Source organism: Xyrauchen texanus, chromosome 2 (genome assembly GCF_025860055.1).
Source record: "Xyrauchen texanus isolate HMW12.3.18 chromosome 2, RBS_HiC_50CHRs, whole genome shotgun sequence".
In the NCBI taxonomy this organism is placed as follows: domain Eukaryota; kingdom Metazoa; phylum Chordata; class Actinopteri; order Cypriniformes; family Catostomidae; genus Xyrauchen; species Xyrauchen texanus.
The window spans coordinates 13,938,397-14,494,148 of NC_068277.1; the positions used below are offsets into that span (position 1 = coordinate 13,938,397).

The 555,752-nt window shown below is 38.4% G+C and overlaps 7 protein-coding genes, 1 long non-coding RNA gene and 1 pseudogene across 11 annotated transcripts; 5 read left to right on the plus strand and 4 right to left on the minus strand.

Annotated features, from left to right (window-relative positions):
- Positions 1-20,118: 20,118 nt before the first annotated feature.
- LOC127658449 (elongation factor-like GTPase 1) lies at positions 20,119-171,096 on the minus strand. Its single transcript, XM_052147760.1, has 20 exons — positions 171,083-171,096; positions 170,163-170,262; positions 169,977-170,044; positions 169,005-169,089; positions 168,788-168,921; positions 168,070-168,207; positions 166,215-166,432; positions 162,944-163,067; positions 159,704-159,783; positions 159,032-159,168; positions 145,467-145,589; positions 140,689-140,788; positions 119,744-119,898; positions 118,698-118,864; positions 115,949-116,084; positions 63,130-63,261; positions 61,344-61,491; positions 50,516-51,477; positions 39,911-40,095; positions 20,119-21,457 (listed from the first exon to the last, which is right to left on the minus strand). Exons 2-20 carry the CDS (start codon positions 170,251-170,253, stop codon positions 21,269-21,271), a joined length of 3,372 nt encoding a protein of 1,123 aa, XP_052003720.1. The 5' UTR covers positions 170,254-170,262; positions 171,083-171,096; the 3' UTR covers positions 20,119-21,268.
- A 107-nt stretch (positions 171,097-171,203) lies between these two features.
- LOC127658530 (stabilizer of axonemal microtubules 2-like) lies at positions 171,204-176,947 on the plus strand. The gene is made up of 4 exons (XM_052147853.1): positions 171,204-171,334; positions 173,831-174,010; positions 175,251-175,453; positions 175,862-176,947. Exons 1-4 carry the CDS (start codon positions 171,297-171,299, stop codon positions 176,857-176,859), a joined length of 1,419 nt encoding a protein of 472 aa, XP_052003813.1. The 5' UTR covers positions 171,204-171,296; the 3' UTR covers positions 176,860-176,947.
- Positions 176,948-180,149: 3,202 nt separating this feature from the next.
- LOC127658428 (ADAMTS-like protein 3) lies at positions 180,150-413,602 on the minus strand. Its single transcript, XM_052147719.1, has 31 exons — positions 413,402-413,602; positions 412,926-413,048; positions 380,312-380,431; positions 292,443-292,570; positions 289,184-289,229; positions 284,344-284,580; positions 278,045-278,171; positions 259,305-259,379; positions 255,850-256,007; positions 253,820-253,931; positions 252,149-252,287; positions 251,918-251,968; positions 248,668-248,872; positions 247,966-248,113; positions 240,558-240,642; positions 235,473-235,756; positions 235,086-235,215; positions 232,673-232,877; positions 230,278-230,460; positions 226,106-226,259; positions 223,578-224,619; positions 207,258-207,385; positions 207,031-207,159; positions 203,993-204,175; positions 202,459-202,578; positions 198,833-199,045; positions 193,693-193,876; positions 186,707-186,902; positions 185,498-185,601; positions 185,169-185,383; positions 180,150-180,298 (listed from the first exon to the last, which is right to left on the minus strand). Exons 2-31 carry the CDS (start codon positions 412,992-412,994, stop codon positions 180,180-180,182), a joined length of 5,289 nt encoding a protein of 1,762 aa, XP_052003679.1. The 5' UTR covers positions 412,995-413,048; positions 413,402-413,602; the 3' UTR covers positions 180,150-180,179.
- LOC127658532 (endophilin-A3-like) lies at positions 412,988-476,884 on the minus strand. Of its 3 annotated transcripts, XM_052147886.1 has the most exons (12): positions 476,619-476,884; positions 442,311-442,379; positions 441,845-441,917; positions 436,295-436,438; positions 435,158-435,291; positions 432,413-432,571; positions 430,454-430,557; positions 428,931-429,055; positions 428,628-428,660; positions 428,240-428,296; positions 427,606-427,671; positions 412,988-413,048 (listed from the first exon to the last, which is right to left on the minus strand). In XM_052147886.1, exons 1-12 carry the CDS (start codon positions 476,661-476,663, stop codon positions 413,044-413,046), a joined length of 1,014 nt encoding a protein of 337 aa, XP_052003846.1. In that variant the 5' UTR covers positions 476,664-476,884; the 3' UTR covers positions 412,988-413,043. The 3 variants fall into 3 exon arrangements, with proteins under 3 accessions (XP_052003846.1, XP_052003828.1, XP_052003837.1); XM_052147868.1 differs by lacking the exon at positions 412,988-413,048 and having other exon boundaries at positions 425,020-427,671; positions 476,619-476,883; XM_052147877.1 differs by lacking the exons at positions 412,988-413,048; positions 428,628-428,660 and having other exon boundaries at positions 425,020-427,671.
- On the plus strand, positions 414,312-424,833 carry LOC127657753 (gap junction delta-2 protein-like; annotated as a pseudogene).
- Positions 476,885-486,618: 9,734 nt separating the features above from the next.
- LOC127659505 (ferritin, heavy subunit) lies at positions 486,619-491,238 on the plus strand. Its single transcript, XM_052149365.1, has 5 exons — positions 486,619-486,820; positions 489,175-489,280; positions 489,485-489,631; positions 490,470-490,595; positions 490,680-491,238. The coding sequence occupies exons 2-5, from the start codon at positions 489,179-489,181 to the stop codon at positions 490,836-490,838; spliced, it is 534 nt and encodes a 177-aa protein (XP_052005325.1). The 5' UTR covers positions 486,619-486,820; positions 489,175-489,178; the 3' UTR covers positions 490,839-491,238.
- Positions 491,239-507,292: 16,054 nt separating this feature from the next.
- Positions 507,293-508,232, plus strand: LOC127659110 (uncharacterized). Its single transcript, XR_007972490.1, has 3 exons — positions 507,293-507,559; positions 507,928-508,027; positions 508,112-508,232. It is a non-coding gene; the product is annotated as an uncharacterized LOC127659110 (long non-coding RNA).
- Positions 508,233-520,513: 12,281 nt separating this feature from the next.
- On the minus strand, positions 520,514-525,690 carry LOC127659647 (60S acidic ribosomal protein P2-like). Of its 2 annotated transcripts, none has more exons than XM_052149569.1 (5): positions 525,604-525,690; positions 523,040-523,163; positions 522,866-522,914; positions 520,878-520,973; positions 520,514-520,631 (listed from the first exon to the last, which is right to left on the minus strand). In XM_052149569.1, exons 2-5 carry the CDS (start codon positions 523,160-523,162, stop codon positions 520,558-520,560), a joined length of 342 nt encoding a protein of 113 aa, XP_052005529.1. In that variant the 5' UTR covers position 523,163; positions 525,604-525,690; the 3' UTR covers positions 520,514-520,557. The 2 variants fall into 2 exon arrangements, with proteins under 2 accessions (XP_052005529.1, XP_052005520.1); XM_052149560.1 differs by having other exon boundaries at positions 520,514-520,634.
- Positions 525,691-535,644: 9,954 nt separating this feature from the next.
- On the plus strand, positions 535,645-545,013 carry slc25a22b (solute carrier family 25 member 22b). Its single transcript, XM_052153539.1, has 10 exons — positions 535,645-535,664; positions 536,873-536,998; positions 537,079-537,134; positions 537,274-537,364; positions 538,830-538,887; positions 540,396-540,456; positions 541,020-541,179; positions 541,268-541,422; positions 544,112-544,187; positions 544,860-545,013. Exons 1-10 carry the CDS (start codon positions 535,645-535,647, stop codon positions 545,011-545,013), a joined length of 957 nt encoding a protein of 318 aa, XP_052009499.1.
- The last annotated feature ends 10,739 nt before the right edge of the window (positions 545,014-555,752 follow it).

Below are 555,752 nucleotides of genomic sequence, written 5' to 3' on the forward strand. Positions count from 1 at the left end.
ATCTGACAAACTGACAGCTAGAATGCCAAGGATCTGCAAAGCTGTCATTGCTGCAACATGGAGGATTTTTTGATGAGAACCCTTTGAAGTAGTTTAAAAAAGGACATTGCCTTGGTAATGTTTCATGTTATTAATGTCCTGACTATACATTGTGATCAGTTGAATGCCACTTTGGTAAATAAAAGTACCAATCTTTCCATTAGAGCAAAATCTGTACATTGTCCAAACTTTTGGCCACCAGTGTATATGTTCTATTTTCATCTACATGTTATTGCACTTTTCTTTAATGACTGAATATCTAAATCAATGACAGGAATAAACTTGAGAAGATAAAATTACACCAAAGACAACCATAAAAACATACATACACCCTAATCTATCTATGAATGAGGCATAATAACATATCTTCATGGGAATATCTGAGGAATATAAGACATATAAACAAACTGTAAGATAATTCATGAATTCAAATATATCATGTCCCTTACAAAACTAACAAAAACATTCCCAATTTGAGTTAAAATACAAACAGTGCACAGCAAGAGTCATTACTGTCTATTAAAGATTAACAGTATTAAGTCTATAACTAAAATCCAATTTAAATGGTGAATATCCATGAAAACCCTCTGACAGTCTGGGATTAGGCCTCATTTGAGTCTGAAAACGTAGCACTCATTTCAAATGTGATGGATTTGAATCAAATTATGGTTCAATAGAGTTTGACTGAGAAAGGAAATCACTTATGCCTTACAAAACCTGAAATACTGTAACAAAAACATGAATATACTGTGTCTTGAAAGACAAATAAACTAAATGTTTATCCCCAGGAACTACAAACTAAATGTTTTTCCATTTCGGTTCTTTCTGAGCAAAAACTGTATTTTTTTGTTCCGGTTCAAAAGTTCAGCAGCCTCCTTTCCAAATGGTTACCAGTTAGAACAAAATAAAAGAATGGTTAATAACGTTCTTTTTAAAATGACAGTACTCTGCACTGGGGTGGGTGAAATACCAATTTCATCATTGCCAGATCTCACAAGAGACGCAAGCAATCTGGTCTGGAAAAACAAGTTCAAAATAAGCCACTTGCCTCCAAAAAATTCATAAAAATGAGCAATTAGCATACCAAACCATTCTCATTCCCTAAGCCTCCAATTTTGACACTTGTGCAGATATTATATTATACAATCATATATAACCCAACCCCATTTCTAAACCTAACCAATAATCAGCAATAACATGAAAGAGACGCTCAGATATTCATAATTTGAAATTCATTACACTATTTATAGATATTTTGAAGCACCAAACCGCACATTCATGCCTAAACCTAACCAGTTCTCAACCATAGCAAAGACGTAACAAGCATATAAAGTACAGTCACAATAATTTATTTTTTAAAGTGCACTACAATAATATTCTAAACCAAACACATTGTGTGAGTAGCAAAAATTAATAGAGTGAAACTGAAAGTTTTAATCAGTAAAAATATTCCCCCTCCATGAAGGCATCCTGATCCTGTGTCATCCTGATTCTACAGGCACATCTCATTCGAAAATACACGTACATCCGAACTTGAGGTCGTTGTAATCGGTCACAACACTTGAGAGTGAATCTCTGACGTCAAACCTGTGTTATTACACTTGATGTGGCAAATGTTGAATGTGTTATAATGAAACTTGTGCAGGATGTGTTATGGTGGATGCCAGGTGACTGTGATCGGTGATTTTCACCTTGACATTTTTTATTGATGGACTACACTCTTGAAATGGAATACATAGATTATCCATTAACTACCAGCAAAAGCCTTCATCAGCCAACTAACGAAGGACAATGCATCATTGTGATCTTCTGCAGTAAATCCAGGTTGGACTTCAAAGAAATTAGTTATTAATCTTAAAGTTCATACATTCTTTTTTTTTTTTAAACACTGACCCTTAACACTTACTTAGTTTACTAATCTTAAACCATGACTTGCACTGCACACAAATAGCTAATACTGGCATTATATTCGTGCTGTTTAGCCAGAGGGGAACTGGCCCCCACAGTGAGTCTGGTTTCTCCCAAGGTTATTTTTCTCCATTAATCAACATCTTATGGAGTTTTGTGTTCCTTGACACAGTCGCCTTCGGCTTGCTCACAAGGGGTTCTAAATACAATTATTATTTAATTACTTATTGTATACACACTTCATAATCATATTTAATCAAATTACACAATGATGACTTTATAGATACAGTATTACAGTTTTATTGTCTGTTAAAGCATGATTTTCTGTAAAGCTGCTTTGAAACGATGTGTGTTGTTAAAGGCGCTATACAAATCAAAATTACTTAACTTGACTAAAAACATACATTTAGCAGTGCAGGATGTATACAGACAGATTATAGACAGATAAACAACAGATTAAATATTAAACACTATGTATAAATGTTGCTGATTTCAAATGAAATGAAAATGATACCCCCAACATATGTTTTAACATGAACATGTTGGTTCGGCACAGATTGTTTGGGCCACAAAATGTTCATTGATTTAATTCCAAGAGAATCCATGTTCTGATGAAATGTATATTTTGAATGCACTTCGAAGTCACTTTGGATGGAACATAAATGAGCTAATGTATGCAGCAAAAATGGTTCTAGTTAAGAAGAGTGTTCTTTGCTGAACCTAATTAAACACATTTTGAACCCTAATTGAATCCATTAAAGAAACTTTATTTGTTTAGGTCTACATGCATATTCACAAACATTCTGCACACATGTTAGCATGCATACACATGGTAATTTGGGTTCAAAGTCTGGAGCGTGCCATCCCGCTGACCCTGTGGCTGCTATCACTGCCTCTGTTCAAATGCTGAAGGGACGGCTGACACAACAAGCAGCTTTAAATGAGGCTGGGCAGGCAGCCAAAGCCATAATGGCACTGCCAGAGAAAACACATGACTGCTAAAGGAAACGGCTTATTTTTATGACAAATGGAGTCTGCTGGTAATGTGGCTTCACAACTCCTGGAGAGATTCAGTGATCTCATAAGCCTCCCACAGCCCAGGGCCATTAAAACAGCATCTCCACACACACCAATGAAGTCATCTCTTGCTGCAGTTTGCTTCAACAATTAACGTTCAGTTAACTTTACAATGTTATTTGGTAGAATAGAGAGATACTAATGTAAAGTGGCCCCAAAAAGTATATTGACACTCAAGCCATACTTAAAAAAATATCTGAAAGTCATTGCATTAGATTGCAAAATTATCAAGTCGGGACATTTTCGTTTGTATAGTGCTTTTCACAACACACATCGTTTCAAAGCAGCTTTACAAAAATACTATGCTATAACATAAAATGAAGCTGTAATAGGCCTATTTGTCTTAAGGCCAATTACAAATACTTTGGGTGTGCACATTACAGATCCCGCCTCACACAGTATGTGACGCAATCTGCATCATCAGCACATCAGCACGGCTTGACCGTGCGCCGCCTAGATGTTCTTGACTTGTGCAGTGCTTCCCAGCATGTACATTTACTCACACAGGGGGCTACATATTTAATTGTTTTATTTTCTGCAAACTAAAGAAAATAGCCGTTTTAGGCAACACTCTGATTTCAGCATGCAAACTGTTCACGCAGAGTCTCACTTTTGGGAATTCACGCGAGACTTCACGTGAGCGTAGCTACATGACTGAGCTTGGTGCGGTTGTCATCTACTGGTGAATAATGGAATTGCAGCAATGATATAAAACTATGAATAAATAATCCCTGTATAATAAGATTGAACCTTTTAAACATAATTTTTTCCTTTAAATTATTTAAGTGCAATAGCAAATACACTTATTGCGCTACAAGCGTGCAAGCAGCCCATGTCTGTGCGCATCGTCTGCGCATGAGCTGTAAAATTGCCATTGACTGTAAAAGTGTCACAAAGCAGTTGAAGTGTGGTCAGCACGGTCAACCGGGCACAAGGTGATCCGGAACGTGCAAAAAAGAAGTATACCTTTACAGTCATCATGGTGTAAATTGTGCATAAAAATAAATAAATAGTATTTTATCATTGCACAAGTTGGGAAAGTGAAAGTGGAGATTTGTAGTAAAAAAGGACTTAAATATTGTTCTGTTTCTCACGCACATCTATCCAAAAGCTTCTGAAAACATCTTCTGAAGAGTCTTATGGATTACTTTTAAGTTTCCTTTAAGTGATTTTTGGAGCTTCGGAGGTCTGGCCACCATTCACTTTCATTATATGGACCAACAGAGCTGAGATATTCTTATAAAAATCTTTATTTGTATTCTGCAGAAAAAATAAAGTCATACACATCTGGGATGATTTGAGGGTGAGTAAATAATAAGATTCGTTTTTTTAACTATCTCTTTAATGTCTGTACTGTAGTTACTGTGGTGAGCTACACATGTGGTTACTCTGATAGGACACATGTGTGAACTTGGGGGTAACTGATTTCATACATCCACTAAAAATTACTTTGAGACCAGCTGGGTAAAAGTAATTGCAAAAAGTATCTCAGAAAGGTATAATTAGTTCTGGGAAAAGGTCTAGAATCATTTGTTTTCAGATTCCACTTTGAATTTTTTGTTATCTAATGCCATGAAATTCATTCATACATGTTTAAGTGTCAAAAAGTGTCACTGTATAAAGTATAACTAATGTAAAAGCTTTGTGACATCTGTGTTCATCTGAGTTGTTGGGAAGATGATGGGAAGTGCACTATTACAGGAGTCACGCAACCTAGTCTCAGGCTGGGGTCACGTCACCTCAGAAATTTGACCTTCATTATATTTACATTTACATTTATGCATTTGGCAGACGCTTTATCCAAAGCGACTTACAGTGCACTTATTACAGGGACAATCCCCCCGGAGCAACCTGGAGTTAAGTGCCTTGCTCAAGGACACAATGGTGGTGGCTGTGGGGATCGAACCAAAGAACTAAAGAGAAAGAGAGAAACCCAGTAGTTGCTATTACACAGAAGTGTTGGGCAGTCACTATTCTACCCAGAGCAGGGTTGGACAGGTAATCTGGCATACCGGGCATTTTCCGGGTGGGCCGACGCACTTTGGGGCCAATCAGGGGTGGACTGGCCATCGGGGGAACCGAGCGGACCGGAGGGTTTGCCGTGAAAAAGGCTGAATGGGCGACGAAAAACTAAAATGACCCGGCGCGTTATGCAAAATGGACCACAAAACGGTGCTGCAGAACTTTCTGCATATCGCAGCGCCGTTTTGTGGTCCGTTTTGTGGACAGCGAACACCCCCCCCATCGCGCTGCTCAGGAGATTTGGAGTTAAATTTCAAGTCTCAGATGTTTCTTCTAAAACTCCTTTGGATCAATTAGAATAGGTAAACATAGCAAATAAACACACAATTTGGTCTTGGAAGAATTAGATAAGAGAAGTTTCAGTTTTTATGAAATGTGATTGCCGACTTTGGTATCCTGGCAAATCTTGGCACAATTTAAGACATTGTTGAGATCTCTTCAGAAACTCTTGAGTGGATGTGTAAGATTACTCGGGTATTACTGGGGAAACATCTGATAAGCAGGAGACTCCATTTAAGGGTCATGTTGTATGCTGTAGGTGCTTGGAAGTCTGAGGCTAAATGCCAGCTGCATTGTGCCTGGCTGCAGGCGAGGGCAGTCCAGGGATGTGGGACTTACTGCTGGACTTTGTTTGCAGCCGTGGCCAGCAGTATTGTCAGTGACATACATTTTGTGTTTTGCAAAGTTTGCTGCTTCAGTATTTGTAGATTATTTTATCACATGTGTCTATGGTATACAGAAAAACAATGATAAGCATTTCATAATTTTTAAAGGCTTTTATTGGCAAAAAACATTCAATATATGCAAAGAGTCTATATTTACATTTCCTTGTATCATTACAAACTTTTGTATTTCTTTCTTCCTTGGAACACAAAAGTTATTTTGTTATTATACCCACTTAAGTGTATGCAAACTGTGGTGAACCAAAATGTATCATGCTCAAGATTTCAAATCTCCCACTGTGAAGATTTCCACATTACCCATACGTATGACAACCAGTGAAGTTTGAGTACAAGTTATTTTCTAAGCAGGGCTTCCTGCTAAATGTGTATGAAAGCAAAACAGTCTTTGCATGTTTGTAAGTGGAAGATTTGAATACACCAGATTTGAAAGATATCGTATTGCATTAGTGGACTTGTAACCCAAGCCTAATGCAAGAATTGTATGGATTACTTTTATGCTCATGACAGCCTCAGTTCCTATTCACTTCACTTAATCGTATGGGAAAGCACAGAAACACAGAAAGTGGTCACTTCTTGACAGATTAAAAATTAAAATCAGGGTTAGATTTATGTTTCGGGTTTTGGGTAGAGGATAGACTTCATGGGTTAGGTTTGGGGTTAGGGATTAGATGTATTTATTGATTTGACACTTGTGTTCATTGATTGGTTGATTTTTCTATGTGGGAATAAGAGTCGTCATTTCTGTACGAGAAAACTTGTATAATTTATTTTTACAATGTTGCCATCTGGTTAAACTCATGAGATTGGGTTGGTTCCAGAAGTATGTTTCCCATTCAGTTTCTCCATAAGGCTTTGAAAAAAAATCAAATAATAAAGAGTTCTTAGCCATGAACCAAACCAACATGCTCTCAGCTGAATCACAAAAAGTATTTTATTCAAGTATATGAAAATATACAAAAAGAGAAAGGTAAAAACTGTAAAGTTAATTGCTAAATATTAACATTTTGAGAGGGTGAAGGAGACTGGCTTGATGAATTGATGCATTATATGAGTAGGCAGTCCCTGCTGACTTTTTTTTTGTTTTTAATTTCACTGACTGGAGAATCTGTCTTCAGGATAATGGGTATAATAGTTCTTCATCTGGAATTTGGCTATTAAACACAGTATCATAATTGTTTCTCCTAGACAGCAATAACATTAAGGGAACATCTGCTAACAGAGCCACCACCCTGGCACAGACCCACGGGAAAACATCTCCTCCACACCACTGCTGAGGACAGGGCGAGACTATCGCTGAACAACAGCCTGTTAACATCCTGTGCAGTTGAGCTGTTTTCTGCTGCCTCACAGTGGGACCTCCACTCGACTTCTAAATGCTAGAGTGGGAAAAAAAAGAGAAGAAAAACACAGGGAAGAAAAGATGAGGGGATTGTTGTGCAGGAGCTCTGGGAAACCCATTAGCTGTCAATTGTCTTAGGATACTCCTACCTGTTTCTAATGAATCACTAGAGAGAGAGAGAGAGAGAGAGAGAGAGAGAGACTAGGGGTATTCAGGACGCAAAAGGAGAAATTTTGAAGGCTTTTTTCGATGCAGTTACTAAATCATTCTAGATTAAAAAAGAATGTAAAAACAGCATAAAATAATAATAAAAGTAGTCCATTCAAAATTGAAATTTTCTGATAGCTTTGTAGAATTTTAATAGAAATGGACCAAAATGTAAATTGTTATGCACTGAAAATCTACACTTCTGCTCTAGATAGATGTAGTAGTGTCTGATTTTTGATTGAATTGTTTGTTTGAGTCTGATCAATTGATGGATTCTACTGTAGTACATAAGTCATATGGGGACCTTATATGACACTTTTAGGGCATCTTTATTAAAGCTGAAAAGCTGCAGTTCTTGTTCATTGTAATAACATGTAATAGCATGGATCACAGTCTTCAAAATGTCTCCTTTTGCATTATACTAAAGAGACAAAGTCGCATAGGATTGGAATTACATTAGGGTGAGAAAAATATAATTTGGGTGAACTATTCCTTTGAGATTTCAAACCGCAGCTCAAGAGATGCAACCATTACAATACAATTATCATGACCATGGGTTAGAAAACAGTTAAAATATATATATTTAAAACAAATGTATTCTCATTAAAGATTCCAATAGATATTTTTAGATATTACTGTATATGAAATTAGGGTAATGACATTGCAAGGCAATCTAACTGAGCACATTTTGTCAAATGAAGTAACATCTGAAAACAACCCCTTCTGATTGTGTATAGGAAGCAGTGAACACCGTGCAGGGACCTTGTGAATCAGAAAAGCTTAGAATAATCTATTCGCAAAAGCAATGAAAACACCAGCCTGGTTTGTTGAGGTGAGGTTCAAGGCTGTGTTCCCTCAAGGCTTCATTCATATACTAAAGAAATAGGAGGGGAAAAAAGCTTTTGTGATGTGGAGAGAAAAGCAGCATCTGCTGCAACGGTGAGCCAAGAGCCAATGCAGCGTGACTGCAAACGCCGATGACCCCCCCACCTCTTATGCATTCTTTAGGGTTTTCTCTGGTTTGGGTAACAGGAGAGATCGATGAGGTAATGCCAGAGATGGCTGGCCTGACAAAAGCCTCAGAAACAAAGGCAATTAATTTCCGCTCAAATAAAAACAACACAGACACAAAACAAAACCATAATTGGACCCCTCAAATAAACAGCACATGATAGAAGGCAAAAGCATCTGTTAAAGTGTCGTGATAAAAAGTGTCATGATAAAAATAACAATAACATCTGCTGAAGCTGCAATGTCAGAAAAATATTTATCATTTGAATAAAAATGACAAGTGACAACAGATGAATAGAAAAAAGGATTTGTGCTGCACTGGGAATTCAAAGGATAGTTCACCCTCAAAATTACTATTCTGTCAACATTTACACCAAAACCTGAATTTTCTTTCTTGCCTGACACACACACACACACACACACACACACACACACACACACACACACACACACACACACACACACACACAGAGACACACACACACACACACACACACACACACACACACACATAGTTTTTCCATGTTTTATGGGGACTTTCCATAGACATAATGGTTTTTATACTGTACAAACTTTATATTCTATCCCCTAAACCTAACCTACCCCTAAACCTAAACCTCACAGAAAACTTTCTGCATTTTTACATTTTCAAAAAACATAATTTAGTATGATTTATAAGCTGTTTTCCTCATGGGGACCAACAAAATGTCCCCACAAGGTCAAAAATTTCGGGTTTTACTATCCTTATGGGGACATTTGTTCCCCACAAAGTGATAAATACACGCACACACATACACTCACCTAAAGGATTATTAGGAACACCTGTTCAATTTCTCATTAATGCAATTATCTAATCAACCAATCACATGGCAGTTGCTTCAATGCATTTAGGGGTGTGGTCCTGGTCAAGACAATCTCCTGAACTCCAAACTGAATGTCAGAATGGGAAAGCAATTTTGAGCGTGGCATGGTTGTTGGTGCCAGACGGGCCGGTCTGAGTATTTCACAATCTGCTCAGTTACTGGGATTTTCACGCACAACCATTTCTAGGGTTTACAAAGAATGGTGTGAAAAGGGAAAAACACCAGTATGCGGCAGTCCTGTGGGCGAAAATGCCTTGTTGATGCTAGAGGTCAGAGGAGAATGGGCCGACTGATTCAAGCTGATAGAAGAGCAACTTTGCCTGAAATAACCACTCGTTACAACCGAGGTATGCAGCAAAGCATTTGTGAAGCCACAACACGCACAACCTTGAGGCGGATGGGCTACAACAGCAGAAGACCCCACTGGGTACCGCTCATCTCCACTACAAATAGGAAAAAGAGGCTACAATTTGCAAGAGCTCACCAAAATTGGACAGTTGAAGACTGGAAAAATGTTGCCTGGTCTGATGAGTCTCGATTTCTGTTGAGACATTCAGATGGTAGAGTCAGAATTTGGCGTAAACAGAATGAGAACATGGATCCATCATGCCTTGTTACCACTGTGCAGGCTGGTGGTGGTGGTGTAATGGTGTGGGGGATGTTTTCTTGGCACACTTTAGGCCCCTTAGTGCCAATTGGGCATCGTTTAAATGCCATGACCTACCTGAGCATTGTTTCTGACCATGTCCATCCCTTTATGGCCGCCATGTACCCATCCTCTGATGGCTACTTCCAGCAGGATAATGCACCATGTCACAAAGCTCGAATCATTTCAAATTGGTTTCTTGAACATGACAATGAGTTCACTGTACTAAAATGGCCCCCACAGTCACCAGATCTCAACCCAATAGAGCATCTTTGGGATGTGGTGGAACGGGAGCTTCGTGCCCTGGATGTGCATCCCACAAATCTCCATCAACTGCAAGATGCTATCCTATCAATATGGGCCAACATTTCTAAAGAATGCTTTCAGCACCTTGTTGAATCAATGTCACGTAGAATTAAGGCAGTTCTGAAGGCGAAAGGGGGTCAAACACAGTATTAGTATGGTGTTCCTAATAATCCTTTAGGTGAGTGTACATACACATACACACAGAAAAAAAGTAGAATGTAGTTAGGTAGAATGTCCAAGCTGATCTTTGCCATACAACAAGAGCTAAAGTCCATATGACTGGTGGGCTGTATTTTAAGTTTTCATTTTAAACCATTCAATAGCTGTGTGACACAGACCACACTAAAGAGACTTAAGTTGTTATTAATTGATCATCTTCCCCTTTGCTATAGCTCTCAAATATCATTCACACTTCTGCTGCAACGATTGCAGGAAGAAGTCAAAAGAGCAGGATCTAAGTGCAGCTAATATTTAATAAGAAAACGGGTCCAGATACAAAAATTGTAAAACACAGGAAACAATCAAATGTTACATCCATGAAGGTAAACAGAAACAAAAACTGATAAAGACTGAGCAATCACAAGGACATTGTATATACACTGGGGCAAACAAGGTAAACGAGATACAGCTGGGAACAATCAGCACAGGAACCAGGAACAGAGGCACAAGAAGGTAAACACAAAACTTTAAAATAAAAGCCTCTTAAACTCCTAGTGACCTCTGGTCAGGTGTTACATCTGCATACTCAAACTTTCCATATTAAGTTTGGTTATGAAAAACACGAAAAGCATTTTTTCACTGATATCAAACCTGATGCGAATCTCGGTGAGTCCAATTTGCTTATGCACATGACCAAATTAAATTTGAGAGGAGTGGCATATTTCAAATGAACGTGAGCTTAAATGAGATTTGAGAACTACAGTTGATTTTTAGACAAATATTACATATGGACTACTTTATGGTGCTTTTTTATTTTCAAGTTCTAAAGCTTCAGGTTTTTGAGTTCTAAACTGAGCCTATTACAGAAGATCACTGAATGTTTTCACTCTGTTCCAACATTATGTAAGTCTATTACTTTAACAGTAACCAGGTTTTTATAGGATGGTATTGAGATAACAGCCTGACATATTCACACACATACATAACCAAACCACACCTGGCTCTGCTTAAAGTAGGAGTGCAACTCAATAATTTTACCCATGAGCCTTTGCTCGAGACACTACTCTGCAGCCTTATCCATAATTCATGCAGCATCTCCCTCTTGCCTGTCTAATGTTTCTACTGTGCCATGAGCCAGATTTTATGGCATATGTGTGTTTTCTATAAACAAATAGAGGACAAATAGGACCTCTGAAAAAATGGTGTGTTCTACTTTTTAAACTAAATATTAATAGAAGTCTTTGTGACTGATATTGGTGCTAAATCAGAATAAAAAAGGACAAACCTTGGAGAAAATTTCAAAATTGTATTTGTCAAGTGTAGCAGAATAAACACAAAAGAAATGTATGCGCATTGATGCACTATGGCGACTACCAATGAGAGCATGGACACAAGAGCTCATGGGATCCACTTCCTAAATAGTTGGATATTACAGTCGAGTAAGATATTTGTATGGTGAGCTTGACAGTAGGTCAAAAGGTCTACAGCTTAAATCAGTCTGTGCTTACCGAAATTATAAACTTTGCCCCCCAGTGGCCTATACTGGAAGTGAACGTATGACCATGTGTGAGCTTCAGTTTCCATGTCAAATGTCCACAGAGCAACTCCAAAAGCGAGCTGTATTTTTAGTTGATGCAATAGTCAACATGATGCATATTTTATTAACCCTCTACCCTAACTTAAACCCCAAACCTAAACCTAACTGCCTTTCGAGTAACCATTGTTTATGTAAACATGAGCACTTCCTGGTGTCCATTGGGACCAGAACCCATGGCTGTTTTTCGTTTGGAAGGCTGCGTCCTTCAGAGGTCACATTTGTCAGCCACATACATCATCGAGGCTGTCTCGTTTCAGAAAAGCGAGTAGGACACTCCGAATGCAGCCTTCGAATGCGACCTTCCTTCGTGGGAATTCGGAGGATGCATGAGGCGTATCCTTCGTGGGCACTCATACCCCTCAATTCTTTGCTTCAACGGAAATTAAAAAAAAAAAAACAATTATGCCACTTTGCCTGTAAATATGAAGATCAAATGCAAGGAATGTTAATTCCCAAGTTGAAGTACCTCAGTAGATGGGTGCAAAGTATATCATATATATATAATGATTATTATATAATTAAAATAAAGTATTAGACTAAATGTACACCTGTAAAATCTATTGTCTTTTCTCTTTACGTCATTATAACTCTCCTAAAATGTACCTCATACATTCCCTTCCAGAGGGACTTTGTTCCCTTCTCACTCAAAGCGCTTGCGCTTGTTAAAGAGTGGCGTGCTGTCATAGCAACCGTGTTACATTACATTTTATTTTGTCCTACAAAGGCAGTCTCATTTAAACAAGACTTGTTCAGAGGAGGACACTCGGTATACTGCAGCCTTCGAAGGACGTGTCCTACCTAGTATGCAGCCTTCCAAATGAGACACAGCCCATGTCTATGAGGCTGCTTTGCTTAAAATGCACTTTCAGTAGCACCACAGGAAATGCTGAATACAATTGAATTGATGCAAAAATGTCTGATAGGCAAGGTACTAAAAAAATAATACACCTCAAATTACTAACTACTTCTCTAAAGAGAACATTTCAGTTGTCACAGAAAGGCAAACAGACGTACATTAGAATATATGAATTCACATTTTAATTGTATTACTCATAAATAATATATTTTTAGAAATATTTGTAACCACAGTAATGTACTTAAATTATTTTCATTAAAAGTCAGTAACTGATTACAATCATTTATAATGTAAAGCACTACACAATTTGTTTGTGCCTAAAAGTAATTCGATTACAGTAATTTAATACTTGTTAGTGTAATCCAATAACACTGCTGATGGGGGTGCCACTTGTAAGTAATTCGGTAGAATGGGGTCAGCTTCAGGTTACCAGAACATCCGGAGGCAACATGCTGATTTCCTGTGTGATCATGTTGAGAAAGACCAACTTATTGCAACCAACCCAAAATCGACTTACCAACTTTCAGCATTTTAAATGCTGAGAGTGTGAATGACCTTTAGAAATAAACACAAGTATATAATACCTAAATATGCTGCAGTGTAGGTAGTAGGTAAGATACTCATGTGCAATGAATATTGCTCATATAACATTTGTATTTTCAGACACATCTGTTGATAATGTAAGTGAAGTTAATATTCAACATGAGATAAAAAGTCAACATGAGATGCCATTCACCAACCATTGGTCTTCCTTAGTCTGATGTATATCCGCACCTCTGTTATTTACATAACAGAATGAAGTCAGGTGGGAGGGGTTGAAAAGTAAGAGGCATTTGTGGCATCAGTTGAAAAGGAAAATTGTCCAGAAGAAATTAATTACATTTTGATTAAAATATTATGAATACAACAGGTTTTTATATGGAATAACATGAACCAATGAATCGTGCACAATAAGACCAGGAACGTCTGTTAAAGGGATAGTTCACCCAAAAACATTCTCGCATTATTTACCCACAAACAAGATTTTTAGAAGAATATCTCAGCTCTGTAGGTCCTTACAATGCAAGTGAATGGTGACCAGAACTTTAAAGCTCCAAAAATAACATAAAGGAAACATAAAAGTAATCCATATGACTCCAGTGGTTAAATCCATGTCTTCAGAGGTGATATGATAGATGATCAAAATGTAAGTCTTTTTTTACTATAAATCTCCACTGTTACTTTCAGATATGAAATTTAAGCTAAACCGGACTTTAAGTGTGTAAAAGTGAAAGTGGAGAATTTTTGAATTACAGAGGTCTGATCACCATTTATTTGCATTGTAAGTACCTACAGAGCTGAGATAATCTTCCAAAAATCTTCATTTGTGTTCTGCTGAAAGAAAGTCATATACTGTACATCTGGGATGGCATGAGGGTAAGTCAATGAGAGAATTTTCATTTTTGGGTGAACTATTCCTTTAAGAAAGTAACTAAAGTTAATTTTGTAGACCTCAAACTTAACCTTTAGAATAACACAAAACAAAACTACCATACAGCTCAGGGAATTCAAATTGCACTGGGTTATGTTGCTCCTTTTGGGCCAAGTGATGTCTGAAGGAGGGTCGAAGCCTCTTTACAATCTTATAAAATTGTACTGCTCTCAACTTCTGCCAGTCACAAGAATTACTCTGTCCTTCTATTGGGACACCAGGTTAGCTCATCAATCAGGATAACAGCCAATTATCAATCACTCTGAGCAGCCCACACTTCAGTGTGTTTAGCCTCTTTTGTGTGTCTTCTCAAATTGCATGCTTGTGAGTCAGGGAATCCTCCCCCTGTCTTTCTCTTCCTCTTCTATTCTCCATTCTGAATGTGGCTTCCAGTCTTATTTGTTCTACCTTATTTCTATCCGGTTAGCAAGATAAAGAATCTCATTTGGTGTCCTTCCTTTTTACTAAACGAATAAAGACAGGCTCATCAATTTTGACCCATCCCAAAGAGCAAACTTGCAAACCAGATCACATGCATACAGACTACATAGGCAACTTTTCACTAGATGTGGATGGCATGGCCAAATATCTTAACTTTAGTAACTTTATAGACAGTATACTATCTCAATGTAGTTATTGTTGCTGGACATTCAATGATAAATGGTTAAGATATTAAATTGCCTATTTTGTGATAATCCAGTGAATTAAATAATATACAAATGAGAGTTACTTCATCTCATTTGAATATCCATCCATCTTTTAAAGCCGCTTGTCCTATGTAGGGTCACTGGTAGTGCTGGAGCCTATCCCAGCTATCTCTGGGGCCAAAGGCAAGGAAACACCCTGGACACCACTCTCACTTGGACTGTGGGGGAAACTGAAGCACCTGGAGGAAACTCACATGAACATGGGAAGAACATGCAAACTCCACACAGAAAGGACCTAGCTGAACCGAGACTCAAACTGGGGAGTGTGAGGCAACAGTACCACCCATTTATTTGGGTAAATGGTGTGTGTGTGTGTGTGTATATATATATATATATATATATATATATATATATATATATATATATATATATATATATATATATATATATAAAACAATAAACAGCAATGTTAACCGGCATATGTTTCTTTACTAAAAATTTGAATGCATAAACTGCCATGTGAAGGCCTCAAAAGTTCTCAAAGATTTATGAATTGATTACGTATTTTTTTTAATATATATATATATATATATATAAAATTTCGTATTCAGGTTTTTAATTAATAATAAAAATAAATAAAAAAAGACCTATGTAACTTGTTTCGCACATGTGCTCTCACTTACAGACACAAGTGAGCAGACAAGTGTTTTTGCGCATATCTGTGCTCTTTTTCAATTGTTTCAATTGTAAATACGCAATGGACAGGTGTCTTTGAACCTTGTGCTGTGTCTCACTATTTTCTCAGCATTTCAAAAAATACTGTGCTAAGTTAAATAAGAACATACATTAAATACATCTCGAGACACTGTTTCATTTGTTGCACTGAATCTAGCTGTTTTTAAAAGAGGACTTAACGGGTGGCTGTGGCTCAGGTTGTAGAGTAGGTCGGCTGCCAATCGCAGGGTTGGTGGTTCGATTCCTGGCCCACATGACTCCACATGCCGAAGTGTCCTTGGGCAAGACACTGAACCCCAAGTAGCTCCCAATGGCAGGCTAGCGCCTTGCATGGCAGCTCTGCCACCATTAGTGTATGAGTGTGAGTGTGTGTGTGATTGGGTCACATTATAAAACGCTTTGGTAACCTCTAAGGTAAAAAAAAAAAAACGCTATATAAGTGTAGACCATTTACCATTTTTACCATTCATGACTCATAGGGTTTCCAACTGTCCCATAAAATATGGGATCGTCCCTTTTTAAAGATAAAATGCATCCTTTATTAAACCAATGTGGGACATGACTTGTCCCGTTTTTAAGCTGGTCACGGTGAAATCGTTCCAGATCGGCAATTTAACATCGATATAATTTGGAAAATTTGCCTGTGGGTAAGGGACCGTCTGAAAAGTCCACAAATAGTGGAGTTTTTTTTATATAAATGTTCAATAAGATCAAACAATGTATGAATACAATCATAAAGACAAGTACAGGTGAAGGAAAAAATAAACAAATAAAATTACATTTTAAAAATTACATATAAACCATTCAAAATGTAGACCTAAAGAAGACAAATAATTGAAAACAATTTTTTTAAATAAATATACTTACATAAATTATGTATTTTTTTTTATAAGTCATGGGTCAGGAAAGTTCTAATTTTAGCATATGAGAAAGAATATACAACATTTATTAATAACATATATTAACTCAACGCATTTATTGCTAAAACTTTGGAGGATGTGATTAGGAGCTGTGACCCCCCCTCCACACACACACACACACACTTAAGTGTCCCTTATTTTAAAACTTCAAAAGAGGCAACCCTATTCATGACTGTTACACATGATTCCAGATTGTTTCTCACACAGCATAGTTTATTACTTGTTAAATGGGAAGCATGATCTGATTTACTCTGGTGTACTGAGAAGCTGTTCTTTGTTAAAACGTATTATATTTACTGTTATCACACTGTTTTTAATGTTGCCTACAATGTAGAAATGTACTTGTTTAGAGAAGTGTGAGTGATTTTGGGACTGAGTCAGGTTTGGGCTCAAAATTTGACGGGACTGGTTGGGTCGTGTCACACAGTCTGTGGTATGGGCCAGGTTCGGGCTTCATTTCAAGATCTGTGCAGACTTCTATGGATGACTAGTTAAATCGGAAGGTCTTTAGGAAACTAACAGCCAAATAAAAAGCTCATTAAAATCATTGCAATATTTTCACGAAGAATCCTCTTCTGAAAAAGTGCCACACTGAGTATCATTTGCACTTTGATAAAACAAAAAACAAACAAACATCAATAAAAAAAACAAAAAAACACTTGGAGCATTGTGATGACATGTGGCAAAAGGTTATGTGGTCAGATATATGGTTCAACAATTGACATTTTTGGAATTAACTCCAAGTGTTATATTTGGAGAAAACCACCCAAAACATAACATTGCTAATGTAAAGCATGGTGGTGGCAACATTATGTTGTGGGGTTGTTTCTCTTCAGCAGGGACAGGGCAATTGGTCAGGATTGAAGGGGACATGGATCCTACATGCACACATTCTGTGGCCCTCTGCTCGACAACTGAAGATGGGCAAGTGGTTCACCTTTCAGCACGACAATGACCTTAAACACACCACCAAAAAATAACTCCGTTGCTAAAGTATAGGAAGGTCAAAGTCATTGAGTGGCCAAGTCAGAGCCCTGACAGAAATCCAATAGAAAACCCGTGGATGGACTTGAAGAGAGCAGTCCATCACATGTCACCCTGCAATTTAACTGAACTCAAACAATTCTGCAAAGAAGCATTGGCTAATATTTCCCAATCTAGGTGTGCAAAACTAGAAGAGACTTATCTAGTAGAGATTTTTTCATTACTTGAATGTTGTAAGGCAAAACATTTTAACAAAGCTAGACAAAAAATATGTATTCCAAAGGTATATGATGATTTCTAACGCCACTGTTTATCATCTAGCCCTACTGTGTACCATTACACTTTAATGAAACTGACTCTGACAATGGAACTGACACTGATATGAGTTAAATTAGACAGAAAGTCTGATCTTTTTATCCTTCCAAAAGATCTAGCGAACGTAGTGCTAAATTACATCTCTACGTTTTCCCATATGGCATGACAAGTCTTTGGCTAAGAGTTTTATCTGTAGTATCTGAGGGCTGTCTGTTGTGTGATCTGAAAAAAGAAGGGAAACAACTTTCAGCCTACGCAGAGATCTACTAATTACACCTCTGTAAATGACAACACAACTGAGGGGCAAATGGGTTTGACCAACTGGTCAAAACTAGATTTTACAAATAAGGTTACTATCCATAGCTCATAGGAATTTGTAGTGACCCATAAAAGAAAGATAGTTTCTCCAAAAATAAAATTCTTTCTTTGAAAACTTGGAAATTAACCATCCAAAATAAAAAAAAAAATAATTTTATTATTTCTATAATATTATTATTTCTCTAAAACAATTTGCTTCACGGTTGGGATGTGTTCTTTGGCTTGCAAGCCTCACCCTTTTTCCTCTACACATAACGATGGTCATTATGGCCAAACAGTTAAAATTTTGTTTCATCAGACTAGAGGAAATTTCTCCAAAATGTAAGATCTTTGTCCCCATGTGCACTTGCAAACTGTAGTCTGGCTTTTTTTATGGTGGTTTTGGAGCAGTGGCATCTTCCTTGCTGAGCAGCCTTTCAGGTTATGTCGATATAGAACTAATTTTGCTGTGGATATAGATACTTGTCTACTCGTTTCCTCCAGCATCTTCAAAGGTCCTTTGCTGTAGTTCTGGGATTGATTTGCACTTTTCGCACTAAACCATGTTCATCACTAGGAGGCAGAATGTGTCTCCTTCCTGAGCGGTATGATGACCACGTTGTTCCATGTTGTTTATTCTTGCATACTTAGCATTATTTGCTAATATGAAATCTGTGGAGTGATTAAAAAATAGTTTTAATGACTTCAACCTAAGTATATGTAAACTTCTGTCTTCAACTGTAAGACATTGTCATGTTTGATCGTTAGCAAACAATAAAAAAAAAAAAAATGTTTTGTCTGCACTCAAAAGTAATTTATTAAATGTAATAAAAGAGCTAGAGTTGCTATTCTTCTCCCAGAAGTGACAATTTCGTTCCCTTGAATACATGGGGTGGAAACACTGCTTTCTTCACAAATTGCTTTTGTGATATTGTGATTTTTTTTTTGCATAAATTAAATTAGCAATTTGATGGAAACATATCAAGTGGGAAGAACTGCTTTGCTTACACATAAGAGTAACAAAGAAACCTGTATGCAAAAAAAAATATAAGAGCTTATTAAGGTGTGTTAGGCAAAATGAGAAAACAAAGTTTAGTTGTTTACATCTGACAAGCAACATCATAACTTGCCACGTTAATATAGAATTCAATTGGTGTGCAGTCACAGAAAAATTGGTCTTCAAAAGCTTACCAACATTATAAAATATGATTTTCAGCAAGCAGCTGCTCTCTAGTCTGAGATAAAAATTTGCTTTGATGTATCGCATAACGAACACTACCAGCTCTAACATCTGATTGGATGAGCCACATTTGAAACCTTTGTAAATTGCGATAATGTGGGTCATGGGCATGATTGTTAATTATTATAACACACTGTTTTTCAAATAATTAATTCTACAAAATGAATGCGTTAAATTGATGACCCTAGTTAAAAAATTATTCTATGCCGGTTTAATATACATAGACAACTATAAGCAATCCATTTGTAAGTTGTTTTCAATGAACAATGATAGCCAATGTTCTGGCATTATCAACACATTTTTATATTTGTTTTAGCATCTCGACCAGCTTGACACAGCAGGCAATTGTTTCAACCAATGTGGTAAGTTTAGTGCACAAGTATCTTATTGTCTGACCAATAACAGTTTAAAGCAGTAATTAAATTTTTTATAATTGTAATTAAATAAAAATATAAATATTTTCATAAAATAGTATACAATTATTATTTTTGTTAGTAGTTACCTATAAAAGATAGTTTCTCCAAAAATAATTTCTCTGAAAACATGATTTATTTATTAATACTAAAATTAACTATCCAAAATATTTATTTTTATTTCTCTAAAACAATAATTCTCTAAAATAAACATAATATTGTATTTTTTTTTAATTTTAATTAAAATAAAATTACAAATTTGGAGTTAATCACAGAAGTTAATAAAAAACAGTTACGTGATACAAACCGATCACGTTAAACCAGAATGGACAAACGTAAAACACATTGTACACACCACAAACAACAGCATGTTTTCACTCAAGTTTATTTCCAATTTCTTGGTAGTAAATCTACACTTTTTGTAGATTTGGTTTCATTTTAACATCATAGAACGAAGGAAAAACATGTCTAATATTCTGCAGTCTGCAGTATTCTGGGAGCTCCTTGCAAGATATTTTATCTTTTTTATTAAAGAATTAAAATAATTCTCCCAATGCCATTGAATTTGTGTTCCACACAACATAAGTTAAGGATTTAAACATTTGTAAACCAAAGGGGAGAGATAGATGTATTCATTTCAAGGCTGCTTTGCTTCAAAATAATTGAAAGTTTATTTAAAGAGGACTCTTAAATTATGCAAATCCAGACCCCTGAACAAGATCCCAAACACGTAAGGAGATATGCCATGATTCAGGAGCATGTCCCTTTATTTGTAAGGTTTAATCTAGCTTTAAATAAACTGAAAAAAGAATGGTTTAGGAACATGTGAAGAGGGGAAAACTAACTCAAATAACTCTGCAAAGATCTTCCACAAGAAGAAATCACAAAATCCTTCAATCCAGTCCAAATTCACAAAAATGTCTCAAATAATTGTGTAATTCGCTGCAATTATTGAATAAAATGAACAGCATTAGGTTAAAGAGTGTAGTGCAAGTGTTGCACATTTTTACAATATAGTGATGATGAATAAAGACTAAATACATTATTTTCAGTTGTAATTCAAAATGAGCTCACCATGTGCACTTGAGTGCTTCAGCAATGGCTTTAAACTGATATTAGGTTATGAGGTGTTCAACAAGTTTTCTATGAATTTGCAATATGAAATGTATGTGTACGATCCAAACTGTGGATTGTTATGAATTCAACTTCAATTTCGGACCATAATTACTGAATCACTACCCTGGCACTCTCAGTCCTTAAGGTTGGTCATTAGAGACATTAATATTATATCAAGCATATTTTAAAGGAGTGGTTGCTTATATGTCAGGCTGTGAGTGGCACTAAACATATCACTGTGCCACTTATTTCTGTGTAAACTATTCACAATACATGCAAATCATCATAGTGAACTATTGAGGCAGTTTACAACAATGCAAAAATGCATGTAAGAATGATGTTGCGAACGGTATACACCAAAACTTGTTCTGCTCGTGTTTCTTTACTGAAGACCGAGTGAGTTAGGAGATGGAAGGTTCATTTATTCTTGCCGAGAGTTCGTTGTTTTTCCGCATGTTCTACTATCTTCTCTTCGACATAGAGGCCTTTGCGTCTGCGTACGGCGTTCATATATTTCAGAGCCTGATTGGCAGAGTCTGCTTTTTCTCCAAAGTGCAAGTACTCCTCCTCAGTAGTGGGCACCCAGAAAGGATCACTGGAGATAACCTAAAACACACATGCAAACAAAGTGTTAATAACATCTGTGTAGTGGGTACCGTATAGATTTGTAGTTAACAACATGGGTTTAGATTTTTAATTAACACCCTTTAGCTGTGACTATACTCATAATTTTGCTTGGTCCTGAGTACCGTTGCTCCCACACAAACAGTTGAAGTCAGAAGTTTACATACACCTTAGCCAAATACATTTAAACTCAGTTTGACATAATTCCTGACATTTAATCGTAGAAAACATTCCCTGTCTTAGGTCAGTTAGGATCACTACTTGTCAATGTGAAATGTCAGAATAATAGTAGAGAGAATTATTTATTTCAGCTTTTATTTCTTTCATCAAATTCCCAGTGTGTCAGAAGTTTACATACACTTTGTTAGTATTTGGTAGCATTGTCTTTAAATTGTTTAACTTGGGTCAAACTTTTTGGGTAGCTTTCCACAAGAGTCAGGTTTATAGGCCTCCTTGCTTGCACATGCTTTTTCAGTTCTGCCCACAAATGTTCTATCACATTGAGGTCAGAGCTTTGTGATGGCCACTCCAATACATTGACTTTGTTGTCCTTAAGCCATTTTGCCACAACTTTGGAGGTATGCTTGGGGTCACTGTCCATTTGGAAGACCCATTTGCGACCAAACTTCAACTTCATGGCTGATGTCTTGAGATGTTGCTTCAATATATCCACATCAATTTCCTTCCTCATGATGCCATCTATTTTGTGAAGCGCACCAGTCCCTCTTGCAGCAAAGCACCCCCACAACATGATGCTGCCACCCCCATGCGTCACGGTTGGGATGTGTTCTTTGGCTTGCAAGCCTCACCTTTTTTCCTCCAAACATAACGATGGTCATTTTGGTCAAACAGTTAAAATTTTGTTTAATCAGACTAGAGGAAATTTCTCCAAAATTTAAGATATTTGTCCCCATGTGCACTTGCAAACTGTATTCTGCCTTTTTTATAGTGGTTTTGGAGCAGTGGATTCTTCCTTGCTGAGCATCCTTTCAGGTTATGTCGATATATAACTCATTTTGCTGTGGATATAGATACTTGTCTAACTGGTTCCTCCATTATCTTCACAAGGTCCTTTGCTGTAGTTCTGGGATTGATTTGCACTTTTCGCACTAAACTACGTTCATCACTAGGAGACAGAATGCGTCTCCTTCCTGACACTGAGTTTGAAGGCAGGCCTTAAAATACATCCACAGGTACTCAATTAGAGTACAGGTACAGGTACTCTAATTGAAATTGTGTCATGCACATGTAGATGTCCTAAACGACTTGCCAAAACTATAGTGTGCTAATATGAAATCTGTGGAGTGATTAAAAAAATAGTTTTAATGACTTCAACCAAAGTATATGTAAACTTTTGTCTTCAACTGTAAGACATTGTCATGTTTGATCGTTAGCAAACAATAAAAAAAAAAAAAAATGTTTTGTTTGCAAAATGCAAAGTAATTTATTAAACTTAATAAAAGAGCTAGAGTGGCTATTGTTCTCCCAGAAGTGACAATTTTGTTCTCTTGAATACATGGGGTGGAAACACTGCTTTCTTCGCAAATTGCCTTTGTGATATTGTGATTTTTTTGCATAAATGAAATTTGCAATTTGATGGAAACATATAAAGTGGGAAGAACTGCTTTGCTTACACGTAAGAGTAACAAAGAAACCTGTATGCAAAAAAAACATAAGAGCTTATTAAGGTGTGTTAGGCACAATGAGAAAACAAAGTTTAGTTGTTTACGTCTGACAAGCAACATCATAACTTGCCGCGTTAATATAGAATTCAATTGGTGTGCAGTCACAAAGGTGTATATTGGACTCAATGTCTTCAACATGACTCATCCTGTCAGGATGTATAGTTATATCTGCTTTATAATGTTAGTTTTACAGTTTTTTTTTTATTTTTATTTGAACTTATATGTTATATAAAAATACTTTTTTATTTATTTATAATGAATAATCGTTCAGTTTGCTTCCATCAAGCATCAAATAAAAAAGAGAAAATAAAACAAGATTAATAAACTTCTGTTTGTAAAATATCCATTTTACTGGATTATCCAAAAATGTATTTTATCACAAAAGTATTTAATATATAAACCATTGTTTTGTTTAATTACAAACTAGTTACTTATTTAAAATTACGTGATAAAAATTTTAATTCAATATGTGATTGTGAGTGTATGTCTGTCTATGTGAGTGTGAGTGTATGTCTGTCTATGTGTGGCCCTGCGATGGACTGGCGACCTGTCCAGGCTGTCCCCCGCCTTTCGCCCAATGTTAGCTGGGATAGGCTCCAGCCCCCCGCGACCTTGTACACAGGATAAGCGGTTGACGATGGATGGATGGATGGATGTGATTTTGGTCATACTGTCCATCCCTAAAGCATTATTTAATATACACCATAGAGTAAAGTGTTTCAAGATTTTTAGTAAACTTTTTGTTATATTTTTTTATCCCAAGTAATACTGTAGCCTATCTATATATTATTTTCAGTTAACTGTAATCTTTGAGTATGTTGTTTAGTTGGAGTTGGCAGCACGAGGTTTTCTTGCAACGAAGTTTTCTTATCTTTTTGCCACTCGCTCTCTCTCATTATAAAAACAATACAAGACGATTCAGGGCTGGACCAGACTATGCAGTTAATAGCTGAACAGAAACACATAATGGTCATTATACAAGCCACAGTGAGACCATTTACCAGCGCGCGCGCGCACGCACGCGCGTGCAACCCACCCACACACACACACACACACACACACACACACACACCCCCCACACACACACACACACACACGCACACACGTTGGTCTACCTATCATTATGAAGACTTTCCATAGACATAATGACTTTTATACTGTATAAACTATAGATTCTATCCCCTAAACCTAACACAACCCCTAAACCTAACCCTCACAGAAAACCTTCTGCATTTTTACATTTTCAATAAAACATTGTTTAGTATGATTTTTAAGCGATTTGAATTATGGGGACACTACAAATGTCCTCATAAATCATATTTATAGCATAATAACCTTGTAATTACCAGTTTGTAACTTACAAAATTGTCCTTGTAAATCACAAAAACACACACGCACACACACGCACGCACACGCACGCGCGCGCACGCACGCACGCACGCACGCACACACACACACACACACACACACACACACACACACACACACACACACACACACAGCACTGGAAGCAGGTGCTCAGTGGATGACATAATCCCTGCAGTAACACACACACATCCACACAATATGAGCTCATGCTCAGACAATAGCCAGAGTGGTACAATTACTGTAAGAGTCCAGCGTGGCCCCTGCACCTGGCTCCAGAGAGGCCCAATGCATGGACTCCATTACCTCGGGACAGATGGCAAGGTCCAACACCGGCCGGATTTACATCCGCACTTACATCCGCACAGAACACAGCCATCGACTTCTGTACACAAACCGAGCCAGGCCAGCGATTCAACAGCATCTTTGCCCAAACATCACTGATGCTGGTTTAGACTTGTTTTAATTTAAAAAAATAAAGCAAAAGAAATAGGTGAATGTGTTTTTTAACCAAGAACCAAACAGGTGGAACTAGAGCCATACTTATGTGCTTTGGAAAGTATAGATACAAGGGTTTCAGTAAAAGTTTGTATTTTTGACAGACTTTCTGCCTACCACACTTTCAAATCTTTAACTCTTGCCAAATAAAAGTAACAAGAAAAGATAATTTTTGACCAGTCACTATGGCTAAATTCAGACAGTAGCTGAAACGGTTGTCAGTCCTGTTTCAGTGTGCTAAATACACACAATATTCACAAACAATTTGGTTATAGACGAGAGTGATAACTGCTTGCATACCAACTCACTTACATTTTCAGGTCTCATAACCATGTTTTGAAAGTGATTTTGGTTAAACTGTGCTGTGTGGATGACACTACACAAGAAACGAATCGGTTACCTAACGTTACCTCTCTAGAAGAGGGAACGAGTATTGCGTAAGCTAGCTTACGCTACGGGAAAGATTAATCTTTTCTGAGATATTGAAGCCAAAAAATTATCCTTAATTTTGTATCCATTGTCAACGCAGTGCAGCAGCTGCATACCTTGAGCGGGCTAGTTAGCGAGCTCATTGGTTGCTCTGCAGCAACTGCTGCAGCCTATAGACGAACTTGAGTGAACTTGCGTCCAATGACAGGCGCCCGCGCCGTCACTGTATCAAAGCCCGCCAGAATGGCCGTGGCTAGAGTGCATATAAGCGTAAGTTCGTAGGCTGGAACCCTGGTTTTCATTGAATGAAGCGAAAATCGCTCGTGGCGCGAGCACGGCCGGCTACGCAATACTCGTTCCCTCTTCTAGAGAGAACCGAGGTTACGTTAGGTAACCGATTCGTTCTCTTACGAGAGGTTCTCTCGTATTGCGTAAGCTAGCTTACGCTACGGGAACCCATTGTCAACGCCGTGCGCGCCAAGCATCCACTGCATGAGCCCCGGGGTGGGGGGACCCGGGGGAGCCCTTGTGAGTGGGGGAATAATATTTGGCCGGCAAGAGTGTGGGCCAGTGTGTGTGTAATACATAAGCACATAGTGGGAAGGGAAAGAGAGAGCGGTGGTGCCGGTCTGTGTGGAATGTGTCCCGTCAGTGCAGCTCACCAGGGGAGCTGTAGCGTATTAAACCGCTAGTAGTTTTGCCTGCAGGGCGGGCACTTCCAGATTGTAAAATCTGACAAAGGTGGAGGGGGAAGCCCAGCCCGCTGCCACACATATGTCATGAATGGAAATCCCGCTGGACCATGCCCACGAGGCGGCCATGCCTCTAGTGGAGTGAACCAATGCCTAACGGGCATGGTAGGTCTTTTGACACGTACGCGGCAGCAATAGCATCCACTATCCATCTAGACAGTGTCTGTTTCGAGGTGGCGAAACCTTTGGTGCGCCCTCCGAACGAAACGAAAAGCTGCTTAGAGCGTCTGAAAGAGGCGGAGCGCGCAGTATACAATCTCAGTGCGGAGGAGATTGGCGTTGCGTTCGCTATCGGATGCTGGCAGCGCCGATAGGGAAATGATTTGTGCTCTGAAAGGAGTACCGATCACCTTGGGGACATAGCCGTGTGTAGGCTTTAAAATGACCTTGGAGTCACTTGGTCCAAACTCAAGACACGCAGTGCTGACAGACAGTGCGTGAAGGTCTCCCACACGTTTAACTGATGACAGGGCAGTTAGAAAAACGGTTTTGAGTGAAAGGTATTTCAAATCCACGGATTGAAGCGGTTCGAAAGGGGGGGCTTTCATAGCTCGAGAACTACGGAAAGATCCCAGATAGGAACCGATGGGAGCGCGGGGGTTCATCCTTCTAGCTCCCCTGAGGAAGCGGATGACCAGCTCGTGGTTCAGCGAACGCCGCAACGGCCGCCACGTACACTTTGAGCGTGGATGGGGATCTGCCCTTATCCAGCAGCTCTTGTAAAAACACGAGCAGCGACGACACCCCACATGTCCGTGGGTCCAGGTCTCTGTCGGTGCACCATTTTGAAAACACAGACCATTTGGACGCATAGAGTCTTCTCGTGGAAGGGGCTCTAGCGTGTATGATAGTGTTTATTACTCCTGGCAAAGCGACGGGTAGTCATTGATCACCCACGCGTGCAGCGCCCAGCGCTCTGGGTGGGGATGCCAGATCGTGCCGCGAGCTTGAGAGAGGAGATCTGCTCTCACTGGAATGGGCCACGGGGCTGTCAGTGACAGCTGCGTAAGCTCCGGGAACCATGTCTGATTCTCCCAGCCGGGGCTATGAGGAGCACCGAGTGGCGCGTTTCCTGATCCTCTGCATTACCTGTGGCAATAGCGAGACGGGAGGGAAGGCGTAAAGTGGGCGGTTGGGCCAGTCCTGGGCCAGCGCGTCCTCGCTTCGAGAAAAATACTGGGCAGTGAGAGTTCTCTTCTGGCGCTAAAGAGGTCTATCTCTGCTCTGCCGAATATATGCTCCATAACTTCTGGACTGTTTGAGCGTGCAGGGACCATTCCCCTGGGGAAATATTGTCTCTGGACAGTCTGTCTGGGCCGTCGTTCAGGTGGCCTGGCACGCGCGTCGCCCTCAGCGGCGCAGGTGGCACTGGGACCAACTCAGTATGCGTTTTGTCAGATGGAAGAGGTTCCTGGATCTGACACCGCCCTGGCGGTTTAGATAGGATACCACAGATCTGTTGTCCGAGCGGACCAGGGCGTGGTGACCCTGAATGACCGGGAGGAAGCGCACGCGGCGTACTCGACCGCTATCATTTCCAGACAATTTATGTGAAGGAGCTTTTCCTGAACTGACCATAGGCCAAAAACCGGAGAGCCCTCGCAGACCGCGCCCCAACCCGTGTTGGACGCGTCTGTCGAGATGACTTTTCGGCGAGATACAGCTCTCATCGTCACTCCCCTATGATACCATTCGGCCACTGCCCAGGGCTGCAGAGCTGAGATACAGGTCTGAGTCACTCTGATCGGCTGGCGGCCCGTGGCCCAAGCCCGGCGAGACGCGCGGGTGTTTAGCCAATGCTTTAGCGGGCGCATGCACAGTAAACCCAGCTGAAGTACTGCTGCGGCTGAGGCCATGTAACCTAGCATTCTCTGAAATATTTTCAGAGGCGTGAGGCTGTTCATCTGAAAGGACGCGGCTAGTCGCTGAACACGGCGCGCGCGCTGTGTAGATAAGCGAGCCGTCATCGCCACGGAGTCTAGTTCTATTCCAAGGAAGGAAATTGCCTGACTGGGCTGTAGTGAGCTCTTGGTCCAATTGACGGCAAGACCCAAACTGTTCAGATGAATGAGGAGAACTGTCCTGTGAGACAGAAGTTCCGTATGTGACTGTGCCAAAATCAGCCAATCGTCCAAATAGTTCAGAATTCGCAAGCCCTGACTCCGCAGGGGTGCGAGCGCCGCATCCATGCACTTCGTGAAAGTACGGGGTGCTAAAGACAGGCCGAACGGAAGGACGGTGTATTGATAAACCTGGCCGTCGAAGGCGAATCTCAAGAATGGCCTGTGACGGGGATTTATCTGAATCTGAAAGTAGGCATCTTTCAGATCGAGAGAAATAAACCAGTCCCCCTGGTGCACATGCGCGAGGAGTTTCCTGATTGTAAGCATTTTGAACGGTCTTTTTGCGAGCACCTTGTTCAAAACCCTGAGATCTAATATTGGTCTGAGGCCGCCGTCTTTCTTGGGGACAAGAAAATAACGGCTGTAAAACCCCAACTCGCTCAGAGAAGGTGGCACTCTCTCTATGGCCCTTTTGCACAGAAGGTTTGCTATTTCTGAACGAAGCATGCAGGCTGCTTCCGTGTTCACAGTAGTTTCGAGCACGCTCTGAAGCGGGGAGGGCGGCGATCGAACTGTAGCAAATAGCCCTGTTTTATTGTGCTTAACACCCATTTGGATATCCCTGGGATAGCTTTCCACGCTTTGAAGCGTAACGCTAGAGGGTGAATGGCCAAGTCGCCCTGATTGCCGCACACAGCGAGCTGAACAGAATGTGTGAGCGCGCTTACTGTGCTTATGCATGACTGCTCGCAGACAGCAGGGACAGGCTGTTCTGTGACTGACTTCCCGATTGAGGTGAATGGGGAAAGAGTCACATCTGTGAAGTGATGTGCGAGCATAGTCACGGGCATGGGACTTACATACAGAGAGGTGTTTGCTGGCCGTGTGACAGAGCGGGCAGAGAAGGGGCGCGCGCACGGATTCGTGGGCGCGTTTATTGACTCTAACACTCGAGCTGGCTGTGCCCGCTTTATGTGAGTGGGCTCTGACAGGGACACGGGAAGTGTAATGCTTGTGTGTAGGGGTGAACACTGGATTGTGGGCACATTTTCTACACATAAGGCATGTTTGCTTTTCACAAGATTTCTTTGGGTCGCCGTGAAACGGCATTTGAGTGCAGGCAAGCAGGCAGTATCACCGGCTTGTTGGCTGCTGAATCCACCACTGCAGTAGCCTGAGAGAAGGGGACTGACAGGGGGCGAAGCTTTGACGGTGGTCCGGCCATGGCGGGACTGAGCCGTCATTTCCTTAACAAAGCTAGGAGGACTTCGGTTGCTCAGGTTTCAGCGCAATCTTAGGCCGAGGCCCGCGGGGGGGGGGGCGGCGGTCTGCGCCGGCTGTCTGAGCGCGTTCTAGGGCGGCCGCCCTGTCGACGCTGAGAAGTCTGGCTTTGCTGAGCTGGGCGCTGTGAAGAGGCTCGTGCAGGAGGCTGGTCACGTGGGCGGCCTGCAGAGGAGCTAGCGCGACGAGGCAGGAAGAGATTCATGGCTTGGGTGGCTTTCTGGACTTCCGAGAAACGGTCAACAATGCCACTCACCACGGAACCGGCGAGAGGTGGAGACATGGGATCGGTTCCTGGCTGAGAGAGGCGCGTTCCACGATTTAGAGAGCTTGGCGTGGAGTTCCGGCAGGAAGGGAGCGGCCTGGGCCGCGGGCCCGCGACGGCTCTGAAGAAAGCAGCCGTCGATTCTGTTGGGAGCCTGCTCAGAGGACGGTGACCACTCGAGCCCGAGGCGGTCGACGGCCTGTGTGAGGAGGCGCATTAGTTCTTCCTCGACTCCAGCGCGGGTCCTGCTGGATTCCTGGGCCGAGGAGGAGGCTTGGGAGCCTGACCACTCCTCGCTGTCCGAAGCCATGATGGAACAGCAGCCCTTATCCTCCGCCTCGTCATCCGAGATGGCAACAGTGCGGCCGCTCGGCGGCAACTGCGCATCCCGGGGGGGCGGTTGAGGGTGAAAACGAGGCTCGAGGGAGAGGCTCCGGCGAGGTAGTCGCTTCTAACACCGGTTCCGGCAGCCTTTGGGAGCGGCGCTTCTTTCTGCGCGGCGAAACGAAAGGCGGCGCGGCGGCTTCGGTTTTGAGTGCTTCGAGTCGAGCCCGCAGGGTCGACATCGGAAACTCCTCGCAGAGGTCGCATCCGCCGTCAGCGAGGGCGAGCTCTGCATGTTCCAGTCCCAGGCAGAGAGCGCAGATGAGGTGGCGGTCTCCGGTGCTGAGAGGGGCGCGGCATGAGGCGCTGGTGGTGCGAGGCATCTTTAAAAAGACGCTCGTTGCTCTTTTTGTGAAGTTCGCTGAGGAACTAGCTTGCTCTAAAAAGGATACGTCGCCGGATGGCGTAGCTCGCAGGATGGCTGAAGGTGGCGAAGACGGCCGGCTTCTTCGAGCGTTGTCCAAGCTTGCTAGATGCCCCTCGAACGGCGACGCGGCTTCTGCAGTTCAGAGATGCGAAGAGCTTCGCTGAATAGGTGAAAATCAGGGTTCCAGCCTACGAACTTACGCTTATATGCACTCTAGCCACGCCCATTCTGGCGGGCTTTGATACAGTGACAGCGCGGGTGCCTGTCATTGGACGCAAGTTCACTCAAGTTCGTCTATAGGCTGCAGCAGTTGCCGCAGAGCAACCAATGAGCTCGCTAGCTAGCGAGAGAACCTCTCGTACGAGAACTACAATTAGTTATTTTCAATGTCATACAGTGTGATGGCCACTCTTGTTAATAAGAGGCATAAGGAAGCCGCTGTTGGTTTATTTAATTGGACTATTTAATAACGTGGTGTTAATTGTGATGTAATGGAAGTCATCGTCTTTTTTTTTTTTAAGCTGTCTATAACCAATAGTGGTTGTATAAACAGGACAATTTGGAGTCACACCATTAGAAAACATGGTTTTCAACCCTAAACACTGACTGTAGCCTTTAGGATGCAGGGTATGAGACAAAAGCTCAATGTCTGCTGATCTTCGATTCAATGTCTGCTTTCTTTTTGATTTATTCATGTTACTCATCTCTTTCTAGAGGACCTGACATCTTGGGTTAACATCCCTTCATTTTTCTTCACTGAAAAGCTTTGTCTGTGCACTCATTGAAGCAGAACCAAAGAAGTGACTGGGCACTTTTCATTGTCTGCCGTGTGTACCCCCTACACATAAATGCTCTATGCACTTTGTGACCTGCATTGCTGTATCCTGCCTACATAGGCAGCTGCCTTCTAAAGGGGTGTTTACACAAATAGTGATTTACAGCGACAAAGTTACCGGAAGTCATACATTTTAAATGAGAGTTGCCGATTTCTAGTCACATGAATAACAGGGACCATTGGCAATGCGAATTAGACATGTCCAGCGACACAGCGAAGTTGAAAACAGTTTAACTTTAGGGAAATGGGCAGCAATTGTGAAGACATGAGCACACATGATCCATATACTGTAAGATACTGTAGTTGAGTAAAAAGAGATGCGCAATACTACCAATTTTCATAATTGAGTAGTCGGTCGGTTGTTTGAACGACTAGTTGACTAGTCGGCGTTAAGGATAATAATGTATAATCAGGCTCCATTATGCTCACGTGACCCTGATCAGACGCGTTTCAGAGGGATATATGGACGCTATGTGCAGTACTTCAACATGGTCAAGTACGGATATTAAACCACTTTGTGCATCCTGAACGCAGACCATTATACACTCAGCACTTTATTAGGAATACCTGTTCACCATCTTATTCTTGTGAGTATCTAATCAGCCAATCTTGTGGCAGCAGTGCAATGAATAAAATCAGGCAGGTCAGGAGCTAAAGTTCATTTTCACATCAACCATTAAAATGGGGATAAATCTCAGTGATTTCGACCATGGCTTGATTGTTGGTGCCAGATGGGCTGTTTTTTTTATATTTCTGTAACTGCTGATCTCCTGGCATTTCCACGCACAACAATCTCTAGAGTTTTCTCAAATTGATGCCAAAAACAAAAAACATCCAGTGAGCAACATTTCTGTGGACGGAAATACCTTGATGATGAGAGAGGTCAATGGAGAATGGTTCGAGCTGACAGAATGGCTACTGTAACTCAGATAACCACTCTGTACAATTGTAGAGAGTAGAATAGCATCTCAGAATGCACAACATTTTGAACCTTGAGGCGGATTGGCTACAACAGCAGAAGATCACTTCGAAAACTTTATTAGGACCATAGTGTTCCTATTAAAGTGCTCAGTGAGTGTATATTGGCCAGGCTGGTTAATTCGGTGGATATTTGGCCATTTTTTGCTGATCATCATCTGCAAAAATTGTCTGATTGGCCGATTAATTGAAGTGATTACTATGTCAAGTGCAGGGCTGTGGAGTGCAACAGTTTTGCTTGCATTTGCAATTAAAGCATATGATACCGACAGCAAATTTGAACCACTTGCATGTGTGTGATGTGTCATTTCCACCTATGAGGAGCATTGCAACAAATAAATTAAAAAGAAATGACCAATCAAGGAAATTACAAGGGGGTTTGCAGCTCCATGATTTACCATGCAATGAACTTTATAGTCATAAAAATCTATCATTATATAAAATCATTAAAAATATAATATTGTATCCGGCATAGTAGTATTGGTAAATTGTAGTAGTAAATAATAAACAATATGTATATATAATAAAAAAAGCAATAATTAAAAAAAATAACAATAACATTTTTTGACCACCCTCTTCTCTGATAAGAATTTTTTATTTGTGCCAATTAATTTTTTAGCTAGTGTTTTATACTGACAGCCTTATCAACAGATGTAAACATTTAATTTTTTAACACATTTTGATTAAATGTTTGTGTAAAATCTAGCAATTTGTGTAAATGTTGTTTGCCATCACTAAATAAAATATATCAGCTATAGCCACACTGTTTTCTAGATATCTCTATTGGCATTAGCCATTCCAAACCCATATCGGTTGACAACATCAAACTTCCTCTTCTAATTCAACAGATGAGCAAACAATCAGATAAACATTCTGCCATTGCTATTAGCTGTTATTTTTTCCTTTCAGGGTCTAATTTGTCCTGTCTGTCATTATTATGATTGAAATTTGACAATTGTTACATAATACACAACAAACCTGGTGAATGGAAATTAAATGAGACAGAAGGTTTTAATGAGCCACCGCCCATCGCTGTCTGCGACAGGGTGGACCGCGTGTGTGTGTGTGTGTGATAGCAGCACTAATGCTGAGTGACACCAACTGTGTGTCAGAATCACATAACGGTCCAGTGACACACATACATATGCACACTCATTACTTGATTTCTTTGTCCCTCTTACACAATTAGATTATGCTGACCTGGAATATGGGTGTGCTTGTGTCTTGCTCATTGTGTCATCTCACTTTGATTAGACTGTGTGTGTGATGCCAGGGGCGGGCAGACGCTTGGCAGACAGACTGAGGGTGGACTCACAGTCCTGGCATATGTATGTAATGGTGTCTAATGGGCTTTCCGTACAGTGAGGGAAAACACACACACACACACACACACACACACACACACACACACACACACACACACACACACTGGAAGTGCTGCTGTCAAAGCATGACATCTGCCCACACACAAACAGACATGCACGCACACACACACACGCATACATGCATGCAGGCTGTCAGACGGAGTGTGTAGGTTTTCTGAGATATGGCAGCGAGCGGGTGAGTTTTCACACTAATGGTGCAGTGTCCTGAGTTTGGCACCTTTTCAACACAGCAGCTCTCAGCTGGGAGAGACAGGTGAGAGGATGACAACAACAGAGGAGGAAACACTATCTGGACTAACTTTATAAGACTCCTGTCAGTTATAATTCCCACTCACCCACTCTCTTTCTCGTTTCCTGATGTATCAGTTGCCCTGAAATGGATAGCTATAATGCCTTTAGCAGGTAGACACATGTGAAACCGCAAACTACATATCAATAACACTCTGGCCCCATTTACACCTTGCACTTATAAACATTTTCAGTGATCGCATCGCTATCGGACTGTACTTGGCCACATTAAATGCCAGGTGTAAATGCACCTAAGACACATTGTGATCGGATACCAGAAACCACATTCGAAGGTGGTCATGGACAGATTTTGACCACATTCAAAGATGTGTAGATGCAAATAATTTTTCGTTATCCGGATACAACTACATCAGTAATTATGTGATGTGGTTACACTGCAGTAATCCAAAGTTAAATTAGTCTGTTGTGGGTTCTTTTGCTATTTTTGGTTTATTTTGCCATTGCAATGTGAAGAAAAGACACTGCTGTCTTGCAATTTTGTCACTCCAACAATGAACAATAACCCATGAGTAATTAAATTGGAATACACTTGGGATATCTTGTTTCTCTCCTCAAATACCTACTCGCTCATATTTCTCTCCTGATTTATAATCACTATGTGGCTCGTGGGACACTCATGCGTAACCATGGTTCACTCGCGCATTTCAGATGAGAAGCATATTTAGCACTTACAAAGCACAGAATGCGAGATGAATGTAATTAAATTTGCTTTTAGGCTTGGTGCTAGCCAAAACATGTTCAATGAAGGTAAAACCCTGACTGATAATGTAATGGAAAGTATTTGAATTATCCATCAATATTATCCCAAATGTAAATAAAAGGATAATTTTTTGTTACTCAGGCCTCTGATGTAATATGTACAGTACGGTAAGTAGTGTTTTCCATTTTGCACAGGCAACTTTGATCAGATCTCTATCCAATCACAGTAGAGACACATTTGACTGCAAGGTGTAAATGCAATACAGCTAAAGAATATCCAGATACTATCCGGATACGAAACGCATGTTAATGCAAGGAGTAAATGGGACCTTTCACATATATCTTTTTCACAGGATGAATAATACAATGAAATTGCATTTTTATGGATGACGACAAGCAACAAAAAAAAAAAGGAAAAATTCTGTCGTTTACTCACCCTCATGTTCCCAGTCTATATGACTTTCTCCCATGGAACACAATGCAAAACTTTGGCAGAATGTGCACATGGCTTTAATGCTTCAAATATGACAAATATAGCCCCATAATTTAATATAATGTTAGACATCATATCTAAATGTATTTGAAAAGATTTTCAGTGAATGCTTTTACATCAGAGACAACAAACCCCACTGATTCTTGCATGTCTTGTAAACTGATCGTGATATACATGTGATTTGAATTTGCAGATGAACGAATGAGATTTGAGAGCAGCAGCAAAGGGGAAGATTTTAAGCAGATAACAGTTTGTTTCTCACACAAAGCACATGGCTTTAGAACACTTGGAATATGGTGCACTAAGTTGGGGAGACAACTTTTATGATACTTTAATGGTGCTATTTTGTCCTTTTTGGAGCTTGAAAGCACATAATCACTATATGCTTTTGTTGTATGAAAAAGAGCATCATGAATATTCTACAAAACATCATCTTTTGTGTTCAATGAAAGAAGAAAAATCATATGAGTTTGAAATGACATGCGGGTGAGTAAATGTTTTTATGATGAAAATACTCCTTTTTAAATGTTTAGGTCTCTCAAAATATACAGATTTGTAAGACTCATGAAATCAAAACAGGGACCTTAAGACCCATAAAAAGGAAGACAGCTGCAGTTTAACTGTAAGACGAGACACCCCCCCACACACATACACTCACAGCAAAAGCACTTAGCTTTAAAGTGTCTTTAGTCTTTTCTCTGTGCACAAAGGCCACATCTAAAATAATTTCAAATGCAGCAGGGACCAGAATCTAGCAAGGCAAGCTTTGAATTAAACATGAAATTTAATTACCCTCCTCCAGCAAGGCAAATACAAAAGTACCAATACTGTTGGACAATTTGAGTAATGTGTATTTCAATGAATGTGTGTTTGTGTCTGATACTCACAACATACTCAAACACAGTTAGTACGTTAAACTTGCTTGAAGAATTAGGTAATTGAAGTCAACAAGATAAAAAAATTGACTACACTATATTTACTGTACCTTATAATACACATTCCTGCTTTTATTGTACATCAATGTACAATGTACTTTTGTCAAAATCATGAATCAGTGTGGCTCTTCCAAAGCACTGCATGTTTATTATTGCAGTCTGACATGCCAAAGTCTGCCTTAACAAATAGCATGAGTTTAGCATGGGGGGAGGGCAGAAATCATTTTGGAAACGAGAATGTTTTGGCAATTCCATTTGGTCCCGCTGGTTCCCCTCCACAAGCAAATTAGATTTTGTAATATTTCTCAATAGCTTGCTCTTTATTACCTTTTTCTGTACATTTTTGTTCATTTAAACAGTTGCGCCACTTTTGCGCGTGGCATTTCAGCGCAAACACCTGTGTCTTATTCACTAACCACCCGCAATCACATTTAGAGGGAGCAATCAGCGCTGAAATTGCGTTGCAACTTCGATAATTAAATGAAGTCATTGTTATTTCCGTGTATCTCCTTTCTATGTAAATTAGGCTCATTAAAAATTGCGCTTCATTCACAAAAAAAATAAAAATTTTGCCCTGCGCAATTTACATTGTGCTATTACCGCCAAATAAAAGTATGCGGTAAAATGATTTTTTTTTTTAAAAGAGATGTTTGTGAACATATTCAACAGATCATTTCAGCAGTAATTAATCAAATACTCATCAAATGATGTCGAAGAGCGTTACAACCTGGCATATATCCAGATGCGCGGTGTCGTCAGGCGCACATTCTGCATGTTTAAGAGATGATCTAAGTGTCTGGATCAAAGTGTTGCTGTTCAATCCCGGCAGGTTGGTCAAATACGGTGGTCTGTGGCATCCTCGGCTATACTGCGCTCAGAATCGGACCGCAAGATCAGAATTGTGCATGCAAATTGCATTCAGCAGCGATTTTGTGTGCGCCGTTGCCTGATCTGCATTATTCGTTTAGTGAATCGGGTGCTAAACAAGCGCAGTTAGCATGTGCAAATTCATTCTTAGTGAATCTTCCCCTCAATGTGGTCACTCAGAAATCCCTTTATTTTCTGTATCAAGGCACATCTTTGTCACACAGCAGAAACGCTGCCTGCTGTTGCAGTTCATGCTGCTGCATAAATGCTCTCTTACATGTTCCAAATACAGGATGTGAGAAATAGACATTCTGCACCACACTTCAATGGCCTTCAGCGTCTCATAACAAAAACACTAGAAATCATTGAATACATTAATAGGGCAGATGTGATTGTGGTCTCTCTTTCAAACACTGAACTAGCACAAGGAGATGACCCTATCTGTCCTACAAGTGTTTGTATCATGTCCGGTTTAATTCAACCCAAACCCCTGCCTGACAATAATGTCATATGGCCGCAGAGCGTCTGCTCACCCAGCCCTGGCATGGAGAAAGGTCAGCTGCCAGGTTAAAAAAGGGACAAATGTGGCTTCTCAAGCCTTTGATCCTCTTTCATGCCTCAACTATTGAGGTATATGCCATTTTGGTTCTCTTTACATGGCATCACAATGGACAAGTTGGAGCTTTCATAACATTTTTAGATTATTTTATTTTTATTTGATTTTACTTGTAATTCCGAGTTTGACAAAGATGTGAATGGTTTTTTACAGGAAAACTTGATGTGAATGCTTATTGCAGCAAGTTGCTATGTTGCTCGGCAACAGACTACATTTTGGCTAATGAACTAGATTATATGCCGCAATATTTTTTTATTCTGATATTTAATATTAATAAATGTAACTGTTTTTTAAACAAGGTGCCATGAAAGTCCCAATCATTTTATCATGATTATGAGGAGAGTTTAGGCATGATACGATGCATTACACATTGGTAACAACCCTTGCTCGTGGTTAAATCACTGTAAAGCACTGCATTTCTTGGCTTATTTAATAACTCTCTGTGTCCTCCCATGTGAGGAACAATCTGCAAAATAATATCAACACACAAACACAGATGATCTTAACCTCATCACCCACACATCTAAACATCAAATGATCAATAAAGGACTTTAGAAGAGTAACACTTCAGTGATTCACCTATCTATTTTTTTTATGCAACATTACACTTTCAACCAAATGGTTCATGGTGAGCCAAACAAATCCATCAAGCATAAGGATAGATTGATTTTGCATGAGGAACATGATACTATATAGTAATCCGAATTAAACTGAAATGCTGTGAACACAAAAATAAGAAAATGGAGCAGATTCTCTTCCAGTCAGAAGATTGGACACACCTACTCATTCTTAATTATCACATTTATACCACATTCATATCTATGAAATAACACAAAAGGAAGTACTGTATTATGTATTATGTAGTGACATAAAAAAAAATTATAATAATAAAAAACAAATATTTGAGGCATTTAAGCATACGCCTTTAAATCAAAAGGTGTCTAAGATCATTACAAACATAAATTCAGTCAAGTTTGTCCAAACTTTTAACCAGTAGTGTATGAAGATGTGTAGCGAACTTTCAGAGAGGTTCAGGAACGTAGTATGGAAAGTGTACATGTCTGCTTTATAAAGGCAAAATTTCACAATTTAAATCATAATAATAATTATAATTTAAAGTGATCACAAATAAAATCTTTTCTCAACAACAAGCAGCACTGCCTCATTCATGTCCGTAGCACAAACAGTGAGAAATGCACCCAAGTTTTGTTCAAATCCCCTGTGTAATGTGTCAAGTCAAATCAAGTCAAGTGGTTTTTATTGTCGTTCAACCATATACAGTTAGTACAGTACACGGCGAAACGAGAAAACGTTCCTCCAGGACCATGGTGCTACATAAAACAACATAGGACAAACACAAAACCACATGAGACTACACAGATTAAATAAGACCTACAATAAGACCCGTGTGTCTTGACAATAACAACTAATAATATCATTGTCCACTTTTAATTAAAATTCTAATGCATACAATTAAGTCCCAGTCTGCTTCTTGCTGAATATTCTGCTTCACTCAGAAATAAATCACATTATGGAAGTTAAATACATTGTGAATGCTGTTTCAAATTGTCCCAGAGGTTGAGTAGAACTGTAAATGCTTATGAGTGAATCCAGTTATATGGTGTGTGTGTCTCTGCCTCATACACATAATGATGTGGGGTCTCACTGGGTTCACTTATACACATGCTATTCATTCACTGCCTGGTTGACTCTCTCAAGGTAAACATACTTTTGATGATCAGCGATATTGACATCTGACAGAAGAGCAATATACTGTAGATTGATCTAATTGATTGGCCTGAGTGTTTAGTTTTCTCATTGTTTTTCAGCCACATATGATCACATTTTATCTGGAGTTTGTATGGGGATTCAAAATCTTGCACTGGTTGACATTCGTTTGTTTATTGATTCATTAATTAATTATCTCCCTATTCACACTTGGATGCCACGTTTGGCTAAAATTTAAATTTTTTTCAGTTCTTCAAATTTTCTATTTGGTGATACATAAGGTGCTTCTGCTGTTTATCTCATTCATCCTTATTCACTCATTCCTCTGATCATTCATTTGTTTATTCATAAACATAGATATTTAATTTACTCACACACTTATAAATTCCCATTTACTTAATCATCATTCAGTCATTTATTCAGTCATTTATTCACTCATCCATTCTTATGGACTTATTTATTCAGTCATTGATTGATTCAGTCATTCATTCATTCATTTACCTCCCAGTGGCTGAACACAAGTTGTGGGCAGGCCAGGCCGCTGGTCCTCTTCCTGATTTCGTCAGCGAATCCGAAGCTCTCAGCAACAGGAAGTACCGCTTTAATGATGAACATATCTGTCCCTTCTTTCATCTCTTCATGTAGGACTCGTCCTTCCCGCTTCGATAAAACACCATACATACGACCTGAAACACACAAAAACATACATACATGAACAAAGCTTTTACAGCTGATATACACTCAGTGACCACTTTATTAGCTACACCTGTGAACCCACTTATTCATGCAATTATCTAATCAGCCTTAGCTTTCTGTTCTTGGCTGAAAGACGTGGAACCCAACACGGTCTTCTGATGTTGTAGCCAATCCTCCTCAAAGTTCGATGTGTTGTGCATTCTGGGATGCTATTCTGCTCACAACAATTGTACAGCTGTGGCCAAAAGTATGGGCAGTGACATAAATGTTGTGTTTCGTAAAGTTTTCTGCTTCAGTTGTTGTGGTGTTGATTCACATTGTTTCTAGATTATTGTGCAGAGTGATCAGATGCATTTTAAATAATTGCAAAAAGCTTCATTGGCCAAATAAATTAACTTTATCACAAAACAAGGGTCAACACAGTAAATATTGACTCTTTGCAAATATTGAATGTTTTTGCCAATAAAAGCCTTTAAAACTCATGAAATGCTTATCATTGTTTTCCAGTATAATATAGAAACATGTGAAATATAATCTACAAATACTGAAGCACCAAACATTGCAAAACACAACATTCATGTCACTGCCAATACTTTTGGTCATGGCTGTATAGAGGGATTACGTTACCGTAGCCTTTCTGTCAGCTCGAACTAGTCTGGCCATTCTCTGTTGACCTCTTTTGATGTTTTTTGTTTTTGGGACCATTTTAAGAAAAGTAGAGACTGCTGGAAAATCCCAGGAGATCAAAAGTAACAAATATTTTATCAGCAGTTACATTTGAAAACTAATTTCAAATGCTTAAATGTTTGAAATTAGTTTTGTAGACAAAAATATAAATGTGCCAACATATTAATTTATTTAATTTGTTATTTTAAATGGATAACTTGGACTGAATAATTAAGAAAAGAAGTGCCCAGCATATAGATGAAACTCCTTCAATCCTGTTTAAAAAGCATCCCAGGTTGATACCTCAAGAAGTTGGTTGAGAAAATGCCAAGAGTACATTTCTGCTAAATCTAGGCAAAGTGTGGCCACTTTTAAGATGCTAAAATATAACATAGTTCAGATTTATTTTGGATTTTGTTAGTCACAACATAATTCCCATATTTCCATTTATATTATTCCATAGTTGTGATGACTTCTATGGATCCCCTCTTAAAAAACAAGCAATCGATGATTTGTAATTCTGTATTGAGACAAACTGCTGCCTGTCTTGTAGATAGGATACAAACCAACAATAAGCAGTGGCGGAGATGCCTAAAGATGGAAGACGATTAAGAAGAATTTTATGGGAGTCAGTGTCAAAAGCTGAGTTAAGATCCAGTAGAAGATTGTTGAATTAACCTGTGTCTGTAGAAGGTCATTAACTACCCTTAATAGAGCTGTTTCTGTGCTGTGTAGTGGGCAAAAACCTGACTGAAAGTGCTTGAACAGCTTATTAGACTTCAGGTGTTCCTGAATTTGGAAAGCAACCACTCTCTCTAGGATCTTGGCCACAAATGGACGGTTGGAAATAGGCCTATAATTCTTCAAGTGTAGGGGAGACAGCTGCTGTTTTTATAGCTAACGGAACAATAACAGAAGCAAGTGATGTATTAATCACGTGACAAATAGGAGTAGTGATGGCATGAAGAGAACATTTAAGGAGTGAAGTAATATGCTGTTGGGCTTCCATGTGCCACCAAAACAGCACAATCCCGCTGACGTATGGACTCTACAAGAACCCTGAGCAGCAGATCCTTCAAGTCCTGTACGTTGCAAGGTGGAGTCGTCGTGGATTGGACTTGGTGGTCCAGCACATCCAACAGATGCTCAATCGGAAAACACCTTGAACTCTTCATATTGTTTCTTAAACCATCCCCCAACAATGTGTTCAGTGTGGCAGGGTGCATTATCCTACTGAAAGAGGCCACTGCAATCAGGGAATACCATTGCCATGAAGGGGTGTACCTGGTCTGCAATGACATTTAGGTAGGTTTTAGTTGTCAAATTGACGTCCACATGAATGGCAGGACCCAGGGTTTCCCAGAAGAACATGCCCAGAGCATCACACTCCCTCCACCGGCTTGTTGTCTTTCCGCAGTGCATCCTGGTGCCTTCACTTCCCCAGATAAATGGCACACACATACACGGCCATCCACTTGATGTAAAAGAAAATGTGACTCACTGGACCAGGTGACCCTATTCTACAGCTCCAAGGTCCAGTTCCGATGCCAGCGTGCCCATTGTAGGCACTTTCCACGGTGGACAGGGGTCATCATGGGCACTCCGACCAGTCTGCGGCTATGCAGCCCCATACGCAGCAGGGTGTGATACACTGTGTGTTGAGACACATTTCTCCCATAATCATTTTTTTAATTTTCTGTGACTTGTGCCACAGTAGACCTTCTGTTGGTTCAGACCAGATGGGATAGCCTTCATGAACTCACGCATCAATGAGCCTTGGGCACCCAAAACCCTATCATCGGTTTGTCCCTCCTCTGAACACTGTCAGTAGGTACTCACCACTGCTGCCCAGAAACACCCCACAAGCATTGACATTTCAGAGATGATCTGACTCAGTTGTCTGGCCATAACAAATTTGCCTTTGTAAGGCAAACCATTTAATCTACCCAGATCTTGACATGTGCACTTGTTAGGAGATGATCAACATTATTCACATCACCTGTGAGTGGTCATAATGTTTTGGCTCATCAGTGTATACACTCACCGACATTACACACCAGAAAAACACATCAGTGATTCTGTGCCAAATGATGGCGAAAGGACCTCTTACAAAACAAACCCAAATGGGACATGTGAAAAATAAGATACTTCGCGTTTTTTATAAATTTGAATTTTACCACAGAGCACATTAAATCTTAACTATCACCTACACGTCAAACGTAATATTTGGCACTGATGAGGTAACTCTGTGCAGCTTGGAGTTCTCCCATGGAGGGACTGTCAACGCTCTGCTTCGACATTGTACTTTCAAAGTGTCTGCTAATGACTACTGGAAAATTCGGATGAAGGCAGTACCAGCGCTAAAACCAAAACAAGATGTTGGTCATTTTTGGAATGGCATATTACCATGCTACTATTACTATTTCTGTTATACATACACTGCCAGGCCAAAAAAAAAGTTGTCGTTTGGATTTAAATAAGCAGATACTAAACAGACAATGAATGGATCATTATTGCAGTGATTAATATGTTTCAGGCGTATCCAGAGTCGTGGAATAGATGTTGCTGTGAAGGGGCAAATCATTGGCCTGCATCAAGCAAAGAAAACAACTAAGGAGATTGCTGAAATTACTGGAATTGTGTTCAGAACTGTCCAATGCATTATTAAAATATGGAGGGATAGTGGTGAACCGTCAGCTTCGTGAAAGAAATGTGGTCAGAAAAAAATCTTGAATGATCGAGATCGGAGATCACTAAAATGCTTGAAGTCACATTGTAAAAAATCAACATTAGCACTCATGCAATGTTTATTAGTGAAAGTAAAGAGTATTTCCACATGCAAAATGTGACGAGAACTTACAGGATTGGGACTAAACAGCTGTGTGGCCACAAGAAAGCCAAGTTAATCGGAAAAAACTACTATCATTTGCTAGGGAGCATAAAGATTGGACTGTCAAACAATGGAAAAAGGCCATGTGGTCTGATGACTCCAGATTTACCCTATTCCAAAGCGATGGATGAATCAGGGAAGAAGGTAAGCGCATTGTACAAGCCTCTGGAGGCAGTATTATGATCTGAGGTTGCTTCAATTGGTCAGGTCAAGGCTCAGCAAAGTTATGCGGCAATAAAATTAAGTCAGCTGACTACCTGAATGTACTAAATGACCAGGTTATCTCATCAATAGATTTTTCCTTCCCTGACGTCACGGGCATATTCCAGGATAACAATGGCAAGATTCATCAGGTCAAATTGTGAAAGAGTGGTTCAGGGAGTATGATGAATCATTTTCACACATGAATTGGTCATAACAGAGTCCTGACCTTAACCCCACTGAAAGGCTTTGGGATGTGCTGGAGAAAACTTTATGGAGTGGCTACACTCTCCTGTCATCAATACAAGATCTCTGACAAAGATTAAGGTTGTCGATTCAATGCCATGATGAATGCACACCCTAATCAAAGCTAAAGGCGGTTCAATGAAATATTAGAGTAAGCTACTTTTTTTGGCCAGTCAGTTTAGATATGACAGAAGCAGTAAGAGTAGTATGGGTAGTATGCACTTCCGGACCCAGCCACTGTCTGCAGCCCTTTTCTTTCAAAGAGTTAAAAGTGCCGCTTGATGCTCTAATGCAAATCATGTGAATTGCATATCCAAAGTCTATAGCCACGGACTTCCAGCCAATTAATCATACACTTTAAAAATCTAAATGAAAAATAACTATGAAAAATCAAGTGATTAATTGTGATTACATTTTTAATTTAATAGTTCAATTATAAAACTGCTATAACACTGCTGACACTGACAATTTTGTCAACCACCCACAAATGCACAAAATAAAAAAAATAATCATCACCATACTACACTCAAACCTGATCACATGTGTGTTTGGATTAATCTGTGGTAGACATCCTTCTCCTTTTACCAATACAGACAGCAGCTGAGCCATCCTCATACACACACACACACACACACACACACACACACACACACACACACACACACACACCACATCAACAAAAACAACAACAGCCATGGCAGTGAAGTCACCATGACGCTTGTGCCAGGCTATGTGCACCTTGAGGCCACATGAAGTGTCGAAAGCCCACTGGCAGGTGCCAGGGTATGTACACCTTGAGGCCACGAAGTGTCAAAAGCCCGTTGGCAGAACGTAACGGGGCAGATCTAGATACCATGGGTTGACTGACTGAGACCACTGGCTGATGGACCACCTGTGCCCCCTACTGTGCCAACCTGCAGTGCTTTAGCCATCAGGCGCTCCGCTCGTTGTTGAGCATCGCTCCTCTGCCATCCTTTGTTGTTGGAGGGCGACTGCTTCCAACTGCCCAGTAGCACCCTTCACGATCCTCCTCCACAGAGGCCTATCTTGACAACGTTGGTACCAGTCAGCGGCAAGTCCACTCAGCTCCACATCCTCCTGTACCACATCACTCCATCTTCTTTCTAGCCTGCGCTGCACCTGTTTAGCCCCTTCAATCCGGCTGTGGAGGCTGGGCATACGGGCTACATGGCCCAGCCAACACAGCCTTGCCTGCCGGAGAAGCTCACCGATGGGACTTTGTTTAGATATTTCAAGGATTTGTGAGCTCCTCACACAATCCAGTCTGGTTAAACCCAGGATGGATCATAGGCATGCCAGCCTAAATGTTTCTAACCAGCGAAGATGTTCCATTAATGGGGCCCATGTTTCGCAAGCATAGAGAAAACCTGAAGCATCGTGTGGAACGACAGACCAGCTATCTTCCACACAGTGTTACGCAACCGATGAAAAGATAATGCTCACACACACAAAGACACAAACACAGACACACACACACACACACACACACACACACACACACACACACACACACACACACACACACACACACACACACACACACACACACACACAAGGAGAATACATGGAAGTGACAGGGGAGGAAACTCAGTCTGTGTATATTCGGCCCCAGAGACCATTGACCTGCTCACACTGTAGATCAGCGTGAAGCTCTCTAAATAATACTTGATGACAGACATCTATAGAAGGTTACAACCTCTGTGCATCTGGGCCAAACGCAGTTTCCTCTATGCTGCTATGTTGCAAAAAACTGTTATAGACCACAGATAAAGGGACACAACATGGAAAACAAAATTTCCCTTGCTCTTAAAACAGGTTGATGTCTCTGTAGACATACTCCAACAGTCACAATGCACATTCACTACATTCTGAGCAGATTATTAGGTAAAACTAACCTGCAAGAAGATCAGAAATAATGTATTATATCATAACTATAAGGACATTACTGAAACACTGAAAACCCTGGTAATACATATTCCTTTATTAAGGCGGCCCCAACCTTTTGTTTTGGTTAAAGCTTTAATTAAGGGGTCAGACAGACAAACCCCCAACATAATTTGCACCCTGCATTACCTTCATTAAAAACAATAAAATACAACAAAAGTGTAGAATATGGCCCCTTTAAATAACATTATAAACTGGCAAGTAGAAAAAATACAATCATTGCAATAAAAAATAAAAACAGACTATGACCGATTCATGTGACATGTCTGAGACATATAAGACATTTATCTGGTCTAGAATAGTCTGTTACACATACAACTGGATATCAACAGAGTGACCTTGTTATCTGAATATAAAAAAACATCCTGCCAGTGAAAATTTAAGCTTTTATATTTTATATTCAGAGCCATTATCTCCACTAAAACACTCCAGCTGCTCTCCCAAACACTTCCACTCATTGTATATACGGAAATGAAAAGCCTGCGGTTCAAGTATAGATTTTGAACTTTTTTCTTGGGTATACAAAAGCAACAAGCAGCAATCGGGAAGGTAATTAGCACCATTTGTTAAAATATTTATGTATGGTATATTCTCCCCTTTAGCCCAAAAACCTCTTTGAAGAGGTTTCTGGTTCTCTTGGGGCAGGATTCCCTCACCCAATCAACCAGGTTAATTTCACACAGAAGTGTTGCCTAGACAATTTCGCTTTTGTTTTGGAAACTGGGGCTATGACATCACATCGTTACATGGCTGTTTCACATCAGCTTTCAATTATGGAACAGGGAGAACTATTTCCTTTTTGCACGGTATATGGACTTTTTTCCTCCATGTGAGAGACTGTGGATCTGTTTAAGATTGGCAGATTGTCATGTTATTTATTGATTGGAAATGTTTAAGCGGCCGTTAACATCTGTTTGCAGGCTTCATTAGTTCATCAATCAAAATGTATGTTTGAGCCATAGTCCAAATCCAATCCAACACCAGAGTAGGATGAGTTCGAGTTAAGACCGAGACCAGAAGAGGGTCGAGACTAGTTTAAAGACTAAGTTTAAGACAAGAGTTTTTTATGAATGTATTAAATGTATAGTTTAAAGAACTATTGACTCAAGGCTCATATATCAAATAAACCTCATATATAATTTTCTTAAGCTTATGTTGGTTAAACAATATTACCAGTTGAAAATACAAATTGGACGTAAAAACGCATCCTAGGTTAAGTGAACAAATTGGTACTACAACTACGACATGACAGTGTTAACATAATGTCAGTAAAAAAAACTTAAATGAAAGTTTCAAAGTGCCTACGTGGCTTAGCATGGCAATACAAACTACCAGCTTCTGTACTGGCTACTATTATATTCCATTCAATTCAAGTAAACATTTCTGCTTTACAAAATAAAGTATTACTGTACTATAACTAAAATGGGCCTGAAAACCAAATAATAATTATTAAATATGAAAATGTTTGTGCAGAAAGTGAATATAAACATTCACATTCAATTTGATAACAATTTCCTCAATTGCACTAAATATTTCATTCATTGTAAGTCAAGCAAGCATTTCTGTTTACTTTTTTTGCCTGCAAGATTTCATCTCGGGGTACACAAAGAAACTGTTATTTTTTCTTTCCCAGAAACAATTCAATTCTGTTGACACTGAGAGAAGTATTTTTAAATTTTCTTCAGTATGTGTAGCATACATGTAACTTATGGTTAAAGTATTTCTAAAAGACTAGAGGCTGTTTAGACCATTGCAGTGCAACAAACCCAGATAACAAATTCATCTCTGTGACGTCTGTTTAAGATCTTTTCATCTGGAAAGCATCTAAAATCTGCTAAACATCTGAAGAAGATCAGATTTACAATAATTCTAAATCATAAACGTCTCAAAGACATATGCTGAATGTCTTATTGACATCCGATTCATACTTATTGATATACGTCTAATAGATGTATTGCAGATGAGCAAGTATTATAAAATAGATGTCTTCCAGATGTAAACACACACATCAAATAGACATCTGGGTGATGAACGTGTGCTATCAGAGAATAGAGTATAACACATTTTTAACAGTTGATGTTCTTTTTAACTTGACAAAATATTTTCTTTTAAATGTGGCGCTCCTGTATGAGATGCCAAAAACACAGCGATACGTAATGCAGTGGTCAAAGACATTGTTTAGCATGTAGAAAAACAACTGAAAAACAGCATGTTTGGAACCGAAAGAATTTGGTGTGAACAGCCCCTTATTAACAAGAATCAGCACAAATGGAAGTTTCCCAAAGTTACCTCTCAAAACGCAGTCTCTTGTTCACTGTAGGTAAATATCCACTTTATCCAAGATTGGTTTGTTTTCCGTTTTCTAAAATATCCCGATACAGTTTTAATGAATGAGAAGATATTGCAAATTATTAAGAGGCAGCAGTCCGAACTAATCGGGCTGAACAGCCAATCGATTCAGGCCTTTTTGATAACCGGTGTGGCCAATTTCGCTGAAACGGACCGACTCAATAGAATGATTTATTTGTGAATTGGGCAGCACTAGTTCTGATTTTACGCAGCAGGCAGAAATGCGGGACAAACATCAAGATCTCTGATATTGTCAGTCAAAAATGTTGGTCAGATAAGCTTTAAGACTTGTGTGTTTGGATTCATCTGTGGCGGACATCCTTTTCCAACTGCCCTACCAAAACAAACAGCAGCCGAGCCATCCTCACCAACTAAAACACACACACACACACACACACACACACACACACACACACACACACACACACACACACACACACACACACACACACACACACACACACACACACACACACACACACACACACACACACAGAGAATACATGGAAGTGACAAGGGAGGAAACTCGGTCTGTATATATTACAGTTCGGCCCCAGAGACCATTGACATGTTCACACTGTAGACGAACGTGAAGCTCTCAAAATAATACTTGATGACAGACATCTATAGAAGGTTATGACCTCTGTACATCTGGGCCATTAGCAGTTACCTCTTTGCTGCTATGTTGCAAAAAACTGTTATAGATCACAGATAAAGGGACACATCATGGAAAACTAAATTTCTCTTGCTCTTAAAACAGGTTGATGTCTCTGTAGACATACTCCAACATTCACAATGGACATTCACTACATTCTGAGCAGATTATTATGTAAAACTAACCTGCAATCAGAAATAATGTATTATATCATAACTATAAGGACATTACTGAATCATTGAAAACCCTGGTAATACATACTCCTTTATTAAGGTGGCCCCAAACTTTTGTTTTGGTTAAAGCTTTAATTGAGGGGTCAGACAAAAGCAACAAGCATCAATTGGGAAGGTAATTAGCACCATTTGTTAAAATATGTATGTATTTTCTCCCCTTTGGTCCTGATCATTGGTTTTCTCAGAGGTTTTGGGTTCTCTTGGGGCAGGTTTCCCTTACCAAATTGGTTTGTTTTACGTTTTCTAAAATATCCCAATGCTGTTTTAATGAGTGAGAAGATATTGCAAATTATTCAGTGAGATAGCAGTTAGAATCGGAATGAACGGCCAATCAATTCAGGCCTTTTTGCTAACCTGTGTGGCCAATTCACTGAAAAGAACCATCTCAACAGAATGATTTATGAACTGGGCATCACTAGTTCTGATTCTACGCAGCAGGCTAAAATGCGGGACAAACGTCAAGGTCTCTGATATTGTCAGAAAAAATGTTGGTCAGATAAGTCAAAGCTTTCACTGTGTACATTTTTCACTTTTGCAAAGGTACTCAAATGGATTAGTGGTTAAGTCCGAGTCCAAACTTGTTCTAGTTCAAGTCAAGACCGAGTCTAATTGATCACGAGTCCATGACAAGACCAAAACGACGAAAATATGATATCCAATTGGAAATATCCAATAACCTGTAGTTTATGTCACAGTTGTGATCCATGATTCACTACTTGCTATTTGTAGTCAGTTGCACGTGGTATTATGCAGAGAAACATTCTCATTCTAGAGAGCATTTCATTGGACAAATATTTGTAGCTCATTTTTGACCGTCAAAGACTACTCCTAAAAGTTGAAAAAATTTACTTTTAGAGCAGGGTTTTATTCTCTCCCATTCATGTACTTCAAAATATATTTTGCAATTAAGTTAACATAGCCTATACAACTAATATAATGCAATGAAACAGAGAAGATTTAATTGAGGAGCTTTTTAAACAAAACTGTTATCCTTCAATCCTTCATGCCAATTGAATAAAACAAGGCAAAAATAAATTCGTTAATTTCTGACCCTGGTTTATTCAAATACTTGTTGGGGCCACTGTATAGATGGCCTAAAAGCTAACAGAAATGGACTCAAAGCTAAAAAAAACTTTATGAAAGTTTGTGGCTTTAAAGGTTCTGAATTAGGTAAATCAAGTATTTGTTAATAAGTTTCTGCTTACCTAGGACCTCGGCAGTGGCCATGATCTCGCAGGTGTACATAGCAGCCATTAGCCGTTGAGGCTTGGCTTGGAAGGCATATCGGCAGGCCTCTTTCACAGAAGCAATGAGTTGGCCTGAGTATGGCCCGTAACAGTCCACTGAACTCCCCATGGCTTCTACTCTGCTCCTGCTTCGGTTAGAGCATGTGGTTGACATGTCTGTCTCGTGCACATCTTGAAGTTCAGAACTTAAACTTTGGTTGTCATTACTTGTCTCTGCACATTGAGAAAGAGGTATAGATAACTTCATGTCCCAGGTCTCTACCGAGAAGCAGACACCCATCAAAGGTTCTTCACACATTGGGCCAGAGAGTGTGGCCAACTGGAAGCCACTTACAATGCTGTTGTCCAAGTCTCTAATTGTGGTGGCCTCGGATTTCTCTTTCTCCTTCACGCATTTCAGACATTGCCACACAGAAGGTCTTTGGTAGCCCTCAATGTTGTTGAGAAGAACATTTGGCCCACAGCGACGAGGGCCAAATGCCCAGATACGCTCCACTGCGCCCCTCCATTTGTGGCCTTGCAGGTGGCTCTCCAACTTAACCTTAAAGTCCTGAATGTTCTCCACAATTTTCTGGTTGATGTCCAGAGTCTTGCCCTCCCAGGCAAACAGGCTTAACTGCACCATTGTACGAATTAGCTCTACGTTGTCCTCCAGAAGGCGGGTGACATCCTCTGGAAGAGGGATAGCCCGCACCCCAACCGTGGCCATCTTGTTAGGGGTGGTGAGCATGACCAGACCGGTGGAATCCACCTGGACGCCTTCAGGGTTCTTGGTTTGTTCCTCCTTTACCTGGTGAATCACAGCAACCTTCTGTTGCTTACCAAGCTCCTCGTTCACCATGTCTAATGTGGGTGGTCGGACCACAGTCTCACGGAATGGTATGATTGGTTTGGAAGCACTGATCTCAATTTTAGCAAACCTAAAGGAACAAGAGGAAATTAGCTTTATGTAAATACCAAAAAGAGAATGTCAAAATTACTTATTGCAAAAGTTTGTAATTCTTTACCAAGTTGATAAAGAAAAATATAAAAATACCACTCTTTATACCGTAAAAGTGAGTACCATCTCAATTTGTTATCCGAGGTCTGTCTGACTGACAGGGTCTTCTGTATGCATGCTCTGTGAAGAGCATTTGCTCGTGGAAAGGTCATAGGCAATTCTTGGTCAAAATGTCCGTCTTAGCGAGACATTAATGTAAACACAGACAGTTTGTCTTAAGTGTATGTAAACAAGTAGGGAATAATATCAGATTAGTGTCAAATATCGGATCTGTGCAATAGGTCACAGTAACTGAAGCCAAATATGATTGGTGCTGTCTATTATGGCATTAATACTGATGAAATAACAATACTGACAAGAAAATGAGAAAACCACTTGTTGCCCCAGATTTTTTCTTCTTCATTACTGACTGTTTACTTAGATAGTTACCTTGCTTTATGTTTACTTAATTGAAAGTACTTGAAGGCTACATGCCATTGATTTAATTTTATTTGTTATTTTATTTTTAAATAAGCATTTTGTTCAATAGCACATTAGTCTTTCACCCTGTTTACACAAGGCGTGTCCTGTTGACGCGACACAAAGGCTTGAGGCTGTCTACACTGGACGTGTCGACTTGAACATTCAAATCTGTTTATTTGTGTTGTTGGCAGTAATAGCCAACAAAAATGTACGCTTACGGTGTAGACAGCATAATTGATTTTAATGGGTTCTGTTGCTTTTAACGTGTGATACTAGCATCCCGTTTAGACAGGGTGTTTGCTGTATTACCACAATATTGAGAATTGAAATATGGAATTGGAAAAAAAACAAACAAACTGTAATGTCTTTCACCTTGTAATGCCTGTTAATTATGCAGTTTTATATCAGGACACACCGTTATTCCTTATTTTTCAAAGCAACAAGGATAACAGAAAATACATTTATTGCTGACGTTCAGCCAACAGTAAGAGCCAAGCTCTGATTCTTTAGCAAGTCATTATGGAATAGTAAAATCTAATTTACAATGACCTATTCATGAGGAAAATATTCAAATATACATTATTCTCTTTCTGTCTATGCAAGGAAATATAACCTTACCAAGACAACCAAACATACAAACACTATGCCGGTTGGTGCATCACACTGACATCTAAAAAAATTATTTAAAGTACATTGGAAGAGGTCCATACAAGGTTATATAATATGTGTTACGTTTGTATGTATGTAGGTAAGCATAATGCATATCTTGATATATGATAATGGCAAAAATCTAATATGGGACCTAAGCACTCTGGGGCATTGGTTAATGCTGACAGTTAGCCACTCAGGTCTCAAGGGTCACTAGGCTTTTTAAGTGGAGCAGATGGTTGACATGATTGCTGTCTTCTTAGAGACAACACAGAGACTTCCATTAATCCAGTTAGACCCAGACAGCCATGGAACAGTTTGGGAAGCAGATAATCCAGTGTAAGATGTTTACTAGAAGCCTCCTGAGAGAGCAGAGATGAGCTGACAGTGTGACTAGGCAGGCTATTCTGTCTCACCGCTGACACACGGGTTACCTTTTCACACGGTTACCTTTCTTTGCACGTTCTCTTTTTGCCACCGTCTACCTCTTCAACCCTATTATTTCTTGTTATTTCCAGACCCAAATCACTGTTTATTCCACTGAATTTTTCATTGTGCATTTATCATGTTTATCCTTGTATGTTGCGTCATTATCCAAAACTGCATAATTAACAGGCATTACAAGGTGAAAACTAAATAATTGACAAAAACAACTAAATCTTGCAGCTCAGAATTTCTACATTGGTTGTCATTATGTTAGTATGCAGCATGCTGATAAAAAATTGCATAATTTATAGGCATTTCTATCTGACAACAAAGCACAAAAATTGGCAAAACAACGAAATAATTCCCCAAACAATACATTTCCTTGAATAAAGACAACCATTAACACATCACAGGGCATAACTTCTAGCAAGCTCATGTGAACTGGCAGTTGACCTATTTTCTACTGAGGCTGTGATGTCATCGTCCCGTGACTAAGGGCATGACATGACCTCGTTTTTAATGGCCCGAGGAAAGGCACTGCGTCACTGGTCTGGACAGGCTATTGCTGAACTGCTTTGACATCAGGGTCTGACGAGATATTTTTAAATGTCGCTCAGACTCCAACAGGCTGTGGAGTAAACACTGCTGTCAGTGTGACCTCAGCATCTCCTGACCTCATGGTTGACCCCTCTGCCCCCAACCTAACAGCTCAGGGTCTGATGATTTCTCACCAGTGATTTTCCTCTTATGAGCCACTGATCTTTCTTTCTGACCTGAGGGAACAGATAGTGACCAAATAACACTCCATAAACGAAAACACCAAAACATTGAACTAGGTTTGCTTTAGGACCCAACACAGTACCAATATTGTTTATCATACAAAAGTAAACAAAAATGTCCTTAAAATGTCCTTTTGAATTTGTATTTGAAATGTATTATTATATATTAATATATGAACTACATAAGCCCAACAATATGCAAAAAATTGCACAGGCTGAAAAGGAAATATGTACCATTTTGATTTTTAAATGTCGATTGAATTTCAACAGTGATCTCATATTTAGTGTAGTCTATGTCATATTCTCTATTAACTTGCATAGGTTTGTTCATGGTTTTTGAGGATGAGGGCATGTCATCCAACCGGTCCATGTTGGCATCTCAAAGGTGCTAGTCTAATTTGGCTAGCTTCTACCAAGTGAAAGATTGAATTTGCGCAAACTACCATACAGATTGATGGGATGCAAAGTTGATTAGTCAATTTATTTTGGTATCCAAACTATGCACAATTATATGATTAGCTTAAGTTACACTAAACCAAAGTGCTAATCTACAATGTTTTAAAAAATTAAATAGGTTGGTTAGGGTTAAGTGAAATGGCAGTTATTTAAAAGAAAAGGCACCTTTGAATTTGCTTGTGAAGACTTTTCAATAAATGCGCAGCACATGAGGAAGTAAAAATAAATAAATCAGCAACAAGTCTTTTTTCTTCTCACAGGTTGCAGAAAGGATGGGAGTTATTTAGAGAGGCGGCGGCAGATGTGTTGAGGCCAAGAGGACAGTAATTGGAGGACTTCACCTAAGCATTTGGAGGTTGTATTTTTGAGCGAACGTTGCCCCTTACTACACGATAGTGAAAAGTGGGAAGAACTGTTAAAGTCAACATGAAATGTCATTTGCATGCCATTTACTTGTGCAATCTGAAGCATTTCAAATTGAAACAGGATATTGGATAAGAGAAAATTGGGGAAAAAAAGTTATCCATCGTGTATTGATAGATTGTGAAAAGTTGGTGTAACACTAGAATGGTGCCACGTGGTTGGAGGGGAGGCATTGAAAAGTAAGAGGGATTTGTGACGTCAGCTGAAATGAAAAGTCAGAGGTGACGCAAGTTGCTACATTTTGACAAAAGATTATGAGGACAAAATTTTGAGGTTGAGGGCTGAGCATTGCTCAAGAACAGCATTATTATAGCTGTCATTCTCGCTCTAGAGTCATGTGTGAAGTCTTGCGGTCACACATACTGTTTACTGCAGAGCTGGAAATGGAAACTATTGTATAAGGGTGTTTTTTCAACTTCTGGCACTTACAACCCTGTGAATTTATAAAGTCCAGTTAAAACCCTTTTCACACTCTCACTAGTTTATTTAATGTGTCTAATAACAATGACAAACAGTGCATGGACATCCATTACAGAAGGTTTGGGATTTAATTCCTGAAAGTCATGGAAATTTCCACCAACGGTGTCATTTCCACCACATCTCAGATTCTGCATTGTGTCTATTAGATTTCTGTGGTGTGAATAATGATAATGGAAATCACTTTTTTTTAAATGTTTTGAAATAACATGGCCATAGGCTACTTTCATGGCTAAATAAACACAATTCAAAGATAATATTATAGTTTTTCCTAATTTGGCTCCAAAGTATGCTCCTCATTGGGACTTTTGTCGACTTGCTAAACAAGTACAGTAAATTTTGAAAAACTTTATTAGGGGCAAAATAGAAATTGTTTATGTTTATTTCACTCTTTGTTTAGATTTTTATAGTTTTAAATGTAATAATTATTATTTTGTAATGGACTTTCAAAGTTTAATATTGAGTCTGGTACAAGGCTAAAATAATAAAATCTATACATAAAAGGCATTTGACAAGTACCAAACATAAATGATAAAGGCCTGGTAAAACGTTTTCAAGTCCGTTTTAATGTGACTTTCATATAACAAAAAGATTTATTCTGTTTTATTAAAAATTAGCCCCTGGGACATGAAATTGTCCAAAGCTGAAATATCATATATAATCCCAGCATGGCATAAATAAATTGTTTTGATATTGTTCATGCCTATAGACCATTGTTGTCCATGGCTAAATCCGGTCTGCCATGCTCATTGTGCACGATAGCACCAGGAAAATGTAAGAAGAAAATAAAAAACAGTGTCAATTTTGATTTCATGTTGACTTTAACACAAACTATACAGGTATTCATTTAGAAAACCCAATGAATATTTCATTTTGTAAATGCATTTCTACTATCAGTCAGTAGGTCTGAGAGAATATAGGGAGGGAAGAGAGGAGGAAAGAATGAATGAAAGAGAGATGTGCAAGAGAAAGAAAAATAAGTTGATCAAGTTAGTTATTTGTGTAGGAAACAGGAACATTTCTCAATCTATGGGGAGTTTAAGCATGTTTATATCTTATGCATTAGTCTGATCTTTTCCAAACTCTGACAAGGCCACCATTACAGTCAAGCCAAATTACACCTCTGAGAGATCTAACCCCCAATCGAAGGCCGTTAAACACACTTGAGCTGTGAGTGTTTGGGCGAGAAAAAAACCCGACGAGGCTTTCCTTCATGACGACGGAAAACAGCACAAAATAACACAGCTGAAAGATGTGGGCTAATTTACAGGTCCACAGCTCGAGACAGAGCACCAGATGGTGAGAGTGTGAGAGCACATTTGAGTCTCTTTACACCATTACCAGATTTCACAAGCCAGTCACTTTTCTAACAGAGCCAAGTCAGGATCTTTCAATTTAATCTTACATCCACAAAATGTGTCAAATTGTCTCTGGCGTTTGTGTTCATGTGTCTCTTTGTCACTCATTTGTCCCTGTCTCTTTGCTCTCACTCTCGCTTTTAATACTATTTCACATACTCAATTATCAACTGTTTCGTTCTATCAATGAGATGAAGTTTCTTGACACACAGCCAATATTGTACCATAGTAGTGTAGAAAGCACATCAATAGAGATTTTGGTGGGTTTCCAAAAAGGCTGGCAATTTCTTTCTTTTTTTCAAAGCAGAAGAGCTTCACAATTACTAGTCACCTAATTTACATTTAAAATGCATTAACCAATTGCATAAACAGTGCCAAGAGTTATCAAACTTTTCCAAAATAAACAAAGAATACCTTACATTTTACATTTTATTTCTTCAAATAAGAACATCTGAGCATCTCTGATTATTAAAGGAATTGTTTATCCAAAAATGAAAATCCTGTTATTATTTATTTATTGAATGTCTTTCCAAACCTGTATGCTGTTATCTTTTTAGTGTAACAGTGTCTCGGGTAATCCGATAACATGTGGTCAGACCTAAATACAGGTCTAAACAACGTTTTGTGATATGATCACAGAAATCACATACGAATGTGGTCAAAACCGCATGTGACCACATCGCATTTGAGGTGTAAACACTAATCCGTCCTGTATGAGTCCCAGCAGTAAAGCACCACCCTTCACCTGTCAGTCAACCACTGCGCTAAATCAAGAGTTCATAATTTCAAAAAGCAGATATATCCACAATCACGAGAGCTTCACGGATCTTCTTTAGTGCATCTGATATCAACACAGATGACAAGCATGAACACCTGAAGCTCCTTTAATACAGATAATCAACTAAAATAATGGATAATTCTGCTTGAGATGTTGCGTTTGTGCTTAGATAAAATTTCAACTGCATCTCAGAGAAACAGTGCACCATTTTTCGTGCTTTCTTTGTTGTGCTTAATTACCCTGCAATGACACACTGACATAGTGATTGATGTGTGTCGTCATAAAACGGAGACCCTCCCCTACAAATTCAAACAAAAGTGGTCGCAGGAGACTCATTTAAACGACCAGGTGTAAACAGCCATGCGTCTCACCTGACCACATGTGATCGGATCACCCGAAACACATCTAAATACCAGGTGGAAACGGGGCAAAAGACTTCATAGTTACATATATGTTTACTGGGTAGAGAATACTTGGTAATACAATAGATTTTAGTTTCTTCTCTTCCATTTGATGAATGACAGAAGTATGTAAATCACACGAAAAGTATTAATAAATGTCCTAGTAATATTTCACCTCAAAATCAAAAGAAAAAAACAAAACAAGAAATTGTAGAATAATTGCATATAGAATAAAAAATGCCAATTTTTAGACATTATAAAGACCTTTTATTTTATTTTCTTTTTTTTAAGACTTTTGCATCGGTACATTATTTTAAGAAAATTCTCAATAGCATGCTTTAAGGCAAAAGAAAATAAAAATATACATATAATAATAATTATTATGAGTAATGTAACTGGAAAACAATTATATAGAATATTTAAATTGTAAAGTACAATTATAAGTCATGGTAGTGTTTGTTGCACTGAACTGTATTGTGTATTGTTGTAGAACTTAATGTATGCTAATTTTATTAATAATAACATAAAATCAAGCTGTGTCCGAAATTGTGTACTGTCAGAATATGTACTGCATACGATGAAGGTCATACTTCTCGGCTGGTAAATCAGTCTGTTCTTTTGGTACGCATGTGAGTAGTATGATTACATATCTGATCTTGAATGTATTCATTTTATGCTAAATACAATTTCTTTACATTTTCACCCCTTTGGATTATGGGGTGAAACATAACCCAGACATCTGCTTATTGATATTTAGCCAATTAGAAGTTTTACACGTCCTATGCTATGAAGAAATGGAGAATTCCACTAAATTGCACACACTCAATTGACAAACAAATTGCGTCATTACGTGGCTATCAGGTAACAAACAATAGCTAGTCGTTTTGACAGGCTGTGTTTAAGACCTACTGGCTGACCTAGATTAAGAATTTATATTTAGACATTATTGAAGAAAAGGCCCAGCTAATGATATGCAAGGGCAGATTTGATGGACTAAGCAACTAACACCACACCAACCAATATTTAGCATGTGGTGCTGCTAATTTATTCAGATATGCTGTTTATCCAAGGTAAAACTCAAGGGCGCACCAAATGTTGACTGGTTTCTCTTAAAATTGTAGAAAAACATCTTCAACATACACATTTTGAGCATTTCTTCTGTCAAATAACACAACTCTGGGGTATTTAGGTTGACCTTTCTGACTTAAGCCCATCAGAACAAAATCTTTCAAAATACTGTGAAAATGCACAAGCTTGATTGTAATTTAAGACTGTAATGTGCTATTCTTGAAAGATTTTTAACTGTAGACATACTATATGGTGCTTATTACATACTAAGTGAGGAATAAATGTACAGTCAGACATTATTTCAAAATAAATAAATGGACATTAAATATTAATTTGAGCTGAAATTATTTTATCATGTTTGAAAACAAAAAAAAAGAGACTGCGGAGTGATACGAAACACATGAAACTAGCACAGAGAAATATTTGACAGAAAAATGTCGCTATTGACAAGTATAAAGTATCTTAGAGAGCCGTGCGATAAATCTTTGGAGTTGTTTTGCTCAAATTCACAATTTCACAGCCCTAAAACCCTCCAAACAAAAACTGTGGTGCTTGTCTGCACCATTAATTATTTGATGAGCCAGTTTGAGTTGAGAGCGAGTTAAAGAGGCACAAATTAGTTTAAGCCTAAGTTTTAGTCTAAGCACATAACTGGTAAACTGTTAATCAGAAGGACACTGGTTCGAACCCCACCATTGTGTCCTTGAACCTTGACTTAACTCCAGGTTGCTCCAGGGGGATTGTCCCTGTAATAAGTGCTCTGTAAGTCGCTTTGGATTATTTGATGAGCCAGTTTGAGTCTGCCAAATGCGTAAATATAAATAAATGCAATAATACAAGGAGCTCAATGCTCATAGACTGACATCAAAAGGTATTTATCTGAGAGCACAACAGTGAAAGGGAGAGGAAAGATGCATGAGAGATATAGGGAGTAAAAGACATTGTAAAAGGCAAAATGGTGAAAGTGGGGGATGAGAAGAAGCTTGTTACCGTCCAACATAATATAGAGATCTGATAATGCAAGAATGACATTTATACACATGAAGTGCTAAAACTTACTAAAATATGCACATCTTAACGTCAACAAGAAATCAAAATGGACACTATATACTTCACTAATTACTACACAATATGGAAATAAAATGGGATGATTCATGTCGAGTTAAAAGACATCATTCTAGAGAAATCACAAAACAAAATTCAAAGAAATGGGTTCCCGCTGATAATATACACCTGATATACAGCATCAGTTTTGGTTTATTAAAGCTGAAGTATGTGATTCTTGCGACACTAGTGCCACTGATTTTTTTGCAAAACAAAAATTGCAAAATAAACTGTCAAAACAGCTTTCTGAATGTCTCTCTCATCTGCTGTTGTTCAAACAGTCAGATAAATCCTGCCCTCAATACATGCCATTGGTTGAATAAAGTTGTTGGGGTAGGTCTAAACGGGTCACTTAAAACAAATAGAGGAATTTTCATAGTGCCAAAAAGACACATTGTTTACAGTTTTCAAGAAAGTACATCTATGAATGGCTTTCTTGTAGTTGCCTCTGCATATTAAACTGGGATAGAAAAAGTATTTTAACACTTAAATGATAGTTGTGGGTGAGAAACAGATCAACATTAAAATCTCCACTTTTGCATTCTTTGGATTTTGGCATGCATATCGCCATTTAGTGGCCAGGGAGGAGAATTTATAGTAAAAAAAGGACATAAGTATTGATATGTTTCTCACCAACACCTATCATATTAATTCTGAAAATATGGATTTAACCACTGGAGTCGTAGGGATTACTTTTATGCTGCCTTTATATGCTTTTTGGACCATCAAAGTTCCGGCCACCATTCACTTGCATTGTATGGAGCTACAGAACTGAGATATTCTTATAAAAATCTTTGTTTGGGTTCTGCAAAAGAAAGAAAGTCATACACATCTGGGATGGCATGAGGGTGAATAAATGATGAAATAATTTTCATTTTTGGGTGAACTATCCCTTTAAGGCAGATTACAACCTGGAACTCATCCATATACTTAAAACAAACACCTTACCCTTAGACCAAAAAATTTATAATTCAACACTGGATTCATCCACTGGCCAACAAAGTCCCTGGACAGACAGCGGCAGATGTTGGTATAAAGTTATCAAATTAAATAAGTAACCAGTTTGTTGGAGTTCTTGAATTGGTCAGAAATTATAATTGAACCCTTAAATATCTCTGTAATAAGAACTTGGTCAAAAAATTAATAACATATAAATAAAATGATCTAAATGTGCTATTGAAATAGTTTAAATTATTGTCAGACATTTATAAACAATATGTTATTGTTTATGTTTTAGTTTTTACTTAGAAGTGAGCACATGCACCACTGCAAATCTGATCTCCTAGATCACACTGACTATTTCTCAAAACATAAAAATATAATGTTAAATTATTTTATTATAACCTAATTCATATTCTAAGCCATTCAATGATCACAACCAGCATGTGTGTGCACCGCCCACTCACCTTTCTCTCAAGTCATCAAGGCAGCGTTGTAGGTGCATTTCCCCTGCAGTGACCAGAACATGTTCACCTGTTTCCTGAATCAACACCTCTGCACATGGGTCTGCCTGGTTCAACAGCCTCATACCTCGCACCAGCTTCGGCATATCACCTACACACACACACACACACACACACACACACACAGACACAGACACAGACACACACACACACACACAAAGCTGCAGTGTTAACATTTCAATGTGAATTGTTTTGTGATCCTATCAAAACATAATGCAGGCTTTACTATAAGGCTGTTAGTCAAGGCTGTACTAAGAGCAGTTACGTTACAACTATGACAGCACTGCTAATGAGTTTGTATTTGCTGGCAACTACTGCCTGCATTGGCCTCTACTGACCTAAAGGCAAGCTGGAATTATGATTATAAAACCTTGTCCCCTGAAACAGGGACAGTTATCACCTCCACAATGAGACCTTGTGTAAGACTGTGTGTGTCCACACAAGAGAGGTCAGGCAGTTCCTTGGTGTGCTAAACTGGGAAACATTTAGCTTCCTAATTTTTGATGTGCTCTTTGACTAATGTGTCCCATATGAATGAGTGTGATGCTTTTAGGATGAAAGGTTTTCCATGCCATCTGTGACACTACTAATGAGAATGACAACACCGCATATGTAAACCTTGAGAAATCATGATTAAAACATCTATTTACACCATCTTTGCACCATAGAGACAGTGGAGTGTAAGGCCAACCATTCAATCTTTCATATTATTTTAGCCCCTTTATTATGGTAAGTCATTGGCTCCATTCCAAAACCTAGTGAGATGCAAACGCAGGCATCATAGGCAATGCAAAGGCTTTCCTCGTTTTAGCCAAATTCATGGCAAAATAGCATGCTTGCCATCTCTGCTGAAAAAACAAAACAACATCTGAATAGGTTTAAGCTAGTCTTAGCTAGTTTAAGTTGGTCATGCAGCTTGGCCAAGCTGGTTTTCAGCTGGTTTAGCTGAAAGGCCAGCGGTTAAGTGCCTCAAACACCTCTAAAACCAGCCAACTGACCAGCCTGAGCGACCAGCTAAAACCTGAAAAAAATAAATAAATAAAAATCCAATATGGTGGACAAAGTGAAAGATATGCAGAAGATGGTTCATTCAGTACCAATGACAGTATTGTCTTGTTGATTCAGTTCTTGATTAAAATATTATTTATATTGTCACGCTGGTTCATTGAACTGTATTACACCAACGTTTTCGGATGCAGCCTGGATGTGGTAGATCAGTAGATAGTTGAGGAGTGGGTAGAGACACAGAGAAAAAACAAGTTCATTTGAATGGACTGGGGACAAAAAGTATTTTTTCTAAAAGATTCAACTCAAATTGCAGCCTGAGTTCAGCATGACAGTTGTTAATTGAAAGAAGAAAATCCACTCTAGCGCCCCCTTGCGGCAACGCGGAGAATGCAGCACATACTTGCACATCACTATCATCTGCTAACTATCCTAAAATAAACCCCTTCAGAATACAAACCACCCTAATCACCCTGTCAAATATGTTTAAAGCATACAGTCATAAATGAAACAACAACTAGAACAAAGTTCACGTCCTAAGGTCTATACTCATATAAATGATTCACATTTCTATGATTGCTGGTTAACAAGTTTTACTTCAGGTTTTATATTGGAAATCAAGTGTCGACCCAATTCATATCAAAATTGTTATAGTGTTGTTGTGCTAAACAAGTACTCTGTGCTTGTGTGTGACTTGTGTCTGTTTTTGCTCATCAACACATACTTGGATGCTTGGGCTCAACTGCTACTCTGACAATGGGTGTGGCTTCAAAGTTGAGTGGCGTGAAGGGCGGGCAGGCAGGAGACGTAGAGATGGTTGCTGACTTGAGAATGAATTCCTCCATTCCACCAATACCTGCAGAGAAACAAACAACATGTAACACTGCTTCATTCAACAGACCATTGAAAATGTCAAATAATAGTAATGCAGATGGGTTTTAAACCTAGTTGCTCCACACTCCAACAATGTTCCCTGAAAAGAAGGGTTTTTCTTGTATTAAATACTATTATCTTTACAACTGCTGCCTGTTATAACAAAGACCTCTGTGCGAGCCTGTTTATGGGGGAGGTTGTGTGAGTATGTAAAAGTGTGCATGTGTTTGTTACGTTTGGAAGGAGAAAGAAAAACATACCTTGGAGAACTCTGACATTTGTGACTACAGTTATATTTGCAGGGCTGTTATGACAAAGGTTGTGCACTATTCAGAACTGAATTGAAATAGAGTTTCTGAGGTTACAAACAGCATGCAGAATTTTTTTTTAATTTGAATTTAAGGAAGAGGAAATTAAATTGAATTACATTTAAATAACTGCTGTGTGTGTAGTTTTTAATAATACATTTCATTTTTCAGTATAGAAATTATGCACTAAAAAGCATACACTTATCATTATGAGGTATTTCCAGAGCCAATGTGTGACTGTGAAATTTCTTTGTATTCAGTAAGTTCTCTTCCATCTCAAGAATTGAATGCTAGTCAACTCTTCAATTCTGAATTTAGCCCCAGCCTGAAGAGTGTAAAATAACATCTCTCAGGATTTAAACATTTTTTTTTTTATATTATATATATATATATATAACAATGTATTCTTAAAAAAGGCTAACTGCAAATTGATCACAGTACAACATAATTTCCAGAGCTCGAATTGAGGAATGGGGTGGGTGACCCCCCCATAAGCATTAGGGACCACCCATTTTGGAGAGAAAAAGAGGGAGGTGAAAAAAATGGAAACTGGAGGCCTTTCTCACTTTGGTGCATGGATTACGAATATAGGAACACTTCTCAGAATAACCTTGCTGAGGTTTTGTTCATTCCAAAGCCAATTTCCTCAATTGCTTCTGTTCAAATGTGCACATCAAGAGTCTCTTTAAGAACATCTTTCATTTTCCCCATATATAAAAACTTTTTGGAACTGATTGGTGAGCAGTAATTGAAGAAAGTGCAGTCTTATAAAAAAAACTGTTGGACAACTGAATGGAGCATTTCAACAGCTCAGCAGGATTACGATTTCATTCGCCCCTCAAATCCCATTCAGTAGAATTAGAGTGTCAAGTCCAGAGCAAAAACGAGCAAAGGGTGAGTTTGTTCAGTTTGCAGAACCAGCCATGAGTCAATTGCTTCTGTCACAGACTGGTATTTTTAAGGGGCATTTTCAGCCAGACTCAAAATCTTGTTCATGAACAAACACCTGCAGGCTGTAAAGTCAGCAATAAAAATGGCTTAACCACAATCAGCACAGACTTGCCGAAGCTAACCTGAGTACGAAGTCTTAAGTTTCAAGGTTTGAACGGGGTCATTATCTGACCATACAGATGACACCATCGATCAACTCACAAAGGTTTGTTTTAGCACCACAGCCACACTGACATAACAAATATAGACAAATAAACATAACAGCAAATACAATGTTGGATCTGCCAAATATTAAACTGAAGTGTTTAATTTCTGCAGCACAAGCGTCAGTAAACAGAATTACGAAAATATTGACTGTTCCGAAACACTATCCCCGTTTTTCCTTGGTTGGTTAAACAGAGCTAATGTTGCAATGATGAGCTGGTCAGAATGCACAAACAAACAAACAAACAAACAAACAGAGAAATGTTTTCAACATGATGACATGGGAAACTGACATTTTGCTTCCAAAAGGTAATGTACCTGGAAATCAACCCCATTCATCCAAATTACTGAAGAGGGTTGTCCACCATAAGACAGTTTTGCATCAATTCAAGTCTGAACACATTTGTCTGAATGCAATACATTTATTACTGATAATGCATTGCAACATGGGTTCTGGTCCAGTGCACACTAGGAAGTAATTGTGTTTAGATTAACAATTGTGAGTGTGATACAAAGGTTACATTTTTGCTTTAAAATGTCATTTTTACTCCGTTGACTGTTTACAATTAGGCTTGGGGTAGAGTAAATAAAACATTCTGTAACAAGTAATTATTATAATTACTTTATTGTTATTACATTATTTACCCCCCCCCCCAAAAAAATCAAGGAATGCCGGTATGTTCAACAACACTCCCAGTTTTGGCCACTGGGGAGCAGTGATTTTAATTTTGGTAAGCACAGATCGATTTCATTTTTCATGAATGAACACAAGGCTGGATGTGAGAGAAAAACAAATGGACAAATACATAGGCAAAACCTAAAAAAAGTTGTACTAAATACATGTGATTAAATACAGTGTTTACCCAGACAAAGGTCTACGGGTGTCACTGCATTTTCAAGTAGGGAGGGAATAAAACAAATTTACAATACAAAAATACACTTTTGACATGGAGAGATTATTGGAGAGATATAACATATATATAATATATGTTAATACAAAGCCTAATACCAAGCCCATGAATTGTACACATTGGAGGGATTTGTAGGTGTCTTGCTTGGACATTCAAGTGTTTGCACGTGTTTGGATAAGTGCAAATGTTTTTCGTAAGGGCAGGATGTTGCACAGATGCCTTTAAACACGCAGACAATTTTGGCATCCAATCAACTTTGATTATATGAATAAAGAGACTATTATGAGCACTTTTTACATTGCTCTCTAGAATACGTGATTCTGATTGGTCAATCAAGCCATTCTGTAGTCAAATTATTTGAGTATAATGAACATTTAACTGATAACTGATGGTTGTCCCAGACAAACGATTTTCTACATAGCTAGCTTGTCTCTTGTATCGTAGTGCAGTCTCTTTTTCTCACATAATGAAATAACAACACAACATCACGCCAATATCAAGGTAGCTCCTAGCCAATCATATACCAGCCCTTGCTTTATAAGTCTGCTTACAATCTATCACATTGCTGTTTCAGTGTGCCAACACGGCAACCTCCACCTACCCACCACCACCAGTTGAGTCCCACCCTGCATGGGGGTAGGCTCCTTGCCCCCTGCCTTTTATCTCCAGCAGGATCTGACAGTTCGAGTAGCAATTTCCTCTGACCGTCAGATGGGGCTTATGCCAAGAAGAGACATTGCATTCCTGTTTCATTATTATTCATCAAATAAATGTCATGCCAGATTAATTTAAGTATGCAAGTCTTTCTGATAGAACAGTCCTGCAACCCATTTGTGTCACTGCCCACAAGTTGAGAAGCACTGCTATAGATAATGACAGCAGGAAGAGAAATGGGTGAATGGTTTGGGAAAAGCTGTTTGTGCAAGAATATCACTTTACTGTAGACTGGTTCAGGGGTGCTATCCCCAGACCAAGTTAATTTAGTGATTCCACCGCCCCTCTACTGACACTCTTTTAACCTGCGAGTCACTTGTTCATCACCCAAAGTCAAGCCAGATGCAGTAGTCAGTCTAGACACAAGAAGTCTTTGTGTGAGTGTTTGACTCTTTAATATGTCCACCCAGGGCCTGGGGGACACTGCCATATTTATCCACTGCACTGATGATTTCCTGTTCATTTTGACCCTTCTCACCCCCTTCTCCAACAGCATTGCTTCAGGGCCAGCTCACCCCTCTATAGCCCATTATATGTCAAACAGCATCACTGATCTCAGATCAGTGGCTTGCGATAAATTCAGGTTCTTTAAAAACAAGCAAATTCTCAGCTCATCAGCATCAGATGGTGTTTTAATGATTGCTACATAAATCCAGTCTGCTCTAAACTTTTCACCTCACACATGCTTCTGATTTCCACACTGCACGGCTGCACATTTTCATTGTGAAAACAAATGGCATGAAAAAAATGGCAAATAATAAATAAAAAAATGATAATATCTAGATTTACATTTCCTGAAGGATGTACAAGTGTTAAAGGTGAACGTAGTAAAACAAATGAATAGTACCTTTGAAGCACGTTAACTGAAATTTTTTGTTTTTGCATTATGCTGCATCCATGCTTCTAGGTTTCAGTATAGGTGACAAATTATACTTTTGACAAATTTTGTCAGTATGTTGCGGAAACGCGGATAGTCCAGTGCATTCATCCGCCATTGATTGTGCTAAAAAATACCTTAAAGCAGTTGTTGTGCGCATACATTGAACAAATCCATATGGGCTTGGGCTTAGAGGATACTTTGAAAGGCTGAGAAGGAATGGCACAAGGTAAAACAGTATACCCCAAGCCTTTAGTGCAGTAAAACAGACTGTCAACACAACATAAAAAATAACTAAATGCACCTGTAAAGTTTTAGATAAAATGATAGATATTTGAGATGTAATAATTCAATAAAATGTTGAGATTTGATGCATTTGAAAAAATCTACTGGTGAGCCTGAAAATAAAGAGTGCAAGAGTTGAACTTTTCCCTCAAAGAAAGAACTCCAAAACGGCAAGTTTTGAAAGCGTCCTCCTCTGATAAGAGCTGATCTCAGAACTGAGGATACTGCTCACTCCGCACTTTATAAATGTTAAACAGAGACGCTCTTTCAACATGAAACATTAGAAGGTAATTACTCCAAGGTGACAGCATCTCTGAGGTATTTCTCAACAAAAGCAGAGGAAAAAAAGAGAGGGCTGCAATAATAACCTGAAGAGAGGAACATTGCTCTTACATTCAGTAGAGCTACAGTAGGAGACTTAGAGAACAAACCCACTGCAGATATCTGGGCCACACATGGAAGAAATCAAAGCTGAATTTGAGCTGAAGGGTTTTGAAAATTACAAAATTAATATTACATCTTGGCAGAAATAATGTTGGGAGTATTGTTTTTTGTTTCAGCTAAAATGATGGCAGAGAAATAGACTATTTTGAAACTTTTGTTAACCTGACAATACCCTAGAACAGTTTTAATAACTGATTTTTTTTCTCATAAAAATATTAGAAAAGACAAGAAAGTCATATCGATTCTCTGTCTGCGACCACCAGCAAATGAACAAATTCTTGTTAAACGGCACTCTGGAATACTTGATTCTGATTGGTCAATCCTGCCATCCAGTGGTCAAATATTTTTGAACAATGACCATACATTCTGGCACGAAGCTAACAAAATAAGTTCAACTCTAATCAATATTTCATGTCCATTTATTTATTTGGCAAGTAGTTGTGTAAAAAGCGAGAGTCAGTCGGTCATTTTAGCACCAACAGGTAAATCAAAAATCTGATTCAAACCGGAAGTTGAATTCAGCTATTTCTGGCGACTTAGCAGTCTCCTTCTTCTTACATAACAATATAGTTTCACAGCAAATCTATATTTCACATCCATGTATTAGTGTATTTGGTAAGTAGCCAAGCAATAAGCAAAATAATATACAGTGAGCTCGTCATTATTTATTTTCCGATACATTATCCCTTGCAAGTAACTACACTTTTCAAAAGCAGGATGTACGAATTTAAAAGAGTAGTCAGTTTTGTTTGACTCATCTGATATGAGAATGTCAAAGTCATACGTCTTGACACAATTAAGGAAGTTACAGTAACAGAAGTATTAATGTTCTAAAAACATGAATCAATCAAACAACACAAGCAGCTAAACGTAGATGACAAACATAAACTTCTTAGTCGCATCTGTCATATCGACTGGCTCTTTTAATAGTCACTGCACACATAGTGCAACCATACATAACAGTGCAACCATAACCAAAAAGGCTTCATTTGTGTTCACACAATTTTGTTTTGGCCTTGTTAATATCAGGATAATATCAGGAAATGTCTACATTTTTTACTTAAATTTAATGAAAGATTGTTTTAACTACTTTTAGGGAGTACACCAGCATATAGATGGCATCAGAGCAAACAGACATGGATTAAAGAACTTCAACTGTGATTAGTACAGTAGTATACATTTTTTGTTTTAGAAATCACAGCTTCCATTGGTACTGTGGGAGATAATGATTTAGTTGAACAGCTTTAGATGAAAGCCAAGACTGCTCCTTATCAAACAAACAAACATGTTTCCTTCCCTCTGTGCAGTCTCTCTTGGCAAGTGTAGAAGGCAAAGTCCAAACAGACAATCACAGGCTTTTACAGTCCTCCGAAGACAGCCAGAGGTAGAAGGTGAAAAGTTATCACCCCAAACTGACTATTTCCACTTGCACAACAGCATAAGCACTGTGCTTCAGTTGGGCAACAAGGCCTTTGGAGGCTTTGTTTGGATTTCATCCTGATTGCGGTGTTAGTGCAGGTCAGGAAAGAGAAGTTTACATGTGTCTGAGTGCTTGGAGGGGATATAGGAGGAATACATAGAGCAAGGAAAAAACACGGATAAAAGGGCAAACAAATGAGAATGAGTGCGAATGATCTCAATGACTTAAGCGAGGAGAAATCTCCTCCAACCACAAAAATACAGCTGGCCCCGGCACAAGTTATATAAAGAGCATTTTTTTCACTTACGGTGCCTTTAGCAGCTGCGGCTGCTCTCAGCTGCGGTTTTCTGAATATCTTCAAAGCCGAAAGAAACCTGAATAATAATCACGCCTAATGTTTCCAACAGATCTTTGGTCTTGCATATTCAGTCACAATTAATAGCATTTTCATTCAATTTCAAGAAAAGTGAAATTGATTTCATGACATAATAAGGAAGACAGACTACTAAAATCATTAAAAGCAATAAAGAAATACAGCATGAATCCCAACATGTCTGTTTTACGCTAGATCAGAGAAGTTTCAGGGAAGTTGATTTCAAATTCTTTTAGAGATAAAGAGATTGCAAACTGATAAATAGAAAATTAAAGTTTGTCAAGACAAAAGTTTGATGATGGCTAGACAATGCAATTTTTAAAGAGTTAAAAAGTTATACAGGCATTACAGTCAGACATGGACAAACAAGTAAGACAAACAGAGAAACAGTGAATTACAGTTGTAACTAGGGTGTTCTGGCTGGTTGCTAGGTGCTACCAGGTTGCCACTGGTTGCCAGGCTGTTCTGGCTGGTTGTTATGCATTGCTATGTTGATCTAGCTAGTTGTTTGATAGATAGAAAGATACTAGATAGATAGATAGAGACACAGACAGACAAACAAACAGATAGATAGATAGTTAGGCATGTAACGATTTTCATGATATGACACGATAATGAAAAAAAAAAAAAAACTCAGACCGGGGAATCTGTGAGTGGTCAAAAGCAGAGAATAAGTCTCATGTAATTGCGAATTTCTTTTTTTTTTTTAATAAGTTGGTTTTTGACAGTTATGAGCTTCTTTCTGTGCATGTGATCATGCTCAGTGTCAGCTGGGAGAGGCTGGCTGTTAATTGCAACTTTCTGCTGCTGTTTCTGCGGCGTAAATAAAACGACATGTTTGATGTACTGTTTGATGCACTGGGACATGACACCTTTGTTTGGCAAATTCGACAATCTGTAAAGCTACAATCTACTTGGTGTTTGCCATCGGTCTTCGAGCTCTCTACTCACCAATGTAGACTAGTTGCTCTGTTTTCCTGTGATTGCTCAGTGTTTCACAGCTACCAATGTTGCATTGCTTGGTTTTAGTCACACTTATGTATTTATTTATGTATTGTACAATACATATGATAGCAATTCCTGAGCATTGTGCCGTATAATAGAGCTGTTGGAAAAAATTGTTTCAGCGATGCATCGCGATTCATACTCAAAATGATTCTGAAGCTATTCTCAAAAGAATCAGAAACGATTCTGAGTTCAGTTTAAAATCACAGCAGAGCAGTGGTGCACGCCAAAGACAGATGCGGAAAAAGTAAAGTTTGTATCAGACCAGCTGTATCAAACACATGCCCATTTGCTGAATGAAACTACGATCCCAAAATTCTTTGGTAAATTTGCACTTATATAGCGCCTTTTTACCTTAACGGTATTCAAAGCGCTTTACACTGTGACTCATTCACCCATTCACACACACACATTCATACACCAATGGTGGCAGAGCTGCCATGCAAGGTGCTAGCCTGCCATTGGGAGCAACTTGGGGTTTAGTGTCTTGCCCAAGGACACTTCGGCATGTGGAGTCATGTGGGCCAGGATTCGAACCACCAACCCTGCGATTAGTGGCTGACCCGCTCTACCAACTGAGCCACAGCTCACAAACCCATGCACATAGCAATGGGATAGTTTATTCTTGATAAGAAGCCAACATACAACATGAAAGATGAGCTTGGACCCATAATTGCACTGATTTGCATGGGAAAACACAGAAGAAAATAATGACGAGGCAGAGGTTTGGGAGATGTTGGTGATGTTTTCATTTAATTATCCCCCCGATGCCTTTCTATACTCTTGTGCGCTCTCCATTTCATTGGCGTTTGTCATTGCCGGTCACTTGTTAGTCAGGACAGTGCACGCGCCTGATGATAATGGTTATATCTTCTACTCGCAGAGCAAACAGATAGAACAGTGCACATGGGACGCTTGATACATTTCTGTAGCAACAACTGCACTATATAACCCGCTTTACTATCACCTGTGCAGGTGAGGAGAGGAGAAGCTGACAGCTGCACTCTCATAGAAGCAGATATCTCTCTCATCCTGGACCAGCAACTTCCATTTGTGCTTAAAAATGTAAATGAATAGCATGGCATAGATTAATTTTAAATAATAATTAAATACTATTAAATGATTTCCAATAGTATTCAGTGTGTTTTGATGGAGAACCAACATATTTTGTGCTTTTAAGAGATTGTAATAAGGTTCTAAAGAAAGAAACTGAAAAACTGAGATACTCTTTTAAAGTATAGAACCATTTATTTAATCTTGTGGATGTTCCGTCTTTTTGTTCACAGCTCATACCAGTTTATGTAATGTGACTCATTCTGATTTTTAAAACAGCTGTTATATAAAAAGCTGAAAGGGAAAAAATAGAGAGTAAAAATACATTCAGAAGAAACTGAAAAAAGAAAGATACTGAAGGACAAGATGCACCTTGATGCACCGAGAATCGTTTTATAACCGAATCGTTACCCTTTGAATAGTCGTCAAATCTAATCGTGAGGCCAGTGAAGATTCACACCTCTATCATATAATTCAATGTGATACAATATTTTTTTATACCCCTGATAGATAGATAGATAGACAGACAGGCAGACAGACACAATAATGATACATTTAAGAAGGGAATCAAAATATCTGTTTTAGATTAAAGTGATGGTGGTCATGTTATTTCTTTTCTCTCTATACTAAACTAAAGTGATGTTACCCTGCATTAAATAATACACAGACAGAACTAATAAAAAGGCTAAAGTAATGCATATTGTAATTAAAATGACAAACCAGGGTTAACACTCTTTTCAAGTCATAATTTTCCAGGAAATTTTATGTGCCCAAGGTGTGTAACATTTATGCAAAAATACACAAGAGGTCATGATGTATATTGTGGTTATTGGATGGTTATGTGTTTTCGATTCCGCATTCGACAGCTTAATTCAATTTTACCATTAAATGGTGTCTAATCAAATTATTTAAAACTTAAATAAAAAGAAAATAGAATAATTTTAATTAATTAAATATTTAAGTATAACTTTGTATTATTTTTTATCAAATGAAGTGCTTTTACAAAATCCTCACAACACAATTTTAAACAACATTTGGAGTATTGGAGCATATTTTTTGTCAAATGAGGAACTGCAAAACAGAACAGCACAGGCGTGATATATTGCTTTAATACATAATTGCAGTAAACATTTCATTACTACACAATGGAAACATATTTTTGTCCTTTTTCCCCATTTCAATCTGCCATTTAAATAGAGCTTTTATTTTGCCGTTTCTGTGTGTATTTGATGGTAGTTTCTTACCTCCAGATAAGCAGTTCGCTACAAGGCCCAGTGTGATTATTAAACCCTGAAATTAAAACAAATATAGTCTGTATGTGCAGCTCACTTCAGAGCACTCTGCTCTCTGTCATCTATAACGCACATACAGAGAACGCGTAATGATTATAAAGCAGTGTTTTCAGTGTACGAGCGGCTGGCTTCAATCATTCATTTTGAAGCGTGCAGCACATGCAGTTGATATATTAATTTAATTAAATCTCAGCCTTTTATTGTTTAATGGACCCTTTTCACAGACTGTAATGTTTACACATTAATTCTTGTCCAAAATATGTTGAATTACATGACATTTCGTGTTTTATAATTAATGCCATTTTATTACTAGATTCCGTGATTCTATATGGAATATGATATGTTTCCACATCACAGAAATCAAAGGGTCCTACATGTGGTAATGGAGATACTAAACAGACACATACCAAGTTGTGAAGGCTGCATCACCACACCTTGGAGTGTGAATTGGTCCTACAGTGGTCCGACTGTAGTCATTGTCTGAATTTTACAACTTGTTTGTTTTACAAAAATGTTTTTGTAGTTCAAACTACAGCCATGTTGGAATGATTAAAATAATAATAATAATATTTTGCACTATATCAATTCAATAAACGATTTAGTTGGATCAAAGCAGAAATGACAGCAGATGAGCAGAGAATGTACATGACAGGACTTGGATTATGACAGTAAACTGCTGATGTTTTTTCTCAGTGCGTAGTCACCAGCAGTGACACAATGATACCTATCTCGAGTGTTGATCGATACCATGTTTTGTTTTGTTACATGCAACAAAAACCTTTTTAGCAACACCGTCAAACCGTTTTATTATACTTAAATATTTTCCAGGGCAAATAATTATTTTCCATGACTGGAAAACTGCATTGCAAAATTCTAGGTTTTCCAGGATGCGTCGGAACCCCCGAATCATATGGGTAAAAACCATGTTGTGATTTGTTGTGAAAACACTTCAAAGAAAGTGATTAAGGTGGTTATTTTATTTTAATTTAAATCTTCTGCAAGATCTGTTAAGAAACTCAAGATAAAAAAATCCTTATTCTTCTTTAGCCAACTTTACCAAACGATCTGCTTATGAGTCCAGCATTGGCAAACAGTACTACTGGCACAAGTAGAATCTGTGTGGGTAGGCAGAGTGTCTGCAAAAATAACCCACAAAAGCTGAAATCCGAGTTTTATTCATGCCTAATAGACTAACTGAAGAGCTAAAAGTCTCTCAGAAGCAATAGGGGTCAGGTGAGACTGAATATCATTTGTTTTGATGGATGGTGCCATTGTAAATGTCAGACAGAGTTACTAATTTCTCCAGAGCAACACGGACTCTTCTTTTAACTCTTTAAAAAGGGGCTTAGCAGAACTGTGAAGAATAAAGTGGAAACACACACACACACAATATGATGCTTTAGACACTTTACAAGAAGGTATATTCTACTGTATATGGAGGGCCGCTGCTCCCTACACACAGATTTTGCAGTCTGCTTAGGCTCCCCCCAAGTGGGTCAATAACTTAAACTAGGGGAGCTCCAAAAAGTCCATCGGTTCGCCTTTTTAAATGTTATATGTTCAAGGACCTGATAGCAGTCATGGAACACTCTCCTCGTTAGACAATCGCCTCACTCCATTACTATCACATAATAGATTACTATCAAGAAAACGTAATGACAATTAAGACAACTTACATTTCTGTCTGTTCATTACACAAAGCTAGCATATGGCTTTAGAAGACATGGGATATAATGCATAAGTCATGTGGACCACTTTTAAAGTGCTTTTTTGTCCTTTTTAGAGCTTGGCAGCCACTGATCACTGCATGTGTTTATTGCATGGGAAAGAATAGCATGAACATTCTTCAAAACTTGTATTTATGGCTTACATTTTTAATTCGTTGACAAGTACCAGTACTTCTGACATACCTTCAGGCTAGTAAAGGAAACGATAATAAATACCTCATTAATATCAAATTAAAATCTTAATTGGGTGTCAAAGAGACTGAATATGTTTAGTCAACATTTTATAAGCTTTACATTAAAGCAGTCCAGTTCTAACAATCCGGGCCATAAAAAGAAAAAGTAACTGATTATATAAACAATCCGGTTTTGCTGCCAAAATATGTCCATTCTTTATAGGAATCTTTCATTTCTAAGCACTGAACACAGGCTGCACTTGGCACTGAAAACTAAGCCTTGTGCCCCTGCTGTAAACAAAAAATGAAGCAAAACGTTAATCACAAACTCTCGCTGATGAAATCAACCTGCATCCTGATTCTGAGAGCGACCATCTCGTAAGCAGGAAACAAACATAGAAGAACAAAAGTAAGGAAGGTTTGAGAGGCAAACCTGTGATTCATACAAAAGCTGTCTGAGTCAAGCAGTGTTGAGCTCTAACAAGACAGCAGCCAGAAATCAATTATTTTCTAGAGAAAGAGAGGGAGGAAAATGGTAGAGTTTGAATAGTGGTGTTGGGAGGAATAGCCAGTGATGGAGACAGGCGTGAGAGAAGGGTATGTTTGTGTGTTTTGTGTCTGTACTGCTAAATTAAAGCAATATGCCCACTAAAAAGCAAACAGTACAGAGTTTTCAGAAAGCACTCTCTAAATCAGTGATTCTCAAATAGTGGGTCGCAGGTCTGTTCTTTAACCAAGACCACATTAAATTTAGGTTTACTTTTAATATTAAATCACTATACCGTATTACTATATTTCTTCCATTTGTTCTGGGGGAAAATGGAGTGATGCCCTTTCAGTTTCTGTTTGCAGCCTTTTCAATAGTTTAAGCGGTTCTATTGCCTAAAGTGCATATTACAATGCAAAAGGCTGCAATTTAATTCTATAGATATATTGTTTGCATGTGCGGCATGCTTCAAGCTGAAAGAGTGCTCTGCTGTCTGTCATCTGTTACACACAAAGAGCGTGTGCGATTCTCATGATGTAGTGCTTTCAGTGTTTGAGCGGCTGACTTCACAAAAAGTACTTTTTATTATTACATTTCTGTCTTTTGTGGTTTAATAAACATACTATGACATATCACCATTTTAAATGAATTTACATAAATTTTATCTCAAATATGTCAAATTCTGTAACATTCCGATTTTTTCAGTTATTTCCGTTTTTATGTTGTGTGTTTTTAAGGAAATTTGTGTTACAAATTTGGTACTGCATTAGGTTGCCATTTGATATCCAGTGTATAATCGGTGTCTTGAAGCAAAACCAGTTGAGAACCACTGATCTAAATTATTAAAAACAAAAATAAAACATTATAATAAAAAAAACAAATAAGCTCAGCTTTGCGGAAAGCTCAGCTCTCTCATACAATTCTCTTAACTGCTGGCTAACGAAAGAAAAGCAAAAGCAAATTGCTGCACAATCTTAACTATCTGTAACTAAGCAGGCTGAGGTCTCAGGCAGTATATCCAACAAATATAAAAGCTATTTTGGTGCAAATTCATATGTCACTTGGTAGACATTTGCCAAAAGGACAGATCTGTTTCATTCCTACTGACTGCCAGACGCAGTATAAACACTACTGGATTATCGCAGCGCCAGCCAGATAGTGACGTATGCTGAGCCCTGGGGGTTATAAACCACAGCCGCTCAGCACTCTGCCTCTTTCGCTTTCTCGCCTGGTTGAGATAGGTTGTTTTACCTCAGTGATATATTGCGCTGTCAAGTGCAGCTTACAAGAGCGGCGAGATATCGTCCTCACAAACTGTGTCAGTGCGCATCTACGCCACTTCAACGGATTTGAAGTGTTTTTTAGCCACATTTTGGGAAGTTTTCATTCCTTTTCGTCGGTAACACTCTGTGCCTCTCGGTGCTATCCGGTGGCTGGTGTTTTCCGCGCTATAAGTTAACGGTCTCCCGTTGACATTATCATCATTCATTCAGTTGCTCTGAACTTTTTTCCTTGAACTTATGTGATACTCTGCGCACCTCGGTTCAATCCATCGGCCATTTTAGATATTTGTTTATCTTTTTCGTGAGATATTTCTTGACATTACCTGTCTGTTCACCCGCAAATTATATAATTATTATTTTCCTGTATTCTGCTTCGTTACTATCATTCTGCTTGAATTAAACCTTACGGTTCTATCCGAAAGTGTTATTAGCGAGTAACTATAGCTCACAGCTCGATTGCCACTGGTTTCCCACTGACTTGTAAGCTGTGCTCTAATAATCTCCTCCCGGACGACGGTCATGACATCTGCCCGTCGTGTTTGGGTGTTCAACATCTGAGAGAGGCTCTCACGGACCCGTGTCTGCACTGCAGTCTTTTACCTATGTCGGAACGGCAGCTCCGACTTGCTGAGTTAGATCCCAATTCAACGGTGAAACTCAGGCAGTTGGATGTAGCCCCTTCTCGCACTCAGAAACGCAGGGGGTCTGCGGCAGCCGGCGCTCCCCTCCCATCTAAGAGGAGGGCCACATCGCGAAGTGATGAACATCCGTGTGTGGAGGAAAATTCGCTCTCTAAGACGGTTTCTGTACTTTCTTCAGAGATGGCGGAGCTGAAACGCCTGCTTCACTCGCTTCAGCCTGTCACATCTGCTACACCTGTGAAGATGACACAGGAGGATGAGAATGTTCCCTGAATCGTGGAACTGGGGAAGAGTCGCTTGATTCCCCTCATTTTTCACATCATTCTGACTTGGATGTGCTTTCTACGATTGCTTCTGATTCTTTTTTTCATGATCATGGGAATGCTGTGGATGTTGCGGCACAACCATCACCTCAGGAAGTTTTCGCTGGTTTTCCAGCAACGGAGGGGTCGAGTGGGGGGTCAGTTCAGTCATCTGGACAGGCCCAGCCCTCTTCTGATGATACTTTGGCTGTGCTTCGAATGGCTCTTGCTCGTCTAGGACTTGATGACTCACCTGTCCAATCTGCCCAAACCAATGTCTTATTCAGGCAGGCCACAGCTGCGACTTCTTTTGCCATGCCACCATGTAAAGATTATGTGGCCGAGTTTTCAAATGCCCTCACTGGTTCTGGTCCGCCTAAACGGCGCTCAAATATTGCTTGGACGTTAGCATCTATGGCTGAAGCAGATTCCATCGGGGTGAGTCGTGCTCCAGAAATAGAGCAGCCTGTTGCAGCTTTGGTGGTGTCTCCTGACGAGGATCTATGAGGGAATGTGCGATGTCCCAGTGCGCAATGTGGTCACACAGATGCATTACTAAAAAAGGCATACAAGTCTGTTGCTTACATAACTCGTGCAGAAAACACAATCTGTCAGTTACTACTTGCTGCCTCCAGTATGCTAGAACCAGCAAATGTTGATCCCTCAATTTCACAGTTTCTGCAAACGGCTCTTTTGGCAATGGGCCACGTAACCCGCGAGCTGGGTAGTCATGCAACCACGCTTCTGGCAGCCCGCCGCCAAGTGTGGCTTGCCCAAGCACGGCAACCTGAGGACTGCAAGAAAACCTTGAGAGATCTTCCATTCTTTCCCGGGCATCTTTTTGGTCCTAATGTTCCGGAACAGTTGGAAAAGAGGATAAATCTGTCTGAGGCCACTCGTCAACTGACGCAGGTACTGCGAAACCCGACATCATTATGCCACACCGGAGCAATATTTCCACCAGCACGCTACACCTCAGTCACAGCCCCCTCAAAGGCCTCAGGCTACTGAGAATGCTACATTTTTTTCAGCCATCTCATCGACATTTGCCAGGAGGACCCCGTCAGCGCACCCCCACCTCAACAACCCCCCCAACCCCCCGCGACCACAAAAAGTCGCACACATAAAGCCTGAGACACTCAGGCCGGCTGTCGATCGTTTTTCAATAGAACAGATGACCAACACAGCAGACCATTGGGTTTTGACGACTCTGAGCAGGGGATATAGTGTACAGTTTCGACGCCGGCCTGTAAGATTTTGAAGAATCGTTCCTACAGTTGTCAAAAATGCAGTTTGTTCAATGGCCCTCTCTCTGGAAATTCGTTCACTGTTACAGAAGGGAGCCACTGAAAAAGTTCATCCCCTCCTTCAGGAAGAGGGGTTCTATTCAACATATTTTCTTGTTCTGAAGAAAGACGATGGTTTCCACCCAATTCTCGATTTGAGGCATCTGAATTTGTTCCTGAAGGTCCTTCCTTTTTAGAATGCTGCGCACAGCCGGCGTTCTTTGGTCTGTGGCAGCAGACGATTGGTTTGTAAGTGTAGATCTGAAAGATGCATACTTTCACATCCCAATTGCTGTTCATCACAGAAAGTTTCTGCGTTTCAGTTTCCTGAATCAAGCCTACCAGTTCAAGGTTCTACCTTTCGGTCTTTCCCTTGCTCCTCGTGTCTTCACAAAGTGTGTGAGCGCAGCTCTGTCTCCTCTTTGGATGTGAGGTATGCGTATTATGCCTTATCTGGACGACTGGCTTCTTTGTGCCCCCACAAAACAGCAGACTGTGCAAGACTCCAGACTGCTTTTGAGACATGTGCAGAAGTTGGGTTTTTCTGTGAACGAGAAAAAGAGCTGTCTGAATCCAACACAGACCACTACGTTCATAATAAACCTGAATTCCAGTCTAATGTCTGCCTCCCTATCTCAATACTAATTGACTAATAGGGATGTTAACTGCTGCTACAGTGGTGATTCCCCTGGGTTTACTCCACCTCAGACCACTTCATTTGTGGAACAACAGTTTGCAACTAGATCCCACTAGACATCGCATCGACTGATTGTAATTTCTCACCGTTGCTTATGGGTGTTGAGGTGGTGGAGGCAGGTGGAGTTGTTAAAGACAGGAGTGCCCCTGGGTGTTTTTCCCTCTCGACGGGAGTTGGCCACGACCGATGCTTCCCTCACAGGGTGGGGGGCAACATGGAACCAGAGGGGTATTTGCGGGCACTGGACACCGACCCAGACCGCAGAACATATCAACCTTCTGGAACTATGTGCAGTGTTCATGGCCTTAAAGTATTTCATGCCAGTCCTGGCAGGCTGCCATGTTCTCGTTCGGTCCGACAATACCTCAACAGTGTTCCATCTAAACCACCAGGGCGGCACGAAATCCCACAGGTCTCTACAGCGTACGCACGAGATCCTGACATGGTGCCAGCCGCGACTCGCTTCACTGAAGGCAGCTCATATTTCAGGAGCATGCAACCAGACAGCGGATGCTCTTTCCAGGGATCGGGTACATCCAGGAGAATGGAGACTTCATCCAGATGTTGTGCAGGAGATCTGGCTACGATTTGGAAGAGCAGAGGTGGATCTTTTTGCTTCAGAGATGACCACTCACTATCGTCTATGGTTCGCAAGGACAGAAGTGTCCAGCCCCTTGGGCCAGGATGTACTGTCTCACGAATGGCTAAACTGCCTACTATATGTGTTCCCACCTATCCCTCTGTTATGGGAGGTGATACACAGGATCTCCCTGTGCAAGCACAGAGTGCTATTCGTGGCACCGCGATGGCCAGCCAGACCATGGTTTCCTTTGTTGCTAAGACTTCTGTCAGGCAATCCATGGAAGCTTCCCCCCCAGGAAGGACATCCACTCCCAGCTCACCTGCAGCTTTGGGTCTGGCCATTGGGTTAAATCCTTCTCTAGAACATTGTAATCCTGCGGTTATTCACACAATCTCCAATGCTAGGGCTTCTTCCACACGACAGATCTATGCTGCCCGTTGGAGGCTTTTTTCTACATGGTGTGAGAAGCAAGGTGTCACACATCCTGTAATGTGTGACATTCCGAGCATCTTAAGTTTTCTTCAACATTTACTGGAGGAGGGCAAAGTGGCTTCCACGTTGTGTATGTCTCTGCGATTTCTGCATATCATGATCCAATTAGTGGATCTTCTCTCGGATCTCACAGTCTTGTCTGCAGTTTTCTGAAGGGTGCACGCCGTATTAAGCCTGCTCAGAATCCTCACTTTCCTGTGTGGGATTTGCCACTCGTGCTTGCATTTCTTTGCTCATCCCAGTTTGAGCCCTTGCAAAGCATTGACGTGAAATGTTTAACCTTGAAGACTGCCTTTTTGTTGGCTATTGCTTCTGCGAAACGAGTCAGGGAGTTGCACGCACTGCCTGTTAGCGAATTATGCTTGCGTTGGTTGCCGAATGACTCCGGGGTGGTCCTACGACCCAATCCTTCTTTTCTTCCAAAAGTCCTTCTTCCTCAGTTCATTAACCAGCACACTGAACTGGCCTCTTTTCAGACTTCTTCAGGGTCTGATTCAAGTGCTCAACTTTTGTGTCCTGTTCATGCCTTGAAGTGTTATGTGGACAGTACTGCTCAATTTAGACAGTCAGACCAGTTATTTGTCTGCTATGGTGGTGTGAAGAAAGGTGCTCAAGTGTCGAAGCAGAGGTTGTCAAACTGGATAGTGGAAACTATTATACTGGCTTACAAGGCAGCAAGGCAACTATTGCCCTGGGGGCTAACTTGCCATTCCACTAGGGCCATCTCATCTTCATGGGCTGTTTTTAGAGGAGTTTCGTTGGCAGACATCTGCACTGCCGCTACCTGGGCTTCCCCATGCACGTTTGCCAGGTTTTATAAGGTCAATTCATGCCGTGAGTTCTGCAGTTCTTCAGGAGCGGCCTTAATTTTTCAACAGGTCAGTGGCATTCCTCATGACTATGTTGGTATGGGTCATCCAGTAGTGTTTATACTGCCTCACGCAGTCAGTAGGAATGAAACAGAACATTAGTTACACATGTAACTGTGGTTCTGTGAATTCCGGATGGTCACTCGGAATGCGCGAGAAAGGCGTACCGAGGCAGAGTGCGGAGCGGCTGTGGTTTATAACTAAGGATGTCCAGATCCGATCACGTGATCGGAAATCGGGCCCGATCACGTGGTTTCAGACTCGATCGGAATCGGACGTTACCTCCCGATCAGGACTCGGCTATATATATATATTTTCTCATTATTTTTTAACACATCTATAGTTATGCGGTGGCAGAGTTAGACCCTTTTGACTCCACACAGAAACAGCAATGCGTGCAGCATGACATCACTTTGTTTCAGAGACACTATTGGTTAAATGCAGGTGAAGTAGAATACGGAAGCAGCTTGAAGCGGAAAGCGCGAGTATGTCTGCGATCTGGAGATATTATAAAGTTGATGACAACAACATTGCCATAGCAAACTGTGAGATATGTAAACTGGGGATTGCAATAGGTGGAAAGGAAAAGGCTACATTTAACACAACAAACCTGATACGGCACCTCAAAAACAAACACCCGACACAATACAGCGAGTTTACCCAGGCAACCCAGCCGAAGACGAGTCAGCTCACGCTGCAAGAGAGTTTGAAGAGGAGAGAAAAAATGCCCCGTGACTGCGCAGGACATCACAACCAAGACAGCACAAATGATCGCAATGAGTGACCAAGTGCAGACCTACCTCTCAGAAAAAAAACACCCCTAAGAAAAGCTACCCACTTCAGTACTGGAAAGAACATGCCAATCAGTTTCCACCTTTGGCTGCTGTTGCAACCCAGTATCTCAGTGCCCCCTGCAGCTCTGTGGACAGTGAGAGACTTTTTAGTGTCGTTGCAAATGTCCTTGATGAGAACAGAAACAGGCTCAAACCTGACAATGTAGAGATGTTAGTTTTCATTAAGAAAAACATACATTTCCTTCTGTGAAACTTACTACTGTGATGACAGTAAGAGTTAGGAGTGCAGTTCCTAAAAGCACATTACTGGTTTGCAAACACTGTGGCACTTTTATTTTTTTATTTGTTTACATGCCTGCCAGGTATTTTAAGTTGAGGTGCTATTTGTTTTATGTTAGAATTTTTTATATTTACTGTTGCACTAAAGTCCAAAAGTGAAGAATTTATGTTATTTATTACTTGATTGTTCAAGCTACCTCACAGAAGTGCTCTGTTTGTTAACAGAGTTGTTGAATGTTAAAATAAGGAAAATTCAATAAAAAATAAGGAACATCCTGGATCTGTTTTTTCGCTCTTCTTTATTCTTTTTTTTATGTATTATAGAAGTATCGGATCGGGACTTGGTATCGGTAGATACTCAAAATCAAATGACTCGGAGGCAAAAAAACCTGATCGGGACATCCCTATTTATAACCCCCAGGGCTCAGCATACGTCACTATGTGAATTTGTTGGTGTATTCTCTTGACCTATCTGGCTGGCGCGTCGATAATCCAGTAGTGTTTATACTGCCTCTGGTGGTCATCCGGAATTCACAGAATCACAGTTACATGTGTAACTAACGTTTCGTTTGCCCCCATCCTCAAATTTTTAAAAACAAACTATGCTAGGTAAAATAAATCAGATTACATAATGCAATAAGAATACATTTTATTAGTGCCAACCAATTCATCAATTGTACAGTGAATGATTGTCTTAATACAATCATTTAAAAAAGTGTTCTGAGTTTATTTTTTCTTCTGTGTCCTGGGTGATTGCTTACTGGGTCAAAAGCGTCCACCTCAAGTCTCTGGCATTATTTTATGATTCCTATGGCTTTGGTGCCTCCATCAGTTCAAGTCAACAATATTTTTTTCACCTCTTTTGTTGTCTGCTAAAAAAAAAAACATGTCTAATAACTTCTAGGCATACCTCTATAAAAAAAAGCATGATTTGAGCTTTCATTCACGTCCAGTGCGTTACATACAAAACACTTAAGGTTAGGGATCTAAAATCCTTAACCTAACGTATGAGCAATAGTAGTGATACTTTAGATTCTACATTTAAAAGCGTATAATTTAGTCTTATTTTTTTTTTTATTTCATTAAGTCAAATTCTCAAAATAATAAATTTGGTCAAAATGAAAAAGTGCAAATGGGTTATTAGGCTGGGCAGCATTTGAAAAGCAGCATTCATCAGAGAAAGTTGTTCCACAGGGATCATATGGAGCTGCAGAAAAAAAAGCTCTTTCTGGCTCCAGTGTTCAGAGCAGCATGGAAAGCCCCCTCACTGGAAAGTCCCTCTACTAAACTTGACAGATTGTGGATGTGTAAGATCATAAGAGGCTGAGACGGACTTACCCTTTGGCCAAAAAACACACTGAATATTACATTGAATTAATCTCCTGCTCTTGCAGTCTCTCTCTCTCACACGCGCACACACACGCACACGCACACGCACACACACACACACACACACACACACACACACACACACACACACTCACACAGATACACACACACAGATACATAACTTCTTTCTCTTCACCCTAAAGATCACAACTAATTGTATCACAACACATGTGTACCCAAGTAAAAGTGAAAGCAAGGGGAAAAAAGAATAAAAAAAATAAATAAATTTGAGAAGTAGTGGACACAGGGAGACATTTTCTTTGCATATATCCCAACATGTCAGCAACAGCTCTGACATGCAGCATGTGGCGGCAATATGACTACCGTCACCACAGGAAAAGGGCATGGAAAGGAAGTGAGTGATGATGTAGAGGGAGCAACAATATGAACATTGTGTGGAGTGAGGAAGAGAAGAGGTGAAGAGGGTTGGCTCTCACCGCACGTTAATGGCTTCTGAAAATTACTTGAGCTTTCTGTGATATCCGTGTGTGTCCTCCATGAGCATGCGTGATGGTTTTGTTTGCAACACGGATTCTGTGTCCATTTATGCACAAGTAAGATCAAAAACTGCTGTTTACGTTCTTCATTGTCTTACCCTGTTCATTATCTTGGTTGAATGGTCACACACTGCACCATTATACAAAAAATGAAGCTTGTAATCAAGAACAATTTCTTTAGTTGTCAATGCAGTTATTCAGCATTAACTGTACATTATTGGTTCTACTAATCAGCATATTGGTTTCCAGGTTCTTTAAAAAACAAGTACATACGGTAACCTTTATGTAATTACAGCATATATATATATATATATATATATATATATATATATTTAGATTCAATTGAAGTCAGAAATGTACATACACTTAGGTTGAAGTCATTAAAATGTACTTCTTAACCACTCCACAGATTTAATATTAGCAAACTATAGTTTTGACCAGTCCTTTAGGACATCTACTTTGTGCATGAGACACCTAATTTTTCCAACAATTGTTTACAGATGGATTGTTTCACCATTGACTATATCACAATTCCAGTGGGTCAGAATTTTTCCTTAAGGAAGAAGCTACTGCTCCAAAACCAGCATAAAAAAGGCAGACTACAGTTTCCGAATCAGAGCATGATTATTCCCAACGCCCCCCGCAGCTTTGGTCTGGTTTCAGACGTGTGTATGATTCTGTAGATCCCCGGTGCTTTTCTGTCATCAACTTGTGTCATCACAAACATGCACATGATGTAAAGCACAACACGGGTCATTATATTTGTGTGTTTGTTAATAATTTTGTGTCATTATGCACAACAGAGTGAATGACACTTGCACCTCTGTGCTTCGCATGCTGTAATTCAGCAGTTGTGCATGTCCAGGGGAAGGAGACTATATCTGGTGCTCACAAACAATCTTTTTGAGGACTCAGCTGGTTGCATGCTCACTCAAATATAAAAGGTACGTTTCCCTGCCACTCAAGATGTAAGTGTGTGTGTTTGTTTTTGTGAAACTGATGATGTCATCATGCTTAAATAGGCAAAAAGACATGCACAAGTCATTTTACTTTCTGAACAAGTGCGGACCCGAAAACAGGTTGCTTTCTCACTTATGAGACTCGCGCCACAGTTCCAGTGCAACCAAACTCGGCTTCAGTACTGTTGTCTGCTCCCTGGTCCGCAAAACAGCTTTCATATTACCAAATTTTCATGCAAACCGTGCTCTGTTTTGGACTAAACTGCCCGTGTGAAAGCTCCTTAAATGTATTTGGCTAAAGTGTATGTAAACTTTTGACTTCAACTGTACATACAAATATATACCTGTTATATACCTGTTTTATATATATATATATATATATATATATATATGTATATATATATATATACACACTCATACATACATACATACACTGATATAATGCGCAGGCCCCCCTCATGCCGCCAAAACAGCATCAACCATACTCTAACCACAATTGTACTGAGCTGTTATAGGAGTTACCATAGGCTTTGTCGGATCTAATCAGTCTGTCCATTTTCTGTTAACCTCTCTCATCATCATGTCATTTCTGTCCACATAACAGCCGCTGACTGGATGTTTTTTGCACCATTCTGAGTAAATTCTGTTGTGTGTGAAATTCCTATAAGATCAGCGGTTATAGAAATACTCAAACCAGCCCATCTGGCACGAACAAACATGACACGGTCAAAATCATTGAAATCACAAATTTCCCCCATTCTGATGTTGATGTGAACATTGACTGAAGCTCCTGACCCATAACTGCATGATTTTATGCACTGCAGCCACATGTTTGGCTGATTAGATAATTGCATAGATGATTGTTTGTGACTGGTTTGAATATTTCTGTCACTGCTGATCTCCTGGGATTTTCACACACAACATTCTCTCAAATTTACTCAGAATGTTTCCAAAAACAAAAAACATCCAGTGAGCGGTAGTGCTGTGGATGGAAATGCCTTGTTGATAAGAGAGGTCAATGGAGAATGGCCAGACTGGTTCAAACTGACAAAGTCTACTGTAACTCAGAAAACCGCTCTGTACAATTGTGGTGAGAAGAATAACAACTCAGTATGCTATTCTGAGATGCGGGTTGGTGCTGTTTTGGTGGCACGTGGGGGCCTACACAATATTAGGCAGGTGGTTTAATGTTGAGGCTATATATATATTCACCAAGGTGGCATTCAACTGATCACAATGTATAGCCAGGACATTACTGATGTAAAAAATCTAGACAGGCCCCATTTGCATCAGCCATCCCTCCAACACTTTATCCTTGAGTAATCATTCTAAATTGCTAATTTGGTACTACAAAATCACTTGCCATTATATAAAAGAAAGCTGAAAGCTATTTGGTACGTTAAATTAAGCTTAACATCGTCTTTGTGTTTGTTTTTGAGTTGCCACAGTATGCAATAGTCTGGCATGTCTTAAGGTCAATATTAAGTCAAAAATTACACAAAATAAACAGCTTTCTCTAGAAACTCATCAGTCAATCATTGTTTTGAGGAATGAAGTATATACAAAGCACATGTTGGCTTCTCTCACACACACACACACACACACACACACACACACTATTGCTGGAGCCAACATACATTAATCTGGACTCCCTACATATACACAGTCCAGGTGCTGGGAGGGGCGTAATTTGTTCAAGTGAGTCATTTCCATCAGGTTGCTCTTAACTACCTTTGTTCTACAGATGCTTTTCAGTTTAGCTGCTCTACTGAACTTCATTTACAGTACCATATCTGCCTATATATAAAGAATTTGTACCTCTAATCTGCAAGTGTCATTGGAAGAACAGTGCTCTGTATATAGGGTCCAAAATAAAGCTTTTGCCAAACTTGCCATTGATGAGTAAACTGAGAAAATGTATCAACCCTAAATATTTATTATTGGCCATGAAACAATAAGGTTGTTCTTACCAGCTTATCCAATGTGCACAAGTGTTGTGTGGATCATTTCCTGTTAACATTTTGATGTCAAAAGCAGAGAATAATTCGCTGATTTAAAATCTCATGTACACTTAGAATTATTACACTCTCGTTTGTCAGAAAAAGAACAGAAAATCTGATTATTAAATAAATCTGACAATGCAAGAAAACTGGTTACATGATATTTGAAAAAAAAAAATGTCAAAACATACACACAACACTTGCACACATTAGATAAGCAAGTAAGAATGCTAGTAAAGGAGTTTACATGAAACGTGATTATGCTGTAATGGGCAAAAATTAAATTATTTATTTTTTATTAGGATAGTGTATGACTTTGATTTTAATTCCTTACATTGTTTACGATAGCAAGTGTCAGATTGTTGTTTTTGTAGTTTTACTTAAATCACATTTTATGTTACAGTTACAGCATTTGGAATATTACAAAGATACCAGCCACTAACTAATTTAGTATATTTTTTTGAACCGGAGTGTACAATATAGATAAAGAATATTGTTAACATTTGTTTTCTGAAAAGTAATGGTCTAGTGTCACAAAACACAACATTGATGGGTTTTTATTTTCTTTCCAAAAACAAATAATAAATAACAATCTCTCTCAAGGAGCATTTGTAAGTCCAATATATTTTAGTGAATCAATTGTCTGGACAGTTTAAAATGAACAGCTCAAAATAACAATTTATTTAAGTGATCACTTACTTGTGTTCCCAGTAGTCCTTTATAGGCATTTAATGTCTTCTTTTTGCACTAAAATGTATTTTATTTAAACACTGCCATTTGTTACTTTATTATTACATTTTATAAAATATGAATTTTTTTGTTTACTTGGTTGTATTAATCTTAAATACACGTGTTCATGTTTAATACTGTTACCCTTACTGAGATCCTTGTTTTAAAATAAATACTTTTTTCCAATGCTCTAATTTATTTCCAATGAAGGGTAAATCTGATAGTATTTGAACTTGTATCTGAACTTGTGGTGTAGCTAACTACTTGTTCAAAATGGTAACTTGACTGGAGCTTAATTATGAGCAGCTTGTAGTTTGGTGAGCTACAGTCTCAAAGTATCTTCCTCAACAACATATCAATCATATTCTTTTTCCTCATTTAGGTGCTGTTGAACCTGCTGAGGCCTATTGTCACACAAGAGCCTCCATGTTAGCAAGTAAATGTCTGCAAAATGTGTTTTGTGTTAGTTTGTAAGTCAGGAGGGCATATCATCTGGTAGTTGTAAAGAGTTCAGAGGGGCCCTGGCACAACTGGTGGGAACAAAAAGTATTTACACTGGCACTGCCAACCTAAACACACACTCAGAACTCCTGGTACTGTTTGCTTTTCTCAAATGGTTCCACATGTCTGTAGCTGCTTGCTCACAACACCCAATTTCAGGTGTTTTCAAGGGTCATGCCATGTTCTCCTTCTTAAAACAGTGGTTCTCAACCACTTTCCATATATTTTGTTGTCAATGCAAAATGCTGTGCATTCAATCAAACTATGATATTTTGGCCAAAAATAATCTGGCACTTGGTAGAAGCTATATCAAATTAGTCAGATGTCAACATGGACAGGTGGCATGACGTCCCCTCATCCTCGGAAACCATTGACAAAACTAAGGTATATAATATGACACAGATCACATTAGATATAGTTTCACTTGAATGATTATAGGTTTGCGCCAACTGATGTCAAATAAAACCATACAGCGGATAATACAAGACATGCCTCAAGGTTTGACGTGTTGCACATTCTGTGCTATTCTGCTCACTACAATTGTACAGGTTATCTGAGTTACCGTAGCCTTCTCTCAGCTAGAACCAGTCGGCCATTCTCTGTTGACCTCTCTCGTAAACAAGGCATCTCCGTTGACCTCTCTCGTAAACAAGGGATTTCCGTCCACAGAACTGTCGTTCACTAGTTGTTTTATGTTTTTGCCACCATTCTGAGTAAACTCTAGAAACTGTTGTGCATGAAAATCCTAGGAGATCAGCAGTTACAGAAATACTTAAACAAGACCATCTAGCACCAACAATCATGCCAGGGTCGAAATCAGTGAGAGAAAAAAATCGATGTTTAATTGATGTAAACATTAACTGAAGCTCCTGACCAGTATCTGAATGATTTTATGGATTGCACTGCTGCCACAAGATTGGCTGATTAGATAATCACATGAATAAGAAGGTGTACAGGTGTTCCTAATAAAGTGCTCAGTGAGTGTATGTTTGCTGTTGTACAATAAATAATTATAGTATTGTGTTGGGTCCATGATGTCCAATTCTAGGTCGTAAAATATCTTCTTTCCTTAACGGATTCTTAACACATTTATTTTTTAAATTTTCCATGGCAAACAATATACAAAGCTTATAGTTGCTGTGCATTGACCTTTCTGTTTTAAGACTTAAGTCCAAAAAAAAAAAAAGCTCTCTAAAACAGACATGTCTAAGGTATTATTACCGTATTCCCACAACAAGTGTCTCTAGGGATTTACCCTTTTACAACCAAGGCTGAAACATCATATCTTAATCTCATTTTGTATTGCTTTAAATACACCAGCTGTGTCTGCCAAAGCCCTCCAAGAAACTTGAACACACAGAACCATTCAGATTTCACTGTGGCAGACGGTTTGAAATGACACCAGCAGATTAAGAGGGGGAAGATTTGTGAAAAAACTAAGAAAAAAAGGGCTTATCCACAAGGCAGCGGAAGGTGACCATGCTAGCTTAGTCAGTTGTCTGCTAAGATAGTAGTCTCGCTTGTCTGTCTTTGAAGACTTGGATTTCTGCTCACGGTCGTTTTTTTTGTTTTGTTTTTTAACAAAAGACAGATGGAATGATGCTCGGGGATGATATGAAGGAAGAGGAGTGGGGGTTTGGGGTTATTGCAGGATTAAATATAAATTATTAGTTGTATATCATGATCTGAAACCAAGATTATGACAAACATCATTTTGATGTGGTTTTAATGGTCAAGATGGATAATAATTATCTCAAAAATTAAGATCTCAAAAATTATACTATACTACAGAGCCCCAAAATCCAATTGCACAAAAACAGTAAAAATGTAAATGTATAAATTGGCTCCATTTTAATTCATAAGATGGAATTTAAATGAAATTAGCCACACCACTGGGATTCTATTTTAAATCACAGGAAGAAGAAATCACTGAATTGCACAATCAGTTGTCAAAGTTAAATGCAGTCTGTGTCAATGAACAATGTAATTACCATGGGTAAGTGGTGTTCTTTGACATGCAAATGCTAACCCCCTTCCCTATGGTAAAATCACTTAAACATAAGGATTCGAGTGGCTTATAAAAATGATAAAAGACAACAAAGTTCAATAATTAGTGACATTTTTCATGAATATTAATCATATATACATATTCCAAATAACAAAGTTTTTTATACTGTAGGAATAGGCGGCTGCCAACATAGCAACTAAGCCCATTAATGTAGAATGTGTGGTCACAGTTGTGCTTTTACAGTCATTTTACCATAGCTTCAAATGTGTTATGTCCAATCAGAATTTAGAATTTAAACAATCAGTTTTATAATTTGTGTATAATTTTGGTCCAGCACAAGTTCTTCAACAAAATATGACAAAAAAAATAGGGATGTACTGAAATTTTAGATTTTGGATTTTTTTGTTTTGATCACGGCACTACCAAGCAAAGGCCGATGTCAGCGGTGCGGAAATATTTCAAAGTAGTACCGCCGCTCCCTATACACATACTACACAGTCTGCGTAGGGCACCAACTCCCTAGGGGGGCACCATCTTACACTAGGAGGGCACCAGAAAGTCCACCGGGTGCCCTTCCTTGCACGTTATACATTATTCAAGGACCCGAAAGCAGTTGCGAAACACAGACGATCGCTTCACGCTCATATCACGCGAACGTGACAATCCTCTTGACTACTGGTACATGAACAAAGATCGCTTTCCATTGCTTGCTCTGACTGCACGAAGGTAATTATCTGCCCCAAGCACCACCACAGAGAGAGAGAGAGAGAGAGAGAGAGAGAGAGAGAGAGAGAGAGACTATTCAGTGCAGCATCTTTTTTTTAAATAGGTATAAAAAAATATACCTTTTTTTAATATATATATATATATATATATATAAAAACAAAAAAAAATATTTTTCAGTTTTCGGCCAAGTGCATCCTGAATTTTCAGTTTCGGCCCAGAATTTTCATTTCGGTGCATCACTACTAAAAAAAACATATTTAAATTTGTTAACTTTGTTAATTATTCTTATTAATTCTCTAAAGTGTAGAATATATATTTTCCTCAACCAAATAAGACACATTTCTCTAAACTAAGCAGTGGTGGAAAGAGTACTGATTTTTTTTAACTAAATACTGCTACTGAAGAAATAATTCAATTCAGTAGAAGTATTGAGAAATATTATGACTCAAGTAAGAGTAAATAAGTAGTTTGCCAAAAAAACTACTCAATTAATTTACATGTTACTCTATGAAAATTATATTATATATAGTATATACACCAAGGATGCATTAAATACTGCCAAAATCATTAATTGCAAATAATTACTACGGTTTGAAATAATGGTTTTAAGTGGTATTTATTCAATTTTTACTTTACCCTTAATGGTAAACATGTACGGTGTCACCTATTCCTTACAAAAGCATTATTTGCTGAGGTGTTGAGTTCTTACAAGTTGTTTTACACTTGCAAGTCAAATTTGGGTTTTAAAAATAGGCAAAAAGAAAAACATTTCTCCTGAAATTCTATTTTCTCCTAAAGTCTATTGTTTTAGAGAGATGAAGGCTATTCCATGCATTACTGTTTTGAAAACATAATCTCTAACCAGGATAGAGAGGGAAGTGGACAGCCAGATGCACAATAAAAAGACAAGTAAATCACAGTCTCTAGTTTGAGAAACAGACTCATGGGTCCTATTTTTGCCCCATATTTTACATTTCGGGGATATTTTGCCAGCATTAAGCCATCAAAACAGGTTTTAATCTGTCCACACAGCACCACAAAGTGCACACCATGTTGCTTTCAGATAACTTTAAAAAATAATACCCAATAGCAAATTTCAGAGACTACCATTTCATGCATTTCCACCAAAGAAATGGCAGCTCTGGGCAGGACATACCTGCACTTGCCCCTTGAATCTGCTGGCCTTGAAGCAGGAACTGCTAACTGACATAAAATATTGTGTGTAGTATAAATGTAGTATTAAGTGTAAATGCTTTGCTGTAGTAAGCTAATTTTTATAAGTAGTTTGTAGGGTAGCTAACAGTTTAAAAAAGTAGCTTGACTGTTGTATAATTACTTTGTAAGTAAGCCAAGCTACTCATAATTACTACCCATAAAGAATCTTCCCAAACATTGCTTCTCTTGAGGTCACGATGGACAAGATGAGACTTGATGCTGGATTGGAGTTGCATAGTCAAAAAAGTATGAGTTCTGGTCATGATCTGAAAACAATATCAGTGTACATTCAGCAGAAACAGTTCATATATTTCACCTGTAAACAGTGAACATAATGTGTCCTAATGATTAATCAAATCCAGACAACAATACGGGTAGAAAAAAACTCCTGTTCTGATTCTTGCCGCTGTCTGGTGTTATAAATATACAGCCAACACATATATTTGGTTGTCTAATGATAGAGCCTTGAGCACAGAAGTGTGGGAGGGAATGCAGAAGCAAGAAAAAAGGAGAAACAAAGAAAGATCCAAATGATTCATCCATACTGTAGCTATATGTGCCTGTTTCTTATAATCTGACCTCAAGATGAAGATAAATATATATAAAATTCAATTCTAGTAAGAGTGTGGCATAGAAATTATTTCAATTGCATGAAACTGAAATACAGAATGTTTTCATTTCATTTTTGCTTTTGACACTAATCTGACACTAATTAACTAAATCATTTGACTTAAACACATAATTATTATGCCATTGTATTCATTATATTATTATATTTATACAACAGTTAGTTCCACTCCTCAAATCTAATTGAACAAAAGGCATTCCATGAGTGCTAATATAGCAGTCCAACAGCACTGAGGCAGTTCGTGGCACTCCAAACCAGAGTAATGAAAGTAGTACTGAGCTAGAGGTGGAAATTTTGATTAATCCTGGTGACATTACATTTGAGAAATTATCATTAAAACGGTAAAAATTATGCAAAATCTGATTTGTTCACATACGAAACACCACTAGAGAACATCGGCATTGTGTCACATTCCATGATACTACCACACGTCACTGAAAAATATAGTTAAACTAACGCTTCACTATTTGTTAGTAAATTAATTTCTGATGATCAGGTCTGAAAGTTGCCGCAGATTCAGGTAATCACACATGCTCAATTTCTCTTGCTCATTGAACTGTTTTATATAAGCAATATTAAACTTGCAATCGAGCTGTTGTTCCATGTATCAACATTCGGTCTGCGGCCTCATGCCTACGGTCAAATCACAGCCATTTTAAAACTATAGCTCTTGTAACAATGCTTAAACAGTATTTTATTCAAAATCAAAATGGTCTTAAAACTTTATTTCCATTTTTGCTATTGACTTTAAGTTTAAAATTAGTTTGCCTTGTCCAACTGTTAAGCTTAAAATAAAAGACGTTTCTCATTTGAGAATGACTGACTGTGACGTAAAAGTTAATCCATGCAAACAATATATTGAATTTTGTCACTACTTGTGAAAACTGTATTTCACTGTTGAATGTGCAGTGGTGTAAAGGTGTTGTTAGGTGCCATTCTTTAAAGACCCAACAAACAATAATTGGTCTGTCTCTACAGCCTTCTATCCTGGTCTAGCTTTGTGCAATGGGGAGTGTGGGAGAGAAAGAGAAATAGTGAAATAGTGAAGGAACACAGAGGTTCCAAGTGTTGGCACTGGTATCTGATTGACTGGGGTCCACACTGCCCCCTGCTAAACTGGCACTGCTCCTAGAAAGCCATTCTGGCTTGGGTAAACATGGCAATGGGCTTGCAGCTGCAGTCTTGCCTATTAAAACCTCCAGCTATTATGGGAAACCCGGAGGAATCTCACTGCTTATTAGCCAACCCACTATGTTTCAGAGCCATGCTCTTGTCTCCGTCGATGTGGACCCAGAACAAAAGGGATAAATTTAGATTTATTTCAGACTCTTAACAACAAAGAGACCATTACGGACAAATTGAGAGCTCAATCGATGGAAATTACTATAACGTTACTGGAGTGGGAAGTAATTTTCTTCATAATTAAAGCGAATATTTAAATGTAAGATTTGTCACTCACTTGCTTTTCGCTACATAGTGCAAAATGTATCAAAATTAATTCACAAGTGTCCTTTCAAGTTGTTGACATCACACTTGGCAGAAATGTTGACAACAAGGCTTTATAACAGTCTCTGGAACTTTTGCATGCTCTTTCATGCCAAACTAAATATATAATAATAATAATAATAATAATAAAATATAGACAAATCTGACATGTTATAAAAATGCTGACAACCATCTCTTTGGTCACCAATTTAAGACACAGTAAACAATTTTGCATTCAATTGCAATTTTGCTGTTCATTGCACAAGTATCATCAATATCAATCATTTGGATTTGGGTATCATCAATATCAATCATTTGGAAGCTGAATGGGCTCTAGCGTGGCTGAAAGACACAGCGATAAACAAGCCACAGGTAATACAAGCCTGGGATGAACTGCAATAAAAAGCTACAAACTCATTTAAACACAGATGAACTGAAAAGCAAATTACCTCTGACCTCAGACTGTATAACCAGTAAATTAAAGCTGTTTTCCTTAGTGTTAGTGGGAAATAGAGCAAAGACATCTTTCTTCCTGACATATTTTATAACTCCAAACTGTTTGGTTTTCAGGTTATAAATAGAAGGTCTGAGTTTCTCAGAAGCCTCTTGGCACTGAGAGCTTCTACTTGCTCCACAACGGAAGAAAAACATATTCCCTTGATCCAGTTGGAAAATGTTGCTCTGTCAAGCAGTAGAACATATGAAGCCAGTCATGTTTGCTAGAAATATTAACTCCACTTCTGTCTGGTGAGAACAATGTGAATAAAACGTTTGGCCAGTTGAATTCTGAAGTTTACTGAAAGATGGATAAAGAGATTAATGGAGTGTCCGCTTGACCGATTAACTGTGAACATCCCCCTTGTTACAGCTAGACAGCCTTGTGAATGGATCATAAAAAAAATAGTGTTTTTTTTATCAATAAGGTCCATAGCAAGAGATTGTAGAAGTCACAACAAAAATGTGTGTGTATTTATTTTTGTCTGAGCATGTATTGTTTCCTGTTTTTTCATACTCATATGTCTCCTTACTCTGGCAGAAAGAGAGCTCTTAGGACATCCAACTGGGGGAAAGGCTAGTGCTTCATTTAAATACTTAAAAGTTTAAAACCTAATGTAATATATATGCACCGATCTGCCACAACATTAAAACCACTTGCCTAATATCGTGTAGGTCCCCCTCGTGCTGCCAAAACAGCTCTGACTCATCGAGGCATGGACTCCACAAGACCTTTGAATGTATCCTCTGGTATCTGGCACCAAGACGTTAACAGATTCTTTAAGTCCTATAAGTTGCGAGGTTACTCCATGGATCTGACTTGTTGGTCCAGCACATCCCATAGATGCTCAATAGGATTGAGATCTGGGGAATTTTGAGACCAAGTCAACACCTTGAACTCTTTGTCATGTTCCTCAAACCATTCCTGAACAATTTTTGCAGTGTGGCAGGGCACATTATCCTGCTGAATTAGGCCACTGTCATCAGGGAATACCGTTGCCATGAAGGAGTGTACATAGTCTGCACCAATCTTTAGGTAGGTGGTACGTGTCAAAGTAATATCCAAATGAATGCCAGGTCCCTAGGTCTCCCAGCAGAACATTGGCAGAGCATATCACTGCCTCTGCTGGCCTGCCTTCTTCCCATAGTGCATCCTGCTGCCATATCTTCTCTAGGTAAACAACGCGCACGCACACACACACACACACCCAGATGATCTACATAAAAAAATTCTAAAAGAAAATATGACCAGGCAACATTCTTCCATTGCTCCATGGTCCAGTTATGAGCTGATAATTCATATCCCCATTGTAGGCACTTTCGGCAGGGGACAGGGGTCAGCATGGGCAATCTGATGGGTCTGCGGTTATGCAGCCCCATACACAGCAAGCTGCAATGCACTGTGTGTTCTGACACCTTTATATCATGGCCAGCATTAAGTGTTTCTTCAATTTGTGCTACAGTAGCTCTTCTGTGGGATCGGACCAGACGGGCTAGCCTTCGCTCCCCACATGCATCAATGAGCCTTGGGCGCCCATGACCCTTTTACCGGTTCATCAGTTGTCCTTCATTGGACCACTTTTGGTAGGTACTAACCACTGCATACCGGGAACACACCACAAGACCTGCTATTTTGGAGATGCTCTGACCCAGTTGTCTTGCCTTCACAATATGGCCCTTATCAAAGTCACTCTAGAAATACTCAAACCAGCCCTCTGGCTCCATCAGTCATGCCATGGTCCAAATCACTGAGATAACATCTTTTCCTCATTCTGATGGTTGACGTGAACATTAACTGAAGCTCCTGAGCTATATCTGCATGATTTTATGCACTGCAGCCACAGTTTTGGCTGATTAGATTATTGTATGGATGATTGTTGGTTCCAGATGTGCTGGTTAAAGTATTTCTGTAACTGCTGATCTCCTGGGATGTTCACACACAACAGCCTCTAAATCTACTCAGATTTATACCAAAAACAAAAAAAAACATCCAGTGAGGGTCAGTTCTGTGGATGGAAATGCTTGTTGATGAGAGAGGTCAATGGAGAATGGCCAGACTGGTTCGAACTGACAAAGTCTACGTTAACTCATATAACCGCTCAATTGTGGTGAGAATAATTGCATCTCAGAATGGTATTCTGAGATGCATGTTGGCGCTGTTTTGAAGGCACGAGGGGGACCTACACAATATTAGGTAGGTGTTTTTAATGTTGTGGGTGATCGGTATATATATATATATATATATATATATATATATATATATATATATACACACACACACACACACACCAGTCATCTTTTTTTTTTTAGGCTAACATAAATACAGCATACATATATACAGTATCTTATGGTTTGGCAAAGCCAATAGTTTTAAATTGCTCTTCAAACAGGACCAAATGTGTGTTCTTAACAATCAGGTATTGTGTTTGTATAGTCAGTGGAACATTTTCAGTGTGTATGTGTGAACTAGCTGCCCTGCTTTTTTTTGGTCAAGGCCCAGTGTTGTAAGACATGTGGTGAAGTGGAGTTTGAAATCACTGCACTCAGCAATCCAACACAGTTAATGACATTCACATCTGTGAGGCGTGTGCAGCTTCCAGAACCTTCTCCCTGTGTGTTTCTCTCTCTATCCTCATAAAACACATTGCCAAACATACTGGAGCGCAAAGCCTACATGACTCAAAGCACCCTGTGTAGCTCAGTTGAGCTGTGCGGCACCAGGTTATTCATACAGGATGCTAGTCTTCCTTTGTAAAAGACACAAAAGTGTTCCTGAAAATTTGTTGATTGTCCTGCTTAAATTGAAGATGTGTGAATCTCACAAAACCGGTCAAGAACATGTTCAGGTCATTCTGTTCATATGTCACTGCAAAATCAAAAGATGGAAAAATATAATAAATAAAGCATATTTTGCACAAATAATATGAATTGAAAGACAATTAAATATAATTTAATGATATATAAATATATTGGGGGCAAATATTTAAGTGAAGTCACAATTCAAAAAGTATGCAAAATATAATATCTTCTTTTTTTCTTTTGATTTTGGGGTGAAAAATTACCTGGACTTGTACTTGATGGGTTTTGCGAGATTCGTCAAGTAAGATCTTTGTTGTTTATGCACAATCATCTCATTAATTAAACTTGCATGAATGTGAGGAGTCATATCAGACAAGAGTGTGCTGGGTCGGTGTGTCTGTAGAACTGCCCATAGATGCAGGGGAAGCTGAATTTCAGGAGCTGTTCTCAAACACATGTACTCGATGTGCTCATTATCTGTCAGGATATGGGATTGCAGGTGTTCAGACGATGTACTATAGTCTGGAACTTTGTCTCTTTATTGCCATTTTTGAAACAAACTGTGTGGAAAGTAGCCGAGTAGAACAAAGGAAGACCTTTGAGAATTCTCGGATGGATACAGTGGTTCAAACACTATGGCAGTGGTTGTGATATGGCAACTGGTTTTGATTTAGGACCCAGATTGTTGAAGATCACATTGGTAAAAGTAACAAAAATGTTCTTAAAATCAAACATTTACATTAATTGTTATTTATTAAATGTATAAAAAGCCAATGACTAACTTAACAAACCATTGTGGTCAGCACACACCATGTTTATTCTTGCAACTGAACAAATTTTATTTAACATAGTCTTGGATATATTTTCTTTTACCTTGTGTAGTTCAGTTCATGGTTTTCGGAGATGAGGGCATGTCACGTAACCTGTCTATGTTGGCACCTGCCTAATTTGGCTACAAAATGACAGATGAATTTGTGCCACCAAAATACTGTATGTCAATGGCTGTGCATCCAATGGAAATATATAGGAAGCAATTTTTCCTCTCACTGAAATGCCTATTTGTTTTTATATCCTAACTATGGATAATTATATGGTTAACTGGATGGTATTATTTGCATTTGGCATTGTTTTTGCCTGCTGTCCAGTCTGTGGCCTTATTAGAACAGACATCTGACCCATTTTTGGGTTGCACCAGTTTTTAACCACTGCACTAGAATGCTTTACTTTGTTTTTATTGCTGAGGATAGTGTTTACCTGGATATGCAATACTGAAATCTAGAATTGTTGGGTGAGGTTTCGGATGTATTTTCCATGGACTTGAGTAGGACTGCCAGAGAAAAGCCATTTTGCAATGAGAACCAAAAAAAAAGGGGTTGATGGTTCCTTGAGTGCAGACATTCCATCCGTCAAATTCACAGGCAGCTGCAAAACTGCAAACTTTTCTCCCACCGAAGGCTAATTTTCAAAAACAGAACAGTTGATGGTAACAACACAACCTGGCAAGATCTCGCCAAGTTAAAAATCTAGGTCACACTGGAGGAAAGGAATGGATAAATAGAGTGTGTGGGTGAGGACATGGAAAAAAAGTGAAAAATGGTCAATAAATTTGGAGGAAGAGCAGAGGGAATGTTTAGGTGAGCATGTCTAATAGCTGTTTGATTCCATAAGGGTTTACAAGTAAATGGGAGGAAAAGTGTGTCACGGTTGATTGGACACCAGAGTGAGTAAGTAGCTTTGTTCCAAAACAAAGTGAAATGCCTTGCTGCTTACAAAGGGACCTACCTTCTAAGGCAGCATCCAAACTGTCATAGAAACTCTTTCCCTGATGTGCAGCAACTCTGCCCACCACACAAATGCATTACTCATGTGAAGCACATGGAACAGCCAACTCACAACTGATGCCAATAAAGTTTAATGTTAGCATGTTGTTGAGCTAACACTGCAGTATCCTAAATTAGGGGGAAATTAAATTAAAAGATAAAAAATATAATTAACAGTGCTATTTTTCAACATAATGTATCTAATTTGACATTAGTAATGTTAATTTTGCTTTCTGGTTTATTTAAACCTTTGTGTCACACACACACACACACACACACACATACACACACGCATGCACACGCACACACACACACACACACACACACACACACACGGTTCCCTTAGCTCCCATATATCAGTAACATTTTTTTTTTTGGTAAAATCAAATTCATGAGACTTTCCACAAAATAATTTTATAAAATATATTTCATTTGCACACTTGTAACACAGAATTTATCTATACTCAAGGCTCAACATTCTGTTTTAACATCTGCCATCATAGAACCTTTCTCTTCCATTCTAGAACCCCTCTGTCTCATAATATACCTATCATTTTCATCATAAACCCTTCCGTTTCATCATAGAACCCCTGTGCTCCATATGATATATATCCCCTCCATCTTAGAACCCTTCCGTTTCATCATAGAGCCCCTATGTTCCATATGATACCTATCCCCTTCATCATCAAACCCTTCAGTTTCATCATAGTAACCCTTTGTTTTCATAATATACCTATCTCTTCCATCATAAAACCCTTCGGTTTGATCATAGAACCTATGTGTCCATAAAATATCTCTTCCATCACAGAACTGTTCTGCTTCATCATAGAATCCTTGTGTTCCATACGATACCTATCCCCTCCATCATATAACCCTTCTGTTTCATCAGAGAGCCCCTGTATTCCCTACTATACACTCTCTAAGCACTTTATTAGGAACACTATGGTCCTAATAATGTTCCCGAAATGGTCTTCTGCTTTTCTATCACATCCGGCTCAAGGTTCAACATGTTGTGAAATCTGTGACGCCATTCTGCTCACTACAATTGTACAGAGTGGTTATCTGATTTACCATAGATTTTCTGTCAGCTAAAACCAGTCCGGCCATTGGTCTGTAGACCTCTCTCATCAACAAGGCATTTCCGTCCACAGAACTGTCGCTCACTGGTTGCTTTTGTTTTTGGCAACATTCTGAGTAAACACTAGAAACTGTTGTGTGTGAAAATCCCAGGAGATCAGCAGCTACAGAAATACTCTATCCAGCCTGTCTGGCACCAACAATCATGCCACGGTCAAAATCCCTGAGATCACATTTACCCATTTTGATGGTTGATGTGAATATTATATGAAGCTCCTGACCCATACCTGCCTGATTTTATGCATTGCACCGCTGCCACACGATTGCCTGCTTAGATAATCACATGAATAAGTAGATGTACAGGTGTAATTAACAAAGTTCTTAGTGAGTGTATATCTACCATCATAGATCCATTCTGTTTCACCATAGAACACCTGTGTTCCAGAATATACCTCTCTCCTCCATCATGAAACCATTCTGTTCCACCATAGAACCAGTCTATGATGAATCTATTTAGCAAATAGCTTATGATGTATATTTATTTATTTGCAAGTGTTCTTCAGTTCTGCCTTGAAACATAGGCCTACACACATTCAAGAAAAATTTGTGCTATACCTACAGGTGAAACTCGAAAAATTAGAATATCGTGCAGAAGTTCATTAATTTCAGTAATTCAACTTAAAAGGTGAAACTAATATATTATATAGACTCATTACAAGCAAAGTAAGACATTTCAAGCCTTTATTTGATATCATTTTGATGATTATGGCTTACAGCTTATGAAAACCCCAAATTCAGAATCTCAGAAAATTAGAATATTACATGAAATCAATAAAAAAGGATTTTAAATACAGAAATGTCGGCCCTCTGAAAAGTATAATCATGCATATGTACTCAGTACTTGGTTTGGGCCCCTTTTGCATTAATTACTGCCTCAATGCGGCGTGGCATGGATGCTATCAGCCTGTGGCACTGCTGAGGTGTTATGGAAGACCAAGATGCTTCAATAGCGGCCTTCAGCTCTTCTGCATTGTTTGGTCTCATGTCTCTCATCTTTCTCTTGGCAATGCCCCATAGAATCTCTATGGGGTTCAGGTCAGGCGAGTTTGCTGGCCAATCAAGCACAGTAATACCATGGTCATTGAACCGGTTTTGGTACTTTTGGCAGTGTGGGCAGGTGCCAAGTCCTGCTGGAAAATGAAGTCAGCATCTCCATAAAGCTTGTCTGCTGAAGGAAGCATGAAGTGCTCTAAAATGTCCCGGTAGACGGCTGCGTTGACTCTGGACTTAATAAAGCACAGTGGACCAACACCAGCCGATGACATGGCTCCCCAAACCAACACAGACTGTGGAAACTTCACACTGGACTTCAAGCATCTTGGATTGTGTGGCTCTCCATTCTTCCTCCAGACTCTGGGACCTTGGTTTCCAAATGAGATGCAAAATTTGCTCTCATCAGAAAAGAGGACTTTGGACCACTGAGCAACAGACCAGTTCTTTTTTCTTTAGCCCAGGTAAGACGTTTGACATTTGAAGCCCATGTCCAGGACCCGTCTGTGTGTGGTGGCTCTTGATGCAGTAACTCCAGCCTCAGTCCACTCCTTGTGAAGCTCCCCCCACACATTTGAATGGCCTTTTCCTGACAATCCTCTCCAGGCTACGGTCATCCCTGCTGCTTGTGCACCTTTTTCTTCCACACTTTTCCCTTCCACTTAACTTTCTATTAATGTGCTTTGATACAACACTTTGAGAACATCCAACTTCTTTTGCAATTACCTTTTGAGGCTTTCCCTCCTTGTGGAGGGTGTCAATGATGGTTTTCTGCACAACTGTCAGGTCAGCAGTCTTCCCCATGATTGTGAATTCAACTGAACCAGACTGAGAGACCATTTAAAGACTCAGGAACCCTTTGCAGGTGTTTAGCTGATTAGAGGGTGACACTTTGAGCCTACAATACTGAACCTTTTCACAATATTCTAATTTTCTGAGATTCTGAATTTGGGGTTTTCATAAGCTATAAGCCATAATCATCAAAATGATATCAAATAAAGGCTTGAAATATCTTACTTTGCTTGTAATGAGTCTATATGATATATTAGTTTCACCTTTTAAGTTGAATTACTGAAATTAATGAATTTTTGCACGATATTCAAATTTTTCGAGTTTCACCTGTATTATGATCTTTTCATGCCACTGTTGTCTTTAGTTTGCTCAGTGGCATTATTCAATTAAAGCTTCCCTTTAAGTTCCTCTGCAAGTTTATACATCTAGCATTGCTCTAATATTGGATAGAAACAAAATAACCTGTTGACTGAATGTAATTTTTTACAAAAGGTCAAAATAAAATATATGCACGGATGAATCGTTCACAAGAAGATCAATAACATGCATTTAGAAAATAGATAGGGTGAATTCTCATTTCATGACGACTTAAAGGAAGAGAAAATCAACATGAGTCAAAATCAACAAAGTTAACAGCCTATATCTGCCCTGTCATCTAAACACCGTAAAGTGCCACATCTGTGGTTGCCTTGATTGCAGTTTGTATATAACCAAGGGAGCTTGCTAAGGAGGGAATCAAGCCGCAATCACTGTTACTCAAGAGCTCTGTTGTCCAGACACGAGTAAACATGCACACAGTAGCGTAAAACAAACAATTTAATAAAACTCGCCACCATGAATCAACGCTATTCATCTCGCTTAGTCTGTAATGCAAACCGAAGTGACTCAACCAGAGACCAAGGCAGTTGGTTCACATTGCGGCCTAGCACGACCTACCCACGACAGTAAAACAAAAAAAACAGGCAGCTGTGCTGCTGCATTCGCTGTACACACATCAAACAACATGATCGTTCGCCAGGCCCACAGACAATCATTCCAGAACTGAAGGCCTGTAATCAACATCTGCTTATTCCTCTGATCTCACATGTGTATCAGTCCTTGAAAGAGTCATCCCCATGGTGGGTAAATTTCAAAGTGCAGTGGACCATGGGTGTATTTAAAAAATATTTTTTGGTTGTGGATCTTGAGGTAAAATATTTATATATTCAACTTTCCCTATGTGTGCATTTCTCTTTCTGTGACCGTATTTCTTACATTATCTCTTCCATTGTCCGGCTACATATTAAAGCAATAATAAGCCATGTACTACAGTGAGTTTACCACAGTTAAAGGATGTTGTTAATCGCCTTAACTGTGGTAAAAACACTGTAATGCACAGCCTCCAGTTCCGTATTGCTTTTACAAAAAGTCAGTCACAGCAAGATGACAAGAGACATTTACATTTACATTTATGCATTTGGCAGACGCTTTTATCCAAAGCGACTTACAGTGCACTTATTACAGGGACAATCCCCCCAGAGCAACCTGGAGTTAAGTGCCTTGCTCAAGGACACAATGGTGGTGGCTGTGGGGATCGAACCAGTGACCTTCTGATTACCAGTTATGTGCTTTAGACCACTAAACCACCACCACTCGGAGACACATATTTAATAAAAATTATATGGCAAGCATCACTATTATTTTATTATTTCTTGTTCTAAACCCTAAAAGTTTCCATTACTAGCGTGAAGTAACTTGGACATGTAACTTGTCCCGAATTATTTATGAATAATGCCTACAATAATGCGACTTGGAGGTAGTCTCTTTAGACCAGTAAGCAACCCCCTATCTACTCCCAGAACACCCTAATAACCACATAACAACATCCTAGCATCATGGCGGCAAGTTTTGCATGGGCACGAACCACTGCAATTTTCTTTAGGAAATATAAAAATTTAGGTCTCACACTCTTTCTCATAAACACTACTAGAGCTGAATAACCCAATGACAATCCACTGATCGGGTCAGAACAGGTAGAAGACGATCAGACCTGCATTCAGGGTCCTTCGGCTGATATTTTGGGAATACAAAACAGATTATTGAAACTAGCTGCTTCTTCCATTTAAACAGACTCTTCCATTTAATGAGAGTTTCTGAATTAGACACTGCTTTAAAGGTGCAAGTTTGTAAGATTCAAAAACCCTTGTTATTAATGACACTTGTGGCCGTTAACTGCAGCCAGCTAATTGTTTCACGTGATCGTGCACACACTCCATAGGGATGCAAGCATCGACCAAAACAATGACGTAATGTACAAAGAGGCTGAACACGATTCAACGGCATCATACTAATAGTTGTTAGCTAATTTGGTAAATGATGACACAGTAGCTGTTTATAAAATCGTCTGTACATTATAAATATGTTGACAATTCAGTTTTGATGTGATTCCATCACAACTGTCATTTTGATATATCGATATGCTATTGTTTTATAATAATAGATTGTATATTTTCTGTAACCAAGTTACGGTTACAGAAAATATGCTTTGCAGTTATTTAAGCTTACCTGTCCAATAAGAATTCAGGGTCGGTTTTGATACCAAAATCGAACGAAGGTCCCTCCAGGAATTAAAAGCCCTGCCGATGTTTACTCTAGTTTTCGCTTGACCACAATCATGTTTCTGCTTAGCCAGACAGGATTCAGAAGATAAATTTAATTTTTAATTTTACTCTGAGTGTAGGAGTCAGTGTTGTGCTGGGAGCCAGCCGTTTGCTGGATTCCATCTCTAAGATCAAGTTACCTAGTGTTGCAGGCTGTTGTCGGTGCTGAATAGTGGAATAGCGCCTTTGGGTTTCCCGGCAAAAGCAACCTGCTCCCTTTGCATGAAAATCAGTCTACAGACTTTAATAGGCAACACACAAAGTCCGGGAAGGGCTAATTTTTTAAGTTACATTACAAGCCATTCACACATTGGAAAAAAAGCCCTGAATATCACATGAAAAATGTGTTACATATTGCACCGTTAAGAGAAAAAGGAACGATTTAATTAAACGATGTGACTTGATTAATATTTATGGATTGGCCCCATTCACATCCATGTTAAGTGCCTCACTGGACCCCAGAATTTTTCTTTTTTAAAGAAAAGGAGGGGCAAGTCAAATACATTTTTCGGTAAACAATATTATGCCACAAATGCTGTCAATTGACCTTAAATTGTATTGAACCTGGAATATTCCTTTAAATTGCATTTTGCTTCATCAGCTTTACATCTGACATTTTGCTCTCTAGATATCAGCATTGCCAATATCGATCACCATCACCTATATCAGTCAGCCACTAAATGTGATCCAGGAAACACTAATTCACAAAAAAAAAACCAATCATGAAAAAATTCATTGTCTCAGCCAAAAGTGTTGTGCCAGACTAAACTCTTTGCATGACAGAATGGCATGAAATGACGAATGATAAAGTAACCACAGGCATCTCTAGAATCCCATTCAAATATCAAATATCACAAAGAGCTGCTGAAGAAAGAGAAAACAAATGTGGGAGTCAGCGAGATCGCTATTTAATTAATGACTTCATCTCCATTACAGAAATTCAATTCTCCTCTTTAGGTTACTACACGTGATCATTAATAATGTTAAAGTCGTTTAAGGCAGGTTTGTGTGGGGGACATTTTCACACATTTTATGAGGATTTTATCATTGGATTTAAGAAAGGGAACAAAGGCAGATTAGTAGCTTTGAAGTTGGGTTACGATGGATCACAAGACAAGTTCAGCATGTGTGTGCAAATTTGAATTAGAGAAGTGGAAAATGCCACAGGAAATAATGATGTCATTCTATAAAAAAAGAGAATGATTCCTCTGATATTCCTGAGTGAGAGAGGTGATGTTTCTACAAAGAATGTCTGTCAATCTAATGCATTTTGCCTCTTATGGTTGCACCGCGTTACTTCATTTAATGCGTTAATTCATTGCGATTAATTTTACAAAAAATAACACGATAAAAAAAATTAACGCAATTAATCGCAATGCCACCCCGGACCATAATAAGGAAGATTCCTGAATGGAAGCTTGTAGTGCCACCTGTTTACTCCAGAGGGCAGTAAGTGAAATTCAGCTGTATGAGCAACACAGTTTATACAGTGAAGAAAACACTTCAGTAGGCAGAACACAAACAAGCGTTATGTTCTTGTGTTCAAAACACTAGGAGTGCAAATGCGATCTAAGGGATCTCAAGATGTGTTTAAAGATTGAGTATTAAACTATATTATCTTGACACAGTGACCTAAACATTTTATGTTTATGACGCAACGAAACCGAGACACTACACAAGCATGTCTGTCGCAGGGTGTGGCTGGATTGAGATGGTGCAAAATATGGATATTTTTTTAATATTTTTTAAAATATTTTTTTAGCTATGACATGTCTCTTCATAAGGAATATTATTTGATTAATGTTCTGCTTTTGTTGGCAAAGTTTATTATTCATAAATGTAAGTATGGTGGTTATAAACCACAAGTTTTAATTCAGAGGTTCAGCAATACCTAAAAACAATTTCCAATTTGAGTGACAAGAAAGCTGTAAAGTGTATTGAAATATGTAAACTATTTGATATTTTTATTTAAACTGTTTGTTTATTTATTTTCATTTTTGTTGTTGTTTGTTTTAATATACCTCTTGGCTCTAGATGTAAAAGTTTTGTAAGCATTAATAAAAAATAAAATAAATGTCTGACGCAGGTATAAATTGACGGGTCCTTAAACAAGCCCTCATAGTAAATCTAAAACTGATTGACAAATTCACTTGTGAAATGGATTGCTGTGAACTGTATGCCAATGATTGACTTATGATCAATAATATGGTAGTAAACAATACATTGTATTCTAAAGCTGCTTTTTGTATTGTCTTATAAATTATTAACTCTTCTGCCACAAGCATGTAATGCATTTTAATAATCTGAATATTTTATATATATATATATATATATAGTTTTTAAATATTTAAAGATAACTATGTATAATTATTTCATCACTATATTATATTGAGTTATTGTTATATGAGGGGCTTTCTCAGCAAATATTTGTATTTGCGATAATCGCGATTAATTAATCGGGACACCATGTACCGTAATTTCCGGACTATTGAGCGCACCTGAATATAAGCCGCACCCACTGACTTTTAAATAAAATATTATTTTGAACATAAATAAGCCGCACCTGTCTATAAGCCGCAGGTGCCTACTGGTACATTGAAACAAATGAACTTTACTCAGGCTTTAACGAAACACGGCTTGTAACAAAAATAAATAGGCTTTAACGAAACACGGTGTGGCAGCGGGGGCGTAGTCAAGCGCCCGTCCGGGAGAGAAAAGCGGTAAGGGCGCTTACACCTGAGCAAAATTATGTCTAACACCGGTATCTAATTTCAGTAAGCATGGGGAGAGCGGCATAAAAAGGCAGCAGCCACAGAGCTCAGAGAGTGACCCACGTCAGTCTAGTGTTGGCGCATAGAAGAATTGAGAAACTTTATAAAATTGATTGTAAACATTGCTGTGGCCATTAAAAGCCTTACCTGGAACGTCAAGTGCCCTGCTGAAAACTGTCACACTGGTGCCCGTGTGACAGTTTTCCCAAGAAGGACACGTGAAGCAGGGCACTTGAAATTAGACACCGGTGTTAGACATAATTTAGCGCAGGTGTAAGCGCCCTTACAGCTTTTCTCTCCCGGACGGGCGCTTGACCACGCCCCCGCTGCCACACACGGCTTGTAATAAAACATTTGCAGTAAACAGTAGCCTACCAAGAAAGTCATTGGTCACTATCTTCCTCCTCTTGTGCACATGAAACCACTGAAGTCATCTCCTTCGGTGTCGGAGTTGAATAGCCTCAGATTAGTTGTCTTTTTGCAATGAGTCAATTCCTCAAGCTGCTGTTTCCAGCGTCTTATCATCGACTCATTAAGACCACGCTCCCGTGCAGCAGCTTATTTTCCAACAGCCAGATCAATCGCCTACAACTTGAAAGCAGCATCATATGTGTTTCTCCATGTCTTTGCCATGGTGAGGGTGACAAAATGACTACCGTAATCAGAATGATGGGAAGTTTGAGCGCGCTCGATTTAATCTAAACAGTAAACAAAAAAAGTTGTTTTGACCTTAACCCGTTCGGCAATTTCATTGGTCTAATGAAAGCTTCACGACGGCAAAAAACTGAGCACGTCACAGAATGTTTTTTTTTTTTTTTTTTATTAAATTTGAAAGCGGGAAAAATCCATATATTAGCCGCGTCATTGTATAAGCCGCGAGGTTCAAAGCGTGGGAAAAAAGTTGCGGCTTATAGTCTGGAAATTACGGTAATTAATTTGATTAAAAATACGAATCGATTGACAGCCCTAGCACATACAAACTTGTGGAGTCATCTTCTCTGAGACATGGGTAGCTCATGCAGAGGTAAAAATAAAATTACTAAAATTAAATACAAACTTATTTCACACACAATGAAAAACAACACACACACACACACACACACACACACACACACACACACACACACACACACACACACACACACACACACACACACACACACACACACACACACACACACACACACACGTGTGCGATTTTAAAATTGTCACAAGACAGAGGGAACATTTTGGTTCATCACTTCAGTTAGTAGCTTAAATGCAAGATGCAAGTACTGATCTTAACTCAAAATGTATTTAATTGAACTGAACTTGGAATGTATGTATCAACTATTTTTAGGTGGAAAGGTTACTAACCTAAAAAGTTATTACTGGTTACGATTTTAGTTAGAGTACTCCCCTATATAGTAATATTGTATAGTTTCAATATAAATGATACAAATACTTTTGGTAAGCATGTGAAATAATAAGTAAACAACACTGAGAACATAGTGGGTTGAAGAGAAAGGGACAGTGAAATCTATCACACTTCACACAGATCTTAATTTCCTGTTTCTGTGGAGTTTCAGCAGATGGAGAAAAACTTTGGTAAGCTGTACCATAGAGAAAAAGATTGTTTGTCCCTGTCTTTTCTGTTCATCTGTACTATATTTTTCATTCCTTCTTCTCATTGGCTTTGTTTCAGGGCTGTAGAACAGTGTTAAGTCGTGTATGTGAGTCTAGCAAGCCTGTTTTTGACAGTGTGTCTGCATTGAATTTTGTCTTTAGGCAGACCAGTAGGCCAAGTAAAGGGTCAAACATCGCTTTAAACCTGTCAGGTGGTTTAAGGACAAATCTGTCACCCACATCTAAAGACCTTTTCTTCCCTTACATTTGAACTCCACCACACCATGCTGCAAAAAAAGAGCCTAATCAAGTGTAGTTAAAGAACCGCATTCAGAACAGAGCTCTGTTGTAATAAATAGCAACTAAATAAAAATAATAGGTAACAATTTACAAGGTTCCATTTAACATGAATTAGCATGAACTTACAATGAACAATGCTTTTACAGCATTAATTAAATCTTGGTTAATGTTAATTTTAACATATATGAATATATGTGAATTTTTAAGGTTAACCCTAGTTAACGCACCATGAACTAGCATTGACCTAACAATGAACAATTGTACAGTGGCAAGAAAAAGTATGTAAACCCTCAAAGTCACAAGTATAGAGAGAAAACAACGTGTTGAAGCTAACAGCACACAAACAATTATAATCTTTCATGTCTTTATTGAACACATCACATTAAACATTCCCTGTGCTGTGGAAAAAGTAAGTGCACTCTTGGATTTAATAACTGGTCGATCCTCTTTTGGCAGCAATAACCTCAACCAAGCTTTTCCAGTAGCTGCAGATTAGACCTGAAATATTTTGGATCATTTTCCCTTACAGAGTGGCTTCAGCTCAGCCATATTCTTAGGATGTCTGGTTTTAATAGCTCTCTAGAGGTCATTCCACAGCATCTCTATTGGGTTAAGGTCTGAGCTTTGACTGGGCTACTCCAAAAGTTGGGCTTTCTTTTTTTTTTTTCATTCTGTAGAAGATTTACTTCCGTGTTTAGGATCCTTGTCTTGCTGCATCTCACAACTTCTACTGAGCTTCAGCTAGCACAGTGCCACTTTATCAAGGACATCTTGATAAACTTGGGAATTGGCAAGTGGTCCAGGCACCAAATCAGCCCCAAATTATGATGCTCCCTCCATCGTACTTTACCGTTGGGATGATGTTTTCATGTTGGCATGTGGTACCCTTTTCACACCATAAGTAGTGCAGTGTGTTTTTCACCAAACAATTCAACCTTGGTTTTATCAGTCCACAAAACATTTTCCCAGTAGCATTGTGACATGTCAAGGTGGCCTTTGGCAAACTTCAGGCATGCAGCAATGAACTAAGTCTTCATTTACAGACAATTTGTCTAACTGTGGACAAATGAGTATCTATGCTCTTCGAGATTTCTTTCTAGCTTTATGAAAAACAACAATTCTTGATTTTTAGGTCTTCTGAGATCTTTTTTATTACGAGGCATAGTCCAAGTCAGCATCCAATCTCGTTTCATTAATTGGATGACAGATTTTGTGTCATAATTAGCTTTTGTTGACGTCATTAGCCTAGAGGTTCACTTACTTTTACCACAGCACTGTAAATGTTTAATGGGATGTTTTCAAAACATGAAAGTTTATAATTGTTTGCGTGCTGTTAGCTTAAGCACATTTTTGTTTGTTTATACTTTGATAAAGATGAGAAAACCAGCTAATTCCAAAGGGTTCACATACTTTTTCTTGCCACAGTATTTATATTAACTAACATTAAAAAAGATGAATAAATGCTGTAAAAATATATTGTTCATGGTTAGTTCATGATACCTAATGCATTAATTAATGTTAATGAATGTAAAGTGGTACCAATAGTGCTACCTCAAAAGCACTAAAAGAATAATTCAGGAACCAGAATTATTAAGTAGAATTGGGAACAAAATCGTTGAATTCATAATTATTCCCATCCCTACCCAAAAAAATTAATGACACGCCAAGCATGTTCAAGCATAGCAGCAATGCACACAAAAAACAGTTTATTCAGCATACTTAGGCATCTCCTCCACAGTCTCATAAGGGACGGGCTCTGGACACAGAGCTGTCTCTCTGCCTCTGTCACTCCCTGACCTCTTTGCTGTTATGAAAGCATGCATTAATGCTTAATGGCTAATGCTTCTGGCATTGATTTACCCCCAACTCACTCTTCTGACATGTGAGCGCTCGCAAAGACAATCCAAATCTGGTTAAGGCTGTTTGGAGTCTTGATGCTCAAACTGAATTATGAAACAACATTCAGTAATGCCCACTCAACGGCACAGTACTGCGATTTATTGATTTATTGCCTGTGCTGCACTCCAGAGCTTGCATTAGATGAAAATGTTGATACGTCAATTCGCCTCTCCTTCATCATTTATTAACATCTCTTAAATTAACAAGGACTGGGCAGTTGGTCAATATGTTGCCGTGTGGAGTGATCTGACAAATTTTTGTCATGCAACTAAGACTTTAAACAGTATTGCTAACAACCTTCTATACAATGTACATGGCACTAACTATATTGAGAATGTAAGCGAGCCATTAAATTCATCTCTAAAATATCTGGTCTCTAAAACCAGATATTTAAAACATGAATCATTTGTGACAACCACTAAAGCTTAATACAGGTGTTGCCCTTTTAAACTTACACAGTGTAGCATTTATTAGGGATCCACCGATACCACTTTATCTCTTCCGTTTTACTTACAATGTTTACATCACTGTTTCAATCATCTGTTCAATAAACCCTGCTGAGTTCATATCTCTGCCTTTGTGAGTCTCTCCGTGACACCTTTAACTTTTTAAACCCTCATGCTTTTATTTTGACGAGTCATATGAACTACTTTAATTGTCTTTTAATGGTTATTTTATGTCATTTTTTGACAGTAACGAACATGACTAACACACAGTATCGGATTTGGATCGGGCTCGTTGGACCGATACCCGGTCCGTTTAAAAACATCAGTATTGGAGCCAATACTGATCCAGGTTTCAGATCAGTGCATCCCTTCTGACACACCACTCAAAGTGCTTTACATAGAGAGCAGAGGACTCTCCTCATCCCCCACCAGTGTACAGTATCCACCTGGATGATGTAACAGCAGCCATACTGCGCCAATATGCTCACCACACACCAGCTATTGGTGGAGAATAGGAAGTAGGGTGACAGAGCCAGTTCAAGGATGGGGATTATTAGGAGGCCATGATTGATAAGGACCAATGGGAGAATTTGACCAGGACAACAGGTTACATCCCTCCTTTTTACTAGAATTGCCCTGAGATTTTTAATGACCACAGAGAGTCAGAACCTCAGTATAACGTCTCATACGAGGACAGTGTTTATTTTTTTACAAGTGTAATTCCTCCTAGAATATAGTTTGTAAAGTTAGTTCTTGCAAAATGAGGCCTGAATTACCACAACCAGAACATAAACAATGCAATCACAAGATATTCAGGCATTAAGTCAACAAACATTCAAAAGAAATCCCATATACACATTGAGCACTTGAGAAAGGAACTTAACCTCAAGTGTCTCTGTCTATACAATTAGTGTGCAAAATGTTTTGAATAAGACCTCTCTGCTAAATGGCTAGTAATAAATAATTCAAAGGTTATTTGTTGCAGTCATGTTGCAGTCTATACAGCTGCAGTGTTGCAGTCTATGTACACTGAGTACATAAATTTTTAGGAAATAACATTTAGTTTCAATTACTTGCTTGACATAGGAATTTCTCTTCTTGAAATTAAGTTAAGCTTGATGTTGATTACCAGAGAAAATTCATTTCAAATCATCCCTAAACTGAGATTATCAACTTCTGTCTGTAATGGCTCCTGGTGCCCCAAACCTATCTGTAAATTGATGGCCATTGCCCATCCCTATGCCGTGAATGAGTGGAGTCAAATGTAAGTGCATTGCCATAGATGTGGACCGTTCCTTATTTCTATGATAATGAAGTCATCTGAGTTATATAGTTATGCTGATTGGATTAGGACTGGTGAAACTCCACTCTATGATGGGTTCCTATAACCGCTTACTTCCCATGTATGCTTTGTTTAAATTCACTGCTTGAGTGCTTTGACTCCACTTGGAAGACTACCCCTAAAATGTATATAAAACTACAATGTATAGCTCCTTTCAGTCAGACTTGTTTACTGCCACAAAAGAGAGCACCTTCTGATGTGTAGACTGATTCTCCTAACTTCTACAATAAAGAAACCAGTTACCTGAGTCTTCTGGTCTTCTCTGAGAGTTTCCAACACTTTGCATTGGAACCTATCGCACCTCCACAAGCATTTAACATGCTCAGGGTTGCCAGATAAGAGATGCAACCCCCCCCCCACCATTAGAGATTTATACTTGTGCAAATTGGAAATATTCTGCATAATATTATACTTATTTAGTGTCAACAATGCATGCGAGTGTGCACTTTCTAGCTCTTGCTTTCCCCTTTGAACAAACTGAATGATCTCTATTCTGATCAAGGAAAAGTGTTATACGGCCATTCCGTGTCCATTCTTGAGGCTGCTTGTGCTGTTTGGTGCTACTAAGTTTGCAAACAAACCTTCTCAGTGATGAACTTGAATAAAATACAAACATTGATCTCGGCATCATTGACACACAATATATTTGCACATAAAATAAAAATCAATACTAAGGTCTAAAGTATCAACGCACTATCATGAGTAAAATAATTGTGATTGATATCTGATTAAAGCCGTATTTCACATTACAACAGACAAACAACAGTGTGAGTTTAATGTGGTTTAAAGAGGTGACTGAGGTTTTGGAATGGAGAAATGGAGTGACATCAGTGGATTACTCACACACACATCTTTGCCGTAAGGAATGCTGGGAATAATAAATTACATTTAATTGCTGCTGACTCTGGGAGTCCTGGACAAGTATCACACAGATCTTCCACTGTTGGATGACAAGCCAGACCATCGGTTTTACCACTGAGTTGACGACCACAGCATATAGTGTATGCAATCAATCTTATGCTCTAGTCTGACTTTGTTGTTTAGGAATGTGTTAACTGACAGTTTATAAGGTATTACTTTAAAGCCAGAGATAAAGAGAGGGAAGCTTATTGATATGAGGTCGGACTTTAAATGAATCACTTCTGAAATGCTGCTGCATTAAAAACAGATGCATTCTCCATTTTATTTTATTTTCGGGGCTTTTCTTACCTTTTTATAGACAATGACAATAGAGAAGTACTTTGGGACTGGGACATGTTGAAGACAGGATTCAAACTTGCATTCACAGCTTGACCAGCATGGCTCAATGTGTCTGAAGCACAATTGCTAACCAGAAGGTCATGGTATAGTCAAAGTCAACAACATTCTGAACAATGGTGTGCATAAGAAAAAGGGATTTAAAACCAGAAGCTAGACCATTCCTCTTTGCAACATATCAGGGGGGCAGTGTAGCATGCTGTTGTGGTTACTCAGGGCTGTTACTCAGGCCAGAAGGTTACTGGTTTGATACTCGCATCACCACTGCGCCCAGCGCAAGATACTTAGCATACTCCACGTGAATTGTCCCTGAGTATTCATGACATGAATAGTAATAATTTAAACATTAAAATATTACAGATGTTCTATTTTTGGTCCACTTTTGTATTAGTCCACATTCTTTCGACACCTTCTTTTGTTATTCTGTGGAACAATTTTAGTTTTTTTTTGCCAACATGAATATTAAGTAAGGGATAATGTACAGCCAGCAGGTCATTATCACAAAAAAAACCCTGGAAGGTGACTATAAGCCTAAAATGATATACAATACAAAATACTAATACAGCTATATAGAAAACATAGATTGCCTGGATGAGCATCCAGATATACAGTGTAATATGAACCAAAGCAGAAGACAAAATACAGCCAATAAAGATGTCCTGTGAGGTTACACAATCTACTGACTTATCCCCTTCACCCCCTGACTTTGTATGAGTTTGAATGTAAGTAAAGATCAAGACAGAGTCAAACTCTGGGAACATAGTGGAATATTGAGGAAAGCAAAAACATACCGAGAACATTTCCTGAGGGAACTTCATCCAATTCTTCCAGCTCACGGCCCATCAGTAGGTAAAGACTGTCCACCGTACAGCAGGCCATGTGGGGGATGGTGGGCAAAGCATCAGTTGCTGAACAACCCTCAGACAGCTAAAGGAGAGAAAGATCAACAAAAATCCCACATCAGCATTTGCAGGGGAGGCCAGAGGCATTTGTAACATTTTCAGTTTCCTTCATAACTCACAGACTAAAAAGCTACCTGCCATCTTTTGGTATATAAAACAAGTAGGTGTGCCAGCAATAATATGACCATTAGTATGTTTATGGTCAGACCAGACTTGATTATAATTCTGCATTTGAATACAAGATGACAGCATGTTTGACCAGAGTGGTTTAGGCAATCGTCAAACTTGAAAAAAAAAAATAAAATAATAAGCCACTGTATCTTGTATAAAAGTTCACCTCAAAGTAATAATATAATTGCTTTAATATTTAGTAATATTACTGAATTGTTTTACCTTTATATGTTAAACCAATTATTTTGAGCTGTCAGGAATATGTGTTAAAAACAAAAGTCTTATTGAGGCCTTTATATTTACAATTATAATTATTTGAAATGGGTTCAATCTTATTTTTACTCTAGCATACAAGTTTTAGAACAACATGAGGGTGAAAAAACAATGACAGAATTTTCATTTCTGGGTGAATGATTCCTTTAAGAACCGATGATGGCTATATTTTACGCAGATCTTCAAGTCTACAATGAAAGTCTCAGCTGTATGAGTCTTTTAATAGTTTGGGGGTAATAATGTAATAATTAGCTCCAGACAGCTTCAAATGGGAGGGAATTCATTGGAAATGAAACCGAGCACAGCAGTTAATTTTCCAGAATTCAAGTACATCAGGGTTAAGGATTATTAATTGTGTGATGATTATTAATTGTGTGATGACTATATTGCATCAAGTGGTGGTGGCGTAGTGGACTAAAGCACATAACTGGTAATCAGAAGGTTGCTGGTTCGATCCCCACAGCCACCACCATTGTGTCCTTGAGCAAGGCACTTAACTCCAGGTTGCTCCGGGGGGTTGTCCCTGTAATAAGTGCACTGTAAGTCGCTTTGGATAAAAGCGTCTGCCAAATGCACAAATGTAAATGTAATTCTTGGATAATGACTCGAGAGTTCATGTGAATGGGCTGATTGCATATTCAAGGGGATGTATGCATCGTATACCTTGCTTCGTAACTTTGAAATAATTTCAACGATCTTCTCTTTATACTAAAAGTCAGGTATACAGGATAAATTTAAGCAAATATGCTGGTTTCTTGATCGTGGTACAACATATGACATACAAACATACAATAGTGCAACATAACAGTGCAGTGCAACAGTAAACTGTCTGGTATTAGTTCGGTAGTATGTAGCTGTATGTGTGTAGCAGTATGCTATTTTAGCTGATAAGTCATTTTAGTTTAGTCTCAAAGTTTGTAGTAAAACAATCAGAACTGTGTAATTTTAAATATCCTACCTCACCTGTCAGCATGATGCCGTTACTTCATTGTTTTGGCTGATGCTCGCTCGCGTCCCTATTGAGTGTGTGCACGAGCACAAGCAAGCTGCAGTTCACTTAACAGCCACAGGTGTCATTAATAACAAGGGTTTCTGAATCGTACATACAGTACTGCAACAATCGGCATCATGCAACAATCAGAACTGTGTAATTTTAAATATCCTACCTCACCTGTCAGCATGATGCCGTTGTACGTTACGTCATTGTTTTGGCTGATGCTCGCTCGCGTCCCTATTGAGTGTGTGCACGAGCACAAGCAAGCTGCAGTTCACTTAACAGCCACAGGTGTCATTAATAACAAGGGTTTCTGAATCGTACATACAGTACTGCACCTTTAATAAAAGCAGTCCAGTATTTGTGTTTGAATATTTTTACATTCAGAATATTTGTTATTATTATTTATATTCATATACCTATGTATGGGGCATAGGGGGACTTGTGACTGAGAAAATATACTGTATGGGGGATCAGGGGTATCCCCTAAGAGAAAATGTAGTAAAAGACCATTTTAAAATGTTCCTTAAAGTGAGAATCTACCAACAACAAAGAAACAATTTACAACACTACAGCTTAAAAAACACTTTTTACTCTAGTTACTGTAAGTATAAATGGTCTGACTATCAAATAATGGAAATGTCCTCATCATAAGCAGAGAACTCTACTAAGCTACTAACAAGAAATTTCTAAAGTTTGGATGTCTTTCCTTGCCAGCATAGATAATGACATTGTAATGACATACAAAATCTGTTTGTTTTTTATAAAAGGCTCATAATAGGCTGATTAATGAGGCTTAATTGAGAAGAAAAATAATTGTCTTAAGGCTCTCTCGTACTGCATTAACTTGTCCTATCACAAAGCTGGCTTAGCTGAATTATCTAAGTCATATCAGACGTATGAAAATAGTTTCACTTTGCCTCATTCTCGTGTTCTGCAGTGGATGTTACTGATAGATGCCAGTGTACATCTATACAGTATATCATTAAAATAACCAGATAACCAAGTGTGTTTGGTGCTAGAGAAAAATGTTTGAGAATATAGGCCCAGAGCACATACACAGCTCCGCTTTCTAAGTGTAGAAACGTTAAAATGGGGCAGCCGTTAACATGATGTCCCGCAGTCCGGATGGGCTTATTGGTGACCGCTGATGTATAAAAATAAAAAAGTGGTTATAAAGACAGACAGATGAATGCTCACCATTCTGAGCGCAATCGATGGGTCATATTTGGGTCCGAGCACAAACACCTTTTGGCCTTTTCTAATGACACCACTGTAGACCCGTGCAAAGGCCACAAAATGCTCTTTGCCTTCCTCCTCGACTGCTGTTTTGACCGAAAGATCCTCCGTCTGTGCACACAGAGCATCTGCAGGTAAACACACCAGAACACAGCCTTAGAAGGACTGATTTATCAACAAGTTTTCATGTACAGTATTACAAATGGATGAATGCATAGAGTAAGTAGACTCATGTATCATGTAATAACAGAACAAATGAAACAACATAATGAAAGTATTGTAATTATGCAGTGATTCAATTATTAAACATTTATTTTCATTTAGTTTCACGTATGCAAATATACTACACAAATTTTGCACATATTCTCTCAAACAACTTATCCTAGGATACCATAATTGTTTACATTTACATTTATGTATTTGGCAGACGCTTTTATCCAAAGTGACTTACAGTGCAGTTATTACAGAGACAATCTCCCCGGAGCAACCTGGAGTTAAGTGCCTTGCTCAAGGGCCCAACGGTGGCATCTTGGTGGTGCTGGGGCTTGAACCCCCAACCTTCTGGTCAGTAACCCTGAGCCTCAACCACTGAGCCACCACTGCCCCCTCCATTGCATTTAATGGCTTTATTGTCTGGTATATATATTTATAAATAATAAATATATATATATTAATGAATAATTTTGAAGTTTTGCAAAGAAATATATAGCCTATACATATATAGTTTATATCTATTATATGGTACATCATTCCTACATGGTACATCTTGCATGATATTTTGATATATACCATAGAACAGAATAAGTAACCTATACTTTTACCATTGTATTTACATGGTATTCCAAGGTACTTGAAATATTACCATGGTATTATCTTGGTACCTTGTCCAAAAAACATGGTAACGCATTTTAAGTCATTTAAGTTAGTGGTACGCGAGTGACTTGTTGCCTTAGGAAATATCACCTGAAACACCTCATTCATTCACACAAAATGGGTTTCATTCTTGCCTGTGTCACTACTGGTGGCTGGGGCTGCTAGGATAGAAGTCCCTCCAGCATCCGCTGACACAGAGGTTTCTGTGATCTGATTGGCTGCTTGTCTCTCGCTGTGCCGCTGCCTGGCCAGTTCCCTTCTCTGGGCAATCTCCTCCTGTGTCAATGGCCTGAAGGTAAAAAAACATTACAAACCTTTATACATTGTTATTAACTGCAGAGGCCTGCACCATTGGCCAGTGGCAAGATCACAACTGGACATTTAGAGATATTATTGTGGGCAACGATGTTTTCTGTGCACTTAATTAAAGGTTGCCTGAGTCACTTGTTTGCTGATAAATTTGACAACCTCTCAAATATGCTCTAATATGTCGAGTGTGAGATGGACAGCTGAAAAATTTCATATTACAATAAATGTGAAATGCTTTTTGCATTTCACAACAAATTTTTCATCAGTAATCTGAAGTACTTAATGTGAAAAAATTGAAAAAAGATATTCAATAAGAAAAATAGGTAGTACAGGACTTAGGAAGTATGCATGTATCTAGGAAGTATGTATGGAGCCAGGAATTTGGAGGCAAGGGGTTGAAAAATTAGTAAGATTAGTGACATCAGCCACAAAGGAAAGTCTTTTCAGAGGCAGAGTAAGTTAATACATTACAAAAATGTACTTTTGTTTACTTTGAATAATGTGCACTGATGAATTATGCAAGATAATACCGGGAAAACACAGAAAGTAAATAGGGTTCATGTTAACTTTTCAAAGCTTGATAATTATTATAGTATACTAAAACTAAAATAAAATTGGTAGGTTCTTTGGTCCGATGGGTCAGACTGCATTCTCCTTTCCAGAGTTTTCTTTCAAATTTGAAGAGGTGGACTAGGTCTGATTGTTTTGGTGCAGAGTGTGAATGCCATGGCCATATATTATATGTCTAAATAAACCAAACTAAGGGAGAAACCACAACATGTTCTGTGTCTGCAAACTTCCTGAATTAAAATAAAAGCTAAAAAGGGACTAGATTTGAGTACATTTAAAAAATAATAATAATAATAATAATAATAAAAAAAAGAACACAACTGTTAGAAGTTCATAGTCTAACACAACTGTTAGAAGTTCATAGTCTGACATTGGGATACAAATCTCAGATTGCTCAAAGTCAGACTGCTGGTCAGAAGTAAATTAGGTCAACTCAACACTACAAACAAAATACTAAAACGTTGCCAATCAAGTCATGGCTTGCCTTATCTTCGAGTGCTCCAACTATTCCAAAGAAATTGGTAATAATTTGTTTAACGCTCCTAACCAGGAGATCCAATAGAAGATTAAAACCACATTTGCCTTCAAACTCCTGCCACATATATTTAAGTGTCACAACTAAACAGAAGGATGTTCTTTCTAAGGAGATGACAGAATAACACTGGTTATAGACTATAAACAATAGTGTTCTAACTGCTGACACTGCCTCTAAAAAATAACACGACAGCCAACTACTGACTTATATTGCTTCATATCTAAACATAGCTCTGCAGCTGAGTTAATATGGCACAGTTGCTTTAATTGGTTGGAAGCCATTACTAGACTTTCCTTACAACATACATAAAATTCTTACCAAACAAGCTGTAATTGGTAACAAAATTTCGGCTCAATACCGACAGAAGCAATGCTTGCAGTATGGCAGACTAAAGAGGGTTACACAGCACGCACAAGCAGCTTGTAAATGTATGTGTTTGTATATATATATATATATATATATATATATATATATATATATATATATATATATATATATATATATATATTCTATTTGTATAAATTCCCTCGAAAAGTGAAAGTCTCTCCTGCATACATGCCAACTACCTATTGCAGCCATGCTTTCTCATAGTCACACTAGTTATTGAGAGGTTTCAGACTTTTTAACCCCACTGTATATATGTGATTAACAAGGGAAATCAAAAATGGCACTTCGTGTCAATAAGGTTGCCAAACTCTTAATGAATGGGTATCAGTAGCTGGCCATTGAGTATTACTACAAATTGATGATGGTGAAATTAAATTAATCTACATGGAACGAAACCCAAAACCCAAAGTGTAGACTATTCAACTGCTTAAAATAAATCAAGTCAGGTATACTGAATAGAAAGTTGTTTGTGTACAAGTCAGTGTGTTTATAACTTGCAACAAGCCATATTTTTTCAAACAAATTATTCTAAGTTCAGTCCTGAAAATCCACATGGTGTTAGACATTTGGATTGTGGTGAAAAGTCAGACCAGATGACATTCCCAGAGCCAGTTTATGACAGAGCCTCTCTCTAACTGTCAAGGCAAAGAAGAGTGGATCCATTTTGATTGGATCATTGCAGGAGCAACACAAGCAAATACCAAGTACAGCCATCAGATAAGCTACTCAGACAACTACCAGATACTTCAGAAAGTAAGACCAGGACCTTCCAACTCATTGGAAAAGACTTCTAATTAGTCCTTGAGTGGTTTCTTAGCAACCTCTCAAACCCCAAGACAAGAGTTGAGATAAAGACCATAAATAATCTTCAAAACCTCTCGAAGCAGCATTAACTTACAATGTGGCAAAAGTTGACACATATGCATCAATGCATAGATTTAACTTTAAAGACATTGTTTTAACTATGTACTTGAAAATATGCAAATGTTCCACACAGAGAAGGGAGGGTGAGCCAAACTGTGCAGGCCCCCTCCGATGTCAGCAGCCAAACATAACCCTGAAAAAAGAAGCACCAAACTGAAATTTCCTCCTCATCAGGAAGGTATAAAGAATCCTTACAATCAGCCACACCTTTGTCCTGAGTCCCCATCCAGAGAGTCGTTAATAGGATACATATTACACTTTATCTTTACACTTTAACTAGATACACTATAACATTTCTCCTTCTGAGTTTCCGGCTGTTCAAGTTCGGGAGCAATAACAGAATAATAATCAATGTTCTGAGTTCCCGGCTGTTCGAGTTTTGGAGCAATAACAGAATAATAATCAACATTCTGAAACTCTGGCTTGAGTGGTTGGAGATACAACAGAATGCAAACCATCCAATGTGCCAAGTCACCGCTTCACAGAGAGGGAGAGGATAATGGATTACCCAGCATTCTCAGTGTCCATCCGAGAGATAGCAGAAGATTGACCCAAGTACCAAGTCTCACTACAAGAGACTATTGCAATGGCAAGTTCAGAATCCCAGAGCGAACCAGGGAGACAACTACAGCGACAAGGTTTGCTCATCATTTGTTTAATTAGGAATAAGGTTTTCACCTTATTAATCAACAGAGAAACATCAACTTAGATAATTGTCATACTTTGCCATTGCTACATCCAGTGTTGGGGGTAACGTGATAAAAGTAACATGTGTTATGTAATCAGATTACTTTTTGAGTAACGAGTAAAGTAACACAATATTTGTTTATTTTAGACCATAATATTGGAGTTATTTTTAAAATAAGTAACACATTGATTTTGTACACCTCTCCTTTCCTCGTATTGTGATAAATCAGGTGCAAAAGTGTGCAAACTTCGAGGAGGGAGATGATGGGCATTGCAGTTCTAGAGAGTGGGAGGTTTACTAGAGATGTTCCATGAAGTTGTAGTATGTGTGTACATGATGGGCATGGAAGTGTGTGCACGAAGGGTATTGTATTAATTTAAAATTCTTTTAACTACGTACAAAGCTTTGAATGGTCAAGCTCTGCAGTACTTAAGTGACCTTCTACCACACTATATTCCATCACGGTCATTATGATCGCAAAATTCTGGCCTGTTAATAGTTCCTAGAATATCAAAATCCACAATAGAAGGTAGATCCTTTTCATATTTGACTCCTAAACTATGGAATAGTCTCCCTAACACTATTCGAGATGCAGACACACTCACTCAGTTTAAGTCTAGACTCATCTCTTTAGTCAGGCATGCAACTAATTTAACCTTCAACTCACAATTAGGCTGCTTTAGTTAGGTATGACAGAACCAGAAACAGTAATCAAAAACAACTTTTTAATTAATGTAGTTTTTAAGGAGTAACACAATATTCTAACAAGTTACTTTTAATAGCAATGTTACCAAATACTGGCAACATCAAATTCAACCACTTAAATCTTTCCATCCTATGCACTTTATTCATTATTTTATTTACTATTCATTTATTTTATCTTAATTTTTAGTACTATTATTAGTACCATTTTGTAGGTTTTGTTAGTTATTCTTGATTATCTTTATTCTTGAATATTCTTTATTATTCATTTTATTGCAACTGTGCGTTCCTTGTGTTGATGATTCAGGAGAGCTCTAAAGGGTTAAGCTGATCTCGAATCCTTCAGATTATTCATGAACAACTCCCTCCAATTTACATCTTTTTAATTTATTGAATGGTCCATTTGGATATTTATTATACTGTTAAGGTGAAACTCCTTATCTGGTGCCCTGAGGATGAAGGGAGGGGCAGTCTGATATTAATAATATCAAACACTTACACCTTAAGTGAAGTGTGATCAAAATGTACCACATACTTAGGTATCTTGTGTGAGGCCCAGTTCATTTCAATTGGTGCCAGGGTGATTCTCACAACAGGAACATGTGAACGCCAATCAACTGGTAAACTCGATGGCCCAAGCTTATACACCAATAGGCCAAAATATTATTATGACCACTCAAAGGTGAAGCAAATAACGCTGATCATCTCTTAACAAGGCCAATGTAACAATGTAAAGTAACAATGTAAAGGTCTGGGTAGATTAGATGGTAAGCGAACAATCAATTTTCATAGTCAATGTGTTGAATGCAGGAGAAATGGGCAGGAGTAAAGACCTGAGCAACTTTGACAAGTGCCAAATTTTGATGGCGAGACGACTGGGACAGAGCATCTCTGAAATGGCAAGGCTTGTGGGGTGCTCCCAGAAAGCAGTGGTGAGCACCTACCGACAGTGGTCTGAGGAGGGACAAACTACAAACCGCCGACAGGGTGTTGGGCGCTAAAGTCTCATCAATGCAAGAGGCCACGAAGGCCAACCCGTCTGGTCTGAAATAATAGAAGGTTTACTGTGGCACAAGTCTCAGGAAATTTTTATGATGTTTATGGAAGGATTGTGTCAACACACAGTGCATTGCACCTTGCTTCGTAATGGGCTGTGTGCCTGCAGACCAGTCAGAGTGACCACAATATCCCCTGTCCACTGTCGAAAGTGCCTACATGAGAATTGGTCCTTGGAGCAGTGGGAGAAGGTCGCATGACGGCACCAGGATGTACTGTGGGAAGACGACAATCCACTGGAGGGAGTGTGATGCTCTGGGCAATGTTCTTCTTGGAAATCCTGGGTCCGGCCATTCATGAGGACATCAATTTGACACGTAGACCAGGTACACCCCTTCGTGGCAATGGTATTCTCTGACGGCAGTGGCCTTTTTCAGCAAGAAAATGCACCCTGCCACACTGAACACATTGTTCGGAAATGGTTTGAGGAACATGATGAAGAGTTCAAGGTGTGGCCCTGGCCTCCAAATTCCCAGGATCTCAATCCGGTTGAGCATCTGTGGGATGCGCTGGACCAACAAGTCCAATCCACGGTAGCACCACCTCACAACTTACAGGACTTGAAGGATCTACTGCTAATGTCTTGGTGCCAGATACCACAAGACACCTTCAGGGGTCTTGTAGAGTCCATGCCTCTGTGCTGTTTTGGTGGCACGCGAAAGACTAACAGCATATTAAGCAGGTAGTTATTATATTTTGGCTCATCAGTATAGGTCCTTTGACACGTGATCAGTTGCCAATCATCTTGCAAGCACTCTCTTTGCCTAACTTTAAAATTGCTTCAGATGTTTGCAGATAAGCCGGTTCACTGCAGCACTCTACGAGTTTTCCCTCTGAAATGCTCCTCCCGAGCACCACCAGTCTAAATCTGGGGATTGTTGTATGTCATTGCAACAGCAGTGCACTGCTTTCATGGCAGTGTAAATGCTGTAACCTGGGTAGATGAAGAAATAAACATGTACTACTTTTGTTTGCAGTATGACACAAGCCTTATGAATGAACACATTTCTCACTCTCTATTTGCACACAAATAGCATTGGGTGGTCCAACCAAACAATGATGTGATGACGGCGAATGACAAGGCTGTTTTCGAGTGATCCTTTATCATGCTCCTTTGAAATGTCTGTTACTACCATAGGACTTCCTCATAGACTGGAGGGGCGATAATAGAACTGCTTCTAAATATACCCTTAAATTTAGAGCCGTAAACAAAGCTGGTTATGATGATGTGACTGAAAATTGGCATGTTGAAATGTTAATCGCACTTCTGGGCTGCATAAATTACATAAAAATAGGATATATTCCAGAAGAAAACCACTACTTTGAAAGCAATGTTATTGTTTTTTATTTCATTATCCGAGCAACAGCTATGACAGTTGCAAAATAGAACCATAAATAAAATGAGTTAGGTCTGAATCATATTTTTTCCCCCCAACTGCCTCCCTTTATCACTTCCCTTGCATTAGTGTTTCAGTCATGTCTCATGTCTCAAGTGTTTTGTTTCAGTCCTTTTGAGAATGCCCGTGTTTTCCTTTTCAGAAGTCTAAATGAGTCGATTATTGACAATAATAAAAACGGCATGAAGCTCTTTAAAAATCTTGACCACATTGGTCATGAAGTAATGGGTACTGAATCTTATGGCGAAGTCTTTAAAAACCACTAGCGCAATTGTTTTTTTAATACTCCCAAAGGGGGAAAAAACAATTATAGAGGGATGGAAATCTAAATTGTAAATCAAGTCTGTACATGTAAAACACATCCGTAAATCTATTCACAAAAATTACTTTTTACTATGTAAGATGTTAAACCATAGATGTTTTCCATAGTAGACAACCATTGTGTACAGTACATAGTATATGCATATTATATTTTTATAATAATAAAAAAAATGTTTTTTAACATAGTTAAATATAAATAATAATTCAATTATAATAAATTTTAATATTTATTGTTATGAATGCACTTTGGCATCTAATTTTTTTTTACAATTTTTATACCCAAGATTTATCATTGAAGTTCCAGAAGACTCTTTCAAGAATTGTTTTCTATACACATACTATAGATAAAATATATAGACTGCATACATATTTTTTTTTCTTTCACATGTTTGTCTGTGGATGTTTGCACTGAGCATCTCAACCAATTTTCTGCCTGCCGACTGCCTTGTGCCATTAATAAAAAACCTGACACAAGCAGCCAATCAGGCGAGCCAATATGTTAGCTTTCCAAGCAGGGCATGTGTAAGAGTGGCTGACAACACTCCCACACACTAAATCACATACCACACACGTTGACCCACATTGATTATTGCTATGGCAACTCCAAAGGTTGAGGAATGCAAGTGATTTGCAGGATTCTTGAAAGTTCACTCAATTGGGAAAAAAAAGTAGTGTAAAATATCAGACTTGACCTGACTATTATGTAAAGGTTGTGCAGCATTCAGAATTTAAATGAGAATGCCTTTAAATTCCAATTGTGAAATAATTAGAATTAGAATTTAATGAAGAATTCAAATTGAAATTGCTGTATGTGTAGTTTTATCATAATGATTCTCACAACATACAGGGTATTTCCAGAAACCTTAAAATAGATTATACTAATATCTTTAAATTACCAGCTATTTCTACAGTGTACATTAAGAATGTTTATTTAGTTATATTTTATAAAGTGACCTGAAAACAGCATAGTCAAATTAACATATATGTTTATGACAGTTTTATAATTACCGGAAGTCAAAATGAATGATTTGGTTAATTATTTTTAGTTGCATTATGATTAGTTTGACTGTGTTGAATTTCTTCAAATTGCAAATTCCTCTTTCACATTCCATTTTCACATCCTGTGGGGCAAGGTCAATTCAACTAAAATTCCTACTTATAAACTGTAATTTTTACAATTTAATTTTGCCCAACGCTGCTTTATGTTGAAGATTTTGACAAATGCATTCAGTAATCGAAGGTATGCTGGACCCTATAGCGAAACAGTACATTCGCCCCTTTGAGGTCTATATCCACAAGGGATTTTCCTGTTTCAATAAATACTACATCACTATAAAAAAATAAAAACTCTTAGTGCCACGTTTAAGAATTAAAACCATATTACTTTCCCTCATGCAAACTGTGCAAATATTTGGAAAACAGAAACACACATATTCCTCCTGGCATGCTTTCGCTTGTGGTCTCCGGACCTCGCACAAAGAACACAGAGATCAAAACCTCAAAACGATATTTAGCAGAAGCCTTTAAAGACGAAAGATCAAAAGCATTACAAGTGGAATTATAATTTTTTTCCATGATCTCCCTCAAACTCAGGATATCTGTGTTCACTTAAAAAATTAGGTTTCCGATATGTAAAGGTTGGAAGAGTGCCTTTAAATTGAGGGTCAGGGAATAACAAGCGCATGCAGCTGCTGCTGTCGCAACTTTACAAGCTGAAATTTGAGATGCATCTTTGTCAAAACAAATGCTTTATCTCCTTTTTCTCAGTCTATTTGTGTCTGCAATGCCCCTTCCTCTTAGTATGATCAGTTCATTCCAAAGTGTTTAAGGTCATCGCATGTGGGAGTATCTACATACATTTGATGGTATCTGGCTCTCTCTCTCTCTACAACGCTAATGTGCTTATGGGCGATCACATATAGATATAATGTTTTCAAAGAAAATATGGAAGAAAAGCTCATTTACAAGCTAAAAGAAAAGCTTACAAAAGATGATGTCATTCTTAAGACCCAGACCCCCTTTGCAGCATTAATGATTTCTGCGCTAATAACATAAGTGTGTGTGTGTGTGTGTGTGTGTGTGTGTGTGTGTGAGAGAGAGAGAGAGAGAGAGAGAGAGAGAGAGAGAGAGAGAGAGAGAGAGAGAGGGACAGAGACTCCAGAGACATGAGATAAAGATCACCTCAGGTCAGGAGGAACCTTTATGCCTGGATAACCTGATGCTGACTGCTTTAAGCTCAGGGAAAAACATGAGACACACAGAGAGAGAGAGAGAGAGAGAGAGAGAGAGAGAGAGAGAGAGAGAGATAGAGAGAGAGAGTGAGTGAGTAAGTGAGAGAAAGAGACAGAGGCGGAAGGGAGGGAGATAGACACTGAAAGAGAGCAAAAGTGTTAAAACAGCAAGCCAAAAAGAAAGAGCATCCAGAGACAATTTGTGAACGTACAACTGAGTGATCAACGTAGCAAACGAACCACAAAAAAGCTTCCTTCAGAGCCGTCAATCTCATCCAAGGTATTTTCCAAGACCGTTTCAAACATATTTAAGACTTGCTCTTTACTTCAATCGCTATTGTGGTTAATGCATATACTTATATAGGTATACATATACCCACCACTAGATGCAATATGAAGTCACATATTAAATTGATGGTATGCCTTAAAATACATCCCCAGGTACACCTCCAATCAGAAACTAATTGGCTAATTGTCTGAAGGCTTGACATAATTTTCTGGAATTTTCCAAGCTACTAGTGTATGTAAACTTCTGACCCACTGGAATTGTGAGATAGTCAAATAAAAGTAAACAATTGCAGTAAAAATAAGTCGTGTAATGCACAAAGCAGATGTCCTAAACGACTAATATTAAATATGTGGAGTGGTTAAAATGTTTCTTAATGACTTCAACCTAAGTGTATTTAAACGTCTGACTTCAACTGTACCTTGACTGGATGTCACTCCAAAAATCTTACATAAACATCCATTTGTTTTTGTTTTTAGTGCACACTTTGAGGCACAAATGGCCCTGTATTATTGACACTACCTACTGTACAAGCTTCTCCCTGATCTAGACCAAACAAATTATATATGCTGTCATGCCACATGCTTTATCTGAGCTATATTTTTGCTATATCGGGGAGCATTGTTTGAAAAAGCTGGCAAACACCACATAAGTTCAGCATGCAAATAATCAGTTGTTGTTTATTTATTTGCACCAATACAACAATTCAGTTGGCCTAATTAAAAGCAGTATTTACCAACACACTATATATTTTTACTAAAGCATTTTTGTGAATTAGAGGTCTGCAACCCAACCCGACCCCTAGGAACCCGACGGGCTCCGGGCCGGGTTCGGTTCAGTTTTTCAAGGAAGACTTCGGGCTCCTACCCGAACATGTTTCACGCACTCACTCTCACTCATGGCGAACGGACGAGTTAGGGGCTGTTCACACCGAATGTGTTTGTGTGTGCTTCTGTTTTGTTTTCCCCTTGTTTTCCTATGTAAACACATGCTGGACAAAGGTTTTTGACTGTTGCCTCATGTCTTGCTTTTTCTTCAGCGTCTTGCGCAGGACCAGCACATTTTAAACACCATGTCAAGTAAAAATTTTCAAAAATGCATGTTGACACCTGCGCTCTGTTTCATTCACTGCACTGCGTCTAGATTGTTTTTAGCGTAGGTGTCACAAAGATTCCACGCTCTGAACAAGTTCAGGCTGTAAAGAGGGGACTGTTGTATTGTTTAAAATTATTCCAGATGGTGTCTGGGATGCTTTTTTCCCATTCTGATCTAGCGTACAGAGGGGCTGCCGTGCCTCGTTAAAACTGAATATGTTTGCTGTTTAAATATTGTAACGAATGATGCCTATATGCTTAAATAAATGATACTGCAACAGTGCTTTCTAGGAGAAAAAATTATAGACAGTGAGCGATTTCGGGTTCAGGTTTATAATCTGACAGTATCATTCAGGATGGGTAGGGTTTTATTTTAAGGCCTTTGCAGACCTCTATTGTGAATTAACAGTATGTGCAAAATTTACAGTACAAATTCACCCACTTTTTTGGAACCTATTTGAATATTATTTTATTATATTATTAATACTATTATAATTGTGGGTTCCTTTCAAGATTATTATTATGATATACAATTTTAGTATTATAATTTTGAGGATTAGATTTGTTTTATATAACAGTAATATATTTCTGTAGTATTTACTTAACTTTGAGCATTTATTTTGGCAGACTTGAAGCCTTTATTTTGGCGGAAAGGGCAGTGTTTATTTAACGGTTTACATTGTTCCTCATTTTAATTATGGTTAAACACTGTCATCTCATTTTCTGTGATACTGTGCCACGTTTTTAGATTTGTATAATAACTTGGCTTTGACTCTGGCCTTCAGGACAGCCGGTGGAACAGCACACTCTTCCTTTAATTCACTCCTCCAGGTCTATGTCCCCTCTTGCTCCCTGCGATCTAAGAATGAGCGCCACCTGGTGGTTACATTTCAACGTATCACAAAGTCAGCTCATTCATATAGTCTCTGTTCCTCAGTGGTGGAAAGCGCTTCCACCAGATATCAGGTATATCCTCCAGATTTCACAAAGTGGTCTTTTGTTCCAAATTGCATATAGACTGCATTTGATATGTACAGTTTTACCGTTATCTATGTAGCAGATATTAATACTCATCTTTAACTATTTGTATTTTAATTTTTTTTATAGAAAGCTTTTGAATATAAAGTTAATTTCACCATATTTTGTGATGTCATAAAATAATCAGTGTTGTAAAATATACATGTTGTAAGTATACTCTTTAATAGTGCATGTGACAGATTGCAGTAGCTGGCCATTCAAACAACGCTCTTTCTCTCCAACTTATAGCAAGAAAGAAAAAAACATGAATTAACCTCTGAAGGTATGTTGAAAGATACGGTAAAACTAAGTGAAATGTGTCTTCTCATGTAATCACCCAGTCGGTAAATGCTGAAATGACAATAGAGAAAATGAATGGGGAATATCTTGAGCCCCGGAGCAGAACTCACATGGAGCAGGCCTTATTTTTCACCAAATTTTAATGACCCCATCATCTCTGAAGTGCCTGCAGGGTGTTCATCACACATCCCAGGATGGATTAGTGATAAGTTTATCTTTTTTCCCTCCATGTACAACATTAATTAAGGTTTCTTGCACCAAAGTCAGTTTCGTTTTACACAACCATTTTCCACCAATTTTCTGACCCTTAAACAGGCTTCTTTTGCTAGTGTACCATTAAGACTTCTAAAAATGACCTCTAATGATTGGCCAACCAAACCATTCCAAGCCCAATAATGTTTGAGGTAAACTATATGCTAGTGAACTCCTAAACGTTGACATAACTTTTACCACATTTGCATTTGAAGTAGTCTTTCTCTGCTGTGAAAACTGACCAAAAATATTGATGACTCATGCTGCACCACACACATTTTTGTCAAATTAAAAACTCCCTTCAACTGACCAGCAATAGCAAATCCCAGTTCATGGCTGTGAGGTAACTAAAGCCTATTGGCTATATATAAACAAAGGGGAGATTAGCCCTTCAATATGTTTAACCCAAACTTCCTGTTTCAATAAGAAATGCGCAACCCAGTCTCATAGAATCACGGTACTATACTTACATTTTTGCAAAAAAATGTTTACATGGCTCCTTGTATGCATCAAGGCACTTTCCTGGTGAAATGAACAGCAAAGGCACTACAACAAAAATGACTTTTTATCACAAATGAGGAGTAAAACTTCACGTTTTGACCCGTTTCTCACATAATACTATCTTAAAACAACAAAACATGTTTACTATAGTGCATGAATTGTTAATAGGGATGTGTGGAATGACTAATTTCACTGACATTTAAACTTACATTTTGGAGTCGACTAGTCTAAAAATTAAGAAACCCTCAGAAAACAGTCAAAAAACATTGAGCGTTCATGCAACCCATTTAAAACTCTTATTCTATTCCAACAACAGCCAAATTATACACCAAATTCTGCTTATTGTTTTATATGCGCTTGCAAGATAAGGAGAAACCATCTAAAACCCTTCAAACCCAGCACACTTTTGACCTCTGAGACCTCTGAAATCGAGGTATGATGTTGCACGGTTACTAAACTGAAAGCATTGTTTGAAAATGATAGCGCTCCCATTTTCCATTGCATCAGTTTGATGGATGTGGATGTGCTCGCTCGTTTAATGGAGACTCGCTTGTGGTAAACAGTTTGGCAAAATGGAAATACGCACCTGAATTTGAATTAATAACACTTATGCATTATAAAATATAGAAAATAACATTAAAATGTAAGTTATGCACTGGAGAGGAACAACACTTTAGCTCATCAATCACTCTGTCACCGTAACTGATGCAGCAACCGGTATGCTTTAAAATCTATGCTTATTATGATCTTCTTTCAAGTGTTTATAAAGTTCTCTTGTGCGCTAGACAACTCGTGTTTTTTCTGCTTCAACTTGTCTCCGTTGTTTTTAAACAAGTTTCATATTGCAAATGAATTTTTCAGTCCTGTAAACTGACATCATTGATGGAGCTTCATCGTGTTCACCGCACATATCCAAATAATCGATAATGAAATTCATGTAGATTTTCTTTAGTGATAATTATACATTTTATTGCTTAGTTGTTGCAGCACTAAACTTGATAGATTATTAACCTCAAAAACCTCATCTGTTTGGGAAAAAATGCATCATGCGTCACATTTAGCTCCACACAGTGGACATTTCACCTCAGAAATGCTGTGATACATGCAAGGAACCACGTAATATCAATTTAAGAAAACGTCCCAACAATTTTCATAAAATTAAGCTGGAAATGCATCAACACAGGACTGAAAAATGCACTTGTCAAGCAATTTCATGGGATCTTTTTAAATTCAACATTTTGCTTCCATACCTGTAACACATTTATATGTAAATCACTACTTTTATGATTGGTTAAACTCCATGAACCGGCATAGTTCACACTGTCATTCATCAGATTGGGCCAAATTGCTGAATGCAGAATAGATGTTGATGCTGTATATAAGCATGGGCAGTAATTAATATGTTTATGTGCTTATAGCTCAGGACATTAAAACGCAATGATTTCAGAATGACTCTTTTTTCAGTTGAGTTTCAATAAATTGCATAAGGTGTACTGGAGAAGGTAAAAAATGCAAAAGAAACAGGCAATAAAACTAACTGAGGGCCATAAATCTTGTCTTCTTTCATCCAGAGCCTCCCATCTTCTCTCCTCTCTGCCTGTAGAGAGTTCCAGACACTTGCCAGGGTGGATTAGTGGCGAGTTGGCGGTCAGGGTTGAAATGCAATGGCATATTAACCGCAGCGTTTTTGATTGAAGGAAACAGTATGATGTTAGACTGAATAAACAGGAGTATATTACTGAGCCGAACTCTTTTCCGTTCATAATCATGCTCCCCTCATCCCTCGATGACTCTAGCAGAGCTGAAGGAAATGGAGTTGATCTCCACCAAGTTAGACGCCATTCGAAACACATGGAATTGAAGCTATTTCAGCATCAAAAGTGCTGTTTGGAGGGTGGATAAGAAAATAGCAGTTTGAAAATGACAGTGCTAAATTTTATGTGGCTCGATCTAGCTCAATTTTTCAGTCTCCTTCAGTCATGCAAAAGGTGTTTTGATGGTGATGTAAGCCTGTCTTTTGGGAGATAAATCACTCTGAGGTGTTTAAAATAAAATACCTATGTGCCCACTCATACATGGGCAAAGACTATGGGTGGGATGCATCAATAAGGATTAATCTTAAAATTAAATATAAAAAGGTTTATCTAAAAAGTCTGTTGTACCAAACTTTACACCTTGTTTAAAAATAATTAAAACATCCCAATTTAAATTTCACAGTAAATCTAGACTAACTTTAATTCTGTTGCTCAGTTAGTGATTAACTTTAAACTTGCAGCTGTTTAAATAAAAAACAGACAAACAATTAAACATGAATAATTGGGTAAGCGAACAGTGGATGTACAGTCAGCCCTCTGAGATACATTTATTATATTGTTTATGTTTATTATTGGCTGAAATCCTTGGCCGTCATCCTCGACGCTTGCTTTAAAATCTGGGGTGTGAGTACGATGGCTCATCTCGGTGGCGGTGCAATTACCCGCTTCCCCATCCTGTACATGCGGGGACACCTTTCTGCATGTACGGAACTGAGATGGGTCTCTCGTTAATTCTGCATTTAACGAGAGCAGTTGCAAGGGACCGGTGATCATTATTGCTCCCCTCATCTCTCATTGGTCTGTTGGGTTTGGCGCGAAATGGCTGAATGGACATTTCCACGATATGCAGAAAAGGACAGCGAACCCCCGCTCAACAAATTTTGGATCAGTTGCTATATTAATATAATTCCCTTTTTTAAATGTCAATAAAGTGTTTGGTTCATAAAATACATATTATAAAAGATGTTTATTGAAAATATATTTTATTTGATGTGCTGAAATTAACTATGACATTTAAATTAATATTTATAGACCAAGAAGAGTAAGTTGTCATGGCCAAACTCTTAAACATTTTGTATCTCTGAAAAGCATAGGGTGTCCTCTGATAATACACCAATATTTACCACTGTAGCATATATGGGCTAAGATAAACTTATATAAAAATGTCCTACACAAAACGTAATTGCTGGGCCTCAGGAGGATAATGAGCTTTAAAGCATAATGTATCAAATAAGATATAATTTGTATTTTTTTTTTTTAATTATTTATTTTTTATAGTTTGTTTAATGTACTAAAACAGTTTAATGTCAAATTAGAATTTTTTACAATAATTTCATATGTCATGCTTTAAAGGGTTATGTGGAGCAACATAACTCAAATTCAAATAAAACCTGGATCAACAAACCCTGGATTTACGGAAGCTCAAAAAGGCCTTGCATTATTATTTTTCTGTCTCGTTTCTCGTGATCTAGACATAATTTTCTTGTGATCTCGGCATAACAAAAAGTTGTTTTCTCGTGATCCGAGTGCGCGCATATATAATTTTTTAACCAGTATGAAATTTGTTTTATTCATAATTGTACTGATTTTTTTTACAGAGCATAAAAGCACCATGAAAAATCTGAAAAGTGGTCCATATGACTTTGTGTCATTCAAATTCTGACTTTCAATTCTTTGTGTAAGGAAACAAGATGAAATTTAAGTTGTAATTCACTTATCAGTGGGTTGAACTTGAAAACCAAATCAGCCTGATTTGTGAACAAATCATTTAGACCAGTTAGGTGAAATGAATCAAGTGATTAATTGAAAAGATCCAACTTAAAAGAATGATTCTACTTGACTAATGAACTCTTATAAACATGGCAAAGAGAGCTAGGGCTGATATAAAAACAAATAGTGAAGACTTCATTTCTGTTGGATCTTTAAGCAAAGTTGTCATGTGGCTTCACAAGCCTTGAAATACAATATATATTTAATTAATACTTTTAAGGTATGTTTGCATCCTTGTTGAAGTTTGAAATCTTCAGTCCCCATTCATTCAAACCTCATTCAGTAAACAACCAGTACAATGCCTCAAAATCTCTCCTTATGTGTTCTAGGGAAAACAGTAAGTCATACAGGTTTAGAACAACATAAGAGTAAGCAAATTATGACAGAAGATACATTTTGGGGATAAACTATTCCTTTAAGTATGTACAACTTCCTTTGAGTTAAAGGAATCACATTCTACACTTTTGTAGATTTTTTTTCACACTGAAATCCACTTTTAATGGTTTCTTTAAGATTCCAAAAACAACCATTTTCCATCATCTCTAAGAAGTGAATTTGGGATGAGATCTGTTTGTACGGCCAATAGAAAAAGGGGGGAGTTTTTTAATCTCTCTGAAACAGTTATTAAGCATAACAACTTTATACTACATATATTTTAGCTGATGTATGTAATTGCTGCGCTACTAGCATCAAGGAACAGAACTGAAAAAATAAACATTGTTTCCAAACAGACTTCCGAATACATCCCTGCCATCATACTTTATCAAGAAGAAGCTGGCTGCTACTAGTCCGGGTGTCTTAAAGATGTGTGCGTAGAGTGAGTTGTCATTACTGGCTGTTCGGTACATTTGTAATTGCGTGTGAGCTCTGACAGTCATGTGCATGTATCAAATCACTCTTCCTGCGCTGTGTGAACTCGGCATGGTTTTTATTAGCTGTACTTTGGATTCCCCCCATCTAATACAACATAGGAGCTTCTGCAGCCAATTAAATGTTACATGCAGCCTGCAAGTGTCTGCACATGTTCCTCAGCCCACATATTAAAACAATCCTCAAAGGCACAAGTGCAGCCAAGCATCGTCCTGGATGCTCATCTGCTTCTAATGATTAACTGTCTCTACACCCATTAAAAATGAAGACAATTCACTTTGAAATCAGTGTAGTGTTATGGTGTCAACTGTCCAATGTCAAGGCTACCAGGTCAACAAGGTGAGGTCTGAAAACAAAGGGTGTGTTTGTGCAATGTATGTATCTGGATAAATGGCCGAGTAATAACTGAATTATTACTCCCACATATTTGCATTCTTTGTTTTTTTGTTTATAATGTGACATTTTCATCTCCCTTTTTTTTTTTTTTTTTTTTTGCTTTTATAGATTTCTGTATGTTGTCTTATGGATATGTCTCTAGAGTCTTTTGGTTTCAATGGACATATACACTCTAGAGGTCTGCAACCCGATGGGACCAGAGAACCCGACAGGTTTTGGACCGGGATCGGGTCAATTTTTCAAATAGGACTTCGGGTTCGGGTCAGGTTTGTGTTTGTATGAATGAAAACATAAAACAGGCTTACCGAACTGGTTTCGCACACGCGCTCTCACTCACAGACACATGTGAACTGACAAGTTAGGGGCCGTTCACACCGAACATGTTTTTGTATGGGTCTGTTCTGATATGCCATGGCTTTTCTATGTATGGACGAATGTCTTTGTCTCACATTTTAAAGCGTCTCACGCAGGATTGGCACATTCATGTCAGGTTAAAAAGAACACAACAGTGTCTAGAGTTTTTAGAAAGGTGCCAAAAACAAAAAACATCCACTGAGCAGCAGTTCTGTGGACAGAAACGCCTTGATGACGAGGCCAGACTGTTTCGAGTAGACAGAAAGGCTACGGTAACTCAGATAACCACTCTGTACAATTGTAGTGTGCAAAATAGCATCTCAGAATACATGTTGATTCTGATAAACCTTGAGGCGGATGAGCTACAACAGCAGAAGACCACATCAGGATCCACTTGTGTCAGCCAAGAACAGAAAGCAGAGTCTGCTGTGGGCCTACCAACTGTGTACCTCTGAAGAAATCGAGATTCAGCAAAGCATGTTTTTCCAGTCACTGACTGTCCAGTTTTGATGAGCCTGTGCCCACTGCAGCCTCAACTTGCAGCATAAACTGCAGAACTGCTGCTCACTGGAAGCATTTTTGCTTTTGGAAGCATTCTGAATAAACTCTAGACACTGTTAGGCATGGAAATCCCAGGAGATCAGCATTTACAGAAATACTCAAAACAGCCCGTCAGGCACCAAAAATCATGCCACGGTCAAAATCACTGAGATGACATTTTTCCCCCATTCTGATGTTTCAAGTGAAAATTACCTAAAGCTGCTGACCCATATCTGCATGATTGTATGCATTGCTACATTAATCAAGATTAATATGAAAAGAGAAAATAATCAAATCAGATAAAGTTCCTGCAAATTGTAAACTATTTAATTCACTAAATTATCCCAAAACAAAAAGGTATCACCATGTTTTATTCATATATAAACCATTGTTTCATTGCATTTCCAACAAAAATAACTATATTTTGACAAACTGTGACAGTTATATAAAATTACTCATATTGTGAATTTGGTCATACCACCCACCACTACACAGGCTGTCACTTACTTTCAAAGGTGAGAAGGAAGACAAAGAAAAGCATGAGAACATAAGGGTTGAAAACACTACACAGACACATCACCAATTTAAGTGTAAAATTTGTGGGTGGAATGTTTGAAAAGACACAGAGGGGAAAAAGATTTGCTTGACTGAATTATTTGTGGCACTGCTTAATTGTATTTTATACTTCTATTGTAGTCGCAACAATCCAATGAATAATGGAACATGTCTGATCTGTGGTCAGTCCTAAAAAGGCAGCTTACCATGACTCCAGTCTGTGAGCTGACTTATACACTGACTCCAGAACAAAGAGTCTGAGCAGCTTGTGTCCTCAGATCTGAGGTCATATGAGGAGTATGGTTTAGATTTGACAAATTGAGAGCACCATCTAGTGTCTCAACTCACAACATGACACTATAAGATAGGGCATTGTTCCTTAACACTGATCCACAGTCAAGTTGGCACAACCTCGTGTTGCTTATGATGAAAACTAAAAACATTTATTTCAGTTGAGTCCAGACATAAAGGACACCAACATAAACATGATCCAAGCTAGCGAAATCTTATAGTCCAGCAAAAAAGTAAAAAACAAAAACCACTGCCACACACTCATGCTCTCACACACATACTCTCTCCGTAAGCATGGTGCTGTTCGATCAATTGCTACACCACTATTTGGCCACGGTCCATTAAGTTTGTAGAACCCAAGGGCTATTGCAAACTTACTCAAACATTTAGGAGCCAATCCCACAGGGTTCTTACAGCAATTCAGTGGAAATCAAATAAGACCTTATTGGTTGCGCTGAAATGTTGGTACACTTCATTTTACAGTGTCCTTGTTATACAATATACATGTATTGACTATACTAATATCAGTAAATTATGCATAATTACAAGCCACTTACCCTAAAAACAAACCCTAACCATAAAAATATAGGAAGTACATAGGTACATTTTACTCAGTACTTACAGTAATTATACTGTAAGAAAGTGTAACCACATTTTTTAAAGGATTTTCAATTCTTTCTTGATTATCATTGATCATTATCTTTATTGAAACCAAGGAAGAGTTGTGGCCTATTTTGAGAGAATGTGTTGTTCAAAAGTAAGAATAACATAAAGAACAGGTTAGATTTCTTTTGATGTTCTTCAAGAATATTTATCTGTCTGTTATCATAATAGTGTTATTGGAAATGTTATAAAATATCCAGGTTTTGACAGGACATTTTGAAAAATTGCTCAATTTCTCTTTCTGTGGCTTTGTGCTATGTAGCACCCACTGTGAAATCTAATTGGTCCAAAAAAAAATATTAAACATAAACTATTTGCTGACCGCTGTGATTATGTCATATTGCACAGTATTTTCTCGTTTAGTGAATACAGACAATTTGCCTGACAAAAATATATACTGTATTAGTGAGTTGTTTGCGATGAGAGAGAAAAAAACAGGTAGCACAAAATAATATATAAAAAATGTAATAGCCAATATAAATTTCTATTGCGCTGGACTGATTTCACACCAGAAAGAACATACAAATACACTCACTTAGCACTTTATTAGGTACACCTGCACACCTACCTATTCATGCAATTATCTAATCAGCCAATCATGTGGCAGCAGTGCAATGCATAAAATCAACCAGATACGGGTCAGGAGCTTAAGTTAATGTTCACATCAACCATCAGAATGGGGAAAAAAATGTGATCAGATTGATTTCGTCCATGGCATGATTGTTGGCACAAGAAGGGCTGATTTGAGTATTTCTATAACTGCTGATATCCTGGGATTTTCACACACAGCAGTCTCTAGTTTACTTTTTTTTTTTAAAACATCCAGTGAATGGCAGTTCTTCAGATGGAAATGCCTTGTTGTTGAGAGAGGTCAACAGAGAATAGCCAGACTGGTTCAAGCTAACAGATAGGATATGGTAACTCAGATAACCACTCTGTACAATTGTAGTGAGCAGACTATCATCTCAGAATGTACATGTCGAACCTTGAGGCAGATGGGCTATAACAGCAGAAGATCACATTGGGCACTTTATTAGGACCATATTGTTCCTAATAAAGTGCTCAGTGAGTGAAAGTCATCCTGACTAACAAATCAGAATGAATCTAACACATCAGTCTGAATCATGGACTGAATCAGTCACTGAATCGGCACACTCGCTCACTGAACAGTTGGTTTTAATTTCCAACTAGAAATGAGCCTGGAATCATTACTGTGTTATGTGTACTATGTGTAAATATGAATGTAAGTTCAATACCTCTTTTTGTTCTGTGGAAGAGCTTTGGAGTCCACGGCAAACATCTTTGACACAAAGACAATTACTGGTGCCATCTCATCAGCCGAACAATCTAGAAATGCTACAGAGGACACACACAGAAGAGACAGATACAATTTTTCAGACACCATTATTTTGTTTTTAAATATCAGTTTACTGTAGTTCAATTGTGTAATTCTGACTTTGAATACAAAACAAATTGTACAAGGTCAGGTTTTTTGTATGAATATAAAATCAAAATAAATCAGAAATGTCTTGAAAGCATATAACAAAATGTAAGCCTTTTGCTTTTAAAATACGAGTTCATAGAAAGCTCAGCCTAAAGGCACACAATATTATAGACATCCTGTTAAACTCTTTTCAGAGATGTGTAAAAGTCATCTGAAAGCTGGAAAACAGAATGCCTTCCAGTATACCACAGACTGATACAAAAGGCTGTTTGTTAATCTCTTAAAAATATTCTTTATCTAAAGGTTATTGCAGCATTTTAAAGGGATAGTTCAACCAAAAGTTATTTATTTTAATAATTTACTCACCCTCATGCTATCCCAGATGTGTATGACTTTCCTTCATCTGCTGAACACAAATTAAAATTTGTAGAAGAATATCTCAGCTCTGTTGGTCCTTACAATGCAAATGAATGGTGGACAGAAATGTGAAGGTCCATAAAGCATATAAAGGCAGCATAAAAGTAATCTATATGATTCCAATGGTTAAATCCATGTCTTCAGAAGTTATGTAATAGGTGGGGATGAGAAACAGACCAATATTTAAGACTTTTTGGAAATTTGCATTCTTTGCACACATCACCACCTAATGGGCAGGGAGGAGAATTAATTGTAAAAAAGGACTTAAATATTGATCTGTTTCACACCTATCATATTGGTTCTGAAGTTATGGATTTGGAGTCATATGGATTACCTTTATGCTGCCTTTACATGCTTTTAAGATCTTCAAAGTTCTGGCCACTATTCACTTGCATTGTGTGGACCTAAAGATATGGCATGGTATGGCATGAGGGTGAGTAAATGATGAGAGAATTAAAATTTTTGGGTGAACTATCCCTTTAAGCTCAGCAAAGAACCCTCTACTTATCAAGAACCAGATGATGCATTTGAATATCATGTTGCATTCGCATACATTAAAATAAGATGAGTCAAGAGTCACACCAGGTTGGATGTCAATGACATCAAAGCAACTGGTTCTCACGCACTGAATCAACAAAGGACAAAACAAAAAGGGAAATTACAGATCAAAGCGACAAAATTGCATGATTTTGCGGTTTAGTAATCGTGCTAGGCAATATCACGATTATATCTTTATTTCATCTATAATGCTTCCCTTGAAGGATATAGTACTGATGTCTCAGAGGTCAAAGTCTGCTGGTTTCAAAGCATTTTGGATTGTTTACCCATCATCATGCAGATGCTACTTTCACAACTATCATGTCCGTAACTCAGATTTTCCTCATTTATGTGAAAACGACAATAAATAAAAATTAAACATCATGTTCTTAGGAGTGCTAACACTTCTACATTACATGGCTATTATTATTTCTGGATTTCAATTCAAACAGTTACTACAATGTGTGGTCTACCAGGCCGTGTACATTACGTCTGGATCTAAACTGAAAAAACTTCTTTAGACAGAAGATTCTCTGATGCCTGGACTCTATCTACAGGGCTTTATGATTATGCATACATATGGTTCTATATACTGGCAAAATGAGTACTTTATATGTTAAGTTGTTCAAGTTTCACTGCAAATGTCACATCTGTATTGCTGGAATTGCTCCTTAAAAATCTATATATTTGTAGTTTTTTTTACCTGTCAGTGACTGGCAACAGTACAAGTCTGTTTGATATCCAACAATGTTTAAGCTTTTATTTTCTGCAATAATTCAAATGAATTACCTGAATAAAGTCCTGACGGTGAAAAAAAAAACAGGCTCCGCCTCACGCGTTGTCAAATTACACCCGTATGACGCAGAAGCAGCAATGGTGCCATCCAAGGGAAGGCTGAATGATGCTTATTTGGGTGTCTCTGGGTGTCAAGTGATTCTCAACAATGCAGAGGATAGGGCATTTTCTATAAGATTTTAACCCCAGTTGAGATATTAACAACCCTACCCCTCCTTTTTTTGTTTTACGAATTTACACAATTCACGTAAACAAATTTTTTGGTTCTAGGAGGCTTCTAGTGGGCAGAAAGTGAGAGGAAGACCGGAGAGTGCCATTTTCATTAGTGAAGAGCATGCACACACACACACACACACACACACTCATATATACACTATATAAAGTGCCTTGCAAAAGTATTCAAACCCCTGAACAATTCTCTCATATTACCAAATTACAAATAGTACACTGAAATTTCATTCTGATTGATATTTTAAAATATTTAAAACACTGAAACTCAAAATCAATTAGTGTAAGATGATATTGTATTTTTGTTGGGAAAGATTTTTATGAAAAATAAAACACAAATAGCTTGCTTGCATAAGTATTCAACCCCCACACATTAATATTTGGTCGAGCCACGTTTTGCTGCAATAACTGCTTTAAGACTTTTGGGGTACATATTATGTACCATGTAGCTTTGCGCACAGTGATGAACAGTCACATTTCTCCAGGTAGTTCAGGTTGGTTGGGTGACGCTTGTGGACTGCAATTTTCAAATAGTGCCACAGCTTCTCAATAGGATTGAGATCAGGACTTTGACTGGGCCACTGTAGGACATTTATATGTTTGTTCTTGAGCCTCTCCAATGTTGCTTTGCCCTAGTGCTTGGGATCATTGTCCTACTAAAAGGTGCATTTTTTTAGTGGACTGAAGCAGGTTCTCTTGCAGTATTTCCCTATATTTTGCTCCATCCATTCTTCCTTCAATTCTAACAAGATGCCCACTCCCTGCTGATGAGAAGCATCCCTACAGCATGATGCTGCCACCACCATACTTCACTGTAGGGATGGTGAGTCTTGAGGCATAGGACGTGTTAGGTTTGCGCCACACATAGTGCTTTAAGTTTTGGCCAAAAATCTCTATCTTGGTCTCATCTGACCACAAAATCTTCTCCCATATCACAGCTGGGTCACTCACATGTTTTCTGGCAAACTCCAGACATCATTTCAGAAGGTACTTTTTGAGTAACAGCTTCTTTCTTGCCACCCTCCCATACAGGTCAGCGTTATGCAGTGCTCTTGATATGGTTGACTGGTGCACCAGTACTGCACTCCCAGCCACTGAACTCTGTAGCTCCGTCAAAGTGATTGTTGGCCTCTCTGTGGCTTCTCTCACAAGTCTCCTTTTTGTTAGAGCGCTAAGTTTTGAGGGATGTCCTTTTCTTGGCCCTAGCCCTCACCTTCCGATCCAACAGGTCCCAGACTTGCTCAATGGGATTGAGATCCGGGCTCTTTGCTGGCCATGGCAGAACACTGACATTCCTGTCTTGCAGGAAATCACACACATAATGAGCAGCTTTAAAATACAGTGTCCTGAAAAAGGGATGTTTCTTTTTTGCTGAGTTTATAAAAAAGCATTAAAACCACCTGCCTAATATTGTGTAGGTCCCCCTAGCACCAATAAAACAGCTCCAACTCACATCTCAGAATCGCATTCTGAGACACTATCCTGCTCACCACAATTGTACAGAGTGGTTATCTGAGTTACCGTAGACTTTGTAAGTTTAAACCATTCTGGCCATTCTCTGTTGACCTCTCTCATCAACAAGGCATTTCCATCCACAGAACTGCCCCTCACATGATGTTTTTTTAGTTTTTGGCACCATTCTGAGTAAAACAATGATGGTTTCATTGCCATGTGCTCTACTGCTTGTCACTGTGTTTGGTGTGAGCACATGGCATCTGTTAGGTTTTTTTGCAATGTGCTCTCCTGTCTCCCATCCAGGCCCCACTCCCTTGTTACCTGGTTATTAGCTTTTGCTTCACGTGCCTTCCCTATTTGACCTCCCAGTGTTCTCTGTCTGGTGCCAGTTTGTTGCTTAATGTTCATGGATGGTCTACCTGTCTTGTTTTGCATCTGGTCTGCCTCTCTGAGCTGCAGGTTCTGGAGAATCCTGCAATAAGCTTTATCCAGAGGCCCTCTCCTCCCCTGCCCAGCCAACCCAGTTCCAGTCTGTTTTTGGGACATCTGTTTCTCCCCTACAAGGTTGTTATTGTTTATTTTTTTAAAGCTTAATAAATCCTATTGAAACTGTGCTTCAGTCCTCGACTCTCTACTCCGATCTTGACAGCTCACCCGACAATGTTTTTTTTTTTTCATACATAAAAGTAAAGGGTGACTGATCTCCTTTTGTTTTTCATGGAAGACAGAACATTATATGGGTTGGGAACAACATAAGGGTGAGTAAATGATGACAGTACTTACATTTGTTGGTGAATTATTTCTTCATTCAGGTTGGTTAAAAAAATATCAATAGTAACTCTCAAACTCTAAATGAGCATCGGCTAACTTTAGCTCTTTATTTCAAGCATGCAGGTTCAATCCTAAACATTGTCTACCCATTGTGCAGATAATCATGTTATAATTAATAAAGTTTAAATTCCTGAGCTTGACCAGAGCATATTTCTGAAAGTCTGGTTATACTCTTTTATAAAAACACTTCCTTAAATTGCAACACAAGATATTGATGTTCTACAGATCTCAAAATGTACTGCATAACAGGAATGACCCAGATGGATTCTGGCTGTATGAAATGCCTATGAATCATGTCGTCTGCTGTAGCTGTCTACACACACTCACCTTTTTTTAGCTCTTGTGTCTTCTCGGGAAGAGAGTCAAATCTGCGGGCTCCCACGCTCATCAGTTTTTCCACTCTCTCAGCCACGATCTCGGCTGGGCTGGGCAACTTTTCACACACCATTGCTAAGTAACATGCTTAAAGAAAACTGGATCTTTCCATCAGTTGGATACAAATGGGTGGGGGGTCCATTTGCATGATTTTCAAATGTAATTGTAATGGAGGAAAATCATGTGGTGAAAGGGTTTCATGCAAAATGTTGGACATAGCTGAATAATATTTTATATTTACATATTTTTATTATATATTTAACATAATGCTGCATTGTGAAATATGCACTGAATATTAATTCATCAGATTATGTGATGTTTTAACCCACCTGTTTTTCTTGCTGTTGATTTTGTTACATAACACTTTAAAAGTCATAGGACACCAAAATGATCCCTATTCATGGAAACTGCCAACTACTTTCTATTCACAAAAATCAACAGGCAAAAGTGATACACCTGCCATGCAGGCCCAACATCACACATTTGCAAAGTATTTTGAGAATCGTTTAATTACATGTTTAGGGGAACAAGCAACACTTTACCAAAATCGTTAATCGCAATGAACTGTCATTCTGAGCACCTGTCAGTGCAGTAATTGCAAGGCGTTCCCATGTCAATCAAATCAGTGCAGAGGAAGCAGTCTGATAACGATCGGTTCTGTGTTTCCACCCCTTACAGCTGGTGAGGTCACAGCAGGACAGGTGATGGCTGAGGAGGTGGACAGAGCCAGTCAAGTGCCTGAATACAACTGAACTGACTAACGTCACTGGAGGTTGTGTATAATTAACAGTGGACTGTGTGTTGTATACGTTCTAATTGATTTCTATCCTGTTAGGAATTCTGTTATTTTCTTCCTTTTAGGTTCCATCTTATTAATTTCCTTGCCATTGTGTGAATAATAAAATTCAAATTAATAAGGTTTGCGTAACTGGAGTTTGTGTATAAATAACAAAGGACTGTGTGTTTCTAGAATTATAAAATATTTGTATAATTATTTATAACCCTAACCCTAGAATCTATACTCTAATACTTGGTTGCAGATATTTGGATACTTTAGTACAGAGGACCAATAAGTTAAACCAACCTTTATATGTCACATTAGGGATGGTAATAATGCCGGTACTTCAGTGCCAATAAGTCACTAAAATGACAGTAAAACAGAGCACAAACTCAATCTGGTATCTGAGTGCTGTCTGACCGGCAGATGGCTGCTTTCGTACACTTGTGTATTTGGGCATGAGGTTTGCAACTGCCGTTCTCGCTGTATTAATGCGATACATAATGTAAATGTAAATAGTGACAAAATATTAGATCTGTGCTTTAGTAATGCAGCCTAATGGCTCTACCGGTGTCTACTATGTCATTAATACTAATCAATCAACAATATTGATTAAATTAAATTATAAAAGCACTTACTGGTCTTGGCTGAATGTCTTTAGTAGCCCAACTGAACATCAACAAATGATTATTAGGCAGAAATAAAAAAATTATAATATAGGAGATCATTTTAATTTCATTGTTTGCTTCATAGTCAAACTATGATAGCATCGAATTAGTATTAATTAGAGCTGTCAGAATTAACTGAAGGGTGAGGGTCAAAATCCCTTGTCTCTTCAGATATATCAATACATATATATATATATATATATATATATATATATATATATATATATATATATATATATATATCCTTTTATATCAATATCTATCTGTATTCTGTTGCTTAACTTCTTTAATAAACTGATGAATTAACTATATGCATGATCACATAATCAATTCTATTTTCTTATGCATAACTGAAATATACTTTGAATCATATGTGTGTTGAATGCTAACTAGTCTCTTTTAGGAACATTCCAGAGTCTTTCTCTCTGTCCTGCACGTAGGCTGAAGGTCTTTTGGGGATAAGCTTATCTGTGATGCTCTCCAGCCTCTCAGGGGAGGGGGCCGGGAGAATGCGTTAATCACAGGTTCCAGATGTATTCTGTGTTTGATTGTTACCTTTCCATGACTAATTATATGGTTTAAAGTCCTATGTAATAATACCTGAATAGTAGAAGTGTGATTTTCTCTTATTATTTCTTTAGGGAAGAAATGTATGTTATTTCTACCCCTCTCCTCTGCCCGAGGAGTGAATATTTTATCTCTCTGTTTTGGTTTAAATGGCCTGATAACGTTGTGCCCTGGCTCTCTTGTGCCCAGAGAAGAACTATTGTTCGTCAGTATTTTGTGTGTGCGTTTGACCTTCTACCCAGGTTCTGAACCCAGGGATGCACACCAGGCCGACTCGAAGATGCCCCGCGACCATCTGCGAGGTCACTTCAGATGTAAATCTCGGGCTCGGACGACAAGTGCGCTGATTAATGTTGATAGGCCGCATAGCTGTCTATATGTTGTGACTTTATGGTCTTTTAGCCAATCAGGAGTAAAATAATGGAATGTACGTCCTTGCAAATGGTATAATTGATGTAAGATTTTGTGTAAGGTACGAGTTGGCTTTCGATCTCCTCGTGAGACTTTGCCGCTGGCTCTACCAATTTCACTGCAGACTATACTTCAGTAAATTTTTGATTCTTTAATTGAACTTCTCGACTCCTGGTCTTCTTTCTCCATATCTGGTCCGGGTCAAAACTGTTATACCCCTAACAGTTTGGTGGAGGATTCGGCGGGCAATCACTCCGTGGTGACATCTCTGGCAAATCAGCAAACAAGGTAGGAAGCTTTTATTAATTGTTAGGGCTGTCTGACTGGAAGAGATTTTGAAGGGGAGCGGGAGAGCTTCACTCCGACGAGGCGAGTGAAGAGTAAGTTAATTATACTATTGAAAGTATAAGAAGTCGCTGAGAGAGCTGTTAAGGGTTAAAACAGCAAACAGCGCAAGTGAAGCGTGCTCTGTGGGGGGCCCAGGTGGGCATTGGTGTAGCACCACCCAGGCAGAGTGCGTCCCTGGATGGGAGGTCCAGTGGCACCGTAAACCTGCTCAATCTCTTCCACCTCAGATAGGGGTACCCCGAGCTTAGTGAATCAGGCAGTTAGGGATTCAGATATTAGGTATAAAATACAATAGGGATTGTTTTGCCAGGGATGCATCAGGAGCAGTCCCAAGTAAATAAATAAATTATGACCCGAATTGTATGGATCAGTATATGTGACCAGGATGTTTGTGAAGAATACTTTGTGGTGTATTGTGTAGAAATCCAGTATTGTTGCTGCTATAGTTAATTTATCCGCGTAAAATATTTGCTGCTAAAATCTTTTCGGTAGTGATTTTCAACTGTGACCAAGAAAAATGACTGATAAAGGGAATTTTCTGAGTAGTTCTGACCAAAACAAGGAGGGCACACGCTGTAAACAGCTCTGCTCTGACGAGCTCAAATCAAAGAAATGTGCACAGCTCATTAAGAAAATGGTCAGTCAGGGGTTTGATTCTGATTGGAACGTCATGCAGCAGATTGACTGGCTGCAGAACAAAAAAGACGCTGATAGGGCCAAATATCTATCCATGTTTGCCTATTCATGGATTTGTAAACTGGGTGGTATACCTTTAAGCCATGAAAAGGCAATTCCAAATATGATGGACGGATGGTCTAGTTTGATTGCCCAGCGTGATAGAGTGGCAAACATTATTGGGCAGGAAGTCGGCTGTGATCTGTGTAGTTTGAGTAAGGGTTTCAAGGCTGTTTGTGAGAAGGCAGAAAATGCTGTGAAAAATGAGACAGTTCCCCGTGCTCCCTTGGCCCCCACCTTCTCTTCTCAGACTGCTCATCAGACTGATAATCAGACTGATAATCAGAACGATGGGCCATATGCTGAGGCGCACGGATTGTTTAATGTGGCTGTTTCGCGCCCCCCCACCTTATGACATTTCGGAGATTCCTGCCATGCAAGCAAAGCAGATTAAGAAAAAACCGGGGGTCGGAAATCTTAACTTGTCCCCCAGAGAAATGTCTAAACCCATTGAGACGGCATTCACCGCCCCAATCCGACATCAGGCTTGGGGAGGATTGAATACTGAGATGGGTGCTGGCTGGGAGGATGGTCAATGGGTCAGACTCACAGCGGCTGAGAAAAACAGTTTGCTTGCAGGGTTGGAACCTTTTAAGTTGTATAACCCAAACAAAATTCTATGGGACAGGCTAGAGGCCGTTGCTAGGCAACAGAATCTGGGGATGGCAGATATACAGTCTTTGGTTGAGGGTTTGGTTCCCACCAGCAAATTAAGGGCGGTTCAGATTGCTCCTTTCCACCCCAGAGTCCCCACAGATTGGCCTGAGTTTTGTGAAGCTTACTCAGATTACAAGATACTGCGTGAAAGATATTTTGGGTCGGGGGTCTTTTCCCTGGACCAGTGTGACACAGATTAAACAGAGGGCTGGCGAAAACCCCTTAGAATACATTGAGCGCTTAGCATAGCCTATGAAAGGTACTGTGCTGCAAACAACAACGCAGAAGATCTTGATTCTGCCATAGTGATAGAATCCGCTACAGGCGGATTGAATAAACAATACCGAGACATGTTGTTGAACAGTGCCATTGACATCAGATATTGGGAGGATTTGCTTCGTTGGTGCTCTGTAAGCTGGAGCCGTTTGCAAACACGTGATGATGATGTTAATGTGGGTAAAGTATCTGCTGTGTCAGTTGAAGTGGAAATGAGTCCCGCAATAACATAACCTGCTATAATTGTGACGAGAGAGGTCATACCTCTAGAGATTGTACCAAGCCTGTTGCCAGATGCAGAAATTGTAACAGAGAGGGCCACATTGCTAGACATTGTCATAGTGGTAAACAAAAAATCACAGAAATGAGAAAAAGGAATGTCCTAAAAATGATGTTTTTGTCAACAGTGATGCTCGAAGCTTAACTCTCTGACTACAGCTGAGCTCAAAAAGCTGAGGCAGCTGATAGGGGACGAATAGGGGTCAGCGGCCTCCGGTTCATGTAATTATGCAGACACCGCCCATTCATACATGCGTTGTTAGGAGGCCGGCAATGCCTTATTTTGATTGACATGGGCGCGACTGTATCAATTACAGATCTCGATCTTGAGATCACTTCTGAAACTTTGTATATAGAAGGTCTAAATGGCACAAATGTATATCATAAATCTGTTCCTATCCCTCTAACCATTTCTAACTCTGAAAAAGTCTATTGGACTGAATTTTGGGTAGGGAAAAATACTGTAGGGACTCTAATTGGTGTTGACATTCTGAAAGAACTCGAAGCTGATGTTTTGCTTTCTCAAGATAAGCTAGTGCTTGGCTGCAATGAAACAATTCGCTTATCTCAGAGTGGCCCCCACCATGAGCAGAGATGTGCAGTGGCTGAACCTGCTAGTCTAACTGAAACTCACCCTGAGTGGAAGTTTATAATTTCCAAATTTCCTGATGTATGGTCAAAAGATAAATATGATTGTGGTTTAGCACAGATTCAGCCACTGAGCATCCCAGGTCCTTTGCACGAAGCCAGAAGACAATATCCTTTGAAAAATGAGGCTCGAGAGGGAGCTGACACTGTTGTAGATGAACTATGCAAACGGGGGATTGTGATTCCCTGCTCCCCTCCCACTAACTCTCCCATGTGGCCTGTCAAAAAGCCGGATGGGAGCTGGCGTTTGACCACTGATTACACTTCTCTGAATTCAGTGTCTGAGAAAATGCACCCTCTGGTGGCCAACCCCGCAACTATCCTACACGAGATAGGATCTGAACATTGTCTTTTTACTGCTTTAGACATTTCTAACGGTTTTTGGACTTGTCCCCTAGCCAAGGAGGACCAAGGCAGATTTGCTTTCACCAGCAGGGGTCGCCAATGGACATGGAGTCGTTTGCCACAAGGTTTCTGCAACTCAACCAATCTGTTTCATCAGGTACTAGCATCCTTCATCGATCCAGTAAGAAAACAAATTGAATATGACGGATCTGTTGTCCTACAATATGTGGATGACATTTTAATTGCTAGTCCAACCAAGTTCAAACATTTGACTGCTGTACAGACTGTTTTGAATGCCCTCCATCTGAACCACTTTCTGATGCCATGAAGTTGTTCGTGGATGGTTCCAGCTTTCATGAACAGGGAAAACGCTTCACTGGCTGGGCTGTTGTAAATGAACATGGTGAAATTGTTGACTGTGGTTCTCTTTCAGGAGGAGGGGCTCAAGTGGCCGAGCTGGTCGCATTGACACGAGCATTGCAGTATGGCCAGGGGAAACGAGTCAATGTTTACACTGACAGCCGTTATGCATATGGTGCTGTTCATGACTTCGGCCCTGTGTGGAGACGCAGAGGATTTCTAACCACTGCCAGTCTGCCGATCTCTCATCAACAGCAGGTAAAAGAACTTATGAATGCCTGTGATCTTCCTGCAACAGGAGCAGTTATCAAAGTCACTGGACATGCAACGGACAATTCTCCTGAGGCCACAGGAAACCGAGCTGCTGACACAGCTGCCAGAGAGGCTGCAACACGGACTGAGACTTGCGTGAGTGTTATGGCTCTTGCTCCTCAGGAGAGTGAGACCCCCAGAGACCTTTTTAAACTCTATGATGAGGATGACCCTGAAGAGATAGAACAATGGACAAAATTAGGAGCTCAGAAAAATGCAGAAGGACTGTGGAAATTTAATGAGCGTTTTGTTTGTCCTGTTTCTGCTAGAACTGAACTAATGTCTTTGTATCATGGTTTGGCACATGCAGGTCCTGAAAAACTACATGCAATGATTTCCAAAACCTGGTGGTGGCCCCGACTGAGGGCTTCTTGCAATGATTTTTGTAAGAGATGTCTAGTATGCCTTAAGGTTAATTCTTCTTCTAAGCTGAAAATTCCCTTAGGACATGCCCCTCAACCTCAAGGGTTGTGGACACACCTCCAAATTGATTTCATAAGTCCACTGCCCCCTAGTGGAGGTTTTACATACATTCTAATCATTGTTGATATGTTTTCCAGATGGGTTGAGGCATTTCCACTGAGAAACTGCACCGCAGATGCAACCGCCAAGATTATGTTGAATTAAGTTTTCCCAAGATGGGGTTTGCCCTTACAAATTGATTCAGATCAGGGTACACATTTTACTGGGAAGGTGATGAAAAATGTCATGAAATTGATGGGGGTGAGGCAACACATTCACATTCCATTTAGGCCCCAATCTAGCGGATCTATTGAACGCACTAATCGTACGCTTAAAACTTAATTGAGAAAGAGATTGTTGGAGTGGGGGAAAGGGTGGCATGCGGCTGTCCCAGCGATTTTGTTAAGCATGAGAGCCAGCCCTAACAAGACTACACAGCTCAGCCCTTTTGAGGTAATGACAGGTCGCTACATGCGGCTGCCCCCTTGCAACATGAGGGACCATCCGGGCCTTTGAAAGACGCTTTACAAAATTATCTGAAAGCTTTGGATGACAGTCTGCGAGACACACGGGTTAGTGTTAGCACACGACAAGCAGATCGAGATAATGTTGAGCAAAAAGGCATGCCTGCTTTGCCTGAAATAGGTGACAATGTAATGTTACAGCGGAGATAGTTTCCCCTTAGGTCCGAAATTTGATGGGCCTTATCAGGTGGTATTGACCACTAACACCTCTGTTCTACTGGACAGGGGGTTTTGGGTACCGTATGGAGACATTGGTCACAGGTGAAACCACTTGAAAAGTGTAACAACTTACTACCTCGGGATCATTAAATGTCTGTTGTGTATGTTAAAATTCTAGAATTCTAGAACAAATGTTTTATCATTACAGATGGCTGAATCCGACGACATACTGAAGCTGCTAATTCTTCAAGAAGAAGTGCGTAGTGAGAGACGACTGAAAGTGAAACGAGCTTTCATCCGATTGGTACTTCCGCTCTCGTTGGTATTTTTAATTCTGATTGCTTTATCATTTTTGATGTGGTTTCAAATTTCAATTTGGACAGGGAGATTCCATGCGTTTTCAACTCATTGGGATTGTGAGGAGATCGATAACCGTCCATCATGGGTACAATACCCATGTCTAAATTCAACTGAGGGTCTAAATTTAATTCCGACCATGTACCAAAAGGTAAATGATCGTTGTTATCGTCTGGACGGAAATGAGACAGTGACCTATTGGCTTGGTCACTCCCCAAATTATCCCGATACTACCCTCATTATGCAAAAAGGACGGTGGATGAGGAGTGGAGGCGTTGACCAGTTTGAAGGAGATTTCAGTTCAATGAGCTGGATCCCTGACCACATAGCTCGTGAAAACATGAGTGCATGCTCTATACGAATGGATATGGTTAATCGATATTTGTTAAAATCTAGAAAAGGTGAGAGTAGAGCAGAACAAAGGAGGCGTCAGGTAGCAGATGTGAATGACTCCCACATGATTTTAGGTGGAAAAGCAGTGAAACTTCCGTTATACCCAAGTTCTCCTGATCCTCGCCACATCATGTCATACTATCTTCCCAAAGCTAAGAATGAACTTGGTTACAACAAAGTCGTTAAAGATGTAGCCCAAAGCTATATATACAGCAATATTGTGATTAGAGAAGAACCGGTGTCTGATGAGTATCAAACAGCAATAAATGATAAGGATTTGATGAGATGGGGAGTGTTAGTCCCAACTAAATGCCACATGATCCGATGGGACACTAATAGGGCTTACGGTGCAGTCTGTGATAGGTTAGGACGGATAGATAAAACTGACAGGGACAAGTTCGATCTGAATGGCAGTAAAAATGGTTTGCCTGTTATTAATGCTTTGTCCCTCTCTTGGCCCAGGTACACTAGATTCGATGACCCTTGGAAGGAGACTGCACATGTTGAGCGTTGTTTAGGTAAAGAAATTCAACAGTGGTTTGTTAAGATGTTTCCTCCTGAAGATGTTGATAAATGTAGAGAAATTTCTGAGAAGCTCACCGGTGTGAAGATGATGGAGATACCCTGGGAGGTGTGTAATGCTTCTTTTGTTAAGTCAGGTTACACTTGGGCTAGTTTTTCTGATGTGTTGCACCAGTATGAGTTTGCTAGGAACCTTGCTAACAGAACTGTTTTCAACATGGATCACTTGCATGATTACCTTGAAGATAAATGTTATAATCCTACATCGATGGCTTATAATGTGACAGCATGGATGCATTTGCAAGTGTTTAAACTGAATATTGAAATGATGTACACTCAAGCAAAGACTAGTCTGGTACCTTTAAAGTATGAGGAGCTGTTGTGGGACAATTATAAATCATTTCAGGTGAGGATGTGGCCTCAGTTGTCCGATGTAGCTATTGGAGATGAGTGGTTTGACAGGGCAAAACAATTTAGACAATTTCTGAGTCCAATTCCTTCAGTACAGGAAATCAGAGATCTAGAGTCTAAGACTCCATCAGAGGACTGTGCTAAACACAGGTTGACACACCCCATGGGTCCTGCATGGCGTCCAGTTGATAAGAGTAAGAAAGCTAACGAAGCAGAGCTGTCTCTTTGTGTTGCAGAGTTGAAGCAGAAGACTGAATATTTTCCTCGGTTGAAGGTGCAAACAGCTCAGCAGAAATTTATCACTGCATTTATGGAACAGATAAAAACTAATGATCCATTTGCAGGCTATGAGTATTTGAATTCTGTATGGCTTAAATCTAAGGGCACTCCATGGTATACTGATTCGGAACCTCCGTCTGCTATAGCAGTAGCACTGGTTTTGGCTTTTTCGGTAGCAGCAATATTTACTGACATGACGGAAACAGTGGAGGAATATGTGGAGGAAGCTTGGGAGGAGTTTGTGGCTGCGTCAGAGGATTTGGTCATGGGAGCTGTTAAATATGTGTTACATGCTTTTGGAGCTCTTTTGGGAGTGGGTGTCCTCTGTTTGTGTGTGTGGATGTGTGTTCGTTTCTGTTTTTCTTATGTATGCAGGTCTGCTTGCAGTAACTTGAACCCTTCCGAGGAGGAGAACCGACTGAGAAAACTGACGACACGCTTGAAAGAGAAACTTAAGAAGGATAACATCCATGCCCTGTTGTGAGTGGAAGGTGGGAGAGCCTTCGCGTGGAGACTGGGAATTTTTAGTATCCAGCATGTCCGCAATGAGGCGAAGAGACAAGTGTGACCCGTCAGGGAAGCATGCGTTACCACTCCACCTTCCGTAGTGACCTCACTTGGTAGACCAGACGTGGCGGTATTGGACCCCACATTGGTCTAAAACGGGGGACTGAAGGGTGAGGGTCAAAATCCCTTGTCTCTTCAGATATATCAATACATATATATATATATATCCTTTTATATCAATATCTATCTGTATTCTGTTGCTTAACTTCTTTAATAAAGTGATGAATTAACTATATGCATGATCACATAATCAATTCTATTTTCTTATGCATAACTGAAATATACTTTGAATCATATGTGTGTTGAATGCTAACTAGTCTCTTTTAGGAACATTCCAGAGTCTTTCTCTCTGTCCTGCACGTAGGCTGAAGGTCTTTTGGGGATAAGCTTATCTGTGATGCCAGCCTCTCAGGGGAGGGGGCCGGGAGAATGCGTTAAACATAGGTTCCAGATGTATTCTGTGTTTGATTGTTACCTTTCCATGACTAATTATATGGTTTAAAGTCCTATGTAATAATACCTGAATAGTAGAAGTGTGATTTTCTCTTATTATTTCTTTAGGGAAGAAATGTATGTTATTTCTACCCCTCTCCTCTGCCCGAGGAGTGAATATTTTATCTCTCTGTTTTGGTTTAAATGGCCTGATAACGTTGTGCCCTGGCTCTCTTGTGCCCAGAGAAGAACTGTCGTTCGTCAGTGTTCTGTGTGTGCGTTTGACCTTCTACCCAGGTTTTGAACCCAGGGATGCACACCAGGCCGACTCGAAGACGCCCCGCGACCATCTGCGAGGTCACTTCAGATGTGCGACAAGTGCGCTGATTAATGTTGATAGGCCGCATAGCTGTCTATATGTTGTGACTTTATGGTCTTTTAGCCAATCAGGAGTAAAATAATGGAATGTACGTCCTTGCAAATGGTATAATTGATGTAAGATTTTGTGTAAGATACGAGTTGGCTTTCGATCTCCTCGTGAGACTTTGCCGCTGGCTCTACCAATTTCACTGCAGACTATACTTCAGTAAATTTTTGATTCTTTAATTGAACTTCTCGACTCCTGGTCTTCTTTCTCCATATCTGGTCCGGGTCATAACTGTTATACCTCTAACATAACGGATTAACGCATACGATTAATTAAAGTTTAACGTGTTCAGTTTTCTTAATTGCAATTAACGCATTTACCGTTAATGCAGTATAAACACGGGTGTGAAGGGCAGAACCTTCGCAATGTGTCCACCCGGAGTCTGACACATACGCCACAAACAGGCAGCCGCAGAACCCTTCTACTAAGAAGAGCTTACAAGCTTAGCTTCATCGATATATTATATACATAGACACCTTATTAGCAGCTGTTTCTATGGACAGCGATTCATCTGCGCATCCACCATATTGGATAGGTCAAGAGATGTCCATCAACACATGAATGGAAATTGACAGCTATGGTCTGCAAAAGTCTTTTGTCACTTCCAGCCAACTTTCAGATATTCCATAAACATTGGCCAATATTGTAATTATATAAAATATCCTGACATCACTTTTAAAAAAATGTTTTCAATAAAATGTCATAGAAAACTGCAAATAAAGTCCTCTACAAATAAAAATATAATGGAAAACATACTGAAAATTAGCACCCAGTCAGTCGATTCATTTCATGATAAACTGTATCCAAACAAAAGCAGTTTATGCAGTGATCTGAGGATTTTTCTTCTTTCACTTGCAATCAAACAGCTCTCCTTGTCTGTTCAAAGACGGCACCACGGTTAACGTATCCAAACAAGCAGAATGAGGGATCTACGTATGCATGTCTATGCTTAGCTAAAAACGGTTGAACGCAGAGGACCTATAGACATTCTTTTTTGGTGGCCATCAAACGCTAGTTGACTGTTACGGTCTCTCTTATGATAGAGCCACAGAGATTGATATTTCAGTAAATAAAAGAATCTCTGACAGCACTTCCCTACCAGTAATAAATGATGGAGAAATGGGCTCTTAGCACTATTTGATGCAAAAAAAAACAAGCCCAGGTGGGACTTTTTAGTATTTTTCATCTTATGTAAAGCATGTTTTAATTACCACAGAATCGCAACAAATCTTAACTATCACCAAAACGCAGAATGAGACATCTTTGTTTAGAAGCGCTTTTCATGGTGAGTTCAAAGCGGCGCTCAGCGCTGATGGTGACACTCTGACAGAAATCATGAGCGCAGCTTCATGATTGCTGTAGTAAACTGTATAGCAACAGTCTACTGGCAGATTAATATTGTGGAGGATGAGAGATTAAGAGATTTAATGCCCATTGCAATTAATATGTAACCTATATGGGGAGACTAGTTCTTTCAATTAGTCAAACTTCCACTTAGACTTTGGGAAACGTTTAATGTTACTTGAATGAGCAATATTTTAGTGCATTTCTACCTATATTGTGGAAGGCTTTGTTTGGAAAATGTAAATAAAGCATTATATTGCTACATATATTTTTGTTTTCTTTTCTAAAATAAAATGTTTGAATTTTGAAATAAATTAAGTATATATATAGATAGAAATTTCAGCAAAATCTGTGATTAATCGCGATTAACTACAAAAAGATTAATCATGATTAAAAAACATTATTGACAGACAGCATTATATAACTAGTATTCATATTTTACATCTATTAATCACTCGGCACAGTGAAGACAAAAATGTAAGTAGTTTATAATATATTTTAATCCTTTTTTTTTCTTCCAAATTCTGAATATTTAATTAAATGATTGACACTGCTGTTAGGAACCTGCAGAAAGCCCTTACTTTAATACCATCTTCGTTCTATTGTTTTAATTTGCTCTATAACTTGTATATTTCCCCTGCTTCTTCACTGTTTACTACATTAAGAAACACATGAGGCAATGTGTACTTCATTTGGAAAAATTTGAAAGCTACATGCCATTTATTTATTTAGTTATTTATTATTTTTGACATGCATGCTATTTTTAACTTTTTAAATCGTTAAAACTTTTTAATTGTTTTTAAAATCATAATAGATTTTGCAATGGTATCAAAAATGCATTGGCATTAGTATCAACAACTGAAATTTTGTTAATGAGACAACCCAATGTGACTTTATTCCCAAACATAGTGTTATTAAATGTATTTGAATTTCCAGAAGGAAATACCAGTGATTGCAAGGCAGCAAAATAATAATGTTTGAGGCAAGCTTAATTTTAAGGCTTGCGTTCTGTGTAAATGCAATGCTACATCGGAGCTGCTCTGTCATTGTCATGACATAGTTATAGATGGTTAAATATATGCTAGACCTAAAGCACCAATCACATGTCATTTACATTCTGAATGTAATTTAGAGATTTGCAAAAAAAAAAAAAAAAAACAATTAAATAGATATCACACCAAAGGCTATAATTATCTAAAACACAAAGTCTGAATTGAGACTGTACATTAGTGCTAGTGATCATGTGAAAAGGATACAGAGTACAGCTTGAGATACAGGAAGCCACTGGCTGCAGATAGCACTGAGGACAACTCTGGGATCTGAGTGTCTCAGGTCACGAGACATGACCTTTAAGCCCAAAGAGGTTACCATCTTCTCCACTTTTTCTTTGTCCCTGGAGGTGTAAAAGTGTAATGTAAAAAGATGCAGACTTTACACTTGTGAAGTGTGTTATTTCGGTTATTAACAGGACAGTTACTGAGATTAAGCAAGTAGTATTCGGCTGGTCGTGTGATTCTAACATGGCTGCCCCCATGTGCGGATAATTTACTAACCCTCATGTTTCTCCAAAGCTTTTCTTAAAAAAGCTCCCTAAATGTATTAAAATAAGTCTATACAACTTGTGCACTATGAGTCTTCTGAAGCACACAATAGCTTTGTGTGAGAAACATACCAACATTTTAGCCATTATTAATTGATAATCTTCTCTGCCATCAGAACTACATTTAGTTTTATGTTTCACAGAAGAAACAAAACAATACAGGGTTGGAAACACTTGGAGGAGAGTAACTAATGACAAAACTAACTTTAATAGCATATATAACACAGAAATGCGGCAAATAAACTAATTCGACTAAATTATGATAATTATGATCAGAATCGCAAACAGCTTTGACTTTATAAACAAATCAGTTCATATAGGCATTTACCTTCTAGTGACTACAGCATCATACAAATTCCAGATATTATCCAGGACAAGCTGCACAAAAAGCGGCTTCTTTCCTTTGGCCTGTGACAGACAAAGAGAGAGATGACATCCAACTGGACAGCATGTGGGACACTGTAATACACAAACTAAACAATCATGTAAGCAGACCAGAGACTGTGCATATTCATTATTTCTCTTTTTAAAGATGATATCAACTACTGCTCATTCGGAAATGTAATAAACTGTCCCTGACATGACTGAATGGGGTCAAACTCTCTGCCACAATGCCACTCATCTGAGCTCAAATTAGTTTAAATGCATAAGTTGCGCCTGACTCTGTTAGGCCCCCGCAAATCAATGTCACCGTCTAGAGGTCACTTTGCCCGCCACATAACAATATAGCTGAACTCTCAGTGAATGAGATCTGTCTACTAGAGCGGAATAATGGGTGTGATTGATCAGTCTGGGATGAAGACATAATATTGTATAAGTGTCATTTAACTGGCGAGCCAAATCGTCTTGTAGATGCAGACTGAGGCCGAGATCTTCAACTGATTAATTATTCAGACATATCTGCCTAGCTACTTTACCTGTTTCTGTGTTCTTGTTAACTGTCGCATACCAAAACTCAACAAAATCTCATTACAATTTTGACAAATTGTAATTTTCAAGATTTGAAAAATAATCTAGTTTAAAATGCATATTCCAATTCTTTAGAGGCTTTATACGGAGTGACTATGTGCACCACAGTAGTGAATGCAGCTATTTGCACCCCAATTGTCTAGTAAAGCAACAACAAAATGAAAAAAATAAAATAAAAAAATAACTGGATGCAGGTGGCCTGGCTCTGGAGGGCAGGGCACATGCTTGGATAGTGTATACCACTTTATAGTGTTTATATGTTACACTTAAACTTGATAGTATACTGTATGTTATTAAAAACAATTAAACCTGGCAATGTTATGTGGTGTAACAAAAAGGTAAAAATACCATATGTATATATACACACACACACACACACACACACACACACACACACAAACGTATACATACACATTTCTGAATTAAAAATACATGGTAATCATAGAAGAGGTGCGATCAAGTGATAGTCTATATTAATTTTAATGGTTTCATTGAAAATAATTTAATAGAATCAGAGTCAAAAATGAGTTTCAGACAGCAATAACACTGTATGCAGATATGTTAAGTTCATTTGGTCATTGGGTGAGAGATTTCTCCACAGGACTAATGCCAGTAAGTGTGTAGGTGTGTTTGTGGATAGACAGCTCTCTAGTTATTAAGGTGAGGTTTCAGTGGGGGACGTGATGGCCATTAGCATAACTGCAGCAGCACATGTGAATGTCCTAAATGGCACTTCAAAGTCAGAGCATCTAATGGAGGGTCACAACACTCTAGCACTTCTGTCAGCCCACTTCCTGTCGGTCTCACTTTGTGGCTGCTTAGAAATCTCATTAACCAGAGACTCTAAGTACCTAATACAGGACATATTTATTAAAAGATGTGGCTCTTTTAGACCAAACATGTTCTGCAAAACAGCACTTTCCTTAAAGTAAGGAAATAAAAATGTTGTTTCCTAGATGTAAAATAAAATGACCCTATTGACAACCCTTAAAACAAGTATTGTGGTGGTATCATGATAGAAGATAGAAGATAGAAAGACAATATGAAGATGATTGTGGCAGTTGCTGTGCTCACTCTCAGCTTGGAATATTAATTTGGCGGCTGTCAACCTTGTGGCAGAGTTGTGCACTAAACTGTGCAATGAAAAGTTATGTGTTTGATCCCATCCTGGGGAAAATTGTAAACAGATATGCATTTGATTTTTACTCAATGTGTAATGCAAGTTATGCACTCTTCGCAAGCCCCTATTGCGTTTGTTAGGTTTCCAATTATTTTTCTTTCACCATAGAAATCTATGACTGCCAAAAGAACTGTACAGTATGTAGGCAAATGCTGAAATTTGGCACACAGATAGGAGTGGATCAGCACAGCCCCCACACCAAATTTGGGGTCTCTAGGACAAACTCTATAGTACCACCACCAGTTCAAAATTCACTTTTATTTTTTGCAAAACTTTTGTACTGTTTGGCCTAGAAACTAAATAATTTTTCCTGTTTACTCTCCTCATAGAAATTGCAATATATAGTGGCTGCTATATTTGATTATGATTTTATCCTTTTTTTCTCCTACAACTTTTCAGATAATATTCAGACTGAGCTGCACAAAAGCTATCAATGGCTTTTTGATTTGTAAAAGCATTACCAAACAATGGAAAGAAGTTTATGATATTGATGTAGAACAGTAAGTCAGGCAGTATGTCTGCAACACTTTGTCCTATCGAATCAAAAATTGGTATGCTTGGTATGATAATGAGATTGGTATCTATGGATTCCTTGGGTCATACAAAATCAGACGACACCAATTTTTCCAACAGCAGCCATATCTCAGCCATTTTGAATTTTAATGTAAAATTGTAAACGCTTTGTCAGATTTAACTGAAAAGTGTCATGCGTCTTCAACATGATGTCCTAAGGATACCTGAGCAGTTTGGAGACAGCACCACAAAGTGGTCAAAATGCTTAGTCAGTTTTAAAAAAAAACTTTTTCATAATTGAGATTTATGTCTCATTGCTTCCTTATGCCAAAACATCAGAAAATAGTGGAGAAAAATCTCTAAATGTTTTGTGGGCTCTTTGCTCGGTATGTCTCTTGTACCCCTCAAAACCAGCTTGTACTGGCTTGGTGCACTTGTAGGTGTGCTGTACTGGAGATTGGAAGGGTATCGGTTTTAGCCCAGCTTGGAGCAACAAACTGTTGTGGTTTGAAATGTACATCATATCCACTCTGTGCATTCTTTTGGTTATGCTTGGTCTGTGATGCATACTGCACTTTGGACTTGGCTCTAGATAATTGCTGCTCACAGCTATATTTAATATCATCATCATCATCATCGTCATTATTAAACTATTTATAATTTAAAATGTAATGTAAACAAATGTTTGAAATCTAATGAACATTTACTTATGGTTTTGTCAATAAGCAGGTAGTATAAAATGGTTCATCTTATTGGTTACCAGACACTTAAATGTAAAAATAATCAGAATTTACTGTAAAAATGTATAATAAATAAATACATTTTATCTCGACAAGGCATTACCAAAAACATGTTAATATCATGATACTGTGTGCAAATTGCATTATTTCATAAAAATGATGGTACCTGAGCTCCTTTCATTATTTTTTTTGCTTTGGTATTGATGTAGAAATCTCCCCATAGTGTCTTTAGCAATACAGAGGAACGGATGCCCATCTTCTGACTGTACATCTCAGCAAACTGATGGATTCTGGCAGAGAAAACACAATTCAGTGTTTGAACAACACAGTTAATTTGTTGAATCATTTAAATTCAATTAATTTTAATTGAAAAAAAAAAACAAAACCACACCTGTGACTGCACATTTTATATTCATGTGCCAAGTTGCTATATTGCTTGGGAAAAGGCCTAGACTTAGGCTAATTTATGTTATTACTCGAAAATAGTGTTGTCACGGCACCAAAATTTCAGTAGTCGATACCGATATCGTCGATACCAATTTTGATATTACAGCAAAAATATGGTAATATGATAATGTGCTATTGAACACATAAGTTTAGATATATTTAATAATTATTTGAATAATTATAGTTTAATAATAATTATTATTTTCCAGAATATGTTTTGAAGTTTAATTTAATCATCAAAATGGTGTCTAATCAATTTATTCTTAAAAATTGTAATACGCGAAAATATAACTTTTTAACATTGTGTATTTTTTGCCAAACTTTCATTCAACAGCTTCCTTGCTTGTGATACATTGATTAATTGTTGTTATTACTATTACTATAGAAAATAATACAGTTGAATTATTAATATATTTTTATAAAAAATTTTATTTAATGTAATTGTGGCAGGGCGGAGGGTGGGGCCGGGTTGTGATCATACACACCTGGTCCCTTATCAGGCTAATCAAGCCTCCGAGAGGGATAAAGGCCGACTGCGGAGGATTGTGCGGGAGAGAGAGAGATAGTTTACGGACACGTCCGTCATGTGTGTTTGTGTCTTCTGTTTAAGTTTTATATTAAACTATTATTTATATTGAAAAGCCGGTTCTCGCCTCCTCCTTTCCATTGACTGCTTTACACTAAATAAATAGTAAATAGGGGCAACAGACTTCGACACTAACCTAAAGTAAACATAGGGGAACAGACTTCGAAAAAGGGGAAACAACACCAGCGCAGTGTGATCATTAAAGACTTTTAAGTCATGTCTGAAATCTGAATCTGAAATCTCTTTACACTGGCCTTTGAGTCTGACAAATGAAATATAGGACACAGTTTTGGAGTGTTTGTATTTTAGACTACTGGTGTTGGTGTATGTGGTCATTTTGAAATGTTAAGTTTTAAATGTTATTACTGTGAAGCACTTTGGTAAATTCTGTTGTTTTAAATGAGATATAAATAAATCTGAGCTGAGATTAAAGTGCAAATGCTGTTATTTTATAAATAAAATATTATATAAATATATATAAATATATATATATTACATGTACTGCATGGTTCACAATGGATAAGTGCTCTGCTCTGTCATCTCATACAACATGAATGATTCTCAATGTCTGTGGATTTTCCAGTGTTGTGGTTTGATCGATTGGATTTATGCATTCATTTTAAGTACGCAGCTCATCCACGCTAAGATTGCAGCCATCAGCGGTTTAATAAATCACATTAGGACATGTCACTTGGATTAATTATCCATGGCAGTGTACAGGGCGTAACAGAGAATGTGTTCAAATTAAGCCTGTGAGCATTTTAAAGCTGTCGTGTGTCAGTTGGCTCCAGAAAGAGTTGGGGCTTGATACTACCAGTACTGCACAAACACTGGTATCATTACATCTTTTTTATTTTAGTAAGACTTGGTACCGAAGTAGCGGTACTTTTAACAACACTACTCAGGTTTGTTTATTCCTATTATTAAAATTTATAACATTAACTATTTAATAAAACATACTTTCATTGTATTGCTCTTACTGCATTTAAACTTCCACATTGCTTTATTCAATCTTCTTCTGAAAAGATATCATTAACATTTAGCATCATATCTTTCTGTCAGAGCCATGGAGCAGTGAAGACATATCGGTGTCTGGCTGTGGAACTAATCCAAGTGATGCATGAATCTAGCCTGCGACATATCCCATTCCTAACACATGTTTGTAAATATTTACTATACCATTATTATTATAAAATATTTAAAACAGCTGAAAGAACCTGAAGCTTCAGTAGAAATTTCATTTTAAACAACTTAGTCCCTTTGTTTAAATTGGTTAACCAAGAGATGACGATGTTTGGCTTTTACTAAACCATCTTTATACGGTCTGCAAAAAAAGCATACCCAGACTTTATGCACTATTGCATAAGTTCAGCACAGCTTTATGATGCAATGTGCGGTTACTAAACCATAAAAGGCTGCATATATAAAATATAGTCTGCATTCAGTGCTTCATTCAGCACAGTGTGAGCAAGCGGCACCCTCTAGCGGTCTGGGCGGCATTCATACCATTGTAAAGAGGGTTTTGTTTAATTGGTTACATATTTTTATTTTACATGATGTGGTTGCCATTTCCATAGAATTGCACAACATATGCATAGTATGAATGTGTAATGTACTATTATATAAAGACAATACATGTACAAATATTTTCAACGTACAAAATAACCATTTTTCATATCAAACTTAATGTTAACATATTTAGTTATTTTTTTGTCTCTTTTCATATTCTATTTATCCTTCATTGTGGCTCGTTTTTAAATTTTTGACCCATGTTCAACAGATGCAATCCATGTTCAATTGCAATTATTTATTGTTACAACAGTAAAAAAAAAAAAGCTTGTGTACCTGTTTGTACATTTTGAAAGCATAATTCTTAAGTAAAACTGTGATATGATGACAAAATAAGGTAATTGAAAAAATATCAGTATCGGTCCATCTTTCTTTTTTCAAAATTATATTATATAAGTTATATGGATTACATTTATGATGCTTTTATGGATCAGGTTTGTCCTTTTGGAGCTTGACAGCATAAACATAGATACAATTTTAATTTGTGACTGAACTGAAAATGTGTACTTCACAGCGGAGTGCTTTTGAAGTGAAAAAATATTGATTGTGGAGAGCTTTGGTGCAAAAAAAACATCCTTGTGCCCACAAGAGTTTTTATATGTTTTATGATTGGTAAGAGGTTGTAGACATATCCACCTACATCAGCCAAATTTAAACTTGCACTTATTTCAAGTATCTAAAACAGTGTTATGTAACACCTCAAAAGGGGGCAGTCCTGATGTTAAAATCTTGCAGAGCAACTCCATCTTGTGGGTCAAAAGAAGTACTTCAACCATTTTGAGCATGTTAAGTCTTGCTGACAGAAGATGTCTCAGTATTAGAGTGAATGGCATACCTGAAACCCCAGCCGTCTATAGCGCTGGCAAACACCACATTGCCCTGGTCAGGGCTGAAGTAGAGGTCAGAGTCATCTGTTTCCTCCAAACCTGCGCTCCAATCATATACCTGATCCCCACTGCTGTGCTCTGTACAGCTGCTTGTAGCACCTGCATCCTTCTCAGCTCGCTCCTCCAGAACTTTAGAGGTAAACAGAGCACCTGTGACTGCGTTCACCTAAAAAGCAGGCAAACAGTACTTAATAGAGCTTCTAAAGCTTTGAATAGGTTCAAATAGGCAGCAATAATCTGATGGTTTTTGGCATCTCTTGACTCAAAGGCTACGTTCACATCGTTTCTGAATGTGGCCCAAATCAGATTTTTTTTGTCACACACGTGACACAGATCTGATAATTAGAACATACACAAGTGCACTGAATATTTCCGTCTGATCTGGGCTATTAACAAATGTGAAAATAAATTGGATGCACATCTGATTTTTTCCAATGTGCCTTCAGTGAGAACAGCCAGGTCAGATGTGATTTTTACATTACTCTAACTCAACATTTGTCATATAGACATTTATCATTTATTTTCTAGTAAATGTATTCAGTTATTTTGTACGGAATGAAAATACAATTAAAGGCTCAAGAGTTGGGTTCGGCGATTCGTTTAGAATATGAAAATTTTGTAAAATATGAGCATGAAAAGATAGAGAGACTGCAACCAGTGCTGTTTTTCACGCTTTGTGTCACAGACAATACAGGGAACCACTTTATATAAGGTGTCTAACTACTATGTAATTAAGCATTTGATACAATGTACTAACATGCCGTTGCATTGTACTTACATTTATACTCGAACCTAACCCTACATGAATTTAATTACATCTGTAGATACACTGTTACCTTAACCTTAACCCTACCCAAACACTCACCCTGAACCCTAACCCTATCCCTACTCCTAAACCTACCCATACGGTACCTCAAACTCAGTAGAAGCAAATATGAATCTTGTGAGAACATGTATTTACACAATAAATACACTATACATAAATAATTATACATAACTCTTCTTACTTTAAATAGATGTAATTCTGCTTTTCCTGCTGTCCTTTGATTTAATGGTGTGTTTCACTTTTTAAGTAATATTACACTCTAAAGCTTCAGTGATAATTACATTGCACCATACAATTACTTAATTTAAAATGACTTGACTCATCAAGTCTTGTGACATACAGTATGTGGCAGGGCGGAGGGCGGAGGGCAGGGCTGGGTCGTGATCATACACACCCGGTCCCTTATCAGGCTAATTAAGCCTTGGAGAGGGATAAAGGCTGATGGCAGACGGTGGTGCAACGAGAGAGAGATAGTTTACGGACATGTCCGTCATGTGTGTTTGTGTCCTTGTTTTAAGTTTCTCATTAAAATATTATTTATATCGTCAAGCCGGTTCTCACCTCCTCCTTTCCATTGATCCCTTTACACAGTATTATTAGATACATAGGCATCAATTGTCCTATCCACTTAAAAAAAAAAGATTTTTTTTTAAATGCAATTTAAATCGTTATTCATATTATATTGATGAACATGCCAGAGTTTGTTATAAGCACCCTAAGGGAGTGTTGTATACATGCGGGTCAATTTAGGAGCATTCTGGCCAGTATTTGATATGAGCAAAATTTTAATGTCATGTGAACAACCTTTGAGCAGAAAATCAGATTTGGGGCACATTCAGCTGTGCAAACAATTGTGATTAAAAAAATACAATAAATAAAATTATTAAAAGTGTAAGAAATGACACCTTTAAGACACAACGGCTCTTAAAATCAGTGTTTGTAATTCTGTTGTCCTGTGTTCTACAGCTGTGACTCACCTGCTCTAGTATTTTCTGCAGATGTGTGTACGCTTCTTGAGAAGTGAGTTTCAGCTCCACAATCAGCCGGTCAATTTTGTTGATGACGAGCACAGGACGGATATTCTCTAGCCAAGCTTGTCGTAAAACAACCTGTGTCTGGAGCAGAAAAGACAAACACTATTAAAGGGTATGTGGTTGTGGTTAAATTAAAGATGCAATAAAAACACAATGAAAACTTTATGGTCAAATAAATAAAAACTAAAAAAATTATTTAAATAATTCTCATATTCACAATGTTGCTTAAATTTAAATACACTTAATATTGCAAATATTCAATGTAACCCTCATCACCATTACTTAATGCTAAATACCAAAGACAAATACAAACAACACAGAAATATAACTAATTACGTGAACTACTAATAGGCAACTTCTGTACATAAAAGAGTAATAAACAATATAGCAATTAATAATTGTTTTCTTTGTTTTTAAATTTTAAGTACATATTGTGCCAAATAAGTGTGCATTTCATTTGTGCAATTCTATGTACACCTCTTTTTCTGTTATTAAACCGTGTTATGTACTGTATGTCGACATTAAATCGTAATCTGCCACTCTGCTCTCTAGATATCAGTATCGGCCCATGAAAAGTCCATATCGGTCAATCACTTACTCGAATGAAGCTAATATACTGACACTTGCATATAAATGCATTTGGAAAATTAATGTTCAATACCTGTGGACAAACTCCCTCGACTGCATCAACAACTACAATAGCTCCATCACACAGTCTGACGGCAGTGGAAACCTCAGAGGAGAAATCCACATGACCGGGAGAGTCTATAAGGTTAATGAGGTACTCGTTTCCACCTACAATGAAAACAACACTTCTTAACAGATAGATCATAATGTGCATGATGCTGTAGCAGTGTAAAGACTGTGGTGGCAATTACCTGTTGAGTAATGTAATGAAATACCACTGGATTTCATAGTGATTCCTCTAATCTGCTCATCTTCCCTGCTGTCCAGGTATCTCAGCTACAGGAGCAGAGAGGGGAAAAGCATTTAATCATATTTTGGGTTATATTTCATACTAAAATAAAAAAAAAGAGAGAGAAATTATCTTACTTTATATATTTATATATTACTAATATTAGAAATTATAAACGTATTGTGAGGGAATGCAAAACTTATTGCGAGGGAACACAAAGCTTATTGAAAAGGAACGCAAAATTATTGCGAGGGAAAGGAAACAATTGCAAGGGAATACAAAAATGATTGCAAAATAATGCAGATCGTATTGCAGGGAACGCAAAGCTTATTGCGAGGGAATGCAAACTACTGCGAAGGAACGCAAAACATTTTGCGACGGAAAGAAAACAATTTCGAGGAAACAACAATTATTGCCAGGGGATGCAAACTATTGCGAAGGAATGCAACTCTTATTGCAGGGAATGCAAAGCTTTTTGCGAGGGGATGCAAACTACTGCAAAGTAACGCAAAACTTATTGCGAGGGAACACAAACTATTGCGGGGAAAGCAAAACTTATTGCGAGAGCACTCAAAAAAGGGGCTCTGTAATATAGTAACCCCTCTGTCAATAAAAATTGACATATATTTGTATGGAAGGACATGAGTTGCACTATTCAATATATATATATATTGAATAGTGCAATATATATTTTGAAACACTATTCAAAAAGTCTCCTTGTGTGTTCTTCAGAAAAAAAATGTATTAGAAAAAATTACAGAATTTAAATTTTGGTGTGAACTATTCTTTTAATGTTATGCTTTAGGACTGTGTTTGTTTGACAAGAATGTTATTCCAGGATCATTCAAATATGTTATTTCAGGAACACGTCCTGCTTTGCAAAACACAGTCTATGTGTGCTATCCTAGTTCAAAAGTGATTGCAGTATGCTTACCTTTCCTGCTAAACGACTGGATATAATGCCATTATTCGCAACCAGGCAATCTGCTAATGTTGTCTTCCCTATGAGCAACACAGTTTTAAAACAAAAAAGTTTCAAGCTTTAATTGAGATCTTGTGATAGATGTGACAGCAGTTTAACAATGCAGATCTGAAGCATGTCATTATCCTTTAAACTCACCATGATCTACATGAGCAAGAATACACAGATTCCTAATGTTTGACGTTTTCTTCTGCAGTGCAATTATCTTCTCCAAAATTGTGTGTCCCATTTTGAGTTTCTACACCATGAAAATGAAGCACACACAGACAGTTTGATTAACTAAACACAAGACATATACATTTATACAACGGTCCCAAAATGTATCTAGTCATGCTTAAATGTATGAATGGCATTGCATTAGATAACAAAAAATCTATTTGTGCAATTGCTTTTACCATACTAGAGTCAATGTAATTTTAGTGTATGTGTTAATGAAGTTCCCCTACAGTATACACATGAGTAGTTCATCACATCAACTACGGATTTGTTACACTAATTCGTCAACTAGTAAGTGTCCAAATAGTCTCCTTGTCTCAGAGGATTATATCTATTGTTTTGGCATTTCAAAAAACCAAAACACTTCTCTTTGCCAAATGTTTAATTTGATAGGTGTTGCGCTTTCCTAAATGCCATCTGAATTGATATTTTGTTCTCTAATGCGATGGCAAGTGTTTTAAATGTGGCTTAAGTGTCCAAAATATTTCTGTGACCTCTGTGTGACAAGTTCATTAAAGAATAATCTGGGTATAAAGTTGATCAATAGTCAGATTTCATTCTTGAGAAATAAATCCGCTTGTGCTGTGGTGAGAACATGTAAACCGCAGCACATCGACAGTCACATTCATTCATACATTCATTAATTCATTCATTTATAGGCTAATTTGAAACAAGCATGTGCAACTTTTCTAAACAATATCGATTTAACAGAGACTACGGCTGACAAACTGAGAACATATGTCGCGAAATACATTTAAATGTAATATCGTATGTTAAGAATAACTGTAATCAGTGAAAACACTTTAATATCATCAGCATGAGAAATGACAACACACACTCACATGCTTCCGCAGACCAGGAAGTGAAATTGTGCGCTACGACCTTCGCCCTCGTTGTACGTAATACGTCACTCCGTCGTCGCCAGGACGCTTCGTTGGTTGCCGGGGACACGGGACGCTACACAGAAGCAGTAGTGATGATGCAGTCAGTTCGTGTGACTAAGGTTTGAAGATAAACAGAGAAAATTAACTAGATTTCCTCAGTACATTGAGGAAAATGACACGGCTCTGTCTCTGTGAGATGTGCAGCTGCGGGTAAGATTGTGTTTTTGTTTTAAAACTGGAGCACAAGGAGGTGTTTTGAATAATTGATGGAGAAATGGTTAAAAGAATATGAAATAATGGAACAAATTCTGAAACCTAATATTGAAGAGCACAGAGGTGCTGATACTTGAATGGAATAATTTAATACTTTCAAATTAGTTTAATAATTTGTGTTAGTATTTATTTATGTAAAGGTAATTATAAAATGACTATGTATAAAAGTAAAGGAAGTAAACATAAAACTGATGGAGGTGAAGAAAGGTGCAAACAGATATGTAATTCAATTTTGAAACCTTAAAAAACAGATACTGAATAAACTGGCAATACAAAGGAACATTTAAAGTCATTTAACATTTAGAATCACTTAAAGGTGTAGTTCATCACTCATCATATTCCATTAATGTATTGCAACAAGAAATTGTTAAAAAATACTTTGTGTTTTCATTTCTTTCTTTCTATCTATCTATCTATCTATCTATCTATCTATCTATCTGTCTGTCTGTCTGTCTGTCTGTCTGTCTGTCTGTCTGTCTGTCTGTCTGTCTGTCTGTTATCTATCTATCTGTCTGCCTGTCTGTCTGTCTGTCTGTCTGTCTATGTTGTTTTGGCATGTGCACATAATACATAGTCAAACTTCTTTTTGTGGAATGTTTAGCTTAAAAAGTGTAATTGTGCTATCTTTATTTAACATAAATGCCACTTTATACAATATATACAGTGTAATTTACTTTATATTCCCTGTATCATTTAATGTATTGTTTGTTTTCTATTTGAAAGCTTTTATGGTGTTTCTCAATCGCTTGAGCTAATTTATTTAAACAGTCTTCACATTCTCTAAACTGTGCAATTGTCACAACTGTTTTATTGGATGTCACAACTCTATTGCATGTCTGCAAAATGTAGTAACTCACCCAAAACATTTAATTCATGCTTCAAAACCTAATTATTGAGTCAATAAATTGACAATGCCACCAAAATGAAAATATTTTTTTTGTCATTGTGTGAGCCGTACTGGTCAAAATGTTTAGATGTTTTTCACCAATGCGGTAAACCCAGGAAATATTTGTTATAAACAAATTTTATTTTTGTTCTACATTTTTGTTGACACTGACTGCTTACTGTACTATACAAGAATGTCCGTTTTGTCTAGCTGAATGCTATTGTGTATCACACTGAGCTTTTTAGATACCGATTTCAACAGTAGGGAAAAGTTTACAGGGAAAAGTCAATAATGTACAATACTGTAGTACACAGAAAAAGGATATGCACATTTGTATGTATACAACATTTACTTTTGTAGCAATGTGTTAAAGAGAAAATTCACATTTGCATGTCCATTTTAACACATTTCTTGCATGTAAAGTCATATATAGTAAACATAAAATTGCCACAAAATGACATCCAAGAGAAAAACAAAATTCACAAAAATGTAAACGCCTGCAGAAGTTCTGTAAAAAAAAACAATACATTTTACCTCCTCACAGTACATAACACTTCAAGTTCCCGTCTTCTTGGTGGACATCCTCTTGTTGGTCTGGCCAGAGACTTAGCAGACATCACAAACTTTCCATGTCATGGATATTTATGGAATATATATGTATGTCTGATAATTTTGATAATTGAATGGATCATTTTGCATGTGAAAGAATGTTTAGAAGCTGTGAAGAGTATGACAATTTAACTGAGAATCAACTCATCAGTTTTGATCAGCAAGTCATGTGCATTTAGTTATTGTGCAAATTGTAGGCAATTGTACTTGCTCTTTTGCACACATGTGCCAAAACACGTGCAATTTGCTTGAACAAGAAATTCAAATCTTGTGTGAACAAGAAAATAAATGTTCAGAGATCTGAACTTAATATTTTGAAAAAAATAATTATCATTCGAGAACTGAGCAAAGCGATTGAGAAAAACGTCAAATGTAAAAATTTGAATGCATTGGCAATGCAAATATAATGGTATAGAGATGTTGTGTATGTGTGTGTGTGTGTGTGTGTGGGTGTGTGTGTGTGGTTTACGAGGACAATTTGTAGGTAACAAGCTGGTAATTACAAGGGTATTATGCTATAAATGTGGTTTATGAGGACATTTCTAGTGTCCCCATAATTCAAATCACTTAATAAGCATATTAAACTATGTTTTATTTTAATGTTTTTGTGAGGGTTAGGGGATATAATCTATAGTTCATACAGTATAAAAATAATTATGACTATGTAGAGTCCACATAAGGATAGCTGCACCAAAAGTGTGTGTGTGCTATAGTAATTCTATAGTGTGCTATAGAGTTAGTGACAGACTTTGTTGTGTAGTTGTTGCCCTGGATGACATAACCATGTAAAGGCACAGCATGTTCTGAGAGGAGTCTGTTTGTTTAAGGACATAATGTTTGTGATTTATGTGACAACTAAAGATTTATATCTTCTCAAATGTAATATTGTTTTGAAACAAATTGCTCCTCAGCCTTAAATAATCCATTATCTTTTTCAGCCGTCACCGATGCCCACACCAGCCCACGACACTTTACACAAAAGGGAGTCAGACTAATGTGTTGACAGAGTACACAGAAAAGTACCCTGCCTATAAAGGTCACACCTGTCCCAAGAGCCTCAAGCCCCAACAGGTGTATACAACTCACCAAGACATAATGGAAGGAACTACTACCTTCAGGTACATTCTGTGACCAAGGCATGGCAATTCAAATGTATATGCATATGCCAGGCAAATTATTGATTAGTACAAAATACCTGAATTTTGTTCTGTTTCAAAAACTCTTAAGCTGCCTAAATAGGCAACATTTTAAAACCGAAGTATGTATTTTCTTTCACTGGTGGCAACAAAAGGAATTGCAAAAATAAACAGTGTTTTCAAACAGCATTCCCGAATACTCTCCCCATCATTGATCGAACAAAAATATAGTCTCACCCTGAACTCACACTGCTGGTTGAGTCATTGTTGTTGTGGTGGTCGAATGGGCCACTCAAACAAACAGAGCCATTTTTATAGTACCACAGAGGCAGAGTGTTTACAGTTTTTGAGGAAATCAACCTACGAATGGCTTATAGTTGTCTCTGCAGATTAACCTGGGATAGGAGAAAGTATTTTAATATCTAAAAGGTTATACACTTCAGTTTGGAGGCATTATACTGTAGATGCACTCCCAACATGAAAGTTGTTCCAAAAAGGCACTATATTATGCTCCCTCATAAAATACCTTCTTTTATATAGCATCTGTCCCTCGTGGAGAAGGCAATCCATTGCGACAAGATTAGTGAAAAAAAATTATTTCAAGATGATGGAGAGAAAATGCAATAATAAGTATACTTCGATCAATTTCAAAAAGTATAGATAAAAATAGTCCAATCTAATTAATTTTTTATTTCCTTAATATTTATTTGTGCTGAATATTTTTAAGCATGTAAGGCCACGTCCACACTAATACGTTTACGTTCGAAAATGCATTGATTCTGCTACATTTAGGACTCTAATCCACACTAAAATAGCGTTTTCCTCTACAGACTTCTGAAAACATTGTCCATAACCGCATAGTCTGGAAAACAATGACGTTAGAAAAATGAGGTTTCATGCTTAAATGTATTAGTGTGGACGTGGCCATAGAGTACTACGTTGTTAGCTTAGCAACATGCTAACAACAAACTGTATTGCTTCTGTTGTGAGTTGAGTCTCCCGTGCACTTCTTGTATTCAGCATTTAATTTGCATTAGTTGCTGGCTATGTACTGTAGAGCATCCCATATTGGTCACTCATGAGGCTAGGATGCTGCATTATAAAGCAGATGGCTATGTAGGCAGTAGACAGCAAGGCAGCTCACTAGAACTTTTGTGTCCTTCTATAAGCTTCAGATCATGAAATAAGCTACAAATATCCTCCTTTTTTTATGTTTTCTCAGGACGGACTATATCCCATATAAGGTACCTAGTCGCCCTGAGAGGCCACAGGCCGAGTACAAGCCCAAGCCTGGAGAGATTGACCTAGGAACGACCTATAAACAAGATTTCAATCTATATGAAGTGCAACCATTTGTGCCTTCGCGCCCTAAAGAAAGAGACCATACCGTGAATGCAAAACTGGACACTGTGCCCACCTATAAAGGTAATGACACATTAGATTAAAAAAATGAAATAATAATAATAATCAATCTGAGATCATATTTTGATACATTAAGTAAGTTTTCTTTAATGCATTTAAGCAACATTGTCAAAATGGTACAAGGTTATCCAACTCAAATGCATGTGAAATCAAATAAAGAAGAATCAGTTCATATGTAATCCAAAAGCAATCAGACTAGATTACTTAAAAATGTAATCCAAGAGATTATGTTACTTGTTGCAATTTAAGTCATGTAATTTGTCATTTTGTCATTTGTACCCGTTTACATTTTAGAAGTAATTTTCCCAGCACTGTCAATTAAGTCGTTTCTGTTATAAATTCTACAGTTTGTAGATTTTTTTTCTCCAGCAAATCAGATTAAATCTTCTTTTTTTTTCATGATGTTCAAAGAGGATTTTCGTCAATGGGAAATCAGCAGACGAGAATTAACTAAACCTGATATGACGTATCACCCCCCTGCTGCAAAATTTGGGAATTCCACAACATTCCAGGATGACTTCATTCACAAAGGTATTGTGCCACCTGAGAGATACAAGCCCCTTAAAGTAGCTAAGCTATCTGATGCTCCCTTTGAAAACATAACCAGCAACAAGCTCTCATATGTACCACATCATGTGGAAGCCCGGTATGTGAAACCACCAGAAGTGTACAAACCCAGTGGCCATCCTTTCCAAGACCTCACCACCCAACGACAAGATTACCTAGGCCTGCCTGGACAACTACCTAAAAGCTGCAAACCTGAGCAAGTCAAGTTGGTCTCAAACATGCCCTTCCAGAGCAACACGGAATTCCGTGAAAGTTTCCAGCAGTGGCCCGTCTCCCTACCCCAGTTCCACAAGTCAGTGGTGTACACAAGTCCCACGAAGCACATGGACCTGACTACCACCTCGCATACAGATTACATCAAGCCCCAAATCCAGCCTTTTGTTGCTGCCAAACCCTTCTCACTCCCCACAAAGTCTTCTGGGTCTTTCCAGGGCAACACAACCATGAGAGATGATTTCCAGCCATGGGTGGCGCAACGTCAAGGTATGATCCGGAAGCAAGAGGAAATACAACGTTACAGTGGGAAAATGGAGGATCTGACCACATTCAAATCCCATTTCATCCAGCACGAACCACAGCCCACACTCAGCTTCAAGCCCCATAATGCACAACTGTGGACCAAAGATCCACTAGAGAATGAGACCATGTACCACACAGAGTTCACGCCCAAGAGGATCAGCATGTGTCCGGCCAGTTTCGAGTCTCCACCAGGATTTGTTTTCGATAACTGCGATGATCAAGGGCACCTATTCTTCTACAAGATGAAGTCCACTGATAAGATTGAGAGTCCTAAAGCAATGGCCTTGACGGCTAAAGAAAGTCATCATGCTGAGTTTCTATAAAAGGTGCCTCAAACTAGCATATGAACCTATCTCTCTGAATTATTCTTATTCTACAGGAGATTTTACTGAATCAAGACATGTAGAATGGGTCAATGAAACAACCCAACTATCTTTCATCAAAAAATTATTGTGTGCATCTCAAAATTTTTAGTAATTCAAACTATTTCTAAATATTTTTAGATTTTCTGTAAAAATGAAATTGTGGCATACTTAAGTAGGATATAAATATGCAGAGCAATATCTATTACTACAATATGGCTTTGTTTAGTCAGGTAGCAAATATCTGCTTTTTTGGTACTTCCGACTCAGATCTGTAATTTGTTTGTTGCCTGAACAGCACAAATATGCACTGCATGCAATTTTTACAAACCCAATCCAAATCACATCGAACGTGGGTTGAAGTCCAATTAAAATTTGTCATTTGGTATGCAACACTACAGCATACATAAAGTGCAGTTGTGTTAACAGCTGTGTGTGAATTCACTAATTTACACACATGGGCCTTCTATTTTATAAATGGTGAATTAGTGAATGACACAGAATATGCATAAAAGTGCCTTTGACACATATGTTGTTTTAAGCATCTCATGAGTTCAGTGCACCAGTGAGATGTCATATATAGGCATGAATGCAATGTCATAAATGGACATTACTGTCAACATGACAGTGTGGACAGTCAATCCTAAAGATTGAATTTGACAAACAAATTGGAATTTGGTGCAGTGTGAACAAACCTATGTAAATTAATAAATCTGTCTCTGGCACATACTTTTTAACTTCCAAGCTAAATCAAGCATATTTAAAGAAAATAGCTAACAACATACAGCATGTGATTTATTAACATTTGACCCAATTGTAAAATCTCTATGTAAAAGCAAATTATCAAGACAAATAAAAGCAATAATTATTAAGATATATACACTGATTGGTAAAACTGCATGCGTTTATTGTATTTTTATCACATAGAGTTTTTATTTTTCTGTATTTACATGAATAGTATCAAACTGCTGTTTCTTCAACCACGTCACGCAGCGATGCTTTCCCTGCGTAGCAATACAAATGCAATGGATTAAATTCATACATATCAATATGGCAGATTATCTGCATTTATGTGGGTGACTATAACAACACTGACGTAATTAAAACGCATGCATATAAAGCCAGTAGGAAACCGTTATATTACAAATATGGATAATCCACATCAAGTGCTATACTGTATGCATGTAGGTTTCTGTTGATTTTAATCTTAAATATGGATTATAAAGACACACTAAACCAAGAGGTAAGAAAATAAAACTTTACACTCAATGTACAATATTGCACTTAAAAACACATTATATACAAGACATATTTTACAATGCAGCACATTGGTAGAACACAAAAAAGTACATCCACAAAACAGCTGAAGAAGTTACTTTTCATTTCGGTACATGTCATTTCATTCAACTAGTGTCTTATACGGTAGCCGTGAAGTGCAAAACAAAACAGCAAATCTAAAAACAATGGCAAATTCAAAGGCAAAATAACAATTCTGAAACACAACGGCAAATCAGAAAACACAACACTAAATCTAGAGACAAAATAACAAGTTAGAAAACACTACAGCAACAGAGAAAACACAACAGCAATTCAGTCGAAACGACAAGGATAGCTTCTCACCTGAGTGGTTCACTGATTATATCAAAATCCATGCCACAAGGTCACTTACTGAAAAACGTAATTTTTCTCTCTTGAGAAAACAGTAACAGGAAACTTAACACAGAGAGTAAAAACAGCGAGCAGGAAAAGTTCGTTTTTGGTACGATATTCATCTATATCTTCTTGGTTCATCTAGTGCGTAAGGGACCATCTTAATGTCCACAACCTGCACTAAAACGTTGTTAGCGTCCAAACGTTCATTCAGTTTGTATGTTCTAACTTTTATTTTATTATTGTTATTATTAAGGTTCCGGTTGCTACCAATAGATAGATTTTCCAAGTATATCTAATTATATGGATACAGTATCCAATTATTTCAGAAAAAAACAATACTAAAATTCATCAAGGTGTAATTTTTTACATTACAGATGTTGTAGCAGGATGCCAGTGGTGTGAATGACTAACTTACATTGTTTTTATTATTATTATTATTATTTTTTAAATTATTGAATACAGTATAATTCCACATACTGGGAAAATCTCACCTTGAGTAAATCTGCATGTCTAATAGCAGACTTCTACAACATTTACAATATGAAAATATTATCTTGGTAAAATTGCTGAAATTTTTGTTTTGTAAAATAATTGATCGCTGTACTCATTATTGGACATGCTGGCTTCAAAAACCTTTAGAATGAGAAAAAGTTTTTAATAACAGTGTTTTTTTTTGTTGGAATATGTCAATTGAATGAACGCGTTGACACCGGCATTTTAGCATAGTTTGAATTATTAGACAGTCCCTTACACACGTACCAAAAACTTTTCCCGCTTACTGTTTTTGCTCTTTGTGTTATAAAGTGTCCCATTACTGTTTTACTGAGTGAAAAACCACTCACAATGTTCAGTAATTGAGCATTTGGAGTTAACTTAAATAATCGTGCAAGTGGGCAGAGAACCAGTCCTAAAGAAAGGACTAGGTATTCTCCACACAGCCAGTCAGGTGACCTTTCCGTTCCGACTTGGTGTCGTATTTTCTGATTTGCTCTTTTGTCTTCGGATTTGCCATTGTGTTTTATGATTTGCTGTTTTGTTTTGCACTTCACGCCCACCGTAGTCTTACATTCTACATATATAGTAGGCCTACAACATCATTGTGTAATATAAAGTTAACATGACCTAAAAATTGACCCCTTTACTTTGTAAATATACGTTCCTGCTCTTATTGCACAATGAATTGGTGCACATTATTCTTAAAAAAAAAAAATTCTTAAGTAATACAACCAGAGATGCATTCAGTTGAAACTTCCTTCACAAAAGTGAATGGTCCAACATAATTTGTATAATATCCACAGCAAAGAAAATACAAATAAAATAATAATCTCTTAGTAATCTCTTGAATTAATACACATAGAATATCACTTTTGGGGCTGAGAAAAAAAGAGATCTGCAAATCTTCCAGTCTTATTTAGACATCTGATAAGAGCATCCGATGATGTTTAATGCAGAATACACTAATCTGCCACCTGCAACCACATCTTTTAGTACAATGCACTCCAAGTGTCCAAGGGTTTGCACAGTTTAAACAACAATATTTTGCATTACACAAGACAATCAGTGCGGTAACTGGAAAGGGCATCTGTCTGGGCCTGTGCTAGAGATTAAAGCAGTCCCTCTGCTGTTCACTAGGTGGTGCTAGTGTCCTGTGAGCAGGTCTGGCAGCAGCGTTGCCGATACCGGTCCACGAGGCAAAGCTTGAGACGTCTCACCACAGAACAGTAATGAGTTCTGTCCGTACATTCACCTTGAGAAATAAACAGAGGACAAGGGTTATTTTAACAAGTACTGAGTTTGAAAAGTTTGATAGTAAGACGTTTTCAAAAGACACTAAATTAATGGCATAATAATAATAATAATAATAAAAATCTGTCATTATTTACCTGTATGACTTTATTTCTTATGTGGAACACAAAACATGTTAAAATATCACAGCACATCTTTTTAATACAATGCCAGTGGATAGCAGAGATGGGACCAAGTCACACATGTGCAAGTCTCAAGTAAGTCTCAAGTCTTAACCTTCAAGTCTCAAGTAAGTCCCAAGTATTTTTTTCTTGGGCAAGTCAAGTCAAGTCAAGTCACAGGCTATGTCAAGTCAAGTCCAAGTCAAGTCACAGGCTATGTCAAGTCAAGTCCAAGTCAAGTCACCTTATTATTGTAATTTTACCTGCAGAATCTGATCATAATAAAGTGAAAAGACAAGATATAAGTAACTGTCAGTAAATTACAATACTCATGTTCAGTAAAATACATAATGGAATCAAACAAAATTGTAACTTCATAAAATTATTTATTTTTCACTTCTGCCAACAGTGTTTGAAATGTTTTAAATTTTCAACATTGAGTCCATAAAACAAATAACAGCTTAACATCCAACAGACTCCTCTCTGAACACCTCCCTCTCTCTCTCTCAAACACAGTTACGTACATTAAACTTTGTTACATTTCTCCTCTCTCTCTAACACACTCTCTCTCACACACACTCTCTCTCTCACACACACTCTCTCTCACACACTCTCTCCCACACTCACTCTCTCCCACACTCCCACACCCACACTCACTCACTCTCGCGCTCACACACCCACACTCACTCACTCACTCACACAGAGTATATCCATAAGCCTATTTTTGCAATGTCTGTGAGTGGGAAACGTTGAGGTACCAGCGCGCGTGAACGTCATGGCAACGTACAAAACAAAGTACCTCGCGCGGGAAACACTTAACGTAAATGCGCGTAACTAACGTAAATCAAGCAGGCTAGTATGCAGCATAAGCCACGAAGTGTTGGCGAAATAAAAAATTAATGGACAGATCTTTTTTTTCCAGAAAACTTCTTGCACAAAATAAATTCAAGCACTTTCAAGGACCTGTATATGTATGTTTATTTTCAAGAACTTTCCAGGGCCTTGAATTTTATTTTTCAGATTCACAAACTTTCAAGGATTTCAAGGACCCGTGGGAACCCTGCTATTATTACATTAGCTAACTACCAACTAACCAGATAAAATTAACAAATTGACAAGCACTTACTGGGCAGAATGGCTCTTCAAATGGCGGACGAAATTGGAGGCTGTCGTCTGGTGATCTTAACGTTGCATGTCTTGCAAAGCGCTGTTCGTCTTTTGCCATCTTGATAATAATTTTTGAAGCCGAAAGCGATGACCCTCGGTAACGTTACCCCTCCGGCTGACATGTTGATGTGTTATCTGATCTAAGTGGGCGTGGTGTGCCTAAGGTACGAGAGGGCATGGCTGATGATAGCCTATAGTGTCGTGATCCAGTCATGACAAAACTATTCTCAGCCTGCGCTCCAGCTGGATCAATTTTATTTTTTAAAATAATTTATATATTTTATATTCAAACTGAAAACATGATGTGATTAACACTCAAGTCATTCAAGTCTTCGTGTCTCAAGTCAAGTCAAGTCCCGAGTCTTTAACTTCCAAGTCCGAGTCAAGTCTCAAGTATTTTATTTTTTGTCAAGTCAAGTCACAAGTCATAAAAATAGCGACTCGAGTCCAAGTCACCAAGTCACAAGTCCCCATGTCTGGTGGATAGTGTCTCAATTTAAAGCTTAGAAAAAGGACCCAAATGTATCATTATACCACTTGGCTAATATGTGGCTGAAAGCATACAATAGGTTTTGGAGAGAATCAGGTATTCTCAGGGATTGTTCACAGTTACTCATGTGTTTATGTGATAACTTGTGTTGTTTAGTGCCAAACGCCTGGCTTTGATTCATTAAAACATCTCCTTTAAGTGTTCTGCATAAGAAGGAAAGTTAAACGGGTATGAAACAAAGGGTGAGTAAATTGTTCTTTAAACTGGTTAAAAATACCAATTTAAATGTATTAAAAGACTTAAATGGTTACTTTACCCCAACATCCAAATTCTCTCATCATTACCCTCATGCCATCAAAGATGTGTGTGACTTTCTTTATCTGCTGAACACAAACAAAGATTTTTATAAGAATATCTCAGCTCTGTAGGTCCATACAATGCAAGTGAATGGTGATCAGGACTTTGAAGCTCCAAAAAAGAGATAAAGTCATCATAAACATAATCCATCAGACTCTAGTGATGATCCAGTTAGTTTTGAGTGAGAACAGACCAAAATATAAATCTTTTTTCATTGTAAATCTTGACAGCAATATCCTTGATGATCATGGTTTCAAGCTCTATTAGACTTTCTACAGCACCAGCACTGCACATGCATCAAACACAAGGAAGTGTAATCAAGTTTGAAATCATGATCGTGCCTAGAGACTGCAATAGCAAGATGTACAGTGAAGAAGGAGTTATATTTTGGTCTGTTCTTACCCAAAACCAAATGGATCACTTCAGAAAACTTTGGTAAAAACCACTGGAGTAATTTGTATTACTTTAATGCTGACTTATACTTTATCTCCTTTTTGGAGCTTCAAAGGCCTGATCACCTTTCACTTGCATTGAATGGACCAGCAGATCTGAAATATTCTTCTAAAAGAATATTTTAGAATATTCTTTACGTTTAGCAGAAGAAAGTCATACACATCTAAGATGGCATGGGGTTGAGTAAATTATGAGAGAATTTAAATTTTTGTGTGAACGATCCCTTCTGTTATTTTGTAAATGAGTCTTCTGTTGGCCTTATATTATTTATAATCTGTTTTGGTTGTTAAATATTAAACATAATATTAAGCAACCTTTCGTCTATAAACTACAGGAGTGCCTGCCTTTACTAAACACACTAAAAACAGATTAGTCAATAAGGAATAATAAGCAGTAAGCCAATCGAGGCTGTGCAATACAATGATTTTACCATTGGTAAGGGATGTCTAAAAATGGAGGAAGTGTCTAACACAATGTCTCGAGTGTCTTTTTACTTAAATAAAACAGCAACAAATGCAGTTTGATAAAAAACTGAAATTTTCAATAAATAGTTACATTTATTAATGCTAATAATCAGAGTAAACACTCCTTTCACCAAGTACAGTAGTTTATTAGCCTAACGGTATGCTATTTAACAAATTGGACCATTAATATTGAACATGTGTTCATCCCTTTAACCTTAGTTTATATTTTGGGTAATATTTGTTCTAGTGGAAGAATGGCACTAAAAATATAATATAGTTCACCCATAAAATTGTATTTTCTCATTTACCCTTATGCCATCTCAGCTGTGTAGGACTTTCTTTTCCAGAACACAAACAAAGATTTTAAGAATATCTCAGCTTTGTAGGCCAATACAATTCAAGTGAATGGTGACCAAAGCTTTGAAGCTTAGAAAAGAACATAAAGGTAGCATAAAAGTAATCCATAAGACTCCAGTTTTGAATCCATGTCTTCTAAAGCAATTAATTCGGTTTTGGGTAAGAACAGATACAAATGTAACAAATTTTTCACAATAAATCATGACATCTGCAGCCTCCTTGGTGATCATGATTTCAAGCTCAATTACACTTCCTAGTGCCATCTAGGGCTCTGCGCATGAAGTGTAATCAAGCTTGAAATAATGATCGTGCCTAGAGGCTACAATGGCAGGTTATACAATTGGAGTTACATTTTGGCCTGTTCTCATCCAAAGCCGATAGGATCGCTTCAGAAGACATGGCTTAAACCATTGGAATCTTATTGATTACTTTTATGCTGCATTTGTTTGCTTTTTGTAGCGTCAAAGATTTGGTCACCATTCACTTGCATTGTATGGACCTGCAGAGCTGAAACATTCTTCTAAAAGTCTCTGTGTTCTGCAGAAGAGAAAAAGTCATACACATCTGGGATGGCATGAGGTTAAAGGATTAAAGGAGAAAAGGATGAGAGAATCTTAATTGTTGGGTGAACTACTCCTTTAATGGGTACATTTGCTTAATTAATTAGCACTTTAATGAAAATCTGTGTAATATTTTGTAAACAATATTACTTAATGACATCTAAACATGTCATAAAGGGAATACAGTACTTGAGACCTTGTTATATTGTGAATATAGTCTGCTGAGCATTTTGTCAAACATTGAATTAAGCCTTGACTATATTCCATATAAAGCAAAATATTAAATATAGCCTCTTGTACTGTATTGCTTAAGCGGGCACCTTGTCAAGTATAGCATAAGATTGCTGTCAGTGCCTCCCAATGGCGCCTGTATCCTTTAGCCAGCCACAACACCATCGCACTCTAAAACAATATAGCTAATTTATTGGTCTTGTTTTATTAAATATTTCTGCACCCACAAAGTGACGTGTCTCAAAAATGACATTTCATTACGTTTTACATAAGAAGAGTGAGGTACAAAAAGCAGACGTTTGGACATTATTGTTCAGCGCTATTAATGCAGATGCCAGACGGATTTACGAACAAGCTTAAAGTGTGGAAAAGATAAGAACAAGAGCAAGGTCTCTCAGGACTTTGTGATAACTTGTAAAAAACAGACAAATAGAAGGTCTTTGAGACTGACGGTTCAGGCCAGCGTATTTTGCCCTCGGGTCGGTAATATTTTCCCTAATAAAACATGAACATACTCTAAAAGTGGAGAAAGAGGGAAAACATCTTCTGAAGTATATTGGTACTCTAGTTGGTTTTTAATGAGGAGTTTTAGAGCTGCTGTGAAGGGAAGAGCTAAAGGTGAGAGACCCACTGCCACAGGAAGTGATGTTGCAGTGTTGCCAGGTAATAGGGCGCCGTTGCCAGGCACACTGCTGGTCGGGGAGAGTTTTTTTGCTCTGCCGATGGACACATTCTACTCGGCGGGACTGGAAGCCGCTGCCACAGGCCACTGTACATGTTCTCCATGGCAACACTTTCCAGTGTACGTCACAAATCTCGGACGAACAGTTCCTCACAGACAGTGGCCTGAAAAGTTTGTGTTAGTGTGTAAGAATAAAACAAAAGAAGATAGATAATGTTCAAATATATTTTTGTATGTGAGATTATGTGTTGCTGGATTTTCCACAGTATGTCCTGCACCTTTCTTTTGGGTTGCATGTTTTGGATGTGGAGTTGCTGAAATGTTGGCATGACACTGTCCGGCTCTGTGTGGCCTCTGCAGGCCCCAGGCAACGGCCCGTGCACTGTTGAAAATATCAAAGCACATGCATTACCATAACAGCAGGACAGTACAGTATATTGAATTGATGTATAGTTTAACAAATTAAGATGCATTAAAATGTGTCACTAAAGCAGGTATAAGCTACTACATTATAACTTATTATTGATATGTGTAGTGGACATAGTACATGGAGATTTTTTCTTCCAGATTTTAGGTTAAAATTTAAATGAATATATGAACATTTTTACCCATTTTTTATTTTTATTTAGCAAATTATTTAAAAACAACAAGAAATGAAAATTGATCCTATTTACTTTCTTGATACTCATTGCTGATCCCAGATGTGTATGACTTTCTTTCTTCAGCTGAACACTGCTGACTTTTAGAAGAATATCTCAGATCTGTCAGTCTTTTCAATGCAAGTAAATGGTGGCCATGAAAATCCAAAAAGCAGCATATAAATAATCCATAAGATAAATCAATTTCTTCAAGAGATATGATAGGTGTGGGTGAAAAACATCAATAGTTAAGTCATTTATAGTAAGAAATGACTTAAATATTTATAATTTTCTTACCCGTACCTAACATATTGCTTTTAAAGTTATGGATTTAACCATTGGAGTCTTATGCTGAATCACTTTTATGCTGCTTTTATCTGCTTTTTAGACCTTCAGATATCTGGTCACCATTCACTTCCATTGAATTCTTCATTGTGTTCTGCAGAAGAGAGAACATCATACACATCTGCATGGCATGAGGCTGATGAGAGAATTTTCATTTTTGGGGTGAACTATCCCTTTAAATTTACAGTATTTACAGACACTACAAAATTTAAATGGCCCATATTATACACAATAATTTCTAAAGATTCACTAAAATATTTAAAAACAGAAATTGTTTATTGTACATTGATTAAACTGTTTGTGGGTTTTGGACACAAAAGCGAGGTAATGCATCTGCTGATCAGTCAAGCATGTACAGTTATCACCAGATGCTGATAATCTCTGACAAAATTGCCAGATTTCATCTGATTAATCCACTAGGGAATCTTGCAGTTTTGCAAAGTTGCATTCAATATTTCCAATTATTTTTCCACATTAAAGAGGTTAGAATGAATGTAGATGTACCTTCCCCCAGGAGCCAGTGAGCCACTGCACACAGGCTTGTGATGTGCACTCTTCCCTGTCTTTGGGTCGAGGGGTCCCTTCACAGGCTGAGGTGGGCAGAACCCTCACACTTCCAGCTGCGCCTACCTGCTGACAAGAGACCCTCCTCTCTCTGAAGCCCTGCCCACAGGAACTGGAGCACTTCAACCACACCCAGCTAGCATATAAAAGAAGCACATTGTTTAAAGTCAGAATACGTAGGTTCAGCATTGGTTAAAGCTGATGCGTGTACTTTTTAAAATGCATTCTCTAATCCCATTTTAAATAGGTTAATTTAGCTGAAAAGTGTAAATGTTATGTTTTGGCAAATGTAGTACAGTAGGTCATCTGTGTATTTGTGCACACAGGAAATATTCAGAGTGTGCACACTACAACATATATACTGCAGGATTAGTAAGAATAGTATGGAAATACTTTTCTGAGCACAGCCAGAGCCAACTTGGATGGGACTGTGTGTGTGTGTGTGTGTGTGTGCGTGTTTTTGTGATTTACGAGGACAATTTTGTAAGTTACAAATTAGTAATTACAAGGGTATTATGCTATAAATGTGATTTATGAGGACATTTCTAGTGTCCCCATAATTCAAATCGCTTAAAAATCATACTAAACAATGTTTTATTGAAAATGTAAAAATGCAGAAGGTTTTCTGTGAGGGTTAGGTTTAGGGGTTGTGTTAGGTTTAGAGGATAGAATCTATAGTTTGTACAGTATAAAAACCATTATGTCTATGGAAAGTCCTCATAATGATAGGTAGACCAACATGTGTGTGTGTGTGTGTGTGTGTGTGTGTGTGTGTGTGTGTGTGTGTGTGTGTGTGTGTGTGTGTGTGTGTGTGTGTGTGTGTGTGTGTGTGTGTGTGAGACCAAATTGGAAAAACTGTTTTAAAACATTATTTGGTGTGATACCGCTAGTGGCACAGCAATTACACACAGCAGCTTGAAACAGCTTTATGAAAATACACCACAAATGGCATTTCAAATATAGTACAGGACATGATTAATCAGCCTGTAGCAACCTATCAATAATGAATCTGACCTTTAGCTCTGCATATTAGTGTTAGGCGATCTTCTCCATAGTCAGATCGTCCTATCGTCAGCCTGAGATCGCAATACACGATATTATCGCACGGGGGTGGGGCAACAGTTTATTATTTGCTCATTAATTTACTCATCCATCTACTTATTTATAGGCTGCTAAGATAGCACCAAGAGAAGCTATAGATGTGAAGATAGATGTCAGCCATCTACAATCGGAGATTTTGTAAAAAGCACAAAGTACAAACGAAACAATGAAAGGTGGGCCCAGTGCACAGCAGTTGTCTCCAAGTATATCGCGAAGGAGATGGTCTCCTATCATACAGATGAGAAGGCAAGTTTTAGAGAACTACTCTAAACCTTTGACAAACAGTAAGAGCTGCCGGGGCAAGTACTTTGCCAACACTGCTATCCCCGATCTGTACAATAAAAAGAGGGAGCGCATCACTAAAGATTTAAAAAACGTCTGACTTTGTCACTTTGACCAGTCCATTATATTTCAGAGGATTGGAAACTGGAGGCAAACCGGAAAACTACACTGCAGAGGTGCTGGCTGATGGGCTGAGAGATGTCATGCACAATTGGGAAATAGAAGAGAGTATAATTTCATGCATCACTACTGTCAACGGGGCCAATATTGATGCAGCCATATGAGGGCTCAAATGGCCATGGCTAAACTGTTTTGAGCATAACTTGAATGTGGCAGTTAATTATTCACTACAGAAGGAGAAAGCAAAAACTGATCGAGCTTTTGGCATCTGTCGCTGCATTAATGGCACATTCTCTCACAGATGGCAGAGACGACGATAGCTCTGCAAGGTGCAGGAACAGCTGAATCTTCCTCAATATGCTGATAACAGTATATCAACTATCTTAATTTATTGCCTTAATATTTCTATTGTGGCCCATACATTAATGGTATTGAAAAAACAAATGTCAGCCATAGACTATAAATAGCCTAATCCTAATAGTACTCTATTATATAATAATAATAATAATAGCAATTTGTTGTTGTATTGTTACTAGTATTATTATTAGTATCATTCAAATTTTATGTTAATGTGCTATGCAAAGAAAACGAAATTCTGACGAATGACGATGCCATTTTCACCATGGCTCAAACAGCAACTGTTTAAGTCACTTTTATAACAAGCACTCTTGATATAATTTGTGAATATAGGTTTATCACCTTGCAATTAAATTTTGATGCTGGATGTAGATTTGTAGTCTGTTTTTAAAACATATTCAATGAGTAAACCTCATTTTTATAACACTCACACTCACGTTTCAGTGTCGCAAGTGTCGGTTATATACGGCAAATGAATTGTAATATTAATTTGATAATAATAATAGCCTAATAACAATAATAATAATTTAATATATTAATAGGAAAATTTGTCAATTATCGTCTTGCTATCGACAAAGGCGTCAGCTATTGGCGATATCTCTAACTATAATCAATCCCCGATATCATCATCTTTCGGCACAACCCTACTGCATATTATCAATTAATCTTTTTCTCACATGGCTAAAAAATGACATCAAACATCAAACTTAGCTAAAATGGATATGTGTCTGTTACAGATGTCCAGCAATGGAATCAGAGTTCCAAATTGAAAAGTATATCTAAAGTATATCACTGTATATCCTCAAACATTTTCAACAGTCTTCCTCATTGGAGATATGTACAGCTGAATATACAGGGTTGGGCAAAATACTTTAAGAAATTATTCTGGGCTAAGACTAAATACTCTCACTTAAATGTATTCAGTAATGCATTCCAATACATCAAATAAAAAGTAACATATTCAGAATACAAGAATACCTTTAGAATACGTATGTATTGGGGGCAAGTAAAAATGCTGATCTCAACACATTTATGATCAAACTGACAGCATTAACTCACAAGCACATCACGACCTTTGCTTACGTAGAGGCTGTAGCCATTGAAAAATGAGTGAGTAAAAGATAACCATATTATAACATTTTGAAGCACAATACACGAAACATAACTGAAAAAAAAAAACACTTACTCACACTGTGCATCCCAAGATCACTGAATTCAAAAATATAAATAAAAACCAGAGGTATCCAAAGTGTTGTATTCATTAGTGATCACCTCGGCAATTCAGGCGTGAAATGTCTCGAACACAACTGTAAATTCGTTGTTATTGCTCCTCATATGAAATCTAAATTCAAGCCAGCTGACCCATGACCAAGGAAGTTTGGATTAAGGAATGATTGTTTTGAAGGAAAACATGTGATTGACACTTCGTTTAACTCTACACAAGGTTGTGGTATTTATAAGAAAGGGGCAGGGCTTAAGTGGACTAAATGATTGAGGTCCTGCATACGTATGTCACCAGAAAGAAGTCTGTTGTTTTACCAAAGATCGAGGTATTACATTTTGATTAAAGATTATGAAGTCAAATTATAAAAAAATAAATAAAACATATGCATGGATGAACCAATAAGAACAATAATATGCATTTAGAAAATAGATTTTTCGGGGGCCTGGGTAGCTCAGAAAGTATTGAGGCTGACTACCACACAGAGTTGTGAGTTTGAATCCAGGGTGTGCTGAGTGACTCCAGCCAGTTTTCCTAAGCAAACAAATTGACCCGGTTGCTAGGGAGGGTAGAGTCGCATTGGATAACCTCCTCGTGGTCATGATTAGTGGTTCTTGCTCTCAATGGGGCGCGTGGTAAATTGTGCGCGGATTGCGGAGAGTAGCATGCGGAAACTCCGCGGTGTCATGCACAACGAGCCACGAGATAAGATTGACGTCTCAGTGGAGGCAAATGAGACTTGTCCTCCACCACCCGGATTGAGGTGAGTATCTGCACCACCACGATGACCTTCTAAGTAGTGGGATTTGGGCATTCTAAACTAGGGGAAAAGACTTTCATTGAATTTTCAATGCTGACTTTAATTAGGCTTGCTTCCATATTTAGGCCTTTTTATTCTTTGCATTTTCTACTTCTTTTATTACTGACACTTTTTTGGTGTGTGTGTGAGATTTTAATTCTTTAACTCTTTTGATTTTAATTGTCAATTTTAGACTATTATTTTTCTATCACTTCATTTTATATGTTAAATAAGTGTATTTACACAGCCTTGCACAAGCACATCTTGTACCCGAGTGTCTGGGGACGTGGGAGCCTCTGCAGGACGTTTGGACTTGTGTTAGAGCGAAAGAAGCAGTTACAAAACACGCTTTGTGTGACAATCTCCCACTGATGGCTCTGATCTGACGCTAAGTGCTTTTACAGAGCTGTATGATTCATGCACTAAGCCCAGGCACATGGCAATAATGAGATAATGTTTTTGGCAAGAACATGGATATAGAAATCAGAGTGTGTTCATGTGCACTATCTATCCTGAGTTCTCCGTGAAATGCTGAAAGCTTCTTTAAATCAGCACACAATATGAAACGTGGTCTGTGCTACTGAGTCTGCCTCACACGGCTGATTCGGAAAAAAAATCAGTAAAACTCCTGCTTATTCACATAAGATAGAGTGCATATTTGCTGTGCTAATAATAACATTTACTTCATAAAATGAGTCCTTTTAAAGAATATTTGAAATCAATATTATTTACTTAACTGTTTACTGTCTAAATAAATATCCCTAAACATTAAACTTGTTCTTTAGTGCACATTATTCTGACTAAAAATGCCCCACAGATGCCCATGTGCCCCACAGATTGAAAACATGTGTTGTAGCCTAACATTGAATCCACTCAAAAAATCATTAATTCTCTGTGGATGAAATCAAGTGTCACCCTACATTTTTTACTGCTGAATATTCAGTTTTATTTAGAAATACGTCACATTACAGATGTTAAATGCACTGTGAAATTCACTGTGAGTTATCTTCAAGAAGATTTTTATTAAAGATTGTGATAAAGATGATTTTTTGATTAGTGTTTTGATGACTGACACCATTGCTGAATGGCCTTTCTGGACTAGCCAGTGCACTGACAGAGAGAAGCTCTAATGCACTGATAAATGATAGCTGCTCTTCTCTGTCCCCAATCGGCTTATAGAGTTTGATTCATGCGGTTCTTTGAGTGTCTGCACAGACCCCGTGAAGACTTAAGGGATTGATAGATGGGCTTCTTGATGGAAAGAGGCATTTTGGCTGGGAATAAGAGGACTGGGGTGCTGCTTGCAGTCAAATGCATCACAGCTCTCAAGATTGTGAAGGGTCTGCTCAGTCTATAGAGAGATTCATCGTCAGACGCTCATTTATCAAAGTGACTGTCACTGCGACTGACTTCTGAATGTAAATTTCCAGAGAAACAATTATACAGTAAATTTGGTGTCACAGTCTGAATCGTGTTCAGTTAAATTATTTTTGTTTAAATAGTCCATTAACAAGCAGATTGTGTCATAAAAATTAGCCTTGCTCAATTGTAATGCCCATCATTCTCAAACTTCTACACTCCTCCTGCCCATTTTGTGATCATTTATTAAAATGTTTAAATATTGTTAATGCTTAAAATTATTTTATCTAATTTGATAATGCTTTCCACATAATTTCACAGACTCCCCCAAAATCAAAGCAGAAAATACATCCACACATTTTGTCTGGGCCTACAAATGAGGTGTCAAACACTGCAAAGTATTAAGTAATTATGTTCATAAAATTTTTTCATCAGATCAATTCCATATAACAAAGGACACTTTTGAGATTGATTTTTGATCTACTAAATTGACTCTAAGGGTGTTTCGAACACTTGGTTCATTTCAGAGGTTCAGAAAACCTTTTGCTTATATGTGAATGCTCCAAATGAACTCAGATCACTTGAAAGTGAAGCAATATGAGGTCTTAGTTCTAAAAACAAATATGAATACAAATACATAAATAAAGTGGACCAAAAAGAAATCACAGTTCACTTTATTCACTGTATTAATGGCAAATGCGTTAATCGCGAAGAATTTCTCAGCTCTGTAGGTCCATAAAATGCAAGTAGATGGTGATCAACACTTTAAAGCTGCAAAAAGCACAGACAATCGTAGTAAAAGTAACCCATACAACTCCAGTGGTTTAATTACTGTCTTCTAAAGTGAAACAATCACTTTGGGAGAAAAACAGATTAATATTTAAGTCCTTTTCACTATAATTGTTTACTTCCGTTTGCTCTCCGATGCACGTCCATGAGGGGACTCGGTTCACACTGCCTCTCTCATGACGTAAGCATGCTGGCATGTTCAAATGAAAGCAAAACCAATTAAGCTTGTAAACAACATTCTCTTGCAAACAAATCGTCCTGCACTTCCGGATGTATCGTGACATTTCTCACATGAACATGCCAACACGATTACGTCATGTGAGAGGTAGTAAACAGTTATAGTGAAAAGGACTTAAATATTAAGTCTCAACCAAAGAGATAATTTCTCTTTAGAAGACATTAATTTAACCACTGGAGTCATACAGATTACTTTTACAAGGATTGCCTTTGCTTTGTGGAGCTTTAAAATGTTGATCACCATCCGCATGCATTTTATGGACCAACAGAGCTGAGATATTCTTCAAAAATCTTTGTTTGTGTTCTGTTGAAGAAAGAAAGTCATACAGATCTGGGTGAGTACATGATGAGAGAATTTACATTTTTGGGTGTACTAACCCTTTAACAATGCTATCAAAGTGTATAGGTACAACACCACCACTAAAACATGGGCCACCATCTTGATTGCTTTGGGTTGAATGGATCACATGACTGCATCACATGACAACAAATACGTCATCAATTTCAGATATCTTAGTTTCCCCTGTCCACACTACAATCCGAAGCCGGTGTTTTCAAATGTATCCACTTCTATAATCTACTTGGAAAAATGTTTTCTAAAAGCTTTTTTTTTTTTCATTGTCAACAGTGAATTAATGTGTTGATTTAAGTGAAAGTTACCTGGGAGGGCAGTCCACAAGGTTGCAAGCCCGGGGTTGGCTGATCGGTTTGGGAAGATGATGGCAGACTGAAGGGGGAGTCTCCTGGCCGTCTGACGTTAGACATCGGACCTTCCTCATCTGAATCCCTCTGTTGCCACAGGAAGCACTGCATGTGCTCCACTCATCCAAACGCCACTCAAACTCTATGCCCAGAAAAAAGGACATTGATCAGTTTTGAGAGGAATATCAGTACAATATACTGGTGTACCCACCAAAAATGTAGCAATACATTATCTATAGTAGTCATAAAGGCTCTGTTCCCAAACCTAGTAAGCTGCCTTGTTGTCTCCTGCTTATTTTGTACATTTCATTAAAAGATTACAAAGACAAACGTTTTTGTATTTAAAATAATGTGCACATATGAATTGTGCAAGATAAGACCAGGAATGTGCATTATAAAAGTAAATAGGGTTAATGTTGACTTTGAACCCTGTAAACTTCAAATAACAAGGAATAGAGACTGGTAAGGTGTGGATCAATATCCTAGTATCAAGTAGGATATCCAAATATCCAACTATCAGTAGGGTGGCCAGACAGTTGCACAGTCCCATATTCAATCACTTTTTATAGTGTCCAGAGTCAATTGTGTTTTTGTCCCATATTTCACTTCTCCTAAAATGTCTCTATTGCTTATGGGGCTTTTTCTGTCACATGAGTATTCTAATCAAATGTAGCCAATGGTACGGCTTGTAAAACCAATAAAATCACACCATGTTATTTGAAGTACATGATTGGACTAATCTATCCAATCAAAATCCCAATAGACATCTAGTCAATAGACATCTAGTATCAATCAATAGACATCTAGTAAGTGAAATGATTGAAGAGTCAGTTTGAAAGAGCTCACAGATGAAATTGCGGCTGGAAAAATCACAAGGAAGCGTGCATGTACATTTAATGAGGATTTAATGACAGAGCCTAGTAAAGTAAGGTGTGAGATTTGTGGAGCTCGTTTTTCCATTGCCCATGTAAGCCACACCGACATCACGCAGCATGTTCAGACAAAAAAGAATGTAGGTGCTGCTATAAGTAAGTGTGCCACACCAAGTGTTAGTGTAAAGGAATTAATGGAAAGGAGGAGGCGAGAATGGGCTTGACAATATAAATTATATTTAATTAAGAACTTAAACCAAAAGACACAAACGCACACATGTCGGACAGCTGCCAGTAAACGCTCTCTCTCTCCCGCAACACCATCCGCAGTCGGCCTTTATCCCTCTCGGAGGCTTGATTAGCGTGTTAAGGGGCCGGGTGTGTAGAATCACGACCCTGCCCCGCCCTCCGCCCTGTCACAGTTAGCAATTTTCTTTTTTTGTGAAGCAAAGTTCAGAATCTGACAAGGTGCATGCAAGCGAAGGACTTTTTGCTAATCATTCTGTTGCGCAAAGGCCATAGTTTTCAGTCAGTTGCACTGCGAAATTGATCAAGAAATTGTATGATCCTAAATTTTCTTCTGCCTGCACCAAATCTGAAACTGTCATATGCAACGTACTCGTTCTTTTATCAGAGGAAGAAATTCAGAAAGTGCAAGACCATCAACTTCTAAGTCTTAGCCAAGGTCGTGGAGTTGGTTTTATGCCTGCCTGGAACATCTGCATCTGTGGAGAATGTGTTCTCATTAATGAACACAGCATGGACAGAGGATAAATCTCGACTCAGTGTAACAGTCATGAAGGCGATGCTTTTCATACATCTTAATTTTGGACTGGACTGCTCTGCATTTTACGATGACCACTTGAAAGACAAGTGCACACTGAGAAAAATTGCTGCAGCGAAAAGCCCAAGGTGACAACAATTACAGATGCGGATGCACCCTCTACTTCGCATTGATCTATACCTATAGGTAAGAATACGTCAATTTCATTTTTGCTGGGAGGGGGCTGTCCCTGTTTTCCACAAACAGGAATCTTGTCACCCTAACTATCAGACAAGAACCACGAACAGTTAAGTGGCTGTCAAATCGTATGGTTCAAAGTGAGAGCATAGAGACACCATACACAAGCCCTTAAAGGTTTCTATGAATCTGGCCTTAAAAATACACACAAATGTCTCTGCCTTTTAAAATTCCTGGCTTTGTGCGGGAAGAGAAAAGAAGACATGAAGCTTTAACTAGACATAAATGAGTTCTCCGAGCGGTTGGTTTTATACAAAACAGAACTGCGTAATACAGTCCATTTCACTTTTTTCTTGAAGCATACTTTTTGTAGGATTTTTTGTTTTTAAGTTTTTAAATAATGCAAAGATCTGGAACTGTACTTTGTATTGACTTTAATGCCATTAAAAAGCATTTTATTCATATTAAGTCCATTTATAAAGTCAAGGTTCCTTGCACCAAAAACAACTGTAATTTAGTTTTAAATGACCATTTTCACCCATTTTTGACCCTATCTTTGACCCTTGAATTAAATGTCTGTTTTTTTTCTACTGCACCTTAAAGACTCCGATATGTAAATTGCATTTATTATTATTGGCTTAATTCTGCATACTGGTACAGTTTTAACAGTCATTCATCAGGGTAGGACATATTGCTAAATCCTGAATAGGTGTTGATACTGTATATAAATGTGGGTGGTCAAATATTAAGGAGCTCAGGGTTGTGACGCCAATGTCTGAATGGACCTAATGAGCTTGTGTACTTTTAAATGCTGACAATATTCATTTTCAGAAGATATAAGCATTTACAAATCAGCAGTCTCTCTATTCCAACAGACCGAGGCACAGTCATGATGACACAAAGCACCTGAGAAACTCTGTCCAATCAATTACTTTCTAGAACGAGAACAATCCCTTCCTTAGCATGTCTGGCTGTGTTCTAACTGGCGCTGATCATGTCTTCGCAGGATACTTCGAAAGGAGCACAATCCATGCTGTAGGGTAAATTCCAAACAGATTTTCTGCTAAGAATTGCTTAATTCTTATCAGACTTACCATAATCACCTTTCAGCCTTATGAAGCTCTCACAGTGGAGGGTAATTGTCTTTGTATGTAATAGGGCTTAGGAATGATGACTTTTAAATGCTGACGCCGAAGCTGGACAAAAGGAAACTTGCTGGAGTTTATTTATATTTTTTTTAGGTTTTTTTTTTGGATATACCGCTCGAGTAAATGTTCTTTATTCTTTATGCATAGTGTATTGTGATTGAAAACATGGCCAAATTAGCTTCTACGCACTTGTTCTACTCACTCATCTGTATTTGCACAATGGCCCCAGCCTTGTCCCAACGTAAACAAAGTCCCCGCCCTAAATTTGTTTTCTCGTTCGAAAAGCCATTTCCCTCAGAAATATGACACAATACAGTAACAAAGTCGGTCATATCTTCCGTTTCATGCCGACTTTATGGGGCAGACACACTAGGCTTTGATCGCATTTTTTTCATACAAAGCAACAGATCAGGATATGATGTCATGCGGGAGGACTTCTGGTGTAAGTAAATAATTGTATAGTGATCAATGGAAAGGAGGAGGTGAGAACCGGCTTGACTATATAAATCATATTTTAATAATAAACTTAAAAGACAACATAAACACACACATGACGGACATGTCCGCTAACGATCTCTCTCTCCCGCACGATACTCTCAGTCAACCTTTATACCTCAGAGGCTTCATTAGCCTAATACGGGAATGGGTGTGTATGACCACGACCCGGCCCCACCCTCTGCCCTGCCACAATAATATATATATATATTTTATATATATTGTCTACTCACTTTCCTGCAACAATAAAACATGCAGCTTTACAAGGTGTATTCTTTGGCTATGTCTCGTTTGGAAGGCTGCATCCTCCGGATGTTGCATTTGTCGACCGCATACGTCACCGAGGCTCTCTCCTTTCAGAAAAGCGAGTAGGACACTCCGAATGCAGACTTCGAATGCGACCTTCTTTCACGGGAATTTGGAGGATGCATGATGTATATCCTTCGTGTGCACTCACAACCCACAATTCTTTGCATCAATGGAAATTTCTTCGCATGAGCTTGCATTTCCGGTCTGCTGCATTCGGATGCGTTTTTGAGAGTGAATGGAACGCGAAGTGTAGTGTGATGGCCCCTTTACACTCAGAGCGGCCCGGTGCCGGGCCAAGAGGGGGCGCTGATCACAGGAAAAATTTGGTCTGCACAAAATAGGTGTTGTTTTAAAGCTTAGACTCTCATATTTACAATGTAGCTGATCTGACCAATTCTCAAATACTGCTTTTAAATTGGCTGATAAATAAGATCTGTTCCATTTTCATAATTCGCACATTTGTAATTGCAACAGTCATATTTAGAACCAGTTAAAAGATCAAAAAGATCACTCAGCCATGTGCCATATATCTTTTGAAAGGTCTTGATTAGTAGAATATAATGAGTTAATTTGTTTCACCCAGAGACCCAACTACATTGAGTATTTGCATGTGAGATGCACATATATGATAAACAGAGAATACAGAATTATCGTCACATTTTAGTTTATAACTTATTGAAAAATAAATGTTGCATATCACAATTTACAGCAGACGGATCCGAATAAAACAAGTCCACGCTCAATGTTATACGATATGTAGATCCTGAAATATTACTGAAAGAGTGTCAAAACAAGCTATGGTGGCAAATCATTAATGGCATCTCTATAGCAACGGTTTCTCTGGGATCTATTCTCTAAAACGTAATGTAAACGTAAATGTACATTTTTTTTCTAAAAGTTGATTGAATGGAATTGACGTTCTTTGCACATGTTTTTTTGTTATAAGTTCTTACTTTTGGCTATGTCATTTAATCATTAAATCCTTAAAAATGCCCCAGGATGTAAGGGGTTAATCCAGTGAATGCTGTGCAGTCAACATCTCAAAAATCTAACTTTTAAAAAATGTTATCCAATTATGTGTAAAAATGTCAACTTTTTGCAGTCAAATAAATGAGACAAGATAGAATTTATTTTTTTTTAACAGTAGATATCGCTTGAAATCATATGCATACAGAAAATTAGCATTAATTTACATACTGTTTAGGCCTACTGCAGAAATAGTATAAGTTCTGTGCTATTTCGAACATATCCTCTTTCTCTCTACCCATTGCTTTCTTATGTCTCTCATCTCTCATCACACAAATTCCACTTACCATGTGAGAGCACATAAGCCCAAGCCATGAGCTGCTGGTTGTTAGTCTGTGTCTGGCACTCGTAGCGGCCATCAAATTTGCCTCCGTGCGTATTCATCTCCAGAACACGCCCCCCCACCAGCATGCGGTACCTCACCCCCGGCCTCTGCTTCAGAGTCTGGTTCTGATAAGACCACGTGATGGGCTTCCTGTGGCTGGGGACCACTGGACAACCTAAGGGGGTTAGAGTAAAATTTTTCAGAGGAAATAAGGTCGAGGTTCCCTGTCATTTGTATTTAGTCTTGATGAGCAGGAGGCGTGTAGTCACTGAAGTGTGCCAAAACATACACTGAAAAGAGAAGGCTATCTATGAAAAAAAGTTAAGACTCAGTTAATGTACTAGACATACACACTACATCTACATTACATTCTTGTATATTCATTCATTAGTTATTCATTACCGCTTCAACTCTGCGGACCCGCCGGCAGGGTAAAAAGGGGGGCGTTAGGTCACAAAAACTTTTTTAAATATAAAATGTTCAAGTCTTCAAATACATTATACAGGCGTATGGGGTATCCTTTGAAAGCTTAGAATCTGCTAGATAACTTTTCACAGACAACCATTACTTCTGCATTTATGTGACATAACATAACAAAATAAGGTCTAAAAACATTTTTCACAAATCAGCGCCACCTAGAGGTCATGTGGTAAAAATATTAATATGATTATAAAAGTCTTTTTTTTCATGATAAGTTATGCAAGAAACTTTCCTACTCCCTGAAAGATATTAATGAAATAAGTGTCCTGATATATCTCACCGGTTTCTGTGGCAGCTCTAGTCTCTGTAAACAGCAAACAAAAATGTGTCCGTGAAACGCGGACACTGACACCTTTCACCTGTCAATCATTTTGCGTGTTTTCACTGTACTGTAGTTGCTGCGAATTATTGAGGCATATTGCATTTTTATGCCATGTTGTTCATAACAGTTGTCAGTTGAGGGTGCTATTTTGCAGCTGTTTCAACAACCGCTTCTGCTCTCTATAAAGCTCATTTTGGTATCTTTGGAGTTGGCGGTTTTGGAAAGCGGGGGTGTGGCTAATCCAATGGCTCAGTCTCGTGGAAGAAACTTTGAAAATTTAATTATATTCATCATAAGATTGTGAACATATACAATATTAGCTATGAGTAATTGGAGTCTTTTTTCACTTGGGGGGTATTTTTAACACATGTTAAAAATACATTCTCTGAAAAACCTAAATATCTTATGTAGTGTGGTTTCTAAAACAAGATAAATCAAATTGATCTTATTTTAAGGATTTTTAGATACTTTTACAGGAAAACAATACAAACATTATCATCAAGAATATGATTTTAGCCCTAATATCAAAGGTCTTTCTAAAAAAATGAAATTATTATCCAATGTGAATTTTCTTGATATCATTTATTGAAATATGTGCATGTAAAATGGCTAGAAAAAGCATTTTATCTTAGCGTAAAGCTGACAATTTACACAAGGTATATTTCTATTTCTTCTGCTCAAAACTTAGTTCAAATGTACTTCTCTGTCTGCTCGTATGACTATAACACGTCATAAGAAAGTGTTTCACCACTGTTCAAATGCACTTTGGATCGCATAATTTATATGTATACATTTTTCCATCTGAAAGGACTAAATAGTAAATGAAACAAATTACAATAAAATGCAAAATAATCTCATCAGCAATCAAAATACTTTTTCAATGTAACTGTATTATAATTATCAATTATTTAAATTGTAACTGAAGAGGAATACAGTTACTTATATTTTGTATTTTAAGTACATAATCCCGTTAAAGGTGCACTAAATAATTTATTTTGTTTTGCTGGCTGATATGAAAGACTATACCTATGTCACCCATGGTTGATTTATTCTACATCCAAAAGTGTCTTATATTAGGTTGGTTACTAAGGTAAAGTAAGTAGTATTTGGCTGGTCATGTGATGCCATCACCTTCCTAATGGAGATTAAAATGGCTTTGTCTTCATCTCATGTGAGTGTAATTTCTTGGTCATATAAGTAAAATTTATTTCAATTTACTTTACTAATGACATACATTATTTTAGAGAGAAACATGATTTCAGTGAGAATTTATTTTACTGGACTTGATTTTATCCATCAGAAATTGAATGGATCATGAAAAGTGGGGATTAGAGAGGAGGGGTTGAAAAGTACAGTTAGCTGAAATGGAAAGTCAGACAGAGCAAAAGCATTTCTGATGAAAGATTACAAAGAAAAACCTAGTAAACAATTTTTTTCTTTGAAATAATGTGCTCCAAAGAATCATGCAAAATAAGTCCAGGGAAAACCATTCAAAAAGCAAATAAGAGTCAATAATATTGTTTCAATATGGTTCAAACCAAATTATGTGTCCAAGCCTTTCAAAAACATCACTTCAGAACTACTATCACAGCTTGGGCTGTTTCTAACATGAAACAAGGATGTGTGTATGTGTGTGTGTGTGTGTGTGTGTGTGTGAGAGAGAGAGAGAGAGAGAGAGAGAGAGTGAGATTGAGAGAGAGAGAGAGAGAGTGTGCGACCACCTGATGATGATGCTGTAGTCTCTTATTCAGCTTTCTGAAGATAATGTCATTTTTGCGAAATTCATCCTATTTTCTCAGTGCAAAAATAGCCGTCCAAGCAAGGGTATTCCTCTCTATTTCACTATAGAAACCGCAATTTCCTCTGCCATTTTGTCCTCTCCAATGTGGAAAGTCCAGTAAGCGCCTTGAGTTTATTTAATTCATCTGTTGTGTCTTTCAGCTGTGATGAGCTTAGTTAAAGTTGTTAGTTTAAAGCCGTTTAAATCTGTTTCCTGGCTTTAGTATTGTAGTAGTAATACGAGTAATCACAGAGTGCTGTTGAATATAAACACAGAGTGACACTGACTCACTTCACTTCACCAACTGGATCATATTACACATACTTCACATGCTGGCTAAAATATGTAATGTAAAAAAATCTAATGTAAAGAGACAGCTGGCTCTTAACACATCTGCACTGCTCTTACACTTTAGTTTAGAATGGCAAGAACACAAGGGGAGTGATACAAACAGTGAAGCATTCGAGGGCTGATGTTGTGAGATCAACAGTACTCATGGAATGTCTCTCGTCCAATCAGATTCGAGGACCGGAAATAACTGTTTTATATATATATATATATATATATATGTATTCTGATTTCATGCTGACTGTGAATTGTAAAACCTGTAAGTGTCAACATAACACTTTTGGGGCAGTGGTGGCTCAGCGGTTAAGGCTCTGGGTTACTGATCAGAAGGTCGTGGGTTCAAGCCCCAACACCACCAAGACACCACTGTTGGGCCCTTGAGCAAGGCCCTTGAACCTATCTGCTCCAGGGGCGCCATATCATGGCTGACCCTGCACTCTGACCCCAGCTTAGCTGGGATATGTGAAAAATAAATAATTTCACCATGTATATGCAGAAATGTATGTATAATGTGTGACAATTGGTCAAATTAAATTAAATTAATTAAATAACATACATAACACTAAAGGGCTCTTTTAAACTTAAATTTATTAGTTTTAAATAATGCATTCAAATTCCAAAAACCCATACTGTTGTGACAACATGAAAAGTGACGTACCTATTCTTAAGATGTCTCCAGGTTTGACTGTGATGATGGTGCCAATCAGAGAGGCCATCAGAACTCTCCTCCGGTTCATCTCTTTTGAAAGCTTCCACTCAGATTCACCCACAGTTTCTCCTGGCATCAAGAGCAATACACATTGCGTCATCAAATATTTCATAATCATATACAATGAACCAAATCAAGAGAAATTGTTCCGCTATAAACATCACTGTAGGTGGATTGTTTCTTTGATGGTTGAATGTCCTCAAGTAGATTACTTATTCCTCCTGTTAAGAGTATTTCTGTCCAATTAGCAGAGAGATTATGGCTGGTTTTGACTGTGGTGGTGGAGGCAAAAATAGAAAAACTTGTTTCGTTGAAGTGAAATCAAAGTCTAAACAAGGCCTTGGCCAACACCATCCCTGCTAAAAAGACTAGCATAGCATTGTCTCAAACCCATATGACTTTCTTTCTTCTGCAGAACACAAAATTATTTTAATAATTTCAGTGCCGTTGGCTCACTTCAATATAATAGCAGTACAAAAGGACTCATTTTGATCACTTTGTATGATGAACAGACCATAATTGTTATAAGTCGTTATTCACTTTCAAATCAAATCATTAATGAAGTCCATAAACATCTCTAAAATCCAATATGGATGATAACATCTAAGGACCTCATTGGTTCTTGCGACAGCACGTCATGATGTTCGGTCACGAAATGTGCAAGACTTAAATTACGTTCTGTTCATCATACAAATTGGTCATATGCCTTCTGAAGATTTGGTATATGATTGAGTCACATGGACTATATACAGTATATGACACATTTGGATGCTTTTTTAAGCGTTAAAATTAGTCCCTATGTACCGTCATTTTATTTCATTTAGCCTACAGGATATTCATTAAATTATTTCGTTTTGTGTTCTGCAGAAGAAAGAAAAATATATATGGTTGGACTGACATGAGATTGAGTAAATTATGAAAGAATTTTCATTTTTGGATTAACTATTGCTATAAAAAGCAATCCTTGGTCAACCAGCTTCCCCAGCTGGCAAACATCTGGTAAAGTTATGCTGGTTTACCAGCTAGACCAGCACAAACAAGGATTAACCAATCTGGACCACCATGTATTCATGAATTCATTTGTGCTGGTCTTAGAAGGACTTTTCAGCAGTCTTCTGTTTCTGTTCTATCACCACTAACAAGTTTGGCCTATAAGATATCCAGAGACTGACATCTTGAATAAAGAGAGAAATATTTCTTAATTTCAACACATATATTTGACCACCCCTGTAGGGCCTAGACAAGCCAGTCTTTAATGGACTCCGCCCTGCTTCAAACATAATTTCTCAACAAGATGTGCCAAATTATGCCAGTATCAATGCGCAACTCACAAATCTCCCACTGAGTTAGCTGACTTTGATGGAAACTGAGCCAACCCACAAAGTGTGGTTCACCTAGCACTGAAACACTTTCGTGCAAGGACTTTCCTGTCACCCGGAAAACTGTCGACGGACATATGGATGTGCTGCGAATCGCTACTCACCCGACACATGTAGCAGGCTGGAGGCCACCGATTTTCCAATATTGTTGGCAGCCACGCAGAAGTAGGTGCCGTAGTCCTGCGGCATGAGGTTTCTTAGCAGCAAGGACCCGTCTAGGAGGGAATGAGCATTGGCACTCAACGGGCCCTCCTTGTGGTGCCAGCTCACTGTTGGCTGAGGGACACCTGTTCGAAGAGAAACATCAAGTCACTCTCAATCAATCAATTCACACTCCGTTCAAGAGCCACAACTAATCACACTGTAGAATAACTGCAAGTCCCTTTCAATCAATCAATTCAAGCTCAAGTCTAGAGCCACCAGTAATTGGGCTGGTCCAGGAGCAGCTTCCCAAAAAAATCTCAACATCTCAAGCTCTTGACAAATCACTGAATAAGGTCCAGTATTTAGTAGCAACTTCTATTTTGCCTTTAAGCTCATGTCAATTTCAAAGCTTGCATAAAATTCTTCATACCCCAGAATATGTTGATTTAGAAGCAGATCAGCAAGAAGCTTGTAGATTGCCACAAATTACTTGGACAAATGAATGCAAATTGCCACCCTCCAGCCACTTCCCCTGGGATGCCCCAAGTGAAAATAATGAACAGCACATGGATTGGAGTCTGAGTTTTATGGTCCCCCGTTCTGCCGAGTGGAGACATTAGTACTGACATATGGCCGTTCGTCTGAGAGCCAATGAATAGACACACTCTTAAGAATGGAAAATAACATTGGAAGACTTGAGGTGTGTATGGATACCAAGTGTACACGTGGTCATAAACATATCTGGCACCACTAAACAGTCCAGCATTCCTGCAAAGATGGCAGGCGTTGATGTTGTTAAGATGTAGGTAGGATTGATATTGCCAACCGCAATGACCTGCATGTTTTTTTGGAGAGGGAATTTCCACAGGGAGGAGAAATTTAAAAAGGAACAATAACTACATGACGACAAGGGGAAAAAAATGATCAAATATATATTTCATGCAAAATCTCTAGCAGAACAGTGCTCACATTGTAAGCTACGATATGAGTAACACGGCAGTGCTGACTACCTTCTGACTGCAAACTCGTACACACACACACAACAGTGTTTTCTCAGGATGAATGACCTATGTGATATACAGATTGAGTTACGCCCTACAATCAGGCGACCGGGAATGTTTGGATCAGACGGCTGTTGTGTATCCGTGTGAGTGTCTGAATGACTCGATTACAGTATCTCCTTACATCATTACCCATAGTCCATTGCTGCTCCATGCCTACCTATTTTGTGTTGTTCAAACCTAGTTAGTTTCTCTTCTCTCTCTTATTCATCTCTGGGGATCAAATGGTGATGAAAGCATAAGAGAATAGCTAATATTTGCAGCTTTCTGCCTCAGGACAAGTCTACCACTGTAAGGCCATTGTTAACAGCAGGTGTCCTTCACATCAACCAGATCACTAAGCAAACTCTATAAAAATCTAAGCAAGGAGTGAAGACAGACATAATGGTGACATGCCTCATAGGTTTTATTTATATAAAAATGCAAATGAAAAGAAGGTAATAGGTAGAACATTGTCCAGATTGAGGTTAGGAAGATCATGGGGCGTTAAACACAAAATGGGGCTGGTGACCTTGATTTGTCAGGTGAGGAGAAGGTCTTGTTTTCCTTGTCTACATAATTTTTTTTAATCAGTATTTTTATCTTGTTTTGCAGAAACAATGTCTAAACATTCTTTAAACAAGATACATTTAATTGAGAGGCACTTTATGACATAAGATATTAAAGGAATATTCAAAACAAGTTTAGCTCAGTTGACTTGTCCCTCCTTTTTTTCTTTTAAAAAAGCAGATATCTGGTTTAGAGTGAGGCCCTTTTTAATGGAAGTGAATGTGGACAATACGTGAACAGAATAAAACTCACTATATCATAAGAATAGTCACAAGAGCATGTTAACATGATTTTAATGTGATAAAATCGCTTACGAATCTTTTGTGTGCAAAGTTTTAGCCAATTTTACAACTTCGTTGCCATGACGATGTATGACAACAAACTCTAAAACCCTAAAATGACTGTAAAATTGATGATTTAAACAACTTTACTGCTCAAATAATTCATGAGATTCTGCAGATAATTAATGTAAGCACTTTTTAATATAATAAACTTCAAATTTCCGTCTTTAAACCCTCCAAAAATTGGCCCTGATCACTTCCATTGTAAGTGCCTCACTGTAACCTAAATTTCTGCTTCTTATTTTTATTAAATTGTTTTAAGAAAAAGAGGAACGCGTTAATTTTTGTGGTAATCAACATTATGGCCCCAATGCCGTCGATTGAGCTTAACTTGTACTGAACCTGGAATATTCCTTCAAGTCTTGTTTTCAGATAAATCATGTTGTGATAAATGTTTACTATAATTTTACTACAAAATACCATGCGGATACTATTATAGTTACTATCTATATACTATAGTTACTAACCAAATTCTATCATGGTTATTTTTTGTAAAGGAAGGTTTAGGGTTAGGGGTTTAAAAACAACACAATAAATACGCTGCAGTGATCCCCCTATCCTGTTTGTTAGTATTTAAATAGGGATGCAAATATTTTCTGCCACTAATACAGTATGACTTGGTGAGGATAAAGGTGGTTTGTGCCAACCGCAATGTGTTTTGTGAGGTAACTTTTGGCTGACTTGTTCGTAGTAAAGTATGGTTAATATTAATGTACAGCTTTTTTGGCATTGAGACAAGATTATTATCAACAACAATTAAGCACATTTTCCCCAAAGTTGTCATTACCATAATATGACAAAAATCTCATTCTAATTATTGCAACATATATTTTCACAATTTAAATGTACTTAACTTTTAATTAATTAAATTACATTTAGAACAACAAATACTAGTATGTTTACTTATTATTGTACATTTGAGTTGAAATAATATATTATGAAGATAATTTTCTTTATGCTAAATATTATTTTTTATTTCTGTCTTTTGATTTGGGGGTGAAATATGACACAGACATGTTCTTTAGGTTTCATGTATTTCACCCTCACCTTTGACAGGGCATTTCAGGGTTATGTTTGCACCTAAACGGGCACTGACAACACCTCCAACCACCACATTCAGACTGGTACTGTTCAGATCTGACATGTTGCTCTGTGAAACAGCAATTGTAGGAGGTTCTGTTTGAAAAATAAGAAGCACGGTCAGAACTGCAACCAACAGCTCGCATTGCACATAAAAACAAACATGATAGTATAAAACAATGTGTGTGTCTCACCAGCAAACAGAACTTGTGTTGTCTCTGAATCAGACCCTAACTCATTGGTGGCTGTGCACTTGTAGATGCCCATGTCTCTAGCACCAGGACGAGAGATGTGAACTTCTCCACTTCTGTCCCACGATACCCTGGAGAGGGCAGAGAAACACATCAGGCACAGAATTCTATCGCATTACGACTTGTGATTTCCCACACATGCTGCATTATGCAATTAGAGACTATTTAATTTCAACCGGGTTGTATCTGGGTTAAAACAACAACCATATTCTTGTTGTATTACAGTAATGAAACCATAGGAGCTCAATGCACCACTTCTTGCCATTTCAATAAAAACAAAACATGACACAGTGGCCCCAACATTTTTTTGGACACTTAAGCCACACTTAAAAAGGAATGAAAGGCAAAGCATTAAGAAAATCATCAAAACATGTGACATTTATTTCAAAGATAAATCTTTTCTAGCAAAACAATTTAAAATATATTATAAATATATTAGTTACTCTGCTAGGACACTAGTGTGACTTGAGGGGAATTGACTTTATACGTGCCACATGGCTTGATGTTTTGTTTTCTAATCATATGAAATGTATACATGTTTCTTAAGTGTCCAGAAGTGTCCAAATATATTTTGGGTTCACTGCATGTCTTAATCAATTGTCCCATAACTGGATCAGACTGAGGAATTAACTGGTTGAATCTCTAATTTCCTGTACATCAATCATGATTTTCCCTGGGCTCTGCCACACTTTTAATTTTGGTTCCTTTTTCATTTGATCTTCAAGAGCAATCATGAATCCCAGAAGATGGAATAAGAGGCCATTTGTTGGTCCCCAGAAATGTTTATATACCTGATTAAAGTGTGTTTACTATGTGGATACTATTATGAATGTTGAGTGGTTACTCTGGGCCACTGTAAATATAAAATAAAAATATGTTTAATTTACAGTAAAATTCCTTACAAAATATAGTGACCATGTTTTAGGGATTATGGGATGTAATTTTGATGCCTGTATAGTTTACGGTTCACAACTGTTTATATTATTACATGATATAGCCTAAACTTAATATACTAACTCGCACAAACACAAACAATATTACGGTAACGCATGTGACACTAACACAATGCAATAAACATTACAAAGAACGTCCTAATATATCTAACTGATATAAAAAAATAAGAAGAAACATAACTATTTCCATAAAATATAATGAAATGTGATGAGTCATGCAGGAACATCTGGGAATGCTAATTATTGTTTTTCACCATCTTTTTAACAACAGTTTACTGAAAAGCACCTGTATTCTCTTGTTAAACATAATTCTACCATAAAATCATTCTTTTTACATCAATAATTATTATTTGTTTTGTTTTCTAAACATATTTATGGCCTTCAGAGACCCCCCTTCGAGCCACTAGAATCAGTCAAGCTCAAAGCCCTCTCCTTGAAGACGGCCCTCCTGATCGCGCTCGCTTCCATCAAGAGGGTTTGGGACCTGCAAGTGTTCTCTCTCAGCGACACTTGCCTGGATTTCGGTCCGGCAGACACCCATGTTGTCCTAAGACCATGACCGGGCTATGTGCTAAAGGTTCCTACGACCCCCTTCAGGGACCAGGTAGTGAACCTGGAAGCGCTGCCCCGAGAGGAGGCAGACCCAGCCTTTACGTTGCTGTGTCCGGTGCATGCTTTGCATACCTATGTGGACCGCACACAGAGATTTAGATGTTCTGAGCAGTTCTTTGTCTGCTTTGGTGGACAGCGGAAAGGGAATGCTGTCTGCAAACAGAGGCTTTCCCACTGGGTTATAGGTACCATCGCTTTGGCCTCTCACACGCAGGCCGCACCTGCCCCCTTGCGACAGATCCATGAGTTTCAGTTATGGTCAATTATATAAATTGATAAGCCTTATATCAATTTATGTAAAAGCAGAGACCACTTTTAAAATTCATCAGTCTGTTTTTGGCATTTACGAGCAAAATTTTGCCATTTTCTCTTTATTCTTAAGTATTTACTAATGTCGATCCTTTTTGGGGGGTTTTGTTCTGATCGGACGAACAGCTTTGAAGCAATTGCTAAAGTAGTTTCGGAACCATTTCTGAAGTGGCAACAGGCCATAAGGTGAACCATTCCAAATATGGTATCGTTGCACTCGGCATGTCCTCCCAAACTTAACAAGATCAGTCCTGTGAAAATAGAACAACGCAACTAAAAGTTATAAGCTTGGAAATTAAAAAAATCTTTCCACCACTAGGTGACGCCGGACCCAAAGTTCTCAGGCACCTTCAGGGCATGGTCCTTATGACACATATAAAGTTTCGTAATGATACGCTAATGCGTTCATAAAATACAGCATTTTGCGACAAAATTAAAAATGGCCGATGACCAAAATAGCTGACATGGGAAAATTGTTATAATTTGACACGGAATGTTTCATTGAATCTAAAGAGACCAGTTTTATCATTTTTAGCCAAAGCGTTCAAGAGTTATAAGAAAATGTTTACATTTTTGACCAGCAGGGGGTAGTGTGGTGAAACGCTGCATGTGATCTCAAGGCATGATGGGAATGACACATACCAAGTTTGTCACAATCCATCAATGTTGGGGTGATACAGAATGCTCGCCGTCAACTTCATGAAGTCATTTCTCAGGAATGATTTCAAACATCGAAAAAAAAGGATAACTTTTGTATAGCTCCAGGGACGAAAATTTCATAAAAATTTTGGGGGGGACAATAAACATAACAATTCTCAAGAGCAATTTTTGAAGGGGACACCAAGGTTTTTTGTTGTTGCCCCGTTTGCATTTGTATTATTTTATTTCTTATACAATTATTTTAAGAATATATCATTATATTATTTACAATGCACATATTTTAATGATATTTTAGGGGGGGACAACCCTCAAACAGGGGGGGTCCTGAGTCTTTCTGCCTATGTATAGCTCTATCTCACGATCTCTTTAAAACAATTTTTGTGGAAATCGGCCCAAAATTGTAGGAGGAGTAGTGAAAAAACATATTTCCTTAAAATTAAAAATGGTTGACCATCTAGTCGGGCAGAACTGACACATTGTAACTCAAATCATTTAGTGCCACCAATAGGTCAGAGTTCAAATTTGCTGTGGTATCAGTACAGACTGTCCTCTAGCTGTGTGCAAAATGTCATAACTTTCCTACAAACAGTTCCATGGGCTGCCATAGACTCCCATGGCAGAAAAAAAAGAGAAGAAGAATAAGAACTCTAACGATTACAATAGGGGTCTTCGCCATTTCAGGTCTTGACTCCAAAGCATGATCACACCCACAGCAAGACGCTCATAAGTTATGAGTCATAACTATCAAAAACCAGCTTAATAAAAAAAAACAACAAAGCAAGAAACCTGCAATTAAATGAGACTTATAATTCTCTGCTTTTGACATCGAAATGTCAATGGCTATGAGCACACCTGAGCGCTAGATAAGCCAATATGATTGTTGGTAAAGTTTACATGCAAAGTGAAACTGGGGAAGAGGGCAAAAAATAATGTGTGCCGATCGGTATTATGTGCATATTGCGTAAAGCCAGAGGTCAGGTTCCTTTCAAGGTTTTTCTTTTCTCCACTAACTATTTAAGGAGTTTTTTTTTTCTTTGCTATGGTCACATATATCTTGCTCAAGGCATGATTAGCTACAAAACTGCTTTGAAACGATGTGTGAAAAGTGCAATTGAAATTAAAATTACTTGAATGTAGACAAAAAAAAAATTCTCAAGAAAACATGAAAATTGTGAATTTGTAATCCTGGAAGAATTGTCACAAGGGGCTTGTGCATCGTATCGCATTGTATCGTGCATTTTTTTATCATTACATGGCTACTTGATGTTGATACCATATGTACAAAACGGGCCAACTTTATAATGATAATGTTATGCAAACATGGCTTTCAGAACAGACTGGTAGGAAGAGGAAAAGAAAGAGGAGTACATATGCAAGACAACTGAGACAAAGACCCGAAGTGAGAGGTCTTCCCAAGGTGCATCGGTAGAGAACACATTTGATGTGATGTAGATGAGAACGTAATGCATTTAGGTTTTTGTGTGTGTGCGTATTGACGTGACCTTTTTTGATGGCCTACTCTATTAAAAAAAGACAGATAAAGGCATAATGAATCATCACATTTGTTTTTTGCACAAATAATCTGCACTGCAGCGAATCCTGTACATCCTGTGCATGTTTGTAAATGTTGGTTTCTGAAAGAAAAAAAATATCCAAGATAAACATTTTATATACAGTGTGTGTGTATATATATATATATATATATATATATATATATACTATATATACACACTCACACTCACATCATATGTTGCCAGTATTTAGTGTTTTAAAGGTTATTGTGTTATGAATGACAAACTGTGTTTGCTGAGTGAAAATGTTTGCGATGTTCTGGTAGAATATATTAAGTGTTTTATTGGTATTAGTGAATTTTGGAAGAGAAATTAACTGATGCGTCAAGCTGCATGTTTCAAAATACAACTGTGTAAAGTGTTGGTGCTCAGAACTGAAAAGGCATGTTACAATCGTTGAAAAAATAAAAAACTGTAAAATGTAATGCTTTAGGCTGTGTTGTGGTGAGAAGTGTTTTTACAAGGAGTAATGGCCATAATTGCAGCCAATTACATTTTACACTGTGAAACGCATTAAGTTCCCTTCTAAAGTTATTTGTTTTTATCCTGAACCTAAAGTTGCACTGGACTGGTGTGTGCACAGTTTCTGTCCGGACTCTAACCAAGCGTACTGTCCAATTATGTAAAAATCTAAATGAAACAAAGACAATTTATTTTTTTAATGATCATATATTGCTGTAATTTGTGGTGCTCATGGCCATCCCAAATATCCAAGTTTGTATTTTTGTTGAAATCCATAAAATCGGGAAAAATTAAATGGTGACATGTTGAGTTAAGTAAGCAACAGTCAACAAAGCAATAGGTCAAAGAGAGAGGAAGTGAAAAAGCAATAAGAAAAAGGTTAATTACATACACAGCTACTGAGAAAGACAGGAAGCAGAGAACGAGAGAGACATGTGCTTGTAAACTGAGGAAAAAGGTAATAACACTCTACACAGAAGTAGACGGTTCAGGACAGATTGAGAGAGTCTGAGAATATGTGGAGGTATTTGATACACAGAGAATCAAGCTTTGTTAAAAATAAATTATCTGCCTACCTAAACAGCAATTTAAGGCAACACAGGTGCACTTTTGATCTGAAGTCTGTTGGAAAAAGTAGGTAATTTCTACTATCTTCTAAGAAACATTCATTCAGCCAAATTCTAAGGCAGCATCAAAAGTATGCTTAACAAAGAAGGCAATTCCAGAATGTATTACAACAAGCTCAGTGAAACAAATCCATCCAAGATGGTGAATGAAGTGAAAGAAATGTTGATTATAAAAATCATTCCTTTCATACCAACAATATATCTATATATCTATCTATCTATCTATATATATATATATATATATATATATATATATATACAGTGAGGAAAATAAGTATTTGAACACCCTGCTATTTTGCAAGTTCTCCCACTTAGAAATCATGGAGGGGTCTGAAATTGTCATCGTGAGGTGCATGTCCACTGTGAGAGACATAATCTAAAAAAAAATCCAGAAATCACAATGTATGATTTTTTAACTATTTATTTGTATGATACAGCTGCAAATAAGTATTTGAACACCTGAGAAAATCAATGTTAATATTTGGTACAGTAGCCTTTGTTTGCAATTACAGAGGTCAAACGTTTTCTGTAGTTTTTCACCAGATTTGCACACACTGCAGGAGGGATTTTGGCCCACTCCTCCACACAGATCTTCTCTAGATCAGTCAGGTTTCTGGGCTGTTGCTGAGAAACACAGAGTTTGAGCTCCCTCCAAAGATTCTCTATTGGGTTTAGGTCTGGAGACTGGCTAGGCCACGCCAGAACCTTGATATGCTTCTTATAGAGCCACTCCTTGGTTATCCTGGCTGTGTGCTTCGGGTCATTGTCATGTTGGAAGCCCCAGCCTCAACCCATCTTCAATGCTCTAACTGAGGGAAGGAGGCTGTTCCCCAAAATCTCATAATACATGGCCCCGGTCATCCTCTCCTTAATACAGTGCAGTCAGCCCTGTCCCATGTGCAGAAAAACACCCCCAAAGCATGATGCTACCACCCCCATGCTTCACAGTAGGGATGGTGTTCTTGGGATGGTACTCATCATTCTTCTTCCTCCAAACACGGTTAGTGGAATTATGACCAAAAAGTTCTATTTTGGTCTCATCTGACCACATGACTTTCTCCCATGACTCCTCTGGATCATCCAAATGGTCATTGGCAAACTTAAGACGGGCCTTGACATGTGCTGGTTTATGCAGGGGAACCTTCCGTGCCATGCATGATTTCAAACCATGGCGTCTTAGTGTATTACCAACACTATCTATATATATATATATATATCACAGTTAGAAGTCTAACTAAAAGTGGATAATTTTACCCCATATTTGTGTGTGCTATTTATTTTTATGTTATCTAGAGCATCCTATTGTTAGCTTAGCAACATGCTAACCAGGGGCTGAATTCACGAAACGTTCTTCTTAACTACCATGTTCTTCTTAATTTCTAACTTAAGAAAAAGTAACAAATATTTTCAAATTCTTGGGAAAAACAATGTTCGTAAAATCATTGAAAATAAAAAAACAATTCTCCCCTTTCTCCCCAATTTGGAATGCCGAATTCCCAATGCACTTTAAGTCCTCTTGGTGCTGTAGTGACTCAACTCAATCTGGGTGGCGTAGAACGAATTTCAGTTGCCTCCGCGTCTGAGACCATCAATCTGTGCATCTTGTTGTTGCTTGTTCAGCGTGTTACAGTGGAGACCTAGCGCATGTGGAGGCTTCATGCTATTCTCCGCGGCATCCACGCACAACTCAACACGTGCCCCACCGAGAGCGAGAACCACATTATAGGGACCACGAGGAGGTAAACCCAACGTGACTCTACCCACCCTAGCAACCAGGCCAATTGGTTGCTTAGGAAGCATGACTGAAGTGTAAATAACATCTTAAAGTTAGGATAACCTCACAGCTGTCTTAAATTCTAAAAGGTAAGATGTTTAATGAATTTACTGGATTTTTTAAGTGTTGAGTCTCAAGTCGCAATGGGCTGTTTATGTGTAACATTCACCTTGTCCCGTTTTGCCCTTACCTCTTCTTTGCCCATTTCGTCCCGTATTTAACTCCACAGTCCCCTTGTTAGCGTGCACGTTCCCTGTTATTAGTTTCACCTGCACCCGCCCCCTCTGGCTCTCGCGCTCACTCACATTCATCAGAGTATTAGGTTCACCCGCACTCGTTCTAATCACAAGATTATTAGTCTCACCTGCACTGTTCGTTTTCCCCTATTTATACGCTGCCCTTTCGTCTCACTCTTGTTGGTTATTGTTTAGTTTACCCCTTCGCTTTGCCAGCTCTAGTGTTCCCCTAGTATCCCCTGTCTTTTCCTCTCGCTTGTCTCGCCTCTTTGATATACTCTGATTCTCCGGCTTCGACCTAACGCTCCCCTGGACTACTCTTCTGTGGATTTGCCCCTTCTGATATTTACTGATTTCCCGGCTTCGACCTTACGCTCCGCTTGACTACGCTTCTCTGGATTTGCCCTTTGTACTGTTGCCTGCTTTTTCAATAAAGCAGTTTTACCCCGACATTGTGACTGTCTCAACTTGTGTTCGTTACATTATGTAGAAATTTGATTTTAGACCATAAACTGTTTTTGACTGTTCTTGTGTTTAATTACATTTTTATTTTCAGCTTGTAAACCATGTAAATGTTATCACCAAATTCAAACAATTAATGTTGTTTTGAAGCTTCTTAATGTCATGACCAATCATTCTAATGGATGCACTGCATTGAGTGCTCTCTCTCCACGATCATAGAAACATAATAGTTATAACATTAGAACTCTGTGACTTTCTTTTTCAACGCCCATCCACCTACCTATCGCAGTTGGGCACAGCGGAGAAAGCCTCTGTCACCTTTTCACATTTACCCACCTCTTAATTTCTGACATGATATAATAATCAAGCTTCCTGAGGAGAAATTATTCCTTGCAGTACCTTCCTTAACAAGAGCATCCAGCTCTTGTAGTTTTTGTTTCTTTTCTTTTCCTCCATGTCAAATTAAAATGTATCAAATGGTTAGCAGCAAGTATTCTCTTATGACAGTTAATGCCGTTAAACTAACACACCGCACGCACTTTACAATAAAAAAAATTATCGTGGTACTTTCTACTTAAAAAAGGGTTAATAGATATATTTATTGTTACAATCTACCAGTGTTGAAGTGTTGAATTTGTTGTAGGCTATTAGACATGGCAACTCCATTAGCAGGCCGATCAGACACCGTCAAATCATGTCTTTTTATTCTTAAGAAAAAATTAGGAACTTCTTAAGAATTTTACAAAAATTGCACTTTTAAATTAAGAATCCGGCCCCAGGGCCAGACATTGGAAAATACAATGTGTTAAAAATCTCCAAGGTGCAGTGAGGGTGTGCACTCCCACCCAAACCCACAAAGGAGAAACAGCACAAAATGTGCATTGTATCCAATCCAGCACATCTCACGAAAGCCTAGTCATTCAGACCCACTAATAAACAACACAGGCTGAGCCATGTCTAAAGAATCAAACTCACAGAAAAGATATAATCTACAGCGTGATGGCACGTCTGGACCAACTCAGAGGTAAAAATGTATGCAGGAAATGAACTTCAGGACAATGGCAGCATTGTTTCAGCAATCAAAAACACTACCCTACAGTTCACACGCCACAATAATCAGAAAAAATTAAATAAAACAAAATTACATGACGTCTTTGGAAAAATGAATGTTGTCCAAATCAAAATAATTTCAAAAATTCATAAGGGACAAACGCTTACAAGAGCATAAAAGAAAGAAATCATGCACATAACTTCTAACATTTCCATTATGTATAAAGATGTTATGTATTATGACATGTACCATTACCTGGAAACACTATGTTATTACAATAGTATATGAATATGGTAATCATATAGTGAAGTACTATAGTATTTTTTTAATTACCTTGAATCACCATGTAAACAATAATATATGAATATGGAAATCATGTATCAATTTACCATAGGAGTAACATGGTATTCTTTGAAGTACTTTGAAACACTATGCCGATACAGAATGTTAAATGAATATGGTAATTGTATATCCCATGGTATTACCATCTGATACCATCAGAAATTACATTGTTATTGCCAGATGTGCTCTCTCTCTTTCTCTCTCTCTCTCTCTCTACACACACACACACACACACACACACACACACACACACACACACATTGGTGTGGCTTTCTTTATGAGGATTCTCCAAAGACATAATGATTTTTATACTGTACAAACTATAGATGCTATCCCCTAACCCTACCCCTAAATCTAACCCTCACTAACCCACTAGAAATGTCCTCATAAACCACATTTACAGCATAATAACCTTGTAATTACCAGTTTGTAACCTACATTTTTTCCCTTTTTCACACACACACACACACACACACACACACACACACACACACACACACACACACACACACACACACACACACACACACACACACACACACACACACGCACGCACGCACGCACACACACACACACACACACACACACACACAAGAAATTTGGACTCTGATGATTTATCCTGTAATTCTGTATCTAGCTACTATATTTCTGCATTGTGTAGATGATTGTGGATGTATAGATGAATAGTATACTGTATGTATGCAGAGTTTTTATACAGGTATGTGCAAATGAAATTATGTTCAAATGGGTTTGTACAGGTAATAGTATAAATATGTAAAATAGTGACTTTAAATGTTGAACACATGTTTTTGCATAAATAGCATGCCTAATATACTTTATACTAAAGAATATTTACATGCTTTTTGTGTGTGTGTGTGTGTGTTTTTTACATGCACACAATGGTACGTATTGCACCATACTGAATACTTGTATACTGTATTGCACTAAACTGTAATATACTGTACCAAGGCTTTGATAAACATGTGAATACATCTTTTAGGTGCTTTGTCCATGACAGTATGCTCCGTGCATCTGCGGTTGAAAAAAATATGAAGTAGCTTAAAAGTAGCAAGCTACTTTTGGCATGTAGCTTGTAGTGTAACTTGCTACTTTCGAGCTTTTAGCTTAACACATTTTTCTGTTGAGTAGTTTGTAGCTTGGCTTGCTAAATTCTTTTGAGTAGCTTGCCCAACACGGCAAATGGGAGTTGCGATGCAAAGTTTTATACTTAGGGTCAGGACTTTGTTAATGTGAAAAAATAAAAGAAATGTAATCTAAACATCATTAGCCCATAATATCAATCGTAACGTTACTAACTCGAGCAAAGACTAGACTGACGTATGTGTGTGAGTGTGTGTGTGCTATTCAGTTCACAGCAGTACGTGTAAAGCGACATTGTTAGCATCTGATTTAAAGCGTCACAGATCTGCCAAGACACATTTGAATGAAAGAGCACGAAAGGGTGATGCTTCATGTGGCTTTAGAGTCTGTGAACGTCAATCACCTTGCCTGTGTTTTGCTTCATATGTGGCCAAAAATAAGAAGCACTATGTAAGCACCACAGCACAGTCGGCCCTGGGGCCGTGAACACCACAGGTGCTGCAGCGGGGAGGAAAATGGAGATATATGGAGCATAATACTAAACTGATGTAGAGTGTCAGTGTAGATGACTGCTTGAGTTTCCCCAGTCAGGTTGACACTGCTGCAAAGAAAATACAGTGCAATCGAAAGTCAAAATTATGAGATGCTCAGCCATAATTTTAATATAAAAAGTCATAATGAGATTCTCAAATGTGACACTGATCTTTGCAATACTATCTTTAGCCAACACTATGGGGTTATTATGGAAGCCCATTTATACCACTTAAAAAAAGTTATTTGGAAAGTCAAAAATATGAGATACAAAGTCTAATGTTATTTTATTATATTTAGGCAATATCTCACATCTGTGATGCTCTGTTATGCAGCACTTGATTTGACTAAAATAACTCCAATGTTTTTGATTGTGCTGTGAGGTTCTGTATAAAATCAAAATTAATTGTTTTACTTTCATTTGATTAAAGTTGTAATAAATTACTTTATTAAAGCATTTATTACCATTTTGATAATAAAATTCTAATAGCTTTTGTATATGGAATAAAAAAATAAATAAAAAAAAAGAAACAGGTTTCAGACTCGGTATTGGCGAATACCAAAAAGAAACTATCGGTACTCGCTCTCAAAACATTTTTTATATAAAAATTTACAATTTAAAATAGTATCGGGACATCGCTAACAAAGTAACAATTATGAGATACTAAGTCATAATTTTGAGATATAAAATACATAATTTTGAGACACTAATTTATATTTATGAGATAAAAAGACATTTATGAGATACTAAGACAAAATTATGAGATGCAGTTATTTATGAGATACTAAATCATAATTATGTAATTTTTTAATTATAAAAAGTCATATTTATATATAAATGTTAACTATTTATTTTGATGGTCCCCCTACAGATATTCAACTGACTATGAGTAACTTATCAACAGACTTGTTATAGCTAGTAAACAGTGTTTCAACAAACATTCAGTAGACTTTGTCACCTGTTTATTGATCTTTATTGATTACCTACTTACATTTCTTTGCTGCCTGCTCGTTTTCTTATTTCACCTTTAGTTACCCAAAGATTTTCTGGAAATGCTCTACTAACAGTTTGTTGCATATGTATTTCCACTTTACTTTAAGGTAGTATCAACTGTTCATCTATAGTTACCAGGGACCATCAAAATAAAGTGAACATCTAAAGAATAAGGTTAACTGACTGCTAACCTTAAAGTAACTGACTGCTACATGTCACTATCAAAAGATGGTAAATACCAATACTGATAATAACAAACTGGAATAGCAGCATCACATTGCAACCAGAGCATAGACTGTATGTAAAATAAATATAAATGTACAGATGTCATTGTTTTGTCCCACAATATTAATGAACTGATGTTCTCAACAATAATGTAAGTAGGCAATTAATAAAGATCAGTCTACTGAATGTCTACTGAATATTTGTTAAAACACTGTTTACTAGCTATAGCAAGTCAGTCGATAAGTCATTTATAGTCAGTTGAATATCTGTAGGGGGACCATCAAATTAAAGTGTTACCAAATTGGTTGATAAAAAGTCAAAATTTTGAGACAAAAGGAATCTCATAATTATGATTTAGTAACTCATAATTATGACTTAGTATCTCATAATTTTGACTTGATTTTTTATGTATTTTATTTTTTTTTATGTGGCGGAAATGGGCTTCCATAATAACCCCATAGTATTGGCTAAAGATAGTACTGCAAAGATCACTGTCACAGTTTCTCCAATACAATGTGGGAGAAAATAAAGAGCCTTTTGAAAATGTATTTGTATTTTGTTTTTGTATTTAATTTGTTACCTTTCCAAATTCCATCATAATGTTTTGTTGTTCTGAACATTAAACTAGTTCTGGATGGAAGGAATGATGGACAGATTGTGTAAAAAAGATTGTTTAAGATAACAATCTTAATTGGAATGTCTTTGTTTTGCTATAAATTGAAAGAAATGAACACTGCAATTTGAAACAATTTTCGTGTATGCGAGACATATTTTTAAAAATATCCCAATACTTACAAACGAGAAAAGAATAACATGATATAATTGTAAATATTACTCTGTAGGATTGGAATGCATTCATTCTGGGTTGGCACTGGGCTGGTATGGGTTTGGAGTGAGGTTAAATTTGGTTTTGGAGTCAAGTGGCGTTGTAAAACAGGAATGAGCAGTGATGCTTTGATGGCAGTTATTGTTCTGCCGTTGGCTAAAACAGTAGAGACCACGCACAAACAGGGCTGTCAACAAAAGGGTGGGAGGGAAATTATTTGGCAGCTCAGTGCAACACTGTAGTCAAAATAACTTGAGTATAGCAAATAAATAAAGCATTATAAAAGGATTGAAGACATTCCAAAAAATAATAAAAGATAAAAATGGTAATGGCTGAAAACAAAATTTTTGAGTCGAGGTCAATCCTGTCATGGTTCTAGAGATAAGTTGTCCAAACAAAATGATGGAGATCATGGAAAAAAGAAAAATAAATAATCATAAAACCTTCAAGCATTTAAGCATAAGCCTTTAGATTAAACCTTTTTTTTTTTCAATCATAAGAAACACAAATTCAGTCACCTACCAACATCTACTGTGACCACTGAAGTTAACGCATTGCAGTATTTCATGATTCACCTTAGGACTGCTGTGTTTTCAAGTCGAGGCTGTGAAAAGATGCCTGAACAATGTTTGCACAGCCATGTCTCTTTCAGGTCCCACAGCGCACACCAGGAAGAGGGGCAGACAATGTTTGGCGACTGTCTGGGTGGAGGCTACATTAAGTCAATGTTTTCAATGCCTGTATTTAACAATCAACTGTATAGAGTAGAGTATTAGACCACAATGCGACCCTGGAGAGAGAGTGAAAGGAGCACAGCCAGCATTTCTGACCCTTACAGACCGCATAACGTGAGAGCTAGGGTGCTTCGAGGTGAATATTTGAGTGGGATGATGATTAATAAGCTTTTGGAATATGTGGTTGCTCAATCAAGATCAGTCACGCTGGACTCAGAGGTTCATAGGGAGTCTTGTTTTCTATAAAGAGAAAAAATAGCTTGTTGGGGTTCAAGTTGAACTCCACCCATTTTAAACATCATGTTAATTGGACTAAAATCATTCTGTGTATAAGGACTGTGGTTGAAATTAACAGAAAACAGTAGAATCATATGAATTCCAGAAAGCTTTGTTTGTACAGTACCAGTCTATAATGGTTTGCTACAGTAAAAAGAAATTCAGCGTCACTGGTTATATTTTGTGCCGCAGAATATTGTTGACGTGCATGTAAACGTGCTCACAGACACTAAAGAGTTTTGGTTCAAAGGTGTGTCATAACTAATCACAGTACACACGTTTGAATGTGTGAAATGGAGCAATATATTTGAGACTGGCTGCAAAGGGTATGATTTCATGTGAATAACGACCTGGTCTTAAGAAAGTTTTTATCTTTTTTCTTAAGACTGTTCTCAAGAAAAAACTGAAGAAGAACTAAAAATAGTGTAAATAGAATTTTAAAGTTAGGATAACCTCACAGTTGTCTTAAATCCCAAAAGTAAGATGTTTAATGAATTTACAGGGTTGTTTCAAATGTGATACATTCTCCGTTTTGAGTCTAAAATCACAATGGGCTGTTGATGTAGGTATGTGATTTAAGACCACTAATGTTTTGTGTTGTATGCTATTTTTTATTTTCAACTTTCAAACAATGTAAATGTTATCAAGAAATTCTAAATGTGGTGACAACACATGCTAGTCAATTCAAACTGATGCACTGCATTGCTCTCTCTCTCTCTCTCTCTCTCTCTCTCTCTCTCTCCGCGCTCTCTCCACGATCTTTAGAGTCTGTAGAACATAACATAATACATGAAAAAAAAAACATAATCAAAAGCACATCTCACGCAAAAGTAAAAGAGCATGAGGTGCTTGCTAATTTAAAGCTACACTATATAACTTTTGTCCCTCTAGTGGTTGAAGCATAAAACTGCTGGTAACTTGCGGAGGAAAATTGTTTTGGAAATTATGTGAGTTGGGCTTTGCCTCCATCCTTCTGCGTGGATGTATCTGATGGTTTGAGGAGTTACCATGGTTACAGGTGATCATCTAATCAAAGTGAATGACACTAATGACAACAAAAATCCCCCCCTCCCCTCAAAAAAAATTATAAATAATGAAAGGAAGAGAAGGATGGATGTACGAAAATGTGTCTTATGAGAAGGTAAGTAGCATACCTTCCACTGTTGTTTTGACTTATTGAAAACAGTTGTTTTAAAATATATAGTGTTGCAAAAGTTAGACAACGATGACATTAAACATAACGATTGCTAGTTATATCAGATAAAATCAAACGGTGAAAACTATTATAACTTAGCTATTAGGCAAATAGACCAAGGTAGTAACTGGTTTAGAGATTGGCATTATTACCAACATAAAAGTAAAATTTCTAAATAAAATGTCCTTCCTTCCACGAAAATGAAATTGAAAGCACTGTAGTACCACAATTCATAATAAAATACCCCATTAGAGTGGCTAACACAGAATTGCGCTAAGACAATCAGCAAGAAAAACTCCATCTCTGGGTCGGTTTTAAATCCTTTAAGATCTCTGAATTGTCGCCACCTCTGAAAAGCCAATCTGATGTTGTTTCATTTTTATAAGGGGCTCTGTCGCTTTACCTTTTTACTTGCAGACTCTTCTTGGATCAAGGTTTCTTTTTTTTTTAAACAGGTAATTCCCCAGAGGGTTGCCTTTTTGAATGATCCATGGTCAATGTCGCTCATTTGTTGTGGCTACAAGCTTTCAGCTTCAAACTACAACCACATATACATGCACTGGATCTTCTTTTCTTTATGGACATGACATAAACATGCATGGACCAATGATGGAAGTATGCAATTTCCTGCAAGATCTTGATAGCTCATTAGTATAGGCTTACCATAGTTAATCGGGGTAAGGCAAAAACATGGTTTGGAAGCCGGATTGTTGGTGTACTTGCTAATTAATACAATGTTGTTCATTTCTAACTAAATTCTTTTTACATTTTATAGCTTTAAAAAAGGTTAATGGATAGATATATTTATTGTTATGATTTACCAGTGTTGAAATATAAAATTTATTGTATAAGACATGAGCAGGCTAGTATGATCAGACAATGTCAAAGTCTGTCATTTTATTCTTAAGTAAATAAAATGAGATGTTTTTAAGAAAATATTTGTGAACTTCTTTGGAACTTTTCAAGAACTGCATTTATCAATGTTCTTATGAACTTACTTATAATTTATCTTCAGAAATGTCTTAAATAAAAAATTCTGAATCCAGCCTCTGCTTATTACATGACTACTTCCCAAAAAAATAAAAAATGAATAAATACATTTACTTAAAATCTTGATACTGAGTTTAAAATATTTTATTACCTTACTTGTTAAGTATGAAAGACTCATGATATTCCCATATGTGCAGTCATTATTAAGGAATATCTGATCACTGGAAGGTGTGATTGACCAATCAGAATCAAGAATTCTAGAGAGCTGTGTAATAATAGCATACATTAACCCATTAAACTACATATTATTGCAACTGTATAACTGTCATTTACCTTTCAGTATTCTGTAGTGGAACTCCATCTTTGCTCCAGGAAAGTGTTGGAGGAGGTACTCCCTGAGTGGCACAAAGTAGGGTGAGACTGTGGGTAGCATTGGTTAGGTAGACTGTCCTCCCCACATTGATCCTGAGATCTCTCTGGAAACTCATTGTAGATCCATGATGCTTTTGACGAATGATAACAGTTCGCCTGCCTTTTTTCAATGCTTTTCCCACAGAAAGATGGGAAGAGTTTGGAGTCCTATCTAAATGATTGTCCAACGTAGTGCTTTCCTCAGTGGGGGACCCTTTTTCTGCGGCATTCAAATCCTCCATTAATTTGCCAATTAGTTGCGAGGCCATTTCATCCGTCACATCCCCACTTTCTGCCAGCTGACTGATATTCCTCACAACCTCCTCAAACTGTAATGGATCAAGGACATAGGCCCCTTTGCGGCCCTTGGCCCTTGAAGCCAAAGGATAGTTCCCCAAAGCAAGAGTGTCCCAGAGTTTTTTGGGCTGGCCATCATCATCTCGATAAAACTCATTCTTCCGCACCCAGCTAGGGCCAGAATTTGGAACCTTCTTTCCTGGTGAAAACCGCTTCTGTTCAGGGCACTTCACATCAACACAACCTCCCTCTTTGTTTAGGTAAGGATGGAAGTAAGCATTTTTCTCTTTCTCCAATCCCTGCCCTTTAGGATGTTCTAAGAGTCTATTATTGTAGCCGATAAGCTTGAGGATAAAGGTGTCTGAATCTTGGTTCGCCCAGCAACGGTACAGACCGATGTCTACAGCTTTCAAGTTGTAGATCCTCAAAGCCCCAGACTTGGTGATGCTCAGACGTTTTGAACTTTTCAGATCACTACCATCCTTCTCCCAGTGGATCTGAGCTTTCGGGAAATGACGAACGGGACACTTGATAATGATTGACGTCTTGGGAAGAAGGTAAGCTCTTCCTCCAATGGTAAAACTGAGGCGTTTTTCTTGTCTGGTCTGGATGTAGATGCGATTTAGGCCTATGACTTGAGGGCAACATTTTTTGGAGGATTTGTGCTCTGTAAATAGAGGTAGAAGATGTTTAAGTGGTTCAAACATAGGTTAGGGCACGACATAAGCACTAATATCTTTTTTTACATGAGGTTGAGACAAGCTTAACACCCCCAAATGATGTCTGCAGTTCAAGCTCTTGATTTCAAGCCCTATGAAGTTAAATCACATGGGACAAAGGGGCTTTCAAAAGTTTGAAAAAAGGAAAACTGTGGGGGTACAATCTGAATGTTCTCAGCTTGCAGACTTCTCAAGAGAATGAAAACATGCTATTGGATTGTACCTCCATACCGCAGGGCCTTATCAAGATGATACACCCAACGATTCAGTTTGAACCTAATCTTTGAACCTACAACTACAATCAGCTTATCTACAGAAACATTATCAAGGCAGATCTTTCTGTGTTACAGTCGTCAACCTATAATCGAGTAGTATCTCAAAGCGGTTTGTTATATGTCCACACAGAGCTACTAAATATGACCATGGAGAGTTCTTTGGTTCCAGGAGAACAATGACTACATACTAGGTGATACCTACAGTTCCCTGATTTTTATTTGACAGAAATCTGAGCTGAAACTCAAGTAGGATGTTGCTATTATTCCATCTTAAACCAACAGGCAGTTCCAAAACTTGTTTAAGCAGTTTCCTGCCCAATGAACTGGTATCAGAATATATGGAGACCATGCTGAGAGCAAGGCCAGACAGCGGTTAGTTCTAAGTTCATTAAATCTTTGTTTATTTAATCTAGTAACACTTAAAGGTGAAGTGTGTAATTTTGTTATTTTCTAAACTTGTTTAATGTGTAGAGAAACTACAGCCATTTAGAGGATAATTTCCCAAAGAGTGCAAACACTATGGCACTGTGGTGCTTTCAGAACACTTTTCTTTTTGCTTGAGTGGTCTGACATATAACCTTCTGGGCCAGTTTAACTGTTTGTTAAAAATGGTAGATAGGGGTTAGGGTGCAAGAGCCAATAGGAGTTTCGTATTATTGTAAATTATTCTTTGGTGCAAGGTATTCCAAATGAAAAATGTGTTAGTCTTTGTAAACTTTCATCATAATGTTATAACATACTCATATTAAATTATATCATATCTCGTGTATATATATATATATATATACAGTATGTTATAACTTTTCCTCTGAAAGGACTTTTGTTTTCCTCTGACATCACTCATATTTTGTATAATATTAACCAGCTAAATAGCTATTTAGCTATTGTTTTAGCCAACCTACTTTCAGACCTGGCTCTATTCTGATAAGAAACTCTCTCTTTACACAATCCATTTGATGCCCTCCATATTTTTTTTAAAAATGTTTTACTCTGAAATATGTCACATTACGGAAGTAAAATTGGTTTCGAATGACAATTAAATTTGACCTTAAATGTCCAGGCATTATGAGATTCCACTATGTGGTAAACTGCAGGTAAAGGATAGCTGAGAAATAGAAAATCAAACAAACAACTAGCAAATAAGCATGTCAAATCTTACTGTTGCAGGGGGTCATACGGCAACTCCTGATGAGGGGAGGGAGAGGAAGGTCACTGCATGCTGATCGGTCCAGAGTGACCAGCTGACCAGACACCGTTTGTCTCCTACACACAGGTTCTCTCCGCTGAACGCCTTTACCACACGTCACAGAGCACTGCATGCACAGAAATTGTGTGTTTGGACACTTTTACTCAATGGCATGATAAATCAACCAGCCTTTAATAGTCTGGTTTCTCACAAATTCATGTCACCTCAACTGATCATTGACATACAAACTCTTAACACATAAAAATACATGTTTTCTTATCTACCAAAATTGAATGCACCCTACACTCTTAAGAAAAAGGTTTCTAAATAATTCCAAATAAAGGTTAGTTGGCTTGTAACAATAAAAAAAAACCTTTTTGGTGCTAAATAGAATCCTTTTTAAAAGGTTCTTCCTTTGAATGTGCTATATAGAACCTCAAAAGAGCTATAAAGAACATTTTTGATGCTCTATATTGCTAAACATTAACTATAACAAACTATAAAACATTATAGTTTCCATTATGATTTTATATTAAATATAAGCACAAACAAACAAATACATAATTAAAAGTAAGGCATGTGTCAATTAAGCACTTTTATTTTCTAATTAAATGAGAAAAAAAGAAAGAATGCTTTTACATCAATTGTTAGCTGAATACATTAATAAATGATTGTGATTATATAATTCCAAATGAATCACTCCATTAATCACTCTCATTTATACAATATTATATATACATATTTACATTAATAAATACATCAAAAAATGCATAACATGAAAGAGTCAATAAATGCATATGCAAATGAATTAGTAGACCCACATTATATCCAAATATTATGGCTGGGACAGAAACATGTACATTATGTTATCTTTTATAGAGAGAGCATTTTTCATCCATACTGACAATCAATCATTCAAGGAAGTGCAAAGTCCTATGGAAACACAAAATAGATGCAATGAAAGCTATATTTCGCTAAAATATCTGCCAATCCTCTATGATGTCTTCACCATCCATCATTGTGTATTTTGGTGTAACTGAGTGGCTGCCCCTCTCTGCAGATAATGAGGTTGTGGGGTCCAACAGCATCTGTCTGAGTAGAAATGAAAAAATAAGGTTCAGAGTCAGTCTTTCAATATATGTGGAAAATATGAAAATGTGAAAAGAAAAGAGAAATAAATTGTGAAAGGTTTTTGTTTTATTTATTTAGTGACTGGGCAAAATGTTAATGCATAACCCCAAGTAAATAATTGAAATATTCCCAAATTCTATATGGATCACAAATTCAGTCAAACACTCAGTGCTTAGTGGAGAAGCAGAGAGAAGTATCCTCACCGAACACAGCTGGAAGACATAGTTTAGCTGCTTTTTAACAGTAAACCTATGAAACAGTAAACCTATGATACATAAACCTATGATATTAAAAGGAAAGAGAGATAAAAAGGACTACTTAAAACTCACGTCATCTGATAGCTTTAAGGCAGGAACAGCATACTGTTATCAGAGAAGAGAACTCATACCACCAGTGGGATGGATACCTGAAATCACAATAAAAATCCAAAATGATCTCCTTTTTTCAGCATATAATGTCAGTATTTTAAACAAAATGACAGCTCACCTCTTGAGTTGGTCACACTTGCATGTTCTGGTAGAGATCTATAAAATAAAAAAGACAATCTCATGGCTAGGAAACCACCAGTTACAGAAAGATTGAATTTGTTAAGGTTAAAAATGAAAGCGGCTAATTCGGACTTCCTCAGCATTTTTGCAAAAACGTACCCATGCGCTGTGCTGCCTTAATCAAGCATTGACAAAACCATCTGTTGTCTGATAACAGGCATAGTTGAATTAATTCTGTGATTATTAATTAGAGGTTATAAGCACTAAAGTTGGTCCCTCAGTCTTATGCCCTGCAGAGAAAGTAAAAACAAATGTCATGAGCTCTTGGATCTCTCTTCATGAATTCTATGTGGCTACATTACTAAATCTAAAGGTTAAGAAGCTCAAGAGGATTAAGAGTAAAATAATTGATAATTATTGAATGCGTAGAGGATAATGTTGCAACGAGAAAAATTATTTTGCACAATTAGCCATTTGAATGTTTAAAATAGTAACAGTATGGGGAAAATTTCACCATACAGTTTACTGTATATTTGTCTGTATACTACAATTTTTATGACATTAATGAGCTGGGAAAATGTGATCTCCCCAACATGAACAGTTACAGACATAGCGGTTACAAAAGTGTTAAAAATATTCAAATTTGGCCAACCTCTTGCTCCCAAAAAGCACACGAACTGTAATCTTGAAATTCGCCACGGTTTCAGTTTCAGAAACATTGAGTGAATTGAAAGAAAAATAAGCAAATGCTCACTCCCATTTAACTGCACTAATGGGGTTTGTCATCCCTGATAACTTTCATGCTAAAACTACTAATGGTTAAATATTTAAAATATATAAAGCTTACCTGTGGAGAATGTTGACAGTCTGTGAAATTGGTTGGTAGGGTTGCCATGAAGCCAGTGCTGCAAGTGAACCAATGACGTAGTGGCTTTGAAAGAATTTATTGACAGTTACATTCAAAATCCAAAAGGGGGAATAAAGAACCCCAAATGCCCAATGCAAAGAACCATTTCAGCACAAATGGTTCTTCAGGAAGATATGGTTCTAAATAGAACTATTAAGGTCAGTAAAGAACCTTTGAAGAACCATCTTTTCATGTTGACTTTCCTGAAAACACTAGAAAGTTAAGCCCAAAGGCCAAATCCGCCCCCCAAGAACTTATTAGTGAATCTCAAATACAAAGCAGGATTTTTTTGAGAATCCATTTGCCTTTTCTGTGACTACACTGCAAGTTAGTTATGTAACGCAACAGTGAACAATATATCCCCATTTCTACACTGAGATAAATAGCTAACCAAGTCACTCCCATTATAATGTCATGAAGTTGTCAAATATGTCAAAAACTTGATATGAAGTTTTTATTTGTGTTTGTTCTATAAGGTAACAGCGAGAGAAAACTTCCTGTCGACTAATGTTTCCTGGTGTATTTCTGAGTCAAATGTTTAGTCTGGTTGCCTATACAGGAAGATATATTCAGAAAACTGTGAATGTGAAAATAAAGTGTAAGCACTTTATAAGATGGTTCATATTTGGAGTGTTCACATCAGTGTCAATTGTTTTAGCTTCTGCTAATATATAATAGAAATGATTAGTTTAATGTATATAAAAATAACCTATATTAATTCTATATTACTATTTGTGCATTTCAATATTATAGTGAATACAATTTTAAAATATCAAGCATCGCTATTGCAATCTGCTTTTTTCTACATGAATATGTGCCTAGAAGAGAGTGGACGCACAGACAGATACATGTACTGTAAGTTTTAGGAGAAAAAAGATCTCTTAACACGTCATTTTGCGACCTGCCTGGATACTGTGCTTTTCTGGGAGCCTCATCAGATTGGTTGGGCTTGCAAATGGACAGGTTTTTGCAACAAATTACTAGTAATTAAAAAAAAGTGCTGTACGTCATTGACAGTCTGTGAAATATAATAGAACCACTGCCCGACAAGTACAGAGTGTTCAGTGGCTGATTTAACCCCATGATTTCAGTGAAATCTGACATAACACATGTATTTTCTCAATCACTCTCAGATATAAGCCCATTATGTTGCAAAAACACTTTTCAGCTTAAAGAAATGTCACTGTTCGAGTAGTTTGAGCAGCTTTTGGTAGCAACATTGCAGACACCAAAACCAATAGTCTGCGCTTCCCCACTTTTGAAAAGCACCAGCCACCACTGGTTCACATACACCAAAATTATTTTAAAAACGCTCAGAAACCTCTAAAATTAACTAAGTGTCACCAGAGGCTAACATAAAATAAAAGCAGTTCATGAATATTCACGAGTTTTTATTCTCACTTGCATCATTCCTGCTGAAAAGACCAGCATAACCACATGCAATCTCAATGCTGGTCTAAGCTCGTTGTGCTTAGTGCTGGTTTGGGGCTGTTTAACTGGTGGACTGGTGTCATGTACTAAGTAAACATTGACTCACATATTAGTCAACAATGTTTGCGAATAACTAGTTGACTACAAAAAAATTGTAGTTGTGCACATCCCAAAAGGCAGAAACTCACCATGGACCACTCTCCCCCTTCCAGACGAGGCAGCAGGCAGTCAGAGTTGGTGCATGTCCTGTGGGCTGCAGGTTTTATTCCAGCACACTCCTCATCTCTCAACTTGCGGTAGCTTCCAGTAGCCAGTCTCTGTTTACAGTAAACTTTACGCCACTGAGTACCTCTGCCGCATGAATGAGAGCACTGACCAAGAAAAAAAAGCACCGAAATGAAAACAAAAAGAACAACATCAATCTTTCCTAGACATGCCACAACCACGTAGAGTACAGCATTTGGGTAAATATAAACATACAACCCTTGATGTGCAGATGTATTTTTTACTATTGTTTACAGTAGAAAAGCCAAAAGTCAATAATTTTTATTTTTACTTTTACAAGTCAGCTATAAAATAACATAACGTTCCATTGCATTCCACAAAAAAAATATGATCAAAAACACATGCTAAATGAGAATAACATGTCCACCAAAGTGTTTATGTTGATCACTATGGGCAGTTTGTACTGAAACATGGATAATATACGAAGCAAGTTGAGCTAATGCTAGCAGTTCACAAGTATATGCTCAGGATAGTATACGTAGCTCAGAACACTTAATAAAAGGTGCTGTGGGTGATGTAAGCCATTCTGAAACTTCTGCCGGACTTAGCTATGGATTTCGATTTTATTTCCAAACCCGACCTCCAAAGATAGAGAGTTTGTACTGTTGAGACCGGTTGTCAAAAGCAACAGTAGCAAAAAAGCGGCTTCAATTGACAACTATTTTGAATTTGAATATGGGGTTAAACCTGAATTAAATGCTTCAACTATTATGCGCAAAATGATTGACAGGCCCGGGGCCTCATTTTTGTTTGCTGTTTACACAGTCTAGTACTGTCACAGAGACCGGTGATATCTCAGGAAACTTATTTCAGTGATATCTTTGAGGGAGTTGAACATTTTCTGCATGCCATTTCATAAAAAATATCATTTACAGCACCTTTAAGTTCTCTTTTTTGTTCAAGTATTAACTTTGATACTTTCGAATATTTCTCCAAAAATTTCTTAGCAGAAATAAAAATAACTGAGATAATAGTTACATAACAGTAAGAGTAGAGAGCTGCAAAATTAATATGGAAACCATAGCTCAGATAATTTGGTCTTTTGATGAGAGGTTTGAGATTAGATCTCTTCTGAAACTCTAGGATAGTTTTCTCAGGAGACAAATCTGAGAAGCAGGAAACTTCATCAAAAGTCTCCATTTGCTTTCTATTTAATCTCACTAAATGTAATATGCGCACACACACACACCACACACACACACACACACACACACACACACAGTTGTGTTTCCATGTTTTATGGGGACTTTCCATAGACATAATGGTTTTTATACTGTACAAACTTTATATTCTATCCCCTAAATCTAACCCTACCCCTAAACCTAACCCTCACAGAAAACTTTCTGCATTTTTACATTTTCAAAAAACATAATTTAGTATGATTTATAAGCTGTTTTCCTTATGGGGACCGACAAAATGTCCCCACAAGGTCAAAAATTTCGGGTTTTACTATCCTTATGGGGACATTTGGTCCCCACAAAGTGATAAATACACGCTCACCACACACACACACACACACACACACACACACACACACACACACACACACACACACACACACACGGGTTTCCATGTTTTATGGGGACTTTCCATAGACATAATATTTTTTATACTGTACAAACTTTATATTCTATCCCCTAACCCTACCCCTAAACCTAACCATCACAGAAAACCTTTTGCATTTTCAAAAAACATGATTTAGTATGATTTATAAGCTGTTTTCCTCATGGGGACTGACAAAATGACCCCGCAACGTCAAAAATTTCGGGTTTTACTATCCTTATGGGGACATATTGGTCCCCACAAAGTGATAAATACACACACACACACACACACACACATACACACGCGTTGGTGCAGTTATCCTTATGTGGACTCTCCATAAACATAATTATTTTTATACTGTACGAACTATAGATTATATCCCCTAACCATACCCCTTAACCTAACCCTTACAAAAAACTTTCAGCATTTTTATAACATTAGTCTTAGTAAAACATGCTCTGCCTCTGAAGCACCATTCCTTTAGCGGCTCATGTCGCCAAGCCCTCTTACTTTTTCAACCTATCGCCTCCAGACAAATGCTTCTATTCTGGTATATAACGTCCACTTTTCATGATCCAATCAATGTTGATGAATAAAGTCCCACTGTGCATATTTTTACACTGAATGTCCTGTCACTTCAAATTATGTAAGTACAATGGGTTGCTGTCTTGGAGAAACAATTGAGAAATAACAGACATCTAATGTGATCTTTTCACAGTTATCACTAACTGAACTCATGGGGGGGTCACTAACCTGTTGCCATTCCTCAGCCTCCCAGGATGGGAGACACATCACCTGGTTGCAGGCCTGCAATTCTGGAGGTTTGGTATCCACACAGTCTTTGCTGGATGCTTGTTCAGTGTGGTTTCCTTTGACAGCTCTCACACAGAAAACACTGCGTGTCTGTAGTCCCACACCGCATGACACGGAACATGGGTTCCAGGCGCTCACTTCCCACCTAAACAAAACACACACATAAGTAGGTAGCTCTTATAACTGCCAAACTCTACAGATACACATCAACACGACAGTCTTAGTGAAACGTCTAGCTAATAATAATAATTATGTCATAATGTATTATCGTAATCATAATAATGGCCTGCAGACATGGATCTACACATGCAAACATAATAATTGGGTGGTAAAACAGTTAAAACTATCAATAGAAAAGGCAAAAACAGGGTACTGACTCTTTCACCAGGGCGTTTATTTGTTGGGCTGAACTGCTCTAAAGATGCTACGTTCAGCTGATTATCTACTACTTTAACTGATGTGCCCTTCAATACTCGCATACACAGAGAGCTGGTTTGTAGTAATATAGGATACAATGGAACATTTCTGTGAGTACTGTTACTGCATTACCAGTAGTCTAAAACAATGCACAAATAGCAGAGCAAGTAATTATATTTTGAAGAAAGTTTTCATAATGTGCACCAATACATTGTTCAGAATTAAACCAGGAATATGTTTAAAAAGGAAGTAAATAGGGTCAATTTAGATTTCAAGTTGACTTTAATACACAAAGCCAAAATTCTGTGTTGAGTAACACTGTGTTTAGGAAATGTTATCAATTATAGCATGTGGTTGAAGCATAATACGTAATATGTTTATAATTTAGCAGGATATTTTTGTGGTACACATTTTGTACGGTAATGCAAATCATGATGTGAAATTTCCTTGGTCTTTGAACTTTATGATCCCTGGCATTCCCTGACAATTGTGGATTAGAAAGAAAGACTGGAGATAATATGGCTACAATGTTTTGCATTTCGAATTATAAATAATAGTACCCATACACTCCGAGATAATAATCAAGATTTTTCCAGGAACATATGAACTATTGCAATATTACATAAAACCCACACATGAAAGCTAACAGCGCAAAGAAAATTATTTACTCCATAATGCCAGCTGTCCTGCTTTTGCTGGCAAATGGTCAGTTAACAGAAAAGCACATTATTTTCATCACATGTCCTTATTTTCAGAGCAGCCTGACAAGCTATTTTGATTTAATCTGAATTAGGTTCTTGAAAATAATCTATTATTATAATACATTTTTCTTGCACGCAACGTCTTTCCTTGACAAACATTGGGTGTTGAAAGACTTTTTAAGGATTGTTTGCAAAAGCAAACATAATGTGATAAACATTGTCCTAGCAATCATCCAGAACACCATAGTAACTGCAGAGTAACATCTTAAACAATATTCATAACCTCTTATCAACCACAAACCAACATCCTGGCAACCACCCACAACACCCTAGCATCGTGGCAGCAAGTTTTGCATGTGCAAGGTACCACTCACATAATTTTCAGAATATAAAAAAAATCTAGTATGTATATTAATGTCAGTGCTAATCAATCAATTCTTGCACCAAATGTTTCTCACTGTTCAGCCAATACAACCTTGCCCTTTCTATAAAACAGCTGTATGCATTTCATTGGAACACACAGAACATAAACCATAATTGTGCTATAAACAGGCTACAATTGTATTTTTATAACACTTCCAAATGAATAAATAACTGCAATTATATAATTGATGACACTATCTATAAAAATTCCCAATGAGGAAATGTATTACTACAATTTCAATGGTGTAAAGAGCTGCCATATGGCAACATACCTACTTTTCCATTGCAGTACACAGTTGCCATATGGCAACATAACAATTTTGTCCATTTTCCCCAAAAAAACAAAAACAAAAAAGAAAAAGTTGCTCTGACAGCTAAATCAATTTAACTTAGAAAAGATGCAGTAAAAATAAAAGAAAAAAGAAACATCTAGATGTGTTTACAATGTGTTTAATCAGCATGTGTCTCCCCTCTATGGGTGACTGCTGGAAAAGAAATGTGAAGAGTAAATCAGATGTCAAGTGGCTTAAAAACAGCATATTATTGGCTTCTTTAAAGACTGCTTTTTTTTATTCCAACAACACAATATGCAGTTTTCTACAATACAGTTGTGTTTTTTTGAATAGCGAGAAAGTGTTTGAAAAGGGCATGTTGCCATATGGATATGTAAACGTACCACAGAGGGTGAAAAATATCTTTGAATTTATGTAATCTACTGTGAGAAACAAACACGTGTAGATAATTTTTCAGCAGGGAGGATGAATGTTTTTTTTTCATCTGTTTTTCCAGATCTACAGCCATTTGGACCTTACCTTGCAGGACATGGCTGAGGGTTACATATGCGTAGCAAGGAGAGGGATGCTTTGGAGCCATTGCAGAGCGTGTCATCAACAATTTCCTTTTTCGATGTACTCACACACCTGACAACGGCCATCTGCTTGCCTGAAAGAAAAAGAGTCTGTGAGGAGCAACGGTTTTGGCAGAGTAGTATTTCAAATATACTTTTTTCAGTCCAGCCTGATCACAATCTGCTCTCTTAGAAAATTAAGATTTCATGGCAATTTAATTTTATCTGAAAAGCTGGACATGTAAAAATTAAAGGCTTTTAGCTGTATGAAATCATTATGTGGATAAAAGCTGTTTGGTCAGTAAAAACAAAACAGTTGTTGTTTTCTTGAATGGGTTTTGTGGAGACTCACCAACAGCACAGGATGCAGAGCAAGGAGAGAGGCCCATAAATTCCCAAACATAGCCGTGCTGCTCAGGGATCTCTTGGGTCCCCAGTGGCCACCACGGTGAGTCTGGAGAACAGGGGCCCAAATCACAGGCCCTTTGCAAGGGAGGCTTGTCCTCTTTACATTCTTCATCAGGTAGTTCGACTTCAGTTTGAGTAAAAGATAGCAGCACTTTACATTTCACCTGACGCCTTTGAATTCCCAGACCACAGGATACACTGCAGGCTGACCACGGACCTGGAATTAACCTACACACACACACACACACACACACACAAATGTTTCATCTGTTGAATATTACACCAAAGAAAAAAAAGTTTGTTTTCATAAAATAATTTTCATCTTGCCCTACATTATCTTCTTGTTGAATATCCTGTTTTATTTGGAAAAATGCCAGATTACGGAATTAAAATGTGTTTCGGATGCAATTTCTCATTGATCTTAAAGATATTGCATGTTTAAAGATATTACACAGATGAGCCAAAAAAGTGTGACCATATTCCTAATATGCTGTTGGTCCTCTGCATGCCACCAAAACAGCGCTGACCAGCCGAGGCATGGACTCCTGTTGTATGGCACCAAGAGATTAGCAGCATAACCTTTAAGTTGCAAGGTGGAGCCGTCATGGATCAGACTTGTTGGTCCAGCACATCCCATAGATGCACAATCGGATTGTGATCTGGGGAATTTTGAGGCCAGGGCAACACCTTGAACTATTCATCATGTTCCTCAAACCATTCTCGAACAATGTGTTCAGTGTGGCAGGGCGCATTATCCTGCCTTTAAGAGGCCACTGCCATCAGTGAATACCATTGCCATGAAGGGGTGCACCTGGTCTGCAACTATGTTTAGGTAGGTGGCACATGTCAAATTGATGTTCACATGAATGGCCGGACCCAGGGTTTCCCAGCAGAACATTGACCAGAGCATCAAATACCCTCCACCGTCTAGTCATTTTCCCACTGGTGCCATTACTTCCCCAGGTAAATGGCACACACGTACATGGTCATCCACATGATGTAAAAGAAAACAGAACTCATTGACCAGGAGACTTTCTTCCACTGCTCCAAGGTCAGGTTGTGCCCATTGTAGGTGCTTTTGATGGTGGACCTGGGCACTGTGTGCTGTGACACATTCCTCCCATAACCATCATTAACATTTTCTGTGACTTGTACCACAATAGACCTTCTGATTGTTCAGACCAGATGGGATAGCCTTTGTTGCCCAGACCACTGTTGGTAGGTACTCACTACTGCTGACCAGGAGCACCCCAAAAGCCTTGCCGTTTCAGAGATGCTCTGACCCAGTCATCTGGTTTTCATACAAGCCCATTTCTCCTGCATGCAACATGTTGATTGCAGGAACAGATTGTTCGCTTATCATCTTATCTACCCAGACATTGACCTGTGGCCTTGTTAGGAGATGATCAATGTTATTCGTTTCACCTGTGAGTGGTCATAATGTTTTGGCTAATCACTAACCCTAACGCATTCACATGTAATTTTCCAAGAGCAAATATGTAAATCTGTGCAAAAGACATAAATTATGTATTACTTGTTTAACTTCAAACAAGGTTGCATTGCAATTAAGTATATTCAGGAAATAATGAAAGTAATTTATTAAAAGGGCTTTAAACTCTTTTATTTAACTATTTTTCTGAATTTTTATCATAATGTTGTGTAGTTAGAATATAGCCAACTAAAATGTAACCACTGGGTCTGATCATTTCTATTTCGATAAAACCAAAAATGTAAATAAAAACTAAATTGATCTTAAAATAATACTGGGTTATAGTGATAAATATAGCATTAATAAGCCAATAAACGTGATCATAAAAATAGATGTGACAAGGTCTCCTAATGAACCACAGAATGATTTTGCCATATTTCGGGTGAGTGAAAATTTTTTAAATTCATAGCTTGTGTGATCCATGCCTAATTGGATTTAGAGTAGCAAGACAGATAGAAGAGAGAGAAAAAAAAACTATAGATATTGAAAGAGTGACACGCTCTTTCACTTTGTGGTTTCCGGTACTTGCTTACTTCTTCTTGCATGCAACACTATTGCACCACAAATCTGTAAAAGCATTTAACTATTGTGGAATTGTGCTGGCCCAGAGAGGGTGTCAATGCTCACCTCACACCGCCCACTGTCTAAACACTTTCCAGGCTTAAGGGATTAAAGTTTATGAGATATGTAATTCCCCATAAGCCCCAAACATGTCATGTTTGGAATAATGTAGGGGTGTCATTCAGTGAATATTATGATGTCAGAACACCTCATGTGATTGAGAAAACAGGTTTGCTTTTTTTTAGGGCTGATTATAGTTAGTCAATGCATATGTTTGGCACCTCTTTGTTGAGGTGGTGTTTTAAACTTTAAACTTAAAAGACCAAAAACATACTATTGTCTACTATAGCGCCCCTTGTGTCAATGGTTACAGTGCAACAAAAGTGCATGTGTTGCCTTTGGAAATGCATTCTGACCCATGAAATTGGGCTTGTTTGCTAGAATCTGCCCATAGCGCAAGATACTAAAAATCCAATAAAACACTATGCAATGGCCTAAGACGTGTCTGGCACACATGTATATAAACACCAACAATTAAACATTTTCAAAGGAACCCAAAAATGCTTCCCATGTAAGCAGCCTCTAAGTATGTTTCCCTATGGACACTTGTTTGAGCATACATGGGTGTGTATATCAGTGAACAGTGCTCAGGGCAGGAGGTGAATAGTTCTCTATATAGTAGGATTAGAGTTTAGGAAGAAGACAGGTCTGAGTTGAACTTTTTCTTATTGTGTCTCCTCAACTTTTATCAAAGCAGGGATAAGACCTGGCGTGAGACTCGGTAAGTATATCCAACCCACAGAATCCACCCACCCAAATCACAGAGGCAAGCATCCAGCTGTGAATTCCACAGCAAAGTGGACTGGGGTCACTTTGTGATAGGGTCTAATACCTGGCCATGTTGCACGCCACCTTAGATCACCCTAAAATTAGTGACCTGAGCAATGGAGCAGAACACAAAGGAAGTGCTCCTATCAAGCAGGGCTCAAGTGTGTAATTCAAGAAGGGTTTTCACAGACAAACAGTAGATCTTAGCCCTCCCAAAACACATACATATGAAGAGTGGTTCTTGAACAGCTCCTCTGTTAACTCTTTCTCCCCTCATTCTTCTCTTTTATGAGTCTTTGTGATAGATGCTTTTGGGAGACCGCAGGGACAATAGGCTATCTGGATGCTGGCAGCCGCAGTTAGCGGTTTTCAGTGGGGGAGGCAGGTGTCCATAGAGCTCCGCTGCCAGTGATTAACAGGGGTATCATTTCAGAGATTTTGTTCTGACAAAATAGACACATTGAGGTCAGAATGCAGGCATGCTCAACTCTGACCATTTTCTTATGAAGCTTATGAAGCCTGCTTCTTAGGTTCTGCTTGAATAGAGCTGAGTACAACTTATTTTTTTGAGCTGTTGTGTAAAACAAAGCTTCAAGGGTGAGGTCACCAGCAATCCCCCAGGTGTAGGTGAAAGGATTGTAATCTACAGGTTGAGTACATGTCAGAAACAAAATAAATATTACTGTATTGAATAGCAATGTACAGAACATGGCGTGCTGGTCTGAACATCGTGTGATCCCGCTTCCACATGCGTGGACCTTGTATTTTGGCTTCGCTATATACAACAGATTATTTTCATTAATTTAAACCAACTGAATACTGTTCACAAGACTCTAGACTGTCATTTAAGAGTCAAGCTTCTGCTGCACCGATTCAGGTGACACAACAGCATGGCGTTGAAGTTTTTTCATTGAGACCTGTTTGGGTGTAAAGAGTAGAATCTCTAGTTTTGCTTAATATGCCGCTTTAAAATAAATATTCATTTTTTGTGCATTAGCACGCTGCTAAACATGATGTCCACATATATGGATTTTGGGACATTATTCCCTCCAAAAATGTTTATCTTTATTTTGAATAGCTTTCAACATCAAGACATCTGTGGGTCATTTCACTTCATTTTAATATAATTTACTTTATATTTTATTTTGCTACCACTGTACAATATGGTTATATCCATTGACATTAGTAATTCCATTGCTATATTCACTGTGCATTTTCACATTGAGGATCAATGGGGATGAACCAAAAGCTAAGATATTGAGGCTTTACTGTATATGGATTAGCTTATAATAATACGTTATTATGAACATAAGGTGCATTTCGAACTATTCTGAGACCATTGCAGACATACAGCACACTAGAGGTTAAGTCATTCACTAAATAGGGAGGGTGCAAGGGAGCATCCTATAGATCTCTATGCAGCTATGAACATTCACTCCTAAAATCCGACCAAAGGTTCAGGCAGATAATGTTTGGACCACTCAACATATTTGGCAGACAAGGGACAATGTTAATCAGTACATAGATTCAGAATTCATAATTAAAAATTTTTATTTTAACATGGTTGGCAGTGAATGGATGCTGCTAGCCATTCATTTGAATCAGAATTAATTATGCTAATTTCTGATGTAATGTCTGTAACGTCTCAAAAACAAGAATAACCAACATTCCTTGAAACATAATAAACAATTTAATGAACAAATTCTGACTTTCTATAGCTTGGTATCATTTAACATTTCACAATGTCATCCTGCTGTCCACATATGTGGACATACGTTTTTAGGAAACCTATTTGCTCTAGTTTTTTTTTCTTGCTTTTTATTAGCTGCTACTAGTTACAAATCAAAAAGGGAAATGGAAAATGCACATAGCAGTCACGCTCGGGTCTCAGGAGGTTAAAATACCTGGGATTCATGATTCAGTTTTTATATGTTTATTCAGTCACTTATTGCTAACTGAACACGGATGGTGAAGCCAATACAGCATTCTGGGAATCATTCTTTATTGGATAAACTCACACAAAGATTTTAGATGGGTTTGGTGAATTTGCTGAGTCATATGACTTTCTAAAAATAATTAGAAGTGAGTGAAAGGCAGCAATAGAGCTGTAGTGTGGCTGCATAGTGTGAAAATAATTTAAAAATGTCTCACGTTGGGTCTTCCAAGGCCAATTTGGTTTCTTCCAACTCTTGAGCCTGTTTCAACCAAGGGAGTTTGGCTTCGACAGGTTGTTTCTCTGAGAAAGCAACAAACAAAAACACACAATATTAACAAATATTAACCATTTAGATATGTTAAATGAACTAGTAGGCTTTAGGAATGGGCACAAGAACAGCAATGTTCAAACTTGCCAAAATGGGCATAATTTTAAATTTTGTTTTTGGTTATTGTGTCTTTTTAGGCAGTAACTTCTGGCCTGATTCATCAGTCAGTTTTTTGCATTAGCATTGTTCATGGTGATCATTTACTCACCCTCAAATTGTTCCAAACCCATATGAGTTTCTTCCATGGAACATAATGACAGTCATTTGGGTTTAGAACAATTTGAGAGTGAGTAAATAATGACAACATTTTCATTTTTGGGCAGTGCTTGGTAGATTACCTCTGAAATGTAATTTCGGTACTGATTACAAATTACATGGCAAAAACTTTAATCACTAACGCTGACGAGGTGGAGGGCGGGCTAGGGGTGAGTCCGAATGCCAAGCCCCCAATCGGGCTAATCATCCAAGGAGAGGGATAAGGCCAAGCCGGATGCGGCAGTTCAGGAGAGAGAGAGAGAACCACACGCAGCTGCCATGTGTGCATTTGTGTTTTGTATCTTTTTGTTTACGTTTTCAAAAAAAATATTACTTTGATGCTTCCTCCGGTTCCCACCTCCTCCTTGCCCATTTGAACAGTGTTACATTGGTGCCGAAGCCCGGAAAGGAGGAGGGAGTCCACGCCACACAATGGAGTGGCCACGGTCATCCACCGGGGATGGAGGAATCGCTGCCAGCCACCTGGACGTGGAGGAATGGCCACCGTCCGTGAGGGGAGGAGGGGCTCACTGCCGGCCGCCTGGAGTGATGGAGCTGCTGCCAGGGGTGGAGGGGCTCGCTACCAGCCACCAGAATAAGGAGGGGCATTCCATCCGCCAGGAGTTGAAGAACTCGCTCCGTTATGCAATTTTTTTCTCTCTCTCTCTCTCTCTCTTTCACTGCTCTGCCTTGTCATTTTCCTCTCCTCTTTTCCCTCCCCTTGTGTATGTCATGCCGGGGGTTCCCTGGCCTGAGGCAAAGGAGGGAGGTGTATGATGAGGAGGGGGGCGGGGCGAATCGGGCAAATCAGCCGAGGAGAGGATAAGGCCGAGCTGGATGCGGCAGTTCTGGAGAGAGAGAGCCACATGCAGCTGCCGTGTGTGCGTTTGTGTTTTGTGTCTTTCATTAAAAATATTACTTTGATGCTTCATCCGGTTCCTGCCACCTCCCTTTTCCATTATAAGCCTGTCACAGTAACGTAATCTATTAGATTACATTTTTTAGGTAATCTAATCTGATTACTTTTGATCTACTCATATTATAATGAGTTGAAAACTAATAATTAATTTTACATTTATAAAGTAACATTTTACTATTTTAATTAGTTCATCAAACAAAAATGTTTCATTTGCTGAGAAAACATGTGCTTAAAGGGTCGTTTAAAACTAACATTATGTTATCCAAGATTGACGACAAAGAGAGTATGCTTCTATTTAAAATTTTAAGAATATTGTTTTTATTTTGGAAATTAGATCCTATCTAGATCCTTATAGTTATTCATGAAAAGGTGTGAACTTGTGTCAGATGCTTTTTCTGCCATCCTGAAGCATGGCTAAAATGCATTTGCATGATGCAAAAGCACAAAGTTGCATGTGATCTAGAATCCTGCAACTCTCTGAAATGTTTGTTTGCAACATGTGTTTTTACAAATAAGTGTTAAGAATTATGGATATCTAACCGAGGGCTTGTATGAAATACTTGAAACATTAATGTCTAGCTCAGACAATTCTTTTACTATTTATTACCTCTGGCTGATTGATAATGTGATCAAGAATATAATCATGTAATCCTTAAATGCATTTGCAATCTGCTTATGCACATAAATGTAATGTAATGCATTTAAAATGTAATGTAATCGAATTTCCCCGAGGGAAAGAATGAGATGTTGTGTCCCTCCTGCCACAGCACTAGACCTACCACTGTAAATGGCCGTACCTTATTTTCGGCTCCTCAGTGCAAAATCCTGACTGCCGCTCGCTGCCCTGCTTCCCTTTATACCCGTATGTCCAGGGCGGGGCATACAAATTCTGTCTGCCAACTTGACATTGGCCTTTTCTCAGGTCTAGAGGTAATTTTGGCATCTCAGGAATACCCCTTGTGTCACTTAATTTGACACAACGTCGAGTGAGTGACAGAAGGGGAACTACATTTTCAGATTTTCCTCTCTGTTGGCCCACACAGATAATAGTTTGCTAAATCTGGTCTTACAAAAATGTTAAAAGTTAAAAATGTAATGGAAAGTTTCATAAAAATTCCTGCAAGTGGCTATCTGCAAACTGTAATCTTTGTACTCTTGAGCAAGACATTAAACCTCAGATTACTGGTTGTGTGGATTGTCCTTGTAATAAGTGTACTGTAAAATGCTTAAGATAAAACTGTCACTGAGGGACACTTAAATTTCACCAGAATCTCTTCCTGCTACAAACATCCATAGTACCATCAGGTCATACGTCTTACATGGATGTAAGATGGTTAGAGAGCCATTTCAAGCCTGGCTGCTCCCTCCCGCCCCCAATCTAAACACAGCTAATAAAGCTCAACATAAATCTCCATGTGACAACCAAATATTTATACAAGCAACCATTTATTGATCTAGAATGAGATTATCACAGCTGACTGTGGTATAGCAGTAAAGTCTGCCTGTCTGACATGACTTGCAGCAGAAAATGCTGAGGACTTGGGGTTTGGCTCCTCAGTCAGGGTTTCTGGGGTTTCTGGGTTTCTCTTATGGCAGGCACTTCCACATTTGGCATGCAGGAAGGTCTAGATGAAATAGCATGCAAGGGAGGCGCTGTCATTTCAACCCACTGAGTTTTTACAAGCATGTCAGGCTTGGTTTAAGTGTGGAATTGATTGATTTGAGGAGTATGACTGGTGAAGACAAAAAGCTTACGGATGTTTGCGATTAAAGTTTCTTGAATTTTGGTGCCATATTAGATATTGCACTTAAAGACATTGTTTACCCAAAAAAATTAATTCTGTCTATTTACTATTTCATTCAATACCCATATGACTTTCTTTATACAATTAAAAAAACATCTGAAGGCTTCTTGTGAGGAATAGACATTTCTAAACGAGATTTGAGAGTTGCGGCAGAGGGGAAGATTTTCCATGGATAACAACCAAGGTTTCACTTTTCCCCCTAACATTACTTTTTTCTTCACTAATAGTTAAGGTAAGGTTTGGGTTTGGGTTGGGGGAAAGAATCTATAAATATATGTGTGGCAGGGCGGAGGGTGGTTATACACACCTTGTCCCTTATCAGGCTAATCAAGCCTCCGAGAGGGATAAAGGTCGACTGCAGAGGATTGTGCAGGAGAGAGAGATAGTTTACAGACATGTCAATCATGTGTGTGTTTTGTCTTTTGTTTCAGTTGACCAATTAAACTATTATATATATTATCAAGCCGGTTCTCGCCTCCTCCTTTCAATCGAACTACGTTACACTGGTGCCAAAATCCAGAAAGGAGGAGGGATGCACCGTAGTAGAGTTCTCGCCACTACCGTCCACCCCAACGGAGCAGCCGCGGCCATCTGCCGGGGGACGAGGAGCCCGGCCACCTGGAAGAGGACAACGGCCGCCAACCGTGAGGGGAGAAGGGGCTCCTAACCGACCGCCTGGAGTGGTCAGGGCCGCTGCCAGGGGCGGAGGAGTCGCCTACCAGCCGCTGAAATGCGGCGGGGTCTGAGACCGCCGACCGCGAGCGGGGAGGGGCTCACTGCCGACCACCTGGAGTGGGAGAACCACTGCCAGGGGCGGGGGAGACCCCTTATGTTCCCTGAGAACGTGACGGGGTGTTCCGTCCTCCAGGGGCTGGAGGACTGCCTCTGGTCCGCCCGGAGAGGCACGGCTGTTGTCCATTAGAGGATGGAGGAGTGGCCGAGGAACAAGCTACGGCATATCGGAGAACTGGCGAGTACTCTCTCTCTCTCTCACGGTCGCTCTGAGTTGGCCTTTTCCTTCTCGTTTAAATTTTTGTGTTTTTTTGGGGGGTACTACACTGTTACAGGAAGTACCCCCCTATTTAATTATTTCTGTTTCCCTCCCCTTGTCCCCTCCCTCGTCCAGGTAGACTGGGATAACCTGCCGGCAGACGGGGCAAAAAGGCACGCCCCTCCCCAGGGAAAGGGGGGGGGATGTACGTCATGCCGGGGGCTCCCCTGCCTGAAAGAACGAGGGAGGAATGTGGCAGGGCCTTTCCATTGACTGCTTTACAATATGCTCTTAATTGTATAATGTTCTGTAAAGCTGATAACAACATGCTTCACTACTCTCTTTTGACGACCTCTCCTGGACATAAACGGAGCTCACACGTGCCCATGTGCCCTTCATCACTTACCGCTTTGGCCACTGGGGGCAGTGTTTCGAAATTTCGATCAATGTATAACGGTTTTGCCAAAAGAAAAGTCGGTCTACTCTTTACGATTTCACTGTGAGATCAGGCTGATTGCTCACAGGTGGCTCTTTCATAATCAATCAAGCACAATATATCACATTATAGCATAAACGGATCATATACTCTACATACAGAATGTAGGAAATACAATAACACATGATAAAATAAGCAACCCACATTAAGCACAGTTAAAAGCAAGTGAAAAAAGGTGAGTCATTAAATAAGATTTAAGAACATTGACTTATGTACAGGACCTGATATGTAGTGGAAGGCAATTCCAAAGCCGTAGTGCTGCCACTGAAAAGGCCCGATCTCCTTTTGACTTAAGATGGGACTTGGGGATCGTTAAAAGTAAACTCTGCAAAGACCTTAATACCTTCTATGTGATGCTGAAGGAGATCCGTAATATAGGGAGGAGCCATGCCATGTAATCCCTTAAAAGTCAATAATAAAATCTTAAACTGAATCCTAGATTTGAATGGAAGCCAATGAAGAGATGCTAACACCGGAGATATGGTGTTGTGGTTTTTTGTTCCAGTCAGCAATCTGGCAGCAGCATTCTGGACTAACTGCAGACGTGACAGTGAAGTATGAGAAATGCCACAGAGCAATGAATTGCAGTAATCTAATCTTGAAGAAATAAAAGCACGTATAACAACTTCCATGTCCTTAAAAGATAAACAGGGTATCAATTTCGCAATGTTCCTTAATTAAAAGAAACCACCTCTGACCACAGAATTGACGTTCATAGCTCAAGAGACACACAGAGGTCAAATTTATTTTATTTTATTTGTGTGTCAAAAATAGTCATGTTTTTTATGGCCGCACATTTTTGTTCACCCTCTCTCTGACATCTTATAAATAAGAGGGTAAATTTAAGTGTTTTTTAATTTTTTATTTTGCTGCAATATAGCATTCCTGGAAGACTCCTTCAGTATGTAAAAGTTATCTTCATATGTTAAAGGAGAAACAGTTGCTCTACTTTTACTTTCAACCTCTGGGTTTGCCGTGGGGCTCAATATTGTTGTAAAGAGGCTGTTATTGAAAGTCCACATGCCCCATCCTTTAATAATAGCCTCTTTGCAAAGTTTGAATATCATTGTGACAGGTTTACAAAAAAATATATGCCCTGAAATATGCACTCATACACTTAAGATTAACCATTAAATGATGTATGACCTTGTTAAAGAAAAACTGTTGAAAAGACCACCATAGCTTGTCACCAGCATACTTTTTGGATGCTGGTACCCTCCATGGGATACTGGCATGTTGGTTTTCATCACCTTGCTTTTACCAGCAAAACTTTCTAGGTATCTTAACCTAGTGGGGCACCAGAAACTCCATCGCACATTATACGTTATTGAAGGACCCGAAAGCAGTCATGGAACACAGACGATCACTTCGCGCTCGCGTCACTTCAACCCCCATGCTGCGCATCACGCAAAAAATGGAGTTCTTTTAAAGGGTAACTAAACCCTAAACCAACTTTTTTTAGTTAATGATCTGTAAGCATGGGGCTTTATTAGTACTGGTCATTGATTCAAGTAATTTTTTTGACATTTGTGTATAAAGTGTTTTAATTCTACAATATATGGTGTAAAAACGTCTGAGTGCTGCCCTCTTCAGGTTGAATGGTGGCTACTGCAGTTGCATTTTCCTATTGGCTGTTTGCGGTACTTCGTGACGTAAGCGGTGACAGCTGACGTAGTGTGAGGAATAATAATAACATAGAGTCTGACAGCAGCTGTCAATTAATCCGTCACTACGAGTCCCCCGCTCAGCACCGCACTCGGTTCGTTCCCTCTATCCCCGCCGGGGTCTGCCCACTTTTCCAGCATTTTCAAATATTTCTAGTGGGTGGAGTCAGACTCTGAGCAGGTGTTTAGTTACCCTTTAAGTGATTATAAACTTTATCCCAGATGTTTCTCCTCAAAATAAATAATAAAAAAATACTTTTAGCATAGATCATATAATTTGGACTTGGGAGATTGTGATGAGAAATGTTTGAGGTTATATTGAAATATTGACTTTTTGTATCTCAGACTTTGGTATCTGGGAAATCAGAGCACAGTGTGAGATATTGTTGAGATCTCTCCTAGCTATAGAACAGTCTCCATTTGCTATCTATTTAATCTCACCGATGGCTAGTAGTAACAATAGAAATATCAAGAGTAAGAAACACAGTGACTGACTCTCATTGAGCTTAGGTGTCATTAAGCACTTATGATGAATTTTATATTCAGAACACATGCTTAAGCGTCTGTCTGCGGCACACTCCGTTTTCCTCACTGGCAGCTGCAGGCACAGACTGTAACCTAACTGAAATAATTTTGGCTCTGTTCCATAACCTATTGAGCTGCCTTGCTGTCGACTGCATACAGAGAAAGCTGCCTTCTAAGCTGCCTTAAATTAAATGGTCCCTCATTAGTGACAGATGTGGAAAGTTCTGCACTGGAAGCACCTCTGTATGTCTCTAATAAGCATAAAAATGTATGTTAAAAATAAAAAGTCCACAATAAATAATAAAATGGATTATTTCAATAAAATTTTTAGTTAAATTTAATTATATTGAACTATTTTTAATTGATACTTTGATATGGAATAAAATGCAAGTATGGTCCTGCCCCAAATGCCTCCTCCGAGTCCACACTTAATGCTGCAACGTGTCAGGTAATAGTCCACTGTGCAGCCCATGTCAGTATTGAGAAAAACAATTGTTCAATCCAATTAAAAAAAATATTATTTAGCACATAATTGTGTTTCGTGTTTTTTACGTACTGTATATTAAATTATCACATCATGTTAACTTCTCTGTCCTCAATACTCTCACAAGGTAAAGAACCAACGCAAAGTTGTTTCTACCTCGTGGTTTGTGGCAGGCGACGGGTACCAGGCAGTCTTCCTTGATATGGGGTTTGAGGTGAGGGTCGCAACCGCCGGTATGTTGCCCCCTGTGATCCACACACAGCACAACTCTGTAACGCAAACCTGGGCCACAGGTAACTGTACACTGGAGAGAACACATAAAAATACACCCATTTCATTCCTGTGGTAATACAGTATGTGACCATATTATTAATATGTCTGTATTAGTGGTGTGACATATAATTATAAAACAAAATGAATAAGCCACAAAAGGTCTATTGAAACCAAGAGCGAACTGACCAGTATTATAAGGCATCATAGGTGTGCAGTAGGTAGAAAAACCAGGGTACGAATAGCATCTACCCTTATTTGTACCAGGTTTGGGGTGCAAATAATATTTACCACTATATGCAATTGGGTGTAAATAGCATCTACATTTATTTGCACCAGGGTGCAAACAGCATCTGCCAATTTTATTTCTGAAACCCTACTGTTGCATTCAATTGTGAGTGTTGAGTCTATTGTGTAGTACATGTGAGAAATGTTATTGTCATAACATTGTCAGTTGCTGCTTATGAAGACTTATGAGCTACGTTCCATTTGGGTTAGACAGAGACAGCTCACTTGATTCTGGAAAAAAGCTAAATATGGTCAGTGGTGTACAGAAATGGAGGAAGAGGTCAATGATATTTCGTTCACCTGTGACCACTCCATGGCCATCCACTGTGGACACTCAAATATGTTGCAGCTCTGTTTGCTGATTGGTCTAGGGGAGTGTGTACACTTCCATTCCTCCACCTGCATATTCTGACCGTGGATGTCCTCCTCTACACATATGACACTTCTCTCCTGAGTACCTCCTCCGCATGACTCTGAACATGATGTCCACGGGTTCTGCTCCCACCTATATCATGGCAAAATACACATGTGAACTAGAGCTGTCAGAATTAACATATTAAACATGTGATTAATGAAAAAAGTTTAACGTAAATTTTTCTTATTCGCAATTAACGCATTGAACATTAATACAGCAAAAACACTGGAGTGAAGGGTGGTATGGAAGCCCAGGAGTGCCATTTAAAAAGGAATGAAGGAATAAATTAACAATCTATTAAATTGAAAATTAAAATGTAAATAAATAAACTTAAAATAAATGTATAAATGGACAAATAAATAGACACATTTAAATTGATTTAATTCATGTTTCAAAATATACTTATATTTAGCAATAAAATCACACATTAATAAGTCATTTTGAAATGCACCTATAAATTGCATTTTAAAAAAGTATTTGGCAATTGCTTTTCTTAATTAATTTGCCAGTTGCTTTTCCTCATCCATTTGCCAATGGGATTTCTTTTTTGTTTTCTTTTTGTTTTCTTTTCCTTTTCATTTTCTTATTGAGAATCGAAATTGGCAACGGCTTGAGTCGCTGGAGAAAGCTGATGGACTTTCCAGAACTTATACTGAAGAAAATACACATACCCTTTCAGTTATATCACAATAATTGTAAAAACACTGTATAATCATCTTTAATTATTTTATTTTTTATTAAAATAATTGCCTGTTTATGATCGAGAATAGGTGGACTCTCGGAATGATGGTCAGCTGAGGATACAAGTGAGCACACTTTTGTGGAACAAATGGTAGTGTTTCAACTATGTTGTGTATTACTTATGTGTATTATGAAAGTGTCTCTTTCAAATTAAAATTAAAATATATATTTTCCACACCAACCTGCTCTGTATGTCTGTTTAATTTGTCGCAAATAATAGAATTTATATGTACTGTGTCACCTATTCCTTAAAAAAGCATTCTAAAGTGCAAATTTGGTACAATTTTCTTAATATTTGAACAATTGAAAATGGTTGCACTACAATGACGAAATCACAATACAGTGTGTTTTTTCCTCATTTGCTGAGGTATTGAGTTTTTACAAGTTTCTTTACACTAGCAAGTCAAATTCTGGTTTTAAAAATAGGCAAAAAGAAACACATAAATTCTCCTAAAATTCTATTATCTCCAGAAGTATTTTGTTTTAGAGAGATGAAGGCTATTCCATGCATTACTGTTTTGAAAAGATTATCTCTAACCAGGATAGAGAGGGAAGTGGATGGCCAGAAGCACAACAAATAGTCAAGTACTGTGAATCATAGTCTCTGTTTTGAGAAACATACTCCTCACAGGTCCTAAACTAGTAGCTTCTAAATGCCAAAGACCTGCATTGCTGCATGAGGATTCTTGGACAAATAGAAACTTTTAACGTTTATTTAAATAGAAAAAGCCATTTTTAACATTCTAAATGTCTCTAAACTGTCTCTAAACTACATAATGTGTATTGAGACTGAAACACATTCCTATTTCAGGTTTATTCTCATTCACGTATGCCCAAGTATTTTATTAAGTAGTTATTAAATAAATATACTGTATATTACTAATATAATGCAATATCATAGAGGAAACGTATCCTCTATGATATTGCAGCAATTATCCAGATTTTTCATCAACTCCTACATGCCAACTGAATAAAACAAGGTCAGTGTTTAGTGAGAGATATGATTGATTCAAATACTAAAAGTGTTTGTTCTGTATATGTATTATTGTATTAAATTTGGTTACATTATGTTTAGTGATTTCTCATACCTTCTTTATATAACATCCATCCCTTGCACACTTTTGGCCTCTAGCAGTTGGAAGTACAGAACAGCACCATGAGCGAGAATAGTTAAAACATTGCCTACCTTAAAAACATGTGAAGATTGATCAGTGGTTAAACATGTTAAAACGGTTCCCTCATACCTGAATGAACGGCTACTTGCCAGAATAAAATGAAATATGCAGTAAATCACAGTATTACAGTTCTTATATAGTGACAGGGCAGAAAGTCTTGAAGAAGCTAGAGAAGAGAAGATAACGGCGGCAGTTTATGCAAGCTGCTGTGCTCATGATGCTGTGCCCTGTGGGCTTACATTGTGCCGCACACAGCATGTTTTAGTTTATATTTAAACTAGTTTTAGATTTAGAGCTTATAACTTTCTTCTTCCCAATTTTTTTTTTGTATTTTGTAATTGTGGTGAAAAATAACTGAAGCAAAGTTGAATACTTCATTTTTAAGTCAAAATACAAGTACTATTATTTATTTATACTTGTACTCAAGTACAGTAACGAGAGTAGTTGTAATTTGTTACTTTCCATCTCTGAACCACCTCCACAACAACACATCAATGCCTACTTTATCTTTAATAATTTTTGTAGCCTGCACAGTAGCAGTGAGCTTTGACATGGCAATTAGAGTGAGCAGGTCAATCAAGAGTAGAGAGCCAATCATAATAGTGGGCGTGTACTGTCAAGTCTTAAAGGAGAAGCAGCACCAAACCCAAGCATTTCTGACAGAGGGTCAGTATGAGGGTGGAAAATGATCATGTTTTACTAATATTATAAGTGAACCTAAAGGAACATTTAAAAATAATTTTAAAAAGCATGATGTGTGTGCATGATCCAGTAGTGCACATTATTCTGAAGGAAATTTCATCAAAATATAATAATTGCGCTACTTTTGAAATAACTTTCCTTTTACAGCTGTTGTAACAAATTCCTCACACTTTTTTAACCTCTCTCCTGCCACCTGTCACATAGAGACCTCTTTTCACAATCTCTTTAATTAATTCCCTTTAAGTCCCTCCTTAATTATGTTTCTTGTTGAATATCATGTTGCACTCGAAATGGGTCAAATAAAATAAAACGGGTTGTGAACGTCATTTCTTGATGACTTTTAGAACCAGAGATGGCTTAAAGCATTCCTTTATAAATTATATGTTTTTACGTATGAGAATAAATGTGTAGTACAAGTTATCTAAAGTCCACTATAAAAGACTTATCAATTTGTGAGTGGTAAGTGTGGTGTGTTTTATGTCTTGTAGTGTGTTGTACACTGTAATTGATTCCACACCGTGGAAGAGGTTGGAAATGGTCGTAGGGCATCACTTCCTTGAAGCCATCACTGCAGAGAAATAAAAACCATTAGCCCTTTAAGCAGTTACCCACACTAATATAAATAATGACATTATAAGCTCATGCATAAGAAGTAATCTACTGTGTTTTAACCAGGTCTATTCTTTTCAGATGAACTCCTTGTGTTATGTCATTAAGGGTGTCTTGCAGATACTGAGACAGAAGCAACCTTTCAAGGCAGGGATCCATGTTGCACTCCTTCAGTTTGGGCTTAGGTTTGGTGTTCTCTGGGTAGCTGTGGCAGAGATGCTCTGCAACCGCTTTGTTGTAACGAATGTCCATGCAATCAGCTGAATTGAGCTGATAACCTTCAGTGGTAAGACAAAGGACATCAAAAGTAATGCTAATCCCAAAATGTTAAATTACCTACATAATCACTGTCTTTCAAGATAAGCCAAAAGGGTGGACATATGACAAAGCAAATGTTAACCTATAGATTGTGTGTTATGTATTTTTTATGCTTAGAGTATTGCAATTTAGCTTAGCAACATCATAACGTCAAACTCTACTAATCAATGATGATTTGATTCTCCCATGTGGAATGCTACAGTATTTGTATGGAACTCGGAGTTGCTACCTACAGTATGAAGAATATTCAATTTCCAACTTAGTTATGGTGCTGACTCAGAAGGCTGCCTATGTAGACAGTAAAAAGCAAGGCAGCTCACTAGGCTTTGGAACAGAGCCTTGATCTGGTGGCTGTAGCATTGTGGTAAATGTGCCATTTTAGTACCAAATTTAACCTACATTAAAAGGATTGTTGACCCAAAAATGAAAATTCTCTCTTCATTTACTCACTTTTATGCCATTTCAGAAGTGTATGACTTTCTTTCATCTTCTGAACTCTAATTAAGATTTTGAGAAGAATATTTCAGCTCTTAGGTCCATACAATGCAAGTGAATGGTAATGAGCCCTTTAAAGCTCAAAAAAGCACAGTCATGGTAAAAGTAACCCATACAACTCCAGTGGTCCTGAATTAGAATTTTGCAAAAGTGGAGATTTATAGTGAAAAAGGACTTAAAAATGTATCTGTTTCTCACCCACACCTATTATATCCCTTCTGAGGTCACATATTTAACCAGTTGAGTCATATGGGTTACCTGTATGCTGCCTATATGTGAGATTTTGAGCTTGAAAGGTCTGGTCGCCATTAACTTGCATTGTATAGGCCTAAAGAGCTGAAATATTCTTCTAAAATATTTGTTTGGGTTCTGCAGAAGAATAAAGTCATACACATGTAGGATAGTATGAGGTGAGTAAATGATGAGAGAATTTAAATTTTTTGGTGAATTATCCCTTTGAAGCTTGAACACATAATGTTGAAGTTATCTTAAAAAGTACATTCAGTTTGAATACAACATATTACATAATAAAAAATTGTTTTCAAACAATGTTTTAGCAACAAAAGTTTGATTACAAGTTAGTCAAAGTGTGTATATACTATAGTAGATGTAGTTACTTCTGCATTCACTCAAAGTTGAATTTGCCTGAATAGGCTATTTCACAAAAGGTCTTTAAGAATGTTGACACTTGGCTCACTGGACAAAGTTAATTGTGCCATGCTGAGTTTTGGGAATTAGGTCCAGTCTATAATTAGTTTAGTTGGCATAGCAAAGAGGCATATTTGCACTGAAAATAATTACTTACTTTAAATACACATTTAAATTGAATTGGTTTATTCAATTGAATAATATGCAGAGTAAAATACACAAATGTAATTCACAAACTGTGCTTAACCACAGGTTGCTTTGGAAGAATGTCCCTGTAGTAAGTTGCTTAAAAGAGTCTGCTAACTATCAAACTAGATTCATATCAAGGAGAACAATCAATAACTCTTACCTCCTCCACAGGTTACAGAGCAGGGAAAGAAGTCAGTCTCCCTCCACTGGTAGCGAATGGGCTGGTAGAACATGAACTGCATAACTGTGTCTTTAGTGCCAGCATACTTCACCTGAGAAGAGCCAAAATCAAAGTCTTATTTAGCAAGTCAGTCCACTGATGGCCATCATTGAAACGCTCTCGGGCAGCTATTTATGTAAAGAAGTGGCATACAAGTGCAGCTCCTATCTATTTGAATGGGGAAAGACTGAAATCTCCAAAACAGTTAAGAAAACGATCAAAGAACATATTTCAAATCAGCAGTAAAATCGGACAAAACTGGTATCATAAATTGTGCTCCTTTTCCTCAGATTATGCTAAAAACACAATTTTCCCATCTTACCTAATGCGCATGCTCATTCTTGAGTTTATTGACAGACAACATTTGTATCTAAAAGGTGATCAGCTCTTCTACCTGTAAGGTGGGACTTCCTTTCTATATACATTGACTATTGGGCATTACAATATCTCCCATTTATTTTAATAGAAGTAGCCCATCTCTGCAGAATACTCTCTGGCCAAAATTCACTCATTATCTGACTGATCCAAATTGGTACTTTTAAGTTGACTTTTAAAGGTGCACTCAGTAATACTGTATTGAGTTTACGTTCTGCTGACTATTAGGGACATAGATGCAGCATCAAGCAAGTTCTCTGTTACCAAAGCCATTGCATATACGGGCTATTCTCAGTCATCCATGATTCATTTATTACACAAGTGAATGAGTCCAATTACAAATGGTAAAATTTGTCTGGACATATGATCTCAATATGGTGGCACTCATGAATAAGCACCCAGCACCATATGTACTTATGTACATATGCAGCTTTTTTGACTGATATGACTGAAGACGTCATCTCATATGAGCGTACGTTTCTTTCTGTTTAGAAGTTTAGCAACTAGCAAATAATTATCATGGTTACCTTCAGTGGTCACATTCTTTGTCACGTCACAAAACAAAGAGAGCCATTACCATATAAAAGCCATTAATTTTTAAAAACCAAATAATTTTACCATGTTTACCATGAAATTGGACTGTGGCCCCATAAGGAAATCTTATTAGAACCAAATTTCCTTATGGGGCCACAGTCCAATTTCAAAAATGACATGATGTCGCTGGTTCCATATGAAATGCAGCATGCATTATTTGCCACTGAATATGGTCTAGTCTTAATTTCTGGAGCTGTGATGATTAGTTAAACAGCCTTTGCATACTGTTTCAATTAACTAGAGTATTGCGTCATGTTCAATTACTGTAAAGCCGTAGTGTTGTGAGTCTTGACTAATCATGAAGGTGAATGTCGTGGGCTTGAATGAGAAATGTCTGACAGGATTATGGTGTTGTTTGTTTACAGTTTCACACAGACAGTTTCAGGCAGGTAAACAATTATTATCTTGTGGCTTTGAAGTATAAATGTTTTTAGTTGTCATTCACAGGTTTCCTACACAGAGAAATTAATTTCTCTTGACAAAATGTGTTCCTTTGAAATGTCCTGCAACATTATCAAACAGATTTTCCATCACATGATGCAAGAACCAATTGAGTTTGGTATCAATAACATCAAACCTGTGGTGTCACATCTAAAGGCACCATATTTTTTTGTAATAGACAAAAACACAAATGTAATATGAGAGCTGCACCAGAGGGGAAGATTTATAGTGAATAATGCCTTTAATGTTGATTTGTTTCACACAAAAAACAACGCCTTTTGATGGTTGGTCCGTGTAAATGACATCTACTTCCATGGGATGGAAAAGAGGAATCAAGACAGTGCATAACATTCAGTTTTTGTGTTTAACATCATAAGAAAATAATACAGGATTGGAACATAAGGATGACAAAGTTATTACAAAATTTTAATTTGTTGGGTGAACTATTGCTTTAGAATCTAAGGAGTAATTCAAGTAAATAACTTAGGCTGTAAAACAAAAAGAATGATTTTCTAGCACTACCTGTTGATAAAATTCATCACTAGCCTTCGGACACCCACCTTAATGGTGAAATCTGTAGAAAGTGGTCCAAAGCAGCGGAGGGTTTGTCTATCTGCTCCTCTCTGGTACTCCACAGTGTTGTTACCAAGAGTGTGAGAACCAGAAGAGCTGAACACGACCTCCTCTCTCTTGCTGTTAGGTGCATGGGCTTCGATAACTGAAATTTAGCATTTAATCATTACATTTTTGCAGACATGTAAAATGAAAACCTTATCAATCAATGAATGACCAAAGACAGCATAAAGTCTGGTTCACTTTAAACCTTATTCTGGTTAAGTACTGCCCACTTAGATAGGAAGACTAGAGTATATTCTGACAGAAGTGAAAAGTGACCAATCAGAGTATGTTTTTGTCTTTACTCGCACTCTTCAAAAACATATAAGAACTTCACTTATTTGTTAACATGGACACATAAGCAGTGTTCTCCGACAGAAACTGTGTTAAAGTGTGTTCTCTTAACAGCTTTTAATCCCTAAGCAGCTGCATTCGTGTTTACGGGACGTTTCAGAATGCCACTTCCAGCAAATCCCGGGAATAATCAGTTTTCTGAAGTGCATATAAACTTGTTAAAGTTTTGACAGAATATATATATATATATATATATATATATATATGGGATAATAGATATAGAAGCCTCAGTGAAGTGAAATTATGTAGTTCCAATCACACAAATCTGCGATGTTGTTTGCGAATATTTGTTGGAACTATGGTTTTGGGAACACCAGATTGTTGAATGATGTTGGTAACGATGGAACTTGTGACCATAGTTGGCTATCAATGCTTTTTGAAAATGCACCCCAGTTCATTAATTTCCAGTTGCTTCTGAGTGTATCAAACAAAACTCTTGAGTACCTTTCAAAGCTTTGAAGCCAAAAGCACACACATCATTTTCAAATCCAGTGATTAGGTATTCTTCACAAGGACTTATAATATCATCCATGTACCTGTTTTTAACACAATTTTGTTTCCCAGTGGACTGATAAAAACCTTTACACTTCTGGAAGAACAATCTGATTGGAGCTTGTGATTTCGACAAGTACCTCCCAGTTCCAGATGGTCAATGAACAGACTGTTACACCAATCAGTGAAATGTTTTACAGTATGATATGAATGTTGGTCATTTTGCCAGTTTTTATTGAAAGGCAAGTAGAAAGGGTACTGTATGATGGAACAGTATTGGGAAATGCCATAAGCCAGATTTGAACTTTCGGTATTCTCGGTCTCTCACCTCAACTTTTCATGATTCAGTTAATTCCCAGTTTAAAAAAATCAAGTCCCCTTACTTTTTGTCCACACTGAATATCATGTTTCGCTTAGAAATTTGTTCGATTACTGAAATGATCTAGGGTTGCAAACAGAGTTTCACGCTGACTTTGAGTCTTATCTGGAAGAATATGAAATAAAAATAAACATTACAATCTTTGTATTAACAGCAGGGACGTTGAGTTCTCTAACTCTCACATTAAGTTCCTAACGGCCTTTCAATCTGTAACTTACCACATCATAGAAAAATCTTAATACAAACAGCTTGTTTAAGTGAATGCATGTTAACTGTAATTGACAGTGCCAACTTTTATCAGAAGTCACCCACTAGAAGTAAAGAATGGCCGACGTGGAAAATAAACCTCGTGGTGAGCTGTTTTGAGAAGAGGGTATAATAATATTCAGCTGCTGCTGTTTTCGTGACATTTTGACCAGTTATTTCTGCTTACCAGCTTACCTTCTGCTCAGAGTTACTCAATGCTCTTTACTTACTCTGCAGACTGTATTTACTTTAATTTACTCTACTATTTAAGGATCTGCAATTTTTCCAAAGACAGTGTATCAATGAAATCGTCAAGAACAACAGAAACCAGTTTGATATTTTACAACTTTAAACAATTAAAAAAGCTATTCATACACTATATAAAATGTCTCTATGCAGAAATCCTACCTAGACTCACTCTACAGGAAATGTGATTATATAGAGCTATAGGGCTTCTGATTTATTTTCCTGAACTTGAATGTTATGTATTGGATCATTAGAGTTCTGTTTTCATTTGGTTTTCTTTAGTCTTTTCTCCTGTAAGGCATTTTCTGTATGGAGAACATTTCCGGATTCATTATGTGAGCTTTGGGATAGCTGGTGTATTTAATTTTCAGGTCATTCAAACTCCATTTTTGAAAACATCCACTAAATGCCCTAAATTAGATTTTATTAGAACCAATAAGGTAAAAGCTATAAAAAACAAAGCTGGATAGGTTAGAGGACTTAGATATCACTGTGTGTTGAGGACAGGGAATCAAAGGATTGCTGAGGTATGGAAGTGTGTATATGTTTGAGTGTGCATCTTTCGGATGTGGTACAGCTCACTGGGATTGGACTTCAGCATAGCCCACGTGTCTGTTATGGAAGTCTGGTAGATTGTTGGCCCCGTCTTCATAGTGCCGGGCTCTCAGCCACCGCAAATTAGCCTGCATGAACGCTCCATTCTTCTATTTTATACCAAAGTTCCCTCAAACCTCTTGGCATTTGCCAGTCCCACTCAGGTAATAGGAAATCTCTCTCTCTCTCTCTTTTTAGGTCTTTCTAGCTAAATACAGATAGAAAATCCATATGCATTCCCACACTATGCTACTACACCAGGCGACTGTTATATGCAGTTCGGCAGTGTCACTTTTGAAGTATTGTGAAGTTAAGACTTATATTTCAGTTGCTGGAAGAGCTCTTTGGAAAGTGAATTTTAGATGCCTCTGATGAGCTGCACTGTCACATCTTCATTAAAGAGGCAAATATGTTCCAAATAGAGAGGTACAATAAAGGAACTGGCCTTAAAAATATGACAGCATGAGAGCTCAGACCTCCATTTAAATTTATATTGTAAAAATGCAGCAAAAGTTATACTTATGTAACACTGCTGGCTCAGTTATACAATAAAGCAAAGTCAGTAATACCAAGTCTATTTAATTCTGCAAAATGAATAAATTATATAAGGCTGCAAATGAACTCTTCTGAGTACAGCACAACCCGCACACAGGATCACAACTATGATCTAGCATTTAGAACTAATTGAACAAGGCCCAACATAATCAAAAGGAACACTAACCTATTGGTGACTTTAAACAAAACTATAATTTAACACAACAGTATTGGTAACCCTAACAGAGCTGTAAACACGACTATAAATCCTATTAAATACTGACAACTATTGACATTCCCCATAAGCCCCCATACCTTGCCTACATAATTAAATATTCATGTGTAAGTGCTTATGGAAACTCCCTCAAATACAGTATAATGCACAGATAAGAAGACCTCAGCAGCATTAGACAACACAGTTAGTATCTGTCAAAACCTCTTATTATTTTCAGTAGAATCAAAAACATTGTTAAAATTAATTAAAAGAGCAATGCAGAATTTCCTTAAGGCAAAATTCTTTATTTCAGTGTATTTAAAGCATATACATTATCTCACCAATCACATCTGGTCCCTTGGCTGTGATTCTAAGACCTCTGCTACCCATCGGCACTTCCATCACCATCTTCATGGCTGCAGAGGGAAAAACCACAAAACAGGAAGTCATTAAATGACACACATTTCGGTTTTTCAGTGAATGTATTTTTAACATGTGTATTTTGTCTTACTGTACTGACAGTAAATCTACCAGTGCTGAAAAAGTAATCCAAAGTATTTAGAATACGTTACTGGCCTTGTGTAATCTAACGGAATACGTTACAAATTACATTTTACAGCATGTATTCTGTAATCTGTAGTGGAATACTTTTCAAAAGTAACCCTCCCAACCCTGGCAACCCTGGAATGTCTTAAGGTCATTATTAGGTAAAAAAAGTAAATAAAAGAAAGCTTTCTCTAGAAACTCATTAGTCAATCATTGTTTTGAGGAATGAAGGCTAGACAATGCTTGAAATTGCCAAAAAACGAAAGATTTTATACAAAGGTGTACACTACAGTCTTCAAAGACAAAGGACAACTGGCTCTAAAAATTACAGAAAGAGATGTGAAAGGCTAGATGTACAACTAAACAAGAGGATAAGTACATCAGAGACTCTAGTTTGAAAAAAATAGACGCCTCATGTGTCCTTCTGTCACTCACTCGACATTGTGTTGAATGTAGTGACACAAGGGGTCTTTCTTGAGAGCCTCGTATACCTCTGTTTTGAGAAAAGGCCAATGAGAAATTGGCAGAGAGAATTTGCATGTCCTGCCCCTGGACATACGGGTATAAAGGGAAACGAACATGCGTCTGTTAGTCAGATTTTTTTCTTGGAGCCGAGCGGTTGTGCAGCAGCAAGCTGAGTCTCACTACTTTTCCACTCACCTCTACAAACAGAGCATTGCTGCTGGATCTACAGCGCGTTACCAGCGGCTTTCTCCCTCTCAGCACGCTATGCAGTCCATGTCCCTGGGAACTTCGACATTGCTTCTGTTAAAAGAGTGTATACCTCTAAAAGAGAAGTATTTTCCCTTCTAAAGAGAATATTTTCACTCACAAAAGAGCCATACACAGCAGGCGTTGAACGTCCTTTTCAGGACGCGTCTTTTTAAACATGCCCTTCCGCCTCTGTGTAGTTCCTGGATGTGGTCGATATCTCTCCAAGTCTGACGGTCATAGACACTGCCTCGTGTGCCTGGGTAGCGATCACACCGAGGCAGCGTTTGTGGATGGTACATGTACTCAATGCGAGAATATGACCATGGCAACGTTGTGGTCCCGGCTTTCATTTTTCAAAGTGAATGCCATTTCAGTCACCCCCCGCGTCACTCCTTCCTAAGGGATTGAGGACGACCCGGCTGGTGATGGAGGCGTTTTGGGGATGGCAGCGGGCTCGCTTTCTTCCGCCCGTGCTCGAGGTGAGTGCGGCTTGCCACACGGCCAGCCCGCATTCTCCCTCAAGCCCCCTGAGTTGGATGATGACCTCACCGTTGGATGATGACATCACCGCTGGAGAGCATTCAGGTGTCTGACGCAGAAGACTCAACTCCGCTGCCACCATCAGGTCAGCCTGCCCAGTCTGAGGCTTATGGACAGATGGCCGGCATGCTTTCCTGGGCTGCTGTGAGCGTCGGATTGGACTGAAACTCTCCCTCCTCCCCACAGCCTTCATGGCTTGACAATTGGTACCTCGGATCATGGCGCCGCTCCCAGCCACGCCCCCCCCTCCCCCTTCTCGCTCATCCACTCTCACCACCCTTGAAGGTGGGGCGGCCCACGGGTACATGGAGGCTCCCCAGGTGGACAGAGCGGTTGCTATTGCCCGGTACTCCCCTCCAAGGCCTGTAGGATGATGTCACACTGACATCGAAAGCCTACATCGCCACTGGTCAGGCCACCTCTGCCCTGTATGCCATGGCTCTCCTGCAGGTCCACCAAGCCTAGAAACTCAAAGAACTGCACCTGGGTAGTCCCGACCCTGATGTGCTGCAGAAACTACGCTCTGCCACCGGCCTCGCTCTCAGAGCAACGAAGGACACATGGGTGGGCAATGGCCACCCTCGTGGTAAAGGAACGTCACCTCTGGCTGAACATGGTCGAGATGCGCGATGTTGACAAGGCCCGCTTTCTCAACGCCCCCGTCTCCCAGCTTGACCTGTTCGGCGGCACCGTCAACGAGTTCGCCAAGCAGTTTTTGCAGTAAAGAGGCAGACGGAAGCGATTTCGAACATCAATACAAAAATTATTATCAAGAATACGATTTTTGCCCTAATATCAAAAGTCTTACTAGAAAAAAAATTATTATGCTTAATGTGAATTGTTGATTGTTCCTAGTAACATGTGCATGTAAAATGGCTAGAAAGAGCATTTTAGCTTAGTGTAAAGCTGACAATTTACACAAGGTTTATTTCTATTTCTTCTGCTCCAAACATCAAACTTCTCTGTCTGCTCGTATGAATGAAACACATCATAAGAAAATGTTTCACCACTGCACTTTGAATCGCATCATTTATATGGATAAATGTTTTCCTTCTGAAACAACTAAATATTATTTGAACAAATGTAAGTAAAATTCAAAGTAATCTCTCTCTCTCTCTCTCTCTATATATATATATATATATATATATATATATATATATATATATATATATATATATACAGTATATGACAGTGGTTATGTGAAACATACACCAAGGATAAGATTACTTAGCTGTCCGTGCAGATGAAACTAAAGTTAACATGGTAACACTTTACAATAAGGTTCCATTTATTAACATAAGTTAATGCATAAGGTATCACGAACTAACAACACACATTATATATTTTACAGCAATTGTTCATTCTTAGTTCATAGTGCATTAACTAAAGTTAACATACAACTTTTGATTTTAAAAATGTATTATTATATGTTAAAATTTACATTAACCAAGATTAATAAATGCTGTAAAATTATTGTTTTTGTTAGTTCATGTTAACTAATGTTAACAAATGGAACCTTATTGTAAAGTGTTACAGTCAACATTTTTATATATTTTGGGAAGTGCATCCTTTTTATGTGATGAAAGTACTCAACACTTAAAAGTTTTGGTGGGTGTTTGAACAAAGAGATCCAATGCTTGAACATAATTATTTATTTCTGAATATATTTTATAATGATTGAGGCAAACTTAATGTTTGCCGTCCTATGTTGTGTAGAACAACATTCAAACATCCACACTCTCCCCGTTCATGTACAAACTTAGTTTCTCCACTGATTTATGACGTTAACGGAACAAAGCTTATTGTGTTGTTGGCCTCTACATGAAAAAATTTTACATTATTACTACATCATGTTACATCAGCATCATGTAAATAAGATTTCATGACAATCATGTTTGCCATACTTATCAATGGCCCATTCCTGATAACCATTTTATAAGTTATGGTCATTATTCTGAACATAGTTACATAGAAACCACTTATTTTCTGTAAAAGCCCATGGCTGTTATGTAGTAAACCTTTCCAGTGTGAAGGACCATAGCATGTCTGCTGCTGTAGTTAATTTGCAGCTCTAAGTATGCACTGCTTTGGTGTTTGATGAGAAACATGCGGGACAAATTAACCGAAGTAGATTAGTTTAATAGTTTTAGTTTAACCTTGTCTTCTTTATTAATATTTTGATCAGACTGTCAAATGCTATAACATATTTGTTACATTTTGTTACATCGTAACATCAAATGTGTTTCATTAATATTTCATAGTTGAGCTTTTGTTGAAATGATAATGAATGTCAGCCATATAATGAGTGCAATTTACAACTTGAATTAGTCTCTCTCCATTACAAATAAATTTGCCATAAAAAGGTCTTGCTTCGTCAAAGTTTGTCCATCATTTGTTTATAAATGTGAGTGTCTCTATGGGGTATTAAACTCGTTCATCTGCAGCCAGACCCTCGCAAAGATTATGGCAATTTCAGTCCTTACTAGTCTTCACAGGATTCTACATACTTTAAATGGCTTTGCATTTCAGTTGCTGTCAATATTTTGATATTGTACATTTCAGTGTCTAGCCAAACATACCAAAATAACACTTGACATACGATTACCTAAAAATAAGAATGAGATCCTACTGCAGTCCAAACATATCCAAAGAGCACAGCATCCCTCACAGTCCATGTCAGTGTCCACTGATGATTTGAGAGATCAATCACAAGTGGATGTAAATATCTGAGACGTCATAACACTTGAGAGTAAATTAATGACAAAGAAACACACGTCAACTCGGACACGCTTAATGTGTTTGTCTTCTTTTCATAATAAACATTTGTGGTTTCCCAATGTACTGCAGAAAAAATAGGGAAAACCACCAATTTCCAGTTCAGTAAACAGAAAGCCTCAACAGAAGACAGACTGAGTGCTTTCAGTTATGGTTGGATTGAGAGCACTCTCTAACAGCAGAGGCTTAACGAGGAGAATGGAGAGAACAGAGCAGAATACAGGAAATCTCTCCGTTTACTCATTTATTAGAATTATAAATCAGAATGAGCTTCATTGCCAAGTGTGCTCACGTACACAAGGACATTTTTTATTAATTTTTTTTGTGATAGGAGAAACAAGTGCACACAGAACATTACAGTGACACACAGAATATATAACAAGGTAAGAGTATAAATAAACATACAAATAATAGGACATATAACATAGAATGGCATATGTACATGTGCAAGTGGTTATATAAGTGCAAGGTAGGGGTATGTACAGTTATTTAATTAAACATGAGAGAATTTACATCTGTACATGAGATATTTATTTACATTATTGCACTATGGGGAAGTCCTGAAGGCATTTTAATTGCTCATGTGGAAAATGGCCTAAGGGTAAAAACTGTTCTTGTGCCAGGTTGTCTTGGAGCGCTGGCCAGAGGGCAACGGTTCAAAGAGGGAGTGGGTAGGGTGTGTGGGGTCCAGAGTGATTCTACCTGCACATTTTCTCACTCTGGAGACGTACAGGTCTTGGAGGGTGGGCAGGGGGTCACCAATAATCATCTAAGCAGTCCTGACTGTCCATTGTAATTTCCTTCTATTATTTTATTCTTTACACTTTTTGATATAAAGTGGCTTACAGTGCACTTAATACAGGAAACAATGTAAACGCTCCTTCAGGTGTCATCACATATGTTGTTATTTTTTTCCAAGGAATACAAAAGGAGAATCTTTATGCAGCTCTTTTCCTTGTACCAGCAGATTATACTTGCTACGATGCAGGAGGAGGCAGACAAGGGGTTGGATCCAAATGCAGTGATTTTATTAACAACGGTGAAATCTAAACGGACAAAACACAAACAAAGGAAATACCCGCGATGGGGAAACAAAACGCAAGCACGGAAAACATCAAAGGCAGAACAGGCAGGATGAACATGAGGAGCACGGAGACAGGCGTCCACAAATATCAACGATCGACCAGGGAATGGAGAACAAACAGGGTTTATATACACTTGGAGACATGATGATGACTAACTACAATCAGGTGAGCACAATGACACAGGGCTGGCAGTGATGAGGGACGGTTATCATGGGAAGTGTAGTTTTTAAACAAGGACAAGTGAAACCCAGGGCAGACAACAAGGGAATCGTGACATAACCCCCCCTCAAAGGAGCGGCTTCCAGACGCTCCTCAGAAAAAACACAAAGGGAATACAAAAAAAAAAACTAAAATCGTCCAAGGAGTGGGGGGGGGGCAAAGAGACAGACCTAGGGAGCACAAGGGGCAAACAGACAGACCAAAGGAGCACAAGGGGCAAACAGACAGACCAAGGGAGTACAAGGGGCAAACAGACAGACCAAGGGAGCACAAGGGGCAAACAGACAGACCAAGGGAGTACGAGGGGCAAACAGACAGACCAAGGGAGCACAAGACAGGCAGTCTAAGGGGGCACAGAGAGCAGGCAGGCAGTCCAAGGAGGCACAGGGGGCAGACAGGCAGTCCAAGGAGGCACAGAGGGCAAGAAGGTGGTCCAAGGGGGCACAGAGGGCAGACAGGCCGTCCAAGGAGGCACGGGGGGCAGACAGGCAGTCCAAGGAGGCACAGAGGGCAAGAAGGTGGTCCAAGGGGGCACAGAGGGCAGACAGGCCGTCCAAGGAGGCACGGGGGGCAGACAGGCAGTCCAAGGAGGCACAGGGGGCAAGAAGGCGGTCCAAGGAGGCACAGGGGGCAGAAAGACAGTCCAAGGAGGCACAGGGGGCAGACAGGCAGTCCAAGGTGGCCACAAAAGGACTGGATCAGGTGGTCTGGGAGCTGGCCACAGAGCAAAGACAGGTTCAGGAGGCCTGGGAGGCGGCCTGAGGACCACAGCCATGGGGAAGTCCGAGGGCGGAGCCGAAGTAGGCGGAGCCGTGGAGTGCTCAGGAGACCAAATCGTAGAAGGCTCCGGAGGTGGAGCTGAGGGAGGCTCTGGAGGCTCAGGAGGCGGAGCTGAGGGAGGCCCTGGAGGCTCAGGAGGCGGAGCTGAGGGAGGCTCTGGAGGCTCAGGAGGCGGAGCTGAGGGAGGCCCTGGAGGCTCAGGAGGCGGAGCTGAGGGAGGCCCTGGAGGCTCAGGAGGCGGAGCTGAGGGAGGCTCAGGAGGCAGAGCTGAGGGAGGCTCAGGAGGCAGAGCTGAGGGAGGTTCTGGAGGCTCAGGGGGCGGAGCCGCAGGAGGCTCTGGGGCGGAGCCGCAGGAGGCTCTGTGGGCGGAGCGGCAGGAGGCTCTGTGGGCGGAGCTCAGGAAGCTCTGGGAGGCAGAGCTCTGGAAAGCTCGGGAGGCAGAGCTCTGGAAAGCTCGGGAGGCTCGGAAGGCGGAGCTCTAGGAAGCTCGAAAGGCGGAGCTCTGGAAAGCTCGGGAGGCGGAGCTCTGGAAAGCTCGAAAGGCAGAGCTCTGGGAAGCTCGGGAGGCGGAGCTCTGGGAAGCTCGGGAGGCGGAGCTCTGGAAAGCTCGGGAGGCGGAGCTCTGGAAAGCTCGGGGGGTACTGGCTCTTGGACGGTCATGGCTACAGGCGCTGGCTCAGGGACGGTCGAGGCTACAGGCGCTGGCTCACTGACATCGGAGGCTATAGGCGCTGGCTCACTGACATCGGAGGCTACAGGCGCTGGCTCACTGACATTGGAGGCTACAGGCGCTGGCTCACTGACATCGGAGGCTACAGGCATTGGCTGGTTGGCCGTGGTTAGCGGAGGCTGGAGAGCAGAGGCTTTTCTTCTCCTCCTCCTCCGGGCGGATGAAGTTAGCAGCGCTGGTTCGTTGACCACGGCAGGTGTGGGGGTTGATTCACTCACCGTGGCTGGAGAGGAAAGCCCCGAGGCGGGAGCCGGGATCAGGAGAGGTGGCTCCCCGGCAGCGAATTCCTCTCTGATGAGTCCCACATATTCCTGCCAAGTGTAGTCTCCGGTCTCCGGTAGTTCCCACCATCGGTGTTTGGGTACACCGAACCGGTACGCCACCTTCAACGTGTGGTCATCCCAGCCGGTGTAACTGGCCACGCTGGCGAAGAAATGGGAGAACTCCCGGACAGACAAGTCCGCCTGTGTCAGCTCAGTGAGGAACCCTGCTAGATCAATTGTTGGTCGATCGTTCTGTTACAATGCAGGAGGAGGCAGACAAGGGGTTGGATCCAAATGCAGTGATTTTATTAACAACGGTGAAAACTAAACGGACAAAACACAAACAAAGGAAATACCCGCGATGGGGAAACAAAACGCAAGCACGGAAAACATCAAAGGCAGAACATGCAGGATGAACATGAGGAGGAGCACGGAGACAGGCGTCCACAAACATCAACGATCGACCAGGGAATGGAGAACAAACAGGGTTTATATACACTTGGAGACATGATGATGACAAACTACAATCAGGTGAGCACAATGACACAGGGCTGGCAGTGATGAGGGACGGTTATCATGGGAAGTGTAGTTTTTAAACAAGGACAAGTGAAACCCAGGGCAGACAACAAGGGAATCGTGACAATACTGACCATATCAGTCAAAAAATAAACATAAACAAACAAACATAAAAGTACCATAAAGGTAGGCCATATGATTTGTGCACTATATTCTGAGACTTCTGAAGCCATACAACAGAAAAAATTCTACCTTTGTTTAATTTTAGTGAATCAGTTCATTCGAATGGTTCGTTTGGATTTGAGTCCCTGCAAAAAAGTCCTCGAGCTGCATTTATTTGTTTATTTTGTATTCAGATATTTAGTTAAATAAATATCTTACATATATATATCATCCAATATTTCTATATTTAAAAACATATTGCCCATTAAATAGCTTTAATTTGCTAACTATTTTTTTATTTTTAACTACTTAAAATTATGAGCAGCTTGTAGTTTCCTCCACTGCTTCTACTCACAGTTTTTACTGAGGAACTTTAGGCTGGACTGGATGGAAAGAGCAACACTAATAAATTGAGAAAAATAGCAAACAGTTTGTGTAGATGTAAAGTGCTAATGCAATTTAGTACATTAGTAGGAATTAATGCAGGAAAAAAAGAGTTTACCCTTGGCTTGGCAATGCCCAACGCATCCAGCAATTAAAGGGCTTGGAACTGTGCCAACATCTTAGGAGCCCCAAAATATTTTCTTTGGAAACATACACAGAAATCGCTGTAATTTATTACTATAATGAAATAAACTTTCAGAGACCAGTCGATTGTAAACAGCACGAATAGTGCATTTCAAAATTACCAAAACACCCAAGATGTAATTACCCACTCTTTAATAATTACCCAACCATGCAATTGTGACCTCAAATTTGTTTATAACAGTGGAGAAAATTTAATCTAATGTGGCTAACAAATGCCCCTAAAATCACATTTACAGTATATAACAGCACCATAATGCATCTGTCTTTCTCTTGCTCTTCTCTCAGAAAAGCAGAATGGAGTGGATAATAAGAGCCAAAGGCTCATTAGCAGCTCTATTACATTTTAATAACAATGGATCCATGGGTCGCTCTGAAATCTTGAGTGTCATCCAGCCGGGATTGAAGTACTTTGGGGAATGACCTATCCAATGACCGGACTTCCATCTTGGGACCTCATAAGGGCTATATGACTTACGAGAAACCTACATGTCAGTGCCATGTACATGAATTATTAGTGAGATGGCTTTTATAAGAGAAGGCATAACTTGTTTGGATCAAGTTACCCTGTTTTGGTTTAACAGGCTTTGAAAATGAATAGCATGATTGTGTGAAAAAGGCTTCATTGCAAAGTTCCAGTCCCTTTTCCAAAACCAAGTGTGCTGCCTTGCTGTCTATGGCCTACATAGGCATCTAGAATCCTAGCTAAAAATTATCCTCATAAAAGTGACTGATTTGGAACACCCTCACACAAAAAGCACAGGAGACTCCACTCACAATTGGTTCCAATAGAGTTTGATGCAAGCATGCTGCTGAACTGATACTATAATAGGAATAAAATACACAGCACATATAAATATTACTTTTCCAGGGAAGCGTTTCCCTTTTGGGAAACCTTTTATGGTCACAAGTTCCATCGTTACCAACATAGTTCAACGATATGGTGATTCCCAAAACCGTAGTTCCAAGGAACATTCATGAGCAGCATTGCAAAGTTGTATTGCTGGAAATACAGTTCTCCACCTGTGGTAAGAATCATAGCTCCTTGTTCTTTTGCTGTTTTGGACATCACTTCACTTTGCTGAGGCCTCTATATCTTTCATTCCATATATATATTGATGTGTGACATAGATACTTCGGTTTCTAGAAACAGTCACCGCTAGCTAGATTGACACATTTTTTATCTATATTTTTCAGTATTAAAGGAATATTCCAGGTTTAATACAAGCTCAATCGACAGCATTTGTGACATAATGTTGATTACCACAAAAATGTATTTCGACTCGTTCCTCCTTTTCTTGAAAACAAAGCAAAAATGGGGTTTACAGTGAAGCACTTACAATGAAAGTAAATGGGGCGAAATGCTAGAAAGTTAAAAGGCAGAATTGTGAACACAATACTTTTATAAAACCACTTACATAGATTATTCGGTTAAATTGTGTATTATTTAAGCTGTGAAGTTGTTTAAATTGGGGTTTTAGGGTTTTCAGCATTACATCGTCATGGCAACAAAGTTCTACAATTGGCTATAACTTAACACGTTAGAAAATGATTTTATCACATAAAATCATGTTTACACATACATTGTTTATGTCTTGTGGCTATACTTTTGAAACAGTGAGTGTTTTAATGTTTACTGATTGGCCCCATTCACTTCCATTGTAAGTGCCTCGCCTTTTTTTTAAAGAAAAGGAGGAACGAGCGGAAATAATTTTTTGTGGTAATCAACATTAAGCCACAAATGCTGTCGACTGATTTTAACTTGCATTGAACCCAAAATATTCCTCTTAATTAATTATAATCATATATTGTAATCAGATATTATTATCTGCATTTTTTTCAATGTATTCTTCTCCATGCTGTTTTATAAATTTACCAAAATAAGATATTTTAGAAGTTAACTGTTGTAACAGCTTTATCGTCTGGAGTGTGCTTATGATGCCTTAAATGCTGCCTATGTAGCTCACAAGTTCTTGGATTAAAGCCTTAATCAGAGCTGTCTGAGCACTTTGCAGTAAGAGAAAGGAATTTTTGGATGAGGAAAAGTCCCTGGAGCAACTGGCAGCCCTTCATCAAACACAATCCGACATGTAGATCTCACCAAAAACAATATAAAACCCTATTTGCACAGAAGAACGTTTGCAAAACTTTGTAGAGTGCCACAAAAATAGCCTTGCATTCCTTAAGCTGGCACGTTTAAAGGTAACATTTAGTCGTCATGTGTGAAGAAGTAAATAGTGGCTGTCTTAATTAATTTGGGGAGTGGCCTTGACATAAAACACTCTTCTTTTATTTGATATTTTTAAACAGACATGATTTCAACGATGGCTTCCTGCCTAAATATCCATTACTTGCCCAGTAGACAGAAACACAAACTGAGTATTTGGGTAATAATCGTTATATATATATGACAACTAGCTATTTACAAGCAAGTGCAACCGCATGAAGGGTGTTATTTTTCACAAATGGACTAAGACTCTCTCTCTGGCTTTAAAAATGAATCAATAACTCTTCCTGCAATCCCAAAATGCAAACAATTAATCTGCTGGCAATCACATTATTTATGCATAAAGCTGCCAGTGTTTGCACTAACCAAACACCAAACAATCTTCCATGAATTCCATGTATGCAAGACGGCCTTAAAAACACAGAGTATGGTTTAAGAGCATTTCTGAACCTTGTGGATTATTTTATTTGGTATAAAAATAAACATAAAACATCAAGAAAAAAGAAATGAAAGTCCAGGGGCTTTAATGTCCATTGACAATGGTAGAATCATGTACAGTAGGCCTACACTATTACATGTCCAACACTTTCTGAAAGACATTGGACAGATATTTTAAAAATAAAACTTTAAAATTATAACCAAACTCCACATATCTCTCTGTAGTTTACCCAAAAATGAAACTTCTGTCATAATTTAAACACAGTCATCTTTCTTTCATCAGCAGGACACAAAAGGAGAAATTTAGCAGAAACTCTGTGCTAATCGTTTCCATTAAACAAATGGTCCCCCAAACTCCAAAAACAACTTGGTCTCATATTTGCAAATAATTTCTACCTGGCCCATTGTACGTATCACAGTACTAGAGATGCTACAACAACAGCTTGTATCAGTTCCAGCAAATATGTTTTTCAAGTTTACACAATTTATGAGGTTGCTTCAGGAATTGTGTTTGAACCATTTGATTTTGAATGATACTAACGGTTAGGTTTAGGTTCAAGGTTTGGGTTAGGGAGGTAGATTTTGTGATATAACACACGATAAAGCATTCATCTTCAAATCCTCACCTGTTTTTCAGTTTGGTTTTTGGTTAATTCTTCAGAAAATACTTCATCCATGATTAGCATGTAATAATTCCTATGCTTGCTTTCATTAACAGTCCTGAGTGCTCATCACTGATTAAGGTAAATATCTGGTAAAAAAAAATAAATGCTGCATGTTTAAATGGTCCAGATGTTTAAAATGCTCCATATAGTGTACATCACCATGTACACATGGTGGCGAATAAATTAAATCATGTTTGTTTATTACCACTCTTCTCTGGAAATACTGGAGAGGCTAGCTCTTGAAATTTATTCCACTGCATTTTGCTGATGGTGTCCTTCACATTAAGTCTAAAAATTAAAAAAAGGGTTTCGTAAAGTTTCTAATAGACTTAAGCTGCTTTCACTTGATTGTAAATTGATTTATTCTCATTTCTTTTATCTTTTTATTTTCATCTTTCATTATTTAATCTCATACCTCCAAAAAAAAAATTGATTGTTATTTGTTTACAAAGCAATTAGTTTCTGTAATCTAATTACTTTTTAGTCAAAAAGTAATGTAATATTACATTTTAAATTCTTGTAATCAGATTACTGTTACTAATTTTATATTAAAGTAATTACTACTTATAATTACTTAAAGTAATATACATTACTTATAACTCGCCTGGGCCACCACCTTCGGGTCTCCACCCAGTCTAAGCCTGACGCAAGAAGGTCCGCTATGCTTCCCCGGGCTTAATTGGTTCCGCGGGCATGTGTGCCGCTCACAGCCGCGCCCTCCCCCGGATTCCTTCCCGGATGTGCATGACGAGCTGAGCAAGCCCAGCTTCCTCGCTCCTCCGCTCTCGCTACCCTCGGTGGTAGAACGGTCCCAGACCGCTCCCCCCTGCACACCATGGCCCCCTCCTGCAAGTCCACGGGGCCAGGGCACTTCAAATCTCCACTTGGGTAGTCCTGTTCTTGATGTGCTGCAGGAACTGCACTCAAACAGGCGATGGCCACTCCGTGGTCCAGAAACGTAACGATGGACAGGCAGTACGGGAGGCAGACAAAGCACGCTTTCTCAAACGCCCCCGTCTCCCAGCTCCATCCATTCGGTGACACCACTTGACGACTTCACCCAGCAGTCCTCAGTGGTGAAGAAACAGACCAAGGCTATTTTCAAGCAAAAAAGCATCCCGCCCTGCCGCAAACCTGCCGCCAGGGGCCATGCCCTGTCTGCTCGCCGAGGGCGTCCTCCTGCGGCTTTCAAGAAAGAAAGAAAGTGGTGCTCCGCCTCAACTAACAAGTGAGTGGGCCCAGCTCTCAGCCCCAGCGTTGAGCTCCCCGCAGAAGTTGGACACCCATCGTCTCACGGACCCCCTTGAGGACCCAGAAGGCTCCCAGGCGCTCCTGAGATGACAGACCCAGAGACCGAGACGTTAGCTCCGGAGCTGGTAAGACCACTCCGTTCCCCGGTGGAGGGCCGGAAGGAGAATTTTTTGTTAAATTCTTTACACTCTATAGAGCTATTTCCTTGTTGTCTCTGGGGTCACCTGGCCCACAAATGCCGTTCTCACGGCACTCTGCTTTCAGGCCTCAACAGTCCCGGCTCCATGGACATGGTGTCCCGCCTCAGCCCCGACTGTTCCCGGCCGGCGGTTCAGGCGAGTCCAGAGGGCGCCAACATCAGACCTCCTCCTCAGTCACGAACCGCCCCCGCCGGGTGCGCGGAGCAAGATAAGTGCTTTGAGTTTATTCTCAGCACCAGAGCCTCGGGACGCCACGTTGCCTCCCGGCGCCGCGTTACCTGTTCCGCACCGCTGCGAAGCCCCGCCGGGTACATCCAAAAAACCCGTCCCCTTGGTGCCCCTAGCACGGAGTTTAGAGGCGTGGCTTCACTGCCCAACCCGTCACAGGTGGCTGCACCGGACCATTCGACTCGGTTACGCAATTCAGTTTGCCAGGTCTCCGCCCCCCTTCGTGGGCGTACATTTTTCCGCAGTACACGGCCAACATGCCCTCTCCCTGCGCGAAAAAAATCGCCTCCCTTCTATTAAAGGACGCGATAGAGCCTGTCCCTCCAACCGAAATGAAGAAGGGTTTCTACAGCCCTTACTTCGTTGTACCCAAGAAAGGCGGCAGCTTACGACCGATCTTGGACCTGCGAGTTTTCAATCGGACCTTGTCCAAACTCCCGTTCAAAATGCTCACCCAGAAACAAATTCTATCTGGCGTCTGGCATCTAGATTGGTTCGCAGCGGTAGACCTGAAGGACGCGTACTTCCACGTCTCAATTCGCCCTCGACACCGCCCCTTCCTAAGGTTCGCGTTCGACGGCCAGGCGTATCAGTACAAAGTCCTCCCCTTCGGCCTGTCTCTGTCCCCTCGCGTCTTCACGAAAGTCACAGAGGCAGTTCGTGCCCCGCTCCGAGAAGCCAGCATACGCATACTCAATTACCTCGACGACTGGCTCATACTGGCCCACTCCCGAGAGTTACTATGCGCACACAGAGACCAGGTGCTCAGCCACCTCAGCCGTTTGGGGTTTCAGGTCAACCGGGAAAAGAGCAAGCTCTCCCCGGTCCAGAGCATCTCTTTTCTCGGTCTGGAGTTAGACTTAGTCACAATGACAGCACGTCTCTCCAACGAGCGTGCTCAGTCAGTGCTGAAATGCCTCGCTTCATTCAAGCCAGGCGCCATGGTCCTGCTAAAACGTTTCCAACAGCTCCTGGGGCATATGGCATCCTCCGTGGCAGCCGTGCCGCTGGGGTTGATGCATATGAGACCACTTCAGCACTGGCTCCGGACTCGAGTCCCGAGACGAGCATGGCGCCGCGGCACGCACAACATAAAAGTTACCTCTGCCTGCCGCCAAACCTTCAAACCCTGGACAGACCTCTGATTCCTAAGGGCAGGAGGACCCTTGCAGCAGGTGTCCCGACGCGTTCTGGTCACAACCGATGCCTCCAAATTGGGTTGGGGCGCCGTATGCTACGGGCGCGCAGCCACAGGCCGGTGGAACCGAGGCCCGCTGCGCTGGCACATCAACTGCCTAGAGCTGCTGGCTGTTTTTCTGGCCCTACAGAAGTTTCTTCCGTTAATTCGGAACATTTACATTTACATTTATGCATTTGGCAGACGCTATTATCCAAAGCGACTTACAGCGCACTTATTACAGGGACAATCCCCCCGGAACAACTTGGAGTTAAGTGCCTTGCTCAAGGGCACAATGGTGGTGGCCATGGGGTTCGAACCAAGGACCTTCTGATTACCAGCCCTGTGCTTTAGCCACTACACCATCACCACTACACACAAACACGTCCTAGTCAGGACAGACAGCACCACGGTCGTAGCCTACATAAACCGCCAAGGCGGAGTACGCTCCCTCCACATGTCACAGCTCGCCCGTCGTCTCCTCCTTTGAAGTCAGCAGTGACTGGAGTCACTGCGCGCCACTCACATCCCCGGCAACCTCAATGTGATAGCGGACGCGCTGTCAAGACAAAGCTTGCCTGGCGGAGAGTGGAGGCTCCAGTCAGTCCAGCTGATTTGGGACCGGTTCGGCAAGGCTCAGGTAGACCTGTTTGCCTCCCAAGAAACCTCCCACTGCCCGCTCTGGTATGCCCGGACAGAGGCTCCCCTCGGGGCAGACGTGTTGGCACACAGCTGGCCTGCGGGGCTGCGCAAGTACGCATTCCCCCCAGTGAGCCTTCTTGCACAGGTGCTATGCAAGGTCAGGGAGGACGAGGAGCAAGTCATTCTGGTAGCCCCTTACTGGCCTACCCGGACTTGGTTTTCGGACCTCACGCTCCTCACGACAGCCCCTCCCTGGCAAATTCCCCTGAGGAAGGACCTTCTTTCTCAGGGATGGGGCACGCTCTGGCACCCACACCCAGACCTCTGGAACCTCCATGTCTGGCCCTTGGACGGGATGCGGAAGATCTAGCCGGCCTACCACCGACCATCATAGATACAATCAATCAAGCCAGAGCCCCCTCTACCAGGCATCTCTACGCTCTAAAGTGGCGTTTGTTCGCGGACTGGTGTTCTTCCCGATCCGAAGACCCGCAGAAGTGCGCAGTTAGGTCAGTGCTCGTGTTTCTTCAGGAGAGGCTGGAGAGGAGGCTGTCCCCCTCCACCCTCAAGGTGTATGTCGCCGCTATCGCGGCCCACCACGACACGGTAGACGGCAAGTCTCTTGGTAAGCACGACTTAATCGTCAGGTTCCTAAAAGGTGCCCGGAGGTTAACTCCCTCCCGGCCTAACCTGTTCCCCTCCTGGGATCTCTCGGTCATCCTTACGGGACTCCAGAGACCCCCCTTCGAGCCGCTTGACTCAGCTGCCCTCTTTTCCTCAGGGCCCTCTCTCTCAAGACTGCCCTGCTGATCGCGCTCGCTTCCATCAAGAGGGTCGGGGACCTGCACGCGTCTCTGTTAGCGATGCTTGCCTGGAGTTCGGTCCGGCAGATACTCTCGTGATCCTAAGACCGCGACCGGGCTATGTGCCCAAGGTTCCTACCACCTCCTTCAGGGATCAGGTGGTGAACCTGCAAGCGCTGCCCCGGGAGGAGGCAGACCCAGCCCCTTCACTGCTGTGTCCAGTACGTGCTTTACGTATTTATCTGGACCGCACACAGAGCACCAGATGCTCTGAACAGCTCTTCGTCTGCTTTGGGGGACAGCAGAAAGGGAAAGCTGTCTCCAAGCAGAGACTCGCCCACTGGGTTGTCGACGCCATTTCCCTGGCTTATCACACCCAGACCGTGCCCCCCCATTGCGGGTCCGAGCTCACTCCACCAGGAGTGTTGCGTCCTCATGGGCACTGGCTAGGGGCACTGCCCTAGCAGACATTTGTAGAGCAGCGGGCTGGGCAACACCTAACACTTTTGCGAGATTCTACAATCTCCGAGTTGAGTCAGTATCGTCCCGTGTTTTCTCAGGTACCGAGCCCGTAGAACTCAGTGGCACGCCCACGATCTGACCGAGTGAATCGCTTGCACCTAGCGAGTGGGTAGAATTCAATGAAGCTGTCAGCTGAGGACATGTGAGGCATCTATTTCTCAAACTAGAGACTCTGATGTACTCATCCTCTTGTTTAGTTAAGCTTCATTTAATGAACCAAATATCTTTCAGCGTTGTTTGATATAATGGCGAGTGATTTTCTAGTATCAAATGATCAATTCAGCATGATTACTCAATGCAGGATAATGTGTTGGAGTGATGGCTGCTGAAACCGTGGTCTGTCTAGATTTGATCGAGCTTGATTCTTTAGATTGATAATTTATTCAAACCAGCGTGTCTACAAAGAGACTTAATCAGTGATTAAATATCAAAAGTGTTTTCCCTGCAAATGACAACAAAGCATATCATTTTGTGAACTGCTGTGCATGACCATCAACTAAAAAAGATAACAGCCTGGAATTAATTACAGGTTTTAATTACGTCCTGAAGTCATTGTAATGTCATTAGTCACTTTTCCTCTTAATTAATCCAGCTCCTTTCTCTCCTTGTTAAACGGGATTACTGAACTAAACGAGCAACATGCCTCCTGTGTCAATCGGTCATAATAAGACACTGATCCTCGCTCATTCATAAATTGAATGAGGTAATGGGGTGTATTAGTTCAGTGGCTCAAACCAATGATATGCCACATCACAGCCCACACTCCAATGCTATTGGCTCACACTTCAGTCAGTCTTTACATGTGGGAAAAGCAACCAAAGTGCCTCACGATACAAATAAGTGCAGTGTTGCGGCTGCAGCTGTTTAGGACAGGTATGTGCTGATTGCAAAGTTACATAATTTAAGGGGGCTACTAATAACGGCAATGGCTGCTGCTAAGACAGTTGGAAATAATTGAGGACAGTTCTTCTAGGAGAGCGTGCTCCATGTCTGCACGCTCGTGCGCTCACGAGACTGTTTCACCGCTTCCAGTATATTATGCACTCGCGCATCTTTGCACGCTAAATATAATCACGCTCTCTCGTCTTCGAGTGCTCGGTTAGAAGACTTTGTTCAATCCGTGTATTTTTTGTGCTCTCTCGGTCGTTGTCTGCTTAACATTAGAAATGGCCTGATCGGGCAAGTGACATTTCTAGCAACTTGCCTGAACCTCTCTCACACTGTCCCTGGGCCATCCTTATTGTCGAGCACTGGTAGTATTATTATTAAAAATAATAATAATAAATAATTTCATGAATGATACTAGGCATATTTGATATACAAAACTATTAATGAAATAGATTCACATTTAAAAACAGGCTTTACGATTAGTTTTGATGCACTTCCGGTTTAAGTCCCACCCATATCCGCTTATGTCCGAATCCAAACACAGATAATTTTGGCATAGCAACAGACACACATAATGGCTTCACTGCACACCCTCTAGTTGGGAGGTTGGTTTTGTTGTTTTAAAACATGATCGAGAATTACACTTAAAGGGGTCATGAAATGGAGAATACAATTTTCCTTGATATTTAGACATATAAGAGGAAACAGGTTTAAACAGTATAAAGATTTAGAATGACATAAGGGCCAGTAAATTATCTTTGAAAACATTTATATTCCTATAATGTTCAGTAAACATGCATAAATATGTATGTTATGATATCCTTCAGTCTCCAAATGCTATGCTCTTTACATAAAATGTTATGATGCAAACCACAAATATCTTCCTTTAACCTCTCAAGGTTTTTTACATTATACAGAGTAGAGCAAACAAATAAAATCTTAAAATCAAGTTTGTTTTTATATAAATACAATTTGTGGCCAGTAGTGTTAACATTACACAGGACAGGTTTCAGCTTAGGGCAGCCAAACACTGATCTCAGGGTAGCGAGCAAGTTAGGTGCCTAAGTAAAACCAAAACAACAGTGTTCCACAAACAGTAAAGGGGAAATGCATGCATGTACCTACGTTCGTCAGGTGAGACGTGGGGCAGCACCTGGCGTCGGATCAGTCGGCAGGTTGAGCCGTTTCCAGCGCAGACGCCACAGTTGTCCTCTTTGGCATTGCTGCCCAGTTGTCTGTCGCAGCCAACTTCCTGTTGGAAATGAAACAGCCATCACTCGGAGCAAAGTAGCAAGGAAGGACACAGGGAGAAGGGAAAGGGAATACTGTGGGTAATATGGTAGGGCAAAGGGGCGGATGAGTGAGAGGACATGAAACAGATGCAAAAGAGATCCGCAAGATAGAATAATGGAACGAAAATAGATTTGATTGGCGGGGTGGTGCGTCAACCACTGATATAAATATAAATATAACAAGATTTACCTTAAAATTACAAAGAAAAACATTAAATAGTTAGTATGGACATAAACCTTTATTTAATGTGCTACATATTTAATTACAGATAATTATTGTCATTTTACATAAATTTATTACAGTAATTTATACGTAAAAAAAATAGAAATACATGTAATTTACAGGGTTTTCAATGTAATTAAATGGAAATCTACTGTAAAATTAGGATTAGTTTTTTTATGCCAACGCCATCACTGTCACCAAATGCAACCTTGCATTACAGGGTTTATTTATGTCTTGCAGCGCTCACTTGTGAGTGTTGTGAGTAGTGCTTGTCCATGTAAAACTCACCATGATGCTTGGGTGTTTTGGGAAGTTGCCAGGGTGTTATTATGCACGGTTCGAATGGTGCTATGGAGTGTTTGCTAGGTCATTGCTTACTGGCCCATCCTCAAGTTTTGCTGACATTTTGATCCCTAGATATGGCTCAGGTTCCACACTAAATGTAAATCTATGGTGTCTGTTTTATGATTCACCAGCAGAAAGTTGTGTAATAAGTTATGCTTCCTCCAAATCAGAATAGAAACTGACAATAAAATAGCTTGTATTGAGAACTAGCCAGAGCACGTCTCCAAACTTCTATGTTTAATCTTTAACTTCCTTAATAAAAAAAAATCAATGGACAACCAATGTATAAAACAGAGAAAAAGAAAGAAGTGCTCTTTTTATAAGAATTTTTCCAATGTCTTTTTAGATCTCTTGTGCACATTTCACTCACAGCAACATCAATAGTTACCCAATCTGCCACTGGGTCTCTACCATCTGCACCAGAAAAGCAGTCTAATGCTAAATAAAATAAAATAAAATAAGGGCAATAGGAACGGCAGCCAGAAAAAGCAAACAACAAGGACTTTGCCCAGTAGCTTGGGTAAACAAGCATAAGTAAACAGACAGGCTTCATTTAAGGCAATTTTCCTAATACTCATGGGGGTTGAGGTTAAATTAGGTGCAATGCCATGCAAGAGAGGTTTAATCAACATTTAAGAATTCGGTAAATGTCAAGTGCTGCATTGAATGAAAAATGCATTTGGTTTGATTTGAATATTGCATTTCTTTGCTGTAGGCAAGCAACCAGAGAGACTGAGTTACATCTACTGAAAACAGTAAGAGAGCTTTGCTAAAGAAATAGATTAAAAATGGCAATTCTGTCATCATTTACTCACCCTCATGTTGAATCAAATTCATGTTACTTTCCTTTTTTGTATTTTTTACAAAAATAACAAAAAAGCACCATTAAAGTCATCCATATGATGCTTGTGCAACATATAGCATTGTGAGAGGATCAGATGGAAATTGTAATTATTATTTATTGAAAATCTTCTCCTCTGCTGTAGCTCTCACATCTCATTAGCACTGAAAAGAGCAGCTTAACCCTCCTATTGCGTTCAAAATCTGCATACACGTTTTGCATTTGCAGGTCAATTTTGACCCGGTGGAATTCAAGCTTATAAATCATTCATAACCTGGTGATTTTCATCTAAAACTATAATGTAAGTCATTAATACATTCTAAACTGTTTTTGCCATGTTAACTGACAAATATAAAAGTTATTATTTATGATGACATTTTTTTTAAATAAAAAATTAAATTAAGAAATTCTTTGACATTTCAAAATATACATTAACTACAGCAAAACCAGTGTGATACTTGTGAGGACATCTTTTTTTTTTATCAACATTTATTTGAAATATAATCTAAACATAATATAATATACAATTTATATTAACATCTAATGTGAGAATAACTAGTAATTTGAATGAATTTCCAATAACTCGATATGACTTGGTGGTCAAAAGTTATGAATCCAATGTATTCTTGTTCAAGTAAACATCAAAACAACTGTACAACTCAAGAAAACAACATTAATACTTCTTTACTAAGTTTTTAAGCAAAATTAATTCAAAATGAACTAAGGGATGTTGATGTGCGAGTATGCATTAGATGGATACAGAGTAAAATGTGGACAACTTTCTATTTCAGTCCCTATTTAGACTAATGTGTGCATGAAGAAAATCTTGCCTTTTGATTTGGTTTATTTGTTATGTTTGTCACATCTGTCATGTCTTTTTTGTACAGTAATGTGTATGTGTGTGTGTGTGTGTGTGCGTGTGCGTGCGTGTGCGTGTGCGTGTGTGTGTGCATGTTTGTAAATGAGATGCAGTCCCAGTGAGAGACAACAAAGTGTGTGAGGGGAAAGAAGCTTAATGTAAGTGAAGTGTAAATAAGAACAAAAAAGATCTAATTCATAGATGTATGAAACAATCTACATAATATCATGTGTAAAGTCACAATTGATGCCCGGGTCAAAATTTACCCACAAATGCAAAAGAAGCAAAAAAAATGTTTTTTTTAATGTTATCTCTCTGAAACAATTTTATGAAGAATATTATGTGTATATGTATGATAGTCTTGACAGAGTAACAAAGGATCCTTACTAAAAAAAACGATATGGCATTTAAATATTATTATCTGTCTCTCCAATAGGAGGGCTAAAACACAGATACAAGAAAGTCATACAGGTTTATATACTGTATAAGGGTGAGTAAATGACAGAATTTTTGTTTTTGTTTTATCTTTTTTTACAGCTAAGTCATCTAAGTCATTCAAGCATTAAACATAACCAAGCAAATGAATCTTAAAAACAAAGCAAACTTATTAAAGCCACAGCTGGCTCTAGAATATTGTTTAAATGCAGAAAAAGTTTATTTGCAAAGATTTTGAATAAGAGCTAAAATACGAACTTGCAATAGAGTTAATTATGTTTCCAAACAATTTCTTTTTTTGGAATCCCTGCTGTATATTTCCTTTTTTTTTAACATGGCCATGGTTGGATGGAAACTCAGTTCCTGTCTTTCTGTTGATTTGGCCTCTTTCTTTCTCCCTCTCTCACGCATAGACATAGAACTGAGGTTAAACTGGCAATATCGTGATCTAAATATACCACAAATCTCCACATATGTAACGTTTAAAAAGAGAGACAGTTTTCCTATGTTTATGGTCATTATTTCATTATCTTTCCATTTTAGCAGCAATTCTTTTTCATATTTTTAGGAAATGTGAGCTGCTCCACTCTGAACAGCCAGGATGGAAAACCTGTTGGCGTCAGAACCACCAAACAATAACACTGAGCTTTTGGAGATGCAATAAAAAGAGTGATACTATGACAGAAGCAGATGGTTTGCTAACTCCATTGGATGGACACTTGATCCATATATATATTCTGGAATAGAATTGGATAAAACTGTAAAGCTTACTCTTATTATGCTAATGTTAATGTATATCAGAGCTGGACAGAAATGGTCAAGATCTCTCCCTCGTAAATGTAGAGAGGTTCCTGCTTCAACAAGCCTAGACTGTTCTTTAAAGAATAGTTGTATTAACTTAAGTGCCATAAATACTTTCAGATTTTTGACATTGGTTTTTGAACTTTTGATGTTCTTCTAGGCTTTTTGGTATCTCATTCTGACTTTTAAGTGCACCTGGTAAGCATCTCCTTCCGAGTAAGGCAGTTGTTACGATATCTTACGTATTCCAGCCAGAAACAAAATACGGAAGTAGCCAGAACAAATCAACAATGGAAGACCTGACAAGTTCTGTGTGGATTGGCATAACGGAATAACTAATTCATGTACAATAAGCAAAGTAGGGCAAAGGGGCGGATGAGTGAGAGGACATGAAACAGATGCAAAAGAGATCCGCAAGATAGAATAATGGAACGAAAATAGATTTGATTGGCGGGGTGGTGCGTCAACCACTGATATAAATATAAATATAACAAGATTTACCTTAAAATTACAAAGAAAAACATTAAATAGTTAGTATGGACATAAACCTTTATTTAATGTGCTACATATTTAATTACAGATAATTATTGTCATTTTACATAAATTGATTACAGTAATTTATACGTAAAAAAATAGAAATACATGTAATTTACAGGGTTTTCAATGTAATTAAACGGAAATCTACTGTAAAATTAGGATTAGTTTTTTTATGCCAACGCCATCACTGTCACCAAATGCAACCTTGCATTACAGGGTTTATTGTAGAGGTGTAACAAACAGGTGATGCAATCCAGACACAGGTATAACACGAACAGCAGGTGAGTAAACTCTATGCAGATGAAGGGAACACTCACAAAGTCTTTTGGTCTTTACAGGAAACATAAACGGATCAGGAGAATCCAAATGCTATTGAACAAATGGAGGATGAACTAACACTGAACTCTGATGAGGGGAACAATAACAGGTAAGTATATAATTACAGGTAAGTCTAGAAAAACTAGGGAGTCTGTAGACTCCGGGGAAACACTGACAATGAGAACAGACAAATAACTCTGTGTGAGAGCGGGGTTTTTATGCAGTCCTTGATTAATCACTGATGATGCGCAGATGAGTGTGATCATCTCAGGGGAGAGTGAGCGCTGTGTGGAGTGAGGGAGAGGGATCAGAGTGTGGCATGAGAGAGGGAGTCCGGTGGATCTGTGACAGTTATCTTTGAATGCCTTTTGAATGAAAGGTGCATAATATCTTCACGTTGCATTCTCAGCATTGCCACAAGGGGCATTACTTTAGTGTGAACTTTCAACAGTTTGAAGGGAATATTGCTGAGCAAGTAAAATTAATTCAATATACACTCACTGATCACTTTATTAGGTACAGATAATTATTCATGCAATTATATAATCAGCCAATCGTGTCGCAGCAGTACAATGCATAAAAATCATTCAAATATGGGTCAGGAGCTTCGGTTAATGGTCACATCAACCAGCAGAATGGGGGGAAAAATGTGAGCTCAGTGATTTTGACCGTGGCATGATTGTTGGTGCCAGAAAGGCTGGTTTGAGTATTTCTGTTGCTGCTGATCTCATAAGATTTTCATGCACAACAATCTCTAGAGTTTACTCCAGTGAATGGCAGTTCTGCAGCCGGAAAAGCCTTGTTGATGAGAGAGGTCAACAGAGAACGGCCAGACTGGTTGGAGCTGACAGAAAGGCTAAACTAACTCAGATAACCACTCTGTACAATTGTAGTACAATGAGTAGAATAGCATCTCAGAATACACAACATATTGAACCTTGAGTCGGATGGGCTACAACAGCAGAAGACCATGTCGAGCACTTTATTAGGACCATCGTGTTCCAAATAAAGATCTCAGTGAGTTTATTTATAGCTTAGCTGAATAACAAAACATCTGGTTTTATAGCACAAACTTTAGAGGTAACTCTATTGCCCTCTTGAATACTGAGGTTTGTTACCACCGCAGTAACAAAAGAACACACATTAAGAATGTTCAACCGGACCGCATGTTGGGTATGTGTTGTCTCATGTCTGCATTCGTGTTAAAGCAATATCACACAAGCAAGAATATGGTTACGTCTGTATATCAGCACGGCTGAGCTTCAGCAGATAACAGCCATGCTGACATATACATAAAAAACAGTATGAATGCGTGTGGGATATTGCTTTTATATAACAGTTCAACGATCAAGTGAATAAATAAGAAAAAATCTCTCCTGTGTGTGAAACTACTTTCCTATGCCACGGATTCAGAACCTTGCTAAGAAACAGCCAATGCTGCTGTTGCCACTTTGAAAGATGTACCCAAACCTCATTCGTTACTAATCTAAAGTGTCACTTTAGTACTTGTTACGATGGCAAGGGTTGTTTCTAACCAGTTTTAATGTCACAAATCAGCAACTTTAGTAAACATCACTTTGACGTTCAAGTGCATACAGCAAGAAAACATTATACTTTTGACTCAACTTGAAAGCCGCCTCAATAACAGAAAAAATAGTGAGATAAGAGGAAATTGTGGGAGGGATCAAGTTTGATTTGAACTTGCGCCTCCTAAACGAGCAGCACAGTGCAATGTGTTATACCACTTCTATTGAAGCATTCAGTGACGTTCACCTGACAGATGCCGCTGATGCACATATCTAGTGAATCCGCTTTACACCGGGTGCCATCCAACACTTTGGGTGCCAGTTCCACCACCAGGCTTTTCCCCCGAGCCTGGCATCTGAGGGCACAGGGTGAAATAGGGTCGTATGTCACCGGTATCCACTCATAGGTTTGTCCCTGGTATTTAATGTCATTATGGGCGGAGCATTGCTGAGCCCTGAAGTCACCTAACTCTGGAGGACAGTCCTGATTGGAAGAGAGAAGCAGTTAGTTTAAAATCGATTATACTAATATTTAAGGTGCATTTCAATCAGCTTCCTAGTTCAGTAGTCAGGGCACTGGTCAGAGAGTCAGCTATTTCATGGGCTGTAACAATTGCAAAATCGTTCCAGTGTACTAAAACATTCGCTCACTAAAGATTCCCAGAATGCATGGTAAAATCCAGGGAGCATCGTTTCTCACTATGTTTCCTTACCGGATATATTGTCAGGTCTTCTGAAGTTTCTTAAGTCATTAGAGGATAAACGCAAGCATAAATATATCCAAGACATATGGAACTAGGGAGTTGATTAAGACACAGTGTAACACAATTGTTTGACAGTGTTGTTCTTCTGTTTTTTATTTATTTATTTATTTTTTAATTTTTAAATTTTTAGTATTCTGACATCCTCAAAATGTAGTCACTTAACTTTCTTTACCAATTATTAAATAAATAAAACCTGTTTTTTATTCATAACTTGCCATGGAAGTGCATATCTAAAAAAATATATTATTTTACAAAATTTGTTTTTGAATTTAGCAATGAGATCCAGTCAAACTTAAAAATAAAATGGAAACTATTAAAGACACCTGTGACAATAATAAAAGTATACAGACATTTAATAAGCCCAGAAGTAACAGTTGACCTGTGAATGACACTGTAAATACTATTTTCTACAGCTACAAAGTAAAACAGTATGATTAAATCTGATTGCATGTATAACATTTTAAAGATCACACATGACCTAGAGCATTGACTTATGGTGACAGTGTAACTGAATTGTGGCAAACCTCCATGTTTCAAAAAAAAATATTCGCCATGCCATTTCCCGTGCACTGAAGAAAACCAACATTTTCTAAAATCTGCTCAGATATGCCCAAATGCGAAAATCGCCAGTGCAAATATGCCTGTGATTGAAGCAGTTCATTGTTAGGGTCACAAATATAGCAGATTACAAGAACAACATAACAATGAACTTCATCAAAAACAATCATAATGCCCGAGAGGAAAGACCATGCATCAGTTCTCACCGTTTTGACAGAAATTGAATAAATATTATGCTAGGATTTATTCCCAGCTGGCTCTGATTGGAATCATGGGTGCATGAGGACTGTGAATCCAGATGAAACCACTTCAATAGTAAAAAAAAAATGAAAAACACACACACACTGGCTTTTGATTAAAATGGTTATTGAGACACATGAGTTATCTAATAGCTCTTCAAAATGAGTTTGTCGAGTAGTTTGGGAACCAGGGATAGGATCATTAGGAATGTATTGATTCTGATTCTGCTTAAAACTGTACTTCACAATTCCAGTTTCCTTAACGATTACATAAAAAAATGTTTACCAAGGTTTTAGACTTTTGACTGAGGAGTTTGAGACTGATTTGCAAGTTGTTTGACTCATTTATTAAAAAGAGCCAGCTCATAAGATCATTTGTTTACAAATCAGCCTGCACTGGTTGCACTTCTATCACTGAAAAATAAGACTCATATAGAACAATTTGCTTACGATTCAGAAATAATTTACAATAAACACAGTCAGAGTTTTTCAGTGCAGTGTTATGACTGCATCAGCACAGGAATACAGATGTTCAAAAAATTTTAACAGAACCAAATTATACAAAAATCATTCAGTTATATTTGAAGGCATTGGTGCATGCTATTTACTTTCAAATATTACAGGTGACATTTTTGACTGTTTTACCAATGTTAAGTTTTAAATTGGCACCAAGAATATGTTACTTAAACACTTAAACCACACTTAAAAACGAATATCATTGCATAGATAAGAAAATATAAAGCCAGGCTTCTTCATTTCCCAAGTTCACACGTGTTCCAGCATAGCACCCACAGGTGTAGTTCATTAACTATGAACATTTTGCACTAACATTTGAAAATCAGACATTTGACAAAGTGTCCAAAAACATTTAGTCTTATTTTATATATATATATATATATATATATATATATATATATATATATATATATATATATATATATATATTATACTTTTATTTTTTATTGTTTGATATTTTGTTGTCCAATGCAATGACATTCAATAATTTGTTTAGGGTGGCTAAAGTGTCCAAATACATTTTGGGGGCACTGTATATTGCATACTTCCCTTTCCAATGTAGAACATAGTGGTTTGCTATTTTGAACACAGCTTTGTTTAGGTTTCACTCTCACTGTACTGCCACTGGACTAAATCAAATCTAAGATCCTGCTTACACCTGGTATTAAGATGTGTTTTGGGTGATCCCAACACAAGTAGTCAGCATTAAATACAGGTGTAAACGGGGTGCAAAACGTTTTGTGATTGGATCACAAAAACCATAGGGACCCCATTTCCACATGGAATTACGATGTGTCTCTGATGATCGGATCACATGTGGTCAGGTGAGACACATCGCTGTTTCCACCTGGTCATTTAAATGCATCACCAGTGACCACTTGTGTTCGTATTTGGAGGGGAGGGTCTCTGTTTCATGAAGACACACATAAATCACTATGTCAATGTGTTACTGCATGATATTAAAGCACAACAATGTCAGAAAATACAAAGAAAGTACGAAAAAAATGGTGCACTGTTTCTCCCAGATGCAGTTGAAATTTAATCTTAGCACAAACGCAACATGTCAAGAATCTGCTATTTTAGTGGATTACCAGTTTTAAAATGAGCTTCAGGTGTTCGTGCTCATCGGTGTTGATTTCAGATGCACAAAAGAAGATTAGCAAAGCTCTTATAATTGTGTATGTATCCGCTTTTTTACATTTACCAATCGGACGGTTATTTCCTTTTAAAGCCGTTAGTAATTGGCTATTGACAGGTGCTGGTCAGTGCTGCCAGGATGCATACAGGACAGATTAGCATTTACAGGACGGATTAGTGTTTACACCTCAAATGCGATGTGGCACATCGCTTTTTTGACCACATTCGTGTGTTTTTTTTGTGATCTGACCACAAAGCGTTTTAGACCCCCGTTTAGACCTGTATTTAGAGTTCATACACAAGCCTGTATTTGTGCATGCATACACTAGCATAAGAACTTCACGCATGATCTTCTTCAGTTTTTCTGCAATCAACATCCATTGGCACAGATGTAAAATACATAAATCTGAAGCTCTGTTAATTCAGGTACTCCACTAAAATAACAAATAATTCTGCTTGAAATGTTGTGTTTGTGCTGAGATTACATTTCAACTGCATCTGAGAAAAAAGCGTGCTAATTTGGTTCACGCTTTCCTTGTTTTTTTCGGACTTTTTCGTGGTGAGTGACCAGGGGTAAACAGCGACGTGTTTTGCCTGACCACATGCGATCAGATCACCCAAGATGCATCAGAAAGGGATAGTTCAACCAAAAATGAAAATTCTCTCATCATTTAGTCACCCTCATGCCATCCCAGAAGATTATGAATTTCTTTCTTCTGCTGAACACAAAGATTTTTTAGAAAAATATTTCAGCTCTGTAGGTCCTCACAATAAAAGTGAATGGATACAGAAAAAATAAGACTCTGGTGGTTAAATCCATAATTTCAAAAGCGGTGTGATAAGTGTTGATGAGAAACAGATCGGGACCAGATTGTTTACACCAGGTGTCGTATTGGTCACTCAAGGCTGACACACAAGTTTTTAATATTACGAGAAGATTCACCAACATGTACCTTCTTGCCAGAATCCATTATCCCTGAAACATATTTTATTAGACTGTACTGCTCTTAACCCCATGAGAAACCTTTTTATTCAGTCAGCACTCTGGAAGAAATGTTTTACTAAATCAAACCGAATGCAATTTTAGAGTTTTTAGGAAAAATTGATTTTTAAAAATCTTTTATAGAATTGCTTACACATTTCTCGCCATGAAAATAGCCATAGAAGCTGGCATGGTGTTAAAAACAAACAAATAAACAATGAGAAACAGATCAATATCTAAGTCCTTTTGTACTATAAATATCCTCTTTCCTTTTGACATTCTTCTTCTTTTGTTTTTGCCAATTCACATTCTTTGTGCATATTGCCACCTACTGGGCAGGGAGGAGAATTTATAGTGAAAAAGGATTTAAATATTGATCTTTTTCTCACCCACACCTATAATATCTCTTCTAAAGATATAGATTTAACCACTGGAGTCTTATGGATTACCTTTATGGTGCCTTTATGTGCTTTTTGGAGCTTTAATTTTTGTCACCATTCACTTGCATTGTGAGGACCTACAGAGTGGAAATATTTTTATACAAATCTTAATTTGTGTTGAGGAGAAGAAAGAAAGTCTTAAAATCTGGGATGGAATGAGGGTGAGTATATGATGAGAGAAATATTTTTTTTTTTATTGAACTACACCCAAAAACAAACAAACAAACATGGTCTAACTAGGCCTTATTATCATTTTCTATGACGCGTTTGAAGTCAAATCTGCAGAATTCTGCATAATGGATTTAAACATGGTCAAATGTAATGAACAGACCTGAAAGTACTTAACTCTCATTGGAAGCAGAATTTCATTAGAGACAGACATCCTGATTTCAAGGAAATCTATGGAGCTTAAAGCAGCGCCACATAATCATAACATATCAGTTTGACTCACTGTGTTGCTGCACGTTCTGTAGCGGATGTTTCTGCCCTCACAGTTCCTGTAAAGCAAACATAAACAACACAAAACAACAAAAATCAGACATGCCACATTTTCTTTGTGGCACAGCTGCTCCATTTTTTTTGTCTCAATATTGCACTAACAAGGAGAATGTGAACATTCAAAGGCCATTAGCATGCATCCTGTTCTTCATCCCTGCTGAAATCATCTGTAGATCTTCTCATGCTAAATGATTCTTAAAATGTTTACTTGTTTGTTGAGGTTGTTTGTCTGCTTATGTATTTGTGAAAAAAATAAAAAACAGGAAAATGGATGCATGTTATCCATTTATCAATAATAAAGTTTCTCTTAACAAAAAGTTTCATTACTCTCCTGTGTGAAATATTTTTCACTGAGATTGTCAGATAGTAACAACAATATTGAAAACCCTCACATGTGCCTGACTACCAAAAACATCAGAGATTATCTCTGATGGCGCCACACAGCGTGAAATCAACTGCAAACAAGTAAAATGCAATACGTTTTGAGAGGTGGATGTTGAAAGAAATCCAGAAAGAAGGACAACAGGGTATTGACATTTTCAAATTTCCAATGACCAATTATCATATTTCATCTTATTAATTCTGTTCATAAGAGCAGCAGTCATCCAATACATTTGATGGATGGAAGGAAACTGCGAACAGATTGTTATTTCTTTGTCAGATATGCCAGGTTTGGGAAGTAACGGAATACTTGTAAAAGCATAACTTTAATCTGTTACAGTTAAATAAAAACAATGTAATCAGATTACAGTAATATTTTGTGCATCTGTTCTAATTGTATTTGCTTGATGAGAAAATAACCCATCTTTTTCTGTATTTTCTGCAGCAGATAAAGAACTCAACTGATTTGTTTAAAAATACAGAGTTGTTCTATATTTGAATGGTGTTACTATTTGATGATGCGCAACACGGACGACTTTCGCTGTTGTGCACCACCTCCATATTTATACCACTGTCTTCTGCTGAATGCGTTTACATGCACTTCTCCTGTGAACAGCGCGACTGATGACGCAAAATGATGTCAGCCACCAGATTGCGTACTTACATGTGGGAAAATATTTATGAAATAGTCAGTCATTACTGTGTTACAAATATAACTAAAGAGGTATCCTTTTAGAATTCTTACATATTATATATCCTGTGAAAGATACGTTAGAACTATTTCGTCTGGACACATTTTACAGTTGTTCATTTCGTAACTTGAAAAGGAAACTTTTGTCAACTGTATTTGTTTTTTTGAACGTTCTTCTTCATCTTCCTAATGGCGTGAGATTTCTCAATTTCCAAGACTGAAAATGAAAATGAATTCAGTACACAATATCTAAACTGTTTTACTTCATTGTTATGAATATTACATTTCCATAAAGAAAAATCGACATTATTGATTTGCTTTTATATTCACCAAACAAAGTGGATTCATTTAAAACCCAATTTTGCCCATTTCCAAACAGTCCTTGTTATTTATTTTGAGTCTGTAACATTTTTGTTTTTGATGCACTTTTATTTGTTTTTTGTTTTATCGGATAGCTTTCTCCAGGTATTTTAGAGCTCCTTGGTCCACACCATCCAAACAAACCAAACTTTGACGTCAAATGAACTTAGTGCACACTATAAGAGCTAGCACCATCCATCTCTTAGCAAGCAACTTTTTAGGCCAAAATCATAAATGCCTCTTATTTCTAATCCAGTGCTCTTGAACAGGTGCTCTTGTCTGCGTGCAAGCAATTTTGCATGGATGCTACGATTCAGAATGAGTGTCTTTGTTTGCTGACCGCGTAATCAACTGTGGAATCACTTCCAGATCTTCCTGTAATCAGCTGAATGCAATTACAACACAACCTGACCCGATGCTGGGGCGCTCTTCTAAAGTTCTATAGACAATAAACAAAAGAGGAAGGGGGGCGGCTCATAGAAAACTTCATAACGTTCTGTTTTATTCAGCTCAGACATTATCTGTGCAACACATTTTGGCATGGATGGAAATTAATTAAAGGTCAAAATGGGTACTTGTGCCTCGGTTATTAATTAAAAGTGAAATAAAACAAATTTGATTGAGTAATATGAGATTGTGATTTGTATAAACACCCCATACAGTTTGTCAAACGAAAGCACCCTGTAAACTGAAAAGCTACTACAGCAATGACGAAAGCTTGAAAAATTTTACATGTAATCATTTTGCAGACACTCTTATACAAAGTGAATTACAAAACCAATCTCAATCATGTCAGAAACTTGTATTATTCTAGGAAAGGATATTCTCACACAGGAAGCATTTAAATGCAAATCAAATAGGCCAGTTTTGCATAGGGTCAGTAGAAGCCAATTTGACACCAATTTGCCCTTCTTTTGTTTTTCAGTTGGAACAAACTGGTCAGTTAGCTCTAAATGAGTATCGCAATTTAAATGATGTGTGACTTCCACATTTTTCATGCATATCTTTAGCATCTACCCTAAATATAGAAATAAATTAATAATATACTGTAGTTAATAATAAGTTATAGTTAGCCACAAAAGTTATTTATTTTTAAATATTGAAATAGTTGTCATTTTTAAATGTTAAAATATTTTCTCAAATTAGAAATATTTAAAATATTGAGGGGTACCCCCATTAAACATTAAACTCTCTGCCTCATTTTTAAGACATCCCTTTATATTTTCATGTAAATTATACATAATTAATAATGTAAATGTATTATTACTCAAACATTCAATTAAATGCACATAACACACAAATAAATAAAAACAGGAAGACAGAGATAAGCTGAGAAACAGAAATGGAGAGGTGAGAAAAAGACACCTAAAGTTAAAAGTTAAAGTTTCCGTCAACTCCAAAGTATGTGATGTCAGTGACATCACAATGACCGATTTTGTCATGCTGACATGTTAGTTACAACTGAAATAAACTGCTGTGCACTGTCAATATGATGTAACAAAGCAAGACATGTTGCAATTATTTTACAGTGATATTGTCAATGGAAAGAGCTATAACAAAAGCCTAGCCAAAAGACTTGTTAACAAACCACTTTTGTGAAATGTTTGCTTAAACTATGTTAACTAAGTATCTTGTTTTTATATATTGTCATAAAATTCATACAATTGACCTGAGTGCCCAAATAGTTTTGGGAGCTACCATAGGCTTAGGATTTGGCTTATGGATGTTTCAAAGATGTGAATGCATGCCTGTGTATATATTTATGTATGTGCTCACTCACCCTCCATTAAGACACCTGCGTAGAGAATAGGATGCTCCGCCCCCACAGGTACGAGAACAGTCACTCCACGTTCCCCAGGCATCCCAGCCCATGTCCCTGTCCTCATCTGAGCGTGTAGTTCTTGAGGACTGCAAACACACATATTGAGAGGTGATTATAATAGCCATGAGGAATGCAATTTGCTTGATCTTTTGAGATAAAAGTTCAACGTACAATGACAATATAATGGAACTGTCCTCTCCAGTCCAAAAATAGCATTTAGTGAAACTTGGACGCAAAAACGGCTAATTGTTTTACATCAGTAATCCAAAAAATTCACATATAAGCACCCGCATTTACACAAAAATCATACCTATTTGATATTCAGAAACTTGCCTGCCCAGTCGTGGTGGAGTAAAACAAAAATGTATATAAAATATAAAGATAATTGAATACAGTATACAAAAGTTACATGTAAAAGTCTGTCTAGCTTTTCCTGGTTGTGTGTAGCACCTGTACTCTGCATATCCTTCTGAAGGATCCCAAAGTTAGCAAAGAGTGGCTGAAGTTGATATTTAACAAGGTCCCTGATCATTTCAGTCTGATCGTAACTTCACAGTTCTGCGAATCTGTCACAATGCAGAATCCAGACTTTAGAAAGGCTGTTATTAAAGTGTGGGGCAGTTACAAATTGGACCTAAAAGCAAACCCGTAGCTCTACAGAAAAATACAACTTAGTCTCCCGTTTCACCGCAGCTTCCTGGTGAGATCTACACAAGAGGTGCTACAAACGAGTACAAGGACTGATTGTGACTTAATAGATACTTTGTTTTCGCTCTGTTACTTGCACACTGTGTTGCACAATGTTATGATATCTGAACACTTTTACTCTAACACATAATTTAAAAACAGACACACTTATATTCACATAGTAGCTCACCTTAGTCTTTGGACTTGGAGGGCCACGGCTTGAGACCAATCAAGCACGAAAGAGAAAAGACATATGAGTTGAAAGTGTCATAGAAGCAAAACGAAATTACATGGTTGCTTCAGAAAATACGCTTTTATATCGCATTTTCCAAAAGAACACTATCGGTTATATTTTGTTGTTGGTTTAGGGTAAGGTTGTCTGTTTTGTTTACCTCTAATTTATCTTTTAGGACACTATTGTTTAGGTTAAAGTTTTAGGTTAGGGAGGTCATTTTTACTCATTAAAACTCAACACTTTACTCATTCAAATCTTGTCTGATTACAACATAGTTTCACTCGCTTTTGGCGCCCCCCGCTGGACATGTCACTGGGATCCTGCTGCCAAATGTGTAATAAAGCATGTACATTTCATGAGATCAGGCTGGAAAAATATGCATTTGGAAAAGAGGCAACAGGGCCAAAGTTGAAATTGTTTGAAATTTGAGCACCACTTCTTAACGCTTGATGGAAGCGCAGCGAGGTGCCAGGGGTAATGCTGATGCTTCCATCCAGAGGCTCGCATTAAGTGGACCTCAGTCAAGTATTTGGAAATTAAAAATTATAATATATAAAAGAAATTAGGATAACATGAAAGTGCTGTCTAAGGTTTTGCCCTTAAAGATGCAACTGAACCTCTATAAATTGGGAATGTTATTGCTGGACAAATATTTTATTCAAGGAAAAAAAAACACTAATTTATCCTTCAGTATTATTTATGTTTGGTCACCCACATATCAATTGAGCTCCTACACTATTCCCAACCAGCAAATCCCTCTTGGACAAAGGCTGCATGCTGACCTTGAACATTAGCTGGGCTTCCAGCATTCCAGAATAATTTTGCTTGATTTTTTTTTTACCCACTCAAACCCCTGTGTGTTGATATAATTTATAGAGCAAAATATACTTCACGTATAGCTTCGACCCATTTTTATTAACTGTCAAAATCAGTTGGAGCTTACATTTACCAATAACTCTGATATGCAAGCAGACAAGCAGTCATTACAACTATAATATCATCCCCCATCTAATGTCTGGTAAATTCTGTCTTGTCACCATGCTACAGTATATGTATAGTGTGCAAGTATAAAAAAATTTATATTCATGGAATACCCAGATGACCTTCTACATTTTCCAAAATGTGCAGTGTACAACCAGAGCGCCCAGCATGAGATACTGCATTGCACAATGCAATGTGCTTGATGTAGGCTAATGGGGACTAAATGCCATTGATTCACATGTGTGTAATAATCAAACACAACGGGCCAGTTCAGTTATGCAGAATGGAATGGAGATTTGTGAGCTGCAGTGGAAGGAACGATTTTCAGTGAATAACAACCTAAATTTCAGTATGTTCCATGTACAAAGCCATTGTTTTGCTTCAGAAGATAAAGTTTCATGCATTTTAGGATGTCATTTTCCTGCCTGTGTTTATACAGTTCACTACCGTATTTATTATCAAATGACAATGTTAATATACCAACCACGAACAAAAAAAAAAAGTGCTTTTCTATTAAAATTGATTGTTATTTACTGTAGTAACAAAAAGAAAGCCACATGCCAACTTAAATGCAGGACTTCTGGGATCACCGATTATTTCTTTTCATCATAATTTAAAAAATCTAAATTGTTTACTGTAAAAGTATGTGTATTTTCACTTTCTTTTACCATTCACTTTAAGGAAAAATCAAAGACATGTTTTGTCTTGTAAAATGTATTATCACCTGTTATGGTAAGGTTAAACAATATTTTTTTCCTTTAAAATTACGAATATATGTATATGCTAAAAGGAACACCTATACAACCAAATATGTATGCGATTATCTATTCAGCCAATCGTGTGTCTGCAGTGCAATGTATAAAATCATGCAGATATGGGTCAGGAGCTTTGATTAATGTTCACATCAACCATCAGAATGTGGGCAAAAAAATGTTTTTGACTGTGACATGATTGTTACCAGACAGGCTGGTTTGAGCATTTCTGTAACTGTTGATCTCCTGATGATGAGAGAGGTCAATGGAGAATGGCCAGACTGCTTCAAGCTGACAGAAAGGCTACGGTAACTCATAAACTCTCTGTACAATTGTAGTCGGCAGGATAGCATCTCAGAATGCACAACTTATCGAACCTTGAGGCAGATGGGCTACAACAGCAGAAGACCATGTTGGGTTTCACAAGAAAAGAAAGCTGAGGCTGCAGTGGGCACAGGCTCACTAAAACTGGACAGTTGAAGACTGGAAAAATATAGCTTGGTCTGATGAATCTCAATTTTTCTGCTGAGGTACAAAAATGGTAGGATCAGCATTTGGAGTCAACAGCATGAATCCATGGTCCCAACCCGCCTTGTGTCAACAGTCCAGGCTGGTTTAGTGGTGTGGGGAATTACAAGGGTATTATGCTATAAATGTGGTATGAGGACATTTGTTGTGTCCCCTTTATACAAATCGCTTAAAAAACATACCAAACGATATTTATTTGGAAAGTGTAAAAATGCAGAAAGTTATTTATAAGGGTTAGGTTTAAGGGATAGATAGGATATTATAGATAGAATCTATAGTACGTACAGTATAAAAATCATTATGTCTATGGAGAGTCCTCATGAGGATAGCCGCACGTGTGTGTGTGTGTGTGTGTGTGTGTGTGTGTGTGTGTGTGTGTGTCTGTAGGTTGTGTCTTAATTTCATATGTTGGACGGCAGTCCTATTTATATAATCCATCAGTTGTTGCCAGTGAAAACAGGCCAGCGGTGGTGGGATTTGATTGATGGGATGTCAGCTTCAAAAAAAAAAAAAAAATACATCTAAATCCCTTTATTGTCACTCAACCATATACACAAGTGCAACAGTGGGTGAAAGTATCGGGTGCAGTTCCGAGCAACATGGTAATCATGACAATGAGGAGACATTTACCAATTTACAATAAACATCAGATTTACGCAACACAATTTATAAATTTAGTATACACATAATTACACACAACACAATATACAAATAATAATATACAATGTGCAGTATACAATAAACACAATAATGTACACATACACGATAAAAATAGATTAGTATATATATATATATATATATATATATATATATATATATATATATATATATATATATATATATATATATATATATATATATATATATACAATAAAAATAGTATATATAAAATATACAGTAGGTTGTAATGTGCTGTATTGACATTCAGGCTGTCGATTGATAGTCAGTTGCCAGTGTGTTGTTAAGAGAGAATATAATATATGACTGTAAAATTAATAAAGTGCAGTGCAAAAGTCTGATTGCTTGGGGGAAGAAGTTGTCATGGAGTCAGCTGGTGCGGAACCTGATGCTGTGAAACCGTCTGCCTGATGGTAGCAGTGAGAATAGCCCATGGCTTGGGTGGCTGGAGTCTCTGATGATCCTCTGAGCTTTTTTCACACACCGCCTGGTATACATGTCCTGGAGGGAGGGAAGCTCACCTCCGATGATAGGTCTGGCAGTTTGCACGACACTTTGCAAGGCTTTGCGTTTGAGGGCAGTGCTGTTGCCATACCAGGCATTGATGCAGCCAGTCAGGATGCTCTCTACAGTGCTGGTGTAGAACCCTGTGAGGATGTGGTGTTTCATTCCAAACTTCCTCAGCCGTCTTAGAAGGAAGAGTCACTGATGAGCCTTCTTCAACGGCCTCAGTGTGGACGGACCATGTGAGTTCCTCTGTGATGTTGACACTGAGGAACTTGAAGCTGCTGACTCTCTCCACCGGTGCTCCATTGATGGTGATGAGGCTGTGTTCTCTGTCTTTTCTCCTGAAGTCCACCACAAGCGGGTCTTACTGACGTTGAGGGAGAGGTTGTGCTCCTGACACCAGCATGTCAGAGTGTGCACCTCCTCTCTGTAGGCTGATTCATCATTGTCAGTGATCAGACCAAATACTGTCGTATCTTCAGCAAACTTAATGATGGCATTGGAGCTGTGTGTTGCCACAAAGTCATGTGTGTACAGGGAATACAGGAGTAGGCTGAGAACACAGCCCTGCAGGGCTCCAGTGTTAAGGGTCAGTGATGAGGAGATGTTGCTGCAAACTCTAACCACCTGGCATCTGCTTGAGAGGAAGTCCAGGATCCAGCTGCACAGTGAGTTGTTAAAGCCCAGAGCCCGGAGTTTCACATCAAGCTTAGAGGGAACTGTGGTGTTGAATGCTGAGCTGTAGCTGTTTCATCATTATCAATAATCAGACCTACCTCTGTTGTATCATCAGCAAACTTAATGATGGCATTGGAGCTATGCGTTGCCACACAGACATGTGTGTACAGGGAATACAGGAGTAGGCTGAGAACACAGCCCTGCAGGGCTCCGTTGATCTAAAAGAGATCCGCTTCTCTGAAGACAACATTTTCCAGTCACAAGGGATGTTGTAAATTGGTCTTAGATTAAATTTCAAATCCCTATTGTTTTAAAAGTTACATTTGCTGGTTCTTCATATAAAAGACTTCCTTATGGGCGTCAAACCTCAATGGTTTTGTTGTTAAGTTCGCAACCTCGGATTTTCTGCAGACTTACTAGGTAGAACAGCACCCAGCTTTAGCATGTCTCTTCTCACCAAGACTCCCTAGACTGAAAATTTGACATAAGGCCTGCTGAATTTCTAGTTGGGGTGTACAGCTAAAGATTATGAGCTGAACATAAATATACCTTTCAGCACAAATGCACAAACACGCACAAGTCTTAAAGTTACCATTATTTCACAACTGCACAGACCAGTTTGAGACCTTAAATCTGGCATGTAAACAGACATGCTGTTCAGCAGGGGATGATGACTGAGCTCTCTGGTGGCTACAAAGAAGGGTACTGAGGTGTCAATTAACTATACTAGCAAATGGAGCTCACCACACCACACTGGCAACAGAGATGAAACACCTCTATCAAGTTTCTCAAAGATTTCCAGCACACAGTCACACTTTGTCATGAGCTTTAGGTTTGTTGTCAACAAATATTGGTGCAGTTCAGGCATTAAACCAAAAAATTCACAACCCATTTTATTTCTATAATCAGGCATATTTCTGAGTGAAACAAGAAAGAAAAATGCATGGTCGTACTTCATTTAATCCATTGAGAATTGATTGAATTGTGACTAGAGGACGTCATATGGGCTACCAGAATGGAGTCAGGTGGTTGGTGAGGAAGGGTTGAAAAATAAAAGGACTTGGTGACATCAGCCAAAAATAAGACCGTTTCAGTGGCGGAACAATTATTATGTTTTAATGAAACATTGTGAAGATTTCTTTGGAAAAATGTGCACCATTGTATCATGCACAATAAAACCAGGTCAGCGATCTCCACAAAACTGTCGGCGAGCAAAAATCGGGCTTAAAATTGTGTAGCGTAAACTCGACATTAGCAACATGGTGTTGAGTTTTGGACAGGTAAGCACCACTCACATTTTCTTAAAAAAACATACAAATCCTGTTTATAGGTGTTACTATTTGCAAAAAAACAAACAGCTAAAATAAAACAGCTGGTACAACAAGTGCAAATGGTAGACTGCTGGTAGTCAATAAATCTTATTAAATCTATCATAATCTTTTTCTTAACACAATGCATTTTTACATTTTGTGATCTGAGTTGGGAATTCAATCTCCGTGTAGTGCATTTCCTAGCAACAGTGTAGGAAATGTTTGTATATTCATTTTGCGGTTGTCTCTGAGATTAATATTAGTTCAGTTTACTAGGAGACAAAGCTCTGGGCCCACTGGAACTTGAGTGTTTAAGATTTTGGCCACTACACTACCAACCTCTTGCCAATATGTTTTAACTTTACTGCATCCCCTCCTAGAATGCAAAAATGTACTTTCACATTTGAAATATTTCTCCTCTACATCAGGATTATAACTATGTGTATTTTATTAGGGCCAGATTTACTTCTCATTGTGACATAGACAAGAGTGATTTGTTGATGTACTGTTTATACTGATAGTAATGAGCTATGGTTCTAAAACCTAATGAGCTGATATGTAGGCATCATTTTAAGGCATATTAGGCACTCTCCCGACACTCTCGGTCCTAAGATTCCTTCTTTGGGCTAAATACAAATGCAGTACATTCTGTATATCTGTCCCTGACACATTGTTATGTGTCATCTTGTATGGTGAATGAAGCAAGAGAAATGTATGGCTGTGTCTCAAGGACCGATATATCGGAGTGGCATGGGGTGGCAAATGCCACCCAAACAAAAAGTATTTCCACCCCATCTGCCACCCCAGCATATGTATCCAAATGTATTAAATATAAATGTAAGTATATCATAGTTGATATTGACATTGTGTAGGGGTTTATTCATGTCAACCTGCCTAAACTCTCCCTGAATGCACAAATTACTACAGACTCATTGATTGATTACAGCAGCAACCAATCACAGCTTCGACTAATAGCCTACCTACAATTGCAGCACGTGTACAGTTTTTGGGCTCTCAGGGGTCGAAGAGCTTATTTCCCCAACAACAATGACCTCATGGACAAATACATGGAGAAAAAAAAGGTAAAAGATTAATTTATCAGTTGTTTCCAAGTATTCACTGAATGATTATTAGATACATCACTGTCATTTATGGATTGAGATGGATGAGACGTGCCCTCACCACTTTTTGAAATAGCTTTTGTCAGGTATGTGTGTAATCCAGGTGAAACATCTCCAGTTCTTGAGTTTGAGTTTCTATTTAATCTGTGTTTGTTTTCACTGGTGATCCGGCACTGGAATGTGTTATTTGAAATGTTATGATAAGTGTTCATTGTGGCTGTTATCAATGTCGTTTAGTGTCAGCAGTTTTGCCGCAGTCTGTGCTCTTTTCTGTGTCCCCTATTGTGATGGCGTTCCCAACCATATTGTTTGTGTGTATTTAGTGTGTGTGTGTGTGTGTGTGTGTGTGTGTGTTGTCTTTTTCTTTTTCTCTCCCTCTCTCTTAATCACTCTCAGTTGTGTGGAAACCAGGTGAGCTGAGGGTTGATGGGGCGCACCGGTGCACAGTGTGTTGTTTGTGAACTGTCATCTCATTCACGGGTGCTCAGGCGCGTTCTGGGTTTCTGCTGCTGGAGTGGAGACTTTGGGGTTGTCACTGTCTGAATTTCAGAGTTCACTGTTCTTTCATATATAGAACTGTCAATAAATGTGTCTGTTTCTGCTACGCTCATCTCCCCGCATATTTTATTGCATTTTATTTTTAAAGTGTAACTCCCATTCACTGACGAACAGATGCAATCTTGTTTTATTAAAATAAAAATGTTAGAATCCAAACCTCTAAAACCTACAGGAAAAAATGTATCACTAGATCAATCAGTCATGTTCTTAATCAAAGTGCTGCTCCATGTATTCATCTACTGATTAACAAAATCCCAAGACTGATAGTTGCAGATGTAGAAATTAAATTATTATATTATGTGAAATATTTATTTGGGTGCTTGAATCGGTCATTAAGAATGACAGTTGATTAAAAAAGGTCATTTAAAATAATCTTTTACTGTGCATAACATAATTCATATTCATGAGTTTTGCAGCACTACCCCCACACAGTACTTTATTAGCAGAATAACATGGGATATGCATGCATTTTTCATCCATGGGTACACTTAACAAAGGTGGTGAAGTTTAGTCCAGATTGCCTGTTATATATGTGAAGCATAGGAACATTTAGAATTTGTTGATGTGTTTAAGGCAATGTCTTGGTGCTCTGGAGAAAGAAATGTTGTACTTTTTTATGTTCAAAATGGTTACTATGTGGTTCCTGTGGAAATGCAGCTGCATCACAAATTCATGGACATTTATAATTTGATAATGAATCCAATTAATGAATTAGTACTTGTTGCAATGAAGCTTGGTACCTTAATCCATAATAACTACACATAATGTAGGTGCTTGCTTTAGATTTGCCACCCCTCATATTCTGCATGTCACCTCCTTGCCACCCCATAAAAAATTTATAGATACACTCCAGCTATGTCTAGATTAGAAGGTATCACCCTGGCAGCCAAAATCTCACAAGAGTCTAATTCGCTGTTACTAAGGTTAGGTTTAAGGTTAGATTTACTGGTAGGGTTAAGGTTAGAGTTAGGTTTGGAGTGGGGATAGGTGTTTCTGTGGGACTCCAAATAAACACAATAAACACAGTGTGTGGCCATCACATGCAGTGTTACCTTCAAGACACAACAACATTTAGACTTTAAATATACTTATAATTCATTCAATAAAAACATGTATTTATATAAAAAAATTAAAATGAATGCTTTATAATAAAGTTCAATTTGTTAACATTAGTCAATGCATTAGGTATCATGAACTAAAAATTAACAATATATTTTTACAGTATTTATTTTAGTTAATGTTAGTTTACAGAAATACAGTTGTTCATTGTAAGTTCATTAAGAATTAACTATTGTTAACATATATCTTTTAATTTTTAAAAGGAATTAGTATGTGTTGAAATGAACATTAACCAAGAATAATACATTCTGTAAAATTATTGATCATTGTTAGTTCATGTTAGTTAGTTCATCATTAGTTCATTAACTAGTTAACTAATATTAACGAATTCAACCTTATTGTAAAGGGTTAAAAACAAGAAAAGATCAGTCTTATTAAAAGAGTACTATTTAGGGGGCCTGGGTAGCTCAGCAAAAATTTACACGGACTCCCACCCCTGGAGTCGTGAGTTAAAATCCACATTCCTCCCTCGTTCTCTCAGGCTGGGGAGCCCCCGGCCTGACCTACACCCCCCCCCCCTCTTTCCCTGGGGGAGGGCGTGCTTTAAGTCTAGTCTGCCAGCAGTTCATCCCCATCTACCTGGATGAGGGAGGGGACAAGGGGAGGGAAACAGAAATAATTAAAATGGGGGGGTACTTCCTGTAACAGTGTAGTACCCCCCCAAAAAACAGTTTAAAATTTAAAAGAGGGAAAAGGCCAACGCAGAGCGACAGTGAGAGAGAAAGAGGAGAGAGAGATGAAAAAACTCGCCAATTCTCCGATCCGCCGCAGCTTGTTCCTCGGCCACTCCTCCACCCTCTATCGGACGACAGCCGCACCTCTCCGGGCGGATCAGAGGCAGTCCTCCAGCCCCTGGCAGACGGAACGCCCCGCCGCGTTCTCGGGGAACAGAAGGGGTCTCCGACTGCGACTCCTGCGCCCCTGGCAGTGGCCCTGACCGCTCCAGGCGGTCGGTTAGGAGCCCCTTCTCCCCTCGCGGTCGGCGGCCATCGTCCTCTTTCAGGTGGCTGGGCACCTCGTCCCCCGGCAGATGGCCGTGGCTGCTCCGTTGGGGTGGACGGTAGTGGCGAGAACTCTACTACAGCGTATCCCTCCTCCTTCCCGGGCTTCGGCACCAGTGTAAAGTGATCAATGGAAAGGAGGAGGCGAGAACCGGTTTTTCAATATAAATAATAGTTTAATGATAAACTTAAAAGACAACATAAACACACACATGACGGACATGTCCGTAAACGATCTCTCTCTCCAGTACGATCCCCTGCAGTTGACCTTTATCCCTCACGGTGGCTTCATTAGACTAATACAGGACCGGGCGTGTAGGATCACAACCCGGCCCCGCCCTCCGCACTGCCACAGATGCCTTGGGGGCAAATATAATGATGTGATGGACAGAACCCCCCCCCAAGGGTGGCAAAAATTTTATTGACAACAGTCCCGGCTATGGAACAGGGCCCAACAAGGCAGAGTGGCATATTGGAATCTCAGGGGGCAGGGCCGCTGGAGTTGCAGAAGGTGGAGATTCAGGGGACAGAGCCTCAAGGGACCCAGCTGCAAGGGATGGAGGTTCAGGAGGCAAGGGCTCAGGGGGTGGAGCCACCAGGAGATGAAGCTGCAGGAAGCTGAGCAGAAAGAGCTGCAGCAAGCTCAGGGAACTGAGTCTCAGGAGGCAGAGCCAGAGGAGTTGGAGCCACAGGAGGAGGAGTGGGTGGAGCCGCTGGAGGAGGAGTCTCAGAAAAGGCTCGGAGAACGGAGCCATGGAAGGCTTAGGGGGTTCAGGGGAAAAGATGGCCTGGAACTCATGCGCTGGCTCTGGGATGGACGGACAAGGCTTCAAACATTGCTCTAGGACAGCATAGGCTTCAGGGACTGGCTCTTTGACTGTGGCAGGCGTGGGTGCTGGCCGTGGCAGGGGAATGGCCTCCATGGCCTTGGACACTGGCAGGGGGATGCCTCTGTCAAGGGGGTCTCCGGAACTACCAGAGAAGGTCTGCGCTTATGATTTCAGAAAGAAAGTCTTGAAGAGACAGATGATCACAGTCCAAAGGGGCCAGATTCCTCAACTGGCCAATGAGTCCCAACCAGAACATAGTTCTGAGAGATCTATTATACTAGTTCATTTGGGCAGCCAGATTCCAGAATTTGAGGCAGTACTCAGCTGTAGAAGTGGACCCATGGGAAAGCTGCTCATTAATTTCTGCTGGATCCATTTTGCGAGGTCGGTCCTGTCAGGGTTGTGTAGGGAAGAGGCGAGAGAGTGAGGATCCAAATGCAGAACTTTGAATAATAAACAAACAGAAGAGAATACAACTCTGAAGGAATCTTATGAAGAAGATAACACTAACATAACAGCAGTAACAAAAACAAAAGCAGGAACAAGAGAACAAACTATATGCACAAGGGCTAACAAGATGACGAGGAACACCTGTGATACAATTAGGGCAAGGAACTGAAGACAGAGACAATGAAGGGAAACAAAGGAACTTTCAAACTAAGGGTCCTTGAAAATTTCAAATTAAGTGTCCTTGAGGGAAAAGCATAATGGCGTGATGTGACAGGATGCTGCCTTAAGCCTGGTTATACTCAACACGGCTGCTTGTTCGCGAGGTTGCGCATGGAAAAAAGGACATCATCGCGGTGTTGCCGGAAGTGCGTTTTGGCACTGCATAACCTCATTTCATGCGGTCGTACACTATGGCGTCTCTTTGGGGTCAACATTATGACTTTGCATCACACACTCGTCTCACTGAAAGTGACATCAGCATCTCTTTAACGTGGTGGTTAACGTTTTGTGGTTCTTTATGGACGTTGACCAGAGGTAGCTCTTTGTCAGTCTGAAATCAATAATTCGGTCTTATTAGTTACAAATTAATTTCTAAATAAAAGGAAATTGGGCAGTAAATTGGGGTCATGTAAATTATCATTAAAATTATAAAAAAGATAGCGAAATGCATTAATGGGATAAGTGAATGTTCTATCACAGACATTTTTGTCTTTTGAAGAAATCTTTTTTTTCCATGTCATTGTACACTGTAATTACACTGTTCCTGGAATAGAAAGTAATACAATACGACCACCTTGTGGGCTACTATAAAATACACCGGTACAGTGTTTTGTTAATGTATAGTCTTCTTATTTTGTGTATAATGTATATTGTATATTTTTATGTGTATATTGTGGTGTGTAAAAAGATGTGTAAACTGTGTTATGTGTAAATCAGACGTTTATTAGTAATTTCCATACTGCTTTGTTGCTCGGAACTGCACCCAAGATTTTCATCCACTGTTGCACTTGTGTATATGGTTGAGTAACAATAAATGGATTTGATTTGATTCTAGCAAATGTCCCCAGGTACATGAGTGAAACTGTAAAACATTTTATTGTTTGTAAAAAATGCCCCTTTTAAAAGTGCTGAATGTTGTTAAATGTTTACTGTTGAAATGTTGCCATAGACAAAAAGGGTCAAAACATAAGTCGCTTTGGATAAAAGCATCTGCCAAATACATAAATGTAAATGTAAGTGTTAAAATACTGTTTGTAGTAAACTAATAAAAAAAACAAAAAACAACATGGGTTACAAACTCTTAAACAAATGACACGTTGACAAATTTGAAAGCGCTATAAATGTGTACTTCACTGTTAGATTGCTTCATAAGCTGTGTATGAAGTTGTTAAAAATAGCTATATTACATTAATACATATTGATGTGTGTTGAACAAGTGTGTTGCTGAACGAGCTCAGATATTGTACAAACTTAATTAATGTGTTATTACAAACCTAAACCTAAAATCTGTAAAATAGTACATGTACATTTTCATAATTTTTTCACCCCACTAAAAAATGTATTAATTCAACAGGTGCTATTGGGGGCTAAAATATAACATTTGATCATGACAGTTATAAAATCAACAGAAAGTCGATCAAGTCTTATGTTTAAAGAGGAAAACATTTATTATTATTCTTGGTCTTTTTATAGGTACACCACCGTTTCAAAATCTTTCAATATTCCCAATGTCAGAGGCCAATTATGTAGGACATTTGTATCCTGATGAGACGGTGAAGCATTGGACTTGAAGGGAACAAATTTGTTTATTTATCTTGTCTTTGTAATACTTCAGGGTGCTGATCAAAATATGAACAGGTTAGAATCTGCCATAAACATTTTACAGACCTTATTTTTGGGAGTTTGTAAAGCAGCAGACTTATCTGTTTTGATACAAACAGACCCTTATATTGCTTTACTCATTTGTAATTTGCTTAGGATAAAATGCATGCAAATCTGAACAAAGTTGCATGCATCAAACCAAATGATTGTCAATTTAAGTATTTTATTATTATAATAATATATTAGTATGTGATTCAAAGTAATAAGTAGATTTCATATAAATTATAATAATTGTATTTATTTTCTATGTTTTATCACATTTATATTTTGCTATTATATTTGGGTAGAGTTTTTAAATATCTCTTTTCTCATTCTAGTTATGTATTATAGTGACAATATAACATAATTTAATCTTGCCATGCAGTAGATGAACAAAAGCGTGTAATGCAATAAATTCTTTATCTATCTATCTATATATATATATATATATACACGTCACACGTGAATGATGTGTGATGTCTGCCTAGATACTTGACTGACACACGTGGTTTATGTGACATAAACCTACATCTTGTCTGCGTCTTGAATTTAATGATATACATGGTAGAATCTTTAAAAAATCAAGACGTCGAGTGACACGTTCAGTGAGATGAGTGCGTGACTCAAACTCATAATTTTGACCCCAAAGGAATGCCATAGCGCACACTCCAATTTTTGTGACTTAGTGCATGATTTGTTTGAGGCAACATTGGCTATATTGTTAAACATGTTAAACAAAAATTATTAAAGGGGGGTTTCAAAAGAAAAAGATAATTTATCTGTTAAGTTAGATAAATCAAACATTTTAACAAATATTTTTGCTTTATTATTTTTACATTGCTTTACCATCTTATAATAACATTGCAGTTCTATCAGAAATATATAATATAAGGTTTATATTCAGACAGTTTGAGGGATCTGGGTAACTCGGACAGTAAAGACGTGACTTCCATACCTGGAGTCGCGAATTTGAATCCAGGGTTACCAAATTGGCCTGGTTACTAGGGAGGATAGAGTCACATGGGGTAACCACATTGTGGTCGCTATAAAGTGGTTCTCACTCTCAGTGGGGCATGTGGTAAGTTGTACGTGGATGCCGCGGAGAATAGCGTGAAGACTCCACACGCACTATGTCTCCGCGGTTACACACTCAACAAGCCATGTGATAAAATGTGCAGATTGACATTTCAGATGTGGAGGCAACTAAGATTCATCCTCCACCACCCAGATTGAGGTCATTATGCCACCACGAGGACATAGAGCACATTGGGAATTGGGCATTCCAAATTGGGGAGAAAAATACCCCCTTATATAAAAACAAATATATATATACTGTATATATACTGACCATTTCATCTTATAGATAAAGAATCTTCCATAAATAGAAATAGATGTGTGTTGCCTTTTATTACAAAGGTTCCTAAGCTTTTCATTACCGTGAAAAAATAACACCAGTCAATGAACATTTATTAAATTTGCCTTAATCTTGAAGCACGTGTTCAAATTGTTAGTTTACATAAGCATGCATCTACACACACATTTGTTTTGCTCATGTTTCATGAATAAGGCCCAATGAGTTTGCTCAGTAACTACACAGCATGTTAGCATTTTCAAAAGAGTTTATATGAATGTAAGCATATCAGTGTACATTTTATAAGCATAAAATATAGGAATGGTGCCTTCAAAGCATTAAGCATTGCTCTTTAGATTTAAATTCTTTTGTATGGTTTGTTTGGAAAGGTTTATGAGTATACAGTCAAAAAATATTCTATACTGATTAATACGTGTTTTGAGGCATAAATACAATGTGTCCAGTGCCATTTATTGAACACTAAATAAAAACGACTAGATTGAAGTTTGAAACTTTTTTAACAAAATAAACACAGGTCAATGAAAATGTTGTCAATTTTCCCTATTCAAGACACATGAGCAGAACACACTTTTATTGTATTTGTAAGTAAAAGTACTGTATAATATTAGCATTTATAAGGCATGGTACAAGTATTTATCCAATGCCTTAATAGCGAATAAAACCAAAACCAGATTGAAGTTTGATGCTTTTATTACAAAGATTCTTGTAAAGGTTTTTATGTTGTGGTCTGATGTTGTTCTGGCAAACCACTTCTTCAGTTCTGATTCAGATTATATTTTCTCTTGGCTGGCCGCTGTCATTTCACAGAATAGTACAACGGCAGGCGCATCAAATATAAACGGCTATAGAATTAGGGGAGATGCGTGCGCAGTCTGCAGCGCAGTGCCAGGCGAAAGTATAAACAAGGCTTTAGAAGGTAGTTACCTATGTAGACAGCAAGGCAGCTAACTAGGTTTTGGAACAAATCAAATTTTCTGAACAAAGCATTTGGCCTATAGCGATATTCGTCAGAAGTAGTATTTCCAAATCACACTAGATTTGTAAACATTCGGTACTGAGGTAGACAAAAGTACATTTTGGAAGTACAAGACTGCTGCACAATACTGGGTGTCCTCAAATAACTCCTTTATATTTGTCAGATTAGGTAAAGCTTAGATTTGCCAAGTCTGTTACTGGGAAAAGATCTTAGTTTTAACAGATAATGTGCTTGTTATATAGATCATATCTGTTTGTCACTTTGTTTGCCTTCTCCTCTCCAAGAGCACTTTCAAACAGAATGCAACAAATCTAATTTTATGTAGCTCAATAGTAACTAGATAAATGGCTGTCTAATGGATGAAAATCCAAACTTATGACATCAGGATGCTGCATTATGGTTTCCACAAATGGTCCGATGGCAAAAACAAAAATAATCTGCAACAGTGGTCTTCTTTCTCTGCTGGAAAATATAAAGTTAGCCGACATTACTTCATTAGTTTAATGTTTAGCCTGGGATTTATGGTGCAGAGCTTATACCAAGTTAATAAAGGAGAAGCCAATGTTGAATTTAGCCAGACCATTAAGAAGGCCTGGCCTCTTTGGAGCTTGACAGCCTTGGTCACTGTGATCTGTTGTTATGGAAAAGAGCTATAGTATGTGAATATTCTTCAACATTTCTAACAAGGAAAAAAAGTTACAGTATACTGGCTTAAGCGTGAGTTGAATCAGTGAATTACAAGAGAATGTTAACATTTGTGAATTATTCCTTTATTTACCAGAGGATTGTCTCAAGATTGTAAAGATTGGTCTTTTTTATGTATAACTCTCATTACGGTAATTGAAAAGGAATCCAGATGGCTTTGAATGTTGGATGTCTGGTTCAGGACATGTACTAAAGGTTGAGTCAGCAGGCCCATGAATGCTTAAAATCCAAGGGGAGAACTCTACCTCTCAAAATATAAGAGATACAAATGTATTTGTAGTCAAGTTGTGTTTATACCTCATCTCTAAGACTAGGAAAGTCAAGGTTGGAAAGCATGTGTCATCGAATGGAAGAACACTGGAGTATTCTGATGCAAGAAGCTTTCATTAATAGTGTTGTCATAATATAGTGTACATCATTTCCTGATCTCATTCTCCCCATCATTTACTGTCCTCTAAGCTGTCCAATAAATAGTAAAAAAAAAAAGCCCATTTAAAAAATATATTGTTTTTATTAATGGACTCATTTTAAAAACGTAATAGTTCCAAAAAAGTTTTCATTACTGTTTGAATGCAAGTCATTAACCTGCTGAAAACACCAGCATAGTCAGTGCCAGCATATGTTGTGCTGGTGTTCTGGTATTCCCACCAGGCTGCTTAGCAAGCTATAAGATGTAGTTCACCCCAAAATGAAAATTCCGTCACTAGTACTGAATTTCACATTTACTAATAGGTCACTTAACGCATGAAGTGACATCATTTTTTATGATCGATTATTGCTGTCAATGATAGTGCTAACACACCAGGTTTTTTTTTCAAACTGCAAGACGGAGCCCAGCTGTATGAAACAGCACGCAGGGTCTTGAAAACTTTTTTCAACCATGGAAGGCTCTACCGGGGGAAAATAACAGTCTTTCAACAGAATCGATAATAGCAAATACCGACTCCTGCCTTGGTGAGATATTGGAAACTGTGTTGAGATGGTCCATTTAGATGCAGTAAGTCCCAAATATTCTTAAAACAAAGAGTAATACGTACAGATGTGCTCAAGGATTTTGCAAACCTTATGTCAAGAGCTAGAACATTTGCAATTTTTTTGGCCTATTTACAGCCTGATATCTTCTAAACAAACTTAAATGGTAAATGGTCTGCACTTATATAGCACTTTTTAACCTTAACGTATTCAAAGCGCTTTAAACTGTGACACATTCACCCATTCATACACACATTCATACACCAATGGCGGCAGAGCTGCCATGCAAGGTGCTAGCCTGCCATTGGGAGCAACTCGGCATGTGGAGTCATGTGGGCCAGGATTTGATTAGTGGCCGACCCGCTCTACCAACTGAGCCACAGCCGCCCTGATAACTTAATATAATAACTTAAATAACCAGACTAATTAACAACAGACTAGTACATGTTACTATGAAATTATATGTGTTGTACTACGGAAAGTCGAAAGAGACAAAAACAGTGTTTTTTTAAATCACAATTTACTGTAAAGTGCATAGTGTTAAAAACAAACAGCTTCTGATCTCTTACGTATCAGAGACAAAACTTAGTGGGACCTTTTAGTTTGAGTAATTTGTAAAGATATACAATATAAATTACACCTCACAGATGTAACATTTAAGCTTTTAATATAAAGTGTTCTATATTCCGATATTTCATCAGGATTGCCCCATTCATATCCACAGAGTTCTGAGGTAAGCCCTGAATATCCACTGACCCTAGAACTGCCCCTGTTTTCAACTTGATATGGCGTATTAAAAACACAACGGTTATGGCGTCTCCGTTCAAAACGACCACAGTCTGAAAATGTACAGTTCTGCCAGCCACAACGAAAACTGTGGGCTGTGCTAATTAAGATTATTACATTAGCCTGCACTTTCTGATAATCTTTTACTTGAGTTAGCCAGTGAGTCCACACATAATGACAATATTTGATGTATAATATTTTTATTATTTAAATTTACTTTATAACAGCCTTTAATAATATGCGAGACAATGGTACAACAAGACACAATCCAGCAGCCAAAGACATCCGTCTGACATACACCGTATGTACAACATACAGACCAACAATATACAGTATACTCAAGTAGACAGAGTGAATAAAATTGCTCACCCTTATTATTAACCTGTTATGCTGTAAATGTTCTCCATGGAACACAAATGGAAACATTTTCCATATAAAATAACATTCCGCTGAGGCCTCTGGCTGTCAAGCACCGTGAAGGACAAAAAAACATAATATAAATACAGTAAAACTAGTTCATACTTTTATATGTCAGAAAGGTGTGAGTTAAGAAAAATTATGTTTCCCACAGGTAATTACGACATGGTGATGTTCATATATGCTCATCTCGTGAATATGATCATTCCCACATCACTTGAAGGCTTGAGTCTTTCTTCTCCCACAGTAAACATCTTTAGCGCAAACATAACAACACTGAAGAATGGAACCACATTTTTGCCTACAGCATACTGTTGTCTCGAAAAGAAAATTGATTTAAAAAATCTGCTTCATTTAGCTTCAATTTGCTCTGCCAAAATAAATCACAGACTTAAACGAGACAAAAATGGCAAAACACAAACACATGCTAACAGTAGCTTATCTTGAATGCCTATCACATTCACACATATACCTATAACATGCAACAACACTTTTCAAACAGGGAGGTTGTTTGTGGCAAGTTATTTTGCCCGGAAATGTCCTTCAGTACTGAGGTTTATTACAGGCAGGGCGAAACAAGTGGTCCATGGTAATGTTTAATGGGACAGTGTACTTGTAATGCGCTGTCCAAGCATCTTTGTCTGCATTTGCGTACTTGTGTGAATTATATTTCTGGCAAAAGTCGCTTTGGATAAAAACATCTACTAAATGCATAAAAGAATGTCCTATACCTATAGCCACACAACATACACACAGTGGCTGGCGTGGTTGGACAGTGAGTGGGTGTGAGAAGGTGATAAGCATCCCAGCGGCGAGAGACTGTCCAGTGGGACATGACCTCCTCCGAGTCTCCCACAGACCACCAGCGGAACTCTCTCATCATTCATATCTCTCCTAGCTCCAGATGTGTGTGTATATGTGTGTGTGTGTGTGTGTGTGTGTGTGTATATGCGGTGGGGGGTGGGGGGGTGTTGAGGGGGCAGCAGATCAACAGGTCCGTGAGATTCTCGTCAAACACTGGATGGAAAGTGGTGGCGTTCAGGGACTCGGCTAACCAACACTTTAACATCTGGGTGAGCTGGCTGCCAAAACAAAAATTTTGTGAGAGTAGAAAAAAAGAGGGACGGAGAGGTTTAGATGAGAGTTTAAAGGGATAGCACACACACACACACACACACACACACACACACACACGCACACACACACGCACACACACAAATGAAAAATACAACCTCATGTCATTTCTGTATGCTGTTATTTCATACTGATCTGTGAATTCGAAAATAAGTAGGTTGAAAGTTCCTCAGCTAAACTCGGTCTGTGCTTACCTAAATTTGAAGCACTGCCCCAGTGGCCAAAACGGGAAGTGTTTACTGATTACATTAATGCATTTACTTCCTGGTCTCTACTGCTGGCGCTACATACTATCAGTCGCGAAACAGGAAAAGGTAAACAAGCTTTAACTGAGGCAGTTAAAGTCTGATAGGTGATGCCGCTTGTCAGTATCTTGGCTGAATGGGGTCAATTTCAAGGTTCTGGAACATTCAGCAGCAGCATTCCGACTTCCCGTGTGATCATGTTATTTTTCCATGGAACATAAATAGATAATTTTTTCCAAATGTACAAGCTGCTCTTTTTCATCCAGTGAACGCAGATAGTGAGCACAGGCTGTCAAGCTGAAGAAAAGCACAAAAAAAAAAATATATAGTTTATATGTCTCATTTGCTATATGGACCTTATGCTTATCGGAGTTATCAAAAATACAAGTTTCCTTCTTGGAAGTTGCACACTTCTCTATTTGTAATTACAACTGGGAAACTCTGAGATAATTTGAATACCCGAGTTTCCAAGTTGGGAGGAGACATATACTGTCATCAAAATTATTTCTGTGTTATCACTTGCTGTTTTGGTTATATACATTTATGTTTATCAGTAACCAATTAATGCATATTTAAAAAATTTAACGTAAAGAAATTCGCATTTAATTGATCACAATCTGCAGCAAGCTGACTAACATGTTAACGCTTCTGAAGTAATTACAACTCTGTAATGAAGAACTGAAAACTATGAAATACATATTGGTACTCCTGTAGTTTTCCGTCAAAACTTTGTTCCGTCAAAATAAAAGCCCTCAGTAAAGGTGAAGTCAATAAGACAGAAATATATTACTATTGTATAAAACAAGCCCTCAAAATAATTATACTAATTCAGCATCATATTAGAAATATAAACTTCACTGGACAATAATAAATAATATTCAGCTAGGTTACAAAATATAAGTGAGTGAAGTTGTAGTTTTTGCACACCCTGTTCATTCACAAAAATATTTTGTAAAAATATATGTAGGTAAACATTGCCTTTTTATTACTATATTGTTGTATTGCTGTATACAAATTATATTTAGCATATAATAAATTAAACACCATTATTCCTTGTTTTTATTTAGAGAAAACTCTTAATTCTTTTTATTTTGTTAAACATTTTAAAGGTGCAATCAGAAAGTTTTCCTCAATAAAAAAGTTTAACTCCTAAAGACATTAATTGTAATTTTGCAAATATATGTAGGAAATCACGACCACACATTAAAATGAAGACTCCCGTCATATCAGGAACCTTATAAAAAGCTGTTTTATTCTACATGGAGAGGGTCCGCACATGGGGGCTGCCATGTTAGAATCACATGACCAGCCGAATACTACTCGCTTAATCTCAGTAACCCTCCAGTTATTTGACACTTTCACTGATTGATTAAAGTAATCATGGCTGACTATGAATACTAAATTTCATCAATTAAATTCTTCAATCTGAAATGGAAAACTATTGATTTACAAGGATTCTGCATCCAACCCGCTAGTTGTCAGTGTAAGTCCAAGATGACACAAAGACTAAAGTTACTGAGTCCACCTTTAAATCTACTTGGCTACAATGACTGTTAAAATCACTTTTATGTAATTTCTAACAACCTGAAAAATATTGTGATGTAATGTTTTGAACCACAGTATAGTGCCCGGGGTTGGACAGTTGCTTGGGGCCTTGAAAATCGTAACCCCATCCCTGACTTCAGAAGTGGGAAGTATAATCATTCTGATAGCATGTGAAGGCATCATTAGTCAAATACATTTTATGTGAATAAAAATGAGGCTGTGAGTGATGAGTTGTACTGTTGTGAACCTTGGCTCATTCAGCTGACACAATATTAAAAATACTTCTTACAAAAAAGTTCCAGTAGACAAAAAAACTCAAAACATGGGTTGTGAAAATGGAGTGCCATAGGATCATAAGGCAGTACAGCATAAACTGTATATCTATCTCTCATAGCCTTGTTTTCATTCATGTATGTTGCCTTTACTAAGGTCTATTTCAAGTCTTCGGAAGCCATGCGATAACCTTTGTTTGACCAACGGATTGATATTTAAGTTGTTCATTATGACATCAAACGTCAGATCTGGCCCGACACAACAGGTTTGAATTTGCGCAAGTGAATTGACAACCACTGGTCATGGTTTGATTTATTGTATGGAAAATAGAAGCTTGAACATTTTGCTAAACATCCCTTTTGAGTTCCACAAAGATAGAATGTCATAACATTTAAGAATGGCGTGAGGGCGAGTTAACCATAGAACGTTCACTTTTGAGTGATTTATTCCTTTAAGGGATGAAAGTTGCGACAAAATACTAAAAGTTTTCAAGAAACCCAAATGCTAACATTGGATTGAATCCACTGTCATCACATTCTTCATCTTTGGGATTGGTTTCACTCATACTTTCTAAACACCACACACAATTATTCCTAAATTACTCTTCCGAGTCAACCTCTTAAAAAACTTTTTATTTATTTACTCTCTTTTTTAGACATTCCCTTCCAATTTCATCCAAGGCGCTGGTTAAACTAACAAGCTGTGACAAACACAATTGGGTTCTGTTAGGGATGTTGAGATCAAAGTTGTCAGGAAAGTGAGCCATATGGCCAGCGTATGTACTGAAATGTGAACATAATCAGCCGACTGTCTGATCTTCCAGCCCAGTGGACAGGAATTAAAGCCAAATGTTTAGAGGTGTAAAATTATCTTAATTCACTGTATGATGTTTAATATTTCTCATTTAAGAGATTAAAGTGTGTGTTATAGGGCTTCCAGAACTGTGAGCAGGAAATGCACAGGTAGTATTCCAACACGTTTAATTGAATCTAAAAGCTGGTTTCCTTAACACGCTTATGTCAGTGATACATGGAATCAGGTAAAGTTTTTATTTTATGTTTATAATATCAAGATATCATCTAGTTCATATCAACAAGAACTTGACTGCTTAACCAACTGCAAGTTGAGTACTTAAATGTTTTACATTTAAAACATTATTTTGGCAGCTCTGTTCCAGAACCTATTGAGCTGTCTTTAAGCATCTTATCTAGGCTGTCCATTACCACATCTGTGCTATGTGTGATTAGAATGAAATATTTCTTTTTTTGTTGTTGTTTTTGACATTATTCAATGACATTACATGGAATGAGCTGTGAAAGGATCTCGGTGCTAAACATCTTTGCCACTATGCCACTTAAATTCATGTGAGTGAAATCTGCCAGTGGCTAATAACAAATCTGACTATTTACACAAGGTTTATTTTGATTTCTTCTGCTCCAACCTTACTTCAAATGTACTTCTCTGTCTGCTCGTATGAATGTAGCACATCATAAGAAAGTGTTTCACCACTGTTCAAATGCACTTTGGATCACATCATTTATATGTATAAATGTTTTCCATCTGAAAGGACTAAATATTAAATGAAACAAATGACAATAAAATACAATACTTTTTGAATGTAACTGTATTCTAATTAGGAGTGGTGGTGGTGTAGTGGTCTAAAGCACATAACTGGTAAACTGGTAATCAGAAGGTTGCTGGTTCGATCCCCACAGCCACCACCATTGTGTCCTTGAGCAAGGCACTTAACTCCAGGTTGCTCTGGGGTGATTGTCCCTGTAATAAGTGCACTGTAAGTTGCTTTGGATAAAAGCGTCTGCCAAATGCATAAATGTAAATGTAATTAACAATCATTTAAATTGTAACTGTAGTGGAATAAAGTTACTTATATTTTTTATTTAAATGCGTAATCCCATTACATGTATTTCATTGCTCCCGAACCCTGTAGACAGCAGGGCTGCTAACTAGGTTTTACAGAGATTTTAATAAATGCAGACCAAGAGCCCCTGCTAACATTTTAATGCTAAGTGGTTAACTGTTGCAGCTACTATATAAAAAGGGATAACGCAAAAATAGTAGAGATGTTTGAGAGAAAAGTGAAAAACATGGGTTATAAATGTATTTTGCATGAGAATAGACAAGATACAGTAAATTTTTAAGGGTCGTGTCTAGAAGGGATCCCTCTCTCGTCAATCTCGCGAGATTATTACACGGCATTATTACATTACATTATTAATTTCATAAAAGTCTCAAAAATGAGCGCTTGTAAAAAATGTATTTAAATTGTCTGTTTTGATGAACAGTCATTTTGATGCTCAATTCAAGCTCTAAAATAAATATTTCACATAAAAATTTGATAACTTTAGCTCTACGTCTGCTTTTTTCAGTCATTAAATTTTTTGGTCAATGGACAAGTACAATCAGCTCTGTTGTTATGAGTTTGACTGGGTGGTCTATTGGTAACATATTCGCCTATTGTATAAGAGGCCCTGGGTTATAATCTGTTAGAAAGTAACTTTATATTTTAATAAACAAAGGTCCGCACCTCAGGCGACACATTTGTTTGCATTTTTCTTTACGATTCGACTGGAAAGGAGTGCGAGCTGCGGAACACAAACAAAATCTCCACAAGATTTGTTTTACATTTTCCAGTTTTAAAAGAGATAAACTTATTTAAATGACAGCTTTTAGTTGTTTTTTTCTCAACTAAAATACTTTTTAGTTCACAAATTACTACTAATGTAAATTAATTAAGTCATAATAATGGAATCTGATATTTAAAGTAATATGTGCTTTAACATGAACTTCTGTCAAAATGCTACTGTATCCTAGGAACATGGGATGCTATATGAAAAACAGGATTTCTTAATAATAAAAAAATAAAAAAAGTGTAAATAGCAACAACTTAAGTGCAAATTGTAGCAGACAGATAATTGAATACTAACTAAATCCTAACCTTCTCTTACAAAAATGAATCATGGTTTTAATACAGTTAAAGTATCACCATGGTATTTTACCATATTACTATAGTAACCACATGGTTATTCCATTAAAACTATGGCTTCTGTCAAAAACAGCATGGTTACAACAATATTACTTTAGAAAACCATGGTTAATTTTACCCAGATCAAACCTTTCTCTAAACTCTCTGACCTTCATTGTGACCAAATTACTGCAAGGAAATCAAACTTTAAATTAATTGTATTTATAATATAAGTAGTATTCAAGAAAAATCTTAAATGGTAAATGGTCTGCACTTATAGAATGCCTTTTTATCCTTAGCGGTATTCAAAGCGCTTTACACTGCATCTCATTCACCCATTCACACATACACATTCACACACCAATGACGAGATGAGAGAGGGATCCCTTCTAGACACAACCATTTTTAAGCTGTCTGTAGCTTTATCCTCTGATAAACACAAGATCCAAATCAGAAATATCAGACACCCTGATTCTGTTCTCGTCTGTTTGGCATGTCTATTGCAGTGTATTTTCAGCATCGCTCTGAGACTGTACCACCTCCAGAGTCAGACAGGATGAAAGACAGACAGCCAGAGTGAGAAACAGAGACAGAGATAAAGCAACAAAACTCCCAGGACTCCATGGCCCTGTTCCAAACGCTAGTGAAGTTTGGAACCTTAGAAGTGACCAATTTGGAGTGCTTCTCAAAATAGAGCTTCTCCCCTGACACACTCTGGAGACTTGATTCCCAATTGATTCTAATAGAGTTTGCTGTTAGCATGTTGCTAAGCTAACAACACAGTACTATAATAAGCATAGCTATACATAACATACACATATTGGGTAAAATAGTCCATTTTAATATTGTTTTATGCATTAGAATTCGAAAAAGAAAGTTTCCTGGAAGGCAGCATAATCATGCTGCCTACCTTTTGAAAAAGCATTCACATTGGGAGCATGCCTATGATGTCCAACAATGCTGCCTACACTGCAGGCAGCAAACTAGATTTTGAAACAGTACCTGTCTTTATCTGAGCTGTGAAACACCAATAAGTTTGCTTCACTTTCAAACTTTTGTTAGACTTACTGGAACAGAAATGAAAACTTGGTTCATCTCAATCTAACTAAATTTTTGTATTTGTCCATGATAGTGATCTTTAAAGACATAACAAGAGACAAAAAGACCCTATTTTATCAGCACTTCACACAAGCAAGAATAACATTGTCTTTCCTCATTTGCTAGTATCCTCTTAAGTTCAGGGCTTCAGACCAAACAGCACATACAAGGCATAGTTTTGGTTTTGAGAAGGGCGTCTCATGTTTTTATTAAGGTGAGAGCAAAACCACAGAATAGGACTCTTCATCGAAGAACTCTTTACTTGCATATTAATCCACTGCTATGTCAGCACCTACGATAGCACTTACTAAAAGAACCTTACAGTAGTTAATTTAATCTTGATCTTAATAATAATTGGCTGATTAATACAGAATGGGCACCAAGGCATTTTCAGTCCATAGCACACCAAGCCATAATATACTTTATGTGTGACATTATTAGAGGGCCAGGTGTTTTGTCTATAAAATCAATTTAAAGGTATGCATACTGTGAATTCAGCTGTGTTAAGTCAACCCCCCAAAAACAGAATAAATCTAGAAAATGTGAGTGGATCTTGCCCCTGCAAAACTTGCTGTCCCTGTGCAGTTGCTAGGATGTTTTTGCTATGTGGTTACTTAATGGCAAAAGATCCCACCTCTTTGACATTCTTGTCCCTAGATCTGATTCTGGTCCATCTTTCAATGTAAGTCGATAGGATTTTGTTGCCAGGTCATAAGTCTGAACTGTCAATCATAAGTCTGATTGCTTAGTAAAGTAAAATCACACCTTTTCTCAACAAACTGCATGATCTGAGGTACCATTCATATACGTACAGTAGTACTAACTATCCAGAATGAGTTACACACCACATTTCAATACTTAAGGGTTCTAAACCCTAACCTTAAGTATGCAATCGTAAAAATGAGGCTTGCCTTGGCAAACAACTTCAACTTCATGTAGGTTTATAAAAGCTGAGTTTTACTGCAAAGTTTTTGATTTAACACATTGTGATATTGTGCAATATGTGAGCTTTCTTTAAAAAGATAAAACTGTTTATTATGAAATTCCAGCTGCCTAGATAGTCATGATGGCAATAACTGAATCAAAAATGACAGAAAAAGGTTGATACACTGAGTGTAAATCTAAATGTTTGGGTTGTTCTTTTTCCCCCTCTTGATTTCGCAAGTCTAAGTCCAGGCGAAATCAGGAATTCTCATTAGGATCAGGGTCTAATAATACGTCCTAATAGTGCAATTTATGTCTTCTCCAAAATGACTGACCGACTGAGTCTCGCCATGAAGCTAATTAGCGTGATCAATGACAGCTTTGGGAATTGAGGTTAGTTAAATCGAGATTTACAGATTAGATGAATTCTTCTGGCCTATTTGGCCTGAAACTCTGTGATCCGAGACAGCTGTGACGTGTTCTCTGAAGGAAAGAATTCAAATACTGGGTGTTCCTTCAACTAAGGGCATTTTTATGTGCCCATGGGTTGATGTTTATTAAAACAGACTTTTTTTCTCTCTCTCTTACCATGCCTTCATGATTTATTTTTGCTACTTTTAAAATGCCTTTTATGTATAGATTTTATTATTCTACTCTTGTCCCAGATCCAGAATTTCAATCTCGAAATATGAAAATTCATCATCAAAATAATTAGCAATGTAAATGTAAAACTTTTAACTGAGTATTTCTCAGTTGTGGCATCATTTCCACCACAACCAACAAATATCAAATATACCACTAATTTGTAACTCCGTAACTTTATTGGTTGTGTCATCTTGGACTTGGACTGACACCTAGCAGCTTGAATGCAGCATAATTCACAATCAATAGTTTTAAGTTTCAGATGCCACTGTTTCAATTTACTATTCAGAGACAGTCTTGATTATGTGTTGAATTAAATTGTCTAATAACAGGGTGGTAACTTGGAGATTAAGGGCGTATTATTCAACTGGTCATGTGATTCTAGCATGGCTACCCCCATGGGGGGACCCTCTCCATGTAAAATAAAACAGCTTTTATAATGTTAGAGATATGACTGGAGTCTTCAACTCATGCAAGTGGTCATGATTGAATACATATATTTCAAAATTACAATACATTTCTTTAGGAGTAAAACTTTTTTAGTGAGAAAAAAAAAATACTTCATGCTCCTTTAAGATGAAATATGAGACATGTGATGACATCAAGCATAATTTTTGTCAAAAGGTGTGTCAATATTTTTTTGAAATGTATTTATTTAGGAAACATCAAATGCTAGCTATGAAACGAGCCTCAGCACTGCATTGTCCAACAAATGTTTAAAATGTAATTTTTACCACAAAAATAAAAGTGATTTGAGATGTGGAATTGAGATTTGTTGGTTCAGAAAAATTTAAGTTTAGGAAAAAAATGACAAATTTTTCCCATCATGTACTGTATGTATATCCACATTTGGACATTGTTAGTAGACAGATTAAAAAATGTAAATAAGCTATTGATAGTGTAAAAAGTGTTCACATTGCCAAAAGTGCCTATAGTTGAATAAATGCTCAACTACGTGAATTTTCTGAAGAGTTAGCATCAATTAGCGGGTGCTAAATGTCCTGTGAATATTACTGAGGCATAATAACCACAGAGGTCTGCATTCATCATATTGTTGAAGAAAAATCGGATCATAGTGTCTAATCATGCTTGGAAAAGAAACTGGATACCAAAAACAGTTGACTCTTGCTGTTATGAAATGCTAAAAATGAGAAAACTTCTCTGTTTCTTGGTCAGCAGGAATTTGGGTAATGCTCCAAGTATGCTCATCAAACCATTCAGATTGGGAGGTCTGTTTTGATTAAATATTTTCTTCCTAGGTTAAATAAAGCTAGAAGAGTTTCCAAACTAATAACTCTTTATCATGGATATGATCAGTGTAATGAAAAAGCAAAACAAGTAAAACTCATTCCCCTCTTTCTCTCTCTCTATCCGACGTCCTCTATGGTATCAATTACAGCCACACACTCACATATGAATATGCAATATTTTGTCTGGGGATGTATTAATACTACACTTCTGCATGTCTACAGAATGTATTTCATTGACCATTGAAAAGTAACACTTTGCGCCACCCTGCTGGTGCCAACACGAGATAGCAGTTATAAAGAAGTCTGTGGCAAAGCAAAACAACATATGCACCTCTGTCATACCACCCTAAGATCACATTTGAGTTACTGTGTTCCACCCAAATGCAGCTCCATGGATGTTAAGCAAGTAAAGGTGTGTGTGTACCATAAAAGTAACATCATTACTTTTGAAAAATAATGTTAAAATACATTTGGCTCCAAAATGCTTTGTTTGGACACACATTCTCATGTTGGGAGTTTTAGATTTTATTCTGGGGGAGTTGGAAGAGTTACTGCCTGTCTAGTACATTAAATCATACTTGTGAGAATCATGAATGAATTTTTTAAGGTCATTAATTCTAATTTAGTGAAAACACCACTTTGACTAAATGTTTAAATGTCCAAGCCATGCATCCAGACACTGGACTCAAAAGAGATAGCATACCCACATTAGCAGTCCACGGCAAGTCTGCATTTTTTAGTCTCTCCTCGAGGCTTTGAAAAATATTGTGCATAATGAATTTTCCAAGCAGCGAGTTTTGGGTAGTTGGAGGTGTAGTTAATTTTTCTCGGCAAATGATTCACGGTAGAGCCATTTCATCTCATCTCATTCACATTTTTGCAATCACTTCCAAAATTACAAGACGATTAATTAGCAACATTGAGTTAGTATCACTAAACTCTTTCACAGCAGGCGGAGAAAGAGCCAAGCACTGAGCAAATGTTTGGATCTAGGGAATTAATGATCACTGGTGTGTTTAACTTTATGTAGTACCATTAGGGTCTCTGGTTTTGGGAGTGCAACTTTCCGCATAGCTAGATAGTTTTGTTTAAAAGCAGGGTAAAGTTAACTCTTAAATTACTTGTATTTATGTATATTCATGTAATTAGCTGCTAATTATGATGTTGATTTTTCTTGTTCACTGATGTTTTATGGTATGCTTTTGCTCATATGACTTTATTCCAGCAGGAAAATTGGTCCTCAAACCAAATGAAGTTCATGAGATCATTCTGGATGAAATTGATATTGTCATTGTCCAAAGGTCACATGGTCTATTCAGAACAATATAACATCTGGTTATGTGCTGTCCCTTTTACTTAACCTGTGTCACCACTTTTTCAAGTATAAATGGACCATTGACTAAAATTATATTCATATTTTAGCAATTTCCAGAAGACAGCAAAGCACCAGCTGTTAGTGCAGTTTAGTAGTCTCAAGTTTAAAACAGTTTAGTATTACTCAGGCTACCCTGCTCAAAAAACCTGCATATATTGTGTTTTGGATGTTGGCCCCAGTTCCAACCAGGCATAATAACATAGCTTAACCATAAATACATTGCTGGTCTACCAGATTTACCAGGTAAACCATTTAATTCTGCATAACCAAACAACATTTTTAGTGTTGCTTGCCCATGCAGAACTCGCTGCCAAGTAAGGGTTTTCTTAAGTTAAGGGTTTCTTACAACTGTGTTCGTCCCTCCTTCAATGTAAGTCTATAGGATTTGTTTGACAGTTTTATCGAAAGCTGAGTAAAAATCTGCCAGGTGAAAATCGTGAAAGTCTGACTGCCGTCCAAAAGAAGCTGTATAATTCGAGGTATCATTCAGGTTCATAGCACAAACAGTGCGGGACAAGATATGCACCATTGTAAAATACTTAGGAGTAGATTGTTTGTTAAAAGTATTATCAACAGTAATGGTGATATTTCGGATGTCCTTTATCTCAATGATACTATTTGCACGCACTGTATCCTTGAATCATTATTGAATCCAAACAAATTATATTGGCAATGGATCTTTATGTAAACTTTCATTTTGTCTGTGCCTCTCTGTCCCTAAATAAGAGAATTGAGTTGGACAGGGAGCAAATATAAATGTGGATGATCTCCAGAACACATTGTGTTGAAAAGTAGCTCAATTAAAACTAATGAATGGCCAACACACGATCTGCTTCATTGTGTCAGGCCCTAACCACTGAACTAATGACAGGGGTTACAGGATAATCAGCCATAATGAGTGCAAGTGAATCTTAATGAGAGACGTATTTCCTGACACATGCACCTTCAGATGCCTGCAGAGGAGTTTGAATAAAATGAACAAAGATGTATGATTATTATGATTACACTAATTTACCACCACAGTGGTTGTTTTTTTTTTTTTTGCTTGAAATACTGTTAATCAACACACTTTCTTTAGTGACTTTTTGCCAGCATCACAAAAATGTCTTCTTTGGGCAGTTGCCTGTCTCACCAAAACATCACCCTTTATATATTGCTTATTTGCTCATTGTTTTGCTTGCTGTGGGACACAAAACAACTTTTGCAATGTTTGATTTGCAGCTCAAAAAATAAGAAAAGCACCATAAAAATCATAAAAATAATCCATCCTACGTATTTGTGCCTTGTGCTATCTTCCAGTCAAGTGTGATCATTGTCTGTGAGGAACAGATTAAAATGCAAGTCTTTATGCAACAATTTGCATCCCCATTTACCACAACATTCATGTATGGGTTTAAGAAGACAATGGGAATGAGTCATTTGGAAAATGTATATAGTGCTTTTTTTTTACTTTACTAAGTTTTATATTGTTGGTTGATAATTTTGTTATTATTTTATTGCTTAGGATTAGGCATAGGGCTAGGGTTAGGTGTTCAAAAAATATCTAATATTATGGTGTAATGTAAACTACTGTGTATATAAGATTCAGAAACCCTTGTTATTAATGACACCTGTCTGTTAAGTGAACTGCAGCCTGCTACCAGTGGCTTGTGCACACACCCCATAGGGATGCGAGCATCGGCCAAAACAATAACGTAACATACAAAAAGACAACGTGATTCACCAGCATCATGCTGACAGTTGAGGTAGCATAATTAAATTTACACAGTTATGATTGTTTTACTACAAACTTTGAGACTGTATATTATATTTGACTCTCCGGTGCTGGAACAGGGCTAAAACAAAGTGTGGATATAGGTCTGACTATGTGAGACTGTAGTTTGAAGTAATCACTTTTCTTTGCATGATACATTGACTGCATTTATACGATAGCCTATGTCAGCTTTAGCTAGCTTGCCAGCTTTATCAATAGCTGCTAGCTAAATTTGGTGGATGATGACTGTAGCTGTTTATAAAATAGACTGTACATTATAAAGATGTTGACACAATTCAGTATTGTTGTGATTCCATCACAACTGTCATTTTGATATATCGATGCACTATTGTTTTATGATAATAGATTAGATAGAATATAATAGATATTTTCAGCATAACCAAGTTACAAATTAATGGGTCTTTTTGCATTATCTTGAATATTGTCTAGCATTCATTTCATGTGTTATTGTGGTTTACCTTGAACTGTCAATCAGTTACTGTGCAGGCAAGATCAAGTTAGCTAAAATTACATAGATCAGTCAGAGATATACCCAATCTCTCAGCTCGTCAATCAGCTTGTTTTACTACAAACCCTCAACTTTCTCAAGCTTTCACTACCCTCAACGGCAGGGCGGCGGAGGGTTATGCTGTGATTCCTCAGATGGATAAGATGGTGCACTTGTGTCCGCAAAGCGCAGCCACCTGGCAGATTCGCCCAGCACTCCCTTCCAAGACCTACAGGACTACAGTACGTCGTTTCTAGTGGCTAAAGCCTACAGTGCTGCTGTTCGGGCACACGATGTCCACCCTTGTGGTCCAGGAGTGCCACCTATGGCTGAACCTTGTTGAGATGAGGGATGCGGACAAGGCACGCTTCTTGAATCTCCCAGGTCGGCCTTTTCAGCGACACCGTTGAGGACTTTGCCCAGCAGTTCTCGGCGGTGAAAAAAAGACAGAGGCGATACAGCACATCTTACCCCAGTGCGGCACAAGTGTGCGTACCCTGTCTGCTCACAGAGGGCATTCCCATGTGGCAGCGAAAGCCCATGAGACACTGCCCCAGCCCGATCCCAGTGCGTGGCCCCTGCGTAGAGCTCCCCACAGGAAGCTGATGCCCTCCGCCTCATGGCCTGGCGATAAGACCCCCAAGAAGGCTCCTAAGTGCCCCTGAGACAGACGACCCAAAGAGGAAGATGTCTGCTCGAACTCGGGAGCTGGTAACTGACTACTCCCTCCCCCAGTGTTGGGCCGGGGGAGAATCTTTTGTTTCCCTTTGTTTTGTGTTCGCCCCACATTGTCAAAAAAAGAGCAGTTTCCTCTGTCCTTAGTTCACATAGCTGGTGCCCACGGCCGACGTCACCACAGCTGTCACCTCAAGTGTGGCAGGAAGATAACGATACCAAGTGTTGCAGTTTGTTGTCGCTGTTGAATAGCGGATGAGAACCTATTACTGTCTGAGGCAAGGCTCTCTGGAGCATGCAAAAAAGTCACATCCTTTGGATTTTCCCGGCAAAAGCTTTTCTTCGCAGGAAAATCCATCTATAGGCTAACCTAGGAAGTCCGGAAAGGGTTCACTTTTAAGTTGCATTACAAGCCATTCACACATTGCGAAAAAAGGTGAATATTACATGAATATTGTAACATATGGCACCTTTAAGATGAAGCATATGTATTTTATCCAACTAAATTTCTATACTTTCTGAAGAGAATGTGAGTGGCTCTTGCCCTCGTAAAAATGGTGATCATGATGATAAAGTGTTGTGGGTGGTTGCCAGGTTGTTGCTGAATGCTTGCTAAGGTTTTCTGAGTGTTTATTAGCATGTTTCATTGAAGATGTTAGAGTGTTCTGGGTGGATATTTACTTGCTCTTGTCAAAGGAGCCCACCCCCAAGTCTCTATTATATTCTGCTCTCTAGATATGGCTCGAGTTCGTTCTTTAATGTAAGCCTTTAAGATACCTTCCCTCGTTTAATCATCCAATAAGTGAACATTCAACATTTAATTTGTTTTAGAAAAGTAACACCACACTTCTCCTGAACAAGCTACATGATATGAGGTTTATTTCATGTCCGTAGCACACACCAAAGTTTAGGGTTAGGAGTTTGTTCAAATATATAACTCTAAATTTGAGCAATACTAATATTAATACTTGCCTTAGCAAACACAACTAATTATCAAATGTCACCCAGAATCAGGCTGAGTGCAGGGAAGTAAACGCAGGGCTGGGAGGGTCGCCTACAGTCCCCTGCTGGTGTTACCCCATGGGCCAAACACATCAGCTTCTCACCCATTGCATTTCATGTTTCTTTGTGCCAAAAGCAGAGTCTTATGCAAACTTGAGCCAAAAACAGCTCAACAGCAGCAACAGAAAACTATGATATGACCTCAACTGGCACATGTCCTCAGCCTTGTTGCCATTTATTGAATATAAGCAGAAAATTGGGCTATATTTTCGATGTGAAGTGATATCCTGATGTCACTTCGCAAGGACATTAGGCCTATTTTTTTCTCTTAGGTTCACAAAGTAGGAGGATATCTGGGAAGAGAGAGAGAGACAGATTTCTGGCTTATACGAGGGTGGTGGGAGGTTGGATACTTGATATTTTGCAGCTGTTTTTTTTTTAATCTAAAGCAACGTACAGTACATAAATTACTGGGACAGCCTTCTCTACAAACTAAATATTGTAGAGAATAAAACCCTGAACCAATGATTACCACAATCAAGGCATACCTTGGGATTAGAGGAAAAATATCAGGTGCGTTCGAGTTGACTTCAAACATTAATGGTGCATATCTGTTACGATCCCGTGTTGTCTGCCCCGTGTTTTCTGTTTCACTCTCCACTGATCACGTTCCATGTCACGTTTTCCTTGTTGTCCGCCCCGTGTTTCACTGTCCTTGTATAAACTACATTTCCCACAATTCCCGACCTCCCTCACTGTCTGCACTCATCACTGTTCTCACCTGTGTCTCGTTTAGTCTTCATTGTGTCTGTGTATTTAACCCTGTTTGTTTCTCCATTCCCCTGTCGGTCTTTGATGTATGTGGATGCCTATTTTCCGTGCTTTCTGACTATGTTTATCCTGCCGGTTAACCCTTTGTATGCCTTCCGTGTTTTTGTTTTACTTTTACCCATCGTGGATGTTTCCTTTGTTCGTGTTTTTTCGTGTTGCCCTTTCATTTAAATAAAGTCCCGCTGCAAGTAGATCCTCGTCCCTCGTCTGCATTCACCTACACCCCTAACAATATCACTGTAGCGTATTTGGTACTGATGAATTTAGACGGGGACCTTTAAGGTGCCCTCATTCTCACACCAATATATGTAGCGAATTTGGTATGATAAATGTTTACTGCATGGGTTAAAGTGTTGTGTACATTACCATTATTTGTAAGGGAAACAGTATGTGTGGGCTAGGAATTAAATTAAATGGTCCTATTTCTACATTACTCTGTAAGGAAATTTATAATGGAATCAGTCGCGTTTGACAACCGTTAAATTTAAATGACAAATAACTAGATAATTTGTCTGAATAAAATTCTCCATCATTAAAATCGTAATTCAACATCTCGATGTATCAGCTAACAATTTCTACTATAGGAAATTAGCTTTAATAAGAGAATTATGATCAATTCTCTTATTGGAGTAATATTATTCTCTTGGCTTATTGACAATAATATTACACATATCGGTATAGCTTTGAAGCTAAATCTTTTAGAAACATGGATGAGATTATTTATCAAAATATATCACAGTCAACATATCATTAAAAGGGAAACATGAATAATTATTTATAACTCATAATAATTAATTATGAACATTTGGATCGGTTAATATAATCAGCTTGAGGTAGCTGAATTAACATTACAATCAATTTATCTGATCGTCCAGCAAACACTGAGTATTGATTGTCTACCAATTCTCAGAAAGGATATTTTTCATGGGCACACAAAACTAACTCTTTCTTAGCACGGAGCTGAGATCGAATCGTTAAATTTACATTGATTTACAAGCAGACCAGAATCAACTCGCAAGAATATACACAAAAGTTTATTTAACTAAAATACGAACACATAACTAATCTAAACATAGACATACACACAAATCACTCATACATGGGAAAGGGAAAAATTTAATTAAACCGGAATAGAATAGGGGAAATTAAGTTGTGAAATGAGTCCCTTAGCCATCTGAGGGAACCATCCGTTTCTTCATTTAAAACAGCTTTGTTACTAAGGGTTGTCATGTCTTATACTAAACCTATAGTTTAGTAAAACTATAGACCAATTTTGAAGCTTCCTTTCATGTCAAAAATTCTAGAAACAGTTGTAGCTGAAAAACTCACCCTTTTCCTAGAGAATCATTTGTTATTCAGAGTTATTTGACAAATTCCAGTCTGGTTTTCGCAAAAAACATTCCACAGAAACGGCGTTACTTAAAGTTTCAAGTGATATTATGATGTCAGCTGACTATAAAAAATATACAGTGTTGGTCTTATTGGACCTCTCAGCAGCTTTTGACACAATTGATCATAATGTTATGATAAATAGACTTCGTGATCTGGTTGGCATGTCGGGATCAGTTCTCTTACGAGAGGTTCTCTCGTATTGCGTAAGCTAGCTTACGCTACGGGAAAGATTAATCTTTTCTGAGATATTGAAGCCAAAAAATTATCCTTAATTTTGTATCCATTGTCAACGCAGTGCAGCAGCTGCATACCTTGAGCGGGCTAGCTAGCGAGCTCATTGGTTGCTCTGCGGCAACTGCTGCAGCCTATAGACGAACTTGAGTGAACTCGCGTCCAATGAGAGGCGCCCGCGCCGTCACTGTATCAAAGCCCGCCAGAATGGCCGTGGCTAGAGTGCATATAAGCGTAAGTTCATAGGCTGGAACCCTGATTTTTATCTATTCAGCGAAGCTCTTCGCATCTCTGAACTGCAGAAGCCGCGTCGCCGTTCGAGGGGCATCTAGCAAGCTTGGACAGCGCTCGAAGAAGCCGGCCGTCTTCGCCACCTTCAGCCATCCAGCGAGCTACGCCATCCGGCGACGTATCCTTTTTAGAGCAAGCTAGTTCCTCAGCGAACTTCACAAAAAGAGCAACGAGCGTCTTTTTAAAGATGCCTCGCACCACCTGCGCCTCATGCCGCGCCCCTCTCAGCGCCGGAGACCGCCACCTCATCTGCGCTCTCTGCCTGGGACTGGAACATGCAGAGCTCGCCCTCGCTGACGGCGGATGCGACCTCTGCGAGGAGCTTCCGATGTCGACCCTGCGGGCTAAACTCGAAGCACTCAAGACCGAAGCCGCCGCGCCGCCTTTCGTTTCGCCGCGCAGAAAGAAGCGCCGCTCCCAAAGGCTGCCGGAACCGGTGTTAGATGCGACTACCTCGCCGGAGCCTCTCCCTCGAGCCTCGCTTTCACCCTCCCGTCCGGTCTATTCGGTTCCACGGTGAGTGGCATTGTTGACCGTTTCTCGGAAGTCCAGAAAGCCACCCAAGCCATGAATCTCTTCCTGCCTCGTCGCACTAGCTCCTCTGCAGGCCGCCCACGTGACCAGCCTCCTGCAAGAGCCTCTTCACAGCGCCCAGCTCAGCAAAGCCAGACTTCTCAGCGTTGACAGGGCAGCCGCCCTAGATCGCGCTCAGACAGCCGCCACAGACCGCCGCCCCCCCGCGGGCCTCGGCCTAAGATTGCGCTGAAACCTGAGCAACCGAAGTCCTCCTAGCTTTGTTGAGGAAACGACGGCTCAGTCCCGCCATGGCCGGACCACCGTCAAAGCTTCGCCCCCTGTCAGTCCCCTTCTCCCAGGCTACTGCAGTGGTGGATTCAGCAGCCAACAAGCCGGTGATACTGCCCGCTTGCCTGCACTCAAATGCCGTTTTCACGGCGACCCAAAGAAATCTTGTAAAAAGCAAACATGCCTTATGTGTAGAAAATGTGCCCACAATCCAGTGTTCACCCCTACACGCAAGCATTACACTTCCCGTGTCCCTATCAGAGCCCACTCACATAAAGCGGGCACAGCCAGCTCGAGTGTTAGAGTCAATAAACGCGCCCACGAATCCGTGCGCGCGCCCCTTCTCTGCCCGCTCTGTCACACGGCCAGCAAACACCTCTCTGTATGTAAGTCCCATGCCCGTGACTATGCTCGCTCATCACCTAACAGATGTGACTCTTTCCCCATTCACCTCAATCGGGAAGTCACTCACAGAACAGCCTGTCCCTGCTGTCTGCGAGCAGTCATGCATAAGCACAGTAAGAGCGCTCACACATTCTGTTCAGCTCGCTGTGTGCGGCAATCAGGGCGACATTCACCCTCTAGCATTACGCTTCAAAGCGTGGAAAGCTATCCCAGGGATATCCAAATGGGTGTTAAGCACAATAAAACAGGGCTATTTGCTACAGTTCGATCGCCGCCCTCCCCGCTTCAGAGCGCGGCTCGAAACTACTGTGAACACGGAAGCAGCCTGCATGCTTCGTTCAGAAATAGCAAACCTTCTCTGAGCGAGTCTGGGTTTTACAGCCATTATTTTCTTGTCCCCAAGAAAGATGGCGGCCTCAGACCAATATTAGATCTCAGGGTTTTGAACAAGGTGCTCGCAAAAAGACCGTTCAAAATGCTTACAATCAGGAAACTCCTCGCGCATGTGCGCCAGGGGGACTGGTTTATTTCTCTCGATCTGAAAGATGCCTACTTTCAGATTCAGATAAATCCCCGTCACAGGCCATTCTTGAGATTCGCCTTCGACGGCCAGGTTTATCAATACACCGTCCTTCCGTTCGGCCTGTCTTTAGCACCCCGTACTTTCACGAAGTGCATGGATGCGGCGCTCGCACCCCTGCGGAGTCAGGGCTTGCGAATTCTGAACTATTTGGACGATTGGCTGATTTTGGCACAGTCACATACGGAGCTTCTGTCTCACAGGACAGTTCTCCTCAGTCATCTGAACAGTTTGGGTCTTGCAGTGAATTGGACCAAGAGCTCACTACAGCCCAGTCAGGCAATTTCCTTCCTTGGAATAGAACTAGACTCCATGGTGATGACGGCTCGCTTATCTACACAGCGCGCGCGCCGTGTTCAGCGACTAGCCGCGTCCTTTCAGATGAACAGCCTCACGCCTCTGAAAAAATTTCAGAGAATGCTAGGTTACATGGCCTCAGCCGCAGCAGTACTTCAGCTGGGTTTACTGTGCATGCGCCCGCTTCAGCATTGGCTAAACACTCGCGCATCTCGCTGGGCTTGGGCCACGGGCCGCCAGCCGATCAGAGTGACTCAGACCTGTATCTCAGCTCTGTAGCCCTGGGCAGTGGCCGAATGGTATCAGCGGGGAGTGACGATGGGAACTGTATCTCGCCGAAAAGTCATCTCGACAGACGCGTCCAACACGGGTTGGGGCGCAGTCTGCGAGGGCTCTCCGGTTTTTGGCCTATGGTCAGTTCAGGAAAAGCTCCTTCACATAAATTGTCTGGAAATGATAGCGGTCGAGTAAGCGCTCGTGTGCTTCCTCCCGGTCATTCAGGGTCACCACGTCCTGGTCCGTTCGGACAACAGATCTGTGGTATCCTATCTAAACCGTCAGGGCGGTGTCAGATCCAGGAACCTCTTCCATCTGACAAAACACATACTGAGTTGGTCCCAGTGCCACCTGCGCTCGTTGAGGGTGACGCACGTGCCAGGCCACCTGAACGACGGCCCAGACAGACTGTCCAGAGACAATATTTCCCCAGGGGAATGGTCTCTGCACGCTCAAAAAGTCCAGAAGTTATGGAGCATATTCAGCAGAGCAGAGATAGACCTCTTTGCGTCAGAAGAGAACTCTCACTGCCCAGTATTTTTCTCGAAAAGCGAGGACGCGCTGGCCCAGGACTGGCCCAACCGCCTGCTTTACGCCTTCCCTCCCGTCTCGCTATTGCCACAGGTAATGCAGAGGATCAGGAAACGCGTCACTCGGTGCTCCTCCTAGCCCCGGCTGGGAGAATCAGACATGGTTCCCGGAGCTTACGCAGCTGTCACTGACAGCCCCGTGGCCCATTCCAGTGAGAGCAGATCTCCTCTCTCAAGCTCGCGGCACGATCTGGCATCCCCACCCAGAGCGCTGGGCGCTGCACGCGTGGGTGATCAATGACTACCCGTCGCTTTGCCAGAAGGAGTAATAAACACTATCATACATGCTAGAGCCCCTTCCACGAGAAGACTCTATGCGTCCAAATGGTCTGTGTTTTCAAAATGGTGCACCGACAGAGACCTGGTCCCATGGACATGTGGGGTGTCGTCGCTGCTCGTGTTTTTACAAGAGCTGCTGGATAAGGGCAGATCCCCATCCATGCTCAAAGTGTATGTGGCGGCCGTCGCAGCGTTCGCTGAATGCCTGCACGGCCAGTCACTGGGAAAAAACGAGCTGGTCATCCGCTTCCTCAGGGAAGTTAGAAGGATGAACCCCCCGCGCCCCCCATCGGTTCCTATCTGGGATCTTTCTGTAGTTCTCGAAGCTATGAAAGCCCCCCCTTTCGAAGCGCTTCAATCCGTGGATTTGAAATACCTTTCACTCAAAACCGTTTTTCTAACTGCCCTGTCATCAGTTAAACGTGTGGGAGACCTTCACGTGCTGTCTGTCAGCGCTGCGTGTCTTGAGTTTGGACCAAGTGACTCCAAGGTCATTTTAAAGCCTAGACACGGCTATGTCCCCAAGGTGATCGGTACTCCTTTCAGAGCACAAATCATTTCCCTATCGGCGCTGCCAGCATCCGATAGCGAAAGTAACGCCAATCTCCTTTGCCCAGTCAGAGCACTGAGATTGTATACTGCGCGCTCCGCCTCTTTCAGACGCTCTGAGCAGCTTTTCGTTTCGTTCGGAGGGTGCACCAAAGGTTTTGCCGCCTCGAAACAGACACTGTCTAGATGAATAGTGGACGCTATTGCTGCCGCATACGCGTCAAAAGACCTACCATGCCTGTTAGGCATTAGGGCTCACTCCACTAGAGGCATGGCCTCCTCGTGGGCATGGTCCAGCGGGATTTCCATTCACGACATATGTGTGGCAGCGGGCTGGGCTTCCCCCTCCACCTTTGTCAGATTTTACAATCTGGAAGTGCCCGCCCTGCAGGCAAAACTACTAGCGGTTTAATACGCTACAGCTCCCATGGTGAGCTGCACTGACGGGACACATTCCACACAGACCGGCACCGCCGCTCTGTCTTTCCCTTCCCACTATGTGCTTATGTATTACACACACACTGGCCCGCACTCTTGCCGGCCAAATATTATTCCCCCACTCACAAGGGCTCCCCCGGGGCTCATGCAGTGGATGCTTGGCGCGCACGGCGTTGACAATGGGTTCCCATAGCGTAAGCTAGCTTACGCAATATGAGAGAACCTCTCGTAAGAGAACGAATCGGTTACCTAACGTAACCTCGGTTCTCTCTAGATGAGGGAACGAGTATTGCGTAGCCGGCCGTGCTCGCGCCACCCAATCATTCAATGAAAACCAGGGTTCCAGCCTACGAACTTACGCTTATATGCACTCTAGCCACGCCCATTCTGGCGGGCTTTGATACAGTGATGGCGTGGGCGCCTCTCATTGGACGCGAGTTCACTAGTATTAAAAAGTGGTTATGTGAGAACTTTTTGCTTCTCAATTCAGACAAAACAGAAACACTAATCATTGCCCCTGAAAGTAAAATCCCAAATATAATACAATATATTGGCGACTTAGGCCCGTCTGTCCAACCGAGCCTCAGGAGCTTAGGTGTTGTCTTTGAGTCAGCTATGTCCTTGGAGCTTCATTCGAAACAATTAGTTAGAAACTGCTTCTTTCAACTGAGGAACATTTCAAAATTAAGATCATCTGTGACTAAAGGTGAGTTAGAGATGATTATTCATGCGTTCATCTCCTCCCGTTTAGACTATTGTAACAGTCTTTTTACGTGTTTGAGTAAGAAGGAGCTTCATCGTCTCCAGGTTGTTCAGAACTCTGCTGCAAGGCTTTTATCCCGCGTTAAGAGAAGAGAACACATCACACCTGTTTTAGCATCACTTCACTGGTTACCAGTCCAGTATAGAATTCATTTTAAAATTCTGGTTCTTACTTTTAGAGCCTTGCATGGCCAAGTCCCTACCTACATCACTGACCTGATACAGCTGCACACTCCTACCCGGAGTCTCAGGTCTTTAGATCAGATGTTATTAGTTGTTCCACGTACTCATTTTAAAACTAGAGGGGACCAGTCTTTCCAGGCAGTCACTCCCAGGCTGTGGAATGCTTTGCCTCTTGTTTTACGTTGCGTGAACTCAGTTGATTCTTTTAAAAAACAACTGAAGACTTTGCTCTTCAAGCAGGCTTTTGGCTAGTCGAGGGGTTTCTTTTATGGTTGTTTGTAGTGTTTGTTGTTTGTATTTTGGGGAATGTATTTAAATTGTTCTTGTATTACATTTTACTGTGAAGCACTTTGTGATGTTTATCTGTGAAAAGTGCTATATAATTAAATTTTACTTACTTACTTACCTACGTTCAGTTAGCTACTGGTACGATACTTGCAATTGCCTTGGCTGTTGAGAGAGTGCCCGGATGCAGTCACAGGAGAAAGGCTTGATGGTTCCTCGAGTTGATGGTGTTCAAGTTGCAATCAATTTCTTCAGTGTTGAATGAAGAATTTAGGATGAACTGGGGTGTTCATTGACTTTATGGTCGAGGTAGTTGCACATGGCTTGAGGTGTTGAGGCCTGCCGGCCTCGGACCGGATGGTCCCGGTCCCAAATGAACAACAGCAGAGGTTCAGGGGAAAGATCCAGGGGAAAGAGAGAGAGAGTAAGAGGCGGGACGTGTCTTTTAACTTCTGCTGGAGGTCCCTCCTCTCGAGTCTGGCTTGACCAATGAGAAAGGTGCAATTTCCAAGCGGGAAATGTTCCTTTGGAAGCTGACTCATTTGCATGATTGGGTTAGTTTAAGCCCCTTTATGCTCTGATTAATATAGCAAGCATACAATGCATGCTGTCAGATATATATATATATATATATATATATATATATATAATTCTGACAGCATGCATTGTATGCTTGCTATATTAATCACAGCATAAAGGGGCTTAAACTAACCCAATCATGCAAATGAGTATATATATATATATATATATATATATATATATATATATATATATATATATATATATATACACACACATACCATTGTGCAGGATGTCACACTAGGATTAATTTGGTAGGAAACATGATAATAAATAATTTTACATTAGCTGGTATTCCTGTCATAAGTCATGCATAAAACAGTATACAGTACAAAAACTAACACTTTACAAGACAGTAATGATCCTATACACAATGTCCTGGGGATATACATGTCAAATTATAGACAGCTTGTTTATAATTTAATGAAGAAAAGTCTGTCGTTCTGGGCTTTATGTCCATTTTCTATGGGGGAAAGTAGTGAATCAGTCTTTCTGCATTCTTTGCTCTAGCAGGCAGCTAAACTCCTCCCGCTTGGAATGTAACTGGCTGGCCACTATTTGCTGGTCCAGTGTCAGCAAAGGCAGTGTAAAGGCTTGATAATGATCAGTGGGGGAGCAGACATAACGGAGTCAGCTTGGGCCTACTTGGACCTTTGCTTGTTACAGTCTTGAGACATCTGTTGGCTTATTAGTTATTTTTAATAATTGTGTGTCTGATTGGTCCAGATGCTACATCACGATTTTCTATATACAGTTTATATAAAGTATACACACATATATATATATATATATATATATAGACAACTTAACATATATACATTTCCAGGAGGTACACACTCAAATCGACAGCACATTCTACGCAATGTATGCTTATTCATGTCCCGAGCATAATAAACACTGGAGTGAATTTACTTTACATAGAATGGAGACTTCTGGGGCTGGGATTTCCCAAAAGCACTGTTAGCGAACTATAGTCACAAGTTCCATTGTTACCAAAATAGTTACATTATTTGATGTTTCCCGAAGTTGTGTGGTTGAAACTACAGCACTCCACCTGTGGTTAGAAGCATGGTTCATTGTTAGTTTGCTGTTTGGAAATCATTTGACTTCAAAGAGGCTTCTATATCTTTCATTCTATATCCATTTTATTCTGTCAATACATTGACAACGTTTACATTCTCTTAAGAAAACTGCCTGTTCCGGAGTATAGCAGAAAGTGGCGTTCCAAAAGCCACGTAGACGCAATTGCAGCCATTTAAGGGATTAAATATTGTCAAGAGAAAGCGCTTTAACACACTCAGCTTCTCTCTCAGAACACGGCTTATGTGTCTATGTTAAAGCATAAGTGTGATTCTTGTAAATTTTTGAAGACTACACATGTGCAAATGTGTTTATGTGCATCGGGGGAAGCCCCGAAATCAAATGTAAAATGGAACACCCCAATATTGCAGCACAATGTATCTGTCGTATTTACATAGTGCACACAACTTTTTCTTCTGCAGATTTTGCACATTAAACAGCTTTCTGGTGTACATGTAAGTGAGCTATTGTAATTTTGTAAATGCAGAAGTTTTTGCTCCACCCCCTGTGTAACATCATTACCCACAGCCCTATATTGTTGTATAAATGTGTACCATAGTTACTACAGTTTTGGAGAACAATTGTGACTAGCTAGTTTATTTCCTTTACTTTTAAATTTACTTTGCACCGAGTTGGGTTAAGTGAAAGAATTTTAACATCAGAAAAAATATACATCAGCTTTTAGCCTGATTTTAGCCTGGTGGACAATAAAATGGATGTAAAATGCCATAGAGTTACATAGAAGAAGAGACCAGAGCTATATCTTGGGACCAGAAAAAAATCAAGCAACACTCTAGCAACCACCCGGAACACCCTAGCGACCTGTAATGAAGACTCAAGTGGGTTGAGATCCATAAGCAGTTTTATTGGACAGAGGATTAATCAAACGTACAGGCAGGGTCAAACCACAAGCAGACAGGAATATAGTAGGCAGGAGATTTCTCCGGGTTGATCCGATGGAACTCAGTGATGAGGTTGGGGTCGAGGATGTCGTTACGTTAGTACTGACCCAGGATCTTTCCTCCGGACCGTACCCCTCCCAGTCCACCAGGTATTGGATCTGACCCCGGTGTCGTCGGGAGTTGAGCAGGGTTCGCACCAGGAAAGCTTCCTCGTCACCCACTGTCGGGGGGGGGGGGGTCCAGGGGTCACCTCCTCCTCAGCCCTCAGAGCATCGGCCGGTTTCAGCAGGGAGACATGAAAAGTGGGGGAAATGCGGTAATTAGCAGGGAGTTGAAGGCGGAATGAGACAGGGTTAATCTTTCTTAGAATTTTAAAGGGACCCACATACCTAGGACTGAGCTTTTTGCATGGTAAGCGAAGACGAAGGTGTGGAGAGCCAAACCCATTGGCCCGGGAAGTAATCTGGACCGGGACGGCGATGACGATCTGCTTGTTCCCGGGAACGGTTTATCGCCCGCTGTAGGTGGACGTGAGCTTGGTCCCACACCGCCTCACTGCGCTGGATCCAATCGTTCACTGCGGGGACTTCCGAAGGTTCGCCGGACCAAGGAAAGAGAGGGGGCTGGTACCCCAGGACACACTGGAAGGGGGTCAGGTTGGTAGCTGGTTTGAGGAGGGAATTCTGTGCGTATTCGGCCCAAGGAAGGAAGCGGCTCCAGTCCGACTGGTTGCGATGGCAGTACGCTCGGAGGAACTTGGTGATCTCCTGGTTCTGACCATTAGACTGCGGGTGATACCCTGAAGTGAGGCTGACGTTAATGTTCAAGAGCCGGAGGAAGGCCTTCCAGACTCTGGAAGTGAACTGAGGGCCTCGGTCCGAGACGATATCCTCGGGAAGTCCGTAGCAGCGGAAGACATATTGAAGCAGCTGCTCGGTGGTCTCGAGGGCTGTGGGAAGCTTGGGTAGTGGTATCAGCCGGCAGGCCTTGGAGAACCGGTCAATGACGGTGAGGATCGTGGTATGGCCTCGGGAGTTGGGTAAGTCTGTGATGAAGTCCACGGCGATGTGCGACCAGGGGCGCTGAGGTATGGGTAGTGGCTGGAGCAGACCTGCAGGTGGTTGTCTTGGGGTCTTGGCAATGTTGCAGGTCTGACACCTACTCACGAAGTCGGCCATGTCGGTGGCCAGCATCTCCCACCAGAAGCGGTTCCTTAAGAGGCGAACGGTGGAGGTGACGCCAGGGTGCCCAGAGTTAGGGGCGTCGTGTACCCAGCGCATTACCCTCTCCCAGATGCTGGGAGGCACAAAAGTCCGGTCGGGCGGACATTCGGGTGGAGGCGGAGCCATGGCCTGGGCGATGTCAGATAGGAGGTCCCACTGGATGGGAGCTAGGATCAACTCAGAGGGAATTATGGGTTCGGCAACGGGACTTTGAGGTTCGGCCTCGTACAGTCATGAGAGTGAGTCGGCCTTGCCATTATTGGATCCTGGGCGGTAGGAAATGGAGAAGTCAAAGCGAGTAAAAAACAAGGCCCATCTGGCTTGTCTGGGGCTGAGTCGTTTGGCAGAGCGGAGGTACTCCAGATTACGGTGATCCGTAAAGACCAGGAAGGGATGTCTGGCTCCCTCCAACCAGTGTCGCCATTCCTCCAGCGTGGCTTTCATGGCCAGGAGTTTGCGGTTGCCAACGCCATAATTCTGTTCGGCCGATGTGAGTTTGCGGGAGTAGAAGGCGCAGGGGAAGAGTTTAGGCAGGTTACCTTGGCGCTGGGAGAGTATGGCCCTAATGCCTGTGGCAGAGGTGTCGACTTCCACCACGAAAGGGATGTCAGGGTTGGGGTGATGCAGGATCAGTGCGGAGGTGAAGCGTTCCTTCAACTGGTCGAAGGCCTGAAGAGCATCGATGGACCAGAGAAGCTTGGTTCGACCCTGCTTTACCATGGCAGTGAGTGGTGAGGTGACGGTGCTGAAGTTCCTGATGAACCGCCGATAGAAGTTGGCGAATCCCAGGAAACGCTGGAGCTCCTTCACCGTGTTGGGCTGAGGCCAGTTTAGCACAGCTTGAACCTTATTGTCGTCCATGGCCACCCCCTCAGGGCTGATGATGTACCCTAGGAAGGCGACGGACTTCAGGTGAAACTCACATTTCTCCGCCTTGGCGTATAGCTGGTGTTCGATCAGTCGTTTCAGTACCTGTCTGACCTGGATGATGTGTTCCTCGAGAGAGTTGGAGTAAATTAAGATGTCGTCAATGTAGACGATCAGGCACCGATTGAGCATGTCTCTGAAGACATCGTTAATGTGGGACTGGAACACCGAGGGGCTATTGGACAAGCCGAACGGCATGACCCGATATTCATAATGCCCACTGGTGGTAGAGAAGGTGGTCTTCCACTCGTCCCCCTCCCGAATGCGGATCAGATTGTAAGCACAGCGCAAGTCCAGCTTAGTGTAGATCTTCACTGACCTCAGTTGTTCTAGTGCCGCGGGAACCAGGGGCAGGGGGTACCGGAACTTGACGGTGACGTCATTTAGGCCACGATAGTCAATGCAAGGACGAAGAGAACCATCCTTCTTGCCTACGAAGAAGAACCCGGCTGCCGCCGGAGAAGTGGATGGACGAATGAATCCTTTGGCCAGCTCCTCCTCGATGTATGATTTCATGGCGAGGGACTCGGGTTCCGACAAGGGGAAGATTCTGTCTCGGGGTGGTGTAGTACCTGGCTTGAGCTTGATGGCGCAGTCGCTGGGACGGTGAGGCTGAAGTAGTGACGCCCTGGCTTTGCTGAATGCCTCACTCACGTCGGCGTATGCTGGGGGTATCAAGGGGAAGGCGTCAGACCCCTTTAAGACTTTGGTAGCCCCCACGGTGGCAGGTAGAACGGGTTTCATGCATCTCGCCGCGCAATCCGGACCCACAGCGTGATTTGACTGTTCCGCCAAGAAACTTGTGGTTCGTGTAATCGGAGCCAGGGAAGACCAAGAATGACTGGGTTGTGGGGGGAGTGAATGACATAAAAGCGTGTGGTCTCAGTGTGTAGTACACCCACCTGCAGGAGAATATCGATGGTGGTGTGACACACTCGGCCAGATCCCAGGGGACGACCATCTAGTGCCGCCACTGTCAAAGAAGGAGTGCAAGCCGTCAAGGGAATGTGGTACTGTTTGTAAAAATTTTCGTCAATGAAGTTGCCGGCAGCCCCCGAGTCTATCATAGCATGCGCACCGGTACTGGACGCTAGGTAAATGAGCTTAACGGGAACTTCGGGGCAGGTTTTAGACAGCGTGGAGGAAATTAACAGACTCACCCCAGGCCGTTGTGGTTGTGGTGGGCGTGTCAGGCAGCTGGCACGTTGATGTCCAGCTTGGCCACAGTATAAACAAAGGTGGTTGGAGAAACGGCGTTATCTTTCCTCGGGAGAGATGTGGGTTCGGTCGACCTGCATAGGCTCCGATGTATCGTGGTGTTGGTGTCCCGTTGGGAAAGGTGTGGCCCACCGGGCTGGGGGCCACTGAACTGGACGTCTGGAGCGGATGAGGCTGTCAATGCGGATGGCCAGGGAGACGAATTGCTCTAGTGAAGTTCCCTCATCGCGACAGGCCAGCTCGGATTGGAGTTCCGCATTCAACCCCTGCCGGAAGAGGAGCTTATGAGTGGACTCCACCCAACCAGTTTGTGCAGCAAGGGTGCGGAAGGAGAGTGCGTAATCCGCCGCCATGCGGTTTCCCTGGCGGAGAGCCAGGAGCTGTTCGCCGGCATTCTTACCGCCCTCGGGGTGATCAAAGACGTCAATCAGTCCCTGCCTGAACGAGTCAAAGGAAAACTGGGTGAACCCTTGGTTGGTCCAGACCGCGGTGGCCCAGTCGAGGGCTCTCCCCGTAAGCACGGAGCTCATAAAGAGAATTTTACTCTCATCAGTGGGATACAGTGCCGGTTGTTGTGAGAGGAAAACCGAGCACTGCATGATGAACCCCTTACACCTAGAGGGCGTACCGTCAAATTTGTCGGGTAGCGCGAATCGTGGGCTGGCGGATGTGAGAAGATGAGGATTGACAACGGCTTCCGCGCTGGCTTGAGGCTCTGCCGGCGCCGGTGCAGGTGCGGGCTGGTGGAAGGCTTGCATGGAGCGCATCATCTCCTCTACCGCTGACGTGAGCCGACCGAGTTGGTGTTGTTGTGTAGCCAGCAGATTAGCTTGCACAGAGAGTTCTTCGGCCATGTGTGAAATCACCGCTGGATCGGTGTTTGGCGAAGTCTTCTGTAATGAAGACTCAAGTGGGTTGAGATCCATAAGCGGTTTTATTGGACAGAGGAATAATCAAACGTACAGGCAGGGTCAAACCACAAGCAGACAGGAATATAGTAGGCAGGCAGATACGATATCAGAGCAGGCAGAAGATCGGGGCAGGCAGCAGACAATGGAGATCGATAAACAGGCAAGGTACTCACAGGGCAGTGGCAATCAAACAGGGTCGGAGAACAAAGCAAGGTTGGTACACGGTAAATCTCAGAGTAAACAGGATAACGCTTGCTAATGTAGCCGGAGCAAACAAGACTTCGCAGTGAAGTGGAAAACAGACATGACTTAAATAGGGAAGAGACAACAAGGCACAGCTGGAGCATAATCAGACCTAGATATGTGGGTTAATGGGGAATGTGGTTTTACTGGTTTAATACACCGGTAAACCCGATCTCCGATGACTGAAGGGGGAGGTGCCCTCACCAGTGTTCGTTACAGACCGCATAACAATGCCCTGCCAACCACCCACAACACCCAGCCTAGCTTAGCGATTAGATGTGTGTAACTTCCTCTCATATATTCTTCAGAAAGACTGCCAGAGATCACGGCACCTTTGCAAACCTGGGTCACCATACAAGAAAAACAGCGCAGCAAGGCTATGATTGTTTTAATGGACAAAGACTGTTTAAAAGGCTTTTTTAAGACTGGTTCAGGCTTTGCCCCAGCTATCAACCATTCACTTGTTTCTGCACCTTAGTAACGTTCATTGGCAACCACAGTTGATTTTTGATGAGGATAAAAAAAGTGTAGACAGTCACTGGTGGATGGTCTTTGGCTATGACTCAAGCGCTGATATAAGAGCCAGTAAGCGCGATTTAAGAATGCTGTTGGCTTTGGAACTAAAACTGCATCTGGTCAAGGGGAAGTTTCTGCCTGACAACATCTGTCTGGTCTCAGAGACACTGTCTGCGAGGAGACCCACACAGTGAATGAGAAGTAATACTCTCAAAATATGAGCATTTCAATAGTTCTTCCTGTGTGATCATGTTCAATTTAACATAAACATATTTATGTTTTTTTTTTTTTTACCAATTATTAGAGTAATGATAGATGTGAGAAACATTCCAATCCAATTCATTTGTAAAGCACCTTTACACAATAAATATTGCTTTAAAGCAGCTTTGCTAAGAATATTGCCATACGACCAACAATAAGACAGTGATGAGGAGAACCTATGGCTGTCAATAGAATAAAATGCTCATGATTCATTTCAGTCAGTCTTTTGAAAGCAGAATGAAACAGTAATAGTAACAAATTTGGTAAATGTAATTTTTATTTTTTTATTTTAGAAATTTTACTCAGACCCCCTAGACCCCCTTATCTTAAAGGTTATCCTGTGACATAATACATGTAACTAAAAAAAAGATTATCCTAAAGTATCATAGGAACTTAAAAATATGATGCTATGGCGTGATAACTCTAAAAAGACTCTGTTCCCCGTCTGTTGCTAACTTCAACGTTGTGTCAAAAAAGAGACACTAGGGGTTTCTCTTGAGAGCCTCACGCATCTCTGAACTTGAGAAAAGGCCAATGAGAAATTGGCAGACAGAATTTGCATGTTCCGCCCCCGGACATACGGGTACAAAGGGAGGGAAATGCGTCTGTCCATTCAGGACATTTTCTTTGGAGCTGACTGGTTGTGTGATCAGCGAGCTACTATTCACAAGGCTGTTCACTTCATCTCTATGAGCGTATGCTGTTGGATCTATGGCGCATATCAGCAGCTTTCTCCTTCTCTGCACAGCAGTGCAGCTTTGCCCCTGGGTACTTCGACAGAGCTTTTAAAAGAGAATGTTTTCCTAAAAGAGTTTATTTCTCTTTAAGAGCAGTACACAGCTGGCAGTGAACGTTCTTTTCAAGATGCGTCTTTTTAAAGATCTTTTTCCGCCCCTGTGTACTTCCTGGATGCGGTTGAATTTCTCTACACTTCTGACGGTCATAAGAGCTGCCTCTTGTGCCTAGGCTGCGATCACACGCAGGCTGCGTTTTATGAATGGTTTATGTTCTCAGTGCGAGCCACAAAACGAGAGAAAGCCACATCAGCTGCCTTCCTACGGGATTGGGGCTGGCGTGGTTGGCAATGAAGGCGATTTGGGGCATACAGCGGGCTCGGTTTCGCCGGGGAAATCCCATGAACAACCCGCTCCCCAGCATGCTCGTTTGACCCCCCCCCCTCACAGCTAGATGATTGTTTCCAGGGTTAGGGTGCCGCTCACAGACACGCACCCCCCCCCGGTTCCTTTCTTCCTAGAGGTGCATGATGAGTTGAGGAAGCCGAAGAGGGCACCTTTTACTGCCCGAAACCGGTGGAGCAGCTCCAAGCTGTCCCCTGTGGTCCAGGAGCATCATCTCTGGCTCGACCTGGTCGAGATACGGGAGGTAAACAAAGCACGCTTTCTCAAACACCCACGTTTCCCAGCTACCTCTATTCGGCGGCACCATTGACGACTTTGCTCCGTCTGCTCACCGAGGGTGTCCCCCTGTGGCTTCCAAGTGTCAGGCAGCTCCTCTTCAACCTGGGCCCAGCTCTCAGCCCCAGTGTCGAGCGCCCTGCAGGAAGCGCACGCCCCCCGTCTCCCAAACGTCCTCAAGGACCCGGTAGGCAGATGGGGAATGCCTAGGTTATAATTGTAACTTCCATTCCCTGATGGAGGGAATGAGATGTTGTGTCCTCCCGGCCATGTCGCTGATCCGAGCCACTGTACGGCCGAACCTCATTTTCGGCTCCTCAGGCAAAATCCTGAATGGACAGACGCATTTCCCTCCCTTTGTACCCGTATGTCCGGGGGCGGGACATGCAAATTCTGTCTGCCAATTTCTCATTGGCCTTTTCTCAATTTCAGAGATGCGTGAGGCTCTCAAGAGAGACCCCTAGTGTCGCTTCTTCGGCACAACGTCTCGTTTCCTCCATCAGGGAACGGAGGTTACAATAGTAACCTAGACTTTATGGCATCATGGGAACTTGGATAGGAAAGTTTTTCTATGGCTTTAAACTGCAAAATACTTCTTATAACCTTTATTTTTAAGAGTGAAGACATGATTCATTCTGCTGTCCACGAAAGCCTTCAGTATGGATATACCCCAAAATACCACAGGGATTAACAGAGCGAACACTGAATAGAAGATTACACTGACACAAGATAATATGCAATGTTCAAGCTTCTGAGAAGTTCTGCATGTCTGTTTTTAGAGGAAAACTACCAGTTGCCAGCACAACCAAATACATATGTCAAGAATTTAGAAGGACAACATTGTCTAAAGAGGCAGTTCTGAGAATACACAGAATCTGATGAAAGCTGGCTCATTGTTGCAGTGGTTGAACTGTAAGCCTGGTCTGGGTTAAGAGCTATTTAGATAAGCCTGAACATCTTTCCTGCATTAGAGGTTTTCCAGCACCTATCATTAAGAGGAACTGATATCATAAATGAAGTATGTTAACATAATGTCAAAGTGTGTGTACTTTCTGTTTGATATGTGTTTAAATTATTTTTTCTTTTGTGTTTTAAACATTAAACCACTTTTTCCTATTTATGCAAAATCTCAGATTTACATACACTTCATACAAGGACATCTGCTTTTTGAATTAGTATATAAACAAGTAAGTCTTCATGAAAACATACAATACTTGACAGTATCTCTAGTGCTAATCATTTTGAAGCTCTACACACAAACAGATAATTCCCATAAATCCAATGACTTTTTCGAAAGACATGAGAAAAAACAAACACTATTGAACTGCAAAAATACCTCTAAAATTTCAACTCCATGTCAGACACACTGTCCATTAGCGATACTCAAATATGTGGTATGTGCACATGAAGTAATCACATGAGAAAAGAATATGCAGCAAATATCGACTATCAGTATACACTCACTGAGCACTTTATAAGGAATACTACTATTCTAATAAAGTTCCTGATGTGGTCTTCTGCTGTATTAGCCCATCCGCCTCAAGTTTCGATGTGTTGTGCATTCTGAGATGCTATTCTGCTCACTACACATATTCAGAGGAGTTATCTGTAGCCTTTCTGTCAGCTTGAACCAGTCTGGCCATTCTCCGTTGACCTCTCTCATCAACAAGGCCTTTCTGTCCAACGAACTGCAGCTGACTAGATGTTTTTGTTTTTGGCACCATTCTAAGACTGTTGTGCGTGAAAAGCCCAGGAGACAAGCAGTTTTTTCCCCCATTCTGATGGTTGGTTGATGTAAACGTTAACTGAAGCACCTAACCCATATCTGCATGGTTTTATTGCACTGCTGCCACACGATTGATTAGATAATAGCATGAATACGTAGGTGTACAGGTCTTCCAAATAAAGTGGTCAGTGAGTGTATAACTGCATAAAGTATGTACAGTGTGTGTGTGTGTGTGTGTGTGTGTGTGTGTGTGTGTGTGTGTGTGTGTGTGTGGAGAGAGGTCGCAGGGATTTTTCGTTCAGCCCTACAACCCAACATCATACTAATACAGATGTGCAGGGCTTGTAAATCTCCTAACTCCAGGAAATACAACACAACTGGAAATGTTAGCAGAACGTATTACAGCAGTATCAGCTTGCATGGCAACCACTGAAACAACCTTCTCAACTGTCAGGTCTGGGAATAGGGAAATGAGAGGACCACATCGGAGTCTGTCCTGCCATACACCTCCCAATGGGTGGAATGGCTACCTGTTAATGCTGATCTCTCAGACTTGGTTCCCAATTTTAAATGTTTACTTTCAGGTTTAAGATAAACAAAAAAGTACCAGCATAGTCCTCAGTGTGTAGAACCTTAGTTCAAATATTTGATCGCTCCAAAGAAGTAATTCTTCAAAGAATATTTTTTTTTGTTGCCATTTTGTAATCTTTGGTCAAAATGTTATAACTTGCACCACTTCTAAAATGACTTGTAGAGCAACTTTACCAGTTATGTTTTGCTGGTCAACAGTATATACTGGTCCACCAGCTAGACCACAACAATCCAGCATTAACCTGCAAAAACCAGCCTGGACCAGTGTGGAAATTCATGCTAGTCTAAGCAGCTCTATTCAAAGAGTGAAACTGACTGTCAACGACTTGGTTTAGAGATGGTCTTTAAACGATTAGGTCAATATCATATTCCAGGATATGTTCATGCATACTGTATGAAATATGTTTAAAACAATGCTACATTTATAATTAAACATTTAACTTCTCTACTTAGAAACTACAGTATAATTAGTCATCAAAATTACAATGGTGGTAGTTATCTGTTGTCTCGTCTGGGACTTGTTTCCATAACCGTTCTATTGCATTCTAGACTATAGCAGAGTATCAAATGGTGAAGCAAAGAAAACGTATACATTTATAGCGATATTATTTGGGTGGAAAAAATGCTTTAACTGAATAAACATGTCATGAAGAACTTCTGGCCATTTTCCATCGATTTCCTCTTAGCAGCTAATTGATATTGGCTCTATCCAATTTCTGGAGCTTGCACCTAAACTTTTTCACTTCCACCCACAGACCAAAAAGATAAGCTCCTTTCCTTGACCTCCGCCTGCCCAGATATTTAACCACGTCACCATCCCACCCCATAAACTTGATCAAAGGTAGTGCGATATTTGGTATATTTCATTTATTTATTTTTCAGAATTCCAGCTTTCCTTTAAGTAAATGACTAAGCAAAACTGTCATTAAAGCAAAACTTCCTTAAGTTCAAACTATCAATATATAAACACTTCAACAAGTGAGTAACTTGGATTTGAAAAACCATTTGATGAGACCAAAGTCTAATGAAAGACGGGCATATGCCATGCTTGGCCAAGTTTCTTGTCCGGCCACTGCCGTAACCAGTGCCAACTTAACTAAACACTCACTACCTGATCTGGATGACATAAAATATCTTGCACGGCAAGGCACAAACGCTCAGCTTAACCTCCCTGACCATCCACACATCATATATTCCCCTGCTCAGTGAATGGCTTTTGTTAACGGACCATCAGTTGTACATCCACTTAAGGACGCCACAGTTTCCAACTACCTCACAACAGGGCTGTGCTGATTTACTGCCACCCAACTCTGCCAAATAAATGTAGGACTATAACCACAGATGGGACATGTCCCTGGCTTTATTATTTGTACTCTTGTGCTATTTAGTAGGGAGAACACTGAAGCCTTGAAAAGGGTTTAACTGATTGGAGTGCAAGCTAAGAAGCATGTCAGTGATCTGGCCAATGCACAGCTGATCAAGATAAGATAAGACAGGGAGGAGGTGATGAGCTCTCTCGCACTCAGACAGAACAGAGGTTAATGTCTGTCTAGAGCAACACGTGCAAGACTGGCTAAATACATTGTTTTGGAAAACCCAAATTGTAAGGATTCGTATTCGTAATTTCTTAATTTGGCTAATTTGTGATATTGTACGACTGGACTCTGTAATTTTACTATAGCCAAAGACAGTCCTGGACATCGTTTACATGTAATACACGACAATTACTTGTACTTACTTCTGTCACACAACAGCTTCCTATCATGTTTACACACTCTACTGATTGTTTAGGTGTATCTACAGTGTTTGGGTAAGGGTATAATATTAATAAGTACAGTATGTCCTAAACGTCTCGGGGGTGAAACTTGCAAGTGATGAAATAAGAATTTATATGAACAAAATCGTAAGAACTTATCCTAAATAGCCAAATCGTAAAATATATAAGAATTTTCATGAGATCGGATTAAGGAGTTTTCTTTTCAAATGTTTGGCATTTCAAAATGATCCGGCGTGACATCATTCTCAATGTGAAATATGGTATTTAAATTCAACACTTAAACTCTAAATCTCTTAAAACAATATAATTTAAGGTTCTCTAAAGACCCTTTTTATCTAGTGACAAGGAGCTACACACTCAAAATGGCAAATGAGAAATGTAGCAAGAGTTATTAATTGAAAACCACTGATAGAAAGATAGTACAACTTACACGGCTCCCCTAGAGGCAACAAAGAGTAATTGAGGTTTGAAAGGTTGTTAATGCAGAACCGAAAAAAGGCCTCTGTGGACTTACAAAAGTTACATAATGTGATTCAAGGCTAAAGTGAAAACTAAACTGAAACACATGGGATGAAGATCACGTGCACCAGAGCACCACAGGACTTGATGTGTAAAGCAAACATATCAATTCTGAACCAATTAAATGAGCCCAATAAAAATTGCTCATTTATTGTCATGCGTCTGTGGAGAGAAAACACTGATTGAGTGAAACATAAAATGTAGAACCTAACAAAACCCATCATTACAGTGTGCTTATGTAAATTAATGTAAAACACCAAGTACAGAAGCACATCTCTATATCATCGTCATGTAAAAGAGGGCAAGGAAATAGATTAAATAAACAGATGTACTGTGTGCTTTTTGGCATATGTCTAAGACATTGGGTAGATTTAGTATATATTTAACTTGGAATTGTAGAAACTGCACTTAATTCTGTGCAATTAATTATACAAAAACAAAAGCGTTAAAAAAATTTACCCAATGAATCATGTCCCTGGACCGTAATAAGGAATATTCCTTTTATCTGAGCACTTCAAGCTTGGAGTACCACCTGTTGTCTCCAGGGGGCATTAAGTGAAACTCCAGCTATATGGGCAACGTGCAGCTCATACAAACAGAGAACAAACCACAATTACATAGTGCGGACAATACAAGATGAGAACATGTTTTTGCGTTCAAATAAAGCTTGATGGAGCGCATATCCCAATGCAGGCATCTCAAGATTTGTTTTTCTAAGTATCAAACTTCTTTTTACTTGACACAGCTACCTAAAAACCTTATGTTTATGACGTGTTGCAAGACCTTTATATTAAATCTCGGACTGACTGATGTATTCATTTGCAAAAAGGATTAATATGGACTGTAGACCAATGATTTACTCGTGTGCCAAAATAATGTAATGCGTTTAATGATCTGTGTTATATATATATATATATATATATATATATATATATATATATATACACAGTGTTGGGGAGTAACAGAATACATGTAACGGGATTACGTATTTAAAATACAAAATATATGTAACTGTATTCCACTACAGTTACAATTTAAATAATTGGTAATTATAATACAGTTACATTCAAAATGTATTTTGATTACTGAAGAGATTGCTTTGTATTTTATTGTCATTTGTTTCATTTCATATTTTGTCCTATTTTCACTTTATTTTTATGTCCCTCTTTCAATGTAAGTTCTAAATTTGTTATGTTTTATCGTTTGCCAGGTAAAAATCAACATGATTAGAATTTTACTGGTGTGGGATTAAAACTATCAAAACGCAAAAAGGAAAGAAACTGTCCTTTAGATGAGTGGTTCTCTGGTGAGCCACGATCCAAAAATGGATCACAGGTCTGTTCTGGTCAGGGGAACAAAAATGCTGTCACATGGTAGAAGCAACCATACAAATAAGGCAGATGCTATGTTTAGACTACAATTTGTTTTGTACAGTGAATTAATGACATTACATTTCAAGTCAAGTCAGTCCAATCTGCCGCCATCTTAGGAATGCTCCCATGAAGCTATTTTCTACAGCCCCTACAGTATCTACTTGAATGAGTAAAGACCGAAATCTCCAAAACAGTTGTTCAAGATTAATTTCAAAGAACAAACTTCAAATCAGCAGTAAAATCTAACAACAATGGTATCATATATTGTGTTTTTTGTTGTTATTTTTTTTTTTTTTAGCTCAGATCATGCTAAAAAAATAAAAAGGTTTTGGCTGGTCCAGTTAATGCCCATTCCCAAGCTGTGTCTGTATCTAAAAGGTAACTGGCTCTTTTACCTGTAAGGTGGGGCTTCCTTTCCTATATCCGCCATATGAGGTGGTCCAATTTCTCCCATTCATTTTAATACAGGTGCTCCATCTCTGGCTAAGTAGTCTCTCCTGCTGAGAGCATGAAACCATCGAAATACAGGACACATATGTCAGGTTACTGTTATAATTTTGCATGTTGTTGGATCTATGCGGTTCAGGACAGTTTTGTTGTGTCGCTACTTCATATCCAATGTAAAATCTGGGTCATTTTACAACACCAGATACCAAACATCAGATTTAGACTATGCGCCTACAAGGTGATTTCTGTTCAAATCTTCACAGATGACACCGACAGCCTGAATCCAATCCAAACTGCTTTTCACTTGGCTAAAACACAGTGTTACTATGGAAACCTCGTATCCAAGCAGTGCTGCGGATGATTCAGGCTTTGTTACCGTGAGCTACAACTGATGGCAAACGAATCAAGGTGTAACTCCCATAAGTGTAATGATCCCAGATCCCTGTCAGTAATGAGGTGGTCTGGATAACTTCCGTGGCTTTCATGTGGAGAGCTCAGTCAAACCACTGTCTGACCACAGCAAACACACTCTCACCTTTTTATTTGTGTAGCCTGATGAGTGCGGAGAGAGAACTGTGCAGTTCAGCCCCTTGAGGGTTGGAGACTTGCTGAAATGCAGTCTCTTCTCTGGGAAATCTTCTCCATCTGACAAGCCAAGGTGATATAATTTGTATTCATAGGTATATTCGTAAATAAACAGTGGTTCTAATACACATACATTTCCATATGTTTGGATAGACATTGAATCGTACAATATCAACAAATTGACAGCATCTAAAAAAATTAACCTTTATACATTTAAAACTTTAGAGACAAATAGTTTACGAATCCTTTAAGATAAAATATGGAATTGATTGATTGATTTCATTGAAAGTAAATTGCATTTAATAAATATGTATAACAGCATGTCATTTCTTATATACAGTACAGTTAACAAATGTAGCATACCTAATTTAAATGGTTTCATACTGTTTATTTATTTATTGTGACTACTTGATTAGTCCTGTCTGGATTTCATCTAAAAATGAATTTGGCATTAAAAAAAATGTTCTTAGATAATGTTTATATCCCAATATATTAGGTGTCTTTATCTACTATGCACTAACATTAAAATACATACAATACAATGTATTTATTGTGTAACTATATGTTGTTCTGCAAAATTCTCACAATATTTACATTTGCTACTACTGAGGTTGAGGTACAGGTAGGTTTAGCGGTCGGGATATGGTTATGGTAAGGGTTGGGGTAGGGTTAATTTAGGGTTAAGGTTAACAATGCAACTACAGATGTAATTAAATGCAGGTAGTTTTTTTTTTTTTAAATGTATGTACAATGCAACAACATATATACACATAATAAGTACATTATATAAAATGCCTAAGTACATAGTAGTTATAGCCACCTTATGTAAAGTAGGTCCAAAGTTTCTTTATCATTTACTGATAAATGAGAGTGCCACTATGTAATTGTGTATCAGTACTGAACTCAGTCACCTGTGGCAGAACCCTCGCAAATGTTCCGGCATTTCCAATTCCAACCAGTATTCAGAGGATTTATAAAGATTTGTACCTCCCTGAAGTTGAAGAAACATACAAGCTTTTACATTTAGTTGCTCTCTAAATGTTTCTATTGAAGGGGAAGATTACAGTGTGCTAGACATATACACTTCCCTTGTAAAGCTTGGAAACTTTGTTTTAATGTCTACTTGGTTGCTTCAGGCAAAACAAGTTTGGGCGATGAAAAAAAACAAACATGTTCACTAGTTTTTCTCAAGCTAAAGTGAAATATCATCCACCGTTCTTCAGGAAAGGAAAATCAGAGAGACAGTGAATATTATCTGTACATTATCTAGCAACACATCAGTTAGAAACAGAAGCAGCCTTTTGAAAATCCTTCTATCATAACTGAATCCCCACCAGTGTGTGTGTGGGAAAGTGTCTGTAGGCCTTGTTTGCTGACCAAACAAGGCCATCCTGCTTTACAGCCCCTGCCATTGCCATTGCATCTATCAGTCATCTCACATCATCAATCAGCCATCAGCTGCCCAACAGCAGCCTTATTCTCATAGAGTACACCTTAACTACAGATGAAGGACACCATCAGTCCCTGCTGAATAACAGGCTGCTACTGGGAGCAGAGTAGGCAGCAATATCATAAGCTGTTACGGCTTTGAGCAAAATAAGATCCTAAAACCCATCTCAGCACAGACCACCTTAGCTGTCAATAAAAAAAACAGAATTAACACTTTCTATAAAGCCTGTATTGGCTGCAATTTTTCACTCCTTGCTGAGCTTTACAGGTCCAGGACTGGGCCACAAAACGTTTTCAAGATCCCTCCACCCTGACATAGCTTGTTTTAAAAGCTTCCCTATAGCAGTGATTAGGGGTACAACCTCCAAAACAATCCAAACAGACACCTGCATGGCTTCTTCCCCAATTCTGAATCCCTGCTCAACCAGGATCTCAACAGTTGAAGTTGTCACCATCAGCTTTGCACATTTCACTAATTTCCAACGACTTGTATATTTACATTTACATTTACGCATTTGGCAGACGCTTTTATCCAAAGTGACTTACAGTGCACTTATTACAGGGACAATCCCCCCGGAGCAACCTGAAGTTAAGTGCCTTGCTCAAGGACACAATGGTGGTGGCTGTGGGATCGAACCAGCAACCTTCTGATTAACAGTTACATGTTTTAGCCCACTACACCACAAGTATACAATATTTCCTATTGTATACTTTGTAGATTGTATTTTGTAATGTGCATAGTAAAGTGTATTTTGTATTGCAAGTGTATGCTGTATTGTAATCTGTATATTGTAAGGTGTACATATCTCTTTGTATTTATTTGAACTGTGTCTATTATTGCATGTTGTGCAGATGTCAAATGTGATTAAGGTAAATTGAAAAATATTAAAGGTTTTTTTAATGTTATAACGCATTCTTACAAAAACGTATCATGGCAGTCCCATGATACAGTATCAGATGATAATACCATGATTACCTATTCAAATATTATGGTACAGTACATGGTACATGAAATTACCATGGTATCAAGTATGGACCTACAGAGCTGAGATATTATTACGCTACTGGAAGGATGAGATGAGAGAGTGGGGATCCAACTTGCAGAATTATTTATGGAACTCAATAGATGGAGAAGAAAACAAAGATGAAAATAAAACACTGGAGAAAAAGGGAAATCAAACATAACAGCAGTATTCTGGTTAACTAGGTGAGTAACATCATACACTAACGTGCTAGCAAACCATCAAGAACCGACAACAACTAAGAGAAACATGAGGGCTATATATACACACATGGGTAATGACAAAACAGAACATCTGGGAACAAAGATGGGGAACAGATGAGTATGATAAAAAAGGTGTATCATGTGAAGTGTAGTCTAAAAGTACAAACATAAAGGTAAGGTGATGGGATCAACACAAGGGAGTTCATGACAGATATTCTTCTAAAAATCTTAATTTGTGTTCAGCAGAAGAAAGAAAGTCATACACATCTGGGATGGCATAAAGTAAAGTGAGTAAATGATGAGAGAACAAAAATTTTGGGTGAACTATCCATTTAATAGTTTACAGAAGCTAGTAGTTTGTATTGACGTTATGCCACATAGGTACCTTGCACCTTTAATTTGACTTTTTTACAAACACATTGTTAACACTGACATGTCATAATTGTAATAAAACTGTGTTCACTTACCCTATGATGTTTCATTTATTTAATTTTTATTGTCAACTAATAATATTGTTTAAACCAACACAAGCCTAAAAAAGTAATACATATTATATATATATATTGATATAGGAGATTAGAGCCCATTTAATTGTTTACACTGTACATTTAACACATTGATTAAGATTGCATTAAACCTACAGGAGTCTTGGTCACACTCTTGAGTCTTGTTGCAGACTCATCTTACTCTGGTCTCGGCCTGGACTCGGACTCAGATGAGCTGGTCTCGACAAAAACACTGCTCTGGCATTCTTAATACCTATTTATTACACCTCATAAACAGTTGTGTGTTCTCGCAAACATTTTAAATAATATTTAAAAACTATTTAAAGTAGCCTAATATACTGTATTATAATACTGATCTATTCAAAATCATACTTTTAAAGAGTGTAATGTATTACTATAAACAATTAATGCCTATGTTCATGTTGTATATGATGTGCTGGCCATTTGGTCATGTTACGGCTGCCAATAATATTCTTGAAATGCTGTGTGCTGTACAGTTCTTGACATCCTGTGTATCCTAACTGAACTTGAAAATACTAAGAAATGACAGTGAAAAGTGACCATAGAGGATAATGTGTCTTAATACAGCTGACATTAACAACAAATTCCATGACTAATGCATACTAGAGCTACTGTCTTGAAAGATCTACATGAACGAAAGAAAAAAGACTCTGAATATTCACCTGGCTCAACTTTCTCCAGCTTTAAAGGGCCCTCCATCCAAGCTGATCTTTCCTTTAATATCATCAGGTTGTGAAGGTCACCCCATAAATCCATCAGAGAGTATCTATTATTTAGCAGGAATGCCAGGTGGCCTTTTTAGCAATGTTATTTCAGGAAGAAGTAGTTAAATAGGGAAAGGCGTTTGGAAGCTTGGAGGCCCCCTGTTGCATATACCTGCAGGGCTACAGCAGCTGTGAAGCAGGCTTTTCATCTAAAAATGTCCCCTAATTAAGTTAAGTCCAAGCAAGCCCTCCATGACATTCAGTTATTCTTATCCACATCGCTCCCAGAGGGCCGTCTGACCTATTCAACAAGTGGCCTGCTGTGGGTCTGCGCTGGCCAGATGCCGAGACCTCCTTTGGATAATGCTGGGGAATTTCCACTCGGTGTCAACACAAATCTGAGCGGCACTTCAGAAAGCGGAAGGACACAATGGGTGAATATAGATCAATCTCATTACCAACAAGAAGGACACACAGAATAACATGAGCTCTCTTCAGTCTTTCAAATATTTCTCCTAGATGGTAATGAGATTAAATGGAAAGCAACTGGAGACTTGAGGCTTAAAAGCTGCTTCTCAGATTTGTCTCCAGAGAAAAAGACCCCTCTACTTTCACATGTGTTTCAGAAGAGATCTCAACCAGTGCCCTGATTTGTCAACATACCAAAGTCTTCAATCGAAAGTTTTCAATTTCACACATTTCAACTTCAAGACTTACTTATCTAAAATATGCTCTTTGAGTTGTTTTTTTATTCTTCACTATACTCTTACTGTATGTCAAAAATGGTCTAATTTTGTATTTATTTCTATTTTTCCTAAATAATTTTTGGGAAATCATCTGAGACAAAGTTTATACATGAAACATAACTGAGAAATCTATGAAGTCTCTTGATTTATGAAAGAGCAACCTCTGAGCAATACAACTTTCCTCTGGTGAATTAACTATGATGTGATTCATCAGTTTTAGATCAGTGAAACTGGCTTATCATTTTCAGATCACCCTTGGTCTAAAAGGATATAACAGCACTTTTGCATCTGTATCAGGTTTGGTATAGCTGAGATGAGCATTACATTTTTTATTCTCACTCCATTAAGTGTTATGTTGAAATTTTAGTACAGAAGTCAATATAAGCTGTTAAAGCACCAGTGCAAGAGACAGTATGAGGAGACAGGCTACTCATATAGAAATTAATGGAAGAAATTATAATGCTCAATATAGATGCTGTAGGAAAGGAAATTATCAGATTTACAATATTGCAAACAAGTCCAAAAACACATGTACAGACACAGCATGAGAATGCACGAGAAAGAGAAGTAGCAGGAGAGAGAAAGGGGAGGAGTAGAAGGAGAGAACACAGGAGAGGATCTGGGCTCAAACCCGAATCTGAACACAAGAAAGCAAAAGTCAAACTAAAGCCTCTAATCGGCATGTTTGTGAGAGATAATGTACAGTTAGTTGGTAATTATTGCAAAATAAACCATGGTAGGGTTATCTTGTATCTTCTTAATTTTGTTATACTGAGCAGCTGACTATTCACTGTATATTATTCTGCTTATTGAATGGCTACTTATTTTATTATGTGAGCAGACCACAGAGTGATACTAGAAACATGAAACTAGCATAGCTACAGTATGTAGGAAATTGGTTGCCAGGTACAATGGTGAATTATTCAGTTTAGCAGTCATTATAAAATATTTGACTGAAGAATGCTACAATTGACCAATAAGAATAAAATATTCCAGAGAGTTTTGTAATAAGAGCTGTTGTTCCAAACATGTATTCAAAAGCAAAGTATCAAACACAGCACTGTATTAAATCACTTTGACACGTTCAGCCGTGATGCTCTAATGGACGATGCAAGCTTGATTCTGGATTTTGTTCAAATTCTCTTCTGCCCACCACTTTGTATTGTGCCTTGACTATAACTAAATGTAAAAAAATGCAAGAAAAAATAACCCTCATGTGTGTTTCATCAGATGATTAATCAGTCCGGTCGATATATCAGTCTAACAGTCCTGAAACTCTAAGCTAAGTATAATTAAAATTAAACTGTCATGCACTGTTTTTCAAGGAAATAGAATATTTTTAAGCAGACATTTCTTTGTTTGGTTGTGTATATAACCAAGTCTTTGTCTGAAACAGAATACTAGAATACTGTTTACAGTATACTGCACAGTATATACTGAATACCCATTTAAAAAAAAATGTAAAACACAATATTCATTGGTTGATATTTCAAACATTCGTATGTTCTACTGTTGTCAGCAAGTGGTGTCCAGTTATCATCTCAGAAATAAATGTAGCTATGTAGTTTCGCAAATTTAAACCAAGTTTGTATAAACATGTCTTAAGTTTTGGCAGTCTGATCAAACAATTAGTCATAAAGTGATGTTTAAAATCATATCACAGGAGATAAACCCTGTGTTTGAATATGCATACTTTCCTGCTAAATTGTATGCCAAAAGCAGCGTGTATATTGAGAAAGGTGTCCGTATTTATGAATCCTCAAAATTCATAAAACAGTAGGTGAAAAATACCCAGATTACCTACTACATTCGGCAAGATTCTGAAGTTTGCATCCACTGAATACTTTTCTATTCCATAATTTAAAACAAAGGTCGAGAACCACAAGTGTAGTGGCTTTTTTTGAACTGTGAGTGCAATATACACTAACTGAGCACTTTTTAGGAACACTATGGTCCTAATGAGGAGCCCAGCAAGGTATTTGGCTGTTGTTGCCCATCCGCCTCAAGTTCAACATGTTGTGCATTCTGAGATACTATTCTGCTCACTACAATTGTACAGAGTGGATATCTGAGTTACCGTAGCCTTTCTGACAGCTCGAACCAATCTGGCTCTGTTGACCTCTCTCATCAACAAGTTGTTCCGTATGTAGAACTGACACTCACTGGATGTTTTTTTGTTTTTGGCACCATTCTGAGTAAACTCTAGAGACTGTTGTGCGTGGGAATCCCAGGAGATAAGCAGATACAGAAACACTCAAACCAGTCAGTCTGGCACCAACAATCACGCAACAGTCGAAATCAGTCACTGAGATCACATTTTTTGCCCATTCTGATGGTTGATGTGAACATTAACAGAAGCTCCTGGCCCGTAGCTACATGATTTTATGCATTGCACTGCTGCAACACGAATGGCAGATTTACTGGTGTTCCTAATAATGTGCTCAGTGAGTGTATATAAAGTATGAAGAAAGTTGTTAATTGTGGATATAATTTACTTGTTAAACAACACTAAGGTAAATTATTTCTGTGTTGTTACCACGTCATGCTGTGCATAGTATGCTATTCCGAACATACCCCATGTAACAAGAACACAACTTGTGCCAAAACAGGACATTTCCCCCTCTGTATTTCTCTAATTGCTTACAAGAGGTGGAGATTCTTGGGAGGTTGTGGGTGTATATGCATTTAGAGAAAGTAAGTACGAGAGTGGTCTCCTAATTGTCATCTGCTTTATTACACTCACTGTTGAAAAAAATGAATGATCTCAAGAAATGACTTTGTACAAGAGGGCACTTTAGAAGCACTTAAAAGTGTAGTTTAATTTGTATTTGGACTGAAAAAGACAACGTGTGCTGAAAATATTCACACAGGATTCAAAATTAACTATTTGATAAAATAGAAGTAAATAGAACTTTGTTACTCATCAGGGTGTGCTAACTTTATACATAACTATATAATGCACGTTATAAGTCAAATATTAAGAATTATAGTCTGACCCTGGCTAATATAAATAACATAAGTGATTTAAATAAAAACATCTACCAAAAAAAAAAACATCTGTTGGACCTTTGCACATCCTCTAATCACTTTTCATTTAAAAATGTACCATTAGAAGTTAATCTAGGATGCATTAAGTTATTACTTTCTCCAGAACTCCATATGGTGATGCATACCGTATATGGAATATTTCTCGCATTAAGCCATCAATACAAAAATATGAGGAACCAAATTACGATGTCTCTCAAAGACCTGTTCTTTTGTCACTAATATGCAACACATAATTATTTAATAATTAGTAAAAGTAATAACACAAAATAAAGTTTTATGGCCAGTAAGAAACAATTATAATTGGTACATCTTTCTCAATTCACTTACAATTGGCAGCCATATAGCAAAAAGGTAATTTTGGACCCTGTATACACATATACAATTATCCTGAGCTATTTACAGCCTTTGATCAGTGGAACATACTTGCTCGACTTATCCAGAAACAACAAAATGACTCCCCATCAGCAAAAACAGAAAACATCAGCCAAATTCAAATCAAAGGATGACCTCTGACTATTAAACTCAGCGCAACAGGGTGGACAATCAAAGTCTGTGGTGTGTTTTTCTTTTTTTTTCCATTTACAAACCTTTTTGTACAAATTACCACAGTTTGGTGGCCGGCCATTGGCTTGTTCAATTGTGCTTACGGCATGACTAAAGGATGAACCTCTCTCTCTCTCTCTCTCTCTCTCTCTGTGTGTGTGTGTGTGTGTGTGTGTGTGTGTAGTGGGAAGACACAAAGTAGGTGTATACACAGCTCTCCAAAAAAAAACTTCCACTCTCAAACAAAGCCAGTGACAGGCAGTTCCCAGGAAGGGGTAACGTGGCGTAAAATCTATGCACAGCCGCACATTGTTGCGATTCAGCTTTAATCCATCTGAGCTCTCCTGTAATAAAAGTTAACCACTGGTTGATGTGACTGGGAAATAGCGAGCAGCCTGTATATTGGCTGGGATAACACGGCTCTTAGACCTTTGGTAACCCAATGCAGTCTATGTCCTAGTTAAGTGAGAAATAGGTGGTATTCATTTGTTTGTAAAGCTTTGCATCTGATGACATGCAATCTGTGAACAAAGGACATGGCGGGAAGAGATTAGGATGAAAATTTGAATATTTCTTAAATTTACTGTGTCATTGAAATAAACGAATAGACTTTGGCTACTGTGAGTGACTATGAATTTAGAAATGAAAGTTTGTTTACATTAAAAATAATTGAATAAAAAAGGCATTGAGGGTGATTGATTACTTCAAGAGCATTGCCTATTTAAATAAATTTGCCAAAGACAAATTACATGAAAAAAAGGTGTTTCAACTTAGACATTCTGCTGAATTTCTCCTTGTTACTTGGAACAAAGAAAATCATACAGGTTTGGAGTAACATGATGACAGAATTGTAATTATTATGTTAATAATTTCTTTAACTGCCTTCCATAGAAATACAGTATATGTCCTTCTGATTGTCCTTACCCATAAAATCGAGTGAATGATGCAGAGTTGTTCTGACCTCTCTCATTTGACTTATCATGTAATTACTTTTGCTGAGTTGCATATTAGCCTCTTTGTTTGATTCATTAGCAACAAGTAAATTTATGCCAGTGTTTCATGCTAAGTCCTAATTGAGACATAAAGCAGCATGGGAGGACAATATCTGATCTATCCAGCATGTTAAGAATGTCTTAAAGAAGCCTCTGTTTGAGGTAGACCTTGTTGAACCTCGAATCTGCAGCCCAAGAGACAACCCTGGCATCATCTATCCTTTTGTTATCTGTTCTTATTTCTCAAACAGTCCTGTTCCAGTGGAATTCTTCAAGGAGCAATAAATTCTTAGCAGCTCAAAATTCTCCCTACGGTCAGGAATACTGTAAAGTAAACAAAAGGCTTGTCTAAATTCAATGTTTTCATCTGTCATTGTTGTGTTTTTTTTTTTTTTTTATTATTGTCATTTTTTTTTTTTTTTTTTTTGCATCTTAGCCCTGGTCTTGAATTTACAGTAATTATAAAGCTGCTATAAAGATAAAAGATGAATTTACCCTAGTATGAAAATTCTGTCAACATTGACCACCCTCATTTTGTTGCAAAACTTGTTAAACTTTTTTCTTCTGTGGAACACATAAGGTGGTTTATTTTTCAATTCATATATTTATTTATTTATTTTTATCTGCCTGTTTACATATATTTAAAATGAATGGGGATTAAGGCTTTCAAGCCCCAAAATGAACATAAATAAATAAATAATTGACACCATAAAAAACACCACTGTTACAGTTTTATATTTGAGACCTATGGTGGAGGGGAACATGATGGGCAAACATTTCAAAATTTTCAGTCAGTTCATCAGAGCACATAAATCTCATTGTCTAATTTATGGATTTGTTTAAATGCTTTTTGTTGTGTATTTATGAAACGAGAATGTATCTTCTTTTTTTTCCCTCTACGCCCTTCCTAGTGTACATCATACATATATAGATAGGTTGTACAGGCCCATTTGATGAATTAGTAGAGCAGTGGAGTGCTTACACTGAATGTTTTGACTATGTGCTGGCAAACTAAATCAAAGCTGACGCAGTGGTGTCAACATTTCATAGTGTCATGGGACTGAAAACATTTGTTGCAGCTCTTAACACAACCAGCTAAACCAGGAAACAATCAATAGAAATAGTGAGTTTACCCAAGGACCACTATTCACCAAAACCACTGATTATCACAGAGAGATTGAGGTTCCATAAAAGAAATCAGCAATATGGTGAATCGATCTCATAATTTGTGGCTGTTCTGAAATGACTGTCCAAACATTGTGAGTTTGGTCAATCACTGGGTGATACCATACGGGACAGGCTTTTCTGTGGCCTTCATAGTGAAGCTTTACAAAAGCGACTGCTATCTGAATGCAATTTAACATTACAGAATGCATATTCTGTCAATGGAAATGGTGGCCAAGGAAGAAAGTACACAAGGTATATTCTGATTTAAAGAAAAAGTCAACCTCAAATAAGGAACGTTATCGCTGTAGTAAAGTGGATCACCAGCCAGCAAATTGTTGGTGTAAGGACATGGACTGTAGAAACTGTGGCAAGAAAGGTCACATTGAACGTGCCTGCAAAAACAAAAAGACACAACCAAGATAAAATGCTGGACATAAAAAGAAAAATTACCAGAAATTTACAGGAAGAATGTGAACCAAATGGAAAATGCTCAGGACACACAGAGCGATGAATCAAATCCTCAGTGGACTGACCATGGTACAGTGTTACGTCTATAATTTGCTAATCATCAGGAAAGATGAGCAAGAGCACCTGTGTAAACTGGAAGCCCCTCTGCAGAGACTGAAGGACTTTGGGCTGAAAGTCAGGAAGAACAAGTGTGACAAAGTGTTGACCCATAACTATGGGAAGGGTGTCAAGTGTTACCAGCTACCGTGGTTGCACAGACCAGTCCGGTGTCTTACACCGTTGAGCTTGCTAGTGACCACCTCATTTGGAGAAGACGTGGATCAGTTACTGGCTACAATTTCTGTGACAACTTAGGGAAACAAGCAACTGCAGATCCTTTTCTGGAGGTTGTGCAATACTACCAGCCTTTACCTGAACATCCATCAACACCATCTATGAAAAATGAACTGCCTGCGAGTTCAACAAGCCATGAGAAAGATGCCAGTCTGTGCCTTAGTCAAATCAGCCCCCTGTGAAAGAGACTGTAGCTGTTAATGTGCTTACAGTTCGGCCCTACCCTAAGAGAGAACAACGACCTCCAAATAGACTGATACTTTAGTCTAGTGACTAACATTGGGGCAGAATAATCCCCAGGGTTATGTCAGGGAATAGAGGTAGTCTACCCTATTTCCCTAGTTCAAAAGTGTGTGTGGGGGGGGGGGGTACGTTGTGTATTTACGAAAAGAGAATTGATATTTTTGTGTTCCTCTACACCCTACGTCATACATATAGGAAACCCCATTGGTAGACTATTCTTCTCTACTCTAAAAATAAAAAAATGGCAGGGCACATGGATGATTACACTCACGTCTCCCATGTACTTCTTTGGTGAATATAATGGAGTATAATGGAATGGTTCACCCAAAAAGAATAGTTTTCTCATAATTTACTCACCTTTATGCCATCTCAAACTCGAATTACTGTATTTCTTCTTCAGAACACAGAATATTTTTTCATAAATGTATGTTTTTATATTCATACAATAGTCAACAGGGTCCAAAAATGATAAGCTCCAAAAAGGACATAAAGGCAGCATAAAGGTAATCCATATGACTTGAGTGGTTTAATCCATGTCTTCTGATTTTGGGCGAGAACATACCAAAGTTTAAGCAGTCTCCTTGGCACAAATATGACTTAAAGCTCGACTACATTTCATCGAGCTTGATGCATGCGCAGAGCATGTGTATAGCATGAGCACATACTGAGAGCATGATTTCAATTCTCTGCATCTGCTTCAAGTGTGAGGAAGTGTAATTTAGATTAAAATCATGAGTCGTACAAATTATTTTATGCTGCCTTTATGTCATTTCTGAAGCTTGGAAGTTTTGGACCCCAGTGACTTGTACTTTATGAATTTATAGATATAAACACAACATATCTCCTTAAATACTGAGATTTGTGTTTCTCTTTATTTATGAAAGAGTAAATGATAAGAGATTTATATTTTTCTATTCTTTTAATAGCCCCAGTCTCTATTCAATTTAATTATATGGAAAAGAGCAACAAGAACAATTTTCAAAATATCTCCTTTTGTGTGGCACAGAAGGAAAAAGTTATACGTTTAAAAAAAAAAATTATGATGAATAAATTGACAGATTTTTCCATTTAATGTGCGTTAATGTGTAAATGTAAAGCTGCAACCAAAGAACACTGTGACAAGGAGTCTTACATGAAATAGGGAAGCAAAATGAGGCAATTCCTAAATCAACATGCTCTCAAAAGACAGTCAAATGAGCTCCAGATGGTTGTGCTGTTCCAGGGGCTACACCTGTTGTCAAGAGGGGGGGTGGCCCACTTCCCGGGCCCCTAAGTAACCAAAGCAAACTGATCTGAGAACCACTACAGCCCCCCACATAGCAGGAAAGACTCAGCTCACACTGAATTTGACAATTTTACAACAAAATGACAAAAACAGTGGAAACTTTTAGGTAAAAAAAAAAAAACTAAACACCATATGTGCTGAAAAAGTAAACTGCAGATTAAATTATGTAGCTGTGTTCAAAAACCTAGATGGGCTGTAAAACTTGACAGAATTTAAAGGCATCATAGTAGGGGTGTGTAGTGAAGCCATTATCTGTATCTGTTGCTATGGCAAAATATGTATTCGGATAGAACTGGATGTGGGGCGAGGCTAAAACCTGACATATGTCAAAACGATATGAAACGCCCATTTATAAATGTAGCAATATTATATTTAAAATATGCCTTATGTATGGCTATTCATAAAATATGAATAATTCTAATATATATATATATATATATACACACTCACCTAAAGGATTATTAGGAACACCATACTAATACTGTGTTTGACCCCCTTTCGCCTTCAGAACTGCCTTAATTCTACGTGGCATTGATTCAACAAGGTGCTGAAAACATTCTTTAGAAATGTTGGCCCATATTGATAGGATAGCATCTTGCAGTTGATGGAGATTTGTGGGATGCACATCCAGGGCAAGAAGCTCCCGTTCCACCACATCCCAAAGATGCTCTATTGGGTTGAGATCTGGTGACTGTGGGGGCCATTTTAGCCCATTGTCATGTTCAAGAAACCAATTTGAAATGATTCGAGCTTTGTGACATGGTGCATTATCCTGCTGGAAGTAGCCATCAGAGGATGGGTACATGGTGGCCATAAAGGGATGGACATGGTCAGAAACTCAGGTAGGCCCAAAAAAGCTCAGGTAGGCCGTGGCATTTAAACAATGCCCAATTGGCACTAAGGGGCCTAAAGTGTGCCAAGAAAACATCCCCCACACCATTACACCACCACCACCAGCCTGCACAGTGGTAACAAGGCATGATGGATCCATGTTCTCATTCTGTTTACGCCAAATTCTGACTCTACCATCTGAATGTCTCAACAGAAATTGAGACTCATCAGACCAGGCAACATTTTTCCAGTCTTCAACTGTCCAATTTTGGTGAGCTCTTGCAAATTGTAGCCTCTTTTTCCTATTTGTAGTGGAGATGAGTGGTACCCGGTGGGGTGTTCTGCTGTTGTAGCCCATCTGCCTCAAGGTTGTGCGTGTTGTGGCTTCACAAATGCTTTGCTGCATACCTCGGTTGTAACGAGTGGTTATTTCAGGCAAAGTTGCTCTTCTATCAGCTTGAATCAGTCGGCCCATTATCCTCTGACCTCTAGCATCAACAAGGCATTTTCGCCCACAGGACTGCCGCATACTGGATGTTTTTCCCTTTTTACACCATTCTTTGTAAACCCTAGAAATGGTTGTGCGTGAAAATCCCAGTAACTGAGCAGATTGTGAAATACTCAGACCGGCCCGTCTGGCACCAACAACCATGCCACGCTCAAAATTGCTTAAATCACCTTTCTTTCCCATTCTGACATTCAGTTTGGAGTTCAGGAGATTGTCTTGACCAGGACCACACCCCTAAATGCATTGAAGCAACTGCCATGTGATTGGTTGATTAGATAATTGCATTAATGAAAAATTGAACAGGTGTTCCTAATAATCCTTTAGGTGAGTGTATATATACTGTATATATATATATATATATATATATATATATATATATATATATATATATATATATATATATATATATATATATTTTTTTTTTTTTTTATCAATTTACAAAATATGTAGGCAGTAGACAGAAAGGTTTTGGAACAGAGCTTATATATTTTCACTCTTCTGGAGGTGTGTGGATGTATGTGCTTCTCAAAGCAGTGTGCACACAAAAAACTACTTGCAATCCCTGCTCAGTAAGTCACATCCTCAAAAAGGTCTGTTCCCCTTTACCGAGCAAATACATGATCCCTATAATAACATCCAGTTATTATGGCCCAGGTTAAATTCCAGAAGTTTTCCAGCTTTGATTAAGACAGCTGGATGGGAATGGATGATACGATACACACTCTTACTGAATATCATTTATGACAGCTTTTATGCAGGGCTTTCATGTTAGACTGTATTAAGTTAGACAATTATATCCTATAACTTAATATTAGTTTTATGGAGAAATATGGGAGAGCTAAAACACTTTCACGTAAAAGTGTGAAAATACAGTGAGTGCACAGAGAATATGGATGAGTATGTATGGAAGTATATACATGTTTAGATGTGACTTGAATTAACATTAAATCACTATGACCCTGTTTACTTTTTTAATACATGTTCCTAGTCTTATTGTGCATGATTCATCCATGCACTCTATTCCATATACCAAATAAATGTTTTGATCTTTGTTATCCTTTATCAATATGTAATATATATCAATATGTCTTGTTCCCTCAGCTCACAACCCGAATATCTAAGAATTGGGTAGGCAACCTATGGCGAGCGTGCCATCATTCCTTCGTGGAGGGGTGATCACTGGCATGCAAGCAACAGCGAGAGAGTTGATCTAGTATTTTATTGATATGAAGTCCCTCGCGCCTGCTGAATGTGAAGCTAAAAACTATTAAAGTGTGGCAAGATGGACAAGCACAGCACATACAAATCGTTCGTGCATCACAAACTGCTGATACCGATGTGCAGATCGTTTCAGGCAGTGGTTGTAAACGCATCTTTGTGTCGATCACACTGCATGGTTGAGCTGTTGACATCCTGCATTTTATTTGGTGCTTGTTGATTTCAGAACAACGTTTGAAGATGAGATACTCAATCCGTGTTTGATATTTTCAACCCAACATACATGCTACTTAAACCACATGATGGTGACTCTCAACTACAAAAACACTTGAGCACCCTGCCCTCATTGACACGTCAACGATGTCTATGTGGCGTTCAGCTGTCTAGTCACGGTGAGTTATACAGATTAAGTAGGATTGATACCCTTTTTCCTAAACACCACAATAATTAACGACAACAGTTGGTAAATATTGTGGGGTTTCTAGCTGTGTGTAGCACCTGCCACTCAGTATAACATTATAAGGGAGTGGCTCAAGTCTTTACCAGGTCCCAGAATTTTTCAGTCCGATCAAGGGAAAAAGTTTATTTAGAAAAAAAAAATTACAATTATATGACCCCTTTAAGAGAGCCAGGAAAAACCATTGTGACTATGAAATGACTGTCAACAACTATTAATAAAGTAGTTGGGGTGATATGCTGAATGAAATAGAGTGGTGACAGATTTAGGTGAGTTTTAGCTTCACTATTTTTTTTATTATACTGGTTGCTAGCTAGATCTATGATGTTGGATTGAAAAAGGATACAAATCTTTTAACTTTGAATTCTTACCAAGGACATGACAGCTCATTCAAACAAGCAACATAGTTCTTGGCATTATTCCTCTACCAATACCAACATGTTGAAATTCCACTCTGTCCTGATTCTAGTCTTATCAACAACTTGACACATTGAGGTTTGATGATAATTTTATCTGCTGTGTGACCGTGAAGGTGACTTGGCAACATTGAACAAATAAAAAATGTTTTATTTCAGTCAGGAGTCTGTTGTCAAAAGCCCAGCTTTGTGAGGGTAGCTGAGGACACATTTTGCCATTTTTATATAAGGAAAAGTACAAAGAAAATTACCAAAAATTACAATTGTGTCATTATTTACTCACACTAAGGTTGTTACAAACCCAAAAGCCGGGTATAAGGAAAAACAAAGGGAGGATTTCTGAAGAATCATCACATAGCTCTTAATAATAAAAAAATAGCGTTGAGCACTCTTCTAATATCTTCCTCTGAAGTGCATATAAAAAAATAAATAAATAAATAAAATAAATAAATATCCAGTCAGCTAGAATCAGAACTTCAGAATTGTCATGAATTGGAATGCATTGGTTTAAACATTGTCTTATCTACACAAATGTCGTTTACTCTCATTTTAATCTATCGTCCCCCTTCATCTAATTGCAGTTTCTATGAAAATTTTGATACTTTACTGAAAGAATGTAATTTTAACAAGGAGGTAATAATTATGGGTGATTTTAACATTAATTGGGAAGATAAACCTACCAGGAAAAATCTTAAGCAGATAACTGATGGTCTTGATCTTTAATTAGTGGACCTACTAGAATAACTAATTCTACTAAAAGTCAAATTGATCTGATATTTACAAACAGACCTGAGCGAATTCTGAAATCTTGTAATATGATAACTGGTTTGTCTGACCATAATATGATTTTGGTAACTAGGAAACTAACTAAGAAGAGGTTTAGCTCATTTGTTAAGAAATGTGAATTCTTTGGGATACCAAAGCATAAACAAGAACATTTTAAAGGTGCTATTCAGCAGATAGAATGGGATAATTTATTATTGGGTATTGATTATGAGGAAGATAGTGACATTTTTACAAAAAGATTAGGAAATATTATTACTGATTATACCTGTAAACTTAATCATAGAAAGAAAAAGAATATGGTCCCAAGGATAAATGTAGATATTCTGAATTTGATGAAAGATAGGGATCATGCTTTGAAAACCTCACTTAAAACTAAATTGAGTAGTGATAGATATCGATTTACTATGTTGAGGAACTCTGTGGTAAGGAAATTACAGAAAGCTAAGGCAGATTTTTTCCTTACTATGAGGCAATCCTAGAATTATTTGGAATCAGTTAAAAAAATTAACAGGCCAACAAAAGGAAGATAAGAAAATTCTAGAACTTAAAGTAAAAGGGAAATCAGTAAATAATCCAGTTGAGATGGTAGAGATTTTTAATCATCATTTTATTGATTCCGTTGAAACTATTACTCGTTGTTTTCCGCCTGCGTATACTAATGCCTGTCCAGTTACAACAGTGGAGCCTGCTTTTAGAATAAGGCCAGTTAGTGACTCTGATGTTATGAGAACAATTAGATCTCTTAAGTCATCTAGAGCAAAAGATAAATATGGTATGGATGTTGTTATGCTCAAAGAATCTAGTTTGACCCTAATTAAACCTATTAGTAAAGTTATTAATCTTTCAATTTCCCAGGAAAAATTCCCAAGTGCATGGAAGTCAGCGATTGTTGTTCCAATACTAAAAAGTGGAGACCCCTTTCTATTGATAATTATAGGCCAATTAGTATATTACCAACCTTTTCAAAAATTATGGAGAAACTAGTTGCAGAACAGATTAATAGTTACTTGAGTAGTAGTTCATTTTCAATGCATCCAATGCAGTTTGGTTTTAGAGCAAAATACTCAACGGAAACCGCAAATTGTTTTTTTATAGAAAATATTAAAACTCTATTAGATAAAGGTGGTGTAGTTGGAGTAGTGTTCCTAGATCTAAAGAAAGCCTTTGACACCATTAATCATGGAATCCTTATGTCTAAATTAGCTTGTTTTAATTTTTCAACACATACACTTAACTGGATAGAGTCATATCTATCAGATAGATTTCAATGTGTTAGACTACATAATCACATATCTAATGATTTAGGTATATCAACTGGTGTTCCGCAAGGATCTATCTTGGGTCCAGTGCTTTTTGCTATGTATATAAATGATTTTCATCTTTCATGCCCTGGCACTACTGTACAAATGTATGCAGACGATACAGTGATTTATATACATGGTAATAGTCTAACACAAGTTGCAAATGAACTTACGGATTCTATGGCTAATGTGTCGTCATGGCTAAAAGAAAATTGCTTGCAACTAAATGTGTCCAAAACAGTATGTATATTTTTATCTAAGTCTAACAGTATTAATAGGGAGCCTGATGTTTACGTGTCAGGGATGAGGCTGCAGGTAGTGCCACAATATAAATATCTGGGAATACTGATTGACTCTAAACTTACATTTAAAGCTCACGTAAAAAAGGTTTGTAAGCGGGTTAAGTTTAATCTCTATAATTTTAGGCTTACTAGAGATAACATGTCATTAGAAGCAGCTAAGATGTTTATGAATTCTATGGTTATTTCTCACATGACTTTCTGTTTAACCACCTGGTCTCAGGCGAGTTCAGTGACTCTAAAACCATTAGAGTCCTTATACAAACGTACACTTAAGGTCTTTGATAAGAATTCGGTATATTCTCATCATTGTCCAATACTGGAAAAATATAAACTCTTAAGTTGGGAAAACATGATTAAGTATGCTAATATATGCCTGATGTATAAAATTATTCATGGTTTGTCTTCTCCCCTCTTGGTCAGTTAGTTCAGTATTAGAACAACTGATTATCGCGTTACAAGAGGTGCATTAAGACAAGACTGTATCATACCGCTTAGACGAAGTAAATTTAGTCAGTCTGCTTTCTCTGTCAAAGCTGCACAAGAATGGAATAGTATTCCGACAACTATAAGAGATCTAGACACATATGCTTTACTTAGGGTTCAATTGAAAAATCGGTTAATCAGTACTCAGATTTGTCAACATTAGAATCTCATATCTGCTAGTCATCCTATTATTGTTTATATTTTGCTTGATTGTTTTTAATTGATCCAAAACTGTTTAAAAAGCTTTTTATGGTACTGTGTAATTATTAAAATTTCTATTATGTATTCTTAATTAATTTTTTCTTTAGGTTGACTTGTAACATTTTGTCCAGGGACTACGGATGAAAAATAGCCTTTGGCTAATTCTGGTACATTTACAGGAATGTTTTATTAATGTACAATGTCCCTGTCAAACTAAATAAAAAAATAAAAAATAAAAAAAAAGAATCAGGACCAAAAGTTCCTCTAATTCACAAATCATGATAGTCAGTTTGTGACAATCCAAGCAGGTGATTCAGCCCATTTAAACTGTCATTGCTGCTCGGCTGGATCCACACAAGTGCAACCTTAAAGCAAAAATGCTTCACGTGCACTATGAGTTAATGTCATATTCACTATGCACTGTATGTACAATGGGTTTGATTCTGCCTTTTGTAAAATAAAAAAATAAAAAAATTTGATTACTAATGCGCACATGCCATCCTGGACTGGTTGCTGGACTACTATGTGCACTGTTATTTCCTTCTTCCTAATATATTATCAGTTTCTTCATGTGCAAATAAATTACAAAACTTTTATGACTAGACAGAAATCAGATTAAACTGCTATCTACCATTAAAATACAATATAATTTTTTTAAGTTTTTTTTTACAAAGACAACATTTTGTGTAAAATTTAGTAAATATAGTGCTAAATAAGAGTTTCTTTTATTTTTTAGCAATTAAATTTTTATGTTATACTATATTAAATTGTGTGATATATCAGCATTGTATCGGACACCCTGCTCTCTGGATATCGGTATCGGCCATAAAAAAACACTTTCGGTTGACTACTACTGTCGATTTAACATGTTCATTTTGTGTGATTAATTATATGAAAAATAACGCATGAAAAAAAATTATACAATTTATCATGTCTCCTGACCGTAATTCGGGGCAATTCAATCAGTACTACCTGGTTTCTCCAGGGGGCAGTAAGCGAAACTCAAGCTGTATATGTAATGAGCAGCTTTTTCAGCGAACAAATGATACTTACCGACAGCAGACAGCACAAGATGAGAACATGTTCTTGTGTTCAAGCACAGTTTTATGGAGTTGAAATCCGAACTCAAGTTATGTTTTTCTAAGTTTCAAACTACGTTTAACTTGACCTTGAGACCTAAAAATGGTATGTTTATGACGTAACACATTCAAAGTGAGATGAAAGCATTCTTAAACAAGCCCTTATAATACTGTAAATATTGGACTGATTGATGAATTAAATTGCAAAGTGGATTGCTGTGAACGATTGGCTTATATTTAATAATATGGAGGGGAAAAAACTATACAGTATATTGAATTCTAAATGCATTCTAATGCATTTTAATTATCTGGATTTTATTTTTATAATATACTATATATATATATATATATATATATATATATATATATATATATATATATATATATATATATATATATATATATATATAAAATTTACTATTATTTACATTTAACTATTTTGAATTAATAATGAATCATTATATATTGAATTATTGTTATTTGAGGGCTTTCTCAGCAAATATTTATATATGCAATGAATTCTATTAATTGGTATGCCATGTCATTTATTTTTATTTACAAATTTTAATTGTAATTATCAGATGTTATTGAAGTAATGTCCCATATAATGCTGTAATTTCTGGAATCCACCTTATTCCACCCTTGTGTTATGCATCAAAAGGCTTAATCCTGGGATAACAAAACATCTCCCATGTAGTGTGCACCGACATCAAATGTCAAATATCAGGCATTAGACTTGTGTGCTTGTCAGACGTTCTTGAGGATTAGATAAATGTGACTCTATGCAACACTTTCGCTAAAATGCTCAGGGTAAGAGTAGATGTCCCATATAAATAAGAGAGTCCTGATTAGCATCCCAACCTTGCCTTTACCAGCATCCTCTTTGGCAAACGAACGTGAAAGTCGAGACAGGCATTCAGAGATGTGAATTTATTGAAACGGCACATTAAAAATAGATCAAGGGTGTCACTGAATAAAAAGGCGTTATGTGCATTAGCAGGCAAAGGGGTGATGAAATTTGTTTTTAGGTGTTGAAAAGAACTCAGGCTTTAATTAGAGACAGTTAGGAGCAGCTATCCATGCACACACACACACACATACACAAAAGTTGAGAGTAAGGTCTGTACCAAAGAAAAAGTGCTACGTAACCAAATGTTGCGTTTCCCTTTTTTTATGTTTTCAAAAGTTCATTATTGATTTGAAAATTACAAATAGGCAGTCAAAAGGAACATGTGAGTGTGGAGGGAGACTTCATTTGCATATACGTTTGCATTGTCCTTTGATCTGTATGTTCTTTTACAGACACGTACTAACAATAATAAAATATTAATCAAAATTATTTACTCTGGTTTTGTTAAACAAGTACAAATTTAACCTCTAGAAACTATTTTCTTGGTACCAACAGCTCTTACACTTGAAAAAAGGCACCGGACTGGCGGTTCTCTGCCATATCATACTAAATGATGAATACTGAGTTTTTGGACATCCTACTCATTGGCACATTGATCATTGCGTTCTGTGTAGCAAGGAACAAATCATATTAAGACACAGGGTTTGACTTAGAGTTACAGTAACTTATTTATGGAACTTTGACACACTAAATTGTAACAATGAAATCAAGCAAACAAGCTGGTTAAGAGTGAAGACTTATCTAGCTAAAGAGCGCAAGCACATATCACATTAGCCCCTTAGTATTGCCATAAGTGGCGCTATAGTAGGCATTATCTGTCTCCTTCTATGGTAAATTGTCACTCCCAGGAAAACTACTGTAATGGTGGAGCAACAGTTTGAAGGGAATCTCACTGATCATGAAAGTTAAAGCTAGTTAACTGTCAAATGTTCTAGCTACCCGAATAATAACATATTTGGTTAAATAGCTCAGACCTTCGAAGGCTTCTTTGAGTACTGAGGTTTGATACCACCATAGCAACACAAGATTTCTTCAAGTATGTGAAATGGGAATGTGCACATGCAATGGAATAGCCAAGCAATTGCATCTGCGTTTACATACTATTTAGCCTACGAGAACCCATACACAATGCCATAAGGAATTTTCAGGTTGAAAACACACAAATAATAGTGATAATAATAATAATACAAATATTTTTTATTTTAATGGATAGTAAGTGAGCAGTCTTTAAAATGTCAATATATCCAATACAACTTAAAGTATATAATTTCTTAATTAGTATTTTGTGTTGTTTAGCAGGTTTTTGCGCAGGTGGCTGGGACTGCCTCGAAGCCTGAGTAGCATTGCACTATATGGGCAGAACAACAAGCTGAAGCTTCCCATGAGCAGCCTGAGCGAGGAGTTCATGGTGACGCGGTCCAGGGAGGTCTTACAGTATCGGGATTCCAGTGATCCAAAGGTTGCCCAGGCTGGGATTGAGGTCAGGACAGGGCGGAAGTGGAGGGCTGCCGTGGCAGTGGACGACGCAGAGTCAAGGCTACGGCAAAGGGTGTTGGTGGGCTCAGTGGCACATGGGAGAGCTGGCCTGGGCAGCAGAAGAACTCCTCGCTATGACAAGGTAGAAGGGAAAGAGAGGAGGTCCCTGATCCTGGAGGAGGTGCGTGCAGGAGTTGAGGAGAAACGAGCTTGCCAGATGGCTGGGATGCGGCAACAGGGCCCTGGACAAGATGGGAGCCGAACAGTGGAGCGCAAAGTCACATGGACTGAGCTTTGGAAGGCTGAACCCTACAGGATAAAATTCCTGATCCAGGCGGTCTATGACGTGTTGCCAAGTCCATCCAACCTCTTCTCCTGGGGAAAGGTGGAGACACCAGCATGCCCCCTATGCCAGAGGAGAGGAACGTTGGAACACATCCTGAGCTGCTGTCCAAAAGCCCTGGGCGAAGGGCGTTACCGCTGGCGGCATGACCAGGTCCTAAAAGCCGTAGCGGATTCTATCTGCAGTGGAATTAGCCACAGCAAGAGCCTTCGCCCAGTGAAGACCACAGCCTTTGTCAGAGCTGGGGAGAAGTCAATACCAGCTGCCCGGGGCACCTCCTCTGGCCTGTTGGCATCGGCGTGCGACTGGGAGCTGGCAGTTGATCTGGGCAAGCAGCTGAAGTTCCCTGAAGCAGTTGCCATTACAACATTAAGGCCTGACATTGTGCTCACCTCAGAGGCCTCCAAGCAGGTGATTCTCTTAGAGTTAACAGTGCCTTGGGAGGACCGAATGGAGGAGGCCAACGAAAGAAAGAGGGCAAAGTACTCCCAGCTTGTGGAGGGTTGCCGGAGCAATGGGTGGCGGGCAATATGCCAACCTGTCGAAGTGGGATGTCGAGGGTTTGTGGGCCATTCCTTTGCAGGGCCTACAAAATGCTTGGCATCACAGGGGCGAAGTCATCGAAGGGCCATCAAGTTGGCCACTGATGCTGCAGAATTAGCATCAAGGTGGCTGTGGATCAGGAGAGGAGAGGCATGGCGTGTAGGGTAGTAGCGCCACCTGGACATAAGCTGGGACTTGATCACCCCGGCTGGGTCAGCCTAGGGGAGGGGTCTGATTGTTGAAAGACCGAAACCCCCGTGATCCTAGGTTACATCACTGATGATATGTCCAGGTGCACCAGACGGTGTATCAAAAACCTCCACTTAAAATATTTAAACATCCTTAAAATGACAAATGTACTTGAGAAGAATTTTTATTGATATATATATATATATATATATATATTCATTTATACATATTTATTCATATCACTTAACTGTTTGTATGGCAATGAGAAAATACTGCCAATTAAGTTAATGTTTGTATCACATGCATCTTAATTCACACGTAAGTGAGGGCTGTGTTAATGTCAATTAGAAGCACACTTAATTTATCAACATTTATGTTTCGATTATAAATGGGTCTGTTTAGATTGTTAATGGCTGTAAGCCATTAGAAAAAGCCATCATGAGCATAAACCTTAACGCTAGAACTAGGTTCATTTAAATAGTAATGTTGCTGTTGAATTTAGTAATGCGTTGTAAATATAACTATCAAATAATTATTTGTTTATTTGTTTCATTTTAGAAACATTTGGACACATCTTTAATGTATGAATTTCATTTGCATTAGATAGCAACAAATACAGAATATATCTGTACACTTTCTGAATCGCGACCATTGTTAAAGTGATGAAATACACCTGTGGTCTTCGGTTACTCTGCTAGGACACCAGTGTGAACCTGAGGGGAACTGACTTCATACATATTGTAGGCTACACTTGATGCCAAACACCTGTTCACCTAATATATATATATATATATACCACTCTACATCACACATTTAGGCCAACAATTAACATTATTTTACAGGTCAAGGACTATGGGCTCTATTTTCACTTCTATTGTATTTTAGGTGCAACAAGCGCTATGTCTTATTTTCGTGAGAGCACTAAAGCAAATTTTGTGCCTGGGCAACAATCAACTTGCCACGGCTGGGAGTAATACCAGTGATTGTGTCAGAAAGCACTTCACTTCTACCGGTCAATTTTGATTTGAAAAATGTAATTCATTTATTGAAACACGAAAAAATGAAACCAAAAATATTTCTAAATTCACTTCAAATGAAATTCAAATATAATTAAAATAATGAAGTGTTCAAAAAAATCATACTACTTCCAAACATTATCCAAACTCAAATCCAATTTCTTTCACCGGACCCTTTTGCAGTGTTTTAAAAATCACTCCATAACAACAGGTGGAAAATAACTAGTCAGAATTAAATCATAAATACAATTGTAAATATGCAAGGACAATAATAAATATAAACATAATAAAAATAATAATAAACGAAAAAATAAACCATGATCTCTAGAAAGTTTAACACAAATCTCATAATTTTTTGTTTCAACAAATGGCTTCAACAGCGATTGTAGGGACATAATTTGATGTTCTGTTCTTTCAGAATTTGTACATTAACTTTATTACCACCTGCTGGTAGAATCTCTAAACTGCAAATGCAGGAGTTAAGAGTCTTGAAACGTCTTATCGTGACATACTGCGCTTTACGCTACTTCATTTACATAAAATACACCCTGAGTTTGCGCTCATACACACACACTGTAGCGCAATCATTACTTCCCATGCCCACTTGCACTGGCATGAAAATTGCACTTAGAATTAGCGCTCTCACGATAATGGGATAAGACGTTTGGCATGGTCACACCACTTGACGCTGCACTTGGCAATATGATAAGGGTGGGTGAAAAACAGATCAAAATTTCAGTCCTTTTTTAATATAAATCTCAACTTTCACTTTCACATCTGAAAATCGCATGTGTGCCTGTTTAGTTTCACTTTCAGATGTAAAAGTGAAAGTGAAGATTTATAATAAAAAAGTACTTAAATATAAATTTGGGGGGTCTAATACTTATGGGTCATTGCACCTTGAATACATGAGAGTATAAACAACTTAATCATTATTTCCAAAAAGTTTTCAAACTCATTTTTCAAGATAAAACACATTTTATAAATATCATACATTTTTGAGTAAAAAATATCAAGACGTTTTCTCGGGGTTGCGCCACATGAACAAAATGCGCCTTTTCATAGAAAAATGTAAAAAAAAAAAATCAGATGTTTTTTTAAAACTTCATGCTCAGTCTTGAGGGTCTGAAGGGTTTGTTTTATGTTTTATGGTCAACATAAACAACAAAATAAATACCTACATGTTGGTTACACACAATGACTCATATTTATCATATTTTAAAACAGTTGTTTCACTGCTTATATTTTCAGAAATAACAATAAAAGATTATTCTGCACTAGTCATGCCAAAAAAAAAGTTTTCAGGAATTTCAGCTTTTAATGTGCCTTTGACATTTTTTTTTTTCCTGTCTCTGGGCACTACATGACATTTTTTACTTTAAGCCCCAGCAATTGACTTTAAACTCAGCAATTGATTCAACAGAAGATGTTTATTCAAATAAATTGCTTGTATTTGCTTGATAAAATAATGTTTTAACTAAAATGTGTCCTTAATATTTTGATTATGTTGTAAATGTTTTATAAAAGCAATGTGAATATGGTCACGGCTGAAGGGTTTTAAGGTATTGCGGTGCATTGACGTGACTATATTCACAAAACAACGGAGCATTTGGTTGCTTATTACTTAAATACCACATCCATCTGCTTTGTTCATTATTGTTCACTTCTGTGACAGCTAATATATGAGTTCTGTTATGCCATGTTGGGATTGAATTTCAGTGCATCACAGTACTCAGTACCATTTTCACCACACCGTAGACAATAAATATGGTACGTGGCACTGTCTTTCCCAAGCCTTTCCCTTTCAAAGCCAGAATTTCATATCCAATCACCTCTGCATGCCCCTTAACCCAAATTAATCAGCACACTCTGAACCCATCCATTTATAAATCTGTGCTTTCTGCCTGCACAGTGTCACATCTTTTCAAACGAAAACTTCTTTTAGAAAGGACTGGACTCATTGTGAGTGGAAACACTGGCACCAACATACTGCCCCGAGCCAGAATGCTCCAGCTGGCTAAACTCAAAGTCAAGTCTCGAGCAGGTAGTGAAAGACAAAAAAACTGATTAGATATTCTTTATGGGTCTCTGAGAGGAAAGCTGCTGCATACTATGAGCCTTTTCTGTCTGGCCAGAGAGATGCCCAGAGGGAATGTGTGTTTTAACTATAGTTTAAGCCCAGTGTTGGTAGGGGAATGCCCTTTATCTGTGGCTATATGCACAGGACTTAACAGTATCCACCATCCTCATGGCACGAGAAAGGCCGTATTGGAGAGAAATAGCATGCAGGCAGCGGCTTCAGGACCAGTGGTATTTTCCTTAGAAAGATGAGGCCTCTTCAGACAGGACGGCTTGGAACGTTACAGAAATATTCAAACTAGCCCATCTGTCACCAACAATCATGCCATGGTCAAAATCAGAAACATGAGATGACATTTTTCCCCATTCTGAGAGTTGATGTCAACATTAACTGAAGCTCCTGACCTGTATCTGCATGATTTTATGCACTGCCCTGCTGCAACACGATTGGCTGATTCGATTATCGCATGGATGATTGTTGGTGCCAGACGGGATGGCTGGCAATATTATATATTGCTTAAAGAAAATTACGCATATTTTAAGACTATTTGTTTTTGCATTGTGACATTATTTTCATGACAATTAAGCAATTTTATTTATGTTGAATTCGATTTTTTTCTTCAAATGATTTTGACCTGAAATAAGACCTGGACATGTTCTTGACAGATTTCGTGAGATTCAACCTTGTGGTCAAGGGCACATTAAGGACGTTTGGTGCACACACTGTACACTTTTATCAGAGTTTTAACAGCAGTGCATTAGCACCAGCCCATATGAGTAGAGATGCTTGGAAGTCTGTCATAACAACAGGATGCAGCATGTGTTTGCATGGTTGCTGTGCCACCAGCACATTCCAGTATTAAATCACAATAATAAAAGCCATCCAGCACAGAAATGCCAACAAGTCACAAACATAACAACTGGACTGGAAACAGACAGCAGTGCTGGACTGGAGCAATCCAAGGTTTCCATAACAGGCACCAAAACAGTTGAGTGGCAAAAAGAGCATCTGGGTTAATGGCTCCCAGGGGCAGATGTTCAAAAGAAAACAGTCAAGCAGAGCTTTATAATGCACATAAACTCTGGATGTACCTGGACTTTCCTGTTAGAGAGGGTTTAAAAAGACTGCCTGGCCTAAACTCCCCTTAAGCCAAAGAGCTGATCTGAAAGTCTCAACTGATCGTACCGAATGGAAATAATCCAACAGCCAAGTTCTAAAGAGTTTCTTAATAATAGCAGCTTACAGAGCACCTTTCAATAAAGGTTACAGTTTATTTTATTTTTTCTCAATTAGTATCTTCCAAGATGTGACAAATGATCAACAACAACATCGGCAGGTACTGTACTTCAATTTTCAATAACACAGTTCTGGCTCTGGATGCTGTTTTTTTCAGTAGTGTTCCAGTCATGCTTAAATACATGATACAGTAATACCTTCGATGCAAAACATGCATGTCATGCTTTTCATGTGTTGTACTTGCTATAGTTTACTTCCATGTTGTTACTTCATCAAATAGCAATGTCAAATGTAAATCGAGACAATCACTGAAACAACAGCACCACCTTGAGTAACAAAAAGCATGTATAATATGAATGTGTACTCGCATGTGGAATACTGATAATTCACAATAGTTGATAATCATTGTTGCACAGAAAATCAACTCGACATACTGTTTATTTGTATGAATTTAGTACTCATTTCTTGTGTAATAAACAAATAAATAGATATCCTGTGATAGTAAACTTATATAGATATTAAATAATAATCAAAATATAATTTATGGAAGTGCAAAAAAATTAAAATAAAACATGTTACATACCTAGGGTCTGTAATGACCTTATACTCTGGTACATAAACCATTGTGAAAGTTTTTGTTTGTTTGTTTGGTTGGTTTTATGTTTGTGTGTGTGTGTGTGTGAGGGGGGTTACAAGGAAAGGGTATTATTATGCTATAATTGTGGTATATGAGGACATTTCTAGTGTCCCCATAATTCAAATTACTTAAAAAAAAACATATTAAACAGTTTTGTTTATTTTTTTTATTTTTTATTAAAAAATTCAGAAAGTTTTTTGTGAGGGTTAGGTTTAGGGGTAGAGCTAGGTTAGGGTTAGGCGACAGAATCTATAGTTCATACTGTATCAAAATAATTATGTCCATGGAGAGTCCTCATAAGAATAGCCGCACCAACATTTCGTGGGGTTGGCGTTCCACGCAGGGTTCTGTATATGTAGAGTGTTCAAAATCAGACACTTGAGAGGTTCTATTTTAGTTAAGATGCTGCCTTAGAAGGTAGTTGCCAAAGCAGTCTGACAGCAAGGCAGCTCACTAGGTTTCAGAGCCTAGATGTCTCACAATATTTTGCTCAGTAAGTGTCAAATTATATTGAAAGTTGATGAACCATGATCATAGAGAGCCACAGTTGGAAAAATATGAAATTATATCACCACATCAGGAAGTCACAAAATGACTCCGGTTTAATAATCACCCAGCTTGATATTTTTAGGGAAGTGTCAGTGTGAATTTTAGGGAAATGTCTCTGACCTGGTCATCAAAGCGATAGGTAAGATACTGCTCTCCTGTTGTGTCTTCCAGAAAACTTCCTTGTGGAGAAAGTGCAAATTCGGGCAGAAAATAAGCACTCTCCGTCTGGCTCGCTACCCCCTGTAAAACAAGGCCAAAGCACCCACATTAAACCTATGCAAATACTGTGTTTAAGTTTGTATCATTTTCAGAGGATTGCCTGTAAAATGTTGTTTGATTACACCTTGTATACACAAGGTGTAATCAAACATCAAGTTCACACCTAAAGCACATAAAAAAATGTTGACTTAAAATAAAAGAATTTAAATAATTAAAAAAAAAGTAACAATAATTAATAATATAAATTCTGAGGGAAAAATGGCAATAATTAGAACACAATTTCTGCCGATGTTCCAGAACCGTTATGGAACTGTAAGTTGAGAAGTTCAACTTCCAGTACTTAAGTCAAGTCATTTTTATTTGTATAGCACTTTTACAATACACTAGGGCTGAAACAATTAGTCAGCATTATCAACAATGTCAACTAAAACTTGGCGAATAGTCGTTTGATCTCATTTAACGTAACATGAGCCCAATTGAAACTAATGATGACACGCGGGAGCACTTCAGATCGAGTAAATGATGAAGACACAGCTCACTGTCAAGACGCACTCCAAACTTTCCAAACAGCCTAAAAAGTTATGTAGATCGCAAAGTATGAAGGGAAATAGGAAACACCCCAGCGTTACATCTTTAATGCATCCTTTATTAAAGTTCAGATAACAAGGAAGCGGGCCACGTAAATAAGCAAACTCCAAAACTGGCATTTCTCTGTGCGATCAGCACCACTTCTATGAGTCGGATGAAGTGACCCAATCTAAGTGGGAGAGATTGAAACTGCACCTGGCTGATGCACATTCTGGAGCAGGGATGCCCGTCCCTCATATGCATTTGCTGCAGCTAGATTATAATGTGATGGCTCGTGACGTATTGAATCATAATATACTGTATGTGTCATGGTGTGTATCTTATCATGAAAAAAATCAGCAATATGCAGCTCTATTAAGAAGAGAGAGGGGTTTTTTTATGCGTTAAAGATGGATCGAAGTGAACAAACATGTGAGAGTCTGTAGTTCTTGTCCATTATACACTGCAAAAAAATACGTTTTGGAGCAATACTGCAAAAGAAAAAATAGTTGTCGGAGAATGCTGAATACAGTATTTAAAATTGAAAGATTTTTAAATATCCAAAAATCCTTAAAACAAGATACATTTACCTGAGAAGCAACATATAAGATATTTAGACTTTCTTTAGGAGAATTTCAGAGAAGTTTATTTCCTTGTAATTCAGTGAATGTCATTTTTATGTTACAGATTATTTTGTCCTCTTTATTATTAGTAAGCACGTTTAATACAACCTTTTAATTCAAGTAACAAGCTGAATAGTCAGGTAAGAGCTAATGATTGATCATTGCATAATCGCCTGCATAGTCGTATAATCATTCTAATAATCGTTAGATTAGTCGATTCTCAAAATAACCGTTAGTTGCAGCCCAACAATACGCAACGTTTAAAAGTGGCTTTGTAGAAAATTATGCTGTAAAAAAAAACAAAACCAAAAAAAAAACCAGACAAAGATGCATCTGAATAAGAATCAGTTATTGGATCCCAACTCTAGTCTTGAACTGGTGTTAACACTGACGGAGCAATATTTTAAACCTTATTATGTCCAACTAAATTAAAATGAACATCAAAACCTACCAGCTGCTTTCCATCTATGAAATCTCCCAAACTTAGATAAAGGACTTTAGCATGGACGAATTAAAACTCCTATTGTCAAGAGTAAATTTATCTGTGTGTGCCAAAAGTTCATTGTGAGTTAGTGAGAAACTCACAGCAAAGAAAGTAGATGGGGATCTGAAACAATTCAAGATTGCCTTAGAGGCTTTATGGGGAAGATTAACTGCAGCACATGCATCAAAAATTCTATTTCAAGTACCATATGAATGGTAACACAGTTATAAAACAATTTAAGAAAGTTAAAGAGGTTATAAAATCACAGTAAGCTCCTGAAAAGTAAGGAACCAGCTTTTTCTCCATTCTTACTAAATGGGCAACTTTAGGTGTACAAATGTTTGAAGCTTTAAAACAAAACATACCGTGAATCAAAAGTTCATTATACAAGTCAATGTTGGTTGTTGCTACAAGCTTTTAAGAGCACTTACACAGTAAAGAGCAGCAGAGTTTGGCACACGGTCAGAGGAGCAAGCAGGCATGCTTTTATCAGTGACACGGTCCATCACAGACAAGCCTGAATTAACAGCATGCTATCTGTGTGTGTGTGTGTGTGTGTGTGTGTGTGTGTGTGTGTGTGTGTGTGTGTGTGTGTGTGTGTGTGTGTGTGTGTGTGTGTGTGTGTGTTGTGTACAAAAACTGGTAATTACAAGGGTATTATGATATAAATGTGGTTTATGAGGGCATTTCTAGTGTCCCCATAATTCAAATCACTCAAAAAACATACTAAATGATGTTTTTTGAAAATGTAATAATGCAGAAAGGTTTTTGTGAGGGTTAGGATTAGGGGTAGTGTTAGGTTTAAGGGAAAGAACCTATAGTTCATACAGTATAAAAATGCCCAGCCAGCAGTCCCCGCAAGGGAAATGGCTAATTTATTTATTTTTGGATATGTACATTCTTTTTCTCCCAATTTGGAGTGTCCAATTCCCAAAGTCCTTGTGGTGGCATAGTGACTCGCCTCAATCGGCTGCCTCCGCGTCTGAGACGGTCAACACATGCATTTTATCACGTGGCTCGTTGATCGCTTTCCACAGAGATATAGCGCGTGTGGAGGCCGACCCCATCCACCGCTGCATCTACGCACAACTCACCATGCGCCCCACTGAGAGCGAATAACATTATAGGGATCACGAGGAGGTTACCCCGTGTGACTTTACCCTCCCTAGCAATCGGGCCAATTTGGTTGCTAAGGAGACCTGGCTGGAGTCACTCACCACAACCTGAACACAAGACTCAAGGGATGGAAGCCAGCGTCTTTACCACTGAGCTACCCAGGCCCCCAGGAAATGGCTTATTAAACATACTAAATTATGCTTTTCTTTCTTTTTTTTTTTTTTTATGTAAAAATGCAAAAAGGTTACAATTAGGTTTAGGGGTAGGGTGAGGGTAATTAGATAGAAATTATCGGTAGATCTTTATAAAATCCTTAAAATGCATGGAAGTCTATGGAGCCCCCACAATCATATAAAAAAAGTTTGTGTGTGAGTGTGTGTGTGTGTGTGTGTATGTTTGTTAAATTTAAGCAATCTGCCCACAACTGTCACCTTTCCTGTCCTTTTGGACCCCCGTAAACCCCACCATCTGTCTTTCACGAAGAGAGACATCCTTTATATGCTGACTATGTTAGCAGGGGGTTCTTCTCCTGTAAATTCCCTATGAGGCCCAAAGGTACCTTGTGGAGCTCACACAGACTTACGATACAAAAGCTCCCTGCTGTATGTGTAAAGAAAGGAACGAGTCAGGCAGATCAAAGACAGAAGCTCAGTTATGTCCCACCAACAGAAACAATAGAAACAAGAGGGCTTTTAGAGATGACACCGTAAGCTAAAATAATGTATTTTATATGGGTAACAGGAATGACATGCATTTAGTAACCAAGTCTAGAAACCGTGGTGAGGTTCTCAAAGTTGAAAAGCTCTTTGAAAAGCTCTTTTCACCTTCTCATATAGTGTATAATATTTTTAATAATCATAAAAATAAAAAATAATTATAATTTGCCCTGGTTTTAGACTGACTTGAATATTAGAAGGCATGTGAGTAACTGCTCTGCGTTACCGTCACATTGAAGCTCTTTACAAAAAGCTCAGCTCACTTCCACTACCATTGAGCAGGCAACGGTGTGCTTCATTTTATGAGCCAAAAGATGTTTCAAAAGGCACTCTATTAGGGAACTGTAGATACATTGTCTCAGCAAGGCAAGAGAGCCAAAAAAGTAAAGGACCAAGTACACAGGCGTGCCATGAGTTCTAACTTCAAAGATTGGAAGTGAAAGACGTCACTTTGGCCGGCGCATGCCATGATTCTGTCAAAGCGAGTATGCTCAATAATGTGGAGAGAACTCTGGCTGGTCTCTGGACTTATGAAACAAGGCAAGAACCTATTCTCAGAACAAACTACACCTAGATAAGTTTTTGACATTTAACGATCTGGATCAGTATAGTCCTGAATAAGACCTAAATCAGAACTTCCAGTAAGGGTGCTTTGTTAAAACAGGGCCAGGTAAATATCTAGTCACTCCAGCATTCCATAGCTATGTAGTCAATTGGACAACAAAGATTCAACATTTATCCTTAGAGTAGACACCTTTGTCCATGCGGTGTGTCCAAATTTTCTTACTGTATAATGTATAAAAGGAGTTTGCAACCTCTGTGTCTGTTTCAACGGAGAAAGTGTAACATCAACAACTCTCAACTTGGATCATGTACACCTTCAAAAATTCAATCTCTTTTACATCACTTAAGATTTACTGAAGCCAGTCACCTTTGGCGGAGATCACAAAAAAGAATGTCTATTGTCGTAAATAAATCCTAAATATGTCCTGTGACCTCTTTTATCCACAGTTTACATGACCAACCACTGGGTAGAGCTAAGACAAAGATAAAGATTCTTATTGTTGCTTGACAGTTTTCTGGTTTTCTAAAGCAATGTAAAAAAATAAACAATTTAAATAAAAAAAATCCAGACAGAGAACAACCATTTTAAGTTTTAGTTTGGAGTAGAATTTGAAAAGGAGTTCAAGCTCAACTTGTGCAGTTGTTGGCTGTCATAACAACTCAAAGTAGTTAATAAGATAAACGTAACTGACCTCTGGCCATAGCTTCATGCCATCCACCCACTTCATGTCAACTTGACGAGTGAGGCACTGTCAAAAGACCGTAATTGCAACACTATAAAGTATCAGCAGGCACCATGGATCCACTTGCTATTTTGGCCAGTTTTACTAATTTAATAAGCTAAACATCACATTATCTGTTAAGAACATACACCATAAAAGAATTTAAAGATAAATTATATAGCTCTCTTCTAAATGAATGTCATGCCAAAGACATTTAAAGATACATTATCTGACAGATTTGACAGTTTATTAAACAATTAGCTGTTTCCACACAAATGTGTACTAAGGCACTCTTCCACTGACTTCCACTCAAACAGAATAGTGGATGGTCTCTCAGTTGGGTGTTATAACATTTAGAAATATCCCTGTGGGAGGAGCTCTGGTAAAGTCAGGTTGATTCTCAGTGCAAGACCGGCAATCTCAGACTAAGTACATAACCTTGGGCGGCTCTCGATCCTAAATACATGAGCTTCTTGGTTCAAAGACAGTTTTTTGTCCAGGGTTTGAGCTTTGATTGTCTTGAAAGCTGAGCGAAAGGGAGTACTTCATCCAAAAATAAAAATTCTGCCATTGTTTATTCACCCTCAATTTGTCCCAAACTTTTCCCAAACTGATTTTTCTCTTTTGTGGGGCACAAAAAAGAAATGTTCTAAAGTAAGTTTACTTATTCAGACATGATACAGATGTCTTCTTTAGAACTGGGATGGATGTGGTCATTTTGTGGATCGCTTTGGCCTGTAAAATATAGCATAAATGATGAAGATGTTGAATATGTCTATGAAGACATTTTCAGGTAACTGCCTTCTTTGAGCATTTGGCCAGGCATGCCAGAAGGAAACTTTGTGAATATTTACCTTCATTAAGTTTCTCCTCACCTCAGCTCTGGTTATATTCAGCCTCTGCATGCCGTAGGAGGACTTGTTTTTTTTTATGCCAGCCGAGAGGTTGTCTACTGTCGGTCACCAGAGTGCAAAGTCAGTATTCAGCCAGGGCCTGAATGTTTTGGTGACATCAGCATAATTTACACACCTGCTGATGTAGCCAGTGATAAGATAATGCATATTCATCTACATCTCTTTGTACAGATTCCAATCAGTGTGATCAAAACATACTGCTCCATCTGGCCGTACTTTGATGTTCTTGGTGACTGTTTTTTCTCGTACCAGAAGTGGCTGGTATGCATGGTTTAATAGAGATGTGACTTGAATATTTTGTTGACAAACTCATAATTATAACCTTCTGGTTATCACCATCCCAAGTGCCACAATTATATGACAGTAATGATAGTTATTAGCTAAACACATTGCACATTGTGTTTACAATTTATTCCACAACATTCCACTCAGCTGGAATGCAATGTAATGCAATTTCTGTAATAAAAACTGTTGTAAACAAAGGGATGATACAATCTATTGACACAACTTACCCCTCAAATGAGATTAAAACTTCAGGGCTAACATACCCAGAGTACAAAATAATCAAGTCCATTGTGACCTTTCATTGGCAAATGGTGCTGGACTGTTCTGCAGGTACCAACCCTAAGGCTGTTTAGCAAATGCAGGTGTTAGAAGATGGTGCCAGATCTTTGATCTCATTATGAAAGCAGACCTACTTTTACTAAGAGTTCAAGCAGCATAAATAAAACTTTTATTCATGTTGTCCTCAAGTTCCTAATGTGAGGAACTGTTCCGTCTATCTTTCAGGCCCTCACTATAAAAGGCATATTCTGGGTTTAATACATGCTGTCGATTAAGCTAACACGAAACAAGCATCCATATTAGGGTTGGGCGATGTCCCCTAAATTGGCAGTTGACGATGTTGACAGTAAAACACCGCGATGGACGATGATATCGTCGGTGGGGTGGGGCGGGGGATTATATAATTTCATATACTTTTCAAAAATTATATGAAAAATTATAATTTCGTTATTTTACTAACCCAACTAATGACTCGTCGGCGCTTTATCAGTAGGTTGCACGACACGTGAAGCATTTTTTTTTTAGCTTTCACTTAAGAAGAGTTGTGCACTTTTTATTTTAATATATCTCTTTACATAAATACTATTTTCCACTTAAAAACTATAATTTTGTTATTTTACTCACTGATGAGCAAAAGGTCGAGGCAGAAATGACCATGTACCTGCAGGAAATGGCCATTGACGGGGAAGAGGACCCGCTGACTTGGTGGAAAACGAACGACAAAAGGTTTCCGTTCATGGCAAGATTAGCACGGAAATATCTGTGCATATGTGCTACCAGTACTCCATCAGAGCGGGTCTTCAGCACAGCGGGTAGTGTAGTTACTCCAATCCGCAGCTTATTAAAACCAGATAAAGTGAATATGTTGGTATATCTGGCCAGAAACATCGAAATTTAAACATGGTCTATGTTCCCATGATTCCCGGCCCTCATCACTGCCAGCCCTGTGTCATTGTGCTCACCTGATCGTCATTTGTCATCATCATGTCTCCTGTGTATTTAAACCCTGCTGTTTCTCCATTCCCCTGTTGATTGTCGATGTATATGGATTAGGGTTGTGCCGAAAAAAGGTTTGCAGTTTTAGAATTAATGGACCTAGCATAGTGTAAAGGCTGAGAAGAGATTGGATGGATATAAGAACAAACAGCATCAAATACCACTGAATAATGGTCAGAAATGCCCACATCTGAAACTTCCAAGTTTGATACAGAAATACCAAATGATAACACAAGATCTAATGTATGACCTTTCTTATGGGTAGGACCAGTAACATGTTGTATGAAATTAAAAGATTCAATAATAGAAAGAAATTCATTAACCAATGGCTTTGACGGGCAGCATAAATGAATATTAAAATCCCCAAGGACCAGAAGTTTATCACAGCGAGACACCAAACCAGAGAGAAAATCAGAGAATTGCTGGATGAAATCCTTTAAAGGTAAAGCTCAGCAGTTGCCACACAAACATAAACATACATGCTTAATACTTACATTAAACACTTGCTTCCTAAAACAGTTAAGGGGTACTTGATGTCATGAGCTGTTCCCAACAGCCCAGATTCCTAAAAGGCTGTACAGATGTGTCTTCAAAGGTACATGACTAGGGGAGGGACTATACTTGTTGAGCACCAATAAGGTTAAGATTAACAAATGCATTGGTTGCCAGATATATACATTTCAGGCATTCAGAATTTCCCAATCTAGACTGAGTTGAACTTTTAGTAGGTATTTCATTTTAACATTTGTCTAAAAACATCCTATAGTGTGCCATTGTGTCCACAACCAGCAGCTTGAGATGTTGATTGATGGTTTATGTACACCGCAAGATTCTACAAAGCAATAAAAAGAGGTTATAGGACAATAACTCTGAGTCAGCTGTTAACCACAACATTAATGACCACCCCATGAGCTGTGTATGTAGAGGTCAGGGAATAGTTCAGAGAAAATCCTGCTGAGGAATTTTGAGAGGTATCTGGCTGACCTTGAGAATGTAAGCTGGGTCAATGTGAGAATATGCTAACAGCTGTTCCTGTTATATTTGGGTACCTGACAAAATTAAAAAAAAAAACTGTTTATTGTGACTTTTCTTCTTAAGATTCTAAATCCAAGAGTCAACTTTAGAATGTTTATGTTTGTTTGAGTTTGTTGGTGTCTGTTTGGGCAGTGTGAATGGGCTTTAAATGCTGTTTTTGTACAGCACTCCAAAATGACATGATTCCATTTCAGTTAGGATGCTGCTGTAGTAGGCTGCTGCCAATATAGACAGAAGACAGCAACTGGAACAGTGATAGTATTTAATTAGAGCTAATCAATTGAATGCATTAACAGCCTTCAAATAATTTAAAATGTTTAACTAGTTTCGTAATCAGTTATTTATGCATTTACCAATTTTCACACTAGATTTTAACATTTTATTCAGCTCCGTGTGAGTGCTGAACACTGGTTAGAATAGGGTGGAACCTTTGCTCTGTGTCCTGGGGGAATAAAATAACAATAAAATAATCATACTAAACCAAAAAAACAAAGAGGCAAACTCTGGCCACCATTAAGAGGACACAGAGCTAACAAACTCAAACAAGGGGAAGCTCAAAGAAAGGGAGAGAGCTGATGACAAATCACCCTGCTAAGATCAACTTCACAAAAACAATAACAATATAAAATAGTTTCAAACAGGTTCAAGATATACAAATACTGAGACAAGGATCACACTTGTCTCTGAGAGTCCCAAAACAGCACTTGCAGCGATTTGAGTGGAAAATACCAAAAAAACTAAATGGGTCATAAACAAACAAACAAAACAAAACAGCAGAACCGGACTTCAGCCATGCAGCTTCCATGCAGACAGACACATACTGGTGAGCAGTTTATTTCACCTATAAAAAGGCAAACAATTAAAACATTAAACCTGTATGCATTTCAATCACCGTCATATTTAATGATTTCACATACCAAATGTGTTGGAGCTACTGCTATAATTACAGCCGCGAATACACTGGCGGTATATGGAACAGGCAGACTGGAGGAAGGCAGCAGTCAGCCAGCAGAGCTCGATATGACTCACACAAACAACCGCTGTCACATAAAAAGGAACTAACATTAGTACTGGGTACCGGAGCCAAGCAGTTAGCCTAATATCAAAACAACAAAGAGAAAAGGGGCAGTCATTAGGCAGGCATGTCTAGGTGACACGTAGCCAGCCTAAAATGCCCCACAAACACACAGTGATAGGCTACCAAACCCCACCTAATTCCAAGGGGGCGTGATACAATGAAACAGGCAGAAGCACTGTGTCTTCTCCACACCGTATTATGCAGGTCGCATTACAGTTCAAATATATTATTGAAAGTCACCATTATACACATTATATATGTGTGTCTCACCACACACACACCTCAAACAAACACACAACACAGCGATTCCATGTCAGCTTCGTAAGTGTCATTAGTGTTCTGTTGTTGGCTGTAAAAGTGAACATAAGAGTCTTCATGTACTCCTGGCATCAGAGCCACTGAAGACGCAGTGGACAAGCTGGACATGTAATCTGGCATACAGAGCATTTTCGCAGCCCATTTCGCATCCGACCCACCGGTCCGCTCAGTTCTCCCGATGGCCAGTCTGCCCCTGATCGGCACCAAAGTGTGTCCAAAGGGAGAACCGAGTGGGCGAAACGGGCCGCGATCAGCTAAAATGAGCCACCGCGTGGATCTCTTCCCTTTCCAGCCCTGCCTGAACTCCGGTATTTACGCTGTGTGTCATATAGGTTCTGATATGTTGTTGCTGTAGTAACTGAAGCACGAGCTGTAAAGGCACAGCCCTCTTATGGAAAGGGGGCGGGGAGCAGCAGATCATTCGCATTTAAAGAGACAGACACAAAATCAGCGTGTTTTTGATTCCACCCAAAAAGAGGCATTTATATCTTGGTATAATAAATGATCCGTGGGGTATTTTGAGCTGAATCTTCACAGACACATTCTAGGGGACACCTGAGACCTATATTACATCTTACAAAAAGGGGCATAATAGGTCTCCTTTAATGTTACTTAAATTGGTACTATTTTAGTGCATTTCTATCTTTATACTCTGGAATGATTTGTTTGGAATATGTTTATAAAACATTATTATTGCATATTATTTTCTTTTATAAAAAGGAACTAAATGCATTTTGACAGGAAAAGTATATTTAGAGTCACATTTTTGCACTTTCTAAATCTAAGATAAATCACAATTAACTATGTTAAATCATGTGATTAATCGCTATTAAATATTTTCAACTAACAGCACTAATTTAAAACATAATCTGCTCAATGTTTGGCATTATAAGCCTGTTAAGTCTAAGTGAAGGTTTCTCTGTGCATGAATGCAGCAATACACTTTTATGATTTATTTATTTATTTATTTATTTTGCACTTCACTGATAGTTAAGGTTTGGATTTGGGAAACTGATGCTAGAGCAGAATGTTACAGACCACTTTTTCCCAGAGCAGAAATCGAAAGCAATAGGTGGTGGATTGAGTGAGATAACTCCGCTACTAATTATTTATGCATGAGCGGAGGTCTTAACCAATCAAGTGCTCATGTTTATGTTCGAGGCATGAAGGCAGAATGCAATTCCACACTGATTTGCAAGATCATTCACGTTTGTTAGTTTTAATGCAAGGATTTTGTGTGTTCACCAGGATTCAAGGAAATCTGCTTATCCAATATACATATAAGTATTATTTGGCATACATCTTCAATTGAGGTTGCTCTAAGGTTTGTTTGAGTGTGTTAGCCTGGGCAACGGGTTTATTAAAAAAATTTGAACTTTGAGAAGTGCATCGACAGACCTTCCACTGGAGAACTCCCTCATTAGAGCCATGTATTATGTTTGGATTTTATGTAATTAAGAATTGACATGCTTCTGTGGTAACATTACTCCACCTCAGCTAACTCTTGACTCTACCTCCTCCACCTTTAATACACAAAAAAATCCCTGTCCTCCCTAAAAATATCTCTAATCCCACTTCCACAGCCTCTGCCTTTGGGAAAAGTCCAGCTTTGGATCAGCAGGAAGCACAGGATTTACAAAGCATTTAATGGTCCTTACATCCATAACTCACACTTGTCCATGCCACCCAAAAATAAAGAGCAGAGTGGGGGCTTGACAAGCACAAGATACATGCACTATTCTGACTGTATTATGTACTTAATTTTGCATTCATACTTTTATCTTATCTTATATCTATACTATCACCATCATACTTTATTCAGTCAACATGAAACAGCATTCGCAACCCATTTTAGTTTGAGAAACAGCATAAATGTAAGGGGAAACAGGAAGAATAGAATACATAAGAGGGATTGTTGACATATGGTGCAGCATTACATTTTGATAAAAAATTATGGAGAATTTTTATAATTTTTCTTTTAATAATGTGTACTGATTAATAGGCACAAAATGACCATGAACATAAATTTCCTGTGAATTAGCTTGAGGATCTATGTTTTCTTTCTTGTGATGATACATTTTCTTATTGAAACAGGAAGTTTGGGTGGGACATATTGAAGGGCTTGTGCCTCTTTTTTAAATAGCCAGAATACATGATTTGCTACTTACTATCGCTAGTCAGAGGTAGGTGCAGGGCCTCGGATAGCGAGGACAACTGGACCTTTTGTCCCAAGCCTGGACTGGTGGGGGGGTCCATAGAAAGGCTATTCCTTATTGTAGAGCACGTCGATGGCCAATTTCACTGGTTTACTATGTGACAATAAAGGACTACTACTACTACAACTACTACTACTACTTCTACTACTAAATGCATTCAGCAGGAGTCGCGGATATAAACACTGAGACAGTGCACAGCCCTGGGTAAGTGGTATTAGGGGGGAGAACACACTCGTTCCAGAGTGCATTTGATTGGACAAAATGCAGTGTGAGTCATCAGTATTTTTGTAATATGGTTTTTAGGGTACACTAGCATGTAGATGACTTAAAAGCTAACAGATATAAACTACAAGCAGAGACTATTACGCAGAGACGGGCCACTTCTATTAAAATGTATGGGAAAAATTGGTTCTCAGCAGGAAACCGATGGAGTGCGTACTCCAGGTAGGGAATGAGGTTTTGCCCCAAGTGTAGGAGTTCAAGTACCTCGGGGTCTTGTTCACGAGTGAGGGGACAATGGAGCGGGAGGTTGGCCGGAGAGTCGGGGCAGCAGGGGCGGTATTGCACTCGCTCTATCGCACCGTTGTCACGAAAAGAGAGCTGAGCCAAAAGGCAAAGCTCTCGATCTACCGGTCAATTTTTGTTCCTACCCTCACCTATGGTCATGAAGGTTGGGTCATGACCGAAAGAACTAGGTCGCGAGTACAAGCGGCCGAAATGGGCTTCCTCAGAAGGGTGGCGGGCTTCTCCCTTAGAGACAGGGTGAGGAGCTCAGTCATCCGTGAGGAGCTCGGAGTAGAGCCGCTGCTCCTTTGCGTTGAAAGGAGTCAGTTGAGGTGGTTTGGGCATCTGGTAAGGATGCCCCCTGGCCGCCTCCCTAGGGAGGAGTTTCAGGCACGTCCAGCTGGGAGGAGGCCTCGGGGAAGACCCAGGACTAGGTGGAGAGATTACATCTCCACACTGGCCTGGGAACGCCTCGGGGTCGCCCAGTCAGAGCTGGTTAATGTGGCTCGGGATAGGGAAGTTTGGGGCCCCCTGCTGGAGCAGCTGCCCCCGCGACCCGACTTCGGATAAGCGGTTGAAGATGGATGGATGGATGGATGGGAAAAATTGGAACACCCAACAGTCAACGGATGAAAAAATCAAGTCCTGCCATACAGGTAAAAGAGCCAATCACCTTTTAGATACAGACATCGCATGTTTTTTTTGCACAATTTATGATACCAGTGTTGTCATATTATACTGCTGATTTGAAAAAAAATTTTTGATCATATTCTTGACCAAGTTTTGGAGATTTAGTTCTTTCATCATTCAGGTAGATAGGAACTGCTCTTTTATGCCACTTGTGAGTGCACATCGCAAGAATTTCAGTCAACTCGCTCCGTGTCCAATAAAAACAATTTACATGCACCGTTTTCTTCATGTAAATTCTTCCTTTAATCCAGACTCGTTAGTAAATCAAACAAAGAAAAGAAAGGAAACAAAATATAATCTTAAATCCTAAATATCACGGATGCGGTAAAGAAAACTGTGCGACTCCACTATATTTCCTATAAAGGACGCACAACCCTCCCTTACAGTCACAATTCTTAAATGGCCAGTGCACAATTTACGTATAACATATTTCAATGTAAATATGGAGAATATTTATCTAATTAGTATACACAAAGAAAGAAAGTTACAATCAAACACAAATATTCAAATATTGAAATGCAACACATAACATGCAATAATTGTCACTGAACAAAAGCAAAATTAGGCTCCTACACCACTTGTTTACATAGAAAAATATTTGCTCGAGAGGGTGCCAAAGATGGCCACCAGTGGACTGACTAGCTAGAAAAACTTTGACTACAAATGACAATTTTTTTATTTCATGGGGGCTTTTAAAAAGAAAATGTCTCATTATTCCCCACAGCAGTGAACTGATTTGCAATTTACACTGTGGGTTTCTTGTCATGTTTTTTATTTTCTTGTTTTTTCATCTTTGTCTTTTTCTTGTTTTCTGAAGCCTATCTAGCATGCAACAACTTCTACTCTTAGCAATCTGTCCTAGTAACAACAACATATGCAATATGTGCACTCTATTGCAAGTCGATTTGGTAAGAAAGCATCTGCTAAGAGCATAAATGTAAATCATCAAACCTCAGCAGGATCAGCTGGACACTAAAAATCCAGAATTGGCAAAAGTGAATCATCTTATTTGCTATGTCATGACAAAAGGCCCCCGAGAAGCAGGACATATTTAATATTATAATATGATAAACATGATTCCCTATCAATCTGAACAGTCATGATTCTCTCCTCCACAATCAAATTATTTAGACTGTGTTATTCCAATTTGGTTATAAAATGCAGAAGCTATATAGTAGGTAACAGAGTCTAACTGGTGTGAGATCGACAAACACTAAGGTACATTGTCGCTGGATATCAAACACATGCAAATCCAAAAGTCGCTTGAGGTGTTTCAGTGTAGAGATTGGAATACTTACAGAGAACAGCAAATAGCAAAGGTGAGCACACAGCTTACTCTATTTACAAAGCAAGCCTCATTCAGTAAGTGTCACGGTCCCGTCTCTTTGTCTGTTTTGGTCTGACGGGGCCATGGCATTATATGCCCATGTCTGTCCTTGTGTTAGCACCCAGTCTCTATTTTATTCCCGGTCACACGCTCTTCAGACTGTTGTGTTCCGTGTCTGGAGTATGATGTCCGGTCTGTGTTGGGACCCGGACATTCATACTCCTTGTTATTGAGGTGGGTGCATGTCGCTCTTTGTGTCTGTCTATTGCGTCCACGGATGTACGTTGCGCTCGCTTTGTGCCATGCGCCCAGGAAGTGAACTGTCTTCATTTTTGTGCTGAGGTTCTGTCACATCGGTAAGGTGTCGAGTGTGTGTGTGGCCAAACTTTCACACAAGTGTCTGCTCTCATTTTGTTTGTCGATTGGCATGAGTGTATATCATCTCATAGTCTTTGTGATGTGCGCTCATGCCAATCGGATGTTTTGGCTGCTTGTAAGAGCACTGTTTCCAGAGCGCAGCATGCTTCTCGGTCTTATGTCTCACCCTGCCTCCTTGTTTGCTCATTAATGTTTTATTATTTACACCAGCCCTGAATTAACATACTTGATTTCTCTCCCTATTTTAGTCCCTAAGTTCATCTTGTACCTTATCCTTGTTTCTTGTTCTCTCGTCAGTCCTCGACGTGTTCCAGTCGGTCCTGTATCCCCTGTTCCCGTTGGCTGGTTCGGTCAGTCCTAATTCCCCATTTTCCCTCAGCTCGTATTTCTGTTTCCCCTACAGGTTGGTTTATGTTTTTTCCCCTTGTGGGATTTTGTTTATTTATTAATAAAATATTTAAGTTTTTTGAACTTTGCGTTTGGGTTCTCTTCTCTGCACAAATCGTAACAGGAAGTCCCTCACTGCTGTGTAAACATTCCACATGATTTAAATAAATACTGTTAGTGTGGTAATGAATATGAGCAACAAACTACAGGTTTAAACAACTTTATGAGCAGAGCGCTTTATTGTCAGAACTTTAAATATATAATTCCTGTTATGTAGAACATTTAAAACTCTCATAAAAAAATGACTCTGCTTAGGCACTTAAACTTTATTAATTTGTCCTATTTAAAACTATGTTTTGACAAAACTGACATCTGGCAGACTGATGCTCTCCGCTTAAAGAATTCTGATTAGCTAAACAAACAATCTGCCTGCATTTATTTTATTTATTATTTTATGTCATATGTGTAATGTTTCATGTCACCTATTTCAGTGATTTCTAGCTGGTAAAAGGGAGTTTTCCTCATGTATATTCATTAAAAAAAAATCTTACAGCACCTTTAATTGTGATGACGATGAGTTTCAAATTTTATTCCACAAATTACGACAAAGGAGGGATAGCCCAAATGGTAAATGTAACTGTGTGCTGTGCATGCAGATTGTGCTGCTCATTATGTTATTGCACATGGTCTTTGAGATGAGAATAAATGGGATAAGGTTGGTTCTAAGATCTCCGATCTTTATTCTGCAAAAAAAAAAAAAAACATGTGGCAGCAGTCAGAATTTCAACAGATGCAATATCCCAGTCTTTTCGGCAGATACATTTTTGTGAAATGGTGCAAAATCTAAAACCTTATCCACAACCAACTAAGTTTACAAAGGCTTAAATTAAAAATTATGACATGCCAGAAGAATTTTGGTCTTACATTCGTAAGGCCTGTAAAAGGCACAATGCCACCCTCTCTATCAAAAGCTGCAATATTTCTGCCTGACTAGACCCATTAATGGATTCATGAAATATGTGCTAGGTTTTAGTGTCAAGAGCCTATTTGCTCTGTCAGAGAGAAAGAGGGTCTCATCCAGCTGATTAGCAGTGCAGCATGTGTAAAAAGGGTGTGTGTCTGTTTACAGCTGGCCAGAATGAATAGTCACACAGTAACCGTATGAATGAGCCTTTCAGGTCGACTCTACCCACTAGAGATTAATAGGAAAAAGAGAGAGATAGTCAAACAAAATGAGAGAAAAGGAGAATAATAAAGATATAGATAAGAGCTCTTTTCACCTTTAATTTACCTGATGTTGCACCATTTAAAGTCAACTTGAAATCAAATTTGACCCTGTTTACTTTATTAAAGGGGTCATGTCATGAGGAATAAAATTTGCCTTGATGTTTTGACAAAAGAGGTCATTCTACTATTAAAAACTCAAAACTTAATCCCAATGCAAAAAAAACAAAACATTTATTGACACTAAGCAACAAAAATGCCTCGTTCTCTACTTCCGTGACTTCCCTACGTCATTTGGGGGTCCATTAATTCATGACTGCCTCTACAGAGGAAAAACATCAATGCCTACTTTACGCCATTGCACCCTTGACCCCACCCATTGCCATGCATCTCGGGCCGCTTTTAACAGACACAGTGTCAAGTTACAACTCTGTAAATGAGAAGCCATTTGGTTTGTTTTAGCTGCTGTGCCTCATGTTGTTTTTAACATAAACACATTATGGACATGTTTTCATGTCCATCTGTGCTATTTTTAATTGTTGGTTTTTGTAAACATGTGCTAGATGGACGTCTTTGACCATTTTGATGCGTTTCCGGTGATGTGCATTTCAGTGCAGGGTGATACTGGAAACCGGATGTGTGTGCGTCTAGTACACACCGTGCTTTGGACTATGTGTGCATCATGTGGATGTGTTTTGCATGTTTTGCAGAGTGGACTGCATGTTTTTTTTGGCTCTTACCAGTGTAAATTGCCTGTGAACCAGTCATAAAATGATTCAAGCTTTGCAAAGGAACTGTATTTGAAGGATGGGGCAATTAAAAACACTTGGACCAACTGCGTTGATGCAAACTTTCTAAACCATTGATTTGTGTTTTAGGAGTGGTAGCGCCATGCACATGCAGTGTAAAATGGAACTGGATACCCATTTACTTTTGCTTTTGATGTGATCCAACGTGCCTCTCACGTTCCGGTGTAGACAAATATGATCATATATTACTAAAAAGAGCATTTCATTACCCTTTTAAAGTGTTAGATCTCGAGGTCTTTAACCCGACCCCAGCCCGATGGGATCCAAGAAACTGCCAGGGTTTGGGCTAAGTTCAGGTCAGTTTCTCAAGGATGACTTTGGGTTTACAGTTCGGGTTGGATAGGGTCGGGTCACATGGTCCCGGTACGGGTAGGGTTCAAGTTTAATTTTAAGGCCAGTGCAGACTAGGGTTTCCATTAGCCGGTAATTACTGGTTTGTGAATGTTAAAATGTCTTAATGTCCAACAAATTCAAACATTGTCAGACACAATGTCCGGTGTAAATATTAACACGATGCATCAGCAACCCCGTTAGTTGATGCCACAAATGTACAGTGTGACGCCATGCCAATCCTGCCATGGAGGTTTACACTTTCCCGACAATTTGTGCGAAGTGCAAAGTTTCCAGTCAGCTTGCGAATTCCAAATCAGCACATTGACAAAGCAGTCTGCGTTCCTGTTTCACATGCCTGTAGTGAGAAGCTTCTAACTTCAGAATCACATCATAACAGCCTTGCGTTGTCATCTTCTGGAGAGAAGGACACCAGGCTTATGTAAATCTCAAGTTGTAAAGAAACACTGGACACATTTTACTTCACTTTCACTACCAGCAAAACGCATCCGTACTATGAAAAATTGGAGGAGAAAAATGAAGAGCCAATTAAATTATCCAAGATGAGTAATTATTTGACATAGCCTAATGATTTGATGTTTCAATATATATTTCGAAAAATAAAAAAGATATTTGGCAAATTGCAGTTTAGTTGTTTTGTTTGCCCCCATTGTTCAATGTGGCAGGGCGGAGGGCGGGGCCAGGTCGTGATTCCACACTAATCAAGTCTCAGAGAGGGATAAATGCTGAGTGGAGAATGCAGAGGGACAGAGAGAGATTTATGGACAGCTGTCCAGCACCCTTGTGTGTTTGTCTTTTTGGTTCAGATTTATATTAAAATATTATTTATATTCTCAAGCTGGTTCATGATTTCTGAGGCTTGATTAGCCTGATTAAGGGCCGGGTGCGTGGAATCATGACCCGGACCTGCCCTGCCCTCCGCCCTGCCACATTCATGTTTTCAACTAGACGCTAAATCTGTGGTGGACGTTTTTTAGTTTTTTTAACATTCATTTGAAAGTCTGGATTTGAATGTGGCTACTGTTGGAGCACATCTGATCTCTTCTGGAAGCTGGTTCCAGCTGTGGGTGGCATAATGGCTAAATGCTGTCTCACCTTCTTTTGAGTGAACCCTCTGTATGTCTAACTGATTTGATCCTATTGACTTGAGAGGTCTGTTAGGTTTCAACAAGCAAATCTGAAATATATTTAGGTCCTAGGCTATTGAGCAATTTATAAATGTGTAAAAGTACTTTAAAATAAATTCTAAATGTAACTGGAAGCCAGTGTAAAACCTGAGGACTGGAGTTCTGAATTGAGCTGCAGGTGTCTAACGGTCTTTTTGGGAAGGCTTTTAGGGAGGAGTCCATTGCAGTAGTCCACCCTACTGGTGAAGAATGCATGAACAAGTTTCTTTAAGTCTTGACTGGATACAAAACATCTAATTCTGGATATATGTTTGAGATGATAGTAGGCTGATTTAATTATTGTTTTGATATGACTACTGAAACTAAGGTCTGACTACAAAATGACACCAAGATTACTAACTTGATTTTTGTCTTTAAACCCTTGGAGTCAAGGTATGTATTCATTTTGGGATTTCACCTTTGTTGCCAAATACAATGACCTCTGTCTTGTCGTTGTTTAACTAAAGGAAGTTTTGTTTCATCCAACTGTTAATTTCATTTATGCAATGGCACAGAGTGTCTATGGGGCTGTAGTCATTTGGAAATAGGGCTAGATAGCTATGGTGTACAGTTTGGTTCTTTTTCATAATTTGGCCTAGTGGGAGCATATACAGGTTGAACGGGAGTGGTGCAAGAATTGTGCCTTGTGTGACTCCACATGTCACAGATGTCCACTCAGATTCATAGTTGCCTATGTTCACATAGAAACCACTCCCTTCTAAATAAGACCTGAACCAGCTGAGGACAGTCCCAGAGAGCCCTACACAGTTTCCCAATCTGTCTAGGAGAATGTTGTGGTCAGCGGTGTCAAAAGCAGAACTGAGATCTAATAATACCAGCACTGATATTTTGCTCAGTCAGTCAGTATTTAGCCATCATGTAGATGTGGTCGGAATCCTGATTGGAAATTGTCCAATTAGCCATTCGAGATTAATAATTTGTTCAGTTGATTGAAAACAAACTTTTCAACCTTTTTGCCTATGAACAGATGATTTCAAATTTGTCTGTATATGTTCAATATTGATTTATCTAGATTGCTCTTTTCAAGAAGGGGCTTGACAACTGCAGTTTTCAGGGACTTCGGAAACATGCCTGAAATGATTCTCATTTACTATTTCAGATCTTTTTTCAGACAGTTGAACACATTTTTGAAAAATGATGTGGAGAGTGTGTCAAGACAACAGGGATATTTTAAGATCACCTACAAAACGTAATTCTGTTATTATTTACTTAATATTATGTTGTTCCAAGCCAATATTACTTAGTTTTTTCTGTGGAAAACAAGAGAAGACATTAAAAGTGAAAATGAACATGAATGGGGACTTAGATTGTCAGTCTCTTTTTTGTGTTCATGGTGGAAAAACCATGATACAGGTTTGAAAAGACATAAAAATGAGAAAAGAATCTATCACTTTAATGTAAATTCCTGGTCTTATTGAGTGCAATTAACCTGTACAAAACATTATTTGTAATATTTAACCAAAATGTAATATTGCCTCTGAAACAACTTTCCTGATGACATCATGAAAGCCACTTACTTTTAACCCCATCCATCCAACCACCTCCTTTCGGATTTGTATCATCCATTTTTCGCAATCCTAATAAATTTTTTCAACATTTCAAGGTGGATAAAATTTTGAAGTAACATGTTTTACTGTATCTTGCATTCTTTGCGGATAGTATTTTCACTTCCCTTTTTGTATTCTTGCAGGTATTATGCAAAAGTTGATGACATGAGTTTAAAGATGTAGGTTATAGGATATAACTTTGTACAGAAAATGTTGGTCAGCAATGCCACTGTATCAAATTTTAATATTTAGTTACACTTTTAATAACTTTTAATAGTTTAATAACGTCACACTTCTTTTGACTTTCATTGTCAGTGCATTACTGTAAATACAGTAAATAGATCTGTGGAGGAGTCGGCGTGGTCGAGCGCCTGTCTGAGGAGAGAGAAAGCGGTAAGGACACCCACCTGAGATTAATTGGTGCTAATTACTGTTTCTGTGTTGACAGTGAGAGACGGGGGAGATAAAAACAGACCGAGTACACAGGTAGAGGAGAGAGACACATTTGAGACTGCATGTCTGTGACCAAGGCTATTTTAGTTTACATGCTGAAAATCTGGCCTCTGATTTAATTTATGCTGAAATGCAGTATTTGTTTGACTTGAAACAAAGTCAAACAAAAAAGTGATTGGAAAGTGGAAAGTGATTTTCTGCTGGAAAGTGATTTTCTGCTGGTGTGAATAAAATCTGACTCACGTGGAATGTGGAAACTGGCTCCCGCTTCCTCCTTTATCTGTCCAGCAATGAACCTTTTCACAAGAACTTAAGTTTTATTTAACCTTAATGCATTTATTTAAGATAGTTCAGTGCTACTTTGTGCCTCTTTACAACCATTCCTGCTGCTAACTCAATGTGGGTAAAGTTAGAGATCAGCACAGGGGATCCACTGATTTATTTCATAATGATTGCACTACACTCGGGGGTAAGACTGTCTAAGAGTAACATGTTTATGCGTTGCTTTGATTTAAGGCTTTATAAGTAAAATTTTAATTAAAAGCAGCTGTGTATTTATGGCTCTGGATGGCTATATAAATCAGAAAGTTAACACCCTTAGCACCATCAGTAGATATTACACAATAAAATGTTGATGTTAAAGCTACAAAAATGTAATTAGAACTAGAATTTTACCTTTTCTGGGAAAAAAAGAAAAGAAAAAAATGTGAGTGGTGTATGCAAGTTGCTATGCAGTTGCTAAGGTGTTCTGTGTAGTTTTAAGGACATTGTTATGTGGTTGTGATGGTGTTCTAGGTTGTTGTTAAGTGGTTGCTTACCGGCAAAAGTCAAAATAACCCACCCCAAGTCTCTATGATATTCTGTTCCCTAGATATGGTTCAGGTCGCTTCTTGCAATGTAAGTCTATGGATTTATTTTACACATTATATGATCTGGCAGGATGAAAATTGTAAGTCAGATCACTGAAACACCTCAGACCATGATTTGAGGTAGGCTATCATAACTGTCTGTGGAACAAAAGGAGCAGAATGAGTTTTGCACAGAAGTTAGGGTAAGTGGGTTTGTTCAAATCGGTGTTATTATAGTCTTGGGTTTTTTATTCAGTTTTGATTTCTATTTTATATCAATCAAAATTTTCCAAATTATTTTTTGTTTTCATTAGTTTTCACTGTTTGTCTGTTATTTTTTATTTTAGTATTAGTTATATTAGTTTTAGTATTTTCCTTGGCTGCCAAAGCAGAAGCATTTACTGGTGTCATTTAAAAATGTCTAACATTATTACGCGTTTAACATGCGAAACACACCCAGTTTGAGATTTATACTTGCGCAAGTTGGAAATATTCTGCCTAATGTTATACTTATTTTGTGCAATCTGGCAACCATGCATGCGAGTGTGCTATTTCTATCTGGCTTTCCCCTTTGACCAAACTTGAGCAATCTGTAGTGTAATATTCTGATCAAGGAAAAGTGTTATACGGCTACTCTGTGTCCATTCTTGAGGCTGCTTGTGATGTTTGGTGCTACTTTGGAGGTAAACCTTCTCAGTGATTAAATTAAATACAAAAGTATATCTCTGCATCATTGACATGCGAGCAAAAGCATGCCAGAGATGAATATGTATATGTATTTTTTATTTGTGCAATTTAGAAATGTTGAAGTCCCTTCGCACCTGTATGTTAATCTAACTCTTGCAGTAATCATTTATCACAGTCATGCAGCCGGTCAAACCATCGAGCAGACCGCATCATGACACCTTTAGTATGTAAACGGGTAATGTTTTAGAAAAAATAAGTAAACTTGCCCGCTTTGCGAACAAACATTAAACGTTCTATAAATTTCATATTTTTTTTTATATTAAAACAGACCCCATATGTAGATATTGTTAAATTGAATAATAAATTAACAGGGAAGTGTTGATGGTAAAAGATGGTAAAATAAATTTATAAGCTCAGTCTTTATTCAGTTTTTTAATGCCTGATAGAAAAGTGTCTACCTTTGTAGAGCAATACAATACTTTAGGCAATTGCAGAATAGTCTCATTAGATACACTTCAGAAATTTGAGTACACAACTATTTCTGGGCTTAAAAAATACAAAAACCAAATCAATGCAGAACGTTGTATCTCAAAAGGAATACAATGTGGCCCTCCATGCACTACTTAAAGCCCTATGTGGCCCCTTTACCAAAATAGTTGCCCACCCCTGGTCTAGTATGACTGCCTCTTTAACTGCTATTAACTTATTGTTTGCAGAACTGTTGTTTGAAAGCAATATCACATTTAAAATTGTGCTGTTGTACTAAATATCAGAACGGCTATTATCCAACCATAGGCATGAGTTGTAGGCAGACAGTAAAAAAGAAGATATATAAACATATGTATGTGTATATATATATATATATATATATATATATATATATATATATATATATATATATATATATATATACACACAGTGTAAAGTATATATATATATACACTAAATGTATATACAAAAAGTATTTGGACAATTAAGTCACACTTAAAAATCTATGAATTTAATTGCAATAGATGATCAAACCAAGTGGCATCTGCAAACAAATGATACAACATCTTTTCTCAGAACATTACTTTCTTAGCTATTTTTGCCCAATTGCACTTTTAACCAACTGGTCGAAAAGGTCATTTATGAGCTCTAATTCTCTCAAGTTCATACAGGTGCCTAAGCAGAATAACCACAGGTGTAGTTAACTACTGCATATACATGTTCCACTAAATTATATGTACTGGTTTATCATTTAAAACAAAATTATTTTTAAAGTGTGCTTGTGTTATCTTCCGTTTGTCTACAATAAATGCAATTTGATATTTTGTTATCTAAATAAAATTTTGATATATTAGCACACAACCCATTCAGACATTTTTAAGTGTGGCTTAAGAGTCCAGATACCTTATTGAGGTCACTGCGGTGTACTTGTTCATCCTTGATGAACAAATATACACACAAACAAGTACACACTGGAAACTCACACAACCCATTCCCGTGGCTTACAGCAATGATGCGGTCTGGAGCCTGTTTCTTTGTCTCTGCTTTAAGTGCCAGCTGTTCAAATAGACTGGAGCTCAGCCACAGTGTCTCTGAACCCACAATACAATAACACTGACAGAGCAAAGCTTTCATTGCACTGCCTCTCACACCTCCGTGAAAAAATTTACACCATAACCAACACAGCAGGTTCAATCACAGACTTATAAATATGAGAGTCTCTCCTCACACGCACTGAACAGCATCTGTTGAGTGCTCATCAGCAATCACAAAAAATATAAAGCTGTTGTTCTTTTGACTGTTCACCATTGATAACTCATAACTGGCTCTGTTCCAAAGTCTAGTTAGCTGCCTACGTAAACTGCATTTTAAAGGACCATTTATAATGAAAAGGCTGTTCCACAAGGTAGGCAGCATAATTATTCCCCCTTCTAAGACACATTCTTTAAGGCAGTATTACATGTATCCTTAAAACTAGAGAAATGTCAATTATAAACATATTTATAAATTCTTAAATCCTGAAAAATATCAAAAAAAATAGTTTAATCTAAGTAAAAAGTATCATTATTATGTATGTTATGCTTATTAAAGATTTGTGTCATTAGCTTAGCAACATGCTAACAGCCAACTCTACTGAAATCAATTGTGGCTCTCCTGTATGTGTGATATTGTTATGCACAAATGTTCTAGCTATGTAGATCGTAGATCAGTTACTTATGAGGTTCCTGCATCTTGAATGGGTCAATGGGATTGAGGCCCATCACAGGCCAAACCCCTACCCTTGTCACCTACATGAGCACCACGGCTGAACATGACAGGAGCAAATTGACTAATTTCAACATCACGACACATCTGACTAAAAAGATGTGTTCATGCGGCATTGAAGCTTCGAATCCAGCCTGCATCATGTCCCTACCCCATTCACTCCCACATCATGTCCTCTCTTCTCTCTACAGTCAATATAATGAGGTGAAAACCATCTTAAAAATAATTCTAAAACGTAACAATGTGATAGAAAGAACATTTTGGCATGTATTTCCTGTCTAAGGCAGGGAAAACAATAGGCTCATTTGTTAGTCTGCCTACAGTGTGATCCTTCACTCTAGTGTTTCTGAATCTGTAAATTGGGTGGGGGAAAAATGGAAAAAGTGAACAGCCTAAAAGTGAGGAGATTGTGACATTGAATCAAAAGGGCACAAGAGGCTTCAAGTGAGCACTTGAAAATCTCAATACCCTTGAAAACCCAACATATACTGAAAAGCAATCAGGCATGAGGTTAACGCAACATCCGCTTGTCATAATCAATGGTATAAGCCAAGCAAGAATTACCATTTCAAAATTTACTGTGGTCGGTAATTGTTGACTATGTACTCAGTTAACCTCTGAGTTTCTCCATATTTTGTGTTTAGACAAATAATTATCTGGAGGATTTCGGAGAAGAACAACTAAGTGCTTTCTTTCACTGTAGAATAAAAGCACTCATATAAAGGTTGCACGGCTGATCTAAAGTGTTAAGGACTTATTTATCCAAAGAAGTGAACTCAAACATTTTGTCAAAATGCACGAAATCATTTAGAAATAAGAAGTTGAAAAAAATACTCTACGCAAGTATGTGAACGCAAACGCTTATAGCCATGCATGTTCAATTTGTCACTTTAAAGCATTCTAAAATATGCACAATTCATGACATACATATGCAAGTATGCATTGGATTCTCAGCTTTGCCGCATGGTGAGCTGGCAATAGATTAAACTGTCTTCTTGTACTTTCAGTTTTCCTTTACGGGCCGTGGTTCTCAACTGGTTCGTTCCATAAGGGACCAAATACCTTATTCGGAAAGGCAGGAATAATGCCTTCAAAATTAATAACGGATTAATAATTAACAAGGATTAAGCAACATTATTTCATATTTTGCTTGGCAACTCCTGCCTTCAGAATAATGTTGTTATACATGCACAGACAAGCGAAAATGTTTCATGCAGATATCAGAAATACCAGGAGAAACCACAACATATTCCACAGTTAATGTAGCTTACAAGTTCAGCTTTATCTGGTAAGATAAAAAAATAATAAAATTATATATTTTTTAAAATAATTGTTGCCTAATAATAATAATACTTATTATTATAAGGATGTTATTATGAAAAGGCATATGCAAGGCATACTTTATTAATAGACACTCTAAATGTTAGAGTAACGTTTAAAAATGGGCATTACATTTAGTGTTTATGCACTTCCTGTTTAAGCCCCGCCCACACCCGGTTCTATCCGAACATAGAGAATTATATAATTCATTTTGTCATATGAACAGATACAGATGCAAATACAAATAATGGCTTCGCTGCACACCCTTATTGTCTATGTTGGTATTTGGCCAGCTAAAATACCCTAGTGCAGGGTTCCCCAATTATTTTTCACCAAAGGCCAAATTCTGTCTATAATACAAAGGCAAGGGCCACCGGCCCCGATGATATGACAAAAGTGTTTGTGCCGATAATACTGTTATTATTATTGATAGCATTATTACTATTGTTGTTCTTATTGTTTTTGTTGAAAAAACAGCCACAAGATAAATATTCAGATTTTTTTATTTGTTATTTTTCTCCATATTAGTAGCCAGTTCTATTTATTCAAACGATTATGAAGATTTTTTTGTATACAGATACACAAACTACACAACTTTGCCTGTTGAAAATAAAAAAATCAAATAAAAAAACAAACTAAAAAAAATTTAATTAATAATCTGGATCTCCATGTTCCCCATGCGAGTCAACTGTTCCAGCTCAACTCCAAATGGAATCTCCTCCCTGCACTTTCCCTAATTGCAGATTAATTTATTAGATCTATTAGCATTAATATAGATAAATATGAACCTTGTGTAAAGCACTTTGAGTGTAGTGTTTGAAAAAGCACTATATAAATGCAACATTCGTTCATTCATTCATTTGTACTGCAAACAAAGTCTGCTTATGGTGTTTTGTCTTAATGTGCATTATTAATATGTATGTATCACTGTGCCTGTTATATTCTCATGGCATTAAAAATAGCAGCAAGGTTTGGCAATTTGTTTGCACTAAGCTAAGCTTGTAGTAAAATATCCCCATAAAAAAAAAAGTCTTTACATGCAATATTTTACTGTACACAAACGAACTGTAGATCCACACTCCTATTTTTATGACAAGGATAATATGACAAATATTGCAATAATTTATATAAAGAAAAGAGCATGAGCCAGTTTCTTATATATTAATAAAAAAATTAAGCATCATATTTTATACTGTATAAAATGTTATTCTTAATGTGCACAATGTGTATGGCAGTACCTTGTGTTATATTACCCAGAGCCAGGTATTAATCCAGACATTGTAAAAAGTGTAGTTGGGTTCAGGAGTCCATTTGGTATATACTCGTAGCAAAATACATGGGCAAATATACACAGGACATATATTTATGCAACGGCACATTTTACTCATCTCTCTCGCATAAAAATCAGATTATGTACTCTTCAGAATGCATCAACACCATGGAACGAACATAATGAAACAGTTAAGCCAAATTAGGTAAATAAATGCTTTAACATCATTCAATATTAATCTCTAACAGCTGAAGGTGCGGGCAGGAGACTGGTGTAAATGTTTGTGGAACAACAACAGTGCTGCCAACGATACAGGGGGTGAAATTGTTTTTAGTTTTTTTTTTTACTGACTCTTGTGAGACCTTTGTCAGACGTTCATCTTGCAAAATAGTCACGGATTTGGTATGAAGAGGCCTGTAGTGTGGGCCAAACATTTGCCTCTTGCAGGTCGGATGTGGCCCACAGGCCACCTATTAAGGAACCCTGCCCTAGAGTTTGATTGGACAGATGGCATTTGACACCAACAACAAAAGATATGGGAAGGGTTTTCTTCTCCCTTTGAAAAGTTAACAAGAGTATTTTTGCTACCCTAACTATGCATGATTTTATAGTTAGTTGTATTTTATTATTTGCATTTAACATTGCAGATCTAACATAACTTGACCCTGTAAAATCCTTTAATGAGAAAGTGACGCTGTCAAGATGAGAAGACCGATTCTTTATACTGCATGTGTGTCTAGCAGAAGGCCAACCGGAGGACTGCCAAAGAGAGGTTAAAGGATAGAGCCACTCTCTAAAAGAAAAAGCAGGAAAGTAGGAGATGTGGGAAAAGCGTAGTGAAAACACCTGTTTGACTCCACTTGATTTTCAGTGCTGAAAATCACGGCTTCTTAAGGAGTCCCAGCGGTGGCTCCCAAACACTTGTAAATCAAGCCAAAGTTTTTAGCACATAGAACAAATATTATTCTGAGAGATTACTGTAAAGAGTTTTAATGGAGACTCTGGATAAATGCAGATCAAATTTCAAATTGGACTAAAACAGGAACCTGTTCTTTCCAAGATGGATGGCTGGAATCACCTGCTTAAAGGGATAGTTCACCCCAAAATTGTAATTCTCTCATCATGCAATTGAATGGTGGACAGACACTTGATGCTCCAAAAATCACATAAAGTCAGCATAAAAGTAACTCCAGTGGTTAAATCCATATCTTTAGAAGCAATAAGACAAGTGTGGGTGAGAAGGAGATCAAAGTCCTGTTTCACTATAAATCTCCACTTTCACTTTGAAAGTGAAAGTGAAGATTTATGGTAGTATTATAGGAAAAATTACTTAAACATTTATCTGTTTCTCACCCACACTTATCAAAATCACTTCTGAAGATATGGATTCAAACACTGGAGCCTTATGGATTATTTGTATGCTTCCTTCATGTGATTTCTGGCCCTTCAAAGGTCTGGTGATCATTCACTTGCATTGTGAGGACCAACAGAGCTGAGATATTCTTCTAAAAATCTTTGTTTGTGTTTTGCAAAAGAAAGAAAAAGTCACATACATCTGGACGGCATGAGGGTGAGTTAATGATGAGTGAATTTTCATTTCGAGGTGAACTATGCCTTTAAGTAAGCAAAATGGAAATGATCATTGTAATGGTCAGGTACCGTACGTGACAAAATATGTGGTAAAGAGTGAGAGCTAGTGCTGTCTGTAAGCGCTCACGTGCTCGCACAAACTACATAACATTGAATGACATTAGCTGAATGGTTTATGGTGCTCAATGTGGCCAGTTGTAACCTTATCCCAAAGAGCACTGCTGGTACCTGCTCTCTGCTCCGTCCTTCTAGCTCTATTCAGCCTCAGCAGAATCCCACAAAAGCAGGACTTGGGTTTCAGCTGTCGTTATTTATGTACCAGCACACAGGACAAAGAGATTTGGCCACTTCAGGTGGCAGCTCTCCGGTGTAAGTTGCTGTTATCAAGTGGCCCTATTGTAACGGATTAGGCTGGCAACAATGTCCATGCCAGCTCTTCCATTAAGATCCACACCACCTTCTATATATAACAGGCCCCTGTGTCCAGTTTCTTGGATTCAACTGTTCCCTCTGAACCTGCAATGTGCATGACTATAAGCTGAATTGAGAGACTGGAAGAGAGAATGCTGACCGAAAAGATCTGTGATGTTTAGCAATAGGTGCAGAAGTTTAAACAGAATATTTGATTTGATCTGTAAATACACCCCAATTTGATCCATATGACTTAATCTTGCAGCAGGTGCTGTTACAAACATGCTTACGGTTCAATGTTTACCCCAAACAACAAAATTCTAAAATGTGATAGCCAATAAGTAGATACAGATTAAATATTGATGGTTTTAGATGAAATTTCATCAAATTTTGTTTTGAGATCATTTCTAATTGACGACCAAACAGAGATTATTAACATTGCGTCCATAATTCAATGGATGCACTACAAACAAATATTTTGTACTAAGTATTTTTGTCTTGTTTTCCAGTCAAATATCTAAACATTCCTTTACTTCCTAACATTTTGTAACGTTTATATTTATAACAAGAAAAAATTATTTTCCAAAACATAAACCCTACTCTCTGTAAGTCTCTGTAAGACCTAAAAACGGAAAGAATTATTGTATGCCATTCTGCTTCTCAGGTCATTTTTTTCTAGTCTGAAAGGAATATTCAGCTTTTGTGGAATAATGTTGATTGCCACTAAAATTTATTTTGACTTTTTTTTATTAATTTTTTTTAAAGCATAAATCTGGGTTACAGTGAGGCACTTACATTGGAAGTTAATGGGGCAATCCATAAAAATACTCACAATGCCTTAACTCATAAGTGCAAGTCAATAGGCATGGCCATGAAGTATTGGTATTTTCATGTAAGTGTGCGCTAAGAGTAGGTGCAAATGGGTTTGGTGAAATTGTCTGTGCAAGGTGCAAATCGGGTCAATGGAGGTTCTTCTCCAGCACCGTCTCCATCCTATAATACAGTCCATTCCCTGTCAAGCACCAGCGATATAAACAAAGACAGTACATTCAAGAAGTTGGTAGTGTAAATGTACTTTATGCAATGAATTGGAAGAATAGAAATATGGATTTACATTATTTTGTGTGTCCTTTTTAAATGGGAGAGGTTCCTTTTATACGCATAGAAAATATGGTTCAGGATATGAATGTAGGCTATCCATATTATTAATCATTTTCATCTTCTGACACACAAATTATGGCTAGAATTAACAATGAACAATGTATCGGAAAGCACTTCACTTCTACCAGTCGACACTGATTTAGAAAAATTTTATTAATTTATTGAAACGTGAAAAAATGTAACCAAAAATATTTCTAAATTCAAATTACACTTAAAACTAAATGAAAATATCATCAAAATAACAAAGTGACCAAAAAAATCATCCCAAAACCAAACATTTTACTCTCCACCGGCCCCTTTTGCAGTGACTTGCAGTGACTTAAACAAAACAATAATAATAATAATCACTGAAAAAATAAACCATGATCTCAACAAATGGCCTCAACAGCGATCGCCAAGCACTTTATTTAATGTTCTGAATTTTCAGAATTTGGACATGAACTTTATCACCTGCTGGTGAAATCTCCAAACTGCAAATGCAGGAACTGAAATTGAACTTTGTGTTGAGTTAAGAGGTGGTATTGAAACATCTTAGCGCAATGACCAAATTCTTAGGAAAATGGCAATTTGCACTTTGCGTCACATCATTTACATACAATACACCCACAGTTTGCCCTTCTACACCCACAGTAGTGCAAGCACTCCCACACATGCCCATTTGCGCTTTGCGCTGGCATGAAAATTGCGCTTAGAATTAGTGCTATCACAAAAATTGGAAAAGACCTCGCTGCACTTTGCGGACTCAAGAATATAGAGCCCACTTTTTCAAAAGTATAGCCACAAGACATAAACATTATTCGTGTAAACATGATTTTTAGGGTGATAAAATCACTTACTAACTTTTCTGTGTAAAGTTATCACAAATTTTACAACTTCATTGTCATGATGATGTAATGTCAACAAACCCTTCAAAATTACTGTAAAAATTACAATTTAAACAACTGTAATACATGAGTTTTAACAGAAGAATTGATGTAGGTGCTTTTATATAATAATATGCTTCACATTTATGCCTTTAAACCCTCCAAAAATTGGCCCCATTGACTTCCATTGTAAAAAGTGCCTCAATGTTACCCAGATTTTTACTTTTCTTATCTTTTTGTTTCATCTTTCTTTTTTTTAAGAAAAGAAGGGCCAAGTCAAGATTAATCCAAAACAAAATCAGCAAAAATCAACATTAAGCCACAAATGCTGTCGATTTAGCTTAAATTGAATTGAACCTGGAATATTGCTATAAGGATGTTTAGTGTGTTTACCAAACAATAAGACAAAAACACTGTGTGTGCAATGAAAACTCCTTTTGTAACCAGTGAAAGTTGGATAATTTGTGACTTCTAATACACACATTTATAATAATACATTCTGTATAAAAGGTGTACAAAATATGAAAAATATCAAAAGAATAAACATATACAATTATGAGAATTATGAGAACATGTCAAGTCTGTACACATTCACGTATATATATATATACACTGTTAAATATTGCCAGAATTTTATGAGATTTAACAGTTACCATTGATCAATAAAATACCGTATTCAGAAATGTACTTTAAAATCAAAAATGTTCCTGTAACACATGTTTAAGTATTTTCCACATCAAATGACTTTGAAACAAACACAATTAGCCAGATCACACGGCATTATGGAATTCTACAATGGTGGAAATGCATAATCCCTTGTATTTGGATAACTTGATGCCACCATTATCGTGATTGATGTTACCTTTGGTTAAATAAATCTTACAGCCAGTGTCATAATGTAACTAGTTTAATATTTGACTTGTAGACATAAACATAATTCTGATCATAACTTCCAATTCACATACAGTATACAATATGTGCAAATATTTTAGGTTAGAGTACACAAATGATTTAGTCAATTACCACTGATCTTTATTAAATTCTAAAGGGGGAACAATACTATTGTGATGCACTGAATAGTTATTTCCTTGATGGACATTTATTTAAAAAACGTGTAATTTTCTTGTGTTGTGTATTGTGAAATCAGAGTAGCCTATACAGTTTAGTTGTCATGAAATTCTTAGAATGTCAGCTGTAAAAATAGATGTAAAAAGTATGGCAACTAGTAGGCAGGATTATAATATCAATTCACACAATTTTTTGCAGCATAGACATACTCTGGTTTTATTGATGTGAGGGGTTTTACTTGCTCTACAAAAACTATGTTTGACATGCATCATACCTGAAGCGCTGATGACATTAGCGTCAATGTGAAGATGACCCTGCTTACAGGCAAAACCCAGAACTCCATCTTTAAAATCCTGTTTTAGACCTGCCTGCTGAATGATGTCAGTCAGATATCAGCCTAGAGAGAGAGAGAGAGAGAGAGAGAGAGAGTCATTCATAAGAAAGATGCTGCAGTATGAATTATATTTATCATGACAAATTCATCTCTGAGGTAGATTGTTGATTCTGGATTGAATGTGCCATGCAGTGGTATGCTTTACTTAATTACTGTAAATGCAGGTACTATGTGAGTTTTGACTGGCAAGAAAATAAGCATCTTTCTCAGGTATCCCCCCACACATAATGCAACAGCAATGCAGTGTAATAAGGTTTGTGGATAATTTCTGCAGCAGTGCATGTCATATATGCCCATATTAACATGACACTGTAAAAAGCTTTAAAAAGACATGCGTCCATATGGTCAGCTCTTACCTTTGCTGCAAAGTAAACTCACAGATTCACATTTTAATCCATTAATGACGAGCGCCGAACCAAAAAATGAAAATCAAAAACGCACCAGCCCCGATTATATTGACTTGAACGTAGTTTACAGCGCTCATGTATATGTTAAGGATGAATGCAGTGATAATGGTTGTAGAATAACTTTGAGTTTATCCTCAGTGCTGCGCGTCCTCTGGCTGCGTGCTGAATACTGAGCTGACAGAAGTTCGTGTGCTGAGAGCTGATGGTCCACAAGGCGTCTCCACACTAAACGCGACGCAACTAAGACCTGCACTGCGAGCGACAGATGCGCGTTCAGTTGACGGACGCCCCTTTGCAGTGTGTAACATTATGTGTAAAATTGTATATACATCGAGCGTTTATTGTACTGTCTTTAATTAGTGCTGATAAATATGCAGTACATTTAAAACAACTCATGGTAACACTTTACAATATGGTTCCATTTGTTAACATTAGACAACAAAATAAGTTAACATGAACTAACAATACGTTTACATTTAATAATCTTTGTCGATGTTAATTTCAACATATAGTAATGCATTTATTCGAAAATAAATGTTGTATATGGTAACATTTGTTAATGTTACATTAACTAACATTAACAAAGGAAAACAATGCTGTAATTAAAATTATTGTTCATTGTTAGTTCATGAAAACTAATGGATCAACTAATATTAAACGATGCCATCACATTCCAGATGTGTATGACTTTCTATCTTCTTCTGAAACACAAAGATTGCTGAAGAATATTTCAGATCTGTAGCTCTATACAATGTAAGTGAATGTTGGTCGGAACCTCGAAGGTCCAAAAAGCACATAAAGGCACCAAAAAAGTAATCCATATGACTCCAGTTGTTAAATCCATATCTACGGTAGCAATATGATCGGTGTGGGTAAGAGACAGATCAATATTGAAGGCTTTTATTTTTTTTTTACTATAAATCTCCACTTTTCCTTTCACTTTCGCATGCTACTTTTGTTTTTAGGTGTTCGAATTCTTAATGTATATCGGGCAGGGAGGAGAATTTATAGAAAAAATGACTTAAATATTGGTCTGCTTACCTACACCCATCATATCACTTCTGAAGATTATATATATATATTTACCCACTGGAGTCATATGGATTACTTTTATGCTGCCTTTATATGCTTTTTGGACCTTCACATTTCTGGCCACCATTCACTTGCATTGTATGGACCTACAGATCTCTACAGACACTTTGTGGTTGTCAAAACTTAGTGGAACATTAGTAAATCTGATGAACTACATCTGTGGTTACTCTACTAGGTAACCTGTATGAATTTAAGGGGAAGTGACTTCATACATACACTAGAAATCCCTTTGGGATCAGTTGGTTGAAATTAGGCCTTATTACAAAAATGGCTCAGGAAAGTGAAGTTTGTTCTAAGAAAAGGTCTAATATAGTAAGCCTACTATTTGGGACACTGTATTTGATTTAATAACATACATTTATTACACATATACATTTAAAATAATATAACTAATGCATAATAAATAATCATGTAAAATTATGTCAATGTTTCTTTATATGAATAAAAACAAGCAAATCCACAAAATAATTACACATTTAGTGCATCTTGTTCATTTGTTGCCTACAGCCTACTCTTTGATTGCTCATTATTAGTCATTGATACACAGTATATATATATATAGCAGTTACAGAAATACTCAAACCAGCCCTTCTTGGACCAACAATCATGCCATGGTCCAAATCACTGACTGTAAATGCTGATCTCCTGGGATTTTCACACAGGACAATCGCTAGAATTTACTCAGAAATAAAAAAAATAAAAAAAACATCCAGTGAGCGTCTTGTTGATGAGAGAGGTCAACAGAGAATGGCCAGATTAGTTCGAACTGAAACGTCTACAGTATCTCAGATAACCGCTCTGTACAATTGTGGTGAGAAGAATAGCAACTCAGAATGCAGACAATATTAGGCAGGTGGTTTTAATGTTGTGGCTGATCTGTGTGTGTTTATATGGTATATTTGTTCTAAGACTGATTATGTTAGTAGTAGCAATGCCAATATTCTGTAAGTGCCTTTGACACCTACTGCATGCCTACCTCTATTTCAACCAAAGCACACAGTTTGGTATGCACATTGCTAAGTTTATGCCTACAAACCTTATTTTCAACATCAAATCTGTGTTTACTGAATATCATTATAGGCCTCTTTGGAATAATGCCAGAGAGCAGCCCAGTGCTTCCTGTCAGCTTTTATCATTCTATATGCTATTGCTAGTGATCAAAGAGCTCTCTGAGGCACAGCTTATCTGTTTATTGTGAAGTGTAGAGTAGCGTTTGGCACTGAGGGGCTTTGATATGCTTTCACCTGCTTTGGTTCCAGTCACAGTAGGCAATGAAAGTTTTTGGTTCTTTTAAAGGGGCAATTAGTGAGCTCCTGGATCTCTGTGGTTCATTAAGTATTATTCTTATATAAGATCTAGCAGCAAGACGTTTGGATTTGAAGAACACAAATGTAACTCTTTATTTACTGTTTATTTAAACCATATAAAAGCTGTTCTGTCAATGGAGGTCATATGAAAATACAATTCTAAATGAAAACATAGGAACAAGTTTAGAGTTTCCATTCTTATTATTTCAAACAACAAAGTTCAATAAATAATATGCACCCAAAAGATTTACAGTATATAACGCAATACTGTTGTTTATAACAGGTAAAACAATCCTTTAAATCAGTCACTGTTACAGACGGTCTCATTTTGGGTGAATTCATGGACGCTTATCGCCTCCTGCCGTTAAGAAATACTTACAACTGTTTTCATACTTGCAACAATTTCCCCATATCAGCAAGCAATTGCTCTACTACAAAACCAGCAGAAATTTCAGAGGTTAAGATTCTAAATTATTTATTTGATAGCAACAGAGATCTGTCGCACCATTTCACATAATGTTTGAAATAGTTTTTTGTTTTTCAGAGATTGCGATAACTGGACCATTCACTAGGTGGCAGCATTGTGCGACACTCAGCCAGAAGCACGTGTTCTCTTCCAGTTTAACTAAAACTTTGTAATTTTAGTTGTTTCAAATTTGTATCTGTTTGACAGTATATTTATACTATCTTTATGAATCTATACTATTTAATCTCTTCTCCATTAGCTGCTTCTGAAAGCCATCCCAGATGTGTGTGACTTTCTTTCTTCTGCTGAATACAAACAAAGTTTTTTGGGAGGAATATCTCAGTGCTGTAGGTCCATACAATGCAAATTAATAGAGACCAGAGATTTGAAGGTCCAAAAAGACATAAAGGCAGTACAAAAGTAATCCATATGACTCCGGTGGTTAAATGATAGGTGTGGGTAAGAAAAAGATCAATAATTAAGTATTTTTTTTCTATAGCCTAAATCTTTGACTGGCCCCGGCCAGAAGGTAGCAATATGCAAAAGAATAATGTGGAAGTGAAACTTTAAGATTCATACTAAAACTGACTCAAATATTGCTATGTTTCTCACCCACACCTATCATATCCCTTCAGAACATATGATTTTAACAACTGGAGTATTAAGGATTACTTTTATGCTGCCTTTATGTGCTTTTTGGAGCTTTACAGTTCTAAAGAGGAACAACAGAGCTCAGAAATTTTTCTAAAAATCTTTGATTATGCCCTGCATTAGAAATAAAGTCAAATCTGGGATGGCATGAGGGTACAGTTTTTCAGTGCCTTTTCTTTCAGTCTTGTGATCCAAGACATTCAGGCAGCAAATTTCGCCATCAGCAGAGAACTCGAACACTGAATGCGTATGGGCGATTTTTCAAACCATGTGTACTGTGTATGTAAGCGTCTGGAATTGTTTGCACTTATTAGTGGGTCCACAAGGTGGCAACACTCTTAGTGTAACCGTTACTGTCACGAAGAAGCGCTAGAAGATGTAATCGGTGCTAAACAACAGGAGACGAATGTGTAAACAAAAACAGTGGATGTGCACATCAAGAGCGTGTATGTTTGAGGAGGTCAGGAGATACCTACATTTGTATAACTTGAGTCTGAAGGAATATAAAGAAATCTTTGTGGGACTAAACTCTTGAAGATAAATAGTCCAGTCTCCCATAGCAGTCTTTCGAAGTATACTTAATTTGGCTGTGTGCTCATACAAAGGTGTTTGGCGCATGTGCGCACAATGAAATGAAGTATGCTTTGAAAGGCTAGCATTCAACTGTAGGAAGACGCTAAGTATTCGTGTCAAAACCGAACCACACTTTAGGCTTTTCTCTTCTCAGAATAAGCCCCCCTGTCGACACGTCTTGGTATTTGTGGTTGACTTGAATGACTCAAACATGTTCACATCTATTCTGTATCACCTATTTCCAGGAAGCAATGAGGTGGGGTTTACAGAAATCGTCTTCAACTCAACTTATGATTTTAGGATGTTGCTGGTAGAACAGCTGATTTCTTTACAGCAGATGTATTCGTCATTATTAACACTAATGACAATGATGTCATCTGCGTATTTGATCAGTGTGTCGCTACAAATCTGGAGGGTCACTCCAAATCTGGGAGTTCCAAATAGCTACTGTTAGGTCATTTCAACATTCTAATGATTTAGGACACGGCCAATTCTAGACTTATGTACTATTTATGATGGACAGTATGCCAATTGTGACACAGCATTTGTCTTTTCAACTGTCTCAGGATAAACACTACCTGCTGACACTTCTTGGTAATTTTGGTGATGTGCTCATTGCAATTATCAGAGTTGGTGGTTCCAAGAAACTTGAATGTCTCAACCACATTCACAGCTGTACCACCTATTTCCTGGAAGCAATGGAGCGGTAGGGTTTATAAATATTAGCTTAAGTTAAAGTTTTGTGTGAATGTAATGCTAAATTAAAAGATAATGAATTATCTGTGAGAACTGCCAGATGGAAAATTCTCCTGTTTTTAAAGTCTTCCAATACTTAAAAACAGTATTGATGATGGAACCATCTACTGAGAATCAGTGTCACTTCAAATCAGGGTGTTTCTGTAATCTCTACTTTTAGGCCACTTTCTTCCTAATGCTGCTACAGGCACTACACCACAGTTTCCTTTCTCTTATCTTTCCTCAATAAGTGCAGTGCTAAATTTTTTGGCCTCTGGTGCATCTTTTCAGGGCAGGGAATCTGTAGCTGGGCACTGGGATTTGTTGCATTCCACGTCCTGAACGGGTGAATGTGGTAACATATGGATTCCTGCGGTAATATAATGTGCAGAGATAAGTCTTATTTTACCATCGTTCAGAAGTAAATAGTAAGGTAAGTGTGAGAACAATGAGTCCGATGGCCTCCATGCCATTGTTGTAGTACAGTGGTCAGCGGAGAATGGACAGACTGGTTCGAGCTGACATGAAGGCTACGGTAACTCAGATAACTACTCTGTACAATTGTAGTGAGCAGAATAGCATCTCAAAATGCACAACACATCGATCCTTGAGGCAGAGGGGCTACAACAGCAGTAAACCATGTTGGGCACTTTAGGACCATAGGGTTTCTAAAAAAGCGCTCAGTGTAATGTTTAATGTGTGTGTTCATGTATTTCATGACTTTTATTTTGAAAAGTTGAGTTCGTCATGTACTAGTCATGTGATTTCCTGTTTCCCTCCATGTGTCTTGTTTTCATTATTGTTATTGTCTTGTTACTCATTATATGCTCTAATTTGTCATTGGTTTTAGTTTAATAGTCTTGTTATCTTGTTTATAGTTCTGTCTGTTCATTGGTTGTCTAGTGACTCATTCACCCATTCACACACACATTCATACACCATTGGCGGCAGAGCTGCCATGCAAGGTAGCAACTTGGGGTTCAGTGTCTTGCCCAAGGACACTTCGGCATGTGGAGTCGTGTGGGCCAGGATTCGAACCACCAACCCTGCGATTAGTGGCCGACCCGCTCTACCGCTTAGTTCACATTATAGTTAGGGTATTTGGATTTCACGTTTTGTTTAATAAACTGCACTTGGGCTCGTCACTCAATTGTCATTGTCTTCATCATTGTCCATGCCAGCAACGTTACACTCAGTGAGTGTATTTCAGAGTAATAAAGTATAGATATTCAACAATAAAAAAAAATGCAGGGTAGGACTTGAATTGATTGGCTTGTTAAAAGTAGCAGTTACATGCCAGAAAGAAGACAGGTGGTAGATATATACATGTTTATGTACTTGGAATAATGTGCACCTTGGAATTGTGCATAATAAGACCAGGAGCCATGCATTAAGACCATAAATAAGGTCAATTTAGATTTCATTTTACTTGGAAAGCCAATTGTTAAAGGTAATTTAGCTTGTTTGTGATGGAAGAAATTCAGTGTTACAATTGCCCCAGCTTTCCCCAACTCCAATATTTTATGCAGGTTCTTCCCTCTTCAAGAAGGCAGCACAGTACATGGGGCATGCAAGGTTTGTTGTGGCTCATCAAGTTGTTGATGAGGACTGTAATGTCATCTTACTGTCCTCCAGCACAAACATGAGAAAAGAGCATTAATAAAGCAGAATGCTCTGACCTCGCAGCGACAGGGATATGTTCCTCATCTAATAAAGTAAAGCAGACCTGTCAATGCTGTGTGCCTTAAAGTGATGTTAGGACATGACTTCTGGATTTGAAAATGTGTAATTTTAGGTGAATGGATGCTGATAATGTTGGTTACAGGAATAGTTCACCCAGAAGCTCCAAAAAGAAACCAAAAAAAAAGAACCACCATAAAAGTTCCATTAAGATTTCACCACCTACATCGAATGGTGACAAACGGATATTCATATATGGCTAAATAACATCCTATTGCACAAAACTATCAAAGTTAGAAATAAGAAAGGCTCTAACCACTTATGCACATCATGAACTCAATGTAAACAGAGACCTTGGGAGTCTCAAGTTAATCGTCGTTGTGCATTCAAAAGCGCAGAACGGCAAGATAATATTGCATGTTCACATCTAGTTCATGACATCGAGCAGTTTAACTTTCTTAATGCAACTATTTATTTAAGCAGTGTCAGACAGAATTGGCAAAAGACTAATATCTCCAAAGCTCCTCACAAATACGGGAACATTCCTCACAGCAGAGGATTTAATGTCCGACATTGTCTTGTAATGTGTTTTTGATGAAGCACTTTGATGGCTGTTACAGCAGCAGTGCATGAATGGACTAAACTTAAAGCATTAAAGAGACTTAACGTCTTGCAGAAGTTTAATCATTCAAAAACGCACAAGTAATTTGAGAATTGCATCTCCCATTAAAACCCCCACCACTAAAAAAACAATTATGTTAGTAGTCTACCCCACTAATCGTTTAGTCAGTTGTTGGAGGAATAGTCGATTAGTTGACCACCGTCGTGCATCCCTAGTTATTATCTGTCCATTTACCCTTTTAGCTTTTTTCAGTCTTGTATTTCACAAACTATGAAGTCAGTTGCGAGATCAGATCAGAATCAGCTTGACAGATTCATAGTGCGGTACTGTAAGTGTCAGCTGAGGCCTGATAATATCTGTTTCCATAGCAACATGCAGCAACTAAGAGAATTACAAAAAGAGCAAACAGTCAGTGCCAAAGATGAAGATTCATCACCCACTAAACCTTCAAAATGATTAATATCAAATAGAATTATTAAAAAATAAGACAAAATACAACAATCTTAAGACTGAGAACCAAGTATGTATGAACAAAGCCATTGAAACTGTGTGTGTCTATAGTAAAGTGCTAAGGTGTAAATAGTAAATTAGGAATTCATTAAGGAACATTTTTGTACAATTGTAGTACAAAATCAGATGCACACTATGTTGCAAATATAGACCTCCATACACTTTGCTAACAATGTCTTCAATAACAGGGTAAGGCTAAATTGTTTCCATTAACTCTATAAACTCTTATAGCTGTTCAGGACACAAGGTGAAGATGTCTATTTTAATTTCTCAAAGAATACAAAAATATAAAAAGCTTTCAAGAGCACAACTTTTAATATTTGTACCTCTATGAGTGGTTGAGGAAGTCTCTCCAGAGCAAACTCTAAGTGGCAGAGCTCACAGTGGCTGGTGCCATAGGCCATGAGCCAGTGCACCACTGGGAAATAACAGATCCCCACACAGCTGCCATCATGACAGATTCGACAGAATGGCTCCTCCCCATTTAGAATGAAAAGAGAGACAGAGCTTCACACGATCACAATATTGAACATAAATTCTTTAGATACAAAGAAAAGTAGGATTACGCAGGACTCCATGGCAAGACTTTTAGTCATCAAATTACAGAATCTCTTGATAAATAGCATATTGTTGTTCGGATGCAGTGTTATCCATGCTGATATGTAAAAAATATTCCTCCCCTTTTGCTCCCCACTTTGGAATGCCCAATTCCCAATGCACTCTAAGTCCTTGTGGTGGCATAGTGACTTGCCTCAATCCAGGTGGCAGAGAACAAATCTCAATTGCCTCCGCATCTGAGACCATCAATCCACACATCTTATCACGTGGTTTGTTGAGCACGTTACCGCAGAGACATAGCACGTGTGGAGGCTTCATGCTATTCTCTGTGGCATCCACGCACAACTCACCACGCACCACACTGAGCAAGAACTACACTATAGCGACCACAAGGAGGTTACCCCATGTGACTCTACCCTCCGTTGCTAACGGGCCAATTTGGATGCTTAGGAACCTGGCTGGAGTCACTCAGCATTCCCTGGATTCGAACTCGCAACTCCAGGGTGGTAGTCAGTGTCTTTATTTGCTGAGCTACTCATGCCCCGATATATCATTTTTTGTGATTTTCTCAATTGTCATTTTTTTCTCCACTAGTGTCACAAAACCTGGATTTCTAAAATACTTTCCAGAACACAAACAGATTTGGTGTTTCCTGAAACCATAGTTCTAACAAACATTCGCAAACAGCATCATAAAGTTGTGTGGTTGGAACTACAGCTCCTCAACTGTGGTTAGAAGCATAGTTTCTTGTTAGTTCCCGTTGTCTGTGTTTTTGAGTAATATCTGCCAAGATTTTTTCTTGTCAGCAATTGTTACAGTATTTTATTTTTTACTTCGAGAATAGCTGTTGTTTATGATTTATGATCCTTCAAAATCACTTGAAAATGTCACTCTTTGAAAATTGAGGCTTCCAATCCACATACATTTTTGCCACATGTCTTTAGCACATGACTTTTATGACAAGTGGACTTAAACAGATAATGCTCTTGAGCAAAATAGGCAGCAGGTGCACAACAATAAATCAGTAGCACTCACTGCCTTTTTATTTAAATGTTTAATCATCAAAACAAAAGTTTTTATCTTTTTTTTACAGGGCTGTGTTGGTCCAAATTATTATACACTTGGGGACCAGAAAACTGCACCTTTTCCATAAAAACCCTATTATGCAGTGCATTCTATAACTTTACATTAACTTACATTACAGAGTCAAGACATTCCATTCAATTTCTGCAGAAGTTCCCCACTTAACCTCATTAACGGCATTGTTGAATCAACGTGATTTGAACAACGGATGTGCTGATTTGCATAGTAACTAGTTTTTTCAATGATGCATTGTGTGCTGCTATAGTGGTTAAACAGTGAGCTACTTGCACGTTGTTGTACTGGAACAACATATTTCGATATTTCTGTTTTTCACTACACTGTTAAGACTGCAACATACTCTACGCAAGTACATACATGCAGATGCTTCTAGCTACGCAGGCTCTATTTGTAGCATAGTTGAGTTCTATAATTTGTCAGACCGCTATTCATACCATAACCAATTACGTGTTGCATTCTCAATTTTGTCACAAGGGGCGCTATATCGGACATCAGTGTGAACTGTGCGTGTCTACGCTGGAGTTTTCTGTTTCACGACAAATACTGTCATGGCGGAGCAACCGGTTTGAAGAGAATATTGCTGAGCAAGTAAGTTCAAGTCACTGACATTAAAACAATGCCTCAAACAAATGAATTCTAAACTTTCACAAAAATAGTATTCAATAATCTCTTCCAATCCAAATGCACAACTTGTGATGTTTGAACTTGAAGAATGTATTAAAGGAAGTTAACATCAAATGTGTTATTTTATATGAATGCTATTTATAGGAATTAATGGTGTAAATGAGTAATATAGAGATGAATAAAGTGTGTTGTTCACTTTATTCATCTCTATATTACTCATTTACACCATTAAGTCCTGGCTTTTTACTTCCACATACAAGTACTCAACTCAGTTGTATTTGTAGAGCACTTTCAAAAACCGCACAGGGTACCAAAGTGCTGTACATGGAGTTACAAAACATAAAATCACATACATACAGCTTAAAAATGCAACAAGCATTTAAAACCAACAAAGACAGTATAAGATAAATTGACCTAGTACAATTTATAATGCAATTAATAACAGGTGTGGCCTTCAGAAGAAACACATCTTATCTTGCACGACAGCAATCTGAAAAGAATGTAATCTGCTGGCACTATCTGAAGCTCTCTAAATAGGAAGAGTACCATCAGAAAACATCTACACAGATGGAAAGGAGATGTTTGTCTGCAACACCCTTCAACCAGGGTGTCCCAAGGTCTGCTAAGCTGCCTTTGCCCCCATTTCGCAACCTCAATTCTGTGTCATTCAGATCATCATGGTTTCTACGCCTTTGCTTTGCTTTATCATCTACACCTGGCACAATAGCTCCAAGCAGTCAGATGTCGAACATGCAAGGGAGATGTATGACCACAGCTGTGATTCAGACAGTTGCTCCAACAAGTCGTACAAGCACCTAGGCCACAGTCTGTCTGACGTTTTGAGGGCATCACCAACCAGAGCATCCCAGAAAAGCTTCCTGGCATTGCGGGAGAGTGGTGCTCCGGCCAGAATCTTTTTGGGGTGCTTTCCAAGTACTATGTCTTCCATGTGTGTTTCCAAGCAGTTTTGGAGGTTGGCTTTGTGGTAGCACAGTGGGTCCTATTTGGTTTCCATGTCCCTGCTCATTTTTGTGTGTAGGGCTTCTCCTTGAATGCACACGGTCGACTGCTACATCTCACGCCCCACTAAAAAAAACATCTTCCTGATTTTTCTTCTGCATCTTCCTCAACTTCTTAGAGCTTAATATATTTGGGCTGGAAGATGATCGAGATGTCCATGCTCATCAAGGACAGCTCTTGGAGAGGAGGATATGGCAAAAACCAAGACACCCAGTCCATGACCTCCCTATCTTTCAGAGACGTGACCAGCACCACTTCTCTACCTACCTTAGATCTAGTAGTGGACCACCAGCCAGACTGGACTTGTACTGGGAACTGCTCAACCAACGAAGAAAATTATTCCCAAGCAGACGCCCACAGTCACTCAAGGGTAAATCGCAGACAAACAAAGGAAGAGGGTCAAAGCAAAGGAGCAATGAGGTTTGTATATAAACCCAAGTAATTATTCTTTTGGGCTTCTGGACAATTTTGACAAGTCTTAGATTATTAAATTGTTAGTAAATAACTGATTATTAAATAAGTTTATTGAAGGCAGCTGCTATTCAATCATTTTAATGCATTTCTATGTATGTGATAAAAATAATAAAAAAAAATCTCAATCAACTATAACATTTAATCAAGATTTCCATATTTATTTATGCAATATACAGTGTGTAACAATATATTCATTTACAACATATATAAACCATGTTTTCTTTATTAATAATGTGAGAGAGCAAAACTAAAATGATTCACAGCCTTTTTCTTTCACTCAGTGATGTAGTGATGAACATAAAAATACGCTTTGTATACATTTTGTAAGAACACATACATTTGTTAGTGTTTGGAAGTGAGGAGTCAGCTATTCTACATCTAAAGTGTGAGAAATTTCATATTGTTTTTACAATTATCTCCAGAAATGCAATAAAAGTCTGCCAAGCAGGCTGGTTTTTGTGAAGTGTAACAGCTCTGCTGCTACTGAAGTCTGATGAAGGCAGAGAACTGGTGAAGTGTGGCTTCAACAAACAGATCACATAGTTCACCTATCAATAATTTCAATATACCTGCTGGGTGTAATTTTCCTGTTAATGTCCCAGTTCAATGTGTACAGATAACTTTAAGTTATTAATGTTCCTGAAGAGTGTAAATACTAGGGCGCTTTCAAAACATTACCCTATTTGTTTGAGTAGTCCAAATTCTTGCTAAACCAATGACGTAAATTTGTGGCAGGACTACCTGTTTGTTCGAACAATGGAAGGTAGGGGAAGTGTTTGGGAAACCTGCCTAAGTACGGAATACTTGTACTATTATGGTAGTATAATAATCTGAACATAGCACATTTGTGGTGTTTGTTAAGGCTAGCATCACTATTATTATTATTAATGCTCATGATCCTAAGTATTAAACTTTGGCGTGTAACTCGTCCCGCACCATGTGAAACAGACGTGAATGAAACCTCAAATTGTGCGACTTACTGAGGAGAGCACTGGGGCGATGAGTTTTGCACAGACAAGCACCACTTACATTTCCTCCAGAAAATGTAGAAAACAAGTCATTTTCACAATTCTGTTTGGCAGTGCAGAAATTACAGTGTAATTTGCGACAAAATAACTAATAACTGTTTACCTTTTTGAAACTCTGAGTGCTTCATTTGGCTAGAAAAATACATTGGGAAAAAAATAAAACAGTGCGACAAGCCAAAAAGGGAATGATTTGAAAAGATTGAAAAGATTTGTAATGGTCAATGGCAGTATCTGGCTGATATAGAAACAAAAACAGTCATTCAAAGTTCCATTTCATGCACAAGAAATATACTGCTCAGAGTAACAAAAATAATGTTTGACATTGCTGGAATACGTCTATATTTGGTGGACAAACACTTAAGTTCATGGAGAGGAGTCATATTTTGTCAGTTCAAGCATAGTTTGTCCAGCTATATACATTTGAATGCAGTCTTATGCAATCGATAAGCACTGGAAAATTCGACTGAGGAGAGAATATTTCGTTAACATCTGCAAAATGTATAATGTAATTCAGAGCACGACATAGGGTAAACAGTTACAAGGCGAGCAAAAGTTCTCGTTACATACAGTACGAAGTTGTGAATCATGTCAATATATAGCATAAAGTCCACTCCATAAAATAAGACTGATAAAATTCTGTATTTCTAGATATGGCAGAAAAAGGTACAGAAGAAAGTGCAATATTCTAAAACCAAAAACGCAACATAAAAAAAATGAAATGTGCACATCAAAGGGCGTGTATCATTCTAAAGCTTTAGTGCAATACAAATACTATTCAAATAAGCACTTGAAGGCGTGGGAGAGCGAAACCCATTAAAACACTCACAATACTTACTATGATCCCTAAGATCACAATAAGGCATGTAAACAGAGAGAGGGGGACATTCATAAGTGTAGCTCAAGATTTTTAAAGAAAAAGAGTCTTTAAAAAAACACACAAGTCCACTGCAGGCAGGAAAATCCCATAATGAGCGGGGAAAATAAAAATAGAAATACAGCGACAGCGAAAAGACATATACACCCCATTGGATGCATCACATTTTCAAATAAACAGGAGAATGCTGCACTGAAGCTAAAACAGGTCTTAACACATACATTTAAATAATTTTTAATCAGTATTTTTTATTTGTTTTACTTCAGGCAAAAGTGTGCAAGATTATAAGACTTGATTTAAGTTTATTTTTCTTAGCCAAGTAGCTAAAATATTTTTTTTTCTTGTTTTAAGAATAAACCGGTAGATAATAAAGTTAATTTATTTTTAAATGCAAGATATACATGTATTATATAAAAACATGTTTCAATAGCTTATTTGTTCTTTTGGATATTTTGATTGAAAAACAAGGCAAAAATACTGATTAAGAAGTTTTTTTGTGGGGGGGGGTTTCAGTGTAAAAATCAAAGATGTTGCACCATTAGGACTGGGAAACGTACTAGGAAATAAATACTGAAAAGTAAAACGTTTAAATTGTCTGTGGTAAAATGCAAGGCTTCCATTGGTGATAATGCAGCAGAGGATATCGGGTGAGTGAATGGTTGAGACCGTCTAGTTTGGCGTGACCAGTGATTGTTGGCTCATTGGGGCAGGGACACTAGGACCTCTACGTAGTTTATAGGGAAGAAGCCTGATTCACCATTAATCATGCCTTCATACCAGTTCTCATCAATCTGATTGGTAAGGATAATGATGTCACCTTCCTTGAAGCCCAGCTCACCTTCATTCACTGGCTCAAAGTCATAAAGTGACCGACAGCAGGGCTGGTCCATATGTGTCTCTATTTCTGCAATGAGGAAAATATAACAGGTTCAAATGTACAGGTGCACAGAAAGCATGGATTAAATTAGTATTTAACATAATAGTTTAAAAAAGCATCATAAAAGTTGTCCATACGACGCATCTGCTATATCATATGATAATTTTGTGCGAGTAACAGAAAGAAAATTATTATTCACTGATTATCTTCACATCCAGCCAGAATTACTGAAGGGAATGTGCCCCAGGGTTATTGAGAGGATGGTTATGTGGTAGTAATGGAAAATCCTGGAATAAATGAATTTGGGGGCTGATTAGTGGACTCTGGACTGGGCACTGACAGCATGAGTGGGCCCCCACAGAATCTACCCCAGCGAATCACCAACAAAACCTCAGAATCCACAGAATTCAAACACCCATCATTGTGCGAGTAAATAACGGCACAATTCTTTGTTTTTTTAATGTTTGGGAAAGGTATTCCCTTTAATACATTCTGTAGATTTTCACCCATAATCAGAGCAGAAAGTGCACAGATTAAGTGACTCTTGGCATGAGACCACTTGAGACGTGTGGATGATACTCATGTTTGCTATTACCATTGGGGCCTTCAGGCCATGTTGAAGTCATGGTTGTTTTGTGGGTGAACTGATCAGCTGAGATAAAAAACAAAAAAAACAAACATGAGAGCCAGACACATATGCACATGATCCAGCAAACACACACTCGCACACAGTTGATGAATGTTACAACCACAAGCAATCATGTGATAGATGTACAAGTTTTGCTCTGTACAATATTTGCTCATGGAGATATTATACAATGGGGTCCATTTTCACTGAGACAACTAGTAAAACTGCTAGATAATTATGCTAATAATTAGTAAATGCTAATAATTAATGTGTTAAACATTTTTTAATTAATCACATGCGTTAACGTGTTAATTTTGACAGCTCTAATATACATAATAGAACATTTAACACCTACTTTTTCCATTAACAGTGCTTTTGACTTGGATATCTGCAAAGATGTCATGGAATATGTGAGCAACAAACAATGATAACCACATCTGAACATGGTTCTAAATTAATAATAAATAAATTTAAAAAAGCATGAACGAAAACCATAGAAGCAACAATATATGTATGGATGTGGACATACAGTATGTATATGTATACTTTTGTTATTATGAAATAATTTCTCTTGCATATGTGTGACAAAAAGTGCAGATCATCGAGTCATATACTAATGAATTTCTGTGTGAAATTCCTCTAGTCTACAGTATGATACCTGTGCTCTTGACTGATGATGTGTAGGACAGCCCGTTGTGCTGGGTGTTCTCAACTGTCTCCAAACTTGACAAGATCGACTTTGGCTTGAACTCTTTCTTGGGTCGACTGCTTGCTGTAGCTATCCTGTGAGAGCAGATGTCGATAGACACCAATCAGCCACAACATTAAAACCACTTGCCTAATATCGTGTAGATCCCCCTCATGTTCCAAATCAGTTCTGAACAGTCGAGGCATGTACTCCACAAGACCTGTGACGTTCTCCTGTGGTATCTGGCACCAAGACATCAGCAGCAGATCCTTTAAGTCCAGTAAGTTGCGAGGTGGGGCCTCCATGGATCAGAATTTTTGGTCCTGCACATCCCATAAATGCTCAATAGAATTGAGATCTGGGGAATTTGGAGGCCAAGTCAACACCTTGAACTCTTTGTCATGTTCCTCATCCCATTCCTGAACAATTTTTGCAGTGTGGCAGGGCATATTATCCTGCTGAAAGAGGTCACTGCCATCTGGGAATACCGTTGCCATGAAGGAGTGTACGTGGTCTGCAACAATCTTTAGGTAGGTGGTACGTGTCAAAGTAACATCCACATGAATGCCAGGACCCAAGGATTCCCAGCAGAACATTGCCCAGAGCATCACACTGCCTCCACCGGCCTGCCTTCTTTCTATAATGCATCCTGTTGCCATCTCTTCCCCAGGTAAACAATGCACACGCACCATCCGGCCACATGATCTAAAAGAAAACCTGATTCATCAGACCAGGCCACCTTCTTCCATTGCTCCATGGTGCAGTTCTGATGCTCACGTACACACTTTCGGCAGTGGACAGGAATCAGCATGGGCACTCTGACAGATCTGTGGCTACGCAGCACCATACGCAGCAAGCTGTGATGCACTGTGTAGACTGACACCTTTCTATCATGGCCAGCATTAATTTTTCAGCAATTTGTGCTGCAGTAGCTCTTCTGTGGGATCGGACCAGAGGGGCTAGCCTTCGCTCCCCATGTGCATCAATGCACGATAGTGCATGACCCTGTTGCCAGTTCACCGGTTGATATTTCCTTGGACCACTTTTGGTAGGAACTAACCACTGCATACCGGGAACACCCCACAAGACCTGCCGTTTTGGAGATGCTCTGACCCAGTCGTCTAGCCATCACAATTTGGTCCTTGTCAAAGTCACTCAGATCCATACGAATGCCCATTTTCCTGCTTCCATCATATGAAATTCAAGAACTGACTGTTCACTTGCTGCCTAATATATACCACCTCTTGGCAGGTGCCATTGTGACAAGATAATAAATGTTATTCACTTCACCTGTCAGTGGTTTTAATGTTGTGGCTGATCAGTGTATGTCAATTAACCCAATTACATTTCAGCAAGAAATCCTCATTTCTGATGACACTTTGATGACACATAACAAAATGTGATTGCCTGTTAGAAATCACCCAAAATTTCTAAAGGACCCAAACTAGTGAACAAAAAAGACAAACAGAAATTGCAAGTGCGTATGCAGAAACCTGTTCTGTAGTTTGCTGTTTAGGTCCTCCAGGACCTCTAAAGACTGCCGATGGTAGTCCAGCGCAGCCTCAATCAGAGCTGATAACTGACTCACTTGCTCCACCTACAGGTGGGTGAAAGACATGACGTTGACCACAGGTTTAGACTCAAGACTGTGTTGTCACACAGCTGGGCTGTTAGAAAAAGCTGTAGACTATACAATATATATGGGGCAGTGTGTGAAATATGCAATATTCACTGTACCATACTATACACAAACAGTACAAACAGATTATATATAAATTTGTCCCATGAAGTATTAGGTCACTTAAAGCCAAACTTTAAAATGTAAATGCATCAGACAGCAAGGTAACACTTTACAATAAGGTTCCATTTGTTAACATTCGTTAACGACATTAGTTCACATGAACTAACAAAGAAAAATCATTTTACAGAGTTGTAACTTGTAAAGGATGGGCAAGGAAGAAGCGGGAACCGGCTGAGCAATCAACGTAAACTTTAATGACAAAACTTAATTTAAACAAACACACACACACACACACACACACAGCGGCCACGTGTCGCTCTCTCTCAAACTGGCGTTCCAGGCTCCTCTTTATCCCTCTCCCGCTGACTGGGCTGATTCAGCGCCGGGCATCCATCGTTACGGCCTGGCCCCGCCTTCCTCCTCGTCACACTCCATCACCACCCAATTCAGGCCGGGGAAACCTTAGGCATGACGTACTCCCCTCCCTTCCTGGAGGGGAGGTGTTGCCCTTCCGGCCATCCTACTGCCGGCAGGTCTTCCCCGCCTCTCTGGGGCACTGGGAGTGATGAGGGGAGGGAGAGGGGATAGGGAAAGAGCAAGGTGGAGAGACCGAGAGAGGGAAAAACTTGCCGGTCCTCTGTCCACTGGCCGTTGACAGCTGCTCCTTCCCTGGCGGACAGCAGCAAGTCCTCCAAACTCTGGTGGATAGAACAACTCCTCCCCTTCCTGGTGGATGGCAGTGGTTCCTCTGACTCCTGGTGGCCGGCAGCAACTCCTCCATCCCCTGGCGGACGGCAGTGGCGAGGACTCCACGACAGCACATCTCTCCTCCTTCCAGGGTTTCAGCAACAATGTAACGTGTAAAGAATGGGCAAGGAGGAGGTGGGAACCGGCTGAGCAATCAACGTAAACTTTAATGACAGGACTGAATTTAAACAAACATAAACACACACAGTGGCCACGTGCGTCTCTCTCTCAAACTGGAATCCCCGGCTCCTCTTTATCCCTCTCCCGCTGACTGGGCTGATTTAGCACTGGGTGTCCATCGTTATGGCCCAGCTACGCCCTCTTCCTCATCACAAGAGTTTATTAATCTTTGTAAATATACATTTCAACATAAAGTACACTAATAAACATTTAAAATCCAAAGTTGTATATGTTAACATATAGTTTATGCACTATGAACTAACATGAAATAATAATGAACAATTGTATTTTTATTAACTAACATTAAAAAAGTAAATTTTTCATTGTTAGTTCATGATATACCTAATGCATTAACTAAGGCTAACGAATGGAACCTTATTGTAAAGTGTTACCAACAACAAAATATTAAACTGAGTACCATTTATTTTTTCAAGAAGACTGCACAAGCACTTTTTAGACAAAACATTTTACAAAAATATTTTGTTTTATTTTAAATCAAAGCATTAGATATGCTGTTTAAATAAAGACAATAATTATTTGGACATTTTCTGGTTGTCAGATGTCAGTGAAACCTGCCCATGGTTACTGTGCTGAACTCCACAAATGGTTACTCTGTTAGGACATGTGTGAACTTGAGGGTGACTGACTTCATACATTCACTAAAGAAATCACCTTGATACCACTTGGTTAAAAGTAAAAAATAAAACCAATCAAACTAAAAGGGGAAAAAAGCATAACAGTTATTACTTTTTAATTGTTTTACTTGTTTTTAGTTTTCACTTACATCATTCTCCAAAAAGTTGAACATGCTCCTCTCAGCAAGTTCTTTGGATTCCTCAAACTTCTCCACCGCTTGTTGGACCTCTTCATCAGGGATCTTGCCCTGACGCTTCTTCTTATAGTCAAAGTCTAACCGTCGACCCTCCAGTTTCTTCAGATGTTGCTATTAGAGAAACACAGTATGCTTTAAAATTACTTTTCAAAAATTATATTCTAACATCAAACACTTCCACCTTTCAAAAGATAAGAGTTTATGTTTCTTGTGATGTTAAAAACCTCTCAAATGCCTAAAAATAATTGTATAAAAATATTGTAATTGTCTATGTATGAATTTCTTTTAAAAGAGTTGGACCGAATCCTGAAGGAAAAGCATCCAAGTGTGCAGCATACATGGGAAATTATTCAATATTGAATCAAAAGGATCCTAGGCAGACAACTGTAAGTAGTTGAGAGAATGTGCTGAAGGCAAAGGGTAGCTACTTTGAAAAAGCTAAAATATAAGACTTAAAAATGTTTACTCAGTACATTATTCCCATACTTCAATGTGTCTTGTTTCATAGTTTTAATGATTTCACTATTCATCTACTCAATAAACGACTAACCTTGCACGCCTGAGAAGCAATCGATAGGTGCGTAGGACACAAGCGAAACGTTGCTTAATAATTGTTGATACTTTTTTGCTAGCCGGGATAGTGTGCAGGATTTTTTCCATTTAGTTGACTATTCATCTACTAAAATGTAGAAAGTAGTAATGATAAAGAATACATAGTAAAGATACAAGTGTTTATCGGGAAGTGTTTTTAAATAGTGGTCGACCAATGTGGGTTTTTCAATCGCCAAAGAAGTTACCGGTACTTAGAGACTGAGATGGCTGATGTCCAATATAATGCTCAAAATTCACTATAAAAAGGCATTTCATTAGTTAATAAAATAAATAATACATAATAATTTAAAATACATATATTTATATATACATATATTTATACATTATATATATATATATATATATATATATATATATATATATATATATATATATACACATACACACTACAGGTCAAAAGTTTTGAAACACTTGAATGAAATGTTTCTCATGATCTTAAAAATCTTTTGATCTGAAGGCGTATGCTTAAATGTTTGAAATTAGTTTTGTAGACAAAATTATATTTGTGTCACCATATTAATTGACTTCATTAAAAAACTAAAATTTTATAAAAAAAATTGAACTTGATTACTTGGACCAAATAATAAAGAAAAGAAGCCAATAGGCAGGGCGGCTAATCGCAGGGTTGGCGCAGGGTTGGCGGTTCGATTCCTGGCCCACTCCACATGCCATAGTGTCCTTGGGCAAGAAACTGAACACCAAATTGCTCCTAATTGCTCTAGCGCCTTGTATGGCAGCTCTGCCATCATTGGTGTGTGAGTGAATGGGTGAATGAGTCACAGTGTAAAGCGCTTTGAAAACGGGTAAGGTTAATAAAGCACTATATAAGTGCAGACCATTTACCAATAAGTACCCAGCATTTAGATGTTTAAAAAACATCCCAGGGTGATACCCCAAGAAGTTGGTTGAGAAAATGTCAAGAGTACATGTCGCAAATACTAGGCAAAGGGTGACTACTATGAAGATGCTAAAATATAACACAATTTTTATTTATTTTGGATTTTGTTTAGTCACAACATAATTCCCATAGTTTCATTTATGTTATTCCATTGTTTTGATGACTTTACTATTATTCTACAATGTAAAAAATATTTTTAAATAAAATTAACTAGGGACTCATTTATAAAGAATGAGTAAGTGTTTCAAAAACTTTGACCAGTAGTGTGTGTGTGTGTGTGTGTGTGTGTGTGTATGATATATATATATATATATATATATATATATATATATATATATATATATATATATATATATATATATATATATATATATATATATATATATATATATATAATATATATATATATATATATAAATTTATTAACCATTGAAAAGGCTGTTGGTAGACTTTGGAACTGACAGAAGTTTAGTGATGAAAATTAACTAAATAATACATTTCTGTGTTGCAACCCTATATTGAAGTGTCTGCAAATCCATTGCTCACAAATCCATGAAGGGATCCAGCTCACTCAGCCTCTCGTGTGATGTAAGCCGATTGGTACGTTCAGATCAATTTGTTTACAAGAGAACCGTTCACAAGCTTCATTGGTTTTGCATTCATATGAACATGCCAGCGTGCTTACGTCACACGAGAGGCTGCGTGAACTGGATCCCCCCATGGGCTAGCATTGGATAGTTACAGGAAGTAAACAATTATAGTGAAAAGGACTTAAACATTGATCTGTTTCTCACCAAAAGCGATCGTATTGTTTCGGAAGACATTAATTTAAACACTGAAGTCATATGTGTTCCTTTTACTATGATTGTCTGTGCTTTTGAGAGCTTTAAAGTGCTGATCACCATTCACATGCGTTTTATAGACTTACAGAGCTGAGATATTCTTCTAAAAACCTTTGTTTGTGTTCAGCAGAAGAAAGAAAGTCATGTATATCTGGGATGGCATGACTGATGAGAGAATTTTCAGTTTTGGGTGAACTATCCCAGCTCATGTGAGTGGACATCATTTTAAACAGATTTTTTTGAAGTACTATCCATTTCTTTAGGGATACATTTTGTTAAATGTAAAAAGTAAAAATGTAAGTTTAAAATGAAATATTAATAAGCGAAAATGACACCGTGTTGTACCACAATCTCTTTGAGATCTTTGTCTTGTAGAGTCTGCAGTGGATCGATGAAGTTCTGTTTCACATTGATATCGAGGGCGTCTTTAATATCAGCCATCTGTTTCATGGCTTCACCAATGTTCACCAGTGCAGACCCTGAGAACAACATGTACACACAACAGCATTAGTTCATGTGTTATTCAGTTTTGAATATCACCAATGAAACACTCTGACTTCCATATGACTGTAAAAATAATGAAGTATTTCATTATGAATTAATAAGCGATACACCTGCAGGATTGTGCAGACATGATGGTAGGGGTGGTATGACTGAATCTTATATCACGGTATGAAGACATTATACTGTAAATAATGGTAATGGTATAGTTATTTTGTTAGACAGTCAATGAAACATTTTTTATATTGCATATTAAATACCCATGTGGTAATGCCTATTATTGGTCAATTCAGTGAATGAAATACTTTACAAATGAAAGGTACTTAATTTGATTTGATTATTTTCTCAATTTATTTTTAACTTGATGGACGCAAGTCAAAAGATTAAATAATTTTTCCATCAGCACAAAAACGGCTTCACTTTGTGTAACTCCTGACCTGAGTTAAATACAAAGTATTCAAAACCATAAAACTAACATTATGAAACAAATAATGTGTCCAACTCTAAATTCTGATTGGATGAGCCACATTGCAAACTTGTGACCATTCATACAACTGAATTCTCTATTAATATGACAAGTTGCAACATTGCCCTACAAACATAAACAACTTAATTCCGCTTCATGTTGAGCCTAATGAATGATAGAGAAAGACTACTTTTTACCGTGGCACAGTGTATATCGTCATACCACCCAGCCATAAATGATGTTACAGTACAGAAAAACAACATGATGAAATTGACCATAGAGACTTTAAAGAAACACCACAAGGTGTCAGAGTTGTGTTCAAATGTGAGGACTATCATAATACAAGAAATACATTTCACAATGCACAATGGGAAATTGAGGTTGTGTGACTCAAAAAGAGTGTGAGAAAGAGAGAGAGACTATGAGACAGTGGGAGCATTCCATTGCATTGCAGCAGGATTTCCGAAAGTATCTGTGCAAGTTTGCACTTGATTGTCGGTATGTGCAAACTCTACCAAAAGTGGACTCCTCCCCCAGTTCTCGTCCATATCGCAGCATGCAGTCTCCTAGAAGTCCTTCAGTTTGAGGATAACCCGTTGTCTTCACCTGCCCTCTGATTTTAGAAACGGTGTTGAGCATTCCCAATTTGGCTCTTGATGCTGTGTTAAGATGTACACGATATACATGTGACCAAGTCATAAATAATAACGCTGCAAAAATTTGTTCTTGACTGTGAAATCTCAGTAATTCAGTAGTAGAGTTGGGAATCATAAGGAGTGTAACAATTCTGGTTCCAATTATACTTGGCAATTCTGATTGTATTAGGGAATCTTTTAGTATTTTTAGGATATATTTTGAGGCATCTTTCACTACAAATATATATTTGAACAACTAATAGTCAGTAATGACAATAATTTAATTCACACAAGTCTTAAATGGATAGTTCTCCCAAAATTGAAAATTCTCTCATCATTTACTTACCCTCATGCCATCTCAGATATGTTATGACTTTTTTCATCTGCAGAACACAAACAAAGATTTTTAGAAGAATCTCTGAAGGTCCATATAATGCATGTGAATGGTGGCCAGAACTTTGAAGGTTAAAAAAGCATATAAAGGAAGAATACAAGTAATCTATTTGACTCTAGTGGTTAAATACAAACCTTAGAAAGAGATATGATAGGTGTGGGTGAGAAACAGATCAATATTTAAGTCCTTTTTTACTATAAATTCTCCTCCCTTCTCAATAGGTGGCAATATGCATGAAGAATGTGAATCGTCAAAAAACAAAAGAAGAATGTGGAAGAGAAATTGGAGATTTATGGTAATAAAGGGCTTAAATATTGATCTGTTTCTCACCCACACTATTATATCGCTTCTTATGATTTGTTTAAACCACTGGAATCTTATGGATTATTTTTATGCTGCATTTATGTGATTTTTGACCCTTCAAAGTTGTGGCCACCATTCAATTGCATTGTCTCAGCTCTGTAGCTCCATACATTCTTCTGAAAATCTTCGTTTGTGTTCATTAGAAGAAAGAAAGTCATAGACATTAGTGATGACATGAGGATGAGTAAATAATACAATAATTTTCATTTTTGGGTAAATAATCAATCTGTGTATCATTCGTTCATTCCATATTCAATTGAGAATCCAAACCAAAAACAACTTGTTATTTCATGAATCATTTACAAAACCAATATTAAGAAACAAATAACAACTTGTTTTTATTTTACGATTTTATGCTCAAGTTAAAAATTGTTAATTAGAAAAATGGCCAGAGGACACTATGCGTTTTAATAATTTGATTTTCCATCTAAAAAGAAACTAAAAGAGGTGAAAAATTAATTAGCATATGTGGGTGGCCCTTAAACGGCCCTTTCTTTTGATTGATTAGTCTGTTATTCCTCAATGCCATGAGACAGAATAACAGTTCACTATAACAGTAACAGTAAATTGTAAACAGTTAATATTACAGAAAATAACACTAAATCCACAAGACTACAGAAGCATAAACCTGTAGCATGTCCACTGTAAAGAAACAGGCTTACATGAATGCTTACATGAGAGCGAACGGTAACATTTACTGTTGTAACTGTTATGATTCTCTGCCATGAATGCAGCCTATAACTTCATCTGTATGCTTTGATGCTTTTTAGAGTATGTATTTCTTGAAAAGCATTTTATGTTGTTCATAGCACTGCAATATATAAAATGACAATAAACCCAAATGAAGCAGCTCAGTTAACAGGTATTTGGCTAAAATAACTGAGAATTATGGTAATGTTTGCATTTAGATAAAATGCAATATAGCCAGGGTAGGTTAATGAAATTGCAGAGAGCGATTCTTTCATTGCTCTACTGGTTTCTCTTGTTAGACAAAGCACGAAACAGCGATGCCCATTTAAAATGTTTATTTTAAGCAATAATTATCAGGACGTGGTACACAGTTTGTAAAATCGTGACAGTCCCGGTATTATCAGGACATCAGCCACCCTAACTGCAAATGCCATACCGAACTGCATCTGATTCTTCAGTGCAGTATGGACTAGCCAGCTGTGCCCAGAACTGATAAGCTGCGCTGCTGATGTTTCCCTGTGCAATTTATGCACAATTTATAGAACAGTTTTTGTGGCATGATGAATGATAACTATAAGACATTTGGCATACAGAGCGAGGGACTAATTTATACATCTAATGCTGGAGCAGGCTAGCACGAAGGCGAAGCACCTTCATCAGTGACTGAATTCAGTGAACATTTTACTGTTGTGTGTGTGTTATAGGCATTGTGATGAGAGAGACGGTGTAGTTTCAATAAACACGGCGCGTTTTGGAGTATAAATAATAAAGAATTTAATATTAGCTGAGACTAATTCATCTGAACAATATAACAGCTGTGAACTTAATTCTGTCTCATGGCAGTTGGGAAGACAGTGTAGGTTTGCCAGTCAAAAGAAAGGGGCGTTTCAAGGGCACCCACATGTGCAAATACATTTTTCATCTCTTTTAGTTTCTTTTTAGATGGAAATCAAATTATTAAAATGCACAGTGTCACAGTGGCCATTTTCCCCATGATTAATGAAAGTCGTTTTTCTGATTTTGGATTCTTAATTGAATATGGAATGAACAAGTATACATGGATTACTATCCCTTTAAGCACACATTAACTGATAACACATGAGTTCACAACTGATTCGTGAGTCTTTTTCACTGATTCATTAAGAATAACTGGTTCATAAGAGTCATTCTTTTGTGAATCAGACTTGTTTTGTGCAGCCCAATGCAACAGATAGATGTGATTGCCTATGTAATGTTTTATCTTGTGTATTATTTTGCCGTGCCCAGTCTTTCTCTAATCATATTTAATTTATAACGTTAACTCACCACTCGGCTGAAACATAATTTCTGTTGCTGTAGCACTGTACTATATATTCACATCAGTAGCAAATTAATAGTGCTGTAGGAGACACTGTCGAAGTGTTTTAGTACAGATTTCAGTCTGTATCGGTGGAAAACTGTTCATCATTTTGTTCCAGGGTTTGTTTGTTATTTTCATTCTGGTTCTTAACCAGAACTCATTCTCGATTCCCAACCCTACTTAGTAGGTAATGCTTAAGGGTGTTCTCAGACCTGTAGCTCATTTGATTTGTTCAGAAACAGGGGCTAAACTGTTAAAATGTTGCATTTTCTTCTTGGTTTGGTTCACTTTCAAAAGGCAACATTTCAAAACAGACCACAACTGTGTCAATAAAAGTCCCATGTGAGCAAACTGTCCCCTTATTGGTAAGAATGCATGCGCGCTGTTCTGGGATTTAGATCATCCATTAATATGGCAGTTAAAATTACATACAAATTAGGGCTGCACAATTAATCGAAATGAAATCGAAACCGCAATATGACCTTGTGCGATTTTTAAATTGCGATTTAATTAAATAAATAAATAGTCTGCTCCCTTCAAAGTTTATTTGCGCTGCTCTGTCCTGTCTATATTCAGTTAGAGCATTATTACAGTGTTTTCAGAGCGGTTCTGTGCTCCACAACTCCCTCTCATGCTTAGAGTAACAGATTTGCTCGGAGTTTGGTCCTGCGTGAAGCGTTCTTTTATTATTGTCTGCTGTAGCAGCATCTCAGTCTCCGCAAGGCACAGGTATCATAATAATAATGCAGAATACAAGATGGGGTATAATTCAAACATCTTTATTAAATGATTGTTGAGCAAACAGCGTTAACAGTAACACCTGCAGAGTCCAGAAACATCTCTTCCTCCAGTCTCCTGTATTATGTTTACCTCACTTATTACACTCCCCGCGGAAACAAGTGAAATATTAGCGGAACTAATATTACCAACATCCAACTAAATTAAAAGGAAGGAATGTACATATAATAAATCTATATTAAATATTTAGTTACTATAATATAATGCACTGCTAAATTAAATATAATAAAATAATGAATAAAAATAATTAAATGAAATGGTGACAAACTAACCAAAATTTTCACTTTAAATGTAATTACACCAATGGGTTATCAGTTCAACTTCAGTTTGACATTAAGCCTCATTCTTTAGGACTATCTTATATAGAGTAAAGAATAGTTTATATTATATAGTTTATAGTTTTTAAGGCCTAGAATAAAGAGTAACATTTATATTTTGTGTATACTGAATTATTACAATCCACCAACATTATTTTTGACAGAAAAATTAGGCAACAACTATGGTTTTACCAACAGGGAAATTCAGTTAATAGTGACATTGAGCAGAAAGCTTACATGTAACACAGAGATCAGTGTCGGATGTTAAAATCCTGATTGGAGCATCCCAAATATTCAAGTTGACTGTGTTTCAAAAACTAATGTTGATGATTAGTGGGCTGAGACCCTATCACAAAATGGACAAAAACAGGTACACGGTGTATGGAAACATTTGGATATGAAGAAGACTTTGTTTCACTGTTTATATATTTATTTGTTTGTAGTTGAACTGAAAAAAGGTCTCAGTTTGGTTCTTTTTAAGAGGGCTCAAGTGTGAAAACCCCAGCAGCCTTTTTGCAGTTGAACATGTGGAAATCACATGCATCATAATTGCAGTTCAAATCGCAATTGCAATATTTTTCGAAATAATCGCAATATGACTTTTTGTCCAAATCGTGCAGCCCTAATACAAATTACACATTTTGAGTGCTGTTTATGACAAGCTTATGAAAAGTGTTGCCGTGTGGAATAGAACGCGCATTCCAGTCAGAGGTTACACTGCAAATACACATTATCCAACACACGGATGATATAAGTTGTAAAATTTACGTTGCTGTTAATTTTATTTGTTATTAGTTGCTTTTGCATTACATTTACATTTATGCATTTGGCAGACGCTTTTATCCAAAGCGACTTACAGTGCACTTATTACAGGGACAATCCCCCCAGAGCAACCTGGAGTTAAGTGCCTTGCTCAAGGACACAATGGTGGTGGCCGTGGGGTTTGAACCTGTGACCTTCTGATTAACAGCCCTGTGCTTTAGCCACTACGCCACCACCACTCCTGCATTCAATGCATTACTTCTGCATTGAAAAATGCCTGTTCTCACGGTCATAAAGCTCTCTCTCTCTCTCTGTCAAAAAGTTGCCACTGTCTGAAAGAGAGAAACGATCGTACTAAAATGACCTCTAAATGACCAATGAAGTTGCAAAAAGGCTATATCCGTATCTTGATGATGAATTACAGTGACAAGCTGACCAAAAGATTTCTTCTCCAAAGATCCATCAGGTATGTTCGTGGTTTTATAGGGATATTGTGTGGTTCATTGGTCCATTGGATCAGATTGCACTCTCACCACAAGCAAACTGCTCCAAAGTTTGTAGATTGATTGTTTTGGAGCAGATCGCCATGTTCACATGTGCCTAAATGAATCTAACTATGGAAGAAAATGCACCAGGTTCTGAAACAAATGCTCCTAACGAGCCAGGTGTGAAAACGCCCTAAAACTAAGTTGTGAAATTTTCATGAATACTGCATTAATAATTTATATGTTCTGATTAATCTCAAACTTTGGTGGACATCTTTATACCTGGGTTTGGTTGGAGGTATTCCGTGGTTTTAGTAATAAGCTCAAAAACAGACTTGTTGGTGACTTCTATTTTCTGTAAAAGTGGCAAAACCAGATTAGATGTTAAGAGTAAATATAGTTCTCACATACTCCGATCAGCCACAGCATTAAAACCACCTGCCTAATATCATGTGGGTCCCCCACGTACTGCCAAAACAGCGCCAACTCGCATCTCAGAATAGCATTCAAACCTCAAAGACAGTTTCGTCTGACAACATTTACGGTAACTCAGATAACAGCTTTATACAATTGTTGTGTGAAGAATAACATCTCAGAATAGCATTGGCACTGTTTTGGTGGCACAAGTGGGACCTACACAATATTAGGTAGGTTGTCTTAATGTTGTGGCTGATCGGTATAAATCATATATCAAATCATGGATGTGAAGGTTTCAGCACGGGGCTCATTTGTGCCACTTGTCTCTTACCCGCTCCATTTCCATGAATTCGTCATCAAGCTTTGTCCCTTCGGCACCACTTATCTTCTCACTCAATAACTTTATGAAAGAGAGAGAGTGAGAGAAATTAGATTAGGGACAGGAAGCAGTGACATTAGGCATGCTGATATTGCATGATGTTTCCCTGTGCACACATTGGGGTTGGCGGCACTAATAACTATAATATCATAGCTTGAAAAGAGTCATCATGAGTCTTTTGTGTGTCCCTTTTACTGTTTAAACCAGCAGTAGTAATATTCCTCAATAAGATTTATACAATCTTATACAATCAACCATAGTTGTTTATATAAGTTCACCATTAGCCTCTAATGTGTTGTGACATGCTACTGCACAAAGCAATCCAAATCTCTATTTGGGTAGTGTACAGGGAACAATGGAAAGGAGGAGGTGAGAACCGGCTTGACAATATAAATAATAGTTTAATGAAGAAATAAACCAGATGGACAGATGCCCGTAAACACTCTCACTCTGTCGCACCACCGTCCGCAGTCGGTCTTTATCCCTCTCGGAGGCTTGATTAGCCTGATAAGGGACCGGGTGTGTAAAATCACGACCCGGCCCCACCCTGTCACAGGTAGTTGACGCAAATCATGTCATATACTTTGTTTTTATCGATATTAAGAGTTTAGGTTAAAATTCTTGTGAATATACAGTTGAAGTCAGAAGTTTACATACACTTTGGAAAGTCGTTTAGGATATCTAATTTGTGCATGACACAAGTAATTTTTCCAACAATTGTTTACAGTCACATTGTTTCATTTTTAATTTACTACAATTTCAGTGGGTCAGAAGTTTACATACATTAACTGTGCCTTTAAGCAGCTTGTAAAATTCCAGAAAATGATGTCAAGTCTTTAGACAATAGGCCAATTAGCTTCTGAGATGTACTGATTTGGAGGTGTAACTGTGGATGTATTTTAAGCCCTACATTCAAACTCAGTGCCTCTTTGCTTGACATCATGTAAAAATCAAAAGAAATCAGCTAAGACCTCAGAAAAAAAGCTGTGGACCTCCACAAATCTGGTTCATCCTTGGGAGCAATTTCCAAATGCCTGAAGGTACCACGTTCATCTGTACAAACAAAAGTATGCAAGTATAAACACCATGGGACCACACAGCCGCTCATTCTGCTCAGGAAGGAGACACATTCTGTCTACACGGAGGTCGTTCCCCAGTCGCTGCCAACTGTCCTCGAGCCTCCCACGACTCCGCCTTCCATGGCTTCGCCCTTTGAGCCTCCCACGGCTCCACCTTCAATGGCTTCGCCTCTCGAGCATCCAAAGGTTCCACCCCTCGAGCCTCCTAATGGCTCCACCCCTTGAGCCTTCAATGGATCTGCCTTACTTAGCCCCATCCATTGAGCCTCCCATGGCTCCCCTCTCCTGGCTTCGCCCCTCTAGCCTCCTTTGGCACCGCCTTCCATCACTCGAGCATTTAATGGCTCCGCCTTCCTTGGCCCCGCCCTTCAAGCCTCCCACAGCTCTGCCTCCCATTTCTCCGCCCCTCGAGCCTCCCATGGCTCCACCCTTCGTGCCTTCTGTGGCTCCACCTTTCCTGACTCCGCCTCTCAAGCCTTCCACAGCTCCGGCTTCCTTGACTTCACCCCTCGAGCCTCCCATGGCTCTGCCTTCTTTGGCTCTACCCCTCGAGGCACCCACGGCTCCGTCTCCCATAGCTTCGCCCCTCTAGCCTTCCACGGCTCTGCCTCCCATGGCTCCTCTTGTTGTACCTCCACATGCCTTCTTCGAAACTCTCTCGAATCTACCTGCCTACGTCAAGCCCCCCTCTGCTCCGCCTCCTGAATCATCCACCACTACACCATCAACTCCACCTCCTACGATACAGCCTGCTTCACGTTGGTCTCCACCTCCTCACTTTACAACCTGTACTCCAGTTGCTTCAGTTCTAGCTCTGCTTATGGCTCCTCCACCAATGTCTCCACCTCCTGTGCCTGGAACGCCTCCCGGGCCTCCTAATCCTGTCACTGCTCTGTGGCTGCCTCCCAGGCTTCTTTTGGATACAATTTGCACTGTATGCTATAGCGCTGTTCCTTCCAACAAGACAAATAAACAGTTTTTATTTGTCTCAATATTTTTGACAACTCTAGTATGGCTCCCCAATTCATATAGCAAGAATATCTAGCTTGGCCTAAATTATTGATAAAAGGAGCTTTTGCTGAAATGAATACAGTGTTGTTGTGCTATTCTATTGTGTAGGCAGTAGGCCGGCTGGCATTTCCTTCAAATTCAGCTAAATGTGCTGTAAAAAATAAGCATTTGGAACAGTTAATAATAAGACTACAGAATAAAAATGCAAATTTGGAGTATGCTATGAGACCAAGACTATGACTAATCACAACAAGAGCAAAGCATAACCTAGGAAATGCATTAAATAATAGAACATTTCTTATAATCTATTTAATTTTTTCTTATAATTTCTCTATGCTGTTACATATTTCATTTCAACAATGGAGCAACTGTAATTTAACACACAATTTCCCATCAGGGATCAATAAAGTATTTCTGATTCTGATTTTTAAAAATAAATAAATTAATTAATTAATGTTTTGTTTTTCTTGTTAATAAAAAGGTATTAAGACAGATATTTCCCTGACGCACTCAAGCCCCAGATACGTGGGCTGCTTTCTGATGTCCTGGCCACTGGACTTGAGCAGCAGAATGGTGAGGCGAGTCTGGCAGTGAGCGGCTCCGAGCCCCCAGAGAAAGTACCATGAGCTGGCTCCTTGCATACCATGTATGCAAAGTTGTTGGATGAAGATGGGGAACATGGTGGCGGTGACATCAGCAGCTCAACAACATCGCAGATGAACCTCTACCTATCGGAGCCAGTTATGCCATGGAGCGGATAGCCGCTTGTATTTTGGCAGGACAATAAATGCTGTTTTCTCGCACAAGCAGCAAGAGTCTACCTCTGTGCACCGTGCACAAGTGTAGATAGCGAGCGACTTTTTAGCACAGCAGGGAATATTGTAGATGAGAACAGGAACAAGCTGTCTGCCAAAAATGTGGAGATGCTTATATTTATAAAGAAAAACCTGCCATTGATGCTTAAGAAGTAACTTTGCAAGATCTGTATCTACTAAGCTCTATCCCCCCTCTCTCTTTCTCTACCCCACTCACCCTCTCTTTACTCCTCTCTAAAAGCCCACAAAACTGCCTGAGCTTTCCAGAACAAAAAGAGGCTACTCCAGAGTTTATCATTGACTCATGATGCAAAAGCCATCATGACAGTGCAGCTGTGGTTCTGTTAGTGTCAGCTGCATTTCTTGATATCCCGAAGTTTGCCCCTGGGTGCTTCGACAGCGCAGTTAATAGTTATTAGAGTTATTTTCTCTAAAAGAGTTAGTTTCCCTAAAAGAGCAAATACACAGCTGCCGTTGAACGTCCTCCTTCGGGTCTGCTCGCCCAGTCTGACCCTGACGCACAGAGGTCCGCTATGCTTTCCCGGGTAGCGCGAGGCTGGAATGGAAAATTGCATTTCACAAGAGATATATATATATATATTTCTTGATATCCCTATATATATATATTTCTTGATATCCCATATATATATATATATATATATATATATATATATATATATATATATAGGGATATCAAGAAATATATATATTTTCTGGCTGCAGTACCTGCTGCTATGCATCTCTCTCTCTCTCTCTCTCTCTCTCTCTCTCTCTCTCTCTATATATATATATATATATATAGAGAGAGAGAGAGAGAGAGATAGATGAATAGCAGCAGGTACTGCAGCCAGAAAAAGCTGAAGGTTTGGTAAAATGTCTTGAGTTCTGAAAGTTAAAGAATGTTTTCATGCACACAAAGCCTTTTTTTTCCAAAGGGCCAAAATAATTAGATTTTTTTATGATGTGACCACTATACATTTCTTATAAACATATTCTGCACAATGGTATGATGACCCCACACCCCATGAGCTTTCTTGTAATATTAAGCAGACAAAGGGCTAGTCTCACAGCAACAAGCAGTATTTCTCATTTCCCCTTCATGGACAAATGCTCAATTTACTGAGGAATGAGTGACATATTCCTCCACTTAAAAAAGGAAGGAAATTGCAAAGCAAGACCAGACATTGACAACACCCACTCTAGCGAGCTTCACTTTACCTTACAAATAAACAGTGTGTTGTGGAACAAACATCCAATTAAATCTAGATCAGAGACACATTCAAAGCTACAGGCACTCGACAAGTAAACCAAAATGAAAATAAGTTTCCATCTATGAGGGTGAAAAGCCACAGAAAGTTAATGAAAACAACCCCCAAACTTGCTTGGGGGGAGGAAAAAAAGAAAAAACATGACACCACAAAGTGCTCACTAATCAGTGTTGACAGACAGCAGCATGCCATCTTGAGAAAAGAGGCTAAGAATAGAAGAGTGATAATGTCTTTCAAAACTGCAACAGCTTAACTGGAATCTGTCTAATTAGCAACTTCAAAAACTCCCGAGATGCAGGGGGGTGACATCCCCCTGTAACAGTTGTTAATCAAACAGCAGGTTATGTAACAGTGGGAGGATGTGGAAGGTGTACAGGGGTGTAAAATTTACTGAGAAATGATACTTAAAGTGTGGGTACTGTGTCTAGGACACATTAGTCAAACGTTAAACTGAAGCCATCTTTCACATTTTTCCTGAAATTTTGATTTAATAGTTGATACATGAATGTAGTTATTCTAAAGCCTGATCATCAACCATGTTGTGTCATGTTCCTTCAAAGAAAGGGTTAAAGAAGTATGTAACTTTTTCTATTTAAATACTTTCTCCTATTCTAGCTTAAGATACAGACACAACTATTTTAAGCCAATTGTTGGTTCATTGTTTTAAGAAACTCTAAAAACTGTCTCTGTGGTGTCATAAAATTTCCTCTGTTTGTTTTGAGCTGCCCGCTTAGACCTGCCCCAACAATGTTACTCAACCAAAGGTGTGAGTTGGGGTGAGACAAGCTCTTCAACTGACCAATTTTGAAGGGAGTGGATTCAGAAAGCTGTTTTGAAAACAAGTTTATTTTGCAATTTCATTTGGTGTCACTAGTAGCGCAAAAACGACATACTTCAGCTTTTAATTTAAACACATTGCTTTGGGTCAAAGATTCAGTGTTGTGGTAACTGAAGAAATGTCTCTTTACAAGGATGAATACATGATGATACAATACAAGGATGAAGCCAATTAGCTAACCAGTTCTATGTGGAATACAATTACTTGATCTTTTGACATATAAGAGGTCATTGTACAATAAAAACATATTGTATGTTTCAGAACTGAAAACTTCCTCTTTAATAGAAAAAGAGCATTTAAAAGCTGCAAAAATGGCTTGTTTGAAATATATGGTTCTCTTACGAGAGGTTCTCTCGTATTGCGTAAGCTAGCTTACGCTACGGGAAAGATTCATCTTTTCGGAGATATTGAAGCCAAAAAAATTATCCTTAATTTTTGTATCCATTGTCAACGCAGTGCGGCAGCTGCAGACCTTGAGCGGGCTAGCTAGCGAGCTCATAGGTTGCTCTGCGGCAACTGCTGCAGCCTACAGACGAGCTTGGGCTAACTTCGCATCCAATGAGAGGCGTCCGCGCTCACTGCATCAAAGCCCGCCAAAATGGGCGTGACTAGAGTGCATATAAGCGTAGTTCGTGAGGCTGGAACCCTGATTTTCATCTCTTCAGCTGAAGCTCTTCGCGATCTCTGAACTGGAAGCCGCGTCGCCGTTCGAGGGGCATCAAGCAAGCGTGGACAGCGCTCGAAGAAGCCGGCCGTCTTCGCCGCCGTCCTGCGAGTTACGCCATCCGGCGACGTATCCTTTTTAAAACAAGCTAGTTCTTACGAACTTCACAAAAGAGTACGAGCGTCTTTTTAAAGATGCCTCGCTCCACTTGCGCCTCATGCCACGCCCCTCTCAGCACCGGAGACCGCCACGTCATCTGGCGCTCTCTGCCTGGGACTGGGGCATGCAGAGCTCGCCCTGCTGAAGGCGGATGCGATCTCTGCGAGGAGCTTCGATGTCGACCCTGCGGGCTCGACTCAGCGCTCAGGACCGAAGCCGCGCGCCTTCCATTCAGCAGCGCAGAAAAAGCGCCGCTCTCAAAGGCTGCCGGAACCAGTGGTAGAAGCGATTGCCTCGCCGGAGCCCCTCCCTCGAGCATCGCCTTCACCCTCCCGCCCACCCGGGACACGCAGTTGCCGCCGATCGGCTGCTCTGCTGCCATCTCGGACGAAGAAGCGGAGGATAAGGGCTGTTCCATCATGGCTTCGGACAGCGAGGAGTGGTCAGGCTCACACGCATCCTCCTCGGCCCAGGAATCCAGCAGGACCCGCGCCGGAGTCGAAGGGGAACTAACGCTTCATTTAAACTGTTCATTTTCTTTGGATTGCGTTTCAAATATGACTGTATTGGAAGGGCTACACAATGTTGGTCAATCACAACAGTGGGCGTTTAAACTGAAGCCAAGGGCCAGACAGCTTAAAAATAGAGTGTTTCAGGCAGAGGGCCAGAGACGGGGGAATTATTATATGTGATAAAATGATGACTGTTTGGTGCAACAACAAAAAAACTATACTGAAATTACATGTGGACCTCAGGAAGATAATAAAATTATATATATATATATATATATATATATATATATATATATATAAAAACAGTACGTCATGACCCCTTTTAATAAAAGTAAAGTAAAATTATGGGAATGCAAATGTACTTATAGTTCAATAAGACAGACAATATAAATACACACACACACACACACATATATATATATATATTAAGAGGAAAACTGTATGTCAGGATGACCACTGTGAATTGAGCTTGAATAACAGAATAATATTTAAGGTGACATATACTGTTCTTGTATTTACTTTTTATCCCTAAGGGTCCTTGCAAATTGTTACAAGGACATTTATAATTTCATGCAGATATGATATATTGTTCTCTCAATAATTTGAAACCCATGTGGAGTTGGATGCCGGTCAAAATGAGTCCAGAGAGTGACTGCTGTGTGCATCTTTCATTTCCTTTTTTTGATCTGTAACAAGTAGCACCTAATAAACATCCAAAAAAATTAAAACTTCTAGAGCAAATAGTTTTCCTAAAAATGTATATGTTGACAGAGGAAATAAGTTGTGAAATTATAAATAATATCAAGCTATAGAAAGTCAGATTTGTTTTATCAAACTGTTTATTATGTTACCAGGAGTGTTGGTTATTCATCTTTGAAAGATGTTACAGATGTCTTAGCTGATTTTCTGTAAAGCTGCTTTGGAACTATGTGTTTTGGGAAAAGCGCAACTAAAATATTATTATTTGAATTGATATGACATTTATACTATGTTTTTTTTTACTTTGGCAACAAAATCTAAATGTTCTCTCTTTGCACTGTCAAACAAACAAGTGAATGCCAGCATTTGAAGCATCTGAAGCATTTGACCAATTATACATTTTAAATTCTGAATCTAAGTACTGGTTACCATTGTCCCATGTCTCAAACAGGTTTCAATGTAAAAACAAATTATGTTTCTACCAGATATAGTTTTGTTGGTGTTTCTCACAAAGACAAACTCTGCTGTGATCGGTGCCATGTTGTTTAGTCACATGACTACGTACATCGAAAGTTTAACCCGTTACTGATAGCCCAAAGTTTCCTGATCTGAGAACAGTTGGTTTAAATGAAATAAAATCATGCATTCCGTATAGATAAGCCATTATACATCATCCACGCATGTGTACACGAGGTCGCACAAGCTTAATGAAAAAGTACATTTCTTTAGCTTGAGTGCTTAGTGTTAAACTTGAATCTGATATTGTGTACCATAGTTTATATTTATACACTTGGTTGACAGCAAGGAGCTGTGGATGGGTTTGTCTATTTGACATATTCGGTGGGGTGATGGGCCCTTCAATTCGTTTTTTAGATTTGTTGAATTAGTGCTTTCATCACCATTGTTCTCTTGCAGATTTTTGCTATATTGGGCTGGTCAGGATGATAAAAAAAACAAAACAGAGAAATTATTTCTAGCAACAGAGCCACCAGAGAATCAATATATAAATGGTATACAAACATTTGCCTCTGTCTATTAAGCTGGGATTGCAAACTGAGATTGTTGGTCTACTGATGTATTTCTGTTTTATTTTGTGGTCAAAATATCAAAGCCTGATAATTAGATTTCTCTGTTTTAATACCGAAAATCATCACAAGCATAAACTGTTCCTGTCTAATAAACCACAATAGATTTGACCTGACCTAAACAGTTTATCGCTGACGTAGGTTGGCAGTCTCACAATAGTGAGAAGAAACCAAACAGATAACATTCCTGATGTTTTTTCAGGCACAACTACTGCTGTGTTGTTTATGTAAGCCCATTAACGACATCTAAAGTGTGAAGGGTGAAAAGAAACATCAAAGATCACAAAATACAAATGCAAAATGTGTACAACACATTTAAAGCTGGCCTTTTGGTCCAAAAAAAAAAAAAAAGAATATAGTGTTAAATGGCAACATCAGACACATATAAATGCTTTTGAAATGTTTAGTTTGAGAATTAAAAAAATCAAAGTTTTTTTTTTTTTTATATATATATTTTTTTTTTTAAACTTTTAAATTGTGCTAACATTCTAGAACATACCTTAAAATATTCCCAAAGACAACTCCATCTGTTATGAAAGGTAACGTTTTAAATGATCCATGACAATAATTACATAAAAATGTTTAAAATGAAACAACCATTATATAGAAATTATATAGAAACCAGTGAAAGTGAAATACTCTCTCAATTAAAAGAAAAGCTGGTGTCTCCCTGCAATATGGATTTACTCAAGAGTAAGTCACTGTGGATTCCTCAAATTCCACTCCCTAGCAACCAACTAGATCAGGGTAAATTTAGCCATATCACAAAAAAGAACTTAGCCTGATATGGCAGCATTGCTTTTGACTTCTGCTAAATGAGACTGTTTGAGAATCCTTGAGAAAGTAGGAATCTGCGCTATCCATAAATGGATTGCGTAAAAAAAGCATCAACGTGTATTTAACATCAGCACTCATGACTTTAAAACTGCCCCTGTTTACATCTTTATTGCAGATACTTCCTGGTCCTTGTGCACAATTCAACAGCAGTCATGTGATCCATTCAACCCAAAACCATCTGTCATGGTGAGGGGAAGACAGGACCAAAAGCATAGGGAAAGTTCGATTGGAATATATTTACAACACAACACAATTTTCTTTTCAAAATTCAAGCAAGCCCAGGCGACGAAATACTCTCCCGAGATGCGGGCAGAGATCGAGGAATCATCATCCCCATGCACTGGGCACCGAACTGGCGAGGGCAGAGGCAAACGAGAACAGAAGGTACTCCACTCCTGAAACTAAACCGTGGCCTGCTCCAACTGCACGAGACAGCACAGTTACCACACACAGTAACAGTTACAAACACAATGGCAAACAGTAAAAGTCACAATAATCCGACATCGGACATGACACAAGCATAGGGAGAACCAAACACAGGGCAGGTGTCACTCGCAGCTGAAGGTTGCAATGATCAGCGTTCCCATGGAAACAATCAGAAATACTGATTCAGCATGGCACATCCACCTGAAGCACATAAGGGCAAAATGTAAACACGCTTTAATAAAACAGACAAGGGACGATGATGCCACAGTCCTCCACAGGCACAGACACAACCTGGTAAGGTGCAATGACCATGACATCACCAAAGGGTACAAGGCAGCAAATCAAACACAGCGATAACCCACCACCAGACATGTGCGCCCACACAATATACAAATGCGAAACACAAGACAGACAGGGAATGATGATGTCATGGTCCTCGTCAGACAAAACACAACCTGACCAGTTGACAGAACCATGATATCACCGGAGAGTGCACGGCGGTCCAAACAACCGGACCCATGCTCTCACACAAAGTGGGAACTCAAAACACAAAGGCAGGCCGATACATCCACTGTCCCGTCAGGTAGAACCTAAACCTGACAAGGTGACCGGACTGTGACACAATCAAGATGGTGGCCACGTTGTTGTGCCTGCTATTCACATTAATAATGTGTTGTTGTTAAAGATAAATGTTACTTTGTACAACCTTCACATTTCATTCCTTTAAAGGTGACGGGAAGTTTACTCTGAATTGCTGTCTGGCGATGTAACACAAGGACAATTGTGTTACATGGAACGGTGATTTTTCATATGTGCAGTAAGGGGATGAAAGCATTTCCAAGCTTTTCAGTGTGGATTAGACACTTTTGGAAAATGATTGAAAACGGCAGTGTGGATGGACAGCATTTTCAAAAACACAGTTTTTAAATGTATATGGATTAATGTGGACGTAGCCTGAAATTACGTTCCTTTATGGCTGACATCTTAAATACGTCTTACTTTTTCAAACTCTCTTCTCCAACCACTTAACTACAGTATGTAACACCCATGTTTCAAAATCCAATCAATTCACAATGAATAAGGCCAACCTTACTTTTTTCTTGTTTAAGCATAAGGAATCACTTGGAAATATTTGAGATTACAGCATTGAAATGGGTTGCAAATTGTGTTTTACATTGACTCTAACATTGAAGCACAAAATAATTTACATACATCAAATTATGATTAATGATGAAATGTTTATTTGATCAGATGACACTGACTGAAATTTCAATAAACATTACTAAGGCACCTTTTGACATTAAAATTTAATAATTGTTTAGCTATATATATATATATATATATATATATATATATATATATATATATATACACACATACCCACCAACATACTGTAATTTCTTGCTGACTTTATGTGCCATGTTACATTAAACATTACATATTGTTTTCAACTTAATGTCTATTTACCACATCTATAGAATGCTGTAGATTATCACAGGCATTCATTTATTCTAGCCCTTCAGTTTGTTAAGAAACAAACAAAAAACTAAAAGGAAAAAAAAATGGAAATGCATTTACAGTAGTACAGTAATCATGTGTAATGTGTACACTGTTACAAAGCATGCCACATCCTCAAGTGGAAAATTATCTGGAATAATCTTCCTTGATATTCCTTGATAATGTTTGCAAATGTAAAGGAATGAAGTGACCTTTGTCATTTTAAACTGAGTTTCACTACAATCTATTTCAAATGACGATGCTGAGTATGTCTGGGCCAAGAGAAACAAAAGCCTTCTGGGAGTCAAGTGTTGGTAATGACACAGTCATAATAACAGCAAATGAAGGGATCAGGAAACAACTACTCCATTATGAATCCAGTCATACTTTATCACTGCACATAATCAGTGAGGAGAAGCAAGTGCGAAATCAAATTGACGTCAGTTTGGTGTGACTCTCCACTTGAAGAATACGTTATCCTGACAAATTACCAGATTTGTACTCTGCCTAGATTCAATTCTTAAAGGGATAGTTCACCCAAAAATGAAAATTCTCTCATCATTTACTCGCCCTCATACCATCCCAGATGTATATGACTTTCATTCTTCAGCAGAACACATTTGAGGAAAAACAGAAAAAATATCTTAGATAAGTAGGTCCTTAAAACGCAAGTGGATGGTTATACGACCTTTGAAGCTCCAAAAATCACAGACAGTCAGCATAAACGTCATTCATATTTAACCGTCATCCACCGGTTAAATGAATGTGTTCTAAAGTGAAATGATCGCTTTTGGTGCAAAAAAGATAAATATTTAAGTACTTTTTAACTATAAATCATCACTTCCGGTCAGCAGCAGTATATGTAGGGTGGAGTTCAAATGGTGTGTCGTATGACGTATTCATATTGGCATGTTCAGACATAATCTCATGTTTTTCTCTTGGTTAAGACATCAAAGGTGAGTACAGAAATGCACTACTTTGCATAAACATACAGATTCAAATACAGATCTAAACCAAATCCAACAAAGCTTCTGTACAGCATTCCTAAAGCTCAGTTGTAAACAGTGGCATTCTTCCGGGTGTGTCTCAAGTGAAGATGCTGCTGAACAGAAGCGGTGATTTATAGTTAAAAAGTACTTAAATATTGATCTTTTTCACACCAAAAACAATCACTCCAGTAGAGACTCATTTAAGCAGTGGAGTCGTATGGATGACGTTTATGCTGACTGTCTGTTTTTTTTTTTTTTTTGGAGCTTTAAAGTTCGTATCACCATTCACTTGAATTTCAAGAACCTAATGAGCTAAGTTATTTTAATATTTTTCTTCAAATGTGTTCTGGGTTCATCCCACCTGGGATGGCATGAGGGTGAGTAAATGATGAGAGAATTTTCATTTTTGGGTGAACTAACCTATAAAGGCCAACATAAAATAAAAAAAAATGCATTCATTGTGAAATAGCATTCACAACCGATTTTTCTTCAATAATTGGACTTATATAAGATGCAGGACGGGACTTGATTTTATCCATCAGGAATTGAACCTTTGATAATCCTTGGATTTAAAATTGTACAGACCGATCCTACCTTAGCAACTCTTGTCATCCATATTATCAGATTTGGGTGTGTTCAAGTCATGTTTGAATGATCGCATTTAAGAGTTAAACGCACATGATCACAACCACAAAGTTGTAATTACTGGTGGGAAACACTTTTTTTTTTAGCCCTTTCCTTAAGCCAAGACCTATCAAGTTGTTGGCATGTCAATTTAATAATCTTTGCAAAAGCAAGTTGTGAATGTTAAACTATTTGTCAGTCGTCATTCCCAAATGAACATATAAAAGATCAGTAATAACACATACATCTCCGAAATAGATTAATGTTCATATATATAATGTTAATTATAGGGTTGTCAATGTAAAAAATGAAGCATTAAAAAAAATTACACAATTAATCATTTCCACTGATAGGTATGTAAATTTGGTAATAAAAGTACAGATTTTCCTAACATTCGAGCAATTGAAGCTTGAAGTACATCTATTTTTATGAGTCGTGGCAATTGGTGGAGGCACCGCTCAACAAACCTCACAAACAGTGCAGCCACAGAATGAGAACCGCTCATGGTGGAAGCACAAGAGGTGGGCGAAGCACAAAAGAATACAGGAATCTTCAGAATCAGAATGAGCTTTGCCAAGTATGCTCACAAACACAAGGAAATTTTTTTGGTAATAGGAGAAACAAGCACGTGCACACAGAACATTACAGTGAGACAGAATATAAAACAAGGTAAGAGTATAAATAGACATAAAAAAAAAATAAATATAAAAAGAACATATAACATATAACAAAGAATTGCTTGAGACTCGAAGTTTCCACAACTTTTAAGTTGACAAAGCATCCTAAAAATGTGGCATTTATGACGCTGAATACCAGACTCTCCAAACACGTTTGTCTGATGCGCGCACATATTCAGTATTGACGCTGACTACCACCCCTGGAGTCGTGAGTTTGAATCCAGGGGGTGCTGAGTGACTCCAGCCAGGTCTCCTAAGATACCAAATTGGCCCGGTTGCTAGGGAGGCTAGAGTAACATGGGGTAACCTCCTCGTGGTCGCTATAATGTGGTTCTTGCTCTCTGTGGGGCGCATGGTGAGTTGTGCATGGATGCCGTGGAGAATAGCGTGGGCCTCCACACACACTATGTCTCCGTGGTAACACCCTCAACAAGCCACGTGATAAGATGTGCGGACTGATGGTCTCAGGCGTTGAGGCAACTCAACTCGGAAATTCGCCCTCTGCCAAACGGATTGAGGTGACTCACTATGCCACCATGAGGACTTAGAGCGCATTGGGAATTGGGCATTCCAAATTGGGGAGAAAAGGGGAGAAAACAAATGTGTGCAGAATAGAGAATCAATATTAATCACTATTAATATCTTGAATAGTGAAACACAGAATATCTTTAAACTATTTGATGTCACTAACCTGGCAAACTTGGGCAAATTCTGTGATTATTTTGTTCTCAAAAATGCTCATTGTATCAACACAGAACCTTTGAACACAACTTGACTTCCAAGTGGACTGATAAAAAATCCTGAGTGCGTCTGAGGCAGAGACTATGAATGCACTAACACAGTATACACAGCCATAATATGGACTGGTTACTATTTATTATTGTATTTTATGACACTTCTGCAAAAATGGGCGTATAACAGGATGCCAGACAGGTGTAAATGAGCAGAATACAGACAAAAGAAAAGATAATTAAAAACATTTCTCTAAAGTGAATGTATGAATGGCTTCCAGCTGCAGACGGCACAAATATGAAGCAGCATAACAAACAACAGTGTGAATGGGCACTTAAGAAAATTTCTATAGATTTGCTTCCTTTTGTAAACGAATTAAAAGAAAAATAACCACACAACATAGTCTTGGAAAATGCCTCTATGCGAATGATCGTACAGATGTAGCAACGTTTGCAGAAGCTGGAAACTCTGCATGCCGGCGTGTTCACATTGACTAATATTAACTGACTGAAGAACTTAACCAGAATTTAGCTGTTGGCCTCAAAGTAGGTGGAGCACCAGGTCACATCCACAGATTACGAGGACAAATGACAGTATGAAGGTGTTAAGCAGCTGGTAAAATGTTCAAAAATGGCAGATTTATTTGAAAATCACATCGCACTCATCTTTTCTTCAACTTGGCTTGAAGTATAACGGTGCCTTAAGTGCTCTGTCCTATCAGCACTTCCTAAATGAGAAAAATGAGGAGCAGAGAGCGAACGTTCTCCCATGGCTGGGAACATCCTGCCATTTTTTCATTCATTTGAATAGGATGTTCCCAGCCATGGTATGCTATAAATAGTATACTATATACTATAGTTTGTTTAGATATATTCTAAACATTAATATTAAACAAAGGAAACTGATAATTTTAGGTTACATCTTTAAAGTATAATTTATAACAGGGGTGGGGAACCTTTTTTCCATTAAGGGCCATTTGAGTATTTACGAAATAATTAGCAGGCCATATTATACTGTCTTTTATACAATATTTTGTGTTGCTCAGTGGTTGGCCATGCATTAAAATTCTAGGCATTTAGTGTGATTCATGCCATTAAGAAAACTCAGTTTCAAAATGAATACGACACCCTATGCCTTTGGGCATCATACATTATGTGGCAGCTAACTAATAATACCAACTGACATTTTAAAAACACGTCCACGCACGAAAGCTTGAAACGACACTTAATGCTCAAGCAAAACTAATTTTAAATGCAGCATTACTGTTTTGTTAAATTAACGTGTCCCAAACAGACATTAAAAAATCATAATTTTTCATTTGAATCTACCAAGGAGGTCTATAATAACTGAAAAAATAAATCTAATAATATATATTAATATTTAAATGTTGCTTGCAATACATTTCTTTCGTCAGGGTACACAGTTATGCTGTATTCCATTCAAGTTGGATGTGGGATATTCCTCCTGATATCTACGACCATAATTGCATTCCATTCCCCGATATTCAGAAGATGGCATTTAAGGAAACAAAAGTGCAATGCTCCCATTAGCTTAGCAGGGGTTGGACTCTGTGGCAGCGGGGGCGTGGTCAAGCGTCCTTTCGGAAAGAAAGCGGTAAGGGCACTTGCACCTGAGCTAAATTATGTTTAACACCTGTTTATAATTCCAGTGAGCACGGGGAGACTAATATAGAAGCAGCCACGCCACCAGCAGCGAGAGAGAGACTGGGTCAAGAGCCTTACTGTGAAGCTGAGATGTTAATGTGTGAGGCGGGAACTAACCGCGGCCTCCACTCTATGCTTTGTTCCCCTAAACTTTATAAAAAGGGTCTGGTGAGCTCCTCTACGCTTGGGCATGCCGCCATATGTTCCTCTGCTAGCACCCACTCCGCTGTCCCTTCTGGAAGCCGGTTCCTGTTGGTCCAGCACCACTTGGTCGACCACTCCCCCAATGTCATGGTCCCCCACCAGTAGCCACTGCCAGCAGGCGTCACGGAGACGCTGAGAAAAGGCAAACGGGCGACCGGTCCTCTCCAACTCCATCGACCTAAAGAGCTGACGGTGTTGTTCTGGGCTCTGACCAATCCTCTGTAGGATGTTTTTTCTTAACACGCTGTAGGCCAGGAGACTATATGCTGGCAGTTGTTGAGCTGCGAGCTGGGCCTCCCCGGACAACAAAGGGATAAGCCGGGCCGCCCACTGGGCACGCGGGCAATGGCAGATCTCAGCGGTTCGCTCGAACAGGTTCGAGAAAGACACCGGGGTCATCTTCCGTGGCCATCTTCATGAGCGAGAGCCGAAGCAAGGGACCAGAGTCTTCCAGGTTCGCAGCCGGGGCTTTCTCCAGGCTGAGGCATCGGATCACCCACTGGTCCTCTGTTTGAGCCCTGAGGATCTCATCGGAACGACGATCCTGGTCCTGTTGGTGGGAGTGATGTAGATCGGCTAGGGACTTGAGGATGTTGGGAAGAACTCCAAGGGGCGAGCAGTTTTCAAACTACTTCCCGGGTTTCGGCACCAGTGTAACAAAGAAAGACAACTGGAGCTGGATTCACAATAACTTAACAGCTTCACAGGCACATAGTCACTAAAACACATTAGTTTCACATTAATATCTCAGCTTCAAAGTAAGGCTCTTGACCCGGTCTCTCTCTCGCTGCTGGTGGCATGGCTGCTTATATATCGCTCTCCCCATGCTCACTGGAATTATAAACAGGTGTTAAACATACTATAGCTCAGGTGCAAGCGCCCTTACCGCTTTCTCACTCTCCGGATGGATGCTTGCCCACGCCCCCGCTGCCACAGACTCACATTAGAGATGTCGCCTAGCAACCCAGCTGACAATGCTGCAGCGCTAGCGTTTGTGCTTCAGGTGTACGATTATCAAAAGAGATTATAATGTTTTATACAGCTGTTACTGCAGGTGTTTGTTAAACAAGCTTTAATATCATGAAATGTGGAAACAAACTCATTTATAGATATTAATTAATAAAGTGAATGTTTATCACTTTGTGTATCTTCCTGAGTGTTGACATGTTTGTGTGACATCATGCCCCTGCATCTCATCGAAATCGGAGATGAGAATTTCTGCACGAGCCTACAAGTTGTGATTCTGACTTCAAGATGCATTCCGCTGCATTTTTCCTAGTAGGAAGTTGTAAAATCCGACTTTCCGAGATGAATGGAACTCAGCACTACTTTTCAAAACTTGATCCAACACTGAGTGCTCAAGCAACATAACTTACACTTAGAAAACTCCTGAAGTTGCTATAACAATGCAAAAAGCACTTGATTTGAAAAAGCAATCAGCCCTCCTTTCCTGTTTAATAAATTAAGCAATCACATGATCATGAAGAACATCTCGTGTTTTTTAAATCCATAAGGGTCTCTTTCTCAATGGTGACAGCTGCAGTTATGAAAATGCGCCCTTCGCTTTCAAATTACATCACTTAAAGCGTGATTGCGTCACTTAAGGCCAGCTAGAAGGCCTTGACCAGGACATTTCCTAAAGATCACACCCACCAAGAACAAATAAATCAATCTGATTGGCTGATGAATCTGACAAATTGACTTTAGTTGCTCATTCATTTGAACTGTTGAGGGATTCTGTGGAAATATGGAAGGCCTGAGGGGTGGAGCTCAGACTCACGCGCTGCTTCTGCTAAAGAGCTCAGTTTCGGGCATGCAATTTATGAAGCAGTTGTCACACTTCACTTGTAAGCATCAAGGAATAAATTCTGACTGGAAAAACGTTTAGTTTTTCTCTGTTTGTAGATTAATTAAGAGTGGAAAGCGATTAAAATACATGAATGAAAGGATGAAAATTATTTATTTGGAGAATTCGCCACTGGTGTTGTTATCATTTAAAATAGTTTTTAAACATTATTTGAAACGATTTATTTTTTTTCGGGTTAATTGAATCATGGCTATTTTTCCTTTTCAAATTATTTCTCAAATGGCCTTACGGGCCAGGTAAAATGATCTCGTGGGCCTTATACAGCTCTGAGGCCTGATGTTCCCCATCCCTGATTTATAACAACAAAACTTATATCACAATATGATTAAGCAATCGCTCTTGCTCGTGACTGCATTATCATATTGTGATTTAAAATTGTGGTTATTCTGCCCACCCTAATAACATATGATTAAGGATGGATAATACTGTATGCTAATTGTTATTTTAAAAATGTCCATGTTAATGTCCATCTGGCCCTGTTACGTGAAACCCATTTAAAATACTAGAATTATAAAATAAAAGAGCCTAAGACATCAGCACAAAATACTTCTGCAGTTCAAATCAGACTGCTGGCTCAATAAATGGTTTACATTCCATTGTGCGCTAGAATAACTCTAGAAGCATCTGGTCTCACCCATCTGCAGTAAAACCATTACACTACATGCCCACTGTTGCAGATGAAATCCACTCAATGCTGCTCAAAATGCTGGGTAATGTACATAAGCACAAAACTGAAGAGCCGGCTACTGTATCGTGCATGTGGCAGCTGGAGAAGCTGCAGCTTGACAGATGTGGTTAAAGGACACTAGTGGCATGACAGCAATCTCCAGATGGATGTGTAATTGTTAACTGTTTGGAGAAATTGTTTACTTGCTATAATGCTTGGATATGTTTTCTGGTAGGGTAATGAAAAAATGCAGGAAAGAGTACTGAGCAAACACCTGCATGGATAAATCACTATTGCTTTGACCTGTGACATGTTTCAAGCTTGCTGCATCTCTAGCCAACATCTAGGAATTGATCTCTTTCACAAGCTTTGCGATTTGTATTATAATATGGTAAACGTCGGATCATCTAATTTTGCTAAGCAACGCAGTGTATGCCTCCAGAGGGCTCAACGCTCTCACGCAATGTCTGAAGTGGAAAATTCATAAGCAGCATTTCGTTGTCATATTGCAATTTCAATTAGCGATGTGATAGTTGGCTAGTCAAAAAACTAAGAAACCATCAAAAAACTGTAAAAACAAACTGTGTGTGTGATAGGGATGTGCACAAGTAGTCTAATACTCCAGTATTCATTCTACAATAATTATTAGAATAGTAAAAATACTATTTTTAGTTTTGCTTTGACGGCCAAATATACAGTGAGATGCATGTTAAATCCTGAACACACAAACTAAAACTGGCAGTTATAACAGAATGCACTTGGTGGCGCTGTTGAGGGTGGACACAAGTTGATCACATTCGATGAGCAAACTGTTCTGTCAGTACGTTCAGATGGACATAAAAAAAGCAGGTTATTGTGAGAATGTGGCTTACTGCGAGTAAGCTGGGTTCCTGTTTAAATATACTGGATAAGCGATGTACACTTCACTCTCGTGTATGTGCAGCTCGACAGAAAGCGGCATCGCCGTAACAACCTAATCCCCACAACGCTTCTGTAAACAACAAACATGGCATCCGAGAAAGACTACGCTAGCTGAGGTAAGGGACAATCCATCATTTAAACTGGTGTTTACAAATGAGTATAGTTTACTGAGCATATGCTTGTTTTTTCAACGAAAACATGATACAATATAAACATAACTATTTTATGTCAAGTGTTTATATTCGTCCTGTACGTTAACAGCGTCAGTCTACTTTATTAGCGGTTTCTTTTTCTTTGCTTTGCATGAGCTTTTTAAATGGTGACGCAACATTAATGACTAAAAAAAATATTTTACAACGTCTCTTTCTCACAATTACCTTCATTTAAATAATAGAATATTCAAATGTACATTTTTTATGAGCTTAGATATTCGAATACCAAATTATTGATGAATGCCCATTCCTAGTATGTAACCCATTTCCATAATATATTATGTTTGCAAAATGTTGCCTTGTATAATGACCATTATACATTAAACAGAAAATGAATGACAGGCATTCACAAAATCAACGTTAGACGATATAGGAGTATTTCTTGAAAACAGTTGAATAAAAAGTAGTGCAGCACCAATAAGAGAAAACGACTCGGTTACTAACGTAACCTCGGTTCCCTGAGAGGAGGGAACGAGTATTGCGTAAGTAGCTTACGCTATGGGAAAACTCCGTTTCTCGAGAAATATTGAAGTCTTTATGTAAAACGCATTGCAGCTGCACAGCAGACAGCAATGAGCGAGGCAGCTCGGTCATTGGCTGTGCTGCGGCAACTTGCTTCGAACCAATGACGGGCGACTCTGAACGCAGCGACCAATGAGCTGCCAGCCAGCGCTCAGAGCCAGCCAAGATTAGCATGGCTAAGGCTATATATTAGGCTCCCATCATGAGAGTTCTTTAGGTTCAATCGACTGAAGCTGAACTGACCAAGCACAAGCACGGCAGCTTACGCAATACTCGTTCCCTCCTCTCAGGGAACCGAGGTTACGTTAGTAACCGAGTCGTTCCCTATCGAGAGGTCTCTCCATAGCTTATGCTATGGGAACACCATGTAAAACGCAGTGCGTGCTGACTTCGCTCTATAAAGCCAGAGGCAGATGCCTGAGCCCTTAGTGACACAGGCAGAAAATGTGCTAACACTGAGCTTACAGCTCTCAGAGGCGCAGGCGCGCGCTGAACAGCTGTGTTGAGTGCCGAGTGCAGGGGTGCGTGTGAAATCACAGGCACGCGCGCTATCTCCGTAATGCTCGCAGCATGAGCTGGAGAAATGTTTGAAAACTATATAGACAGTGTTTACGGGTGGGGTTGCATACATTGTAATAGGCGCTACTTTTATAGTATTTCCCGCTTTTACTGGGGAAGTGTTTATAACTGTGGGAACAGTGCTTGTGTGTAGTGGTGCATACATGACAATAGGCACACGATCTACATTTATGGGGCGTCCAGCTCGAGCTGGGGAAGTATTTGGCACTGTTTGGACAGTACTGATATGTGGGAATGCGCACTTTAGTGTGGACACGTGACCCCTTAGTGACAAAGGCAGAAAATGTGATTTCTGTGTGTTGCCGTTAAAACGGCGTTTGATTGCAGGTGAGCGAGTTCTGTGACTGGCCCATTGACTGCTGTACAGACATTTCCAGCCGCCTGTAAGGGGACTGGGTAATGTTTTACACGTTTTGGAGACGGGAGGCGCCGCCCTGGCTCGCTGCTGCTGCTGAGGCGGTCTCTGGTGGCTCTGTGACGAGCTGGAGTGCTTGGGCAGGAAGTGACGCATAGCCTGCGAATCCTTCCGAGCTTCAGTGAAGCATTCAGTGAACTCTCTTACCGTTTTAGACAGGATGCGGACGATCTCTGAGTCCATGCTGGTGCCCGTGCTCGTGTCCGCTAATGTCGACGGCGCGGGGTCGAAGGCCGAGCCCGGCCAGTCGTCGGATGCAACGCCAATGGAAAGGCTGTCATCCTTTTCACCATCGTCCCCTGACGCCCGAACGAGACGAGACCCACCGCTCTGTAGGAGGGTGCTGGTCCGCCTGCGTTGAAATGGACTGGCGGCGGGAGTTCTCGGTAGTGGTGAAGCACGCGGGACTGGCCCGGCGTGACGCCACTGAAGTCCGCGTGCTCTGGCGGCCTCCGTGAGCGGCGCTTTTTCTTGCGCTGCTCGAACAGAGGGGACGGCAGTACGGTGGTAGCAGGCTCGCTCGCGGCGAGCGGCAAAGCGAGCGCGCAGCTCGGTGAGGCCCAGGGAGTCACATTCGGGGCATCCGCCTCGAGTGAGAGCAGCTTCTGCGTGGTCAGGTCCCAGGCAGCGAGTGCAAATGATGTGACGATCCCCGCCAGGAAGAGGGCTTCTGCACGAGGCGCAGGCTGAAGGCATTTGCAACAACGCCTTGAAAAATTACTCTTTTACTCAATCAAAAAGCGTCGCAGAGGCGAGAGCTTGCAGTAAAAGGATATAGCGATGCGCGCCGGATGGCGTAGCAGAAGGCTTCGAAGCCGGCTAAAGGCGCCGGCGTCCTCTTAGCGGTCCTGCTGTAGGCTTTTCGACGGCGGGCGAAAGACTCCAACAATCCGGAGGATCTAGCGAAGAGAAGGTCTTTGCTGAAGGAGATTAAATCTAAAGAACTCTCATGACGGGGCGCCTAATATATAGCCTTAGCCATGCTAATCTTGGCTGGCTCTGAGCGCGCGCTCATTGGTCGCGCGTTCAGAGTCGCCCCGTCATTGGTTCGAGCAAGTTGCCGCAGCACAACCAATGACCGAGCTGCCTCGCTCATTGCTGTCTGCTGTGCAGCTGCAATGCGTTTTACATAAAGACTTCAATATTTCTCGAGAAACTGAGTTTTCCCATAGCGTAAGCTACTTACGCAATAGGAGAGACCTCTCGATAGGGAACCAAATAGCCTAGTGAACTAAATTCACCAAGTAAAAGTTACCAAACTTATAATAACATTCAGCACATTGTTATATATAATAATTGCAGGTAAGCCAAGTCTGTGCTGAAATATTTTGCAATGTGCATTTTGATCTACTACAAAACATGACAGCTTTTCGGATAAGAAAGCTAGAACAGTTACTAAGTTAGGATATGGAAAAAAAGCTAGGATAGATAAACATGAGAAATGTAACCCTAATATTTTGTCCTAAAATAGATTTAACCAATTTAACAGCTGGCACTTCTTTGAAAATTAGCCTACTTGAAGAACAGAGTAAAACATTTTTGAAAAAATAGGCATACAATACATGGCGTACAATAGCCATTGACATACATTTTTGTTGAATGAAACGAACGTGGTATGGTGAAATACGGGACTCTCCTGAGGTGATTAATCCCTGCACCTGAAAAAGCCAGCTCGGCTGGAACAGAGGTTGCAAGCACACACAGGTTTATAGAGGACCCGTGTGTAAAAACACCCATACAGTAGCAACTTGCAACCCATTGTTTGGGAAATCCGCTTCACGCGTCACCACCGAAGTGATTCCCATATATACTTTTCTAGTGTGAGAAGAAATTTGTCTGTGTGTGCAGCAAGTCAAAGGGGAAAGCAGCATGCAGGCACTGAAACCATCCATGGGAAGTTTGAATGACATCTATTTGGGTGAAAAGTGCTTATTGAGAATGCACGGGACAGGATATTAAGCCTGATGATATATTAAAAACAACCCCCCTCCACCTCTTTGATTTTTTTTACGGATTTGCACAATTCACGTGGGGACACATTTTTAGGTCAGAGAAAACAGGCTTCTGGATTAATCTGGAAGAATCACATGCCTGAGGTTTCCTGAAGCTTATTTTGGTTGTCATGCTTTTAATGAATTAAACATTACTTGCGATAGTATAACTGTCCATTTCTTGTATACCTAAAGCATTTTGTAAACCCTATTTAGTATGCCAATTTTACAAATAAACACATATTATTAGTTACATATTACTGACATATCATTACATATATGTGACATATTAGTAGTAGTATTAAATACATTGTATTTGTGGTGGTTGTATATTATGATGCCTTCACATGCTATCAGAATTATAGTTAATACGAGTTTCCCACTCAGAAGTTGCACATAAACGAACCCAAGTCGTAATTACGACTGGGAAACTGAGATAATTTTGATACCCGAGTTTCCAAGATGGGAGGATTCCTAAACTTTCAACATGGCAGAGGAGAGTACGGTTTCTGTAGTGAATGACAGTGTGAAAGATTCCGTTCTTCTTATGAAGGAGAAAGCAGGGGTCAGGTGAACAGATCACTGTGGCAGGGTAGAGGGCTGGGCCAGGTCGTGATTCTACACACCCGGTCCCTTATCAGGCTAATCAAGCCTCCGAGAGGGATAAAGGCCAAATGCGGAAGATGGTGCGGGAGAGAGAGATAGTTTACGGGAATGTCAGTCATGTGTGTTTGTGTCTTTTGTTTAAGTTACTCATTAAAATATTATTAATATTTTCAAACCGGTTCTCGCCTCCTCCTTGCTCGTCTAAATCCCTTTACAAGCACATAATAATTTTATTTTGCACACTTTTCAGTCTACACACAAAACAATGCTTTTCAGCAAAATAACTGCGCATGCACACACAGCTCTGTGCATCTCTCTCTCCACTCCGGCGGTCTGGACTGCCCATTTATCCCACTCCAGCTCTCACTGAAACACAGAACAGCTGTTATAGATCATTTCCCACATGTGTCAATCCTTACTGCTTTTCCTCTCCCGGCCTCAGTCTCTACAGACGTCGCTCGGCCACGCCCCATCACCACATGCCCCAATCCCCTGACAAAGGCCGGGGATGAATCACACACCACACACCGATACACTTTGTTGCAGGACCCATCCACACATATTCATCTTAATAAAGTAGTAAATGTCGACCAGTTAGTTCCCAATATTAGTGGATCGGAGAGGCAGGGACTAACCGCAGCCTCAACACTATGCTTTTGTCTCTTTTGTCACTAAAGGTTAATTCTAAATATTCCCGTGCACACACCTTACCTTCACCTGCCGGACTGTATCCAAAGCCTCGGACTGAACAAAGCTTTGGTGAATGAAGGTTTGATTACAATTTCCTCTGTCAGTGACTGACACTAACGTTTGACCGGTAGTGCACATGGATAGGTTATTCAATATACATGGAACTGTTTTTTTATTTTTTTTTTATAATAAAATAATGCAATTGATTTACATCCCCTGAAAGCACTCCAGGCAATCATTGAAAGCTATATGCACGCAATCAAACTACTACAGATGTTCTGATTGAAATAACATTCAAGAACTGAATAAAGTCTGCACAGTTTTGCTCCTGAATAATTATATAATTATGCATAAAAGATATGGTAACACAATAATTTATAAAAAGCTGAGAACAGTGAAAATATTACAGACTAACACAAGCTGTGATTGTGAAAGGTTAATAAATCTTTATCCAGCTTTAATGGTTATAAATGTGTAGTTGAAAAGTGAAATCAAAGTGAAAATAGCACATTATGACTCTGGCTCTGCAGGTGAATATCTCCAGGTCCAGTTAACCTCAAACCATGGGATTCATCTGCGCAGAAGAGTAGTGACGAAATACACTGTAACGTCAGTAACATTTTATAAACAAACAAGCACTGATGTTAAATCGTGCTTTTATCATCTTCGTCTACTGTCAACCATAGTTGTTTTTAAATGTGCTATATAAATAAATATTGACTGATTGATACTTCCGCAATTTACATGTAATATTAGTCACAGATGTTGATAGCAAGCCCAAAGTTCCTTAGTGCAGTTTTAAAGTGCATATTTTACAAGCAATAGATTGATTTTGGAGAGCTCTTAAAAGCGTGAAATGGACTATGGATATTTTTCCCTCTCCACTGCCATTGATGAGTGATGAGTCACAATGACAATTGTGATTTGCAATAATGGGAATGCTAACAGCTTTCTACAAGTATTTTAGACCTTATTGTTTGGTTTCCATAGAGAATTAATTAAAACGCCCACTCATCTCCGTTCATCTCATTAACAATGGACACTCTTATTTGAGTGATAAACATGGTTTGGCCTGGTAAGAATTATGTTCCTGCTCTGATAAATAGGACATTATCAATAATGAATATGGAAATAACCAAGCAGAAGAGTTTTGGAAACACGCCTGCTGGTTAGTCTAATTTCTGTGGAAGAACCACTGTTTTCACATTTATCACACATTTTCTGCCAACCAGTGGATTTTGTGTTCTCTGTATAGCATGTGGCCAATATTTCACAGTTGTTTTCTAGTATTAGGAACAAGTTTTGCTTCTCTTTTAATGTAAAAAAGAAATTAGTCTCTGCTACTTTTCTCCCTGTCCTTGATTATGGTGATGTTGTATATCAGTTTGCACCTTCTTATCTTCTTTCTTCTTTAGATGCCGTTTATCATGGTGCTTTAAGGTTCATATCAAATTGTAAATCTTCAACCCATCATTGCTCCTTGTACCATAGAGTAGGTTGGCCTTCTCTGTCTACCAGAAGAAAAATGCACTGGTACTTGATTATTTACAAAGCTATCTTGGGGTTGTTGCCTTCCTATCTCTGTTGTTTTATGCAGCAGAAAATTATCAAGAATTATTCTCTTCGTTCGCAAAACTTCTATACTCTTTCTGTTCCTTTTACTCGAACTGAGTTAGGTAAGACGTCTTTTATGTACGCAGCGCCGTTTGATTGGAATCTTTTCCAATCTAAATTAAAATTAGAAAATCTGCTGACTCTAGAACGTTTTAAATCAGTTATCCGGCGAATAGAAGCTGATCTAACATTATGCAATTGTTTTTAAGTGTTTTTAGTCTGTCTGGAACTGTTTATCTGTAATGGAACTGATTGTACTGCTGCACATTTTGGCCAGGACACTCCTGTGAAAGAGATTTTTAATCTCAGAGAGCTCTTCTGGTTAAATAAAAAAAAAAAAAAAATTAAAAAAATTAATTTGCATTGAATAAAATATTATCACTATACTTTCTAGAATTTGCCATTTGGTTTCCTGCTATTGCATAAGGAGGAATGTGAAAAGAATAGAATGTCCTAAATGGACACCAGTCACGCATATGGGCAATTTAAAAATAGTTAACAGAACAGAAACCTAATCTAAAAATAGGGTTTTTTGTGCAAGTATGCTTGGGGGTTATGGAGGGGCAAAAAGTAATACACCCATATTCAGACAGGAAGACACTTTGGTCTCATTTGACCTCATATGACCAGAAGGGTTGATGCTTGACAAGCACAAATACAAACATCATTCAAATGCACAGGAATACAGGCGAGTGGCCATGCAAGCATGTATGTATACATAGAATTCTTGTGTTTGACTGTACTGATTGTGACTGTACTGACTGTTTTGACTGTACTGATACCGACATCTGATTTTTTTAACAATAAGATCATCCGATATCGAATTTTTAAAAAGTGCCCTTTGCCACACTTTTGCAAGCTATATTGTGCAGTTATATGTTTATGCCCCACACAGTACAATTACAGTAACACTTTACAAAAAGGTTCCATTTGTTAACATTATTTAACAATATAACTGTAGTTAACTTGAACTAATGAACTTAATGTTAGTTTCAACATATGCTAATACATTTTTTAAATCAAAAGTTGTATTACGGTAGTTAATATTAGTTAATGCACTATGAACTAACATGATTAACTAACATTGTAATTAATAAAGGCTGTAAAAATATATTGTAAATGTTTTGTTCATGACAAATAATGCATTAACTAATGTTAACAAATTGAACCTTTTTATAAAGTTACCAAAATTACATTAAAATTACATTAATTGTGAATTTCAAACATTTATTTGTTTTGAAATAGTTATGAATGGTTATGCTGTCAATATATGTTGCCACGGTCATTGTGACATACTGGCAAGCAGTAAAAACCATGAGAGCATCACACACAGCAGAGATACATTCAAAAATAAGAAAAATATATCCATTATAAACTCTAAAACTGCTCCAGTGAGAAATCATTCATATCTATGATTTATTTACTGTCTTTGGCATTTTGCTGTAACACAAATCACTAATTATTAAGCAAAAGCGGTGCCATTATAGTTAAAATGTTATTTCAAATTCAAATCGGATGCCTGCACTGCAGTCTCTGTTTATTGAACTTGTCAAGAGTAACATTAACTAATATATCATGCACATTTCCACTTTTTGAAATGTTAATGTTTAAAACCTTTTGAGCGAGATATACGATAACATGCTTCTGTGCCTCACTCGCTCCTCAAGAGGACAGTACGCAGTGTGTGAGGTGAGGGCGGGTGACGTTTCTGATTAATACGTGTGATTTCTTTCTAAAACATGGCGAATGCAAGTCACCTGCAAATAAAAAGCACATTGTATAGGGGCTTGTTAGTTGCAGGTGGCACACAAGAATTTACACTGAAGAAACATCACCTGACAATCAAAAAGAAGCTGTAGAAGAAGAGTGAAAAGCACTTTGGAATTACTTTGGATTCATTGCATATTGCATCACTCGCTTTGAACATAGATGTTAAATACAATGCAAATAAGCAACACAAAATTAAAATGCTCCCTTTCTAATCAAGGCACATACGCAGTGTAAATAATTCATTTATTATGCTCATTAGACAGCTTTGTTTTTAATGAGAGCAATCGCGAAAGTGCAGAACTTTGAGCGGAGAGTCATTGAGCTATAGGCTTCAAAATGTGTTTGTTGCGTTGCTCGATTTCTGTGTACAATTTAATAAAAATGTAATAACAGTTTTGTTTTGTCATGTCAAGAAGTAGGCCAATGTGAATTTGATTTGTACAAAATAACAATAAAGTAATTCGGCTTAACTCTTCTATGTTTGTTTTGGAGGTGTAGCCAACATAAAGAATATGGTATAAATAGCATATTTCAGGAATCACCATCATTGTTATCACGTCTCCTCTAAGACCCATCTGCCACTCAGCTGGTTTTAGTAGATTAAACATTTTCACGAATCGCAAAAACTCAGATCGCAAATGACTGTTTTTAATTTCCAAGTGCCACCACTGAGGTAAAAAATTATCTAATGATGATCTTACATGAACAAGATCACCATTCAAGATCTAACCGGATGAAAGGTCTTACTAAAACCACCAAAGGGCTTACTCAACACAGTGAGTAACTTGGTCAATTTAAATCGGCAGTTAATACGTTTGAATATTGAATATGTTATATTATTTACGGTACATGGACTAAAAATTTAAGCAGTAATTTAGCAATAATTTTATTTATTCTATACCATAGATATCCATTTAAAATAATTTTTATTTGGCCAACATTAACAAATATTATTACAATATTTAATGCTTAAAAGAAACTGGAGAGCAGCTCATATCCACCATTGAAATCTGCTACTCTGAAGAACCACACGGTTGCTTACTTTGTGACGTCATGGTAATTTAATAATTTAATTGACATTAATAATCACAATTACAATATCAGGAGCAATAAGCTACAATTATGATTTATGCTATAATCGTGCAGCCCTAATTGGCGCCTTCACTAACTTATCGATACAAGAGCAGTGATTCCTTTCACCAGATTTACATATACAGTAGGTTAACCCATGCTATCAGACATGCCTATCTCAGTTTCATGTTGACGCCTGTTACGAAATTACTCTGATTCCTGGTGTGCTGGGGGATGTTTCTTTGGAAAATCCTTCCTAAAGCTTAATGTATTTATTCTTTAGGTGTTAGTTCAGCTTTCCTATGAACCACTGCCTTAAAAAGTGCCACTGACACCATTTTATTTAAATATACAGTAAAGTTTGCTAAATAATGTGAGGATAATGCTTACTGGAATACATGACAAAATTATAAACAGTCTCTTCCCTACCCAGCTCTTATCAGCTATCCAATTTTGTTTAAACAATGATGTAATTGTCAACAACAGAAATTCCAACTAAAGCAGAAACAGAAAAAAAAGAAAAACAGGAAAAACACTCTGGGTACCTGTCACTAAAACTCTATTTAAAATAATATTTTCAGCAAAACGGATCTCCATAAATACATGCTTACTTGGCCTGAAGTGATTTGCTCTGATGTGGCTTAAAGGGATAGTTCACCCAAAAATGAAAATTCGACTGGAGTTGCATAGATTACTTTATTGCTGCCTAAATATGACTTTTGGGCCTTCAAAGTGCTGCCACCAGTGTATTTCCATTATAAGGACCTGGCAGAGTTCTGTCTTCTTCTAAAATCTTCATTTGTGTTCTACTGAAGACAGACACGTCTAAAAAAGGAATCAGGGTAAGTGAATAATGAGAGAATTTTAATTTTTGGCTGAACTATCCTTTTAAGAGAGTGATGTTTATTCAGTTGAAACCTTTTAACCAAACAGCCACTGTTGCAGATTTGCTAAATTAATAGTTTTTTTTTTTTTTAAACATTTTACTATATGAACACAAGAATGTTATTTCATAATTTTCATTTATATGCACCAATATAACAATACATAGTAATCGAGCAATGTTAATATCTTAAAATGCCACACTGAGACTTTCATTAACATTTTTGAGAGATGACGTAAACAAATAGCTAAATAAGAGTTTTGAATCAGTTCAACAGTTTGCACTGATTCATGAATCAAACTTCAAACTTACCAACTCTAATGCAATTTTGCTACTCAAGTTTAAATTAGAGACACTATCAGACTGAAACTTGTCCAGTAGAGCAGCTGTGATGTGAATTTGTAGGGAAACCAGGAAGAATTTGCCATGGGTTCGCTTTGGATTTTCCTATGGGTTTCTATAATGGGGTTTTTGAACTTGAATAAGGTTTGTGGTAAACATTACTTGACGATACGTGGATTTTTTGTTCTACAACATAGATTACAAACTTTTATACCTCAAAAATGGATTTTGAAGCCATTTTTTGTAATTCAATACGACTTCAAAATTCACGTTTGAGGTATGACGGTGTGTAATTTATGTTGTAGAACAAATCGCCCACGTATCATCAAGTTATGTTTACCACAGACCTTATTTTATTCATAAGTTCAAAACCCCATTAAAACCCCACAGGAAAATCAAGAGCAAACCAATGGTGAATTCTGTTCCGGGATTTCAGATTGCGTTTATGCATTTTATCCAAAGACAACAAGCTGAACAGCTCTATGACATGGTATTTAGGAAACAAATAGTCACAAAAAGCCATATAAAAAGATATTCACAATGTTGCTTAATTTCATATCATCAAAATATCCCAGCTGAGTTTCATTCTGTATGTATTTAGATTATCTTCCACTGGCATCAAATATTTTGTTGGTGGTTGAAATGTGTTGATGTAATGCATATTCAATTATCAGTCTATTACCAACACTTGTCATTTCAGACTGTAGCTGAAAAATACGTATCAACCTCAAGCTTCCAAAAACACAAATGTCAAGATTTCTTTATACAGCACAGTATGCTGTATATATTTTAATAATAACAGTGAACTGCAGAGTTGCTTGTGACAGCAGTGGGTTCTAAAACAAAACAAAAAATGGGAAACACCTGTCACACAAGGAGATTAGATTAAGTGAGGCCACACACGACAAAAAGTAATAATCATTTTTGTTAAAGACCAGTTTATGGTTGGAATGATAATTATCATGTTTGTGTGACAACAGCTTTTCATAACACTGAGCATGCTGATTCCTATTCAGCATTATCAACATTTAGTATCAAAACGTCAACATGAGTAGAAAGAATGTTTGAAAAGATAAGAAATCATGTTGTACACCTAAATGTGCAGACTAAAATAAACTTGCACTTATACCACAGAACCAACAATGGACAACATATCCTGTACATACATCCATAGTTCTGTTCCTGACATGAAAATATGTGATATAATCGCTATTATTATTGCTCATACGTGAAAAAAAACAAATTTTTAACCGCATAGCAATGTCCTGGCAACCATTTTTAACACCAGAGTATGTAGTTTTGCACAAGCAAGCACCACCCACATTTTCTTCTGAATAGACATTTCTCATGACATCACATGAATCTGATTCCCTGATCTCAGTATTGGGTTACAGTCAACATATTACAGATTTTCAATTAAGAGTAATTATGCACCATGAGCTTTATAGGGTATAATTTTAAGGCACAGTACTAATCTTCATGTAGGACCTGAAAAAATAACAATAATGTTGCATTAGAATAGGGCTGAAACGATTAGTCATCGTTATCGACAACATCGACAATACAAAAATTTCCGTTGTTGAATAGTCGTTTGATCTCATTTAATGTAACGTGACCAGATATGAAACTAATGATGGAGCGCGAGAGGAGCACCACAGCTCAAGTCAAATGTCAGGTGGTTTTTATTTTCGTTCAACCATATACAGTTAGTACAGCACACGGCGAAACGAGACAAAGTTCCTCCAGGACCATGGTGCTACATAAATCAACATAGGACAAACACAGAACCACATGAGACTACACAGACTAAATAACATTTCTACATAAAGTGCACGTGCAAACGTGTGCAAAAAGTACGGGACAGTACAATGATTACTAAAAGGAACAGGACAATAGGCACAGTGCAGCGCCGACCAGTACACATTTGTAATCAGAGTTGTGCAAAAAGATGACACTTTCTAAAAATGCCATATGTAAACATAACATACTATGAAATAGTGTTCTATGGACATAGCAGTTATTGAGGTAGCAGCCAGGTATAAAGTGACAATGAATTAAAGTACAACTCTGGACATGTGCAAAAGTTGGATGGTGTACAGGTGTGTATGTGTGTAAGTCCAGACTCTGAGTATTGAGGAGTCTGATGGGTTGGGGGAAGAAGCTGTTACACAGTCTGGCCGTGAGGGCCCGAATGCTTCAATACATCTTGCCAGACGGCAGACTTGCCTTGTGCCTGACAGAGGAGTGAAAGCACTGCTCAGGAGTGAAAGCACAGTACATACAGAGCTGCCGTTCCACTGAAGCAAAACTTGCATGTCAGAGCACCTTTAAAGGAAACACTCCACCGTTATATCTTTAATGCATCTTTTATTAAAGTTCAAATAATAAGGACGCAGGTCATGTTAATAAGAATAATCTCAGAAACTGGCATTTCTCTGTGTGGTCAGCGGCGCTTCTATGAGTCACGTAAAGTGACTTCGTCTAAGGGGAGAGATTGAAACTGCACCCGGCTGATGTATACTCTGCCATGGGGACACTCGTCCCCATCATGCGTGCGTGGTTAATGCAGCTAGATTATAACGTGATGGCTTGCCACATAGTGAATCATAATACATATGTGTTGCGGTGTGTATCTTATCGTGAATAAAATAGAAGAAGAGAGATTTAGTTTTAGAGAGTTAAAGATGGATCGAAGTGAACAAAAAGGTGAGAGAGGGTAGCCTTCACACCATTATAGTACGTTTAAAAATTTGTTATCTGAGAATATTTAAAATAATAAATATATTAAATGTTCTAAAAATCCTTAAAACAAGATACATTTACCTGAAGCAACATATAATATATTTAGATTTGCTTTCAGAGAATGTATCTTGAATATAATTATATTTTGTCTTTAATGCACTGGCAGAAGAATAACAAATGATAAAACACACTTATATACAAAATACACTAATATTTAAGATACAGTCTCTGAAAGCAAGTCTGAATATATTATATGTTGCTTCTCAAGTAATTGTAGCTTGTTTAAAGGATTTTAGATATTTTTAAATAGAAAACAAGACAAAACATTCAATTACCTCAGGATTTTTTGCAGTAAAAGTATTTTTTTTTACTTAAATTCAATGAATGTCATTTAGAGGTATTTTTATATGTTGATTTTGTCCCCTTTACTATTAGTAAGCACATTTATTACAACCTTTTAAGTCAAGGTACAAGCTGAATAGTCAGTTAAAAACTAATGATTAATCATTGCTAATAATCGTTCTAATAATCTTTAGATTAGTCGATTATCAAATTAATCGTTGTTTCAGCCCTACATTATGTTACCGCCGACTGCAGCTGTAAACTATAGTACATGAAAGTACCAGACCACTGCAATGTGAGGTGTACAGATCAACATTATGTTAGCAACAGCATAGCAACTGATTTAATCATAAAACATGATGTAGGAAAAAATATTAATCAGAAAGAGAGCCATTTAACAGTTCCGTCAAACACCAGAAGTATTCTCCATTTACAATAAATATCTTTAGCAAATTGTAAATCAAATGCTATCTCAGGATGGATAAAAAGATGTGGCTACTCTTACAAAAGTGAAAGTGTAACAATGAAAGTTTTAATGTGCCTATAACAAGATTTGCTTCTTCGGCAGAATAGCTCAGCTTCATTAATGTTTATTAATAATGGTGTAAAAACTATAGTAAAAAACTATAGCCTGGCAGTCCTTTTTATGTAAATGAAAATGTTCATTACAATATTAAAAAACAAGACCGTGGGAACCATGCAAGCCTGATCCCGCAAAACGCGTGAGGTCATAACAATACCGTTATTTTGACTAACAATGACATCATCACGCAACATGGTTCGTAATTAGATCTTCATACTTCAGTTCTCGTGCATCCACAGTATTAGACAGCCAGCTGATAGTGATGATAATATAATAAATCCAAACATAAATTCATTAAAATGATTACAAATCAAAGGTTTCGTTTCGGCAGGCCTCACTACATCCGCGCTGATTTTGAAAATAAGATCTAACTGCAGGCGAACTTGCAACATTGATTCAAAAAGCAGTTTGTTACGTCACAAAGAGCGGTGCGAAGACACATAAGCAATAGTGCAGATAAATGTAACAAAGTAAAGGGTAATATTCAGATTTAAAGTACTACAGCGGTTCCGCTGCATTTCTGCCTCTTTGATGGGCCTGTTACAACAGAACACTTCACAGAAATAATAATAAACGTTTTTTTTTTCTCAACTATCCCTTGATTAGCACCACAATAAGTTGAAGGTTTATAACAAAAACAGGGTAAATCGGGCGTCTCCATACCTGACTCGCTTTGTGCAGCTGCTTCTTAAACCCCGCCACCGACATCCTCAAAATAAGACGAGAAACACGAAGGAAGAGGAAGAGAAAAATTTTAAGGGGCAAATGGTTTGATAATCCTTCACAGAGCACAAAGTATGTAGGCTAACACAGTTTGACGAAACGCCGTTAGCTTATTTATCCGCCGCTGGAAGATGGACCTGCATTTCGCGGTGGGTTTTTGACAAGCGATAGTCGGATCTGTTCGTTCCGAGCGTTGTGATTGGCGGAGAACCGTACACGTCACGGCAGCATCTCGGAGAACCCCTTAATTAAAAAATAAATATAAATATATATTTATATATTATATATATATATATATATATCAGAAATAGGACGCCTACAAAAAACTTTTAGCTGCAAAGCAGAGCAACAGCTTGAACATCCAGGAAATGTCAAACGTCCAAAACATTTGGCCATTGTTCTTTGTATCCAGCATTTCGCAATCCAGATTTTCATGTAAATATTTGCGAATTTATAAGGAGCAAATCTGAGATAAGTCAGCAATTTGTTGTGATTGGACATGTGATAGTGTGTTATTTGGTTTTGCCGAGTTCCCTCTGGGCATTAACAGCTATTTGCTGCCACCTAGTGGCATATCATGAAGTGTACTAGCGACTGGGGTTGTGTATAAAATAACTCTATCTATCTATCTATCTATCTATCTATCTATCTATCTATCTATCTATCTATCTATCTATCTATCTATCTATCTATCTATCTATCTATCTGTCTGTCTGTCTGTCTGTCTGTCTGTCTGTCTGTCTGTCTGTCTGTCTGTCTGTCTGTCTGGTTTCAGATTGTGGTTCAGAACTGTTTCTTATACCCAGTTTCCTGGCTCATTAAATATCGAGAATAAAGTCATTATAATGCGAGATTAAATTTAACGAGTTTTTTCTCGAAACACAACGACTTTATTCTCGATATTTAATGAGTTTATTCTCAAGATTGTATTTCGACTTTTTTCTCGAAATTTAACGAGTTTAATCTCGCATTATAATGACTTTAATCTCGATATTTAATGAGTTTATTCTCAAGATTGTATTTCGACTTTTTCTCGAAATTTAACGAGTTTAATCTCGCATTATAATGACTTTAATCTCGAGATGGCTTTATTTTTTTATTATTATTGCTTGGCCCTAATCCTCTTCCGTAGGACAGGGAGGAGAATTTATGTAAAAAAAAAAAAAAAAAGGAATTAAATATTGATCTGTTTCTCACCCACACCTATTTTGTCACATGGATTCAATCACTGGATTGGTATGGATGCTGTCTTTATGTCATTTTTAGAGAAGTTCTGGCCACCATTCATTTAAATTGAATAGACCAACAGAGCTCTCAGCTCTTCTAAAAATATTTGTGTTCAGCAGAAAAAAGAAAGTCACACATCTGGGATGGCAGGGTGAGTAAATGATGAGAATTAAAATTTTCTACAGTAAAATTAGAGGAAAAATACATGCAAATAAAAAAGTAAAAGTTGAAGCGTACGGCATCGACTTGAGGATGTTCACATTGAAAGCTTAATTTCTCCTCAGAACGTATGGGCCAGACACATAGGTGAATTACGGACTGGGCCAATAGGGCCAGTGCCCAGTGGCCATTGGCTACCAGGGGTTCAACTTTTAAAACAAATGTTTATACATGTTTAAGCCTCAGGTTGCAAATATGTGGGCCACACAGCTTATTCAAGAAAAACAAAAGTGGGAGTAGTATGTTTTCACACTTGGTCCATTTCAGGGGTCTGAGCTTGGTTTGTGGGATTTTCGGGCCATATGTGAACAATCCAAATGACCTCAGACTCCTTTAAAACGAACCAAACCGAGATCATCTCGGGAGTTTACAGTTTGGTTCGCTAATAACATGCATTGTTAGTCAAGTCAAGTGGTTTTTATTGTCGTTCAATCATACAAAGTTAGTACAGTGCACAGTGAAATGAGACAATGTTCCTCCAGGACCATGGTGCTACATAAAACAACATAGGACAAACACAGAACCACATGAGACTACATAGACTAAATAAAATACCTATATAAAGTGCACGTGCAAACGTGTGCAAAAAGTACGGGACAGTACAATTAATTACCAAACATTAACATGACAATGGGCACAGTGAGAGACAGTGCAGCGCAGGTCAGTACACAGTAGTTGTGTAAAAAGATGACAGTTTCTAAAAATGCCAAACGTAAACATAACATACTATGAGATAGTGTTCTATGCAAATAGCAGTTATTGAGGTAGCAGCCAATTATAAAGTGACAATAATTAAAGTGCAACTCAGGACACGTGTGTGTGTGTGTGTGTGTGTGTGTGTGTGTGTGTGTGTGTGTGTCAGTCCAGTCTCTGAGTATTGAGGAGTCTGATGGCTTGGGGGAAGAAGCTGTTACACAGTCTGGCCGTGAGGGATCGAAGGTACCTCTTGCCAGCGGCAGGAGGGTGAAGAGATTGTGTGAGGGGTGTATGGGGTCATCCACGATGCTGGTTGCTTTGCAGATGCAGTATTTTTTGTAAATGTCTTTGATGGAGGGAAGAGAGACCCTGATGATCTTCTCAGCTGTCCTCACTATCCTCTGCAGGGCTTTGTGGTCCGAAACGGTGCAAGTCCCAAACCAGGCAGTAATGCAGCTGCTCAGAATGCTCTCAATAGTCCCTCTATAGAATGTAGTGAGGATGGGGGATGGGAGATGTGCTTTCCTTAGCCTTTGAAGAAAGTAGAGACGCTGCTGGGCTTTCTTGGTAATAGAGCTGGTGTTGAGGGACCAGGTGAGGTTCTCCGCCAGGTGAACACCAAGGAATTTGGTGCTCTTGACGATCTCCACAGAGGAGCGTCGATGTTCAGCGGAGAGTGTTCACCTTGTGCTCTCCTAAAGTCAAAAACCATCTCTTTTGTTTTGTCCACATTCAGAGACAGGTTGTTGGCTCTACACCGGTCTGTTAGCCGCTGCACCTCCTCTCTGTATGCTGACTCGTCGTTCTTGCTGATGAGACCCACCACGGTCGTGTCATCGGCGAACTTAATGATGTGGTTCGAGCTGTGCATTGCTGCACAGTCGTGAGTCAGCAGAGTGAACAGCAGTGGACTGAGCACACAGCCCTCAGTGCTCAGTGTGGTGGTGGTGGAGATGCTGTTCCCGATCCGGACTGACTGAGGTCTCCCAGTCAGGAAGTCCAGGATCCAGTTGCAGAGGGAGGTGTCCAGGCCCAGCAGGTTCAGCTTTCCAAGCAGGTGCTGAGGAATTATTGTGTTGAATGCTAAGCTGAAGTCTATGAACAGCATTCGAACGTATGAGTCCTTTTTATCTAGGTGGGTGAGGGCCAGATGTTAACACAAATAGCCCCGAGCTCACTTGATTTTCTCTTTCGCGTAATGTCAAACATATTTGACCATGACAGGTTACCGTACACCAGGCATCATTCCATCAAAAGCGAGTCGCTTTTATGTTTCTATGGAAATGACAGAGTAAGTTGCTGATAAAAACGATTTAAACTTTCTTCGGTGTTCTGTGCAAAAGTTACAATCAAGGTAGCTTGCAATTAGTCAGCGTTAGCAGGCAAGTTCGAGTTCACTAAAATTACACAGATCAATCCTTATGGCACTATATTTCAAAAGCTTTGCAGTTATGTAAGCTTAGCTGTCCAATAAAAGAACGCCAATTTAGGGTTGGTTTTGATCCCCAAAACCGAATGAAGGACCCTCCAGGAATCACATGCCATTCACACATTGGCAAACAAAAAGGTGAATATAACATGAAATTTTTTTTACATATTGCACCTTTAATATTGCCATAACAATAAATATATTCAATTTTGTATTTTAAAATAGGGTTCTGCATTTCACAAAAACAAAATAGTGTGAATGCAAAATGGACTGAGACCCATAACATGTCAAGTGGACCATAAAGAGATCTTTATAGGTCACCAATAGTGTGAATGAAAAGAGAACTGGGTCCCTTTTCACTCTGTTCACTTTTTGGTCCACTTAAAGGGGTCTGAGTTTGTTTCTTTTAAAGAGGACCCAAATGTGAAAACACCCTTAAAATAGAATTGGTCATCTGTCAACTTAAGGCACGATGCGGTGTGACGCGACACAAAGCTGAACAAACCTCGTTGATTATAAGGCAAGTTAACTTGGAGTGACAGTAAATATTATTGTGTTTCTGCTAACTTGTTAAATTGATAGTTGTGAGATTGAATTACAGTGAAGTAGCTAACTAGCTAAAGTACCAGTGTTATTATATTACAGTTCTATTCTACCTCCTTTTGAGCACAGCTTTTCTTTTTTTACAGTCCCTCTTCGTCCAGCAATGCAACATGGTCTGCTGGGCAGCACTTCTCTTCATCTTGTCATTGGGCGTCACTGTGCTTCCCCAGTGAAATAGCATGACACTAGTTGGGAATTACCAACTTGTACAATTTTTTTCAGTTTTTTGTCTGATTATGACAGACTCACATTCAAGCCATTGCCTTAACGGCTGGTATCTCATACTCAATTATTTTCAATGCTGATATTAATAAGGACCAGTTACTTTCAATGGGACTATTAATTTGGTTAAAATATATAGCTTTTAGCCAATACAAATAAGAAGTGGCATAATAATTTTTTCAACTATTTCAGCCATTACATAATAGGTAGTGGTGTGGTGTAGTGTAGTGGGCTAAAGCACATAACTGTTAAGCAGAAGGTTGTTGGTTCGATTCCCACAGCCAACACCATTGTGTCTTTGAGCAATTGACTTAACTCCAGGTTGCTCTAGGGGGATTGTTCCTGTAATAAGGGCTCTGTAAGTTGCTTTGGATAGAAGCGTCTGCCAAATTTTCATATATTAAATGAAATAGGTACAGGACAGTGGCCAGTGTAAAAGATGCTCTGTAGTCTCTGTATACAATCCTGAGAATCAGCATTGGGTAGGGGGCCAAATTGTTTATTTTATTTCCTGCTTTTAATGTTTAGTGGAAAACTGATCCTCTGATCCTCAACTAACAAGACATTTACCCCAATGATAAATGGTCTGCACTTATATAGCACTTTTCTTAACCTTTCTTAACCAAAGCACTTTACAATCACCCATTCACACACTCATGCAGAGCTGCCATGCAAGACACTAGCCTGCCATTGGGAGCAACTTGGGGTTCAGTGTCTTGACCAAGGACACTTCGGCATGTGGAGTCATGTGGGCCGGGAATCGAACCACCAACCCTGCGATTGGCTGCCGACCCGCTCTACCACCTGAGCCAAAGCCACCCTTGAAGGAAATGACTTTAATTTGGAATGTTGCGCTGCCAGAATCCAGATGCTGTCCTGAGATTTCATGGAAGTAAAGGATGGCTAAACCAAATAATAACAATAACACAATAACACCATTATTTAACAACTGGTCCATGTAGATGAATCATCGGCATAAGCTCCTGATACTTTTTTGTGTGCCTTTTTGCTTGTCCATCAGCCACACATATTCTGCTTCATTGGAAAGTATGACATTTATAATGTGAATTTAGTAATAGCTGTAATAGTGATATACTTTTGTGAAACCACTCTATTGTGATGATTCACACAAAATTAACCATTGTGAATCTATTAATTATAATACAATTCTGAACACCTCTTGGGCCATTACAGAGGGTGTTGTACTAAAACAACATAATGAGGTGATATACAACAAAATCAAAAGATCTGTAACACAAATTATGTTTTTTCAGATATCACACCCTTAACTATGCTTGTACAGTAATTCCAACCAACAGTGAAAGGAATAGTTGCCCTAAAAATTAAAATGTGTTCATTATTTCACCCTCATGTCCTTTCAAAAGCTGTATGCTGTTCTTTCTTTTTCCAGTGGAACACAAGCAGAATCTTTAACAGATCTTTTCCATACAAGGACAGTAGTGACCACAGCTGTTAAGCTCCAAAAACACAAAAAAATCATATGATCCGTATCTATATTTCAAGTCTTCTAAAGCCATGCAACAGATTTTTGTAAAATAAATTCTCATATATATTTAAGGTTTTTCACTGAAATTCTTCCTCTGCATCTCACGAATCTCATTCTAATTCAACATGTTTGAATTGTCAGGTTGTGTTTGCTTACGACACAGGCGAGAACCAATGATGTTTGAGTTAATGACGTCAAACCTGGCGTGACATGACAAGCCTCTGTTTTATTATTTTTTGAACACGATTGCAAATGAGATTTCAGAGCTTCAATGGAGAAATATTTTTGTGAAACATTACTGAAATTTTGGTTTGTTTAACTCAAAACTATCCAATAGCTTGGAATATAGAGTGTATGTCATACTTTTTAATATACTTTCATTGTGGGCTATTTGGAGCTTGACCACCGTGTTCCACAGAGAAAAATAACAGCATACAGGTATGGAATGACATGAGGGAGCGAAAATAATGACAGTTCTAATTTTCGGGTGAACTATTCAAATTTAGCCTCCTATATTTACAAATCCACAGTTTGGATTAGCTAAACTTGACCTGTTTTGTGATAGAGATCAAGAGAATTAAGAGATTCACACTGGAGAGAAGGAATGGCGTTCCAAAAATATATTTATTTCATCAGAGGTGCAAAATGTGCAAATAATAGTGTTTAAAATTTAACATAAACCAAGGTACATTAAAAAAACAATCTATGAGGCCAGAGTTTCCTTGCACTCAAGCAGTGCTAACAACATTGTTCCATGTGCCCAAACAATCTTTATCCATTTTGTTTTCCTCCTAGTGGCAGCTAGTTCAAATACAGAATTTTCCAGCCTTTTCTAATTTAACCAAACCATTATTTTAAATAAAATTAACCCTCAACTCCCCATTGTAAAAAAAATTGTTATTGAATAAATAAATAAGAACAATGGTTAAAACTGACCAAATTCTACACTGTAAAACAAATCCTGTTAAATTTACGGTAAAAAAAATTCAGGATGTAATTTTGATGCCTGTATATTTTATGGTGCATTACCATCGTTTATATTAGTAAATAATAAACTTATATATTAACCTTCTGATATAACATAGAACACCCCAATGTACTTAACTAATATTAAAATTAAGAAGAAACGTAACTATTCCCATAAAAAATTATGAAATTAACTGGGTCACGCAGGGGATTCTGGGAACGCCCAATTATTGTTTTTTACTGTAATTTTAACAATAATTTACTGTAAAAAGTACATGTACTCTCTTGTTAAACATAATATAAATGTTGACTATTAATTATATAGAAAATCATACTTTTTATCATAAACTACAAGTATTGTCTTTTAAAATATATGTAAAAAATGTACCGTATATTTTAAGGTGACAACCCGTTAACCAATTAAATTTTTTTTACTGAAGCATTTTTAGTCTTTTTACAGTGTACATTAAATAGGACCAATAAAATAATTTGCACAATAAAACAGTTCAGATCTCCATAAATATCCAAAATGAGCTAAAATTGTTTTGGTAACAGGGTTTGCAAGCTAACTTTGCATACTCTAAAGTGCTTTGTCAGTTCATTATCATTTTATGCATACTAGGCTCATCATACTTATTGGGTTCAATCAGACTTACTGCTGTTTGTGTGCCTTAATTCTAAATTGCACAAAATTGTGTTCAAATTACAAAGCATTTTCACAGTCTCTTCCTTTGAGTTCAGTGTGCTTCGAGCAGCTCAGTGCTGAAACTCTACTTAGAGCTATGCACCTTACGTGGCCAATGTGAATGCTTTAACCTGTTAATATGGCTGGCAAAAATACATGCTATTATGTGTGAGGTGTTAAACAGGTCTTGCATGTAATAACAAGACTGTAAGATCTGTGAGTAATTTTGTGTTCTGCTCTTTTCCTTTTGATGTAATAAAGGTTTTTGAAAGTTGTCTTGAATTGTGAAAGACTGGTAAAATGAGCTTTGCTCAAGCAGGCCAAAAATAATTTTTCTAACTCATGATTATAAAGGGGTTTGCTAGAGTGTATTTTTTTTTATAACTCAATATGTTTTTGGTTTGATTTTTAAAAATCACTTAGATTAACACACTATTTTGAGCACATCACTGTTCTACTGCTGCTTACGCATCCAGACATTGACTGTTACCCAACAGAATGTTCCGCAACATTTTGTTGGGTAACAGTCAATGTTCTGGCAAATTAGAATTTACCATGTTACGTCAATGACAACGCTGTTTTGACTACATTGCATTTGTCAGCAGATTTGTCAGCCAGGATTACCAACATGTTAAGTCAACTGTTTCTGATGTCACAATTCATAAGATTGTAGTCATATGATACTTGGAAATAAAAAAGAACTTTTACTGTATTATCTACTGTATTACAATGCAAATACTAATAATTATCTGAAATAAAAAAAATGTAAAAGTTGACTCAACTTAAGTGTAACAATCTGGAAGGAAGTCACAAGAGCTGGATCTAGGTGCGGCTAAGGAGTTTAATAAGAAATAAACCAGTTAAAATTAATGGGTGAACATGGGAACAAATAAAAACATCCACGATGGGGACACAAGAAGATGAACAGGGGCAACCGTCTACGAAGGGCACTGGTCATTCACGGGAGGTAAAAACACATAACAACTGACAAAGAACAAGCAAACAACAGGGCATTATATACACAATGACTAATGAGTTAATGAAACAAAGTTGAGGACAATCAAGGACAGCTGGCGGTGATGAGGGCAGGGAATTATGGGAAATGTATTCTGGGAGGAACAGATGATAGGGGAGAAAAACAAGGCAAACAACATTGAATCATGACATTAAGCTTTAATTTTACAATTCTTACTAGTTTTAATAAAGATACCATTACTCTCTAAATCCTAAAGTTGTCATTAATAAAAACAATCAAGTGGTCCTTATTAAGCAGTACTTGAAATGTCAAATATTTACGTTCTTTAAACTTTGGCTTTGAGTAATACTAACTCAAATTTATCAAGTAGGTGTGGAATACGCATAAGCACTTGTGCTTGGAAAATTATGTATGTTTGATCAAGACAAGAGAACTTATGAAGAAATATTATATTTGTTGTTAGAACCTCAATATTGTTTTTATTCTTATGATTTTTGTTGTTGTTTTGTTGTAACTGGTTGATAGTTGGGATTTTTGTGAAGTCATGATAGAATTAGTGTTACCTGTATATTAGTGTAAGTTATTTTCCTCAACTCAGTAGTACTTTAGCAAAGTGCACATTTATGTGCACTAGGAATCCAATGTGCCATATGGCTAAAAGAGATTCTAGTTATACATTTACGTTATACTGTATAGGATATGCTATAACGCAATTTAAAGACAACAACAACACTAAAAACAACAACACGTTAATCACAGATGAGTTAAGTTTACTTGTATCTAGTTAACTGTACTTAAATAGTTAAGTTCACTTTACTCGAGCAAATATGTTTACTTAGAAAACGCATGATTGCCTTAAAATTTAAGCAAGGTCATCTAATTAGATTTTACAGTGCACATAAATACGTGTGTGTGTGCACACGCATTATGCCTAACCAATATCAGTATTTTACCAAAGAAAAAAGTATGACATATAATACATATTTTCTTTAAGCATAAAGTCTGAGGTTTTCAGAATTATGTCGCACAAATACTGAAACACTATAATCTAATAAACACAACTGTTGAGCCACTCTATGCATAGACGATGCAGCACCTAATAAGCAATTGAATTCAACCCTCCTATTATATATACCACTGATAAGTATAAGGAGTATAAGTGTAAGTTGAAGTGTCTAGACATTCCTCCTTCCCTAGAAAAACACTTTTATAAAGGCTGTTATTTTAAGCCCAGCACTTTCAAAGCATGTCATTAATGCTCCTCAAACATAGGATGCATCTACAGTAGCCTAAGCAGAACTCCAATTATTATTATATAGAAACTGTAGGTGCGTTGTAGGCGTCTTGTGGGCGGAGCCTGCGTGATATGTATATGTGACGCAATACGTACAAATGAACGCTATTCAAATACACTCCTGCGCCACACAGTGCGAATTCAGAATCGATCCAGCTCCGAGGATAGAGGGAAGGTTACCTGCTTCAACAGTGCTTGAACGGCAACCGATCTTTTGTCTTTCTCCATCATTCAACGTCTTTGATAGTAAACAAAACCAAACGCTTTTCGTTGACCATCTGTGCGAATAACATCCGAAGGGCAGAAAATATTGTGAAGGTATGTATTCAGATATAACTCGTTTAGGCGACTAGTAACTTTCAAATGGTTTATTTGTTTGAAGAAAAATTAATGCATGAATATATCGCTTGTATGGAGAACGTGATATCGGTGGCTAGCAAGCGATATTGAAAGGCTCCATCTTTGTTTGTTGTTCTTTATTGAAATTCGATACCGCACTAAATCGAATAGAAACGAATCAAATAGATATCTACAAATTTGCTTCGTGTGGCAAATTTTCATTTTGGTATGGATTGTAATGTTTAACCTCAATCTCCTTCATGAACGCCAGCCATGTTCGTTTTCCTCCTGACACGCGGATTATTATTTATTTATTAATTCAATCACGTTTCGTTTGTGGCCTTGGCTGCGATATTCTCGATTATTGCTTAAAGATCTTTTGTTATAAAATTGCAAAATTGTTAGTTAATGCATGTTGATGTGTTTTTCCCAAAATCCTTTATGTAGAAAACTGATTACAGGGTTGTCTAGTATGAATAATGTAGTATTAGGTGTGGCCAAATTCAAATAAATGTATTCGCCTGCCATTTTTATGGCTATGTCAGCAGTATGTCGTAGTTACCATTGAGTTAAATTTATATTTTGGGTTCAATGCAAGTTAAACTCCATCGAATTGTGGCATAATGAAAACAAAAATTAATTTTGTAACTTTTTCAACAAAAAAAAAATCTTGAGTTCCAGTGACGCACTTAAAATGGAAGTGAATGGGCCAATTGACATTAAAATGCTCATTATTTCAAAAGGATAGCCAAAAGACGTTAGTGTGATAAAATTATGTACTAAACTTTTCTGTATAACGCCCAATTTATACCCAATTTTACATCTAACAGACTTTGTTGTCATGATGGTGTAACATGTAAATACCGCTAAAATGACAATTTAAACAACTTTAAAGCTTAAATAGTTTGAGATTTAACAGAAGAATTAATGGAAGTGGTTTGATAATAATTTAAGCTTCACATCTCTGCCTTTCAAACCCCCCCCCCCCCCCATTCATTTCCATTTTAAGTGCCTCACTGTAACCCAAAAATTATTCTTTTTATTTTTTTAAAGAAAAGGATACAAGTTGCAATATATTTTTGTGGTTATCAACAGCATTTCACAAATGCATAAAAACATAATAGATGCTCTTTAATGTTCATTGGCCAGTACTATGAAAATGTAAGGCTGAACTAAGATATTTAACAGACATCTACTGTAGGAGAGTTGTTGAGGAAATGTGTGGCAAGTAGGGATGGGCAGATCGATCCTGAAGTATTGATTCCTCCGATACGGATGTTGTATCAAAAATAGCGATCCTCACGCTAAAATATAGATTCTTATATATATAGATATAGATTTTAGATTTTTTTCAACTAGGGATATTATTTGGTTACCATGAACAAGAACAATAATCTTCAAAGTGAAAAAGAAATGTTTAGGCTATATTAGCAAAAATTTATGCAGGATGGGAATTAATTTTAACGCATATATGCTGAAAGACACAAGCAGACAAGAGCTTGCTTCACTAGGCTTGTTCAAACAAATGGATCAGTGCTTTGTAGAGGTAATGATAGAAAATCAGAGAAACCACTTCTGGAGTAAATTCACACAAAAATAACATTTAATATAATGTATTTGTGTTTAATTGTTATTAATAAATAATTAAATAAAATGGTTAACCATGGTTTTACTACAGTAATATTGTAGTAGTAACTATGGTTAATTGTGTGGTAACTATGGTTTAACTAAATACTAAGGTTTCACTACAGTAACTATAGTTTAACCAATGTTTAATTTATGTAGGGGTTAACAAAACAGAAGTCTAATAATTTTCTGTTTAGGCTCACAAATGTAAAAAAAAACAAATGATGAATTATGACTAAAAATAATATTTTAAAATTACCCATTTTATCCCAAGAAATAAAAAATAAAAAAATCAGTTTAATAGAAGTATCGATATCAACAATATTGGACCTGAAATTATTGGTAGAGGATCGAAAAGAAAATAAGTGGTATCGCCCATCCTTTGTGGCAAGTCATGTGCCTTTATATGTAATAGACAAGTGGACAAATATGGAATTGAAAGTAAAGCCCTAGAATAACGTCCTCTCCGGAGTATGTATGAAACCTGTACACCTGTGGGTGAACACCTGCCTATATGTCTGGAATCAGTGTTAGACACTATTATTAGTGGGTTTGTGGTTACCAACAGTGTACAGAAACACAGAAGTTGGTTTTAGAGAACATACACTGTTCATTATTAACAGGGAGGCATAGATTACTGTACAAGATGTTTCATTGAACCATGTGTAATATAAAATGTGTCTATAATCGATTAATTTTCTTTACAGAAACATGAGCTCTCAGGTGAGACAGAACTTCGAGGAGGCCTGCGAAGCGGCCATCAACCGTCAGATCAACATGGAGCTGTACGCCTCCTACGTCTATCTTTCCATGGTGAGAGTCCAAGGCTACCACTACAAACTAGACATAAACCAGAGCTTTCCCGTTTGGAGTAAATTAAATGTTTTCTGTTTTTAAATGACCTTTTGACTCTTGTAAGTGAAGTGTCATAAAAAAACTAGAAGAGAGTTTTGGTCTACTTCACTGGTAAAAGTACAAAAAATAACGTGTGTCTTAATCTTTCTTTCTCTTGTACAGGCGTACTTCTTCGATAGGGATGATCAGGCTCTTCACAACTTTGCAAAGTTTTTCCGCCATCAGTCCCAGGAAGAGCGCGAACATGCTGAGAAACTGATGAAGTTTCAGAACCAGAGGGGAGGGAGGATCTTTCTGCAGGACGTGAAGGTAAGTGGATTTGTGTGGTTGTTCACTTGATATGTTTCCGTTTGGTAGGGCAATGCAAGGTTTCAAAGATAGATAGGAGAGAATTGGGGTGGGGTTCTTATCTTTCACAAAAACTTGCCGATGAACTTCAACTGACAGGGGGCCTGTTTATTGAGCTTCCCTTTGTCATAATTAGAGATTAGAAAACATTAATTAGAGGTCATGAATGCTATTTAGGCTAAGCAACTGTATGGTGGTAGAAGTGTGTTAACTGGTACCGATTTTGCTATACAATTTATACTGCTGTAGATATATCCACATGGCTATCTATAGGAGGGAATTGCTTTACATGATGTACACATGAGCAGAAATACAGAGCAGAACATGTCCCAACCATTCAATTCTTGGAAGAACTTAATATGAGGGTCTACAAAAAGTTAAATTTTGTGTTTATGGTTCCGTAGCATTGGCACAACTTGCCACATTAATGTAGAATTCATTCGGTGTGCGGTCACAAGTAGTGGTTGTTTTGCAACTGCTCTGAATGTGGCTCATCCAATCAGAATTTAGTCAGAGCGATCCATTTTGTAGTATTAGTTTGACAGTTTTGAGTGTTTGTTTTTAACTCATTACAAAATGTGAAGCTCTGATTTATTTATAAATGTTTTGGTTTGCATCCATCAAGTTCTAAATAAAAAGAAAAAAAGTTGATAGTTTTACACTCTATGTCCATCCAAAAATTGGCAATTTACTTAACTAAAAAAAAAAAAAAACAAAAAAAAACATTATTTAAAATGACTCTATTGTGGGGAATAGCCCATCCTTAAATGCTTAACCTTTGTGTGTTTGTGTATGACAGAAACCAGAGAGGGATGAGTGGGGTAGTGGTGTGGAAGCCCTCGAATGTGCCCTGCAGTTGGAGAAAAGTGTCAATCACTCTCTCTTGGAGTTGCACAAGCTCTCTACTCAACACAACGACCCTCATGTAAGTGCACATAATTGCAGATACAAAGACCACTAAAGATCTCCAAACCACACAAACTCTAAACACATTTGTTTTCTCTCATAGATGTGCGATTTCATTGAAACACACTATTTGGATGAGCAGGTGAAGTCCATCAAAGAACTGGGCGATTGGGTGACCAACTTGCGCCGCATGGGTGCTCCCCAGAATGGCATGGCCGAGTATTTGTTTGACAAGCACACAATTGGCAAGGAGAGCAGCTAAACCATCCTACCATCATTTGCTTTAATGATTAGATTTCTTGTATAAATGTTTCTTGCTTTACATGCCATCAAATTCTATTTCCTGTTTTTTGATTGACTGTTATACCTGTTATATATATTATATCCAGTTTGTAAGCAGGACAACCTTAGTCTAATTTGCTCTGTCATGCTTTGCTGTTTAGAATTGCACTTATCATAAGCCATGGCACTCTATTACTAGCTCGTTCAAGATTTGACTTCCCTGCATGTGCTGTGTGATTTATCAATGACCTTATTCTAGAAACCAATAAAATGGAAGCCTCTGGGATCTGAGTATGACTGTTCGTTCATTTTAGTGCGTTTACATGCATTAGGATTATGATTAAAACTAATGAATAAACAAACCCTTACATGCAAACAAACCCTATACATGCAACAACAACAAAAAAAACCTGCATATTTCTACCGCATCTTGGTGTTGAGCTAGTTGAGTTTTGCATGTGATAAATGGAAGATTAACATTTACATTTATGCATTTGGCAGACACTTTTATCCAAAGCGACTTACAGTGCACTTATTACAGGGACAATCCCCCCGGAGCAACCTGGAGTTAAGTGCCTTGCTCAAGGGCCCAACAGTGGCATCTTGGTGGTGCTGGGGCTTGAACCCCCACCTTCTGGTCAGTAACCCTGAGCCTCAATCACTGAGCCACCACTGCCATTAACTTTAATCCAGATTTGATATGAGTACACTTGTCAGAGAAAATGATAAGTAAAATGGGGCTTTTTGTCTCTGAATTGTTAGGAATTTTCCCTTCGAATCTTGCAAGTAGAAAAAACTTTTTGGCCTCAGAGTATAGTTTCATATAAAATTCCTATTTTGAAGGTATTCTGATGAGAAATTGCTTGATGGTTGTAGCATATGATGGACAGCTGTAAATTAATGTGCCATGCAAAGCAGATGGATTATATTTTTGACAAATGAGAACTAAATCAAATTTGCAATTTCTCTTTTTTTTTTTCTCTCTCTGATTTACAAACAGAAATCTGAAATCTCTATTCAAATTATTTTTAAATAATCCTTTACCAGTGTTTATGAACGACTCAAAAGTCCATGAAGAATTCATAGATATCAGTTAGTCAAAAAGTGTGGGAAACCTGTAATGTGTATAGCAAAAGTAAAATTGAGTAAACTTAAAGGCAGCCAGCTGCAAATTAGTTTACTCAACTTCAGGAAAATTAGTTGGACCAACTTAATAATTCAAGTTCCATGAACTCAATAAGTTCAGCAAACTCAAAAATATCTAAGTACAGCTGTTCATAATATTCTTAAAAATAATACAGTATAAAAATTAATGTTTTACTTTCACCTCCAAACTTGACATTGTACACTATCATTCAAAAGTTTAGGGTCACTTACTCATTCTTTATTTTTTTTTTTTTCACATTTTAGAATAATAGTGAAGTCATCACAACTACGTAATAATAAAAATGGAAATGTGAATTATGTTGTTACTAAAAAAAAAAATCAAAAATAAATCAAAACTAAGTTATATTTTAGCATCTTCAAAGTGGCCACACTTTGCCTAGATTTTGCAGAAATGTACTTGTAATTGAATTTAGATTCCCCTTCTGTCGCTCTCTTACGTTGTGTCAGAGAACGACACTAGGGGTCTCTCTTGAGCGCCGATATTCACCTCTGTACTATGAAAAAAGGCCAATGAGAGTTGGCAGCCAGTATTTGCATGTCCCGCCCCCGGACATACGGGTATTTAAGCGGCGCAAATACGGGAGTTCATTCAGAAAATTTCTTCGGAGCCGATGGTCGTGTTTGCAGTCTGCTGCGTTACTACACACCGAGTTCCTGCTATCCTCTGCTGCATGCTGTTGGATTCTGCGGCACACAACAGTGGCTTTCTCCTGGTTGCACGGCTGTGCACTTCCTGCCCCTGAGCGCATCGACAGTTGCAGATAGAAAGATCTCTCACGAGTCTTTCATTCATAAAAGAGTGATTTTATTTAAAAGAGTAATTTCCTCTAAAAGAGCAAAAACACAGCGGCGTTGAACGTCCTTTTCAGGACGCGTCTTTTTAAAGATGCCTTTCCGCCCCTGTGTTGTTTCTGGATGCGGTAGAGTACTCTCCGCTTCCGACGGCCACAGGCGTTGTCTCGTGTGTCTGGGCAGCGATCACACCGAGGCTGCGTTTGTGGATGGTTCATGTTCTCATTGCGAGAACATGACCATGACAACGTTGCGGTCACGGCTTGCTTACAACCGTAAGCAAGCCACTCCAGCCGCCCCCCGCGTCGCTCCTTCTTCCCACGGGATTGAGGACGATGCGGCTGGCGATGGAGGTGATTTGGGGATGGCAGCGGGTGCAGCTCCGCCGGGTACGCCCCCTCGGACCACCCGCGCCCCAGCACGCTCGTTGACTCCCGTCCCCGCTCGAGGTGGCGGCGACTCGCCTCACAGCCAGTCTGCCTACCCTCTTGCGATGGAAGCAGATGAGTTCGCCGCGACATCGGAGGGCGTGGGCTCTGACGCTGAGGGCTCCTCTGGGCTGCCGCCTTCGGGCTTGCACGCCCAGCAGGAGGCCGACGCGCAGATGTCCGATATACTTTCCCGGGCAGCCAATAGCGTGGGCCTGGATTGGAACCCTCCATCCTCCCCGCAGCCATCACGGCTAGACGATTGGTTTTTGGGCATGGGGCGCCGCTCACAGCCTCGCCCCCAGTACCTTTCTTCCCGGAGGTGCATGATGAGCTGACGTCTTCGTGGAGAGCACCCCTCTCCACTCGTCGTGCCACCTGCTCATCCGCCCTCGCCACCCTCGACGGCGGAGCGCGCCACGGGTACACGGAGATCCCCCAGGTGGATAGAGCTGTTGCGATCCATCTATGCCCCGGAAGCACTACCACCTGGCGGGGCCGCCCTGTACTCCCTTCCCGGTCCTGTAGAGCAACATCCTCGCTCACCGCAAAGGCCTACAGCGCTACCGGACGCGCCGCTTCCGCCCTGCATGCCATGGCTCTCCTGCAGGTCCACCAAGCCAAGGCACTCCGCAACATGCACGGGGGTGGCCCTGATCCCGACACGCTGCAGGAACTGCGCTCAGCGACCGACCTCGCCCTGAGAGCGACGAAGGTCACAGCGCGGGCACTCGGGCAGGCGATGGCCACTCTGGTGGTCCAGGAACGTCAGCAATGGCTGGACTTGGTTGAGATGCGTGAAGCCGACAAGACTCGCTTCCTCAACGCCCCTGTCTCCCAGTTCGGCCTCTTCGGCGACACCGTGGAGGACTTTGCCCAGCAGTTCTCCCTGGTGAAGAAGCAGACGGAGGCCATTTCTCACATCATGCCGCGCCGCAAGCCTGCCGCCACGGCCCAGGCCCCATCTGCTCGCCGAGGGCGTCCTCCTGCGGCCAGAAGACCTTCTGCTCCGCCCCAACCTGGGCCCAGCTCTCAGCCCCAGCGTCGAGCAAACCGCAGGAAGCGTACGCCCCCTGCCTCACGGACCCCGTCGAGGACCCGGAAGGCTCCCAAACGTCCCTGAGACAGCGGACCCAGAGGACGAGAAGTTAGCTCCGGAGATGGTGAGACCGCTCCGTCCCCCGGTGGAGGGCCGGGAGGAGAATCTTGTGTTTTTTCATTTGCCGCACCCCCTGACGGGGGCTGCGGTACCCAAATTCTCAATAAAAGAGCTATTTCCTTTACCTCTGGGTCACATGGCCCGCAAATGCCGTTCTCACAGCACTTGTGTTTCAGGCCTCAACAGTCCCGGCGCCCAGGATGCGGTGCTCCCGCCCTCAGCCCCACGACTGTTCCCCGGCCGGCCGGTTCAGATGAGTCCAGAGGACGCCGACATCAGACCTCCTCCTCTGTCACGAACCCGCCCCCTACCGGGTGCGCGGAACAAGGTAAGTGCTTTGAGCTTATTCTCAGCACCAGAGCCTCGGGACGCCACAGAGCCTCCCGACGCTGCGTTGCCTGTTCCGCACCGCTGCGAAGCCCCGCCGGGTACGTCCAAAATACTTGTCCCCTTGGTGCCCCTAGCACAGAGCGCAGAGGCATGGCTTTCTCTGCCCAGCTCGTCACGCTGGCTGCACCGGACCATTCGACTCGGTTACGCAATTCAGTTTGCCAGGTCTCCGCCCCCCTTCCTGGGCGTTCGTTCCTCCGCAGTGCACGGCGAACATGCCCTCTCCCTGCGCGAGGAAATCGCCTCCCTTCTAATCAAGGACGCGATAGAGCCTGTCCCTCCAACCGAAACGAAGAAGGGTTTCTACAGCCCTTACTTCGTTGTACCCAAGAAAGGCGGTGGCATACGACCGATCTTGGACCTGCGAGTTTTCAATCGGACCCTGTCCAAACTCCCGTTCAAAATGCTCACCCAGAAACAAATTCTATCTGGCGTTCGGCATTTAGATTGGTTCGCAGCGGTAGACCTGAAGGACACGTACTTTCACGTCTCAATTCGCCCTCGACACCGACCCTTTCTACGGTTCGCATTCGACGGCCAGGCATATCAGTACAAGGTCCTCCCCTTCGGCCTGTCTCTGTCCCCTCGCGTCTTCACGAAGGTCGCAGAGGCGGCTCTTGCCCCGCTACGAGGAGCGGGCATACGCATACTCAATTACCTCGACGATTGGCTCATTCTGGCCCCCTCGCAGGAATTACTATGCGCACACAGAGACCAGGTGCTCGAGCACCTCCGCCGCTTGGGGCTTCAGGTCAACTGGGAGAAGAGCAAGCTCACCCCAGTCCAGAGCATCTCTTTTCTCGGTTTGGAGTTAGACTCAGTCTCAATGACAGCACGTCTCTCTAACGAACGTGCTCAGTCAGTGCTGGAATGCCTCGCTTCCTTCAAGCCAGGCACCGTGGTCCCGTTGAAACGTTTCCAACAGCTCCTGGGGCATATGGCATCCTCCGCGGCGGTCGCGCCACTGGGGTTGATGCATATGAGACCACTTCAGCACTGGCTCCAGACTCGAGTCCCGAGACGAGCATGGCGCCACGGCACGCACGGCGTGGAAATTACCACTGCCTGCCTCCAAACCTTCAAACCTTGGACAGACCTCTGCTTTCTTCGGGCAGGGGTACCCTTGCAGCAGGTGTCCCGTCGCGTTCTGGTTACAACCGACGCCTCCAAATTGGGTTGGGGCGCCGTGTGCAACGGGTGCGCAGCCGCAGGCCGGTGGAACCAAGGCCCGCTGCACTGGCACATCAACTGCCTAGAGCTGCTGGCCGTTCGTCTTGCCCTGAAGAAATTTCTTCCGATGATTCGTGGCAAACATGTCCTGGTCAGGACAGACAGCACCACGGTGGTGGCTTACATAAACCGCCAAGGCGGAGTACGCTCCCCCACATGTCACAGCTCGCCCATCGTCTCCTCCTTTGGAGTCAGCAGCGACTGGAGTCGCTGCGCGCCACTCACATCCCCGGCAACCTCAATGTGATAGCGGACGCGCTGTCAAGACAAACCTTGCCTGGCGGAGAGTGGAGGCTCCACCCCCAATCGGTCCAGCTGATTTGGGACAGGTTCGGCAAGGCCCAGGTAGACCTGTTTGCCTCCCAGGAAACCTCCCACTGTCCGCTCTGGTATGCCCTCACAGAGGCTCCCCTGGGGACAGATGCTCCCCTGGGGACAGATGCTCTGGCTCACAGCTGGCCCGTGGGGCTGCGCAAGTACGCTTTTCCCCCAGTGAGCCTTCTTGCACAGGTGCTATGCAAGGTCAGGGAGGACAAGGAGCAAGTCACTCTGGTGGCCCCCTACTGGCCCAACCGGACGTGGTTTTCGGATCTCACGCTCCTTATGACAGCCCCTCCCTGGCGAATTCCCCTGAGGAAGGACCTTCTTTCTCAGGGACGGGGCACGCTCTGGCACCTGCGCCCAGACCTCTGGAAACTCCACGTCTGGTCCCTGGACGGGACGCGGAGGGTCTAGCCGGCCTACCTTTAGCCGTCATAGACACTATTAACCAAGCCAGAGCCCCTTCGACCAGGCATCTTTACGCCCTGAAGTGGCGTCTGTTCGCGGACTGGTGTTCTTCCCGAGCCGAAGACCCGCAGAAGTGCGCAGTTAGGTCAGTGCTCGTGTTTCTTCAGGAGAGGCTGGAGAGGAGGCTGTCCCCCTCCACCCTCAAGGTGTATGTTGCTGCTATCGCGGCCCACCATGACACGGTAGACGGCAAGTCTCTTGGCAAGCACGACTTAATCGTCAGGTTCCTAAAAGGTGCCCGGAGGATGATTCCCTCCCGGCCTAACCTATTTCCCTCCTGGGATCTCTCGGTCGTCCTGAGGGGACTCCGGAGACCCCCTTCGAGCCGCTTGACTCAGTTGGACTCAGGGCCCTCTCTCTCAAGGCTGCCCTGCTGATCGCGCTCGCCTCCATCAAGAGGGTCGGGGACCTGCATGCGTTCTCTGTTAGCGACGCCTGCCTGGAGTTCGGTCCGGCAGACACTTTCGTGATCCTAAGACCGCGACCGGGCTACGTGCCCAAGGTTCCTACCACACCCTTCAGGGATCAGGTGGTGAACCTGCAAGCGCTGCCCCGGGAGGAGGCAGACCCAGCCCTCTCACTGCTGTGTCCGGTACGTGCCTTACGTATTTACCTGGACCGCACACAGAGCACCAGACGCTCTGAGCAGCTCTTCGTCTGCTTTGGGGGACAGCAGAAAGGGAACGCTGTCTCCAAGCAGAGACTCGCCCACTGGGTTGTCGATGCCATTTCCCTGGCTTATCACACCCAGGCCGTGCCCCCCTTTGCGGGTCCGAGCCCACTCCACCAGGAGTGTTGCGTCCTCATGGGCACTGGCTAGGGGCACTGCCCTAGCAGACATTTGTAGAGCTGCGGGCTGGGCAACACCTAACACTTTTGCGAGATTCTACAATCTCCGAGTTGAGTCAGTTTCGTCCCGTGTTCTCTCAGGTACCGAGCCCGTAGAACTCGGTGACACGCCGACGATCTGACCGGGTGGATCGCTTGCACCCAGCGCCCTTCCCCTAACCAGGGGAAACAGTGCGCCTTCTTCCCAGGAGATCCCAGGCTTGGGACACTGGTTGGCTCCTCCCCTAGCCCTTGCGGGTCGCAGTTCTGCGGAGGGACTCGCCGACCCAAACCACTGCGGGTACCGCTAGCTACCCTGTACTGGTATAGGGGCCCCACAGGTAAGGCCTCCTGCTCGGACTCCCCCTGTGTGTAAAACCACAGTTCTGTCCCCTCACGTGAGTTGACGCCGTGTTTCCCTTAGGCAGTCACAGCTGCCTCAGGTGCCATGCTGTATGCTCCCCCCTCTCTGAGGCTGGTGCTACCACCGCACTACTGTTCCGCATAAGGCCTAGGTATAGGCCATGCGATGTATGTGCCACTAAAGCAAATTTGCCTCCCCTCCGGGTAGGTGTGGCCTCCGCAGGGTCTTCCCCGCCCTACCAAGGGCTAAGACCCCCTTCCCTCAATGCGTGTAAGGGCCCCGGCCGTAGTTGCTCTATGCGAGAAACATAGAGAGAAAAGAGGCCCAGCCAGGCTGGCCCGTTCCCATGTTGGCGGCCGTCACCTTGTTCCCTCCTCCGGGGTAACAATAAGGAATCCTGATGGCTTAAATGGGGCATTGGGGAAGGGTACGTGCGGCTGATACAGTTGGTCGTTCTGCACGTAGGAATACCTGCTCGCTTCTGTATCAGTGGATCACGTACACGGCTCAGCGCATGGCGCTTTTTAAGTGGACCCCTAGTGTCGTTCTCTGACACAACGTAAGAGAGCGACAGAAGGGGAACGTCTAGGTTACGTATGTAACCTCAGTTCCCCGATGGAGGGAACGAGACGTTGTGTCCCCCTTGCCACGTCACTGAGCCGAGCCCCTGTTGTGGCCGGACCATTTCCGGCTCCTCAGAAAAATCCTGAATGAACTCCCGTATTTGCGCCGCTTAAATACCCGTATGTCCGGGGGCGGGACATGCAAATACTGGCTGCCAACTCTCATTGGCCTTTTTTCATAGTACAGAGGTGAATATCGGCGCTCAAGAGAGACCCCTAGTGTCGTTCTCTGACACAACGTCTCGTTCCCTCCATCGGGGAACTGAGGTTACATACGTAACCTAGACGTTTTTTACAGTGACAAATGTTTGTATTATAAACACCTGAACAAATGTGATCAAAGAATCCACATAACCAGCTTTATTATATAGAGTATGAGTAGTCTTGCTCTGATTACAAGGAAATCAGATTGTTTGGTTATTATTGCAATATTTTAAGTATTATTAAACAGGTTGCACTCTTCTGTGTAGGTGTAATGCTATACAGACTGGTTGAGAATGTCAATATTTCACCTGATACGGTGTCTAATTTCTGTTATCAGCACAAGTATGCGAAATATAAATGGGGTTAGAGGGGAAATGAAAGAGATCTGCAGTTCTCTTTTCATAAGAAATTGCTACTAATTATGCTATGGGATGCGATTAAACTGGAACTTACACTTCCAGTTCTCTTTTCTTTAACTGTAAAACACATTATTACATGTTTAAAAATAAAATAACATGAAATATGATACAAGTTACCTTATTTTAACTGAGATGAAAAATTATATTTAATTTAATACTCTGGTGCATTAATTACAACAGTAATTATCATTTATATAATGAAAATAGTTAAAAGTGCACTTAATGCACAATATATTTACAGTATGTAGCTTTATGGCTTAGTGTGTCATCAATGGTTATGAGGAGTTGTTTACAGATGGCTCACATGTACTTTCTGCTTTGCTCTCATAGAAAAACGACACAAATGTAAAAACAATTTTGTCAATAGCAGTAATTGCCAGGCATATTTGTTTTAACTAAAAACATGATGTACAGTGCAGAACATGACCAAACAGTGACCTAAAATCTTAAATCAGTTGTCAGATATTCTTATCCACCTGTGATGGTGTCTGCAAGTTTAGGCAGCACATATTCATTTTAATGAAATCTGAACATTTTGATATGGTGAGTGAATTACATGTTATTATGAGCCTTACTTTAATAAGCTGATAGTGTACCAAATACATTTCAGATTTCCATTCTTATAGACATGTTAAAGGGGTCATGTCAAGAGGAATAAAAATGTCCTCCATATTTTACATATAAGAGGTCTTTCTACCATAAAAACATACTATACGTTTCAGAATTTAAAACCTAATCCCAAATGCAATAAAAGATTTATTGAAACCAAGCTGCAAAAACGCCTCGTTCTCTACTTCCTCGACTTCCATACATCACTACGGGTATATTAATTCATGACCGCCTCTACAGTGAAAAACATCAACGCCTACTTAAAATCATCACACACTTGGACCCAATCTGTGTTCCGCAACTGCTTTCGGCTCCTTGAATAACATATATTGTGCGAGTAAGGGCTGCCTCTTGTTGTTCTTTAGCCCATCTACACTATTTTTATTTGTTGGTGTATGAAAACATGCGCTAGATGAACTTCTTTGACCATTTTGATAAGTTACCTGTGATGTGATGCTGTATGTGTGCGTCCAGTTCACACTATGCTTTGGACTATGTATGTGTGTGTCATATGGATGTGTCTTTATCGTATTTCAGTGTGGATTGCGTGTTTTTTTTGGTTCATATAAGCATGGATTGCTAGTGAAACAATTCAAGCTTTGCAAAGCAACTATTATTTAAAGATAGAGCAGTTAAAAACACTTGGACCCGATGTAAAACAGTAAGTAAACAGTTACATTCATGAATATTTCAAATGTTGTGACTGTTTTAAAGTTTATAGAGTCTTAAAAGTTGTGCTTGAGACGAACAGTTGAATATATTTGGATGCAATATGTTGGATGTGCATTAAGTGTAAATCATAAGGTGCTTGCTCATTCTCTTCCGATTGAGTTTAAAATATGGCTGATTTCAAGGGGCTGCACGATGTTAGCCAATCATAACAGTGGGCGTTTGCATTGAAACAGGGGTGGGTTTATGATTTCTGAGGCCTCAAGCAACCGACCAAGCTGTGGCCCCATTTAGAAAAATTACAAAGAATTACATAAAATGTATTTTAAATCATAATTTTAAATTCATCCTATCAACCATTGTAGCCAAGTAGATTCAAAATGTTTAATAAATCAAAATCTAGTTCATTCATGCATGTTTTCCTGTTTTGGCACAATACAGTAATAAAAAAAAGCAATATTTACCTACATACATAAAAAAAAAACAAATTTTTACAGGGTGTGCAAACCTACTACTTAACCCTGTAACATTTTGGAATTCAGTTGTTATTTATTAATTTTATAACCCAACAATTATTTATTGTTGTCCAGTTTGCCATTATAATATGATACAGTATTATTATTTTTATTACTTTGAGGATTTGTTGTATACAATAGTAAAATATTCCTGTCCTACTGACTTTACTTTCACCTAGAGCTTATATTCTGACGCTGAGGATGTATTTTATGTAAGCATTGTAGGCAACATTCTTAACTATCAATAAACATACAATGCTCGGTGGCCCCTCAGCACATTAGAGCAGAAGGGAAAAATGTTTTTACGTTTCTCAAGTGCTGAAACTTTGCTTGTTGCAGAACAATCTAGAATAATGTTAAACATTGTAACAGTCCCCTCTTTGCAACCTGAACTTGTTCGGAACGTTAAATCTTTGTGACACCTGCACTAAAAAACAATCTAGACACAGTTCAACGACTGATGCAGAATGCAGGTGTCTCGGCATGCATTTTTGAAACCTGAAGCTCTTTATTATCATGACTCAGTGTCTAAAAATAAACCAGTCCTTCATGAGACACTGAAGAAACAGCGAGACGCAGTGCAGCAGTTATGGACATTCGTCCAGTGCATGTTTACAGAGGAAAACAATGGCAAAACAGAGCAAACGCAGGCAAAAAACGTAGGTGTGGACAGTCCCTAACTCATCCGTTCATGCGTATCACGTATCTGTGAGTGAGAGCACGTACGTGAAACAAGTTCAGATGGCCTATATATTTTTTTCATAAATTACAAACCAGAACCCTACTTTAAAAAAACTCACCTGTCCCAACCTCAGTGTCTTCTAACATGAACTGCTCTAAGAGCGCTGACAACAGCGTACTCATGCGTGTACCCAGAACAACATGTTACCCCTCAAGCATTTTTTGCAGAGCTTTCCTGCTTCCTACTGGGTTGGGTGCCTCCCCGACATCTGGTGGTTTGTGTGGTTGTTAAAAACGCTACTGCTTTGAAGTTTTATGGAAGCGCTTAGGCCAAAATCTAGCGTTTCAGTCAGAAGGCCAGAGAAAGGCTGGAAAATGATCCTATAGTACAAAATTATGACTGTTTTGGTGCTTAATTACATTATCAGTGAACCCTCGGGAAAGATAATTCAACTATATATAAAAAAGAGCATTTCATGACCCCTTTAATGTTACATACTTTTAAGGTCATGACTAGCAGGTTGGGAGATTACATTGATAAATTGTTATTATGTTTGTATATTGATTCAGTTGAGCCCTGAATCCACAAACTTTTACTAAAATGTATTTGATGTGAAAATCATCACCTTCCTAAAATTATGTCCCAAGTCATTTTTTCAGAGGTGGCCTGCATCGTGAGGAGATGATTTAGGCAAAAAAAATATTTTGTCAAAAAATTACTTAGGACGTTATTTTAGGAAGGCGACGATATATTTTGATGAGTCTTTGTTTAGTTGGTATGGCAATTCTTTTTGGGAAGTGTGAAAACGTTTGTCATCAAATGTTCTTATTTTCTGTTTTGGTAATTGGTAACGAAAACTGAATTTGTAGTTGAATTATTCATTGATAAATTGTCTGATAAATCCGTTACATCAGGCCATAACCAACTTTTCCAGGTACAAGATGACGTTGTCATAGTCAGTTTTGACACACAGGTTTGAATTGTTTTGTAATCTGTGAACTCAACAAGAGTGCAGATAGGATTATCTAGACAATATAACAACAAGTCTGTATTTTTAGATGCAATTTAGGCTGCCAAATACAAAATAAAACATCATCACACCATGAACTGCGCTGTAGATATTTCCTACACTTTCAAATGAAAACAAGAAAACAAAAATATGGGCGTGGCCGGGCAACATCTGTGGAGAGCGAGGCCGGGAGAGAGTGACGCACGTGTGTGTGTGTGCAGGGGTGCCGCCAGGAATTTTCAATAGCGTCTGGCTGCAGACGACTTGCACTCTCAGACTTGCACGCTCAGACACGAGCGCTTCCGCTGCAAGTGACGTCACTTGCACGCTCAGACACTAGCGCTTCCGCTTCAGCGTAAACTATTGACTTGTTAAAAGTTTAAATAATGTAAATCGCTGGTACAATTTTCTGAACTGGCTGCAAAATGACAATTTCATTATTATTATTATTACTGAACAAAACGAGCTAATGCCTGTCAGTCTAACTCTGTTTACTTTAAACAAAGACTGGCTGTGTCGCACTGAGAACAGATCATTCAAAAATCGTTTCGTAAACATATATATATATATATATATATATATATATATATGCTTTTTCGTTACATGATAACATTTTTACATTTTACCTTGATATACGCTATTTTTTATCTCTGATACAAATAAAAATAAATTAATGTTATGCCTAACAACCACTCACGGTATTACATACATAAAGGAAACTATTTAATAGAGTGCTATTACATGGTTTGCACGTTGAACCCAGTGTAGTTCAATAGCGTTTGGACCGTCCCGTCCTGTTTTAATGTCTACATTTTTGGTAAAATCCGTACTGTAAAATACATGCAATATTCGGTCATTCCACCTTGCATCTCAGTTCAGTTCAGCACAGCTCATTACATTAGCGGAAGCGCTTGTGTCTGAGCGTGCAAGTCTGAGCGTGCAAGTCTGACAGTGCAAGTCTGCAGCCAGACCCTTCTCGGAATTTTGGGCCCCGTGACAAAAAAATCTAATTGGGCCCCTTCTGCGCAGCTGTTGTCACCACATATCTAGGGCCTAACTTTGCCATCAAAAGCTTTACATAACTCTAATCAAAGGCTTGCAACTGTCTTGTTTCTTGTAGTTCAATACTAGTACTAGCACAATATTTACTGCTGGTGATTTGTAAATGCAAGTCTGCATACAGTATGCAGTTCACTCTTTGATGCAAGATTAAAAGCCACCATAAAAAAGGCAATCCTTTACAGTCTCAATGTATTTTTATTGTAAAATTAATGACAGATTATAAAAAAAAGAAAAAAACTAAATATATATTAACTTTTTATTCAAAGTAAATTAACATCATCATCTCAAAACAATGAAAACAGCAGATTTTTGAACTTAACTGCACATATATGCCAACAACAAAATAAAGTTGACGTGTAAAATGGAATTTTCACATCAGGGTTATTATAGTGCTACAAAACAGATCAAGTGATCACTAAATCAATAGGTTTTGAGGTTTGGAATATGGTCATAAACTAACACTAACAGCGACATCAAATTAAAAGGTAAGTTAATAGCCATAGCCACACCATTTGAGAGCTATCACTAGACCTTGCTCAGCCTGACTCACCAAGAGCCCAGCGCCGAGCCTTCTTGCTAGCAAAGTCATTGATCAAGTCTGTGAAGTCTAGCTTTCTAGCCAACTGACTTTCAATGGACAACATGGCAAGACTGCAAAGCCTGTCCTGAGACATGACCTCAAATAGTTTTTTATCAGTTTTAGCTTACTGAAAGCTCTCTCCCCACCAGCAACAGTCACAGGCAATGTACAAAATATACGTAAAACAATGCAGACTTCTCCAAAAATGCTATGTAGCTGCATCTTGTTAATTGCATTCAGGAGACCAAGAGGGGACAAGTTAGGAGGGAAAGTGGCAGCATATACTGTGTTCAGGTGTCTTATTTCATTTTCAAACTCGGACGTGAGATCTCTGGAATATTTCTTGATAAGTGGTTGGCACACAGAAGGGACTTTATCCTCACTAATCTGCCCAACTTTTAAAACAGCAGAGAATTCCTTAACTATTTCTGCAGTGGTGCGGAACCTGGTGTCCAGATCACTTATGATGCTGTCCATAGCAGTAAAAAACACTGTGTTCCGAAACACTGTTGCTGCACTGTCATGAGCTGTCTCCTCTTGAGAGGTCTCATCATGGAATCTCTTCCTTTTCTTTTGCCGACTGTGTTCCTTGCTAAACTGAGGTGCAACATCTATTTGTGTTGCAATCAGTGTTGCCTCAGACAGAAATGACTCCCATCCATCTCTAAGAGCCAGCATCTCTTTTGTTAAGGCATTGATATTGGCTGCCTCTGTGTCAAGGGAGATTTTTCCAGACTGGATAACCACATTCCTGTCCTCAATGCACTGCAGTACTTTGAGCCAGACAGTGATTAGGACAATAGCATTGAATAACATGAAGTAGTTCTTCAGACCACTAGCCTCTGATCTGGCCTCGCTGGTGAGACTACATGTCATGAGTATACTGTCAAGGGCCTCAATGACAGAAGGAAGGTGTTGTGCTACAGGTTTAACAGCCATGATTCTTGCACTCCAACAGGTATCTGAGAGGTGATGCAAAGAGCAACCTGTTTTCTCTTTGTAGATGGCCCAGCGTTCTGGGCTGGCACTAAAAAGTGAGTAAAGGCGATTGATGCAGCCAAAAAATGTTGCTACTTCTGGGCTTGTCTGTGCAGCATGCACACCTACAAGATTTAAGGTGTGGGAGGCACAGGGTGAAAATGTAGCTAGATGATTTTTCTTTAATATCTGGGCTTGACCCTTCCTGACATGTTTTCCCCCGTTGTCATATCCTTGCCCTCTGCAGTCCCCAATGTCTATCCCTTTGTCATCAAGCACATTTTCAATCATTTCTGCTATCTCACTTCCTGTTTTTTTGTGAAAGTCCTTAAATTCTAAGAACCTTTCCGTGATCTCCCAGTCGTCTGTTTCTTTGTTATACCTCACATATCTGATGAGCACCACATTCTGCTCAGTGTGGGAAATGTCTGGTGTAGCATCACAGATGACTGAAAAAGAAATAGCATCTTCCCTTTCCTTTAAAATTGTTTTCAAAATTCTTCTGCCACATAAATCAATTAATTAATTCTGAATGTCAGAGCTCAGATAATGTGTCAGCCTGGTTCCTTTTTTTTTGACCCTGACTTTTTGCAAGTGCTCATTAAACAGTGGATCGTAATGAGACAAAAGCTCTAGTGTGCCTAAGAAATTTCCATTATGGATATCATCTAGGTCTTTGGTTTTACCCCTGAAAGGTAAATTCCTTGATGCCAAGTGCAGTGTTACATCCAGGATTCTCTGCAAGAGAGCTCTGTTTTTCTCAGTTTCTGTTTGGATCTGCTTGTGCAACTGAGAGTCAATGCCACTAACAGCCATTACTGACTGTTGCAAGTTCTTCCATTTCAAATAACAGTCTCTATGTGCCGTATTCTTCTCATGGACAGGGAATTTATCATACATCCTACGCCACTTTACATCAGACATTTTATATCCGTTTTGGCTGTTCAGTGCACTAAGAGAAGGTCTTTTTTGTGAATGAGAGAACAGCACACATGGGATGCAATACAGCGCATTGGAAGACTTGCTGTAAGTTACCCTGTCTCGCTTCACCTTTTCCCTCCCATTGGCTGCCTTGCTGTACAATAAGTATTTTGGGAATGGTTTTCCCTCAGAATCCTGTGACAGTAGTACATCATGATCTCTGGTGAACAGTGCCCTCACAAAAGCCTCCCTGTCCCTGTCAGTCAAATCCACTGGCCACAAACCTGGGTCAACATCCTCCTCACGACTTCTGCCTTCTTCCACCATGCATCTCTCATCCTCATCATCACTGTCACTTTCTTTCCCTTCTAGCTTTCCTTCCACACTTCCTCCTTTTACCTGAAAGGGCCCTGGCTCTGTAGGATGCACACAATCCATATGGATATACATATATACTGTGATATATACAGAATATATATATTAACATATGCCATATACCAATAAATTACACTAACACTACAGAACATTGACCCAAATTACCTATAGTTCTGTATTACCACCACTTCATTACATACATTAGATATGATAGATTTTTGTGTGCATGTGTGTGTGTGTGTGTGTGTGTGTGTGTGCGCGTGCAAGCTTCTCAAATAAACTGCCCTTCATGATGGGAATAATAAAGTCTGTATCTATAGATGTCATTTAACGGCCAAAATTCTGTCTAAATTTACGCATCAAACTGGATTATTTTAATATTGTCTGTAACTTACATGCAGGTTGAGGTAAGCTACTCATTGTTTCTAACTGCATCCATTACAGACAGGAGGTTGTTTTTTTTATTTATGTAATAATGGTCATTATGTGAGAAAATAATTTGTGTTTGATTTCTGTCATTAATAAATATTTCATTAACACCTGCAGCTAGGTAACTTTTTTTTTTTTTTTTTTAGCTGGCTAGCTTATTTCACTACAGAGACTGAGCGAAACGCGTCATAATCTGAAGACCACGCCCACCGGGAGGGAAGACAATCCAACCGTCTCCTTTAGGTGTGTTCGACATCGGCTGCTGCTGGATGTAACCGATCTGCGAGAGTTGCCGCGTGCAGGCGGGGAGGATCTGCAAACGGAGATATGAAGCCGGACACGTTGTGGCTCCCGTAGTTTGCTGCAATTACGTCAGTCATGGCAGATCACGTGGTGTTTGCTTGCTTTATCGCAGACGAGCTGGAAGCGATAGAAATTCCATTATTTTTGCATGACATTGGGCACAATGAGCAACGAAGGTGAGTTAAATGGTTAAATGTAAGAAGTATCTATTTAAACAAATGACACATTATCAATTTAGTTTTAAAGTTACTATACCTAGAATCTGCAAATTATATGTTGAATAAAAATACTGTATCGAAAGTCTAAAGTCTTTGGTTGCTTGCCTTTTAATAATAATTATTATTATTTTGGTTTAAATAGAGAATTACTCATTCTGACAAAGAAATAATGGAGTTTTACTCCAATTTCAACACTTCTGTATACACTAATTATTTGATTAAAATCCCAATTCAACATAAAACACTGAAAATAAATGTTTGACTACATGTGTGTTCAGTTAGGCTACATGTATATAGTGAGTACAATTCCTCTTGTTCTAATTTAGAATGGTTCCAAAAATAGACAATTTTGTGGAGGATGTTGTCCCTCTCTACAGTCTCTCAGAATTTAGAGGTCATTTCAGGCTTTCGAAAGAACAAGTGGAGGTTTTTACTGGTTAATATAAAATTCATTGAACTATTACAAGTGTTAGCATGTTGTCTTGATAACCTATTTTTCTACCTTTGCAGGATGTCATTACTACCCTTGGTCCTGTTTATATGAATTTACAACAGACCAAAATTCCACTCACAAACAGTGTTCTTGCCTGCCTTTGGACATTGGAATCAGGAGTCATATCGTGGGGCGGCAGATAGATTCAACATGTCAAAATCCACTCTTGCCAAGCATCTCCATGAGTTTTGCTGCAATCTGAACACTTACATGGCCCACCACATTTCCTGGCCCAGAGGTCAAAGACTGGAGATGTCAAAGTTAGGGTTTGACGCAGCAGGTTTCCCCAACACTGTATGTGCATTGGATGGGTGTCACATTCCTATACTGAGACCCCACTGTGATAATCCCCTAGCATACATGAATAGGAAACAGTTTTATTCTGTAAATTTAACTGGGTTTTGTGACAGTCAGCGGCGCTTCTGTCACATCAGTGTGGGTTACCCTGGGAGTTGGCATGATGCCAGAGCATTTCGCTTCACAGAAGTTTGTCGTGTTCTTGAAGAAGATCCTCATTCCCTTGTTCCACAAGGAATGCACATAATTGGGGATTCTGCTACCCTTTGTTGCCTCAACTTATGAGGCCTTATAGAGACAATGGTCACTTGTCTGCTAGGCAAAGATACTTTAACAGAAAGCTCAATGCAGCTCGCGTGGTCATTGAGCATGCATTTGGCATTCTAAAATCTAAGTTTAGGAGGCTCCATTGCCTGCAAATGAGAAGCATTTTCAATATCAGTTCAGCAGTCTTAGCCTGCTGCATTTTGCATAATCTTTGTTTAGAGCCCAGTGATCAAGTTGTTGTGGTAGATGATGGTGTTGATGATGAACCACACCCCCAGCAACCCCACAACACTAATGCATGTCATTATAGAGACCAGATTTGTGGCCAGATCTAACTTGTATGTGTATACTAAACATAAAAAAGTAAAGATTTGAATGTACAGAAATATTCAACAAATGATAAAAAAACAGATTTTGTGTTGAAATAAAGAAATGTATTTTATTGAACAAAATTAGTTTGTCATTAGAAATTGTGTTCTTTGGGAACATAAAAAAAAAACAAAAAAAACATTGTAGACATTTTGGGGAAAGGTGTAAATCAAAAGAGAAAACAGCTTTACATTATCATTTTATTGAGGTTCATGTGGATTCTGTAATAGGTGCATAAAGTTTTTTTTTAGAATTTTTTCACTTGACAAGTTGTAGCCCTTTTGTGAGAATGAGTTTTGTATTTTTTTATAGAACGCCATTTTGTTCCTAAAATAAAGTTGCTGGTGAGTTTTTGTAAGGTCCAGTAGAAATAGTGTCATTTGATGTGTTATTTCTGTAAAATGGAGGGGATAAGGAGAGAAATAGATTAACACTACAAAACAAAGAAAATGTAATTTAACCACAGTATTGACATTTATCTTCCTTACAGTATTTGATATAATACCTTGAGATTCATGCCTGTCTGACTGGAAGGAGGGGGATGAAGGTTGAATGGATGCTGAAGGGTTTCCACACACTGCACCAGGTTGCAGAGTGGCAGGCGGTGGGTCCTTGACAGTGGAGGTAAGTAGTATTACAGGGGGCCTAGTGGTAGTAATCAGGTACTGGCTGGTTGATGGTGGAGGTGGTACAGGGGGCCTAGTGGTAGTAATCGGGTACTGGCTGGTTGATGGTGGAGGTGGTACAGAGGGCCTAGTTGTAGTATTGGGGCACTGGCTGGTTGATGGTGGTTTCACAAAACTGAGGTTTAGGGGTACCGGCGACCTAGTGGAGGTAGTGAGACATGGAATAGGAGGTTGGAGGAGCTTTGCAGCACAAGCTGGGCCACTGAGGAGAGCTGGTTGGAGAGAAGATTGTAGATGTGGTCAGTGTCACTCAAGAAATATTTCCAGTATATTCTTGGTCATTAAGTAAATGTGTACCTTTTGTTTCAACAGCTGATACTTGCTCCATGACAGAAGAAAGGAACATTTGATCTGGGGAATAAATGATAAATAAAACACTTGCACAAATCATTGGTGCCTTGTAATTATTTCACATTTATGCGGTTTCCTTACCATTCTTCATCCTTTCAGCGATGTCATTGGAAACTGTTAGCATGACAACATTACCTTTGCTGTCTAACACATTAATGGTTACGTTGTCCATTTTGTTGTGTGTTACATAGGGTAGTGCAGGTTCTTTATATATCCTAAGGAACCATGGGACCATAGCCAACACCAGTTCCATTCATTATTACTAATAGTTAGCAACATATGCAATTACCCTTTTAAGTCAACTTTCAGTTTTGGCTCAACATTAATTAGCAGTGATTAGGGAAGTGACCTGTGGCTATCTCACGGATCTGAGCGCTCAGCTGGTGTTTGTATTTTAAAAAACCGCTTTAGTGGAAAAGTTTTAAACTCTGACTGTGACAAAAGCGGTCATTACATATTTTTAGTTCTAGAAATTGCTAGCGTAAATTATATTATAGTTAATGCTTATGGCTTCAATTCTCAAACAGAGAACAACAGTTTTTTTGATAATTTGGAAGAACGACTCTCTTACTGGTTGTCTAAATTCCCAAACTCTTCTATCGTTTTGGGCGGAGATTTTAATACCGTGTTAGATAATTGCCTGGATAGGCTGCCTGCAAGGAATGCGGACTCCTCTAATATTTATGTGAAGACGCTCTTACATAGTTTTAATTTAACCGATATATGGAGAGATACTCACCCGCTACAGAAATCATATACATGGAGCAACAAAAACGTTATCAAGGCAGTCTCGCATTGATTTCTGGCTTATATCCAAGGATCTGAAAAATGTAGCTGCGAGCATTTTACCAGCACCCCTATCTGATCATAAGACTATTCAACTTCTCATTCCTTCTCTCTCTCTCGGCTCTCCTAAAACCTCATATTGGAAACTTAATAGTACTCTCCTTAAACATAAGGAAGTGACTTCTAAAATTGACAGTTTTATTCGGCTTTACTGGGAAAAGCTCAAAGTGAGAATCTTTTTAGCAATAACTGGGAGTTGTTAAAGTATGAAATTGCTAAATTTCTCAGGAAATACAGTAGTGATTTAGCTAAAAAAAGAAGAACAGAGGAAAACGACACTATACGTAAAATTGCGTCTTTAACTTCTAAGCCTTTAGATGTACTTACTGAGTCAGAACAGTTGGAGCTTAGGCCTACTAATCAGCAGCATAGGTTGGACGAGATATATAAAAGAAAAGCGGAAGGTGCTTTTGTTAGATCTCGCCGTAAGTGGCTCGAAGAGGGTGAGCAGAATTCTGCATATTTTTTTAGACTAGAAAAGCAGCAATCAAAAAATAACACCATTCAACAATTAAGTATTGATGGAACAATTACTGACGATTCAAAGAAAATTGCCAAGTTTTGTGCTAGATTTTACAGTGATCTTTACACCTCTAGATATTGTCCCCAAGATGCCACATGTTTCTTTAATTCTATTCCTAATATCAATCAGATTTCTGAAGCTAATTATGACTTTTGTGATGCCCCTATTTCTCTAAATGAAATTACTAATGCTATTAATCAACTAAAAATTAATAAATCACCCGGTACGGACGGCTTTACTGCTATTTTAATGCTATTTTATAAGCATTTTTCTCTGAGCCTAGCCCCGTTTTTAAAAGAAGTTTTTGCTGAGAGTGTTTATAGAGGTTCCTTGCCACCTACATTAAGTCAGGGTCTAATTACACTCATTCCTAAGCCTAAGAAAGATTCTCTCCTGTTAGATAATTGGCGCCCCATTTCCTTATTAAATAGTGACTATAAGATTTTTGCTCTGATACGTGCTAAGAGACTGAAATCCGTACTAGACTCTATTATTGATGAGAGCCAATCTGGTTTCATGCATAATAGACATATCTCAAATAATGTGAGATTGGTTTTAGATTTATTAGACTACTCTGAGCTAGTTCATGAAGACAGTTTTATTTTTTTCTTAGACTTTTACAAAGCCTTTGATTCTTTAGAACACGATTTTATATTGGAAACCTTAAAAAAGTTCGGTTTTGGTCAGTTCTTCTGCAGATCGGTCCAAACTTTGTACACTAATGGAAACGGTTCTATTAAATTAAGCAATGGTACATCCCCAAGGTTTGATTTAAAGCGTGGAGTACGGCAAGGGTGTCCTCTTTCTGTTTACCTGTTCCTTCTCGCTGCCCAACTTCTTAATTTACACATTAAAAACAGTCCTATTAAAGGTATTAGTGTGGCAAATAATCATATTTTAATCAGTCAGTTGGCGGACGATACAGCCCTGTTTTTGGCAGATGCTTTACAGGTTTCAGTTGCGATTAATCTTATTCGCTCTTTTTCCAAAGCTTCTGGTCTCACCCTCAATCTTAGCAAATGTGAACTGTTACCAGTGAATAACTGCTCTGCTTCCGTAGTGTGTAATATTCCTGTAAGAGATTCAGTCACATATCTTGGTGTTCATATCACCAAAGATAGAAAAGCCAGAGGTAAGTTAAACTTTTCTCCCCTCATTGAAAAAACGCAAAAGGTTTTCAACCGATGGTTACAAAGAGATCTTTCTTTGAAAGGCAGAGTTCTAATCACCAAGGCGGAAGGTATTTCTCGTTTAACCTATGCTGCTCAGTCATTACATGTAGATAACTCCTTTTGTAAATCTGTCGATAAGATGCTATTTAATTTTCTATGGAAAAATAAAACTCACTATATTCGATAAGTCTGTAGTTCTGAATTCTTACAACAAAGGGGGCTTAAATTTACGTAGACTTTAGCTCAGCTCAACAACACATTGAAGATAAATTGGATCAAGCAATATCTCAAACACCCTACTTCCATCTGGAATTTTATTTCTCATTATGTCTTTTCACAGTTAGGTGGCCTAAAATTTATTCTGCTCTGTAACTATAAAATACAAAAAATCCCAGTTAAACTCTCCAATTTCCACCAACAGGCTCTTTTGGCATGGGCTTTACTTTACAAGCACAACTTCTCTCCACAGAGGTGTTATATATGGAACAATTTTAATATTGTTTATAAGAACAAGTCACTTTTTTATGATAATTGGTTCAACAATGGTATTTTATTAGTCAGCCAACTCTTTAATAAGAATGGACTACTATTCAGTTATTCAGAATTTCTTGCCAAATATAAGATTCCAGTAAGCCCAAGAGAATTCTCTATAGTTTTTGATGCTGTGCCCTCAGGTCTTCGTATGTTATTCAGGTCTTGTGATATCTCTCCGCCATTGTCAATGTCACCTCCTGATCCAACTCAGCTTCTGTTAGGTAAAGTCTGTTTCTCTACCAATAAAGCATCGAACTCTAAAATTAGATCCTTGTTTCAGTCGGACCTAGTCTCTATTTCTCCTGCATCCTTCTATTGGAATAAGTTTGACCTTAACATTGATTGGGAAAAAGTCTGGTCCCTACCTCAGAAGTTCCTTTTAACTAACAAAATTAAAGAAGTCTCATTCAAGTTACAACACAGGTTTTACCCCACAAATGTTTGCTTAAATAAGTTTAGGAATGACATTGATGTAAAATGCTCCTTTTGTGGCTTGCATCCTGAAATTATTTCACATTTATTTTGGTCTTGTGAATTCACATATAAGCTCTGGAAAGACATTAATTCATTTTTAGTTGACAATATTCTTCCTGAGTTCTCCCTGTTCTACAAAAATGTAATTTTTGGTTGTTTTAGTGACTGTGGGAAGGACAATGGTGCACTCTTTCTAGTAAACCTAATTTTATTTGTTGCCAAATTCCATATCCATAAATGTAAATTCGGTAATAAAAAAACACTTTTTTCAGTGCTAAAAACTGAAATGGAACAGTATATTTCTACTATCTCTTCCATGCAAAACAAAAAAGCTGTTAAGACTGTGGTTAATTGTACTATATTCAATGTGTTTATTTGATTAATTCTTTTGTGTTTTAGTGTGTGTGTGTTTTTTTTTTTTTAATTTATTTTTATGTTTTGTATGTATCTTTTTTTTTTAAACTTTTGCTACTTTGATTGTATTGTTGATTACTTTCAATAAAAAAAAAAATTAAAAAAAAAGAGAAGCTGCGCTGGCTGAGTCCTCCGGCTACTCTCGAATCGCTCTCGCGGTACTTTGATGGCATACGTCACAGTCACATGGCGTCGGCGCTGTATCAAGTCGGACAAAATTTCTAACCGGCATGCACTGCTTCAAGTCAGCCGCCGATCGGTCTGCGCAGAGCTGCATGAATTCGAACAAGCCTATTGACTTTGCATTGCGAGAGGGTGCCTCCTTGTCATTTATGACATATAACAAAAGACAGAAAATGCCTAACTAAACCCAGAAATACATTTTTATAAGCTTCAGAACCATAAAAGCCAGCCTTTAAGGAGACAAAAGTAGATACAGGCAATAAGACGCGAAGCATCAGAAGGAAGAATGGGTAAATTGAATATTTCACCACCCTATGTGAACCTGAGGAGATATAAGCAAACGACTTGGTTAAAATTATGAATGTTTTTTTTCTTTTTTCTTTTTACAATATCATGTCGCGTTCCAGTGGGCGTAGTTCTCAGAGTAGTTCGGGTAGTAGTCTCCTTTTATGTCCTGAAACAAACCGTTTTTTGGTGTTGACAGCTTATAAAAAATTATTTCTGTGTTATTTAGCTTGTTTGCTGTATACCTTGTCACACAGCAGCTTTTAGACATTGTTTTGTTTTTTTGTTATAAGTCATAAATGACAAGGAGGCAGTCTCTCGCAATGCAAAGTCAATGGAGACGGTTGGATTGTTCCGTGGCCTAAATACACTCTGTCTCTATGGACAACAGGTTAATACCACTCCACAGACTAAAGGCTACCCACCTTTCTTGGTGAAAAACTGTGTTACAGATTGACACCCTTTCCTTTGTCTTTCATCTCTCTCTTTTCTCTCTTTCCTTTTTTGAAAACCAGATTTTCTTATACTACTCAACATTGTAATCTGTGTTTCTGGCGCATCGACTAACTGTCTGCAACTAAACACCGTCATTTACTCACTGATGAGCGCGCTAAGCCAGGACCAAACCATCTCATGCAGATACAGTGGGGGTGGTCGGTCAATATGGATGTTTACTTTTTGGTCAATGGGGATATTTATCTTTTATTGCCAAAATAAGTAAAATCAAAGACATAATTCATTTTATTATTATTTGAAATATACTCAATGATTATGGTTTATATAGTGTATAATATAATAAAAATAAAAAAAAATATTAAATTAGTTTTTACCTATTTGTTGGGGCCCCCTGTCATTCAGGGGCCCTTGGAATGGTCCTAACTTTTCCCCCCTATACGGCGCCCCTGTGTGTGTGTGTGTGTGTGTGTGTGTGTGTGTGTGTGTGTGTGTGTGTGTGTGTGAGCGTGTATTTATCACTTTGTGGGTACCAAATGTCCCCATAAGGATAGTAAAACCCGAAATTTTTGACCTTGTGGGGACATTTTGTCGGTCCCCATGAGGAAAACAGCTTATAAATCATACTAAATTATGTTTTTTGAAAATGTAAAAATGCAGAATGTTTTCTGTGAGGGTTAGGTTTAGGGGATAGAATATAAAGTTTGTACAGTATAAAAACCATTATGTCTATGGAAAGTCCCCATAAAACATGGAAACAAAACATGTGTGTGTGTGTGTGTGTGTTGAAAAGCAAACATTAATGTAGAACGCTGAAAAGCATTACAAATAAACATTTTACGTTGATTGTTTACTTGGCCGCCGCTTCCTCTTTTATAAGAGAGTTAGTGATCTGCCACAAACACATTAAGTGTAGGTATGTCTGTGTTTACACACCAGTCTGATACACACTCACTGGCTTATGTAGCCTACTGCTTGTGTTGACGTGCAGCCATCTGGAATTTCCGTATCATGGGATGATTCCTTATTACTATAAGATGATTCACCAAGCACGAAAAGAGCAGAAATTCAGAAGTGAAAACAGCTAAACTAATGTTAACGTCTCGATTACGTACGTAACCTCTCTACAATGCATGTGTATGCTTTACATGCGCGTGTGTTCCGAGTCTAAGCTACTAACTCAAATACACTTTAGAATTCCGCCAAAGCCGGGCTTGGTGAGGCATTAATGTCTAAAGTCAACGTAAACAGTGGGACAAAAAACGTATTTGTATCAAAATGTCAGACTTGAATTGTAACCGAATAGACTAGTATAATAGTCTATTAATCATACACAAATAACAAGAAAACGAGAAAAAATATTTCTACATTTGGCTGAATAAATTTAATAGCTTTAAATTACTGACAATTATTAATTTAATATAATAAAACAGTGATATTTTTAATATTAATAATATTTTCTAATAATATTGTTAGTTTTTCTTTATTTTTTATAATACCAACCCCTGATGTAGACAGTGTGCTAATTTATATAATAAATTACCAGGAAAGTAGGGATGAAAAAATAATTTATAATTATGCTTAGTCTTTATTAAGTTTTTTTTTTTTTTATAATGCCTGATAAAAAATTTATAAACATTTTATACTTCCGGCAGAATATTTCCATCAGTCACAAATACACTTCAGAAAATTGTGATTATTTTTTATATTTTATAGACCTCACGACACATTGTGCCTTAATGTACTTTTGTTTCAGACTGCAATTAACAACGTTTTAGACATTTTAAACCCTACACATTAATAGATTTTCATGTAATTTTTTCATACATTATGATTTAAAATGGTGAACAGTGTCGCCCTTTTATTTAAAAAAAATTTGGAATACGATTCATGTAGTGATTTTCTTAGATAAGTGATGTATTTTAAAATTTGTCTGTCAGAATAATATACTTATATTTTTATTCTTTCTGGCAAACAGCCATAAAAGGGTATGTACAGTTAATAATGGCATGTGTGCTACATTTTGAAATTGCAGTTTACAGTGTTAATTATAACGGGGCATAGATTTCACAATTTAATACTCACTACTCATGAGAACTTTTAAATGAGCACTAACTCCGGCATTACTACTGAATACTCAATAAAGCTCATTCGGATTCACGTCACCAACTGGCTCATCTTACACACAAAAATGGTCTTTTGCCGCCACCTGCTGGCTAAAATATATAATGTCACAAAATTAAATGTAAAGCGAAAGATACAGTTGAAGTCGGAAGTTTACATACACCTTAGCCAAATACATTAAACACATTTTTTTTTTTTTAATTCCTGACATTTAATCGTAGAATTACATGGAATAAATGAGTGTATTTCTTGTATATGAGTGCATATGAGTGACATGTTTTTTTTTTTTTTTTTTTTTAGGATTAATATTCTGAACAAACAAAATGTTATTGATTGTGGCAAGGTCAAACGATCAGATAAACCCTATTCCGATGAGGCATTGCTCCAAAAAAGTTTCTTTCACCACTTTCCTCGTTTTGTTTAAAAAACAAGTGACAGAAGCATCAGAAATAAAAATGTACACCCAAAATAGCACAAGAACCAAATACAAAGTGAATATCTAATGCATCAGTCTTCATGAGAGGTTAAGTTTTGTTCTAATGTGTGCAGTGATGTAAGGGAGTGGGCTCAACTTCCTGCAGGCCACGGACATGAAAACTCTGAAGCTGATCAGAGGGCCAATATCCACGGGCGAAACGGTGGTGACCACAATGTCTTCAAACCTGCAAAATTCGAGTATTAAAAATAAGACTATCAATACCGGAGAAAAATATAATTTCCTCTAAACTTACTCTGCAATAGCTTACTTAAACAATGTGTATTACATATATGAAAATGTTTTGACTAGCTATAGCACTGTGGTTCTCAAGCTTTTTTGGATGATCATTCCCTGACTTCAGCCCCCTCTCCAAATTATGGGACATAATTTTAAAGCTGCGACTTTGTTATCAAAAAGCAAACACAAAACGAAATTTTTGTGTTATTTGCTTGATGCAACTTCAATGCATTGCATTATTTTACACTTTTGTCGTTAATAATATTTTTCAGCAGGCTGAATGTGAGAACAAACCTTGCATTTCTTAAACACAAGTTGGAGGGATATACACTCACCTAAAGGATTATTAGGAACACCATACTAATACTGTGTTTGACCCCCTTTCGCCTTCAGAACTGCCTTAATTCTACGTGGCATTGATTCAACAAGGTGCTGAAAGCATTCTTTAGAAATGTTGGCCCATATTGATAGGATAGCATCTTGCAGTTGATGGAGATTTGTGGGATGCACATCCAGGGCACAAAGCTCCCGTTCCACCACATCCCAATGATGCTCTATTGGGTTGAGATCTGGTGACTGTGGGGGCCATTTTAGTACAGTGAACTCATTGTCATGTTCAAGAAACCAATTTGAAATGATTCGAGCTTTGTGACATGGTGCATTATCCTGCTGGAAGTAGCCATCAGAGGATGGGTACATGGTGGCCATAAAGGGATGGACATGGTCAGAAACAATGCTCAGGTAGGCCGTGGCATTTAAACGATGCCCAATTGGCACTAAGGGGCCTAAAGTGTGCCAAGAAAACATCCCCCACACCATTACACCACCACCACCAGCCTGCACAGTGGTAACAAGGCATGATGGATCCATGTTCTCATTCTATTTACGCCAAATTCTGACTCTACCATCTGAATGTCTCAACAGAAATCGAGACTCATCAGACCAGGCAACATTTTTCCAGTCTTCAACTGTCCAATTTTGGTGAGCTCTTGCAAATTCCTCTTTTGTAAGTCGCTTTGGATAAAAGCGTCTGCCAAATGAATAAAATGTAAATTGTAGCCTCTTTTTCTTATTTGTAGTGGAGATGAGTGGTACCCGATGGGGTGTTCTGCTGTTGTAGCCCATCTGCCTCAAGGTTGTGCGTGTTGTGGCTTCACAAATGCTTTGCTGCATACCTCGGTTGTAACGAGTGGTTATTTCAGGCAAAGTTGCTCTTCTATAAGCTTGAATCAGTCGGCCCATTCTCCTCTGACCTCTAGCATCAACAAGGCATTTTCGCCCACAGGACTGCCGCATACTGGATGTTTTTCCCTTTTCACTCCATTCTTTGTAAACCCTAGAAATGGTTGTGTGTGTGTGTGTGTGTGTGTGTGTGAAAATCCCAGTAACTGAGCAGATTGTGAAATACTCAGACCGGCCCGTCTGGAACCAACAACCATGCCACGCTCAAAATTGCTTAAATCACCTTTCTTTCCCATTCTGACATTCAGTTTGGAGTTCAGGAAATTGTCTTGACCAGGACCACACCCCTAAATGCGTTGAAGCAACTGCCATGTGATTGGTTGATTAGATAATTGCATTAATGAGAAATTGAACAGGTGTTCCTAATAATCCTTTAGGTGAGTGTATCTGGGGCCTATAAAATAAAATTTTTGAGGACAAACTAATAATGAAAGTGACAATATTTGTACTATATTTCAAAAATAATATTGCATACTTAATCCCAATGAAATGCTCTGAAATAAAATTCTACAGTACAGCATTGATTTTGAGTTGGATGCAGATCTAAATTTACTGATATTAACAACAGTAAGGTTTATCTATGACATCTATGAAATGTTAACACCTAATTTATTCTGAAAGTTATAACTCTCATCAGGTTTTTATTTATTCAAATTCAGTCATCTATTGGAATGTCTCAAGGCAAAAAATTAAACTAATTTATTTCAGCCTATTTTTTTAGGCATTTCAACTTTAAAAATTGTTGTGCATTCTACCCTTACGAAAGTGTGTGTGTATATATATATACACACACACACACCCATTAGTCCAGATGACTGCGGTACAAATGTGTACCAATCTGTATAAATGGAGAACTTATATATTCCAAGTCTAACTAAAAGTATTTATATGAGGAACTTGACATAGATTTGATTAATATAATTGATAGACCCAACACCCACTGACCTATATACAGACCAATAAAAATAAAATTTACTGTTCAAGTATCTTGGCCCTAGTAACATTACATTGATTTTACTTTAATGGAAATAGCAGAAAAGGTTGTCTCATTTGTATCCAAAACACTGCAGTTATTTCAACTGATTGCTTGCATTCTGCAAAATAAAAATCAGAAAAGCTTAATATTCAGTGTCCAAATGAATTAAAAAGATTGTCCCAACAAAGAGCAATTCCTAACCATATTTTAAAGCCAAGATTAGAATATATGTTCTAGTTAAGCTTGGCTCTAAGATGCTTTTTATTTAAAGAAAAACTGCATTTTCAGGATATGGGCTGTCGGAGGTGATGATTGTGTTTGGATTTCCAATACTCATTCAACTCCAAATTATAACCATCATATTATCTGGTTGAATAAGGGTGTTTGGCAAAAACTGTGCTCTATCGGACCCTTTCTATGCGATCATCTTTTGAACATGAGGCAACAACACAGCATTCACCTAATTTAAAAAATACTTGGGCACAACATGGGAACCAAGACAGAAAAAAACATTTTTGTAGCAAATTTTATTTAGGTCCTGAGGAGACAGATTTAGTCAAAGAGTCCGAATCCCATGTCGTCATCGGATTCTTCAGACTCCTCTTTCTTCTCTTCTTTCTTCTCCTCTGCTGTAGAAAGACATCATACAAGAGAGAAAGACATAAGACCTTACAGATGCAGTTCTCTCAAACATTCAGCATTTCTAGTAAAACATTGATTTCCTGTAACAAGATTGTCTTTAAATAGCACAAAATCTGTTTTGAATTTGGGAACACTATGGTCAACCGCACACCAAAGGCAGGCATTTTAGAAAGTGCCATTTGCATACACAGCACACTAAAGAGAAAATGAAAGACCAGGAAAGAACTAACCTGCAGGGGCGGCTGCAGTTCCTCCAGCGGCTGGTGCAGCAGAGCTGGAAACTGCCACAGCACCACCTGATGGCACACTGGCCAGTTTACTGAAACCTGTTAAACAGTGACAAATAAAAACACTGAGGATTTGTTCAGCCTAGACAAGTAGTAATAGGCTTCTATCATTAACTCATCTGTTCAGTGGTTACCGCTTTAGATCAAATATTAAATCATCTCACATCTGTACCTACCACCCTTCTATCAAAGAAATGGCTCGACCATTAATTATTTTTCATTATTACTAACCCTCAAATCATTCCAAACCTGTAGCCTATTTTTTCTTCGCCCATACAGAAGATAAAACGAGAATTCCACGTTTGTAAAGCTCCAAAATGGACAAAAAAATTGCAATAAAAAGCACCAAGGAAGACGTCCATAAGGTTTGTTCTCTGTATTCTAAATCAGTGATTCTTAACCGAGTGTAAGCAAGAAGAATTGGATTTTGCTTTGTTAAACTAAAAAACAAAATGTATGACTTAAAATGGTGATTAGGGCTGGGTAAAAATATGGACTTTCTGATTAATCCTTCATCATAATTCATCTTACCAATCTCAAAATCCCAAGATCAATCTTTTAATATGCAAAATGTAGCAAATGTATATATATATATATATACACACACACATTTGCTACATTTTGCATGGTCAAACCAATCTTTTACTCACAACGTGGTGTTAAATTTTTTTATAATATATATATATATATTTTTTTAACACCACATTGAGAGTAAAAGATTGGTTTGACCATGCAATCTGTTTGTTATTGACGTCTCACCCCTTTTCCTCTAAACATAATGGTCAAATTTGCCAAACAGTTAAATTTGTTTCATCAGACCAAAGGACATTTCTCCAAAAAGATCTTTGTCACCGTGTGCACTTGCAAACAAAAGTTTGGCTTTTTTATGGGGATTTTTAGAGCAGTGGCTCAAATTGCATATTTCACTTCTTATATGGCCTGATTTTGTTGGACTGTATGGTGCTTCCGGTACAGTCCGATTCCCGAAATAATTATTCTCATGAGATGGTTCGTTTGAATTTTAAGTATGAAACATACAGCGCTTCCGGTATAGTCAGGTAAAGTATTAATCTTATACTGATGCGCAAGTTAAATATGTCCAATTTAATGACATCAGAACACAGTCTAAACGGTCTCTGGAATGGTTACTGTTATGTCATGTTAATTTAGACCTCTTGAGACTTAAATCAAGCAGTGCAGTTACTGACTGGCATTTCATATGACAATGTATAATTACACATATGTTTTCTTTGTAACAAAAGTTTGAATAAAAGAAATGAATTATGCAATCTTATTTCTTTTTAGTTTTTAAAAAAAATATATATAGTTGGGATCAATTATTGGATTTGGATTGGATTTATGTCTAAAAAAAAAACTTTTACGAGAATTGTATTGAGTATATTTCTAATTTGTTATAACTGCTCTGTAGAAATCTGAAATTATAAAATTTTGCAACAGATTGCAGAGGACAGTAAATCCAATAATTCATTAATAATGAGAATATTTGTAATCTTATCAAATAATTCTTCAAAAGTACTAAATTAATTACTGGAATCGTTACTGGAACCAGAATTGTAAAATCTCTTACGATTCCCATCCCTAGAAAGTGTACTTGGGCCTTACTGATGGTGCCGTGGCGGTAGTTGCATCAAAAAAGGTCAGGAAACTTTGTTCTAAAGCCATTCGATAGCTTAGTGCAATGAACAGACCACAATTTAAGCCATTATTCCCTCAGATCAATTACCCAATTCACATCATGCAAGGCATGGTCACTACAATCCATTAAATGGAAAAGTGTTTTGTGAAGATTCTTCAAAATTGTTTACACGTCCATGGGGAAAATCAATGCAAGAGCGAGTAAACAATGACAATTTTTACTTTACATTTTTCCTCAGCTAAGTATTTATAAAAAAAATAAATCAGCAGCTTACCTGTGGCAATCACTTCCTCTACATTTTTGCCATTGAGCTCCGAGACTACCTACAACAAATAAAGGCAGACATTAATGCAGCAAAATGAGCACAACGTAAAGATAGACCAACAATCTCACCATTTGCTCCCATCTGAGAGTTTATTAAGGGCTTCATTAGGCCTAATATTTTTACCTTGCCCATGCGGTTGTCGTCAGCCTCGATGCCGACACTCTCCAGGATCTTCTTGATGTCACCAGTGCTGGGACTCTCTTTGCCTCCAAGGGCAGCAAGCAGGTAAGCAGCCACGTAACGCATCCTAGGAAAAAATGTATACGTTTACATAAGTTCTTAAACAGCAAACACATTTATGTATAGTATATACAAGTGTTAAATATACCAGTGGTTCTCAAATGGTGCGTCACAGGTGATGCTAAACATACATAATAAAATACAACCAACTACATCGTTAGGTAAGGATATAAGAAAAAACGAGCCAAACTATATTAGATTTCACTTGAACCTTAACCCAAAATATAATCCATTTTACTTTTCATTTCATACGTATCATTTCAATAATTTTGCATATTGTTGGGAGCATGCAACTTACGTTAATATATTTCAATGTTTTGTTTTATTAATTTATTTTTGCTTTTGTTCTTTAAAATGTTGGTAGTGTTTTATGGTCACCACTTGATGTCTAATGTAAAATCAGGATTCTGAAGCAAAGCCAATTGAACCTCTGATATATAGCTTCTCTACAAAACTATGACCGTCTCTATTCAAAGGAATCTATTAAAAGCCATAATTTTGAATTACAGCAACATATGAGATTTTGGAAACCCTGCAGTACAGGGATGGGCAACTGGCAGCCTGTGGGACGTATACGTCCCTCTGTATCGTTAAATAGGCCCGTCGGAAAAGACTGAGAATTAATTTCATTTCTTTGAAAAAGGGATTATGTAAAGACTGCATTCAGTTTGTTATTACAACTATTGACCAGACGAGGTTGCTTGTTCTTAGCAGACCTGCTGATCACTCTAGGATTCTAGCATGTAACATCTTACACTTGCTCATCATTTATAAGGGAAATTGAGCAAAATTTTACCTCTGATCGTCAGCAACATAGCACGCCGTTGTTAATGTAAGCAGGTGGAACCCATGTCTTTTGTTTGCCTCGATTTGAAATCTGTCATTAAAGTTTCAATTTGATTTGCAAATACACCATTGATCAAGTGATCAAAGAGGCATAGAGTATGAGAGATACATACACCAGAGTTGCTCTCCTCACAGAAGTAAAGGGTGAATAAAACAAGGGTAAAAGGCACCATAAGTTTTTAAGAAACCTGTGACAGTGTGGGAATCACCAAAGACATCTAATACTGTTTCGCTCGTGCTTGTGAAAAACAAAATTGTTATAAGGGGGAGAAAGTTTGAAGAGATGCCTGACTAATTGTTGAAAAGTGTTGCGAATAGAGAATGTTCTCGGATGCACGGGACAGTTCAGTCCGTGCGTGTATGTTGTGGTGCTGAAATGTTTAGTATTAATGCACTGAAATGTTATATTCTTGTATCCAGTATTGTTATTGATGATAATATTTAGATTTTAACTAATACCTATAAGCTGTTTTATGAGGTGGGGTTGAAAATGTTGTGTTCATTTGTGTTTGTCTGTTGCAAATGTAGATGCAAATTAAGATACATTTTCTTTAAACTTTTAGTCTTTAGTATATTGCTTGTCAATTAAACATGAATTTGAACATGTGAACTGCATGTTTTAGTAAAAACGTTACAGAGTAATTATATTAGTTTTTTTTTAATAAATATTGTTAAATAAAAATGTTAATATAGGTAACTACATCTTTAAAAGTACATGTTGGCCCTCGCCCCCTTCAAAGTTTCCCATCCCTGCTGTAGTAAATCTAAACACTTAAAATAATGTTCCAATATACAAGTTAACCTCAAATCAACAGCATTTGTGGCATAATAGTGATTACCAAAAAAGAAGCAAAAATTGAGGTTACAGTGAGGCACTTACAATGAAAGTGAACATGGACATTTTTTGGAGGGTTTAAACAGAAATATGACGTTTTATAATTTTATAAAATGCACTTTACTGTTAACAGTATTATTTGAGCTGTAAAGTTCTTTGAATGGTAATTGATAGTCGTTTTAGGGTTTGTTGACTTGTTGAAAATTGTCTAACTTTACACAGAAAAGGTAAGTGATTTTATCACACTAAAACGGTGTTAACACACATTTATATTTTCAGGTTTAACTTAAGAAATAGCCCCCCCCCCATCACATTCACTTCCATTGTAAGTACCCCACTGAAACCTCGATTTTTGCGTTTAATGAAACGAGTAGAAATAAATTGTGGTAATCAATATTATGCCACAAATGCTGTCGATTGACCTAATCTAGTATTGAACCCGGAAACTTCCCTTAACCAATACTCGTTCTGAGCTCTTCTGCTACCAAAGATATACATACTGAAAGAGCCATAGGACTTTCAATGTACATGGACTGAAACTCTGGCTCAAACATTACACAATAAATCTCAAACAGTTTGGATGAGTGGTAGTTCTGTACAGATCAGCCACATGGCAGAAGGCTACTGCTAGTTGTGTATCAATCTGAGACTTTATTTTATAGTACAGCCGCCCTGCGAGAGAACACGGTCTACTTTTTTATGTAAGCATTTGTCGCTCATTTGACATTTATACGTCTCTTTTGAATCAGTGTTTTTATTCACTCACTTTGCGGAGAGAGGGAGTCTCGTATGTTCGCTAGCAAGCTCGTGCAGGCAGAAAGGAAGCGGAAAGGCGGCGAAAACCTGAAAGACGACGCTGTTGATGACGTCACAAGAGAGGAGCCAATTGAGAGGCCGAGACGCACGATGACCACCGGGGCGGAGTCTCTCTCTTTCTCGGTACCTTAGGGTTGTGTGCTCATTTTTCTTCTTCTTTGTCATTATTTGTTTTGTTTGTTTGTTTTTCAGGGGTTATACATGCATAAACATTCAAAAACATATTATAAAAGTATATAAACTATATAAAAATCACAGAGAGAAATGTTTTTTAGGGCTTTGAAGTTGTTGGAGATAGCAAGGGTAACCAACTTAATGAAATGTACATTTGTGTATGGAAAAACTTTGCTATTAAATACATAAATAAATGAATAATAATGACATTTTAAACCTACATCAAAATTATGACCGCCAAATAAGACATCTTTGTATGATACAGAAAAACTATCTTAACAGATATACCCGTATAAAGATACAAAAGTATTTCCAAAAAGTTGCTGTATGTGTGTGCACACCCAGAAAATATGAAAGGCAGACTTTTCTTCAGCAACACAGAAATCACACAGGGAGAATATTTTTTATTATTATTTTTTTTTTTTAAATAAAGCTTAACAGGGTAAAACCTGTGTAACAATTTATAGGACACATCCTTGACATTATTGTTGATCAAATATTTATGTGACAAGGTCCACACTTTCTCCCATGGGTCGTCAGCAAAATAGTTGCTCCAATAATACAAAATACGAAACATAATTCTGAAAGAGCCTACCTATCAGTATTATTTTTTTGTTGTTTTAGCCTCAAAACAGTTTGGAACAGTTTCGTAAAATAAAGTAAACCACAGATTCCCAAATTTGGTTGGAAGGTTACAAACCCTACCCAATAGTAGCATACATGCAACCTTCTGACACGAGGTGGCGCTACACCATACAGTCTAGAATAAACATACAGGCTAGAATGTTATATTATTCTACAATCTAACATTCTATTCTATTCTATTCTATTCTATTCTATTCTATTCTAAAAATAAAAAATAAAAGAATCTTCAAAAATATTTCAAACAAATCCACCGAGCACTAAATAAAAACTTGCCAGCAGAGGTCGTTGTTTATAATCAGCATATAAACCAAAATGAGTGTCTGATGTCCCATTGTCGTGAGGAATAGATTACTGCTCATCGCCTCTCCGGCACAGCGCTTTTGTCATTGAAGGATTTATAAGGTAAATATACTATATTTACATTATCCCATCAGGTTTGCTCCAATACTGTACTTAGCTGTGTCTCTCATCACAGATTCACGGTAAAGTTTGTGAACAATGCTTCTCTTTTAGATAGCATTATTTTAATAACTGAAAAGGTTGTAGGGTATTCTTAAAGTACAAGATTTGGACATACAATATATTGTACTTATAAGCCTGTATATTATTTAGAAGCACTTAACTGGACAACAGTGTCAGAAGTGAACTTATTATTGTTTTTATTATTAAGGGACAATTTTCTACCTAAAATCTATTAGATTTTCAGTTTCAAGTTTTATATTAGGTGTTGGGAGTGCTTGCTTCACATTCATTGTTTTCAGAGCACTTTGTTTCTTTTTTTTTTTTTTACATTACAGCCTCTTTAATAAAGTGACAGTGTCTGCAAAGGGACTAAACCCACTTAAATTATGAAATAGGGGAGACTAGGTCTAGGTGTCTATCTTTAAGTGAATACTGTATGTCTCAGGGATTACTTTTTTAAAGGCATTTTCTGTATAGCCACAAACACTGAAGTCTCAGCCACAAAAAAAGTATATATCATAAACATCTCAAAGACATCTGTTGAATGTTTTATTGACATCTAAGACATACTTATTGACATACGTCTAATAGACGTATTGCAGATGAGCAAACAACTTTAATAATATGTCTTCCAGATCTAAACACACATCAAATAGATTTCTGGGTGATGTACTTGTGCTATCAGGGACATTTCCAACATTATTACATAGTAAAAAGTTTACAGTTATTGAAATATACTTTAAAGGACTAGTTCACCTAAAAAATGAAAATTTTGTCATAATTTACTCAACCTCATGCTGTTTCAAACCTGTATGACTTTCTATCTTCCATGGAACACAAATGGAGATGTCAGGTAAACTGTTACCATCAGTCACCATTCACTTTCATTGCATCTATTTTCCTTTCAATGAAAATGAATGATGACAGAGGCTAAACTTTTGCCTAACATCTCCTATTGTGTTACAAATGGCGCCTGCCATTAAATTGCCTTTTATAGGCTTTTCAGCAAAATCTAAAAAGGAAAAAATTACAAAGTATAAAACGATTCATATAATAGCAAAAATGTAATATATAGATTTATATATATTGAAATTGTTATAAATTAATTATATAAAATAACTTTCAATACACATGGCCTGACCAGACATTCTCCCTAAATGTTATTTTGTGTTTTACTCAGGAAAGAAAATAATTTGAAACCATATGATGCTGAGTAAATTATGACAAAGCTTTCATTTTTGGTTGAACTATTCCTTTTATTGATCATGCAAGTGTAAAATCATCATGAAAAGGTCTCTGACAGACAGAAAGTTTTGTGAGAATGTGTGTGATGTATACAGACCATCAGGCTGTCTATAGAATTGATGTCAATGTCAGTTAAGGTGGACTGTAGAAAAAGTGTGACAGATGAGTGATAAAGGATGTGAGAAATGTTAAAGGAATAGTTCACACAAAAAGGCCAATTCTGTCATCATTTACTCACCCTCATATTGTTCCAAACCAACATGACTTTCTTCCTAAGTCTTCTATTATTTCTGTGGAACACAAAATGAGAAATATTTAAGAATCTTTACACAGGGGCAGGGCTGGATTGGTAATCTGGCATACCTGCCATTTCGGTGTGCCGACGCACTTTGGGGCGGATCAGGGGCAGATTGGCCATCGGGAGAATTGAGCAGGCCAGTGGGTCGGTAGCGAAACGTGCCGAATGGGCCACGCTAAGCAAAAATGAGCCGCCATGTTATGTAGAGCGGACCACAGAACGGTGCCGTGAAATGCAGAAAAGGACAGCAAACACTCCAAAAAAATATTTTTGTATTTATTGAAGATGCCATATTAATTGAACATTGGTTTTTAGCAAAATCTTCACCTAACTCTTCCAACATCATCAGAGCCACGAGAATGTCAAAAAGGGGACATTTGACTTCAAAACAATGACTTAAACAATATATATAGTCATAAAAGGTATATCGTTTCCCATTATTTCTCATTATTTTGTAATGCATCAAGGTTTTTATGATACTAAAAATATATTAATTTCTGTTCTCTCTCTGGAGTGCAGCATTACTTAATTCTTCATACAGATAAAATGCAACTCTCTTCTTATATGTTTTAAGACGTTATTTAGAGATATACCCATTTAGTTCTGTTTTTAATTACTCTGCATACTGACACCACATCTATTTCATGTTTCTCTTGCATATGGTGTCCAGAGCCCTCAAAGAGTGCAGAGAGTCAGCATCAAACTGATGACATGGAGATGGCTGAAGTGGAGTGAAGTTTTGTTTAATTTGTTTTATCCAAAAAAAAAAACTCACTCAGAGTGTTTCATTATAAGCATACTGTAGAAAAGACCCCACAATTGTTCTGTATCTGCCCCAGAACAGATTTCCATAAGTCATTTGTATTATTTATTTATTTTTCACTACAGTTTTGTACTTATTTATTAATCTTACTTAAATGGTTATAATTTGTATTTATGTTTAATGTTAGATTACATATAATATTACTACTTTTAGACTTTTAGTTTATTATTACAAACATGTGGATTTATTAAGTCAGTTGTTATAACAACTGCATCATTAATTGTGTTATTTATAGATTATATTGTTGTAGACAATCTATTAAAAATGCTTAAAAAAATAATACTTAAATGTAGTTTATATGGTTATTTCACTTTCATAGTGATATACTGTAGTATCTATAATTAATTAACTATTTAATTAACTTATCCATTAAACATTCTTCTGGTAATAAAACCAAAACTAAATTTAAAAACTAAAGAAAAACCAAATGTTATGATTCCATGTTGGGAACCTGTGATAAAAGGTTCAATATAGAACTTTTTCACCTGGCTCAAAGAACACTTTAGGGTTCTTTTTATAGAACCCTTAAAAGGGTTCCATATAGAACATTTTTGGGGTTCCAGATATGAAGCGAGCGATAGAACCCTTTTGGGTTCTATATGGAACCTTTTCTTCAAAGAGTGCATGCAAATAAAAAAGCTTTGAACTATTGCTTCATGACAAATAACTGAAAGAGACAAGAAAACAATAAAAAACAGCATAAATAAAAGCTGCAAACAGTAAAAAAATTTAGATGAAAGACAGTAACACTGCAATTCGCACAATTCATTCATGCGGCAGTGCATGCTGTGAATTCCAATAATTGAGCTTGATGTGTATAATTCTCTTGACTTATATTTTTTATTTCAGCTGAATAGTTTTTCTAAGTTCAATAACTCATCACAAGTTCAGCCAACAAACACTTGGATAATTGAGTTATCTCAACAAGATCAATGCAGGGAGGTAATTCAAACTCTACATTTTAAGTTATGATAACTAAAAGGCAAAATATTTTATTTTACTGTGTTGTTAGGGAAACCATGATTTATAATTACACAAGTTAGAGTGAACCCCAAAATTATTGACACAAAAATGTATGGATGTCATTGCATTAGATAGCACAGTATCAAATCATTTGGCAGTTTTTCTACAGAAATATAGTACAAAGACAAATTTTTTTAATTAAAAAAACAAAATATAAAAATAAAGACCAAAAATATTTTTATGCTTTTTGGATAGTTCATTTGAACCTGTGATTATTCTGCTTAGACACCTGTGTGAACATGAAGAGAACTGACTTTATGTGAAAAGAATGAGAAAACACTGACAATTTAGGTCTACTTTGGGATTTGCTTTGGGATTTGCTCCCGTCTTCTCATTTCCCCTCCCATGTCTTTTCACCCTTTGTCCTTTTTGAACACCCTTATTTACTTCACTCTCTCTGCTCTCGTACATTAGCAGCCTCTGTTCCTGTAAGTCCTATCAATGGTTGGTATTGGGTTTCTGAACATAATCTCTCAATGGGATGCATTGTAGGGACTGCCTGTTGATTCAGGATAAATTTGAGTCTGGTGGCTTTGGCTCCATCTAGTTTGTCCAATCATTCATCAGCCTTGTTTTAGCTGTACTGCACAGAATAAAAAGCTTCAGAGACTTAAGTTTTTAAAGAACAGTCTGAAAAACAGGTGCTTCTAGAAAATGTATTTTCTTTTTTGGGGGTGGGGGTGGGGGGTTGTTTTGGGGCGGAGGGGCTAATTGACAACTTGAAGAATTTCTGTTTGTCCTTTTTTCTTTTAATAGACACAAATCCCCAGTTGTTGATCATGTATGGAGATAGAATTGTTGTATATTAACATACAAATGGATTCACAAAAATAATGTTGGTTCACAAATAAATTGAATGAGATCTAAATAAGACATAAATGTAAGGAGTTTCACAAAAATGAAACTAATTCACAAATAAAAAGAATGAGATTTGTAGATTTGTGTACACATCTTGATGCTAGATTTGTTTCAAAATTGAAAAATGCGTGTAGCAATCTGCAAATGCACGGGAAGCGATCCACAAATAAATGCACGAATTGATGCTGGACAGAGTTGTGTTTGTGAGTTAAAATATATAATTGTAAAAAATATATATATATTTGCAAATCTAATTTTATTTAATTGTGAATTAACCTTATTTTGTGAAACTCTTTACATTTATTTGTGGATCTCATTCAATTTGTTTATGTTAATATGCAACAATTCCATCTTCATAATCACGAGTTATAGATTAGACATTGTGCTAAAGCATCAGCCACAAATATTCTTTATCAGCCACCCATGTTGCAAGCCCATGTTTCAGTTTACAAGCAAATTTGAGTAATTTTTTGGCTACTGACGAGATGAAATTGGCAATTAATGAAAAAAGTCAACAAATGTCAATGTCTTTAGGTATTCTTCATGTACCTGCATTTTTAAAAAAAAATTCTGAAGAAGAAAATAAATAAAATAAAAATAAAAATGGAAAGCTATGGTTTGGCTTATATAGCAGTGAAAATTAATTGGCACTTTCCTTGAATAAGTCACAAAAATTATGTCCTACAACAATTTTTTAGAGCTATAACAGCATAAATACCATGTTCTTTTGAGAGAGAACTATGTGTTAGATGAACTTTCCTATAACATAAAATTAACATAGCATGAGAAGTAGCTAGTTTTAAACACATCAAAAATCTGTCATTTCAGTGTCAACTGCATTTTGTGAGGTACCCTGTTACCTAAGTTATTGTACAAAACATTATGAAACAAATATTTTTCTTTAATTTAAGGCAAATTACAGTTTATCATTAACTACAAACCAACATTTAGTGGCAAACTAGCTAGCCCCTAGATAGCAGACTGTTACCCATTCTGGTATATTTATATTTTATTGAAAACTTTTTAATTGCAATATAAACATGAAATGGACTAAAAGGTAAAATATATAGTCAGGGGTCCCAGAATTCCTTGCATGTCACGGAAAGCTACATCGACAATGTGCAGTTAGGCAAAGAAATGTGTGATGCTGCGGATTCTTTCAGGATCAAAGCACATGCTTATCATGTTCTACTAAAAACATGAAGCTCTGAAAGTGATAAAACCTCAGTTCTTTGGTTTCATGAAAAATAATTGTTGGAACGAAATTAACTGGTTATCAAAATTTAAAATGAATATATTCACAATTGAAAAGGGACTTGATCCCATTTTCTATAATTATTATTTTTTATTTTTTTTCGGTTTTTATTTTTGTTTCTTGAGCCATTCCTGTAAAAAAACAATGATATTTTAAATTGTGTTTAGCCCAGATCACGCTAAAAATCGTTTTTTTTTTTTTCAGGCTATCTAAAGCGCATGCTCGTTCTCGTGTTAATTGACAGTCAATGTCTGTTTCTAAAAAGGTGATTGGCTTTATTTACCTGTAAAGAGGAACTTCCTATTCTACACCCACCACATCAGGTGTTCCAATTTCTCCCATTCTTTTAATACAAGTGCTCTGTCTCTGTTTGTACCCTGTTCATGGAAAGTGACAATTATGATTGGAGACAATTGACAATTTCAGATTCACAACTCAATATGTTATATAATCACTTTCTCTTTCATCACACACACACATACAGAAAAAAGAGAAACAGAGTAAAGGAGAGAGAGAGAGAGAGAGAGAGAGAGAGAAACATGTGCTTTATTCATAAATAAAGAACAAAGTGTATGGTTGGGTCAGTTGAGTATCATTTCAAGGAGCACAAAAAAAAGAAAGGTAGAGAATCAAATGTCACCCTCCCCACACACACACACACACACACACACACACACACACACACACACACACACATACACATGTTTTGTTTTATATCATCGTGGGGACTGTCCATAGACTTCTATTGATTTTATAGGGATCTAATGATGATATCTATCCCCTAACCCTACCCCTAAACCTAACCTTTACAGAAACCTTTTTGCATTTTTAAAAAAACATTGTTTACTAAGCCATTTCCCTCATGGGAATTGCTGGCTGGTCCCCAAAATGGAGATAAAACACAAACACACACACACACACACACACACACACACACACACACACACACACACGTATCATTATGAGGACTTTAAATAGACATAATGGTTTTTATACAGTACAAACTATAGATAATATCCCCTAAACCTAGCCCTCACAGAAAACTTTCTGCATTTTTACATTTTCAATAAAACATAGTTTTGATATGTTTTTTAAGCTATTTAAATTATGGGGACACTAGAAATGTCCTCATAAACCACATTTATAGCATAATAACCTTGTAATTACCAGTTTGTAACCTAAAAAATTGTCCTTGTAAAACCACATAAACACACACACACACACACACACACACACACACACACACACACACACACACAAAAATGCCTTTATTGAACATTCGTCAACCCAGAGGGATCCTTTTTACAGAATTAAAGCTGAGCAAACCCTTCCATTGTTATAGTATTTTTGTGGTTCTAAGTCTTCTGCGACACTATGCTGCATTTTCACTAATGGATATTTGAACAGGCCAGACTGTACGTGAGCAGCTTTGATGGAGTCTGCTGCAGCTCTGTGCTGCTGTCAGATTCAGTCTTTGATCCTGCATATTGCTGCTCTGAAGTGTCCAATCCCTGTTTTTACTGCACATGGTTTTGAAATCCAGAAAACTTTGTGATGTTTATAGTGTAGTCAGAATTTGCCATGGTTGCAGAAACACATATTTTATCCTTGGCTTAAAAGACACAAACAGAAAGAAACTCCTTTGGACACACACACAACAATGCATTCAAACCAGAATGTACACACACAAATACATTTGAGCAAATGTTCTGAGATCTGTAGAGGAAACCTACATGTTCATCTAAAAAGGAGAGGATAAATTGCTTGGAGGTGGTGTGGTATGGTGGCACGGTTGTACGTCATTCTGAATTGAAGAATGCATTTTGAATTCCAATTTAATTGCTAAATTGAATTGCGGTAGCAAACAGACTTGTTGGTCAATACAATGCAAGTGAATGGTGGCTAGAACTTTGAAGGTCCAAAAAGCATATAAAGGCAGCATAAAAGTAATCCATATGATTCCAGTAAATCCACATTCAGATGCGATATGATAGGTATGGGTAAGAAACAGATATTTAAGTCTTTTTTTTTTTTTACTATAAATGTCCACTTTCACTTCCTTTTTTTACTTCTTTTGTTTTTGGTGATTCTCATTCTTCATGCATATTGCCACCTACTGGATAGGGAGGAGAACATACAGTAAAAAAGTACTTAAATATTGATCTGTTTCTCACTCACACCTATCATATTTCTTCTTAAGACATGGATTTAACCACTGGAGTCATTTAGATTGCTTTTATGCTGCCTTTATGTGCTTTTTAGGTCTTCAAATTCCTGGCCACCATTCACTTGCATTGTGAAGACCTACGGAGCTTAGATATTCTTCTAAAAATCTTTGTTTGTGTTCCGCAGAAGAAAGAAAGTCATACACATTTGGGATGGTATGAGGGTGAGTAAATGATGAGAGAATTTCATTTTTGGGTGAACTATCCCTTTAAGGATGTAGAATTAAAATGGAATGAAATTCATATATTGGCTGTAGTTAATTATACATTTTATTTTCAGTATGACAATAGCACTTAAAACATATGTGTACAATGTAATGTTTGAAATTTAAGCTTTAGAAATTTTTATTTAAATGTCATTATGCATGGACAGAGCAGGGAGAGCATCAAATCAGCTTTGACAGTATTGACAGTGTTTAACTGTACTGAACTTAGTTAGAGAAATATTTCTAATCAGTTGAGAAAAATTTATTCTACATATAATGGAATAAATAGGCAAGATTTGTCTAAACTAATGATGCTATTTTATGTATGTTTTTGTTTCAAACCCTGTGTTTGACTCGTAAAAGTCTGACCAATCAAACTCTTGTGTTGAAAATCTGTGTGACTGTGTTGAATATTTTAGAACAGATATGCAGTAATCTTCCTCTTCCTGTTTTTTCAAAGGTATGTTAATGTTAAACTTCATTACGACTTTTCTAGGCATCTCAGTTTCACTTAAGAGAGGAGGCAGTCAACCAGTCTGAAGTCCTGCTCTGTTCTAGTTATTTCTCTCTTACCTTGATGAACTTCCCTGCTTATCAAATACTGCACATACTGGAGCAGTGAAAGAAGCTAGCTGGCCATCAACAAACCCAATTTCGATCAACGTTTTTAAAGGACGAATTTGAGAAGGATGTGCAAATTGAATACACAGCATTAAGACTGAAAGACAGACGATAGATTGCTGACAGTTGCATTGATCGCCTTACATTTATTTTACAATGTCTGACAAGCAGATCAGGTGAGTCTTATTAAAATGGAAATGGGTATAATCACTGTATATACAGTAGTGACAATGTACAGTTTCTACCTTGAGAAGCTGTTTCTACCCAATCAGACTCTTTAAATTAGTTTCAGTGGAACAACCCAATGTAATCAATAATATTTTAATATATAAAATTGTATATATAAGATGTTTCCAGTTTAATTTCTTTAATGCAGTACTTTTTGAACTTGAAGTATTATACATACCAGACTTTCAGAATTATGCTCTGGACAAGCTCAAACACTTAAACTGTATTATGATTAACTTAATTATCTGCACAAATATTTTAGAGAACCACAAACCTGCCCCACTTTATATTAGGCGTCTTTAACTACTATGTACTAACATTAACAATACAAAACATACAATACAATGTACTTGTGTAACTACATGTTGATTTGGAACATACAAGTTTAACATTTGATACTACTGAAGTTGAGGTACGGGTAAGTTTAGGGTTAGGGATTGGGTATAGGACTAGGTTTAGGGGTTTTAAGGTTAACATCATAACTACAGATGTAATTTAATGCAGGTACTCTCTGGTACTAATGTAAGAACAATGCAACAACATGTATGTGCATAATAAGTATACTGCAAAAATATGCTTATGTATACATAGTATTTAAAGACACCTTATATAAAGTGGGTCCCACAAACCAACTAATACATCAAACCTCTACAGAATTGATACAATCCTTTGCTTATATTTCTAAATAATGCTAAAAGATATTTGTGCTGTTGTTTCCCTACTAAAATGATGTCACTTCCAGGAGGATGATGAGGAAGAACTGGCTTTTCCAAGATCTGTACGATGGAAAGTGATATTGTGGACATTGAAGAAAACATTTGTTTTCGAATTAAATCAATACTCCTTCAAAAAAGAAAACGTTTGTTTTAAAGATTTCAATTCAAAAAAGGAAAACATGAAAAATCATCTGGAATATGTTTTTATAAACTGCCAGTTTTTCAGTGCCAGGTGATATAAAATTGTACTGCATACTTCAAATGACCCACTACACCAAGTACAGCTATTGCTTAATGTAAATAATAGATAATATAATTTATGTGGCCTTTAAAGATGATGCTTTCACAAAATAAAGTGCATTTATAATGATGATGTTGTCTTCTTAGATGCCATGTTTTCTTTCATACATTGGAATAATTTGGTTTCCATGTTTTCTCAGCCTGCCAGCTAAACTTATCAATGGAGGCATTGCTGGACTGATTGGTGTCACTTGCGTGTTTCCAATTGATTTGGCTAAAACGCGCCTCCAAAACCAGCAAAATGGATCTCGCATCTACAGTAGCATGTATGTTTGAGCAAAACCTGTACCCGATTAATGCCTGTGCTTATGGATACTTATGGTGTGAGGCTGTGTTTAATTCACAGGTCTGACTGTCTTATTAAAACCATCCGCACAGAGGGGTTCTTTGGGATGTACAGAGGTACAGTACCGTGACATATAATGTCAAGGCGAGGATTTGTGTGCATGTAGATTATTTTGTTCATGGATAGAACAATTCCATTTTCTATTCTCCTTTTCTCTTAAGCTCCATTTTGTCATTCACTCTTTCATTTTGTTAGGGGCTGCGGTCAATCTGACGCTGGTAACTCCAGAGAAGGCCATTAAACTGGCCGCCAATGATTTCTTTAGACACCAGCTCTCCAAGGATGGGTGAGAATAAAAACATGATGAAAACAACATCATGTTCTCTCTCTCTCTATCTCTCTCTCTCTCTCTCTCTCTCTCTCTCTCTCTCTCTCTCTCTCTCAGGCTATTTATTACACAGCTTTGTGTGCTTGATTTTGATCAGTCAATCAAGGCATTCTGTGGTCAGATATTTTTGTACAATAACTGCTAAAAATGTATAAATGACCATTGTCTATGGCAGCCAATTTCCTATAGCTGAGATATCTCTTGTATTATTCAACAGTCTGCTTCTTTACATAATTAAACGATTTCAATAGAAATCAATATTTCATGTCCATTTATTTGCTAAGTAGCCTTGAAACACATGGGTTTATTCACAGTCAGCCAACAGGATGATCAAGTTTTAATACAGTACATACCGTAATTAAATATTTAATATTTCTCTGGGTAGGTTTATTTTTTTAAGTACATTTCTGTACAGACATATACCTTAAAGTATTGACAAAAATGGCTATTGTCTGAAACTGCTCAAGTATCGTTTTGATTCATTTAACCCAGTCCCAGTATATGGGGTAAATTGTCACAATAGTAACTTGCTGTTGGTTGACACTGATTTGAAAAGAATACCTTTTTCAAATATAAAATACTATCTTAATGGGACAAAAATCTAAAATATTTGTATTTAAAATGTATCACAGGCTATTTAAAGTATTTTCAGCTAAATTAAAAATGCGAAACAATTCATGAAACAGTAAATGTGTAAAAGGTAGCAAAAATACCTAACCATTGTTTTGGTCAATAGAACTTTTAACTTGATAAACATGTGACAACTTTCCCCAACTTTACATTTATGTAAAAAACCCTTCCTTGAGAATCCAGAGAACTTAATTTATCCTCTCGGTTAAAAGCTTCATTGTAAAGTTTTGTGATTTATTTTCCCCCATAAAAATCATTTATGCACACATTTTTATGACTAATTTTTATTTGACAGGGAATGAGCTCAAAAGTAGGGCATAATGAAGGTCTGATAACTTATTTAACAGTTGCACTGATTTAAAAAGTGAATGCTCTTATTTAATTTATTCTTTTTTGCCTTGGGCATAGTGTAGTCCATTTGAAGTCTCATATCGACTTCTTATTTTTAAAGTGAATTAATCCACTGAGCTGATGTATTTGCATGTTGAGTGTTGAAACCAGGGCTTATCTGATAAAAGCTACCTATAAGCCCCTGCATAATGAATAGATACTGCAGTATAACTCAGCTTATCTTGAGAACTTTAACTGTAGTCTCTGTGGTGACTTATAGCTAGAATGCTAAATTATTGATTAATACAGTCCAGTAGACAGCAATGAAGCAATTAATTATTTAAGTGTTTGTTTGGGTGTGTGATGTCATCTCATTCATTCACAGACCTTAGTGCTTCTTGTTTACAGTGGAAACAGTCTTGTCGTCATGTAAATATATGATGTTATATTGACTCTCTCCCAGACAGAGGTTGACGCTGGTTAGAGAAATGTTAGCTGGCTGTGGAGCAGGCACCTGTCAAGTTAGTCACTATCTCTACAGCACCCATATGACCCACATCAGTGTCAAACACACACACACACACACACACGCGCATTCTGCACGTGCGCGCTCACGCACACGCACACACGCATACACAAACAACATTTGTCATTAAGTGATGCAGTTCCTAAAGGAATGTTCTGTAAAAGTAAGAGACCAGCTGGTGGACGAGCTAGATCTCCTTAACCCTCATTACAAGAACGTGACGATATATTTGCTATGGCGATAAACATTCATTTGTTTATGCATCGCTGCATTTTCCATGTGATATGTCTACTGAGTGGCGCAATAATACTTGAATTTGTACTCCCATAAAGATAAATAAAGATTAAAGGGGAACGTGATTAGTTTATAACAAGTTTAAGTCGCTTCAGAACGCTTGAATTAAGGTGAACAAGTTGTATGGAAGAGCGCAATTTGATGAGCGCACACAGTAAATACTATAAAGTGTAATCTCATCAAAAAGTGAGTCAGATTGCGCTGGTCCGCTGCATCTTCTGCTATATATAACGCTCAGATTCGGCACGCAATATTGATTTTGTGGCCATGTTTCCACTGTTGCCTGATCTACATTAATCCTTAAAGGTATAGTTCACCCAAAAATGAAAATTCTCTCATCATTTACTCACTCTCATGCCCACTCAGATGTGTATGACTTTCTTTCTTCTGCTGAACACAAAGATTTTTAGAAGAATATTTCAGCTCTGTAGGTCAGTACAATGCAAGTAAATGGTGACCAAAACTTTGAAGCTCTAAAAAGCATATAAAGTCAGCATAAAAGTAATCTATTTAAAAATATTTAAGTCTTTTTTTTTATTTTTTACAAAAAATCTCCACTTTTACTTTCACATTCTTTCACATTTTAAAAGTTAAAGTGGAGATTTATAATTGAAAAAGGATTTAAATATTGATCTGTTTCTCACCAAAAGTGGCTACATTACTTCAGAAGACAAATATTAAACCACTGGAGTAGTATAGATTATGGACCTACAGAGCTGAAATACTCTTCAAAAAATATTTTTTATTCTCATTTTGGGGTAAACTCATTTAAGTGAATCGGACCCTAAACCAGTGCAAACAGCATGTGCAAATAACCGGTGCTATTACAGAGCACAATTTATTCTTAGTTCTTGTGCTCTGGCAAAAATGTAGCAATTGTCATGTTTTGTAATGAGACCAGGTTGGCTAAAACATAATAAACCCCTTAACCCTGCTGAAAAGACCATCTTAAAACAGCCTTGGTTGGTTTTCTGGTCTTTTCATCAGGGATAAGCTCTATGAACAGTGACGGTGACTTCACTTGTAAGTACATTACTGAAAATTTTGTTTTTACAAACTGAGGGATGAGCCATAATTTTTGTCTGTGTTATTCAACAGTATGTCACAGTCTTCTGTCAATAGAACTCAATTTGTACTGAACTCAGAACATTTATTTAATCTACATCAAACTCTTATTTCTGTCTATGTGGTTCATTTGTGTTTTTGCAGGTGATTGTAACCACTCCGATGGAGATGCTAAAGATCCAATTGCAGGATGCTGGCAGAATAGGTGAAAGATATAAAACTGTCTGTCTGCTGTACTTTACATACGTTTCATTGAAGAGAATACTACCATAACATGCATGCTATTTTTGCTGTATGTTATATGTATTCTATGCACAATTTGCAGTTTTCTGTAAATATGGTACCTGGATGACCTGCTACATTTGCCTAAATGTGCAGTATACAACCAGTGCACACTGCATGTATATTGTAAACTCAGTGCAATACACTTGATTTTACCTTCCATTTCCAGTGTGACAAATATACTGAAGGAATGTATTCATGACTCATTATTTGATTGAATGTTTATAGATTTATACACAAAACTGAAGCAAACATAACAATATTTAATTCTATAACTGCATTAAGATAACTGGATGCTACTCACTGAATAAACGTGCAAAATAATGAGGTCATGTGACAACAGTGTAGCATACTACGTAATACATTTATCACTTATGCATACTGTTTTGCAACCTATGTTTTAAAAATAACAGGCAGTATAATGTGCAGTATGCAGTAAGCAACATGCTAATATTTTATACCAAGCATAGCTGATGTCTCTGACAGAGGCCCAGAGGAAACTGTCTGGCCAGCAGTGTGGAGAAGGTGAAGTCAAAGGGAGGTTTGTTCAGATGAAGTCTCCCACTGCCCTGCAGCTCTGTAAAGATCTGCTTAAGGACAAAGGCATCGCTGGTCTTTACAAGGGATTGGGGGCCACTCTATTAAGGTAATCAGACATGCATTTGGTCATAATGTGTTCTGTCCGTCCTTTATCTCAGACTGGTGTTTCTGTATTCTCTCTTTCTCTTGCTCAGAGATGTGCCCTTTTCCATCATCTACTTCCCACTGTTTGCTAACCTGAACAGCCTGGGCAGGAGGAATGCTGATAGCTCGGCACCATTTTACATCTCCTTCCTCTCTGGCTGTCTTGCAGGCTGCACTGCAGCTGTTGCTGTTAACCCTGTGGATGGTGAGACAGCCAACACTGTACGAACGAACACATTTATTGAGATGGGATGTGTATATAACTACTAGAAGTCCAATTTCAAGGACCAATTACCAATAAATAAATACAAATGAATGAATATGCTCTGAAATTAACCAAAGGCTACAGTTGGGTATAATGAACAAAAGTGATATCGTACCTCATGAAAACAGATAAAACTAAACAAAACAGGAAATGTATTATGGTGTGTTTTTTCTCCCCACAAGGTAAAGTCTCTATTCCAATAGTGAGCTATATAGTACCTAGACATCATGCTTACTGAAATGGAACCTCATTAGTGACTGATTTGGCATGCTCCACATAAGCAGCAAATCCACATGGCACACAAAGAGTGCTCTGCACATGAAGTGATCGGGAGAATCAATCCAATTTTTGCTTTTATAAATGAATATAAAAAAAATAAAAAACAATGGCTACAAATGTTAACTGCATGAGGCTCAGTGATTAGAATTAGAAAACTTTATTGTCCATTAAATTTACATAAAATGGAAATTTGCCTTCGGCGTTCTTGCAACACAACACAGGACAACAATAAAACACCAAAAATACATAAAAATAAATTTTCAAAAGCAACAGTGTTCATGGGCTGAAGGGGGAATTTTATTTTGTAGTATACACTGTAATGTTGTTTTAACAAAAAAACAAAAAAAAAAAACCTGGCAGCTATGGTTGCCAGAATAATTATGTAAAAAATACAATAACATTGTAAACAACTTTACAGAACAACCTGTACATTTTACAGTTTAAAAGTGTTGCAATTTACATTCCCACACTGGCACTGTAAAAAATAAAATAAAATAAAATAAAAAAGAAATTCTGTTACATTTTACAGTTTCAGAAGGCTAATATCAAATTAGCCTTCTGAAACTGTAAAAATCTGCTTTTTACTTTGTAATGCATTCGCTAATCACCATTGTAACTACAGAAGGGCACATGATTACATGAAGTTCATCAATAGTGGCTCTTCCAGGTGCAATGAGACAGTGCTCATCAGGGTAACACATGTGAGATTTAAATAATGCAGTAAACATGAACTAAATTACATAAAATTTAAAACAGAACATCCCAGTGTACATAACTGATATTAAAAATAAGATGAAACATAACTATTCCCATAAAATATAATGAAATGTAATGGGTCATGCAGGGAAATCTGGGTTTCCCGATTACGTTTTTTTTTTTACTGTATTTTAACAATAATTTATTGTAAAAAGTACATGTCCTCTCTAGTTAAACATAATGTATATTTTTGCCATTAATTATACAGGAAAATCTTACTTTCTACATCTAAAAAATATATTTTTACAACATTTTATTGTAAAAAATACTGTATTGTCTTTTAAAATATATTAAAAATGTTACTGTATATTTTACATTTAATATTTTTTAATCAATTAACATTTTATTTCTGTAGCATTTTTACAGTATTTTACTGTTAAAACTACAGACATTGTTTCAGTGTATCATTGTTTAAAATAGTCACCGCAGAGGGTGCACAAATTATTTTTTGTACCCATTCTTCCAGGCTAATGGGACCTTGAGTCTCCTGCTAGATGGTATGATGAATGAAGGGAGTGATTGTGATGACTCTCACTTAATACCTGCATTTTCATGTAGGATGGCCATCGAAACAAATGTTTCCGTATCAAGTTCAAACAATGTACAATACGCTATCAAGCGGACAGGAACTTGACCATAAGTCATAAGTCTGTAAGTTTGCCAAATTTAATGTACATTATATTAAACCAGCTGTGACTGTAAACACAATATGTTTCTATAAACAAAATCATGCAACATGCCTTCATCTCCAAGCGTAAATGATTACAGTGAATTGTTTAAACCCCTGGCTTTCTGTTTGAAAGTGGCTATTGCTTATATTTTTCGCTTGATCTGTTATTCTAATAAATTAGTTCATATAAAAGAAGTATAAATAGTGGTATTTTATTTCTTTATTTATTAAACAGATACTGTACTTTGTTTACTGGGTAAACATAAAATTAATAAAACACAAATATTTTAACATGAAGCTTAAATTGCTTCATAAAGTCTAAAATATTTTTTTGTTTGTTGTTGTTGTGGGTTCACATTCTGAAAATACTTATTAGTGAGGCAAAATCACGTGTTGTATTTCTAAATATTTAAAATTAAACGGTGTTCATTAGCTAAACCTAGTGCCATGGTAACAACCGCTCCTTTTGCTTGGATAGAAGATATTGAATTGCGTTCTGAAAAACCGATATGTTAGCACCCAAGACCTTTCAACCATCTGAAGCACTCACTCTTGAGGGTAAAGCCTTCGAAGGCTTTAGGGCTTAGGGATGAGCACTTCGGAATGGAACGCACCTAGTTTATAGGACATTGCTAATCAGTAGAATCAGCTGTGTTAGATATAGTAGTCATCCAAAATGTGCAGTGCTGGGGTCCCCCAAGACCAGGATTGAGAAACCTAATCCTGTTCAAACAGTGCTTGAACTCCCTCTTGCCTAGGTGTGTGTATAGGTTCTTAAAGAGATGACTTCTTACATTCCTTTAAATTTCACATCAAGTTATCAAACATACTGTAACATCATGCATTGTTTGTTTCTTTACAAAGCCACCAGTATCTGTAACACCAGTATGTGTATGTGTTTGTTTGTGTATATCTGGGCTGCAGTGATTAAAACCAGGCTTCAGTCTTTGGCTTGTCAAAGTCAGGAGGACACTTACGGTGGAGTTAAAGACTGTATCAGGTAAGACCAGCGTCCCACTAGCTGATTTTTAGTCGTACTCTTAAATTAAACAGACTTCTGTGGTAGTTTTCTTCTCAAACAATCTCTTTAAAAGAATAGTTCACACAAAACATGTAAATTCTGTCATTATGTACACACACTTGTGTCGTTCCATACCTGTAGAACTTTCTTTGGAACACAAAAGTATTTTTGGGCAGATTGCTAGGGACTGACAGCCTCAGTCACCATTCACTTTTTCACAATTTTTTTTTTCTCTCCATACAATGAAAGTGAATGGTGACTGAGGCTGTCAACTAATAATCTCTATTAAACTCAAACAAAAAGACCATCTTAAGGCTCTTTAAACTAAAGGGTGGGACTATCCTACAGCTGCCATATTGAGCACTACAATTTTACAATTTGCTGCCAAAATGGGGCTTTGCAATGTGTGATAGGGAATCAAAGAGGAATGTCATAGACAGTTATTTAGTCTGTCGCCCCTCTTCCATTCTTCCATTCATTTTCAGCTAAAAAAGTTGGTAAGTGCGGCATTACTGACCAAAATAGTTATTTCGAGTCAGCTGGTGGGATGCCACCTTTTGAAACTGCCACAAACACTCTTTAAGTTTTACCCATAACACAAAATCTTCTCTATTATTTTCATTTTTATTCTGTTTCTCATTTTCCTGACAGTAAGATTCTCCACAATGAGGGTCCCTCTGCATTCCTGAAGGGGGCGTACTGTCGTGCATTGGTCATTGCTCCCCTTTTTGGCATCGCTCAGGTGGTTTACTTCCTGGGAGTTGGTGAATTTGTTCTCAGCCTCCTGCCTGGACAAAATCACTGAATCTATACTGTTGCTACAAGTACTGATCTTCAAACAGATATTTTTATTCAAACTGTAGCAATAATAATTAGATGGTATATTTTAGATCTGCTTTGAAGACCATTTCCATCAGAGGTGTAAAAGGTAAAACAAATCTTACTCTAGTAAACTTATAGGTACTGTGTCAAAATCTTATTTTAAGTATCATGCCAAAACATATTAGAGTGAAAGTACACTGAAAAAAAGCTAAAGGGATAGTTCACCCAAAAATGAAATATCAATCATCATTTACTCACCATCATTCATCCCACATGTACAGTAAATAACTTTATTTCTTCTGCTGAACACAAACAAAGATTTTTAGAAGAATATCTCAGCTCTGTGGGTCCATTCAATGAAAGTGAATTGTGACCAAAATTTTCAAGCTCCAGAACACACATAAAGGCAGCATAAAAGTAAAAAGAATATGTAATTTTCATTTGTTTAGCAGGATAAAGAAAGTCATACACATCTGAGATGGCATGAGGGTGAGTAAATGATAAGATAATTTTCATTTTTGGGTGAACTATCCCTATTACCTAAAAAATTCCTTCATGTGATACCACCTATAAATGGTTTTATTCAAATCAAAATTATTTTTTAATGTCACTTAATCAAACTAAATACATTGTACATTTGAAATTCATCTGACATTTGAATTTAATTGTTTGTAGACTGATGAGCAACTGTGTTTGTTTACTCTTGAGTCAAGTTTGTCCGTTTACAGTGATGACTATAATTAAAACGTATTGCTTTAGGTTAAAGACTGTGTTGTAGTGACAATGAGATGTCTCTTTACAAGGATGAATGACTATAGTTGACCATGAAATTTAACATGAAAATGTATTTCTTCCTTTTTACTTTTTTAAGTAAAAAGGAAGATGTGCGGAAAAAACAATTAATAAATAAATAAATAAATAATAATAATAATAATACAAAAAAACAAATTATATATATAATTTGTATATATATATATATATATATATATATATATATATATATATATAATACAAGGAAAATGTCATGGTCACTTACGTAAATATACTTTGACTTTGAAGGTCTAAATTAAATTTTTTCAACTGTAATGTCCAAATCAAGTATGTATGTATGTATGTATAGATTAATTATTAGAAGCATGTTGCTTGCTATGAATCTATTTAGATGCTGCTCATTCAGTTAATATATTTAAATGTTCTACCATAGTACAAATAATTATTCTCTTTCATTTCATATGAATGCAATCTGTGATTATAAATCTTTTTATTTTCAAAATGTAAAATGTTTTTAAGAATAAAATCATGCACTGCGGATGTTCTCTGCAATATTTTATTGAATTATGTTTTCTTTTGTCTTATCTGAAAAAAAAAAAAAAAAGTTAAAATTAACTGAAAAAATCTTGTTACATACCGGAATACTAAAGTTTGCTAAAATAATGCTTAAAGAGCTTTATGGCTAGAGTTTACAATCATCCATTAGCCTGCATAGCCTAAAAAAGCAGTTTCCGAGGTCAGCTATTACGTTTTGATTTGATTGCAAGGACAAAAATGATTTAGTATTTTTCCCACATTTTCTGTGCAGACTTTAAAGGTGCTGTAAGTGATGTTTTTATTAAATTACATGCAGAAAACTCCTATCACTGAAATAGTTGCCATGAAATAACACAGCTGTCTCTGTAACAGCCCTAGGTTCAGAAAACTGCAGGGAAAAAGGTGCGCATTGACAGGGAAGTATAAATATGTTTGTATAAGTCCTGGTACTGTGTCCTGCTCCCGTAAAACACTCATGGTCGGACAACGAAGCGCTCAGGGGGGTGCTCCCCCCTCTTTCTTCTCCAAATTGTCTCCAAGTGTGTCATTGTGTTTTGGAAAGAGAGGGTGTGGCTAACTCAATGGCTAAGTCTGGCGGAAGTTCCAGAACAGTTCAAATTGCTTGTGTCACCTTTTCAGGTAAAATCTGCGGAATTCTGCTGAAGGGATTTAAACATAGTAAAATGAGTTCAATAGAGCTGAGAGTACTACATTCTTAATAGTAGTTGAAATCATCACGAAATTAGATAAAATATTTAATAAACAAACATGCAGATATGTAGAACGTTTGTGACAGAAACCCGTAAACCGGAGTTATGTGCGCACACATTCCTTCTAAACCTGGGCATTACATATGTCTATGAAATATTCACAGTATGATTAGGAACATGTAAATAGGGTAAATTTTAGATTTCATTTTGACTTATTATAAAGTAGGTAGCCTAAGGCCCCGGCCATACTGGGCATACTGGTTCTGTGGCCTATGATAGTGAGAACATTTACAGTAAGAAAGAATAGAGGAAGGTCGACAATGAGAGAGAAAAAAGAGAAGGCGATTGTAGGTTCTGTGGCCCAGCAGACATGCTGCTAACCACTCAAGCAAATCAAGGAACAAGAGAAATGCATTGATTGCTGGGTATGTGATTGTATCTGCAGGGGCTTTGGATCACATTTAGTATTCGGACCACAGAGCTCCCTTCCATCGCAGTTCTTTAATAGCTTTCAAATCATACTGTCCAAAGGGACATTTTGAACTGAAATATTGGCCATCTCTCTCTCTCTCTCTCTCTCTCTCTCTCTCTCTCTTTCTTGTCAAATCTTGCCATCTCTTCTCTAATCAAACGTCTTAGTCCTTATCTCGGAAAAAATATATATTTCCATGGTGACCTCTGTTATTGATTTTTGTGTTTTACTGGGAGTGTATCTCATATCACTGTATAAGACAGAATTGGCAGCATTGCAAATAATTTCTGAGAGATCCGTTTCATCTTGATATCATAGTCCTGAAATGGCCAAGCTCAAGACGCTGATTGCAAACTCGCAGAAAGAATACAGAGTGGTGGAGTATACATGTGATGCAAGGACAGCTCTAATAACTATGCCCATGTCTGTTTCTGTAACTTGGGGAGTATCTGTCTGACATTTATATCCTCTTCTGATTTTACTATTCTGTTTTTTGCTCATAATGAATGCAGAGCTTTTTATGTGCAGCCAGTGAAGCCGCTTTGTTACTGAAATGCAAAAGACACAGAGGGAATGGGGGATTTAAATCGACATGGGTTCAGGCTTCATATGTGCGGCTTTGTTGTGAGAAGCAGAGACAAATGAGGGTCAAGAGAGAAATAGGAAAAGTAGGTTGATGTGTGCATATGGATTGTGCATATTATTATCCTGTATGAATACATAAACATTGCAAAGCAGCACTATTAATATGGTTTATTCTTAGGATCGGGGGTTTTCAAAGTGTTTTTGCGTTACTTTGTTATAGTCCAGTCTGATTTCATAAAAATGTTGAAGCTGTTACGACTTATTTGCAAAATGATTTTACGTGGCTTCTTACACATATTGAGACCAAGGTGAAATGTCCACTGTGTGGCACTAAAAGAGAGTTTTCTAGGGCTGTTAATCGATTAAAAATGTAAAACTAATGAATCGTAGTTTTCTGTGATTAATCGCGATTAATCATGGTACATTTGAACAAACATTAAAATATAATCAGAAGTATATTTACTTTATACTTTGTCTCAAAGAGCTTGCATAAATTGGTTTGGCATCATTTATTTTATCTCATTTGCAGTGAAAAGTGAAATTTTACTTCACATATAAACAACTCAACGCCAGTAAATCGAACCATTTATATGTATAATCATAAACCCCGGCAGATAGAGTCCAGACATCAGAGAATCATCTAGCTAGACATGTTTTTCCAGTATAGATCGGGACTTGATGGACAAGAGTTTTTGGGTTGATCACACACTGTAAAAACACTGTAAATTGAAATGCACATTCCAGAAATAATAATATCCACGCAATGTAGAAGCATTGACACTCCTAAGAACATAAGATTATTAATTTTTATTTAATATTGTTTGTATATAAACGGGGAAAAGTTACGGAAGTGATAGTTGTGAAATCAGCATTTGCATACATTTTTTGAAACCTACAGAGTTTGACCTCTGAGACATTGGTATGATATTCATCAAGGCAGCATTATGCATTGAATTTAGATGAAATCGCGATATGGCCTTTGCACCATTACTAAACCGCAAAATGCTGTGTTTTAAAACAGTCTGCATACTGCTTTCACCGTTTCAGTCAGTGCTGCGTGAGCAAGCGGCACCCTCTAGTGGGTGTCAGCCATTCAGCACTACCCTACAGAAATAACAAGGAGAGTCCTGTTAATGTCCAACTGCCCATGGGGTAGCAGTTGTGTTGCAGTCTCAGTACATTTTCTTTGCCGATCACATGCCTGATAGAGGAAGACAGTTTATGAACATTTTCCATAAAACCCTGAATGTTTTTATAATCTTGTAGTGATGTCAGAAGTACCAGTGCTTCTGTATCAGGTTTATTTACTCCAAAACATATTATACTTTAATATTTTAACAATTTTAAGTAATATGTACAGTATAAATAAAACAATAATACCTGTCTTTCTACAGTATCGATCGATAACAAAACATAATCAATAGAACACCAAAGTACACATGTGCTGTCTTGTTGGCAGCAGCTTTCCAGCGCTCATGTATGTGCGCTTATGCAAGACGAGTGCTCACGACACATGATTGTGGCTGTGTGGCTGGTCAACATTCCTGTTTTGCTGAAATATTGGAAACATTGTAGAGTTGATCCAGTAAGTATGCTTTTTTGTTGGTGGACAGTGGTTATCATGGGAAACCTGACCGGTCAGCGGCTACACAGCCCCATATGCAGCATGATGCGATGTACTGTGTGTTGTGACACATTGCCCCATAATAGAGACTAGAACAGAAACTTGAGGGTGGGTTGTTTTGACTTGGGCCACAATGCAACCACATAAAAAACACCCACAACACCATTTCAACAGTGTTGGGCAAGCTACTTAAAATTTAGCTAGTTAATCTACCAACTACACAAAAGAAAAATTAGTTAAGCTAAGCTAAGCTAAAAGCTACACTTCATAAAAAGTAGCAAGAAGTTACACTACAAGCTACACAGCAAAAGTAGCTTTCTACAGTACATTTAAGCTACTTAATTTTTTTTTCATCTCCAGATGCACGGAGCATACCGTCATAAACAAAGCACCGAAAAGACTAATTAACATTATGTTTATCAAAGCCTTGGTACAGTATATTACAGTTTATACAAGTATACAGTATGGTCCAATACGTATGTGCACATAAATAAAAAACAAACAAACATGTAAATTCATATCTAGACATGCTACCTATAAGAATCCATGTGTTCAACATTCACAAACACGTGTTTAATATGAAAAATCTAAATGTTTACATTTTATTTCTTAGATTTATTCTACTAGCTCTACAAACCCATACCCATTTAAATGTAATTTTGTTTATGCGTTTCTGTATAAAAATTGTGTACATATACTATTTATCGTATCCTGTAATACTGTGTCTTGCTGTTGTATTTCTGTATGTACTTGAAGCTTTTGATAAGAGGCAAAATTCCTTGTGTGTGTGTGTGTGTGTGTGTGTGTGTGAGCACATCTGGGCAATAACAATGTGATTTCTGGTGGTATCAGATGGTAATACCATGGTACTTTGATATACAACTATTTATGCACCATTCTGTAGTTGCATGGTGCTTCAAATTACTTCAAAGAATACCATGTTACATCCATGGTAATTTAATATATGATAACTATATTCATATACTATTGTATTTACATGGTACTTGAAGGTAATGACAAAAAAATACCATGGTACGTCGCTATATTACCATATTCATAAATTATTTATTAACATGGTGATCCCAGGCAATGCCATCAATTCATTACGAGATTGCTTTCTCTGCATAGCATAACAAGAGTGTCTGAAGCACACCCTAGATGCCTTCAAATGCTGTTTAGTTAGACTTCTCACTAGGTTTTGATACAGCGCCAGAGTAGATAAAATGTTTTTTCAGATAATTTGATGCTCTAATGTCTAAGGTGTGATGTAAGGATTATGAATGAATGACAAGGATGCCAGTGGCAGTGACAAGAAGCCCGCTTATCAGGCCCTATCTCACTTAGGCATCTGGCTACTCAAGGTTAAGCCCCCAGAGTTGCCAACTGATCCCCAATGCACCCCTTCCAAACTTTTTTTAACCTTGAATTCAAATCAGTAAACATTTTATATATGAAAACAATGCTTTGTAGCTCTTTGATTTTGCTTTCAAAATCAATAAGTCACAAATATTAAACAACTTGTTGACAACAACTTCCCTGATTGGTGAATCTTCAGGATTATGGGTAACGTAGTTCCACACCGAGAATTTGGATACTACACAGAATTATAAATAAAGAAGAACAATTTGTTATTATGTTCTATATTTGTTTATAAAGAAAATAAATGGGATTTTTTTACTTCCAGAACCCTATCACTCTGTAAAATCTACTAAATATAAACGCTTTTTTAACACTTTTCTGTTTTTAATACAGACTCATAGTAGAAAATGGGGCTTCGATGTTGCAGTTGTAATTTATGACATCCATATGGATGCTTTTACTTGGTAAGGGGGTACATGAATTATTCACAAGGACACAGAGACATTAAAGGCCTTTCAAGGCTCTTTTTTATTGGGTCCATCTTTTTGCACAATGACCTAGAGAATAAATCCCAGGCTTCACACCAATTAATTCTTAATGTTGCTTCTTCTGGTCTAGAGAGACTAAGGCGGACTACAGCTGTCTGAAAATCTTTTGCTGGCAGTATATTGAAAAAGGAAGGCATCGATGTATGTCCGAATCCAAAGTTTGCCTCACATCCTGTCTACTAAGATGCCTTCATTTGGGACGTTTTTCAAAGGCAGCATAGATTAATCCCTCGTGCACTATGATATCCCACTGATATCCTGTGTCATGTGTGCTTTTCGGTGGTATTTAGGATAAAACAATGCTGTCTGGTGAAGTGGTTGAATGTAGTAAACTCCTTGAAAGCCTATCTGAAACCAGTTTCTTAAGGTGGTTCAAACATTCTGTCTGTTAAATCATTCACAGAATACTGCCTCACATAGCCAATGTTTTTCCAAACCCTATAACAAATGTAATTCAAGTTCACATTCGCTAGGGGGCGTCAGTAACAGTGAGTTTTTATAGGAAAGCTCTGAACCTGCATCCGTGAGCTGAGAGTCAATTGGTGTGTTGTGTTTGTACTATTATACCAGCTGGGAAAACATATCGTCTCAGGAGACGATGTAGAGTACTCACAAATTATTTTTATTTCACAAAAGAAGATGCCAACAGACTGTGTGTTTAGAAGGGAAATTGGGTACTTGTTAGAGAGGGTTCAGGTAATGTTGTCGGCAACACATTAGAAGGTATAATTAGCATCCTAGGATGATTCTTGCTGTTAGCCGTCAGTCAGCCACAAATTCATGCAGAGATGTGAAATAGCTTGTGAAAATCTGCAGGAATGGCTAAACAGTGGCTGATTATATACAGATAAGACTAAAAGGATAGGTTACTAATATGACTTAATTATGTAAAAATACCAGAGTTGTATGCCATAGAGAATTAAATTCCAATTCAGTTAACTTTAAACTGAGGTAGCAAACGGATGCCGTAATTTGAATGTAAGGATGCAGTATTCAAACTGGAATGACGTTCAAAGAAAGTTAAGTGATTGCACTATTTGATAGGCCTACTTAATTTTTTTCAGCAAGAATTACCTATAAACATGCTATAATACACACAATTTGGCATTTCCAGAAATATTATATAGACCTAATCAATGTTTGAAATACTACCTAAAAATGTACTTAAAATGGTACAGCATTGCTAAAGGCCCCCTGGGGTGAAAGGCACTTTTGATTTGATTTACTCCCAAAACAGCAACAAAATCCACCACAGAATTTTCCTTAACACCTGTTTGGAAACATACACTGCAATATATTCTTGATCCTTGAGATTGTAGCCTGCAATGTCTAAAGTTTGATTTTTAAGACAATTTGTAAATATTTGTAAATATTTATACATTTTACAAATGTTGCAAACGTATGTATATAATGAGAATCCTTGAAATGATCACATTTGTTTTAAGACAAAATGCTTATTTGTCATTTCAGATTTGTTCAAGGTGATAAATCAAAAATTATTTAAAAAACTGTCCAATAAGTGAAAGTATAGGGATAAAAAGCCCTCCTGTTGCAAGGGCTAAAGGTCACCCATAAAACACAATAGCCGATTTTTCACCATCGGGCCAGTGCGAGCCAGGGCTATCAACTGGCCAGCTGGGCCAGTAGCCTAAGAGTTTTAGCTGCAATGGGCTTTGGATTGGATTTGGATTTGGATTCGGACATACATCAATGCCTTAACACACTGCCCTGGTGCCAACGCCAAACATCTCGCCCGTTTCACAAGCAAGAGGAAAGCTCAAGTTGAGGTATCATGTTATCTAGCTATCTAGAATATTGTATTTATAATGTTTGTAAACATTAGATAGCTAGAAAGATAAGTTAGCTTTGAAAACTCACCGACTGTAACTATCATAGTGTCCTGAGTGGTCTCTCACCTAACAGCGGGATGATGTCCCAGCACACCATCCATTATCTCGAATCATGGAAAATTCTTTCTTTGGGAACCGCTTTGTCCATTGTGCATTTTAACAGATTTGTTGCCTACTGTACCTGCAAATTTTTTTCTTTTTTCCGAACCTCTACCGTAGGGCGCTGGATACACAACCTCCACCTTTGATATTGGCCCCACCTCAATCCCCAGTTGGCCTTGCTTGGCCCAAGGGTAATCGATGGGCCAAAGGCCATTGGCCCCGAGAAAGCCCAGAGGAGGCACGGTGAAGCCCCGGAAGTTACAGTGGGAATGCAACTGGCCCTGGTATGCACTAGCACTCTCTTATTAGTATTTAATTAGCCCTGTTGTACGCCTATATATACACTGGTGGCCAAAAGTTTGGAAGAATGTACAGATTTTGCCCTTATGGAAAGATATTGGTACTTTTATTCACCAAAGTGGCATTCAACTGATCACAATGTATAGTCAGGACATGTGAAAAATTACAATTACAATTTGAAAAGCATGTTCAGAACTTCTTAAAATACTTCAAAAGAGTTCTCATCAAAAATCTTCGACTTGCAGCAATGACAGCTTTACAGATCCTTGGCATTCTAGCTGTCAGTTTGTCCAGATACTCAGGTAACATTTCACCCCACACTTCCTGTAGCACTAGCCATAGATGTGGCTGTTTTTTTGGGCACTTCTCACGCACCTTACAGTCTAGCTGATCCCACAAAAGCTCAATGGGGTTAAGATCCATAACACTCTTTTCCAATTATCTGTTGTCCAATGTCTGTTTCTTTGCCCACTCTAACCTTTTCTTTTTGTTTTTCAATTTCAAAAGTGGCATTTCTTCCCATAAGGCACCCCTGAGTCTTCTCTTTGCTGTTGTACAGAAAACGGGTGTTGAGCAGGTAGAATTCAGTAAAGCTGTCATCTGAGGACATGTGAGGGGTCTATTTCTCAAACTAGAGACTCTGTTCCTCTTGTTTAGTTGTATCTGGGCCTTCCACATCTCTTTTTGTCCTTGTTAGAGCCAGTTGTCCTTTGTCTTTGAAGACTGTATTGTGCACCTTTGTCTTTTCTTTTGGCAATTTGAAGCATTGTCTAGCCTACATTCCTCAAAACAATGATTGACTGATGAGTTTCTAGAGAAAGCTGTTTCTTTTTTGCCATTTTTGACCTAATATTGACCTTAAGACATGCCAGTCTATTGCATAATGTGGTAACTCAAAAACAAACACAAAGACAATGTTAAGCTACATTTAATGAACCAAAAAGCTTTCAGCTGTGTTTGATATAATGGCAAATGATTTTCTAGAACCAAATTAGCAATTTATCATGATTACTCAATGATAAGGTGTGGAAGTGACTGATGGCTGCTGGAAATGGGGTCTGTCTAGATTTGATAAAAAATGACTTTTTTTCAAATAGTGATGGTTCTGTTTTTTACATCAGTAATGTCCTGACTATACTTTGTGATCAGTTGAATGCCACTTTGGTGAATTAAATTACCAATTTCCTTCTGAAACAGCAACACCTGTAAATTATTCCAATACTTTTGGCTGCCAGTGTGTGTGTGTATACATATATATATATATATATATATATCTGCATATATATTAATATATATTGGCTGTCAATCGCAATTTTTTTTTATCGAATTAATTACATGGTGTCCCGATTAATTAATTGCGATTAATCACATATACAAATATTTGCTGAGAAAGCCCCTCATATAACAATAATTCAATAATTATTGATGAAATAATTATACATAGTTATCTTTAAATATAAAAAATTATATATATATATATATATATATATATATATATATATATATATATATATATATATATATATATATATATATAATTTTTTATATTTAAAGATAACTATGTATAATTATTAAATAAAATATAATGCATTTTAATTATCTGAATATTTTTTATTATATATATATATATATATATATATATATATATATATATATATATATATATATATATATATATATATATATAACTATGTATAATTATTAAATAAAATATAATGCATTTTAATTATCTGAATATTTTTATTATATATATATATATATATATAATAAAAAATATTCAGATAATTAAAATGCATTATATTCTTGTAGTAGCAGAGTTAATCATTGATAAGACAATACAAAAAGCAGCTTTAGAATATAATGT

Excerpts from the sequence above, each read along its gene's own strand:
- LOC127658449 (XM_052147760.1), bottom strand. The coding sequence starts at position 170,253 with ATGGGACACACAATTTTGGAGAAGATAATTGCACTGCAGAAGAAAACG. Across the intron at positions 168,208-168,787 it reads TCGAGGGAGTTTGTCCACAG|ACACAGGTTGTTTTACGACA; the intron begins GTATTGAACATT and ends TTTCTGCTCCAG. Across the intron at positions 140,789-145,466 it reads GACACAAGAGCTAAAAAAAG|CATTTCTAGATTGTTCGGCT; the intron begins GTGAGTGTGTGT and ends TGTCCTCTGTAG.
- LOC127659505 (XM_052149365.1), top strand. The coding sequence starts at position 489,179 with ATGAGCTCTCAGGTGAGACAGAACTTCGAGGAGGCCTGCGAAGCGGCC. Across the intron at positions 489,281-489,484 it reads CCTACGTCTATCTTTCCATG|GCGTACTTCTTCGATAGGGA; the intron begins GTGAGAGTCCAA and ends TCTCTTGTACAG. Across the intron at positions 490,596-490,679 it reads CTCAACACAACGACCCTCAT|ATGTGCGATTTCATTGAAAC; the intron begins GTAAGTGCACAT and ends TTTCTCTCATAG.
- LOC127658530 (XM_052147853.1), top strand. The coding sequence starts at position 171,297 with ATGACACGGCTCTGTCTCTGTGAGATGTGCAGCTGCGG. Across the intron at positions 171,335-173,830 it reads TGTGAGATGTGCAGCTGCGG|CCGTCACCGATGCCCACACC; the intron begins GTAAGATTGTGT and ends TATCTTTTTCAG. Across the intron at positions 174,011-175,250 it reads GAAGGAACTACTACCTTCAG|GACGGACTATATCCCATATA; the intron begins GTACATTCTGTG and ends ATGTTTTCTCAG.
- slc25a22b (XM_052153539.1), top strand. The coding sequence starts at position 535,645 with ATGTCTGACAAGCAGATCAG. Across the intron at positions 535,665-536,872 it reads ATGTCTGACAAGCAGATCAG|CCTGCCAGCTAAACTTATCA; the intron begins GTGAGTCTTATT and ends ATGTTTTCTCAG. Across the intron at positions 537,365-538,829 it reads CACCAGCTCTCCAAGGATGG|ACAGAGGTTGACGCTGGTTA; the intron begins GTGAGAATAAAA and ends ACTCTCTCCCAG.
- LOC127658532 (XM_052147868.1), bottom strand. The coding sequence starts at position 476,663 with ATGTCGGTGGCGGGGTTTAAGAAGCAGCTGCACAAAGCGAGTCAG. Across the intron at positions 432,572-435,157 it reads AAGATCTCAAAGAGATTGTG|CAACATCTGAAGAAACTGGA; the intron begins GTACAACACGGT and ends TTTCTCTAATAG. Across the intron at positions 427,672-428,239 it reads ATGGCCTGAAGGCCCCAATG|AAATAGAGACACATATGGAC; the intron begins GTAATAGCAAAC and ends TCCTCATTGCAG.
- LOC127659647 (XM_052149560.1), bottom strand. The coding sequence starts at position 523,162 with ATGCGTTACGTGGCTGCTTACCTGCTTGCTGCCCTTGGAGGCAAAGAG. Across the intron at positions 520,974-522,865 it reads AGAGGAAGTGATTGCCACAG|GTTTCAGTAAACTGGCCAGT; the intron begins GTAAGCTGCTGA and ends ACTGTTTAACAG. Across the intron at positions 520,635-520,877 it reads AACTGCAGCCGCCCCTGCAG|CAGAGGAGAAGAAAGAAGAG; the intron begins GTTAGTTCTTTC and ends GTCTTTCTACAG.
- LOC127658428 (XM_052147719.1), bottom strand. The coding sequence starts at position 412,994 with ATGGAGTTCTGGGTTTTGCCTGTAAGCAGGGTCATCTTCACATTGACG. Across the intron at positions 256,008-259,304 it reads CAAGGGACCAGATGTGATTG|TTATCGAAGCCCATGCACCT; the intron begins GTGAGATAATGT and ends GCTAAATTTCAG. Across the intron at positions 232,878-235,085 it reads CCTCAGCCATGTCCTGCAAG|GTGGGAAGTGAGCGCCTGGA; the intron begins GTAAGGTCCAAA and ends TGTTTTGTTTAG.